This window comes from Chroicocephalus ridibundus, chromosome 10 (assembly GCF_963924245.1).
Source record: "Chroicocephalus ridibundus chromosome 10, bChrRid1.1, whole genome shotgun sequence".
Taxonomy (NCBI): Eukaryota; Metazoa; Chordata; class Aves; order Charadriiformes; family Laridae; genus Chroicocephalus; species Chroicocephalus ridibundus.
The window spans coordinates 16,002,537-16,578,078 of NC_086293.1; the positions used below are offsets into that span (position 1 = coordinate 16,002,537).

Here is a 575,542-nt window from a genome sequence, read left to right on the forward strand (position 1 = left end):
GCCCATGCAGCTGCCTGCGGGAAAGATGTGCCAGCTCCTGCTTAGAGATGCCAACAGAGCTCTCCATTCAGCTCCGACTGAAGCACCTCCAGGGCAGGTAATGCAGCTGCCAGACCTCCAGCATCCAAGTCTCTTATTTTTGCAGGGGAAAACCTGAATCTCCCATGCTAAGTCTCGAGCCCAAGCTCTTCTGAAGTCTGCAAAGCCAGAGAGTGCCCTTAAGTGGTGCCTGTTTATTCCTTATTGCCTTTTATTCTTTACAGGAAACAATATGGGGAGGCTGTGCCAGAAATACAGATATTGTAATTATTATTTTTATTATTACGGAATATGCACAGAAGCTTATTATTTGTAAGTCAGGTCAGCTCTGTACCCTGCAGTGCCTCAATTTGGAAGTTCACACTTGAAAGGAGAGAGAATTGCATCCATACTCATCGTCTGTCCTTGTCGGCAGGCGTGGGGTGCACTGATGAGCTCTAATCACACACACGAGTCCAAAAACGGGGAGAGGCGGCATTTCTCTGTGCACAGAATAATCAACTCTGAGTTAAATGCAGTGCTTTAAAGTGATTTGTATCCATTCGCACCCCCACCTTCTCAGTCTAATTAACTCCTCTAATAGAATTAATCAGCACACTAAATACAAGACTCGCTAACGACTAAAAAAAAACATACCACTATCTATTCCAAAATACAATTACACTGACAAACTCAATTACATGCCTCAGTCACTTCTGAAATTACTCGCTGATATTGGACTGCGCACAGTTTAAGTTTCATTGTTGAAAGAAATCATAAACACTTTCTAAATCGTACAATGTTTACAGAAATACACAGAAGCACAGCTTTTATTACCCATGTGGCAAAATTAATTTGACACATTGAAAGCAAATGAATAGAGCTGGAGGACTCTATTCAGGCAGTATTCTTCCCTCTGATGCAATTTACACTAGGGGAACATCTAACCCATTAACCTTATTAGACTCTGATGTAGGTAAATAGCATTTCAAAGGGAAGGAGGGATCCAAATCAAAATCCTTTCTGCATTTGAATGAGAGCAACAATTTCTGCATTTCTAACTGTTCATTTAGTACAAAACCCCCTTTCACTAAGTAGATTTTTGCTCTGAAATCAGGAGAACTTTTGCAGCAGGGCCGGTCCACAATACGCAATTATGATCTTGGCTTTAGTCTTTTAAGTCTGTGGTGAACTCTTCAGCCGAAAATAAATTCCGATCAGATTTGATAATACAAGTTTAGCTTAATTTGCAAGTCAGAAGAGGAAGAAAAATGTTGCTTGTTTTTTTAATAACAAAGTTTATCAAAGTTCATCTTGATCTGAAGACACAGAGAAAGGCTTCCTGAACTTTTTCTTTGTCTGGCTGTACACAACATCTGCTTCGCAGTTTAATTTCTTTTCAAACTGTGATACCAGTCAAACAGTAATATTTGTAACCCAAAGGATCGAGCCACTCTTGCTTGCAGTTGGCCACAGGTAGATAAAGATCTGAGCTCCAGGCTGGTGAAATATGTGTTGAACTTGAAACACCAGTATCCTACTGCAAGCAACAACCTCCCATACTTAGCAAGAGCTTACATCCTTGCAGAATCAGTACAACAAACTGTTTTACACATGTTGAGCCTAAAAATTGCAGTGGCACTTGCCTAGTAGTGGTTTCTCATCTCAGGAGGTTACTGAAGGAACTAAGGATTGTTGGTCTAAATTCCCATTAAAAAGAGGCCAGCATTCTCTGGGGACGCAAGGAACATCCTGATGGGTCTCACTTTCTGCTGAATGTGAGGGAGACCTGGAACCTGTCGCAGGGAGGAGGGACCGGGAGCCCCAGTTTTAACCAGAACATTAGAGGTGTTCAACACTCGGTAGATGAATTCGGATACCTAATACCTGCTCCATGGACTCTTTCCTTGTGGCACCAGGATGATAGTGTAAAGCTGTCTGAATGGACTGATTGCACATGCTGTGCTCTGCTGATGTCCACCCACCGGCCTCCCCCACCCATGCGCCGCAACTTCCCTGCTCTAAACCACAGGAGAAACCAAAACATAGTCAAGAAAGGCTGTTGAATGCAAAAATGGTGATTGGTCTCTGTTAGCAAGAAAGGCTTCTTCCTTCTGTTCCTTGATAACTATTGATACTTGTCTCATGCTGGGACAGTAACATTCTAGGGGCAGGACAACAAGGGGAAGGGATCTCCAGAGGAACAAAGCCAACACTCCTCTGGGGAAGGTTTGTTGTATTTTTAGCTTTTTGACATGCCCATTTATTTCACAGCATCCCAGTCACCCATATCCATGCTCTATTCCCCTTCCTGCTAGAGTGCCCTTCATGTGCAGCCTGCCACTTCACACCTATCTACTATCCATTACTTCCTTCCTCTGCTTCAGGTATTTAAAGGTAGCAAAGTATTAAACCAAATTTGATTCTAATCCACGTGTTTGCAACCCCGTACCCCTCCTATTAGATGTGCTACAGCATGACCACACAGTTTCACAGCTGAAGACTCACATTGAGATAAAGCTAAATTGATGATGTGAAACTGGGACCTCGAGCAAAGGGTTTCTTTTGCTGGAACTCAAGAATAAGACTCACTTTGTGAACTAATAGATTTTATACTTTCATCAGAGGAATATCATACATCAAACTGAAATCTTTCAGGAAGATTGGAGGTGGGTAGCTATTCCACATCCAGGCACCTTCTTTATTAATTCTGCACATTTCTGCAGTCACCAGTGATGCATTAGGTGACACTTGCAAGGGATTACAGACCTGATACAATATTAGATAAAAATTACAAGTGAGAAGCTATTTTACTGCTATTTATTTTCATCAGCTAAGCATCGCTCTCCTAAATGCCATTCTAGCTTGGTCGATATTGGCTTTTCAGGCTGCTGAGAAGTTTTGTAATTCTTTTTTGTTCATGGCTTATGTATAGAAATCAATACTAGTTTACTATTTGTTGAAACCAAAATGGTCATGTTAAGAGTAACATGTGCCTGATTTCTCCTTGCATTCTGTTCTCAGTCCCTCAGCACAGTGAGAATTGGATTAATTTCTCGGTCAATCTATGATATCTAATAATTAAAACCGGTTATTTCCACATCCCACATGCATTTTTTATTAATCTCACACTGAAACATAACTGAACAAAGCAAGGAGGAACACAGCTGTGAGTCTTCCTTAACATCAGTGGTGTCAAAGGGAATCCTTTCTTTGATTCAGGGAAAGCTGGAAGAAGCTCCATCCCCATCCAGCGCATCTAAAGTAGCCTGGATATTGGTCAGTGGGGAACGAAGCCAACTAATTCTCTTTTGGTTCAGTGCTGCTATTGAATTCTGTATTCTTCTGTTCTTGAAAGTTTAATGGCATATGTGAATTTTATTTTTTATAAATATACCTGCAGTAACTGTAAAATAAGCCTTAACAGTTCTGACTTTTCAGGGGAAGAGAAACAGGTGAAAGCGAATGTCTTACTGAGTGTTGGGCTTGGCTGTGAAAGATACAAATTAAAGTTTCTAGCCTGCCTTTTTCAAAGAATAGGCTTGAACTGAAAGCATATTGGAGCCCTAAAAGAATGCAAGTCACCGAGTACTTCATTATTTATGCAAAGTAGAAGATACCAACATAATCACATATGATAAAATTACCATGGCCTCATGGGTCACAGTTTGTCCATTCCAAACATGAAATAGGACAACTTCACATAATAGCCTACAAGCCAGGACATTTCCGTGGTCTTAGGTGGCACTTGCTCGTATATCTGTTCCAAACTGAGGGGAAAAAAAGAGACTACCGTGTTTTTCACATCTCATTGTCTCCAGTCTTTGAGATACCCAGGGACTGGGTTTCACTTTTGATCAGAATTTGTGCTCACACCATCAGAAATAGAGATTTTACTGTTTTTCAGGTAGATCTGTAATGGTTAACTGCAAAACTATCAGACTTGAGATCTCCTTTTCTGGAGTCAGATGAGACCTGGTTACCAGCTACTGAACCTAACTGCAAAGAGCTCAGCTTTGAATAACATTTCCATGTCACAACTGATTCACCTCAAATCTTGTGTTGCAAAGAGCAAACCCCTCTAAAACAGCCACGATTTACTGTCACTGCAATGTCAAACATGCATTGAAATGTTTCTGGAGTGAGACTACCATCTAGTGTCCTGATGACAGACTGCGGCTTCTTTAGGAGGAAAAAAAATACCCGTACAATGCACTTGTTTGTTCACTTCTATAATTACATTATCGTAAATAATTCATCTCTTGAGACATGTACAAATAGGAGAGAGACTGAAGGCCACACAATGCCATCCTACTTTCCCACTTGAAATAGAAAAGTCAACTATGCTTGGAAAGAAGCACTGAGCTGGTTTAATAATAGCTCTCACAGGAAGCCTAAGTGATACGTTTGGTTTCCGTATTTTTCTTCCAAAAGCCCACTAAAATGGATAACGTAAAGCTAATGCTCTTATTAGCACACCTGAGATATTCAACAGAACCGGCACAGATCAAATGTGGAATCTCAGGGCTTCACAGGGCATCTCTTGTTGCCTTGGGAGCATCTTCAGCTCTATTTGGAGAAGATCATGACACAACTCTGCTGGACCAGCCACAGTTCAAGATACTTCACACTTCCTGGTGTGGGGGTGATGAGCATGTTTAGAACCTCTCCAGGATGCCAGAAAAGTTTTCCTCTAAAAAGGGTCTCCCAAATTAAAAGCCTTCTTGGAGCCCCCGTGCCACAACTCAGTTGCCCTGGCTGCTTCAGCAAGGAGCAGGTGACTTCAGCAATATTAAACTAATAAAGTGACAGTCTTTGCCTGCTGTGTCCACCCAGCAAAATCAAGTCCAAAGAGATATCAAGTGATCCAACAAGCCCTACGAGGCTGCCTGAAGGAGAAGGGGACTCTATTCTGTCCAGGTTTCTGCAGGGGAAACTGGAAAACACAGTGGAAGCCACTGAAACACTGAATACTTTAAAAAAATTAAATGCCTTTTCCAGCTTTTGACTTCTATTGAATTCCCATTCACTTTCTATTATACTTTCCAAAATAATTTCAAAGCAAAGAAACACAATGAGAAGTTCCCCTTTGACCTACGAAAACTCTTGTGCATTTCCAAGAGAAGTTGCCTTAAAATTCTCCCATTCCCCCACTTACGGTCTCAATGTGCTGTAACAGCATTTTCAACTAGAAAAATATTGCATTAGGGACTATTGAGGCAGCTCTACTTTATTGCAAATATTGAATGCGCTGTGACAGACTGCACCATGCCAGGCTCGTTATATACGTCTTCCACTGAAAACCCTGTAGTTCAGAGAAAGCCTTTAACCTGCTGACAGCAAAGAAGAGCCATTACATTGCGTTTGATGCTGAAACCATAATGCTATCTTATTTCTTCAAACTATTGACACAATTTCACAATGTTTAAGTGGTCTGGACATCCTCAGCGGAAGGTGTCAATGCTCTTGAACCCTTTTTAGAGCACTTGCCTTTCATTTTCAGCGTATTTTAAAATATGCTCTCCAGTGGACTGTGAACAAAGCTTAAATTTCTCGTGCAGCTCAGACATCTGAGCTGTAATCCTCAGCACACCTAATCATCCTTCTCAGACTGATAAAACTATTTGAATATTAAAACTACTCAGTAATATGGGCCAAAGCAAATTTTGCTACCCCACAATGAGAGCTGAACTGGTCTTGCTGTGAAGATGTAGGGGGTAGAGTGAAGGGACAGGTCACTGGATTGCAGGACCCTCTGCTCCTTTGCAGTGAGGGAGAGGATGGAGATCATTGCCAATAGAAATCACAGAATGGTTTAGGTTGGAAGGGACCTTAAAGATCATGTAGTTCCAACCCCCCTGCCCTGGGCAGGGACACCTCCCACTAGACCAGGTTGCTCAAAGCCCCATCCAGCCTGGCCTTGAACACCTCCAGGGATGGAGCATCTCTAACTTCCCTGGGCAACCTGTTCCAGTGCCTCACGACCCTCATAGTGAAAAATTTCTTCCTAATATCTAATGTAAATCTACCTTCCTTCAGTTTAAAACCATTACCCCTCATCCTATAGCTACACTCCGTGATAAAGAGTCCCTCCCCATCTCTCCTGTAGCCCCCTTTAGGTACTGAAAGGCCACTATAAGATCTCCGCAGTGCCTTCTCTTCTCCAGGCTGAACAACCCCAGCTCTCTCAGCCTGTCATCATAGGAGAGGTGCTCCAGCTCTCTGGTCATCTTTGTGGCCTTTGCCTGCTCCCCGTGCTGGACCCTGGACAGGCATATAGGCAGGAATTGGGGCAGATCTCCAGATCTCACCACAGGTCTGAGGAAGCCAATTGCCAGCCAAGACCACAGTGTCAGAGAGCAAGCAAAACTCTCTGATCAGCCAATGTTGAAGAGACTTTTCAAAGCAAAGAGGGGCAGAAGAAATAGCCCCTCTCACTTCTGGATTGGCCAGAAGCATGACAACAGGGAGAAATAGCTCAGGACTGATACGTAGGCAAGTCCTTCCCTCTAACATTAAACTGACACTGTTGACATCTAAACCTGATGACTCTTTTCTTTCTCAATCCTAGTTGCATGGCAGCAGCCAAAAAATCCCTTTTAGAAGAAAGTAGTTTTATTGATTTAAGAGAAAACCATATTTGACAGATTTGTCACCAACATTTTCCCTTGCCACAGATATCCAGGAGTCAGAGGAACCTGGGAGGCCCTTCCCAAACTATTTCCACCAGCCTGGGTTTGATATTAGCAGACTTTTTCCTGTCCTTTCTCTCCCCTTCCTTCCACCCAGTAGTGCCCTTGTTACACAGCCCCAAACAAGACCCCACTCCAGCAGTTCCCAGGGCCCCCAGAAGGCACACAGCTGCTCGGGTTAGGCATACCAGGAGATTACTTCAGAGCTTAAAACCAACAGGAGATCTCAGGCTAATAATTTAAGAAAATTGATGCAAAGGGGAGAGAGTGCACACTAATCCACCTGTGACAGCAGGACTCCTCTGTGAAACAAAGAAGTCAAATGTGCATTTTCTATACTAAGTGGAAACTACTTCCCTGCATATAGAAATATGTGGTAAAGGGTTTTTTTCAGAGCCTTGAACACTCTGCAGGAAGTCTGGGGTGACCAACATTCATGTTTCAGAATAACTCCAAAGTCAGTAGTACCAGACCAGTACTTGTGTTCATCTTTGGGTTTAGGCAGCTATGAAAGTTTGGGAAACACGTTTTCTTATATCAACAACCAAGCACAACCCAGAACTTAAATTGCAGGCCTGGTTGTTAGCAGCCTATTAAAACACAGGCAGCCTTTCAACTAAAGAAATACTCAGAAAAGGTTTAAGATCAACTTACTGTGCAAGAAGAAAAATGAATGCTGTGAGCAGAGCAGCACCCAGCTCCTTCATCCTGAAGGCTAATCACTGCAACAAAGAGAGCTTTGCTATATCTTGGAGAGCACAAATAAAGTGAAAATTCACTTATTTCCAGCCTGTTCTATTTCTGTGCTCCAAAAGTAGTACACTACAGCACTAGCTTCCCAACTCAGAAAGCTTTTAGCCTGGAGCAGAAACAACCATAGTTCAGGCTAGTAAACCTTCCCTGGGTAACTGGGCTCAGCTTTATCTGTGATGGATCACTGGTCCCTCCTTTCCTCAGCTGATCCCAATCATCCAGGAATCAAAGTCGATCAATGGCTTGTCTGGGAGTGACAATCCCTTAAAAAGGCAGGTAGGAGGGACTTGGAGAGGAAGGGCTGTGCTTTTCTCCTTTCTGAGAGAGGAGTAGGGTAGGAGAGGAGGCTCAGGAGCCAGCTGGTTACTGGGGGGTGGATGCTGAGGTAGAAAAGCAGCAGGATCCAGGCTGAAGGGATGAGAAAATTGAGGAGAGCCCTATAAGAGAACAGAATGAAGGGACAGACTAGTAAGGTTGGAGGGTTTGTTTGTGGGTTTTTTGGTTGTTGGTGTTTTTTTTAACATTGTCATCAGATTTCTCATGTATCTCACTTAAAAAAATGTTGTAGGGTGTTGTCTGACTTGAATTGCTTTAAATGAAGATGAGCTGCCTGTAGGATGCCTTGACACACACTATCTCTACAAGCTGGTGCCTAGTCTAGGCAATATGAGTACTGCAGTCTGCAGAGCTCTTGATGTGTGGCCAGTTAGCCAGCTGTTAGGTGAGTGGAGAGGAGGAGCTGTAATAGGATGTGCAAGTTCTCAAAGGCACTGGTGGTATGGGGAGTTCAGAGATACCGGTCCCTAGCAGAGCCCCAGGAGCTATTTCAACCTGAGGTAACCCCAGAGGATGAAGGCCAGGGCAGGCAGCCCTGGACCAGGGTCAGGACAGCCCAGGGTCCCTGGCCTCAGTGCTCGTGTGCTACATGAGCAGATAAACCCAAGGTGCTGGGAAGAGCAGGCAGGATGATGTTGCCGTTTCTGCTCCATGTGCAGCTGCTCACCATGCTGCAAATGTGGCTCAGAAAAAGCCACCTGTGTTGATTGACTTGTGAGTTATTGTCTTTAAGCTGCCGAGTGGGATTCAGAAATGCCTTTCTGTGAATTTGCAGCTGGAGGGCTGGTGTTACGGTTGAACCTCTGTGTGCATCTCTGGGCTGCGTCTTCTCATTCACTCCTTTGGTGGTGAGTGCTCCCTGGCTCTGCTTTCTGTCTGCCTCGTGTAGGAGGAATAGATATGGAAAAGCAAAATAGGTAAGCTAAGCACAAAACCAGAGGAGGGGGAAAAAAAAAAACCCTGGACAAATAGCTATAGCAAGCCATATTAATTAGGACTGAGAGAGGATCTGCCATGCACCAATGCCAGGTTTTTAAAAACTGCTATAGCAGGACACTGAACTCTGCTTGAGTCCCTGTCCTCTGGCTCTTTTAAGCGGATCCCTGCTGGATAACAGGGCTTAGGCAGGCAGCTTGTGCCTCTGCTCAGAAAGTTCCTGCCGTGAGCGCACGAGGCTGGGAAAATCAAGTAGCAGCACGTGCTATCTTGATCATGGTGGGGAGGAACTGGGCACGTGCCAGGGGAGGAGGCACAGAGGCTTTAGTGGTGCTGGGCAGGATGGGATTGGAGTGGGAAGTAAGTTCAGGGATGGAGGAGGAGTGGCACAGGGAGGATACCTTTCTATGAGGGCTGAGAGCAAGCTGGGCGCTAGTGAAAGGTGTTAGGTGGCCCTGGAGAGAGGGGGACCCTAAAGCTAGCCCTGATATGGGGCATTGGGATAGAAGTTGTCCATGGACTGGGATTTTTCTGCATTTGCTCCAACTGCACTGTAACAGGGATATAGTTGTTATAGTGGATCTGTAGAGATATAGATGTTTCTTGATGGCTTTCTAATGCTGCTGTGAATTTCTCTTTTGCTCTTCAGTTTCCTCTCCCCTGATCTTCCTTCTCGTCACAATGATGCACAGCTTGTGGATAGACTAGTTTAATTGGATGGAGGTGCCAGAAGTGTAATCCTTATGACCATGGATATTGCTCTCACGCTCTGGCAACATGCTGTGGCACATCCCTCCAGTGTGTGCCCCCCAAACTAACCCTGCTCTCAGTCAAGGGCAATTTACTGAAAGTTTTGCAGCAGGTAGTGCCCAGGTCTTGATCTTTGAGCTCACTATTACTGACTACTGCTGAGAAAGCCTTTCAGTGACGTTATTCAGAGTTTCAAGTATTTTGCCATGCTCTAAGTGCTTAAATGGGAGCTGGATCATGTCTTCAATGTGCTTAAAATTGTATCCGAGCTGGAGAGATTGCTTTAACTTTTATAGCAAAGACTTGGGATAGATAAGAAGAGAAATTATATGTTCCAAGAGTCAGAACTAGGTATTTTGACATTATGTTTCTTCTGTCACTTTATTTAATAATCCATTGCCCCTCGGTTAATAGCTTTCTCCTTGATTAGCCTGAATAAATCAAAACTTCACGGTTTTATCCCTGACATGCTGTATATTCTGAGTTGAGGGTAATGAATCGTGCCATGGGTTGATATACTCTGCCTCCTATTTAGAAAAAAAAGTCCTGCATCTAGGAAACACCTTGGCTTTCAAATTGAGTTGTCAGTATACTGTCAAGATTTAGGGGAGGAAATGCTGAGGATTCTAATAACGTACAGCAAGGGATTACATAGCCCTGAGCAGAATACGAAGCTGCAGAGGCTCCCTTAGTCGGTGCTGTTGGCCTTCTGTGCATCTTGGCTTATGGATGCAACATCCTTGCTCTGCTCTGCATTTGCTCCCCTTCTGCCCCAAACCCTCTGCCCATGCCATCTTGTTGGCAAGTGGCGCAGGCAGCAGCTGCCTCTTTTTATTGTCACTGTCCCCAAAGAGGTGGATGCAGTAGCCCATGGGCTATGAGGGCTGCTGGAAACCTGGGTCAGGAGGGGACCCATGGCACCTCCCAAACAAGTGCTGTTTGAAATGCTGAGGCTTGGGATTTTTTTGTTGGAGATGCTGTTTTTTTCTAAGGCAGGATGATTGCAGTTTGGGTCCAACCTTGGGCAGCAAAGAGAAGTGCTAGTTCCACTCCTGGACTTGATCATTACTTTTCCTACCAAGCTGAACTGCTCCTCCAAAGATCACTACTTTCCTTGCCCACTAGATGCAGCTCATGCTGCACTGCAATCTGGTTTGGCATCATTCTGGTTTTTTTGCTTGGCCTTGCTGTTAAAATGATTTCCCTTGTGTTTCTGGGGGTGTGTGTGTTTAGGGGGGTTGAATCTTTATCTTACAACCTTCCTGTTTCACTGCCAAGTCTCTCTCCCCCAAATATCTTCCCTGATGCATAAACTGTATCCATTTTAAAGGCCAACACATCACTCCTCCCGTCTCCATACGGAAATATATTCAGCTACGATGCTTTGATGGCCCTCTCAGAGCTAATGGGGAGGGAAGAAATCAGGTGAGTGAATGGGGAACACACTGATTTTCCAGCCTCAAGCTGAGTACAAAATTTTACCCTGAGCTTTCCACCCTGTGCAATTTAATTTTCACAGATAATTTTTATGCTGCAGGTGTTGCATGTCAATGCTGCCTCTCAGTTGACAGACGTCCAGGGGAAGGAGCCTCCAGTGAGAGGGGGAACCCCAGCGTAGGGCCTGGGAGCACGCAATGGGGACAGGGAAGGACTAAGTCCCACCAGTTTTAAGTCCCACTCTGCCTAGCACAGCAGGATGAGAGCAAGTGTCCTCTGAGAAGGAGTCTGCAGCCAGAAGCTGCAGCAGTTGGAGCCGTGATTAAAGGCTGTTTTGAAGTTGTCTGAGCAGAAATCAGGCTGCCATTGCAAAAATCGGAATCGCTGAAAGCTGGGGCTAGATGTCAGAAAGGCAAAAGGGCTGAGGAACCAAAGAGGCGAAGCTGCGGTGGTCCCTTCCCTTCCAGTAGCATCTAAGCTCAGGATTCATGTGTGGTGCAGGGGTAGCAGTGCTGGTGAAAGGCTCACCAAGGCTGTGAAACACCAGCTTTGCCTTTGCTGATTTCCGTGGGAACATGGGGGCTGTGGTGAGGGAGGAGGGTCATTCCTCCCTCACCTACCCTAGCACTGCTTCTGAGCGGGCTTTAGAGAATTACATAAAATATTCCCTATTATCCTCTGCTTAAACGTGTTTTTCTTCTTGAGGATGTTCTTTGCTTCTCCTCTGTGCCTTCTTGGTCTGGATGCTCCTTCCTTCCATTTTGCCTTCTGCTTGGCACCCAAGGGTGCAGGAGGAGAAACAACAGCCCAAGCAACTCTGTGCCCTTTCCCCTTGCGCGTTTGAGCCCAGCTCATTTTGGTTGCTGGGTTTTTAGCTGAATGGTACCTGCCCAGAAGGAACCCCATCACCCCCAGGTGACAGACAGATGCCAGTCCTGGCCACTGTTGAGGCTGGATCAGCTCTGCCTGTCCTGGGATGCAGAACATGCTACAGTGGCTGTCATTGTAGGATCGATTCCAGCTTAGTAAATACTATTTCCTTACACAATGAGGTTGTTCACAAGATGATATTGTGGTAGCTGTGACATATTAGCAGCCAAGGTGCTAGAAATTACCAGCAGTGGCTGTGAGCACTTGCAGAGAACAGCTGGGGAGGGAGACCTACAGGCCTGGTGATTTTATTTTTCTTTGAAGGCACTGAGATGTTCCTATTAAGCAATTACCTCCTGGGAGAAGCAGCAAGGTAGCTGCGCTATTACTCCTGGGTTTTGTGAGGGTTTTTTTTAGGAAATCTAAAATAATTTCTTCGTAATGCACCAGATGAGATGTCTCAAACCTGCTGTGAAAGAAGCAGAAAGTAATGCTCACAGTTTGTAATATTTCTTTGAGCTTCTGCTTTTGCACTGAAAAATGGGCTTCCTCTCATTAAAATGCTTTTAAATGACAAACCCACAGATGTTCTCACCAGCTTGCTTGAACACAGTAAATTCAAATTTATAGCTGTGATGGCTGCTGACTGGCAAGCATCATCTTCCCTTGCTAAGGGGATGGGGATGGTGTGGGCAGCTCCTTGGGGCCTTTCTGAGGCCAGTGTTGGCATCAGCTCTTCTTTCCATCACAGGTGGGGCTGAATGAAGGGAAAAGCTTCCTGCAACTGAACTTTGGGAAGGAGAGGGGAAAAAGTGTTTTAGAGCATCTCCAGAGAGACTTCCCCGACCAGACCTGCGGGAAAGGAGGGTGTGCAGTGAAGGCCACCAGCTCTTGGGGAGTTGAGCTTTAGGGCTGGGGACAGCAAATAGCTGGAGAAGTGTCTGCAGCCACATTGGTCATCCTGAGCCTGCTGCATCGTACCCCATCCATCACAGCAGGGGAAGTGTAGCCTGGCTTTTGGAAATCCAGCAGTACTGGTTTGTGCAGGTGCCACCAGTCCCTCCTGGCAGAGCTGGGTCCCAGCCAGGCACCCAGGCTGTCGGCACAGGGCTGTCCTGCCTCTCCTCTCTAACAAGAGTTTGATTGGTTTCATTTCCCATCGAGGAAAATACAGCAGAAAAATAGAAGCAGATGTTTTTAGACAATGTCTAGGGCTCCTGGAGCTTCAAAGAGCTTTTTGATTGCATAGGCTTTAAAATACATAAAAAAAGAGAGCCTTTCGCTGTATTTTCACTAGGGTAAAACCCTCTTTGAAATTTGTATGAGGAGAGATTGTCAGACTGAGCCAACATGGGGAAAGCCTTATTGCTCACAAACCACATTTAAAATCCTTTTCACTATTTTTTTTTTTTTTCCCATGTGCTGCCTTGGAGGCATGTTCAGTTGCTGCCTGCTCTAGTCATTACAGGCAGGGCAAGGAGGGCTGGCAGAGGGCTCGCTCCCCTCCAAGGTCTGTGGGTCGGGCAGTGCCCAGCTCTGCCCAGTGCCCACTGGGAGCTGCGCTGCTCCCCCTTGGCTGAACGCAGCAGAGAAATTGCTGTACTACAAGGTACAGCGTCTTGGTGCTTCTGTCTGCACTTCTTTAATGATCTCCTTCAGACCCACGGGAAATTACGGTGACGGGGGGAAGTCCACATTACTCTGGATGTGAGTGCAATTTCACTCCTAAATGCAATGGCTGGTGCAGCTCTGTTTGGGGGCGGGGGTGGTTTTGTCTCGGCAAGAGCTGGAAGACTATTGTTACTGCAGGGAGGATATGAAGACATGTATTTCTCTGCATGCTGAAGTAGTCTGGGAAATCTTTCAGGTTTGTGTTTGAAAAATCCTTTTTTCTGACCATTTTTGCGAACTTTTCCCCTATCTGTATGGGGATCTGAAACAGCTCTGAATGACAGAGAGCAGGCACAGGGCTGCCAAGTAAAAGCCCCGTTGCTGTGCATGAGCAGAGATGCACAACGATCGGGAAATCCTTTCATCAACTCCAGATCACTCCTCTGTCCCTTCTGCACAAATCCCACCTGCAGCTCCACACGTCCTGCACGTTGCAGGGGCCTTCACAGAAGTTGCTTTTAAATGCCTGCTTTTCTCTTCCTGTGCCTGATAAGGAGGAACCATTTCTACTTCAATTGCCGTAAGCTTCCACTTCTTGCAAAGAATTCTCTAGGAAATGGTAGTTTTTGGCAAAGTTACCTTCTGAGTGAATTTTATTCTTTAATAACAGAAATTCTCTCAAAACTGTGCATCTTTTTCTTTTCTAGAGGTTTTGGACCATGCTCTCTGCCTCCTCGGAAGGCTTCTGGGAAGGATGCCGCTGAAATGGGTAGCGTGGATGAGCTGTGAACCTGGCCTAGCGCCTGGCATGGTAGGTGCCACCACCATGGCTCTGTTTGCCATCTGTAAAATGGGGATAATGTTAACCTGCCTGTTTCCTTACCCAGACTTGGGGCCCTGTAATGAGCCCTACCCCGACAGACACATCAGCGGAGGAAAACACAAGTGACTCTTTAAATGCCTGTCTCCTGGCCACCCTCCTTTCTCATCCTTTCACACCACACTTCATCTCCCAGCACCTGGAGGAAGGAGAAGCCTTTCCTGGGGAGCAGGTCATGTCCCTGGGCAGCCCCAGGGCAGCTGCTGACGAGGAAAGCAAAGCTGCTTGGCTCAGGCCATGCTCCTTTTGAAGCACACTCGGGATAACCCATCCCTGGAGTGACACTTCTGCTCTGGGGAGGCCAATAAGCACCATGGTGGTATCTGAAAGCAGGGCTTTTGTTCAAGCTCCTTATCAATGAGTAAATGAGCTAATGAGTAAAGCACTGTAAGCTGGGCTGAAATCCCTGTGTCCCTAATAAGCCAGCTGGAGTGTTGGGGTTGAAAAGTTCAGGTCCAGTATGACATGAAGTTCTCTCCATGGCCACTGCAGCAGCATGTGACACCAGTGATCCAGGTCCCAAAAGCTACTTTTCCACCTGCTCTGGCTCTCCCAGGTGCTTCCAGCTGCATTTGGCCCAGGAGCCCCCCAGATGGTTTGTGTGAAAGAGTGGTCAGGCACTGGAACAGCCTGCCCAGGGAGGTGCTTGCGTCACCATCCCTAGATGTATTTAAGAAATGCTAAATTTGGCACTTCAGGGCATGCTCTAGTGACAGAGATTGTAGGTTGGGGTTTGGGTTTGGTTTTTTTGTGTGTGTGCATATATGGTTGGACTCAATGATCTCAAAGGTCCTTACCAACTATGAAGATTCTATGATTCTATGGGGCTGGCATATGGCAGGGGTGTGCTTGGCCTTACAGCCTTTTCTCAGCATCTTTTTGGGTTTTATGCTCTGTATACACATCCCATGCACAGGATGTGGGAGCCAGCCAGGCAGGCAGGGTGGCTTTTACCCTCAGGTAAGGTCCCGAGTTTTCCCCAGCCCAAGGGAGTTTGTCCCTTAGGTCCTGGGGAGCTTCATATGCATGTTGGGTTCAGAGGGTTATTCTTGTGTCTCGCTGATGGCGTAGCCAGGAAAATGGACAGAGATCTGCCCTGAGAAAGGCTAGGTCCCCAAAACCACCCCTGTTTATAAAAGTCATGCAATTCTGCAGCAGTTAAAGGCAGATATTTTATAAATGCTCCCATATGTCTCATAGGGCTTTCCCAACCCTTTGCTGAGCCACCTGACACAGCTCTGCCACAGCACCGGGGGGGCCAGTGAGACCACAAACCTTCAACAGCAGATTGCAGCAAAAATGATAGTTGGGAGGTTTTTTCACTCTCAGCTCAATTTCTCACAAGCATAGCTTTTAATTTGATTTCTTTTTGGCTTGTTTCCTCCTGTGGTGTACACACATCTTGCAAGCAACAAGGAATTTGGATGTCACTTCTCATTTCCCCTCAGCCTTCCTGATCCAAGTCCTGGTTATCCTTTTTCCCCTCAATGTGGAGAAACAGAACAGCATGTTTGGGACCAGCTGTGAAGCTCTCAGCCAAAAAGCCAAGTAGGAAATATCTTGGGATGAACACTGGGTGCTATGTGCTGTCACTTACCCCACCATATGCACCAGAAGATGATTTTGGGTGCCTGGGGAAGAGAAGTCAGCTGTGTTAGCTGCCCTTTCCCTTTTTGTTGCACTCCTGGGGAAGAGCAACCAGATGGAAAACTCTTCCTGAAGAGGAGGGCTCGCTGGATCAGGCCTGGCCCCCATGTTCTGAATGTGTCCCTGTCTTCATCTGTGGGCTAGCCCTCTGTCCCTGCCAGTACAGCAGCATGGCTTTGTAGCTGGCTGGTCTGAAACCTCCACATGGTTATTTACTGCTTTGCTCCCTAAGTGCGTTCTCCCTCGCCCATCCTTCCACCCCACCTCCTTTCCCTCCTGGCAGCTGACAGCATGCTATGTATTTTGCAGCTGGAAGAAGCTGGTTGGAAGCCACTTGCACTTGTGCAAAACCAGCCCTGGCTGCAGGGGTTGTCTTGCTGAGGGCAGAGGAAGGAGGACCAGAGGCAAACCATCGCTGAAGACGGGAGATGAGCTCTACGGTGCCAGCTTGAATGAGCTTACATTGTTGAATGTGGGGATTACTCCTCTTCCTCCATGAAACGTTGCAAAGAAAGCTGAATCTGTGTCAGGGATGAAGTCAAAACTCCCAGAAACCTATTTGCAGCTCTTAGGACATGACCACAGCCTTCTCCTGGTCTCCCCCTTGCAGCCCTCCACAGCTGGGGGCAGCTCCAGACTGTGCTCTTGCTGCAGCACCTTCTGGGATGCCCTGGGTGAGCTGGGCCAGTATTTCCCAGGCACACGGCTTTATATTTTGGGGTTGTGGCAAGTTTCGTGCCCTTCCAGTCCCGTATTTATTCTGGCAGGCCCAGGGGTTCTCCACAGGTGGGAGAGGAAGGGCTGAGCACCATGGCCGGGTGCCCCTGCCGTGAACGTGCTGGGCTTTGCCTGACGCCAGGAGCAAGTAATGCCTGGAAAAACGTTCTCTGTAAGTTCTCTCCACGGCAATCTTAGAAACACGAGGGATGAACAAGGAGAGGTATTTATAGTGACTAAGCGCTGGTACAGGGAGTGCACAAGGTGATTAAAAAAATTCTCCTCTCTACCTTGCTTAATAATCTGGAAAAAAACTGGCATATTCTCAGGGACTGCAGAGAGTTTAATATCTGGCTGATGATGCTAATTTAATTACATGCCAGCAGGTGGTGCCCCAGTAGAAAAAGGAAACAATTTAATACCGTATTCTCACCCGATGTGCAGTTGCGAGTGCCTTTTCACTCCTGAGTGATGCTCCAGCCGTTCAGGCAACATTTAGCAACTCAATAGTGGTGTTCTCCTCTTTTCTGCCTCATCCTGTCTCCCCAGGCAGCCCCCAAATCCTCATGGCTTGTGGGAGGGCTGGGAAATACCAGGGGATACCAAGGAAAACAGTTTTACGTGCAACCCCAGTCCAAAGGGGCCGCTTGGTCCCACCTCAGTAGAAACTGCGGGAGGGGACAGGTCGGTCCAAATGAGTGTCACACGGTTGGTAGGCTGCAGTTTTTCCCAGCTGCGATCAGTGCTTCTAGAGATTTATACCAAAAATGTCGAAAATAATGAGCTTGGGCCCTGTTTAATGTTTTATGCAGGAAAGAGAAGTGGCTCCTCTTGGCCTCCTTTTAAAAATACAAGGAAAGGGATTTTTTGTCATCCGCTTTCTCCTGCAAAAAAGACATGAACCTACTCAGCTGGTTCCCACTAACAGCACATACTAAGCAGATGCAAAAATACCAGGTTTATGTATTCTGTAGCTCTGGCAAGTTGCTGATCTGAGTGCTTTTTGCAGGTGCTAAAGCCCAGAACACAGGCACTGCCTCTGCAGGGCTTGCAAGCTGCTTAAAGGAATGTACAAACCCCTGCAATTCCTTAACTTCAGTGAGCAACGAGAGCTGTTTTTCTCTGGATTAGGACAGGAAACCCGTAAAGGGCACTTTCACGACCCTGTTTCCCTGCATTGAAAATGGAAAGTGAAGCTCTAGCTGCTTTGCCGGGGTTGCGCTGGGCTGTGGGGTGTGAAGATGGTTGCATTCAGCCCTGCCTGGGCGATGGGAAAGGCAGGGGGAATCCAGGCAGCACCGAGCACCTCCCAGCTGAAAACCAGCCCTGTTAAAATGTAAACTGGACGTTCAGCGGGAGGCAGTTGTGGTCTTCTTACTCCTGAAAACGAAGGCCGAGGTAACTAGGTAATGCCTAGGAGCGATTTTTCCCTCTGATCAATAAGGGTAAAGGGCTCGAGCCCCCCGGGAGCAATCTCCGCTGCAGGAGATTTTCTGCCGGTTGGAAAGCGGGGTATCTCTTCTCCCTCCTCTTGTTGAAATTCCCGACACGAGCAGACAAGCCTGATTAGAGTCAGTATATACTGGTCCTTTAGGAGCAGAGCAGACAGGGAAGACTGTCAGGGAAGAGATTGCTTCCACTGGTAATTTATGCAGTTATTCTCCTTTTTTTTTCTCCCTATGGAGAACATAAAACGCTTCTGCTAGAGAGGAGATGAGCCACTTCAACCATCTGCAGAGATCACCAAACACAGATCGCTCGGAGGCCTTAGAGCGGGTTGGGCCCTTTGCTGGCAGTGGCACTACCTGTGTATTAGCCACGTTTATCTCGTTGGAGTGGGGAGCTCAGTCATTTCATCCTCTAGAGAGCTGAATGAAATAGAAGCCAGAACATCACAGGGTCCAGATTCATATCCCGGGGAGGAGGCAAAACGACAAAGGTATTAAACGATGAGCTTTTTTTGTTTTACTCCTTGCTAAAGCTGGTTTTCTGATCCTTGCTGAAAATACACGGTGCTCTCATGGATCGAGCCTGGTTCCCCTCAGTGCTGCAGATGGTTATGCTGCTTCTCCTGCTGTGCTAGTGCTGACAGTCCTGTATCACTGAGAGGCTTGAAGAAAAGATCCCACATGTTGTGCGTTTGCACTGGGGAACCAGCACAGGAACAGCAGAGAAAGCACATGGAGGGCTCGTGGGCAATGTTTTGTGCTGCTTTACTAACGCACAAATACGTACAGATCCCAGGAACATCGTTTCGAAGGTGGGTGGTGAGCTTCAGCTTACCCCATGGCATGCTCTGGACCAAAACCCCAGGTGCTCCCGCTGCTCAGATACTGGACAAGCCCAAATGTAGTCCTGGGCATCCTCCCAAATGCAAAGTGAGCAGTGACAAAGTGTTGCAGAAAGGCAGAGTGGTTAGGGGGTCCCAGAGAGCACCAAATTCCCCCAAGTCACAAGAATATAAAGTGTGTCTCTGGCGTGGGGAGATCCTTTGTTTCATGCCAGTCTCTGGCAACCCATTGCAGCGTGACCCTGCCCAGCTGGCCCTTGCCTTTCCCAGTCTTACACCTGGTTATTAAAGCAGGTCTCATGCTGTCCCTGCCGTTGCTCAGCTGTCACTCCAGGGCCGTGCGTGTGCTCCTGCTTCAGGTGGCCACGTAGCGATGGTGCCTGGCAGGGAAGGGGACACCTGCCAGGTGCTCTTCTTCAGATCCCCTCTCAGACACCTTTGCTTGTGGTGGTAATACGCAGGCAATGCCTCCAAGGAGATAATTTAATCGTGTCTCAGAAGGTACCCTTTCCACTCCGTTATTTCCCATAGAAACAGAGGCCAAGTGTTACTACACAAGTCAAGACAACCGCACAGTGTGTTCGGCTTATCTGGGAGATAACGTTTTATCAACATGCCAAGAGCTACAACTAATGAGGCACAGAACAGAGGAAGCCAAGTGTAGTAACTGGTACATACCATCTCTCCAAACACAGATAGCAGGGAAGAGCACACAAAGAGCTAATGAGTAAATACACAGGAACCAGGCAGAGCCAGCAGCATCCCTAGACATTTGGTCGATTCTTAACAGACCCTGAAAATTCCTGTTGTACAGTCAGTAAGATCTTACATGGCATCTCAGTCACCAGTTTTAATTTTTACATAACTTTTAAGGTTTTCTGAACAATCAAAGACTGGACCTTGAGGGTCCCCAGTCCCAAAGAGAGCTGCTGGTGGGGCCATGAGCAGGTTTTTGCTGTCAGCCTGGGTCCTTTTCTTCTCAACCTTTCCTTGGCCCTGCCAAGGGATGCCGGCAGGTCCCTTTGTTTGTGGAAATATTAAGGACAGTGCAAATGGCTGAAGCATTCACAGGGAGCCAAATCAGTCACTGATACAGGGGCATTAACACATCCCAGGCCACCCCACTTGCTTTTGAGAGCAGACAGGCAGCAAAAGCCTTGCCATACTCTGGAAAGTTCTGCTCACTTTAGCCTCTTCTCCCAGGGCTGCTCAGGAGGGGCAGGGGTTTCCAAGGGAAAGAAGGGAGCTCCGGCAGGGAGCAGGGGTTACCCATGGGCCTTGGAAGTACCGGCAAGCGGAAAGCCTCAGTCCAAGAGCGGTGTGTCCTTGATAGGCAAGAGGGAAACATCTGTTTCTGTAGGAGACTCCGCTCTTGCCAAGAGCAGGAGGCTCAAGCAAGAGGGAAGAAAGTGTTATGTGGGCAGAGAACTAAAATATCTTTTATAACACATGCCTGATAGAGAATAGGCTTAAAGTTTAAACATAAGATGGCAGAGCCAAGTCAGGGAAGAAGCACACCAATAAACTGTCACACCAGTAAACTTCTGGGTGGGCATCTGACTCCTTAAAGCTCCTGGGTTTTTTGTTGGTGATGTTATCTAAGAAGAAAAGAAGAAGAGCCTGATCACCCAGCTGTGGCTCCTTTTTTGCCGTTTTCCTGCTTAAGAAAGAAATCATTTTTATTTACTACATTGACTAAATGCTCTAGTTCATTACTGGCTGCCATTTCTCACAAAGAAATAAAGCTGAACATTAGCCGTAATTTAGCAAACTGCTGCGGATTGCAGTGCTGAGGGCAATTAAGCCATGCAAAGCAGTCGATCCCTTCGGCACCCCCTCCTGCAGCAGGGCCAGGCCCGGTGTTAGATGCCGTATCTCTTCCCAACCTCGTAGGGCCAGGAATCAGTGCAACCCACACTCCCCGTATCTCCTCCGCAGAGAGGTTTAGCTCCAACTTTAAAGTAAATGCGGCTGTGAAAGGAGAGCTGTGTATCTTTTCGAGGCACATTTTACCTTGTCAGTGACTACAGCATTAACATTGGCAGCTTCCCAAGCCCTCTTGCCTTTCCAATTTAAATAAAACCAGAACAACAGCGACGCTGGAACGAAAGGCTGCTGCTGTCAGTCTCCCTGGATCGCACTCTTCTGTCAAGGGTCAGGTAACCATGCCGGTCAAATCACAGCCCTCCTCCATCCTGAGGCCTCAGGTCACATTTTTGTAAAAATCCAAGCAAATCTTTGCACAATCCATCACACCTGGACTCAGACTTTTTCTAAGGAATATATTTTGCATTAATATAACACATTTTCAGGGACTTCTTGCCCCCAGGAATTCTTGTTGAGGCCAAGAATTTATTAAGGAGTTTAAAAAAAGAGACATTTATACCCATAGGAAGGATATCCAGGAGAATAGTCAGCATACACAAGACTGCAGACTTCCAGAAAGGATATAAACTCAGTCAAACATTAATAAACAATAAGCTGCTTTCAGTCTTTTCTGTTTCTTTCCTACCATGCCTGCTGATAGGAGGTAAAAGCTTTCATTCAGGGAATCGGGACAGATGGTTATTGCTTCTAAAAAGAAAGAAGGAACACCAGTTTCTGGTAGTAATTCAGATAGTGTCAGAAACATTTGCAGACAAAATTTACCCTGCTGAAAGTAATAGAAGTTTTGCCTTAGAGATAGCAAAAATCACAGAATCAGAGCGTGGCGGAGGCTGGGAGGCAGCTCGAGAGATCACTTAGCCCATGCTCAAAACAGGGTCAACTACAGCAGGTTGCCCAGGACCATGTCCCTTTGGGGTTTGAACATCTGTAAGGATAGAGACACCACAACCTCTCTGGGAAAACTGTTTCAATGTTCAGCCACCCTCAGAGTAAATCATTTCTTCCTAATATCTAATCTAAATCTTATCTTTAAGTGGAATTTCCTGTATTCCAGTTTGTGCCCATTGCCTCTTGTTCTTTCACTGGGCACCACTGCAAAGGCTCTGGTTATGTCATCTTTACTTCCTCCATCAGGTATTTATACGCACTGATAACCCCTGAGCCTTCTCCAGACTGAGTAGTCCCAGCCTCTCCCCATATATCAGATGCTCCAGTCCCTTCATCATCTTTGTGGCCCTTCACTGGACTCACTCCATCGTGTCCATGTCTCTCTTGTGCTGGGAAGCCCAGCACTGGACCCATCCCCCCAGATGTGTCTCACTGGTGTGAACAGAGAGGTAGGAGCACCTCCCTTGACCTGCTGGCAATACTCTGCCTAAAACAGTCCAGGAGACTGGTGGCCTTCGTTACTCAAAGGGGTGCACTGCTGGCTCACATTCAGCTTGGTGTCCACCAGGACTCCCAGGACCTTCTCTGCAGAGCTGCTTTCCAGCCAGTCAGCACCCAGCCTGTCCTGGGGTTATTCCTCCCCAGGCACAGGACTTTGCATTTGTTGACCCATTTCTCCAGCCTGCCAAGGTGTCTCTGAAGGGCAGCACAACCATCTGGCATACTACCACCTCCTCCCAGTTTTGTATTGTCTGTGAAACGTCTGTCCCCTCTCTTCCCTTAAGCTCCCAGCATCCCAAACACCCCCATTTTCCATCAAGGGGGTTCATCCTTAATGTGTCTGCGATCAGAAGAGGCTGTCAGCAAACGATTTGTCAGGTGCTGCAGCCCTCGTTCCTCCCACAGACTCATTGTTGTTCCCACATTTCATCAACCCGTTTCATCACCCCGAGTCCTCTGAGCTCTGACATGCCTGTCTGACGGAAAGAGAAAACAAAGAAAAGAAACAGCGCGAGGGCTGTGTAGGCAGAGAGGGAATTTGGAGAGTACCTCTAATTAAGTTATTGGTGAACAAAGCCAAACACCTTTACAAAATTAAAAGATCATCTGCGAAGCTGGCACTGAATCCAGCTTCTAAAATTAGTCCAGAGAGGAAAGGCTGATGGATAAAACACCAGCCAAGGAAAAGCTGTTAATTGCTAGGACAGGCAGCTGCTTTCCCTGCACTGCAAGCATTAACTGTGGTTAGAGACAGGAAGAGTTGGATTAAGGCTACCAGAGATGATGTGAACCACCATCCTTGAACCGAGATCCCAGGAGGACCAAAAGACCTGGAGGTGAATTAACAGCAACAAAAGGTCCTTCAGCCTGCTGGGCCACCTACTGCTTTGATGAAGTTTAGGAAAACCAAGGACACTTAAAATTAAGATTAAAGACACAGCCATGGAAGATAAATTGTTTTACACAGCCCTCAGGCAATTATCTTCTTGGGCCATCATTTCCAAAACCTGGCTGTGAGATAGGCTCACACTTCTCTTCTAGGATTTAGCAATGCAGCTGCTTCCAGTACAAGCAACATGGCTAAGGAAGCCAGATTAATGACTTTCGTGTCGAACCTAATGCTCACAAGGGAAATGGATGCACTGCTGTCATCTTCTACTAATTTATTATTATTTTACCCAGCCCAGAACCAGGGAGAAGAGCTGATTATTTGCTGCTCTGACCCTGTAGGGGCCCATTTACCACCAGGGTCAGCATTAATTCTAATTTCTGGAAGCAGCAGTAGCCTTATATCTAACTGCTAATTAGAGGTAGGACGTGTTTGTCCTCTGTTTTCCACAGATACCACTGAAGTTCTGGGCTATATGACTGAACCTGAGATAAATCTTGTTGCTGGCCTGCTCTTCACAAGTAGACCGTGATGAAGGGACCAACGTCAGCAGAACCAGGTGGGTGGAGTAGAGTCATGGCCTCTCCTTGTAGCTTCTGGCCAGAGCAACCAAGAATGAGCTGCTTCTTCCCTTGGGCAGGATATGTCAGCACTCAGTGAATGCTGAGCTACCGGCTGGTCCACACCTTAGTCACGGAAGGCTCAGCAATACCTGTTCTTCAGGATGAAGAGCGAGATTGCAAGCCAGCTCGGTGATTGCTTCCATTTACAGTAACCGAAGGATGAAACCTATATAATAACCTTCCTACAGGTCATTAACTCAAGATAAATGCCATGCAATTATGAATATATCTGATATTTATTATAATGACACTGATCATAATGAATTAAGTCAGTGTTTAGGTGAGTTATTTCCATAGGTAATTTAATATAAGTTAAATTTTCCTTTACCAAATCTATTTTAGAGCCCATAACTTCATCTTAAATGCATGATGTATCACTTAATGGCAGCTTTTGGCTGTGCATTAGTGAACTCCAGTTGATATAATATTTCTTCCAGATAATTTTCCTAGTAAGGGAAATACAGCATTTGTACGCAATTTCATGCCTGCTCTTGAAAGAAGGCCTGAGAGTGAAAGTGTAAGTATATATTTATCTATGAAGGAGGTGAAGGTGAATATTTGCAGAGCCTTTAGAGGCATTCCCCCGGCACTGCCTCTTCTTGCACATGGTCAAGGACCAGTGGATTACAGACTATGGCTGTGAAATTGGGCTGAAGATACTTCTCCATCAGCGGCAGTGGTAGTGGTGCTCATATGCTCTTTTCTGAAATGTAACCACCCCAGAGTGAAACCATGAGGATGATCTTCTGTCTAACAGAGTTCAGGAGAGGCTGAGAGGAGGACAGAGTCGTGTGTCCTTCAGAAAACAGAATTAGTTCAAGATTAGTAAGCTCATTCACAGCTATCTTCAGTGTAATTAAACTGCAATCAAAAGAGGCATCAAGAAGTGATATAGTACTTAAAGTATATTGTTGAAAAAATGACCTCTCTTGCTGATTACTGAACTTTGGTGAGACAGGCCAGAAACACCAGCTAGGAGCTAGCTATGGTGCGGAATTCAAAATTAAAACATAAAACTGAGAGTCTTCAAAGAATAATGAAGAGGATATTTGGGATGCGCAAGTGCACAGTAGGTGCAGAGCAAAGGCTTCAAAAGTCCTTGGAGGGCCTTTCTTCGACCACATAGAGCAGAAAAGGCCCTGCACACCAATATTGAAGAATACTGATTTGGTTGAACATTTTCTAATGCACTTCAATTTCTTTCTGCTCAAGAAAGAAATGTAGTTTAAAAGGACTGCTCAGCTGCAAAGGTCTTCTTACAAAGAGATTTAAAATTTAATCTTTTTGGAGGAAAAAAATTAAGCTTTTTAGCCTCTGAAGTTACTTTCTAAATCAGAGTGCTGGACCTCCAAATGAAGCTAGTGGAGCTAAGATTTGTACTTACTGCTGAGCAGCAAATGCCAGCAAGTTAATGCATTTTGTTAGGCCCTGATGACAAGAACAATCTATTAGGAAAGCCAGGAAGGTCAAATGTGACATAATGAAACCTCCCAGCATGTCGTCTTCTTGCAGCCATAACGCTCCTTTCTGCTTCTGTGCCGGGGATGAGGCAGGCGGTGGCGTGCCCGGTGCTCATGTCATGTATTCGGAGATGGTGTCGGCCAATCTCGACTCCGCAGGGAGCTGCGAGTCCCCTTCCCGTAGTGTCTCATGAATAATAGATATGATGAAAAATGTGTTTCAAAAATCTATCGTGACCGTGCTCTGCACTTGGGGGTGGCCAGCCCAGAGGTCGTGTTCAGCTCTTTTACCTAGTTGTTTGGTCAGGTGGGATGCTGAATTTTGTGGCTCTGAGCTGCTCCGCTTTCCCTAATATCCCTAATATCCCTTGAAGCATTTGCAAAAGGGAAATACAGCATCTTGCCATTAATTAGTATAAGTTCATGCAAAGCTCCTGATACCATAATGCCTTTATAGAATCCTACTAGTCTTGCACAGAAAGCTTATTTCATTAAAAAACCAATATGGGCAATGCCACAAAGACCTTCTACATGGCTTGAGTTCTCGCTTTGACTCTTTTGCAGGGCCACAGTCTCAGCAGATCCCTGACCATGCCGTGATGGAGCTACACTTTCAGTATGGAGTCAGACCTAGTTTATCACTGCACTGGTGAGCCTGCATTAGCCGTGCTGTTTATTGGAGATGCGTATCCAAACCAGATTATATTTCAATACAAAGACCACCGGTCACGGTGGCCGTGGTCTGCACTGCTTCTCTGCAAAATGGTTCACAAGCGATTTCTTTACAAAAAAATCTCCCTACCTTCTTACCTGAAATCTTCTCTCTGAAACAAGCAAGGAGGTTTCTGCACCGTGGCCCACCCTCGTGGTCAGGTTCTTGCTGGGACTCCTCATCAGCTTTGCCTGTAAAAATCCGGATGAATGGATGGGAAAACAAATGAACAGTTCTTAACAGTGTAAAACATTTTGAATTTGCTGCCAGCCAGAGTTCAACATGTTTCGTTAAGGTGTGTGAGCTTGAAGAAGGCTAATCTCTGCTGCTGAGGCTAATTTTTGCTGATTTATTAGATAATACGGTAAAAGACAGATTGAGACTCCTTTTTTCCTGTTTTCTTTTCCTTGACACCAGCACTGGGGGCGAGGGGGAGAGATAAAAGCCCTTCACATGAAATCATCTTAATGAAGGGCCAGAATCAGTACAATTAACCGGAGGCACAGCTGTACACCTCGCTGCGCACGCCCAGGTCCCACTCTCCATTTCCCTGGCAAGGATATTTCCAGAACGACTGCTTGGGCTAAAATTCATAATTAAAGCTGTAAATCTTGGCTCACTGCTAAATTTGCCTGCGTGCAAAGAGAGAGTAGGAGGGAAAAGGAGGAGAGTCTATCTCCCTCCCAGGAACCCTTGTTTGCTAGTATTTTGTAGGTTTTCTTATGGCAGTGGTGCTTATCAGGCTTGCAAAGAGACAGGTACCCAGAGCAACCCTGTACGGAGACTTTCTGGGGACCCGACAACCATAAGCAGTGCCGGCTGCTTTCCCTTTCCCAGCAGAGCCCCGCAATACAGAAATATCGGTGGAGCCAGATGTCTTCACACAGGGTTCCCACGCCGGCAGCAAGATTTGGGGGTTGATCAGAGACGTCCTGTTGCCACGAAGCACAGACGAAAGCTTCAAAGTGAAACGCTCCGCTGCGCAATGGCTCATCCCCACTGCCGCTCTTACAGCAGCGCCCTGGGAAGAGCCGGGTGGCAGCGGGTCTCCTGGAAAGACCCCATCCCTTAGGAGCTCAGGGGATACACGTAAATGATTGCCATTTAATTACAATGAGTAATCTGCTGCTTGTAATTAATAGCTGTGGTTGCATGTGTTTTCAGCACAAAACTGGTGAGCAAATCCCTGCTTTCTCAATTCTGCAGCCTGTACTGGGAGTAGATGGAGCACAGCTCCTGGCAGGGATGGCCCCGTGGTGTAACCCAGCGCATCCCCTGTTCTCAGCAGCCCTGCAAATCCTCCTCTGGAAGTACCTTGACATGCCCCAGTTAGTAACAAAATGAAGTACCATGGTGAATGCTAGCAGCTAGTGTTTACCGCATTTAAGGGTATAATACACTTTCTGATAGACCACCAGAATTTGACATTTTTCGTCCCAGAGGAGAAGGCATATCGAATTTACCAGAAACTATGATCCTCTCTCACATACTTCTGATGGAGATGCTTATATGCAAATCCCTCCTTATCATTTGTCCATAATCTGTCTAAATGTGGCAGAATAAGGTTTTATTAACAATGTTTGCGTGCCCGTGGCACGGGGCTGAGTCACCGCTTGCAGCAGACAAAGCAAGACAAAGCTGTAGAGCATGTCTATTAATAAACATGATAAATCCATACCTTTGTGAGTAAAAGTTGCACGTCTCTGCCGAAGAGAGAGCCCTTTGTTGAAATAGTGATTTATTGCTATTAAAATTGTGTGATTAGCCAAGCTTGGAAAGCAGACCCAGAAAATCTCACGGCTGCCTACTCACGCAATGAGTTTCACCAAGCACGGAAATGCAGGAATATTTTATCAAATCAGAACTTTGGAGGAAAACATTTAATTGCAAGGTCAGTTCCTGATGGTGAGGTTGTGGATTTTCAGTTGCAAAATTACTACATGATTTATAATGAAGTTTATATTTTAAATGCTAAAAGATTCACGCACACAGCCCCCCCAAAAAAAGAAAGTCAGAAGAAATGCTGTGATGAAGCCAAATTATATGGCGTCAATCAGCCATCTGTTGTGCACTGTGGTTTCTAATGATCAAGGTGAAAACTTTGGTAGACTGTAAAAATAGAGAATTACAACATCCACTCTCCTTGCAGTAAACACTTCAGGCATAGTCAACATGAGATAATATACGCTGGAATTACCACCGAGTTCAGCCATATCATGAACAAACCTGAACACCTGATAGCCAAGGTGGGACATTCAGCAAGGAGATATTATTATTTGTGGATGCACCAAGTAGGGCTCTGTAAGTGAAGATCTGATGAGTTTTGGAAAGCAAGGGAGAATCCCCCATATTCGTGTTGAAAACTGTCCTCTGAATAACCCCGCAGAGCCCTGGAGCATCCCATGTGCTTTTTCCTGATCTTTACGTACACAAGTAAATGGACTTTCATTTGGAGCGGGTCCTTCATGTGACCATCCAGCCTTTGCTTGCTCATTTTATTTATCTCAAATATCTCAATAATAGAATAATATGAGCCCATCAAACTCCTCATCTAGTTAAAATTCCATGAAACCTCTTTGGGTGGCTACCTTCACGCTCCCAATTTAAAAGTCTTCAAAGGCAATGTTTTCTTTACTTTTCCTCCTAAAGGATATTTTCCTTGTCATCTGTACCAACTCAGAAGATGTGGGTTTTTTTACAGAGAGCTCCATTTCAAAATGGTTGTTCTTGCTGTGTCTTCTTACTAAGGCTGAGCTCATCATTACGGTTCCTTCTTTTGAGGTGGTCACTGAGGCGATTTGGCCTTGGAGGAGGGAGGCCACCCAGGCTTCAGAGGAAGGAACCAGGGCTTGTTGGTTCCTAATGAGCAACCCAGGCTTTCATCTTCTCCATTACACCTCTGGAGGAGCAGGGAGATATAAACTATGCAGTAATTACCCGTACACATGGCCAGACAAGGAGAGGAGGAGAGCTTCTGTGCAAAGATGCAGCTATTTTTCATTTGCCTCTTCCATGGATGATCTTTTCTCTTTTTTTACACAGGACTCTCTTTCTCTACAAATATCTGAGGAACGCAAATGAGAATCTGTATGCTGATTATGCGAAGATCATCAAGATGCTCTGGATGGATGATATACCAGCTCTCAGAAAAAGATAGTGATGGATCTGTGAGTCTACGTTCAATTGATACATTGCAAGCCTTGGGGCCAAGGTCAGCAGGTGCAGGTTGGGTCTGATTTCCTGAACATAGCTGATTAAATGCTGCCAGGCAGCCGCCAGCCAGAATCCTGCAAGAGGATGCTCCTTGCGCCAACTTCTCTGCTTGAAAGCGGAATGCGAAGCATAAATCTGAACCCACAGCTCTGTGATAGATTCAGCCCATTTCATGGGGTTCGGCTCCAGCTGCTGGGAGAGGTTGCAGCCACGGGGTGCTGGGCTCACCATCTGTGCCATCACCTGAAAAATAACAGACCGTTACTAGTGCAGCCCATGGTATTGCAAAGGCTGGCAGCCCAGGTCTCCACAGCATCCATAACCTTATGGTGGGAGCCTCATCTGCAGGTTCTGAAGGTAGAAATCAAGACTGAGGTGACTGTACTGTCTGTCTGTCCCTCCCTAGTATCCGCTGACCCCACTGGCCAGCATCAGCCAAGCTGAAGAGCAGTGAGAGACCTCAGAAGTGTTACAGAATTTAGGTCTCGGGTAGAGCAGAGTGACCCAGATTACTGCGACAAGAGCGACCACAGCAGGAGGCCAGCAATTATCTGCTTAATTTGGCTTGGGCACAAGCAAACGAGCATGGGCTGCCGGCCAGGCGGGGAGCACATCACAGCTGGTGACAGTCGCAGCCCGACCCATGGGAGGTTAAAAGATGGGGGGAGCTGAGGGTTACCATGGTGCAGAGGTGCTGGGCAGAGGCTGCGTCGGTCCCACTGCTTGTGGGCTGGTGTACGCCAGGGCTTCGGTGGGGTCTGGACCAAGGTGCCACCTGACCTAGCATGCAGCAAGGTAATCCCGAAACTCTTTGCTCAGAGTAAGAGCTGAGGAAGGACAATGCGCCGGAAGAAAGAGAGAGGCAATTGCTTTTTGATCAGTGCAATGCCCCAGGCTCTTGTCCCAGCTGTGTGCTTTGGTTTCATCATTGTTTCTCCCGATACCCTCCTACACGGGTGGAATTGGACAGAGGCCATCAAGCAGGGCAGCCTCACTCTTTGGCTCTCTGCTGTGACCATTTGAATCATTTAGGGTGGGTGTCAGGAGGATGGGGCCAGGCTCTTTTCAGTGGTGCCCAGCGACAGGACAAGAGGTAACGGGCACAAACTTGAGCACAGGAAGTTCCACCTAAACATGAGGAGGAGCTTCTTTACTTTGAGGGTGGCAGAGCCCTGGCACAGGCTGCCCAGAGAGGTGGTGGAGTCTCCAACCCTGGAGACATTCCAAACCCACCTGGACGCGTTCCTGTGCCACCTGCTCTGGGTGACCCTGCTCTGGCAGGGGGTTGGACTAGATGATCTCCAGGGGTCCCTTCCAACCCCTGCCATTCTGTGATTCTGTGCTCCTTGGCAGGCCCTGCGCGTACCCCTTCACAGCTTTCTAAGAACTCGTGCCTTACCCTGGGATGTGGTGGGACAGACAGGGGCCTCTCTATTTCTGGCAGTGTGGAAGAGCATCCTCCAAGTGCAGCATCCTGGGAACTTAGCACCACAGAGCCAGGGACTGCTTGGAAAGCCTGCAAGATGTTAGATTAAAGGCAGATGCCCCAGGAACAGAGAGAGGCAAACGATTATATTACTACATCAAAAGGAGCTGATTCTGCAACTACTTACCTGTTTTTCAGGTGATAGCTGATTTTTTTAAAATTTTTTTTAATGAACTCATGAAAGCGTTACATTGCAAAGGCCCTGGAAATATCTCCAGGGTTCAAGGCTGCCCAAGGAGGGGTTTGCTGGTGAACGGGGTATCACAAACACCGCACAGAAATGCAGCAGGGCACTGCGCTGCTGCGGTCGGTGCCGGCCCTGCGCCACAGCACGAGAAGAGCTTTGGGCTCAGAGCGATGCTCAGACCCATCCTTGTGCCCTGAGTGGTAGACCCAGTCTGCGGTAGGGTCATATTTAGTGGCAGATCACCAGCTCCATGCCCAGCAAGCAACTTGTGGAGCAATTCTGGAGCACTTGCAGGAAACGGAGTTGATTTAGCCGTTTTCTAGTGAGTAAAATTGATTTGTAGACAGAAATTCCCCCTGAAATCCAGCCATTATCCTTTGCCTGGGCCAGGGAGCCAGTTTGCTGCACAGCGGTGAAGCCTGGAGCAAAGCAGTCTCTGAGCGGCTCCGTGCAGCCTTGCAAAGCCGTCCTCCCTGCAGAATAACAGTACAGGCAGGCTCCCAACCAAAAGCCTTAATGATGGAGCTGGTTTTTTAATGGTCCCCTGCACAGTCATTAGTCCTTAAAGAGGATTTGCATTACAGCCAGCTGCTATGAAGATATTTTATTGTTATAGTAAATACAGAAAGAGAAATGGTGGCTTTTATTCTTCAGGTTGCTTGTGCTTTCCTGCCCCGTGATTCAAAACCCTTTTATGTCAAAGGCTAAACTCACCCCGGTGTATGCTCTGAGGTGTCCCCTTGTTCCTCCCACTTGGCCAGACCAAACCCAACCTTAGGTCCTTCCCTCCCACCTGCTTCCCGGGTCTCCTGCTTCTGGGCAGGTGGCTGAGGGACAAGGGGGGCTTGTGAGAGCAGAAGGGCTGCGATGGAAACTGTGAAACACGTGCAAGCAGTGAAATCTCGCACAGTGATCTGTTAGACGGGAGCCAGAGGGAGCACGAGAAACGCTGCAGTTACAGGCAGAGGCGATCCTTTCCCGAATGCCTCTAGAGAGGCCACACGCGACAGCGGGGCTTAAACCCATTCGTTTTGCTTTGTGGGTGGGTGAGGGCTCTGTCTTTCCACTGCTTTTACCCACAGGAGACAAGAAGATGCCTCGTTGCATGGGAATGTATCCAGGCACAACGCACGACAGAAAATGTGCATCACATGCAGTCCCAGGAATGCCGCCTGCTAACACGAAATGACCGGGAGGGCACTGACAGCAACGCAGCAGCATATGGGCTTCTCTCCCTGCCCGGCCTCTGTGGCCGTCGTTTGGCACCTCAGCCAGAAAGCTCAGCCCAGGGTGTTTATCGGTGTGGGATGAGAATGACCCACGGATGCTGCGCAGGAGGGGCGAGGCTGAGAGCACAAGCAGAGCTGCAGAAAAATGCCTGCCGTGCCTGCCCACTGAGGTGTGAGCCATTAGAATTACACAGGATGTTATTTTCCCTCTTGCAAGTCATGCTTGAAATCTGGTCTCATAAATGAGCTTGTTTTTATTAGGGGGAACTCGCCTTTACTGGGTTGTAAATCTGAATGCGAATGCTAATTTTATTGCCCTGCATCTAGAGGATAGCAGAAACACAAACATTACAATCCAGATAGCACGGCCAACAACACAGACACCGCATCCGAGTGTGTTCCTGAGGAATTTCAAGCAGGACAGGAGCGCTGCCTCCTCCCTCCCGCCCCGGGCGGCTGCTCCGGAGCTGATGGAGGCGAGCAGTATCATCTCGGCAGAGCTCACAGCATGAGCCAGAGTTAAACGGGGATGAAAACTCAGTCGTCTTGGGCAGTGCGATCCCATAATTTAGGTATTTTTTGGAAATTCCTATGGCACTTGCTTAGGGCCCAGGTTATGGCAATAGGGCAGGCTGTGTCTCACATTCCTCTCTGCTGCAGCAGAATCAGCTGTAGCTACTGCAGCTCCTGGGGCTGGGTGCAGAGTGTCACGTATGAGCCTGCACCGAGCACTGTCCCTCTGTGGGGACGAGCCCGGCGAGGCTCCGGAGGAGGCTGGTGGCATCAGCTCTTCACAGCTGTCTGACAAGTTGTTCCCTCACGCACAAATTAAGTTGCTCATCTCCTAAAATATTTGTTTGGACCATTTTCTTCGGTGCAGAGCTCCAGTGGAGAGGCTCTAACTATATAAGCAAACAAGAAAATGACGTGATGTTGGGGCACTGTAAAGAGCACCGACTTGCACAGAATAAAAGCTCTTGGAGGTGCCTCATCTACCTTCCTGAGAGAAGTGATTTCAAATGTAGTAGATTACTCTGTCCCCAGTGCTCAAATTACAGCTAAATCTATACTAGAAACTCGTCCTGGGAAAGCAATAAGAGTTAAGAGTTTAAATTTTTTGGCCAATGCTTCTTTGCTGGCAAAAGACATCTTATGCTGGCATAGCTGCATTCACATGAATTTTGCTGGCGTAGAAATGTCGTGAAAAAATGGCATCCCTAAGGAGCGTTGCTGTGCTGGCAAAACTTTTAACTATAACTCAGTCCTGGAGATAATTTGTGACTGTAACTAGAGTCAGTGTACTTTTGCTGGTGTAGCTTATGTCATTTCTTTGAATAAACTAAGCCATCATTTCAGAGTTACCTTGGCAAAGCTTCTCAGTGCGGACAGGACCTACGTGTTGATTAAGAACAGATACACGGGCACACAACACAAGCGTTAGAAAGGTATTTTTGTGGTGAATGCTAAGGCCACTGATTAACCCTCTGCTGGCGAGTGTTAAAGCTGTGTAGTGCGCTGAGCCTGCAGGTACCTCGGCAGATGCCGCAGATCAAAGGAAGGAACGGAGTTCTTCAGTGGCTTTCGTTACTGACCACGGCACGCAGCAAAGTGCTGCATTGCCCCAGACGGAAAGTGGCTCAGCCATTAAAAGGGTACAGATTTGCAGTTCTTCTGTCCCTCGGTAATTATTTCCAAGGCTGGTTTAAAGAAATAGCTTATTGAGGTGACATTGGTTCTCTCAATATTAACTTGGGGAAAATAAAAAATGGATGTAATTCCAGCAAATGTGAGCTAAGACAGAAATGGCTTTGAGCAAAGGCACGGTGCTGTCAGACTCCAAAAGCAGCCTGAGGACTATGGATATAAGGTCGGAGCTGGCTGCAGGGCTGTGATGGGCTGATCCTACCCCCGCTGTTCAGGGGAAATATTCCTATGGTTTTCAATGAGGTGAAGGTGTCCAAAGTGTTACCACCAAGACAGCTTGTTGTGTCTGCATTGTGCGTGCCCGTGTTGCTCTCGTGCCAAGTGTCTCTTGCGCGCAGAGCTGTGGCAGCGCGTACAGGGGGTACCTGGCTGGCACGTGTACATTGCTACAGTCTGTCTTCCCAGTGGGCCCTGGAGACACAGCAAACCAGATGAAAAGCTGTTCATCTGATGATTCAAGTGAATTCAGCTGTGAATCGTCAAGATGCAGTACTGCAGTGAGGCTGTGGTTAGCTGCAGTATGTGTCACTCTGCTGTTCTAAAGGTTTGATTTTCTTTCTGGCATTTTAATACAACACACCTGATGCATGTTGATAGAACAAGAGGGAATGGGTTCCAGCTGCAACAGGGTAGGTTTAGGCTGGACATTAGGAAAAAATTCTTCACAGAAAGAGTGGTCAGACACTGGAATAGGCTGCCCAGGGAGGTGGTGGAGTCACCATCCCTGGATGTGTTTAAGACTCATTTAGATGTGGTGTTAAGGGATACAGTGTAAGGGAGAACTTTGTAGAGTGGAGATGATGGTTGGACTTGATGATCCCAAGGGTCTTTTCCAACCTAAATGATTTTATGATTCTATGTTTCAAAGCTGTTTTCACCACCTGAGGAAGGTCATATTTTTCCCACTAACATACCCCTTACAGTTCGGATACGTGTGTTGATCCAAGGGATGTTGGTCAGTCCAGCTGCAAGACCTCAGCTGGCCTTACAGGGCACTTCTTTTCTTGGTCCTACCTGTTGAACTGAACCAGGAGAGAATGATCTGAATGTCCTAGAGACCCATCTACCACTATGATTGTGTAACGCACCTGGGTAGTTGAAGTCACCCGTAAGAACCAGGTTGTGTTGACCCAAAGCTTGCTTAAGGACCTGCTTCATTGGCCTTATAGTCTTCGTTTGGAGGTTGGTAGCAGATGCTTACTGTAAGATCCCTCTTGGAGATGACCCTTCTGATCTTGACCCAAAGGTATTCGATAGGGCTTCCACAATCACCATAGTCGACTTCTATACATTCAAGGTTCTCCTTAACATAGAGCATGACACCTCCTCCCCTTCTTCCCTGCCTGTCTTTACGAAACAGCCTATAGCCATCCATTGTGATTCTTCAGTCATGTGAGTTGTCCCACCATGTTTCAGTTACTGCTATAATATCATAACTTACTGACTGGGCACGGAGCTCCAGTTCCTCCTGTTTGTTCCCCAGGCTGCATGCATTGGTACACATACACTTGAGGTGGTTGGTCTTCTGGTTCACATTTTGGGAGGCAGCTAAAGAATATTTGTCGCTGCTGTGGTTGGCCTGGCTTATTCCCCAGTTGGTTAAAATAATTTCCCTTTAAAAGGCTGTTTTCCCTCATCCCTACGCTTTAAATACGGTATGTTTGAGGGGAGAGATTTGGATCTCACTGGATCTGACAGACTGAGTTAGGGCAGGGGACAAGTCTAGTAACTCCTCCAGCCTTGCAGGCAGGGAGACTTGTGGTCCACAAGGCCCATCTCCTGCCAGCCTGCTCCATGTGCTAGCCACTGGGCCGCATCATCCCTGCATCCAATGCGTCTGCTTGGGGGTGGATGCTTCTCCAAGTTCAGCCGTCTGTTCTCAGCCCTTGTTGGCATAGAAACACCCTTTCCAATTAACCTTCTGCAAAATATATGCATAAAGAAATATTCTGCAAACAAATGATCTCCTTCCTTCCTTCCTTCCTTCCTTCCTTCCTTCCTTCCTTCCTTCCTTCCTTCCTTCCTTCCTTCCTTCCTTCCTTCCTCCCTTCCTCCCTTCCTCCCTTCCTCTTTTTTTCTTTTTTGGCCTGTGAGAATGAGGAGTCAGGAGAAGTGTGAATCTGGGTGGGTTTAATTTTGGAGCATTTCTCTGCAGACTGTTGTCAGGCTGTGTAGCTGCTCCCTACCGATGGTAACAGGGAAATACTAAGCAATCAAATTTCCCCTCTCATTCAACCCTGTCCTCCACATGTTTTAAAGAAGAGATTGAGAGCTGGGCCTAATAACTATGCAAATTGATCAAAGCAGGAAACAATCAAGTGAGGATTAGGAAACACAGGGCTTTTAAAAGGTTAGGACAGATCCCTTACAAAGGGACTTGAATTGCTGCCAAATGCCCCATCCTATTGGAAAGAGAGTCCTGCATACCTGTCATTTCCCATCAGTGCCAGATTCTTGATGGGCTCATACTGCCTTTGCCAAAGCTGGAGGAGAAGGTGTCCTGGGCCAGCCTCATTCCTCGGTGAAACTGCTCAATTCAGAAGTCAGGAGGGCAATTCCCAGACTACCCACCTCCTCTTCTCCTGCCTGTGTCCAACCCCTTAGCAAGGCCCATCCTTAAGGAGTAACCATGACGTTCCCCTGGAAAGAAAGGGAATATGGTATTCCTCCACATACTGGTGGAAAGGAAAAGTGCTCAGCTCCCAAAGTTTGGCCTGAAACCCATCAAGAGAAGGGCACCCACTGACAGGCAAAGCTGGTTTACTGGAGGGAAGGGAAACGATGAACACTTTATCCCTTACCCCAACATCAGGCAGCCTTGCTTGTTCCTGTATCGCGTTAGTCACGCAGCTCCTCTTTCAGGTGAAGGCTCTTCCTGCTCCCAGGATGGATCTGGACACAAGCAATGTCTTCAAGATTCACAAAAAAGTTGAACCAGCAGAACTGAAGTCTAAACCAAGTTTTTCCTAGGTCATTCTCAGGATAGCAAGATCTTAACCATGTAGTATCTACCTGTGTCTTTGGCTTGAAGAAAGCAAATAGTAAGACAAGATTTGCCATGGGATATGGAAAACACACTCTTCTTTTTGCTCCTGTGAAGGTTCAGGGAGGCTTGTGGTGTGCCTAAAAGGTAGAACAGAGGAAAAGGTCAGTGAAGAACATACCTGTGGCATGAAGGCTGAAGATGCGTGCAGTGAATTTCATTTCAATACATTGTTTTCTAGCTGGTGTTGGGTACAAAAAATATATGCATCAACTGTGGCTAGTTATTGACTCTGAGAAAATGTCATGAACACTGCACTTTGCGTCCCTGCCCAATTAACAATAGGATGTGTGGTAGCTTGTGTGGCACGAGGGGCTTGAAGTACCATCTAGGTCATGCCAAGATGCAATACATGGAGTGAGTGACAGGCATTTTTAACCCGAGTACCTGCAGACAGAGTGCATCCATGGAGGGCTATGAAATTAGAGCCCATCATGGAGGTAGGATGACATTCCAGCATGCTGCCATTTTCATTACAGTCTTTGTCAAAAAGATGGATACAGGTGCTGTGTACTGTTCTTGGCATTAAAATAGGAAAGGGATCTTTCTTTTTTTTTTCATCTCCTGTTCTCATCTTAGCATTAGCTATCAGAGCGAGCCATCAGTCAGGCGGCAGTGCTGATAGATCTTCATTTTCACTGTATGCTTTCACTCACTTTTGTGACAAAGATTACTAGACTAGAAAATAGCGTGCCATTAATTCATTCCACTGGCAATATTAGGACTAAAATGGAACAGGGGAAATGGCACAAGATGTGCCTCTCCAACGAACAAATATAGCAGCTTGAGGGAATGAAACGACTCAAAATGTAGGAAGTTTGGCTGGGAGGTAAAATCCAAGCAATCCATCCCATGCTGTGTTCACCTGCAGACCTGCCGTTTGGGTCCATTGTTTGGAGTCTCGGCTCTGTGGTTGTTGTACCATGTCCACCATGATGGGGTGCCGGTCCAGGCTGCACCCACGGTGCAACTGCGCTGTAAGTGCTGAGAATAGATCCCGGCTAATGCATCTAAGCAGGTACGCCTGTGACTCAACGGGGCTGGAGGATCTAGCACAGCTGTAAAATGCCTCATGGCAGGGTTGGAAGGATGTATGACTACAGATTGTATCCTTTCTTCCTCCTTTCCACCTGGGACCTTCTGTGCTGTTTTTAGCAAGGTTATCTGTGTTTCCTTGCTTCCATCTCTTCCAGCGTATCATAAGACAAGAAAGCACAGCGTGAAAGTGTTGGATCTTTGCAACACCAGAAGCATTGCAGCCAGCAGCTCTAGTTAGGTGCTACGCCAATCCGGTTATGTTTAAGGCATGTGGATGAAGTAGACAAAAGCTACGTTACAGCGTCCTCAGCAAACGTCACATCCATCTGCCTTCATGCCTCCTCCAGAAGGTCAGATGCGTGTTCAGCAGGCTGCCCAGGACTGGCCGTCAGCAGGGACTGGGATAAGGCTCAGGCAGAGCAGGACACGTCAACTATTGTCAGCACAGCCGCTCCCTGCGAAGTCTGCGGCAAAGAGTCTCGGAGCTATAAAATGTCATTCAGCAGTTACCAGCCTGTCACATTAGCTTCCTGATGGTACCCAGCTCTTCTCGTCTTTCTGATCTCACAGGTCACTTCTCCTAAATCGTTCCTCTAAATACGTAAGATGTTGATTCTAATAAATAGACAGACTGTAAACTTTTGAAGAAGTTTTTTTAAACCTTACAGCTCAAATCAAAAAATACGCGATCCAAGAGATCTTAGGTCCCCCTCCTGAGGTCCAGGAAGAGTTAAGGTATGGACTCTAACATCCTAAATGTAAAAGACTCACTTCCCCCTGAAGGTCTTTCTGCCCATTCAGTCAGTCACACTGCAGTATCTATGTCTCTCCCGCTGCTTTTATAAATGAGGGAATAATGTCGCTGACAAATAATAGATAATTACACTATATTTGTAGGGAAAAAACAACCTTTGTAACAGACAATGAGTAATGTCATTGCATTGCAACATACAATGTCTGACCTAGAGATAAGCGTGGTTGAGAAATTCACCTGTGGGCAGCCCTGAACTCTAGCATCAAATGCAAATTCAGCCCAGATGTTCTTCTGTGACTAGGTTGGGATCTTCAGCCCTGGAGATCAAAAGACCTCCAGCTCTGGTCAGTGGCTGTTGATCTTGCTCCCCTACTGCTTTCTGCCTTGTGCTGCCTCCTCAGCTGGTGCAAGTCCACTGAATTCAGTGAGAAAACACTAGGAATATTGAACAGGACTTTCCTTGGATTTGCTGGTCTGGCCATGTCCTTTACTATCTGTTGAATTGTAAATAGGGGGCAATTTATGGCTTGTATTGCCATCTGCCACTCCAGGAAGAGATACATCCCAGCTATCCTTAAACTGCAGGATTGCCCACCCTGCTTCTACCCAACACCAGTCCCAGCCTTGCCCAGTTGGCATTCGAAGTCCTGCTGGGTGGGGTCTGCTCCCACCATGCCTGTCTGGAGGAAAGGAGATGCACTGGTGTCCTTAACACATTCCCTTTCTGGGTCACTGGAAACTGCCTCAGGAGCTGGAGTGACATCCAGAGCTGCAAACTGGGCAACGGGCTCTCTAACCCAGATACTTTGTGCAAAAGCTGAGTTGACCGGCTCAAGTCTGGGCATCTGTCATGTCCATCTTCCTCTTGCCGCTCCATTTCCCTGCGCTGCAGGAGAACCAGGGGTGCTCAAATGTGGAAGGGATTTTTTGGCAAAGGCTGCAACAGCCAAAGTCTTGATGCTTTGTCCTACACAAGGTAGGCAGGCCAGCCTAGAAATAGGTGCGGGCAGTGCAAAATATGTGTATTTTCCTATTTCTAGACCCCTTTATATCAAAACCCAGCCCACCAAATGAGCGACCTTTCTCATTTGCAAATCCTTCCTCCAAAGGTGAATCTCTATATACTTACGGGCATGGCTGTTTCCTTCCCTCCCTACATCTGCCTTAATGCATTTTGGCTCTGCACCCACTGGAGTCCAATTCTGAAATCCATAAATTTCTCTCTATCAGTGACCTTCAAATCAACCCCTAGGATGGTACAGTCTTAGAGAAACAAGTTGGAGCTTCGTTCTTTATTTTAATGGACATAAACTCTCGGAAATTCCTAAACTTTGCTTTTTTAAAGCACAGGATGATAAGAGAGGTTCTTAATGGAGACATACCCGCATACCTTGCTTACACAAAATCACCCATTACGATCCATTAGTATGTTGCCAGAGTGAGGACTGAAGATCTTGATCTTGTGTCACTTCTCATTTCCAGGCTAACATATAAGCCTCTCTAGAGATAATTTTGTAAACATACATGACAGATCGCTGAGAATGTGTATTCATTGCTTAAATCAGTACATCCGGCAAGCAATCCCAAGCCCAGAGCAGGGAAAGGCTAGCAGGTTTTGCTGTTGAAAGCCTTGTGGGATTTCTCCAAGCTCGATGCGTTTTATGTCATGTAATTGGTATGCTGGTAGCCGATCTGTTATAAAGAAATGGGCTTAAACATTTTCAGGCACACTTTCTGCATGTAAATCCTTGCCAGTAATTATCACACGTAACCAAGGAGTTTTGCTAATAATCAAATAAAATAAATGATCCTGTTTATTTCTTTCACACTGTTCATTATAAAGTTTTGGTCTCAAAATCCAATTACAGACAGTTTGGCTCTCTGCTAAGTTTTGCTTCCAACCTCTTTTGTAGGTCCATTCTCAGAACTGTATTTCAGTAATCTGTTGACAACACTGCAGTTTCTTTTGGACCACTAATTTATAGGCAAGGAAACAAATGGCTATTGCAGGCAGTATGAGCAGAAGAGTAAGCAAATCAAAAAAGCAGATGGTAAGTAAAGCCACTTAGTGTGATTCAGGTCCTTAAAGAGAATAAGTTCACTGCATTGAGCAATTCTGGTCTGTTATGAGAAGCATCTATCCTGAGCCAAAGGCGGGCAACGCACGGTAATGACACCTGATTGAAATTCAGAAGGAAACAGCAATGCAGGCTTTTACAGCAAAAGCTGAGCATTGCTGGAGACTGAGCACAAATTATTTTGATGACTAACAACTCAGCTGAAACAAGCAGAGTGTGTTTGGGTTCTTTCTTTCATAAATCAAAAGTCCACGTTCAAGGCTATTTTTCCCCCCTTAAGTGAGGAGCTGCAGGGGGTTGGTGAGAAGTGAAGATCCCCCGTGGCATCTCGCATCCACGCTCTCCTGTGCAGGGACTCACAGCTTCTTCCGCCACAGGCTTTCAGTGAGGGCAAGTGCAGGGATGGAATAGCAAAGCACTGGGCTGGTAAAAACAAAGAGCAGAGGGCATGCCTGTTATTTCTCCAGGGCACCCAAGTCGTATGTTTATTCCAATCTCTTTGCTGTCCAAGTACTCCTGCAATTATCCCTACCCCTTGTGAACAGCCCTGCAGTTAAGTAGCCAGGGAGTGAGAGAGCAAAGGTGAGCTACCAAAATATTCCCTGCAAACAACCCTACGCTCTGTCTTCCCCACCTGTGCTAAAGAAAGGCTGGAGAGAGGCAACAGTGAAATACAGGTGTTAGTAGGAAAACAAAAGAGTTAGCTGTAGAGAAAGAAGGAGAGGAGTGGTGAAGAAATGGCAGGTATGGAAGATCCAAGAGGGAAGAAGAAGTAGAGGAGGGCACGAGAAGAGACTGCTTCTGGGGTTTAACTAGGAAAAAATATCTCCTTAATAAGGCAGAGGCACACAGCTTCCAGCCTCAGCAAGTCCCAGACATTGACCTTTGCGATTAGCACATTTCTGTGTGTTACAGTGCCTTCAAGTCACTGGAGATGTTCCAGCTTCCCACTCATTATCATTTTCCTTTCTGAACTGGATGTGGCTGAACTCTGAAATAAGGTAGCCTGGGCTTACAGGTAGAGGTGGGCAGAAATGTCTCGCTGGCTCTTGTTTAGGAAGTCCATAGTCAGGGACAGGGAGTTTCTCCTGGAGACTTCTCCTCTTTCTAGCTACATGCCAGCCTGTGGCACTGCCTCCACCGGCCACCTCCGGCCAGGCTTGGCCCCACTGATTTTGGGAGGTCCTGTGAAGGTGACCTGTGCATGCAATGTCTGCTACAGAAGAATTTTTATCCAGCCAGAAAAAAGGTGGGACAGCTACAGCTCTTTCAGTTTTCTAATGAAAAGGGATCTGACAGTGGTTTCCTCACCACTGCCCCATGCATCGCTGCTCTCAAGATCTCCCCCAAAGTAAAAGCTGTCAGTAAGGAAGGCACTTAATGTAATATATGGCCCAGATTCACTTTGCTTTAAACAAGGCCGATGCCGGTTTTTAATGCATTTCTTTAAGACAGGGAGGGGGCCAAGGGGGCAAATGAAGTTTTCCTATCCAGAGAGGCTTGATGAAGCAATACACCTGCAAACAGAGGGATGGAAGAGATTTACCTTCTTTCTAGTCCCCTCTCAGCTGTGGCAGCAGTGCACAAATGCACACACAAGCAAAGATTATTCCGTCCTAATAAGCTGATTAGGGATTCAGCTTATCCATACAAGCCATGTCAAGCATGTTTAGCGTTCCAGAGATGGCCACCAAGGTGTGCTTTGTAACCGTGATAGTAGTGTCTTCCAGCCCAAACTGTGTGCCATCCCTGGCCGTGGCTTTGCTCACGGCTAGCCACGGCTTCGCTCACGGCTAGCCACATGGCCCTGCAGAAGAGAAGGAGAGCACTGCTTTCACATATCTTGCAAGTATTGAATTATTGCAGGATTTAATGTTCAGTAGATGAAATTACCCTTTCAAGTGACCTCAAATGTAATAAAGAACCAAGACTAGGCAGTGCAATGGTTTTATTGCAGAAAATCACAAAATGATGTACTGTAGCAGCACAAACGTGTCATAAATTACCTTGAGTAATGAACCATGAAAAATACTAAAGGCCTGTAAACTGTGTATTTCTGGGGGAGGATGCCTGCGGTGGGTAAAATGCATGCAGACATCCCATCAGAAAATTGTAGGTGTGATTTAGTTGGATTTGTTATTTCCTGCTGAGACTCAATCATACTGGGTTGACCACAGTGATGTCTGTGGCAAAATCCCCGTACGTGTCAGTGAGTGTAGAGGGGTGTTGTTATAATATATGACCTGTCTGTGTCAAAAGCTATGAGCAGGTGTCAGAACCACCTGCATTTTTTCAGTTCATGCTTTCTACATCCCCTGCACTTTGGGGTTTAGTTCTGGTTCAGTCGTTTAGATCCCACTTCATTGTCTTAAGTCCTGCTATTTCTCTGGAAAATACATGTTGCTGGCTCCACAGCCGATATAAATATGCGCAGTTCCATCACTTCAGTGGAGCTACACTGATTTATATCATGACTAGGAGATTCTTTGTGAGATTCATCGGTGTAACCACTTCATATTAGCGTGTACGAGGGAGGATAAAATGAACAGTGACTTAAACTTCACTATGAATCACTGTTTCCAGGCAGAGGGGCTGCTCACTGAGAGAGGAATTCTGCATTAGGGGTACATTTAGCCATTTTTTTAGGACTCTTGTTGGCCAGGTCAGGCTATCCCAACATGAGGGGATTTAGTCCCTTTTCAATAGGGCAGGCAGTGGTTTGATACCATATGCTGCAGCTGCAGGGGAGTTTCTTGGGTTGATGTGCATAAGTACACTTGTAGCGTGACCCAACTGCACAAATGTTTGAATGACAGTACTGCAAAGCCAAATAGGCTATGATAGAGGGAAGACGGTAAAAAAGATAACATCCTATTTGTACCTCAAGTAGAGCTGCATGTGTGGAGAAAGTTCACTGCTGAGCAGGAAGGGCAGAAAGCCTAAAAAAACAGGTGCTCTCATCAGCCAGCATCTTGCAGTTGTGCATGAGGGTTCAGGCATGGGGGCATCTCTGCAGCCTGCGCTCCTGGGTCTCGCTCCTCATCTTCAGCCGTGTCATACGGGCACCGAACTCAAAGCAACACCCATATAATTAAGGGAAATTCTCTACATAGACGGGAGCAGCTGTACAATGGGAGTCTGGTTTGGAAAGGCCTGTGGGTCACCTGCTCTCCATGCCACCACTCACCACAGGTGCTTCCTGCCAGTGCTTTGAAACTGGAGTTGTGTGAGAGCCCATCTGCAATGTGCCACTGGGGCAGGTGAAGCCCTCGTCAGCGTCCTGGGTGCTGGCAAACATATATACATAAAATGCATTGAGAGGCTGCAGAAGAGATATTTACTTTCCCGTGATTGTGTAAATTTGGTGTAAGCCATGGGCAGCATGGAATTTTAGAAGTGCTGGGTGTGCACAGTTAAACTCCCCATGCGACCTCCACTCTTACCACTGCCTGCTGGGGAAGTGCCAGTGAATATCTTTGTAGATCTAATAGGGCAGACAGCCATCTCCCAGCCCTTTCAGATGTGTGTGTAATAAAACTCAGAGGGCTGACTCTTGAATTAGTTAACTGAAATGAGAATGATTTTGAATGCAAATATATTGTAATTGATATATTATTTTCATTTGTAAAAGATAAAGAAACGAGTCTGAACGAACATATCAGATTTGAATTATCTCACAGCTGGGTAGATCTGATCCAGTCTATTGAGGAGATTAAGTTCAGCATCAAGTCCAGCATTTTAATTTATATTAAATATTTGTATAGCAACTAGAAGCCCTAGTTCATGGCAAATTGCTATCAAATAGCCTGCTAGTTCTGCATATCTGCAGCAAAATCCCTGGCTGGAAGAGGGACATATCAAACTAGACAAGATGGACACAGCCGCATTACTGGGGCAGATGCGAATGGAGGTACGGAGCAAGGGAGTCACTTGCCCAGGGAGACACAGGAGGTCTGTGGCAGAGCTGGGGACTGACATCGGATCTTAAGGACAGCAAGGTTGTTCGACTGAGGGAAGCTTAGCCTAAAATGAGTGTGTCATTTTTTACTACAGAGTTAGTCAATTATTTGAACAATTTTCAATGGATGTGGTAAATTAACAGTTAATTAAGCTCTGGAACAGTTTATGAAGGGATGTGGTAACTTCCGTGCTCATTGTAGTCTCTGAGTTAAGGTTGGATTTCTTTCTCTGAGACATGCTCTGCATCAGCCACAAATTCCTGGATTAAAGCTGGGAAGTGGTGGGTACATTTCAGAGGTCTTTGTTACATGAGAGCGCAAGCTGGGTGGCAGTGATGGTACCTCACTGCCTCCAGATGTGTGAACCTGGGGGATCTTCTGAGTCCTGGACAAGACCCCGACCACAGACTGGCTGAACTTCCATTTTAAAGATCTTTGACTGCAGTTCAGGGCTGTTGCTAACAGTAGCTTGAACTAAATGGATATAAATTCCCATTTTTCCAATTGTAAATCACTGAAAAAGGAAAGAAAGCTGAAACTTTCTAAGAATTCATCTCTTTTGAGAACCAGGTGAAAGAATGTAGAATTTATTCCTGTTTTTACTTGCTGTGAAACAACTATTGCATGTGGTGACCATAAAGAGACAGCAAAGTTTCGGGCTTGCTTTATCTTTGAACTTCACCTCACAACTCTGAGGATGAAGTGAGAGAGCCGAGAGGTCGGGACACGGACCAGGCACATCACTGCTGCCTGCTTGCCAGAGCGCCATGGAAAGGATTCTTAGTCGTCTCTCTAATCCCCACGGCACATGAGGAATTACTGGCATTAATCTATCTGGCCATAACAGCCTCAGAGCTCTCAAGTCATACGTTCATGCCACTGCCTTTTGTAAACATATATTTTAAATATGCATTGATCGGGTATGCACCGTTATTTTTCATCAAAATGTTCTCATCTCCCAACACTTAATAACAATAATAAAGATTAATGCTAAGCTCCAACACAAAAAAAAAAGGCTGCACGACTATGTATTCATTTTGCAAGTTTAATTAAGGCTGTTTGTTACAATAAAAATTAATGTTATTGTCTTCCCAAGTGCAGCATAGCCAATAACTGGATTTCACACTGCAGCTATCTGAAATGGCACTGGGCTGGAATCAGTCAAAAGGAGATGATACCCTGGATGCATTTCTGTTTGTATCTTTTTTTGTTGATGAATGATAGGAAAACAGAGTTACTGCAGTTTTCTTTCGGTGGGGGTACACGGGTGGTCTGGACCGCTTTGTTTCATCTTTTACTCTGTGAGTGCCACTATAGGTGACCTTAGATAAATCATTTACCCTCTTAGGACTTTGTTTACCCTTCAGGAACATGTTGGATTGAACCCAAAATTAAGGACGGGCTTTTCAACTATAAATGAAAGGGGGAAAAAATTGTTTATGGATATATTGTAATTAGTCCTTGCCATTATTTGAAGCAGAAACCTGGTCTTATGATGGGTTGGAAACTGCCAGGTGGTGAGTCAATGCGTTTCTCTGTTGTCCAGCAGGACCGTGGTAGACAGTGAGGTTGGCCAACCTGAGCCTCTGTGTGAGGGCAGGACAGAGGGGTGCTTGCTATGACCAGGGGAACCAGCCCTCCTCTCTGAATCCAACCCAAAGCGCATGCTGGGCTTGATGGGTGTATTAGAGGAGAAGGAGAACACTTCTGCCTCTGGAGAGCTGCTCTCCTTTCCTGTTCAAAACTTCTCCTTAAACCCCCAACGCTAATCCCCGCCACTGGGTTGTCTAACAATTCCCCAAAACACCAGCACAACCGCGAGTGGCCCTTGCACGTGGTCTCCTGCCACTGTGCCAAACCGCCGGCTGGTTTTGGGCAGCCCAGGCTCCCTTTCCCCCAGGCCCACGCCCAGAAGGACTGACCCTCCCCGGTGCCCAGCCAGAGCCAGCCCATGAGGGCTGTCACACAGGAGCTCCCAGCATCATCCTCCACGGGATTTTGAAGGCAGTGGTCTCTGCTTCTGAAGCTTCACAACGGAGAGAAATGGGTAAAAACCCTCACGTTTTCCACATGTCTCTGGAACTGAAGTCTCTGGCCTTTACCCTTGCAAGAAACAGATGGCATATCCTGTTACTGCAAATAGGTTTCAAAGTAAGATGTATTTGATTTGCTTTATTTAAATCAATAACTCTCAAACGTACTTTGGATTTGCTGTCTCCGTATGCTCACTTGAAATTGGTGTGAGTATATTAGGTTGCAAAGAAGCAAGGACAGTCACAATAAAGGACACCAGACACAACCTGCCACTTTTCTCTTGCCCTTTTTTTTTTTTTCAGTTGTGCAAGGCAGTGTCTGTTTCTCCCAGTCCTTCAGCTTCCATCAGTGTTTCCAGCCCCCCTCCCTCCCAGCGGATTCAGATCCTGAATGCTAATTTGCAGCTACCTTACAGAGTAAGAGTAGGTTTGAAAATGTTTGTTTGGCTGGGACTGTTTTCTAAACACTATTTTCCTCAGGGCAAAATTATCCGCTGGCTCCTCAATATCCACCAGCAGAAAGATTTCAGCAGGTCTGGCTTTATCCAGCAGAGGGCAAAGCCACCCGCCGGCAGCCCGGGCTCTCCGGGAGCCCCTGCCAAGGCTTCACCCCCCTCAAAAACAAAACTAAATATCCCCAGACCCCAAGGATGGCACATGGAAAATACAGTTTGGAAAACAGTCCCCTTTCATAGTTGGGTCCCTGCAGATGGGGTGGGCCAGCACTCCTGGTAACTAGGCAGGGTGTTTTCATCATGTGTTGTTTATTAGCCTTTTCTCTAATTGCCTCTCTGTGTTGCATTGCATGAAGCAAGACATAAAGGACCTTTTCTGCCGTGAGAGCAGCACACAGAGGTGGCACTTGCTGGAAAGAGCAGGAGCTGTGAGCGGAGCAGGTAAAGGGGGGAAAGCATGGGGAAGAGCATGGCCAAGGGTCCACCCAAGGAGGAGCAGCGTGTTTCAGCCCCTCTGCCGTAATCTGCCACCTTACAGTACCCCTCATTTTACGGCTCTGCTGCTTACCCTCCCACCCCAGTCACCATCTATATATTCCTGTAACATGAATAGCTGATGATCACTGTGTCTGCCCACCAAAAGGGGAGTTTTTAGGGTGAAACTTCCCAGGGCCAGGCTGCCCCACTGCTGCCGGTGAGATCTACAGGAGCAAATGACGTCCCACTGGCCATAAAAATGTAGGAATTGGGCTACAATCCGTCTGCATGGGTATGCCAGCTCCACCTATGGCCAAGAGGATGCTCAAGCAAGTTGAGCTAGGAGCGTGCTGAGTAATTAGCTATAAAAGACCTTGTCCTAATCCTAAATTGTCAGGGATCACCTTGCTCTGCACAGCAGAAGATTTTGATCCTTTCCAAAGCTCTTTGTATAAACCGTTGTTGCTAAAAGTTATTCCTTCCTCGAATCTGCTGAGTTCTTGGCTCAAAAACAAGATCATTTCTATCTATGTTTTATAAAGTTATGATCAAATTCTAATCAAAACACTAACCCCAAGGTATTTCCAGACTCCTTGCCAATAACTAACAGAGACAGTAAATACGATTTGATACCTTAGAGCTCCTCCAAGTCTGATTCTCATCGAGATTAAAGCCTTCAGGCAACCGAGAATTTGGCTCCTACGCTGCTGACAAAAATCTAATCAGAAATAGGGGTGGGATTCCCGGCAGTTCCCAGGAGATCCTTGCCTGGCTATGAAATGAGCATTTAGGGTTTCATTTCTGGCAGTTGCTTTTTGGAAAAATAAAACCTGACATTTTAATGCGGGCCCTTCATACAAAAAGAGTTTTAGAAAGCAGAGAGATCTGCAAAGCCACACACAAAAAGAGGAGAAGGAGGGAAAATTAGACGGAGGAAACATCTGCTAAAGTTTTCCTGTTATTTCAGGAATGTTTGTATAACTCAAGCATTCCCTAACTCTTTTGGTATCACGGACAACATCTTTGCTAAAAGATTGTCTGGTGTCCCACTCCCCATCCCATAACCTCTCTCCCCGCTTGCCTTTGCTTACACAGAAAAGCAATATCAGGAATGTACTTAATGCATCCGGGTTGTGTTTTAATGGGGCTGAGCAGCTGGAGACGAGAAGGCCGTTGCAGCTCGCTCATCTCCAGCACGCTGCTGGCAGCGGCTTTGCCAGCCACAACTGGAGACCCTCTGGATCCCTCCATCTCCTCTTGCAGCTGTTAAAGCTGTTAAAGCACACTGAATTCTGCGGTGCTCCATAATCTAAGACTAAGGCCCTCTGCGTCCAGTAGAGAGAAATCAGCCCCAGAACCGAGGCAGCCTTGTGTTTCTTGTTAGAAAGTTAATGCAAAAGGCTGGTCTCGTTAAACTTTTAGTAGCAGTTGGTTTTAGATCCGCGCATAAAAAGTGCTGAATACTGGTCTGATTATTGAATTTGCTCAGACCTTGCTGAAATTGTAATAGATGGAGTGCATTACATTTAGGATAAAAGGTAAAAACTCACTTGGATTGTCCTGGTGCCATCATAAATGAATCATCACTTAGCTATTAAGACCCAAGCTTGATCATGCAATTTAGAGCATGGAGAAGAAGCACTGCCTGATTCATGTAACCATATCAGAGCACAGCACATTTGCCTGCTTGTTCGCAGTGAAATAGCAGGAGGTTGGACGGAGTTGGATGCATTTGGGTTGCAAAGCTGGAACAGTGTTCCTGCTGGATGTATCTGCCTCCCTCCAGACTGAAAACCCCTCTTCTGTCCAAACAGAGGGAAAAAAAGTGAGGAAAGCTTCAGTCATACACTTTGGTGGTCACCAAGGGATAGGCTTCCCTGTGGGTGATCTGCTGTTTGTTGTCATCTCAAGTCACCTCTCCACTGGTGCTGGCCATGCTGTCACCTGCGATGTGGACACCCGCCCTCTGGATTATGGACAGAAAAGACCAAATTGTCTCAGGTTCTCGAGCGGTTTTCTGAAACGACTCCCCTAGCTGGGTTTTACATAGTAACGTGGGCTCTTGGTCCTGTTACTAATCCTCTAAAGGCTTTCCCCTCCTCCATGCCTGGACAAGAGACATAACAAAATCCATCCTGTAAGGAAATGATTTTTTTTTCTTGCTCAATCAGAAACATATGATATTAACCTTTGGGGAAAAATACATCAAGTTTTACATTTGCTCCTACAGTAACATTAGGAATTGATTTTAGGACAGACTGCAGGAGTACTACTTAGTACTTTAGCAGTACTGTAAAAATAAGTATCAAGTTACTAGGATGGGAATCAATGCCTAGATACCATAACAGCAGGCAGTATGGGAAAACCTTAAATAGACAGTGATTATGTATGTAAGTGAGAGCATGTAATTTAGTGTGGGAATGGCTGGGCTTAACACCTGTATTTAGTCCTTAAGTATGTTCAGCAAACTAATTTCCAGAAGCCTAAATTAATAAATTGTGGAGTGTTTTTCTTCTCATTAGACAGACTTGACTCCTTGTTTCCATTACCATTACGTGCCAAGTAAGGCACTTCTTTCCCTCAGGTCCAAGGACTGAGTAACAATTTCAGGTACAAAGCCCTCCTCAAAAGCTGCCTTTCCTCTGCTCCCCCCCCAATTCCAAGTGGGAGCGATGAGATGGGGGGGGTGGGGGGGGGATGCTCGTGGCTGAAGGGTCCCATCCAGATCTGCTCTTGAGATCATGGGCAGTACAGAGCCTGCAGGCATCAGGCTGTCTGGCTGAGGAAGAAAGTGGGTAGGTCTTCCAGGAGATGCCAAAATATCCTGCTTATATAAAAAAAAAAAGAACTAATAAAAACTTACGCCTCCCTCAACTCCCACATTTCAAACACTAGAAAACACTGTCTGCTAGTATTTGTAAGCCTCCTTCTAGCACGGATACTGCCCAAACCCTTCTTCTTTTCATTTTTTCCCCACTGTGACATTACCCGTGTGCTCTCTCACATGCGGACAAGCAATACCCAGCAGATCTCCTCTGCTCACACAGCAGCCCATCGTTTGGGCACTGGTTCCTGTTCCAGCTCCCTAAGGAGCTAAATGCTCTCGCATTTACCCTGGAGCCGGGTAGTTTGCCATGCCTCCAATTTCAAGGAAGCTTCCCATAAACCTTAGTGTAACGTGTCACACAGACCCTTCCACTGCAAAAGCCATAAAAATCCCTGCACCGTGGGATCAGCCACTGATGATGTACAGCATAACGTGATGTAAAACAGCTATACAACTCTTTGTTTCCGTTCTGTGCACGTGTATGGGTGTATCAGTGCACGTCACTGTATTTCTCTTTAGAAAGCGAGTTCTGTGAGCATGAATGGAATAAAAGTAGTAATCCACGGGTGGAATTAGAGCCTTTGTGTAAACAACAGGGACCCACTGAAGCCAAAAAGAGTTTACAAAGTTTTCTCCCCATTGTATATCTCTGACAGCACTCCTCTGAAAATGAAAGTGTGCACTAGATGTGAAAACCAATTAGTGAGCATAGAATAATCCAAAGCTTTCATCTAAGAAACATTTTGCTATATTTATTTTTTCCACAATCAAGCAAACTTTAGGAAGTTGGGTTCTGCTTTCTGTCAGGAGCAAATTAGTAACCGCCGTTTCTTCTTCCCTGCCTTAGGAAGAAGGTTTGTGTTAGTAACAGATCAGAGAATGCGCAGAGGTTTCTGATCAATTCGCGGCTGATGTTTGTTTGCATTGTTTCAGAGTTTGGTCATTTTATTAGATATCCTTCAGATATTACATGAAATATCCACCAGAACCCACGGGAGAGCTTGCAGCTTGCCTCTGCAGGGGCTTTGTTCCTCTCCAAAAAGCAAAAACCCTTTAGCAAAGAGCTGGGTGACTCTGCATTGCCAGCCCACGCCTCCTCCTCCAGCTCTTGGCTACTGATGCCGGCGAGAGGTGTGCTTATTGATTTCTTTGAAAGATGCATCTGGAGTTTTAGCCAGAAAACAGGTTGGATCTTTACTTTAGCGCGCTTGGGGTTATTTACTGCATTGGCCTGAATCGGAGATGAAGGTTTTCAAAAGAAATGGGGATCTGAAAAATAATGGCTCTGTTCATATTCAGGGATTATGCCCCAGGAGGTGATTTACTGCACAGCAGTTGGGAGAGCTGCAGCAGCCGCTCCGGAGGCTGGAACCTTGGACAGGCCAGAAATATGGGAGCCAAAGGAGCTCCGGGATGTGATCCTGGCAGAGACCTGCTGTGGCACTGCTCTGTGGGATGAGCCCCCCGAGCCCCTCCGTCAGCACTGGGTGAATCTGGATCTGGGCCGCTCCTGTGGCGCCGAGGGGATGGCCATTTGCTGTTAGGAAAGCGGACGGATCGTTTAAGTCACGCTCAGTCCCCAAATGCTGCGAATCGCATTGCACCCTTCGCCACGAGAAAGCCATCCGGACGAGAAGGGGGGTTAGCAGATCAAGAGAGAATTTGTATTATATCAGTTGTGACAGTTGCAAATTCTGCTAATTGCTATCGATTGTCAGGAAGTTTGATTAGACCAGGATGTCAATTCAAGCTTAGCCATAAAAATGTGCATTTCAACTAAGATTATAATCAATGGTACCCTTTAAATGCTACAAACACTTTTCTGAATGGGCAGGTTGAACGCCGTGTTATTGAAGCTGCTAATCTCGCACACTACTTGGCAGTCGTAAATCATTGCTCACGCAAACACTAACTTCTCAGTTATTCGGCTAAAGGTAGTATTTTTTCTGGAGGCATATTTGGACACTTTATGTTGGTCATTAATAATGCAGAAACGAAGCAGCAATTAAAGCGAGAAAGAAATATATGCTCTGGTTTGTGGGACTGCTGAGTAACCGCAGTCCTAGTTAGAGATAACAGATGTTGTGGGTGTTCTGCACTTCAAAAATATCCTTCCCATGGTCCTCAGGAAAATGAATGGGCCTAATTCAAATGAAAAGAGTCTTCTGTTTTCTGAAATATCATACGGTTTCATTTTATTGACTCATTAGTGTATTAATCCATTGATCCTTAAACTCCTGGATCAATGAAATACATACCCAGGAGTGTCTTGGGGCTATCATGGCTATCACATTTAGTACAGGGGTTGGGCTGATTTTGTTTTTTAATGAATTGCTTTGCATTGGCTGTGAACAATGAACACTTTCCAGTGCGCACGGAACAAGCTCGGGGATGTGGTGGAGACAAACACATGCCGTCGGCCACTTGCCACCCTGAGAACAACCACCTTGCCTCTTAGCATATGCCGTTCTGTCACCGCTCAGCCCATGATGGGCTTGGCTGAGGGTGGCTCCTCTTTCTGGACCTTGGGATTTTCATGTTTCCCTCTCCCATAGCGTCTCCTTGCCGTGTGCCTGCCTGCCTTTGCCATTTCAAGAAGCTCTGTGTTTTCCCAGGCTGGTTTTCGCAGCCAGTGGGTGATAGGGAGTTACGTTTTGAAGGGGTTAAGCTGTGTCCTTTTTTCTCTCTCCTGCGGGTGCGAACGGAGCTCGCTGCTCTCTCATCCCGTGGAGGATTGTGTGGTTAAACATGACAGGTCAAGTTCTCCGGTCTAACCCAGCTGCTCCTAGCCCAGCTCTGAGAGCAGAGTGGTTGAACTGGTTTTAGGTCACCCTCTTGGTGCTTCTCGTTTTGGCTCAGCCTTTGAGCTCCGGGGAGAGAAAAGGGGGTCTTGGAGGCTGCTGGGGTGGCCATCCCTGCTCCCCGGGCAAGGTGCAGCCAGAGGGGCTGTGAGAGCCCTGGGCAGCGTGCAGCGGGGCTGGGGGCAGCTGAGAGCCCCCAGCCCAGCCAGAGGAGCCCACGGGGCATATTTCTCCCTTCAGGTGTTGCTCCCTGCCCTCCCATCCAGGTCAGAGACATTTTAGTCCTGCCCGTAAGCCTTTGGTCCAGTTCTGGAGGCCTTGCAGAGCTTCGACCCGTTTTGGTTGTGATGCAACTCCCAGGTTTGACACATTATGGTCTGGGTTCTGGCTTGCACTGGTCCGGAGCGAAACATTAGGCACTGGAAAGGCGTTACCCTTCCTCCAAAAACCCCCAGGCCTTCCTTGAGAGCTCCCTTCATTTTCTGAGTCTCAGCCAAACTTCTGACGTTGCAGGTGTTTGCTGTATGAGGATTTTCGCTTCTGAAGGCTGCTCGTGGTTAATAAACTGCTTTCTGCCGGTGTGGGCATCAGCTTTACTTTGAAAATGCCAGTTTTATTCTTCCTTATTAGACCACAAAAGACATGATAATCTGCTTTAACACTCCGAGTAAAGGAGCCATCGTACGGGCTGTGCAGTCGGTCCCCTTGCTGCCAAACCCAGTGCCCTGAAAACAGACTGGTTACACTTGGGTCTCCTCGCGAGCAGCATCCCCCAGAGCTGCAACCAACCCGGGCTCCTAAATTAGAGGTAATTTTACACGGTCTCACTTTTTTCCTTTTATCACAAACACTAAGGAAGTCGGGTGGTCTTCATGAAGATATGTTGATTATTTACATTATTTTTTCTGTTGTAGATGTTTAGCTCCCTTCTATGTCTTGGCTCGGATGACAAAGTGGGTTTTTTTGCTTGATGTTTTCAACGATTAGGATCAAACGCACTTAACGCAGAAGGATGGCTCTCCTTCTGTCTTCAAACGGGAGCAACAGTTTCAGGCTTTAATCCAGTTTATTTGGAGATCACGGCTGGAAACTGGATTGTGGATGTCTGTTGAATGCCAAAGTAAAAGCTGTAAATCCTTGTACTAAGCAAAAAGAACTGACTTAAAATTAGTCATTTCCACAGGGAAGGAGTCCTGTGGTCTCGCCTGTTGTCCCAGCGGTGTCTGGGAAAGTTTGATGCTCTTATTGTTGTGTTGTATTGGGTATAATAAAAGTGGCCTCTTTAGATACAGGCTCCATATGACAAATTATAGATCTAAAAATATCCATCGCATTTTGATGATGTAATGAAACCAGTTTTCACTTAGGAGCAGAAGAAAGAGAGGAACTTGATAAGTAACAATTGGATAAGACGTCTGCTGAGACTTCTGTGCTGTTTCTGCTACACGTTAAGCACAATTAATTGCCTGTGTAAAATGCCATTTTAACCAGCCCCATACCTTGGTGTGCACCAGGTTCTGTGCATGGTCACGGAGCTGCAGAAACCTGGGGGCAACAGGGGGAACTTCTGCTTTCAGCTCGATTTTGCAGCCTTGTCTTTATGGAACTGTGCAAAGCACATGCATCATATTCTGTGGAGCTAAAACAGCTTCTAGAGACTTTTCGATTTAATATGCCTCCACTGCCAGCGACCTTTAGAGATTTACAGATCTGCTGCCTTGTTGTCATCCTTTGCGTGTGATTTGCATGCGTTGGGGCGTGCTGCGAGCAGGGAGTCGGGAGCGGGCAGCTGGGTGGTGTTGGAGCTCCTGTGCCGAGGATGCAGTTAGAAGCTCGTGGAGGGAGGTGGGGTGGCCACGGGGAGGGCAGAGAGCCACAGTGTGCGTGGGTCACTGGGACATGCCCAAGGACAGCGATGCTAGCTAGCAGTCTGGGTAAAAACTAAGTAAATCCTGGATATGGAAAAGCTGCCGGGCCAAACTTCCCACCCAGCAGCTTGATACACATTTCCAAAGCAATCTCTTGCACTGAAAAGGACTAAGGGGCTGTAGACACTTAAAGAATGAAAGTTTATATTAGATGTGACAGGTACAGAAACTCGAAACTGAAGAAGCTGCTGCTGGAAGCCCTAAGGTCAAACACAGCTAGGGAGATCTCACGTCTCATTCAGGAGCCGCGTTCCAAACAAGTAGCTGTTACTTCGAGCCTCGCCGGATGCTTCAGCCGGTTCCTACCATCAGCAGAGGTTCATCATTGCAGCCCCAAGTATTAAGACAGGGTTGGCATTGGGTGGGATCGTCTGTGATGCTTTTCCAGTATTAATTCATATTAAGATATGCATCAGATGTCACACCAGATACCCAGTTTAACCCCTCTGGCCCCACAGTCATAAATCCTTAACTCTATTGGCCGTGTGGGGGGTTTTTTGTCTGTGTGCCTCCCGCAAGTAAATGTTTTTGGAATCACTATCAATGCGTATCATTTGCCTCAACCCTGTGCTCCCATGCTCGGTGTAAGGCATAAATCAGCAAAATTAATTGACGATTCTTTAAGTGCGCTAATTCTTCCAAGTCTTTTAAAGACTTTGTTTAAATAGGTAGTGCATGAGTAGCGTTGTAGCTAAGGATGTGAAATGCTTTTTCAAATCTGCTGAAGCGGTGGCCGTGGGGCGCATGGTTTCTGCGGGGGATGGCAGGCTGCTGCCGTGAAATTCTTTCTCAGTCTCCAGCCATTTACTGCGGGCCAGAAGCTGTAATGACTAGGGAAGAAATTTGCGCTGTTTCAGACAGAGCTATTAAAAGAAAATTATTCTCAAAGTAATTCTTATCTCGTGATGGGATTGCTGAATTACTGCGTATTATGGGAAAGGAAATTGCAAATGTGTTGGCTTTTCTTCCCATTAGAACTACTGTTTTATTACAATCGTCATACATGCATGTACATATTTTTTTGAAAATCTTTTTGAAAACGAAACCGTCCTGCCTTAGGTACCGAACACAAGCTAAAGTTAGCAAAATTAAAGAGCAGACTGCTCAGACGGATTTGCAAAGGTGAGCAGGAATGGCGATTCCTTCCTTTGGCTGTGTAAGTGTGCTTCCCAGGCACAAGCAAGAGGGAGGCACTAAAGAATAACTCCACCGTCCTTCTAGGACTACCTAGAGGGGTAATTCTGCCCAGGAGAGACAATTCAAACAGTCCTGTGCACTGACCCCTCTCCTCATCCCACCCCAGACCGTCACCAGGGTGCAGATCCATAATTAGCACATGGCTGTCTGGGGTGGGAGTCCGCAGGTCAGTCCCACAAGCAAATCACGGTGAGAGCTCACCGTCTGCCGTGAAGGATCCTGGCTGCAAAGGGATACTGGTGCTCGTGGTTTTATGCTGTCCCACAGCCTTTTGGTTGCCTTCTCATCCTCACATTAAGTTGGCGTTTCTGGCCCAGCCTGGTTCCTGCCTCCCACCACCCGATGTGCTGTTTGGTGGGGCCAGGAAACACCTCACTCGCCTTCCCGTGCCCACGGCAGCCCCGTCTGCAGAGGTGCAATGCAGCTGAGCTGCGTAGGAACAAACTGTTTTCACTTACCTCCAGTTTCAGACTAAAATACTAAATCTAAATGTGCTTCAATTTCTATCGCAAATGTCCAAGGCAATGGTGTGGAAATAATACGTAGCTTAAAAAAGAAATCAGAAGAAATACTTTTCTTGACCTCTTGGGTATTACAGAATATTATTCTGCTCACACCTTCCTGCAGAAGTTGCGCAGGCAGGGCTTTTTGGTGCCGTTCCCAAAGTGTATACCAGGTGCTTGGGATTTATCAGGGAAGCGGCCGTGGGTTCGGCTGAAGGCAGCCGTGCCGTCAGTCCAGGTGTGCCCGGCAGCACGGCGTACGCTCGCCCGGAGGACGCTGACCCGGCAGTCTGCAGCAGCCACGACACTGAAACCTTTTCCTGTTGATTAAGGGCTTCATCATCTCTTCTCTTACCTTTAGTTTCCTTCTCCGAAAGCTTCTGCGTGATAACAGGACACAAATGTGAAATCAGGAAACAGCCCGATACGCCCCAGTTGGCCAATTAATCACTGGTCCATGCGCCTGTGGTGATGGGCGCTGATAAACAGCGGTGCCGCTGCCCCTTCCCCTTCCGACTGCTTATCTCTTCCCAAATCCCCTCTCCGTCGCCTCGGCCCCTCTCCTCCCCAGCACAACACAGCTCTCCCCGCGGCATTGCAATGGCCAGCTCAAGGACACAGCCTTGAATCTCCCTCCAGAGGTTCCTCTGCTAAGACGACGGGCCGTTCTCATGCAATAATGCTCATTTTTAGGCCTAAGCAGACAAACCTATAGATCTATACGTGCAGCTGCTTGTTACTGGCTGGGGTGGGATACCCTCCAGGCCTGGGAAGCAGAAACCAGCTGAAGTGAGGTGTGCACCGACCGCTCCTTCATGTCTCAATCTGCCTCCCGGGATGAGGACAAGGACCCACGTCGGTATGAAACCTCTTTGCTAACCTGGCTCCTCCTGTAAACGGTGTAGGAACAGGAAACCATTTTCCTCCTCTTTAAAGTTTTGGTGTAATTTGAGAGTCAAGCTCTATGCAGATCGGAACACGTTAGTAATGTCTGGAAAGTAATTATGGCTTATATTATTATTTTAATATTTACAAAGTGCTGACGGTGTAATACTTTTATTAAAACTTTAGGGAGGGTGAAATGCACACCACAAGACATGGTGAGATGAAGATAGTCTTCTGAAATCACTCATTTATATTTCAATTTTACACTCACTTTCCTGTGACCTACTTTTAATCATATATTGGTTTCTTTGTGTCTTAAATTATGAAAGGTGGCTAATGATTTTAATTTAAAGTTCTTTATGGAAGAATGCAAATAATATTTCTGCCTAGTGAAGGCACGCTATGATCCTCTTATTGAAAAGCGATTTATCATTGTATTCAAGAGCAGTGGAAGAGGTTTAACTTTGATAGAAGCTGGAAATCTTTCTTTTCACTTACCTCCATCAAGTAAAAGCAATATGCCAAGGGTTATCAGGAGAAGATCTCTATGTTTAAAAAGTAACCGATGAGACTGAATTACTTTGGGCTTTTTTTTCTCTATAGTGAGGGGAATCCACTAACGTCATTTTGCAAAATCGAAGAGCAGAATTTTCAGTATTCTTCATGTCTGGCAGGTTGAATAATCTAATCCAATCCAGATTTTCTACTCATTTCCTTTGCTTAAAGCAAATTTACCATAGCCAGCCAAGTTAGGTTTGGACTTTTGGAGAATCTGCGGTCTTTTGTCACTTGTCACCTAAAGCAATGGTCCTCTTTATGGAAAAGCATTGGTGACGTGGTTTAACTCATTAATTGGCTGTCAAATTGATTATAAGTGATAGTGAACTTGATTTAGATGCCCCATGAAGATTGGAGTCACAATGTAGGTGAACCGCTGAGGCTAGGGCCCTGGAACAAATGTTTGTGCTGCGTCCAGACTAGTCTTCACCGTAACATTTGGTAACTCAAGCAATTGGCCCTTGACTATTTTAATTTAAAACAGGACCACAGACGTGAGAGAAAAATCTATAGCAATATAATTATATGAATGTATGAACTTCAAGACAGCTGAGGGACACAAAAAACACCAAGAAGTCCACAGTCTCCAAGAAATGAATAACTAATAGGTGGAGTTCCCCTGACATCTGGATTTCACTACGGCGAAGCGTTGTGGAAACCTGACTGGATTGAGATTGCACGCTCGTATCCCGTGGCTTTAGCTAAAACTCTTTGGTTTTATACTTTGTTTTAATTCCTCAGTTATTAATTGCCAATACAGATAAGATGTCTTAATGTGCATGAGCTCTCCTTCCATTGCATTCCATTAGGAAGATATCATTACATTTCAGCCACACATCATTAAACATTTCAAAATACATCCAGAAAGGCAGTTGTATATACGAGACACATTATTACAGGTAATATATTTTGCTGAGCCGCACAACCCGGCAGATAACGAGGCAGGTTGTGCCCTCGCTGCTGGTGCGGGCACGTTCAGGGGTGCACGCAGCATCCGTCGCCGCGCACCTACTAACGTGCATCGGAGCAGTTAAATGCAGTTAAACACTTTTCCAACTTCTTTTTCTTTGCCTTTCCACCCCCACCCTTCAGACAGGGAGGCTGCGTGCTTGCCTTTGCAGGGGAAGAAAATAGATTGCAGCCCGAAAGCCCAAATCCTCGGTCAATACGAGGGTAGATGCTTCACCACCAGACCCCTCGTGTAGTTATTTGTGTGAGAGTGGAGTTGAAAGGTACAAACTTCGAGGTACAAAACACCACCCACCCCCTCCATGTGAGGCGGTGGGGAATTGAGCCCTTAATCCACGCTGGGCTGTCTGGGCAGCACTCACATTGACGGATTTCTGCTTTCCACTAAATTGATTAGCTTTACAGTGCTGCTTCAGTGGTTGTCTGGGTTTGAGCAAGTCCTCTATCTATTACCAGCTATTCTTCTTATCCTCAGAGAACCTCTCTCAAAGTTCAGCGCAGTGAAGTTGTCCACAAGGTACTGTTATTATAGTCAATACAAATACGATAAAAGGCAGCAGGAGAGCGGACAGGCTTCTTACGCTGAATGAGAGCTCGGGAGAGATGTGATTTCTTAGAATAAGGTACAGCAAATACTCCAATGCCCTCAGATATAAAAATCACCAGGCAGTCAGTGCCATATAGAAGGTATTTTATTTGGTTTTTTCCCAGCACTTGTGCATATGAGCTTTCTCGGAGACCTTTTCCACAGCTCTATGTCAGATTATACTTATCATTGTCGTGCTAAAGGCAAGGAGTCCTAACTGGGCACCCATGCTGGCATATTAATTTTCCAGACAGGATAGTACCACTGCATTAAACCACTAAGCAGGCTGGAATATATAAGGTCCTCCATGGGTCAGAAGATGCTCTCAGGTGCTTCCACGCCGCATGGTGCACCCCCCCGCAGGGGGCGAAGGCTCGGCGGCGCAGAACTGGTCTGGGTAATTAGAGCAGCCCGGGAGGGCTGAGTGCGGAGAGCGTGCTCACACAGTCCCAGCACACGGACGGGAAAGAGCACTGGGTTATTGGTAATAACTGAGCAAATTGGCTTTTTAAAATTATTATTATTCTTTGAAGGAAGGTGAAGGGAAATTTAGATCCGACTCGTTTCTCCCAATCTCCTTTCCTGCAACGGTGAAGTAAGCGATCTCTGCTATTGTGGGCTTTATTAGGTGGCTTATCACACACTTAAAAGCAATCCTTCAAAGAGGAGAAGATGTCTACAAATCCCATTCTTTAAACATGCTTTAAATCCTGGTGAGTTACTCTTTCTCACCCATCCGTGCACCTATTTTTTATGTTTATCCACATATAAATTGCATTAGCACCATGCTGCGCCCGGTCGGGCTGCGTTAGTCTGTCTGTCCCGCTCGCCCGATCAGAGCTGTGCATCCCGCTGGCTGCCGGCAGCGGGGCAGTGGCATTTAAAGGAGGTTTTTCTTGAGTCAGTTACTGTAGCTGGATTAAAGAACTGACATAACTAACACTGCTTGTTTTGTCCTGATAGATTTACTGTGGAGCTTTTCTAAAAGTCATATTTAGAAGGCGCCTGGTGGCATGTCGTTGCATATCTCTAGAACTGCAGCCTGTACTAAAATGCAGGGTACTCAAACGTGGTGCTCTGGGTATAACCAGTGTTGGCAGAGTTCTGGGAGGAATTTTCTCCCCTTTCCAACACATGGACTATTACACAACTGTCCTCAACCCTGTGGGATATTCACCTGCATCTGATGGACTGGACATTGACTATGTCTGAGGCAGAAAACAGGATTTTGATGGGGAAATTATTTGAATAGGGCTATCAAATCCTGCTCCCTCCATTTTTAAAAGCTCTCTCAGTGGCTGTATTTCTTCCCTTCTATTTGCAAGTACAAAAGAGCAGCAACAAGAAACCACCTGGAAAAGGAATAGCATCAATGTGTGACAACACATTTGCAGCCCAGCCCCAATCTATGCAAAGGGGGGCGATCCCACAGAACGCAGCCTGGCTGGGATTAGAGAAAACCCCAGGATTTATTTGAATCCTAAAGCTGTTACTTGTATTTGATAAATAAACAGTTGCTTTTATATACCAGCGAATGGTGTTAATGACAGCAATAACACCCTGAGCTACTAGCAAACAAATCGCGTATTGCAAATGGCAGGTAATGAGGGATTTGGGGAGGGGAGATCACAGCTTAATTAACTTTGCCACGATGCAGCAGCTGAGTTTTGTGAGTCCAAGACAGAGCAGATATCAAAAAAACCACATGTCCCTGAGGTGGCCGCAGGATGCTAATGGTGGTGGTACATTTTGTGTGGCTGCTCATCCCCAGGCACCACCACCCATGAGAGACCAGAGCGGGGTGGGGGGAGCGAGGGGACCCGTGGCAGCGTGGAAGGGGAGCAGTGATCCACGGAGAGATCCTGGAGATAGCAAAGAGAAGAGGAGCATCCTGGAGAAGTCTGAATATGGCAGGGGTAAAGGCGGGTTGCATTTCACTCCTGGTTTGATCACACGGGAAGAATTACATTGGGATCAGCATCCTTATGGGCAAACACGGTGTCGTGTGTGCGGCTCCCAAGGAACAAACCCGTGGCCACCGGAAGCAAGGCGCAAAATGGGAGACATCGGTTTGGCAGGAGTTTGGGGTACACACTCTCTGAATGTAGCCTGCTGCTGACAGCACCCCTTAAACGCACTGCAAATATGCAGTTTTCAAAGGAGCTTTATAATGAAGACCCAATATAGAAAAAAAACCCAAACACAATTCCTCCATGAAGTCAGGTAACTCCAAACAGAAGGAAAATTCCCCTCCTGAATCCCTCTCTCCCAGAGCAGCTGCTTCATTTAGGTAATTCAGGCATCTCCGTTCCCTCTCCGCCGGGTGCTAATGGATGGAGGCGCTGTGCAGAGGGTCTGAGTCCCAGCGCACGCTGAGACACGTGCTGGCTGCCCTGCAGGCACCGCCATCGGGCGACTGCCTGGGGAGGGAGATTCGGAGAGCCCAGAAACCTCCCCGCTCTTCATTTGCTCTTCAGTTCTATGCGTGCTGCTGCAGCGGAAAAAGCCATCAAGCCTCTCGGAAGGAGCAGGGATCGATGCCGTGCGGATAAAACCAGCAGTTGGAAAACTTTGGGTGAAAGTGTAACACTGTGAGTGCTTCCAGCTCGGTTTCATTCAAGTCCTGATACTGAGAATTTAGTACGATGCCAATTTTAGCTTGAATTGTCTGACAGCTCCTCTTTGTGAACAGGAGCAGTATTGACAGAACGGTACTTTTTGAAAGAAAAGTAGGGGTTTTTTTCTCCCCAGAGGAAATAGACTCCATGTGTAATGGGATGATGCTGTTTCTTTTCCTTCTGAACTAAGGCTGCTTAAAAAGAAAGCCGGATAGCTGGCTTTCATTACCATTGTGGCTTTGCGTTTTCTGGAAAAATAGGTATTATAGGATCTGAGGGCATGCTATTTCAGGGGGATTCCCCTTGGAATTACTGCTCAGGTGCCTTCTCCAGGAGGCTGGATGAAATGTATGCCCTGGGCAGATCCTGGCTAAATCCCGAGGGTCCCAGGCCACAAAAGATGAAAGTCGCTGCATTTTTAATGTGTTTCTCATTAACTATCCTCTTGAGCTGGAGGGGGCCGTGGTATATTAAGTGGTGTCAGTGCAGATTTGACCTGCAAGGTGACGAAACAGCCCTTCACATGTGCAATGGCAACACCAAAGGGACCATTCCCCCTTCCTGGGCTCTCAGAATTTCCTAAATATCAGTTTGCTGATGCCTGGACAGAGGATGCTGTTTACACAGGGTGAAAACAAATTGGCAACCCTAAATTTCTCTGCCAGGCTCCTTTCTCTTCATCACACTTACTTTTTTCCACATCCTGCCATTCACGTCATGCCCCAATGAGACTACAGTGGGGAAAGAGCTGCTATCAATGAGTCCTGAAATCCCATCATGATGGTAAATCACGACGGCAGCGTGGCTGTGTCACCTCACCGCCGCTTGGGAAGGGTGAGTGGGTGGGTGGACACGGTGGCCACGGATTTCCATCTGCCTCCTCCGCCTGCGCCCTGCCTGCTGCAGGGAACTGCTTCCTGAACCAGAGACAAACCCATGGGAATATTCGACAACCCCTTAAGTAATGCTCTGAAATACTCTTCCTAAGCGCAAGGAGATCCAGAGATAGAAAAATCAGTTCAGCATCATAAAGAAAAATGCAATTAAAGTTTGGGTCAGATTGAATCCATTACATCTCTCACAAGTACCCGGTGTTGATTTCAACCTCAGCCCCAGGGATGTGTAGTCTGATACCTCTGAAATCCCATGAGCAGGGACCTAAGCCCGGTGTACATGCCGTTTGTATGGCCTAAACCCAAGAATATGCTTCCAACAAACTTTAACTCCGTAGGATTTGTATTTTATTGACTCTGAGCAAAGGCAAGTGAGCAGAAGCTGGATCTGCCACAAGGAAGATGGCTTTTGAGACACAATCTGTAAATAGAAGGGAAAGGGCTATTTTGGCTATATTTTTGAATTAGCAGAAAACTGCAGCAGATTGCATTATTCAGTGGGTAATGTAATGTTAATGCGGCCTTGTAGCCGGGGGGCAGAGAACTTAAGGTTTAATCATTTTGTAATGCACTTACATTGCCCATTTTAGATTTGTCAGCTGTCATAAATGAACTGCAGTTTTATCCCGGGACTATATATAGAATTACTATTTATATATTTTTCATCTGCAGCTTATGCAGTTTAAACGAAGGAGAGAAAGGCAAGAGCCAGGACGGAGCGAGGCGGGGATGTGCCCTCGGCTCTCCTCCATTCAGAGAATTCCTCAGTGCCTCCACGCGGGAAAACGCTGCCTTGGCCTAAGCCTCGGCTTAGGTGGTTGACATTTTCAATAAAAAACCACCCATTTTCAGCAAGCCGTTTAATGTAGGGGAGAGCAAGGCAAGGAAACACTGCATTTAAAAATACAGCCACATAGGAATGGCAGTTGGTGAACTTCTGCTTTGTGTCTTATGTATTTATCATTCATAAGCACCAAACTCCAGGAAATCCTCTCCCGTGGCATCACTGCTCACCAGTTTTATTGAAAAACCGTAATATCCTTTTGCATGCTAAATTCTGACTAAAAGCCACCCACATTAAGGCTTTTTGTGTACAGATTTTAGCAGTTCTCAAATAAAGGCCATTCCTCCTTCGACTGCTGAGTCCTGCTGCTTTCTCTGCTGCGTCTCCTCACAGCATCACTGGAAACGGCGCGGCGCGGTGCGGGCTGCCCAAGCGCTGATTAATGCCCTTGCCAAAAAAAAAAGGAAAAAGAAAAAGGGTTTGCAAATGGAATTTTTCTGCTCCTATCAGCTCGAAGAAGTTTTGCTTTTTTTGGGGGCAGCCATTTGAAAAAATCCAAGGGAAAGTTGAGCAAGCAGAACGTCCTGCTGGTCATAAATTCCAAGTATTCCCATTGCCTCATCTTTTAATCAAATTCTTACTCTGGAAGCGATTTCTGTAGGGAGTTTTGCCTTGACTGTTCTCTCCAGTGCTACACCCTACAGGCCAAAGGATTTCTTTTCTCCAACAATAATAATCCATGTTTTTTTAAGAAGCAAGAACACCCCTGTTTTCATCTATAGCATTTACCTACAAAAAGCACGGTAATTTATACAGAAAATGCAGTCTATCCTTCCTGCAGGACAGCCTGATTTATCGACTCTGCATCTGTTTCATATAAAGTGCCCTGAGTAGAACAAAACCCTCCATTCTAGCAAAACCAGGACAGTCTCTTTAGTTTTCAATAAATCATGTTCTACCTGTGGGATACCTTGTTAACGACTATACACTAAATCCAGAGGGGGGTTTTCCTTTCTCTTTTTTTTTTTCTTTTCCTTTTTTAACTATCCATCACAAATATTCTGAATTTCTGGGGCCTGTTGAACACCTTTGTTGCCCAGGCAAAACTCCTTTTTGTTTCAGAGGGATTTTGGCTTCAGTAAGCTGCCTCCATCAAATATCTCGTTAGTAATAGGTGTCTCTGTAACCATCCACCTTGGAGTGACCAGGCATCATAAACCGGCCTGGGAAAACAAGCCAAAATCTTCCTTCGTTCTGCTTGTATTTAACATTTTTGTATCTACCCAATTATTTTTTTTAGTAAGGATGCAATTCAACTTCCATTAAAGAGCCTGAATTCTATATCCAGGGAAAATACTGGGGTCCCCACTATGGGAAAAGCCTCCTTAGAGCAGGAGAGGACAGTGACCTAAGGAGGAGAGCGAAGGAAGCGAAGGGACCGACGGAGTTATGGAGGTGGGGAATGAGGTTTCAGCAGAAAAAGTGCTCTGTTCCCCCTTCGAACCCATCCCTTCCTTGCGGGGATCCCAGTCCCACACCTCCCATCCCCATCCCTCCTCCCCGAGGACATCCAGCGCCGGGATGCCGCAGGGCATCGCTCCTCGCTCCTGCTGCAAACCCCGCTCCTTACATCTTCAGCACCAACTTTTCCCCAAACCACCTGAGGTTTTAGGAGACTGAAGGGTGGGAGGAATCGGTGTTCCCAGTGCAGCTCCACTGAAAATGTGTGAGCCACAGCCAAACTGGACCCAAGGGGCCCGTGTCTGTCAAAGGCACTGATGCAAAGCCGAAATCATCACTTGAAGACTTATATTGATGTGACTGGGAGCGGAAATTGTTTTTTTACTGAGGGCATAATTCATGCAGGAGGATGCTTATAGCATCCAAAAGGCTTTAGGCTAGCTTTACGATACTGTCAGTGAAGTACAAAGGTGTCTAGGGAAAAGGGAGTAAACTCTGTAAAATACCAGCACAGTCAGCAGTAGCAGAGCTGGGTCTTGATGCCTACCCTGTGGGCTGGACCCCGGGTGCATCTACATCCCCCTTCTCCCCCAGCCCCTCCCCGATGAGCTCCAGCCATGCCAGCAATTCCTCAGCGGAGCCATGAAGTCTTTGCAGGCAGCTGCAGTACCAGGTCCATCTGAAGTCCATCATCTCCCCAACATCCCACCGATTGAGTGGTCTTCCCTGAAGAGGACTCTGGGGAGCTGGAGCTGGAGCACAAGGGCCTTGAGATACGCTCTGCCTCTCCTCTTGTATTTTTCCTGGACGATGGGGGTCTTGATTTCTGACGAGGCCTCTTGTTCCCACTGTAATATAAATTGCAGCGTAAAAATATCACAGATGGGATGAGCTAAGTCCTTGACCTTGTTTCTTTGCTGCAAAAAGCCAGGTGGTGCTTCTGCCAGTTTCTCTATTGCCAGTCAGGAATCAAACAGTTCCCTCTCATTAAATTGCCAGTCCTTTGTCCCTGGGCATAGAGAAAAATAAAGTCACCTTTCTAACAGTTTGCCAACTGTTGAGACATGTTGCTATTTCAGTGTTACCTGCAATGTCATTTCCTTTGCCCAGGTGATGCGTCGCCAGGCTACTGGGACCAGACCTCGGGGACGAACCGTGTACCTGGCACGTGAGACTGCTCTAAAAATCACCTCTCCTCTGCAGGGGACCTGGAGAAGGCCTTGAGCTTGAGGACACCTTGGTTTGCTTATTCCTCTCCTCCTAGAGCCAGGAACGCACCAGGCTCCACCTCATCCTGCCACAAGCGACCCAGGATGCCCGGCAGCAGCACGGGATGTCCAAGGTGCCATTTTGGGCATCTTCCTCCAAGGAACGCTTTCCAAAACACTGTGGTGGAAGTTGTGTTTGTCTGGTGTTTTATCAGGAGAGATTCTGCTTCGGCCTTTCTTCAGCTGCCTTTCTGATGCCTTTGCCAGCCCTGCCAGGACTGAATTTGGCCCCTGATAGACACTTCTCCATTAGTCAGAGATTTGCCCCAGTGGCTGGGTTGTTCTGAGATCTAATTAAGTTTACAGTTTCTAATTAAATTGATTTGAGATCCTGGGGTGGAAAACCTTTTAAGAGCAATCATTTATTAAAAAGTTGGGATTTTTTTTGCCCCAGCAACCTTTTGTGTTAGACTAATTTTAGCATCCATGAGTGAAGGATGTGTAATCCTTTCTCAGGCTTTGGAGATGTTGGCTGAAGCTTTTTCTCATTCACCTTAATCAAAGAAGCAATCAAAAATTGCTAATCACCTTTATGAAAGCACTTATGTCAGGGTGAAATATGTGGCAATCATATCCACAGTCAGGAAGCAAATAGTATTTGTTGAAAAAGGATAAAAGTGCTGGACCGAGGAGATTTGGGAGACCTGGACTGCAACCCTCATGTCCCTCTTCCTATGGTAATTTTTTCTCCCAACAGCCAGATAATTAAGAGGTGGTATTCGACAGGGTGTCTCACATCCTGCTCCTGAGCCAGCCACTTCGAACAGGCTGTCGCTGTGAACTGCTCTGCTGCACACCGTCCTCATTCAGATAAAGTTTATAACTTCATTTCTTCAGATTCAATCAACCAAATCAAACATTTCCCATGGAAGATTTGATTAAATGTCATTCAGATGTGGCAGAGAAACTTGCAAAATGATCAAAATTGACCAATTCACTCCTCTTGCCTTTGTATGCTAAAGTTATCTTAATAGACCCTAATCAATGGCTATTTTATACTTACGCATAGAAGCGACCCTTCAATGCCCTTCCTTGGGGGACTTTAAAGGGAACTTTGGGGTCAGGCCAGGTCCTTATGTGGTGTTTCCTCCATGGCCAGCTGCGCATTAGTTCACTTTTAGTCTTCAGGGAGTGGGGAACCTTATTGCCTTTGTGATCTGCTTGTGTTACACCCTTTTGTCCCGGGAAACTGAGCCACCCCCTCGTGATCTTGGGAGTCATTTGGAATCTTATCTCCCCAGTCTTGCCTTCGGAGGAATGCTTGGGTTTTGACTGATATCTCATTTGAGATAACTAAGATAATTAAAAGAAGAAAAGCAGTGGACTGAGAAGACATGGGACCCTCCCGTCCCGCTTCACTTGGTCCTATTTTGTTTCCAGTGCCTGGATAATTAATAAATGCTGTTTGATGGATTGTTTCATTTAAGGCAACTAAGAAAACTTGACCTCCTCCAAGGCTTTTGCCTTTAGAGCTCAGGAATATGCAATAGATAAAGGACTGAGAGGGTCATGGGTTTTTAAATGGAAGATTTTTTTCCCCCAAAAAATAATGCTGACTTGTTGAAAATGTCTTTTTCACCTTGAAAAGACACATTTCAATAAAGCTTTTTTAACACTTTGAAATGTTTTCAATGTTTAAAATGAAATCGCTTTCCAGATATCCAGTCTGAACCATGTTCTTCATATTCAAAGGTAAAATAGTTATAAAACAGAATTATTATAAGGCCAGAGAGGAAACGACACATTTCAAACTAATCTAAGCAGATTCAGGATGGACCTTGTCTGAATTTTCTTTCCCTTTTCAGTTTGCATTTCTTTTGTCCAAAGAAATATTTCAGAATCTTCCACGTGCAAAAACATTTCCTCTAATTGCTCAATTGAATTATTTGTAGACAGATCACAACTCCCTTCAATTTATCAGTTCCATGAATGCCTTTTTTTCCACAATCCCTGCCCCATAGCTCGTTCATAGAGCCAATGCTTGTGCTGATTTAATTAGCCATTTAACTCACGTGGCCTGTGAGTGTTTCCTGTTTGCATGGACCCTCACTTAAGCTCAGGATTTGCATATAGCTCCTAATTCTCACTTAGAATTCACCCCTTCCAAAGCCGGTTTTGCCGCTGACCTCCCATGCTGGGATCCGTGTGGGAAGCCGAAGCACTAGGAACATGAACCCAGCTGGAATGAATTTGTTTAAAAAGCTGAGAGGACTTTCACTGAGATTGTTTGGCATTGCTCACCCGGTTCTAATTGCTTTATAAATTTAATGCAGCTAATGGTGGCCACTGGGTGTGGGGCTGGTTGCAGATAAGGGATATAAAGGCAGCCCAGGACCCCAGAGCCTTATCTCTTGGCACAGGGATAATGCTAAGGAGGAAAATAAGGAGCAGGATGGAGACCTCATGGAAGTGGGATTTTAGACTCCTGTGCAGTAAGTTGGTAGCCCAGGTGATGTTCCCAGGAACTACTGTATCCCCAGAGGGTCTGTGGGGTTTGGTAGGTGCTGTGATGGTCCTGCAGAGCCTGTCCACTCCCATAAACCATAAAGGTGGTAAGAAACTTTTTTTTTTGTCTACTCCTCTGTTCACAAGAGCTGGTTATTTAGAGACTAATAGAAAATCAGGGCTGCTAAGAGATCTCAGTTGTGCATCAAAAACTGTTGGGGTTGTTTAGGTTTTTTGACTGAAACCTGTGTGTTTTGTTTCTGTATTAACAGTGGAAAGTTAAGGCTTTGATTCTGTATGACAGTAACTTTGTCATTCTGAAGAGTTAATAAATAAGTTCTGACTCGGTAACCTGTAGTTCTCCTGTTCCCTTGCCAGTAGAAAAAAAATCTGTAAGTATATTAAATCTTTCTCCTGCTGATTACTGCAGGGATTTTTTTTTTTCACTGCAAGGCATATCTGCATTTTACAAGCAGGAATACTATCTAGATAGATATTTCTGATACGCATCAAGGGCTGTAGCTGACAATGTTCCCCTCAATTGACAGTGGCAATGAATATAGGAAAGCACTTTGTCTGCTTCTATGCACATCCCAGAACACTAATTTCTTTGGTCAAATTGGGATCCTGAAGAACAAAATACTAAAGCTGCTTAAGATGAGGCTTAACACCCAATCAACCAAATTCCCTTGTGCCTCCTTACCTGCTCACCCGGCAACATGCTGCAATCTGCTGTTGTACACGGATGGGGCCGCAACGCGCAGAAGAGCCGGGGACTGGGGTAACTCACAAAAACGAAAAGTATATTTGCAAAACATCTTGTCTTGGAGAGTTGCCCGCAGAGTCAGACAATATGTTCAGAGTTGTACAAAGTTTAACTCCTAAAGAAAAGCTCCGGGTACTGGCTGGGTCCAGAGCCTTGGCCGGTGCAAAGGAGGGCTGCTCTGCTCTCGCCCACCTGGGGCCCTGCGTGGGCTCTGCCTTCGGTTCCTCCCGCGCTCCGCTCTCGCTTACTGTAACTAAAGCCCCAGCAGCCAATTTACAAAATTCACTTTGGAGAGCTCTGGCTTTATTTTTAGCTATTAACTGATAGGGCTGTCACCTGAGGAACTGTGTTATGGATCGGCTCAGGGCGGGTTGTGGCGGGCCGTGCGGCCGATGGCTGCACCACGGCAGTCGCAGAGAGCAAAAAGCCTGGCTGTGACTCTGTGTGTCACCGAGAGCAATAAAACCCTATCGAGAAGGAATCGCAAACACCTAATGAGAATCAGATGCAGCATAATATAGGCCATGGGCATGCTCTTATCCAGATGCGCAGGGAATTATGTACATAAACAGAGTATAATTTGGTTTTACTTCTTATTTTTCATCCTCAGCTTCAGAGGGAAATGAGTTAGTTACTGGCAGTGGCGTGTAGGAAAGCTGTTGTTATGTACTCTGCGATTGCTCACAGACAGCTTGGTGTGACGGAGCTTCCCTTGGAGACCGGGCACTTATCTCCACCCAAGGCGGGCTGGAGCAAACATCATGAAGTCCCTTGAGCGAAGTGCCCAGCTCTGGCTGGGAGGGAGAAGGGGGACCCTGCATCTGAGCAGCCTCTGGGGCAGCAGAGGAGAGCTGGGGTCCCTCTGCTGGGGCAGGCAGTGGCGGTGTGTGGCTGCAGGTGCCGCAGCCCACCCTGTCCCGTGGGGCTGTCCCTCGCACAGAAGGTCCCACTGTTGGAACTGTGTCATGGACCGTGTGGCGGAGGTGAAGGCTGGCTTTGCAAGGCAATGCTTGTCTCTTCCTTCGGTGTTGGAGAAAAGGGCTCAGCTCCTCTGAAGCTGTGATTTGGACTGTGTTAGGGCTGGAGGAAGAGGAGGATTCACCTGCCGTGCTTCCCGCTGGGCTGGTTGCCGTGTCTGAGGGTCAGAAGGCTGTAGGGCACCAGGGGGAAATCAGCTTCCCACATGAAGAGAAAGATACTTCTGGCCTCGCCTGCCTCACACTACTTACATTTGTGCATATGACTGCATTTGTTGTGATAAATGCAGAAAACCCTGGACTTAATGTATTCACACTTCAAACGCAGAGGGAAAGGAGGCTGTCAGTCAGCCAAGCAGGGCTGGAAGGCAGATGATCTGGACGTCAAGCCTTGCTTGGCCTTGGTGAGATGTATAAATCTGGGCAAATAACCCCATTCCTTCTTCTTTAAACTGGAAAGAAATCACAGGAAGTCTTTGCTGTTTAAATGAAATATGCCTTGAGCTGCACCTCTGAGTGCAAGGTGCTATAAATGGGACTTATGCTGATGTAATGGACCTGTGTCTCCTCTTCTGAGGCTGCTTGGGGGTTGGCTAACTTGTTTCCAGGGCTGAGATTCCCAGTGTTTGAGAGGGATCAGTCAGACCCTTCTTCATTGCAGAAGGAAAGACACTTCACTTGAGGCCCCGGTAGCAGCGGGACTTGTTTTCTCCATGGATCCAAACCTGTTCAACGACCTCTTTCCTCCCCACCGGGTAGCTGGCTTCACAAAACCCATCCCTGATGCACACCGCAGGGTGGAGGAGATTTGCTTCAAGCCAACTGAGAGCTATGTATCTTCTCATTACCACCAGCCCTAGCTTGCCAGGAAGGCTTTCTACAGCACTGGTACATTGTGATGACGCAGAGCACTCGGTATTGCTTGGCTGCTTGGAGAAAAGGTGATGCTTGGGGCAGATCTGCAGCATTTTCTCCCTGGGCAAGTGCCGTCCTCAAAGATTTGGCCCTCTCTTCCCCTGTATCACCCATGTGTTTTGGTTAGAAATCCTTTCCCTCAAACATAGCTGAGCAAGGATGCAGCCTGTGATCCAGAGACACTGCAGAGTATCCGGGACCCACCACCCTGTTACCCAAAGGGATCTGGGGAGCTCAGCATCCAACAGCATCCAGCTCCAGTACAGCCAGCCCTGCAACGCTGCAAGAGCTGTATAATCGAGAGAGACTTGTGGTAATTACCTACTTACCTGTGCAAACCTGGAGGTTCAGGATTAAGGGCAAGGAAATTATACTCTGGGGATATTTTAACGAGCAGAAAAACCTATACTGTCTCACAAGTCACTTTTTACATTAAAACTTCCTGGGCTTATAATTAGAATTGTAATGTTTTGTGAATGGTGTTTCAGAAACTATGGGGAAAAATGGTTTATTTCCCACCCCTTCACTTTGTTAATCAGTGCTTTCACATTTGTTTTCCAGTGGTTAATAACATAGCACTTATGCCCACACTGTCTCACGGGGGAAGCTTAAATCTACAGGGTGCTTCTGATTACTTATTTTAATATATACATATATAAACTCAGGCAGTTAGTGAACCAGAACTAATGGGAGCGTTTGGCTGTTGGGGAGCGAAGGAGAGGGGGAAGGAAAGGCAGGCGGTGCAGGAGCCGTGGGCTCCGGGGGACTGTCACCCTCCTGGGAGCCAGTCTGACGGGCAGGGTGGCGTGGGGGGAGCTGCCCAGGGCAGGGACTGTCTCCTGCAGAGGGCACGGCACCATGCAAAATACTTAATAAATGACATGATTTAGAGGCAATTAGGCAATTATACCTCTCTGCCCTACTCCTGAGTTCAGTTCACACTCCAAGCTCTCGGGCTGGGGCAGGGGGTGTCACACTGCTCTCTGCAAAGCTAGTTATTTTTGAAAGGGTCCCTCTCACTACACGTTTTTGCCTCTCTTTGCTCTGAGTCGAGGGACAGGAGAGCTGCTGGACGCCTTTTGCCCCTCCTGAGGGCACCCATTTACTCTGCCATTCCGAATAGCAGCAGCTGCAGCCCACGCCCATCAAGCATGGTGTTTTAATGCACAGCACTCCCCATTTTGGGGGTAAATGCATGTGTGATGGTGAGGCTTGGCGTGTGTGAAGAGGCATCCTGCCTTACACCGCTTTTGTGGCACAACACCATCGAAGGAGGCTGCACAGGGAGGAATGAGGTCAGAAATAGCAAGCAAGAGCCAGTATACAGCTTCAGACTGCCTCCTCATTAATCTCATAGTAAAGTAACTTAAAAATAACTATGACCTTCATTCCCCATCCATTTGCTTGAGGTTGTTTAATTGTTGCTGTTCCATGGAAAAGGACCACGGCGTGCATGTGCTGAGTGGTTCTCCAGAGAGCCAGGCTCAACGGGGGAAAGGCTGATGGGGTGTAGACTTTGGAGTTCAGATGACTACTTAGATGGGTGGAAGGTGCCTATCCCAGTTTGGTGGCTTTCAACAGGCAGGAGGGCACATCCTTGGGGCTGGCTGTGCATCCTCTCTTGCTTGATGAAAGCGGGTGTAAGGGAAAGGAGCCCAGCAAGGAGGCAACAGCGCAATGAGCCTGATGGATGCTTGGCTGCAGGAGGAAGCTTGCAACCGCAACAGTGGGTTTCTCAAATCTGGAAGCTGGGTTTTTAAGCCCAGAAGCAGACTTGTTGGTGGAAACATTTGGGGAACAGCTGGTATCAGCTATTGCTGCTCCTCCTTGTCCATGGGGATGGATTGCATTGCTGTAAATTACTGCGTTGGCAGCGGTCCCTGTTCACACCCCATGCCTTGGTAAAATCACAGGCTGGGAATGGAAGATGTGGAGCATCAGTCCTGGCTTTATGCCACCTGGGAGTTGCCTGTGTGAAGGCAATCCTCGGGTACTATTTGGGTGAACTTTCTAGGAGCTTCTTACTGCCTGAGAAGCTTCTTGTGAGGGACAAGCGAATTTTGATCTAGCCCATGCGAGCTGCATATAGCAGAAATCTGGATAGACCCAGAAGGAAAGAAGGGAAATGAGGAAAACAGAAGTTGATGGGCTGAAAACTTAATTAACATGTTGCAAAATTTGACCTGAACTCAGCTCATTCCCTTTCTCTTCTCCTTTGTCACTGTTGGTTTGGATTGGGTTTTGATTTTTAATATTACTGCTCAGAATAAATTTTGCTCCCAAATTAGGAATAAATTATATCAGCTAAATGTCAGGCTAATGTGTTAATTCTGTTGCAATGCAGTGGAAAAAAACATATAACAGAATTCTACCCCCCACACACCATGTACCTTCCTCTGATTCACTCCGTGGCTCAATAGTTTTGCAGCGCTGTGGACTGCAAGTAACCAAATAACAACCTAAAAGTTTTCTCTTTATTGCACCCATCTGCTGCACGAGGATAAGGAGCAGCTTCTTGTGATACATTTAGAATAACACATTTGCTGCTGTGCGTTGCAGTGCAGGGTCCTGGCCCCTTCTCCTCGCTTTCTATGACAAACAAGCAAGAGAATGACAAATAAAGCTGCGGTTGCCTTTGTCGGCTCCAGCTCCTTATGCTGCAGGCTAGATGAAATACCCACACAATCATGGCACCATCCCATATTTATTTAAAAATATTAAACTATTTATAATGGAGAGGTCATCAGCATGCTGCATTCATTAGCAAGGGCTCCAGGGAAGAGACAGCAGTGAGCAAAAAACACAAACAGGCTCTACACAAAAGAAGGAGCAAAGAAGCATCCTTTTGAAATGTCAGCGCTGAGCAGCAATTAAAACCAGGAAGACTTAAAATACAGGGAATTTCAATAGGCTGAGCGCAGCAGCCAGCCCTGGCTGCCAGGGAACCCTTGGTAGGATTCCCATGGATGTAAGAATAGAGGATCAGGTCTGTGCGGCACCGTGAAATGTAAACGGATTTTCTTTATGAAAGGAAGGATAAAATTGCTGCTCATGTAGACAACTGACAGCAGCAAAGGCAGGCGCCCGGCAGGTCGGGGAGGCAGGCAGGGCTGGGTTTATACAAGGGTCGCAGGATGCTGAGCGCCTCGAACCGTGGGGTGGCTGCCAAGCTGCACGCAGGTGAGGCCTCTGCCAGGCACAGGCTGGAAAAACCTCACTTGAGGGGAAGAGGCTGCTTCGATGGGGTTCAGGTTGCTCAGAAACGGCTATTCGACTTTGCAAAGTGCTGCTGGGCCTCGCAGGGCGAGTGGGTGTTAAGAGTTAAATGATAAAAGCAAAGAGTGGGGAAAGTTCTCTCTCTCGGAAAGTGTTTCTGAGCAAATAGGAATTTGTCCAGTAACTATGTTTGAAGTAACTTAATGCCACTGCAGTGGTTTTATAGCTCTTAGTCCCCTTCACTCCATCTCCCACTGCAATCTGTTCGGAAGAGCTCTTACACCTTGTGCAAGTGCCGTCCGGTCCCTGCTGACTTTGCAAGCAGGCAAAAGCTAACTGTGGCACTGAACTCGCATTAGATAATGAATTGGAAGAGGTCAGAAGAGATGAAGAGATGAAAGTTTCATCTTTGGCTTGCCATGCCCTTTCAGAAATTAATTTGCATTGGGCAGTTGCGTGGTACTATTCCTTTTATATTTCCTTTTCTCATCCTTTTTTAAAATAGACATGGATCACATCCAAAACCCAAACTGCTCAGATGGGCTTTGGATCTGTCCTTGGCTCTTTATACTTCCCATTTCCCAGGCTGCCTTCTGAAAATGTGTTTCTAGAGGTTTCTCACTCCAATTTTTCCCTTACCTGCATAGAGGATTTTTTATGTTTTCAGTGACGACAGAGTTGCAGCCCTTGCAAAGTGGCCAAAACAAAACCCAGAGCTGTATTTCCCTTCCTTCTCCACCCCAGTGTCTTCTCCCTCTCTGGTTTCTGCCTTCATTCTTTCTCCTCCTCCTGCCCTGAAACTCCACTGAAAATTTCCCACCTTTTAGGAGTCCCTGCAGACACAGAGGGAATGATCCTTAATTCCCAAATTCCATCCTACTGCTGGGCTCTGGGCATTTTATTTTAATGTGTAATTTTACAGGAATTCCTACGGGGACTTTTCACATCCATATTTCCTTGTAGCACTCCTGCTGAATCATCTAGGAACTGAAACTTGCTTGGCTGGAGAGCAAGCTGTTTTTATAAATTATCGACATGCTGAAATTGGCCCTTGTCCAAAGCAAGCCTTCGACTTTGCTAATATGCCCGGACCCTGATCCCTGTTGTATTGTGGAGGACAAAGACCACTCTTCTCCAGCGGTAAGGCTGGATGTGGGACCTAGTGACACACAGAGGAGGTGGAAACTGGGAACACGTATGCCAGGAACAGCGTTATAGCCAGCATATTAGAAATGCAGAGACAACTCTGTTGCTCCAGATGTTGTCTCCAAAGAGTCATCGGGGAGAAATAGCTCCCAAGAGCAGGCATGAGTAATTCACTGCGGGTCATCGTCTGATGGCTCCGTTCTCCCCGTTTTGGTCCTCTGCTGGGTAGTGGACTGTGTCTGTCACGGTACAACACAATTCTGTTTCCATGGATCCGGATCTTCAACTAAAAGCTCATTTGATGCAAGTCAGGAGTGTTAAGACTTAGTTCTACAGCAATAAAAACGAAATGAGCCTAGCAGCAAAATGGTGTGGAAGGATGTACGGGAGATACAATGTCCATCCATACATGGCGCTGTGTGGACGGACATCTTGCACAGGGTTTTGCTAAGTGGTCCTAGGATTGTGGAAAGCCTCCATGACCTCATGCTGAGGACTGGGAGTAGAGCTGTCCCTGCTGCGTGGTGGGAGCAATATCCTGATTTATCCCCACTGCGGTGGCTGCTGGTGACGGGTCTGGCAATCTGCTGTTGGCAGAACGCTTTGCAGTGGACACTTTGACCTCCGCTGGGCAGAGCAGGAAGGTGGAGCTGCTTCCTCTTCGAGCCTGCCTGCCAGAGACATGATTCAGATTTTACAGCTAATTGACTGCACTGATCTTGCTGCCAGAAAGGGATAATATTCAATGAGTCGCTTGTCTTTCAGTTGCTGCTGTCCAAGACCCTGCATGCACCTTATAAAACCAGTCCTGTGACTGGTCCTGGAGGTCCAGGTTCTCCCACGCCCTCCCCTTCTCATTTTACCTGCTGCTCTGCGTAACCCTCTGTGCCCTGCAGGCACTCCCCTACCTGGGGAGGAGGTGGTGGCTATTTACCAAGTGACCCAGAGTCAAGATGGGATTTTTTGCCATTTCCCCATATCTGCTTCTCATTAAAGCCCTGCTTCACAGAGCCGGGGGTTGCTCCACGCGAGGATAATGAATGTGATGGAAATTAATGCTATCGGCCCCTGGTAGCAGGAGGAGCTTGACTGGAAGCCAACCGAAACTCGCTGTGGGCACTGGCTCGGAACACCATCAGCCCACAGCCCCGTTGTGCTGGGTGCTGTATGTTTTTATGGACAGCCCTGAGCTCACAGCTGGAGGACATGATGAGATAAGAAGCCCACGTGGCAGATTAAAGCCGATCAGCCTGTTGCCGAACACGAAACAAGGAAGGAAGCTTGTAAATACCACACCAAGGAGGCTGACGTGTGCCGTGGGGACGGGCTGGCGGCCGTACAAGCCCGAGCGCTGCCACTCGCTGCTTGGTCTGCTCATCTGCCACCCAACTGGAGTTTGTGTGTTAACACTTCTTCCCAAAGCTGGCTCCCAGCTGAGCCGGCTTTCATCTCTGCGCCGCACTGGAGAGCGATACCGGGCTGGAGCACGAACAAGCAGAGAGCCGACAGCTCCCGGATCTGGCCCATCATACTTCTGTGATGATGCTAGGAAAATAGAGAGCGAACAATGCTGTAGGAATAACTTAGCCCACATACGCTGTTCCCATAATGTTTGCTCAGTCCCCGACTAATTTAGCACACACAGGACGGGCTGGCAGATTATGCAGCAAGACATGCTAATTCGGGCCTGCGGTTCATGTGAAAGAATGATGAGACGGGCTGGGAGACAATGCGAGCTAATATTAGGACGCCAGGCAGGGAGTCGGGAATCCTAATCCCGACTGCCACTGACCTGCTCCCAGGCCCCGAGTTCCTCTTTGGAGCTGCTTGGAGAAACGGAGCATCTCCCTTCGTGTTTGGCTGAGTTAGCCCTGGGAGCCATTTATCCCAGCCAAGGCTTCTGGCTGTTATTATATATAAATAGTAATGATGATCCTAATCTTTCCATAGGGGGTATGGCACTGCAGGGGTAGCGCCTCACATCCAAGATGCTGCTTTTGTTGGACCAAGCCCGTACGTGCAGTAGACGCTGCTTTAGCATAAAGATGCTCTTGTGGGACGAACAAGCGGTAAGCTGATCAGGGATGTTTCTGTGAAGATACAGCATCAGACACCGCCGAGAATGCTTCTGCTTCAGTGCTTCAAAAAGCAAGAAGGGGTTTGTATATCTTCTAAATCACCGAGTGATATCTTGTGGTGTGTTAATTGGCTCTGCTTCTGAGAACATTTATGTGTGTGCTGAGCCTTACACATGTGGCTTGTCTGATGCCTGTAAATTACTCTTATGAGCAAAGCGAAGCCAGTCCCCAGATGGCTGCAGGATCGGGGCCGTGCTGTGTGTTGCTGCCTTGTCTGTCGTGGCTTTTGCCAGAATTATAATTATGATCCAGAGAGGGACCTCCCAGCTACTTCTCACTGTTGAAGGAAGAGCGCATCGGTACCGCTCCAGAGGAACTCCTTTCCAAAACCTCAGCTTGTCCCATCATCATGCCTTATTGCTACTTATTAGTATATTTCTTTTAATCTGATTGAGGATACTTGGGCAATTTTTTTTTTTGCAAGGATGAAATCAATTCTCTATCATAGAAATCTTTTCCCCATTTAGGGTTTTTACTGGGTGGGAAGGGATTTCTGCTGTTTATTCTGTATGCAGAATTGCTGTCAATACTCTGTGCTTCAGTTCTTCACTTTTGAAGAAAAAAACCTGCATAGTGGAGCTGGTGGACAAGACACTGCACTGACTCAATCCCGTGTGCCAGTTAGTTTTGGGAAACTGAGTCTTTGTGGTTAGTTTTATTTTCGAACCAAATCATGAGATTGACACCTTTAATTAGCTCCACACAAGCCGTTTGAACCAGGCTGTGCTATGGGGAGAGGTGAGTTTTTCCAAGCTTTTTCTTCCTGCTTTTTTTTTTTCCTATATTTAAGCCAACAGACTCAAATACACATCCATCACAAGGGACTATCAACTTACTCAACACGCGGCATCTTTGAAAGGTTCAGACTTTGCCTCTTCTTTATGGCGCCATAAAGACTTATAGCAGAAGTCTTTCCCAATTTAGCTGTCTCCTGCTAGTTTTCAGGAGTTTTAGGAGGGAAGAATAGCAAGCTTTATGCATTGAAGATACATAGAGAAAATAGAGAGGAGATACAGAGTGTGAGACAAGAGAGGTGGTACTGTGTAGAAAGCGGGGGAAGGACGGGGAGTGGTATCTCCATTAGTCTCAGAAGAGCTGGTGGTGGAGTTTGAGGATGCGATGTGGCTCTCCATGTGTCTGCAGAGGGAAGGAGGAGGGTAACAAAGGAGGAGAAAAGGAGACTCTCGGGGTCTGAAGTGAGTTTAGGTGAGTGTTGGTGCCTTGGATAGTTGAGTCGAGCACAAATGTGAGCCCTTTTCCTTTTTGAGCAGCAGAAGCAGAAAGTGGGGAGGTTTATCAGCTGAAACAGATGCACTGGGATAGCTTATCTTAGCAGGGCAGAGCTATTGTCTACTGAAAAGTCTCTGGTAACTCGTGTGGAACCATTAAAATAGCAAAAGAAAAATTCCTAGGGAAGAATGTGACTTAGTATCTACCAGAATAAGGGCAGGAACTTGCTCCTTCTGTGACTAGATCAGAGTCAAGAAAGACTAGAAAAGTAAAGACTTTTTCAAATTTTTTTTCTCCTTTTTGGAAATAGTAGTTGGAAATGCTCCTGTGTGTACCACACCTCCACTCCTACAAAATCTGCCTAAAATTCATAAAAGTCAAAACGTGTGGCAGGCTCAGCTTCCCTTGCAAAGCCAATCTGATCCTTGCTGTAACCAACAGGCTGTACCCTCTCCCCTCCGCTCCTGACTTCTCGGGCGCTTTCCAAGGCTGGGAGCAGCCTGACTCCCTCCTTGCCAAAAAGCCGCACCCACAGCAATCCTATCCTGGAATAGCAACAGCTTCTGCAGGGAAGAAACGTCTGAAAAAAACCCTAATAAACTCAGGGAGCACAAATGCTAATGATTTTTAATTGTGTAGGATTTTTTGGTTTGTTTTTTTTTTTTTTTTTTTAAGAATCTCTCTTCTTATAATGGCTGTTGGTTTCACGCTATCTGTAAGACACCTCGAGGCCAGCATCCCTGGGAAGGGCGCACCTGCTGCCAGGCCATCGCTCTGCGCCCTTGTGCTTCTACCCAATGAGCTCAACAACATCCCAATATCCCCGGCCTGTTGTGTGTTATTTAAGCCATAGGATGTGACAGACCATGTTTTATGGAGCCATTACTTTATGTTGGGGGTGACTTTAACCGCCCAAGAATTATATTAATGGCCCTATAAAATACACCCCAGAGTGTCTTAATATGGTTATGAGATTGATCTTCAGCTTTATATTCCACCGTGTGTGATGATATTGGAATAACTTGTAGAGGAAGGTGACACAAGGGATGCAGTAAGGGGTGAGTTTCTTTTTCTTCTTAGCATCTTGTGGTCACAGATTCACTCTGGGGAGCGAGCCATGGGATGGGACCCAGCCACCCTGCTGCGGGAGGCTGGAGATGTCCCATGCAAGGTGCTGCCGTTGGGGATGGAGCTTGCTGGCCCAACTCTGCAAACAACCTCAGGCAGTACCTGTCCGCGCTGGCTGCTCTGTGGCTCCAGCCAGAACTGCTTGTGGCCTGACACTTGGGAGGTTTTCTACAAACGCAGGGTTCAAGCGGTATCTGGAGTTGAGTCAGTAGTTGAAGCGTTTGCCAGAGCCAGGACTCAAAGCAGCGTCATCCTGGCTCCTCCTTGCTACCAGAGGGCGGTACCAGCTTCTCCAGAAACGCTGGATGCCACACAAAAAATTCTTCCCTGATCAAAGTTAGGTGGGATTACTATGAATAACAATTCCTGTTTGGCAAATACAGCAATACGTGGTTTTCCCACTGGCAGATGCTGGAAGAGTGAGTGTACCAACAGGAAACCTCAATGTCTGAAAGGCTGGGCCATGTTTAAAGTCTCTTTTCCTCCCAAGATCCACATACTCAGGCTTGCAAAACCTTGAGGCCTGTGATCAAAGTATTGAGGGTTTGGGTTTTAGCTGGAAATTCAGAATAAATTCTGTATTAAATAATCTGTACTTCTGTTTGTAGCCTTAATCATTGTCATCTTTTTTTTTTTTTACACTCTCTGATGGGGGCACAGGGCTCTGTACTGCCAGAAACCCACACCGTTCTCAGACACTAGACAAGTTTGGGTTTTTTTTATCCCAAAACAAGTAAAACTGTGGTTTTCTCTAGTTTTAGTATGAAATTTGAGAGAATTATTTGATGCTTGGGGGAGCTTTGACCCATTTTAAAATCCAGGACACAGCATGAAATTTCAGAGGTGCTTATGAGACTGAGACCGCGGGTCGATATCCTATTTGAAAGAAGCATTTTAGCGGCTGTTGTGTGTTTGCAGTGAGGCCCAAAGCGTGCAGGGTTCCTTCTGAAGGAGGAAGAAAACACCAGCCCACCAATCCCAAGAGATTACAGGCGGCTGACGGATGGGTCACCAAACCACGGTGACTGCAGAGAACAGAGCAAGGGAATTGGGCCCTGCTGAAAGCTCTGAGCTGGCCTGAACCTGGCTCAACCAGGGCTGTCCTGGGCTGTGAGCTGTCGAGAGCGTGCCATCCCCGGTGAGATGGTGCTGGACCAGCCGCTGCAGGTGATACAGGATGGCTGCAGCCAGCTGTGCTCGGACAAGGGACGTGCCCGAGCTTCTCCCTGCCCAGAGTTAATGTTCAGCTGTTCCACAGGTGCCCTGAGAAGCTTCATTAATGAATGTTCATAAAGTGCTCAGAGACCCTTGCAAAAAGGAGGGTATTGTTATTAGAACTGCAGTTAGAGGTGAAGACGGTCTGTTAATCATTAAGTCACTTCCCTGCAAAGGCAGGACCACCCTCCCCTGGGAGAGAGGCCACGCTGCGCCGCTGAAATGCAAAGACAGGTTTTTGTATGGTATAACAACCTGATTATTTATCGGGCTGGCGTCAGGGACTCTTCTGGGCAGGAGCAGCCCTGCCATGGGTCACGGGTGCCGCACTGTTAATGGCTGAGCAAGGGCTTCCTTTAATAGAGGTGGCTGGAGCAGCGATGTCCCAAAATCGTCTTGTTGCCGCAGTAAGCTGCTGGGCAGCCGCAGGGTCAGGAATGAAGATGATGAAAAATCTGGGCTATACGTGAGCTGTCACAAGTGACGCCAATTTCCAGCATCCAGAGCTATCCTGGCTAACGGCTTGACCGACTGGTCCTTACTGGATGCAACCAGGAGATAAAATGGTAAGAAGCTGGTCATGGAGGAAAACTGAAGGGAAAGTCTTGAAGTCAAGAGAAAGTTCTGGCTGAGGTTTGCGGGTTTTGTTAATTACCAGCAACGACAATTTTTGGGAACACAAGTGGCCCAGACATGAGTACAGCGTTAGGATTACGACCGGAACAGCTCACACTTGCGTTAGTGTTGCAGTGTTTGTAAGCAAACAGAAAACGGCCCTTAGAAATCTGTCGTCTCATAAATCTTACTAGCAAAATTGTTTTTCTAAATGGTGTTTTTCAAAAATTTTTCCGTGAGGCATGAGTAGTTCTGTAAAATCTATTCACGGCAGCCACAGCTCATGTGATACTCACATGGATCCCAGATGAATTTTAGCCTAGCAGGGCTGTCACATAACACATCCTGCAAACCGATGGTGATGAAAATACGTCACACCCAGCTCTCAGCTGTGAACAAGAGTCTCCGCGCACTGTGAGCTCGCGCGGGTGACACAACTATCAGCTGGCGTGCAGATGAGATGGGAACCCTTCCCCGCTAGCCATGCTGCCGCTCCTCGGGGTTCACGGGCCTCCTGAGCACTTATTCCTCTCATCACTGGCACAGTTTTTACTGGTCAAGGCACAGTAAAAAGCATGCTGTGATCCTAAAAGTGACAAATTGGGTAGCTGGTCGCAGAGCCAGTGAAAGCAGACGTAAGGCAGTTACTGCTGCTCAAACATGAGGGATGAGCACAGCTTTAAGTGTGAAAATGAAGTATTAAAGTTCCAAATGGAAAGAAACCTCTTGGAGAGATGGAAGAAAACAAGGGCTAGACACAGCAGGTAATTTGAATTTCATGAGTCCGTTTGCCCTTCATACCCAGGAAGGCAGGCTCTGCCCCGCTCCTTGGAAGGGGCTCAGGTTCTTATTCCAACTCTCTGAGCACCGGCAATCCCATCTGCTTCCCTGGGCAGAGGTGCCCGAGGCACAGGGGAGGGAGCTGACTCACTGCTGTGCTGCCTGACATTGGACAAAGCGTTCCCGTTCCCTTGCCTGGAGGTGGCCATGCCACTCGGGCCAGGACGGTGGCTTCTGCGGCTGCTGGGCAGCGCCCGCAGCGATGGGGATTTTAGGAAATAGCCATATGAAAGGTCTCAGCTGGGGGGAAAGGAGTGATGGGGATGCAGGGTGTGGGGCAGGACAGGCTCCCCTATTTCACCTAGGACAGAGGTAAGGGCACCCTGTCACCCCTCTTAGGTCTGTGAGCTAAGCCCGGCTGAGCAGTTCAGCCAGCACCGGGGGACAATAGGCTGAGCTCCATCCCCAGCTACCGCATGCAGGCTCCCCGAGCCTGCCGGCTCTCCTGCATCGCCCATCATTTCGGTACACGCATGGCTTGAAAGATGTGAGACAAGAGCGCAATGTAGACGGCAGCAAAAGTCTGCGGGCTGTGCTGGCACAGCGCGCGTTGGGGCAGCGCAGGAAGGGAACCCAGGCGCTTTGTTTCCCTGTGTCACTTCTCAGTCCCGATTAGCAGCAAAATAGGGCGCACACACATCTGACAACTGAATTCCTTGCTGGAAGGGGTTCGGTCATGCATAAGACTGCTCAAAATGAGCCCTGGCTTTCAGGTTTGGAAGCACGGAGCATGACCTGGAAGGGACAGCTGGTATGTGAGCACTTACTTATTTTCCCCTTTTGAGTTTTGCACCAGTTCTGGGTAACTTTGAAGAGTTGCAGCCAAGGGCAAACAAATGGATGCGCTTCCCTTTCCCCGCCGGACAGACCTTGCTGTAGGTCTGTCCAGCTTCTAAACAATTACATGGGGAAAATAACATGTGAGAATGTAATTAACATTGCAAATTCAAGCACTAAAATATTGAGAAGTGGTGAACTAAGGACACGAGCGTAGCTTTCACTCAGGCTTATGTGCAAGCGCTTTGATACCATTTTAATGACGGGCTTGTGCAAGTTTTTCCTGAGGACTTGTAACTTCATCGCATCCTCTCCTGTAACAACCCCTTGGAAAGTGCAGGTGAGCAGTGATCCTGGAGGTTTGCAACTTGGAAAAATCCTCGAAATCCTCCAGGGAAAGCAAAGGATCGCCATCCCTCTTCCCCTGCAACACGAGCATCTCCAGGGGCTGAACTTCCCAGCGGAGCCGTGTGCGGGGAACCCTCCCCGAGCCCCTCCCCGGAGGTGAACGATTCCCGCTGCGGGGTTTCACGCGGGCACCGACTTTTCCCTTTGGAAAAGTTCTCCGTGGGCGCAGAGTCGGGGCGCGCACCGGCACCGCGGCCGCGGAGTAGAGGGGGCCGGGGAGGGCCGGGGGCCGGCCCAGGGTGGCCGCTCAGCTCCGCTCCGCTCCGTGCCGGGGGCGGGACGCGGGGAGCGGCGGGGGCCGGGGCGGGGCGGGGCGGGCTGGGCCAGGGCGCCTGCGCCGGGCGGCGCGGAGCGGAGCGGAGCGCGGCGGAGCGGGACGGACCCGAGGGGAACAAAACAAACGGGGCTTTGTAGCGCCTGAAAGGCGCCGCCTCCGCGCCCCGCGCAGCGAAACAAAACAGCAGCGCGGGAAGGCGAGGAAGAGCCGGATTTGCTTTTTCAGCGCTTTTTTTTTTATTTATTTTTTTTTTTTTTTAAATAAGACGGGAGAGGGACGGCGGGGGGCGGGCGCGCGCCCTCCGCGGGCGCGGAGCCATGTGGGCCCCGCGAGGCGCCGGCGGGGATGGCCTGAGGGGCCGGCGGCGGGTCGGTCTATGAGGCGGCGGGTCGGCGCCCCCTGCGCACCTGCTTACCGCGCTCCCGCGGGCGCGGAGGGCCGCGCAGCACCATGTCGCGGGTCGTCCAGAAGAAGAACCACTGGGCCAGCCGAGTGCGGCAGTGCTCGCTCACCCGCGGGCCCGGCGGGCAGCTGGGCTTCGCCCTGCTCGGCGGCGCGGAGCACGGCGAGTTTCCTTACGCGGGCGCGGTGGTGGGGGACGGCGAGGCGGCGCTGAGCGAGGGGGAGCTGCTGCTGGAGGTGCAGGGGGTCCGCGTCTCCGGGCTGCCGCTCTACGACGTGCTGGAGGTGATCCGGAGCTGCAAGGACCCCATCGTGGTGAAAGCCGTCCGACAAGGTGCGAGCGGGGCCGCGGAGGGACGGGACGGGACGCGGGGGACCCGCTCCGCGCTGCCCGCCGGGGTGGTAGAGAACCCCTCTCGTGGTGCTGGGTGGCCAAGGGCGAGTGCTGTATAGAAGGGAGAGGCGAGCGTTAGCCCTTCGGGGCGGCACAGGACCCCGCAGGAGTCACGCGCTGCGTGTGGCGGTGCACCCCCGTTTGCACGCGCTCGTGTGCGCGCCTTTACCGCGGGCACCGTCTCACCCTGACTCGGCCCGGGGCCTCCCCGCAGTTTCCTGGCCCGCGTTAAGCACAGCGAGCAATTGCGTGAGACTTTTCCCCTAAGGCACGGCAGAGCCTCCAGTGCTCCCTGCGTGGGCACCCACGGGTGTTGGGGGGGAGGGGGAGAAGCCCCGTGGCCGGGGCTGACCCCTGGAGCGGCCAAGGCAGACCCGCAGCTGGGGGAATGTGGGAGAAATTCCCTCCTCCAGCAGCTGAGCATCCTTTCCAGCGCTGCTGGGTGATGACTGGAGTCTTGTTCAAAAAGTGCGGCATGTGATTGTGGGCTGCCTGCCTGGGGATGGGAAAAGCTGTGACCCTCCTGCCAGGGCAGTTCCCCTCTCTGGCTGAAAGTCAGCTCGGATTTGCTTTTTTTTTTTTCCCCCCCCCTCTTTGTTTGCCCTCACCTAGAGCAAACCAGCCCTGCAGTGCACAGGTGAAGGCACACACAGGTAGTTCTCCCGTTTGGCCAGGGAAGAGGATCGGAAGAATCCTCCCATGCGAGATTTTTTTTTTTAAAAAAAAAAAAAGCTACTTCACATCCGTGTACACGCAACAGTTGCTCAACAGGTTAGTGTAACAGGCCTGGCTAATGGGCTTGTGATTTCCAGGGCAGCACTTGCGTTTAGTGCAAGGAGACTATTACTGTTGCGGCTGAGGATGGTCAGGTGGGCCGGATGAGCAGGACTGCGGCCGGGCACACACAGAGGTGTGCGGGGTGGAGAGGTGCCCCTGGGTCAGCTCCAAGTGGAGGAAGGAAGGGAAGCTTTCTTCGGATCGCCCAAGAGATTCCTTAGAGAAAAGTTTATTTGTTGTCCAGATGCGTGTGCATCCCGAAGTTGAGGGTTTTGCTGTGGCTGGTGGTTTTTTTCAGTACTTGGTTCAACCTAGCTGGTTGCTGAGGACAAAATTTATGGTCTGCTGGCAGGACCATCACCTGAAGTCTTGTCCCTAGCCTCGCTGATGAGCAGAGCCCAAAGGCTGCAGGCACTTGGTTCACAGCCATCCTTCAAACCTCCGGAGCAGATCACAGCGATGGGGTGTCGGAGCTGAGCTGTGCTGCGCAATCCTCCCCTGCCACCTGCTCCCCTTTCTGGGGCGATGCCAGCTCAAAACCGCCCTGGAGCTGATGAACCGAAGCATGGCTAGTTATTTCCTAGAGTCAGTACAAATACTCCAGCAAACAGTGTCAAACTCCCAACAAAACCAGTTTCCTTTAAACAAATGTGTATTTTCCCTGTTGTGTTTTCTCGGCTTTGCTGGGAAGTGGGGAGGGAAACTGAGCCTGCTGGTTTCCCTGCCCAGGCAGGAGGGGGAGAAAAGCAAAGAGAAAAGTATGAGGAAACTAGGCAGGGTTGGTTTTTTGTTTGGGTTTTTTTTTTTTTTTTTGCATAGTGATTGTTTTAGCAGAAGTGTTAAAGTACAGCTTCTGATGTTGCAACGTGATCAGTGTCAGTGGATGGAGGAAGGTACTTAAAAAAGCACCTTCCCAACCCAGCAGTTTGTGATTAAACTTTTTGTTATTTTGGAAACACTTTTTAGTATAAATAAAAACATGTCACAGGAACACACCAGAAATGACAGAATTTGGTGGTAAGTGTGTCTCGGCTCCAGGATCTGGTGAAAAGAAGGGGCAGAGAGCTGAGTTTTGGCACACTGATTGGGTTTTCTCCCAACTCCCTGGAAGCTGGGAGAAAAAGGTTCAAAAGCCTGCCTGGAATCAGGGCAGGCACTCGAACATTGGACCATCCTCATCCAGAGGTCAAAACCAAGCCCCGGGTTACTGTGGGATTGTAGTTTCCCTCCCCTCCCCTTGCCCCCACCCCGCCCCCCTTTTTTTTTTTTTAAGGCTTTATTAGACTGGAATGTCAAACTGAAAAACATATATTTTTTTAAAAATCATTAAATATTTTTGTGGTCTGGAAAGCAGCTCCCTGTGCCTGTCAATGAGAGCCTGGCATCTGCACGCTGTTCTGCGCAGAGCGGGGAACTCCCTCGTGGATCGGGATCATAAGCGTAGAAAAGGAGAGTGTTTTAATTAAAATGCAGTACTTCTATGTTGATTAAAAATCTCATTACGGGGATGGCAACTGTCATTTAACAGGAGGTGCGTAGCACTAGAGCAGACAGCGAAGGAGTGTGAAGATAAGATTGTAAACACATTTTTAACTATGATTCTCCTCCTCTTCCCAGTTCTTAGTGCCTAATCGACGGGCGCTGAAGTGCTAGGGCAATATTAGCCTGGAAATGTGTATGTTTTATTGCCTTGTGTATTTTGTATGACATTTACAAGGCTGGAAAAACAGGAAATTTACTATAAATAAGTCAGTCATCTGCAAGCACGAACAGAGAAAATAACTGTTCTGACCTTGCATGCGGTGGAAGAGAAGGGACTAGGATGTGAAACATAGGTGGAATAGGTTATGCATGGCCTTTATCATTAAATTAGGGTTTAAAGACTTACAGGCCCACATGCAGTAATTTTTCTTGCTTTTGTGAGTCATGAGTTTGACTAGGTTCCCACAAAGCACAAAGAGGGGGAATCTATATGAATTCTTTTAATTGGAATAACAGTAATTAATACTGCTCGTATGGGATTTCTTGGTCCTTCCCTTACCCCGTGAGAAAGAGTGAGGAAAGCTAAAAAACTTTTATGAAGCTTTTCCTTTCTTTTCTCCATATTGCTCCCTTTTTTGGTATTATACTTGAGGAAAAAAAATACACCACTATAGTTGCCTGGTTTTTGGGGAGAGAGAGGGAGAATCTGCTGCCATGTATCTTAGTAACTTTCAGAACTGTCAAATGTGTGAAAAAAAGCTCAGTTAACATGTAGTGCTTTTATGACTGACTGTTTCCATCTTACATCTGTGCCTAAATTCTGATGAAATTGGCAATTAACTCCCATGGAGTTAATAAATGCAGTTTTATTATTACTTGGTCTGTAAGTATAGAATTAATAGATTGGATTATAGGAGCAATGGTCACGTATGCTTGTGTAAAGCTTGCGTTGCCTTAACACAATGATTTCTCGGCTGTATTGTGAATATTGTGGCTTCCTTGAATACACTTTATGTTTTCCAAAATAGCTCACTTGGATAAATCAATAATAAAATCGGCACACTCTTCTTATGTATCCCGAACAAAAGTTTGTCATGCTGTTCTTCACAGGGGAAGAATTAAGGCTGTACCTATAACAAATTAAAGTATTTTAAGGCAAGGGGTGTGGGTTTTCTTTCCCCCTCAGTGAGAGATGGACACATTCAGAGAGATTTCAGATTGTGGCCATTTATTTATTTATTTATTTTTCTCCTTGGTTAGATGACCTGTGCCAAATTGTACCAAGCCAGATGCTTGGTATGGGAAAGTGTCGAAGCTATTATGTTTGTACGCTTATTTTTAAATTGTTTTTTAGTTTTCTGTCCAATGTTTTACTTCCCTAAAAAGTCTTGGGATCCCAAGCTCTGAATGACCAATCACTTTGAAACCAGAAGGTGTTGAGGTCAGTTTATGCAATTAATAATTAATTAATAATTTTCATAGTACTTTGCAGCTGGGATGGTCTCATGGCAGGGAGGAGTGGTGAGCTGTGAGGTGGGTTTTTGTTTGTTGTTTTTTTTTGTTTTTTTTTTTTTTTTATCCCTACACAGGGTTAATGGGAGCAGGCGTGATCCCAAACAGAAACAGTCACTGTTTACCCAGCGCTATCAGCTGCAGTTGTTTCTTTTCAAACATTAACTTGACCCGAAGATAAATTCTGAAACACGGTGCAGGGGCTCAATGCTTCAATGTCAGGCTGGCATTTGCTGTAGGAGGAGATCATGACATGTTGAAATCGGTTACGTGTACTAGTCTGAACCAAACCAGCTTCTTTCCAAAAGTTTGCCTGAGCTGGTATTTGGACCTTTTCCTTTTACTTTCTTGAGAGAGCGGGTGAGGGAATTGCTGTCTTGGATATTTTTTTTTTTGTAGACCACTTTAAAAAAAAAAAAAAAAGACATTGTTTCATCTGTAAATTTCTGTGTGTTCAGTAGTTTAGCAAACACCAGGAAGCAGAGTGTGGCTTTGTTAGTGGGTAACGCCGAACATCCCACGCTGAGGGATGCTGGTGCCTGGCATTGCAGAGGGGCAAAGGGAGCGCGGCTGCACGAATCCCTCCCTGAGATGTAGCAGAGCTTTAACCTGCGGGCAGCTGCCTCCATTGGGCCAGAGAAGGGAAAAGCTGCTTAGAGACCGAGCCCTTGCTTTTCCTAGGAGTTTACTTCCACAGCTTCACGCACGAGCTCCAAAAAGCGTTTTCCTTTGGTCTTCACGTAGTGCCGGTCACTTGCGCAGTGAATTCGCTTAAGTCGTTTTTCCATTTGGCCTAAATTCTTTTGGGACCCAAGTGGATTTGAAGTGGAGTGAAAGATTCACCATGCAAAACCCTGAGAGACGTTCATGCGTTCTAGATTTCTAAAGGCCCGTTTTCAATGCCGACCCTGAGCGTTGTGCAGGGCTGGTCACTACTGAAACGTAAAATAAAAAAAGGCAGGATCTCTCTTTCGCATCGCTTCTAATATATTTTGCTACAAATCAGTAGTCTTTCTTTAAAGCAGCATTTAGTAGTTGTGAAATGTGTGTGTCTGTGTATTAAAATACTGCTGTGAGGAAGACCTTAGCTTTACTATGCCTGAATTTACAGTGTGGTACTTGGCAGGATTTAGAGGTGAATCCCGCCTGTGGCAAACCAGTCATCCATCCTCTCCAGAGCCATGAGGCAGCACCCCAGAGATGGGCGTTACAGTCCGAGTGCCACATCCTTGCTGTTATAAAAATTTTGAGGAATTAATATGATCCTTTCAATGGCATGAAATGGGATTATGTTGTCCACAATAAGGTTAATCTTTCCACCCATTTTGATGGGACTCCAGGCTCCCTCTTTATGGCCAGTCTGATCACAGCGCAATTAAGTCACAATTACAGTCTAATTAGGAGCAGTCATTCAGCATCATTGCAAAATAAGATGTTAAAACCATCCTGTGTTTTGTTTTGGTTTGTTTTTTAAAACTGACTTAGAACTTTTGCATGAGTGAATTATTGACCTGTTATTGTGAGATGGAAGATTCATCTTGCGTGTATCTTGTTAGACATTTAACAACTCTTTTTGACAGGTTTGAAAGCCAAACCATCAATAGCTCATTGTGTTCCCATGTTTGGGATTGTCATTTTCCTCTGGTTCAGGCTGTAATCGGTCATGGATCTTTCTCTGCTGTTTCTGTATCTCTCTCTCTCTATCTGACGTCTGAGAAATACCCCTACTCCTTTGGCAGCATATACATGCACGGGGAAAACGCTTGCCCGAGGGCGGCTACATTAAGGTGTAAAGATCTTCTGAGTAGCAGTTTTGTGGGTGTGCAGAACTGATGAACTGATGATTTGGGCAACAACGTCCCTCACTTGTTAGACTTCAGCGTTGCTCAGTTTGAAGGTAGTGTGGAAACGGAGAAGATGCTGCTGCGTCAAGGGCTCTTTCTCTCGCATTAGCAAGGTCTGAGCTGTGGGCAAAGGTGGGATCCTTGGGACCTCTATTGAGGTTTTTAAAAATAATTGTCCAGGTTTGCTATTTGCATTGCTTTCCTTTCATCCAGACACAAGCTATGCTTGCTAGTTATTTCAGGTGTGTGGTTTGTTTTTTTTTTACGCTTCCCCTGACTTTGAGTGGAACGCATAAATCAAGGCGTACGGGTTTTGATCTTTGTGTGCTGCAAATGACTTAAATTTCTTGGTGAAAAGCCTGGAGTACTGGTTCTGTATGAGCAAGCGCCATGGATCTATAGGAGGACTATGAAGAATTTGAGAGAAAACATTAGCTGAAGGCAGGGATCCTTACCGTGAGCAGTCGGTGGTACTCGGAGGGCTGGCACTCAGACTCCTCCATCCCATCTGACCTCCTTCCAGCTCCGCATCCAACTCCCGGACCAGCAAAATTCATGATCCTCTCGCTCTGTGTCTCTGCAGAGTTTTTTCTCTATCTCAGCTGTGGAAAAAATGTTGGTTTTGCCTTTTAGAAACTGAGTATCAAGTGACCTTTTTTCACCAAGGGCACAGGGATGGGTCATCCCCCCTGTGATCTATGAGGATCTTGTCCGCTCCCCTTACCCTGTCACCGGCGGCACCACTTGCAGGACAGAGAAAACAGCAGCTTTTCGGCGCTGAGTGACAGCGCTGCTGAGCATGCAAGACCAGCTCCTGCAGAAACATAATTTTCACCGCTATCATCATTTTCTCTGTCTCTCTTGGCACTTGATATTTTGTTTTCTCACTTTGTATTTCAGTCTTGCACAACTTGCTCTGCCATAGCTGTTGTGGTAGTTTGACAGGTGAGGCTCCGAGTCCCGCCAGAGCCAGCGGTCCCATAGAGGTCCACGAATTCAGCGCACTTGATGGCTTAAGTTTGGGGATTCTCCACAAGGATCTGGTGTTGGGAAACAAACCCGAGCCTGGGCTATCAGCCAGAGTTTGTTTTCTACTGATCTGATAGAAAGCTGTGGCTGCCTGTTTCCAGAGCAGTTTGGCAGCTTTTACATTGGGCTGGTATGTTGGCAGATTTGGATTATTCTTTTTTTTTTTTTTCCCTTTATTTTTCTTTTTTGCTTTTCCTTCTAGAGCAAATAGGTGGGCCAGCAGGAGCAGCGTGGCTCGGGGTAGCTGGGATATTTTTGTTGAGATCTACTCTTCGGTTTCCAAAGGTCGGACACTCCATCCATCCTCCCTCCTGTGACACTTTAAATGGTTTCCAGAGCTATTCCGCTGCTACGGGCTGGAATGATGGCACCGCACTCTCTGCTAGTCCCCAGGCCTGACTTTGGCATCATCTGTACTGAACTGTTTTGTGTTAGTAATATTATTTAAACCTACATAAATTTCTTTTTTTTCTTTTTTCTTTTTTTTTTTTTTTAACAGCCCCTAGTAGACCTTGAAGAAACAAAGTATTTTTTTTTTTCTTCAGATCCTGACGTTTTGTGTTACATTTTTACAGACTTGGCTTTTGACTGAGAACAGTTCCTGTTTTTACATTTGAGAGGGCTTGTATCCTAAGTTAAAAGAAAAATAAGGTAAAAATATTTATTGGTTTTCATTGACTGTCCCCTATTAGACTAAACAATAGCACTTATTACACGGTGTGAAAATAATGCAAAGTGCCCTGTCTTCATAATGGAACAGGAAAAAAAAAACAAACAAAGCCTTTGGGATGGCTTGCAAAGTGGAACAGATGCCCTTACAATTGCAAGGCATTTGAATAAGGAATCAGTTTTGCATGGTTTGCTAATCCTTGACTAAAGACTTCATTGTCTTGGATTATACATCTGTAATTTTGGAGCCCTGAAGTCAGTGCCTCAGTACAATTAGGTTGGGAAGAGGCCGACTTTTCTTTCTTCATGTCCTTAATCACAGTGGCTTATTTTTTAAGGGGAAAACCTCAACTCTGGGGTTTTCATTTAGTTATTAACAAAAAGCCTTTGAAAAAGAAGCTGCCTAAAATCCAGCCACTCCCTCAACACAAACAAAGCTGTGCAGATATTGTGTACTTTCAAAAAAAAAAAAAAAGCCAACTTTGATGTTCAACTCCTCTTATTCCAGTGGCGCAGATCCTGTGCTAAGTGGGTGTTAGTCCAAACTGATGACAGACGCAGATGTCTCAGATTATTTTTTTTTTTTTTTTGGATGCACGAGAGCGGGGAAGTTGCCTCCCAAACTGGCTGAACTGGGCAGGTGAGGACCTGGGCTGCAGGATAACTGTGAAAAGACTTTTCTTAAAAATAGCAAGGAACAAGCTGTCCTCCTCCTTTCCCAAAGGTGCGTGAAGAACTCCCACTTAGCAATCTAAGCGGCAGGGATACAGGAGGTTGCTCCGGAGAACAATTCACTGGAGCCTTGCGGGAAGCCAAGGATGGCTGAAGGAGAGGTGGAGAGAGATGGGCAGCGGGAGATACGTAAAAGATACTGAAAGATACGAAAAGCACCAGGTTGAGGGAAGATTTTGCTGGATTTGTTACTGGTGCTGAGACCATCTCTAAAAGCAGAGGTAGTTGAGTGCTTTCTCCAGGACCAGCCAGGAGTGCGGCTGTCTTTCCAGCTGATGACAGAGCGGTCTATACCAACATCTTCTTGTTCTGGGAACCCTAAATGCCTACATCAATGTATAATATAGGGTGCAACTTTGCTGTTGAATATCCTGTTAGGATGTGGTGCCTAAAATAACTTGTGCTCCTCCAGGCTGTCGATGGAGAACAGGCACACGGCTCCCCGGCACAGCATGGGGATGTAGTAGCTGATCCTCAGTGATCCTGGGGAGAAGTCTGTGGTTTGGCTGGATTTGGACTGGATTTGGGGACGTTGTCATCTCCCAAGCTGAGTCTCCCCTTTGCAGGGCTGGGACTTGGGGAAAGCGCTGTGGGACAGGACCCTGATGGGGCTTTGGCAGCCCCCGGTACAGCCCAGGCTTTGTTCTCTCCCTGTCCTAAGGGCGAAAGAGGGATTAGTCTGATGCAAAACAAAGAATCGTGTCCTTCTGCTTTCCCTGGTATGCATTTTTTCCTTAAACAATGAAGTGACTAATATAGAATATCTTCTTAATGTGCGCGGGTTGTGGCGGGGAGGAGCAGCAGCAGCCTGTCTGCGTGAGCAGGGCCAGGGGCTCCGCCGGGTTCACAGCGGGGCGCTCCGAGGGTCACCCGTTCGGTTGGGTTTGAAGAAAATCAGTAAGGTGTTTGTTTATTGGGAGGGATGGCTTTTTTGGTTGTTTTTAGATTGCTTTTTGCCCGTACCCCAGCAAACTTTGTGTGTTTATTTTACGTGCAAATACCAAACTTGCTTAGCAATGGTATATAGTGTTTTGTCAACTTTTTTATAGTTTGTATGTGCTATGGAGTCCTCCCTGTCACCTACTATCTGCTGTTATTAATCAGACTGTTTCCAAATGGAGATCGGAGCTGACAAATACTTCTCTACATTTACCATAGGTGTATTGCCCCATTTTCTTTTTCTTTCTGGTGTGGTTTTTTTGGATTTGTTTTTTGTTTTTGTTTGTTTTAGATGAAGACGTATGGACAGGCTGAAATGGTTGACCTAATTTCACATGGAGGTATTTTTATCTGAATTTAACCATAGTCTATATAAATCCTTCATGTGGCAGGAAGCTTTGTTTGCCGCACGCGGAGCGAGGCAATTAAACCCCAATAACCGTCTGTCTCTGGCTTTCTAGGGAGGTGCACAACGGCTGCGGGCAAAATCCAGATGGGGCGTTGAGGACACCAGGGCTGTGCTGGTCCAAGGGTTGGCTCCTGGGGGAGGTTACGTACAGGGGAAAGTTTTATATCTATACACAGCCCGCATCCAGCCTTAGAGGAGGAGCTTGTGAAAATATTGTCTGTCACCTATCAAAATTGTTTGAAGGCTTGAGTGAGGCTGTTAGAACATGTGACTGGTGTGTATGTATGAATATATATATTTAATTTTTGCACTTAGTATTCATATTGTCAAATGCTGCTTCGGTGAAGAGTTCCAGAATCTTTTCTTCTTGTCTCTCTCTCTCTCTTTTTTTTTTTTTTTCCCCCCCCTTTTTTAATGGAAACTAGTCCCATGACTCAGCAGCTCAAGCTGTTAAACAGCCAGTGCCATAGATTCCGTCGCAAGTGGCAAAATTTGTTGTTGGCACAGCTCTTTGAAAGCTGAAAAGGAAGAGTATGAAACCACCACCGTTATGGCCAAGAAGCGTTCTCATGCCCATTACCTCATCACGAGATGCATGGGCAGCCTCTCATCCTGTAAAAACATTTAAATTCGTTTCTGTGGTGTTCCCGTGGTGAAAGCGTTTCGGCGATACTTGTCCTGTAAATCATCTGCAGGAACATGTTGGTTTTGAAAGATGGCTTGTTCATGAGACCTCCCTCGCTTTCTAAGTGGGTTATGTGATGTGGCTGCTGAAGATCCAGATTCTCTGTTCCTGACAAACGCTGCTGTCTCTAGACCTTTGGTCCCTGTGAGTCATTTCAAGAGTGCAGGAGGGAAAGCTAGACCACAACTATAAACATTATCTCGGAAAGGTGCCCAGTTTCGCCATGCGCACGGGTTTCTGGCATTTTAAAGGCAATAAAGTGGCATTTAGGTCCCTCACTACAGAGTTACCCTTTAACAGAAGGTCATTCCTTTATGAGGGTGGGAGAAGTAGTGAATACTTGGATGCACGATGGCAATCTTCCAAGCCTGATGAAGTTTGGGTCCCTCTCGTGCCAGGCAGTGCACAGAGAGCTGTCCCTGCCTGGATGCGTTGCAGGAGAAGGAGAGTGAAGGCTAAAAAGACCCCAAGTGATGTCTGGAGTGGGGAAGCCAAGCACAAAGGCTGTGACTCGGTCGGGATGCTTGTGGCGAGGTCATGGACCCACAACTCTCCGCTCCCCATTGCTGTGCTCTGGGGCTCTGCTGCTTCCCAGATCCACATTAAAACGGTGGAAATGGATAAATTGCTTCAGGTGGAGGAGCTCCCTTCAGCATTGCCAGGCTGTCCTGCTCCGGTGGAGGTTTGCCATGACAGTGTTTCCATTTAAAATACCCTATAGGTTTTTTACTGTGTGCTTGTAAAACGTGTCAAAGGCTGAAATTTTTATCTGTAGAAGAGATGGCCTAAACACTATCCAAGGTGGCTTTTCCATTTATTTTTGTTTTCTGTTGCCAATTTTCCAGTTGTATTAGTTGATGCTGGAAATACACACATATCAGTTTTTCCAGGAGCTAAATACAGCTTTTTCTTTTTTTTTTTTTTAAGTAGTTCTGATCCGGGATAGGATATCTTGGTCACATCACAAACTGGTAAGCGTTTAGTGTATAAATTTGGATCTGCTGAAGCTGTTAGACATGAGAAAAGCCCCAGTAAAAATGAGAGCGCTTAAATTTAAGCATGTGCTAACGTAACACGTTGCAGAGGGCTTTTTCTGTCTGTATGTAGAAGATGCTATAATCAGTGCTGAGGCTTGCCTAAACCAGTGTGGAAATTGCTGTTTGCCTAAAAGCTGGGCAAGTTGTCACAATCCCGAAGAGCTCATCGCCGTTAAAAGGTTGCAGCGGATTAACCAAAATCTATTTAAAATTGATTTAGCATCGCTGGCGCGTAACTCGGCCCGGTTATCTGTGCCCTGCTCTGGGGCTGCCGTGCTCTGTGCCGGTGTGAGTCCTGAGCCCGAGTGGGTGAGTTCTCGTTGCATCTTGCTGTAACGGTGCTGCCTGCTCTCCCCTGAGGATGCTGGGGAAAACAAGGAAACCCCTGGCTGCCAAACGGGCTCGTCGCAGTTAATTTTTATTTTCGGTATTCTCTCATTCTGTACAGCGTCTGCGGAAGCGGTAGCTGCCCGGATGGGATCTTGCCCCTGGCTGGGACTACATGTGTTTTTCCATGGTGCAATTGAGTTGGCAGGGAAGGTTACATCAGCTGCCCGGCTGGAGCCCGTTTCGGGAGGTGCTGGATACAATTTGTTGGTTGATTTCTGACAAAGAGCGTTTCTGCTGCCTGCAGCACCTCCCGCCTGGCAGGTTCAGGGCTCTGTGCTCACCAGGAAGATTGAAAATTTTTCTTTAAAAATTTAGGGACTTCTTTAGACTCATAGAATTGCCTAGGTTGGAAGGGACCTTTCAGATCATCTGGTCCAACCATCAGCCTGATGACAAAAACCATCACTAATTTAAACTGTACCTTTAAGCGCTATGTCTACCCATCCTTTAAATACCTCCAGGGATGGTGCCTCAACCACTTCCCTGGGCAGCCTGTTCCAATGCTTGATAACCCTTCCAGTGTAAAAAATTTTTTCCTAATATGATTTTATTTATTTTAGTACTTTTACAGACTTTAATTAAAACTGGTGTTCTTCTTTTCCGGTATTGATTGCAGATTTACAAACAATATTCACGCAGCTGATTTTTTTTTGCTGCTGTCCTGCTCCTGTTGCTCTGCTTTTATAAACCTCGAGCATCTTCCCAGCAACCTGTGGGCCGGGTCAGGCAGAGCCCGCGCCTCCCTGAGCTCCCAGATGGGCAAAGCCTTCCCGTTAGCATCACCAACTGATGAACAAAACTTCATCAAGGCCTCTGAAGGACAGAGCTTTCACGTACTCGGACACAGCAGCAGCACTGCTGAATGCTGATAGCTGTCTGAACCGGTGGCAGAAGCAGTGGGGAATATTTATTGCGTATTTATTTTTCCTCAAAGTCCCTGATGTAGAAAAGACCTCGGCATTATTATGCATTGCAGTGGATCATGTTCGGAGGACTTGAGCTAGAAAACATTGTTTCTAGCTCAAGTTTAGCAAATGATGCTCTCAGGCTCAGCTCTTTCAGATGATATTTCACATTGATGCCTTGTAATATCCAGGTGAGCTTTAAGTTGTAATGTTTGCAGAAAATATGTCTGAAGTTCCCCCCTTTTGGAGGTAGATAAGCAATGTGCACATTGCAGGCTGCCTGAAACCAAGTTAAAAAATACAGAGTGGTATTTGCATTGTTTTCCCCTTCTCTCAACTCCGCGTTTCCTCTTGACTGGTCAAATCAAATGTCAGTGACATTTCAAAGTCTTCCTGAATGGCAAAATTAGAAATATTCCTTTTCTAAGAAGACTGCAAGAGGTAGTTTAAACATTGCATGCAGCCACTCCGGTAGGAAGTTGTTTAGCTTGTCGAAATCTCTCTTTCACTGCAGAACCTCTATTGAAAATGACAAATTGCTTAAAGCAGTTTCCATGTTAGTCTTTAAAAAATTCAGTTTCTTTCCATCCAGAACACGTGGAAGGCATTTATGCACTTGCCTGACTGTTTCTCTGTCCTAAGGCTCACACTCGATGGCTTTGGACTTCATGCAATTTTCACACTCAGCTGCTCGGGTTGGTTTTCCTCAACTTTCTGTTGAATGGGGATTTCCCCACCACTGCCTTAGCTTAGACATGAAAAGTCAAATATCTCCCTAGTTCAGGCTTTGGGCACCACAGCGAGAGCAGAGGAGGAACGCTCCGAGGTGTTTGCTTTTTCAGAAGTCATGTTCAGAGCATTATGAAATCCATAATTTAAGCTGGAAAGTCTGCATCCACAGCCGAGTTGTTGTAACGTCCTTGAAAAACGTTGAGCAGTGTTAACGCTTCACAAAATGACAAAACATCTTTTGCTTAAACTTTTTCAACTACTCCTCTGTAGCTGTCACCTTAGCGGAAGGAGATACACGGGCAGGCACCAGATGCAGAGCCCTGCGGTTGGCTGTAACTGCTGTAAGAGTAAAAATTGCTCCATTGAAGAGGCTTTTTTCTCTTTAAAAAAAAAAAAAAAAAAAAGATTTCAAGTTATCATCGTGCTCAAATGACTGTACAGGGAGCAGCACGCTGTTTGGTATGTATCCTGTGAGGGAGTATTGCCAAGCCTTGCACTTGGGCTTGTGAAAGAAAAGGGTGCAGAAGAGAAGTGGGTCTCCTTAGCAATGCTCAGTAAGTGGCAGGCTCCAAAAATAAGGTGGAAATTATATTTCTGGAGCCTTAACAGGCTGAGATGAGGCTTTCTGTGCTCTTCCTTCCACCTGAAATGAGTCGCATCAGCGCATTAGTTTGCAGAGCTGCTTTAGGTGGCCCTGCTGAAGCTCCACTGGCCAAAGATGGGTCCTTCCCCATGGCCATGAGCGGAAGGTCGCGTGTGTGTCTGCCAGCACCCTCTGAACTTGGCTGAAAGGCAGGATTTGGGCTGCACCCAGGCCTGCGAAACTGAGGACACAAATTGTTCCCTCTCTGACTGGAAGGTGCTTTGCCCCAAATGGCATCAGCTGAAAAGAAGTCGGCGTTGCCCCATTGCTCGGCTTGAGACAACCCTGTTGCTCAAGAGGGATGATTACCGAGTTAGACAGCAGTCAGGAGGGGATTTGAGGACAATCCAGATGCTTTTCTATAACTTGAAGGCATGTCACATCCTGGCACTTCTATTTTTACCCACTTTTCTTGTAACACTGTTTTTCTTTTATCTGCTATGATCCCTTCATTTTTGGCAGGCTGGGGCTGATGTGGTATTTTAACTTCTTCTGTAGCTATTCCTTTGCTGCCTTTTAGCATTTTGTTGCAGTATTGTGTTTTTTTTCCCTCTAAAACGGTACTTAAAAAAAGTAACAGTTACAAATTTTCTGGGTTCTGGCTTTGTTTTTATTCTCATGAGTGGTTTCGGAAATTAACTTGGTGCCAGAATGATGCTGTTTTCATAGAAATCATTTTCTTTGGTGTAGGATGTGTCGCAGCAGATCCAGGTGAGCTTTTCCTCTCAGCTGCTTTCCTGTTGCAGATACTGGTTAATACAATTTGTTTTAGAAGGTAGCGCTAGAAACTGGCACCTGCTGGTAAGAATAACCCGTCCCTGGGAGAGTGTCCTCATCTCTTGTAGGCAGAAGGCAGTTTATGCCTGGAAGCATGGAGGCTTTATATACCTTGTTTGTGGTGTTTGTTGCCTTTTGTGGGATATCAGAAGCTGCCTTTGGCTATTCTCGTTATGTGAAGAAATGTCTGATCCATTTCTGAACCCTGAAGAGCTCCCTGATATCAGGCAGAAAATATTTTTTTAATGGATGTTAAACCTGCCTTGCTGGCTGTTGCATCTCCAGCAGAGAAAAATCAGCGCACCGCAAATAGCCCGCAGACACTTACTGCAAAACCAACTTCTTTCTTGTTGTAAGAAAGGGAGGGTTTTAGTCCCTTTCCTCTTGCAACATATTTAGATCATTTTCTGCTTGTCCAACAGCCAGCATCCTCACAAGCAGGACTGGGTTGCTGTTGTATTCCCACAGTTTCATGCCTCTGGTTGATAATTAACCCATTCCTTTAATAATGATGCCATGTTTGCTCTGAAGACCTTTTTTCTTTCCTGCTCTCCAATAGCAATCCAGGTTAAATGCAGTCTCTTCCCAGCAAAACATTGGCGTTAGTTAATATTCCACCGGAGGTGAGCTAATAAAACCCCTTGTTACGTGGATGGAGGGAAGTGACCTCAGTGCTTTTGGTTTATTTAATATCTCAGGTCAAGAGAATGCACCGAAATGTAGGAGTAAATGCCTTTAAAATGCAAATCGAGCACATGGGTGTGGGTACCTGATCAGCAGCATATTTAATAATTGACATACCAGCAAGATATTGTTTGTGTTTTTCTTTTTTTTTTTTTTGAGGGGGGGAAATGTCTTCTTTTTAAAGAATACAGACCCAAATTCTGTGTGAGGCTGTGCAAGCGGAGAGGGCAGACGCATGGTCTGTCTCTGCCTCGGTATTTGGAAGGGGCCCCGTCCCGCTTCGCTTGCTGTCCCTGCTGGGGCTGTGCAGCAGTGGCTTTGGCGGGGCGAGTGATGCCGGGGGCTGCTGGTGGGTGTTTGCAAGGTCAGGTCTAATGGCAGCGGAGGCAGCGTCCTGCTACGGCCCGTTTCTGGGCAGGAGATGGATGGAGGGTGCGGGGTTGTGCGAGCAGGGATGAGTCCCTCTGCTCGTAGGGTTCAGTGCGTTCCTAGGTATGGGTATGGCAAAGCACACAACATTAAAATTAATGAACACTCATGCAATTTTAACTGGAATAAAAACTGTTACAAAACTTAAGAACTGAAGAACACCAAAGCCTGTTTTCCTGGGGAGAAATGGGTGTTTGTGGGGCCGCTGGGGCTTAGCTCCTGCATTGCTTCCCTTTCAAAGATGCCACGTTTTGATTTATCTTCCTTCCCCAGAAACTCCTTTCAGCCTTAAAAAAGCAATGCTTATCATCACTATTGTCGGGAGCCTGCACGGCAGTCTGAGTTACGGCCTCTCCGTTCCTAGTGCCATGTAAGCAAGCGTAAATCTGTATATTATACCCATTTACATTTGGTGGGATTTGTCTTGACACGTCCAAACCTCCTGACTCTAGATTCGTTGTATGAGCAACTTCTTGAATACGGAGCCCTGAGGACAAGACGCAATTTAAAATAAAGTTATGCAGGTAAAAACAGAAAGGCATGGGCTGTGCGCCTGCGGTCTTCAACTAAACTAACTGAGGAGTTTAAATTCCGCTCTGCATTTCGTCTCGAGCGCCGCACTCCTCGTGGCAACATGAGTTTCTGGCCTGAGCTTTGCCGTGGCCAAGACAGAAGCCGCCTGGTGCGGGCTGAGCACGGCGGCCGGCGCTTCGCGGTGGGAAGAGGCCGAATAGCAGCAATTCCCCGGCTGCTTGCAGCACATTATTGCCTTGCTTTTTCTCATGTGTACTACCTTTATTTAGGTCAGCCTGGCTTTTTGAAATGAAGGATGCATACATATATCCCCTTAAGTTCTTGTTGGTGTGGTTTTGGGTTGTACTGTTATTTATGTATTATTACCCTGCCTGGTGTACATTTCTTCATTCAGGAACAAGGTGGTTTTAAGTAGCGTGTAAACTGTGAAGCTTTCATTAAGTCTATCCAGTGATAGCAACGCCCCCCTGCTAGCTCTGTGAAACACCTTGGCTTGAAAGTTTACTACATCGGCTTTATGAGACTCAAAGCTTTTTGCACCAGATGAAAGGAAGGCTTTGCTGTAAAATCCTGCTCCGTACTAATCTGGCTTTTCTTCAAATATTCTGAAGTTAGATGCAAACTATCACAGAATTTGCTGTGTGCTTCGTAAACCTGTAAAAGAGAAGTTGGGCGTGCGTGTGAATAACTGTTAAATAAAAGAAGCAAGAAGACGTGCTGTAGTTGCTCGGCAGAGACTTCTGTCATTTGGGACTGATTTTTCAAAGAACTTCATTTCTAATTCTAGATAATGAGATTTTTAAGTATGTACCGAGGCTGTTGAAATGGGTAGCTCTGAAGGGCCAGATTAAGTGATACCTGAAATATACAGGTTTCTTATGGAGGATATTTTTTATATATATGCGCATAGTAGAAATTCATCACTATAGGTTAAGGGATAGACCAGCTATAAACTTTTGGGGAAGAAACTTAGCGTATTGCCAGTTTTGGGCTAACACTTTATTTTTCTTAGATACTTTTGTAATTCTTTTTATGGGTGCTGTATTACTTCTGTGAGAGACCACATTGCAGACAAGGGCAAAAGTTTAGCAATGTGCAGCGCAGAAGGGCTGATTCCATTGCCAGCTGCTGATTCTGGCTGTGCAGCTCTTGTACCAGCCAATTAAACCCACACTCATTACAGCCTTTGCGGTTTGGAAGTGAAGTGTTCCTGCCTTTAACTCATAGTTTTACAGGATGTTGGTTTAGGCTGGAGGTTTGCAAAGCTTGAAATCTTATATTTTTCCCCTGGTGTGTGCTCAAGGGGTAGGGGAGGTGAGCAAGGAGAGCTACGTGGAGGGTTGCGTACCATGAAATGGGAAGGTGAGTGCTTCTCTTTGACAGCACCGTGAACCTGCAGTCACCTCCTAAAATTTTCATGAAATACTGCAGGATCAGATGTACCAAGTTGCTGCAAATGGAATGGTCTCTGCTGCAGTCTCCTTCTTGAAAAAAATGTCTCGTGCTGTAGGAAATGCTGAGCATCCCTTCCTGAGCATATTCCTTCAAATCCTCAGGCATGGATTTCTGCCTGCCTCCCTCGGGGGGAATTTCTGCCGCGTTTGCAGACCGTTTTGGGAAAGCTGCTGGGCAAAGAGGAGGTCCCAGAAGGGGAGGAGGCAGAGATGGAAGAAGAATGTGACCCTCTGAGACGTTACTGATGACTGCACTATTTTAATGTCAAACTTAATTTTTAGCTCTTCATAAACAAACCTTTGTGCCAGCTTTTTACATAGCTCTGAAGTCAGTTGTTGTGGCTGCTGCTCTGCAGCTGTATCCTCCATGGGTGCCACAGGGAGAAGAGCCAACCTCTCCTTCCCCCAAAATGCCTCTTGGCGCTTGGGAGGACCTTTGGAGAGGTGCTTTGAAGAGGGACAAACCTTCCAGCTCTTCTGAACATCGTGTGACAGCTTCTTTATCCGGGGCTAAATAGATTTACTGCATCAAGTAAGATGCTGGACTCATTGCAGGTTACTATGCGACCTCGTGTCCTTCATCCCGTGACTCGAGGGACCGTCTTTGCCCCCAGTACTTTCATGTTTGTCTTGGAAGTGCACTATTTGCCCTGGAAATGCAGTGTGCAGCACGGGCAGGGATGCAGCAAGGATCCCATCTCTAAAGAGAGGGTTAGTGATGTTTACTTTTGTTACAACATTACAGCCCTGTTGATTTTAACTTGGAAACTTCAGTGAAAACCACACACGCTGCTGTGAAAATTCATACTTAGTAACAAGTAAACAAGTGATCGAGCTGTCTGACTGACTCAGGAAATTCCCTCCAGACCTCGCAGGGAGGAGGAGCTTTGCATTTTTCTTGTCCCGTGTTTATTTTTAATCTCGCCTCTAACATTGCTGATAGTACCATTACAGCCCTGCAGACTAAAGTCCCAGCATGGGGTAGAGTTGAAAGGAAGATGCTGCAAAGCAGTCAAAACCTCTAGGATTTTGCAGCTATGTCATGCTACAGGCAATTAATTTAGTCCATTATTTGCCTGCCTGGGAGCAGCTCAGTGCCTCGGCTCTGCGGAAGCCTTTGATTTCCGTGCACATCTCTTCTTGTCAGAGTTGATGTCTTCAGTGATGGCTCTTGTCCTTGTGACTTGAAAGAGACATGTTTGTGATGCTAATATTTCGGGTGTAACAGCTGTCTTTTTAAGACCCTTCCTCCCCTGAATATATTTTGCACTTGTTTTGAGGGTATGTTGTGGTTTGGAGTGGAAAGAGAAGAGTTTGTCCCGTACAGCTCCCATCACTGGTAACCCTTGTCTGAAGCTATCAAGAACACTCACACAGTTTTGGGTGGTGTTGGTGAGGAGACCCTTGGCAGCAGCACCCATTTGCAAGACCGGATGATTTATCCAAGAACACTCAGCTTTTCAGGGAGGCCCATTTCTTTTTTTTTTTTTTTTTTTTTTTTTCCTGGGGCTAGCTCTGTTAGTCTGAGTCAACAGAAGGGTATTTGATCTTTAAGTCAAATAATTGTTGTTGGGTTTTCTGAGTTGTCTTCTGCTGACTGTTAGTCAAAGTCCCCAGGGATGGCAGAGGACGTTATTCAGGACTGCTTAGTGCGCGAAAACTCATAGAAATAGCAGTTTCTGTTAACAGCTGCTATGCAGTCTAGATTGTATTGCGGCTATTTCAGAGGAAATGGTTTTATCAGAAATAGCTGAATCTAAGGACATTTGTCTTATGCAGTAATAAAATCTGTAGCTGGTCGGCAGCGAGAGACACGTCGGAGGAGGTACAAATGCTCACTGGATGCGGAGGCGGGGAGGTGTCACCCTTTTTGTGCAGGACAAGGCTCAGAGAGCCTGTGCCAGGCAGAGCATCCCTGGCAGGGTCCGACCACCACGGGGTGGGGAAGCAGTAGACCCAGAAACAGGCCATCCGGAGCGGGGCCACCTCCTCTCGGAGAAGTGCTCATTGCCTGGCCAACCTGGTCATCGGCTGTCCTGGCCGAAGCCCTCCCCTCTGTGAGGGCTGTGAATTTGAAGGTAGCTGCTTAGCCCTTTCCTGCACCTTGTAGACATACCTAAAGGCATACCCTCAAATAGTAAGCGAAGAGACGAATTCTGCATTTTAACCTATCTACGAATTCTGCATTTTAACCTATCTACGAATTCTGCATTTTAACCTATCTACGAATTCTGCATTTTAACCTATCTACAACAAGTTTTCCTTGGACATGGGCAGGGGAGCTGTTGTGACCTTGGAGAAAGTCTCTCTGTCCCAGGGAGCATGTCCAGGAGACAGCCCACGCTTGCATGGTGGACATGGTCTGGTCAAAATAAGGTGACGCAGAGGGCAAAAAAAACTTGTGGGCGCTCAGCAGTATCATGCTAACCTACGTCTTGGTAATTGTTAATGATCCTTGTGAGTCTTCTCATCTTCTCAGTTGATTTAACTTCTGATAACGTGACTTTAGGGTGAGTGGGAAGGGTTTGCGGGAGGTTCCCAACCAGCATGTGCTATTTGGTGTTTTCATTCGTGGAAGGGACCGGTTAACAGAGTTGGGATACGATGGGAACGAGGGGCCTGGCTGTGCTCAGATGCGGTTCTACTACCCTGTGTTAGACCAAAATGTCACAGTGCCATTGGGCTGTGGAGGAGGTGGCTGGTATAGCACCGGGAACTTGAAGAACATTTTCGAAGACTAGACCAACTGCTTTGCTGTTGGTTTTTTGTTTGGTTGGGGTTTTTTTGGGTTTTTTGTTTGTTTATTTTTGGTGGGGTTTGGTTTTTTTTTGTAGACTTCTGCCAAATTTGGGTGCTTAGAGAGCAATTCTTCTTGGCAAGCATCTGCAGGTTCTGATCAGCCTCCTTATAATTGAACACTCTTCAACACAACCAGCTTTTTTCCAGATGAACTGGCTGTTGGGTTTGCTTTATTTTTAAACAAAGCAAGATCTCTGGGGGCCGGTGCCTGTTGGAGTCTCTCTGCGATAACGTAGAAAGGTTCTCAGTTAAAATGCAGCTGAAGAATAATTTAAAAATACAACAGTGTGAGCAGGGGTGGTTACAGAAACCGTGGAGATCTGTTTCTCTACTTGGGAATCTTGGATTAAAGTGTGTTGTTACAAGAAAATCCAAATGACAAGTTTTATTCGGTCTCTATTATTCATGCAGTGAATACCTCTTAAGGCTCTGCAGAAATATGTCCTTTTCTAGACTTACAATGAGTAGACAAACACTGTGTGTTTATACCAAATGCTGGAGGATTTACGGGTAACTACTATGTGGTTTGAAGTAACAATATACACAATGTATTGTAAATGATTCCCTTTTTATATTTGGCTTACGTTCAGTATAAGATTAAATGCAAGAATTTATGGGTTTACAAAAAAAATAAAAATCTTTCCAATGCTGAAAGCAAAAAGAATGATCTGTAATGAGGCTTTACAGTATATAGTATTTTTAAAGGCAATTTTTAAATTTCCTTAATATATTTTCCATGTAAAAGTATGTAGTTTGCACTTCAAATAGGATACTGTTGGTTGCACTTACCAGCAAACAGCTGGGGGATTCTAGTGCCTTAACCACACAGCAGCTGCTAATTAAAAATATATAATTCTACCCTGATTAGCCTATAATGATTATAATCCCCTTAAATTTGATTATTACCACAGCGTGGTAACCTCAGCCACCCCCTGTTTCATTGTGGGGCCTGTGAGTAACAAAACTAGTCATTAAGAGCTGATAGCCGGTTCCTGAAGGATTGCTTCCCAAACAGAAGAGCATGGGGGAATAAAGACACCCCGTTCCCGTATGTCTTTGGAGGTGCCCAGTTTGAGTTTTTCTCTTTTCTGCTTGGCTGGCATCATTTCAGCAGGGGCAGGTTCTGTGGCTGTGCAGGGAAGGGGGAAATCTGGGGAGATGCGGGCACAAATATTGTGATTCCTGGTCAGAAATCCAGACCCGCTGCGTGCGTCTGGGCAAGAGCAGGCAACCAGTGCGTTTTACTCTTGATGGTGATGATTCTTCTTCAATGCTACTTTGGTTGGGATAAGTTTATTCTTGTCTTCTGATTTGATTTTTATTTATTTTTAATTAAAAAAACCCAAACAAACAACAAGTGACAAAAAACCCCACCTGGTCAACTTTGCAAAACATAAAAGTCATGCTTTTCATCCCTAGGATTGCTTTGCTTTCATCTTGTGCCCATCTGCTTATCCTTCACTGGTGTTTCTCAAGATATCTTGTAGCTCTTGATAGGAGGGAATGGCCTTTTTCTTTCTTCAGCAGCACCTGGGTGCTTGGGAGATGACATTGTAGGACAGAGCAATAATAAATAACTGCTGCTGGGGAGCAGTTTGGAAACTCTGAGTTCAAGGACTGCAGCAAGAGGGGAAAAAATTGCCCAGAGACATGAAAAGAGGCCACGTCAAATGCCTTGTCAGAGAGATGCCCTGATCTCAAAGTAGGGCTTCTTAGTGTCACTCAGAGTTCATCTCTGACTTGGGGAATTAATGGAAGAGCTGAAAGGCCAATTTTAATATACACAGGAAATAATAGAACCTGTCATTAAAATAAAATAATATCTCCTACAGCATAAAGAAGTGGCTGCGTCAGTGTATTCATCAGTTAAGTGCTTGGATAGAGGAAGGCTGGTGCTGGTCCCAGAACACCATCCAGACCGTGGCTGCCGGGGCTGGAGAACAGCGATGGAGCAGCCGTGCCGGGGCAGGAGTCTGGCCGGTGGGTCGGTTGGGTCTAAAATCTGCTGGATTGCCGAGATGCTGGCTGCCCTTCAGCTCTTTGGTGAGCTCTCCGCAGCCTGGCTGCGTGACAGACCAGATCCCAAACTGGTTTGGACAGCAGAGGCGGGCTCGGCAGCGCGAACCGAGAATTTGTCCCAAGATCCGTGCGTTGGTGGGGCAGCCATCTGGGTCTTATTTTTTTTTTTAAGCTATTAATTATGAATTATTCTGTGTCTCAGATAACAGAGCCTAAATACTGTATAGCTGTTGTATTTCAGAGGTCAGGGTGAGGTTGGGGTGCCTCATATGAGTTATATGGGGAAAGAGTTTTGGTTTTCTTTTCCCTTAATACTATTCTTATTATTCCCCTTAGTTGGTTTTTGTTTGTTTGTTTAAAGTTTGTGGTTGTTTTTTTTTTTTTTTTTAATTTCTTGGGATTGACATCAGATCTTTAGTGCATTTTTTAAAAAGTATATAATTTATTTAAGATTTTGAGGCACAGATGTTCCCTTCCAGTTTCATTCCACCACATACGGACATTTGCATAGAAATAAAGGGAAACGTTTTCTCTGTGTGTAGACAGTTGATAGCTATTTATTAGGTAAAGTCAGCTAATATAATGCTTGTTAATTTTAAAGCTCTCTTGTGGTTGGCAAGGAACCAGAGCTATCGATTAGTGTCCAAGAGATGCAGTTTGTTGCCACTCTGAAGGATGCTCTCTGGTCTGAGAGTTATGAGTCCACAGGCAACTTGTTCTGGGGTAAAAGAGAAAATTTCAGAGACTTCCAACTGCTCTTTAGACTCCACCTGGGATGTAAGACGGCTGTGCAAGTAAAGACAGAGCGATAAAGATTTATGATTCTCTTCAGCAAAGAGGCGACTTGCATTGCCGTGACATCTTGTATCTCAGAAGAAGTTAATCACAGCTTTTTCTGTGTTGCTGGGTTACATTGCTTTGAGAAAAAACAGAAACTGCTATGAGCAGTATGAATAGCTGAAACCACAAGTCCCACTGAGATTACAGCCAACTCCTCCTAAAGGAAACGGATTCAACCACCAACATAGTTTTTCATTAGATGATTTTTTTTCTGAGTGAACAAAATACCCCTATTGTGGCATAATTGTTTAGCTTTTGGAGATGTAGGCAGAGTTGCAACTACATGACTGTTTAAAAAAAATAATTCATCTTGATGAGGAGAGGAGGGCAAAGAGACATTTGGCTTTTTATTACATTTTGTAGCATGTTGCAGAATAATGCAGCAGGTTTTAATTTTCTCGGTTTCTGTGCTTTTTGGCTCTGTAAGGAGGGGAAGGAGGAAAGTCTGTCTTGCATTTCAGGACAAATTTAAATCTGATGGACAAAAGTTTAGGCTATCTGATTGAAACCTTTTGTTGCTGAGACTGAATGACTCTACCAGGCTGGCAGGGCTGGGGTGATTTGTGTCTCAGATTCATTGTTTTGAACTGCTAAAATGTATTTACTTGTGGTTAATGGGAATGTTAATATTTTCATTATAGCAATAAGATAATGGCTAAAAATCAAACTGAGATGAAGTGGGGAAAATGCAGCATGGAAAAGCCATGGAAACAGAGTTTGTATCCACAGATTTCATTTCATTTAGGCATTTTTTTGATTTCTGGTACCTTGGCCCTTCAGTACCCCAGAAATGTACCCAGTTCTTCAAGATGTGCAAAATGATGAGGGTTTTCATAAACTTAATTAAACAGGAGATAGCCTAGTTTAGCATATTAATGCTTGTCAGCTGGAATTACTTCTGCAACTTAGCTGAAGGCCCAGAAATGGGTCTGGTCCATTCTTTCCCTGCCCTTATATTGACAAAGTACGTCGCTTGTCAACAAAAGATGTTACTGTTTCATGCAGATGGGCTCATCAAAAGGCAACGTTTGCTTAGGGGTTTAGGAAGTGCAGACAGTTAGGAATTTAAAAAATGATGGAAGAATTGGGGATCTTGGATCTGTGGTTGTTAATGCAAAGAAAAGACAAGGGTTTCCAAAAAGCATTTGACTGTCTACCCGCTGGAAGCACGATGATTTAAGATGCATCAAACTGGGGTAGTACAGTCGGTTTTAATCCTACAAATCCCAGTTGTGCTCATGTACCGTCTAGGCTAAACGTGGCAACTGTATAATAGGAAATTTTTAAATATAGGTTTAGCCAGTTGGTATTTCTTTGTAGACTTTTCTCGTGGGAATTGTCTGCCTGGTTACACCATGACCATGAAATGTCAGACAATGCAAGGATCTTCCCCCTCCCCACACTTTTATTTCCATCTCTTCTCACAAAGGCAGTTCCTTGGAGCGGTGGCTGTGGTTTGCTTCTTTCTTCCCAGGAAGTTTATGAGCAAACTCTTGGACGTGCTAGTAAAGTGCTTACTAATATTACATCTTTGCCGGAAAGTTGTTTGGATAAAGTTGTGCGTGTTTCAAAATGCCTTTGGAAATTAATAACAAATGAGGGACTGAAATGAGTGTCTTGATCTTCTTCAAAAACTGCCGAGCACCTCATGGGAGTTTCCGTGGACGTTGCTTGGTGGATGTTTCAATGACTGCAAACTGTTGGGCATGAAAACTGCACCATGAGGCTGCTGAGCACTGGGGCTCCTCACTGCTTATGGTTAAGGCTTCTTTTTAGGCAGGCTTTCATCAGATTTGGAAAGCACACAGTTTGTAGTAGGCACTCTTAAAAATAAAGAATGTCTTTGCATCACTCTGGATTTAAATATTTTCTTCCGTTTGGTCTTTAATGTTTTACTAACCATCTAAACCAGTTTAGATTGCAGCTAAAGATTCAGCAGCAAAACCAGATAGACCAGTATGTTGTGCTAAACTGAAAATTCGTTGATAGGAAGATACTCCAAGTGCTCCTGCGTGCTCTTGCAGAGAGCTGGGTTGGAGAGAAAGCAGCGCTGAGCCCTGGCAAGGCAAAGCAAAAGGTGAAACTCCAAAAGAGATGGAAAGCATCCAGAGAAGACATATACTTCAAAAGGAGCAGAATCTAATTAAAATAATCCATCATGAGGAAATGAGTATGTTTGAGCATTATTCAGCAAAGGGGAATATAGCTCGAGAAACTGATACAAGTAAACTTTGTCTAAATTGCAGAGGAAATGAATATGGACAGTTGATTAAAAATGTGAAAGAGCTTTAAATTTAAAACTTCATAAAAAGGACAAATAAAATGTCATTCTCATAAGCGAAGACAGACCTGTGAAAGCCAAATCAAAATGGAAAAAAGAATCATAGAATAGTTTGGGTTGGAAGGGACCTTTAAAGGTCACCTAGTCCAACCGCCTGCAATGAGCAGGCACATCTTCAACTAGATTGGGTTGCTCAGAGCCCCGTCCAGCCTGGCCTTGAGTGTTTCCAGGGATGGGGCATCTCCCACCCCTCTGGGCAACCTCTGCCAGTGTTTCACCACCCCCGGTGTAAAACATTTCTTCCTTATATCTAGTCTAAAACTTCCCTTTTTAGTTTAAAACCATTACCCCTTGTCCCGTTGCAACAGACCCTGCTAAAAAGTTCACCCCCATCTTTCCTGTAGGCCCCCTTTAGATCTGAGAAGGCTGCTCTAAGGTTTCTCCCGAGCCTTCTCTTCTGCAGGCTGAACGACCCCAACCCTTTCAGCTTCTCGGGACTTTGGGATGCATCTCGTCAAGTCCTGTAGATTTCTGTATGTTCAGGTTCCTCAGGTGGATAGTAAATAAACTTACTAAATAGATACAAAGTTACTTCCTTAAAACCAAATAAATAAACAAAACCCCTTAATCCTGTTAAAAATGAAAAAAAAAAATATGCAGGTTGCTTTTAGAAGATACAAGGTGGCTTGTGACTGCTGGTGCAGTGGCTCATGTTCACTTGAGATTTTGAACATTAGGCTGCTGCTGCAGCCTGAATCGACCCATCTCTAGTTTTGATCCATTCCCTCTAGTCCTACCATTACCCGAGATCCTAAAAAGTCCCTCCCCAGCTTTCTTGTAGGCCCCCTTAAGATACTGGTAGGCCACTATAAGGTCTCCTCCGACCCTTCTTTTCTCCAGACTGAACAACCCCAACTCTCTCAGTCTGTCCTTATAGGAGAGGTGCTCCAGCCCTCTGATCATCCTCATGGCCCTTCTCTGAACACGTTCCAGCACGTGCATATCTTTCTTGTAGTAGGGGCTTTGAGAGGATTTGAGAGCAGCCTTCATCCCTGGGTCCCTGACTCCCATGTAGCATAATTTGCTAGAGGATGGTTGGGATGGAGGTTCAAGACTACAAAAAAACAAATGTATTGTTTGACTGAAAAGTTACCAGTATGCCAATTTAGGCTGTTGTAGCATTGTTTCCTGTACTGGCCAGTCCCACCCACTGGCTCTGGTCCCTCCTTGGCTCTTTAGTGTGGTCCCAGTAGGTGCAGAGGTGCCCAAAGCGCAGATCAGCCTTCCTGGAGCACGTCCAGCTGTGCTGCAAGAAGGGACAGTTTGATTTCTGCCTTTTCCCTGTGGCGTCGGCAATTCAAAAGCACGCACCAAGGAAAAAACTGAGCGAGGCTGTAAAATGCCATTTCCAGGGGCTTCTGGTGAAGTTCAGCCATCCCTGGTGTTGCCTGGAGTAGGAGAGCTGTGTGATGGTGTGGAGTGGAGAGGGCAGGAAAGCCGTGTCTCAAGGATGGAGCCAGATAACAGAGATAACTCCAATCCGTGCACTTGCAGCAGGAACAATGAGGGTGTTTATATAAATAGAGCTCCCTGCAACTGTGCAAAAATGATAACGCTGCCTCTAAGGCTGCTTGGGGTCCGCAGACTTCTGGGCTTTGTTATGGCTTGGGGGAGCAACTCTGATTAACTACTATAATTGTGTGAGCGTGCATGGTGTTGAGGGGACGGGGCGGGCTATTAACCATTGCAAAACAAGCAAAGTTTTAATCATGTCGTGTAGCTTTTAAATTGAGGGATTTGCATAGCTTTTATTTTTGTTGTTTGTGAGGCAGAAGATTTAAACCTGCTGGGCTTTGAGGTGCAAACTGATCCCTCTGCATCTGGAACAAGATGGGTCTTCTCTGAAATGGGCCTGATGGGCACATCCGCAGCAGATTGTGGAGGAGCGTTTGTCAGTGGTCCCTGCATACCAGAGCTGGGTCAAGTCCAAAGGCAGACGCTCAAGAATTAACATGGCATTTGCCGTAGCGCAGTGTACGTACCTGTGTGACAAGAGGGTCTGGGTGTGAGACTCCTCACATCTACATCTCACGCTGTTCCTATCGTCGCATAGCCTCAGGAAGCGTCAGGGCAAGGCTATTTGCATTGATAAGGAAATGGCAGCATGTACCATATGCAAATATGTGTATATTACTTATTTTTATACGTAAAAAATACGAATATTTTATTCATACATATATATATGAAATCTCTCTTCTGTTCCTTGGGAGCCAGCTCTTGTTGTGCTGTGTGAGAAAATGTTTGTCAAACTGAAGGTAATGGCGATGCCAGTCCCCAAAGCAATAAAAGGAGGTTCAATGCGCAGGGCTGCCCTGGATGTAATAAACCATGTCTCAGGGCTGCAGGTGTTTCATGGGGAAAGTGGGGAGATGAGTATCTGGGGGTTGTTCTGGTTCTTTTTTCATCCAGTTTTTTCATTGCACTCTTTAAAACTAACGCGTGTGCTTGTCAATCTGCAATGTTTTTTTGTAAGTACGTGCTGTAGAAGGAGGATGAAAGTGTCTCCTTCAGAAGCTGGGTTTGTCCTTTCATGTTGCAGAGGCGATTTAAATAGTCTGGAGGGCTGCCCTGAGGAGGGCACCCCTCACCTGGGCAAAACTAGGTAAGCAAATGGGAGTGAGCATCTCACGAGAGCTGCGCTCCTGGTAAATCTGGGGGAGAAGCAGGGTTACATAGTCGTAAATGGCAGCATGCTCAGGTTTGGAGAAGGCTAATTACTGTTTGGGAAGTAGGATGGGACATGTGCAACCTCACCCACTGAAATCTCTAGTTCTGCGTGTGTGCAAGTACAGCTGAACCTTGTACAAACGGCTTGTTGAGCTGAGGGCAGTCTGCTATCCCAGCTCTTGGGTGATCAGAGAAGGTGCAAGATCCTGTCTGTACAGGGACATGTGGGAATTGTACCCCAGAAATACGCAGTGCAGGTTTTCTCAAGTCATAACATCATGACACCACCAATACTTTACCAAAGGTTTTGTAGTGCTTTTACCAAAACTCCTTAAAAGAAAAGCAGTCATGCAGCCTATTCCCAAATACCTAAGTGATGGTCTTCCAGCAGAGCTCGAGACATGCAGCGGTCTCCCAAGGTTAGTTGGACAGGTATCCATCTGCACACATCGTCCTGTCTCGGGGTGAGGGTTGAGATCGTTGGTCCCTTCCCAGCTCGGGCACGGGGACTTCCACAGCATCGTGTTTGTTATATTTACTTGACTGCAGGCAAATTAGAAAGTTTACCGTGGAACTTGTTCACTGGGGCTGTGTTGTTTTTGTTTTTTTTTTTTTTTTTTTTTCTTTGCCGTCTGTCTTCACCCACCCCGTTTTCCTTGTTGCCAGGCTGGATCGTTACAGGGTGATATTCATCCGTCTCACCGCTGAGGATTACATTGGGTTAGGTTTTGGGTACCTGCCAGCGTCTGAGATAGCTGGGTTAGTCCCGAGCAATCCATTGCAATTTGCATACTGATGGAGGTGGGGCACTGTCTCCCATATACTGTCGTGAAGTGAAATAATTGTTTTCCAACTGAGTGACCTGACATGACTTTATAATTAATTTTGTAATTGGTGGAACACACACTTTCTAACGACACCAGTCAGTTGTCGGCCAGGACACAATGTTGTATTTACTACCAGATTGCAGCCTTTGACTAAAATCAACAGTTCCACTCTTTGAGCACTGGATGATCCATGGCACTGTGTCGCCCGTGCCGCAGAGTGCTATTTAATTGACTTACAGGGCTTACTCTGAAGCTGTTGGCTAGCCTTGTAAACCCCGCTTCTCCGAAAAATCATTTGTAGTAGCTGGCAAGCTCGGCGTAGTTTTTGTGTGAAATATTTTAATTTTTTTAACGTTTGCACGTGTGGCTTTGCCTCCTTCCCAGGGGAAAGTCATGTTCTTGTAGTGTTGCGAAACAGTGTCGTTTGTGCTGCGGGGCACTGTTGTGTGCGGGAAGGACTGCTGATGTTGTAAAGTGTGTGTGTATGTATGATTATATCTGTATGTCGCGTCTCCAACTCTGCCAAGCTGAGAGGCATCTCATGCCAGGAGCTGCTGAGGGATCACCAGTAGCTCCTCGGGGCGATGCTTAGCTCAGCGCTGGGCGCGAAGTAGCCGAGCAGAGCGTGGCCATCCTTGTGATGGGTGAGAAGATAAAAGAGATGGGAACAAATAGCATTGATTCGTTGGATAATGATTGTTTATAGGGGGTAAAAGTTGATTTCCTCAGGCGATTTCCAGGTTTTCTGCTTCGTTGGGAGCTTGTACTCAAAACTGTTCTTATTTCTAGTATTCATTCTCTTTCCGAAGACAGAAACCACTTTGTGTTTAGCAAAAGGGTGAGGCAGAAGCACCTTTGATGAAAATGTTGGTTCCAAGCCATTTTGTTACAAATCGGTGCAAGTTCTGGCAGCACTTAGCGATTTTGCTTGCAACTGTCAGCAGTGACCTAGGTGATGTGCAGAAAGCACTGGGAACGGAGCTACAAACTGCTTAAATAAGAAATTGTTACCACATAGATGAGGACCTTGTGTGGTGGAAGGTAAATGAAGGTGATCAAGCTGTAGGGCCTCCTGGCACACATGGGATTATACAATGTGAAAGGCCATCTTCTGGGGTCTGGATCTACGTACGCTAGGGCACAGGTCTGTGGTGGCTGGGGGTGTCCTCTCCTGGGCCACCAGGTCCCCAGTAAGCCAGGTGGAGGGTGTCCTGGTGCAGTTTGCCCACATCAATGGGTCAGGCCAGTCTACAATGAAGGTATGAGGGCAGGTGAGTTTGGGGGACATTTTGTCCTACTGCTGTCCCAGAGAGCTGGTGGGGTTTATATAATTTTCAGTCCTGTGGGAAGCTGTTTTGGTCTGGTTTTGTGCCCAGCCTAGCTTTAACCTGCACCGCATCAAGCGTAAGCGGGTATTTGATCATGCATCTCTGCGGAGACGCGGTTCCTGACCTGGCTGTGATGGAGGAAAGCTTCAATCAAAGGGCTTAGTTTGTTTTTGGCATTTCCCAGATTATGTGGCTGAAAGCTCCTTCCTGCTCCATCCACATTAACATTTCTCTCACGTGGTTGTAACCGAGGGAAGCCTTGGAAGAGGCCCGTGTGGGCATGACCACACGTATGTGAGAGGTGTAATTAATGGCGCTCTCAGAGCGGTCCTGACTCATCCCATGTTACCTCACTGGAGCTGCTCGGAGCAGCGAAGGGGAGTCAGAGCCTGAGCTGCCGCCTGGTCCACCTCTGGCAGGCAGCCATGCTGCTATGGGGGTGTATGTCCACCCTCGCGGACCACTAGTCCCTCAGTATCGGCACCAGTCTGCAGCAGAGGACCTCTCCTCAGCTCCTCTGTCACTTGGAGAAGGAAGTTATCATCGACGTATTCCAGGAACCTCCTGGATTGCTTATGCCCTGTGCCCTGCTTGTCCACCGGTCCCTCGGTACCTGCCTCGCTCAGCCCTGCTGCACCCGAGCTCCGTGGCAGGGCATCGCCATCAGGCAATGAGTTTGTCAGGTCTCAGCTGATTTAGCTGATGCTCATCATGCAAAGGGGTGACACATCTGTCAAAACAGGTCCAAAGTGCTACTGTTTGAGAAGGAGGGGTTTGTGTGCTTTCCTTCAGCAGCATGGGCTTTTCACATGCCGTCCTTTGTGCTCTCCCAGTATCAGTGTTTGCTGCCCTGGACAGATCTGGTGTAAAATAACCCTTTTTGCTGAACTATTTTCCCTGCCAGCTCCGTACCCTTATTTTGTGTGTGGTTACACAAACACTTGACATATCACAAACAATGATAGCAATGGGTGAGACAAAACTGGGACTGATGCTTTTTTTTCCCCTATGACAACATTGGTTTTGATGGACATCAAACTACCACCTAAAGGAAGGGGAACAGAGCTGAGAGCTTAAATATTTGCCAAAGGCACGCTATCACCATGAAAAAATGTATCGACTGTTGAAAGGTAAGGGAGGGTGAAGTTAACACTGGGGGAAATCGCTGGTATTTCAGATTTCAAGGTGTGAGGAAATTCTTATTTTACCTAGTGCTAATTTGTAAATTATAACCAGATGAGTGTGACTGTTGCAGTTCAGGAATGGCATATACAGCACTCTTGATGGATGCTATGCATTTTGCTTCAACCACATAACCTGCCTTGGGCTTGTTTTTAACATATCCCTTTGAGTTGAACATTTTTCTGGAGGTCTCTTTAACTTTGGGTGGCCTGTGTGGATTGTAACAACCCAGCACAGTAGGGATGAGTAACACGAGAGGCAGTGTTATTTCTGAATTTCCTTGTCTTTGAAGACTGAGGTCAGATACTTTGTTCTTCTGGCTGCAATCAAAGCCTATGGTTTGATTTTTCTTGAATATATGTATGTATTTCAAGTCTGTGCTCTCCCTTAAGTGGTTTGCTGGCCTTTTAGTGTTTTGGTTTTTTTCTGTTTTCAAGAAAATGAGTTGGAAGCGTCTGTTCAACTTCAGTTGCTTTCGAAGTCCCAAAAGGGGAATGGATTGAGGGAGATCTGTGGTGTTAAGTGACATGGGGACTTCATCCCTGTTGCGTGTTCAGGGTAGCTTTTGCTCCAGCAAAGTGTTCTCTTCCAGTCGTCTGGCAGAAACTCAGCGATATTGGGTATTTTACTGTCAAATGAATGTAAACTACAAGCAGCTTTTGTGCAAGGGGGCCCCAGAATAATGCCAGTCACTCCAAACCTCGCTTTTTTGGAGGATGCATGACCCGGGCAAGAAACCCGTGATCAAACAGACCGAGTCCTTCTGCTGAGGCAGGGCTCTGCTGCAGATTGCCTTGGGAACAGCCTGCAAAGTATAGAGATTTTCTATAGGACTAATGCAAAAGTGTGGAGTGGGGGAGGAAAAAAAGTTAAACCCCAAACATATACATATAGATATGAAAATAAATAAAAATTGAATTGTGAGGTGTCTGCAGCAAGATGGTGCAGAGGAGGATGGGATGTCTCTGTGTGTCCGGTGGTCCAGGGCAGAAATGCTGGGGAGGTGGGAGTCTTGCTCTCGCACCTTTTTCCAAGACGTTGCAATTCCCTTTCACGTTTGTTGACCTTTATCCCATCCCTCTCTTAAAAAGACACAGAAATGCAAGTCTGTCACACCAGCATCTGCTTGAATACTGCCCATGCATCTGTGTCATGTTTGTGAAATCTTATTCTTGGTTTAAAGTGTGTGTGTAAACTCTCACAGCTATGGACCAACTGGTTGCTCCTGCCGGACAATCAGCCCTGCTGCACCCGTGCTGGGCTGGTGTCGCGAGAGCTCCTTTCGAATGAAGGGGAAAAATAAAGGGTATGTGTTGGTGGCGTTTCAGTTTCCGTGACAACTCTTAAACGGGAAATTTCCTTTTTTTTTTTTTTATGTTTCATGGTTACGGTCCTGCCAGTCTGGTGACTTCAGCTAAGGCTGTTTAGGGCTTTGCTAGATTTCAGAATGGGGAAGCTGATTCTTTTTCTGTGACAGTTCTGGGAGAGCTGTGCCTGTTGGTTTGCAGTCCCCAGCCTCCTGGAAATTTCTTAATTGCCCAGATTTAAGCGAAGGTCTGTGGGAAGAAGCTTCTCACAGAAGCTGGTTTTTCTCATCTTTTTGCTGCAGTTGCATGGCCTTTGATTTTTTTTATTTTAAAGAGTGAAACTGAATAAAAACTTAGTTATGATATTTCATTGGTGTTTCCTCTGCAGCAGTTCATTTATTATGTATAAATGCAGTGTTATGTATTCCAGGTAATTTATATAATTACTGTGCCATTAAGCTTGTCTAGTTAGAATCAACAAGATTAGAAGATGTGAAATTCGAGTGTCTGCAGTAGTGGTTGCCTGGTTATGTTATATCCTGTGTGGGATTCCTGTGCGAGATCCTTCCTTTCTCTTTTTTGTGCGTGAACCTTTAACACCAGCACGAGTTGCATTAAAGCTAAATGATTGAATGGGAAAAATATTTGATTGGAATGACGTATATGTAAAACATGACTTCTTTAGTGATGTTATTAGAATATTTAATGTTTTCATTTCCTGGCCTCTGGGAATTTAACTATGCAGCCTTAACGCTGCACTCCAAAGGAAACCGGGAATGGTTTCCCCCTTGTTAATTTGCAGAGCTCCTTGCCACGGGGTATTGCCAAGGGCCAAAATTCAACAACGTCTGAGACGATGCCAGTAATTAAATATACACGAACTGTTGGAGCAACCGAGATTGAGGCAAAAAGCCACCCAAAACAAAACCCAACCCTTTGAAATGAAGAATATTGGATGGGATAATGGCTTCATGCTTCAGGATATAAATCAATATTAAGTCTGGAGTTGGGAAGAAGGTTTCTCTGGAGCACATCAGGAGGCATTGCTGTCACTACTCCACCCAGTGTCCTGTGCTTCTTCTGGTCCAGCCGGGATGCTCTTGCCCACCAGCAGTGACGTTTAGCACCGAGCGTCACAGCATCGAGGGCGGATGAACGAGAAGGGATTCCTCCTGCCTTTCTCCACTTTTACTGGAGCTGTTTGCATCTCCTTCCTGGATGCTGGTTAAATCCCAAGGCTGAGGGTTGGTCGTTTGTTACCCATCTGTGTTCGCTTGTCCCGGATCCATGGTTTCCACCTAAAGAGCAAGACACAATTAGGGCCAGCAGGAGCGTTGTAGTGCTGGGGGGGATATCCATCCCAGTGACTGATGGATGGGAAACTCTGCTGAACTGTTTAAAGAATAATAATCGGAAATATTTAAAATATCTTTGTCTGTATGGGTTTTATGTGGCCATCAGTCATCACACGGCTGTGCTTCTGCATGAAATCACAGCAGTGGGAATATTTCTGAGTGTTTTCAGCCAAGGACTATCAGGCAGCCCAATGTCACGCATGGATGTCCTGCATTCTCCCACACTTCCCTCTCAGCAGTTATCCCAGACCTCATGGCTCTTACTTTGTTTTAAAATCTCTCAAATAAGGCGTGTGCCAATCTGCAAGCTTGAATTTAGCCTTTTGTCTGAGTTGACAGGAGTTGCTGCCTTTATGCTGGGCCAGCGATGCAGGGCTGGTGCCTGGGAGTGCGGGGCAGGACCTTTGCTCTCAGGGCAGACACACCGCGTCCGAATGGGAGGTGTGTTCACGCACTGCAAGTTTGCTCCAGCTTGTTTGGAAGCGTTGTCAAGTCAGGCTTTGCTGAGGTTTAAACATGCTTTTTTCGCTGTGTTTTTTCTGGAGTTTTTTGATTCATTAGGTTATAAAAACTTGGTGGAAGAAAGTGGGTTGGATTCCAGCTGGCACCAAAAAAAAAAAACCAACCCAGAACTGTGGATTTTTTTTTTCTTTTCCTTCATACAGTATCTTCCCCCAGTACTGTTTTTTTGGTCTTAGAAAAAATATTTTCCTGCAGGAGTTAATACTGGTTCATTCAGCCTTTAGGCTTTTCTTTGCTTCATAGTGGTTTTTATCAGTTCCAGTCTGAGAGCACAGTGCCCTTTTCCTTGCGAGAAAATGTGAAAAAGTGAAGCTGTAAAGGCGGGGGGGCGGGGAGAAGAGCAATGTTATTTCCTCTCTGAAGTCATCACCTACCGAGCTGATACTGATGGCATTTTAATAGATGAGGAACTCCCCATCCAATATTGTGATGGAAATTCGTTGTGTGCAGAATCGGTGAAGTTGGGGAAGAAAAAGAAAAAACAAAACAAAAAAAGAACAGAAAGAACAAAAATAAGAAAAAATTGATTTGTGTTGGGAAGAGGGGGAAGGGCAAAATGTAATAAATGGGACTGTTAAATAATTTTTGGTGATTTAATAGGGTCTTGTCAGCCTCCTCTAAGACCTCTTGGATCTTAATAAAATAACTGAGAAATCTTGGGGACAAACCAGCTGCTCCTCATAAAGCTCCTGTCCAGCCAAATTGTAGTCAAGGTTTTTCTAGACGTTTGCTTGATTGTACGTTTAGTTTTCTTATTTGTATTTAGATAAGGGCTTGACTGAAACAGGATTAATCTCAGGAAATTAGTCTGACACAACCATCAGTTTAGGTACAACAATTTGCCTTTCTAATGTGGGTACTTTGCTTCTGTGGAGAATAATTGATCAGGCTGCAGCATCTGAGCAATTGCCTCCGTTTATTATGTAGCTGTGCTGGTTTCTGTGTGCGAAATCTCCCTTTTCCCACAAATTCAGCCTGTGGAGGCAGCTTTGGGGAAAGAAATGACTTCAGAGCTTTGGAAAAAAAGCGCAAACTTTAACAAATTTCATCTTGGCCAAAGCATTTAATACCAAGAATATTGTAAATGCTTTCTGTTGGAATTGCTCCCTCCAGGCTGCTAATCTGGGAGCAATCCAGGCATTTGCTCCTGACCTTACCCCCTTCCTGGGGATCCGAGCGCATTGCTCATGAGAGAGCAAGACAGGGAAGGAGGGGCTGGTAAAGCTGTTGTTTTCCAGAGGAAATGAAGTAATGTCACTTTTGCTAGGAATTATTATAGGCTCTGCAATGTCTTCAGAAAAGGTGACGCTGCTCCGAAAGGAAAAGCAGCTGATGAGAGGTCTTGAAGGTGCCTTGAACGTTTGCGTGCTTTCTTCCATACCAGCAGTGCAGGCTGGCTATAGTTTTGAGCTGGTAGTAGATAATTTTATCACTTAATCCCTTTGTTTGTTTACCGGTAGATGGCAAAGACATCCCCTGGGATTAATTTATCAAGGTTACACCTGCAGGAGCAGGACACAGGGCTGTGAGATCCCCAGAGCCTGGGGAAGGTGGCCCTTTGGTGTCCATCCAAACTGTGGTGTGATGTGGTCCCACTTTACCTGGGAGCTTTCAGCCTGTGTCCACTAGATTTCTTGCACAATCTGCATTTTTATCTGATTCTTTAAGAGAATGCTGGTCGAGGCGGCGATGGACCCGGCGGGCTCCATCCCATGGCACCCACATGGACCTGTTGGACGGGTTTCCGCCTGCGGAGCCCTCTTGCTTCGGCACCGTTTAAATAGGAGGACGTTTAAAAAGCTTTCAGCCTTGGCAACGGTGCGCAAACAGCACCGATGCCAAAGACCGGCCTCCTGCAACGGCAGCTTTGGGAGCCGTCAGGCAGTTTTGATAACTGCAGCAGGTCCTTGCTTCTGCTGCAGCAACGTGCTCCTTGGGACTGTGCTGGAGGCTGGCGCTTGCTGGGGACACCTTTTCTTCTGCTGGAGGTAGCCATGCTGGCGCGTTCCCCCAGATGATTTAAGTCATCAGCTACCTTTTTTTTTTTTTTTTTTTTCCTTCCTTCTTCCCCCCCGTATGTAAAGTTTCAGTGTTTGTGGAACCAGGCGGTCTTATGTACTTGTTTTTTGGAACCAATAAAAACTTCATGTACTCCTCCCCTGAGCCCACGGCAGCCAGGCAGCGCGGTGCGTCTCGAAGGGGCTGAGCAATGCATTGTGCATCTGGGATGTTTGAGTGTTTGGGTCTGTCTGTCCTTAATTTGCTCCAGATCAACTGGGCATCATTAACATTTCCAACAAGCACTTGGCCTTTTGATGCAAAGCCTCTGCGCGCCCTGTGACCTGTGCAGGGGTGGACCTTCTGTAGCACATCACCCGGGAAGGCTCAGGAAAGGCTAACAGAGCTGTTCATCCATTTTTGCTCAATTTTTTACTTCTTCCTGCCTTTCCTGTTCTTACCCAGCCACTCAGCTGTAGGGGGAGGAAAAAAAAACACAACAGGTTTCCTTGCAATATTGGTTTGAATGTTCTGGAAAACAGGAATCGTGAGTCATCATTCCCAAATTAACGCTTGTGTGCTCCGACATGTAAGAGATGGGTCACCTCTGGAGACAGGAAGAGTGTGGTATTGCGCTCATAACTCTCAAGGCTACAGTTCAGCTTGTGTCGGCTCTTCCGTTTAGAAAATGCTCGTTGGAGAGGCTTGTAAACACTTCTGTGTACGTTAGTCGCACTCTTGGAATTGAGGTTTTCAGCCTGGGAACAGGTTTTCAAAACAAACAGCCCTCTTCTGTTCCTCTTATGCTTTAAAACTCAGGACGTAAAAGTTTCTGTACATGTCCTTGGAGCCTGCGGAGATCAGCAGTTTCTGGAGGAATTTGTCCTGCCGGGTTTCTTTTGCAATATGTAAATACAAGCCACAGGTTGGAGATGGATTTCTGTATTTTGAGTCTCGAGGGCCTGGTCCTGACGTACTTGCTGGCATTAGGAAACAGGTTTCTCTGCATCACCCAGGGATTTTTTGCTAGTTGAAGGACACTGGTTTTTCTTATTTGTTTTTTTCTCTATTTTTCCTTTCCCTGTGTGCCCACCTTTGCTAGACCCTGCCTTCCTCACAGCAAAGGAAGCTGATGCAGATTTGCCGTACTCTCCAGTCCGTGTCACCTGGGCTGATGTTCACGCTGGGCGCGGGAGCACCCACGGACACCTCGGGGGCTGGAGGAGCAGGCACTGCCCTCGGGGTGAGCGCTCGTTTGATCCTCAGATTCACTTAACACCAAACCGTCCCTGGTTGTGTGTAAATGTCCTCTTCTGGAGCCAGAAGAGGCTGTTCCATCCATCTTTAATGGCCTCCCATGATAAGGAGGTCCGTGAGGGTCCTGTACCGATTTCTGCCCAAATGAAGGGGTATTTTGGGCGAGCAGAGGTCCCTTTCACTAGTACAGTTCTCTCTCAGTGACTTTGCTCAGCCACTGTATATTGTTGTGAGGTGGTGCCGGCTTTGGCTTTCTCTTTTCTTTTTTGTCAGAACAAGAATAAGACAATATTTGTATACCTTTTCTGTCCCGCGTGAAATCATTATTTTTTCTGTAGTGCTTGACCTTTGTCACTTTGGTAACCAGGGTTGACCTGAAGGGTGTTGATTTAATCAGGCTTGGAGTCCTAATTGGCTGACGTTCTTTAAGGACCCAAAAAAAGCCCCAGAACCTTTGGGAATTGAATTGCAAAACAAGTATCCCAATTCAAGATGGAATTCTTCCTTCACTGAAATGTGGTTTGGAAAAATATTTCACTACTACAGCTCCTTTCAAGAGGTTGACCTTGGATCGTTAATCTTAAAAAATATGCAGTGCAGATGAGGGAAGAAATGCCACATTTCTCAAAGCACCTCCCTAGAATTAGGGGAAACAAAACTAAAATCCGGAGTGGTTGATAAATGGAGTACAGGCTAATCCAGGAGTGACAAGAATTTCATGCCATCAGAATTGGCTTTATTTTGTTAATTTGCCATTTTTTTTTCTTGCCCTTCCATTATTCTTGTTGCAATTTTCTATCCATCAACGTTAGTAAGCACTCTAATTCCATGTCAAATGATAAAGCTGCTGCCTTGGAAGTTGAAATGCTCCGCTTTTAGTCTCCACTAATGTACATTATACTCACGCTTCGTCCTGGCTGCTCAGCTGGGGTGGCCCAAAGCCTGCTGCTGAACATTTGGGACAACGCACTTTCTGGTATCTCAGAAACTGCTAATGAGGCTGCCAATTTAGTATCTGCTGAGGGATGGTCCCACAATGTGTCCCACTGGGTGGTTGTAGGTGATGGAGGCAGTGATGCTCCCAGGGAGGGAGGGAGCGGAGCTGTGATTTTTGTCAGGTTGGATCAGTGTCGGATGAGCAGCTCTCTGCCCAGCCCTGCCTCCCGGCAGCAATGATGCCAGCCTCCCGAGAGCAGAGATGGGCACTCGCTCGGGCCATAAAAGGGACTGGAAAATGCCACTTTGGATGCTGGAGATGGTCTTTGTGGGTTCAGCTGGATTACAGTGAGAACTGCCTCGACTGCTTTGAAGTCGTGGCGGAGCTGGGTGTGCCGCTGGCCGGCCGCGTGCAGGGGAGACCTACAGTTTACGAGGGATGATTTCAACCATCCAACATAAACCAGACAGCCCTTGGTCAGGCGAGGGTGCCCTCTGCAACTTGGCATGTGGACACTTGGCTGTCGCTGCACACTCTTTGCCAGCACAAACCTGCTTTCATCTCTCCCACTCTTCCCATTTGTTTCGGTAATCTACTCTTCCTAAATACATTTTCTTATAATTACATTTTTGTTCCCCAACCCTATGTAACAGCTGGTTCTGTTAAAGCAGGAGGGCAGTGCTGGAGGGGTAAAATTGGGGCTGCCTGCGCTCCTGGATGCAGATGCGGCAGCGAACAGGACACATGGGACACCTGAATATGTTAAACTCAGGAAGTTATGGAGAAATAGAGCCAAGTCCAGAAATAAGAACATTGGCAGGAGGAAGGTGATCAGTAGAGGAAACAAAAGCTTTTGAAGCCAGGGCATGAAATGGAGAGCTCGTTTGCCACAGCATGGCTGTGCATTTGGTAGAAGACACAGAGTTCCTGGTGTTCCTCCTGAGGAGCGACGTACGGGGCTGGAGGGCTCGGAGGGGACCGAGGAGAGGCGTGTGGGTCTCCTGGGGCAGGGGTCTGACTCTGCACTGGGCTGTAAACCCCAAAGAGCAGGCAGCCAGGCAGGTGTGGAAATGGTCTTCCTTGGTTTGAGGAGGAGAGAGGTTTGAGCAATAGCTGTTCTCCTCCTGCACTGGCCAATGAGCCCCCAGGGTGTGAGTTGTTCTGGTTTAAAGTATGTTTCTGTAAATGCATTTGGGAGGGTCAGTATCATTGAAAATATGCTCTTTGTTAAGGTTCATGCTGATAGTGGAAATTGGAGGTGACTAATTTCAGGAGTGTTTCGTCTTTTATTGGCCAGAGATAAGGAAGGAAGCAGAGCTCGCACGGCATTTACCGCTGGGGTGGCAGTTCCCAGATTTTACCCTGTGAAAGTGCACGTCATTTCCAGTTACGTTTTACAGAAGCATGAGGAAAATTCTGTGTATTTATGAAGGAGTTTTATTTTCCAGTCTTTCTCTGTTTTGAGAACCACTTTGCAAGACTAAGTTTGCGTGGAAGAATGTGTTGGGGTTTTGATAGATTAAAAAGCACAAAAAGATTTGTAAAAAGTACAAATAACATGGTGCCAAGATTGTGATGTGGGGTCGGGTTTGAATGAAAACTAGAGCTGTGCTTTGAATACCACAGCCCATGGACTTCCACTCATGGTGGTATGGCATGAACTGTTGTGTTGGTTGGTGTTATTCCCGCTTTATCTTCAGAGAAACTGGGAGATGGAGAGGACTGGATCGTTTCTCTAGGAAAGTGTTTCTTTGGAAATCATGTTCCAACAGGTGACAGCGCTATGACAGCATTTGCTGCTTCTCTTTCTTGACTTTATTTGGTAGTTGAGAAGTGCCTGTCTGGAGCATGTGTGGGCATCAGCTTTGCCCCACCATGGTGGTGCTGTGGCCAATGTGTCCTCAGACCTCTGCATGGTGAGACACCACGGCTTGCCAGGACGCCATGGTGGTGATATTTTGGTGTGTGGTCCTCATGGGCAGCCGTCCCCGAGGTGTGAGCACTCCATTTGGGATCCTCGCAGCAGGGATCCCTGGTAGGGAGAGCCCTCGCAGGGGGATCGGGAGCCTGTTGCGGGGTTGGGGAGGGAGTCCGGGAGAAGGACTGACGTGCGGAGCATCTTGCAGGGCTGGTGGTACTCGCCCCAGCGTGCCCCAGAGAAAGAGATAGGAAGAGATCGTCTCTGAGAAGGTCTGGGGCTCATCTTTGAGTCAGCGTGAGTGTTCACCTATGGCAGACACACATGTCTGCAATCATAGCTCCTGAGCTGGTGTACGATACATCAGTGCAGGCTCTAGCAGCCATTTCTGCCAAAGCTAGCCTACGAGGACTTTTTCTTTTGGTTTAACAGTGAAAAATACAGTTAAACTGGAGACCTGCCTAAATGCCCTTATGTGTGGGGTGTAAGTGTCTGCTCTGCTCGGAGCTGCAAGTTCCCAAGTGTGATTTAAGTGCTTGTGGATAAATCACACTAATTGGGACACCGGGCAGAGCACGTTTACATGAACACAATGGAGCTGCATAATTAGGATCCTTTAAAAAAAAAAAAATACCAAAAAAGTCATTAGACACTTTCTGACCCTAATGGAAAACAGTAAATACTATTTTTTGCTCGTAATTTTGCACCTTCAAGCTACTTTTCATATACCAAAATCGAGAAGGCGATGGGTAACGGGAGTCTCTATAAATTCCCTCTTGATTCTGTTCTGTAGCAGCCAAGTTATGTCAGAGATGTCCAAGTGTAGACAAGGGTGCGCTCGTGCAGCCCGTCTGGCGGGATGGGTTCCCCTTGGCCGGCCGAGCTGCCTGTTGGCAGCCCCGGCCCTGCCCGTGCCTGGCAGCGATGCTGCTGTCTGCTCCCAAACCTGGGTCTGGGATCCACAACTGCCGCTGAACATCCACAGTCCTGGCCAAGGAGGAGACAGGTTTATCATCTACGGGTACGCCAGCCGCTGAAGGTCAGCAGTAGGACGCTCATTAGAGCTGCTTGGTACTTCTGGCCGCTACTTTATTAGGCTTTGTAAAAATTAATAAAGTTTGAATTGTACTGCTGGAGATCTGCATACGTGTTCCTTTCCTCCTCCACTAGATCCTAATGAATTCATATATTTTAGTAGATAAAAATACTGAACTAGCACTTGAATGAGACTTAGAGTTTGAGCCAGCGGGTAGGGATTGTAGCCATGGGTTAAACTTCATTTTCTCCCCATCTCTTACTGAGGGATTATTTCAGATGCTGCAGAATCTTCTCTGGTGTGCTACAGCTGAGAAGCAGGATGACAGAGCTCTTAAAATCAGTGGTGAGACCAAAGTCAATGTGATAAAGAGTTCCTCAAGATTTACCCCGTGCTTATAAACAGTTGATTGTGAAATATGGCATACACGTATGTAAATAATTGCCTAAATGAAGTGGCCTGAACTTGCTGATGCCAAGGATGGCTTGCTCTTCTCGGCTTTGTGCACGGGTATCGTGGGAATAAGGGTACCCGACACCAAGCACTTGGCTTTGAGAAGGGTGATCTATAACATGGAAAAGTTAATTTCTAATGAAAGGGGAAACCTCGAGGCAGGAGAGAGAGAATTTGTAACACAGAAGTGGTAGAATTTCAGCCCTTGCAAAAACAGGCAACCAATAGATGTAATAAAGAGGAGAGGTTAAAACATTGCAGATGCAATTGGAAAAGCCGTGTGTACTGGGGAGACTTAGACCTCTTAGAAGATGCCCTGAAAAAAATAAATGAGGAAGAGGGGGAAAAAAGAGACTTTAAAAAAATCTTTTTCCTCCTCCCATCTATCTTGTGCCAGGTCCCGGTTTGATGTAGATTGATTCCTGTGCAGATCTGCAACCCTGTTATGGCTAATAAAGGTCTGAGCAGGCAAAGGTCTGCTGGAATGGAAACACTGGGAAGTTAGGATTTTTTTTTAATGCTGATGTTTTTGGGAAGAATGGTTTTAAGATTTTAATGTGCGAATGCAATTCTGCATATATATGGGGTGTTACGCATCTGTATTAACTGTTTCCACCGTACTATTTCCTATTTTTAATGCTTGAGGCCTCGTTAAAATGGATTTTATGGAAATGCTTATTCACACGTTTATATAAAATAGGCGTGCGTATAATTGTCCATTTCAAAATGAAGCTAGCAAACTGCAATTTCGTGTTGTAGTGTAACAGAAGTCTATGTTTGGGTGGGGGTTTTTGTGTGATTTTTTTTTTTTTTTTTTTTTCCCTCCTTCTTCACTTAGAGTCCTACACAGCCCCTGTCTTTGTGCTTCTGGCTCACTCGCTCATTACTGCCTGCGTCTCCAGGTTGCAAGAAAACAGTCAAATGCTGTGGTCATTCATCTCTGAAAGCTTATAATGAGCTTATCAGGAAAGAACTATAAATACATATCTTGTACCCCTCTTGCCTTGGGAGATGCTTCCTCAGGCCATGAATAATTAGGTTGGCCCACCTAAGCTAATTACAAGCTGTCTCACCATTCAAAATACCCTCTGGGTAATATTGTTAGGACTCTCTTACCAGTTTAATGGGTTCTCTGTACTCTGAATATTAGGTTGACCTTTACCATCCTGACCAAAAATGCACTGTACGGGACCTTTTGCCGTGCCAATTTGTGACTCGTTTGCTATTAAGAACATCATCTTTCCTCATCTTTGAATGGTGAGCGCAGAGGGAAAGGGCAAAGCTTGTCTTGATCAGGCACTTTGGATTCCATCCATCAGCCCAACAGCGCAACTGTAAAAACTTCTTTGAGAGTCTTTTGAATTGCAAGGTGGAAGCAAGCGAGTCCTTAATGTCCCCGTTTGTGTTTCGAGCCACTGCAAAATTTGATCACTTGCGCTTCTGATGTGATTACCTTTCAGATCTGCTCAGTGTTGTCTGGCAAACTTAACCCACCCGCTTATCTTCAAGAAAACAAACGTACCCGTTATTGCCTACTAGAAAATGCGAGTTGAGCTGTGTGGTTTTTTTCTTTTCAGTGGGCTTGCTGTGATTTTGTTTTGACAGATTGAGCTGTGTTTCACTTTGCTTTCATTTTTCACCCTGTCAAAAGAATTTTTAGTGCATTTTTTTCCCCTTCCCCTGCCTCTCGCTGTCTGTGTGGATCAGTGCACTGAAGCAGTGACTCCGTCTCCTCTGCCTCGCTTGCTTGCAGCTTCCCGTGCTGCAGAGGCCTGAGCCGAACCTTCCCAATGGGAAGCTCAAGTCAAGCCTTGGCCATCTCGGTGGGCAGCATCTTCTGCCATGGGCAGGAGGTGCAGGAGAGGTGGTAGGGCCGGGTGAGCCTCCAAGGGGGGAAATGTCTTAAGCAGTCTGAAAGTTTTCTTTATTTTTCACTTGACCTGTGCTGTGTTTCTTCTGACCTGCCCCGGAGAGCGTGTCTTTGGCTGGATCATCTCCGCTGCTCAGGGTCAGCTGTACGAAGCGTTGCTCTGCCCCGGTGTTGCAGAGGATGTGGGACAGTGGCTGTTCTCGGCTGCAGAAGCTGGATTGTTTAACTTGGTGTGTGTAAGGGTTTAGGGCTTTGACTTCCCTTCCTGCCCTTGGCTGAATTATGCCCCTTCACCGGCCCATATTGCAGTTACCGTATTCACCTAGGGAGTCTTCATGCTGCCGTTCTGATGCGTTGCCTGTGTTGGAAGAAAGCAGCTGTTTTAACTAAGTCAATTAGAAAATGATAGGGTTTACACCAAGCTCACTTTGATATTGGCACACATAAGCTGACCTGGCGCTGCAGGGTTTAGTGGTAAGTGAATGTCTAAGCTCCACTGATTCAAGCAAGGGGAAGCTGAGGTGAGGTTTAAGTGTACCACCTTCATAGTGGCAGTTTCTGAATAGCCTCGGTAATGGAGCCTCAGGAGAACCGAGTGCGGGAGATGGTGCAAATCCGTTAGCGAAGGTGAGGTCCCTGCCCCTGGGGAGCCTCTGCTCTAAGGAGAGCAGAAGTACAGCAACACGCGGAGCTGCCAGCACTGCGGCACGTGTGCTGATGGAAAACGAGATGTGCCGGATCCCTCCTGCACTGAGGGCAGTCCGCGCATCGTAAATACATCTTGGTTTGTTCTTTTAATCAGGCAAAAGCCCCGCGATCGTGCAGAGTGTGTGCACAGTGCATTCCCTTGCCATACAGGCTGCAGGTCCCCGCAGCGGCAGGTATGGCTGTCCCTGTTGGGTCGGTGCTGGGGCTGCAGTGCCGCCTTGCTCCTGTGTCTCTCGATGCCCTGGGATGTATTCTCTGGGGACCAGATACTGCTTTTCTGCCCAGGAGGAACTGAAGTGATCATGATCACCTATCAAATCCTTATGTACTTCTTTTCTTTTTTTCTCGTCTAAGCTTGATTGATTTTTTTTTTTTTTTTTTTTTTTGGCTGCAGTTTCACTTGTTTTATGGGCTGTATGTGCCATACTTGCCTGCTTAATGCTTTGTTTCTCGAAACCCATGAGTTCAGTGGCAACGCAGTGGCTGGCAGGGTCTGGCTATATTGTGAAGTCTTCCAAATTCTCCCTCAGTCTCTAGACGTGTGCTTGGGACAAGCAGAGATTTATTTGTGTAACCGGTCAAATGGAGGTTAGCATGAAGTGAAATAAAATACACACGTGTGCTCCTCTCAGCCTCCCCCGATGCCGGGTCAAGGCTGGCTTATTTTTTCTGGGTCCTCCCAATGTCAGAACCTCTCGGGGATCTGGGCTCTGGTCCACTTGCTGTCAGTAGTGGTTTACTTTGCTTCTCAGTAAATTCTCCAAGTTTGCAAACCTCCCCCAAGGCCATTGTATGACAGCATCCTTCACGTTATAGGTCTGGTAGTGGGGGTGGTGGTGGTGGTAGAAAGATATTAAAAAAATTCCACTTTGTTGTAGTCCAAACGGTCCCATTCAATTATGCATGAGTGAAGTGTTCAAAGCATGCAAATTCTTAGAAGTTGGCTCACGTGTCTCTTCTCCCCCCCTGCTCCCTGCCCTCCCTGCTGCTTTATTGTAGTGGTGCGGTGAATTTGCCATTCTCTGGATGAAACAGAGGGAGAATGACAGGGAGAAACCCTACCAGGGCTATTTCAAGACAATTCTTCTGGCTTAGGTAGTCCTTGAGCCACAGCCTCTGCCAGGTGGGGTACTCTTCTGGGGAAGCACCACTGCACGCTTGTCCTCTTCTAGCACTTCTCCCAGAGCAGTCGCTGCTGCTGCTCTTCGAGACAGGACTATGGAGTAGGTGGACCTCTAGTCTGACAAACTATGGCCTTTCTTCATAGACAAAACAAAGCCAGTGCCTTGAGGCAAGACAGTTCAGTGCCTGAGTGACACACAGCTCTGTCAGAGCTCTCTGGGCCCGGTTCAGGTTTCGCCTTGAGTTGCCTCGGCAATTCCCCTCTCAGATGTCCCTACAACTTGGGACCAAGCATGATAGTTATGCCTGGATCTGCACCTGGAGGTGTTTTGGGCAGGGTCTGAGGACAGGCTGAAGCGTGGCCCTGGAGGGGAGCGATTCATTTCCCAGAAGGTCTCTTGAATAGCTATCAAATGATAGATATTCAATTCAATGGCATGTGCCCCTCCTGGAGCTGAGCATCCTGGTCCTCTCCTGTCTCCCTAAGTTATGACCACAACACTGTCTTTGAGCAGCGAGGTGACACTGGAGAAAATGGCTTGCTGATGACATGCAAGGGCCAGTGCCAGCATCCTCATCGGCTGATGAGGGTTGATGCTAGGGTGCCTGTTATGCAGCTTTTGAAAACGTGACTATAGTCTGTCTCTTGGACTTTCCAGGCCCAATTCTCTGAGTTTTCGGTTAAGGGATTTGCTAGCAGAATTCCCTTCCTTGATACTGGAGAGAGATTGGAGATGAAAGGAAGGTGGTATTAACAGCGGAAAATAGCTCTTCCTTTCCACTCCTCCTCTGTGAATGTAAAATCCTTCATTCTGCCTAGAGTTTAGCTACAGGTTATGTTTAAAGTGTTTGTTGAAGCTGAAAGTGGTTACACTGGTTGCTTAAAAGAAATAAAAGCAGTGAGTCGAGACAGCAAGATAGCAGACGAAGAGGCAGCGGGGTTGTAACTGACTTATTTATTGCAGCCTTGAGAGCAAAAAGTATTACAGAGGACAAAATTCCTATAATGTTTATATAAGGCTGTAAGAAATTGATTACAGCTCAGATACGTTTTGTTGCATGCTGCTGGGAGGAATCATAAAAGTAATGCAACAAAGTTTTGAACATTGTGTTACTGCTGGTCCGTTTGAAAGCCTCCTTTGCCACAATGAAAACCTCTGATTTGTTCTTCTTGCCAACTCCAGTTGTGTTCAATTCCAGCTTCTGTGCATTGCTGCTTGCAGGACTCGGGTCTTTCAGGCTGCAGTCCTTCGGGAGTTCATCTATTCTCACTCATATAAAACAAAAAAAGAGCTCAGGATTTTGTAGAAGTGTGTTTCCCCACAGAGGTGTTTTCTTATAGTTGTTATTTGTAAAGCAGGACTTATCCTCTTCTGCCATACTAGGAGCTTTGGAAAAGTGTTTCCTAATGTTCTTCCCAATTTTTCCCACCCAATCCCATGGTCCCACTGAACTGTGCAGCACTTGGTGCACCGGCACATGGTGCCCAGCAGCAGCACAGGGAGGGGGCAGCTTTCCTGCAGCCCTCCTGCCCCAGTGGGACCAAGCCCTGGACTTGCATCACTGGTCCAGGGCACGTTGGATGTCCTCAGCGATGGCTTGGGCCCCTGGCCGCCCCCTTCTTGCATCCTCGGAGCGAGTACAAGTAACAGATCCTGTAAAGAGGCACTTGGTTTTTGGCATTTGAGACATTTTACAGCCAGAAATTCCTCTCTCCTCTGGCTGTCCTCCCACCTGCCCAAGAGAGTATGTAATAAATCTCAATGTCTCTGAGCATCCATAAGCCACCGCTGGGAAATGAAGTTACTTTTACCTGTTTACTCTCTAATGCTCTCTTTCAGTGAATGTGCATTAAATTGTTTTTCAGTTGGATCTTCTCTAAAGCGATAGCATCTTATGTCCCTTCAGGAGCTGCATGCAGCAGTACAATGAAAGCCATAAAAATAAAACACACAGGTTGCTTGTGTCCAGCAAGACTAAAGACTAAAACCTACAATAAAAGAGACACAGGAGTGCTGTCTTCCTGTCTGCCCCCTTGCAAGGTCCCTGGTCCCTCTCTGCAGGGCTGCTGGAAGGGACGGCGGAGCAATTCAGGATGGGGTGCTTGTGGTGATGCTGAGTGATTTGGAGCAGAGACTGCCTAGCAGTTACTCCACCCGGTGTGCACCTGAGAACACGATGCACGTGATGCCTTGTCTTCTTTTTTGTGGGTAACTTGAAGACTGTAGATGCTTGAACGGCATCTTTGTCTTTAAATTGGAGAGGCATGAACTTGATGGATGGGCCTCTTGGTGGATAAGGAATTGGCTGAGGGTGGTGAGACACTGGCCCAGGTTGCCCGGAGAAGCTCTGGATGTCCCATCCCTGGAGGTGTTCAAGGCCAGGCTGGATGGGGCTTTGAGCAACCTGGTGTAGTGGGAGGTGTTCCTCCCACGGCAGGGGGTGGCAACTAGATGATCTTCAAGGTGATCTACAATGATTCTATGCTCATATAGCCTTTGCATGCCAAAGATTTGTTTGCAGAAGAGACATGGTGGTTTAAGAGGTTATGAAGCCCATCTGCTGTTTGCTAGTGCTGTTTCAAATGAGGAGAGTGTGTGTGCGTGTGGGTGGGTGCTGACAGACTGCCTCAGCACAGGTAAAACAGGTTTGGTCCAAACTGTTAGTCAGCAGTTGAGTTCATGAGTTGCTGCAGCTGTTTTTAGCACACATTCTTACCTTACTTCAAGGAGAAGTCCAGTAAGCTGGACACAGGATTGCAATAAAAGCGACTCTAAAATTATTAACCTGCTAATTTTAAGCCATTGCGTTACTCTGTCCCTTGGATCAATGAAAGCAGCGCTTGCCACTTACTTCCTAGCACGTGTTTCTGACAAGAGCAATGGAGAGAAGGGATTTTAATTGCCATTTCTAGTTTCACTGATGATAGAGAATGGAGGGAGTCTGGATCTGACATTCTCAGAGCAATCATCCCACCAGATCTCACAGAAAGTGATAGCAGAGAGCAAAGTGCCGAATCCCATTCAGTCAGTTCCCACCAAGAAGGAAAATCAATGGAAGCACATCTAAAATAGCGGCGACCGGGGAGAGCAGGCAAAATAATACAGCACTTGGATCAAAGGACTCAATTCTATTTGTTTTGACGTTAAGTGAATGGGGTTGAATGGGAATGTGTGCGCTGTTGGGTTCAACACAGCTGGCATTTTGTGGTGTAGTTTTATGTGAAAGTGAGGTGCAGTCTTAGGTTGCAGGACCTTGAATATGAAGATAATTTATTTGAAACTTCTCGAACAGTAAAAGGGTGGTGCTGTGGAAGGACTGAGAATTAAACAAAATGGTGACTGTAAAGTTGGATTTCTGAGTTAGAGTCTTGACATTTGTTGTTATGATGTTGTTGTTGTTATTATTCTACCGCTAAGTGATGAGTATCTTTGAGACTTCACTGGCTGTATAGAGAACTGCAAGATGTTCAGTACATTTGATACTGCCTATGTACAAGATCCAACCATGTATTTGAGTGCCTGGCACCTCTAGTAAACATCTTGATTCACGTAATGTAAGCTTAGGACAACAAAATTAGAATCAGATGCTCTTTTTTTTTTTTTTTTGTGTTTTGTTTTCCTTCCCTGTTTCAGTCCTAACCCAAATGGTTTACTGTGGAATACAGCTGAATTGCTTGCTTTATCTCATGAAACAAATACGCCTTTGTTCCTCTTTTGGACTGAAGTTTTCCTTAACTCTGTGTTGTGACTTAGCTATACTCTACCTTCTCTCGTGATCTTTTTGATTTCTCTGAGAGCGCGTGCAGTTATAACGGTCTCGGGTTCCGCCTTCACGAGTAGCTGTGAGAGTTGTTCTTTCCATGCCACAAAGAGCTGCTGCATAGGCAGTGGAGATATACTGATAAATCGTTGCTTTTGTGTTGGGTTTTTTGTTTTGTTTTGATACAGTATGTATCATTTCCCATTTGAAACTGCTTTTATTGTATCGTTGGAAAAACCCTCTTACTTGGCATTGGCAAAGGAAGCAGAGTTTAAAAGGAAAGAAAAAAAACTCCAACGCTTCATCTGCAGCATTTCATTTAATAAGCAGTATTTTGGGGTTCCTTTTGTTACGTGCTACCTTTTGAACTCTGTAAACCAGCATGCAGATCTAATTCACAATAGCGTCACTGTGTTAAGCTGCACAAGTAAACACTTTAAATGGGAGGAAGCACCTGCGTATCGCTATTGTCTCTCCTCTTCCATTAGCAAAACTCTCTGGGCTGGCCCCGCTCAAGCCAAACCTTCCAGTAAGTGGAAATCCTCAGGCAGCAGTGGGCAGAGAGCAAAGCTCGCTGCTTTCGGGCTGGAGGAGTGGGTGCGCGTTGAAGGACAGCCGGTCATGGAGGGGAGCCTGGGTGTGCGTGTAGGCACCCGCACACGAGTGGGCTACCAAGGGCTTGCGCACCTCCTCGGCTTGGGCCACGGAAAAGCGGGTTGTCAGGATTACGGAAGTCGGCAAGGTAGGTTCACGCAAGGCTTGCTGTACCTGAAGCTGTTGGTGGGGCTGGGGAAGCTGATGAACCCTGAGGGCCGCGGTGCTCTCAAGGTACATAATGCTCTGAACTTAGTGCTCTTGTCCCGCTCGTTGCGTTTGCGTAAGCAGATGCTTGACTCAGTTGCTTTCCTGCTGACTTTGTACATGCTTTGTGGACCAGCAGCGTTCCCTGGTAAGGAACTGGTTAAGGCGTCATGCTTATAGATTCAACCTGTAAGAAGTTTACAAGACAAGCTTTAAATCTGGAAAAGCTGGCTTGTAGAGAAGAGCCTTAATGGCTAAAATCTCTTTAGTTTACCCAAGACGGGTCAGGAGGTGACTTATCGTGATCTAAAAGTATCCACAAACAGAAGATCTTTGCTGGTGGAGAACTTGTTTTGATCTAGCAAATAAACACGTAAAAAAGGTCAGCGACTTGAAGCTGAATTTGGATAAATTCAACTTAGGAAATACTAGGATGAATTTTCTGTCTCCAGTGCTGTGTTAATACTGTGGCCTGCCTAATGAGGAGTTGTGGGCAGTGTAGAAATCACTGGATAAAGTGCTTAGTGTTGTATAGGAGATCTTGTTAGAGTAGTGTCACTTTTGGATTTCTGGGTTTGCAATCTCTACATGTTAGAGGCATGTGGTGGTGGTGAGTTGGAGCTACATCTCAACTTATTCAGTGTTCATTTCTTGGAGTTTGAAATACCTTTGGTAAGATGCTAGTAATTATTTTATTAATCCTTCTAACATCAGTTTCCATTTAGGAGAAATTGTCTTTGTGCCCTCTAGTGGAAAAACTATTTATTTAAAGGCTTCCAAATTGGGGGAACTTCTTGCAAAGAAAGTGGAATGTGTGAGAAAGGCCACAGAGGAGCAGAGCAAGGCCGGGGAGATGAGGGGTTGCAAGAGGCGGACGTGCTCTGTGCTTCCTCTGCTTCGGTGCTCTCAAAAGTGTAGTGCTAATTACATACACAGACGTGTAGCTTTTTCAAAAGGGGAGGTAAGGGAACGTGAATAGAGAAAGAAGAGATTATCCACTGCTCGCATCAGCTGGGTTTGGTGAAATTATTCTAGATGACTTGGGGAAAACCTGGTCTCGGCAAGAACCATTGGTGATTGCTGTCGATGTTCCCCGGGGATGTGGTGGGGAGGGAAGGGGAGCAGAGCAAAGCCCACTCTGGACCTTCAATGGGAGGTGAAGGGAAGACACAGAAAATGAAGGATCAGGGAATCTGACCCTGATTGCTTAAAAAAGTCCCAGAGCAGAGAGGAGGAGGAGGATGGGGTCTAAAAGAAGAGCTAACTTAAAAAGAAAAAAAAATATAGGCAAATCTGTCCAACTTCCCTCTTTAATGGGATAACCCGTTAGTGCATGAGAGAGGCTACTGGTGTGACTAAGGCTTAGGAGCAGAATTTCAGATCATCTTGGTGAACAGCAAAAACAGCAGCACCAACATGACGAGGTACAGGGAAGAGGAGGGGGCGGTGGTGGCTCTGGAGGGAGCAGGAGGTGACTGAGGAGAAGGAGCAGCCGCGGTGCAGGTGGTCCGTGGTGGTGGTGACTGTTGCGGATGGCAACAAACAAGTCAACAGCATCCTGAGGTTTGGGGAAAGGAGTCAAATCTCTCATTACAGAAGCGATGTGCGTTGAAACAAGGCTGATAATTGCTTCCCGCTGCAGTGACGGGTGCGGGGCGGTGCGAGGCAGGAGGGAACCGGTCACGCTTGCAAGTCTGGAGATGAACCGCGCAGATGGGAGGCTTGGCAAATGGGGCCAGAGAGGGAAAGCTGAAGGAATTGTATTTGGAAATAGAAGCCTGAGTGCAGGCAATACATTTTCTGACGCGTAAAAGGTTTCTGTAAAAAGGATGATGATCGGCTTTTAGCACCCACCGGGGAGAAATGCCTTGATTTGCCTGAAAAAAATATTCAAGGTGCATATTAGGGGAGAGTTTCTCACTAGGAGGGTAATGAAGCAATAGCAAAAGAAATTGTGAATCTGCTTCACTGGAGGATTTGCAGAGCAGTTAAACTGGTGCCTCTTGCTGATGTGTGATTTCTCCCCCCACTCTGTTGCCTTCTGTCCACCCACCCACCACGCAGGCTCTATTTTACTCATTAACCCGCCGAGTTGGACTTCTTGTTTCTGTTGTTAGAGGTGCTTTCAGGGTCCGGGGGTCAAAACCAGTAGCGGTGTTGTAGGCTGTTACATGGCTTTGGGATATAAATTCTGCTCTCAGTGCAGTCATGAAAACTTCAAGCACTGATGTAGATCACAAGAAATTGCTGCTGTCCTAATTTTTCCTTCCTTCTCCGCTTATTTCTGGAGCTGCTCATTTGGGATGTTATGAGAGCAACAGATGTGAATGTGATGGAGTCCCCACACCCCTCTCCCGTCACTGCCATCCTCCCTTTCGTTGTGCTGGACTGTCATTCTTGTTTATTTTGGTTTGAATTATAATTGCAAAAACTGTTACAGCGCTGTTTATTTGCTGTGTGTCATGAGTCACTGTTTGTATTTGCTGCTGTTTGCATTGCCTCTCCTCTCCCTCTGTCTCCCTCGCAGCCACAGCTCTCCTCCGCGTGTCTCGGAGCCACTCCTGCTGTTCTGAGTCTGTGATGCCCTGCGCTCCTGTGAGTGCAGGGAAAAGCGAGCTGGCAGTGAACATCCAGAATTAGGCTTTTTTTCTTTTTTTTCTTTTTTTTTTTTCCTTTTTCTTTTTTCTCCTCCTTCTCCTGGTATTTTGTAAGGGTCCTTGTTTGAATGGAAAGATTCCTTGGAGACTCCTTCCCTGAGATCTTGGTGCTTAATTAGTCTCTATCTTATTCCTGACAGGCAGTGAGATCAATACTGCTTTTTCTGGCTTGCGAATTTCAGGGAAGGGAGGCAAAGCATGTTAAAAGGACCGTGTTTGAAGTTACTGAGATGCCCATGGACAATTCCATCATCTGCTGTCACACTGGCAGGTGTAAATCCCTTCGTGTGCATTGTCACTGGGGTGAAGAGTCGGGCATCCTGCATGAGACCATGATGCGGGAAGGATTTTGAGAGGCTTTGCTCTCACCATTTCAGCACAGCAGCAAGTTGCTTTTCTTTGCCATGCCTCAGTTTTTGCTGGTATGTAGAGTAGGGATAAAGTCGTACCATCCAGGCCCAGCTCCCCCCGCCACAGCTCCAGCCACTGCCCCTGGGTGTTGAAGCGCTTCCACCATCACTTGCTAGGTTTATTTTTGTTCCAGGATAATGTTTTGCGATGCATCAAAGCTTTGCATGGCGAGATTGGTCAAGCAACCAATGCCTTTTTGTATCAGTCATGTTGTTCAAATGCGACACATCTCTGCCAAATGGCACACGGCAAGGTGTAAGGACCATGACCTTGGTGGCCAGCAGCCCAGTGCAAAGGGTGGCCATCGCAACCAGCTTTCCCCAGGGCTGCCCAAGAGAGACTGACTTGTGCCTCAGCTTCCCTGCCGAAGGAAAGGGGTTGGTGATTCTTACAGAGGACTCAGAGCTCTGTGGGTTAGAAATGCTGGGTAAGAGCTTGTTCTCAGATGGAACAGGGATTTCTCCTGGTTCTCTAAATTAAGAGGCTAAATTAAGAACACAGTTCTTCCTCCCAAGCCATTTTAGGAGGCTAAATGGTCTCAGAAGGTTTGCTTTGAAGCTTACAAGCTTGGTCTCTACTGCTCACACGACCAGCGCAATTTTGATCCCAGGCAAAGGCAAATACCCAGATGCTCTGGGTTGGGGTGTCTGACCACAAGGCTGCAGCATGGCCCCAGTTGCAAGGAGCTGCTGGTCTATCGGGAATCGGGGCTGACCAAATTGGCCTTTGGCAGGGGCTGTGGGTGCTCTGGGTGGATGGGGAAGGGGCTCTCCCGGTTCTCGTGGCCTTGGGCGATCCTTTGTGCCTCCCTTCCTTGCTCCTGGCAAAGCGCCATCATTATTACCCAAGAAAATCATACAGCTCCTTGACTTCGAAATCTGAAAAGTAACATCTTGCAAGTCGCTCCGTGTATTTATCAAGGAGAAACAGGCAATTTATTTGTGTCAGCTTAATAGAGCTTCAGCTTACAGAGCTCCGTGTGGGAGAATTAACGATGGGTCCCGAGTCTGTCTCGGGTCCTCCACCATTTTGGCAAATGTTTGATTGTGAATCCACTGTAAAACAGCTCCGAGCTTCTCATGCCTGAATTAGCAGCCTTGATAGAGAGCAGGCAGGCTTTCAGGTATAAAATGTCCATTTTGACTCTTTAAGAGTTCTGGAGTGGCCCATGGAGTGTAAATTTTTTTATTCTATTTGTAATGGAAAACCTTTTAATTATCTCCAATTTATAAATCCCTAGTTTGGTACTTGAGTGCCTGTAAGAAAATGCTCATCTTTTAGTGGATAGTAATCAGTGTCAGAGGAAACGGGGAATAAATGGCGTGTTTTAAATGGTGTCAGTTCCAAGAACTGGAATGTATAATTTAAGTCACTTATATTTAATCATCCTTTAAACACTGAATTTCAGCCTCTGCTGCTTGACTCGCAGGAAGCTGGCAGCTTTTTAATGCCACTATGGTAACACTTGAAACTTCCTTGAGTTGCTGTACGCTCCGATGTGGCTCTTCACGGCGTGGGGTGATGCTGCATCTGCAGCCGAGTGTCTGAGCCCGGCGCAGGGGTTGTGCTCTGCTTCGCCTCCCTGCAGCCCCGGTTTTGGAAGTCTCAATTCTTTTACCTTATTACGGAGCCGTAACATCTGCTGTAAATATCGCAGAGACTGTAACAGCTGCTGAGGGTGGGATTATGGATCTGAGGCCCATGTATAACAGCTAAACATATTCTAGCAATACAGCAGGTTGAAAAATAAAGTGGATAAAGCTGTGTGCATCGTGCTCTGGATCCGTGAGGTGGGGATGTTCCTGCTGGAGTGAGCTCATGCCCAGTTCGGACTGGGGACCAGTGCCTGGAAGTGGAAAGCTTGGATTTCCTATGTTTGAGCAAGGAAAAGGTGTGATGCGGGGTGCAGCAGGTCCCGATCCTGCCTCAGGAGCAGAGCAGCCGTGCCCTGGGGTCTTTGCAGGAGCCCACTGGCTGGAACCAAGTGTGTGGGACTGTTGGAGCTCTGCTGGGTGTCTTGGTGACAGGTACACAAGTCACTGCAGTAACAGTGTGCGTGATTTAAATTGCATTTTATAGGAGTGTATGTATGTTTGTGCATATGTATATGCATATGTAAATTCATGGATATATGTATAAAGAATCACAGAATGGTTTGAGTTGGAAGGGACCTTAAAGATCATCCAGTCCCACCCTCTGCCCCGGGCAGGGACACCTCCCACCAGCCCACGTTGCTCAAAGCCCATCCAACCTGGCCTTGAACACCTCCAGGGACGGGGCAGCCACAGCTGCTCTGGGCAGCGTCTTCCAGTGTCTCACCACCCTCACAGTAAAGAGTAAAGAAGACTAAGCAGATGAGAAGTCCTGTGTGTGTTCAGGATCCTGTGGGATTCTGGTCCCTGGCTGCCGCCCCTCCACCCACTCCCTCTTCCCTGCCCCGGTGGGCACCCTGACTGTGGGTGAAATAATTTAATGCAATTCTTGCTCTTGGCCATTGGTTGATGGCGTTAGTGGAGGGAGTGGAATTTCATCCATAAAAAATACAACGGGGCTGCCGGGGAGTGAGCCCCAGCAGAAGGGGTTAGCAGCAAAGGGAACCCATGCACTCTCTGTATAATGCAGAAGTAGGTCTCCTTTATTTGAAATTGCACATTGAGACGGCATTATAAGAGACTGTTTGCCTACATGAGAAATAGGTAGTTTTTGTTGTGGCTGGCAGGCAAATTATATAGTCTTAAATTAGAAGCTGCCACTTCTATTTGGAATAAAACTTGCTTTTCTGTATATGCATGAGAATATTAGCGTTTCAAGCCTGCTGAGCTCTACTGAATGTGCACTGGATTTGCAAAGGAGCCCATTAGTGCTCGTGGAGGTTAAGAGCAAGGAGGGGGCAGCGTGGAGGAACGTCTTAATGAGACAGGGTGAAGAGTTGACGCGAGGACACGGAACGCTTGGAGCCACCTTCTGCTGTGGGAAGAATCCGACTGTCACTGGAGAAGCGGCAAACTCGGGCAGCTCAGCGGTCCTGTGTCCATGAGGAGGAGGCGGCGGTGGTTTCCAAACCCCATCTCCGAGACTCTCCTGCAGCGTTGGAGGTGGCTCGAATGTGGATCAGGAGATGATGGAGGAGCTTTGTTCCTTTCCTGCTCGCAGCCACAAAGTGAACGGGATGCAGAGGAGAAAAGAGCACCCGTTGGCCTCATTTCCCCGGGGCTGAGGGGGGGGTCCCAGGTCAAGCCGGGCAGGAGGGTGGCAAGTTCAGCCTGAGCTGTGTCCTCCTGCGGGACAGCCCTAGAAATGGGTGTGGGAGAACAGCAAACACAGAGGCTCAGCAGCAGCCGGTGGTGTGAGCTGGCCTGGGGCTGTCCTTCGCCACCTCCTCAGCATCAAGGCTGATGGGTCACGGCTGCGCTGCCCCGACGTGAGCTGAGCTGGAGGGGCCCGCTGGGGGTGTCATGGCTAAATGGCGCAGGGGTTCATTTTTTATTATTATTTCTTAATTTTTACAAGTATTTCAGTTCCTGAGGTGGCTCAGAGTTGGCAGGCACCAGCAGGCAACGCTGCGTTGGCTTTCAGTGGGAGTTTCACCTCGAAAATTGAGGGATCGGGCCTGGAAGCCCAATGGAAATATTGGGGCTTGAGGGAGAAGATCTTACAGCGGGTCCTGTAAAATGGGCCCTTCCGCCTGGGCATTTACAGCTCTCCAGATTGTGTTTAATGTTTTATTTTGTTATTTTCAAGACAGAGCACTGTGTAGCGACAGGAAGAACTGAAGGAATAATTGGGTATTTATTCTGTGCTTGTCACCTTGTTTCATATTGTTGCAGTAATGGCAGAGAGCTCATCATTTCCTTGAATTTATTCACTGCTCAGGATTACTCACAGCATAAATTTCTGGGGGAAAAAAAACCCACAAGCCCACCAGCAACTCTAGATGTTCGTGTAAGTTGTGAGATGAGCTCAAAAAACCCCCACCTTTAGCTTATTTAGTGCCCTTCCTTCCCCCCCCCCCCCCCCCCCCCCCCCCAAGATTTAAAGAAATGTTAGCTGTGGAAGGATCTTTTAGCTCTAGAATTTTTCCAGTTTTGTAATGTAAAGGTTCACTTTTTTTTGTTCCCTGGGCAAAAATGATGATCTAAAAGCCTTTCACTTAATAAAAGTGGATATTTCTACTTTATCGCATGACTCCAGGAGCTGAGTTTTTTTAGAAAACCATCAGATATGTGTGAAAACCATCAGTCTTGGCAGCACTGAAGTCGTTAAGGAGAAGTTCAGTGCTGTATTTGCTCAGAACTGAGCGTATCAGGACTGGGTAGGTTGCTGCAGTCTGGCGTGCTGAGCAGCACGACTTTTTTAAAGCTCCTAGTACAAGTGCATACGATTATATTTTGAAGTTTTTATTTTCTGCCACACTTGACAAAACTTTATTCACTGTAAGGATGGACTTTTTAAAGGCAAGATCCTGGAGAACTTATATTAGCTTCTTTGGGGAAACATGGCTGTTGGTCTTTGCCAGGCTGTTGATGTCAACGCTGTAAAGGCAGGTAGCTAGAGATGCACTGTGCACCTTTTGGGGTACCTGGAGGTTCCCCATTTCCCTGTCTCAGGTGACATGTGCCTAGCTCTGGGTGGCCTCATGTCATCGCAGCTTGGACTGCCCTGTTGGGTGGCGCTGAGCTGTGCTGCAGTCCCAACTTTGTGGGGCTGCCTTGGGGCAGCACCAGGTCAGGAGGTGAAGTAACAGATGGGGTGGTGACACATGATGCAGATGTGGCCAGATCCAGGATGGCGGGGGCATGTTGGTAACGATTTATGCCTTTGTTCAGTAAGAAACATAGGGGATGGGGTAGACTGGGGGTACTTAGGGGCAGGCATAATGGGACTGATAAGGTTTGATTTACTTTGAGAAGGTTGGTGGTCTCTTGGGATTATAAATTTTAGCAAAAGAACCAAACTGCTGATGACAAAAAAAACAAGCAAGCAGAAGAAAAACAAAAAGATCCCCAAAACCTTGACGTGGCCAAAGTTTTCTCTCAATGTAACCTGTCTCCATCCCATATGGGAATTGCTATACTCTGATAAAGCTTCTTTTACAGATTGCAGAGTCGGAAGGGCCCTTCCCCAACATTGGACACTTTATTTATTGTGTATGTTCTTCCTTTCACTGATTGGAATATATCGTATCTGTCTGGTTTGAAAATTTAGAACATGAACAATCCGTGTTATCCTTTCCATCCAGTATGGACTAGCAGGAGTCCAAAGCCATTCTGGTAGAGACTGGCATGTCCTCTCGCACTACTTTGTTGGACCTTTGTAAGGATGACTCGATTTCAATTTGAAATGTCTTTGAATTTCATGTTTTTTGAGAGCTGGCCATCGACGCCTCTCTGCTGCCTGGTCCCACCAGATCCTCCATCCCCAACATCTCTGCCCAGCAGTGCCCCATGGTGACAGTGACCCTGGCCCCTGGGAGAGGTGTGTGGCTCCTGCTCAGGGCTAACCCTCACCTCCACCGCTCAGCTCCATCAGCCTCCAGGCCAACCTGCTGTTGCTTCTTTAGGTAGTTTAACCTGTGCTATATTTCAAAGTAAAATGAACCAGCCCAATGTCACAGCCCTTGTGAGCACCAGGGGAAACCTGAAGAAAGGAGAGGGCAGGATCACACCTGTGTTACCTGTGTTTGTGCTGAGGGCTTCTGCCTGGGCTCCTGAGGTCGGGCTACTGGTAACACTGGTCTTCAGTTGTCTACCTTCAGTGTGACTGGGCTGTTTCTATACCCCCTGAGTCCCAACTCAATTAAAAGAGCGTATTAGCAGATCGGGCAGACCTGGGGAAATGGCATTATTTACAAGGCAGATATGCTAAAAGCGGATATTACTGTAGCGGGACTTGCAAGTCAGTGTGCCAGCTCTGCCCCAGCCGGCCGGTGGGGATGCCAGCCGCCACATGGGCACCCACCGGAGCCTTGGTCCCTGTTCCAGCCGTCTAGCCAGACTGGCACCGGTGTCTGGCATAAATAGTATGTTTGTAAGAAGTCATCTGATTTAGGATTTTCACCTGAGGTGTGACATGGACACGTCGTGAGGATCGTGCTGTGAAATGGGCAGAGCAAGCCCTCCAACTGGGAGAGCGGTGGCCACCCAGCCAAGCGTGGGTTTTCATGCTGGAGCACAGGCGACATAAGGAAGCTATATGGAAATTGGAGCAGATTCTCGTGCAAGATTTCTGGCAACCTTCGACTCTGGGGAAGCAGTAGTCCCTGGACCAAATGTGCGCTTACAGCTGCGGGAAAGCAGCCTGCCGTTTCCATCCTTCTGCCCATTTCCCTTTCCGATCTATAAGCTTTCATGTCTCAGCTCCAGCAGGTCTGATTATATTGCCGGCACTGTTTGGATACCGGAGGAGGCTTTTTTTGACAGTCATGTGGGAGCTGTTCCTTATTTGCTTGAATTCTGGGTTTACAGTGATGCAAACAACGTGATACTATTTAGCAGCTATAATAGAGGTCAAAGCCCTGTTGTCTTAGGTATTGTAAAAATGCCTTGTAAAAGGCTGTACATTACCCAAATGTGCTACAGGCAAGGCGAACAAAAGAAGGAATAAGCCAGGCCTTCACAGCTGCTCCTTTATAGATGGGAAACTGAGGCACATGTAAACATGCAGGTGTGTTTTGACAGCACCTGAAGTGGGACCCACGTCTCCTCTGTTTTCCTCCAAAGGACTTTTTGTTTGCGTGGGTTGACTTAGAGTCGGTTGCTAAAACAGGCTACGGCTAGGTGCAATTTGCTCGCTGCTTTATCCCCTTTTGAGTTGAAATGCTTTGAAACGGATCCAGATAAAGCTCATCCACTGCTGGGACATCTCTAATCTGCTTTCAGGAAAGCTTTTTTTTTTTTTTTTTTTTTCCTCTCCCCCTGAAACCTGGCCGGGGAGGGATGGGAGCATGCTCAGTGTCCCGCGCCCAGGTATGAAGCAGAGGAGCTCCTGCGATCACACCCTCTGCCAGCGGCTTCTCCCTGGCCGGGGATCCCAAACTGGAGTGAGTGAGAGAAGGAGGTAAGGAGGGCTGAGCACGGGCTTCCACAGCGTAAGTGAATCCTGGGGCAGGTTTTTTTTTCCCCCCCCTAAGACGCAAGGAAGAGGCTTGAGTAAGAGTTGAATGAGCCTGAGAGGAGTTTCTCAAGGAGCACCCCTCAGGCGGCTGCTTGCTGTGGCGGCTCTTTGTTTGCTCCCTCTCCCGAGCCCATCCTTCGGAGCCATCTTGAGAGCTCGGGTTCATTTGGTTTCTTTCTAATTAAGTTCCTGGTCCGCTGGCTGTCAGGGCAGGGTTGCCCATCAGTCAGCCCGGCTTGCGGTGCATGTCTGTGTGCTCGGTGCCAGTGTCAGCTTTGGCTCCAGCTTGTATTTTTGGAAATTAGGTTTAAAAGCTGCAAGTTTTACCAAGAAAAGTAATATTTTTCTTTTTTTTTTCTCTCTCTCTTTTCTTTTTTTTTTTTCTTTTTTTTTTTTTTTTTTAAATCCTCTTCAATTTCTTGCTTGTCTGCAAACAGTACAATTCTTACCTGGTTGTTGTTAGGTGGCTGCCAGGAAGGGCGGTGCTATCGCCCTCTCCCCATCTAGCTAAGAAGTTGTGTGTGTTCTTTGCTGCATTGAAATCCTGAATATTTATGTTACGGTCCTGTTTCCTTGCCATAATCTCTACTTAGAGATCATTGTGGTTATAGTTCCTAAACGATTTGAGCTCTAATAAATAGTTCATTCTATTTCACATCAACAAGCCAAAATAATAACTTGATCTTTAAGGATATAAATTCCTTTTATTTCTTAAGGTATTGTTTGCTTTTACTATTAAAGTTGTTTACAAGAAAATGTTTTTAAGCAATATATTGTTCACTTGTGTATTTTGAAAGAATAACAATAAAACATTATTGTGCTCCCGATTTCCCTTTGAAAAGGCAACGTAACCCTCCAAGCAGGGTTCCTTTCCGTGCTGTAATGGTTCCGTGCTCTTTACCATTGTGTTCCTTAAATAAAAAGCACGAGATGATCCTGTTTCACAGAAACCTAACAATTGTTTTTCATAAACAGTGTGTGCTCTGGTATCTGTTGCAAATAACTAGATTCATGTTTATAATTGTATCTTCTTAATGAGTATTCAAGTTGTTGGATACTTCCGTGTTTTTTGGAACTAATTGTACCATGATTTTAAAAAAGCACTTTATGTAATTGAGTCATTAACTTCTGATACAAATGTGATGTAAATGGCGGAAGTCCATATTTGAAGGGCTCTCATGGCACAAGGATCCCAGTAAAGATCGCTCTGGATGCGCATTCAGTGAATTCCCAAACTCCCAGTCTCCTTTTGCTTGTGGCTTGGTGCAGGAGCGGAGGTATGTACCAACCCAGCACTGGGCAGGGCTCGTGAAATTGGGAGGACCTGTGGTTCCTAGAGCTAAGCCTAGGCTTAAATATCTTATTGAACTCAGCCTTAACTTGTTCTCCCTTATTGCCTACACCTGCATGTGCTGGAGGTGGCCCAGAGGCTGTGTGGGGGTGGTTGGGTAGATTTTGTTCTTTGCTTTGAAGGGCAGGTGATAAATGTCAGAGTCCCCCCACCCCCAATCATCTTGTCAGGAAATGCAAACGATTCCCTGGTGACTGATGGGAAAGGAGAAGGTCAGCGCTTAGAGCTCTGACCAGAGCCATGGGAGAGTGCTCCTAAATGCATAGGAAATGTTTGCAAGACCAGCTTGTTGGGGCAATGTGAGTGAAAGCACCCTGCTTCAGGGAGAGGAGAGGAGAGGACATGCCTAGCGGGTGCCACGAGGTGAGCAAGACAGCCAGAGCTGTAAATCCTTCGGAAACAGTTGCAGATGCTGGAAAGTTTGCCATAGGCATTTGAGCTGCAGCGGCGTGGGGTGCTGGGGAGAGGGGTGAGCGATGGATGCTGAGATGGTGTTAGTGCTGCTGCCGCCCTGCCTGCCCCTCGCCTCAGGCAGGAACGCAGCAGGAGAGTTGGTTTTCTCCATCAGACAGAAGGGGCTGATGTATTCTCATGTCCAGGTGTGCTGCTGAGTTTCAGAGGCATTGCCCCATCCTAGAAATACTGACTGGTGTCATTTGCTGCCTGTGCCCTGCCTGCTCTCCCAGCACCATCTGTGTGATAGTCGCTGGGGGGCAAAAGCACCTGAGCTGGGCACAGACTGGTTTCCCTGAGAGGATCCCCAGGCTGGGGTCGGGGTGCTTGGCTGTTCCTCTACTGCTGCAGGGTCGATGTGGCTCTCCTGAATTTTTCTCTGTGCTTGACTGATGGTGGGAGAGAACAAGCACAGCTCAGGGGAAACTTTGGGTTGTCTTGTTCATCCATCCTGGTTATGTCCTTTGTAACACAGATCCTCTCCTTCCTTCCTTTCTTCCTCCCTTGAAGTTACTCTGTTCTACTCTGTTCTACTCTGTTCTACTCTGTTCTACTCTGTTCTACTCTGTTCTACTCTGTTCTACTCTGTTCTACTCTGTTCTACTCTGTTCTACTCTGTTCTACTCTGTTCTACTCTGTTCTACTCAACCCTGCCAGAGCCCAGAGGCTTTACCTTCTCTGTGTAGGATCTTCTGACAGCAAAGCTCCAGGGATGCATCCCAATTGTATAACTCTTGGTAATCTCTCGAGTTTCTGCAAGCAATCTGAAACCTCCCCGCTATGTTTGCGCAGCTCAGCAGAGGTTTTCAGGCTCGGGATGTGGGCTGCCTAGCTCCTTGTAAGAGTCAACCCTGTGCTGTCTACTAGGGAGAGCCTTTGAGAAGAGAAAGCTGCTTTCTCCTGCTGCTTGCTGTATCTCCTGTGGCATTATCCACCTCCAGAACTATTTCTCTGTGAATGAGGTTAATTGTAAAACAAAGCCCAGCTGTAAATGGCCTTCCAAAATTGTGCAGTTTTAGTTATCTGATCTCGCTGTGCCCTTTGTCTCTGGGCTGTTCTGACCTATTCATGTCAAGAGAGCAAAGAATCTGTAAGACTCTGATAAATTTGTACAGCCCCTGCATAGTCTAGGAGAAGGTCTTATTTGATCTGACGTTTACTAATCTGCCAAGACTTTCAGTGATTTGTTTTCATACCGAGTTGAGATTCATATGCCATAGAGAAATGGCTAAACATATTGCACTAGTAACAACAGCAAGTATGAAGCCAAGTATTTGCATTCACGCACTTGAAAATTCCTTCCTGCATGTTTTTTTTTTTAATGGGGATTTATTCCTTTTCCTAATTGTCAGGTTGCTAATTTCATTCACCTGGTGAAGTGCTGGCGGAGTGATTCCTGTGAATTACTGTTTGTTTGGTGTTTGGTTTGGTTTGTTTTGGTTTGAGGCTTTTTGTTTGGTTTAGTCTTGCATTGCATTCATATTTTCCTAAGCCTGCCGCTTTAGCGCGCCAGTTGTAAAAGTGATCCCGAGCATCAGATTGTTTGTCTACCCACCAAGTGACTGGTCAAACGGCAGCTTATATAGTGCATAGATGTTCTCGAGTTTGTGTCCTTAAATGGTTCTCACAATACAATGGGAACATCCTGGATTGCTTATGTATTTTTGGCACTTTGCGAGTAAATTAGTGAAATAGTGAAATTCTCCAATGTATGGGGTTTTGTTTGGGTTTTTTGTTTTGTTTGGTGCTTCCCCCCCCCCCCCCCCCTTCTATTTCTTTGTGTTATTTTAGGATACCCTGCATAGGTAACGCTAGAAATAGTTGGGTTTAGATCTGGAATCTGTATTCAATGAAATCAAGCTAGAAGTTTATGCAAACCCTTAGATTAGAGAAACTTATTATGCAGTTCTAATCGTTATATCTGAAACCCAGAGGGTGTCAATCCCTTTATTGTAAATACTGTTACTTTGCAGAAATCCATAGTGGTGGCATAAACGCAGCACAGGAAAGTTTGTGCACAAAAAAAAATTGGTTGTCCTTTTAAGAAAAGAAAAAACAACCAACCACACCATCTGCAAAACGTCACACTATTAATTTTGATTTCAAGCCTGAAGAGTGATTGTCTGCCATAAAATAAAGCATGGTAGTGGATCAGACAGTAAAGATGCCCATACGTGGGGTACCAAACGAAGGTGCTAACTTGGAGTATCCTATCAGTTAAAGTTTGTTTTGAAGTGAAAAACGTAAGTTTAAAAGTTAAAGTCTGTTTTGAAGCTGAGATCAAGGTTTCCAGGACTGAGTTTCAGGCTTGTGGGCAGGTGCAGCCCAGCTCGGGGGGACCATAGTGCTCGGGACTCCCCCTCTCTGAGACCTCTGCTCTCGCCACACCAGTGGCTTTGCTGCTTCTTCAAGGAACCCCCAAATCAGCACTCGCTGCATGTCCTCATGTCACGTAGATTTCGTTGCCCATTTTCTGTACCTATTTCCTTCCTTGCAAATGCTACAGCTCCTTCCCAGCTGGAGGACAGAAGGGAGCACAGTGGGGGTCTGGAACAGTGGGAATTAGGTGGTGGTGCCTGCGAGGGCACGCTAACCCCTACCATGGGAGGCAGAAACAGCTTTATGTCGCTGTGCTTTCCTAACTCCAGTAACATCTCTGCAGCCCTTTATCTGGGGAAAGGGCTCCAGCCAGCGTAGCCGGCCCTGGGGCCTTGTGGCACCGTCATCTGTGTCCTTGTTTTATTTCCTCAGCTTGTGTTTCATTAACCTTTTACCCCGCTTGCTTTCTGCAGACTAATTTCCAACAGGCACAGGAGCAAGCTCAGCATTTCTGGTCTCCTCTGCACCCTTGTGCGCACCATCAATAGTCTTGACCTTTCCCATGGATGCTCGGCAGCGCTGGTGGAAGTGTCTCTCCCCTGCGTCGTCCTCCTCGCTGGCTGCAGCATCCCTGCCTGGGGTCCAGGGAGGGACGCCCGCTTTAAAGCAGTGCGGAGAGTTTTACAATCTTGTAACCTAACAGCAATCAGGAAGGAGCTCGCTCTTTCTGGAATTAGTAAAACATTAATTGTCTGCCAGTAAACCTGGAGGCGAGCGCAGCTGGCCGTGCGTTTGGTTTCATTTAAAAACTATTTAGGATAAAATCTGTTGACAGCTTAAAGCTGTGTAGCAAACTTTTTTCCCTTTTTTTTTTTTTTTTCATATTCATACCGTGAGTAAGTTGGCAGAAGGTTTGGGATGCTCACCAGCTATATTACTCAGTTTTTGGTATCAGCATATTAACTGCACACTTGGCATTTTACAATTGCAATGACTTTGTATTAAGCAATTCCTTTGATAATAATCAGAGGGAGTCTGGGTTGAGAGAGCATTCGTTGTGCCTGGATCCTTTGTTAGGGTTTAAAAATAATACCAAGTTTTGGAGACAAAGGTTTTTAGAGAGGCCAGCTTGCTTCTCAGAAGGACTTTTAGTAACTAACAGGTTACTCATATCTTTAAAACTGTAGGGAAGCTCTGAGCCACCTCTGAACTGCAGCTCCTGTTGCTCCATTAGGATTTTTGCTATGTATAAATCATTCCTAAAAAAAATAGATAAATTTCTGTTTTCTGTCCTCCCCGGGAAAGATTATCGTCCTTTTTGTCAAATGCTGTGAAGCTGGGTAGGAAAGGTGGCCGTGAGTGGAACTCTCTGCTTTCACCAGTGCTTCTTCTGGCTGATGTCTCAAGTGACAGGGGAGAAGTCTGCATGTTCGTTTTGGGGCACACAGTCTGTCTTTGCCCAAATATTTTGTAATTAGGAGCGTGGCGTCAGCGGGGAGCAGTGCCAAAAGCCGGGGTGTTGGGCAGCCAGGCGGAGCAGACTCTGCAAGACAGGAACCGTCTCACAAAGCCAGTCTTTGGGCGTCAAAGGGGATTCTTTGCTTAATTTCAACTACTGCTGTGGTTTAGGCTCACCAGCCCTGAAACATTTATTCTCCCCTCCTTACCTTCTTTTATTTATTTGTTAATCCTGTCTGTCAGCTTGCACCAATGGGCTGCTTCAGTGTCTGCATGGTTTAAGTCTTTTCTCTCATTTGCAAAAAGTGTGGTTTTTGGTTTCGAATAACCCAAATTTCCAGGTCACCTCCAGCCAGCTGAGGGCTCTCAAATGTATGGTCCAAATCAATGCTGTTAGCTCCCAAACTGTGCCTCGGGAATCATGAAAGGCTCCGTTTCTGGTGTGGTCTCCAAGTCCTAGGTTGGTGCGTTGCTTGCTGTGAACCCCGTGGTGTGGGAGCACTGTGGTGCTGCTGCGTGTCTTGGACATTGGTGCTTCTTGGCCAGGACCTGTGTTGTCTTGTGGCCCACGGCAGGGAGTGGGTGAACTGCAGATGCAAACCAGCACTGTAGTGCTGCGAGGTGGTGCGTGGTCACCTCTGGAGGTCGGACATCTCACCTCCTGCCAGCTCGTCTCAACCTCCTGAGGAATTTGGCTGAGGCTGGTGACAGATGTGGTGTCTGAGACCTCACCCTTTTTAAAAATAAGCCTAGATTGAAGCGTGCGTTACCTTTATTGATCAGTAGAGAATTTTTTAAAATAGTAGGGGCATTTTTTTTTCTTCTTTTTTCTCTCCTCCTCCTCCTCTTTTTTTTTTATTGTTATAAATGACCTAGGCAGTGCACTAGAGGTTGATTCTGAAAGTCTTAAAAATGCTGGCTCAGGCCCAATGATTTTTATTTGCCAAGGTTAAGTATGATGTGTGTTTTATATGCATCAGAAGAAGCTTATACATGCATGGCTTGTTTTATGTCTTCAAATATTTGTCATATGCAGAAAAAATGTACTTGCAACTCTGCTCACTGATATGCTTTGTATGAGAAGACAAACCTGAGAGGTTCTTCCCTTGCTTTTGTCACAGTAAATATTGCCTCATTAGTTCAACTTGATTTGATATGAATCGTTAGACCATAAGCTTGGCAAAACTCATCCCCACTTCACCTGGGCAGCCTGACTGGGCTTTTATGATAAAGCAGAGCTTTTTCAGTGGTTTGAGTCATCTTTGAATCAGGCCTTCCACACAGGAGTTGGTTTGGTGTTTTTTTTTAAAATATATAACATCATATTCTTTAAGGACAACTTTCCCACCTGCACAGTTGCAATATATAGTTTTTGTGAATGTGTGTCTCCTGCTAAATGAGTTTTTCAGTGAAGGAACCTGGAGGCAATTATCCTGCCGTTATCAGAGAGTTTTAACCACTCTCTGGTGCCCCTCAGGTTGCACCATGGACCTGCTTATGTTGAGCAGCGCGGAGAAGTACACGGGGCAGAACGTGCAAATAACCCACTTCTCCAGGGGTTTGCTTAGACATGAAGATGGATGTGAAAGTTCTCCGAGCAGATGAAGATCTGCATCCAGGGCGGTCTTGTTGCCCTGGCAAGAAGGACCCGTTCCTTGTAAAGAGGAGCATGTTAATTGCTTGTGTGTTATTGTCCCAACTGGGAGGCTCTTTTTAAAGGCCAAGAGCATTGTAGGGGGTCTTAATTCTCATGTCCAGGGTAGTGTTGTCCATGGATTTAGCATCTTTGTTAACTGTTTGCTGAACTAATGTGACTTTAATACAGGTTAGTAAAATAGCCTTCTTTCTCAGCCAGCTGACCGGTACATCTGGGCGAGTGACCTGCACTGTGTCCCTATCTCTCTTTCTGGGAGGTCTTTTAAAACATATCTTCCCCATTTTTCTATACAGTAGTACCTTCTTTTATGTCCTTTTTGTTCAAGTGTATAAAAATGGGAGATTATGTTCTTATTAGTCCATTCTTCAATAGTTACAGATTAAAAAAGGTCTTTTTATTAGAGCTCTGTTGTAATTTTACAAGTAATACATTGTCAGGAAATAGAATACACTTCTTTAAAGAGGGTGGATAATTAACCACTGAAGCAATTTATCAAGTGTTACCCAGTGGATTCCCTGTCGTGGAAGGTGTTGAATCAAGGATTGATGTATAGGGAAATGCTCTAGTTAAAGCAGAAGCCAGGGAGGAATTGATTGATACGATGTGGCCTCTGTTACATGGGGAGATGGGAATAGATCATCTCTGGATCCCTCGAGGCTATAAATCCATATGAATCTGTTACCTATAAATACTGATAGAGGATTAGGCCTGGATGTGTAAAATGTCTTTAATTTCTCTGAGTGACCGCAGTGCTATATTGAGCCATTGTTCTGGTCCCAGCTTGGTGTCACCTTGTGGATTAACGGGGTGATTTAATGAACGCTTCTGGGTTGTTCACCAAAGCAAATGTGGCTGAGCTGGTGAGAGGGGAGAACATCCGATGCTCAGAGACCTCAATGTCTCTGCAGAAAAGATTTCACAGTAACTGCCCCTCCTCTACCTGTGGAAAAAAAATCCCCAAACTGAAAGAATGGAGGAGTGTATTTTATGCTTTTTTCCTAAGGAAAAGTGTCAGTGGTGAGGAATATTATGTATATTTATATTTATTTTTTTTTAAAAAAAGCTTAAATGGATTTTTTTATTAAATGCATTCAAAAAAAAGAAAGCACATACTTGCCCACTTTCCTTAAGTGGAGAAAATCTTAGAGGCTTTCAGGTTTTAATAACCCCTCACTTTGAACTCCATCCAGTTCTGATTGTAAAATGAATCCCGTATTTTACAGCTGAGCAACATCGGGAAGCGTTGCAAACCTGCGGCCTGATTCATCCTTCAATGGCTGGGATGCTACATACGTTTTGTAGGATTACTGAGAATGTTTAAGGAAATATTTTTCTAGTTGTGATTCTGTGTTAGTCATTGGATTCGTACTAAAGGTTATCTTTTCTTTGTATTAGCATTTATATATCACAGATTTATTTGTGCTGCAGCTTGTATTGAAAGTAATTGCCAGGTAAACGATGGTGTAGCTGTGGTTCACGCGGGAAGTGCCTGCCCATGAATACTAAAGGCTTGTGAAGTGATATTTGCTACGTTATGGCTTAATGGAAGCGCTGTGCTTGATCCAATCTATATCGCTGTGCTATTAAAAGTGTTGAGAGGGTGCATATAGTTGGAAGAGGGAGTAAGAATTTAGTCATGATTTTTAGAGGTGAGGTGCTTAGACATAGAAACAAATTAAAAAAAATAAAAAAAAAATTTTAAAAAAATGCCCGGAGTTGGTTGTTTACATGGTGATTTACTTAAGTGTTTTGTTTTTACAGACATAACTTGATTTTTTTTTGTGTGTGTGTGTTTTTTTTTTTTCTTTGGTTGGTTGTTTTTTTGCCTTTCTCCCTCCAGCTCGGTGTTGGTAGGACTTGGCGTGTCTCAATCTTCTCCACTGAACATGGAGGCTGTGATATGGGGTCTTCAGCAAGGTGTTTGCTTGTGCTGGGGCTGCTGGTGGGGCTGGTGCCTGCCTGTCCTTGCCTGTCCCCTTCGCACCCTGGGGCACTCTCGGTGGGTGCTCACCTGCACTCAGCACAGGGAGGGATGAAGCAAATGATGCCAAAGCCCCGGGGAGCCTGGCTCCCTTCTCATAAACCCAGGTCTGCAGAGTCCTCCGTAACTTGACTGTTGCCGGTCATTAAACGTTCCCCCAGTTTTTTGGCTTTTTTTAATGATGGTATCGCTGTGCACTGAATCAGAGCCCTCTTCCCGCGGTTTCTGCCTCCTCCCGCTCCCTGTTCCCAGATGGAGCGATGCTGCCTGTCGGAGGAAGCGGGATGGGGGGAGATGGGTTCCGCAGGGTGTCTCCAGCATTCGGCATCTGCTGCAGTTGCTTGATCAGGTCGAGTAAACGGATCTGCGCCCTGTCTTCGAGAAACCAATTTTCTTGACCAATGGATTCAAAGGTCTGTCGCTGCTTTACTATCGCTATTTATTGCCTGGGTGTTTGTTTGGCAGAAGGTTTTTGTGTTTTAATACCCACCCTGCAGTTCACTGCCAGGAAATTTAGAACCTGTGAGCGATTTCAAAGGCCATCTGACTCCAGTGCTTCCATCAGGATTTATGTTTTTGCTGGTGCAGAGTTACAGTGTCATAAGCTTTTTATTTGTTCTTATTATATCATGGGCATCTGCAGACTGTTGAGTCCAGTTCTCTTCAGCTGTTTATGTGCAAATACATCTCTGATCTTGTGAAAGGAGGTCATTCTTTATTTCTCCTGACGGCTGCTCCAAGAACACCCCCCTCCATAAATCATTAAAAGAAAATGGAATTAGTCGTGCCAAAACTGATGGCTGCAAAATGCACGTGACTGTAATGTTATTCGGTTATTTGGAGCTTTTAGGTTTTATTCTGGTAAATCTGGCTCGCTGTGGGCAGTTCAGCTGGCAGCGGAGCCTGGGGTGTGTTGCCAGGGCTGCAGTGGGATTCCAGAAAGACTTCATTTCACTTCTAATTGTTGCAAAGAATCATTTATTTAGCAGTTAAGCTCCTACTCTGTTTCCTGCCTGGCCGAAACGGTAGCAAGTTCCCTTACTTCTGAGATTACTTCTAGAATTGTAACTTTCAGTGGAATCTGAAGGTTGCGGTGTACAAGACTTAAGGTCTGGTCCTTTTGCTTGCAAATGACTTGTGAATTCTGAGTCAGGATTTACTACTTAAACCTATTTCTGGCTGGTTTCAAAGTAAATGTGTTTATTACCCTATGTGCTGTTGTGAATTCAAACAATTGCCAAATGTAACAGAATAACTAGGTTCAGTTTTTGAAGTGCTTCACTGGGGATCTGCCTTTTTTTTCTTTTTTTTTTTTTTCTTTCATCTTTAACCTGACAAATATCTTTTTCCAGCTTGGATGATATGTACTCCAGCAGGAAAATGAAAATACCTTTTGTAGGTACCGGTCAGGCCTCCTAAACAGGGGCACGAGGCATTAATGAAGGAGACTGATGCTGGGAAGGCAGAGAGAGAGAAGAAATCTCAGGATCTAAGTTTGCTATGTCCAAAGCGATGCGTGTCTGGGTGTGGGTACATGGTGGGTGCTGGGTTGCTGTGGCATGAAACAGCTTGGCTGCCGGATTGCCCGGTTATCATTGCTTTAGGAAGCAACGCAGTCCTGATATTGCCCGGTCGTTTTGTTTCTGCTTAAAGCTTTAATGTATTCTGTCTAAGAATATGAAGCATACAAATAAAATCCATTTCTGTGCCATTAATAAAAGGTCTGTAATAGAGTTGAGATCGCTAAGTGATAAAAATCCAATTTTACTCTTCCCCTAAGTTTTAGCTGTGTCTTTCAAACATCATCTGCAGATGTCTTCATTATCTGTGTTTTCTTGTTGCGTCCTGGACAAGCAACAGAGACTTTCGTGGGAAAGCAATATCCTTTACAGGGTAATATGGTTGAATGACTGTATGCTTGTCCTAATACTGCTGCAGAAATGATGCATATGAGTCCTGAGCCCTGGGCTGACGGCGTGCCATCAGAGCGTATGCCATGATGACAGTGTAACCTTCATATCTGTCTTCCTAGCATTTTATCTAGTATACATTTGCTTATCCAAATAATGCTTTTTTGTTTTGTTTTAGCTGTCACTTGCTATTCAGCTCATAATAGGAAATGTCAGAAAACAGTTACAAATAGCACCAGTGTATTTTTTTGTTTGTTTGTTTATTTATTTGATGGCTCCTCCATATTGCTATTTGGAAGGGGAAATGTAGAACAGTGGGATGATTTTGTGAGGGCAGCTGAGGATTTCTGGTTTTGTCATCCTAGGCAGTAACCAGCATGCAACAAAGATGACAAGCGTTGTCCTGGAGAGCTCCATCTTGGAGTTTTGATATGTATTTTTATCCTAGTACTAATCCCACTTTGTACTGGGATTTCTAGTGTGGCAGGGACAGAGGAGAACCTCTGCTGAGACCCCTCCAACTGGTTCAGAGCTGCTGACAGAAACTGCATCGGTCAAAGCAGTCCTCCAACTTCCTCTTAAGGAAGTGCTCCTGGAAACATTTCTTCTGGGTCCTTCCCCAAATGTTTCAAGCAGGGAGGTTTTTTTTTAAATGTAATATAGGTTATTTTTGTGAGCAAAGGTAGATGTTCTGAAATGCATATTTCTCACATGGTCACCTTGCTTCCTGAGCAGGTTCTCTTATAACATTTTAAAAACAATTTTACAGCTAGAATAGCATCAACTGGCAAATTATCCATGGATTCTGAAGATGTTGTTGGGAAGAGTATTGGTGTTGATTCAGATATACTGCTGGGTTTTCTAGAAGACTTATTTAAAAGGCGTACTGTAGCATCAATGGATGCTCCGCTTTCTGCTGTGAGTAGTTGTCTAATAGTGCTTTGTAGCATGGAACTCTCCTGCAAATCCCTCTGTGGATGCAGCTGCGTAATGCTAATTCTGAAACACAGTGAGGTCATTCTTTAAAAACAAGCATCACGTCAGTTTTCTTGGAGGCAGCAAGGTAGATAAAGTATCTTGCATATTTTTCTTGAAGTCTGTGGACTGCTGATATCACATTTGTAAGTGTTTGAGGCTGGGAAGCAGCTGTATAAAATCCTGAAGAATCTTTTAGTTGTGGGGAGGAGCTGGAGGAGCCCAGGTGGTCTGGTGGGAGGGGGGTGCTCCAGGCGTTGGCCTCCAGGATGGTTTCAGTGAGTTGTTCCACTTCTCCGTGCTCCAGCTCCCCTGTCTATGAAATGATGACAACGATAGTAGCTGCTGACTTTGAGCTTTGCTGAGGGAGATGGCTATGATGGCTAATCTAGACCTATGAAAAGCAAGTTTTGTTGTCATTATTGTTGTTACTATAAAATTCTTCTGATGCTAATGCTTTTTTTTACAAGCTGGTCCAAAAGGACCACATTAGCATAAGCAAAAGTCTCCCACTCAGACTATTTTCCTGCCCTGATGTGCCATCCCATGGTCCGGAGCCAGGGTGGCCGTGAGTCTGTCCTTGTCTCTGGGACTGTGAGGAAGGACCCTCTTAGGAACCTGAGACTAATTCCAGCTCTTTGGTTATTTTTTTTCTTTCCCCTCCCTTCCTCCCCCTCAGTACAATCTGGCTATTAATATCTGTGGAAGTTTAATAAAAATAAATATGGACTATTTCATTTACTTCACTTCCACTGTAATTGTCAGCCCATGTCTCCCTCCATTATCCTTTCATCTTCTTTTCAGACTGGCTAATAGTTGCTTAGTGATTACATTTAATGGCGTGAGAGCCTTTTAGTTTGGATACTCTGCTTTTCCTCCCCTATTGCTTATAGAGATGTTTACATTTTTAGCCAGAGCTATGATTTGTCTGCTATATAATTGCATGGAAAGCAACAGTTCACATTCCTAGACGGGCATCCTGAATTTATTTTGATACCATTTCCTTTTTGATGCATTTCGCACTCTTGGATAATCTCTTGATTAGTTTAACTGACTGTGGCCCTTTCTGGAGATTTATATCTTTGCAGTGAAATGCATGTCTTAGCAGTCCTTAGGGCTAGGTTTCAGAAATTCATGGGAAGCAGGTTGAGATGGAGGAAACTACAGTAAAGGAAATGATTCACCAGGTCCTGCTGGAGTGTCCAGTTTCACTGGGACACGCTCCTTGTGTAGGTGCAACTGGTGCTTGGAGAGCTTTGCTAGTTGGAGGTGCATCGCGGTGCTGGAGCAAAGTAAGTGTTCTAAAAGCTCTTTGGTGTTGGCTAACTGACCACACTTGGACAGGATGGAAAAGTCATTTAGAAATTATCCACTTCATCAGTGTTATTGGTGAAAATTTTCAGGATGGAGCTCATCCAGGAAGAGAGCCTGAGCTCACATCTCGCCTGCATGGCCACTGATGTAAAAACATAGCCCCGAGCAGCCCAGCTGTGCCAGCACATCTCTCTGGCTGTGGGCAGCGGAGAGGTTTCTGCACAGTTCTGTGAGCTTGGGCTTGTCCTTGTGCTGCTCCACGTGTGAGGGGCTGGGAAAGGGGGATGGTGTGAACGTGCGAGGCACAAAGCCACCACCTCTTGGATGGGAGCTGCAGTATTTTTTGCAAGAAAAACATGCTTGGCAATACAAGGCTGGTAAGTGAGAGTCTGGAGTATTGCAAGCCCTGTAAGGGTACAAACCACAGCTCTTTTAAGGCTTTTATCGGTCTGTGTATTTTCTGTCTGGCACCAAGAAAGTTGGAGACTTCAAGAAGAATGTCCAGTCTAAGTGTCTCTGGTGTAGCAGCATCGCTGACTCATCACCGCTTAAATACTGGATAAAGCCTTTGTTAGGGAGTGAGGGATTTTTTTTCTGTTGTTAAAAAGCCAGAAGTTGTCTATTTTCGTCACTGAGTTTGCAATCCCAGCAGTTGGAATGAAGCAAATTTCAAAGCTTTGGAGAAGTGGCTGGGGGTGTGTGGAATGAATAATGATCTAATATGAGGCCTCAGCAGGGTGAAAAATGTAAAACTAGCATCTCTTCTGTTGTTGGAGTTTTTCTAAGATAAATTCACTAGCAATGAGAAGTATTTTAAACGTTGCTGCTGTTGCTGATAGGAACAGGCCATTAAATTGCTACAGTCGACATTCCTTTGGGTCCTGGTCATAAGCCAAGCTGCCAACTGTTTGTAAATTTACTGACAGTCAGTAAGCAGAATACAATATTTAAACTGTCAGAAAACTAATATCCACTCATTTCAGGGAAACATAGCTCTGCTTCTCTTGGGCTCTGGCTTTTCATAGCGCTTGGTTAGTGCTGTTATTTTCTGCTTTCCTGAACTCCAAGACAGACCCAGGAAAAAGTAGAGAGGAGATGAAGTGGCTGCCTGCAACCCCCTTCCCTGTGTACCCATTTTTCCCGTCATCCATAACAGTATCCTGGTCCTTTTTGGCAGAAATGCTCAAGGCTGTGGCCAAATTCCCAGGCTCCCAGGGACTGGGATGTCTGTCTTGCCATGGCTTGCAATGGATGCTCTTCGGTCTGAGTTAGCTGTAAATATGAAGGCAGACATTCACAAGTGCTAACTATCTGTGTATGCTAGCTTCCTGGGGTGTGCACTCGGAGATAGTGGAAAGCAGCTTGAGAAAGCCTAGAAAAGACTTTGAACTTATTTATCATACTACTAAAGTGTTGTGGGAAAAAATGGCAGAATCATTTGTTTGCTGCTCGCTGTTGAAATGCGGACCTGTTACGAATTACCCATGCAAAGATAGCTCTCCGCTGTGAGCCAGCGTTGCGTGAGGAAATCTGTTTTTCTTTATTGTACAGCAATGTTATGGGTTTACCCAGTTGCGGACCTTCATCTGAAATAGCTTTTTGTCTAACTACCTATGTGGGCATCCGTAAAATGTGAATCTAGGTGGGTTTTCCCCCTGCCCTGCTGAGCAGTAACTCTCCTGTCCCGTCAGAAGAACAAGTAGCCAAGGTGGCCACAGGGATGGATCTCCCATGGCATGGCTCTCCTCCCCTTCCCAAGCCCAGCTCGGGGGGAGAGTGTGTATTTCCTTCTGAAAAGGGATAATTTCACCAAGCACACATAGGCTGTGGCCTTGATAAACCCAGGAGGATGAGTTTGAATGTAGCGCTGCAGTGATTAGATTACAGGCAACAGTAAAATAAGAAATTACTTATTTTGTTGTTGTTTAATCTAGAGGAGTCTTTTTCAGACCTCAGGAAAGCCCCTGTTATACGTCAAGATTATGCCGAGTCAGAAATATTTGGATGAAGAGGGGAAAGGGCACAACAGCAGCTCATTCTGGAGTGGCTGGTGACCCTTGCTGAGGGTGTTCGCCTGCACAGCTCTGACACCCAGGCTCCGGGTCCCAATTTCAGACGGAGCTGCAGAGCTGGATCCTTTCCCCTCGTGTCCTCTATCCTGCCATTTGCCAGAAGTTCTTCCCTTAAAATTAGGAACTCTCCTCCTCAAAGCAGCGTGGTCCCCTGAGCAGTTCTGGTTTGGGTGAATCATTGTGTTCATAGAAAAAAAATATGTTGCAACTTGCTTGAATTCCCCACTGTCTGCGCTCCTGGGGTTCGCCGCACATAGTGTGTGGGAAAGCAATGCTGGGAATTTCCACCCTCTCCTTTGAAGCTTGGTCCAGACAAAAGATGTAAGAAATTGGAAGGTGGTGTGTGATCTGGAGTATCCTCGAGCTACAGCTGACATTACCTGGGCACGCAGAGGCCACTTGCCTCCGCTATTACTGCTCAAGTGCAAATAAATATAATATTTATCACCGTGTGCTGTCAGCATGTTAGAAATTAAGCCTAAAGCCTGCTATACCAGTAAGTGTTTTACCAATCATTATAGCATTTGTCAACATTATGGGCTGCTGTCTGTGCCAGTAATAAATGCGTGGTGTTCCTGCTAGAGTAAATGGTTTTTCCAAGGAGAGGTGTATTTAATGAAGAATGAACAGCACAAGCTGTAAAAGTGGCAAGATCACTTCTTTTTACAAAATGGTTGTAAATGGGGTAGAGCAAGCTGGCATGGGCTGTGGAGGGTTGCCTTGTCGCCTGATCCCTGGTGTGTCCTGGAGCAAGCAAAAGGGAGGTGGGTTGGGCACCTCCAGTTTTTGGCCAATGTCTTATATTTAAGTAAATAATAATTAAAAAAAGGCAAGCAACCAGTCGCTAAATAAAACAAGTTGCCAACTTTCCGCGGAGGCACCTGGAGCGCAGAAGGTGGCAGGCAGCAGCTGGCCAGGCAGGGAAGGGCAGTGTGACCCCGAGTCAGCCTGGTTTATGTTAGGCACCTGGGAGAAGCATTGTCCTGGGGAGCTGCTGAGCCGGGAATTTTGCCTCCCAACTGCTCCAGGGCAGGGATGCATGGGCCGGTCTCCGGCAAGGGGGTGGGTGTTTAGTAATGGATTTGGAAGGGAGGATGGAGCTGCAAAGGCTGTTCTCTCCCTCAGGCTGGAAATGCACGGCTTGACTTTTGGTTTCTGCTTCCTTTATTTCAAAAGGGCAGTTTTGATATGTGCTCAGCTTGCCAGATGGTGGTATGCCAAAGAAAAAAAGGCCTGAAAGCATGGGGGAGGGAGGGAGGGAGCGAGAAGGATGTCCCTGTCTGGGACCTGGGGAAACCCAGCTTCCAAAATTGCTGTCAGCTGTTGGAGAACCAGAGGGTGTAGTCTGGATTATGAAAATTGAGATTGTGGTATTTGTTAAAAATACATATCTCCATCCCACTTCAGGCAGTGAGGATTTGATATATGGGTTTTGTACCAGCTTTTTTTTTTTTTATATTTTATTTTCCCTGTGCATGAACCCTCACGTGAGAACTGGCTGTCATTTACTTCCAGGGCTCTTGTGCAGTCTGAGTGTGTGTGAGAGGGTTTGTCTTTCCTTGCACAAATATCCCTCCTTCCCCCAGAGAGGGAAAGCAGGTTTTGCCATCTATGATCATTTTGTGTGGGCTTTTTTTGGTTTTGGGTGTTTTTTTTTCTTTTCCCTCTAATAGTATGTGATGGATAAAAATGACATAGAAGCAACGCTCATTTCAGTATTGCCTCAGTTTCTCCTTACGTTGAAAGCTTGGCAAGTCAGTCACTGTACTTGGTTTTTTAAAGTGTGGCAGGAATGGAACTGTTTGAGTTCAGAGGTGCCCCTCTTAGGCACCCCTGCGCAGGTTCAGAGCTTCCACATGTGCCCAACACCCGAGGGCCCACGGCCCACCTGCAGAAACACATGGTTTGTGGGAAAGCCTCAGGGCAAGAGAAGAAGAGCAACTTTTAGATACATGAACCTGTGTTTTTAGGAAAAAAGCCTGTGATGGTGGAAGCGAGGCGGGTTACATAGGAGGGTTCCATCCTGAGCAGCACTTGTTTGTTGCTACTTCGCTTCCCTGGGCTTGGGCCTGCAGTTTGGACTGTCTTTTGCTGTTTCCTCTCAGCAGCCCCATTCGAGGCAGCTGTGAGCACCCCGCGAGCAGCACGGACCCACTGCATGTGCTTGAAGATCATGTACCTTGCTTCATGCATAAGGGGCACAGGGCCTGCTAATTATACTAATGGGGGGAAAATGAGACCTATAGATGGGAAACTATAGTAATGGAAAACAGCAGAGACCTACAATGCTATAAGAAATCCGTGTCTGCTCCTGGGAGGTGGAAGCTCTCTACCTTTGCAGTGAACACCAAGCAAGTGCATGTGTGGTGTCTGTGGAGGGATGCTCTTACTGAACACCACCAAGGTGGGACATCCAGGGCTGCGGTACCATCCCACCAGTGCCGAGAACGTTTTTTTAAAAGTTGCATTATCAAAATACCATGAGAAAGGACAAATGAAGAGCCAAGACCATTTGTTTGAAAGACAGTGTGATTAAGGATTCAAGTGAAGTAACAAGGCTGTTGGATTTAAAATTAGCTTAATGTAGTTTTCTTTTTTTCTGAAGAACAGTTGATGCATTATCTCCCTAACGAATGGCTCATGCTGCAGAAGTGAAGCATGACACCTTCTCCAAACCAGACTGTTCAACTTTATAAATGACAGCATCACCTATCACTGTGTCAGCAAGATAAAGGGATGATTTTTCAAATGGTCCAAAAGCATTTATTTTTCATTGCGTTTTCCCTAGGGTGAGTATTCCACTTGTACTCAAAGCATTACTGAAATAGTATACTTTCTCTGTAGCCACTGCCTAGAAGTAAATACTATATAATTGTATTATGTATAAATTATGTATACTGTTGTATATATCTAGTATATCCATCTATGTATGGTGTATACATATTTAAGATATATTAGATACAGTAAATACTAGATAGTGAGATTATACCTACGCGGGTACTAGAAATCATGGTTACTTTATTTATATGCCACACCTGTAATCTGCCAGCCAAAACTCATCCTGAGTAACCTTGAGACCTTAATGCAAAGGTGGTCAGAGGTACAATTACACCTTCTGTGTCGGAAATGTCTCTTTTCCTTCTCTTCTTTACCCTCACCCCTCCTACAGTGAGGCACTTGAAGTCTTAAGGCTTAATAATACAATTCTGGGCAGCATCTGTCTTTTGCAAATGTAGTTCTAAAAATATTTACCGCTCCCTTTAGGAGAGAACTTTCAAGTCAAGGTTCAGAAGATCCTTTGTTACTGCTCTATGCATATGTTTAATTTATAAAATCTCGCTTAGTTAATGTGGTTTATTGACTTCAGGCCAGGGGGACTGTTAGATCATCAAACCTGACCTGTGTAACCCAAGCCCTTGGATCCCACCCAGGAGTTCCTGGTGTTCAGGCTTCAGCATTGACCCCCTGAGTCTGAGCAGTGCACTGGGAATGTGGCTTCTCCTCATCCTCACCCAGCTGAACTTCACAGCTTTTTTTTTTTTTTCCCCTCTCCTAAGAGCTTTTTTTCTGTTCTTTTTTTTCCTCTTTTCTTTGAGGTCTGGCTGCAAAGCTTTGAGTTTTCTGACTCTGCTCCAGAAAATCGTAGGAGTAGTTAGTTAGGCAAAGCCTTGCATCACTGCTCATGTAAAAGATCGGTGGGACGAGGAGGGGGGGGGACATGTTCTGGACTGCCGTGTTGTGCTGATCGACCTCTCTGGGTGATCTTGTAGGACTCGCACACAGGGAGTGGAAGAACAGGTTTTGCTATTAAAAAAAGCAATGTCAGACAGCAGAATTTCCACTTGAAATTAGATTTTACACATCGGAGTTCATCAGCTCAAGCGCACTGATGCAACCTTTACGTAAAGTGGAAATTGTGATACCATCTGTCATAAGTTTGAGCTTCAACTTTGCAGTGAATCTCATGAAGTGGCAGGCACAAGATTTCTTCATCATCAGCTTGGGGAAGGGAGGGAAAGGCAGTCCAAAGCAGTATTTATTTCTCAGCAGTGATGAGGTCAGGTTTCCAACGCATCAGCGCCAAGTGTGGTGATGCCTTTTAAATGTGAAGCTGAAAAGATGATGCAACTTCCAAGCGTTATGCCAAAAAAGGCAGAAGTGTGTCAAAAGAGATGACCGTTGGCAATGTCTAAAGAGAAGAAAGTTGATTTATTTTTTTTCATAGCTTCTGGCTGAGGAGCTGGTGTGGGAAGGGTTGTAGAGTGGTAGGACTGACCTCTGAGCAGCACCTGGCAAACCAAAAGTGAACTAGCTTCAGTTAAATTAAAGTGAGGCAAGAGACTATCCGTATCCTTTACATAGAAGTGTTCCAAATTTACGGAGGAAAGCACTGATTTTTTTTTTCCATTTTTTTTTTTCTGTGGCCAACTGTGCTGCCTTAAATACATTTTCAATCCCTTTTAATTAAAGGCGTCTGTCAGCGTTTCTCAAGTGTTGTGTTATCGTAGGCAATGCAGTAATAGGTAACCTGGAGAGAAGACAAAATGCATTTCAGTGCTAAATGCAATTTGCAAACTGCAGTAGGTTAGCTGAAGCATTTTAATACCCCCCAGACTCTTGCTGCAGTGACAGTACATTCCAGCTATTGTAGAGGCTTTGCACATCATGTTTTCCCTACGTCCTTTTCCCTGTCTACCCTCAGCCTATTTCTGATACTAGGTTTGGAGCTAGTATAAAGCTCAGCTTCCAAATCGCAGGCTTTTAATAATTTTTGACCATGGTTACCATGTGGAAAGATAAAAAAGATCTTCTTGCAGGAAACTGCTTGGCTGATCATCTTTTATTATGTGCAAATAAAAACAAATAAACTTTTTGTAGTTCAAAAGTCTGAACTTTTTTTTAAATGCACCACTTTGAACCAAATGCTGATTACTGTGGCATCGCTTAGGAGAAAGGAGTGTGTGTGTCTGGTTTTGTCCATGCCTGGCTGCCTGCCTGATGTTGTGAGCTGCTACAGTACAGCTCTATGGTGTAAAAAAAAAAAAAAAAAAAAAAAAAAAATCTTAGAGGTCTTGTCACTGAGCTCTTTCTTTGCATAAGGAAACATCTGAGATGTGATGTGCTGTTCGTAATACTGCTGTTAGAGAGCTGTAAATCCTTCCCATTTCTTCTTTCTGGGATGTGGTCATTATTTTTTTTCCCTCCTTCCTAATCAAGTGCTGCATTTAAGTGTTGTAGTGAGTGTGTATTAATTCATTGATTGTCACTGTTGTAATAATATGACAGGATTTTATTTGTTTTATAATAAAATGTTTAAATATTGTCACTTTGAATAACATTAAAATAGAGCTTTCATATGTTGTTTTTTATTATCAGTTCGGTATGATTGACAAATTGGACTTGTTTTCATCAACACCATTCTTTCCTGCAAACACAAGCTGTTTAAAGATTTAATTCTCATTTTAACTTCTTCGGTAGGAGGTTCCTAACCAGTTGGAGCAGGGGATGCAAAAGGATCTTAGGCAGAGTTTTATGCACTCTGGTGTGTGACATACTGAAAATAAATTGCGTTTTCTGCTACTTACTCCCTCAGTTTGGATAAAATTAAGCACGTATTTTCTCCTCCCAAGTTGATAGCATGTTTTTTAAAACACGAAGTTGTCATCTTGCTTTGTTTGTTTCCCCACCACCACCTCCAGGTTCATAATTTTTACGGATTGCAGTTCAATTTAAACTCCTGGGCAAAGTATTAGATAAAAAATAGTATTTTATATTAGTAACTAATACCTGGAACTACTCATGTGGGTGTTTGCTTTTAAAGGATGGATTGGTGTGTTGGGTGTTACCTCATTTAGAATTCTTGTCTGATCTTACCAACTCGCTTTTTTAAAGTGCTGTAAAATTTCCTTTACCACGGGGCTCCTGGAAGCCCCAGGAGGGAGTTTGTGTGAGAGGTGGGCTCAAAGGTACCAAAATGTTTATGTACAGTTAGAGTTTGTCTTTGGAAACTTAACAGGGAAAGGACTAACTGTCTGTCTCAGCAGCGAGGAGCACTTGGGTGTCTGCTGTTCGCATCTCTGCAGGCATTTGGCCCCTCTCATCTTGGCTCCCTGGGGCTTTCCCGGAAGAGTAAACGGGTCGCTTGTCTGTGGGCAACGCTGAGGATGTCAAAAGTCCTGTGCTATTTCTTGTGGCAGTTGCTTGGGGAATATTTGAGCGGTAGCCAAGATAGCAGAGCTCTTCACATGGGAGATGGAGTCCGAGGGCCACTGGCGCCGTGACGTGCAGAGATGTGGCACGAGGAGATGCCGGCAGAGCTCGGCCGCTGTGTGTGTTCCATGTGCCTGTCTGGGACTTACAAGTCCCAGGGGATTAGAAGAAGCCAAGCTTCTGCAAGGATTGTAGGGTAAAACACCTTGGCAGACCACAACCTGAGGCAAGGAGAAAGGCAGCGGGAGAAAAAGAAAGGCCAGGAAGCACCTTTAATTCCTATCCTGGTCTGGGGTGCAGCAGGGCCAACTCTCTCTTCAGGGAGCCAGGGCTGTTACCCCATGGAGGGTCGCACCTGTGGGGAGGCGGGGAGGGGTCAGGTGACCCAAACTGACCAATTGGGTGCTCCATCCCGTCCGCCATGTTCAGTATGAAAGCTGAGGGACCAAAGGGGTTGGGTTGGCTCTTCTTTGTTGGGTTATTCTCTAATGGCTCTTCTTCAGTGGCTCTCTTTCTTCAATGACTGATGTCTGAGGATGACCCTGTCAGCTCATCTGCCTTTTGATCCTGGTCAGTGTGTCCCAGTTCCCATTTGTCACTGAGTCCAGTCTGGAACTTCCCCAGTGCCTGCTAGGGACATCTTCCTGGGAACCTGATCCGGTTTTGTATATATTTTTATACATTGTATCTATTTCATTATTTCCTTTTTATTATAATTTCATTAAAGTAGTTTAGTTTTTTTGCTAAACTCATAACTCTATTTCTTTTCTGTTTCTCCTTGGAGCAAGAGGTGGGGTAGAGCATCTGTTGTCTTCTCATTGGCCAACCTGGCCCAAACTGTGACAGCTCCCTGCACACTGAACCCTACCTCTTGTTGGCCTCCTGCATGTCCCTAACTGTCCCCAGCATTTGCACCCAAAGGTGAGGTGAGCTTGCACGAGGAACAGCTCCTTCTGTGAAGGAAGGGTTGGTGTCCAGGTCTGGGAGCCTGTGGAGAAGAAAGGGAGAGGCTAAAAGAAGTGTTTTCTGCTGACCTGAATATTTGCCAAGTGTAAAATCTTCACAGTTTAAAACGAAGTGTTTTGGCTCGATCTGCAAGGTGTTCTCGAAACGTGCTAGTGTCTCTCCCTGGGAGCATCTGCGCCCAGATGTTGCTCTCTTGGAGAGTGCTACCAGTCTTTAAACAGAGCACTTGCTGTGGGCTGTTGTGCAATAAAGTGGACTGGGAGACACAAGTCGTGAATTTTCCTTCTGAATAAGCACATTCTCCCTGCCTCTTAAAGGAGCACACTTAAGGCTACTATAAAATGCATAAACCTATTAGATGTCACCTCTGTGGATGGATTTGGTGGGTTTTTTTTCCCAGATCGTGTGTTGGGCCCCTCTGAGCTCTCATTCCATAAATCAGCGTGTAATGAGTTGTGTTACTGTCAGGGGTATCATCTTGCAGTTTGTCAGCGGCCACGGTCTAACAAATGGTCCCAGTGTGGTAAAGACCATTTGAAGAGAACAGAAGGTAGGCTTGCACAGAAGTTTTACCAGCAACATCCATCAGCAATTTCATCTCTCTCTCATCCTCTTATTATTTGTTTTGGTGTTGTGTTCATTTTGTGTTTTCAGGAGACGGATTACTCTGATTTCTAGGGAAAAATAAAAACCACCAAAGTTTGGTCAGAAAGATGTTGCAAATCATTGGGAACTCTGAAGTGTGTTGGTCAACCATCTGGGCTGTCCCTAATTGCTCTGTCTCCTCACTACCCCAGGAAATTTTCAGTGATTACTCTGTTCTTTGAAATAATGAAACTTTTGCCAGACTTATTTGCCTGTATGGTTGGTAGCAAAATGCCTTCTATTTATTGCTGGGATAGTATGGCTGCTCTGTGGGGGAAGAACAATTTAACTTTAGAGGCAAGCAGCACGACTGACTTACAGGCATGTGGAGTTCTGCTGGGGAAGTGTTCAAGTCCAAAAATGTGCAGTGGGGTTGAGGGAATTCACGTTACGGAATCAGGGTTTCGTACATTTTTGTATATTTTGCTTCCATACAGACTCAGGTTTCTCTACAGCAGCAACAATAGCGATGACTATTTGGTAGAAGAAGGGAAGTGAAATGAGTTTTTAAGTTTGAGTGGTAATGAGGATAAGGAAGGGGACCTTAAATGAACTGTAACATCACACACTTTGAAATATGAAAAGGAGTACAGTTTGTCAGAGTCTTCCTTTCCCTGAAAGTAAGCAAAGCAATCCAACATAAAAGCAATTATTTCTGTACCCAGGAGTTTGACCATCTCGTTTTTCAGTTTCACAGGATCTTCCAAGTACTCACGGCTAATGACATATCTGCAAACCAAGGGCTGTACATTTCTGCAAAACTCAGATGAATCCAAACAGTAATTATAAGAGGAATACTTCCTTCCTTTGTAGAGACTTTTTTTTTCTTTCTTAAGGAAATGAAAAGGAAATGATTTCACTTTTCTGTACAGTATTTCAAATGGCAACTTTGTGATGTAATGGGAAAGCTTTCTGGTGGGATTTGGTGTTTCTGGCTCAAGGCTCTTGTGTGGAAAATAGTGCCTTTCCCTGTTAGACCCCTTTGGCCATGACTCTGAAGTTCTTCTGTGACTTTGTATGGGACCTGTCTTAATCATAGGGAAATAGTGTGGGCTGTAGGGGGTGGAATTAATCTTTCAGTTGTGCTGTGCCATGTCTTATCAACTGCAATGTGAAACACAAAGTTAAGTTAAAATGGATACAAGCTATATGCTGGGAATCAAAATGTGGGCTGAGTTCAGTGCCTGGGAGTTTTACGTTTGTCTTTACGAATGGGCAGATTCAGTACATGTATTCTAGATGTCACTATTGTCTTAACAAGTGCCACAAACATAGCAACATCTGGGTGACACCAGTATGTCTGTGTATTCAGGGTAAAGCTTGCCCATGAATTTAGCTTAGTCTTACTGACCTGTTAGTAGATGCAGTTTCACTACCAGATTTGTTTTCTGAGGATTAAGTGGCATTTGGAGCATGTCAATTTAGTCAACTGACACTTTTGTTAATGATGTGCTTTAGTGAAGCAGTGTGGTCTGAATGGGGGACAGAAGTAACAGTTAATTATGTGTAGAAAACACAGAGGTTTGGCTATTTGAAATATATGTAAACAAAAAAAAAAATTCCCATCTCCTTTTTCTGTGCAAGTGACATCTGTAAATTCAGGGTTGCTGCAATAAGCAAGAGATTAAAGCAAGTAGGAGGTTGGAAGGGATTTGGTTTGTGTTTGCATTTGGCTCGTGTCTTGACTCCCTACACTAGGGAGCAGAGCATGGAGCCAGCTGGACAAGAGGAAAAACCACGCTCTGGGCTGGGACGGTGTGCTTTGAAACTCTAGACCAAAGACTTATTCAAGAAGAGTGTGCAGGATGGGAAAGCCCCAAGACGCAGCTCGGGGCTGTGCCGCAGGAGGCATTGCACAATTGAGCTTTCCCATCCGGGAGAGGCACACTTAAAGCCCTGCGTTCCCGTGGTGGCCCATCGAAGGGAATCCCCCTTCTCAGGGACCTGTTGGGGTGCTGTGGCTGCTGAGTGTGTGGAGCTCCATCTAAGTTTCTGAAAGTCAGAAAGACTCCATTTGTATTCTGGTAGCTGACAATCAACCATATTGCCCGTATATAATTTAATTGATAGCATATGGGCCATTTATCTGACCACAAAAGCTTTTATTCACGTGCTTTAAATTTTTAAAGGCTTGTCATCAGCAGAAATATCACACAGCATGAAGCTTTTTCTTCTTTTGCAGCCACTTAGCTGTGTGGCACAGTGATAGAGTGGCAAAAGTGTGCTGCCGTGGATCTAGCTGTGAGCTTGAGTGTTTAGGGTGGGGGATCCATGCTGATGGCTACCCTGGGCGAGTAATCAGTGTCTATTAGACCTGTTTGGCTGCGGGGAGAGGAGCAGGGCATAAGGATGCTGTAATCCTCTGCACGTCTTTGTTAGAGACCTTGGTGTTCTGTGACTGCGGTTAGGGTCATGCAGTGCACTCAAGTATTCAGATCACTTACTGAGAATGATATGTGGCATTGTTACAGGTAGCAAATAATTATATATCTCTTACCAGCTTCATTTATGTATAGGAGAAGTGCCACCGTGGTGTAGTACGTTCAGATCTGATCTATTCTTAATATTCTCTTGTTGTTTGTGTGGATCTTCTGTAGGAGAGGCTTCTGAATATTTTGTAAGACTATGGAAATGTGACTGTGAAAACACTTGAAAGTACTTATGACTTCTCTCCAAATGATTAGATTTCAAATTAACAATGTCCTTAACAGCAAAAACATGTAGTGCCTTGAATTATAAAGAAGGCTAAATGTATCACACCATCAGCATTAGATAACTAAATGCAAACTGTCGTTCTTTTATACAAAGCATTTGAAGTTCATAATTTTGTCAATCAATAACATCATATTTTCAAATCTTTTATTCGTTTAAAAGCTCTCTGGACTGCAGAATAAATGTTATCTGCTTGGGCTGCTAAGCTGTTGCCCTTGGTGAAGGATAAAGATAGATCTTGTTGGTGCTTCATTAGCTGCTATGTGAAAGCTTCCTCCTTCACATGTCTGAGATGCAAAACTGGAAGAGACCTTATGGTCATTAGTTCAGATCCTTACAAGCCAGGAGGGGTCATGTCCTATATAATAGTGTCACAGCATTTAATTAAATCATTTCCTATTTCTTCCCTCAAACACTCCAAACCTCACTGCCTTGGTGGTTAAAAGCTTTCAGAAGAAACCTTAATCTGTGCAGGTCCCTGTGCCAGCACCAGCATGGAGGTACGGCTGTATCCAAAAACGATGCGAGCTGGTCTGTTTCCCTCTCACTTGAGCGGTCACCGAGAGTGGCGTTATAGTGAGTGCTCAGGGAAAATGACAGAAGTTATGTCATACTTTACATCTTCTCCTTTTATTAAGATGGCGTTCCAGCATACGTGTTTTTAACTAACCCCGGCCTAATCCTTTACCTCCCTGCATTGGGCAGGATTGGTGTGGGACCCGATGGGACTTTGCCTCGCCTGCTGGCAGTAGTCTCGGGGCACATGTGTACTCACGCGTTTCTTGTGGATATGTGCTGGTCAGGCCACAGTTCTGAGTTGTTTTGCCATGGCATTACCTATTTAGCAGTATACAAAAATAGCACGTATCCTCCTGTTCTGTAACAGGCTGTCACTTTTTAATTGCTAGAGAAGCAGCACTTTGAAAAATTTCTGTAACTTTTTTTTTCCCTTAAAAGACAAAACTGTTCTCCCTTGAAATATCATTAGTGGAGGCAGGAGAAGAGAGTCTAGTTTGTAAGATCAAAAAAGCTTTATCATTTCCTTGGGATAACAACTAAAAGCTGGTGGTTGAGTTGTTGCAGTGACCAGTTTCTCAGATTATTGCGTAATTAATCATGTTATTGAAGAGGGAGCGAAACAGAAATCAGAGTTAGTTATTTGACTTCTTTGCGTCATCCATCAAAATCCACAAGGCCTTCTAGGTGCTCATCAACTCTTTTCCAGGCTATGAGTCTAAGTCTCTTTCCAGATGAATTGCTCTCCTGCCTGAGACAGGGAATTAGTCCTTATGTTAAATGTCACAATAAAGTATTATAATGCATTTTTCTGAAGGGATCTTGGGAATTCTGCAAGTTTTTTGTTACCAGAGAGGATCAACTTTACTTCAACCTGTCTAAGCAGATACTTATTTCATGTGCCCATTAAAAAAACTTCTAAAATAGACATTCTCTCGGCTCTGTCAAGTCATTTATTTCTGTGCTTATTGGTGATGAGAGGCAACAGCCAGAATCAGGAACTGGGAAATTTGGCTTTGTTATACTTAAAATTTCTCTTCGCATGCTTCTCCCTTAATAATCTTGGGTTTGGCTTCGTTGTTGTTTTGGGGGCTAATTAACATGGTAAAGATTATTCCTATGAGTATGCTCAGTTTTTTGTAAATTTTATCTGCTGATATCTGTGCTCAGGCTGCCTGAAAGATTGTATCATTTAATTAAAGAAAGAACAAACAAGAGGATTAATGTAATCTATGGGATAGGGACAGGAGACTGGAAAGGGTCAGGCGAGAGCTGGTGCAGGGCTCGCTTGAATGCCTGGTGAAAAACACACATGGTTCCCTGCATGCTAAAATTGGTAAATAGAAATCCTTTAATACATCTGGCAAATAACGAATGGCAAAGTCTTGGTGTCAACTATGAACATTCTCATTTACATTTAAATAGTTTAGGTTTCCTTGCGTGTGTTAACGCATAGCATAAAATAATGCTCTATTATTGCAAATATTAGTTTTAATGAAAGTAAATACCATCGTCACGAGTGTTAATCTGCTGCACTCAGGAGTCTGTTTCCAAATATTGATTCCTGGTAAATGACCTTTATCAGCGTTGTAAGATTTTATTTGGAAAATGTTTTGTGTCAGAGCCTGGAAATGTTCACTGGTGGTCTGGTGACATTTGTTAATAGCCATCACCATCAATTTGCTTGGTGTCTCACAGCCCCATGAAGCATGGGGCATCCTTTCCCTCAAAAATTTAGGGTCTGGGATGACTTGGGGACCAGCTGGGACTTGGTGGCAAATGCTGAGGTGATGGCGGGGTCGGCAGAGCTCAAAGCTACAGGATGAGGACTTCCAGGAATGTCAATGTTCAGTGTGGTGCAGATAGTTAAGAAACCATTCTGACCTGCAGAGCTGGATGCTGGTCATCATTTCTCAGCTTGGATTCAAAGCTGGGGACTGATCTTTGCCTTCAAAGGGATTTTCTGTTTATAAAAACATTGCATTATCAGGTCTGACTTGGAACTAGCTTGCTCATCTACATAACTAAGCTATAAATAGCAGAGTAAATGAACCTGATTTTTTTTAACTATGAGGTTGTTATTTCGTATTGAAGTTCAGGGGACTCATTGCCCAGTATGTGGGTGATTTTCCTGAACCTTTGCCTTTGCCAAAATGATGGTTGTTTCCCCCTGGGGTTCTGCAGATTCAGGTGCTGTTTGGGAGCCGTGTAAATGATCACATTGAGTTATGGGAGCCTGCAAGTGACAATAGTAGTTGGGAAAACCTCACCCACTTTTGTATTCTTACATATTTATTGGGAGGCAGGAAGGTAGAGACAGTCAGGATAAATAGCGATGGCTTTCTGTTGGCATTTTCACTCCCTCTAAAACATACAAGGTTGCCAGTTGGCCATAGCTCAGCAAGTTTCTGTTGGAGATAATTGTGTCTGTAGAGGTGTCTAGTCATAATTCCTATGCCCCTAGGCCAATTTTATTGATAATCCAGATAATAGCTTCTGCCATTGAAGCCTGCACTTAATTTATTACAGAGGAAGTCCTGCTGACTGTTTGTCTAGATGGTTTTTCCTATTTTTGATACTCTCTGACTTTGAGCCAGGATCCTGGCATGGATATTGCAGTAATGTGCCTTGTACCGTCTGCCGGATACCACGTTCCTGTGAGCAGAGAGCAGCTGATATGGGGGTTTGGGTTACCAGTAAAAAAGTTTGTCTTCTGCTTGTCGGGAGTGCTTATCCAAAAAAGAGGTAAGAAACTCTTGTTTAGTTTTCAGATGAAAATCAGCCATGCACAACGAGAAACAGCTTAAAGTGCCTTGAAACTCAGAGTCTCTTGTGATGCCAGAGTAGCAGATGGCCTGTTGTCACCGCAGATGAAAATTATGTTAATTAATATATTACAAAACTGACTCCAGTTGAACATTTGTTTTTTATGAGCATGTGATTATCAGCTTTTCTGGAAGATGAATTTTGGGAATGTTTGGACTGATTTATTTCTCTGAAATAGCTTTCTGGAGATTTAATATGCTGTTTGTTTTTGGTGCTGTAACTATAAATGGATACAAGTCATTCTGTTGGTGGGGACACAGTTAAAGAACTTGGGTTTGTAAGTTAAAGTTAAGATTACAGTTAAAGAACAAAAGAGTTTGTAAATCTATTGCACAATTGCTGTAACTTTGTGCAGAGTGTGCACTTTCATCTGCTGCACACATGAGCACCTCAGGTATGGCTACAGTGTGGCCCTGACCCAGGGATGGGTTGAGTGAAGACCTGAATTCTTCCTTATTCATGAGCTGAGACCTCGTATGCACCGTTTTCTCCCTAAAGGCAACCTGTAGAAGTCCAGGATGTTTTCGGGGGCTCTTAACCATGTAGATCTCCTGGCTGATATTAAATAACAGACTCTGAGATGTGTGTTTCCTTGGGCAGGTTTCACAAGACAGGGCCAGACCACGTTTTTGCTGTTGAAAAATTAACTTCTGTGAGGCCCAGTACAAATCAATATTTCATTCCTATTCTTCCAAATTACTGAAAGTCTTTTGAAAAAGGGCTGCCACTCGGAGGCCTTTATGTGCAACCTAGAAAGGTTTTCTTTTCTTGCCCATAGGAGCGTGTTGGCTTAGGCTGAAGGCTGGTTTTGATAATAGCCGGCACAGATGCTTCACAAGGTGTAAATCCTCCTCAGTCGGCAGATGCAGATAATCTGTCCCCTACTGTTAGCCACATCCTGATCTCTAACAGATAAAGACTGGCTTAATCCCCAAAGCATGAGCTTTAATATCCTTTACAAAAGCCTCCTCCTAATTCACAAGACCCTTGCATGGTTTTTCCCCCGACAAAGTCGCTGCTGGGTGGCTGAGAGCTGCTTGGGGCTGTCTGAAAGCAAAGAGGTTTTAGCTGGAAGATGCCAAAGGGGCTGGTCAAAGAACAGCCCCTGCACTGCTAACAGCTTCCTCTCTACAGTTTGCAGAAGCTAATGATTTTTATTTATAAAATCATAGAATGGTTAGAGTTGGAAGGGACCTTAAAAATCATCTTGTTCCAACCTGCCTGCCCTGGGCAGGGACACCTCCCACTAGACCAGGTTGCTCAAAGCCCATCCGGCCTGGCCTTGAACACCTCCAGGGATTTACTACTTATTGATTTTTTTTTTTTTAATTTTTTAAATTATTTTTTATTCTTCCCCTCCCTTGACTTGCCACCTTTCATTTCCTCGTGGGAAGAGTTGGTTTCCAGTGACAAGGCCCTTGCTCAGGCGGATACAGCCCTGTCCCTTCACCTCCCTTCTGCAGGAAGTTTTTATTCTTGTGAAATGGAGCATGCCAGGGCACCAACGTGTTAGCCAGGAGAATGCGCCGAGTGTTGCTTTCTTTTGTGACCAAACCACTCCTGTCTGTCTGGGAGCCCTTTCCCATCTTGAAAGGCCCGGCTTTGCCTTGCTGCAAGCTGGTGCTGGCTGGCGCTGGCAGAAAGCCCCGCCGGCTCTCGGCCGGGCAGGGGGGCCTGGCTGCTTTCCCCGCCATGATGCATTTCACACCAAAACGCACAGGCTTCCTGGTGAAGGGGGCTTTGCTGCGGCATCTCTGCTGTGTGTTGGGGAAGGAGGTGGCTGCGGTGGGATTTGTCAGGCTCTGCTATGGTGCGGGGCTCGAGTGAAATGCAGCCAGCCACCGGTGCCGGCATGAAGGGTGGTTTTGCTGCCAATGTGCCGCATTGTTCAGAAAAGCATCTTGGATGAGTTCTGGGAAGAGGCAGTGTTGGTCTGTGCAGAGAGCTCTGTGCCCTTTCTAGCTCTTGTCAGCCTTTTCTAAAAGTCTGAGCAAATCTGGCTTTATTTTCCTGCCTGTGAAATCAGGCGTGATGCTTTTCCACCCTGCTGTTTGTTCCCTGGGAGGTAGTGATGACTTGGAGCATCTCCATGTGCCTACCTCTGCGTGAGCACAAGGTTGACCCTTCCCTGCCATCCTGAACACTTCCCAAGTGTTTGAGATCCTGTATGGAAATTACAGCAAAATATTTTGGTTTCATTTATCCTAGTCATTGTAAGGGAGAGATCTTCTCATGAATGTAAAAGCACAAGTTTTAGTGAGCTGCAAAATACACTGCAAGTGCTTGTTTTAGAATAACCTGGAGGGAGTAATGAGCTTGTGTTGAAGATTGAGGGGTTTCGATTTTTTTTTTCTTTTCTTTTTAGGGAAACGTGTTTGTTTTGAGTAAATTGCGAAGGACTCTGCACACTCATGGGAGTGGCTTTTAATTGCTTTGTAGCAAGTGTTATTTTTCTTCACAATCTCACAATTAACCTACTCCCTGTGGTTTCCCAGTGTAAGGTCTGTTGTTGGTACAAATTGATTGTGCCTCTGCCTTTTGTGTTGGGGGAGGAGAGGGGAAATTCATTCCCAGTGCCCTGGGCATGCTCGAAATCTCTTCCTGCCTGCGTCTGTGAATCCAAGTGGTGCTCTGGGATTATTTAAGGGCTGAGCATTTTTGTATTGTCTTGAATGCTGTTTTATTCCCCTCCACCCCTCCAGTCTTTATGTTTTCTAGAACTTAAATTACAGTTTATATTAGTGATGAACAGGATTATGCAGGTACAGGTGACTCAATAAACCGTGTGATTCAGTGGCTTGTTACATTCGGGGAGGGAGGGGGAAGAAAAAAATCCTCTGACGTTTTGAGCTGAAAATGTGAATGCCTGAACAAACCAGCAATTCATTATACTGGAAGGAAAGTTTGGACAGGGATTTATTTGCCTAATTTGAAATTGTCTTTGAATTAGTCTGTGACAGTCATTATATGAAAACTCTAGAGTTTTATTTTGCTGTCAGTGTCTAATCTGTGCATAATGGCAGTTTGAGTTAGTGGAGAGGTAGCAAATGTGTGTAGTTTGCACAGCTTCCAGTGCCATAAATAGATTTATTTCATTCTCAGGCATGCATTTGCTTTTAAGCCTTGACTCAGAGCAGCACATAAGCATGTGCGTAAGCAGTCTCACTGACTTCTGCAGGCTGTGCAGAACCTTTTACAGTGCCTGGGTCTCCTTACTTTTTTTTTTTAATGTTTAATTTATTTATTTATTTTTTTTTTCAGTGCAGAGGTGTGGGAAAATAGCAACGTTAGATCCTGGTGTCTGTTAGCTGTTGGCAAGTGCTGTCTGAACTGGCAAGCCCTGCGTGTGTCACTCTGCAGACATGTAGTGGGTTGTTGGAGGCTCTCAGTTGTGCTTCCCGGGCGGGATGAATCGCAGACAGACACACTGGTGGGGAAATCAGGAACGGACACGCACCAGCCTGCGAGCATGTGCTCACAAGCATCCACGGTTTGCACATGGAGGGTGTCTTCAGACACATTCGGAAAGAGCAGATAGCGCTGGAGAGGGGAAAACAAAATCTATGGTCTGAAGGCAGATGGAGAGTGCACAGGAGAAGAAGAAATGATAGCCAGAGGACTTTAGAAATCAGCCAGGGAAGATTTCAAAGAACATGCCCTCAAGAACTGAGAGCAGTTTCTAATGCCAAGAGGCTGCTCAAGACAAGTAGAAAGACAGACCATGGGTAAGGGTTTGGAGCAATATTCAAGTCAGTCAACCAAAGATTTGCAGCCACAACCAACTATTAATAACAGATGGTTTGTTACTGCACTGGAGGTCAAAACCAAAGGCCTGCTGTTATCGCACCATGTTTGTCTTGTCTTACTTAGCCAGCCTTGCATTGTAGTTTGGGGGGGTCAAATGAAACATCCAGCTTGCTCCTTGTTTTCACCCTGCAGGCAGTGACAACTCATGTTGCTCACTCAGAGGAGGGCAAAGGGGTTCCCAGTGGTTGTCCAGAGAGGTGGTAGATGCCCCATCCTTGGAAACATTCAAGGTCAGGTGGACAGGGCTCTGAGCAATCTGATCTAGTCAAAGATGTCCCTGCTCTTTGCAAGGGAGTTGGACAAGATGGCCTTTTAAAGTCCCTTCCAACCCAAACTCTCCTATGATTCTATGACCCTGATGAGGCTATACCCAACGGCACAATCATCTCAGCAGTGTTGCACAATGTTGCTCCTTTATGCGGGTCCTGGACATTTTCTTTTAGTAGTCTCTATAAATGTGCATGGTCACAGTTTGTCTCGCCTTAGGATAAAGTTTAATTTATCTTCCTCTGTTTCTTCGTTGCTGTTGGTGTTGTTTTCCCTATAATTTTTCACCTCTTCATTTGGCAAAGGGAATCTCAGGTCTGTGTTTTCATTGCTCTGCCCTCTTGTGTAAGTGGTGAAAAAGATGTGCTGAGGACATGTACAGATGCACTCCCTCCTCTCCTGTGCCTTTGTTGCTAGCAGGGTACTTAAAAGCAGAAAAATGAGTGATCTCATCCTGTTGCAGAGAAGATCTGTAGCCAGAATTGCCTTTATCTTATTTTCTCTATGGGTGTTGTTCTTCCCTTCGCTGCTTTTCTCAAATACGTCTTGACATAGAACATGTCGATACAGGGATCCTCGGGAAAGTTGAATTAAATTAACAAAAGGTGTGAATTTAAAAAGGATTATTTAAACATCATTAAACCTCTGTGTTTGCACACTTTTCAAAATTAAAGTTGCTTTAATTTGATTTCAGTTCACTTCACTTCCTAACTGGAGTAATCTCAATTTAATTAAGGTAAATTAATTGAGTAAATGTCCAGAGAGAGATTTAATGCCAGGTAGAAAAGAAGCATTCAAGGAAAATGAGTAAAAGTGAAGTTGAGCTTATTCAAAACAAATAAACAAAAACTCTTTCCAGTGTGAGATTTTGCAAGAATTAGACATGATCCGTGGCAAATGCTGTAATTGTTATCTTGTAAAGGATACTATTATCAAGTGAAAACCATTTCTTTTGGCTCACATGAGCAAACTCACATCACTCCTTCAATTCTGGGCACCAGCCCAATATTATGAAAGGAGAAAGTTAGGTATATTGAATGTCTTCTCATTTTACTTTACTCATCCCTTTAGGAACCAGAGTAGATTTATGCCAAATAATAACCTGTTTGGTTTTGTTTTATCTCCCTGCCTCCTCCGTCTCTGTTTCTTACACAATATTTTTCTGGTGATTTTTCTTGAGGAGAAAAGAGATTGGGAGGAAGAGGGATGAAAAGGCATTTCTTCTTTCACATGAAGGTACTTATCTCCACCTGTGTATGAGGTGCTCAGCCAAATCTCATTTCTATCTTGTGTCCAAAGGAATCCCTGTCAGGTCTTTATCTCTCAGCTCTGCAGAAGGTTTGACAGCAGTGACAGTGAGAAAAGTGAAGAGGTGTCACACATGACAGCAGGAGGGTGAAATGCAGAGGTAGGAGGTTGTGTGGTGGTGCTTGGTATGACCTTGAGCTGATTTTTATCATCAGAGAAAAATAACAATTAATAAAGAAGCTTCTCTGCTGCTAAGACAGGAATTGAGCAGCATTAAACTTCAAGATGTTTCATAAAACCTAGGCAAAAGACGTGATTTACAGCATGAAGACCTTTTACCTCTTTAGAGAGGGTGAAACAGGCATGTTAGCTTTGTTCATGCTTGTACTCTTAATTGTTATATTAGTAACCCCAAGTGTATGGGGGAGGAGTTCTGTAAGTGTTTCTGAGTCTCCTTGTTCTGCCTCTGTGTTGGAACAAATATTTAGCAAACTGGAGCTCATCCTGGGATAAGCCACGCTGGTCGTTTGTTTATTCTTTATCCTCTTATGTTATATTTTTAATGGTGGAAACAGGCTTGTGTGGGCTTCTGCTCAGGTCTTCTCCTTTGCTCCCTAGCAAGCATTTGGGAAGGGGGAATGGGTAAATTATTTGGTGTGAGGATTTTGGGTTCTTCCCCATCTCCTTTCTTATGGACCTCCATGCAAAGGGCTTTTCTACAGGGAGCAGAAGTCATGCTTTCTTCCAACGCTTCCTCCACCCCGCAATGTTTAGGAGCTGAGTGCCTCCCTCCACCAGCTTCAGGAATATCTTGTAGTCATTCATAAGTGGCACTGTCACAACAGGGCAGTTTAGAAGTACAAAACGAATGGCCAGAGGTTGGAGTATCTTGCTGTTTCTTTACTTACGTAGTGTTTATTCACTAGAAATGTATGATATCAAAGTATTTGTATCTGAAACAGGTTCTTTCTACTTTGTTGCCTGAACAGTTAAACCCAAAATCCAGGTTTCAGACATCTCTTGGGCATGCTGTTCAAGAAGTATAAATGTGGTTTTACGTATCTTTGGGCTTTCAGCTGTGCAAAGAAAGGGAAAAATGGGACACAGTTAACAAATATGTCTATGTAGGAGATGATGTATGCTAAGTTCAGAGGCTATTTAAACAGACATTTAACAAGAAAGCAAATATAATAAAGAGCTTTAGCTTATTCCCCCAAAATATTTTTGATGGGAAAGAGTAAGGTGTAGGTAAGCTATTGGTTTCTTTAGCAGCAATAAATTACATGATGTACTCAGCTTATAGATTGACCTGTGTTAATAAGGCAAACGTATATCTTACATAAGCAATTTATGTTTATATTTTATTCAGGCAACTTATTGCTGTGAAGGGATTGATGATACTGGTCCTTAGACACCATTTAAAACTAAAGTAATAGCTAATGAAGGTTATTAGAAATTAATAATAAATCCTGTTATGTTTGATTTGTGCATCAGTAATACAGGTCAAAGAACTCAAATGCCATTGGAGAGCTGTCAAGGCAACGGTTTGGATTTGATGTTGACTTCTAGTGGATGCAAACCCTGTTTCTAACTTCGAAGTGAAAACATATATATTTTATGATGAATAAGAGCCAGCAATCTTATATCTCCAAGTCATAGGACTTAGTTTTTACAGGCTAAGCAGGCAAACACAAATGTGAATTTCCTACCATGTATGTTCTTCAGCTGACTGATGGTGAGCAGTTTTTGAAAGGAGATGCTCTTTGGCTTCTTTAGTAGTCAAATGAAATGGTCAAAGCAATGAAGAAATACCTGATGTCCTCCTCAGCGATGTTGCTGCCTTTGCCTGCAGTGTGTTTTCCTTTCTGGAGGCTATTCTGCCTTGTGCTGGAGCCAGACCTGAGGCTCCTGGGAGAGGCAACGTGGTGTTGCATGAGAGTCGGATCGAGCATCAATGACAAATTTGTAGTATCAGTTGGGAATAGTTAAAAGGAAATACGCAAATGTATCTGTTGGTGCCCAGACTTGTTTTATTCTCATTTTAAACACTCTCCCAAGGTGCCCCCTACCTTATTAAACTTTCTTACAGAAAGCTCAGAGCTGGTGAGATCCTTGGCCCATTGTGTAGTCCTATATCCTGTCTGAAGGCACTGTGTACCACGAGTATCTGCTCTCTAGACTTTCACTGCAAAGCAAAACTGTCCTTGTCTCTTTCTTCTTGAGTTACTCCCAACTCTGTAGTTGGCTCAATTAAATCATTCATTGTGTGAAGGTAAAGGAGGTGATATTGGGTGGAGCAGCAGCCTGAATTCTGGTGTGCTGGGAGACAGAAAATTTGTTCTTCAAATGAAGAAAGCGCCTTCAGGGGGACAGACTTATTGTCTTGACAGTTGACTAATGGATTTATCTAATGAGGTTCAGCTTGTATGTAGTCCATTTTATGTGTGTTTGTCAGATGTCTAGGACATGGCTTTATTTGTTGAGATGACACTAGAGGTGCATCAAAAAATACCGATTTTAGCCCTCTGTGCCTTTTTTCTTTTTCCTGCTACTCTACTGTTACAGCTCCAATTAGAAGCTTATCCTGAGTGAGGCTGGTGTGGTACTAAACTGTTACTTCAGGGCCATTGTTGTAGGGTTTTAATGAACATTAAAACAAACAAACAAAAAAGCTTCAAACTCTTTCATTAGACCACTGGGCATCATAAAAGTCTTCTCAATGACTGAAAAAATCTTTAATAGGGCATTAAGATGGTATGTTTCCTATATAATAAAGTATCTTCCAGGACTAGCTGCAAACATCATTGTAGTAATCTTCCTGAACTTCATGGGAGTTGTGCCTACTGTTTCCTCAAAAACTGTCTCAGGAAGAGAGGACAGTTGTAAAGGGGCTTATCCCTGCCATAGGTATAGCTGGAAGGTCTGTTCAACTTGTTCTCAGCATCTTTTTTTCAAATGGGGCCTCAGCTTTACAGTTTTCATTACTGACTCTTAAAAAGAAAAGAGATGCAGCATTTGTGAGAATCTTCTGTGTTAATATTATTTTATCTTACAGAGCTTTCTGGTATTAAAGCAAAACCTACTCTGCGGTACTTGGCTTATGCCATTTCTGAGGCTTTTACCCTGTCTCAATTCATGGCAGACAGACTAAGCTGCTAGGCATAGACAACAGTCTCTTGCTATGCTTCAGCAGAAGCTCAATATCTTGAAAAAAACTAAGTACCTTTTTCTATTTCAGTTTGTAAGACAATTCAAGAATGAGAACTATGTTTAGTAGCTGCTTTTAAACTGTATGTAAATTGTTTTCCCTTGTTCTTTTAGGTACTTTTAGCAAGGAGAGGTTGAGGCACTCTGAGGAACACAGGACAACAGAAGCTTATGCTCTTGCAGAATTTAAATAAAAAGAGAAGAGATTCAGGGAAATTAGGAGGCGGCAATGACATGGTGATGGAGAGTGAGATGCCCATAGCTGCACAGCTGATCATTAGCAGACCTGTCCCAGCTCTCCTGACACGCTTTTCCATTGGGCTAGATTTCCATGTTTTTGTACTCAAGCTGCTACAAGATCACTGTTTGTTTCAGGGTGATGTATACCCTGGCACTGAGCTGGGAGCTGCCAGTGGTGGTACCTGCTGTCACCTTTTATGCTTACGACAGTACAAATGGAAAATAGCTTGTGAATACATTTGACCTTGTTTTCTACAACTGTGTTGGAGTTCATGGAAGTCTTGTATATGAGCAAGGGGGTATATGTACCTGTGAAAGATGTCAAGCTAATAAGTGGGGCTTTTTTTCTTTCTCCACCCCCCCCCCTCCTACTAGCTAGACCAGCCTGTAAAAAAAGGGAAAGGATGGGCTGGTTTATTATACGGCATTACCAAATGGATATGGTTTTCTTTCCTCTTTGCAGTATTTTACCTACTAATGGATAGAAGCAGTCAATAGGAAAACAGGTGCTGATTCGTGTAAGATTAGTTGCTATATCTGCCTATTTGGACTACAGGTCTTCACGTTGTTTCTTGAATTCCTCAGACTGTGCTGACATTTGCAGCTCTTTTTGGGGAGAAAGCTGTAATGAGAAGACAGTAAAATAGGATTTAGCTTATCCTTTCATTTGCTATTGTGAAGCCTTCTCATTAGGGTGAATTTCTTACCCCCTGCAAATCAGGTACTGAAATGCTGGTGGCTCTGCCTTCTGAGCCTCTTTGGTATACTTACAAATGCAGAGAACACCTTCACTGTGAAGAACACAGGTCATATTGTTTCAAATACAGTCAGTGCCCAAGAACAAACGCAGATTGGCCCATGAACCCTCTTAGAAACTACTCTCCCTGTTCCCAAAGGATGGAGCCAAGCATCTTTGTGTTCGAGAGGCTGGGTTGGAAGACCATGAGAGGATATTGGGATCCTGGGTACCTCCCAGCTCCTGGGAAGCTGAGCTGGCATAACAGAGTGGGAAATGCATTGCTGTTATATGGGATTGGTTGACCTTCAGCTGAGCTCTGGCTGAAGCTCAGTGATGTATTGCTGCTTTTCCATCCTATGCCAATGCTTTAATGAGAAACATTTAAGGAAATATTAAGGAAATAGTTGCAATAGTTGTGTCTGCTCTACATGGCATAATCTGCATTTTGCAAATTCCACAGTGAGCAAGACAAAGAGAAAAGTTTTTTTTATCCTCAGTTTTGAACTGTGGTACAGTCAATGAATGAGCTTCTATCAAAATTAACAGACAAATGTTAATATTTAGAGCAAATAACCTTTCATATTTTTTTCTCAACTCTCTTCTGCTTCTTAGTGTAAACTAATTAACAGTAAAGCCTTAAACAAGCACAGTACCGAAGTAACAGTTGTCTTTACGTATATTATTGTAATTAAAAAGCTTTTCCTTATGGTCTTTCAAATCTAAATCCTTATACAATAGGGTCTTCCTACCACAAGCATTTTCAGAGGTTTCATTAGTTCTCAGTGTACCAGCATTTATCACTTTCTGCACTCCCTCCTGAAAACTTAGAGGCTGTTAACACTGTGAATTGCATTGCAGTGCTGTCTACACTAATTAGTTTTTTTCCAGGCTTGGTTTATGCCTCAGAGATGTGCTACAGAAAAACCAGCTAGATAAAGAAAGTTATTACAGCACTAATGAATCTGTACAGCTCAACTGAAAAGTAGCGTAAGCTGATGGCAACAGGCTGTGGGGCACGGAAGAGGTTTGGGTCTGCCAGTCCATGAAGAGCCTGACCTCATGCAAGTGAGATGTGGCCTCTCTGCCTCATTTCTTTGACTGTAATACCAAATTAGGACAATGCCTGTTAGCAAATAAGAAGGGTACTGCAAAGAGTGCTTTGCACTCCCCTTCATGAAATGCTTTGTTGACTTTCTTCGAGAGGTGGGATAGAAGTATCGCTATGCAAATTGCAGGCATTTTCCCTTAAAATGTAGTGGTAGTTGGGGAAGAGGTAAGGACTGCTCATTCTACCACTTCTCTCAATGACTTTCATAAAGTTGCCTCATTTTGTGCTGCAAACACACAGTCCTGTCCTGCTTTCTTGTTCTTCAAAGTTTGATTGAAGTGTATGGAAACCACATGAGCAACAGCAATGCTGGTTAGGAGCCCCTGGCCCGCCTGAAGATCAGGACAAGGTGGAGATCAGTGGGTTGCGATTCAGGGCTTTTCCTTAGAGAGGGGTGATGCGAGTGTGCAGTGAGCAAACTGCGGGCAGCCCTCCTGCATGTGGTAGTTATGGGTAAAGGAGAGGATGGAAAGCCTTGGAGACCCCTCTGTCCTGGTGCAGTGTCGGACCCAGTGCCAAAGCTTGCAGTCCTTTTGGTTAAGAGCAGTCCAGTTGATTTGACCCTCCCTTTTATGCTTACTGGTTTCCCCTTTGTTTAAGGGAAAATGGTGGTATCAGGTTTGTTATTTATTAAAATGTTTAATCTCCAGGGCTGCTGTGACTCTTAGTGTCTCTAAGATGCACACAGATGAGGCAGCGATGAATGTAATTCCCTCTGGCATGAAGTACTGCTTGGATACCTGCTGCTGTAATGGGATCATTTACAAGAAACTGGATCAAATAGTACAAAAGGGAGAGGAGATTTTTTTTTCTCTGCCCCTCCCCCCCCTTTTTTTTTTTAAAGCCTAAGATTGTCAATCAACGAAAAATAGCATTCAACTGTAGCCAGCATTTCTCTCTCAGATTACTGATGGGGAGGTTCAACTGGAAGACACGTTCCCTGTAGCAGCCTGTCATTTTGCAGTGCCAGGAGCCAGACTTCAGATTTTATTCTGGCAGTGGAGGACTTTAACCTGTGTACCTCCAAGCTCAGCTCACCAGAGTACAAGCAAGTCTTAAGTCTGCCACAGTTCCTCGCACTACCAATGATATTGCGCAGTCAAAGAAATACTATCTTATCTCTTTTATGTAGTATTGGCAAAATGAACTGGGGCTCGTTCTATGTTTGAGTTTACACGTAGCAGCTCTGAGCAGATAGCTACCATAATAAGACTTCCAAGAGCATTAACCCTTGGAACGGGTGGCTAATTTGGCTCTAAATCAAGAAACAAAACGCACAGGACTGTCAGAGGGAGAGAGAAAGCTTAATCAGAAGCTGTTTTGATAAAAACATTGTGCTTTTGGCAGAAGTCCTGCTGAGCACGCTGCATCCAGGACACACAGCTTTGTTGTAGTCTTTTATTTCTTTTTCTCTCCAATTGACATTAAACGCAATAATTAAAGCAACAGAGATTAACATGTCAAGCCAAGCTTTTAATTTGTCCGCCTTATTTTTTTTTTTTTCTGTGAGCTACTCAATTTTCCCTTAATTCAGCAGATCATGTCTTTTAAGGAAGGTTGATTCAACAGCATGTTGGTGGCAAAGGGAGGAAAAAAGTCTTACTCTCTATCTGGTACTTCTTCATATAAATACGTCTCTGTACATTAATGAAAGAAAATTATCTTTGTAAGCAGCCTCTCTTCTGGCAATAAGCTTGACATAGCAGGCGTTTTGGGGCATTAAGAATAGAGATTTATTTCCAAATGACCATCCAGACTGCTCAAAAAGATTTTGATTTTTATAATTAGTTTTTCCTGTTCATATGCTTTACGGTCTTTATCTTCTTTGCTTGAGCAAAGGCAGCTTTTCATTTAAACACACGTACTTGCATTTCTTTGATTTTATTCTGCTTTATATAGTAAATGCATCCAGCCAGTAACATAATTCTTCTTCTATGGAATTTCTGCCCAAAATGCTCATTGTGGTGTAATGAGTGTTAGTAGATTCCCCGTGAAAGCAGTGTTACATCGCAACAGCATTCTGATGTGAGGAAAAATAAAGCTATTGATCTGTTGCAGAGCAAAAGAATATGTTTGGGACTGTAATCCCCCACCTCATTATCTTGCAGAGGGGATCTAGGAAGGCTGCAGTGAAAGGAGCCATAGCTCACAGGGGGCTTTTTGCTGCTCTCTCCTTTAAGAGTAGGTCTTTACCTGTGGGCAAGCAATTAGCAATACTGAAAGAGCTATTAGGTACCTAGCGTGGAAGCATTTTCATTGCATAACACAAAATGGGGCTGCTGCACTTGAGGGGTGCCAGAGGTCAGCCACGCTCCCTTTACAGAGCAGGTCTGCTGGTGAGATGTTTCTGCTCCCTCCTGGAGAAGGGCTATTGATGTGGTGGGAAGAGAGCTGGTGAAGAAGAGAAGGCAAAGCCTTTTTCAGGTGGTGGTTGGCTGCATGTCAGGACACAAGTGGTCCAGTTTTGCTCCACTTGCAATTTGCCTGCCTAAGCCAGTGGTGAGAGACAGACATCAAAGAAGAACTTGTGAAGCTGCCAGTGAGCTTTGTTTGCCCTACAAGAGTTTCCATGGGAAGGGGTGAGCCTCCTCATGCTAAGCATGTGCTCCTATTGCGTTCTGCTTCAGGGTATAAAGTAGCTGGTAGAGAGCAAAGCTCTGAACTCGCTCAGAGGGCAGAGCAGAGCTGGCAGCAACCATCCCCTGCCTTACAATGTCTGTGTGGTTTATTACATTCCTGCTTTGCTTGGCCAGTCCCGCCTGAATGGGCACAGGTGATAACCACCTCCTGATGGATGTCCTGCTACCAGGTGGTGGTTTAGGGGCTGATGTAAACAGAAGTGGAGGAGGATGAGTTTTGGCACGCACCATGTTTGCTGGAAGTGAGCACCTGGGTGCTTCTCTCCTGCTGCTCCGCCTAGCCTTGGTGTATTTTGTAGCACAAAACGGCAGCACTCCTTTGCCAGTCTTCTCTGAGGAAATCAGTGTGCTTGTCTGCTGAGTCCTGGTTAGCGATATGTAAACTTGTGTCCATTAGGCTTCCAATGAATGAGCTGTAGCAGGGATGCACATCTTATGGCTTTTTTTAATGGTAAGCAGCAGGTAGAGTTAAACCAGCCTCTCTAACTTGCGTCACGTTGCTTTATTATCTGCAAAACACGCTCTCTTGCTTTGCTGGAAGCCAGAGCATTTGCCAGCCTGGCTCTTGTGCGTCTCTGGGATTTAGTTTCCACTCAGAAAGGCTGACTGCTGCTATGCAGACAGAAAACCACAAAACTTTGATTTTAGTTGGCAGTCGTACTTGGACCACTGTAAAAGAGAAAATGTATTTGGACTCTGTCTGCCTATAACTCACCCACCCCTCCACACTTCGACTTCTGAGAAGAGATCAAGGCAAATGCTCTGCTCTGGATTAGAGTTGATATAGCTTTGAGACGGGCCATTCCCCTCTGCAAAGAAAGGGCAGGGAAACTTTGGGATGGGATGTGACTCTGAATGTGTCTCCAATGCAGCCAAGTTGTTACTGTCACTTATGGAGATGAAATTGGTGGTCTTTAAACTTTAGCTAGGTTGGGTGCTGATTAACACCTAGCTATACAGCTTAGTGCAGCAGGCATTAGCACCCCCCAGGGAGCTTGGTGGCCCCTTGAGAAAGCTGTTTTACAGCTACCTTAGATATATCTCTGAAGAATTTATCCCATTCCTCACTGCAGTAAGGACACACTTGCACCTCCAGGACTCGTTCCCCTGGGAAATAATGGACTTGTGTCTTTGCTCTTGGCTGTTCGTTCGGTCTGTGTCAAGGTGTGCAGACTCACCTTTCTGGCCCTCCCAATCTGCTCATTTCTCATCTGCTTTGTATGACCGGAATGATCAGAAGCTGTCCAGCTGAGCATGGTCCAAGTTCAGCACAGTTCAAGCAATTACAAAAGGAGGCCTGGTTCTATTGTTTAACAAGGAAAAAACTTTACAGGTGTTTGGGAGGAATCAAGTAGAAGCAGCTCGTACGTCTTTATTTGCAGCTCTTTCTAATGTACTGCTTTTCTTCTCAGTTATCTTTTTGTAGGGTGTGTTTGGTTTGTTCTTCTGCAGGCTCTTTCAACAAGCGGGCTTTCAAACCCATAGCATGTGTTTTGAACGTAAATTGCTCGTCTACTCGTGCTACACACACATGCGGGCACACACCCACACTTCCTCTTCTCTGGCAATGCTCAACTATTTGTGTTTATCAAGCAAGATATTTTGTTTTGATCACAATAGTACAACACACGATTGCTGTCACTTGTTGTTGTTGGGAAAGTAGCCGTCATTATACTATTCAACACTTAATGCAGAAGAGACTCCCCTTGTATGCTCTCTGCTTTTTCATTGGAAAGCATTTTTGGTGGTTAAGCTGTTGCTGTTTTCTGTGCGCTGGCCTCTTGCTGGCACTGCAAAAGCGAGACAGTGGCTCCCTCTGGAGCCAGGACCATTGTGACTCCAGGGCCTGTCTCTTGCTGAATCCGTCGCGGTTTTCAGGTAGATGTTTCCACTCAAGCAGTTTTTTGTTTTAGCATCAAGGATGCCTGTTGCCTGCCCCGTCTTACTGAGAAGATAGTAATTAGCTCAAAAGTTCAAACAAAAGTGGCACAAACAGGGATGTGGGCTTGATGCTTGATATTTATCGATCGCCTTCCATCCCAGAGGTTTCTATAGAGATTCATGTAACATCATGTCTTTTAAACAGTATCTAGTGCAATAATTCTATGGCTAAATTCCACTGAATTTGCCTGGCTGTGGAAGCACCCCTTGTCAGGTTAGACTAGTACAGCAGCCAGTACACAATGAGAGCAGTGCTGCTGTTACTGTGCACGTGGCCTGAGGTCTGTTGAAGTGAGATGTTGTTGCGATGGTCCCAAATGGTGAATACCATTTGCGCCGTTGGGTTTTTTATTCATTATTTAGATAAAGTAGCAACTGTTTGCAAAGAAATCCTTGCATCGCTTGCAGAAAAGAAGGGTGAGCAATTATATGGGGCTGTACAACTTGAATTCAGTGTTGCTGTACTGTAGGGACTTTAACTGGGCTCAGAACACCAAAGTCATTTTACAGACACGTGAGTAGGTGACAATCCTGCCTTGGGCAGCTTAAACATGCGTGGCCACATGAGCTCAACCTTTGAGCAAAAGCTGGCTTAGAGGATGGCCACCAAAGGAGATGACTGGCGTTTCTGCTGAGTATGGTGGGCCTGATGGAAGTCTAGTGGAGCTGGGCTTGCTGCACGGCTGCTCCTGCTGCAAATGATGCCAAATGTGTCAGGCTGAAGCTAGCTGACAGGCCTAGGGCTCCCTTGTATTGCTTGTCAGCTCTTTTCCTGACATCAGCCACTGCCATTCTAGGGCTGAAACAAGTCTGGTTTGAAAGCTCTGATTTTTATAGACGCAGTGAAGCGGTGCTTCTGCCAGGTCTGCTGCAGACCTGAAGTCTGTAGGCTTAATGGTGAACTAGTTTGCAGTCAGTTAAGCCCGAAAGGAAGGGGGAAAAGCTGGCAAGCGATTAGGGAGAACATTGGTGGCTGGGGGATGTTTGGAAACCTGTTTGGAGTGTGTATGTTAAGACTCATATCTAGGCTTGCTGGGTCTTAGCTAGGTCCTGAGCTCTGTGTAGACCTGTATAGTTTTATGTTGTAGACCATACTGGGAGGAGTTGTGGTTGTCCCAGTGGATGTTTGACTGCTCACGAGGTTCCTGGAACAGATAAGGCAAAGGTGCACTGGGTCTGCTATGGACAGTTCTGTATTCAACCATTGGTTTCTTTCTAATGAGCTGGTCTCTGAAGTGTCACCTCGGATGTCACCTGCGTGCTGTTGTCTGCTAGGAAGATGGTGAGCTCCAGAAGAAAGACACAGTAGGCAGTAACCTCTAAACTATGATACCATCTTGTGGAGATGGTGAATAAGCTCTGTAATCATGATGCTTAATTGTTTTGTTTTGAAATTATTTTGACATTTAGGAGACAAAACTCTTTAATGTTTCTATTCACATACTTTCTGACCTCATAAGACTAAGGAAAACACTCATCCTTCTTTTTGTGGTCATAGGATCCACTAATTTTGATGCATACCATTTCCTGAAGAGCTTTCTGTAGCTGCAAAGTGCTTTCTGTAGGTGTCTGTTGGGGTAGGAGTGACCCACAGGGAAGCGCAGGTTGTGGCACACAGCAATTGAGTTCCCTGGGCTCACTTGTGACAGATTTTTGTTGTGCCTCTGGGTCTGGTGTGAAAAACAGTATCCTCTGGCAGCCTCAATTTAAGGAAGGACGGAGCATCAGCCCCCTATCTTTGCTAGCTAGATGTTGCTTCTCATCCCCCTTTGCTGCTAGATAATTTTAGCGTTAATAGGACTGTTATATAGTTTGGCTTACATTCATTGTTCTGCCAATATGTGTTTGAATGACTGCTCTGGTGTGGGAAGTCCCGCTGAATTCATCAGGTTTCCTTATGAGCTGAATTATAGTGGCTGGTTTCTTTAGTGTTGTACACAGCAATATTTCAATATAAAGAAAGTCTGACACAAATGCTGAGGTTTTTATTATCAACAGGGTTTTTATTATCAACAGGCTTTGTGGTGGCAAGGAGTAGAGAAGAGTCATTGTTAATAGTTTCATTATACACAGTCCTGATGTCAGGCTTGTAGAAATCTGAGAGCGACTGAGGAAAGCAAGTTTCCTTTGAAATGTTTTCAAAAGGTTTATTAGCGGGCAAATTGATGTGGAAAACCCTGAATGGGATGACATGGAGTAAGGAGGAAGGTTACTGAAGACAGTATTGGCTGCTCACTTTTTGAACAAATGTGTTTGCCAGGGGAAAGAAAAAATAAATCACTGTTTTCCCTCTAATCAAAATGGGATAACAACTAGACCTGTGTTTGAATCATGTGTGCTTTTAAAATGGCTGAAATAAAATATTCTTTTAGGTTTAATATACTTGATGTATTCCCCAGCAAATTGTTAAAATAACATGTAATTTTATATTGGGTTGTAAAGGAATACCTTTTATTTGCAATGTTTTTCAGACAGTTTTGAGGAAATGCTAATATTTATATTCGTGACATTATTCTGAATAAAGGAAAAAATATATCCTTATAGCTTTCAATGACTGTGCATTATAATCCAGTATTTATTAAAGCAGGTTATGGACTGTCTTCTATGTTTAAAAGAATTGTAGCGAAAGAGGTCTGTATCTATGCAAGATATTTTTATAGACATTTAATATGAAATAACGACCTTTCTGCAGATCTGCTTTCTTGGCTAATGTGCAGCATTTGGAACAGAAATGCGCTTCGGCCCTGTCTGCAGCAGGTTTCCAGTGTGTTCTTGACAAATGCAGCTCAGAAGTAAAGCTGGCAGGGCGGCGTATGTTATTCTGGAGTTTAAAGGAAAGGTGAATGGTTCTTTTCCTAGGATATTTTAATATTGGTACTTTTCAGTGCAGTTTAACTGCATAAATCGTTTGCTTACTAAGAAGACCTGACTTCGTGAGCATTTTGAAATTGCAGCTGACATTTCTAGACGACAGCAGACATGTGAAGTGCCTTTAGTGTCCACACAGCACCGGTGCCAGTGAAGAAATGATCAGTCTGTCACATGAATGTTTGTCCTGTCTCAAGCTTGAGTGCGCTTATTGACATTTCAGGGTTTTTTTAATCTTTATGCTGGCTCTTTCCTGAGCACTTATCTCCTCCATCCCCAAACCCTTTCTTTCCTCCCTGGAATAGCATCTGCTCTTAAGTAGGCGTTTTCTGCTTTAGGTTTTTTAAAAGTGCCCTCTCGTGGTGAGCGGCGGTTTCTGCACACTGACCTTATTTATTAATTTATTTGTGAAAATCCTCTTAACAGAATACAGATGTCATGGATGTCTCTTAGTCCTGTACAGTAGCTAAATATCTTACGTTCATACAAATAAATATTCCTCTTTGCCTCTTGTCTCATTACAGTGATGGTTTTGCTTAGGCTGGAAGATGTGCCCCTTAGTCCCTAAGGGATGGTGGGAAACCCTCAGGGATTTGGGATGTTGAGGTGAAAGATGCCAGCAGCTTTGAAAGTTGTGGCCTTTGGTCATTCTCCTTGGTCTTGTGGGATATACTGTATTTAAATGTAAATACTGCAAAGACTGTATCTTTGGCTTGTTCTGATTGTTCACATCAGGTACAGTCAGGGGTGAAAACTGAATTTGCACATCTATTAATGGGATGGCAAAGAAGCACTAATTTACATTGAAAAGAAAAGAGAGCAACATGTAGTGTGAGATTTTATGTGCTGCAGGGTGTGGGACCCAACTGCCTCTGAACCTGTGACCAGTAGTGCTCCATAATGGCTTGGAGACCAGCTTTTAGGAAAAGTGGGCATTTTTCATTATGAAAGACAAGTTGCATCTTCATAAGTCTTTATTACTTCGCCTGAGTGACACTCATTCAGTTAGAATTATGAATACCAAATAGAATTCTTGGGGCAAAGGAGCAACAGTGTGACTTTAATTTGTGATTTTTGAGTAATACTCAAATTAAAGAAAAATAAAAATGTCCTGAATTATAAAGTAACTCTTGTTCTTAAGAGCTCTTGTTAAGCAAAATACATGAGGAGCCTATGCAGTGCAGACATGTTCTTAAGAGCTATGCTAAAGGAGGCTTGAACTACTCAAACGTCTGCTCCAGTGTCTTATTAACTTGTGCGCAAAACCTGTATCTATAACTTGATTGACTAATCAGAGAAGATATTAATCTGGAATATGACTATTTCTGATTGTCAGAACAGTGCTGAACGGTGAATAATCAGTATTTGAGCTATCAAACTTGAAACAAATGCTAGGCGGGGGAAATGTTGATTATTTCAGTCTAGGGCAGCTAAAAATGCTTCCTCTAAACCTTTCTAGAGGCTAATTGGGACTCTCTAATGTCAATTCAAGATGAGTTGAATCAATTTGTTCACACGTAGCTATAGAGCAAGGCTGTTTGCGTTAATACTGGCAACGTCACTGGTTGGTGATGGAAGAGGTCGTATCTGCAGTAATGTGTGCTGGAGCATAAATTGAGCAGTTGAGATGAAAGGGAGGCTCAGTAACTAGCTACTGTTGTGGAATTTAAGAAATTTACACTGCTTCCAGCAATCCATTTAAAAGTCAATGGCTGGAAACCAAATGACTGAGAGTGTGTTCCTTGGCCTTAAAGGCATCTTTGAGTAATTTTTCATGAAGTGATTAGATGGGGGGGCAGAAGCAAGAGGTGATTCCCCCCCCCCCCCCGCCCCCCGCTTTATCTAATTAATTGTACTTGCAAGGCTTAATACAACCAGAAGATCCCTTTTAAGAGAATGTAGTTTAAAAGCTAGTATTGCAAATAATACATTGCTATAATGTGAGGACTCTGCTCGGAAGTTAAAAATACGGTGAGAACTATGAGCCAGATCTATTTGGAGGCTCAAGTTAGAGATCACACACTGCTAGTTTTAATTCTGATGAGGCTGTAATCATAAAGGATGCTTTGCAAGTCAAAACCTGTATTGCAAACCCTGGGTTAATGCTAGCCTTAAGCACCAAAGAGAATATTGCATAGCGTACGTACAACTTGATGAACTCGGTTTTGCCTCTCTTAGCCTATATGTATTTTAAGCATGTACTTACATTCTGTGTGCCATGCTCTCTTGAGAAGCTGCCCATGTTTAAGGTCTTACTTTCAGGTAAATAGATGATAAATCAAAATAACTTCTTGGTCTTTGAAAAAAAGATGAGCTGCCTGACATTTACTGTGTAGTAAGGGCATGGAGGAAGTCACACGGAGTAGCAGATTTGTGGTGAATTTTTATCTTATAACAACACTTTCCAGCATTTGTATCCTGGAGCCACTCAGGTAATAGATTTGAGTGAGGTGGATTGTGTACCTCCCATGTACTGGAAGTTTTGTGTATACAGTAATAAGGACATTTTTGCAAAGCATGAATCTAAGATCATCCTTGTATGAAATTCCTGAAGAATAGAAGAAAATACCATTCAGAGTCAGTAAAGTACTTGCTAGTTTTACTGGCAAAAGTAAAGAGATCTGCATTCTTCCTAGGAATGCAGACTTGTGTGATCTGTGCAGAGCTGGGTCCACATTTGAACAAGGCATTCAAACATCGAGTGGTAACAGGAGAACCTGAAATTGAAAAGGAGGGTTTGTCAGGGGAGATTAAATGACCACTTGTTAACTAATCGCACAAGTGTCTTTCATCTGCTCCTGTCTGTAGGCAACATAGAAACATGGTTTCTATTAAATCTGTGGTTCCACTGAGGGGCACCAGCTTTCATTGTTATCATCTTTTTTTTTTCCTCTTTTTTTTTTTTTCTTTTTTAAGTCTGGTGGGTGAAGCTGGATTTCATTATTTTAGTGGTATGCATGCCCAAAGTTCTTATGTCCCTCCCCACAAAACTAAATCTCCTTGCAAACTGGTACAATTGCAGCAGATGTGGGGTTTATTTACTGGTTAATTTTTTTAAAACAGCTTCATTTTATACCTTCTTATTTTCCTTAAAAAAAAAAAAAAAAAAAAAGATAAATTTGAGTTCTGTAGAACTGCTGTATTTGCAGTTTCTTGTGTGGTATATTTATTAGTTCTAAATGAAGATGATGTTGGCCAATAAAATGGGTAATCTCAGTTATATTTAAAGCTATTCTGCAGATTTCTCAGCTTTATGGTCTTTATTACATTTATTATTATCATATGAGCAATGCAATAATGTGTATTTCTGTCATATGGTATTGGGATTTTTTTATCTTTTCATTTGGATCTCCCATGAATAAAATGACAAACCGAAATAATATTTTGATTTCCTTTCCTAGTCCTAGTGATCTAATTTCATCTGTAATAGCTTGTTCTGTATTTTTGTTCTCAGACTTCTTGCTTTGGCAGTACTGTTTAGAATCAAATGAAGGGAGCACCTGATTTTAATGGACAACAGAATCCTATGGAGTACTCAGCCAGATCAGATGCTAAAATCTTTGGTTGGTTCTTGCGTCCTGGGGGTGCAGCTGAAGGCCAGTGATGATCACAGTGTTGCAGGCACCGCTCAGTGCAATGTGCAGAGATTTCCTGGCTGTACAGTCAGTCTTATGCATATCTTCCCTCATCTCTTGTGGGACACCTGGAAACATGTTTTTCAGGTTTTTGCAATTTTCTACTCAAGTGCAACACAAAGTACAAAGTGGACAAATTTGCATGTTAAACTTGAAATAGGCAGATATCAGCTGAAGAAAAAAACCTTTACGTGTGATGGTAGAAATCTTTCCCTGAGGTGTGTTTCTTGATGTGGTGGAGTCCCAGTATTAGCTCACCAAAATAGGTCTTATTTGTCTTGTGTGCCAGTTCATCAAACCATGTATTTACACTTCTCCCAGCTGAGAAAAACATTCAAGCATGTAATTAAGTCCTATCTAAATCGGTGGGATTTAAGTACAAGCTTAAAGTTAACCACATGGCGAAATGCCCTGCTGAACAGGGAAGGGCCGCTGGACGGAGGCTGCGAGGCCCATCTGTGTTTTCCATTTTGGGCATCCATCATGATGTGAGAAGCCAGGTGTGTAAAAGCAGCCCCTTGCCAACAGGCCCGTGCTGTGTACTCTGCTCTTAAGCATTCCTGGTGCTGTCAAACCAGCTGTTTATCTGCACGGGTTTTCTCTGGCCTTTCATCCCTTGTGCCTTGGCCCTGGTGAAATACAAGCCCATAAGAGGAGTGGAGCCGGGCCAGCACCGCTGTGGCCGGGCAAAGGGCTTCGGCTGGCACCACCCTGCTGCCCTGGACCCCAGCCCGGAGCTGCGGTCACACCAGAGGTTTTCCTAATGTCGGGCTGGCAGTGGGTTTGCTGCCTTGATGAGGAGTAAAAAGCAAACTAGAGGGTTGCCTGGCTTCGGCTCCGTCTGAGTTAATGGTACAGTTGTTATAAATATAGCCGTGCAAGGCCCTAATACCAGGGTAGCTGTAGTGTGGTAATGCTGCCTTTACAGCGGTCCGGCTCTCATGTGAGAAGAGGAATAGGCTATTAGCAGTATAAGGCACCTTCCTACCACTTTCCCCCCTGTTTACCTTAGGGGGTTATAACTAGTGTAATTGTATTGATTTTTAAAAAGATAAAATTAAAAATTACGCCTCCCTCTGGTATAATTATGCACTGGTTTACAGAAGCCTTTAAATCAAAGTAATTCTTAAAACTAAGACAGTGTTGTGTTTGATCTTTTGTTCTGATTAAAAAATAGTGTAATAGACTCTTAAACAGGGGAGGAGACTAGAACTTGAAAGCAGCTGTGGGAAATCTGAATCTATGTTTTGGACTTTTTTTTCCTTGCCTGCTGTGATTTAACCCTTCAGTGGACAGCTGTGTTGTGGTTTTTTAGCTCTGTGCATGAACTTTATCCCGCTGTTCCTTTTTAAGCTGTGAAGGTTGAGAAACCCCACAGGACCAGCTGGGTGAAAACCATTGCTTTCACAGCGAAGAAGAAAAACTCAAGATGGCAACACTGCTGCTGTCAAAACAGGATGGCATGCTTGTAATCATTTTCTGTGTGATGCCTGTTTGTCATCCTTTGGGCTATGATTAAATCTGCTCACTACCCTGTTCCCTCTACACCCGTTGGAGTTAAAATAAGGGCAGGATCTTTTACCTGGGCAAGGAGCAAGGCTGCCTTTGCAGAGGAGTGTGCTTTCTTCCTCTTCACGATGGTGAGAGTAAGGACGTAGCCATTATCTATGCCTGCGGTGCCCCCTTTTAATCTTGCCTCTTCTGTTAAGATATTTCAGTAGCACACTCGGTTAAGTGGGCACGTGCCTCCCCACAGGAGTGAGAACCGGTGCTCGACTTTACCTTTGCGCATGTGTGGTTTTGCTTTGTGTAAGTTGTGTGTCATGTGGAGTGGGAAAACCTTGAGAAGATGAGGCTCAAAAGATCATATTTGGCATAGTTGTGTTTCTGTTTGCGACAACATGCTTGAAAGGAGCTGAGTTGGTGAGGAGGGAAAGAGTCAAAACAGGTTAATATGTTGCAAGCTGTAGTGGTCATAAAGAGAAGGAAAACTCAAGTGCCTGCACAAGAGCTTACAAGTGGTGTATAATGCACTATGCCTCTTTGGACACTTCACTCAGCAACAAAATGGTGCAAGCCATGAAGATGCCATTCATTTACATCTGCTCCCTCCAGGCTACAGAGAGCATTGCAGTATTTTAGCTTTCTCCCAGTGAGTGGAGTGGCCATAATGGCAGTGTCACAAGTCCCAGTGAAAAGCTTTAAAATAGTGGGAACTGATGTTTGTTTATTTATTTTGCTGGTAGTATTCGCTGATTCTGTAGCCCTGTATGCGTGAATGGGAGGTCTCATCTCTTTGCCAATGCTCAGTGGAAATAGAAAATCCATCAAACTCCCACAAATAGACAGGGCTAAGAATATACTAACATGTGTGAGCAGCTGTTTACTTTTTGGCCTATGATTTTTTTTTCTTTTCTTTGAGAGTTTGTGTTTTATAAATGCACTCAGCAAATCACACCATGGTTGCAGCGCCCAGAGAAGGAAGAGGAACGCTTTCCTTGAATTTCAGCAGTAGAACTGGAAAACCTGGAAAAAAACCCAAAAGAAGCACCAAAAAACGAGGATTTCTGTTTCATTCTCAGTTCTAAATCAGGAGCAGCCATGAACATGCTGCAGGTGATTGCCTTCTGCGGCATTGCTCACAAATGTAAAATTAGGCCTGTTCCTCACTGAATTGGGAGCCATACCTCTCAGTAATGTTTTATGGGGGGGAAAAATAAAGCCCTTTCTGGCTTTCATTGTTCAAAACTCCAGGTGTGAGTTGTTGTTTCCAGAGATTGTTCAGGCGGGTGCAGGTGATCAGTGGGGGTTGTTCTGTCTCCACACAAGGAAAATCTGTGGTGGGCATGGCAGCGGGAGGACGGTCCCAGCCATCTGGGACCACAGTTTGTTCTTTGTTTTAAAGGTTTCCCTTCACAAGGAGGAGGTCACCTCGGCTCTCACTTCTGCCTTGTGTGACAGGAAGTCACACGAGGGTAACGGAGTCTGTCCTTGCTGCAGCAGTGGCTGTAGCAGGAGTTTGACAGTTTACGGCCTGTTGGAATGCCACAGTCCTGTGAGGTAAATTCGGGGTTTGCAGAAAGATAGCGCTGTGGCTCCGGGGGGAGACAGGGATGTTGCTCTTATTCCTGATGGTATATTTATGTATTGGGTTTTAGAGGCAAGGTGTGGGCTGCAGAGACAGCCTCTGTGAGGAGAAGCCGGGGCCGTCCCTTGCCAGACATGGATGGGGGTTCACAGGGCCCAACTGGGCCCCTCAGCACTGCTGGCAGCACCTCTGCGGTAGTGTGTGTAGGAGAGGGCAAAATGCTGCATGTCAGTGAGGAGAAAAGGGTGAGAAACAGTCCTGTGAGCACCCAGGGCAGAGGAGGATGAGGAGGAGGTGTGAGGAGACCGTGTTGGAGCAGCTATCCACACTGCGGCCTCTGTGGTGGGTTGACCTTGTCCAGCTGCTCTCTCATTCCCCCTCCTCAATAGGACAAGCGGAGAAAATAAGATGGAAAAACTTGCGGGTTGAGATAAAGGCAGGGAGATGGCTTACCAATTACTATCACAGGCAAAACAGGTTCAAAACAGGCAAAAAATTGGTGAAAAATTAATTTTAATTTACAGCCAAATAAACCAGGCTTGGATCGTGAGAAACAAAGACAAATTTAAACACCTCTCACTCCATTGTTCCCAACTCCTCTAAGCCCTGATCCCACAGCGGCCACAGGCTGTGGTCAGTCCATCACAGCTCCTCTCTCTGCTCCCTCCTCCTCCACACGCTTTTCCCTTGCTCCGGCTGGGTCCATCCCACGGGCTGCAGTCCGTCAGGAACTGCTCCAGACTGGGTTCATTGCAATGAACTTCCTTTTGGTGTCAGACTTGCTGTGCAACCTGTACCTAACGGATGTCTCCATTTAGGTCAAGCGGCTTCTCATTTTGGAGGAGGCCATCTGCTATATTTGCTGTTGGACTTGTGACCACTGGGCCAATGCACCCTTTATTAACTATCACTCCATGGCATTAAAAGCAAACAAAATAAGCTGGAATGTTTCAGGCTTTGTTGTGTTTGAAATAGTTTAATTTTTACCCTATGTTTAGATATTAAAATGCTTTTGTATATATTTTTTTAATGACAGTTTCTTCCCTGGCTTTCAGCACTTTTATCTACCTTATTCTCATTTTCACCTGTCTTTTGTGCAGACCTTCCACTTATCGGAGCCCTAATGAGATTTATGAGTGAAGTTAGTTAGCAGGGAATGAAATAAGTGTTACAGGGGTCATTTGTAAGTGGATGAATAGTTTTGACTTTAGTAGCTATTTTGAATTTCAAATCTAAAGAGGAAGGATTTAATAAAAAAAAAAAAGAGAGAGAAAAAAGGAAAAAAAAAATAATTTAGAGAGGCTGCAGGAACAGAACAGCTATCTGATCCCTGAGATGGATCTGGCCATATGCTGTTAGTCTGGTTCAACCAAGGGGTTGGTGCTTGTGCCTGCTCTGTTCTGGACTGTTATCTTTCTGAGCATAATTAAGATCATCCCGTCCCCAAATAAGTGGAAAAGTAAAAAGAAATTGTAGGTTTTGTAGATTTAGCTGTTGCCAGTGCCTTGAGTAATTTTTGTTTATTCCCAGCTAGCTAGTGCGGAGGAACACTTTTACCTTTTTTTTTTTTTTTTTTTTTTTTTTTTTGAGAAGACTGCGTGGCACAAGACCTTTGCTATCTGGGAATGCTCAATAACCTCACCCAGCCTACAGTACTTCCTTTTAGCTAAACTTAACTTGCAGCATGAGGTTGAAAATTAGTTTGCTTAATTGTGAATATTACAGTCAGAAGAAAATGTAGCTCTGTAGTAATTTCAGTCCCTGGAGAATGACCTACCAAGGAGGACTCCTGCCTGATGAGGTGATTATTTTTTTTTTTGCCTTGTTGAAGGAACATTTCTTTTGCTTAATATGGTGGAACTGCAGTTTGCACCCGAGAGATCATGAGAAATTAGTGTCTCAGCAAAGACAGTTTCTCACAGTGAGTCAGGAGCCCTTTGTGGTTACATGAGGTAAGTTTTGGAGACATCAGAGTCGCATAAGTCCTCTTGAAGCAGCATCTTCTCTGCTGTGGATCTTGTGGGTCCTTCCAGTGCTGCAAAGAAGTATCTGCCTCTTGTTTTTCATCTCTTCCCTCAAACGCTACCAGTTGCTCTTGACAACAGAGATTCAGTTGCAGAGATAGGCGATGGGCACTGTCTTCCAGGAGGTGTGATGGCTGGCAGCTTAGCGATTGCAGGTTTTCCTCTGGTGCTTAAGATTAATTTTACTGACACTTTCAATGGGCTAGACCTTTTAAAAATGAAAAGATTTTCCGTCATATTAGTAAGAGGGAACAGGTAGCCCCATAAGGTGTTTCAGACACCTCTGCACTGACCTCTCCAAGCTGCTTTTCTTTAGATATATTAACAGGAGGGCTGGCTCTTCCATGTAATTAAGGATGCACACTGTATACCCTCCTTATTGTGCCTGTTTTATGTATTGTTCAGATTTTTGGTTTGAACTAACATTGCATTTACCCATGGGTCCTTTCTTTTGCATTTAATTACATGTTTTTGTGCTGGGTTTTTTGTGAATCATGCTTGCTGTTGCTTGAGGGGGGAGTAAGTCATACGGATTGTTAGGCTATGCTCAGATTCTTCTTAACTTTTAAAAAATAAGTTGAAGCAAGTGCAGGAAAACTTTGCTCTTTCATCTGTCACGTGTTCAGCTGTGTCTTGGGGAACTGATTTCTGCTAATGCGTCCACTGATGCCTCTCAGGGTGAATAATGATGTGTGATATATAGCTGAAGGCAACAGTGTAAACTCTTTAAATTTGGTTGCGCTCATCAAATTGTCTGTTATTCCCCCTCTATTTTTTTGCATTTTGCTGACAGCTCTTGGTAAAGATGATGTCAGTAGGAAGTGAAGATGCAAGCATTGCATATCTTTACAATTAATAGAATGAGTCACAATTTTTTTTTTTGCTGTTTATTTATGAACAAATGCCATAATGTTGTTCCTCCTTTATTTTGAAATTTTAACAAATCATCCAAATGATAGATGTTTTGTAGAAACTTATGTTGTTATTGACATGAAATAGTGGATTACAACTGTGAGCCATCAACAATTTTAGTTATTTTTGACAATATAAAAAGAAAAAATTCTGGTATTACATTACAAGACACAGTGATTAGGAGTAATAGCATTGGCATAATTTCATGCATGTTACCCGTGGTTACAAACACAAAAATATCCCTGGTGTTGAAATGCCCTGTGGGCACTGTGTATGTGTGGTAGTAAGCTGGGAAATCTGCCCCAGCACCCCTTTTCTGTACCCACTGCTATCTAAGATTGGGTAAAAAGAAGAGTATGTGGCTGATCTTCCTCTCTGTTGCTGCCACGGAATATCCTAATGGTCATGCATGTGTTAGAGAGATGTCTGGCAAGAAGACTCAGAACTTGTTCTTTGCTGCCTGCAGCTCTTTCCTTTCGCAGTCTCGGAGATGCCTTTTCAACCCTCCATGTTACCCAGGAGGAGCTACTGGCTCAGAGCAAATTTAATGCAGTCTGTCTCCATCTAAAAGGGTGGGGACCTCCACGCAGATACACAGTGCAGGGAGAAGCTCATGTCCAGAGGAGAAGCCCAGGGTCTGCCGGGGAGGTGGTCATAGCTGGAAGCGGAGATGTTGAGGAGCTGCTGGGGCAGGAGGACCCACAGCTTTCCTGGGGTGGCTGGAAGACCGATGTCATAGTCTTGGCACCAAAGTTTGGTGTCTGGGTGCCTGTGCTTGTGGAGTTCTTCTGTTTGCTCCATCTCACTGAAATTGTGGGCAGTTTAAAATCCATTAGCTTATTCCGTCATAAAGTCAGGCTCTTCTTGTTCCTTGCTGAATCTTACACTAGGGAAGGGAAAAAGCAGCCCGGACTTGGTAAATATCACTTTAATAACAGTGTAATAACAAATAACACTGTAATTTTATATATACAATTTATGTTCCTTGTATTTTTTAGACTCTGGACCAAGAAAGTATAGTAATAACTGGTGTCAATTTAAATAAGAGAAGGTGATAATCGTAACCTTTGAAATAACTGGAACTTTTTATATACTTTGCAAATATATTCTCTGAAAGGTTATGCTGGTGCTTTAGCTAGACACAGAAATTTTAGTGTCTTTCCCCCCCATAATTTCTTCAGTGCTATTTTCTCTTTATTAGTGTAATTATTACAGGTTAGCACTGCTATCATTTTCTCTTTTCATGGCTATGTAGCATGCTATTATTTTCAGGAAGCAAAAAGTAGGTGTCTTTAATAGTACCATTACTGTTCTTCAGCCTTTAAATTTCATATAAAAACTAGTTAAGGGGTATGATCCTAGTGTTAAAATCACTTTCCGTGGAATGCAATAAAATGATTTATAACATAAATATAAACCCTTAATAGGCACCCAAAATGGCAACCCTTAGAGATTTAGTGGCACCAATACTGAGCTTTTGATCACTTTAACAGCACGTTCCTAGGATTTTTTGCAGTGAAGGAAAATTTATTTCCTTAGCAATGCATCTCTGGGCATCGGCTTGTCTGTATTTCGTTTTATTGCCTTGAACTTTGGGTAATTTATTAACAGCATTGGAATGTAGGGATGGCAATTCTGGGGGTTTAGGATGATGGTAACATAAACGTTTGTAGTTGGTAGTGAAAATTCAGATCAGTTCAGAAGGGACTGAAGGTTTCATTAATAAAATGGCATGGTGTCTCTTGCCCATACCTGAGAATTTGTTGCTGCAAGTGGTGCCAGTTAGTAATTCAGCAGCTGGAGGTCTCGGAGCTGTGCTGGAGACCAGTCATCCTGAAGCCTTAGGGCTGCAATTGTTGGTGCCTGAGGTTTCTTACTGGTTGGTCATGTTTTCCCTGCCAAAACGTAGATTAGACTTTGGCAGGTGTGGGAGTCACCCCATCCTGCCACCTTAGTGTGGCTGCACTTTCCCCACAAAAGGGAGATGGCAGCCCCGCATGGCTTAACCAGACATATACCAGAGCAGTGTTTCCCATCTCCTTCCTCTCCTGTGTAGAAAGATATATGGCAAGTTAGTCACTTTCCCTACCGGGGACGTTTAGGTTTATTGTAAGTTATTCAGGTTAAATGACCTTTGTCTGAGGTCTCATTTGGTTGTAGTAAGGCCAGGAGCAGGGGGCCCTTCGCAGCAGAGCGATTGCTCTGTTAGCAGCAACCTATGAGTAATGGGAGAGTCTGCGCTGCCTGCACTGCAGTGAGCTGAGTAATAATTAATTCCCTAAGTACATTTCTCTGTGTCCTCTCTTGAGCTTCAGTGTAGCAACACAGAGCCGAATCTTTGGTCCAAATCTGATTCATCTCACTACCTTACCTTGAATGCTGAAGAACAGTATCTGTTGCTGTATTAGTGCTACCTGCTGTGCATAGCTGTGCTCTTTCACTGTCTGTCTGCCCAGTCCTCCCCAATGTGCAGGGTTGAAGACCCTTCCTCCAGGGCAGGAATTTTGCAACCAGCTGAGGTGGGGGAGGGGGGGAAGTCATGGTTTCACAAAATGTTTGGCACTGTTTAATATGAGAATGTTTCAATGCCAAACATTTCCAGATTACATAGGAAATTCAGGTTAACTGGCCTCATTTGCTGTCAATATTTACTTAAACAGCTGAGAAACTACTTGCTCTCCAGGCTGCTAGAATATTAATTTGACTGCAGTTATGTTAACTTTTGCCGTTTCCCTTTGGCATTTCTTTATTTGCTACCACTAAACCCCTAACTTGCCTAAGGTTTTGGCACCCTTAGCTATGACTTAGTATTTAGATGAGTGTTAGCCTGTACCTAAGGTTGCAGTCATGACTTTTTTTATCCATGACATTTTTTAGCCTTTGGAAGAAGTAAATGTTAGGAAAATAATTTCCTCCCTGCACAGCTGTGTTCAGAAAGCTGCTAGTGAAAGCTATTGCTGCTAAAATATCACTGAATTTTTAAACAAGTTCTTCATACTGTTATACACAATATGGTGTTCTTTTAAAGTTTTGAAATAATAAAAAGGTTCTTTTTCATCCTTTATTGCTTGCATACCATGAAATCAGAGAGACCTATGAACCTGTTTGGCTGTGGCCACAACCTTCTAGCTGGTTGTTATGATAACATAGCTGCAGCGTAGAACCTGCAGCAGCTGTAGTCCTCCAAACAGTTCCATGCAAGCAAGCCCTAATTGTTTGATATTTTAGTTTTCTATCCCATTTCAATTGCTGATGTTTGTTTCCCCAAGTCCCTGTGTAATAATCATAAAGGCATATCAGAATAATTTCATTTTTGTTTTAAGAACATTGTTTTTATTTCTAGATTTCTGGTATAAACGGTGCATTCATCACCAGGATGTTCTCATGCATTAACTCACAAAAGAAATTAAAAGTGTCTGGGAAAGATCAGCTATAAATATTCAGACCTGTCCCTTTCAATTACTTTACATTTTGCAGTATAACCAAGGCCAGAGTGCATGTGTTCAATGTCTAAACGTTTGTTTTACTCTCAAATGAGCAGGAGAGGGAAATCTTTTTAAAGACCCACCATTTAGCAGTCAAAGCCAGCTTTATTATCACTACTTTATATGCTGGAAGTGCCTCAGGTGGGATAGGGAGTCTGCTGCTGTGCACTGCAAGTCCCCCCCTCGCAGACAGATCTCTCTGGGCAGACTGAGGGTGGTACAGAGGGAGGGCAGAGGTGTGAAGCGAGTTGCCCAGGACTACCTGGCAGCTCGGTGGCAAAGTTGGGAGCTTTCACCAATTTCCCTTTCTGCAGATGTACTGAGGGTGAGAGTGTTGTACATCAGGTGCAGCGTGGTGTCTGGGAAAGTGCAGTTTGTGGGGCTGGTGTTACCAGGACTGACACGGACATGGTGATTTTAAAGGTCTCTTCCAACCAAAATGATTCTCTGATTCTGTGTCTGCATCAAGCTCCTGGGCACTTCTTGGGGATGGGCCCTGGAGGTCTCTTCATGCTTCTGTGCCCTTAGCAAGGCCAGGGAGAAATACAACCTTTAAAAATCTCTCTGATAGACTCTTTGCAGAATTAGTGGCAAATATGAAGGAAGTGCTGGTGCAAGGTTTATTTGTAGCTTTGTCTGGAAAACCGTTTAGATAATTACTCTATGGCTATAAGCAATTCTGCCAGCCTGACATCAAGAAGATAAGTCCCTCTGTTCCATGTCCCAAATGTATGCATTTTAAATGGGAATGTCACACTTTAGATAGAAGTTCCCAAACTATATCAGGTTTCCTGTGACATTGAAATGGTGCTGTGCAAACAGAGCCACGTGTCACTGTCATGTGTTAATGACACCTCTCACTATGTGTCGACCTCAGACGCAGCGGCTCAGCATGTCGGTTAGCAATGCTCTGCAGGAAGGAACGATGCCCTATATTTAAGAGGGGAGACCTGAGGCAGAATCTCCCCTCTGCAGGGGAACCAAGAGGTGATGCTGAGAATTAACAACTAGGCTCAGGACATTTCTTAACTCAGTATTGGAGCCTGTAAAGTCGAAATAAATTTTGCTTTTCTTTCCATGTAATGTTGAGCCGAGCCAGCAACGTCTCTGTCAAATTTCCATCAAATATTGTTAAAACCTGTCAGTTTTGAGCCCTCCTGCATAAAACATCTGTAACGGAAACCAGCATTTTAGCCTAACCAAGCCAGGCGAGTGGCAAGATCTGTCATTATATTTAAATGCACTGGAGAAATTCTGCTTCTCATGCTCTGTGGCAGTGCTGGACCTATATCTGATAATCTCTTTGCTCCTTGCTGTGGGGCTGCATGATGCCCTGCTAATTGGGAGAGAGTGGCTGGCGTGCAGGCATTTGGGGGCAGCCAGCAAACACTTGGGAGCCCGTCTGCGTTTTCCGTTTTGCAGCATTAAGAACATCAACAGCTCTTGATGCAATTACTCGCAAAGACTGCCTGGCATAGGCCCACTCTTCTACAGTGGCCTATGATAGTTCCTGGGGAGCACTCAGCATTTCTGTATATCAAATACAGTAATTGGGAATTATGAGATTAATGGGTGAGGGAAGAAGCCATGTACATTCAGGAAACCCTAATGCAGTTGGTCTCCGTCCTGAATGTGCTGCCATTATGGTACATAGCTCTGAGTGACAGCGAGCAGGTCCTTGTGGTCAGGCCCCTCTGGTTCATGCTTCAAATCTCTGCCTGCATGTAAAAATCCCCCCTGTCCCCATCCTTACCTATACCAATACTTGAGGTATACTTGGATATTGTCTTATGCTGCCAACCTATGGGTAAAATAAAATGCATCAACTCTGATCTAACAATACTCAAGAATGTCCCTTGAACTTGGAAAAACTTTGGAGAGCCCTGCAAATACAGCTTTGTCAGTAAATCTGTTGAAATATCGTGGCCTGGGTCTCTTCTTGCTACGTTCTTAAACACAGCAGGGAAATTTGTGTTTGAAGTACCTCATTTGCAGATACAGATTTAGGTACTTCCAGAAATTCACATTTAAAGTTATGGGGTGCGGGGAGCTCGTCCAAGTTTCCTGTGTAGTAAAGTTAAGCTTTTGTCAGTTTAATTAATAAATACGGGATGATTTCCTCACAGAAAGAGGAGCATAAATACTGCAGAAACGAGTGCTCTACAGATACTTTGGTTAGACTGATGGATACATACTCCTTTCAACTTAAGCCAATGCTTCACCCTGGAAGCCCATGGCACGTTTGCAGAATTAAAATGCAATTAAAAACTTTCTGGAGAAGAAACCGCATAGTGTTGATGTGGGTTGAGGGAGGGTTAGAAATATTTCCCACAGTTCCACCTGAGGAACCCTGGGAGCTGGGATAGCTCGTTTGCGACTACTACAAAATCGGATATCTTTTCCTGGTTTTTTTGAGGATTTCTTGTTATGTACACCAAAAGCCTGACTTCAGACTCACTGAAGTTTTCTTCCATTGCCTCCAATAGCATAATTGGAAGGTATTTTGAGGAGGAAGAGGGGAAAAAGGGGGATAGAGTTTTATGTACCCACATGAGATGAGGCACCACGCCTGCTCCTTGTTCTCGTAGTTTCCCAGGCTTTTGCACTGTGGCTGTTTGACTTTGGCCTTACATTGCATCTTGAAGATGTCAGTGAAAAGCTCTAGTGTTTTATTGATGCTTTCTTTTTAGGGTTGCAGGTTTTGTCCCTTGTGGAAGCTTTATACATTAATACTTTTTTAAAATTAGTATAATCAATCTATGACTGCAGCCAAGGGCTTCGTGGCAACCGTATGGATTCTGTCTAGACCCCTGTGGATTTCAGATCATTCTAGGCTTCTAAGTTTGTTCCTATTTACTGCTGAGACTTGCACCAAAAACATATACAACCTGAGCAGAGCTTCAGGGGTGCAGTTCATATTCAATACCAATTGATCCGGGTATATAGGGAGTTGTAGATTGGATATGAGCAGGACATGAGGGAAAATTAAAATGCTATCTGAAGTTTCCCCTGAATGCTGGTCTGTGATTCGGACCAATGCCAAGCTTCATGTGCTGCTTGAGACTTGCCTGTCCATGTCTCCTACCTGTCCCCTCCTGCCAGGGCTGCGTCTGGCAGCTGTGATCAGTGCATGAAACCCCAAAGCAGGGGAGGGTGCTCCCAGGAACGTGTGCCATGCTGTGGTTCATTTCCCAGAGGGCTCTCCTTGTGGGAAGGAGGATCCTTAGGAGGTGTGTGGCTGTTGTGGTTCGGATGGAAGCCCCTGGGCTGCTCAGAGCAGCCCTCCTTTCTCCTGATGCCAGGGGGGATCAAATGACTTCAGTCCGTAAGTGGGGGGTAATTATGGAAAGCGTTGTACTCCAGTGAGCTTGTATCTGGTAAGAATGTTAATCACGTCTCTGTATTTGGTATAAATATTTACATCTGAACTGTTTTAATTGGAAACTACTGTTGATTTTAAAAACATTCTACACAAGTGATGCAGCGTCTTTGCATGCTTAATAAGAAGAACTGGTTTCACATGTGATTTAGGGTACTAAATAAGATATTAAGTTATGCAGAATAAAATGTAAATGTATGTTTCTTATTTATGTTTTTCAGGTAAGAAATTGCATTCCGTTAAGCAAGGCTGCCTAAGGGAGTTGACAGATGCTGGCTCTGTGCATTCATTTGTAAGCTACCAAATCATGCAAAGTATTCTAGTCTGCGAAATTAGGAGCTCTGATTGTAAGTAAGGTATTTTATCCCTTCTTAACATGGTGAAGAATTTTTAAAAGACCGCAGAGGTGAGGAGGGAGATCTCAGTGAATGTGTCTTAGCGTGCTATGTGAATTGCATAGGCAATCAGGTGTCTTCTCAAGAGGAGCTGAGAGTTAAGATTAATTTGGCAACATATCTTGCCAAACTTTTTAAGACCTGCCGTATCTGAACAGCTAGAAGTCCCAGTGCGGTGGTGAGAGACCATATGCTATGCTGGCATTTCTCAAAACACTCAGAGAACCACTACTGCAGCTGGAGACGTGTGTTTCATGCCTGCTGTTCCAGACTGGGCATTTTAAATTTCCAGTTTGAACAAGCTGCAGAAGCAGAAAAAATGCTGAACTGATTTGTGAAGGCATTGCTGTTGGGCCAAGATGCCTGTCAAAGAATACACATCAAAACCCCCAGTCTTTATGTAAAATAAACCAGAGGCGGGTAAGACCATGGTCTGATTTGCTTGTTTTGGCTTAATATGTGATCAGTTACAGATTTGGAAAGTGATGATCCAGGTATAAATGACCAGTACTTGCATTTTAATTCCTAAGTTAATGAATGCCATTCTTGCATATATTTACCACAAAAAAACAATATCTTTTTTTCATAAGTGGAAGCCACTGCTTTTAAACAGTCAATGTGAAATTCCAGTCCCTAATGAACTGAATTCAGAGTGGATGGGGCGATGTTACATGAAACCGTTCTATTTTTTTCTAATTTTCTCTAAGTTTACTTGTGGAAATATAGCAGTGTGGTTCAAAGAAAGGAAAAGGGAGAGAGAGCCTGAACAGAAGCATTTTAGTGAAAATGTACATGAGCCAGGACAGCTTGACTAGGTTTGTTCCCTTTATTGCAAGTGCTATTACTCTGCTTAGGGATAAGAGCTTGGCTTCCCTGTTGGTACTACACTGGTATAATGTGAATGGGTTTTGGAAGCAAAAGGAACAGCGAGTCTTTAATTCTTCTAGTGCAAAGTAAGTATTTGGTTATAAATTTACCGTTAAAAGCCAACGCAATACATAGTTCTACGACTTCCAGCAAAAAACTTTGTGATCACAGAAGCATTTACAGTGCTTTGTGTCTTTATTAAATTCCTGTTCTGATAGACGACAAACAGCAAGAAGTGAATAAACAATGTATTTCTTCTTGTAGCATTTTTGAAAACAAAGAATCCTATACCAGCCTTGAAAATATTCTAAAATTTCCCTTGAAAAATAACCATGAAGATGTCAGTTGTTTCTCTCTGTCTGTGTGTCATTGTATCAGTGTTTCATTGGTGATTAATACCGGTTTCTCTGTCATGTTCATCCTATCACACTTTAAAAGCAGAGAAACAGGACTAACAAAGAAGGCTTCATTTAAAAACTTGAAACTTTTTAAAAAAAGACTAATACAAATCTTCTAATAGTTTTAAACTTACCTTTAGGAATCAGAGGCAAACTGTGAGTCTTTCTGGTTCTTTCCCTTTAGCATATTTATGTAACAGTTTGGATTCTGAAATTGTACAGCTATATAAGCATCCTTAGTTTCCTTTAGAAGGAGGCAGCTTCTGAAATCATCAGGCAGCTTAAATTTCCCTTTCCTGAATCCTGTACTTTAGATCTGTTTCCTTTATTTTTTTTTGGAGCTAGTTGCATGCATTTTGATTGCTTGGGGTTGTCATTAGGACTGCTGAAGAAAGGAAAAACTTCTGAATAACAGTCTTGAATTATCAGTTGTTTTCTTACACCATCACAAACATCAGTGAAATGGCAGGTTGGCTGGCATGTTTACAAGGATTGACTTCTCAATGCCAGAATGACTCCAGACCTCAAATTTATCAAATTCCAGAATTTGTCAGTTACTGAGGGGAAACACAGGGCACAGTGTTGAACTGATTACAGATTTCTTCATTTGGAATATGGCTGTCTGAAAATACTCTCAGATTAGTGCTATGATAATATTTTTTTCCCATTCAGTGGCCCAAGTGAAAAATAGTGAAGAAGATAAATAGTTCCTGGTCACTATTAATTGTGACCCCAGTTTTCTCAGCATAATGAAAATCAAAAAGAATAATTTTGCCATAATGAATCATTCTGTTTTTCCTTTTTAATCCTGATTGATATTTTGCCAGCTTTCTGCATTAAATTATTGCTTTTAAAATATCCAAACACAACATTTTCTCCAAATTCTTTTCTTTCCTTCCTTCCCTTTGCAAAACTCTTTCCTAAATACTATCCAAATTAAAGAATAGTTTCTGGTCCTTCCATAGACCTGCATGTTTTTCAGTGAATTTTGTATACAGATTTTGCCTGATTACTCTAGACCTTTCTGATATCTGTCGGATAAGCAGTTGCATGGATATTTCTTTGAATAAATGTCACAAAAGGCAGTCTACAGTTCTATTTGTTTGTATATTTAAATATTGCCACCCCGTATGTCATCTTCACAGTGGTATGTTCTCCCTCTGCCTCAAAGCTTCATTTTGCGTGCTACTCCCTTCCCCTTATTTTTTTTTTTTGTCCATCTCCGTGCTAAGCAATACAAAAGGCATAAAAATATTGCTTCCAGTCTCTTACACCTAGGAAGCCTATGAACTACAATCAATAACTCTGAATTTCTAGGGTAAATTAAATGAAAGCAATATACGTGATTCTCCCTCATCACACAGGAGAGGAACGGAAAGCTAGAAACGTGATCTGGTTCTTGTAGATACTTGATGAAAAATAATAAAGCTTTGCAGGAAGGTAGCCACCAGGAGTCTAAAATTGATTTTCTTCATTACAGCTGCTTGAGATTTGCATTTTTTATATCAAGAGACTTTTACAGTGGGAGAATTTTTGCTTCCTTAAGTAGTTTATTTGGTAAGACAAGGAGAGAAAAGATTTTGCTTAGACAAACCAAAGAACCCCTCAAGCATTATTTTATAAAGGCAAAGCCACTGTCTGTCTTTGCCATGGATATAGTGAGGCACAGGTGCACGGGAGCTAATTCAAGTCATTAATCCTAATACGACTACATTTCCTGGCCTTTTAGTGCCAAAAGGGTTGTTTGAAGGGGGTCACCATTTTAATTCTGGAAGTATATGCAGAAACTTGCCTTAAAATTGCAGTGCGGGCCCCTGGTGCTGCAGTGCGCTCCTATAAGGGAGTTTCTGCTTTCTTGCATAGCCTCCTCCCGCCCCTATTTTAATACAGCTTTTTAATCCTATGGTTATGATTATTTTCATCAGCAAAGCACTTTGAGCACATGCTTAAATAAAGCATGGCTGGTCTCATGGAAGTCAAATGGGATTTAGGGCTGGTGTGATAGAAGCTCCCACGGCTCAGTGGGGAGCCCCTTGGGCAGCATTCGGGTCTCCATCCCACTGTACTGAAAATAACCCCTTCCCTCTCCGTGGTAGTGTTTATAGGCTAACCAGGCATGGCTGTAGTAAAGAGAGCAGCTATTGGCCTTTTTTATACTGGAAAAGCTGTGAGAGTTAGACACAAGTAAAACTCTTGACTAATGTGCTGCCCATCTACTTGGTTGCAATCTGTTCCTCTGCAAACATGGACTTTTGTTGGGTGATAGATGATGGTGTGTTGAGAATGGCTACCAGTCTTCTGGATGATATGGGCAAGCATTAATTATTCTTAGCTGAACATAAGGCTGGAAAATATTTGGCAGGAAGATGCCTTTGCATTTTAATTAATCAGCATCTTTTTCCTGGAAACAAAATGAACCCTGTGCACTCCATTGGCTTTGACAATGCAAAACGATGTCCTCAGCAGAGCTCACATTTTACCATTTAGTTCCAAAATACAGCCCTGGACCTGACTGAAGAAGGTTATATGGGCGTTATGCTGGTTTGGAATTTGTGCTGCACCTTCATTTTGATACCCTGTGTGATGCTGTCAGCCCACAGAGATGTGCCTTTACTATGATAAAGGGGATGGATGTGGGTGTTTTTATTGCAGAAGTTAAACCTAGATTTATATATCTGGGAAATTGGCTGTCCTACCCAGTTGATGCAGTATGTGAATTTTCAAACTGTGTGCTGTGCGGAAGAGATTCCTCTTGCCTATCCGCTTTCAAACTATTTCCCCAGAAGGAGAAGTGCCAGCATAATTTTAATATGCATAAACTGTGGAGGCAATGATGATAATTAACAGCAGGGTGCCCAGTTTTGAAATGCTGTATTTATCATTCTTTATAATTCTTTTTTTATCATTTTCACTTTTTGTCAGGCTGGGAAAAATTTGGCCCAGACAGACCTCAGGTTTTCTTGCAGAAAAGGTGGAAGTTATGTCATCTGGAGAAGCCACAGCTTCATCCTGCTCTTCTTGAAGCCAGTTCCAAGGTCGCCATTGATTTTACCAGCACCCGCTTTGAACTCTTGGACTGTAGCTCATCCAAAAATACTCCAGGCTTCAGCATGACAAAATAAGTAGGATAGAAATAGGTTAGTCTGCTTTCTACTGTTCATACTGCTGCCTTTAGATTTCACACAAGTTAATTCCTGCATCAGTTTTCAGACATATGGAATATTAGCATCATTAATTCATTTTTACCATCTTGAAGAATTTAAATCAGCTGGGAACTTTATTCTTCCAATTCAAAACATAATTTAAATCCGTAAGGAATCACAGTTGTTGTTAATGACTCTCACATAATTAATTTCTTTATGAAGTAGAATGAATGTTTAGTGTCTCAGGTACTAAATGGTCTACATTCTTACAAAGCTATTTCAATTTTAATTTAATTAAACTGTAGGATGTCTAGTTGAGAAACATTGTAAAAAAACAAACAAAACAAAACAAACAAACAAAAAAACCAACCAAACAAAAAAAACCCCAACAAAACCCCACCTTAATGTGAAAGGCAGAGTGATAGTATTCTTGCAGTGATAAAACCTAAATCAGATGGAAGTGGAAATCTAAACCAAGTGGAAGACTACTGCAGAGTCTGTAATCTCTATTTGAAATGTAGGACACTTTGCAATCAATAACTTAATCTCACTTGTTTTCAGATCAGTCTTATTTTAAAGTGGCTTTTCTTTCATTGTTTTGTGTTCTGTGGAGCAAGTCATGGCATCTGAGGTGGCTTGCACAAGGTACCTGAATTTGTTCATTTGTTGCACTTTTGTCCAGCTGCAAATCTATTGGATGAGTACTCTGCTGGCCATAAAGTCTCGTAAACTCAATAGATGGCACTGGTTTACACAGTTCTTGCCTGTTGTCCTTGCCATGGTGACTACTGTTTTGCAAAGGTTTGTGAGAAAAAGATTTGAGCTTTTGTAGCTCTGGTCTGTACTGTTGTGGGTTACTGTGTTGGGTTGTTTTAGGTTTTGGTGTTTTGCTGTTGTTTTGGGGGGATTTTTGGGGTTTTTTTGGGGGGTTTTTTTGGTGTTTTTTTTTTTTTTAACAATTGCATTGTAATTCAGTGTTTTAGGAACATATTGCCTTTATAAACATATGCCCTGTGTACTACTTGTGCTTTTGATGACTATCATCAAATCGTTTGGGTTGGAAAGATTCCTGGGAGATTGTGTAGTCCAACCCTTTGCTCCAAGCTGGGACAGCACTGAATTCAGACCAGATTGCTCAGGGCTTTGTCTAGCCAGGCCTTGAAAACCTCTAAGGACAGAGATTCTTCAACTTCTCTGGGCTCCTGTTGCGGTCTTTAATTATGCTCAGGGTGACTATATCCGTATATCCAGTCCAGGCTGTTGTATCTCATTCTTCCACCGTGTACCTCAATGAAGAGCATGACTGTATTCTCTGTAAGCCCTGCCTAGGTACTTGTTGGCTTCTCTAGGTCCCTGTGAGCCTTCTCCTTTCTAGGTTAAACTAGCTCAGCCTCTCCCACAGCTTGTATGCTCCAGGCCCTGACCATCTTGGTGGTCTCGGCTGGACTTGCTGAAGCTGATCAACATCTTTCTTGTATTAGGGGGCCCCAAAATTGGAGGCAGCATTCCAGCTGTGGCCTACCAAGTGCTGAGTAAAGGGGATTAATTGCTTCCCATGATTCTACTGGCTTATGCCTTTGTCACTACAGCCCTGGCTCCTGGTAGCCGTTACTGCTGCTATGGTTCACGCGTTGCCAACTGTCCACGCAGATCCCAGGTTCCTGTGCAGCGTTTTTACAGATGTCGTTCTGGACAACGGTTTGCAGAATGCTGTGTTTGTAGTAAGAAAGGCAAATACTGCATTAATATCTTAAAACTTTGACTCACGTCTGCTCTCTTGTCAAAAAAGTGAACCACCACCTGCTATTAATTAAAAACAGCCTGCTCCAGCTAGTGGCTAAGACTGAACTTGGGTGTTTGCATCTTCTGTTTAAGCAGAGAAGTTGTTTTAGCCATTAATGTGACTCTCCTGGCATCCTCGTTCTTAAAAGGCCAAATTCAACCCTTTCTCTTGACTCCCACAGGCTTTGAGCTGTGCCTGAAACATTTCCTTTCAGTCAAAAGCTGTCCAACTACTGCTTTCTAGGCTGCTTGCACACGCACTGAAAGAGCCGTGTGGAAGCATTAGAGAATGAATTAGAGGAGCCAGGTTTTATAAAGGCTGGAGGAAATGCAATGTAAATGCCAGTGACAGAGAGGAACTGCCAGTTCCTTCAAGCTAAAATCTTGTTTACATGTTTGTGTGCGTGCTTTTTTCTTCTTTGCAGAACCCACTGCTTCTATGCCCTTCCTCACTGCTCCTTGCGATCTTTGGCTGGCAAGTTACTTTCTCAAGTCACCTTTCCCAGTTAATACCAAGTTTCCACTGCTCATGTTGGTGCGACCCTTCCCTCTGTCCTCTCCCGTTCCCACCTGCATAGCCTGTCTTGCCAAGCCAGACCTCGAAGCCCAGGCACGACCTCTCTGTCCTGTTTGGGCATGGTTTCATTCTCATCTCTGTGCTTCCCTCACCCTTTCCATCATGTGTGCTCCTCTCCGTTTTAGCTCAGTGTTCCGGTTGGTTTTTGTTGCATGTTAGAGCTGGTGCTTTAATCCTCAGGCTGACCTCTCTGCTGTCCTATCCCCAGCTGCGGACATGTGAGGAATTGCCCGGCTCTGTGCAACTGGAGCAGTGGTTGCAGGGAAGTCCCAAGTGGGTCCCACAGAGCAGCGTTTCCGTGTCTGACTGAGAAAGGTTCCTGCGTCTGGCTTGCAGGTGCTCAGGCTGGAGCACAGTTGCTGTAGGGAATGAGAGAAGAAAGGAAGAATCTTGCAGTTCCACACTGACCAGCTGCCGCCTGGTGCATGCAACTGTCAGAAAGTCCCAAACCTGACTGACCCACAGCGTAAGGACAATAAAAGCCATATTCATATAGTTCTGCTGAACTTCATTGTCCAAATGTACAATTTCCAAGTAATATATTTAAAATACAGGGGTTTGGGGGTCAAAATAATGCTTTTCTCTCATCCCCATTCTTTGCTTTCTTTTTTAAATTGGTGTTTTATTTTGCTGTGGTTGATATTTGGTTGTATGGCTCTGTGGCACTTTCTCTCTGGTCTGCATGGTGTTGAACACTTTTCTTGAGATTATTCAGTGCGTGGAAACATATTCTGTTGGCCATCCTGTCACGTGTGATATGGCAGCTACCCAATGTCTTTTTCCCTAGCTTTAGTTCTTTAAGCCTTTTCCTTTTTGCTGAGGCAACATAGAATTATTGCCATTGTTTTCAGTTCCTAAGTAAACATTTAACGGATCATTTGTATGGCATCTCAGCAGAAGGGCTGAAACTGGTGTAGTCTAATGCATCCTATTATCCCTCCCCTCCTAAAGCAGTATCCAAAGGAGGGGAAAAAAAAAAAGTGTCATTTAGACCCTTGGCTTTTTAAATAACTTTCTGCTAGTGCTATGAGGTCCAGCTGTTTTCTAGTACTTACCTTTTCTTAACATAACTAGAAGTTTAGACACAGGTTTACTTCACAAAACTGAACCCCAGATCTTCACACAAAGGCAGCCCAGGACTGGCAGACATACTGCTGCTTGCAGCAGCCAAGCTTTTAATTGATTAATCTTCTGACAGTGCTGCAATGAGAACTGAACCTTTTAAATAGTGCCTTACTGCTTTCAAAGTACTCTAAAGCCCTTTCTAAAAAAGCTGAGAGTCGATACTGCTTGGCATTGTGGCTGTAGGCAAAACTGGCAGCTCTTAGTCTGTCAGCAGCTGTTCAAATGCCACAACACATGGCAAAAGTTGGGGTTTTTTTGGAAGAAGGGTCCTCTGGCCAGGTCACCAGCACACTCTCCTTGGGTATTTATCACAGTGCCTCTCTGAACAGGGCAATTGCTTGGGATTGGCCCTGGTGCCTCCTTTGGGGTATTTTACAGGGGGGAATGTCACTAGTATCCTGCCCCTTTTAAGTATGGCCTTCATTAGGGTAAAGCTTAATTTCAGTCTGGCCAATGGCTTATGCAGCACTTCAGATAGGTGATGTTTGACTTCATTGCTGCGAGCATCACAGCCCATTTTGGTTCACAGTAGGCAACAGCATGGAGCTGTTACCATTCAGTCTTCCTGTGCATAGAGAGTATTTTGCTGCAGGATGCATGGGTTGATATCCTCCTGCACTTGGAGGCATGTTCTTTGTGTGCTGGGAATTGTTTGATTCATAGGATATTGAGTGTGCCAGTGCATCGTCTGCTGCGATCTGCCCAGGTGCCTGCAGCACTCCTGGAAGTCACTTTTTCTCCATTCATCTTAAATACTTCAGGGCTGTGAAGGCACCGGTAGATAGGACTTGACCAGGTGTAATTTGCACCATGTTCTGTATAATATTTGTAAAATGTGTCTCAGGTATTTGAAGCTTCCTGTAAGCTAATGATGGCTACTTGGCATGCAGCAAATCTGGATCTGGGAGGAAGAAGTCCTGGGGAGGTGCCAGCACAGAGGCGCATACTGCTACGGACACCGCCTCTCCCACTGACCCACAGTACCTGCTGGTTTGCAGAGCTGCAGTGGGGTGGGAAGATCCATGGGTGCACAGTTAACACCTCGTCCCTTGAGACATGTGTTTGTGGGTTGTTTTTGAGCATGGGGAGACCCTGCCTAAGCCTTTTGCTGTGTTTGGGCAGCTGTTGGAGACATTTGGGCCTGTCAGTCTCTGTCCAAAGGCTTTCTGGTGGTAGGGTGGCTGTTGGATATGGGAGCTGTAACTCTGTCTTTGCTGTCAAGTCAGCATGTAGCCTTGGGGCAGACCGTTTAATCTCAGCTTGATCTCCTCTGAATATCTGACCTTATTTCCCTACTGTATAATTTTTACAGCCACACGAGGATTGAAGATTAATTAGTTAATGTCTGTGAAGCGCTTTGAGGGTGTTATTTAAGGGTGAAGTATTATTGTAATTCTCTAGGGAAGTGTCACCGTGTTTAATGTGTATACTGGCATCTGTCCTTCCTCGAAACTTATAACGTAAAAATTCTGTTTCAGATCCTTTGATTTCCATACCTTCATTATTCATTTTGCCCTAGTTTGGAACTCATTTTTCATTTGATTTGAATTAGAAACACACCTTCTATATGGCAATAGTATGGAAAGTTCATTTCAGCTTTTGGATATCTTACTAGTTTCAGCAATATTTCTGGGAAATACTACCATAACCACTGCAGTCTATAGAATTGAGGGACTGCTCTAATTCCTGTGTGTAATTTTCACTGCATGTACTTTTGTAGAATGACTATATATTTTACATTTATTTTCATCCTGATACATCTGCACAATACTTAAAGGGAAACTGCAATGACTCTCAGCAGTGAAGAGGATGCTCAGAAGAGTACTTACCTTTGTTCCCCATATTGGCTAAGGAAATATTCAGAAAACCACGCACACATATGCAATGTTTCTTTGGAGAGCTAGCCATTACAATATGAGCTGGTATTCTTGCCTCTGCCTCTAAGATAAACAGCTTTATATAATTTGACTTCAAGTTTTCTGTCTTCTTCCATGCAGAGTTTATCCTGTGACTTTTGCTCTGCTTCTTATCCCTTAATTTCTTGCTTCTTCCTATCTCTAATGCTTGTCATCAACTGTTGTTTGGTGGAAAGCTGGCAAATATGTGAACTAATCATCTTTCCTTCTGCCTGAAGTTTTCTCTCCAGGGATCTTTAAAAGGCAATTTCTTTTCTCTAAATCAAGGTGGCAGAAATCACACAGCCTTCATTTTGCTGATTCCATGCAAGGCCATTTGGTATTTTTAAAGCTCTCCCACTTCTTATTAATAATCTGTCCTACTCTCCAAATATGTATTCTGTGCATGTCCACTCCAATAACTTATTATACCTCTTACTTTCAGAAGGGAACCCTGTAGTTACTGCAAATATGGGGCCCTTTAGACGGTTCAGGAATCCGGAGGCAATGGCTGGGCAAATTTCTCTGTAGTCCAAGGTGACCTTAGCTGGGGACCAGAGCAGAAGGACAACAGGGGACAAAGCCAGCCACGCTTCATCCCCCAGATGTGTTCGGGAAGGGTGGGATTAGCCTGGTAGTACAACCAGCAGCACCTGAGTGTTTGTTAGGGTTGCAGGAGGGCACATGAGCTGTGCCTGGACGCAGTGGTGTTTTCCCATCTGCTGTCTGCAGGCTGTTGTGAAAGGGCCCCAAGGGAAGAATTGCGAGTTCTCCATTTGCTCTTGCTCTTTTGGCCTTGGCACCAACACAGAGACTGTATTTGGCGTGAAAATTGCTTTTCCACACTGCAGCTTGTCACATAAATGGTGGTTTAGGTCTAGAATGGATTAAATATGACTCCACTCCAGCCCCTGAATATTGTGTTTATAGAGAACTATTTGTTGATCCATATGGGAATTGCTTTCCGTTTTTAGCATCTATATGAAAATCCATGCTATATATAAATATGTAGCCTTTATAAGGATCTGAAACTTCTTCCCACAAGGTTTTCTGACGCGTTTACAGACGGAGGGGGAGTACAACACCACAAAAAACTCAACATTCAGCATCCTGAAAACCTGCCTTCTGACACAAAGTGCACTCATTCTCTTACCGGCCAATTTTTTAATCTTCCAGTATACTTTTGAACACTTTGGGGAGGTTCAGAATGACCTAGCAATCTAGATAACTGCCTCATGATTAGAAGTAACGGGAAGGCAGATGCCAGCCATTATGGAAGTGTCAATAGAGAAGCATTTGTCTGTATTGCTCACTCTGAAGTTAATGTGCACAGACAAAATTATTGCGTAATTTAATCTGGTAGCATTTAGAGTAAAACTTGTGTCAGGGAGAGGCTTTCCAGTGCTGTTCCTGGGAGATCTGTGCCCGCCCTTCTCTCCTGTCCCCCCCTTCAGGAAGGAGCTCACAAGCTGGCCAGGGGTTTGCAGTTACGTGGGAGCTGAAGCACACTGGGCTCTCAGTGTTAATTTTTGCATTGTAAAAGTGCCTGGGAGCTCTCTTGAGTCCAGTACCCTGTGCAGTAGAAGCAGGCAATGAAAAGGCCATGCGTCCCCCACACAGTTTAGTCACAGAGTAAGAGGGCCAACAAATCCAAGACCATGCTCCGCCTGGTAGGGAAAAGTGAGCCATCACATCATCCAGCAATGCCTCAGCACCAGCCCAGCCTCTGTCGGTGCATCGTCTGTCACAGCACGGACTCTGTGCTGACCCTGGAGAAGGGGGTGACTTTCAATATTGTTATTTCTCCAGGGCTTTCTCAAGACTGATGAAGATGGTTCTTTCACAGCTATACCTCCCCAGTATAAGTATGACTGCAGTGGCTTGCGCTTGGTCAGCCTTCTGTAAAACATTGCCCGTGTTCTCATTTGTAAACTTCGTGAACTATAACTTTGTGTAACTCCTGAACTTGCTTTTTTGCATAGTTACATAAAAGACAAATAAGCTGAGATAAAAATGAGTGTTTTGGTGTAATCAGTTTCCATAAATATTTCATTGGTGTAATTACCTGCTGCTTTAAATTATTTTCTTGCTTGCCTCATGCCTGTTAAAAATACAAAATCTAATTCATTTCTGGAGTGTCAGTTTGAAATAAGTGTGTGGATGTATTTGTAAAACCTCGTAAAAGAAAGAGAGGGGAAAAAGTAAAGTCATGCAGGAAGGAAGTATCTAGTCGTTTTTAGGAACATGAGATGAAATTAAAAATTGCCCTTACAAATTTGTGAAAATCTCAGCAGTTTACTTGATTAAAAAGGTGTTTTGAACTGTAAGTTGTTGGAACATATAGCAAAGACAACAAATCAGTCTGAATACCTTTCCCTTTTTTCTCCTTTCTTATTTTAGAGATTTGTGCTGGAGACCTGATGCCTAATACTGCCGCAGGTCTGAAAAATCTCTCTTAAACCACTGTAAAAATTACTGTGATTCTTCTGGATTTAGGGATTTATGGATTTTTTTCTTTTCTCTTACATTTTGTTTTTGCTTTTTTTTTTTCTTCATCAGCTAACTTCCTTTAGTTTTTCAATAAATGACAGAGCATGCCATAAAGTCAAGGTTTTTCTTAATGATTTTAATGACATAAAATACATCAGAGAGGTTTCTTCAGAGTGTTTTGCTTGTATCTGGAGGATTGAACTGAACTGAACTACAGCATGTATACGAGTTCTTCATCCTTTGTCCAATTTTTTGAGGTCTTTTCCCCTTTAATTAGGCTATCTTTTTTGTTCTTACACCCACACCAAAAAACCAGCTGATGTCAGCAAGCTCAGATCACCATGGAGATCTTCCTAAAGTAAAACATGATATTAGTTACTATTGGCCAATAATGAAGAATTATGGATCAACAAAAGCCAGCTCCCTGCTCTTGGGTGTTTCATACCACATAGAAAGAGGGTGCAAGTTCGTGGCCTGATCCCTGATAAAACCCAACCCTGCAGCTCCCTCTGGAATTGCATGGGTCTATTTTCACAGGATGCCCATGTCTGCACTCTGGGAATAAGTAAGCCATTGCAGAGGATGAAGCAATGTATTCTGCATGAGTACATTCCTTATTAAACTTGTGCAAAACCAAGAGATTCTTATGTTGTACCAGTAGCAAGGAGAGGCTGGGTGTATTAAGCTTCAATTTCACCAGGGTGATCTTGGCACTAGAGCAAATACTGCCATGTGATGAGAGAATAATTGACACAAAAAAATGCATATATTTGGATCTGAATGCAGGCTGCTGCAATGAGTGGTTATTTGCTTACATTGAGCAGGGCTGCTTTGTACTTCAAGGCTCTCTAATGCAAGTACCCAGTGGGTGGCAGTGTACTAGCTTTGGATGAGGCATGTTCGGGCTTTTTTGTGTTGTTGGGGTTTTTTTTTTTTTTTTTAATTCTCCAGCTAGTTTCCATGGTGATGACTGCAGCTTTGATGCCTGTGCAAAAGTGGAGAGGGAAAGAGAAATAAGAGGGCGATATTGCATAAAACTAGGAGTTGAGTAACCCATGGAAGTCGCGGTGGTTGCAGCAAACAGCAAGTTCTGCCAGTAAGAAAGTAGCAGATAGAGAAATCATGGATGCCCAAAGAGCAGCTTCCATCAAGCTGTTATGATGTTATGATGAGTGGTCTAAAGGCAGCAATAAACCTGAAGAATTTAGTGGGGGGGGAAAACAAGGCAAACTTGTCATGTATGTACATTAGCTGAACTAGACTCGCTGCTGGAGTTTTTAGATTCTTGCATTGTATGGGTAAAGTTGTGATAAAAATAATAACTATAAACAGTAAAATTGAACATGGATTCTCCTGCCAGTAGTTTAAAGTGATACATTTAAATAACATTGTGGATTTAAATGCCAGGTCAGAGAAGAATTGTTTTTTAAGAACTCATTCAAGTTTTGTATTCAATCAATTTTATTTTCTGTTAAAAAAGACAGTGTTCAGACTTGAAACTTGGATTTGTTAAAACTATATCTAAAATTCTCTTTTGCAGACATTGCACCTCCTCTGCAGCAGTAACCTCCAAATCACACAGCAGAGGTCTTCATGCACTGCAGTAATTGTCAATACTGTTGATTTTGCACCGCAAACGTTTGTGACTGCTATGAGACGTGGCTGAATTTAATGCCCACAATCTACAGCTTATCAGCGTAGATTGATCCAGGTCTATTTTGTGTAAAAGCTGCTGATCAAGGAGCCCTACAGGTCTGTTTCTAAGACCTGCCTCTTCCTTGCTGCTTCAGTTTGATCGGCTTGTCCCACTTAGCTTAAGCAGAGTCTATCAGATGGAGAGGGGTCTGTCAGTTCTTGCAAGGGGGAAGAAGTTAAAGTCCTAACACACACTGCACCATCTGGAGCTCTGAAATCATGCTATTTGCTTGAAATTTAACTGTGTGTCAGAGTTTTGGTTTAATTTTTTTTTTAAGAAGAAAAAAAATGGGGAGGGATGCTTTACAGTGCTGCTTGTGGGAGTGTGCATATAGGATCATGGTGGTCCTTCTCCAAGCTTCCCTAGGCTTTTACTGAAACTGCATCCCTAATCCATCATTGGTGATGTCTTATGCTTTCCCAGTTTTTCTGTCTCTCTCCATCCTTTCTCATCACCCTTGCCCTCACACCTCCTCTGCTCCTTGACCAACTCCCAGACACTAGCAGAAGTCTACCTGCATCCAATTTGGTCCTGTCTCACCGAGATCTCACCAGCCCCTGAAGCGATTCTTTTCTGATATTGCCAAGCTCGGCTTCAGACTCCTGCCTTCCACAGCAGATCTGCAACATGTCTGCGTTTCCTCCAAATCACGCTCGATATGCAACCTCAGGTGGTACAGCGGGGAGGCTTGAGCATACCTCACTTCTGTGGTGGTTGGATTTAAAGCCTCATGTCTGGTGTTGATTATTGGGTTTTGAGGTTTAGATACATGTAGTAGGAGTTGCAAAACTGTTGTGGGAAAGAGAGACAGTTGCCTTTGAGTTGCTCTCTGAGAGACTGCTAGAGGGGCAACATGGATGACAAACCTTTTTCGCAGCAATTGCTCTGTGTGTTAGTGTTTCTCGGTGTTCAGTGTGGTTTTCTGAAGGATCAAACAGGAGGAAAATCAGCCTTTCTGCAGCTCAGGGTACATGCACAGGAGGTATGCTAGAATCTCAGTAAACGGCAGGTTTGAGCAAGAGATGAAAAAAAAACTAACCAAAGGGATTGCTGGATCTTCTTTTTCTTTTCTGTGGCTGCTCTGTCCCTGGATGTGCCTATCTCTCTAATTCTCAATGTGCATGCTTCTTTAATGAAAGACGATCAGCTGCGTTAGTTGTATGCCTCCCTGTCCTCAAAGCAGCTCTTCTGTATGGGGGATGTTTGGGCATTGCTGACTATGACTCTTAAACAAGTGATCTTTATATCAAAGGGTGGCCAGACAAGATTAAATATCATTTCCCTCTGTGTTTAATACAGCATATTTTAGGATGCTTTTCCTCTGTAGAGTTAAGTTACATTTCAGGGAGGTGACTTGATCAAATTGACTTCACGAGCATGAAGCCTTCATTGTCATTGTGGAAAATTAGCTCGCTCAGAGTTGGGGGTTTTTTGTTTGTTTTTTTTTTTTTTTTTTCTGGACTTATACAGGTTCTCGCAGGCTGTTTGGGGGATGCTAAATATATTGCAGCCAAGGAAAGCTGACAAGGATCATAGCTGCCAAACTTCTAATAGCAACTTTGTAATTTCATTGCTTTTTCAGCAACAAAGTGAAGAAAAATACTGTTAATTTGGCAAAACCTGTTTTTCTGTGTTTATCAGGATGTGGTAACAATCCTTACTGAAATAACTAGATATAAGTCAGCAAAAATATAACCTGCTTTCAACAAAAATTAAATCTATGTAACCCTACCGGTATCTAAAATTAGTACATGACTTTCCTTGTTGAAATACATCACCCTTCTCCAAAGGAATTAGACAGACTGAGACTCGAGACTTGAAGATTAGCAGAGGACTTAATTAAAACATCATCAATGTTGTCCCTGCAGAATCAAAATCCTGACACTCTGGTTACTGAACTATATTTGAGCCTTAATTTTAAACGACTGACTTTTCCTTTAAAGGGATCATCACTTAGAAACTTAAACATAGCTTTCTTTTTTGTTGCCTTGTGTGTGTTTGCAGATCAAAATAATTCTCACCATTTTATTAGTGCTATGATCCCATTTCCAGGTTACTACAATGCATTTAGAGTTCTGCCAAGTTAATGATGCTTACTCTCTTGGCTTTCAAAATGCAGTGTTAATAGTTGAATAAAGTCTTTCAGTTTTGCAGTGTTTGTCCCTTCCTGAGGTCCATGTTTCCCAGAAGGCTGAAGACTGTCAAATAAACCTAAGAAATGCATACCAATCTCAAATGCTCAGCTTCAACAAGAAGTCTTCTCTTTCAGTCTTGGCAAGGAACACTTAAGTCAATAAAAACTTAAAATTAAAAATACCAAGAGAGTCCAACAAGTTCAAGCAATTTGGTAATAAAGGAGAGCTCAGATGTCCAGGTTTATGATCAGGTTTCCAAACTGGGGACAAGAAATTCATATTATGGTTGTTTGGCCTATCTTGTTTGTTGTATATTTGTGCAATAAAATATAGCCCAGCAATTGGTGTTCGGTGCAGCTTTTGGCACTCTGTGGTAGAGTTTGGCTGCCTGTAGCTAAACCAGGGCTTTGCATAACACGTACATGCTGTGCAAGGGGAAGTGTTAAGAAAGATTTCTGTAAGATTTTTGGTAAGTCAAACACATGAAAAAGAATATGCATTAAATGATAGAAAATATTTGATTTTCAAAAGGCTGCAGTGAATTACGAATAAGCTTAAGTTTGCATATTTTAAGATTTAAGAACTTGTCTCATTTCTTGATTATTTTTTTTCCTGAATTGAGACTGCCCTATGCATGTTTTTATAGCAGGTGGTGAGAGCTTGCCTTTTCTAGGAACTTTAAAATAAATTTTGGTATTTAACTAACTTAGCTTTCCTGAAATTGTAGGAGCCCAATTCCGATGCTGCCTTTGGCCTTTCCACGTTCTTCATCTGGCACATTGAACAGTTTGTGGCTAGCACTGTGCCACTAAATGCGTGACATTTGTTAGAAGTTTTGCTGTGGTGAGTAATAGTGGAGGGGAGATATATTTTGTGGGCTTTTGCAGGCAAAATGCCTTATTTTATGGTTACCTGCAATTTCAGGAGACTGGATTTGATTTAGATGATGGCCTTAAGCATGATGTTCCTCAAGGGATGACATGGACATGCGACCATCTTGATTTGCGGTTGATGGTCTGGGATCACAAGTGTTATTTTCTATCAATTCTGTAATTGCCTGGGTATATTCTGTGTCTGCAGTCTGAAATCACATATTCAAAATAAATGAAATGCATTTGGAGTATCTTCTGTCTTTGTGACTTGTGGTTAGGGCTATTTTGTGACCTGTGCCAAGGTAGTGATTATAATAGAAAGACTTTAAGAAAATAATGACCATACCATATCCTAGGAGTGAGTGGCTGAAACTTGAAAGTCAAGTTAAGAATGGCTTATAAAACTGCTTATGGTTCACCTCTCACTCAAATGTGACTTAATTAGGTGTAGTGGCACTCAAGTCAGGGGTTCATAAGGAATGTAAATGATAGGAGATTGTGGTCCAGTATTGCAGGACATGCCAGTTTATGGGGTTCAGCTAATTTGCATAGTCTCAGATTCAGATCTCTGAATGTCACTTCAAGATTCTTCCATGTTTTGGATACAACCCTTTCCAGTCACTTGCAATTCAAGCAGAACTCCTAGGCACAGACTACTTAGCCAAAATGACCTATCCATGACTTTTAGAAAATTCAAAAGGGCAAATCTGTGTTAGCTCTAAATGTCAACATTGAATCTACTTGATTTTCTGCAATAAAAGCATGTGCAAATGTAAATGAAATGCACATCAGAGCAGGTTTCCCAGTTTTCTGACCAGTTTAAAGACTGCAAGAAAAAATTCAAATAACTCTTGGTTCGTAAGGATTTTCTCTTCTTGTAGTCTGAGTAAAAGTTTCCCTCCGGGGAGGTATGCTGCCACTTTGATGGCTGCATGTTTAAATTATTAACTAAGCATCAGTCGTATATTTTTTCTGTGTGGCATCAGCCTGAAGCCACCCAAACAATGGATCAGCAACAGTACTGAAGACCAGCTATGTAAAGCAACCTCTTAGCTGGTTATTTTAGCCCCAGAAGCCTGCTAACCGCAAGTGAAAAAGCACAAACCATGCCTATGTTCATGTCCTGGCTACACATGCGAGCGAAAGATTTCCTCATGGCTTTTACATTAATGTGCTCTAAACTGCTAAGTCAGAGCTCTTATTTTCCCCTTGAGCTGGCAGCACAGGCCAGCTCTCTTTAATCCACATATTAAACACACATTTTAAAGTGTGTTGTTTTTGGAAAGATGTTTAGCAACTTCCCTTTCAAATCCAGGCGTAGAGGTCTCTTTCCAGAATTGATGGCTTGTACTCGAGTGAACTGCTCTGTCTCTGGGCTTTGTGAAAGACTAAGCCTGTGAGTTCAGGGATCACCTTTCTAAATGGGGCCTCATAAAAGGCAAGGTGAAAGGAAGGGCAGCTTGAAGGGAGAAAAAAATAGATGAAGCTCAAGAGTTTGGTTTGGCAAGAAACAGTGCAAGTTTGTTGTGCTTTAAAAACTTTTACTGGGCTCTCCCCTGTTTTAATTATACCTTATTTTTATTACTTTAATCATGTATTAATATATAAGGCATATGGACATGGCGCTGTACAAGTGTGACTTAGTTCCTCGAGCCTTAATTTCTCTCACACATCCAACCAGAGGTACCAGAGGAGTGATGTCCTTGTGGCTTTCCTCACCTTGGCCTGCTGGGCTTATGGTGGGACCCAGCATGGATGGCTCTACGCTCACCATACAGGGTGCGGGATTTAACAGGGCAAAATCACAACTTTACTCTCCCGAATACTTAGTCAATGCAATTATCCAGCCAACACTGACACCTCTCCATAATGTCTTACGCTGTGTGCAGAAGGGCTGGACTGGGGATGGCAGCTGCGTAGAGCACGTACCAGCGGTTGTGGTGGCTTTCGTGGTCTGTTGTATGGGCCAACACAGTGGTTTTGTGTCTCATCTAGGTGAGAAAGTTGAGTTGAGCTGTAAGGACTTAACTTCGCCATTGCTTGTAGTCCTTCCAAGGCTACTGCACTTGCTGTGTGCTGACGGTCATCCTCTTTCTCTTGTGGCCCATATAATTATGATTGCAGCAGGATTTGCTGCTGTATCTCATTATTTCCTAAGCAAACATATCTCAGTGAGGCAGTTTATTTCATTTTACGTGTCTGGAAAAAATTACTTGCTTTCTTCAGTATTTCAGTGGACCATCTGAGTTGTTAGCATTCTTAGAAGGCCTTTCTATTGGGGTCAGCAATTGCTAGAAACAAGGTTTATACTGTCTTAGGAAATAAACATTTTGGATATTTCATATAAAGACTTCCTATATTTGCAGTTTAAAAAAAAAATCTTTACGTAGGCGAAGCAAATGCTAAGACATTTTGCTTTCAGTCTGCTGATGGCTTTTGCAAACATTAAAAGTATTGCTGTTTCTGCTTGATTGATCAAGTGAGTTGCAATGAAATTTAATTTTGCTATGTCATTTAAAATAGTTCAGTAGAGTCAGAATACCTATTATGATGCAACCCTGTTGCATGTATTTTTGTGCTTTTGGATATGTGCATAATCTCAGAGACTCATCTTTAGTGCTGGTGAGCTTAACTGTTGACAGTATTTGGAAGGATGTATCTACCATATTCATGGCATGCACCATTTATTTCCTTTCTAACTAGTAATTTTTCAAGGCATAAATACCATACTTCCATCCCCTGCAGGCACGTGAAATCAGAACACCCCTTCCAACCTTTAAAATTAATTAAAATAAAGAAAACTTTAATTTGTATTCAGATGTTTGAAGATACGCTCAGACATACAAAGTATGTGGGACAAGACTTGTACGTGTATAGTTAACTGTCTAATGAATAAGCCAGGGAAATATAGTTAGAATCACTTTGGATTCCAGCAGGGATACATTTGGGTTCAAATTAAATGTTTTTTCTCAAAGTCTCTCTCATTTCTTAGGACAATGCCAATGTCTGAATTTAAAATTCAGTGTTATACTTGCATTGCAGTTATGTGAGACTTACTTTTTTCAATATGTAGGTGAATGAGGAAAACGCCAAAATAAATATAGTGTTAATTTTTTCAATGTGAGTAGCTACACAAAATCAGGGTCTTGTAACTTATCACAGCCGTGAGAACAAATTCTGATGGCGTTGGATGTATTTTATTGTAGTGCAGCTTATTTTCAAATGTGTTCCAAGATCTACTTTCTAGATGTGCTTTTACCCCGTTAATCCCAGGAACTCCTTAAAATAATTTTGGAAAAATAAAGATAGGGGTCCTAGAAGAGAAATACTGGATTATCAAATCCCTGGCAATCAGGGATCTGATTAGTCTGTTAGTTTGTTCTACAAGTTCAAAACCATGGTGTCTTGATTTTGGAGGGAGGGAGGGAGGGCACTGCAGGAGTACTGTGTTCACGTCCGCCATAATAGTTAATCACTGCAAATTAATGAGAGCCACCCAAAGGAGTGAGAATTGGGGACTGTGTGTCCCACCAGGTATGTTGCAATTGCACTGCTCCTTCCACCCAGACCAGCTGTTGAGCCACACCATACGTTAGAGGACTTGCTCTGAGTCTAAACATGAATCACCAAAAAGTGAATACCCTTGCACTGAATTTTGAGGCTTAGCTACATGTTTTCCTTTATGTCAGGTACCAAAAAACAACCCTGGAGTCATCTTCATTTTGGAGCGAAAGCTTTATGTTGAGCCAAATGGATTGACCTAGCCATTCCAGCAAAATAAGTGTCTCACATCTGTATCATGAATAACAGGGACTCCCACTCCTTTTCCCCTGAACTGGCCAAATTTTCATTCCTAGCAAGAAGGCACTCTTCAGAGGAGCTCACGTAAAAGGGCTGGGAAGTGTCAGCTAACAGTGATGTTAGTAAGGGTATCGCTCCCCTCCTCCTTACTCTTTCCATCTCCAACTGGGGGTTCTGGCCAGACAGGTTTATAATCGGTGCGGTTCTCCACATTTCCAGCTTCTTACAGTGGTGTTTCAGCCTCTTATTACTGTACAGTGACCACCAAATTCTCATAACTTCTTCGGTCTGGGCTCTTCAATGGGAGAGATTACAGGGCTGGGGCAAAGGCCGTTGGAAACGGTGAAACTTGATGCAGTTATTGCTGGGATGCCTGGAGTGGGTCGTGCTGAAGCACTGGGGATCCCTTCATGCTCTTGTCTGTTTTGCTGCAGATCTGCTGTCAACAATTTAGCTTTCTTTAGGGAGCCACAACCCTGCCTATATTGATTTTTTCTAAACAGTTTCTCTGTTTTAGTGCCCTTGAAGGGACTATATGTCTTTTTAATTAAAAATAAAGTAAATATCAAACGAGTAGTGAGGGGTGCAGTGGGCAGAAAACCAGCTGCATATTGACTTTTTGTTCTGGAGGTGGATTCGTAGAAACAGCTTATGAGGAACTCCAGGACATGAAAGTGTTTTACCCTTACTGGTTATCTCATGTGGTGACCTCATGGGAAACATAACGGCATGCCTTGAAAATACAACTGATCGTTTACTTTAGACTCTGGAAAATTCAAGAAGTTAAATGGACATGACAGGGTTTTTTTAATAAAGGTCTCAAGACAGCCTTCATTGATGCTGTGGTTTTATCCCTGAAATTTCTCCACTTCTGCTGTGTGTTCAGCTGCGTGCTCATGGGCCATCTTCCATCTCACCAGTAGGATGCGTCTCCTCCCAGCGAGGGGATTATGTGTTTAAGGCACTGGGATGGAGGGCATGATACCAGCATGAGATATGTTCTTAGGAAAGCTTTGTGGAAGTCCTTAGTATACTAATACATTAAACTTATGTTAGTATGTTGTTGTTAGCTTTTAATCCTTTTTCAAAAGTATTTAAGAGTATCTTTATGTACCAGTAGATACTTAAAAATACTGCTAGAAAACTGGAGTTTAGATTTATGGCGTGTTAGGAAGCTGTTAGAAGTATACGCACAGGCAGATACCACAGGATGTCTAATATGCAATTAATTCATAACTGTCTTCTAGGTAATTCAGTTGCATAGCAGCAAGGTCAGTTGAAGCAACTGAAGAAAGCTTGTAACACCACTAAAATGCTAGTTCATGAGTTGATTTGAAAATTTTTGTGCAGGTGTGTCAAGATTCTGTTTGCACGACCCCCCACCAAAAAAAACCAACCACCAAACAAAAAAAAACCAAAACCCAGAAACTTTGGTGGCATTTGTTTTAGGGATTCAGAGGCATGAAGGAGGTGAGGAAGAAGAGAGGTTTCTCTGACTCATTCTGCATGCCTTGTGTTTGGTTCATCATGGACACCTCTAAAATAACTAAATGAAAAGGGAAATAAACACGGGGCATAATCAGTAAATCTCAGTGCGCTCAGGAGAGAGTATCATTATTTCAGACAAGGACATTGAAAGATGTAGAAACACAGTAACTTCCTGGGGGTGACCCAGGTGTCCAGGGCAGAGCTTGGAGCAAAGCCTGCTCTGCAGAGGTCCACTCTTACATGCTGCTCACTGGACCACCAAGCAAAAGAAAAGGGAAAAGTGGAATTGTTCTTTTAACATTTCCATAGTAAGCATTGGTTATAATTGCTCTTACAATTTTATGGCAATAAATCTTATTTGACAGCTTTGTTGTATTGTAGTGGGAGATGGATGGGAAGGAGGATGCAAACAATCGATTGCTTCATCTAGCTAGGGAAGAGCAGAAGACATGAATATACAGGAAGAATAGTGAAGCTGTTTGAACCAACCGAGTTTCTTATAAAATAATCCCAGAGTTTTCATGGGGAAGAACGTCTCTGGCCATTTGCTATTGAAGAAATGAGAAAACTTCCAGGGCAAGCTGCAAGATTTGCCACACCACAGCGTGCTGGTCTGGGCAGTCGGTGTGGTGGGCTGCAATAATGCAGCTGTTCTCTGGACTGGAGATAAATTGCAGAGACAAAGCAAATCTTAATTTCTGTGGTTTAAATAGTGATTTAAAGAACCAGTCCTAAAGTGGATCAATAAAGTAATCTGTTTCAGGTAAATACGTAGAGGTGAGCAAAAAGGTCTAGGGCAGTACACATCTTTTTCTCAATGTCCTTAACATTTTGGTGGGCCTGGGCAGACTGAGCAGGCTTTGTGCTTACTGAGACTGGGTAGTGTTTTCTCTTTGCTGCTCTTTGTTTGGAGACAGTTTCCTTTAAGGCTGATTTACCAAAGCAACAGTGCATTGATGCACACATAAGCAAGCTTATTCTACAAGGGTAGAAACCAGAAATCTCAGGTTACACAGAAAAGGGGAAATTCTTGAAATTCCTTCTGCTGCTGCCCCCCAAAATTTTGTAGGGTAGGAAGTTTTGTACTGGTCTGTTAATAAGGATTGCCTTTCTAATTTTGGTTCTGAATCTAATTACCAAATTGAGAGAGCATTGTTGTGTGTGCTGCATGCAGTCTCCTACTTCTCCACAAGCTTATGCTCCAGTGGATATCAACACAGAGCTGAATGAATATTATATATTTATTTTTCTTTGTATACTATGCTGCTAGGCTGTCCACAGCCACATGCAAGCATCTTCTAACAGGAATGCCAAATTATGGGTAAAAACCACCCCTTACTACTGGCAACACAAATTAAGTTTTCTTTCTCTGATTGTTACTGCTTTTGTTTTTGCCATGTCTTGTGGCATTTAATACTATCATGTACTTTTGCCTTATGAACACTGGCTTGTGAAGTAGCAGTATTTGTCACAAAACAATGAAGCACGGCCTTCGTTGACATGTTTTTTTGGCAAGACTCTTGGCAGCAGTCTGATCGGGAGCTGGCCTTGCTAAAACTCAGCTTATGACAGAATATTCTCTTTGAAGCACAGCTACTGTAGCATTTGGTATTCAGTGGCTCTGGGCACAGTAGATCTAAAGGAGTTCATCCAATATTGATGGTCTTCCAGTAAAATCAGGAGGAAAAAAAAAAATCCTATTTCTTAAAGCTCATATTTTTAACTTCTCTTCTTGTTCCCTGATCTTGGTCTGAAAGGTCACAAGTCTGAAGCTTTAGTAGCATAAAACACAGCGTTAAAGATCTATGCCCTGTCTTTTGTAAATGCAAGTTAATGTTTTCTGACTTGTAGCCTCATGGAGAAAAGAATGAGCCTGTTTCTGAGAACATTGCTGTATATTGTAAATCGATACAATAGTATAGTGTCTGAAAGTTTCTTCAAGGCTGTTTTAGATCAGTCTTGTATTGGAGAAGGTTGGCACCAGAAAGCATGACTGTGCTGCTATGTTTGAGTGTGGTTCTCAAAGGGGTAGTCCTGCCTCTCTTCTGGCCACAGAGAAAATGGGTTCAGTTTCCTGATCTGACTGAGAATTAATCTCTTTAGTTTATTGCTGTTGCCTCTCGCACCACTGCTCTGCCAACCCCGCACAGTTGCAAGTGCTGGGGCAAGGAAGGATCGCAGGAGGCTGTAAGGGGCAAGGAAAGGGACTGATGCTTTTGGCAGCCATGCTGTCCAGACCAGCTTAGGCTGACATTTCCACCCTTAGGCTGTGTTCACAGAGGATAAAATTGGTGCTTCTTAAAAGAGTTACTGATCTCCGGGTCAGACCCTGTAACTGGCTGTGTGGGACAGTACCAAACTGTTGGAAAGGTCACATTGTTTAAGCTAAGCTCATTTATTTTGCATTTTCCAAGAGCCTGTAACTTCTTGAGGTGCAGTACCTTGCTGAACATACTTTGACCTGTATGAGCAAAAGCAGTTCATAGAGGTGTTGGCAGCGTTATCAGCATTTGCTGATGCAGAACAGCTGCCTGGGTACCAGAGGCCTTAACCAGCGTTGCTGTGGGAAGGTCTTGGACATATGATCCTGGCCTGCTGAGGTCCCCTGACACAACTAACTTTAAAGGTGCATTAGCGACCTTCTTTGTAATCCTTTTCACATGAAATAGCACTAGCTATGCTGTATGTTTTGTGTGTATCTACATGTTTATCGTTAAACCTATTAGATGGGATTTTGCATGGTGTGTATGGGTAGGCTTTACACTTCTTTTCCTGTACAAACTCATCTTGGATATCTGAGATAAGAGAGATTTATAATGAGAAACCAGTGAAGCCGTTCTTTGGCATTAGAGATTCATTCAGTGTTGGTGGCTGAGGCAAACAACAACAAGGTTGTAATGTTGCAGTGCAAACAAATATGGAAATAAGGCTACAGTTTACTTAAAATTCTCATATACCATGGAGAGAATGAGTAAATGTGATTTCATTTCTGATATTCTTTATTAGTTTTTCATACGCAGCGTGGTGTAGAAGCATTTGTATTTCAATTTATTTTATAGAAAAAGCCTTCTTTCATAATCTCTCAGTCAGCTCATTATGAATAGCAACCTCTGATCGCAGAAGGCTATTAATTCTTAATTATCTGCTGGTAATTTACTTGTGCATGAATTTAGCAATCCATTAGGTGGTGATTTATTTTTGAGAGAAATATGTAATGAAAACTTTTAGGATTTTCTTTCCCTCCCCCCTGCCCCCCCCATTGGTTTGCAATGGAATTAGCTGATTGATTAGATTACAGGATTTATCCAAACCACACTCTGTGTGTGAGAGATTGTAGTTAAGTACATTAAGAAAATCTGAAGCAAGACACAGATAAATGAAATGGTGTTTTTGATGGCAGTCTCTGAATTAGGCTAGTGGCTGAGAAATGGGAAGTTAAATTAACAAACACTAGAAGATTGGTCTAATTCAGGCATTTTTTTTCTTCCAATCTGTCTTGATTTATGGGTGCCTAAAAGTTTTTGAGTGGAAATATAAATCCTGCACGGCAGACGAGCTCAGTAGCAGTGAGCTGGTTTTCTTCCATACCTTGGGGCTACATGGAGTATGGACTGAAAACTTGGATGTAATGCTGCGTTTCCACACAACAGGGAGGGAGGAAAAGCAAGACCTGAACCTCTCACTGCCAGTTCAACTTGACTGTTGTGTGAAGCCGTGCCCTGGCATCTTTGCTCATGCTGAAGGCAAGCAGGGAAAAACTTAAATTGTTTTGCAAATAGTTTTCCAGAAATAAAGTGTGGGATTTCTCTAAAGCACTCACCTCTGTCCCCGTGTGCCTTCTGTTGGGAATAATATTAGTCTCAATTTTCAAAACGTGCTATAGCTTGCTTTCTCCTATGCCAGGAGCTAAGCATTTAATGGTGGGTGTCATCTGGCTGACTTGATACTAGTCTTAAATTTGTGACCGTGGCTCAGCAACTGAGCTGCGGTAGCTCTCTGGATATGCAGCTTTTGGTAATTTCATTTACTGTTGCTTGCAGTGGACAAGGTGGGGTGTTAAATCCAGTTGCTTCTGTTAACAGTTGTCTTTTTACACCTTGTTCTGTGACTTGAAGGCATGACATCACAGTTTATAGTTGAGGGACTGGAATATATTGGGACTTACTGTTTTTTTTTCTGGTGGTTTCACACGCACCAAATCAGGACTCTTTGCTCATCAGTTCAGCTTAGAAGTTAATTAGTCATTAAAAGAGTTAGTTTCTCTATTAACTCGAGTTAGCTTTAGTGAGCTGCCTGGAAACCGACTGCTGTAACGTGATTTTTACTGAGTGAGCCTGCTCTGTTTGGCTGCTGCTCTTGACAGCACAGAGCCAAGAGCAGGGGCTGCTTTTTCCTGCTGAATGCCCTGTCCTCCCATGCTAGTTTGCTACTTTTAGCTCTACTTGAAGGATTGACAGAGTCTATGGCACATTTGTCACATCAAAGATTTTGTTAGTAATTGGCCTTAAGTCTGACAAGATAAATAACTCAGAGGAAGAAGAAGATGTCATTAAATAAGTATCGTTTGCAGTCTTCTGTTGTGCTGGACACAGTGGTCCCTAAGCAGAGCACGGGCTGTAGCGCATCCTCACTGATGGCGGAAAATGGCAAAAGATACTGTTTATGCCCCACATAGTGGATACCTAGGGGTGTGCTCCCTGCAGGCTGCACCTTTGCTTAATTAGTGTGGTTTAGACATGTCAGGGTATGGAAGACATCTTCCTGGTGACTGCTGTCCTTCATGCCAGGGTCATATCCTGACCTGGCTTGTGCAGATCATCCCTCTGCATTGCCGTGACCCTCTGTAATGCCTGTGGGCAGCAGGGCACAAATGGTTTCTCCAAAGATACCTGAGCCAGAAAGAGGCAGAAACTGAGACCTGAACAGCGTAAGAAAGGCAGATCCAATATCTCTTGAGCAATCTTCTTTTGAGTGGGGTCTCTTCTGTTTTAACAGCGTTTCTGATAGTGGAGCGATAGAGATGCCGTGAGCCTGAGGCAGTGGTGCTGGTCTGCACCCCTTTACGTGTGCTTGGTTGTGTCTTGCCCCAAGGTTGGCGAAAGAACCAGCACGAGACTGGTGAGGGAGGGTAGTGCTGGCAGAGGTTTCTTGGACCATTGCCTGTGTTTCGTTTTCTCTCCCACCAGCGCTGCCAGAAACATTAGCCAGCCCCACTGGTGGCAGCTGCATACCCCTTAGAGAAGAGTTTCCAGGTGTCTGGCCAGGAAAACAGCTCTGAGATGCAGAAATTACATTTTCACATAAGCTGTATGCATTCTTCGTCAATTTTGGACTTTGTCTTAATTGTGTTTAGCCGGTAAACAAGCTGATGTAGTTTGGGCAGTTTGTCCTCTTCTCACACCTAGCTATGGTGACAGGATGCACAGCAGTGGTCTGACATGATGGGCTGTGTCAACTCTTGGCTTTGTTGTCATCGGTTGTGGGTGAGGAGCAATATGAGATGGCAGCCAGGAGCGGGGTGCAGAGGTGCAGGCGCAGCGCTGAGCCCAGCCTGTGGGAGCTGTGCGCTGGAAGCACGGCTGGCTTGTTTCTCCCTCCTTGGAGAGGCTGTTTATCAAGATAAATAATGGCATGCTAGTTTGGGAGAGGGCACTTAATCAGCTATTTCTCCTTAGTTACAGATGTCTTTTCTTCAAAGCCATGTACTCAGCAAAGCACACAGCCAGCGGAGTTGAAATAGCCATAGAACAACCATCCCAATTGGTCACAAGGCTCCCAAACAAAGAGTCATTTATTTCTGGAGTCTGAGGAGGGTATTCAGTGAAAATCTGACAGCAGTACATTAAAAATTGCAGTTTATCTTTCAAGCATGCCTAGGGTTGCACAACATTAGCCCGCATGCGATCTGCAAGGGTAGAACAGTAGCAATTCTGTCTTGCCCATCATTGTCTGGAGGTTGGTAACAGCAAACAGCATATATTATTTTGATAAAGGAAAGAATTTGACTGTGTATTAGTCTGGAGAACTCAATAAAATAATTGAAGAGATCTGGCAATTTTTTCTTCTCTCGGGACTATGTGAAATGTAATTTGATGATCGCTATGCATCTTATGGTGAGCGTACAATGAAAGAGAGTTGGGGGGGATTTTAAAGGAGCTTAATTGTCATTTGATGGTTTATAAAGAATTTCTGCAAAGATCTTAGGAAGTTGGGAATGCTTTAAAAAATGTTTATAAATGGTCAGGTAAGAAACATAGTCCTTAAAGAAGAGAATTTCAGTGGGAATTCCTGGCATGGTAATCCTGATTTTAAGTCACATACTGCCCTCTGTATGTTCAGCACTCCTTGGCTGTGTATTTCCCAAGGTAACTAACTCAAAATAAAACACTAAGGATGATGCTGCGCTCTGCTGTTTACAAATGAATTGAGAGGTTTGTAAGGATGAGGAAGAAGCCTAAAACTTAGCCTGAACTAATTTGCATAGGTTGGCCTTTGAGTTAACAAATTGAAGTTGGGAAAAAATCAAATTTCGTAACAAAGACATAATCTCATCTGAGTTTGAAAAATACCAGTGCAACATCTTAAATTGCTGTTTAAGGTCTGAAATGTACAGAAGATACCCTGCTTTTATAGGCAAATTCATTTCTATTCCAGTTTCAAACTCAGTGTGATTTACAGTATGGTTTTAAAGGTGCTTAGCATAGGCCTAAGCAAAGTCTGTAAGCTTGCAATGAGCGCTTTTGAGCCCTACAGCTCTGCAAAGCAATAAAGGAGAGAGGAATAAAGTGTATTTTTTTCTGAGAAATAGAAATAAATGGTGGAATGAAATATTTCTGCTGATTAATATTTCACTTTGAAATGGATTAGAAAGAAACTGTGAATTATGTTTTTTGATTCAATCCACTGCTGCTTAAAATATAATCTTGGTAGAGTTTGCAGTTAGCACTGTGCATTTTAACTTTATTGTTTTAGTCTTCCAGTACCCAAATGTGATTGTATCCATGGACACATGGATTGTATGTCTCAGTGTTGTATGTTTTTGTATACAACCTTAAATGTTTAATCATCTTTGTAGCTTATTTGTGTATTTGATTTCACTTAAGTCTCTGCTGTTTTAAACTTTCAGTGAGGTGCCGCACGCCCCTCCAACCACACAAGCTAACGAATGCAGGCATATGCTTCAATGATGACCAGGCAAAGTCAGCAGCGTTCCTTACCCTGGAGTTGGTGGATGAGGTTTTTCGTTTGTTGAAAGCATCTGTAGGAGATGGTGGAGCAGAGCTCTCGGGCAAATATACCTTCATTTTAGGCAGGAGTGAGGCTGCGGGTAATTGGCTGTTAGTGGTGGAGGAGGCACCACAGACTGCCCGGGCTGAGCTTCTCTGCCCAGCAGGGCTGGAGCACAACTGTGCCCAACGCACGGTGCATCAGTAGCGAACGGATCTGCCTCCGAAAGCTCACCAGCTCAGATAGGCAGAATCTGGAGGAAATAGCATTATCTCCATTTTACTAAAGCTGAAGATTAATGGCATATGAGAAGTCTGAGGCAGAACTGACTATCAAATCTAGGTGTCCTGCTTAATTTATCCTGTTCTTCTAGCAAAAATTATCCTCTGATAAGGCAAAACAGTAGAGTTGTTCATCCCGCTGGCAGTAAGACAGCGTCTTTCCCTTGGAAAAACTGCGTGTTATCCTCAGTGATCAATAAAGACAGTATAAAACCTTTCTGGTTTAAAATATACTTAAATGAACCCCTAAAGTTCCTTGGCTTAGAAAGTTACTGCCACAGACCTTGTGTTCAGTCTCTGTCAGCAGAAAATGGATGGAAGTTGTAACTTGCAATTCAGTGGCAGGTGTAATCACCAGTGGCTAGATCTCCTTTCTTGGAAGCATTTAAATCTTGCACATCTTTTCATTTTATATTAGTATCACTTGCTTTCCCAAATTCCTAGGGTGTGCAGGTGCGAAATCAGACATTGTTTTGTCTATATTATTCAAAGGTTTAGTGGTACTTTATTTAATGTATAATTGATTTAATAATATATGCACTTTTAGTTGGCAAAATTGCTATTTTTCTCTTGCATGATTTTCATTAGACAAAATAGGAGTAGTTGGTAGCATAAGCAATCCACTGAAACACCTATTTTCCCCATCTGCAATGTTACAGGACTAAACATGGAAATGGATGCGTTTCTTGTTGATTACAACTCCTACAATTCACTGCTGAATGCACACACTCATTAAAAGAAAATTGTTGTTAGTCCACAAGCTACACAGCAGATGAGAAACTAAGCAAGACTGAGGTGAAAGGACTGAACAAACAGCACGTAAAATGAAGATGGGCAGTTTCTTTGCAATTAGAACCAGTTACTCAGAGTGGAGATCTGTTGATTCATAAATCCTGACAAATGTGCTTATGGTTCCAGTGTAATTAGAAGCTTCTAAACTGAAAAGAGCTGGTACTGAGCTGCTGAGGAACATCTTGAATGTTCAAGCTGAAGAAACTTCAGACAGTTGGAATTACTGCGGTTTAAGTTAAAAAAGAAATAGTAAATAATTTGTCTTAATAAAGATCATAAGAAAAAGGACAAACACTGAAATCTGCAAAGAATCCTTGAGGACTATAAAATTCATCTGATTTTACTTAGCTTCTAATTTTGCAGACCAGAATTTTCCAGAGCGTTTCCAGAGCCTCTTTTTTTAGTAATTCAATTTTCAAATGTGTTGAACATCCTGCAGCTCCTATTGGCTTTGCTGAGAGCCACAGTTTAGAAAACTGGAATATTTTGTTAGAGATAGGAAGAGATCTAAACAGGAGAGACCAGAGACTACAGTGATCTGGGCGAGAAAGGCTGTGGTATATAAGAAATATTGTACTTTCTTGGTGGGGGACAAGTAAGACATCAATTTGATTTGAATAAAGAACACTGATACTTTGCTGTGTAAAATGAAAAAGCCCCTTGAAGGACCTTGTAGCACATGTGACAACCTCAAAGTTTAGTCCTGCAAAGGGGCAGAAAGAAGGTTGGGGGTTTGAAATTGGTGAGCTGCAGAGATTAACTTGTAAAAGCAGAAGTACTTTTCACTTCATACTTTGGCACATAACATCCTCCTTGCTGGCACTAATGATGTGGAGACATTTTTCTATCAAATGGTTTCTGACAGTTCAATTGCCAAAAATACTCAAGTGGCAGAATGCAACTGCAATTACTAACAGTGTGCTTGCCCCAGAGTCTGTAAATTCTCTCATGAAAGCCTAAAAAGCCCATTCACGTTGTCTAGAAATAGCAGCAATAACCATGGTAATAAGTTCTTCTCTTTGTTGCTGTGGTTTGATTCTTTTCATGGGTAGGCTGCAAAAAAGCCATTTGATTTTTCTGTAGCTGCCTCTATTGTAAAGAGATGTTTCTGTTCTCCAGGAACAACAGTGCTACTGAAAGCCCTGCAGTAGCCCAGTTCCCGGATTCTGAAATTTAGCTGAGGGGAAATGCAGGTCCCATTTCAGACAAGGTTGAACTCAGTTTTACATCTGGGCTTTAGTCAAGAGGAGATGATGCGTCCCGAAGGAGGGTGCTAAGGAGGGAGACACAGTGCCCTGGGGAGCAGCATGGCCCAGGACAGGATACTCCCTAGGGATTCAGTTTCTGCCAAAGCCATCACGTCACTCCTCTGTGACTGCTTACCAGCCTAAAGCGAACCTCATAACTTTTACCATTCTTGTGGTGTTTGTCCACATACCTGTTGTCTGTTTGTGTTGCTCATGCATGCTCAGAGGTATTCCTTCATTATTCTCTTGAGCTGTAGTACAGTCCATCCAGAGAACTCAGGATTTGGAAATTTTTTCCGTCTAGAATCATTTTACTCAATTTAATGTGGCTGAATATGCTGTGATCCTGCAAATTGCTCCTGGGCAGGTTTGTGCAGGGAGCACTGCTGACAATAATAGGGTCTATTAAGATGTAAGATACATCCATAAAGAGTATCATGAAGGACTGGGATACAGGAAACTAGTAAGAAGTAGTTATGTGAGGCAGCTTGTCTGCACCAAGGTGCTCACATATGTAAGGGTTTGCAGCATTACGGCTCTAAATCTAGTACTTAGAGACTGTTATTGAGTCACATGGACAGTCAGCTTTGATGCTTGTTAGAAGCAAGAAGCATGAATATAGACTTACTCTCCCTCCTATTAAAGATTATTTTATCCTATAAGATTGTTGTCATGGTATGATGCTCGAACAATTTACAAATGTAGCTTCAGAATATAAACGCCTTTGCTTCTGTAAGCTCTCCGAATCAGAAGCATTGAAGTTTTCAGCAGCTATTTATCAGAGCACTTTGAATGATACAAGCTTTTGTTTATTTAGCTTGAATTTCTAGGACATTCCAAGAGATAAATACTGGAAACGGCTGTCATTGAACAAACTCAGAATTTATTTTTAAAAAATTATTAGTTTTCAGTGTTCTGAAGTGTCTCAAGAACTTATGGGGAAAAAAAAACCCAACCCACAACAAACAATGTTTAGTTTGCAATTAATATTGTATTAGAGGTAACCTCTGTGCTAGTAAACGTGCCTGTGAATGTTTTGGGTACTAAGGCCAGCTGGTACACGATGACCCACATCCATACCATTAAAAGTCTCTTAACCTACAAAACATTCCCATAGGACTGGAAACGGTGCCAGCTCTCAAACTGTGCCTGGGATTGCATGGGAAAATGATAGTTGGCACAAGCCAAAATTGTGCCAGGGACCCTTCTAACAGCTTAATATTATAGACAGTCATGGCCCAGGGCACAGGAGCATCCCTGGGCACTGCTGTGCTGTAAGTTTGGGCACAGCTGGAGTCACAGGTACAGCTGTTCAATTAACTTTCCAGTGCTTTTAAGGCAGTGTATAAATAGGGTTGCTTTGTTGCAGAGAGTGTCCCAGAATGACATTGCTGCTTTTGCTGAAAGGAAGATTTCGTGTCACACTCTGAAGAATACTAGTGTTATTTTAATTCTATGGAACTTTAAAACCTACGAGCAGCATAGTCAGATCCAAGTATCCTCTGACATTAAGCTCTAGTTCTTCACAACAGTGAAAATCATTAAATCAACAAAGAGATATTTTTTTAAGTCTTGAGTTTGTTTAGTAGACAGATATTACCCATAGGTCACTATGCAATGACGATGTTCTTTGTCAGTTAAACTACTGATGTTGTGTGATGTCTGGTCTTATTTTCTCCTTCACATTCTTCACTTTTTCTCTCTACGAGTACTTAGACTCCAGCCTTGATTCTTTTCACATGAGAGCATCTGGGTAGGGAGACCAAGGGCAGGTTTGGGGATTTTCAATGCAAGATGTTAGCATAGTTGTGAGAGATGTTTCTGCACTTGCTATGTAAATGACTTAACGTTTCATGAATGCAAAGTAAATCAGTTCTCTCGTATTGCTTGGGTTTAATCATTTTTGATTCTTGGTTAGCATATTTCATAACTAAAGCCTGAATTTTTTATTCTGCATTTGTCAATGATGCAACAATCACCTTGTTATGAAGGATGAAGAATTATGTGTGTGGAATTTGGGCTGAGCTATAAGCTTCTAGGAGAGCAAGAAGCTGTTAAGACATCCTGAGACCGTACATAATACAATGTCCTATATTGGGCTCTCTGACAGAGCCGTGTTAATTTATCTCTGTTCTAGCAGATGACAGCTCTGCTCTTCCCATCCTGGGTTTCTCCAAAGCAGCAGAATATTATTTATTTTTCAAGTACATCAAGTAATAGTTTTTTCTAAGTCTTCCTAGACATGGTCTCCCAGACTTTGTTGTTACGGTTTAGTCTAATTTGAATTGACAATCGGTACCAAATATCAAAAAGTGTTGTGTCTCATAGCAAAACCCAAGGGTAAAGCTAAGTGGAAGCAATTTAAAATGAGCCATATCATAGTCCAGTGACTTGGATGTGACTCTAATCTTGTTTTTCCAGGAACTTGGTTTCTTTGCCTTTTTCCTCGTTGCAGAAGAACAAATCTTTTAGAAGTAGATCTTCTGGATAATGCATCTGTCACATTAAAGCCTTTGCATTTTCTGGGGCATACTATGATTTGCTTCTTTTACAGAATTTCATCACATGATGGGTATGTGATGAAAATTCTGGATTTGAGATCCAGAAAAGTCACTGTTGAACAAAACACTGCCAATAAACTCATCTTGGAAGCTTATTCATTCACAGCCTGTGATACTTTTGTAAAATGAACATCTAAACAAACCTAATTATTAAATGCAGGCTGCAGATCCCTGTTGGCTTTTTTAAGGTGAAATCTTTACGAGGTAAAGGGAAAAGTAACTTTCCATTACTGACCAAGAATACCTACGTGCTCCTAGTCATCTTTATTTCACCCAATCTGCAATTCAAAAAGTTGTATTCAGAAGGTAGAATTTGTGGAGATTAGTACATTTGAGTTCCTTATTCCAAGTGGCTTTAGCAATATTTAAGTTGACTTCACAATCAGTTTATGTGTATTACAACAAAAATCAAAAGAGTTTTAGATAAGGACACTAATGAAAAAGTATTGCCAAGAAGCTATCAAAGAGATCAAATGTACTTAGAAATGCCATGAAAAGAATATTAAATAGAATACCAGTGCATGTGTAATGGTGGCCTAGATTCAAATCTGTGATACTTTTGTTAGTGTAAATGGATGCCATTGCAGTAAAACTTTTATAGTATAACTTCAACCTGCTTACCCAGAAACTATAAAGTATGTTTTTACCTTTTGTTTTGGAAAAACAGTGGTTCTCCTCTGGCAACTAGTAGTGAATTAGAATGACAACCAAAGCATTCCCAGCCGTGCTTCAGTAGGACAAAGCCCCTTGCCTACAATAAAGTGAATGAAATGTGGGAAACTGAGCGTTTGCAATCCAGCACTTGACAGTTTGCATTACAGAAAAAAAATTGGTGCAAGTTTTATTGAAGGTTGTTACAAGGAAAAAAGTCCTCGAGGCGGTAGGCTATGAATCAATACCTTCAGAGTTTGGATCTGTCTTGGCCTGTTGTTACTTTGAGAAGCAAACGAATTTGTTCTAGCGAAGGAGAGGGGACTGATGGCTTTGCTTGAAAAACGCCATACATTCCTGCTAGTTAATCTTCCAATAATGTTGAGTTACACAATCACTTCGGTTAACAGCAGTATAGCAATGCTAGCAATACGACTTCTTGATAACTTTTATAAGGTTTTTTAGGTGACCAAAACAGGCAGCCAGACCACCTAGAACTTCCTATCTGTGTGCTAAGAAAGATAAATGGGCAGAAATACTGACTTTACAATAGCGATGAATGTCTCTGGCTCTATTTTCTGAATGGTGTCGTCGTCCCCTCTTAATCGTAGAGGCAGATGTAGAGGGGGAAAAACGACAGTTTTGATGCCTGTTTTGGGAGTATTTTAGTATGCTCCACTTAGAAAGATTAATTTTCTAGTTTTCGACTTTGCCACTGGTTTCTTTTATTAGTTGGCTATCTAGCTGAGCAAAACCTGGGGTTGTGCGAAAGAGATGACATAATCTGTACCTTAATTCATTCCCTTCCCTTAGCAGACATAGCGTGCTGGTGCCTCTCTGAACATTTCCCAGTTACTCAACCTGGTAACAATGTGGTCGGGTTGGATTCTTGTCCCAGGCAGACAGTTCTGTTTGGCCTCGAGACCCCTGGGTTTGTGTGGCTTTCAATCATGAGAAATGCTAAATTGACAGTTACTTTCAAGTTCATGCCATAGCACCAATTCCCTGCTGCTCTACACCGTGTGGTTTCATAGCTGCCCTTTGTATTCAATTTCTTCTAAATGAGCTTCATTTGTTGACAGATTTTTAGATTTTCATGGTTGCCCTGTGCATTTCAATGCACAGTCCTAGTCTTTGGTCTTGAAATAATTTATAGCATAATGAATCGTTACAGTGATGTGTGATAAAAGGAAGAGGATGAAATCCGAATGGAAGAATGTGTTCACAAAATGTTTTAGAACTGATCCGTGTCTCCAACAGTTCCGAACTGAGTGCCCTCTATGACCACTGGTAGCCCTGCTGCTCTCTGCAATGTCTCTTCCAAGGCCGTAAGTGGTAAGAGCACTTGGGTCAGGCAATCGAGTGGCCTCAAGCGGGCTGTCTTCTCCTCGTCTTCTGTCTGCATGTGTTCCGCATGTCCTTCGGAATCAAAATTTTTCATATATAAAATGATGAGTGCTTCCCTGCCCTGCATATAAGAATATGTTGCGTTAATGTCTACAATTACAGATATGACTGCATAAAAAGTTAAAACCATGGTATATGTTAAGATATACAAGCATACATAGTAAAAAAAATGGGAGCTTAACATAGCGGTGTTATGGGGGGTTTTTGATCGATGAAATAACAGATGTGACTTGAATCCTAAAATGTGAAAAAAGTTTCAAACTCGTGTTAGTAATTTTCTGTGTCCTTATATTAGCAGCATTTTTACTGCAGCTAATAAGGAACTCAAGATGTTCTCACATCTCAAATAAGTTACAAAGAAGAGGATATGAGCTTTTCAGCCATTGTAACCACCTTATTTAACATTAAGGCTAGAACACATTCTCCTCAGCTGGTTTGTATGTTCTGCTGTTTTGTGTTGCTACAGCAGACTTTTTTGCTTTCTCTTCATTGTTTTACTAGATGGTTCTACTTTGAAGTGCTTTTAATTTCAGTGATGCTATTCAGCACAAAAACTATTGTTCATAGCAGAACTGATGGGAAGTAATTTTTTTCTGCACCTTATATATGGTAATAACAGTAATTCTTGATATTTGCTCCTCTTTGTGGTTATTTTAGGTTCTGTACAGCAAAGCAAACAGGCTATTTGGTTTGGTACTGGCCTGTAATGGAACAATTAAATGGTTTCTTCTCAGTCACATGAAGATGCATGGCAGTGGTTATTTGGGTTTCTCAATATCCTTGTTATTCCTGAAATGTCTGGTTATGTTTTGGAGAAGTTAGAACAAATACAAGTCTGGCCCCAAAATAAGTTTGTATTGTCAAGTAGAAGCAAAGGGTGCAACTGTGTGCATGTCACATGCATGTATCTGTATATTTGTATTGTGGATGTTGCTACTCATATCACATGAGTTTCAGGTCGTGTGATACTGTATGAATGATGGCTGGTAGTTCATTGAACTTCTCATCTGAGCAGGCAGGAGGGTTTGGTAAAGAAAAGAAAGGCACAATAAATTGAAAAGTGGGATAACTTAAGTTGAGGCATTTGAAAAATATCCAGTGTCTTTTAGACAAAAAAATGAAGAAAGGGGTGGGGTGGTAAAAAAAAGTGTTCTTTTCCATTTAAAGATTGTCTGTCCTCATCATCATGTACTTGTCTCTCTCTCACACCTTCTGTCATTTACTTCTCTGCTCACTGGGTACTTAAACAGCAAGAACTATTTTTTCTGAGTTGTGGACCATTTTATCATGCCTTAGCAAGAAGAACATAACATTTGAAGCATACCAGTAAAAGGAGACTTTGTGGTCCCAGAAAGGTCCATAAGAATAGCACTCACTCACTGTGTAGTCTGGAGCTTTCTAAAAAGCATCAGGCTAAAGAGCAAACTTGAACCACTGAAGGATCTAAAGTAGTTAAGGAGTTTATCCATTAGCATTTCTTGCCACTCTGCTCTGTCTAAACTGTAGATACTGAATAAAAAAACAACTCTTGTCTTCCTAAAACCCCATCCATTCAGTTTTCTATTTCAGAAATATTTTCTCAATGAAATTATGGAAGTGATGACAAGCCACGCTGTTTTCATCTTTTCTCTTTTCAATTCCCCACAACACTGTCACACATACCATATTTGAAGTACAACTGCAAAAATGTTTCCTGTGACATTTAATTGAGAATCCATTGTGAAATTAGGAATTTGCTTAATTTCAAGCCTGCTGCTTTCATTAGGTAAAGGACTTGGAAGAGGAAAGCATTAGGTACAATTTTTGTTTTCAGGGCACATAATACTCAGAATGGCATTTAATGGGAGCTGAAGGGATGGCGGGGAGTTCATTTGCACAGAACTATTTCAGTCATTTCTAATGATTTACCATGAAGGAAAAACCAAGGTGGAGTTGGCAAGCTTTATAGAATTTTAAGCTGTAAAACGCAAAAAAGGAGAAGATCCATTGTGAGGAATTACGAGGAAAAAAGTTGTAGAAGACACCATCCAGAGACGTATGATTTTCTTGTGCTGACAACCACAGCAGGCTGCTGTCTTTAATGCAGGCAGCTTACACTTCTGCTCTGAATCTCCTCTAGCTTATGCAGACATAACTCCTTTGACATTAATAAGTTCCTGGAATAGCTGATAGAAGAACTGAACTGAAACCTGCCAGGTATCTTTTTCTGGCTTCCCCTTGAACACCTGTAGTCCTCTCACCCATTTTATGTTCTTTAATGAGGGAACAAAACATGCTCCTCAGTAAATGAGTTAATAGTTCTGTGTATGTTTGCATGTGTGCATTTAGCAGTCCCAGGTTAGTTCTTTGTTATCGTCCAAGTCAAGTCAACCTTCTTCTGATATTAGCAGTTCTTTCCGTTGTATGAACTGTATTGCTTGCAGTATTGAACAGGTTTTTCTTGGGCAATCAGGCTGAAGTAAAATGTGAATTCTTATTGAAACACGTTGTTGAAGGGATGCAGAAGTGTTCAAAAGCTTCTATTGCATGTATGCTCTTGGGCACAGAGAGAATACCTAATCCAGTTGTCTTCTGCTCATAAGATGATCAAAACAATTTGTTGTGTTGCTTATGGAAACTGAAATGTTTCAGAAAAAAATTATGTGCGTGTATATACATATATAGCAAAAAAAAGCCAGTTAGGTGCATTGAGAAGTGTACAGTTTGTTTAGCTTGCATTAATTTGCACATGTAATTAAGCTAGTGAGAGTAATGGCCTGTGCTTTGCGGGTTGCAGTGGTGCTCTGCTTCATGTACTTCTATAAATTCAAGCATAGAATTGTTCATGGCTGCTGGACAGTAAAGCTGCTCAAATCCTTTCAAAATTAAACCTGGTTGTCGAAATACCACTGTCTTAACCAGATCAGTGACTTTCAAAAGGTAATACAAGTGCTTCCTTTTTCTTTGGCATGGATATATTTATGTTTAGTGTATCATAACTGTGGTAACTTAAAGTAACTGCTTTTTTATTGGGGAAGCAATATGACTTTCCTCAGAAACAGATTTAAACATGATATTTCCTAGATAAGCAATGACACTTGGCAACATTGTTTGATGTGCAATACTCATTTTTGTCCAGAGGACTTATTTTCTGCTCTGTATCTTCCACTGAGGTCTGCATATAAGCAGCCCTTTTGTGTGCCATATTTCTCAATTAAATTCTCCTGCAAAATTGCTTTGCTACTTTGCCTGGAAAGATAAAGGCATTCTCTAGCAGGAAATCTTAATTCACATTATAAGATGCATATTTCTTTCTTCCTTTTCAATAATGTCTGATTCGTTTTTCTTCGTGTTAATGAGTTCCTTAGATCTGCCTTTTGATGGAAAATCACAATGTAAAGAGAGAAATGTTCTTATAAGCACACTGCAGTAATTGTAGCCCTTGTGTCCTGAACTTGATTCTCCCCTTCACATTTTGACTGTGTGTCAATAGGTCACTGTTCTATTTGCATTTTGACAAATTTCTACTCTATTTTCACTTCGTGCAAATGAATTGTCATAGCCATGAATGCTTTGCATAAATATCTTATAATTTCATTAAACTCTGATTTATAGCTATCGTACTGGAGTGTTTGTGTTCTTCAGCCCTTCTGTTCAGTAGACAATAATCTGCTAGACGGTATGATTTGATCATTTATCAGATATGTTTTACTGTCTGTTTACCTCAGCTTAAATTGCATTCTCAATTGTATTTTTTTTGTTAATTCCATTATTTTCTTTTTTTTTTAATTTTAGATGGATGTTTTTGGGTGGCATTATTCTTTGATTATAGCAAGTGGCATTGCACGTACGCAGGTATTGATTGTTATTTGTAGGTGTTCAGGTATGAATGTCCTATATCATCCAATAAGCACCAGATATGCCATTGTGTGTTTAAACAACTTGGAAATATAGCAGGAGGACTTTTGTGTATGAGCTTTTGCGCAGGTGACAGTGACCTGGAGTTTTAAGCTTCTGTGAGATGGGCAGAAGGGCAGCGTAGAGTTTGCCAGAGGAGCTGTGGCCATGGAAGGAAAGGCTCCGGGCTCTGCTTCCCCCGAGTGGAGTGCTGGTGTCGTGGTAGGTGGCTGGTTCTGGGACAGACCGTTGCAAACCCTAAGCAACCTCCATCCCTTCACACCCAAAAATGGGAGCTCTGAGGAAACTCAGATCCCATCCACTTGCCTCCTGTTGAGTTTGAGTGAAATGGTGGTGATTATTAGCTCCTAATTCACACTCTTCTGCGGTTTATTGGGGTGGTTCCTCAAAATTTTAGTACCTCTAAAACCTCTAAATCTCTGCAATTCTGCATGGGGAACATGTTGGAGAGTAGTCAATCGGTCAGATGAGGTTGTGGCGCCTTGGCTTTAGGGGATGTGCTATCTTTCAGACAGTGAGTGTTCCTGCCCCAGGTGGATTATCCTAATGGTGACACAATGCCTGTGCAGTTCTGTCTTCATTTTATCTTGTCCTTCAGCAAATCTAGGCTTGCAGCAGAAACGCCTTGATGATGAATGTTTTCATATTCTGAGCACTGCTTAGGTGGGCATAAAGTTAATCCACTTGATCGAATTTGGAGCTGCTAAAGCAGAATTATGCATTTTGGGGATTTTGCAGAGTAGTAAAAACAAACAAGGAAAAAGAACCCCAAAGAGAAAAATGTATGATGCAGTTGTTTTTTAGATGCACAAATGCTTGGCCTTAAAATAGTCACGGCCTGGAACAGCATAAGAGGAAAAGGATCTTTTATATATTGTCATTGCTGTGTTTGTACTTACCCCTGGAGTCCACGAGAGCCAAGTCAAACCTGAGACTTTTGCTTCACTTTCTTAATGGGTGCAGGATGCCATAGAGACACAGGGGCCTTAATGCAGCTATTTTTCCTTTTACTTTAAAACTAAATGAAAAAGGAATTATCTTGATAAGTCATGCAAACTCTTTGTCTCTATGTTTTCAGGCAACTTAAATTTCTCTCCCTGAAATACAGATTATTTTGTGTGTGTGTGTCAGTATAGCTTGGCTGTTATATCAGTTCAAAATTAAAAATTGGCCTTCTGCTAGCTGATATTTCTCTCTTGACTTTTGTTAATTATTTTAAATTTCTAACACTGTATATAGAGCTGAAAAAGCCCCTGAAACAAAACCCAACCCAGTTTCTCTTCTTCACAAAAAGGGAGAATAAAGCTTTCAGTTCTTCCTTTTTTCGGACCCAGAAAGGTCAGCATTGATAGAACAGGATGAAACTGCAAAAGAATTAAACCGTGGAGCATTACACAGAAGCACTGTCTTGTTCAATCCCTATTGATACTTTCAAAATCACTCTGAACTGGTCAGACCATGCATTATGTTTGTTTTAATTAAAAATCGGCACACTAAGCTCCCTTTGATTTTTCCCTAGGAAGGTGGAAAACCCCCTAATGTCACTGTGCACTATTCACCATCTGAGGCTTTCTTTTTCCCCACCTCCTCTCAGGATACATGCACCTTTTTTCCTCGGGGGACTGAATTAGCTAACTATTAGGATGCAGAGAAGTTAAATGAGAGAAAAGGCAGAGAGAAAAGGCAGGCTCCCACTGCCTGCGCCTTCACACTGGCATGAGAACATGCTACAGGTGATAAAGGCGTCTTAGAAAGAGCTTTAAAAACAGTGGTGTAGCCTTGTGCACCATTCTAACCAGAAGATGTTTTAAAACTTTTTACCAAATGACGTAAGAGGAAATTAGAGAAAAAGGTTGCATATTTGAACCCTAGAAATGCAGGGAGTCTGCAAAAGGTTGATGTCTGTTGTCTTCACGCTACTTGGAGAAACAATAACAGCTAAATGGGATATAATTCACTAGTCTGATGCGGCATGTTAAGCACATGAGCAAAAGAAAGCTCCAAGCCCTTTCTCTTTAAATTGCAGATAGAACACATTAATATTCATTTCGTTCTGTGCCATCGTCTCATGTTTCAACCCTCCAGATGATAATTAAGACAATAGAAGATAAAATTTTGTACTGTATAAAATTGCATTCAAGCCTTAACAAATAAGAGATTATTCTGTCCAGTAAACAAAACGCAATCATCCTGGCACCATTACGAAGGAGAGCCTAAAATAGAAATTCTACTCTTTATAGGTCATGTAAAATGTCATCTTCTCTTTCATTATCTGTACTGTTTGGATGAAAAAGAACTGATTAATTTAGAAGAACCTTGGCTTATTTGCTAACAAGGTTAGTTTCTCATTGATTGCTAGGAAGTCTAGTTCCTTTGGAAGGGGTTGCAAATTACGAGTAAATCAATTGTCAGCCTGTGTAGACGCATCTGCCATTTGTGTGCTGGCAGTGTAAGGCTTGTGCGTACATGCTGCTTATACGGCGACTTCGGATGTACCTTGTTTGAATGAAACTTCTGGGTCTGGGCAGAGGTGGAAAGGCAGCAACAGGGGAATATCGAATCATAAAAGGGCCAGTCTCCTGAGCTTCTTTTAAGAGCTTAACAGGCTGTGTCTTAAAGGAAAGACCAAAACCAAAGAAATGTAAAATTAGACCGATGAATTTATATTTAGGCACATAATTTTAAAACTCTCAGGATAGAAGTGTGCAAAAACACAACATGTCAAGGACGGTAGGTTTACCTGGCCAGCCTGGCTGGACTTGCTCAGAAACAGCAGCAGAGTTTTTATTTCTAGGAAACTGAGGACCTCACCATGGGGCCTGTTGGCAGGCGAGTGTGACTGGCACAAAGCTGTGGGCAGAAGTGCAGCTCTTGTCTGGAGGAGACTGGGGATTCTGGGTTCCCTGTGTGAACTGTTCATCTGTGGTTCCTGGATGCCTCTTCTGCATTATACTTAAAATTGATTTTATTCCAAAAAAACCCTGTCTTCCGAAGTTCCTCCTTTGTTCATCTACCCTGATTCAGACTCTAAAAGTGGGACTGTGTTCAAGTAAGAACAGTGCATTATTCTGGATTGCTCCTTTGATAAATAGCTATTCCTTTTGCATGCTATTTGTCTGACACCTTTTCTTGCCAAGCTGGGAGGTCCTGACCCAAAGTCCTTTTAAGTCAGCAGAAAAATTCTCAATGACTTAATGAGTGGAGGTAGGGCTTTCCAAAGTCCCAAAGTAACATAAGAGCAGAAACCCCAGTGACATTCACTCAGCAGAAATTCAAGGCCAGTACTGTGCTTCCTTGCATCTCTTCCTAGATCATTTTAGATCTCTCCAAAATATTGTCCCCTCTAGTTAGTAGATGGAGTACAAGGTGCTCCACTGTACCGGTGTTGCTTAAAAAGTCTTTCAGCTTTGGAGGACTTCTAGAGCTTTGACTGTGCGCTCCCAAAAGTGAGAGAAGCGTAAAATGAATTTGAGGCTAAGCTGATTAGAGCTTTCCATTTCGGAATCAGTGTGAGAGACCTCCATCCAAATGCATTTGATTAAGTGGGGCTGAAAAAGGTTTCATAGCAAACCAACTGAGAAAGTACAAGGAGAGCTCTCCAAGATAATAAGAATGGTAAGAATAAAAAGTTAAGGAGGAAGAATTAATGTTTAGACACTTAATGCTGATTTTTATTGCTTTCCATTACATCTCTTGTTGTCTGCAGCTGGGTCATCAGAACGCTTATCAAAATAATTTAAAAAATAAAGTAGCTAGTGGTTTTAATGGCAATTATAGTAAAGCTAATGCTTGACCATGCAGATTTCCTTTCCTGGCAGAATTGCAAATTGGTTAGAACCATGTAAGTCTGGAGAGCCGACACCAGGGAAAAATGGGAATAAACCATGGTCAGGTCCTTGTATCCTGCAAAACGGGAAGAAGCCCCTGAAGCCAAAGCCAGCAGCAAAGCCTGATTAAACATTTCATCTCTGCTTCTCCTGTTAATCTTTCAAAAAAGCCATTCATTGCGGACATACAAGAAAGGTACCAAGACTGCTGCTGGAAGCAGTAATGTAAAGGGAATGAAACGAGTGTTTCTTTCCATTTTGAATTCTGGGAAACTGTTATTTTGACCACTTCTGGTCTTGTATTTTCCAGTTAATTGTTTTTAGTGTGAGATGCCTGCAGCTAAATAGATGTGCTCACACCAGGGAGGCCTCGCTTCCCAAAAAAGCCTATATTTCCTTCCCTACCAAACCAGAATCTCTGAAACTTTATTCTGGAGGTGCCAATTTTTGGTGTTTTCAGAACTGAACTGGTGCTTTGGCTCCCTTTTTGTTTGCAGATGTGAAGATCTAACCTGGGTATCGGTTGGCTTTTCATAAGCCACTGCTTTCAGATCAGTGTGCTAATTCTTATTCCGGCAGCATGAATTTTCTAAGGATTATAAGAGGGGAGAGATATGCGGCATGTGGGCAGAAGGGCTTAACTGGACTGAGCTTGGAAACTTGGGAACCTGTGGCCAGGGTGTGGGTAGCCTGGCAAGCTGCGGCGTGATCTGAAAAGGCCCCATCAGAGCTATGTCTGATTTCTGCAGAAATGTCACGTTCCTGCAGAATGTCTTCATTTTGACAAATGCCATTTTGTGATCAAAAGCATTCCATGGAAAATGTCTAACCCACCGTATCCTCGAGTCGAGCTTTTCTCTCTTTATTCCAATATTCAATTTTTCACCAAAAGAGACCATGTCCTTTTGATTTTGTTGCAGAACTGCTCTGCTTTAAATCTAAAGGAGCCATTTGTGTGCTGTTTCTTTGTAATTAAAATTCTTATCCCAAAAAATGTGTTTTCCATTAAAAATTCCTGCCCTGCACTAATAAATCTAACTCTTGCAGCTATTGTCTCTGGAAATATATATTTTGCTATATGCCACATATAAACATTTATTTCCTGTTTGAGAAAATGTGGGTTTTACCATCTGTAATATTCATATTTGTTTCTTAGGGGGGAAAAGTAAGGGTGACAGAAACATGATACAGGCGCTCCTAAACACATTAAGGAAACAAGACCTTGTGACCAAGGCAAAAAAGATGTTTGTTCCAGAGCCTAGTAAGCTTTTTCATGTACTTTTTTTTTTTTATTGCCAAACTTGCTTTATATGAGGTATTAGATTTATGTTAGAGACAAAAGCTATTCAAGGTCGTTTGGTTTTTGTTTTTGAATGTGAGTTTTTTGATATTTTATCTGCTGTCATTGACCAGCCTTTAACATGGCGGTTACAGAAGAGAAGGGTGCTCTACATGGAAGAGACCATCCTGAGAATCAAGGTCTTTTTTGTTTTGCATGACTGTGTGTGGAATCGCAAACAGCAACATTGCCCTTGTTCACTTTAGCTGACAATTTGAGTTTTGCCAATAAGATATGGTAGTACTTTATTAAAACTCATAACAAACTGGCCTGCTATACCTTTTGCTTGCTCCAGCCAACTCACTTATTCTGTCAATGCTTTAAAATCTTATTTTAGAATTTCATTTCCATTTCCTGCACAAAAGGAAGGCCCATAATGCTGCGTATTGAATTGCTTTTACTACAGAATTGGCACGTTAATGCCTTCCTTTTACCACTGGGATTTTTGAACTTGCGTAGATTCTTGGTCAACTGAGCAATTGAAAAGATTTAGCTTATTGCATCATTTTACCCTGAACTCTTTCTAAATTGCTGTTGGATCTCCCATTCTTCCACATCCTTTACCTACCCGTTCAGCACTGTCTTTCTAAATTAGATTTCCAAGTAATAGCTCAGGACATTATAAGGACTAGTTTGAATCAATTCCACTTTAAACTTGAACATATTTTTTCGAGAAAAACATTCAGTCTTGGTGTAACATTTTCCAGGGATGAAGGATATCCTCCAACAATCAGAAAACTCTTCCAATTGTAGACTAAAAATAAAACAAAAAAATATTTGTCAGAATAATTAACCAGAGCTAGTCCAGTTTCTTAGATCTTGTTTTTCTATTGTCTACAATACGAAGTTAAAAAAAGCTGCAGTCACTTTCCTTATAAGCCAGGTTGGTTTTTTAACCAGTGTGACCTTCTTACTCGATTTTTGTGGCTTCTTGTGCCTCTTGTAAAGTGTGCTTCAACAGCTCCCAACTGTTATACACGTTTTTCTGTTTGAATGTTTTTTTCCCCAACAGATTTAGCTCATAATTATTTTCAGCTTTGACGGCCTGACTTTCTAAATCACAAAGTGTTGTTGCCTGTGTGCTTCCTTTATGTACTGTAGGTTAGTGGTTTGGTGTCTCTTCTATATATCCACAAATGTGTAATTATATACTTAAAAAACCCAAACAAACAAAAACTAACAAAAAAAAAGCAGGTCTATCACACGGTAAGCTTAGTTGTACTCTTCTTGAAAATAACGTTGTAACAACAGGACCTTTACTTCCTACTGCGAGACCACAGTAATTCTTTTTTCTGGATTTGTTTCTCGGCAGATCTTGTTTCTGTGTAAATGAATATATTTGGAGAGAGAAAAAAATATTTATTTTTCTTTGGTGAAACACCTAGTGCACCTGAGTGTCTATCATCCAGCCATGCCGGAGAATGGGTTGTTGGTCAGCACGTGCTTTGAACAGAGCTTCAAACAGACACATTATGATTTGTAGCTGGTTTCTTCCAAAAAGGCCACCATTTTCTGTCTGATAGAGATACTTGTGAGGAAAAAAATAATAAAAAAAGCAGCATCAAAATTCTAGTGTTGTGGTAATGTCTGCATTTGGTGTGCATTTATGGCCTGACCATCACAGGTTCTCAGCATTAGATTTTATGCATTCGGGACCTCTGGAAATCAGGCCGTTAATATTGACATATGCCCGGGAGCCAGTGAGGGCTGAGTGAAAACTATAAAGCTGTGATTAGTATTCAGAGGTGACCTGGCTGGGCAACGGGAGTTTGTCCCTCTAGCAATCAAGGAAGAACAAGGATGAAAAGGGACTTAGCTTGACTGATGAAGGAGTCTGAGGTCACGTTTAAAAAAAATAAGCACCAAAACCTACTACCTATGCTTAAATTAGAGAAGAGCAAGGAAAAAAGCCCCAAAGAATATGAGTAGCTACTCAAAATTACCGAATACAGGCATATATGTCATTTTTTCCCATTTTTCTGGAAGAATCAAATGCTGTATTTAGGGAATGGGTTTCAGATTTTGCAAATATTTTGCTAGTGCCATTCTAGAAAATGAGTTTGTTGGCATATTGTTATGTGGGGCTTGTTCTGCTAAAGCATTGTAATGCCGTCTGTTTCTCAAGCTGATTTGGCTTTTACAGCTCAAATATTATATCCTACTTTTAGAACATATGGTAACTCCTTTCAGGAGACACAGAGAGATATGCATGTAATTTCCAGAAACGGGTCGTTGCCTTTGAGTGAAAAACTGCAAGTGCTTTTCATCTTGATTTTCCTGTTCTTACTAATCTATCTGCACTTCCTTCTTCACCCCCTACTCTGCTTCTGCTGCCTCCTGTAAGCCCTCCCTGCATCCCAGAAAAATACTCACTGGCAGCTTTGAGTCTGAGCAAAGGAAAAGAAACAACGCTCCCTTATCCAGGTTGCTTCATGCTACACAGTTATACAGAGTATGTGTCAGTGACAAATGCTGTTACGTGGCTCCCATGCAGGCTGTACTTTCCTGATGAAGTATTACCGGAAGATTGCAGTGATCACGTAGCCCAGTCTGTGTTCATTGATGGAAAGGCTTAGTGGCGACAGGGCACGAGCCACTCAGGCTGAATCTTTCAGAGCTGCTCATGGAAAGAGGCTGCATCCCATGCCACTCTCTTACAATGATTTCATTCTGCATTCACTTCGGATGTGTAGGAGGTTTTTTCTTTTCTTCCTTACTTTCTTTTTTTTTTTTAAAAAGCCTACGTGGCAACATCAACGATTCTTGCCACTGATGACCGCTTCGTACTCCTCATAGCTTTTCCTTGCTGGAACACACAGTGCAAAAAGCCCTAATACAGCAGTATCTTTGTGTGCAAGACAAAATGCCTTCCTTGGAGGAATGTCTCTGCTTCCCTAAGTTCACCTCTGGGTCTGGCTTTCTGTAAAGTTTTGCAGAGCTGAGGCTTTGCTCTGGGCGCTTGGTTTAAGGTCACCACCAAGAGGAAGCATTTATGGACATGACTTTAATGTCACAGCTTGATTGTCAGCCAGTTAACTTAAGCCTCTAGTTCAACACTGATCTGGCCACAGAACTGTCTGAAGTATTTAGTGTGATGCTTATCCAGATTTTACTGAAAACAAGTCTAGAGGATGTTGTATTACTTTTGTTCTTTGCACACCTACTTCCCCAAGCTTTCCTGTGAAAACCTTATAGCGTGTGTGGCTGTTAGTTAGTATTATGGTTTATCTTGGAGATTTTTTTATTTTAGTAGGAAAATATTCTGCATCTCTGATCCCAGCAGGTCCCTTCTCTCACCTTGCTCTCTGCTGTCATTCCCAGGGACCATCTGAGAGTCTGCGCTTGTCTTGTGTTTGTGGATTCTTCAAAGTGAAAAAGGAAAACAAAAAGCTAAGACAAAAGCTTGCAGCATTTCTTGAAAATAGTTTGAGGAAAGAAAAGAAGACTCATAGAATCCATAGAATACCAGGTTGGAAGGGACCTCTAGGATCATCTGGTCCAATTTTTCTTGGCAAAAGCATAGTCTAGACAAGATGGCCCAGCACCCTGTCCAGCCGAATATTATAAGTATCCAACACTGGGGAATCCAACACTTCCTGAGGCAGATTATTCCAATATACTTTTCTGTATAGTGGGGACCAAAACTGAACACAGTATTCTAGGTGTGGCCTGACAAGTGCGGAGTAGAGTGGGATAATGACATCTCTATCTCTTCTGGTGATGCACTTGTTGATGCAACCCAGCATCCTCTTAGCTTTCTTTGTCTCAGCAGCATACTGTTCACTCATAATGAGCATGTTGTCCACCAGATCCCTTTCCACAGAGCTGCTCCCTAGCCAGGTAGATCCCAGTCTCTGCTGCACTCCTGGGTTATGTTTTCTCAGGCGCAGGACCTTACACTTGTCCTTGTTGAACTTCATAAGGTTCTTGTTAGCCCACTCTTCCAGCCTATCCAGGTCTTCCTGCAGGGTAGCTCTTCTTTCCAAAATGTCCACTTCCCCACTCAGTTCGGTGTCATCAGCAAACTTCATCAGGGGACACTTGACCCCATCATCCAGATCACTTATAAAGATACTAAACAGTGTTGGGCCCAAGATCAATCCCTGTGGGATCCTACTTGTGACAGGTTGCCAGTTTGAAAAAGAGCTATTTATCTCCACCCTCTGTGTGTGGCCTGTCAGCCAGTTCGCCACCCACCACACAGACCAGTTGCCTAGACCGTAACGCATCAGTTTCTCTAGGAGGAGGCTGTGGGGATCCGTGTCAAAATTCTGGGAGCCATCCAGGTAGACAATGTCCACCGCTCGCCCCATGTCAACTGAGCAGGTTGTTTTGTTGTAGAAGATGATCAGGTTTGTCAAGCACAATTTGCCCTTGGTGAATCCTATGAGTCAACAGCACAGTAGTAGTGGTTAATCTCCAGCTTTTAGTTAGTTGGGTTCATGATTAACTATGCTGCAGGCAAGAAGCACCCTGGCTGGCTCTACATCTGCCAGCATCATATGGATGTAGTAAAGCCACGTGTCTGAAGCTCTGTGCCTGACCAGTTCAAATACGTTTAGCGGTATGCCTGGCCAACAGTCATTAATACTGCTGAACTTTCTTTCCCCTCTTCTATTTATCATACGTTCTTGTTGCTTGAGCTCCATGCTTTGTTACACATATTTTTGCCTAATGTGTATTAGATTTTCCCTCCTTCTGGGCTTTCCTGGGGCAGGTACAGTTGCCACTTTCTCTGGAGAAATGTCATCTTTTACTCAGTGTCATGGTGCTATAGGCTCCCTATGGACACAAAAGATAACAAAAGCTTTAAGAAGAGAGGAGCAGAAAATATCCTCATATTCTTCCTCATGCCTTTACTTTAAGGTAGGACCCCTCTGCATAGAAATCTGCTGCAGCCTGCAGCAAAGCTGTGACAAAGATCAACAGAATCAGGTTTTTCCATCATGTGGATGCAGCTTTAGCAACCCTCAGCAGTTTGTGTCACCCACCAACACTGTGGGCAACTTGACCTGCTCAGACACAGAAGGGATCCAGGACTGTAGATGTAGTTAAACAACACTCTTAAAAAAATAATAAAATAGTTTCTTCTTGAGGTAGAAAGATTGGATTTCTACCATAGTTCATGCAGTATCTCTCGGATGACTGAGCTATGCCTGTCCAGGCTCTCCTTTGAATTCTCACAAAAAAAGAACTTGAATTGGCAAGTGTTCTAATATTGTAGTGGCTTAAAGCTTCAGGATGTATTTGCCTGCAGTGATGCTGTGAGACTCATACTTTATCCATTTTTTTCTTGTTCTTTGAGAGCATTGTCAATGTTATCCAGAGCTGTAGAACATCCTGCTGTCGAACATGTTAGTAATCAATAGCTTTCCTGCAGGCACCATCCATTACAAACCACGCTTCCCTTCCTGGAGCCACAGTTGTGGCTGTGTGGCCTCCCTCTCTCCCAGGTCAGGGTTGTCCTGGGCTGCAAGGATGTCAGAGGGTGAAGGAAGGTTTCTTCTCCAGGAACTTCAAGAAATTCAAGGTTGAAACCTGAGGGCACCAGGAGCTTGAAAAGGCTAAAGGGGGAAAAAGGCTGGTCATTCTGCTGCATTTGCTGGCGTTGCTGATCTGAATTCAGCTAAGAGCAATGGAAGTGTATTTGTCACAAGTGTTCAAAATTTTCAGGCCTGGTGTATGAATGATAATGTTTTTGCTTCTCAACCTGCAAGCTTGAGCTCTATGGGTTTTTTTGGCACTTCTCAGCTGAAAGACTATTTGTTTAAATTTATACTAGAAATATGAATCACTATTAATGCACAGAAAATAAGGTGGAGCACCCTACGAATACAGTAGATTAGGTTAGGTGCTCGCAGAATAGTTTCACCGTGGATTTATGATCTGTTAAGTGCATTACTGTAGCAGCAAATGCTGAATTACCACCTCAGTGCTGGTTCATTCACCCATGCAGATTGAGAGCGATACCAAAAGGTACTGTGCCAAGAAAGCTCTTGCCTGCTCCTGATTCTGAACACGACCTGAAAGTTTTGAGTGAATACATCTCCTTCAGATTCACAGCTTACACCTAAAATAATATTTTAAGAAGTTCTGTTAGTAATAAAGTAACAAGTGTTATTCATTCTCCAGACAGGAATTACTAGCTGCACTGAAGTGCTTTCTGCTGATTCAGCAGCAAGGCTGCTGCAGAAGTCTTAACCATGCTCCATCAAAGTTGAGTTTTATTGCCGTGTAGGTAGTTCATCCTGTAACTTTGTGCAATTCTTTACAGCACAACCCTCCAGCTTATCATAATTTCCTTCCACTGGAAGAATTTTGCAGTGGATGTGGCTTTGTTGTTCTGAGAGGGTTTTAAAGCATAAAAATTGGAAAGTGTTTTATGTTTTACTTCAGGAAGGTAGGTAAAGGATGGGCAGTCATTTTGCTTTGGTGGTGGTATGGATCTGTTAGAATAACAGAAATGTCTAGGCTCGTACCTGAGCAGTTCATCTATCTGGAGTCTGGCTGTAGCAGGCTGATATGAATTCAAGTAATATACTGATTGGGACTGGATGTAGCATTTCCAACAAAGATGCAGTTTCTACCCTCAGACCAGTAGTTTTTGTCAATAGAGACTCTCATAATTGGTATGAAAGCAATCGTTGACAATGATAGACGAGGCTATTGAAGCTTTTATGTGGACATCCAAACATCTGGACTTTATGGGACTGGTTTGTACTCATCAATAAAAGTTCATTGGAGGATTTTGTTTGTTTGTTTTTAATACAGGAAAAAAGAGAAGAAAATAGAGCTGGAATCAAATCAGGTGTCTGCTGAGCCATGTTAATTGTTAAGCTGAACTCCCATGGCAATGTTTAAATATCTTTTTAGCACACTGAGCCATAAAGGGTTTTTAAGTTTACTTGTGTTAGGAAAATGTAGTAGCAATTAATTTACCGACATGTTGTGGGTTTACAAGGTGCCTTCATTTCATGGGTGACTGGAAGATAGAACATGCTTAGATTATATTGAATTTAAGAAGCCGCATGAATACTTAAGGCTTTTAAACTGTATGTCTTTGCTTTGTGATCTTATTTGAACTCTGGCCAACCATGATGAGTGCTTTGTGTCATACTCTCTATCCTTGTGTCTTTGACCTCGCAGGAGACGTGAAATAACAAGCGTAGGTACTGGACTTTATTTACTTATTTATTTTAGTAGTTAAAACAAGAAAGCAAACAAAACCATGACGTATTTCATCTCTTCTCCCCAGCACCCCCTTGACAAATGGCTGTTCGAACAGTGTTAAACTGTGACCTTAAAGCCACAGGCGTAATGAAACTGTGATTTGGCAGATGTAACAGACTCATCTTACATAAATCACTCTCTTTTGTCACTGCTGGCATATGGCCAATGAATCTTCTAATTATTGAATGGCTTTTATAGCCCCATTATTTATAATCACTTTTGGACAGCAGCTGGAAGACAAGGATGGGACAGAATGAAATGATATAGCACAAACTATTGTCATTTGTGTAACAACTGCTGGGATTAGGAATATTTGATGATGATGTGGTTACCATTGTGGTCTTGCTAAATGATAAAAATCCACTCAGCCTTCATTTTGTCTTTGAAGATGGGCTGCTGCCTACTGGACTTTGCCATGAATATTATTATATTAATTGATCCAGAAATAGAATATGAGTCTCTCCAGAGATTAATAAAATATATATGTGAGTATCAAGGCCACCTTTATGTGAGGACTTGAGGAAGATCCATTGTGAGCGTTAGTAAGACACAGTGGCAATGCCTTGGCACTACTGGTGTGCCAAGTGCTGTACAGAAAAGTGTCAAGAAGTGGCTTCTGCTTCCCAGGAGCCCTGTCTACACCCTTCTTTTTAGTAAGAATTCAACAACAGACGTAGAAGTTGTCTTTAGTTACTTTACTAATATTTTAACATTTCTCTAAAAAAACTATGTGATTTTGGTAAGGGAGATGATGGGTTTAAAATACTTTACCACTGAGGGCAGCTATTTTGCCTCTAATTATAGATGAGTTTGTGTTGAGTCCTGTCATCTGGGTAGAGCAGCAGCCTTGGAGAAAGGAGGACAACTGAAGTCACACAGCCTGTAAGGCCAGTCAACTGAGGTTGCAAGTCCTCTCACTGCTTTAGAAAATGTGAGCTGCAGGTTCTCTGCTCGTGCCTCTAAATGAGTGAGGGGTTTGGTTTTTGTTTTGTTTGTTTTGGATTTTTTTTCCACCCTTATCTGCAGTTCTGTGTCTTGTAGCACAGAAATAAAACCCTGCCAACCATGATAACTTATTAATGTTCGTTAAATACCTTCAGATAGAGATCTCCAGATGAAAGACAGTATGTTATAATCAGGGGTTTATATTGCAAATCCAACACGTGCAATCTTTGTGTCTTTAAAAAATTGAATCCTTCCCTCATGATGTAGACATCAGGGCAGCGAGAGAGAGTCTTAATCCAGATGACTCTATTGCACTTTTATCCCTTTAGCAAGGCCTTTAACCTCTCATTGCTTCATGGCCCTGTTGTTTTGAAATGGTCTTTGTCTGCCCACAGAGAATCCCTCTGCTAAAGACGCCTTTAAATGGAGATCCCGACAAGAGAAAGGGGATTCTGCTGCAATTCAAGGATAGAAAATGGATTTTTCCAGTTCAGATGCTATCAGTGACTGTGAATGCAGCAATTGGTAGTCTTCCCAAAGAAGAGTAAAGGAAAAATATATACTCGTTTAAACCTGCTTATAAAAGTGTAATATAGGTCAGAGACCACCGTGTCCTGGGTCTGACCCTGACCCATCTTTGCACAAGCATCTACAGGCTCTGTCAGAGTGTAGCTGTTTATCAGGATTATCTATGACCATCTCAAAATATAAATGGGATAAAACAGCTGCAGTAATTAATATAAACATAAACTATAAAATGATAGTTTCCAAATGCATAAAACATGAGTTCAAAATATATCTTCAGAATGTACATATTGCTCAGTTCTGGCATAGACTATCTGCCAGCTGGCAGGAAGGTGCTCTCAGCCAGCCCTGTGATGTTCATGCTTGGATTTTCTTGAAAAAAAATCAGTTTTTGCTTGGTCATTTATGCAGTCTGCTTTCCTTATTGGAAGCCTGTATGTCAATAAGGCAAGAGGCTTTCAGCCCCCCAGGTCTGCACTGCTGCTCGCTGGTGGTAGTGCGTTTTGAAGAGATGGATGTTCTTATGCAGCAACAACAGCGTTCCATGATCTGGTACACAGCTTTCTCCCCTGCAGAAACTGGAAATTGTAGCAATAACCATCAGAGCATAATGCAAAGCATAGTTTCTCTAGTGATTCTAATATTAGGTAACTGTTGGAGGAGAGATGTGTGACAGAGAACTGAGGGTTTGAAAGAAGTGTATTTAGAAACAGTCAATACTTTTCATTAATCACAAAACCATCAATGTTACATATTTATCTCCACAAAATTGACAAGCACAGTATATTTCTTCTCAGAAAACTGTACCTCAGTAATATTATTTTTTTTTTCTATGAGAGACGGTTTTATTTCCCCTTGGGGATTGTGCTTGCTATTAAGGTATTTTTATGATGTAATGGTTTGGGATGACGATTGACGTATTCTAAAATGCAGTATAATAATTAAGAATCATTGAGAAAACCAGCCATTCAGCGAGTTGCCCTTTGTTTTATTCAAAGGTAAAGAAGGATTCAGATAATAAGATGGAAACATCTCAGATTTGCAGTAGTACAATGGGGAGCAACGCAGTGGAAGGTTGGTTCTCTGCCTGTATCTTCACATAAAGACAGACGCTGGTTTCGTTCACCATGGGGGAACAAAGGAAGGAAACTGTTGCAACAACAAAAACCAATCTTTGAACATCTTTTACTTCTAAAGCTTAAAAATATGAATTTTGGTTAGTTTTGTAGGCAAGAATTTCTTTTTGCATTTTTTTATGTCTGATTTTCTAAAGCTAGCTGGATCAACCTAATTTTGATTACAGAAATAACAAGGTGAGTTTTCTGTGTGCAAATAAATGCATTTCCAACCTGTCCTGGCCAGCAGGAAGAGCTGACCGCTAACACGTAAGACTTGTATCCTCCTGCTTGGAAACCGATGTTTGTGGCTTGCATCTTTTGTTCCTCCCCCGTTATCACTGTAAGACCTCTTTCCATGCTTTTACCAGAGGAGAAAAGAAAGAATCACCAAAGAGTAAACATAAGATGCAATCTCCTTGAGAACATTTTGAAGGGCAATAGTATACTTCTGGTTAACACAGCTTATCACTAAGGAAACTGCAGCCAGGTATTTTCTTGAGCACAACTTATGCATGGAATTAGACTTTACAAAGGAAGGACTTTTGCATAAAAACAGGTGGTTTTCGGCACCGGCCCTTCAACCCAGCCTGGTGGTGGTTGGTGTATGGACAGAATACATCAGAGGGTGAGACTATTTTCAGAGGGACCGTGCACAAGCAAGGGCTGCCTCTGAGGATAAGGATGAATTTTACTGCTACAATTTGTACACATGAGGTTGCTGAAATGTCACTGGCATATCATTCAGATTCTCAAGAATTGTGGGTGCATAGAGTTCAGGCTCAAAAAGAATTTATCAGTGTTCGTAAACTTGTGTTTAGCACTAGAATATACTAAATAATGCCAGTATCAAGCATGTGCCCTCTCAAGTCTGAGGAGATTTTTGGAAAAGATAATCAGAGTGGATTGAAACATTTGAAATGGTAAAGAATCCAACGTGTTCCAGGGTGGATCCTTTTGGCAGCTTTCAACATGGTGTTAGTTCCTGTGTTAGCTCATTTTCTTCTTCCATGCTCTGAAGTGAGTTGCATGGGGTGAGCCTGCTTTTGTCCACAGCCGTGGTCTCAGCAGCTGCTGAGCTGAGATCATCAGGGCTGCATGAAGCCTTTATTTCCATCAAGAATTTTCTGGATTTTAGCAACAAAAATGTGGCTTAGCAATCATTTTGGGTTGTTTTTTTTTTTTTCTCTTTCTTTTCTTCTCCCCATTTAAAATACATGTAATAGAAATAAGCATCACTGTGAGCTCCCTGAGGGGACAATCATGTGAGTGTAAGCATTGCTATAGCCCCTATTTTTGCAACTGCCATCTTGGCTAGTGCATCAGTGACTCAGCTGGGAAATCCCAGCTACTGCATAAACCAAATAACCAAACTTTCCAGCGGGGGCCGTAATAGACTGAGATGCTAGATGGAATGGGCACAGAGGGAAGCTAAAAGCAGATATCATCAGTAAATTGCATATTTTCTGTGGTTAAACAACCCCTAGCTCAGCAGAGCTTTTTCACCTCTAGACATTATTGTGACATTAATCATTGAATCATGAATCACACAGTATTTCAGGAGAAAGCCTACGTTATATGATGCATGCAGTTCAGTGCATTAATTTCTTCACTGGAACAAGCCCTTGCATTATGTCCAAACTGTTTGTCATATTTGTTCCTTTTGCTATGAGAAACCACCTTGTCTTACTGCCTCGTGCAAAGAAAAATACTGACTGTTTAGTTAAAAATATAAAGAAATGCTTTACTATTTCAGCAGATGCTCTTTCTGTGCCCCGTCTCCCTCTGGAGTAAAACATTGTGGTATGAAATAAAACATCTGGAGTTTGGGAGGTCAGCTCTGATATTGGAAAACTGTAGCCCACGGATCTACCAAGCCCTCCAAGTGCCTCCTACGTGGGAAACCATTTTTATAGTGCAATAACTGGAGACCGTTTGTTAGAAAATGGGTTGATAATCTACTCTTGGTGTGAGGGGTGTCACTGCGGTAACTCAGGAAAGTCTGATGAGCCAGTTTTATCTGCCTTAATTTCAGTTTTGTTGTTTGAGCTGTTCTGTAATGAGCATCTTGGTCTTCAAAATTTTTTCCTTCTTTCAATAGCTGAGTCTGCTGCCTTAAGCCTTCCTTTCTTCAATACGATATTTAATCTGTAAAAAAAAAAACAAAAAAAAAACAAAACAAAACAAAACAAAAAAAAACCTGCCTGGAGAACCTGAATAGAAAACACCTGTTTATTTTTAAGAATTTGACTTAGTATTTCAGACTACGGTCTTTTGTGTTTAGTTTTGTTTTTAAACTAACATTTATGTTAAAATGTTGCAGGACTGTGTTAAGCAGACAGGCTGTTCCTGCCCATGGTTATTTAATAGTCCACACTTTTTCTCATTTGTCTGGTACCGCTGCTGCCTCCCAGACTCACCGTCCAACTGCACTCCGCTGCAGTATTATTATTCTTGATTTGTTCTGCAGGGATTCCGAAAGGCTCCAGCCAGGAATCTGCAACTGTGATGCTACGTTCAGTATTAACAAGTATTGAGATGACCTCTGCATTACATATTCACAATCGAAAAAAATCATAATGCAAATTATGAAAGACTGTAGAAACATCTGCAGTGGTTCAGCCCAAGGTCCATGTAGCCCAGCATTCTGGCTCCAGCTGTGGCCATAAACAAGATGCCTAGCAAAAAAAAGGAAAAGAGCAAGATATTAATATACCCTCACTTCTGTTCCCAGATCTACCAGCCACTAGCAATTCATTTTCAGCTCAAGGGATTTCCTGTACCCTCTTTTGCAACCCCCAATAGGTCCATCTTCAAGTGCTTTTCCAGTCTCCTCTCGAAGCTCCTCAAGAAGCTTCTTGTGCTCTCCAGCAAGGAGGTCTGCTGCAGCCCGTGTGAACTACTGCCACTCTTGTGTGGTTTTGAACCAAGCTCCCGTTAGCTTTGGTTGTTGTCTCCTAGTCCGTGTGTTGGGAGAGACAGGGAGCAGCCAGTCCCCACCCGCCCTCTGGGCATGTTGGAGACCGATGTCCACAACAGGCTGCACCATCCCAGCCTACTTTCTTGGTCCTTGTATGGCAGCTGCTCCAGATTTTGATCATCCTTGTTGTGTTTCTCTGAAGCTTCTCCAGTGTTTTGTTTTGGTTTGTTTGTTTTTTCTTTTTCTTTTTTTTTTAGAACAGAAGAGTTTCTATCCCTGTTCTCTCTATGTTCTCTTGGGGTTGTTTTTGCTCTTTAGTCAAATTAATGTCAATGTTATTCCAAACTTGGAAACTTTTAATTTCTCAGAAAAGACTTCATTAAGTTGCTCCAGTTCATATGTTCTGCTACAAGAAAGTCTTTGGTGTTCAGCAACTAGCAATGTTCATTAACAACTATGTTTCTTTTTCTTTGTTTTTGTGGTGGTTTTTTTTTTTACTTTGTTTTGTTTTAAACTAATTTATCTTTGTTCTCGCACGCTTCTGAAGGTGTTCAAAACTGAATGGGGAAATAAATAGATTTAAGTGAAAAGCGTCGGATATTATTGTGTTGTTTTTAAGGACTTTGGATGCTCTTAATTCCTTCAATCAATTCTTTTCTAACTCCTGCTGTGTGCTAGGGTAGATACCAGTGCAAAGTATAGCACTTGTTTGATTTTGTGCCATGTTCAGCTATATTAGTACCTCTAATGGGAGCAGCCTTTGCCTTCTGTCTGTCTGCCCAGCTCACCCTCCAGTGAGTTGCAAAAGCAATACTCTACCTTTATTATTTTTCTTCTTTTTCACATCATCTGTCTTTCTCCATTTGCTCTGACAAATAAGTGATAAAAGGGAATGATGATCTGTTTAACACCACAGGAAGAAAGATGCATTATGAGACAAGAGAGACCTCTTGTTTACAGCGAGTTATTTTTGGTAATTAGCCATTTGTAGAGGAAGATGAGCCTCCGCTCGTAAAGTCAGCATGCCATAATTTAGGGGACTCTGAATGGAAGTCTAACATTTGCCTGAATTGGAAATGTTAATTGTGTGCGTTTAGAAATAAATAAATGGCTGTTTTTTCTTTGCAGGAAGCAGACTGAACAAAGACTTGAGACATTATCTCAACCAGAGGTTTCAGAAAGGATCACCGGATCACGATCTGCAGCAGACTATTAGAGATAACCTTTATCGCCATGCTGTGCCTTGTAAGTAACAAAACATTGACCTGGTGGATTACATGTAGTAGAATTTCTTTTTTTTTTTTTTTTCTTTTTTTTTTTCTTTCTTATTGGAGAGAGCCTTCATATGGTGGTGTGCACGGCTCCAGGGGAGACTCAGTTTTCAGCTTGGGCAGACTTCCATGTGTGACAGTAGATAGGGTTCAGGTAGGGTTCAAAAGGAAACCAGTTCATCCTTGAACTCAGCTTTTTGGAACATTTGATGGTTTGATGCAGGCCTGTGATGCTTACTGTGAAGAAAAAAAACAAACTAAAAAGCAGCCATTAAATGAGTATTTGCCTTAGAAATAATCTTCATTAGTGTCATTATGGTGAACATTCCTTTATTGGTTTGAAACCTATGAATAAAAAAACTGCTTTTACTTTTATTTCCTTAGCAGAGCTTTATGTCTGATGCTTATTTAACTTGTGAAATTGAACAGCATTTTATGGCTGGGTGCCGTTGTAGCAGGCAACTGCCACTTTTGGAAGGTCATCCTCGATTCAAGTAGGAGATAAGCAGCGAGAGGTAGTTAAGCTGAGAAAGAAATGCTCTTTTTCAATCAGAAAACAACCAGGAGAAAAAAACCTGAGAATTTTAGAGTGTAATCTTTAGAAGTTCAGAATCTTTACTCAAAATCAGACTGTCCGTGGCATTTTGGGAAGATGTACAGAGTGGAGAATGATCCAGTTTCATTGCTCTGTTTGGCATTCTCCAGTTGCCAGGAGAGGCTATTATAAAGCAAAGGTTTTTCTGCTTGAACTCGGGCTGTGGGGATAGTGGTATGCCTTTCAGATCAGGCTGGGATAAGAGCTAGTAAACATGTTAGATACAGCACACTGAGATGAGCAGCAAAATATTGTGAAGTTTTCCACCTCAACATGAATCAGAGGATCTTTATCCTGGTAGACTTATATAAATAATGAATAATGATGTTGCCACTCAAGATCGGTATTTGCCCAAAATATCACATAATGGTATGTAGAGTAATAGTCATTTTCAATCTAAGTGTTGGATGCAGGAGGACTGTGTAGGACCACAGTTAAAATTGTGTGGTAACACTGACAAATGTTGATTCTTCAAATGGCAGATGCTGTATATCACCATTGAGTTTATTCTCATTTTATCAGTGGACAGCATGGACCAAACTACGTTTAAAGTGCTGTGCATGGACATAAAGAATAAATATGGATTATTATTTTCTGTCGAACACTTCCATTTTCCATTTTGTCAACATGAAATATGATTAGTTTTCAATCATCGAACTTGCCAGGCTGCAGGTTTTTAAAGCATACTGCGGAAAGTGCCTTCTAGGAGAGCACATGCAATGTTAGGCTCGGGAGATGCAATGTTGTGATGCTAATGTCCCTTCTGCCTGTGTGTTATATTCCAATTTCTAAAGCGGCAAATAAAGCAAATGGGTGTAATTTCTGTGGAAGTATTTTGCGCGTTACCAAGGTTACATTTTGAAACGCTTTCCATTGATTCTTTTCTCTGATTTATTGAACTTGATGGTGAGCTAAACTGCTTGGACTCGCTAAAGACTTTTGATTTAAAATTAAGAGCAGTGAAAGTGATTCCTGCCTTTTAGAAATAGCTGGGGGAGATATGGATTGTTGGTATATTAATAAGAACATCAGTTCTTATGTTCCATTTATGAAACAAATGGAAAATCTGAGAAGTGGAGTTAGTTATTGTGTGTCTCCATACTTCTGAGTTGTAAAGCAGGTAGCATTTAATTTTTTCTTCGTGTACTGTGGGGCTGGTATTAGCGGTAGCTTTTAAGAATGATGCTAATATTCATCTGTGAATTTGAATGAGACTGCTGCGTACACGGTGAGTTGGGATGCTTTACAGGTCTGGAGATTAATCCAGCTGTATACTCATATTTTTATTCCTTGGTACACGTGACCAGTAAATCCAGAGCCCTGGACCAATCTCTAGTGCTAATGGATTATGAAGTCTTGTATTTTGAAAATGGAATTCCCTGCTGATTATGTGGTAAACACAAACAAGAACACAAGGTCACTTGGACTGAGCATGCTTGGCCTGACAGCTGCTTTTTGTTGCACTAATATAAGGGCTGAATGAAGTGATAACTAGTAAATGCAAAATGGGGAAAGGTGAAGTTAACCAGTTCTTTCCCGGAAATTCTAGTAAGAATCCCTTGTGGTTCAGCTCTGTCTAGTTTGGTACAGGCGGTGAGAAAACCCAGAGGGCTTCTGTTGTGTGCTTGGGTGACTCGGGAACAGAGTGCAGTTACGGCTACAGTTTTGTAGAAGACAGAGGTCAAGCAGAGGGGAGGAAAGATGTATAAAGTTTGACTTGACCTCATTGTTACATGTGACAATGACACGCTGATTAAGCATCATTTAGATTTTTACTTTAGGAGAGTTGGTTAAGAATTTGCTTTATTTTCTGGTAAACAATCAAGGGTAAGAGAGTGGGATGATACCAGCTCCGGAAGGGGATGTGACATTGCCTAAATGGGTCACACAGGGACAGTTTTCTGAGAGACCAGAGGACTTCATCCCTAAACGTGGGAGCTGTCATAAAGAAAAGAGACCTTAAAACGGACCTAAAAGTGAAGGATTATTGAAATAAGTGGATGAACAACACGGTTTTGCAAGCTGAAGTCTTCCCCCGCTCCTCAGTGCCCTCTGCCCCTCCAGCAAGCCTCCTCTGAGTCGTTGTACCCTCAGCTCCCTGCTCCCCACTGAGTTGATTTTCTCTGCAAAGATCTGTAGTAAACAACAACTGTGACAAGCTTCCAGGTGGCCTCCAAGTTTGGTTTTCGTGCTGTCGTGAGTGCTCTGCTGTTACTATCACACCAAACCCACGGGTTTATTTACAGACCCAAAACATTCTCCTCTGGAATTTACAACTTCAGCATCCTAATCTAGACCGAGACAGAGTAAGGAAGAGAGGCAGGACACCTTATTTATGTATTTGGATGGTGCATAAGTGCTAATGAAGCCATGCATTTATAATGTACAAATCTTTGAAAGAGTTAGGGCAGTTCAGCCAGTGAACTGGCTTTTATTTCAGCTAAACCAACTGTGTGTTATTTCCTTTACTTTTTTCCTGATGTTCTCATTTCACTGTTAAATTCACAGGCTGGGTCAGTCTTTTTTTTTTTTTTTGAGTATTTTTGTCTCCTGCTTAAGAAAAATCAGCAACTTAAGGAGAATAACTTTGCTGAAGTTTATGTGTTCAGATAAAGAACTATTCTCATTCCTAGCATGTAGAATCTATTGTCAAAACTGGAAAGAAACCTCAAATACATCATCCAGATTAGCAAGATGTTGGTCCAGTCTCAAGCTATCCCCTTTGCCTCGTTTTGTTTTGAAGCACCGTATTTTTCCTGTTTTCTGATGTGCCTAATGAAGATCACCAGAAATAATGCTCTGTTTGTGGGCTAGTTAATGGCTCCATTGAGCTTGGAGTAGACTGCGAATTGGCAACAATTTCATCATTACTGATTGGCCATGACTCTACCAGAAGTGCTTTGATGCAGAGACTTTGCCCACAGTTTATTTCTAGTGTGGATTTCACTTATTCCGGCTCAATTCTGGCAGCCTAAACGCTTAAGAGCAAAAAGGGCGGGTTTACCAACTGTGTGAGGCATCTTGCTGGGGCACCTTGTGGCATCCCTGAGTCTACCTGTGCTAACAGAAGTTGGTGTGATGTGCATTACACCTGATTTGGGGGTGGGAGGCTGAGCGTCCGTGATGCAGAGTGTGTTGACATCCTGGCTGAGTGTTTCTAGGAGCAGAACTCCCCCAAACAGGATTGGTGTATGTGAAGATTTACTTAGTGGAAAATGTGATTAGTTGGAAGTATGTGTAAGAATATATCCATTAAATAGGTGTTTCCAAGTAGCCTTGCCTTGGGATATCTGTACAATGGTGTTAATTGAGAAAGATATGTGATAGCAACTTACTTCAACATTATAGTGCAGCAGCGTGTTTAAACCACTGTTCACGGTAGGCTGAACAGACAGGATTATCTTCCTCACTTTGAAATGATGGTAGAGGGCATCTGTTTAAAATAAACAAGCAGTACTGGCCATTTGTCCTAGGTGCTTATTCTCAACAACCTGACACCATTTTCTTTTCAAAGTGTATTGAGAAGAGTCAAGGAGATGATATTATTTCCATAAAAGCTTATCTCAGCATGTTTTTTTTTTCCTTCTGAGCACGTGTACTTGATTCTCCATTTGTTTCAGTCCCATGTGACGTGCAGAGGCAGTGATGGTGGGTCTGGCATCTATACCTTTACTTGACAAAACAATATAGCTGTTGCAGGCATGACTGAAATAACAGATCAGTGGTCCGCTCCCCCCCACCCCCCGCCCATTCATGTATTTTCTGCATTTATCTTATTTCAGTACTGTGCAGTTCCATTCTTTGCCAGGCTGTGGTCTTCAGAAGGAAAATTCCGGAAAGTGCAAGGTCATTTTGATGGTAGATGAAACAGGGACAATGTGATGGCTAGCCTAGAGTTAAGTCTTGGATGTCAGCCTAGACGCTATGTTGGCAATCTCACTTTTTTTTTTTTTTTTTTTAACCTCTTCTTCCTAAAATTGGCTTTTAAAACCTCAGGAGGTCATCATTCAACAGCTGATTCACTTTCTCAAAACAAGTACATGCCCTGGGATTAATTGGCTGGAGATTTTAACGTTAGAGATTTACCACTTTCATTTCTGCTGTCTGTTCTCTCACCTTCCCAGAGCTTGATCTGTTCCTCTGTCTTCAATTACAGAACAGTAGCTCCAACTGTTGTGGTTAGTCTTATAGGGGAGAGTGGAGCAAAATGGAAAGAAATGGATAAAAATCAATAACATAAGTGTCGAGTGATCTGTAAGGAGGCTTAGAAAAAGACAGTGACACCCAGGCACCTGGCTGGCCTGAGCGCTCTCACATTTCACTGGGAAATCTGAGAATAAGTTTCTTTATTCCAAACAATTTGCTGGTGTAAAGGAAAAGTCTCCTTTCTAAGGAAAACGAACAATATCAAATAAGGAAACTTCACACAGTATTTATAGGACAAACTTCAGCAAGTAGATGTAGAAGAGTACATTGAACCTTATTATCTGGATTAAATGTTTTCATGGATAATTGAACTATCAAAGGGTAGTTCAGTTGCTCCAGGAGTTGGATAAGCTGCTATATGTGTAACCACCATCATCTGCAGCTACTGGAGACTAGAGAGCCTAAATGGGCTGGGATGTGATGAAACTGCTGTCAAACACACAGACTTAGGTGATTTCCCAGGATAGCTTTTAAAGTCCTGTAGTAATGGGTTCCCCTTTAGCAATTCTGAACTTCAAAATGAATTGATAGAAGGGATATATCTTTTTTAGACTATTGACTATAATAGTGTATCAGAATACTAGCAAAAATTGTTGAAGTGAAGCAGAAAGACCTTTATGTTACAAATGCATGTGGTTTTACATGTGGGGATCTTTGGGTCACAATTTCGAAGTTATTTTTAGTTGCTAATTTTTATTAAGGATAAACAGAATCACTGACAGTGCACATTATTTTTCTTCACAGGCAATAAATCATCAGTTTATGTACACAAATGTTCTTTGAATTCTCAAAAGCTTTCCAGACCTGCAACCGTATTTATTATCCAAGTACCTTTTGTTGCAGTTCCCTTCCTAAAGGTGTAATTCTGCTTTTGTAATGAGAAAAAGTTGCAGCGTCCCTGAAATATTCATTTGAAGGCCCCCACTGATAAGGTGATGAACAGCAAACTGATCTTTTTTTCTAACACACGAAAAATAATTATTGTTTTACAAGATTTATGTTAGGAAAAAGTTTTAAATATTTCTAAAATAGTGTCCTTATCACTAGGGTGCAGCATGCAGGTACCAGCAGTATGTAAAGATAATTTTTCTCAAGAACGTTTTCTTGTTAGTTAATCTAACTGAAGAATATGAGGCATATTTTCCATGCCAGCTAATGTACACACGTTTACTTTTTCGGGTATTTTCAGCAGGGATTGTATCCTGAGTACCACCAGTAGCTTTAGAAAAGCCTTGTAGCTGTGTTCCAGGGAGTGCCGAATTGTAGCAGAGTCCCCTGCAGTTTTCAGGGATATAATTATTTCACATATTAGTGAACCAGATGTGTTTTCACTTTTGAGAGAGAAAAACACCCTGTTTTTAGCAACAGGACCAACATCGCTGTAGTTCAGTTCCTTTCTGTACACAGTCATTTCTGTTTAATCCAGGAGACTTCAGACCTTTTTTCCGTCTGGTCTGTCCTTTCAGATCAATAGTGCATTTTGTGCCAGTGGAACTATTGGTGTGGTTGGTTTTTTTGGTGTGGGTTTTTTTTACATTTGGAAATAAAAGCACTTATGATAGCAAATATTGCTCCATCTGCTTACCCATTTGTGAGGAATAGCTTTTTTGTATTTCACTGTACACCCAGTTGAAATTGCACGAGGCACCAGAGAACAGTACAAAGCAGAAGAGCTCAGCCTTATAGGCTCTCCCATGCCACTTGCCAAAGGAGATTTGGGTAAGAAGTGTGGGAAGAGATTACATGGCTAGTTTTCTTTGTTTTCTTTGTTAGTCCCCAGTGTACTTAATTTTGCGTTTTTTCATTGCGGTTGCTTTGTACTACCCCAAAGCATCTGCGAGTGGGTATTTAGGTAGTACAAACAAAGTCTGTGCACATGTTTTAAAACGTAAAGGTTTCTAAGGTTGTGGGTCTCTTGGAAAGCAGAGAGTAAAAGAGAGCTGAGCGCAGGTACTGCTGTTTGGAGGTTGAAGGGGTGGAGATGAATTACCCCACATGGTTTACTTCAGAACTGGCTCTATCCTGCCATAGTTTTATTCACCATCACAATTTAATCTATAGAAGAGGCAAACGACAGTATCCCCAAAGTAATAGAATGAAAATCTGCTGAAGAGTGTGTTGTTAAAGGTGATAGGTGTCCTTACATCCAAATTTTTCATACGGTGTCCTAGGGTCCTGATTAGATCTTTTGTGAAGGCTGCAGTGTCCCAGTTTTTGATTTCATCGAGGCAATTTGATTTCTTTTCAACCGCCGCCGTGTATCTGTTCAAGGTTTACAGCGTATTGATTATGCTACAAGCCAACAGAATGAGTGTTCCAGGCAAAAGGAACAGTTTAAAATGAGGAAAAATCAAATATGTAGCCATTTTTTAACCTGTTCTTCTACTCGCATCTGTGTTTGGGATTCACATTTGATATTTCATGATTAACTCTCTAGTAAGCACCGATCGCTCTGTATAGGTATGTTTGTGCTTGGATGTGTTGATTTGCGTGGTGATTTCACAGTTGCAGAAGTCCCATGCTTCTTTCATCAAAGATCTCAGTATTTAACAGAGAACACCTGAAAATCCTATTTATATGATGTTATTCTGGTCCAGTGCGGTACTCGCACTGTAGTGTGGGCGAAACCAGTGGCATTACAGAGGAGGAAATGCCTGCGTGATTCCCAGTTACAGATATTACTACCATGACAGTCTCTGAGCCCAGGAGGGCAATGGCAGATGCAAGCTCCTGATGGTTTGATGGGGTTGCAGACTTGCTACGTTTCATCTTCAAACAACTATCTTTTTTTTTAATGTTACCATGCTTCTTCACATAAAGCGTGCTGTATTTGTCCTCTAAATCCTTTCTCTCTTTATTTCAGCAGAGATTAGCCGTGTAATCATTTATAAAGCTGTTTAGATGCTGCTAGCTGGTTTTCTTTGGGGAGAGTCATTCCCAGTACCTTTACTAGGAATAACTCTGTAAATTAATCCTCATTGATTTCCTTCCCCCCCACCCGCAGTGAATAAGGTGGCAGAAAAAAATAGAACAAATATTCCTGGTTCTGCCTCTATTGAAGGAGCAATAAATCTTTCCTATTAGTCATAAAGGTCTCAATGTATCCTTTTTTTATAATGTCCTCTTGAATAATTAGAGCTTTGAGTTATGAAGTCAAGATTACCTGGGTCATTGCCAGAACAGATTTGTTTAAGGGGGATACTAGTTCCCTGAATTCCTTTTAAAGGGCTTTGTAATGTCCCAGGCCACTCTTAATTAGCGTTTTAAGAGGGAATACATCTGTTTCTCTGAGCATTGTGAAAATTATTATTTAAATGGAAATTTTTAATAAATGGCTCTTTGAAAGACTAATGTATCTTCAAAATGAGACGTGTATCACAGAGTAATCAGGTGGATAGCGATCTAGCAGTTTTACTTGCAGGGTCTTGTGGCTGCTGAAGATGGACAAAAGCACCAAAGGCCCTTGGAAGTATCATCTGCCATTGAATTATATTATAGACTTCATCATTCATTCACTGCCTGTGCTTCTTCTTTAAACTTCAGGTTTAACACTTCATTTACCTGGGGAAAGAACGGTTAACAATGTTGATAAAAGGAGGTCTGTAGGAAGAAGCAATATTGCTTATTAGATAAATTGATGATACTTCATTTTTATCTCAGACCATCATGGCAACTCAAGTACTGCCACTACAGTATGGATTTTTCTGCCAAATTTAAATCTACTTAATGGGAGACTGTCATATGCTAAAAATGTGCAGGCAATCTTTGCCGTATTAGGAATTTGAACTGGCGTACCTCGGAACTGAGGGGCTGGGGCAGGTGATGGAGGAAAGAGGAACTCCAAATTAAGAAGCTCCTGCGTTTAGCAAACTCTTCCTTGAATACATGAGGAGATGGATATTTATAAATGCAGCATTACCATCTCCTAGTGTTCACAGGTCTTGAATTAGTAATCAAAAACTTGAAACTGGATTTTTTGACTCTCATTTGCCTGATGGTTTCTAAGACGTTACTGCTGCCATCTTTTATGTTTTTCTGGGGTGAGGGGTTTTTTTGTGTTTTGTTTTGTTCAGAGGAGGCTAATACATGAGAGCTGAAAATGTACTTGAATAGTGAGGTTATTTTCAGCTCTTTCTAAATCCAGGTATGTAAGATCTTGGGAAAAGGAACAAGTGTTGCAAGATGTGCAAGAGAGTTGAGGAAAACCCAGCAGGACACTAAATGGCAGTGCCGAAGTAGGAAGGCTGGACTCGACAGTGGGGCAGAGCTGGACCCAGTTCTTTCAGGAATGTAAACATCCTATAATGTTCATAAATAGCTTTCCCATTTTTGCATTCCCATAATTTTAAACGTATATTTTGCTATCTCACTTAGCCTTCTGCAGTCCTCTGCAAAACACCCAGTGTTTTCTAGAAGGGAACAGCTGATGAGATGCGATAGTTCTGCTCCTGTGTAACTAACCTCACCGGAGAATCACATTGACAGACATTCTGTAAATTGCCTACATTACAGAACATTGATGATACCATTAAAATGGTAAATTTAATATTATAGTACTATTAGATTTCTCCCTCATTAACTCTGATCTGATAAACAACCTCTGGCATATTTTGAAGGTAATAGTCACCTTACAATCACTACTGCTCCTCTCTGTCTCGCATTTCAAGCTCCTATAGATTTATAGTTCTTCTGTCATCTGATCTGTACTTACTCCTTCATTTTTGCTTTGAACTTGTGCTTACAAGCAGACCCTTTCCTAGAAGGCCCTGGGCATGCAATTAACACTTCACAGTGAGAATCAAGTCATCCTAAATTCCATTCCTGAGATTTAGGACAAAATTGGTTTTAGAGAATAAAATGAACCGGACGTTCAGGCAAGCACAATGCAGCCCTCCAAAGGTGTTTTAGTACTGGGCGCTTTGTAAGGGTTGGTACAGGGTAATGCTGGTAACAGTGGTTGTGTTCTTGGCTTTTGCAAACAGGAATCAGAGCAGCCTCTGCAAAATCTTGCTGCAGGTGTAGATGGTGAAGAGGGGACCAAGCGGGTGCTGTGGCAGGGGCTATGATGGGTGTTGGGCACAGCCCTGCCAGGCAGAGCAGCCCTGCCACTGCGCGCCTGGGAGCTGGAAAAGCTGAAGAAACTTTTTTCAGCTGTGTCTGTCCAGCAGAGACAACTTCCACTCCCAAATGTTAATCCTCAAGCAGCAAAACTATGAGCCGCAGCTTAATAAAGTAACCTTAGCTCCTCTCGACTGGCAGGGAGGCTTCTGTGGAGGTATCACTTGGCTCCTTGTTTTCCTAAGTGAGTCATGGTTTAATTAGAGCACTGTCTCGAGGAGGAGGTGGTTGTTATACATCACCTATCACAATGTAAAAGTGGAAAGCGACGCTGAAACGCTGACCCTTAATCTGAAGTGCACCATCTGTGTTTTATTTCCACATCTTGCTGAGTTTACAGTTATTTGAATTCACAGTTTGTTCCCCATTTGCTGTTCCCACATGGTAAGTGAATTGGATCCAAAATGTACTGATGAAAGATTGAGAAGTCTGTTGGAGAAGTTTGTTCCTACCTACAAGAGTGCTCTATCTCACACTTCTTCCACCCTGTGAGTTAAATCCCAGCTGTAAAATCTTGTCTCAAGATGGTCTTCTTTCATGGTGGGAAGTTGGGGTTACCGTAAGGACAAAGACTCCTTTCGCATTGTGATTTATGGTTTGCCTTTGACTTTCTGCTCAAGAAAAGGTGGAGAGTTCTCTCACATCTGACAAAGTATTTGCTTTACTGTTCCTGTAAATTTGTGTGGATGCTTTTCAGGTGGTGCTTGGCATTGGAACACCGCTCTGATTTAGTATTTTTTTGTTAGAATGAGCCAAAGTGTTTGATGCTAAAATAAGACTGGGTATAATATAATGTAGGGTGCTGTAAGTACGATTGTAACAGTTTTCATGGTGCAACTTTGAATTTTAGAATGGGAAAGCAGCTCAAAACCAGGTTGAATTTCATTTATTCTCCTTTGTTTCTGTTTTTTTCTACTGACAGTAACCATTTTCTTAAGACATAACTAACTGTAAAAAAAGATATAAAATTTAAACATGTGTTTCAAAAGCAATCCATCAAAATGCTGAAGGCTGTATAAACTTAAATACCTTCTTTGGCTTTTGCTATAGACCACACAAGCTCTGAGAAATTGATTACTCTGGTGCTTGAAGGGGCTTTCATGATACAGAAACAGAGGTTTGCATTGAATTTCTTTCTTTGTGTGTGGGACTTTTTTTTGGAAAGAGAAAAAGCCTTTAAACCCCAGATTAAAAATAAGTCATTTCATTGTTTCCTTTTCCCCCCTTCTAAATCTTATGAAAGAAGTTTCATAAACGATTGGGGAGCTGCATCTCTGAATAAATGTAAAGTAAAATGCACCATTTCTTTTTTTAATAAAGAGGCTTTTTTTCTGGAATGTCCCATTTAGGTGCTGCCTCATTGAAGTATCATCTGGTGAGAGAGTTTCAGTCTGGCTGGTACAGATTTTTGTATTTTGTGGATGTGAAGAGGTGGGCTTAGGAATTAAAGTTATTTATTTTAATATTGCACTTTTGAAATTCATTGTATCCGGTATTCTGAACCCATCATTATCACAGGCTTTGGACTTCCCATGGGCACTGTGAGTTGACCAGACCCATAGCCAAAAACCAGCCTAAGATTCAATGAGGCTGTTGTTGAAAGATCAGGAAGGTGAATCTTGAGCAAAGAATTTTCATCATTTCTTTTTAAAGAAGAGGCACATAACGGGCTAGCACCTTGGGCCAGATGGTGTTTTCATGAAAATATTTGTCCTGTAAAATTAAGACTGTTTTATGTATTTATAATCAGGCCATTCTCCTGCTTGTGTGTGGCTATTTCTCTTGCAAAGGTAGTATAAGGCTTGCTATCTCTCGGTGGCATTTTTGGGGATCGGGTACTTCAGCAAGAGCAGTCGCTGTATTTGTGCAGTTGGGTTTGGTGGTGGAACAAAGAGATGATGTTTTTTCCTTACGTTGACTGGCCCTCATGCACACGTGCTGTAAACTTGTGAGTCGTCGCCCGTGTCCGCACCTGTACCGAGCTGCTTTGCAAGCGATGGCTGTGGTTCAAAACTTCTGCTTGTTAGAGCAGCAGTGGTGGGTGCTCTCACTGCTGTGCCTGAGCCCTGGTCCGTGAGAACAAGGGACACGGGGTGGCCCCGCAGTACCCTTGGGCCCACCCCATCAGCACCTTCCGCATGGTCCTTGGGATCCACGCATTCCTGCCTGCTTCGGTAGAGCCCTGCAAGCCCCGGAGGAGCGGCCGTTGAGCTGCGGGGGAGCAGGCTTCCTTCTGAGGCTGGAGTCCCCTGGGATTTCAGTACTGCGTCTAAGCAATCCTGTCCTGTGAGATATGTGGAAAGCATCCAAGACGGACACCTGCTGGCTCTGAAGCAGTCAAGTGCTTTTTCCAAAATATCTTTGGCCCCTGTTCTTGATGTTTACTTTTAAAAAGATACAGGCATGTGTTGGCTGTAAAAGAAAGGGGAGAAAATAAATAAATAAGTTATAGCTACTGTCACTGAAATTCCCTGCAGATTTAAAAGGAAGATGAAAGTTGGTACTTTAAGGGAAACTCGAAGCCCTTGGGACAAGCACAGCAGAAAACAGAAAGATGCTCTGTATTCTGTCTGATTGCTTGCAAAAATGAGTGTTGCATCTCCTACGGAGAGAGAGACAGAGCTAGAAACACATATTCACAGTTCCCCCATGCCCGTGCCTTGCAAACTAGGACAATACCATTTTGCGCTTCCCTGGGCATATTCTCAAACAGCAGCTCAGTGAAGGTGATAGAGAAATAAAAAGGGTGAGGGAGAAAGAAGAGAGGGAGCAAAAAATCTGCCTCGTGCTATTTCAGATTTCCAGCATACACAGGTGCTTTTTAATCCCTCTGGCCTACATATTCCACAGCCCCTAGGAATAGAGGAGTCGTGATGTAATGCTCTTTTCCTCACACTCCCAGCTTAAATACAGATGGAAATTGTTGTCATGTGTTAGAAATGTCACCAATAATATAAAAGGCAGGCTTCTGCATTCTCCCTTTTGCACTGTCAGCTGCTGCTGCCAGCTTATTCTTCCCTCTCAAACCTATTGTCATGTGGCAGAAACCCTGATGTAAGTAAGCCCTGTCCTCCCCCTGCTTATGATCCCTGCATTTTTTATTCCCCTCTGCTGCAGTGCTGAGGATCATTACATACCACGACTTAAAGACAAGACCTCACAAAGGAAGGATTAATCTTGTATTTGTGCTTGAATTTCGAAGGACTCAGGCAAGTGAGAATGTTCTGTTGTATTCTCTTTTTTTCCTTTCCTAGATGCTACCGTAAGAAATGAAAAGCAGTAAATGCGATAAGCTCGGTCTGTGTTTACGGAGCGAACCCAGTGGTTCCTCGGCTGCAGGTTGTGCGTGGAAGGAGGGAGCGGGTGATAACGGGAGGCTGTGGGGATGGGGAGGGAGCTGCGGAGCGGAGCTGCACAGCCTTAGCCCAGCCTGGGAGGACAGATGGCTAGTGCTGCTTTTTAATTCATCAAGCAGGCTTTACGTGAGGCCCGTTGGCGAGCGGGTGCGCTGCGAAAAGCGGGGTCAATGGGCACGAATAGGCTGAGATCAGGACCAGATGCCTGCTGAACAATGGGGCTTTTGAAAGAAATGCAGGAGGAAGCGTGGCGCTTGCTTTGTACTGCCTCCGCATTGCAGGTTGGAATGGGGCAGCTCCGATTTAATGAAGTGCATTCCTAAACGTGGTCGTCAGCCCGGGCTGAGAGACAAGGGGACATGTCAGAAGGGGGCTTGTGGGGCCGGCGTGTGAAGGGGGGGCGATCCACTGATGGATCGCTCCGAACAATGCAGTCTTAGTGTTGGATGGGAAAAACCATCAATACATCCCTGTGCATATTAATGTGATACAGCAGGTGTTGCTGAATGTCTGTCCCCGCATTGTTCTCCGCCGGCTCAGCCGAGGAGGGGGCAGGAAGGAGACCTCGCAAGGGATGCACTCATCTGGGGTAGAAATGTAGCTGCTCCCCAGACGGCCGTGCATGCCGAGAGTAAAGCAGGAGGCGAGAATTGGCGCACGGTTCTGCTCCTGGGGTCGTAGCTGGGGGCAAGGTGCTGGCCACTTCGAGCTGAGCTGGGCAGCGGTCCCCTGTGCTGGCTCTGGCAAGCAAGGGGGGACAGGCTCAGAGAGGCTGGTCACATCTTAAAGGTATAGCACGACCAGGAGCATCCTTTTTTTTTTTTTTTTGTGCAAAACATCCCCTAAACTAAGCAGGTGTGAGGGTGGGAAACGAATCTCCCGAGAGCAGGCTGGGTCACCAGGGCAGAGGGCAAGGAGGGAGGAGGCAGAGATAGTGTCTCAGTGAAATTCAGCAGTGAGAGAGTTAAAAAGGGCATATATATTATTTTTTTTAGCTTCTCCAAAAATAAATCAATTGTGAATGAGTTGCAGAAGCTGTGTGTGGATTGCAATAAAGAGGGTGTACAACATGTATAAAACCAAACAAGATACCTGTTTCTGCATTTGTGCGTATCCTGCTGCACTGGCTGGATGTATCCCTCCTTAAGATAGTTTTCTATCTAACAGAAGTAACATCCCTAAATACAGCCATGTTAGCCAGTGTAATTCTTGAAGGCTTGGGGGGGAGGAGTGTACATAGTCTGTCATTATTATATGTATTTCTTAATAAAAAGACACCCATTTAATTGCTGCCATTGTGTTGTCTGCTCCTCTTGTGGTTTGTGACATACTACGCTGTATTTGTCAGCAGAATGAAAAGGGTCTTTGTTCCTTATTTGTATTATAGCCCACTGCGTCTCTCAGTGAAAATGGAATATTTGCCTTTAGAGCTAACTTAGCTGGTCATCTGTGCCTGCTGTTACACTGCTAAGGGTTTCTTTTTTTTCCCAGGAGTTTCAGAGGAATTTACAGGCAAGGCTTGTATTATTTTATCACGTATCAGTGACTTAATAGTGATGAAGAGTGATCAGCTTCACTTGCCCACAGGACAGGTAAAAAGCGTGGCCAGTGGTTGCAGCAGCTTCACATATTGCGGCTGCCTTTCGGTGTATCCCTGGTCTGTGGATGAATGGCCAAGTCAACCACGAACTAGGATTTAGTCCTTGCGCACCTTCCATCACTTACTGCTGTATAAGCTGCCAACAAGAGTTTAGAAAAATAAACCGAGTCTAATATGGATAAGCTTGTGTGCCTATTCAAAGGTTGGCCAAGACCGCAGGTTAATAAAGGCAGTTACTGAATGGCCAGATATGAGAGTGACTATTTGGGGATGGCGGTAGCACTTGTAGAGCGCTTTCCAGCCACCACTGCCGAGTGTGTGCTGGGTTAGGTTACAGTGTCGCCTAACATCGCCGGCGTTATCACTGCTATTGACTTACTGTCCTTTTCATGCTCTAGCTACTTGGGCGTCAGTCTGTGTGCATGTAAATGGGAATGGTTTACAAGCGTAGCGGCTGGAATTGGTAGCCAAAAAGGATCCAAATTTAAGGCAATGCTTGTACAGATGATTAATAAGACTTCTTCTAACACACATCACATAAATGTATGGAGCTTGCTTTTAAATTGAACTACCAGGCTCAGCAGCTTGAGCTTTACATTGTTAATTATGCTTATTTTCTACTCTGCGGTGCACAAGGAAAAATGGGCAAAATGCAAAGTCTAGCTCAGTCCCAGGAGGCTGCGGTCTGCTGTGAGTGGCTTTTCTGTTAGGGGGTCTGGCTCAGTAAAGGGCCAGATTGTGAACCTGTTGCTTGTTGATGTGTAGCTCCTCCTGCAACGTGGGAAATTATATCGAGGAGCAACTTTGCTCTGGAGAGAGCGAGGATTCGCTCAGTGGTGCAGAAGAGCAGGGAGTGTTTTCCCCCTTGCCAGCTTGTTTCCACTCATCATTGCCTACTGCTAGCTCCTGTCAGATGGAGGCAATGATGTATCCGTGTAGATCCAAGAGTGATGCTTCACTTCCTTCTGAGAAACTGTTACAGAGCTGGTGAGAAAGAGCACCTGCAGCTGCTCCAGGAGCACTTCAGCTCCTTGCTGTTGAAGTGCTGCAGGGCCAGGTTTTGCCGTAACAGTAATAAGCCTTTTCCAGTTGAATTTCTTTCTTTTTCATGTACTCTTTCTAATGCAGGTAATCCAACCTGCAATTTGAAGCTTAGAGTGTCCTTTTTGCCGTTATTGACAACCCCTAGCACAAGTAAGGCTGTCATAGCCATTAAAGTGTTGCGGAAAGAAAAAAGCAGCAATGAAAGCCATTAATTCAGCGGCAGAAGCTGATTAAATGGTGCTGGGTTCTTGACTTTGCATCTGACAGTAATAATACTTACCCTGCGTTTCAGTCATTTAAAAGTTCCTGTGCTGCAGGTAAGGCTCTTGCCTGCACTTTGAAGCTTGTGTATAGACGCCTTTCTGACAGCTTTCCATCCCTTCCAGTACACTGTTTCTTTAAACCATTACGCAAGAAATATTTCTGAAATTAATGCACATTAAGTCATTTTGGTCAAGAGATGCTGGGTGCTGTTGGTACTCAATAAAGCTTATTCGAAATATGGTGCTGTTTTCAGTCGAATTCTGATAAATCCTGCCCTGAAATCCTCTGAATATTTTGCTCTTGAATATTCTGGTAAGCATGATGACTGGTTCACTGTGTTAATCCTATATGGTCTCTCTGTCTGCAGCTAATCCTGAGCTGTTGTTGCTGCTCTGCATACATGAGTAAGATTCTTTCCCCCCTCCCCTTGATACCCAGCAGAATTCCAGCGGACTACTAGAAGATAACAGATCAAATGTGCTGCTCTACCTTTTTCTCCTCCTTAAGTATGAGAGTTGAGTTTCTTCTACCCAAAAAACAAAGCCTGGAGAAGTAGGGAAAATATCCTTGGTCTGTTGTGCTCTATCTGAAGGCGTGCACTGGCTCTGACTCTGTGCAGGATGTCTTCAGGAATCTCAGCTGTAGGCAAATCTGGAAGGAAAGACATGTTTAAAGCAAATTTCCAAATTCACATAAATTTGTCAGAATTTCTATCGCAACTTAATTAAAGATGAAGCTGATAAGTGATGGCTATAGTTAATATTGTTCCCCTAAAATAAAGCTATTGGATTTTCTAGTTTTTCCTCACACAGTGAAATGCAGGGAGGAACAGTGATTTTATTTATTCATTTATTTTTAAACTGGACCTACCTGTGGGAGTTGTGCTTTGACAAAATCCACCCACTTCTGGTGGAAAAATCTTTTCCTTTGGGACAGTTCAAAATTCACCTCAAAATCACTACTTGACCATGTTTCAGATTTAGCAGAAAAGCATATGTAAGGAAGGGAGATAATTTAATCTTGGGTTGATTCTACCCCACCCCACGCCCCCCTGCCCCCCGCCACTGATTTCACCCATGGGACAGGCATTGTATCTCTTGATAGTAAGATTAGCGTACTTGCATAAAATATATTAATGTGCCCTGTATTGACATGTTTACATGGGATGTATATATTTGGCGTGTGTGTAATATAAATGCTCACACTTGTATTTAACTGCTAACATAAAAATGTCATGAACTGGGGAGTCCACAGTAACTTAAATAAACCCCTTTCTTAAAAATTCCATAATATTTATTTTAGTTGATGTAAAATGTCATAATTGCCCACATCTATCCTTGGAAGAGTTTGAAATAGTTTTTTTTCTTTTAAGTAGGCTTTCAAAGGATTCATTAAGAAAATGAAATCCAAGAAGAAAAATAGTGACCCAGCAGTTTGAGGGCAATGAGGCAAAATTCCCAACAAAATCATGTGTAAAGTCAGCCTTAAGTGAGCTCTACCTGAATGACTTCATTATATATTTTCTGAAAATTTTCAGTATTGAAATGGGGAAAAAAATCGCTAGATGAATAATGTAGTCCTGCCAGCTATTGGAATATGGCTGTGGGTGTTACTTACTGTATTGAAAGGCAGCTTGTTGATTTCCCTACCCAAATAGACGTAGGGTCCCACCTGGAATCAGCAGTGTTATCACTTTTTTCATTTGCCTGAGGAAACTCTTGATCCATTGTAGATTGGAAATTTTAATTTGTTTTGGGGTTTTGTGTGTGTGTGCTTTGTTTTCATTGGGATACAACACTGCCTTTTAGTGCATTTGAAGGTAAGATGAGAATCAGGCACACAAAATCAGGCACACACACAAAAAAATAAAAGCTCTGAAAAACTGCTGTTACTGAAATCATGATATATTGGAAATAAAGTAATATTGCTCCTCTCTTTTCCCATGTTGGCACCCTCTCTGGATACAGGTTTTAGCAGAAGCCTTGAGTAGGTTTATTACTAGCATTGAAAATGCTCTGGTGTCGATATTTTACATTAATTAAAATGAATGAGGAGCAGGCTGAATAATAGTTATGTAGAAGGTGCTATTGGAAACGCACGCTTTGTCAGCACTGTGGGGGTGATTAATAGTGTGTCATTTCTTTGATGGCGCGCTAGCAATTCAGCACCGGAATGCAAGCCCTTGATAAAGGTGGGCAAGTGGCTGGGGAACAGAAAGGCTCCTCTTCCTCTTCACTACATGGACCACAAAAAGAGCCTGAGGCTTGAGACATCCCCCAAGCCATGGGCTGTCTGAGGAACCCAAACCCTTTTCTTTAGCAGAGGCTGGGAGTGGGCTATAGCAGTGCAAGTTACTTGCGCAGTGCTACAGAGATGCCTGGTTAAAGGTGTGTTTCGAATGTAGTTCAGTTGAGAAGTGCTGGTGTCCTGGTGTTGACAAGGCAATATTTTAGCATGTGATAATCTGTCATCCTAAACTCTTAAGGGAAATCAAGCGTTTACCACATTCAAATGCATGAGCTAAAAGTGTCTTTTGCCTTTACTACACAAAGACTTTAATTTTTTTTAAATTTTTTTTCCTGGTGAAGATGAAGTCAACTCATTTTGAGTCCTAATCAGGAAGTGATTCAGAGTCTGTGCTCATTAAATCCTTCCCGTCGCTCCTGGGACTGCCAGCAAGGATGTCACACATTACCTGCTGATGAGATGATGTTTCTGTGAAAGAGATGAATGCTCCAGGAAGTATTCTCACAGTGCCAAACCACTGGGAAACTGGAAAGGGTCTAGAAAGCCACAGAGAGGCTGGAATTTGAGTACTTGAGCTAGTTTTATCATCACTCTGTTAAGCAGCTGCTTAACCCTTAGAGACAACTCAGCTTTAGTCATATGTGATTTGGGGGACATGAAGGTTGAGCCCTGCTGTTCTCATTATTTGAAGTTTCAGATTTTCTTTGAGTTATTAGGGTACAACACAAAGCATTTAATTCCCCTTATCAGCTCCTTTAGTCATCGCTTGATTGGATGGATCATTTTCAATTTTTTTCCATTTTCTTTCTCATATTTCATGTATTCTATTGTTTTATTAGTTCAGTGGCCTTTTTGGGTCATTGCAGTCTAAGTATTCTGACTTTTATAAAGGTCTTGGTGACTAGATATTAGTGACCTCTATTCATCTTCCTGGTGCTTCTCGAAGACATGCAGTCTGATTTTGAGCTGCACTGTGCTACGGTATCAGCGAGTTCATCGCATGGTGAATCAAACCCCATTTCTTCTCTGCAGATGAAGGTATCTGTTCAGTACATCACATTGCTGAGTTTCTGCTTCAGTGTTTGGGGTAAATAGGATCCCTGCAAAAGAGGTGGAGAGGAACTAGCCTGTGCAGCTTGGCCAGCCTTGCTAAAATAGAGAAATGTACCGTGACACAATTAAAAGTATATTGTTGGATTCAGGAGAGTCCTAAGAAAGACTAACAAGCTAAGCTCGATTGACTTGAATTTCCAAATTATATAAGAGGAAATGGAAGAGTTATCATCAGCTTCATTAGGGAGCTTGTTATACCAATAGAAGACTTTTTGGAAAATTCAGCCTCGTGTTGATAGACCTGCATTTTGGGGCATTCCTTCTTGGGCACTGTCATGATTTAACCCTAACCAGCAACCAGGACCACACAGCTTCTCGCTCAGTCCCCCGGTGCGATGGGGGAGAGAATCAGAAAAGTAAAAGTGAGAAAACTCGTGGGTTGAGATAAAGACAGTTTAAGTAAAGCAAAAGATGCGCATGAAAGCAAAGCAAAGCAAAACAAGGAATTCATTCACTGCTTCCCATCAGCAGGCAGGTGCTCAGCCATCTCCAGGAAAGCAGGGCTCCATCACACGTAACAGGTACTTGGGAAGACAAATGCCATAACTTTGAAGGTTTCTCTTCCTCCTTCTTCCCCTAGCTTTATACGCTGAACATGATTTTTTATGGTATGGAATATCCCTTTGGCCAGTTGGGGTCAACTGTCCTGGCTGTGTCCCCTCCCAGCTTCCTGGTGCTCCTGGTGCCTTCTTGTTGGCAGGTCAGTATGAGAAGATGTAAAGTCCTTGACTGTATACAAACAACTAAAATATTAGTGTGTTATCAACATCACTTTCATCCCAAATCCAAATCACAGCACCATACCAGCTGCTACTAAGAAAGTTAACTCTGTCCCAGCCAAAACCATGACAGACACCATCTATGAGTCCCTCACTCGGACTCTGCCTCTTGGTCAGAGCTGAATAGACATGAGTCTGAGGAGAATTTGGGGTTCCAAGGTTAGGAAATCTCAGAATTGAGGCTGCCATAATTTGAGCATTTTACACATTATGTTCTGCTGTTATCTGGGCAAGTCTTGTCAAACAGACGTGTAGCATAAGAGCTTTGCTCTTGCTTTCTCCTTCTAGTAACCCTCTGTGTCGTTTGTTATTCTCTGCTGCACGCTAAGTGGAGTGGGATGTGGGTTTATAAGTGAAATAAGAGTGTCCAACATCAGGATGGAAGAATTCTTGAGAAATACCTGCATGCACAAAGAGAAACAAAAGCTGTTCAAGCAACCTGGGCTTTGGTATCTCAGAAGTACTTCATTTGGGAGACTGTATTTTAGCAAGCATTTTTTTCTATGTAATGTTGTAGGCTTTTTAAAAAGGCAAAGGGGGAGCAAAGGAACACCCCAAAATTTCAAAGTCCTACCTTCAACTGAGAGCGAGCTGTAAAGGAGAGGCAGAGAACAACTATTTAATCACAGTTCAAAGTTTGGGAAGCTTTGAAATGGGAGTGACTGAAAGCAGAAGCTTATAACAGAGTGTGTGAAACGGGGATTTTGGGTGTTGCTGCTGGCTATATCTGACACACAAATCTTAAATTTTTAAGCAAGGGGAGATTTTAATGCCACCCCAAATGTTGCTTTTATGCGTAGGATTCTTTGCCTCTCTAGCTGCAAAATGGCACACTGTCACCGTGGGGAGATCTTTAAATTGAAGGACCTTTCTCTAATAAAAGGTCTGCTTCACTGTAAAGGAGATACTAGGGTTAAATCATCTTGAAGGGCAAGCTGGTAAATGAGGTGTTATTATCTCAGTGTGTTCTTTTAGTAAAATATTTAAAAGTGGCTCACTCCTGGTGAATTACCTGCTGACCTGCTCCTCTAGCAGCCTTATTAAATAGTTGCCTGTTGTAACATTCTTTGTGAAGTTAAAGCATGTCCCACTGCACTAAGCACTATTTCAGATATCCCCATTATAACAAAAAGTCTTTATATAGTAATAGTGCAAACCGATGGCTCTCATGGGTGCTTTCATAATGAGGTTTTATGGTAACTGTTCTCTGATCCCTTTTCTCCTTTTACCAGTGTATCAAATTTACTCAGTTTCTCTCCATATTCATTGAGCTTAACAAATTTGATCTTCTAACTTCCCCTCGGTTCCAAACAACAACACTTTTGATACAGAATGAATTTACCAGAACAAACGGTGGCATAAAATAAGGGTATCTTTGCACAACACAATTGCTTGGGCTGGCATGGCTTAATGAGCTTCTGCTCATCAGCTGAGCTGCTGTAGCTAGCCATCTATGCACTCCTTGCTCTGAGAAAACGCGAAATGAAATGAGTTAGTTTAAAATCTTAAACTTTGGCTATTTAAAAGCTTATACTCTGCTTGAGTACTAGGGTGCTCTGATGCTGTTGCATGGCCAGTGATAACTTGGTTTCTTTTCGTCATCATTCTATAACGTAAGAAGAGTGTTTGAAAAGCAAATAAATATTTCTATCTGCCATATGGTGGTAGGCAGCTGCTCTTGCTGGTGCTGCTTGAGGTTTGCAATACTGTTATAGCAACAGAAATAACGGGGATGTGACCACCACCTGAACAAACAATTGCACTTGTGCCTTGGGCTTTGAAACTACATTCCTTGGATATTCTTGGGTGGAGTGGAAGAAATCTTAAACTCCTTTGATGTCTTAACTGACCTCATATCTGATTACATTATTTTTTGATAGCTTTCCCTCAGCAGTTCCTTATTTCAAATGAATTTTACAAATACACATTCAAATGAGCCTGACACTAATAATTTTTGTAGTCTAGTTATTTTATATTGCTGACCATCCCCTTGGTACTCTTCCTACAGAGAGTCTTCAGTGTACCTCAAGATCCTGTGGTCTGTCCTTCTCACTGAAATAGAAAGTATGTGATTGCTTCAAAACCTTCTGGTTTTTCTCCCTTGACTCATATGTCTTCTCCCTGTTTGACTATGTTTAGTTTTATTCTGATGCATCTAGTCAATAAGAAACAGAGGTTCTCAGAGACTGCCAGTTCTGGTTCTGTGATTTGTACCGGTCAAGTTTGCCAGATCCCGTCTTTACCTGTTGAGACTTGTGGCAGTGAGAGCTGGCTGCATGCGGTGGGAGCTGGTGGTCTGGACCACAGCTTTGCAGTTGGCCAACAGGTTTTGGTGTAGGCTGATGGATATCTCCTAGCTGTGTATTTTCTGGGAGCTTCCTGTCTTTGCCACTGACCGCCTTCATGTCTGCATGCTGCAGGTTTATCTATCTCCAAAAATAAGGAGGATTGAGAAAATGACATGGCCTAAGATACCATAAGCTCTGTTAATAGGAGAGCGTTATGACTGGGTGCAGTGACTGATCTTTTACATATCCTTCCGCAGTTTATCTCAATCCTGAGAATTATTTTTGCCCCCTGAAGAGCTATTTTGTTAGGTGTCAGCTGTGTTTCAAGAAAAAGGGTGGTGGTGGTGGGGAAATAATTTCAAAATATTACATGAAGCAACAGCAAGGAATAATCCTGCTTTCTGGAAAAATGCTGTAGGAGCTGGTGTGGCTGCTCCTTTCGTCTCTGCTGCTGTTTGACACGGCCTGCAGCCTGCCCAGACTCTCTGCAGCAGTAGAACTAAAACAGCTCCTGTATTCAAAGCTTCTGTAGCTTAAAATTTTATTAAAAAAGGTTCGTTGGGATCTGCTTACAAGCCAATACATACCACCCTATGCTGACTGTGGGGTCTGATACCATCTCAGTAATTAAGTACCAGCATCCTACAGCGCAGTGGGCTTAATAGCTGTCAGCAGCTTAAATGTCACCTGATATTAAATTTATCATTCTAACTTTTTCAGCATTCTGCAGCTGACCCATGGTAACAATGCCATGGCAAGTTATGTATAGACGGTGCCTACTGCACAGGCTCTGCTTGGTTCCTTTAATTGCTGATCTGTTATCTTCCTCAAAAGACAGGAGGAGCGAAGGGGCAGAAAGGCAGCGCTACATTTAACTGGTTTTTGCCCAGCTCCCATCAGTCCATTTTCTAGTAGACTTTTTGAGTTACCAGTGCATCAGGCCGTCACGACCAGCAAGGCAGCTGTGTCCCCTGGGCAATGGGAAGGGCGCAGGGTGGCAGGCCAGCCCACAAAACCCGTGTCTGACTGTGGTGGAGATGCCCTGAGAGCACCTGCAGTGGGTGCGCTGGGTGCTGGGTGCTGTGCTCTTACCCCTGTCCCGTACAGGGCACTCGCAGCTGCTGCTAAACTGGCTGCAGCACCAGCTCCCTGCTTTTTTGTTAGCTTTTTTGCCAGAATGGCTCAGTGGCCGCAAGAAAAGAGAGCAAGAGTGAACAACGAGGAGGTGGGAGAGGGCCTGGGGCTTGGATTTGCTTGCGCTGCTGTGTAGCTGCACCCTTACTGACTGCTCGTTGGGGCAAACACCTCTGGTATTTGGCATTATGTAGAAGACATGGTACTGTAGGGTCCTAGTTGCATTAGAGTTCCGCATGCCTCCCCTCCAAAATACAAATAACGGTGACAATTCATCCCTCTCTGCCTTGTTTTCTCCCATTGTAAGTTGAGGCTAATGATATGCTCCTTTTTAAAAGCTCTTTGGGATCGGTGGATGAAAAGCACTATGTAATTATTAAAGTGCAGCTTTTATGGTGCTGCCTTTAGAAGGAAGGGAAAAAATATATTCACTTGGCAAAACATTGTGTTTTGATGGAGCTTTGGAAATCTGACTTTCATTGTTAAAGCTAAAATTAAAAAGGACAGTTCTGCTGTATATTCCCATACCAAAACCAGGCCTGTGCTGGGACTGCATAGAAGCTTTCTGTGCCAATGGGAATGTATTTTAAAAAAAAAAAAAAAAAAAAAAAAAAAGAGCAGCAAACTGAAACAAAAGAAGGGCTGACGGGCTGGTCAAAAATAAAATGAAGTAAAGCCAGTGATGACTGCAAGTGCCACTTGTCTGTCTTTGGGACTCAGAGATGCTTAGGCAATGTAACATTGTGTTCTTGGTGGTGTATACGCTTCTGGCCACATCATTTTCATGGCCATTAAGTTCAAATGCTTGTCTGTTTCCTGAGATGAAAGAAGTGAGAGCTCTCTCAAAAAAAGCCGCCTGCAAATCCTGAAGCAGCTGTGCCGCGTGCAATTTGCCTGGGAACTATACCTCAAAAATACCATTTTTACCTACTCTGAACAAGGCAGAGGCTGATATGAATGCCTCATTGTTTTGTCTCAAGATTGTTTTCCTAAAAAATATCTTTCAAAATATTTATTTTGTTGTAAATGCATGCATATAATTATAGATAAAGGCTAATTTGTGTCTCTGAATATTGTACTGTCAAATGGAAGCTGAGTGGTTTAATACCAAAATGGGACTTCACATTTAAATCATGCCTATGTGCTTTTTGTGTTTTTACAATAGTTTCAGTAGCAAATCATCACCTAAATTGGCTTTCCTAAATAACATGCCATGTTAGGTAGTCTAATGGTTTATTTGGAAAATGGGAAGCAAAAGCAATACTGCATTGGGTCAAGACTGGACTGACAATTCAGTGGATAGAGAACTGGCTTGACGGCCGCACCCAAAGAGGGGCTGTCAATGGGTCCATGTTCAAGTGGAGACCAGTGACAAGTGGAGTCCCTCAAGGGTCAAAACTGGGACCGGTCTTGTTTAACATCTTCGTCAGCGACATGGACAATGGCACAGAGTGCACCCTCAGCAAGTTTGCTGACGACCCCAAGCTGTGTGGGGCAGCTGACACGCCGGAGGGAAGGGATGTCATCCAGAGGGACCTTGACAGGCTGGAGAGGTGGGCCCATGCCAACCTCATGAAGTTCAACAAGACCAAGTGCAAGGTCCTCCATCTGGGTCAGGGCAATCCCAAGCACTGATACAGGCTGGGCAGTGACTGGCTTGAGAGCAGCCCTGAAGAAAAGGATTTGGGGGTGCTGGTGGACGAGAGGCTCAACGTGAGCCGTCAGTGTGCACTAGCAGCCCAGAAAGCCAATCGTAGCCTGGGCTGCGTCAGGAGAAGCGTGGCCAGCAGGTCGAGGGAGGTGATTCTCCCCCTCTACTCCACTCTCATGAGACCCCACCTGGAGTACCGCGTCCAATTCTGGAGCCCCTGCTGCAAGAGAGATATGGATGTGCTGGAATGTGTCCAGAGAAGGGCCACGAGGATGATCAGAGGGTTGGAGCACCTCTCCTATGAGGACAGACTGAGAGGGTTGGGGTTTTCAGTCTGGAGAAAAGAAGGGTTGGAGGAGACCTTATAGTGGCCTACCAGTATCTTAAGGGGGCCTACAAGAAAGCTGGGGAGGGACTTTTTAGGATCTCGGGTAATGGTAGGACTAGAGGGAATGGATCAAAACTAGAGATGGGTTGATTCAGACTGGACGTTAGGAAGAAGTTCTTCACCACGAGGGTGGTGAGACACTGGAACAGGTTGCCCAGAGAGGTGCTGGAAGCCCCATCGCTGGAAGTTTTTAAGGCCAGGCTGGACGGGACTCGGGACTCGGAGCAACCTGATCCTAGTGGGAGGTGTCCCTGCCCATGGCAGGGGGGTTGGAACTTAGATGATCTTTAAGGTCCCTTCCAACCCTAACAGTTCTATGATTCTAAGACTGTAAGATTGAAGTTAAAAAGAAGACCAAAAATAACGCCACATTTGTCTGCCCATGTGCACTCAGCCTTGCTGAGCACATGGATTTGTTGATCACCAGAATGCTGGAAGGTTTGAAGAATTTGACTAATTAATTGAAAAAATCTCAAAAACTGTAATGAAAACTAACATACGTAATTTTTTGTAGCAACATCCAATCTGCAAGGTGAAATTCTTGCTCAAAACACCACAGGGTGTTGTCAATACTCAGACCTTAATTTCCAGTGACAGCCTACCTGCGTGCAGATTTTTCGAAAATGAGGATAAACTCGTGACACTGTCACCACAATGGGATCATCCAAATCATGGAAAGAAAAAGCTGTGGAAGTCAATTCTTTCAGTCTCAAAATCAATAAAAGCAAAACATTTTGGGGGAAAAGTTTGCTTTCCCATGCACTGGGCCAAGTTGTTCATGCTTACCGTTTATTTTTTTTTCTTTGTGATATCAGATGTGGCTACATCAAACAGCAAACAACTCTGTCCATCACCCAGCTGGAAAAAAATAAAGCACTGCAACATACAGCTCAGCTAGTATTCATATGGTCAGCCCACATGATAATGATTTAAATGATCATAAAGCTGTTCTTTTTATAATACAGAATAAAAAAAAAAAAGTTACTTTGCAAGCTTACTAGTTGCCAAACTTTTCAGAATTCTTTTGCTACGGAGCTGTTTAGAAGTTCCTGTGAAATCTGTGTTATTTATTTGTAAGCCCAGATGAAAATGCTCAACTAAATATGACCCCAATCAGTTAAAACATTTGCAAGCTACAGAACTGTGGCCAAAAGAAAAGTCCTATGCTTCTGCCAAAAAAATACTTAATTTAAAAAAAATGTAATTTTACAGGTAGTTAATTTTTAATGCAGACAGGTGTCTTTTTTGTGTTTAAAAATCTGTCTTTTATTGGCCAAGAGATATTGGAAAATGGAATAGCTATGGAGAGCTTGTGGAAACTTGTTTTGGAATGAATAAAACTGCAATTTTAGTACTCAGTATTTTTTTGGTGTGCTTACAAATGACTTTGTGTGGAGAGCTGAGGGGAAAATGTTGCCTTTACAGCCATGATGCATTCCAGGCACGAGTTTTCCAACTATAAACTGTTTTAATTCCCTTCTCATACCTGCTTTTGGAGTTTCAGACAGAACAGTTGCATTCTGTGGGTGTGATAGAGTCGGGGCACTTGTGCTTGACCTGGTCCCACTGATGTCAGGTGAGCATCGGATCAGGGATTTGTTACGTTTGTGGGGCTATAGATGATGGGTTTGGAGGGAGGAGGAGGAGGGTCTTCAGCTCTAGCGCTGCTGTACGGTGGCCACTCACCAGAGTTACAGTTTGGTTCAAGCCACTTGCTCCCAATTTTGTGAGTTGTTACAGGAGATGAGCATCCTCTGACTTGGGGGATAATCAATCAGTTCATTTATAATGCATGCTCATCAGTTGGGCTTTAGTTTGTTTATTTGTTGTGTTACTAATTTGATGGGAAAGATTTCTTTAATGTATGCATGTGGTTATTCATATAAAGAACTGCTGCTGTGGTCCTGGTAGCTGACAGCGCTGGCCTCTCAGGACAGCACTTCTCACTCTGGAAGTACCTCAGCCTCATAAATAAGGAATCTGCATGACACTAGCTAAAGAATTAAAAGCACAAGAGTCCTCTTGCCTGTCTCTTGAACTGATTAGGTATCTTGGCTTCGTTTTGTTGCTTTACTATATAAGGAAAAGGTCCTGACTGACTTCTGAAGCGGTGAGTTGGATTCTTCCAGACTTGGAGACATCCAAATGCTTTAAATATCATCTTTAAAGGTACTGCGTTGTTGAAGTTATAGCTATGATGGAGGAATTACAAGGTGAAACATTCTTTGCTTGTCCTGGGAGACCAGACTAGATTATAACAGTGGTGTTTTCTTGTGGAAACGATTTTCTTTTGATTGTTCTAAACTTGACTCGTAACAGCAAAAAATCCTCATGCATCACAAGAGAGGCCCGTCTCCTAGTTTAACCTCCTCAGCTGGCATAAATCACTGTAGCTTTTTTTTATGTCAGGTCACAGGCTTGGATAAGCATATTTATTCATATCAAGCCACTGAATGTTTTGAGGTTCATCTATGACTAACTGAAAGTCTTTAAAAATAGACCAAACATCAGAAAGCTCTTGAAATGTTTTGTGATATAATGTCTACTTCAAATAAATGAGATAGTCTCAATTGCCTCTTATAGTTGGTTCATTTTAATGGTTTTTTATCCTCTTTTCTTTCCCTGATCGAAACAAATGCAGCTCACCTCTGGTATGAGGCCAGACGGGCGCTTGATGAGATTTGCTAATGCCTGTGGTTATAATAACAGGCACGGACCCACCTGACGTAAAAGGCCTCCTTTGCACTCATCCCTGCACATCCAGGTCACCTGCTCGTGTGGGGACAGTCTGGGACAGTCTCTGGACACTCTGACACATAGTGGGAGTCTTACTCTCAACTATATAAAAAGCACGGTTTGTTACGTGGGTAACCATTAGCTGTTGAAAAGCATCTAATAAAGACTAAGCAAGGGGCCATAAGGCCTAGTTTAGAACAGCTTTTTAGATGAGGCTCCCCTTATAATTAAGGATTTTTTCACAGCATTAGGCATGCCATTTGTCTGCTGAGATCATGTTGTTTTGAGGATCCTCATGTCTGGGCTTTAGGTCCTTGAGAATTTGGTGCCTGTATCGGGATGCTTCTTAAACAAGGCTTGTGCTAATGGCTTTTTGCTTAATAGAAATTGGCATCAAATCAAACTGTAGGTAGCTCACGTGGTGGGGATGCAAGATATGAAGGAGACACATTCTGAATGGTTTCAGATGAATATGAGGGACAGACTGTCCAGAGCCATTGGCACCTACAGAGGTCCTAAAGATGAGATGTTACTTTTTTTTTTTTTTTCCTTTTAATTGTTTAGGGATGAAAAGTGTTCTCTTAAGTTGAAATTCGGTTATGTTGTTCCTCATGAGTTCAAACTATTTGGTGGGGCAGACAATTTGAAGTGGAAGCTGAATGCAAGAATGTCATTGAGCCCTATACTGGGCAAGTAGATTACGGACCACACACTCAGGCTTGAAAACATTTAATTTTAAAAATCTCGTTACATAAGGGGACACAAAACAATGTAAAAGACTTGGGCCACGCTTGCAGCTGGCATAGATCAGCATAGCACCATGGATTTCAGGGTGGCAAGACCGATTTCTGCTAGTTGAGATCCTGGCCTTTAATCTGTCGTCAATCTAATAAAATTGAGCTGCCCTAATTACCACGGTGCCTGTCAGAAATATGTTTGCCTGAAATGATAAAGCTGAGTTGGATCCTGGAGCCCACACAAGTCAGCAGACACTGCGCAAATCTGAGTTAAACCATTTGTTTGCCCACTTAAGGAGAGGTTGTCCACGGTCATGGTACGTGTGGAAAGACAGCGGGGGAGTGAGAGGAACAACTGAAACATATGGCCAAAGTGAGCTGTCTCTTTATTCCAATGCATCAGGATAAGACAAGCTGTTGAACCGATGAGAAAGCTTCTTTATGTATATATATATATACCATATTTCAAGATTAAAACTGGAAGAAATTCAGTGCCACTGATCTCACATATATGTTTGAATGAAGGTAGAGCAAACTGTTAAACTGAAAATGGGGCAAAAAGCCCCCAAGCCCAACCTCCTTAAATCCATAATAGCTGCATCATTATGTAAAAGAAAACAGCAATTCCTCCACCAAAGCGTCCATAAACTGAAACCTTATCAATACTTCCAGATGCTCGCTGACTTTATGATACCGTTAAGTTTAATTGCGCTGATATAATGGATTGTATTTGCATGGAATAAGGTCTTTTCAGAATCAGGTTTGGGGACCATGCAAGCACAAGAGGGAGAGGTGGCATAAACTGAGCCATGCTCTTCAGTGTATCTCAACTGTCGATTTTGACCTTGTGCTTCTTGAAGAAAAATGTGGAAATGGCATTTTCCGTGTCCTCCTGAATGGTCAAATTTGAGAACTTTCTGTATTGCAGCTGCACTTGCTGCAATTTATGCCCTTGCAGGGGCAGTTAATTTAGTTTTTAGTAAGGAACATCAGTTTATTATTTAACTTTAAACCAAGACTTACAATTTTGAGCTCTATTCCTTGGGCTAATTCTCCTTCAGTCAATAGAAAGAGGAGTTTTACTATTAGTGTCAGGGTGAACAGAAAGGCCAACATCCACTGGGGCTGAAAAATCCCAATTTGCAGTGAATTCAGGGAGAAGCCTGATGCCTGTCCTTGAAGTCTTTTTTCAGCACAGGTTTTCCATTACCAAAACCTAATATTTGCAGGTTTTATCAGCCATCATACCGGGATAAATTCATCTTGTCCATTCCCATCATTTATTCAATGCATCTGCTTTGTTTTATCAAATGTGTCTGCCCACAAATGTTGAGGTACCAGTAACATTTGACAGTATCAGATCATTTTTAAGAAATCCAGAAAAAAAGCACCGCTATTCTCTTCCTCCCTCTCCCCCAGAAAACTCAGACACCGACAGGGATTTCTTATCTCCAAACTATAAGATACTGCCTCACAGCTAGGAATGAAAAGCCTGTTCTCAGCGCAAGGGAACAGTCGTAACGACCGGCCTCCTACAACAGTCAGGAATTTAAGAGCGTGTCTTCTGGTCCCGCAAAGCTGCAGGTGTTTTGCAAGATGTACAGATAGGGGTTTTTTTCCCCTGAGTTTTTGTTTGGTTTAAGATGGTGCTTTTGTGTCTGGAAGTGTTGCTTTCATGCATGTGACTTCATATGACAATATCAAAGGAATCACCCTGTACGTAATATAAAATATAACTGAATCTTTTGTGAAAAAGATCTATGATTATTTTCAAACTGAAAAAACGGGATTGTGACAATTTTTAAGTGGTAATAATGGAAAGTATGAATTCTACTTATTTGCGCATGCAAGTAATGACAACAAGACGAAAATCATAATGTATATTTTGGCTTCTGCTGTTGGTTTGATGTCTTGTGTGATTTCAATAAACATTCATGATCCTGCATTCTCATTAAATGGGCATATTTATGTTCTAGCACCCAGTTGGGAAGAAAAGATTGCAACTCTTATTTTATAATGGAGAAATTTGTTTGGCATCAGTGCATATGCAAAACAGAGTTCTGCTTTTGGAAAGTATTGCCTAAGTGATCAGCTCCTGCAATGCATTTGAACAGAACAATGCAAACAAATGAGCAATCTAATTAAAGGACAAAGAAAATTTTATATACTCTATATTGAGATTGCTATCCTGTCTCACCTAAAAGGACACGTTTTCTTTTTCTTTCATGTTCTCCTTGTGGTCCAGCTGCCTTTGGTCCAGCAGTCTACTTTCTGACTTATTTGGTATCAATATTCTGCACAGTACTTTGGGAGTTGTAGTTCACCGAGCGCGTTTTTACCTACCGCCAGATGTCAAGTGTAATCTTTTGGTTTGTGTGCTGGCTGACACAGCCATGCTATTTCATTTAGCTTTGTTGGAGTGTGTTCATTGCTTTTTGATTGGCTTTCAGTTGCAAATCATGCCTTGAAGTACATTTTATTCTGTGTTTGGTGTACCACATAGGACTGTGATGAGCAATTTTTCTAATGACAATAGTTTCACAAATTCAGCAGCCAGGGAAACCCGCAGATCACTGTGGTTATGCACCCACAAAAGCTTTTGTTTGGAGTTATGCTATTCGTGTTTGCAAAAGTGTGGAGCAGCTTTGTTCAATGCTTTCTCTTTATGGATATATAGGAGAGAATAAAATATGTAGGACAAATAGATTGTATAGAGCCAGGGGTGCTTCACAGAGGATTAGTGAAAACAATGGTGGGTTTTTTTCCATGTTACTTTTTGAAGGCTTTCAGCTGAGACAGCTTTTTTCTATGCAATAGAAATATGTGATCCTTATGCGATATTACTTAAGTGGTTTTGGAAGTTGATGGAGTGCTAGCATTGGCCACGAGCTCTCGACAATCCTTGGACCATCACCTGCCAGTTCCTTCCTGGAATTGTGTTCCTACATCAAGGACTGTACTGAATGCTTTAATTTTTTTTTTCCTCTTGCCTCTCTGAAGTGGTAGTTACTGCCAGAAATCTAGACCTACATCAGTCCTGGTTCAGCCTTAGTGTGTGTATGTATAAATATATGTATTTATTTTTCCAGTATTTTGAAAGGTTCTTGAAAGCGTTTCGAGGAAGTGCGTAGCTCTCTGCTTTTCTTTCTCCAGGTGAAGTATTCCCTTTTATTACCAGAAGAAAATCTTTAGCTCTTCTCCATTACTGTGTTATTTAGTCATTACAGGCAGATGAGTTTATCTTCTAAAAAGTGCCTTAAAGATGTTAAAGTGATAGCATTACAATTTAAAACCCTTTTGACACTGTCTATTCCACTGGAGTACTAAATCTTGTCTTCACATGTGAATGAAATTCAAATAAAGCTTTCACTTGCTTGACAATTGTTGCAAAATACAAGAAAATGCTCCCACTTTCACGTAGTAATGACTGTGTCACCTCAGTGAAGTTCAAAGAGCAAACCCTTTTATGCACATAGACAACATTTAGTTTTGATATCCATAGCTATTTCCTAAACTTTTATGGCAAAAAATTAACAAAGGATTTTGTAGTTACCGTGCCATTTACCACAGTGTCACTTAAATGATCTTGCTCATTCATATTCTGAAAAAGAAAAGAAAACTACATTGCTGAAACAGCTGAAAGTTCTGAACTGATGGACCAGAAACAAACTGAGAAGCACGGAAGGTGTTGGTTTTTTTCCTTCTGTGCAGGATGGTGTAGCTGACATCTGCATGGCACCATTGAGGAGGGAAGTAAGAAATGGTTTATCTGTAGTTTCATCTCCGAGTGCCAAAGCTGTAATGAAAGCTCTACAGCAGATGAAGTTTCACAAAAGCAAGATCCTCTTCTAGAGCATCACAGACTTAAAAGCAGAGCAAAATTTCATGGTTGAACTGCCATCACTGGGGTTGAAAGTGTCCTCTGTTCTTTTCTTCCAGGTAGACCAAAAGCTAGTAACTCTGTGTGCTGGTTAATTCTCTAATCTGTGGTGATGGGGAGGAGATAATAGTTCTTTTCTTTTTATTTTTTCTCCTGTAGTTTCTTAAATCTGAGTTTCCATAGGGTTTTGTGTATGTGCACGTGTAATTGATGCTGGAAGCAGCCTAGTCTAAGACCTACAGCTCTGTAATAATAGAAGAACAACTGCCGAGTACGACTTGCCTTTTTAATTATCGCTTCAATCATGGGTACTCAGCATTTGTAATGGTAATCGATACAATAATCAAGGCATAACTAGGAATCATTGAGTAGAGCAAAATCCATCACATTTACTTAGCCTTTGTGACCCTCGGGGGAAAAAAATCTGGTTTTTACTGAATTATTGTATCCATGATAATTAAGGCAAAAGTGGATAAGAAGGGATGACTTCTGATGCCAGTTGCAATCTTCTCTTGCAGCACAGAGGATGCCTAGCCAGCAATGTAATGGGTATTTCATGGGGAACATTTAAATTGAAGGGACTTGGTGGGGTTTCCCCTTCTCCATGTGCTATTCCATGGGAATGAGTAGGATCTTCCTGGCCAGGGGGATGTTGAGCCCGGTCAGACTCGGGGGCAAGCTGTCAGTTTTCAGACTCAAGGCCCCTTACCTTCTGTCTCTGCTTATCATCCTTGCAAGGCCAAGCTCCGGCTCTTGCTTTATCTGGCACATATTAATCACATACATCCCACTCCCCCGACTCTGGGACCTGCCTGTGCCTGGGACCTGCCTGCAGCTTTGAGCAAGACTTGTGCAAACTAGCTACTGACCTCTCAGGCAGTTCTTTTCACAGATTCTGGGCTACAGGCTCCAAAAAATGAAAAGATCTCTTTGGGAATTAATAGAAGAGTCCTAATGAACCTGTATCTGTATGTTCTTTCTCATTTTACCATTGCCTATGTCTATTAGCCATATGGTAGCATTTGATTTGCCATTTATTTTTACTGGTGTGGGGCAGCAGGGAAGTAGTTTGTTTTCTAGACTTTAAGAAGGACGTCGTCTTCCTTGAAAACCATTTCAGTATCTCTCTGTAGATACAAAAAATAAAATGAAGGGGTCAATTCCTACAGCAGTTATTTCATAGTAGGTCTGTTGGATAAAACGGGTAACTTACATGGCCAGTGAACTTGCATCGCTTGTTTGATTTGGGTTGCATTGTATGAACTGAAACAAAAACCACATCCAGACTGCTTTGGAGTGGAAGAACGCTGCTATCAGTTCAATCTGTTTTCCTTGTTGTTGTTTCCATGTAATGAAAAGATAAATATGCAAACATATTTACTTCATTAATTTTAAACAGTGCCAGGAAAAAGGCTCTGTCTAGGGATGGTGGAAAAATATTGTGAAAATTAGCTTTACATATTTTGCTTTCAGTCAACTCTCTTAATTAGGATCAAAGTACTGCAATTTTTAAAAGTTCTCACTGCCTCTTCCCACACATTTCCATATTTCAAAAAGATGCAGTTAACTAAGTCTGAGATTGTCATTAAAGTCTATGGGAATGAGGGTTCACGTACTAATAGCTGGGTACCAACACCCCCGAGGTCTTCCAAAATGGTAGGATTGGCTGTGGAGCGAGGGCAGGTTGGGCTGCCCGGCCCTTGGGGTGGCCACAGGGATGGGAAGGGGCCAACTGTTTTCCCAGCCACCCTCCTTGCAGGTTCTCCTCTGTGGGTTGGTTGTGTGTGGTTTCATCTTAGCTCTGGTAAGACAAGAGCTCTGAGATAGCTGCTTTTACAGGTATGAAAACAGCTTTCTCTGCCTTGTAATCAGCAATGAGATACCTGGAGGAAGAAGTAAAACAAATTAATAATAAACTGTATCGGTGCTTTCCACCAGTAGATTGTGGTTTTCCAACTATGCTCCATACCAAACGAAGTCCATAAGGTGGGTGTTGTCTCAAAAGGAAACTGAGTCACAGAAAAATGATGCAGTCCCCCAAATCCCCAGCAGGCCGGGGACGGAGCTGCCACACCACAGTCATCACACATGGACGTGCTCACGCTGTGTTTCATCTATTTTGCCTCTCAAGTATGAAGACATTTCAATTTTAAGCAGGCACACAGTTACAGAAGGATGTTGAGTCAGCTTAAAAATCATGCAGTGATAAATAATTTACCTCTATTTGCACTGATAACAGTTAAAATTCTAAATACTATTTTTTCTCTGTTTGGGCGGGATTTGTGAGTGTAATTTACGTTGCTGTGTTGCTTTTTCTCAGTCCAGATACAAGGCTTACTAGTTTAGCTCCCAGATAGCGTGCATTAAAAAGACCACAGCATTTGGATTTAGAACATTGTGTGGACTTCTCTGGGTTCATTGCTGGATCTCTGGTATTCAGACTGTTAGTTAAGGCTTGTTAGGGTTTTGTTTTTAAATGTAAATGCTAGGTAACTATTTATAAATATGACACAGAATTCTATATAATGGGCACAGATCTGGCCTAATTTAGTCACCTTGGAACAGTGGCAGGAGCTTTATTTTGCCCCCATTGCAGAAGTGTGAGCTCTTTTCTCTCTGCTGAGAAGCCCTTGGCACTCTGCTGCTCCACTCTCAGTGAGACAAACCTTGCCTGGTAATTCACGACAGCTGGGTGAGTTACCGCATGCATCAAACACGCGTTTCCCTGACTCGAATGACTGACAACAGTGTATCAGAACGGGTCATGGGCGAAGGATCGTTATTACTTACCTGTAGGTGCCTTGGAGCAGGAATCAGTCTCGTTATTCTTTGTTAGTACAGCATCTTCCAGAAAGGAGACCTGGTCTGTAGTTTGGCTATAAAACAAATCCTACTGCGGGCTCTTACTGCTCTGTACTCCCTTCCTCCGCTGTCATACACAACTGGCTGCAGAGCTGTAACTGCACCAGAGGAGACACAAAGGCACAGACAGGCTTTCGGTTTGAAAATGAGACGATGGGAAGAGTCTGGCTTTGGTGCCAGAAATCGTCCTCTTTTGCGTCTCTTGAAACTTCACATTTATTTGAACCGATCACGTGTTCCACTTTACAAATGGCTGACAGTATGGTCCCCTGCCTTTCTTGGGACACTTGCTGGTGATCTAATCTGGCTGGACACACGTAGCTGCCACCAGCTTTCTCTTCTCTTTTTCTCGCTTCTAATAACTGTCTTGGGCATAGCTGCTGATACAAAGTATTGGGGTTTGTTGTTTCTTTGGTGCGGGGTGGGGTTTAGTGTTTGATAGGGAGATGATTTTCTTGAAAAGTACACAGCTATTTGGTTAACTTTTAAATAAACTTCAAAATCAATCCATTTCTGTCTTTGGGTATGGTAACGGGAGGCTTGTAACGGGCTGGTCTGTGACATTAATCGTTGCCGTTTTCTGCAGTGAAGCTGGCATGCATTTGTATTCAGGCAGAGAACTTCTAGGTGCAGGGGGAGATTTCAGGCTGATTCAACTGGCATCACAAGCAGTGGGCCGTGCGTGCGTGCCTCCGTCCGCAGCTCGCTTCTGCATTCTCCTTGGCCCCTGGGGTCACCAGCCCGGAGAGCGCAGCCGAGGCTTCCCAGCGGAGACACGGTCCCGGCTGGCAGCACATTGAGCATTCAGGGGCCGTGGGTCCAAATCTCAGCACTGCCCTTGTTTGGCTGCTTGATTTTAGGAAAATAACCTCCCTTCCTCTGGGTCCCTTTGTGCTTGTCTTTTTTTAATAAGTAGGAATGCTGCTGTTTGGTTCTTGTATAAGGTGTATTGAATTCCAAAGAGTCAATGCTCTATTTAAAGGCTTGCTATTACTTGTTATTTCACCAAAGTGTAAACAAAAAGAATGTGCTTTTTAGTGTTTGATGTTTGGCAGCAGGATTGAGGAAAATTACCTTTAGGTTGAAACAATAAAAGAAAGGATAAATGTGCATTGCGTGTTCATAACTAATAAAAATTAGAGATGTGGTTTCTAATCCTCAGCCTGATCTCTCCCATGTTTCAATTAATAAGAATAGTTTCTATTACAGAATATTATTTTAAGACAGAATTAAAAGAACCGGTTGCAGGTGGGTCATCACTCAGTCTGGGTGACAGGGGTGGGTGGTCAGCCTGTGCTCTCTGAGCTGTTTGCAGCTCCTGAGCAGTTCAAGCATCCTGGATTGCAGTTGGGCTGGGTGGTCGTGGATGCTGGGAGTAATCCGAATCCCCAGCAAGGAGAGGGGAGTGAGCAGGGGGGGCTGCATGCTGAGCGTGGCAGCTCTGCCAGGGCCCACGGTCAGGTTCAGGCTGGCTCTGTGGCACAAAGGAGCAGTAGGACACATCAGGCCACTGAACTGCTGGTGGGATGGGTCCTGTGGCACATGTCGTGCGGTTCATACTTCCCAGGTTTGCAAAGCTTCTTCATTGGCAGCGGCATATAAAAGGTCTGGTTGCATTTTACCAAGGCAATGCATAAATCTGCATTAGAAACGATGGCTTTTATGTGGCCCTTGTGAGCCAGGTGAGAAGTTCAAGGTTGGAAACAAGGAGCTGAGGAGGGAGCTGGGAAAGCAAAGTAGCTCCCCGATTCATCTGGGCTCAGGGAAGCGTCCTCACTCATGTACGAAGGATCTCAAAATCCCACTGAGAAGGAGACGTTCTCCCTGGCTGGGGAAACTCATGTGGCTTTCAGCAGCACAGATTGTGAGGCCGCAGTGTTCGTGGAAAGAGCTGGCTGCCACCTTGCAGGAGTGAGCTAAGCTCCCAGGGTTTGCCATCACATAGGTCCAGAAGGGCAGAGTATGCTGCAGCTGGATCACCAGGGTTGCAAGCTTTTTTATTTTTTTTATTTTTTGTTGTTGATTGAGCCCTGTACAGATGAGTAGATTGCTGCCAGGTGTCCTTTTCTTATAAGAAGCATCGGTCTATCTAAAATTAATGAGATTTTAGAGCTGGTCTGAATGGACAGCTCGTCTTGGCAGACTGGAAGCTGTGATCTGAATTGCACTGGCTTAGGTTTAAGTCTAGCCTCCCACAGCACAACTTCGCAGTGGTCATTAAAATGAAATAGTTGGAAATGGAATGAATTGCACCAAGTGGATCCTTTGATGTCAATCGGCCGCGTGTCTGAGCCTGGCTCACGTTAACAGCTCGCGTCAGGAGGAGCAGACCTGAGGAAGGCGGCATTCCCATGGGTCTGTGGATGGAGGAGCTTGTAGTGTGTAATGAAGTGAGTTGTGGCTGCACCTTTCTAAAATGCTTGTTTTATTCTTCTGTTTGTTTATTTTTCAAGAAGACACGAGGATGGGGGAGGAGTGAGGACAGCTTTGTATTCCTCCTATGTTTGTCAGCTCATTTCTTTCTAAAAATGTCAGACTTAAATTTTAATGTTTCGGTATTGTGGGAAAAATTGTATCCTGATCATTTTGTCTGCAGGGTTTCCCCTAGAGTTTGCATCACCTAATTTTGTTTTTAAATTATCCTTTTCTTAGGCCAGTAAAGAGATAGCAAGGGCCAGAATTACAGCTGCGGTAAATGCGTACAGCTCCCTTGGCGGGGAGCAGCCAGGCGCTAGGTTGTTAGTGTGGATGGTGCGCACGTACCCATGTCCTGCCAGACTATAAAGCTAGACATAATTTTCCAATCCTAGAACACTGAATCAATGCTAGAAAAATGACATAAGGCACAGGAAGGTACAAACCTCCCTCCCAGCACAGGCATTTGTAGAGTCCCCCTGGGGTCACAAGGACTCCAGGGAATGGTCTCCTGGCTCAGTTCCCCTTGCTGTCATGCTCTCCTTAACATTCCCAGTGTTTCCATCTTCTGTCCAAGCCCATCATTGACCTGCTTAGGACTCAGCTCTTTTGAAGGGAAACCCGGCTACTTATCGTCCATCACCTGTGGCCACCTCAGCCCAGGTGTTTTCTTCCCTTGCACTTGTATAACTGCGTGGTTGCATTGACAGCAAGGCCGCTTCCACCCCCAAACTTAATGGCATCACTTTACGTCCAGGTATCAATTTCTATATCACTGGTGTCAGTTTTCCTTATGTTAAAGAAACGTTAAGCACCATTAACATAATCACACATGTCACTGGCAGCGAACATACCTTCAGAGGTGCCTCAACTGAAGGCAATGTGAGCTGCCCTCCAGCTACACAGAACAAAAGGTTTTGTGTTAACAATATTAATGGCTGCACGCAACCAGTGCAGATGAAATCAGGCTTACTTTTAATCAGTCTTTGGGGGTTTCATGTGCCGAGGCTATTTGTTTATAGCAGAGGCCAGGTTGTGCCAGAATCTATTAAGCACTGGAAAACTGATCAGTCCTTTTTTTCGCTCATTCCTAATGTGAGAAAGAGAGACACTCCGTGGCAGGGAAACAAGCCTGAAATGATACTTTGCAGAGCATCTCTGCAGTCTGAGCAGGGCTCGGATACAGCAATAAACGCCGTGATGAAACTGCAAAAGATCCTTTTGCATCCATCATTGATTCTACTTACATCTATAAACATCAAAACTAAATGCTGTCTGTGTGGTGCTCTGGGGGAACGCTCCTGCTCTTCAGGGGGCTGTGTGCCTTGGAAGGGTGAGACAGGGATTTTTCAGGTATAGGTAAATATGGCATATCTTAATGTGCTCGTGGGTTGTATAGTGGTAGAATGTTAGTCATAGACCACTTGAGTGAATTCAGTACAGCAAGCATTGTTTCCTTTAATAGAAAGTTTTAATTGGTAGGAAGGCTGTCTTCTTGCTGTTTTGTGATTTGCGAAGTGTCGCTTACTATCTATCAACTAGAATCTGCTTAACTGTGATACTTTATGGTACGGGGGATATCTTTTAAAGATTATTTTTATTATACAAATCGATGGAGAAGTTTAAAAATGAGAAGTTTCAATTTTGTAACACTTAAAGAATTATTATGCTTCTGCTCTTGCAAAACAAACAAAAAAATCACGTTGAAATGTACAAAGGTACCAGATGTTCAAGTAAAAGTGTTATATTGGACTTTTTCAAAACTAGACATTTTCAAGGTTCAGTATACTTCTATTTATCAGTAAAAATACTGCTGTGCAGAGAAAGTCTCTAGAATACATGCTTCCAGACATTCTATGTAAAAGCAAGAAGGAATACCAAAACATTGTGAGTGGGAGGTGTGTGTTGTTTTGTTTTGTGTTTTTTTAAGCTGATAATAGCTCTGTAATTTTATCTGCCTGGGCTCGATACCAGCAGAACTCATTGAAACTTTAGGCCTGGTTTATACAGTGCAGATTAAATAATCTGTCCCTAGAATCAATGAATATGAAGCAAAAAAGCAGTGCGGAACAGTGCACATAGTTGATTACAGTTTCCAGATGACAGTGAATATTGCTTTTCAGAACTGTGCCTCATTCATGTACCTTTGGTGTAGTATCCTGAAAAAAGCAAGATCTGCTCTCCGAGGACGCACACATGTATTCCTTGTTTAGCAAGAGTAGGGATGTGAAGGACCAGTTTACGGATGAAGCAATGAACTGAGGACTTCCCTTCTTCAAGATGTTTGTCTGTACTACATTGATCAGGCTTTTACCTACTTCCTTCCTCTCCTGTCCTGCCTGAAAGAACTAAATATAGTGAAGTAAGTGTCAGATTAGAATCTGAGAGAAGTTGGGAACCAACCAGTTGTGCGGCCAGCCAGCTTCAAAGGGTGGGGTTGTTTTTTTCCTCCTTCTGCAACACAGACTCTTGTGGATATGGGCTCCAACTGTTTTTCTCTGAAGTTAAATTTTCAGGCTGCTTTAAGGCTCCGTCTGTGTTCTCCTCCCTTCGTTCCTTTCTACAGAATCTTGGCCAACTCCAGGCCTACATGGTGAGCATTAGTGTTTCAGCAGGAGACTGTGAATGCAGAGGCACGTGTGTTATCTGTACCAGGGTGGCACTGCAGGCGCTGGTTTGAGGGGATGCTTCAGGGATGCTGAGCATCAGGGCTTCTGAGATCCCCGGAGAGAAAGATCTCAAGGGATTTTTTGAGAACTAGATTGCATTCCCTTAACAAATGATCAAATATGCAGGGGGGGAAATGACTTATAATTCACTTTATCTTGCTTCAAATTATTTTTAAGAAATATTAAGTTAAATCCTAGCAATGTACTAAGCTGTCTTTTAGGAATCAAATGGGACATTAAAGAATGGACCTTCATTTTCACCTATTTAAGGTGATGAATTGGACCCATTTTTTTCCTAATGTCCCACATCCTGCTGCCATCAAGGACAATGACAAACTCCTATTGACTAAAATGGGAGAATGGTTTGGCCTTTTATCAAGGTAAATTCTAATTAAGCTGAAAAAATAGGGGTTTGTACTTTACATTGGGGGTATCACACCTGGCCTGAATATCTTTGCATTCTGCATATTCCGTCTTTTGTTCCTGCTTGAATTTTCACCAGCTTTGCCCCTGTGCTCTGGGCACCTGGAGTCCCACTGAGATACTGGCCAGCAGGTCGAGGGAGGTGATTCTGCCCCTCTGCTCTGCTCTGGTGAAGCCCCACCTGGAGTCCTGCGTCCAGCTCTGGGGCTCCCAACGTAAGAAGGACATGGACCTGTTGGAGCAGGTCCAGAGGAGGCCACAAAGATGATCAGAGGGCTGGAGCACCTCTCTTATGAGGACAGGCTGAGAGAGTTGGGGTTGTTCATCCTGGAGAAGAGAAGGCTCTGGAGAGACCTTAGAGCAGCCTTCCAGTACCTAAAGGGGGCCTACAAGAAAGATGAGGATGAACTTTTTAGCAGGGCCTGTTGCGATAGGACAGGAGGTAATGGCTTTAAACTAAAAGAGGGTAGATTTAGATCAGATACAAGGAAGAATTTTTTTATGATGAGGGTTATGAAACACTTTCAGGTTTCCCAGAGAGGTTTCCCAGAGAGGGGGTAGATGCCCTGTCCTTGGAAACGTTCAAGGTCAGGTTGGAGGGAGCTCTGAGCAACCTGATCTAGTTGAAGACGTCCCTGCTCATTGCAGGGGAGTTTGCACTAGAAGATCTATTCTGTGATTCTATACTGAGCAGTGGGTCTTGCTGAAAAGGTGGGCGAAGATGAGGATGCTCATTCCTGCAAGATGCCAGCTGGCCACCAGGAGAGGGACTGGGGGTGCAGCATCCTTCACCTCTCCCACAGTCGTGTTGGTTGTGCTCGCATTTGCCAAGCAAAATAGAAGGGAAGTGCTTCACGTTCTCCTCAGGACTAAAGCCATCCCCCACGGCTCTCAGATGGCTGGCTTGACCCTACCCAGGCCGTGTACTGCCCACAGCTTGCTGCCCTGGCTGCTTGCTTATCTATGTGTGCAGCAGCTGCAGGTTTGATGGCAGTATAGGCTGCCCTTACGCTGGATTGTGGATCATACTTCCATATGGGATGAGGGACAGCGATGTGCCGAGCTTATTGAATACTCTGTAATGCAATCCCGAAGTGACCTCAATCCTGTCTCCTGCTGCTTCTCACCTTTCAGGCAAGAGAGGTAATGAGTGAGCAGAGATGAGCGAAGGGGTAGTACCAAACCTCCCCACTCAGACAGGAGCAAATTAAAGATAACGGCTTATTGCTGCCACTGGAAATTGCTGGCAGGCGCAGGAACAGCTTTACCCTTCAGGATTGTCGAAGGCCCTGCTCCCTCCCTGCCCCTCCAGTTCATATTTTGTGCTTAGCTTCTTTCCCCAAGTTTGAAATTAATTTCTAGCCAATTCCAAGAGCTTTTCACGCTTCAGTCTTACCTTTGTTGAGATGTTTTTACTGACTGCAGTCACATTTGGACAGTGGTACTGATTAAAGCTTCATTTGCTTTTGGGTATCGCCAGCCTTACAACATAATGAAGCTGGGACTGGCATGGGAAGCATGCGGTTTGTTTCTTTTCTTTATTATTCTCCCCCCCCCCCCTTTTAATTCTTTTTTCTCTTTTCTTAAGCCTTTGAGGAATTTCAGGAGTAAGTTCAAACTTTTCTTTCAGAGCCATAAAAACACTGAGTTCCTTTCCCTTTTTAGAAAAGGAAGAAGGTTTTATGGAGTTTTGTGTTTGTGTGTGATGGCTCTAGGAGCCAGGATTTTCAGCCAACTACACAACCGGATGTTATGCCACGATGTGCTTCTGTTAATCCATTTTTGGATTAACCTGTTATATTTTTGAGCATCAAATACCTTATCAGTGTTTACCTGTGGTTTATGTGGGTGGCTTACTCTAACTCCCAATTAAATGCAAATGCTGACGTGAAGTAGTCAGCCGTCACCGATCAGCCAGATTGTTTGGAGAACTCTTCCAATTAACTGTGCTACTTTGTGAAGGGAGAGTTTAGATAACCAAGAGGAACTGTGTTTGTAGGAGAGATATATATATGTGTGTGTGTGTGTGTGTATTTATAGCACCCCTCCATATACGTATTTGCTTCATATGTTGGAGTGGAGGAAAAAGGGCACTGTTAGCCCTAAAGAAACATTGGGGAGCTGGCTAGAAAGAGAAGGGCTTACTCCTTCTCTCCTTTGTGCAATGATAAAAAAATAGAATGGCTTTTATAAATGTTTCTTCTTCATGTTTGGCCCTGTGGATCCCACTCATGAGTGTATTTAAGAGGCGTTTGCGTGCTGTGCCCACCAGGCTTGCTCCCCACTCCCAAAGATGGCAGACAGTGCGTGCCGTCTGCCACCTCATTAGAGCTTTATTTCAGTGTGTGTTTATTTCTATGTGCATATTTTAAGATGGTTCATGGTGGGGAAAGGAGGGGGAAAAAAAAGGGCTTGGCTGATTTTCTTTTTTAAAACAACAAAATTGAGAATCCGTGGCTTTGTACAGACTAAGGAGGCGCTGGCTGTGGTCAGCATCTCTCCTTCAGGACTGTATCAGGCTTCATCCAGCGTCTCTGTCTGATGCTTTGTGCTTATTAGAAGTCTGAATGACACTTCATTTCAGAGTGACACTTCATTTTCAGAACTCAGTTGAATTGGAAGATATTACCCATCTTCAGATCTTTGCATTTGGTTTATTAATTTTTTTTCCTTCTTGGGGGGGGGGGGGATAAAAAAGGAAGGCGGGGTGGGGGGGAAGAAGGCTTTTCCTTTTAAAGTAAACCCATTCTTAGGCTTTGCCTTTTTACCCGGATCTCGGCGCCTGGCTTGGGAGAAGTGAGAGGTCCAGTCAGCGTTTGCCCGCGCTGTTGATTGTCAGGATCATGTGGTTTGCGCCGTGGGTGCTGTGAGAGCCGTGTTTATCCAGGGCCATGTGGAGGTGGGCGGGTGCCTACCCAGGGACAGGGGGACAGGAGAAGCCGGGCTCGCACAGCAGCCACGCTGTGAATAGCCCACATTGACTGAACTGTCTAACCGGACTAATTTGCTGTGCCTGTGGGCTTGATAAAAGAAGCAGCTGCTGGTAAGGGCTTGCTCAGATGCATGTAGATGAGACTGTGGACTGCCAGAAGGATCCAAGCAGATTTTTTTTCTTCCTTGCTGCATTTCTTCTGGAATCCCTACCTCCGGCTCCTGTGAAGTTACATTGATCAGGTAAACTATTTTAGTTCTTCCCTGCCTTTCGTGCTTGCCAGCCGGCGTGCCTGCCCGCTGGACGGATAGCGGAATGAACGGGGCTCTGCTGCAGGGGTGGCAGGAACAGCTCCCTTTACAGCAGACACACATTTTCACTGCTCCCTGCAAGCTGGCAGTCGTGAGGCTTTGAAAATTGTGCAGCCATGTTACACAGCCACAATTATTTCCCTTCCTCCCCCTCTCCTCCCCATTTAATTTTGCTGTGATCTAAATAAGGCTAAGTCTGGTATTTCTCGTTTGCATCTGTCGATGCACCAGCCAGCCATGTTTTTCATGTGATTATGTACACTGTGCGGGTCTTGCTGGGAATGCAAAGATGTTCGCTGTCCTTTCGATGTCAGGCTCTTTACATCTTCTCCTGGAAAAAAAAAAATAATCGGAAAATAGCTGTACCATGCTGCATGGATTTTTTGTGAGCACTGGGAGAGCAGACTAAAGGGCTCATTTGGAAACAAGAAGATGAGAGCTGAAGGCTCCCCACATCCCCTCACCCACCAAATTTGATTGTTTGTATTAAAATAGGTGTTGCCACGTATTATCCTCCCCGCCCCCCCCCCAGTCCCTACCCCCTCCCACCTTTTCATCTGTTTTTTAAGTGTTGATTGAATAAAGCTATAGCTCAGCTGGAGAAAATGAAGAAGAAAAAGGATGAAAAGGGTGGCCTTTTGTGTTGAGATCTTTTGTGCGGCTCACCCACCCCCCTACAGCTTCCCGGGGTAGTACCAGCAGCCTTTAGTTTAACTGGTTGCTGCCTGCAAAAACAGCCTTGCAGAATTTGGGGCGGGGGGAGAGTGGGAGCTCAGATGTGTCTGCTTGCAGTGTGAGAAAGATGTTAAATGGGATTGAGAATCTGCAGACTGGAAAATGCTGCACAATTTAACGGAAAGGGTATTACCTGCAGGGATTAACCCTATTTACTGACAATCTCTTCTCTTTCTGCTTCTTCACTTCACACTTGCTGTGTAATAGCTGTTGAGTTTCTGCAGCCAGAGCCTGGGTGCTTTGGAGCACAGTAGTGATTTTACCTGATGCGTTTAAGAAATGCCCTGTAAATGCCTTAAAACCTGAGTGTTTCACTTCTCAAAGGAAGTGTTGGAAGGCGTCATGTCATCCCTCCCTGCAAGACGTGTTAATCAGCAGGTTACATCTTGTGAACTCCTGCTTGTGAGTTTAGAATTCACTCCCTCTGAATATTTTGCCACTTTTCCATGCTTGAAGTGCTCCCATCCCAAATGTATCTTTGCGCAATGGTTCCTGTACGTATTGCCACTTTGGGGGTCAACAATGGTTTGCTGTTGTGGGTGTACTGGTTCCTGTGGTCTTTGTTACTGGAGGTGCTAAGTCTCTGAAAAGCCCTGGCATCCCCTTTTGCAAAGAAATGCCTCAATGAGAAAGTGTTAATTTATCCCCACATATACATATAGATAGATATCCTGGCTAAATGGGAGGGATTTAAAGCTGGTCTTTGCATTGTAGAGTGGAGCTTCTCTTTAATAGTAGACCTTCATTTTAGAGTTTGCTGTTTTACAGACCTGGGGGAGCACAGTACCGTGAGCACACTCACGCTGGAGACTGGAGCGCTTAGTACAATGGTGCTTGTATTACCCTGCTTTCCCTGGATCTCAAGCCCCTCATCTATGCAAACTCATACCTGAATATATACATTCGGCTTCACAGCATCTTACAGGCTAATTGCTGTTGTCCTGCACAGTCAGAATTGAGCATGTTGTAGATAGCAATGTGCCCATGGACTGTTTGAGTTTATAGATGTGTCTAAGACCTGATTTTCCCCGTCTCTCTGTAAAGACTGTAATAAGGCTTGCAACTGGGTATCTTTGGACACATATCATCCATTCCTGTGCAAAAATGGGGCTGTCATCAAGCAAACGCTTTCCAAAGTTTCACAGAGAGTGGAGTGGGTCCAGACATTTCCTGGAGGGGTCCCAACCCTAACCCAGCAGCCTGGGCTTTGTTGTTCTCCCAGGATGTCGCTGCCTGATTAATCCCTTTTCTTGTGGGATGTGGGCTGAGCAGAGATTGGCTATTGTTGATGTGAATTACGGAGTGAATGAGCATATCATCTGTTGCTTTTAGTGGTCTGCACTATGAAATACTCGTACAGGCAGTTCAAATAAGCTGCATGAAGATAAATATGAAGGAATGAAAAATAAATATTGTGAAACTTCAAGTTGCATATGGACTGTCTCACCAGAGGGGGATGCTTTGTGGGGATTCAGATGCCGCTAGTAGGATCAGCACATGAAGCATATGTCTGACTCAGCTGTCAGTAGGGTCAGGAAAATTTAACTAACAAATTAGTAAACAGCAGCAGCAACATATCTATGGGATAGGAAATCCCTTTTAAATTCTTTATTTCTGGGTAAATTTCCACCTTTGATTTTTATCTGCTTTTTTTTTTACCTTTGCTTTTCTCCGGGATGAAAGCAGGTGAGCCTAGAAAGGAAGCAATGAGGTGAACTGCACATAAAATATTGCCAACCAAAAGTGTAAAATAGAAAATTATTAAAAATGAAAAAAGAGCTCTTTTTCCCCCCTGTCATCTGCCTTGCAGGCATAATTAGAACTAGGGACCAGATTTCAGACAGAGGAGTGATTTTCAACTTGACAGTGTCCCTTTTAAGCCCTCGTTGGTTTGCTTGCCAGCGACTGGTGTCTGGATAGATACATGATTGGAAAAGCACGGTTTGCAATATGAGGTGCGGTTTTTCAGCCGTCCTTGCACAGTGTATTTAAAATAATGGTCTTCATGTGTCTTCTGAGGTTTTGTAGGACGATGAGATTATCCTACCATTTTCTTAGATTTCATTGTAAAAGGAAAGAAAAAGCTTTTCAAAATATTGGATAGTAATAAGTAAATAAAAAACAAATAAATCCATGTTACTGCCTAAAACGAGTTTCACCCATGATGATGATCTGCTGTATAGGTTGTCACTCTGCTTAAATTCCACAGCAGAGCTGTGACACCATCTGTTCCCTTTCACTGTGTGCAAAAAATGGTTTCCTTTCATTAGCATTAAGCTGCATAAAGAGACGGGAGATCTAGAAATATCCCAGTCTTTCAGTGACACATACCTTCTTAAGGCAGAGTTCATTACAAGCATCACTCGTATTTCTAGGAGAGAATGGGAGTTTTTGAGTAATATACTATTAAAGGTCTTTGAATAGCAGGGGAAAAAAAAAATCACCCCAGCCATACATTGCAAAGAAACCAGAAAGCTTTTGGAGATGTGTTAAGATGTTGTTGATTCAGAACAGCCGTCTTTACTATTGCATTCCCTGAAGGCAATAGGTCTGCTGTGTGCCACTGTCGGCATGGTATCTGCTCTGGTGCCTCTGGGATGCAGCGAATGCCTGGACATGGGACAGACCCCACCATGCCCATCCTCAGTGGCTGACAACTTTTAAGTTAACTGTCCTCTTTTCGCTTAAGTTAGATCAGGGACCTCTGCAAAGTCCCAGGAGGGACCTCGGTTGTAGAGTTGTACTTAAAGTTATGCATTTTGCTTTCATTGTCTCTTTTCATTGATCATGCTGTGTTTTAACGTCATTTTAATGCTAGCGCACTGAACCGTTGGTGATGACACAGAGATGTGTATTCAGCAGTGCCCTGTTGCAGGCTTGTCTTGGTGATGACACAGAGATGTGTATTCAGCAGTGCCCTGTTGCAGGCTTGTCTTCCCACCGCTCTATTAGGACGACTTGGTAAATAAATGCAAGGCAGGAGAAATCAGCATCATTCTTCGCTGAAATGCTATCTATATGTAAATCTGTAGTGCCATTTTTTTCCCTTTAAAAGTTGAAAAGCACTTTCAGTTCCTGTTTAACGGTTGCTCCCTCTGAATTACATGAAGCAATGAGAGAGGTCAGCCAATGCTGTCCTGCGGGAATGAAATCTCTTTTCGTTGTTGTTCCACGAAGCTGTTGCAAATAACATTGGAGATGCAGCGAACGTAGAGCAAAATAAGCCACCAGAATTACACCGCATACCCAGTGGATCGCAATGATAAAATATTAATCAGGCACTGCAGATCTGAGTTGTCGTCTCCTCATATGAAACAAGGCACATAGTCCCACTCTGCCCCTTCCTCCCGAAGGTCCCAGAATTAAAATATTTGTTACTAGTGATTAATAAAGACACCTGACTGAGCCCTTGTTGACAGGAGTAGTCTCTCAGTGTTTTGAATCAGGATTAACGATCAAACTTTGGAGCTTGATAAGGAGAAGTCTACCCCGAGTACTGGAGGGAGTGCAACATACTCGGTTTAAGCTTATGCCAGCTGGTGAAATTCAGTTCCCTTGGATGTGACTGTGTTGCACCGTGACTTGAAAAGTGGTTTTGCCCAGTTATCTTTTAGCAGTTCCTTTTTCCTTTAAACCCTGTTACTCCTTCTCATTTCTCTCTTTCAGCAGTGAAAAGAGCAATGTTGCTCAGGTGCCTTTTGAAACTTCAGTTCTGGTGACATCTCCCATTTCAAACCAATTTAATACCACCACAGCTCTTTCTCTGCAGGCTGACAGGCTGGGATGAATGAGTCGTCGAGATGTAAGAACTTTGCTTGCCATGCAGTCGCAGGGAAAGTCTTCTTTTAGAAGATATGCTTTTTCTCAGATTTGGTGTTGTCAGAGCAGCCGGTAATTTCTCACCGATCTAGCGGGGGCCTGCTAGTTCCTGGTGGAAAGAGCAGCATGTCCAGAACACGCAGTGTGATTCGACTGGTTAGTTTATTCCATATAAAGATACTTAGGTCTGCTGTGCGTGGCCTGCATGCTTACAGCTGGAGCTGGCCTGCGCTTTTCTCCACCAGAGACTTCTCTCCACCCAAGCAGCAATTTTCATAAAATGTTTTGGAGCTGAATAAGTTTGAAATTTTCTCCTGATGCACAATAAAAGGTCTGATTTTAGACTACAGCAATATCATGATAGTGGTGAAAGAGAAAGCAGGTATCTGTAACAGGCTACACCGCGAAAGCCCCGGGAGCAACAGGAATCCTTTGCAAAGCAGTCCTGATCTGGGGAGATGCTCCTCTGAATTCTTGCCCAAATCACATCGCATCAAGTCGCAGTTCTTAAGATGACCTACAAAAATATGAAATCTAATTTGTGATGGCAATTTGTGATCCAGTGTATAAGGAACTGATTTGAGATATAGAAAGAGGAGGCAGGACTTGTTGGGATTCGAGGTGCTGGGTTGCAGTGTTTGCTCATCGCTACGCGCAGTTACGCCTGTTCTCCACCACCCTGTCCTGGTGCAGAAATCCCCATGACGAGTCCAGAGGGCGGTGGAGCTTTGTGGCCGAGTGTGTGAGCGAGCTGCATCCCACCACATCGGTGTTGGGGGTGGGTACCCAGGATGCAGTGCTGTACCAGCCAATGGGAAAAAAAAGGTGCATAGTAGAAGGAGGCTTGAGAAGGAGTAAAGCCATGATGCTGAAATGTGCCAAATATCCCTAGATGCTACACTGGAAAGAATCAGATCTTCCCCTTCTCCCCAGCTAGCGTGTGGTGTCATGTCTTGCAGATGTATTGAAAATCTGCGTTAGAGCTGTGAGCAATTAACACATTTCCCAAGGACACATGGAGAGAAACTGAACTTGCATGTGATCTAGCGTAGTTCTGCCTTAATAGATCTTGGCTATGCCTATGATTTAAAATTGTTTTACTGACACACAACCGTATTTAAACTCTGGTGCTGTTCTGGTTATGTGGAGCGGGGTCATGATGCCAGTGCAGCCTGCTTACCATCCTGTATTCGAGTAAGTTGCTGGGATGCTGTGAAGCTTCCCACTGAAATGGATTCAGACTTTATTGAAGTTCAGACTGGCAGTTTTCACCTTGAAGAATGTGCTTTGCCTTCTCTTTAAGGAGATGCCTTCAGAAAATAAAAAAAAAAAAAAAGCAATAAGTAGAGTTGAATGGGAAGCAGTTTTCTTTTTTTCTTTCCTACAATCTGGAGCAAGAACATTTTTATAAGTTCAAGACCCATTGCATTTTTTGTTGAAGAAAGATGAGACACAAATGAAAAATAACCCTCATTGCAGCTAAAACACATGCTGGGGAGAGCAGGGGAGAACTGCCCTTTAATAAACCGGTTTGGTGCTCTCGCCGCACTCCTGGAGCGTGGAAAGCACATCCAGTTCCTGCACTGCTTAGTGGAGAACGGGTACATACGGAATGGAAAAGGACTGGGTTAACATCTGCGCAAGGAGGCAAACAGCAGGCAAGGGAGGCTCTTGGAGAAGAGGAGAGGGTGGAGATGAAAAGCAACAGAGCAATGGTTATCATCTGGGGAACATTTTCCAGATAGTATGGTGCGGCAGAGGGATAAAGACGCCGGGCTTTTTGGAGGAAGGCTCCCAGCCTTAAGCTTCAGAGATTTGAGATTGATTTGAGATTAAAATTGTGCAATCTGAACATATCAATGACTTTTCTCTGTAATTAGAGCTCCTGATACTCTCTTGGTTGGTGTGCATACACTAAGACCTCATTCAAAACACTTCAGCACAGATTTTAATACTGTGCTGGATCGGGGCCACCATGATAAATACAAATGTTAATGATTTTCCAGGCTCATACTTAAAATTCAGTGGTTGAAGTTTGCAAACTGATTGTGCAGATTGCCAAATTAGGTCCAATTACTCAAATTTAGATGAGCTTTGCATAAAACATACAAATGTGTTCAATGCAGTATTCTGCTTAGGTCTGTGATTTCATTTCACCAGGCTTATATTTGCATGAGTTCATTAAAATTGGTTTCATTTCTTTTTTTTTTTTTTTTTCCCCTAGCATCGCTTTGAAAAAGTGGTATTTAAGCTGGGGAAAAATAGTAAAGAACAGGCTCGTAATTATAAAACGAAGCTACATGAAGTCATGCAGCACGGCCGTGGTCCATTCTGCCAGAGAGGGAACTTGAGAGCTCATTACTGAGCCCAGAGTTCAAACTGACCACTCTCTGTCCAAGGTTTCTGCTTTATCAGTCAATTAAATGAGACCTTGTGCTGTACATTTATCCAGTCTCTGTGGTCCAGTTGTTGATTGGTGGGGGAGAAAAACTTTTCCACTTCATCAGGACTGCTCTTGGTTTGTATTCTAATTAGTATTTATTTTTCTTATTAAAAATAATAACTTGGACAAGGAAGCACTGCTCCTCTTCTGTTTGTTAATCCTTTGGGGAAAAAAAAAAAAGCACGAGCCGTCTCTCAGCCTGAACAAATAAGAAAATCTCCAGACAGACTAAAGGCTTTAATGAGGTTGTTACCTCTCTCTAAAGCCGCCTGACCCTTTCAAAAAGGTGACGGTCTTGTGTCTCCTGGAGCACGGAGACATGCCTTCTTGTCTTTATTAATGACTTTATTTATTGCTGTGTAAGGTATCCAAGTGTCAAAATAATATTTATGTTTATTTAAAAGTAACATTTAGTGCTCCAATAAGTTATGGTTTGTTATTTGGAAATGAATTATCTAGCTCACGGCCCAGATGTGAAAAAACACACTTAGCTTGCATGCAAAATCACTTCTTAAAAATGAACTGTGATGTAGCTATACACACGTACTCTGTGTGTCTCTGTATTGGTATAAGAATGAATTATCCATGCTGTGAGCCAATACACTTTTAAATAGCGGTTTAAGCAATAATCTCCAACAGTCTCAAAGAAGCCCTAATGTTTTAATAAATTGGTAATGAGCTGCTTAAAAACCCTATTATGTTATCTTAACAGCAACTTTGTAATCAAGATGGCAAACTGATTTTCATTGCAGGCAGGTTCTGACCTTCTGCTCTTTCCCAGCCTTCTCCAAAGCGTGGTTTTTCAACTTGGAATTCCTCGTGCTTGGTGGGGAGGGGTTGTTCCACCTCTCCCCATCCTCTGAGGGTGACTGCACAAGGTGTTTGCTTTCATTGTGTTTTGTCAAGATGTAGCGATTTTGCTTTTGAAAGAAGTTTTGTAGCTCTTAGGCAAAGTGGAGTATGTCAGAAATGATTTTGTATAGGAAACAATATTAGTGTTTGGTTGTCTGCCTTGACAGTTACTCAGGTATTTTAAAAATTGTAGAGTTGCTCACAGGTAAAAATTTGTGAGACAGTGCTCTCTGACCTCGGTAACTGCGTAAACCTTAGTTACTGCTCGGGTGTCGTAGCTTAAATACTTTTCTGTAGTCCCTTGGCTTGTAAAAAATAGCCATGAAAATAGCAACCGATCTCTGGAGAGTCCAGAGTGTCCTATTTCCCCACTACTTCCCAGCGCAGCTCTCTTAAAAATCTTTCTGTGCTGGACCGGCCTTTGCTAGCGCAGCCCCTTTGGGCGTAGGTGCTTGTGGGCCGTGCACTTCTCTTGATTGGGTATGGGAACAGTAGCTCCATTATTTCTGGAATTATTCCTGGTGAATGCTAACATTTCAGCCACTTCCTCTGAGTGCCGCGGCGGTGTCAGCTTGAGGTTTAGCATGCGAAGATGTGAGTTTGTGCGGAATGCAGTTATATTTTGTTTCTACGTTGTCACAACCAAAACAGGCACGGCAGCCTGGGCAGAAATGTCTAGCGCAATTGATTCTCAGTTACTTTCTCCACGAAAGCTGTTGCTTATTCATTTCGTTTGTTTCTCTGCCGTATTTCAGAAGAAAAGCCGTAGAAAATACAGACCTCCAAGTGATAATTGTGTTAAGTTTCGAGGCTAACCTCAGTGACGGAGCTGTGAAACAGAGGGTTGTAAATAAAGGCTGCAGTTATCCTTGGACTATAGTCTTCTATAAATGTTTCCGCATTTTCGCTCAGTCTGTCGCTTCTAGCAAGGCACTGATTATACCAGTCAGAATTGCCTCATCTAAAAACCCATATTGCTAGTTTTAACCTACCTCCCAGAAATGCAGTGAGACTTCCCAGGACAAGCAGCGTGTGTTGCCTGACAGCAGCCCCGTGCCATGGGACAGCCCGGCTCCCTTCCCACTTCGTGACTGTGCAGAGTCCCGCTTCCCCGGGAGGATGCATTTGCTCTCGGCAGGAGCCAAGGTATTTGACACCTCTGAAAAATGAGGCTTATATCAAATAGCCTGTTCAAGCACTTTATAAAAATGAGCTCTTTAGTCTTTGCTGTATAAAACAAGACAGCAAACTGAAGCAGAGGAGGGATAGCCAAGCAGACAGGCAGCTGCCAAACTCTGGACCCTTCATGTGCCCGGGCTGAGCTTGTTCTGCCAGGATGCTGCCCTGCTAAAGAAGCAGGGAAGGCAGCAAAGATAAGCGTGCCGCTGCCTGCCAGCAGAAACCAAACAGAACAGTCACTGAAAAGAACATTTCACCTGGACTTTTATAATCAGACATGCTCTGAGGTTTCCCTTTGCCTTTGGAGGTCAGAAGGGGCTGCCATCCGCAGCTGGTCTGGCCAAAATTAATGTGACGGTGGGCAACGTGACTGGCAAACCATATTTTGTGGCGCGTGGAGGTCTGGGGGGAGTTATGGTCCAGACAGGATGACATCTTCTGGGTGTCATCTCCGTCACAGGGAACAATAGGAAGTCTCAGCCGCGGGGCCTGGTTTGCTGTATGTGTCACCCTAACTTGTATCATGGTGTTTTGTGCTATTCCTCCAGAAGAGTGGATTTGAACTTGTGTTGAATGTATTAACTGAGGAATCTGTCTCTTGTGACTTCCACCTTGAGATTTACTAAGCATTACCTAAATTTGTATTGTCAAGACTCGAAATATTTCATGGTCTTCCTATTTAAGTGAGATCCATCAGGGCCATCCGTATTTCCTCCAGAATTTAAGCAAAAGTAATGCTACCACTCTTTGAATTTCCAGAGACAGAGACACGGGCCATTAGTGTTGTGTACTTGGCCACAGTAGAGGCTGGCCTCATTCAATCCAACTTAGAAGATAAAATACTGTGAGTGCACGTAGGTTTGTTGAGAAATGAGTTAAATGTTTACATAAAAACTCAATCTGTGAAGCTCTTAGAGTGTGGCTAACGGACAGAGGCGGGAATTGAGGTACGTAGGTGGTGGTTGCAGATACAGGTTTCTGACCTTCTTTTGTAACCTTGGGAAGCTTTTCCTTTTCTGTAAAATAGGGATAACAATACATCCATGCTTTCGTAAAGTGCCTTTAAGTGTCCTGCTGAAGTGCTATATACAACCAGCCAAGGATAAGAGCCTTTATCTGCCGTGTCAGTTATTCCTATGCTAAGGCTGGCTGCTGGAGGAATAAATAGAACCTGTTCCTCTGTGTTAGGTGACTGCTCGAGTTCATGGCTGTTCTATATTTAAGCATGCAGTTATATGTTTTAAGACATATTTCTTTACAAGTTCTGTTATTAAGCGCATGTGCCTTTCATAGTGTCATTGGGACCATAAGGTTTAAGTGCTGGATGCAGAAGGGGAGGACAAGAAAACCTTTTAACCTGTACTTTATTAGAAATCCATTTCAGATGATCCCTGTGGAAATGTTAATGATAGTTTTGTTTCTGAAGGCAGACAGTAACTAGTCATGATTTTCTCCAGAAAGGAAATAATATGAACTGTGCAAAGCCTAATGAAGGGGAAGTGGCTGATTTATTGTGAAAATTTATAGTTTTCTGATGTCGCATGGTTTTTATGTTAGTCTCATTGTGCAGACTGTGTGTTGGGGATAATTGAGAAACATGGAAGACAGAATAGTTTTTTGTAGTCCATAAATTATTATCTGGTGAGTGTAGATTGTAGATTATAACTTTGATCATCAGCAGCATCAGTTTCTTCTAAAACTTTTCCAGAGTTTTAGGCACTTTAATGTATCAAGTTATGCGGTATAATAGAGTTCAGAATAGAGTTGTGTCCTGTACAAGACCACTTCAAGGAGGGATTCCTTTAAACCTCGAGGAGAAAGGACAGGAGGAAGCGAAAAATCAAAGAAAACCCAGCCTATGTATAGGGGAAATTCTCTCATTTGAATTCTGACCACAGATTTCTTTAGTTATACCAAAGATACAGTGGCAGCACCACTGCTGTATTTGCTGCTATTGCAGAAACTGGAATGCCACGAAAGACCTTCCATGCTGGGAATGATCAAAAGTCCCCCCAGGTTTTTGGCTCGTCCTTTGGTCTTAAAATGCCTTTTGAAGAGAACATATGTGGAAGAAGTCAGAGCAGAGGACAAAGTGCCAAGGTTTCTGCCGTGGTGTCCGACTGTCACTGAATTTCAGGAGCAGCTGGGTACAGTGGGAAGTGAGCACCTTTGGGCATCCTTTGAGCATCCTTTGAGATGGCTTCCAAAGCCCTGCTCTACAGCTGGCTTTGCTGCAGGTTTGTCATAAAATCTTTTTATTTTCCTCCTGGTCTTCATGAACAGTGAATTATGCATGATCCATCTCTCCATATTGACTCCAGATTAGAAAGGAACAGCCATGCTGCTCCAAAATAGTTATTTTATTGGGGGTTCTGCTGCAGTCTTTTTAGGGGAGCACTGCAGCATGTACCAAGCTGATGCCTGCAACATCTCTTTTTTTATTAACGGGAATTAAAACATAAAAAAGGGACTTTAGGTGCATTATGTAAATTAGTCTTAGGCTTCGGAGGAAGATTGGCCTTTCTGCATTAAATATGCTTTTGTAGAGTAAAATATGTGTTTGTGTGTGAATTGTGTAGCAAGTATGTGGTCGTAATAACTAAGATGCATTTATCATATATATTTGAATTCACCATCTCAGCTGGACTTTGAACTTCTGACATCTGCTTAAAAAGAAGAAAAATCTGTCTCTGGCAAAAGCAAATTCTTCTTTCCAGCTCTCTACCAACAAATTAATCTTTTACATGACATATTTTTAATGTCACGCAGATAGCTGGGAAATCCACCTTCTTCCTTACATAATTCAATGTGCCAGAGCTGAGGGCAGGATGGAGTGGATTTACCCTGCACCATGCACAGCTTTTCTAGATGCAAAGATGCTGGGTGTTTAAAAAGGTTTCCTAGAGAGCTTGAGAAACAAGAGCTGTATGTTACTGGAGCATGGAAATTTTTACCTGCCCTGTGAGAGGCCCACCTCTATGACTTGAGAAAGAGCTATGCAATCAGACTTGAAAGCTGTCACACTTAAAAGCTCTCTCTTTTTTTTTTTTTTTTTAGTGTTTTATTATTTCCTGCTGAGTTTCTATATCAATGCAAAAATATGTTCCAGTACAGTGCATGTATTTTTATTAAACCAGAGACTTTTTCTGTGCACCACTGTAGAAGAAGGAAAATCTGCAGAGGGCTTCAGAGACCACTGCTGGGAATGACCACTGTGTCTCCAGATGGGCTTTAGTGAATAAGGATTATTTATGCTTGTAACAGCTAATGAGTCCCATTCGTGTTGGTTTTAGTATGGCTTAAACTTGCGCATACTGGACAGCAGATTCGTTCTTGGTATAGTCTGGAGTAGCCTGGGAAGGGAACCCTAGTCGTGGCCCAGAACTGTGCTGGATGCTGTAGACACTTGGCACAGAATCAAATATGCAAGCTTATCAACAACATATGATGAAGACTGGTGTAGAAAGGAAGGGACTCTGTGAAACAACTTGTTTGGACAGTAGTCGGTGGTTCTGGCACCCTGACAAGCCAGTCGCTGTCAGGAGGGTCTTTTGATTTTAGGGCGTTTTAGAGAAAGAAGACTGGGAAAGGAATGCGTAGTACTGATGGCTTCTCACCATGAATGCCCATTGGCGTTATTGTGAGCAGGAAAGAATAGTGTGTAGGAGGATGGAGAAAACACTGCTAAAGGCAAATGGATGGGGTAAATTGTCAGCGGATGAAATAGCAATATGTAAAAGAGAAAGGCTATATTGACTTAGTAAGGTCTCGTATTAACTAGTGTTTAATGGTCCCTCTGTTTTGGAAAGAGGAGTTAATGGATTCCGCTTTGGTTTTCTCACCATCACTTGAACTCCCAATAAACTGGCCACAACTGTCTATAATCTCTGAAGCAGCAGAAGCAAAGGTAGAAAGCGATTTTGTGCCATTGCTCTGCTTTTTCATTCTTTCTGCTTGAGGGAGATTAGGATTTTCTCCACCTTTCACCCTTGGCACTTTTCCATGTTGTTTTTAATTGCAAAGCAATGTGGTGCTTTTTCCTCAGCCGGAAGAGTTGGCACATAGTTCTTTTGTGCAACCGAGGCAATAAACTGCTGTATTAATCACTTCATACAAGGTAATAAACAATAGGAGAACTGTTGCTTTTACTTCTCAGGTTTCTACTAAATAGTCCAACTTCCTGAAGACCTTAGAAGTGGGATCCTGAAACTGGATTTCAGTCCTTGTCTTTCCTACCGTCTTCTGCTTAACCTTGCCCCATTTGAGATGCCAAAAATAAATCTCATTTGCAGTGTAATTCCTGAAATGTGGTCTTGTTTGGAAGAAGGCTTTTAGAGAAACTTTGTGTCTCGTGTACCTAGTAAAATCTCATTTGGGTTCAGGGAAAAGAACAGCCAATTTGCTATGCTTGCATCATGAGCCATATGGCTTTTTGTGAAATGTTGCTAGGCACAAGCTACCTTTCTTCTCCAGCAAGATTAAAAGGAAAACCAAGCTAGGATTACCTATGTGGGATGGTTAGAGATGGGATGTGAGAAGCCCTTCAAAATTCCTTTTCTCAATGTTGCTTATTTTGCCAGCAGTACAAAGCATTGCATGTACATGGCAACAGATAAAGGGAGTTTGGAAATCAGAGACCCAAACCAGTTTTTCAGAGTCATGTTGTTTTGTCTTTTGAGGTTGACACTACTAAACATCAGTCTGGGAAAGCACTGCAGGAACAAAGATTTTAGAGACACCGTGTAAAGGTTGTAGGCTGGTGAGTTCCCCAGCGTGTGCCAGAGGAAGAGGTTGCACTTTCTTCTTTTTCTGCTGAGGGATGGGAGACCCACGTAAAATCTTTGTCAAGAAGATGTTATAGTTAGAAGCAAACAGTCAGATGAACTGCAGAAAATGAGCGTTTGAATGCATTTAGCCCAGGGCAAAGGTAAGGTGAAATGAGTTTTCCTCACTAATTTCACCATACTTTGAGTAGTTGGTCTAAGGAGTGAGGTGCTGCAGCACAGCTGGGCTGTGGTCAGTGCTAAACGGTGGGAGCTGGATCTGAACACTTAAAAATCTCAGAAAAGCTCACCTTTTGTTGTGTCCTTTAATTTTTGAAAGCAACAAAGGTTGCTTGCGATGTAAACGCTTGCTGGAATTTAAATACACTTAAGACGGAACAAATGCTAGAACAGAGCAATTTTTCAGGTTCCCAGTCTTTGCGATGGTGGCAATATTTCTGTACAGGGTTCTCTTGCAAGCAAGGCACAAAGCGAGAGTGCTTGAAAAGCAGAAAACGCCAACATTTGCAGCGGAGAAGGCTCTAACTTTCCCTACTGGGACAAGGTGCCCATCAACTAAACAGCTGTGCTGCTCTGCAAAGGACACTGCCAAGGTTGTTAGTGTCTACAAATTGAGTACCTTGCTGATGGTCTTTTGTGAAGTGTTTAATTTCTAGGTGAAGGAAAGAGGAGTGAATAAATTACTCTTATCTTTCATCAGATCTCTCCTTTGTGAAGTGCAGCCATGGTACTCCCAGTTTGGGATTGGCTTCCATACTTTTTAATTACAAAATTAAAATATTATAATGATTAAACTTTACTCGGGAGCAATAGCAATCTCAATCGTTTAAGCAAAAAAAAAAAAGCCCAAACCCTGAAGTTATAATGTGGGTCATGTACACACTAAGTATATTACAGTATGTTAAAAAACAAGGTCACTTTAATATTTCAGTATTTCAAGGTGGTTCTACAGCATTTCTGCAGTCTGGTTGTGCTACTGCGATTTCCCAACTGCGCCCATACTGCTGCTGTGAGGGAGAGAAAATGCCAAAGCTGTATGGAAAACTCTTAAATTCCTCAAGGATTGCTGCTAGAGTAGAATGGGCTTTGGGAAGATTTACTTATACGAGGAGCCTACACAATACTTATCTCAATGAATTGGGCAGCCAGAATTGTAACAGGATCAAGAAGTGATCCTGAGCCGATTCTCAAATGCTTTGGGTGTTTTTTCACTGTCAAATTTGACTTCTTTTTTTTAAGTATGAAAGAGTAATTTCCATTTTTATGAATATCTCTCAAAATGTATGAACTGCAAGCATGGAGTTGGCTTGTTGAAATCAGGGAATGCAAATTGTATATGCTTATGTGATTTTCCTTTAAAAGGCAATGGTGGATAGATTCAAAATTCAGAATTCATAAGATGTTTCTTAATAAACGCGTATGCAATCCAGAGAACTTTCCCATTCCAAATTATATCGCTAGGATTTTTTAAAATAAAACTTGACCTACATTAGCAGTCCCATCTAAAATAGCACACCTTGCAGGTGATTTCCATGTGATTTTATTTTCCATCAGATTAACTGTGCTGATGGCAGAATTTCTTCTTTAATAATGCAACAAAAATGTGAGCAGGCAACGGTAACTCAACTGCCAAACTGCAGCCAAAGGTTCATGGTCGATTTAGTTGATGGAAGAAACCTTGAGATTAGAAGAGGCGGCAGAAGATGTTGCTTCTGTCTTAGGTGGAGAACTGACCCGTAGTATATCATGAAAATGCAACTGGGGAGAGTCTGCCCCATGGCAAGTAGCTGGCATGTCTGGAGCACTGAGGAGGGAGGTGCTGGGAATGTACCAGGAAACCTGAAAAAACCTGTCCAGTTTTGAAGGGGTGCTCAAAGACACTGGAGATGGAAGAAGGAGACGCGAGTGGATGGACAGTCCCAGGGACAGGATGAAGAAGCTGAGGCTGTGCCAGATGAAGTACAGAGGGGCTTATAAGAGTGATAAGAGCAGCAAGGAGGGGTTGACACCAGAATTCGGTGCCCCTGAGGAGGCCGCGTTGGTGACTCTGGGTTGATGGTGCTGGGTTGATTATGCTCCTGAGGTAGGATTCATCAAACCTGACTGCAGATGCATACATCTGAGCTAATGCTCTAGAAGCCCTTTAAGGCCAATGATGGTCGTGGAGTGCAGCTCAGCTCCTTGTAAGTGGTTGTTGGCCTGAGTGGTGCTCTGGATGAGTGTGTTTGTGTCTTGCCATTGAGAGCAAAGGGAGTCTGAAGCACTAGCTCAATTTGAGATGTCTCCCTTGTCAGCCTCAAAAGCTAGGTGAGATAGATGCCACCTCCAGGACATAAACCAAACCCTGCTGCAGATAATGACAAGGTTTTTTGGTGGATGTTAAGGGACAATAGAGTTCACCCTCAACAGCAGCAGCGCGTAAGAGATCTGAATGGCGGAGCAGCAGTAGGAGAGGTTTCCAGCAGATAAGACTGAGCTGCTCTTTGCACGACTGACTGCTCTGAAAATACAGTCCATTTGGTTAGGTGCACACTGAGTGCTAATAAGATGGCTTTTGTTGCATTATTTCATGAGGTGGTGTCAAAGGCTACAGAAGATCTTGTTAGTAGCTGCGGGAGGACTCTGATATATTCTGATTCTGTTTTCTCTTCTCCCAAAGGAAAAGGGTAATTTAGTACTTTTCTCATGGGAACCAAGTGCTGGAATAAACTCCAGGGTCACAAAATCCGGTGACCCTGTTCCCCCAGGCAAACACATAATATCATTCCTTTCATAAGCTGATCAAATATTTGATCTCACAGAAACCTAGCAAACTACAGGTTATGCTGACAAAAATAAAACAAGCTTTTGTAGGGAAGAAAGAAGCATTGCTCTATGCCTTTTCCTAGCTCTTTTGTTTGTTGTTTTATGCACTGTGGTGTCAGTGCTCAGGGCTTTACTGAAGCTGTAAATATGGGTTTTAAGAGAAGATTTGGATTTATTTAGTATTTGAACATCTTTGTGCTGTCCATGGCAATTCTCACCTATCTCCTCCTGGCTTTGAACCGGCAGTCATGTTTATAAATGGCTTTAAGATAATTGATGAAAGACATGATTTGCATGAAGAACAAAGTAGCGCAGAAACTTTGGATGAGACCTATCCACACCTTTCTGACGCTTGGGGAAATCTAACATGAAAAGGGGAAAAGGTTTTTTGTTGGTTTGTTGTTTGTTTCTTTTTCCCCCTCCACTTCCACATGCCTTTGTTCCCGCTTGTGGACGATGCCTATAAAGCTCAACCGCTGTATTCCCAAGCAGGCGTTCGAAACGTAACCAGTTGGTGAGAAGTACAAACAAACTGCATCAGATTAAATAAGTGAAATAAGATACCGGAATTGATATTCCCTGTTAATAGAAATCACCTTTCCTCATTACCCTGGAGAGATGGCTAGCTGGGTTCAGGGTATGTCCTTGCAAGAAGGCTCGAGTGCAAATCCCTGGCAGCTCCCCCAGAGCATCAGTGGCTTGTGGTAATACAAGCTGGAAGGTTAAAAATAGACCTAAAAATGAAGTGTTTGCTTGAGAAATAGGTGTAAAGATTTATTGAAGGTTTAGGGCTGATCACATAGCTTTCTGTGTGTTTTCTCTCTTTCTTTTTAACTGTAAAAGAACCAAGCAGTTGCTCTCAATGTTATGAAGAGAAGAACTCTGAAATTGGAAGGAAATTATTCAAGTCCTCTATTGATTTATTTCTTTCAGGTTAGTTACTGTAAATTAAGCTTTGTAGAGAATTGCATAACAATTCCAAAAACCAAACTGGAAAAAAGCTCTGGGACTGAGAAGCCACCAAACTTTCCTGACACTAGTGTTTGAAAGAGGGCTGGGGCCGGGAGCTGATGCTGATGTGTTGTGAAGCGCTGCTGCGTGTTTTGGAGAGGCGAGGATGCTTCTCGGGCGGTACGGAGCACCGCCGTGCTGCAGGCGCTGCGAGGGGCGGAGGCAGGGGTGCGGGCGGCAGCCACGCTTTGCCATCTCGCCTTCGCATCCCTCCGAAACCCTCGTCGCGCGGAGGCTGCCGCCGGCATGCCTTTTCCAGGCGGAAGCCCTTTCAGGTGCCAGGTCTGCGTTGCCCGCTCCTCACTTGGGAAGGTTTTTCTTGCCTTACGCTTTCTTCTTTGCTTGACATTTCTTTTGGCGTCTGTGCGTTCGGGGTGGACGCGGGGTTGCGGCGGGGCTGTGTTCCCCCTCCCGCTGCCGTTTGGCCACGATGCTGGCAGTCGCTGGTCGACAGAAGCTGATGATTGATGTCACGGCTGGGAGCAAACAGCTGCTGATTTGATTATTACTGTTTCATCTCCTAACCTTTTGGAGCATTATGGGAATATTTATTCACCTAGTCACACTTAATGGCATTTGGTGCAGTACTTCCCCAGGAACAATGAAGGAGTGGTATTGTACGGAGGTAGTTTAGAAATTCCCGTTCTTGTTCTGTGGATTTATTTACAGATATGGGGAGAGAAGCAAAGAAGATCTTGCTCTATGGGGGAATGGAAAATTTGGCTATTTGACTGGGAGCGGTTACAGACATAGACGTGCAATATGTTAATAAAGTAATTGTGCTATGTTGCTATAAAGAGGATGGCTTCATTATAAAATTCTTGTTTTAATACTGTCATTATAGCAGATGTATAGCATATGAACTAATTTGCATGCAGATAAGGAGGCTCTGACAGCTTGGTAGCATAATTACTGCATAGCATACAGCTCGCTAGTGCTGGGAGCTGAAGCTGTTACTGAAGGGGTTCTCATGGGACTAATTATGTTGGCTTTGTTAAATTTAAAATAGTGTATAGCCAGGAAAGAGACCCCTCTCCTGTGCTCCGTGGTGTTGTGTACAATAAGTTACAGAAGCCTTGAACCGCTGCAGCCATTTTAAGCCATGCAAATGCCTGGATCTCAGCACCTCCCAGCACAGAGGGGCGATGGGCTTTTATTTAGCCAGGGAGCCTCTATCAGCTTTCAAACAAAAGGTTCTAAAACTCTGATACTTCTGTATACTAAAACTCCAATTAGGTCTTTTTGATAAGTGAACAACACTGTAGCTGCAGTAACTTTGTTTTGTTTCGTATGTGATGAAAGCGGATGCTGAACATGCGAACTGGTGAATGGATTCTCTCCCCCCTCCCTGGTGCGCCTATTGCTTTGCTTCACCGTATCTGTGTCTTAGTGATTTGTCTCCACTTAATTTCAAGCATATTTCTGCTTCTTTTTTTTTTCCTTTGCTTTGACTGTGTCTGCAGTTTTTAAAGATCTTATTATTGAGGTTCCTTTATGGATTTCAAAATGTTTAATTCATTTCCAGGCCATTATAAACTGAAGGCATTTTATTTTCCGGGGGAAATCAAGCCAGTGCCACAGGAGATTATTTTTCCCCCGCTACATATCCCTCCCGCTACTGTCAGATTAACTTGCAGAGAAGGGGGGAATTTGTGAATGCACAGTTGACTTTGATTACGTAAGCTGGAAATTGGCAAACAGTATGGATTTATTTCAATTCCACTAACTTTAAAAAGAAATACATATGAAATTGGAAGTGCCCTAGGGCATCAGGCGAATGGGAAGCCAACCAGAAAGTGTGCATTCCCTCCCTGGCCTCTCCTGCGGTGCAGTAGGTGATGCCGGGTAGCTGAGCAGACGGAGCTGCCGGGGTTGCAGGTTACGCTGGGGGGAGTTGGGATGGTTTTGGCAAGGAGGGTGGGAAGGAACCGGGGCACCGCTCTGTACCCAGGGACCGGGGCTGCCGCGGGCTCTGTGCCGCCAGGGAGGGGAAGGGCTGCGCAGGGTGCTGCCATTTCTGGCATCTTACTGGGAAAAGTGCCAAGGGGAGCATCCCTCTCCCCGCCCTGTTAGTGACACGGCAGCAAGGGACCGGGTTGTCCGCTGAGCGAGGGGTGACGCTCCAGCAGGTCCTGTGACAATCGGCTTTGCCCAGCTCCCTGGAGATTTTATCCCTACCTAGGGCCCTATCCCCCTCCAGGAGGGCCCTCACTCTGTGGATCCTCACCTGTCTCTCCTCTAACCACGGCAATCCGGGATGGGGCTCGGCGTGGAGCCGCGCTCCTAGAAAGCAGGCTATCGGCATCGAGGGACCGCCGAGCCACTTACCTCCTCTGGTCTGTTTTGTGGGTAAGGGTGTTGTGCTTCACCGTCTTAATACATTCTCTCCTTCAGGGTAAATGTTGCAAAGCCCCTGTATCTGTTTCCATAATACCCAGTGCTAGACAAATATTAACTTGCATTTTTTCTTTTATGCTTACTATTTACCCAGGTGTTCTGTTTTGCAAAATTCGAGCTCATGCTTATACGATCTGCTTGCATTTTGTTAATCTGGGAATATAAATAGCCTGCTGGCATTACTGCTAATTTACAGTTTATGCTATAGAGTGAATATAGTAACAAATTTTTGGAATGGTTTGTTAATCTTATCAACATTCATTATGCATTTATTAGTAGTAATTAGAACCAGTCACTGTCGCATTTAGAACTTTTTGTATCAATCAAACAAGCATTTTTTGAGAAAACTATCATTTTATGGGAAATTTATTATGTATATATTTTAAAAAATGAGATCTGGAAAGAAAAGGGGTACAGGAAAACACTGAACCTAATGAACAGTCTTCGCCAAAAGTTTTGTCTCTTTCTTTCCCCTCCTTCCCCCAGAGCAAAGTAAAAAGAGGAGGAAGGAGGGAAAGAGTCTGTCCCTCTTTAAACAAAAAGTTACTTGTTGAAACAGTTTTATTAGGCTTTTTTCCATATAGTATCAGAGATTTCAAGGCAATTTTTGCAGGTTATTCAGGCAGTTTTAATATAGTATCACATGCATGTTGTGATTTTTTTTTTCTGTGTGCCTTCATTTTTGGTGCTGAATTTGAGATACTTTAAAGGAGTTTGATTTTCAAGAGGTCGGGAAGGAACACAGTTCTTTTGAAAATCAGTGCTGTGTGCTCTCTTGACTGGGTGCCCACTGCCTCAGTCGCATAATCAAACCTTTCCCTGCCATCCGTGCTGCATGCTCCTCCAGGTGACTTGCGATGTCCTTTTAGCCCAAGTCCTGAATGAGTCCTTTAGGTCTCTTGCAATCACATGAACGACAAAAGCAGTAAAAGTGTCTCTAAGGATTCATGATTGGACTTTGTTGTTGTTTCCTTACCAACTCTGCTGCTCCGTTTATGCTCTTTAGGCCTGCTGTTGCCACTTAGGAAGCAGATTATCCAACACTTCTCCATTTTCCAGCCCAATCAGAGATTCCTCCTGAATCAGCAGTGCTTATTATCTCCAACTGTACGTAATTACGGTAGAGAGGTTGCACCACTATAACTGGATAATGTCAGCATTTCTATTACAGCCCTGTACTTTGAGTATCCTGAAATGTGGATATAAAAACTCACTTTAGCTTTATAGTCTTTCCCGTGGTGAGAGATAAAGTGTGTGCAATCAGCCTTAAAGCAGTTAGAGAAACTCAGAACAAAAAATTCCTCTTTGGGATGTCAGTTGTATAAACGCGTTGTTTAACCTGAGCTTTGCTCACTGTCAGGCTGGGGAGTGTGCAACAGTCTGCAGATTTGGGGCATAAAGCAATAAACATTTCTCTCCTGTTTAGAAAGCTTGTTACTAACCGGAATCCATGACATTTTTGCAAAAGTATTAAGCATCTGAAGTTAGTGAATGGCTGTGAAAAGATCCATAGTGCACAAACGCAGGAGAATTTGCAGGTTGGTGCAACAAATGGAAAAAAAAAAAATAGATGTGAGTTCCGGCATTTAAAATCTAGTAAGTGCGCCAAAATGTCGTGAATATTTACTGAGAGTGAGGAATGGCTCCTGCAGAGCTATTTGAAACATTTGAGTATACACATTTAACAATCTAATAATACAGTTGTATAAAAACTTTTATATATATTTAATCAGTTATGAAAATGGTACTTGACATGTGAGTCTGTTTTACAAAGGTCAGCTTTTCACAGTTGTTTTTCTTTAAGTTTTTAGTGGCATTTTTAACTCTTTCTCACTGCAAAGCCTGCCCTCTTCCTCCTGTTACCCCCAGCCCCATTTGCAACATGAATTCAGGGCAGGAGGCATTAACCTGGGTCCCTGGGGTCTCTGCAATATGAACCAGCCTGATGGTCTTTAAAACATTCAATATGGTCTTTTTCAAACAGAAGAAGAGGGTGATACTTGGTCTCTGTTTAAGAACTCGGATAAGAGTTCTGTCTCCTGCTCTGCTGGTTATCATATTCATGCCAGCAAAGCGACCAGCGATGGTTGCAGTGCTCTGGCTTGAGTTTTGACACACTTCTAATTATAGCATATAGTGGTGTAAACTCCAGAGGTGATAATGAAGCCTGGACCCATCTGTCAGCAGAGCTTTGAAGGGGAAATGCATTCCTGTTCTGCACCGCTGTTCCTTATTTGTATGTTTGTGGGGACCTGGGCTCGAGCAATCATGTCTTGCTTATTTTCATTGAGCTCAGAGGTGAAACATGCAGAGCGGAGGAGATGTGCCATTTTATCAAGGTAATTGAGTATTAACCGTTTGTGTTTCCTTTGGAAATGCATGAGGAGAGAGGCAAGGGGAAGAGGCTGTGTTTGTATGAGACCTTCATAAAAACTTATTGCCTAGAAAGTGATGACAGGTCTTTAGTGTTCTGATGTCCCATGACAAACTCGCTGCTTCTGAGCTTGGGCTGTAGGAAGTGAGCGAGCCCTGTAAAATGGCCTTATTTATATTGCACAAATTCAGCATTCACAAAATCAGGGTGCGGAGCATGTGGAGAGGTGTGCAAAGTACGGGAGGGGTGGCATCGAAGATGAGGTAGAAACTTGCCCCAGGAAGCTCTTGGTGAGTGATGAGCATAACCCTGGTGTTCTCTTATGCTTTCCAAACTGGGGTGTGAACCCATTATGCAGACCGTGACACGTTCTGCTCTTTGATCTTAGCATGTGAACCAAGCTAGCTCTCAGAAAGGGACGTAACATCATTTTTGCTTTTCCTTTCGGTTCTCTAAGGAGAGAAAAAAAACAACCTTCCAGGATTTAGTCTCTAAGAACACCTTCGTGTCTGGATGACCTGAGAAGTTTAAGTAGACCTGCTTCTTAGTGTAGATAAGTCAGTACAGTCCATGTGACAGATTTGGTCTTCCATTTGCTTTGGTGGTGTCAAGAGGCATGTCTTAAGCAGACTATGAGGATGCAGGAACTGTCATCTTCTGTAGCCGCTACTACTTTAGCAGAAGTAGGTAGAAGTGGCATTACAGTCCAGTGCTCCTGCAACTTGTGTGGGACGGGTGTCCCCACCTGGAGTTCTCATCCCTCATTGGCTGGGACCTTATCCCAAGGTTCAAGTCATGCATTTGAAAGATAGACTAGCTTACGGATGTGTTAGATGTGGGAGAAGGATACTTTTCTCCCAGAAACACCTATAACAAGATGCAGTTTCAACCTCCTGAAAGGAGGTTGTCCGCTGCCCTTTGCACTGGGATAGAAGGGGATGAGGAGAGGAGAAATCTAGTTTAGCAGAGGTTTAACAACTAACATGCTGCAAAAATTTTAGTATGTGTTGGGAGCAAATCTAGCATAACTGGAGTTATACAAAAAGCAGGAATTTTTTCCTTCTGATCTCACCTGTCCTGTCCAAGAGTGGGACAGAAACCCTGTGTTTGTGAGGGAGGAGGGAATTCCTTGAACTGGTATGAAAAAACATAATTATAATAAACCTTTCTAGTATAGCCTCCTGATCTGCTTAGCCAGAAAACTGCAGCCCTGCACAAAGCTGAGAGCTGAAGAGTACAGGCATTTTAGTTCATCCATCTCTCTCTCTGTCTCTCTAAACATATTTTTTCAGTCATCTGTTACCAGCATTTATCTGCCTGGACCATGCGTACCATACACAGCTGTTTCCAAGGTTATACAGAATATCATTTAAAATTAGTTGGTATTGTTTAAATCCAAATACAACTACTGAGGGCTGCCACGCTGTGCTGCCTGAAGGGATGTTGTGAGGATGAGCCAGCAGTGGGAGGGGGTGAAGTGGAGCGGGAGGGCAAGGGGCGCTTGGAGGTGAGGAGGGGGTGGGAGCTGGCTGAGCATGTGGCATCATGCTTATCTGTATGGAAACTCAACATCTCACAAACTTTTAAACCTTTAATCTGCAACATGAATTTACATAAGCCTGCATGTGGAGGTGAGTGTGTTGCTCTGTCTACGCTGTTAAGTGTTGATCACAGGTGTGTAAAGGTCCTTGGCTGGATTTGAAGTTGAGTATTGTTCATAATCCAGTTGCACAATCTCTTGCCCTTGGCAAGCTGCAGCACCTGCCCTAACAAATCCATAAATACTTGGCTGCTGAGCTCTGTCCTCGAGTGACTGCAGTGTAGATGTAAAAACTCATTTAAAAGAGGCATTCTCTAAATAGATGAATGAGTTGGCTTTGATACCTTTTAAAAAAACCAAACAACCTATTCTACCAGCACACTTTACTACAACTCTGACATAATTTAGAATGACTCTGCCCTCCTGAAATTTCTACTACATGATTACGGTGTTGCCAGCTCTTGTGATTTGCAGGCTTAAGAGGAGACCTTGAAGGAGGTCACTTAGTCCATTCCTTTACCTCAAGGCCAGAGTGACTACGCCTAGGCATCATCGCTGAAAGATGTGATAGGGAGAGTTGTTTTTCTGTCCTTCGTAGTTGCAAAGAGACTGACCATTAGGACCAACTGTAGCTGCCAGTAGGGATTCTCCACTGACGGTACCTGAACACTGGTGGTAGGTGCCTTTGGTGGACCACCCGTTTAGTTCAAAACTTGCCTTTGCGATGGTGGACAGTGGGGAAGGTGTGGCTCTGAAAGTTGTAAGATCAGAGTAACTGTGTATCTTGAACATCACAGAATTCTTTTTAAGATGGTCTTTTTTTCTTTTCTTTTTTTTTTTTTTTTTTTTTTTTTTTAAGTCTGTCTTGACTTTTAGGAAGGGGAGGAATGAGGTAGTTAGGAAAGCTATGCTGGATGCTTGGACTGATGCTACCAATGGGCCTGTGACAGCCCTTTAAAGAGGCTACTTTCTCTCCTGAGTAATCTCACCTTCTGCTGTCCTCCAGCCCCAGAGACGAACCACTTTTACACTGTTTTGGCATCAGCAAAGCAAATAGGTAGGTTAGGGCTATCCCAAATGTCTGGTACTGCAGAGCCAGTCTTCCTCCAAGCTTGCATTTTTTGGTCTTGAACCCCCTTAAAAATCTACCTTTAAGTGTCCCGTGAGAGGGTAAAGCTTTGGAAAATCTAGTTTTTACCTAAATATTTACATATATCACCCAAGGAATCTGAAGTCTTTTGCATGGGAACGGTGTATGTGAAAATAGGATGTCATCAAGTAGGCGTCCCATCAGCCAGTCCATGAAGTGACTGACCTGTGTCTGTAATCCAGAGCATACGAAATAAACTTCATACTAGCAACTCATTTTTCTTTGCACTGCCATTAGGCCTGGGAAGAGGGACAGCAAGTGCTGGATGGCTGAGAATGAGCTGCTTTATAAATCCAGTTATATAGATACGGTGACCATTGCTACCCAACTAGCATGTATACCAGTCTGAATTAATTCATTATTATTTTTAAATTCACACGTTGTGGTAACTTGTCACCATGGTTTCCAAAAAGATTATGAGTGTAAGCTAAAGATCATGAAATAGTACTCGGATGTGCCTGTAGATATATCTTCAGCACTTGAGCTTTCGTTGGTGTCTTCTCGTGACCACATGAATAACTCCCACTGGTGCTAATGGGAATTGCTTGTACACACCAGGTGGGGAATAGAATAGGAAATCATGTACTTGTCCTTGAGAGAGGCTGTATCTAGATCTGTGACCAGCAAGTCACAACTGGCACCATTTGCTGTGAACCGTTTCTGATGAATGATGCCCATGTGTCCTCCATGGAAAATGTCTGCTTAGGTTTGCGGTAGCAAGAGACTCTTATTAATCAAAGAAGCTTTCTCAAACTTAGACTTTTTTAAAAAGTGTGTAAGTTCATCCATGTGCATTTATCTTGCAGAAAAATTCTGAACCCAAGCTCTTGCTGATCGATGGTTTCATTAATTATGCACAAAAGGTTCAATTCTGCCAGCCTTGTTCGCTTTGAATGCTGCTTTACCCTGGGAGGAATTGACTTGCATTGTGCAGGTTGGATAAATTCACCTACACTCTGAACTTCTGTAAAAGTCTCCAGGGAAGGTCAAGTTTCTGTTATTTTCAATAATAAATGAGATACCCATTGAGTAAAATGATCCAGGAAATCAGCTTCAACTCTCCGAATAACAGTTGTGTGGCCTCTAATGGAGAGCTGGGAAGAACCGATAGAGTTGGAGGAGAGATGAGTCTCTCTGAGCTGCAGGTCTTGCAATTCTAACCTGGTAGAGTTGGCTCCAAGGAAACAAGTGTTAATGACTTTTCCTGTATTTTGAAGAATGTCTCAGAGCCGTGACTTTCAAATATGCTTGCTTACAGTCTTGACATATCTCAAAAGTTCTTGTAGGTGGAAGAGAGCTACAACGAGAAGAGAGGATGATATTTATGTAATAGAAAAAATACTTTCTCACAGCTCATGGCAATGTTTTCCCTTCACCATGTTTTTTTGCCAAACGGATGTTTTGAAGGGCTAATAATTGCATTTTCCTCTTCAACTCTAGAAATAGCCTAATTTGGAAAAAATAATAAAATAATAATTAATGTGATTCATCTAGAAAGTGTAAAGCATAACTTAAACAAATGGCAGTAGCGGTAGGAAAAATGCTATAATGAATGTTTCAAACTTTAAAACTTTACATTTTCTGTTGAGGTATGAAGTGACCTGAAAGGAGTGAGTGGCAGTTCATCAAAAGCATTTCCTTGTAATACTGTTTTACTGGTGCTTTCCAGTTAGTAATCTCGGAATTGCTAAAAATAAATGGGATAATGGATGATTGCCACAAGGAGTTCTAATTTACTTCACTGCACAGTCACTGTGGGAAAGTGCTTTAGCTACTTTGGCTCCTTTGTATTGCCTTCAGAGAGAATTTTGCCCATGTGTTTTGCTCCAGAAGTCATCTGTTGTTTTTCAATGTATGCACGTAAACGGCTCTTGCCACTGTGCTTAAATATTGAGTCAGCGGTTCCCCCTGATGAAGCCATCACCGAGGACTGTCACGTTTATCTCAACAGATCAGCATCACAGAGCACCTAATGCTATTAGCCCCAAAACGTTGTCTGCCAACCACAGAATCATGAGATATGAGTGACCTTCTGCTCTTTCGCTTCCTAATCGGCTCTGGGCTTGGGCTGCCAGCTTGGCTGCTCTGTGCCTCCATAACCCATCTGAAAAATGGACACAGTTTCATCTTCTCACCTTGCTGAAGGCATTTTGAAGGCGAATATACTGACAAGTGGGAGTTGCTCAGATTTTTTGATGGGTGTTGGAGTATTGGGTGTTTGGTTTTTTGGTTGTTACCGGCTCTGGGTGAACCTACTCTGGCAGGGGGTTGGACTAGATGATTTTGAGAGGTCCTTTCCAACCCCTGTCGTTCTGTGATCCTGTTTTATTGTTATTTTAAATATTTTAAATGGCTGTGATTAAATTATGTCACATCTATTGGTCTCTGGTCACCCTCATCCTGCAGCTGCAGAGGTAGCAGGGATTCCTATTCCTCCGGGTTCTCTTTTGCCTTTCTGCAATGCTTCCTCAGCAGGGTGAGAGAAATGTTTCTTTAAAAAAAATGATTCCAGTGCCACAAAATAATACATCACCAATCATGCTCTGAATGTTTGAGCTTTATTGCTATATCTCATTTATGACTTCATCTAAGTATATGTCATCGTACTGGGAATTTAGGCTCCTAACAGATTAATGAATGGCTAGTCAGGTGATCGAGGCTCTGCTTCACCGTGTCTCCTGGGTAAGATGTCACTAGCTTTTCTGACCGCCATGTTGCTCTGCCACTGGTTGTCACCTTTGTGAGAGCAGATGTGAAGAAAACACGTTGTTCTTCACAGCCCAGTGTCAGCATGGGCGTCCGGTGAGGCCCTGCCAACATCTGCCAGCCGCAACTCCACCAGCGCGACGGGCAGTGGGAGCCATGCTTCATCTTAAATCAACCCCCTGTCCTGAGTCAAAAGCCCAGCTGAGAACAACAACAAAAAAATAATTTGTTTCTTTTTTTTTTGATCCACAAAACATTTATTGCCTCTAGGCTGCTGTCCTGCAGAAACTTGACCGTGTGTTTAACACGAAGCATGGAAATTGGTCTTGAAGCAATTGGGGTATTTGTGTGCTTTGAACTAAGCAGGTGATTGGCAACAAGTGCCGTGACCAGTTCTGTACCAGCATCTGTCTGGCAAGGTGGTTTCACCTGCGTCAGTCGTCTGAAGGACTCAATGCAGTTGTCAAAGGATAAACGCTTCCACACTTTGTAAATAAGTGCTGGAGTTCAGGTTTAAACTTCATATTTTTGGTAAGGTCTTAACCTGCTATGTGACATCCTTGTCCTCAAGAAAAGCATTCTGTCTTTCTGATAATCGCTTGACTGTCCTCTAAGTCAAATAACATTGAGGTACGTTTGAGAATCTCGTCTCGGTGTTTTTCTAAAGCCTGGATCTGATTGTGTGTTTTCAAGCGTTCGGTTTCCAGGCATGTACTGATCTGGTAGCATGAGAAGGCAGATTTCTGGGGAAACTGTCTTCTCACCACCCAGATCACAACGTCCTCCACCAACTGTGTCTAAGCTGAGGAGCTAATTGTGGTTTTGGGGATTACTGCCTTATCCTCGGTGTCATTCTGAGACAGGTACAAGCTAAAACCTGGTGGTGTTTTTGTTTGTTGGGAACTGGAGGCAAGACAAGAAACAGCTCATTTTGTTTGGGCTGCCAGGCAGTTGCACGAGGATAATTTTTGTGTGCTGATTGTTAATGTTGCATTCAAACCAGTGACGGTGGGGACCTGGAGATACTCTGGAATTTTACTCACCACAGTGAAAGCGGGAGCTGCTGGCGCTGTGGCTCCATGTGGCATCTCGTGCTGTCTGTTGCCCAGAAGGGCACTGGTAAACCAGCAGATGAGTTTAAAATGGCATTTAAAATTGGGACACTTGCAGAAAATGATTTGCAAGAAGCTACTAAAATGACGGAGTGTGTAATGTGATGGAATGATTGTTTTGTGTGAATGCAGAGCTATAAACGCCTGCGCAGGGACATTTAACAGAGAGAAGGTATAACTAGGAGTAATCAGATGAAATGAAGCAAAGACCATTTAAGCCAAACACTATGTCATTGTCCCCAGTTTAAGCACTGGAGTATTTTATAGGGCTGGTGCTTGGCTTCAGAAAGGCAGAGTAAAGTAACCTGTGGGTGTATATCCTGTGAAATTCATAGGTGATGACGGGATTGTGAGGCAAGGTTTTTATTATTTGTGTACAACTGAAAAAGCAATAAAATAAATGGAGAAGCCTGTTATACATTATCAATAGCATGACAGTTAGCTTCGACTGCAAAGATGCAGAGTTATGCGCTACCTAACCAGCAGGCTTACTGTACCTGGCAGTGTTTTAATTAAAAGTAAGGAAAATGTATTGTAACTTGTGTTTTCTTTAGTATTTTATTGCACTTACAGAGCTATAAGGATTAATAACCTTTTTCTGTGTTAGAGCTGGGGGTGTGGAATTTACCGTAAGGGAACGGTAAGTAATAAAATATTCAAATAGTTTTTATTTCAGTGAGGTAAGAAAAGAATTAAAATTAATGTATTTGTTTTCTTTTACATTTTAACGCTTCCAGTTATTAATAGGGATGAATCTGAGACTCAAACACCAATCAGCTTCTCAATGTTTGGCGTTTTTTCAGCATCCTGAGCAGTTACCTAATCTCAACATTACAGAAAGTGAACCATGAGAATGTTTTCAAGCAGCTAAAGCGTTAGCAATCATGAAGAACTAAAGCATGCTGTGCATACAGAGCTACTGAAAAAAAAGACAGAAATTGGTAGCAGTTAAGAACAGGTAAAATTAAAGCACAGGATCTGTAGGGAATAGTGCCTAAACACGCATATTGCTGGGTAGATTTGCTGTCTGTTCTAGTCCTTCCCTTGAGTTTTACAGCAAGTGCATCCATATGGCTACATAAGTGCGTGTTTCTGTAATCTGCATACTTCTTGCTATAGCTGATACATTTGCATTTATTGGTCAGTATTGAATATGAAGCTGGAAAACTACTAAGCAAAGGTCAAGGAGGATTTGTCAGGGAACAAGAGCCATCTGAACCAAGGGCTGGTGAGTGGGCAGAGCCAAAAATTGCAGAGCCACAGGAGGCTCATGGCTTTCTAAGAGTGTGATGAGGTTATCGCAGTTGGAAGTCCATTAGTTTTATAGCCTTTTGCGGCTCTGGGCTAGGGGAGAAAGTATACCATCTCCAGTGTACATTGTTCAGAGAAAAAGACTGGTTTAAATAACTTTATTGATGTCCTGTAGAAGTGTAGTGTTCTGTTTTATAAAAAAAAAAAAAAAAAAGGAGAAAACCTCTCTCTTTGAATGTCTCTTTTCAGTGCGCTGGATGTGGTCACTGAAACAAATTTCAGGAAATGCCTCAGAGAGAAATGTGTACGTTTTATATGACTCTTCCTTTCTATGGTGGAATTTTACAGAGATTAGACTAATGAACTGATCTAGTTTTAGGCACACGCCGTTAGGTGAGGTGTTTTATTAAGACTTTTAACTGCAAATTAAAGGTCTGCTAGAAGGGCAATTAAAGTCATCGGAAAGAGTTTTATATCACACCCAACCAGGGAGGACCCACATTGTTTTGTACTTATCTTGGCAGTACAAACAGCCCTGGAAGAAATACAGCAAGGGAGGTAAGCGATCTTGGTTGAAGCAGCTGAGCTGTTGGACATCAAATAATCTCCTATTTATTACTATGGCTTTAAAGTGCAGAGTATCTTTTCATGGATCTCTAAGCACATAGGTATGCAGGTGTCAAAAGCAAACATTGTTTTTGAATAGAAACTGAATTGAAATACTGCAGGTGTTCAGTCTGGGTTGGATACTCCATTTATTATGTGCTTAATTACAATATCTGTTCATAGGACACCTCTGAAGCCTTGAAGTGGAATAGAAAATAGGACACCTTGTTTCGGGGAGATTAAAATGTTTTTGTATCTGAGTTTTGAAGAAAAGAGATAAGTTTTTTCCTTCCAATAATTGTGGCAGCTTGTGTAGCAGTGCTGTTGTAGGGAACAAACAGGCAGCCTTGCCCCTGGAACGTCTACCGCTAATCTCACTGTGAGACAGGTTTACAAAGTTATGGCTAACAGTAGTTTTTGATGTGTTTTTCTTATTTTTCCTTTGGTTTCAATAGTCACATATATTGTCCAAACATATTTTGGGTTGTTTTTGTGTTTTGGGGGTTTTTTGTTGTGTTTTGGGTTTTTTTTTTCCATTTAAAACTCCAAAGTAAAACTGGCCATTGTGTTCTTGTTCACTGTTTCTCCTTCAAGAATCTACTGCGTATCTTCCACTAAATTGAGAGATTCCTCCAGCACTTCATGGCGGGTGAAAAGGATTGTGCAGTGTTTACAAAACCCGTAATTATCCCTGGAAAGACAGTGAACTCTGCTTATCTGAGTTGCATGGTTTTGTGTCTCTCTCTGCTTTGTGACTTGGTGATTCATCTTGCAAGAGTTTGCAGTACGCCCAGTCCCAGTGCGGTGTCCCCCAGCTTTCCCAAAGCTCTCTCCTCCCAGTCTTTTCTCTGTAACATTAAGCAAAAATTTGAAGGGTAGTTTTTTTCTTACCTGTTCGATAATTCTACTCAAATATGACCTACTCAAGACTTGTACCAAGCCTTGTCAAGATCCAATAGTTAATGGAAACCGGTTTTTCATACTGCACTGTCATAAGCTCAACCACTCAGCCAAACGTGAGAGGGAGCTGGTGGGGGTTGTGTTTCTCAGCAGCTCAGAGCCTCCGCTCACCAGCTCAGAGCTTGGCTTGATGCTAGCCCTTGACTTGGGAAACTCTCAGACTGGGGTACACCTTCCCTTAGGCAACTTGCAGAAATCGGATAGCTTTGGAAATAACCATGGAAAAAGCTGAAAAATGCAAGAGAGGTTGTACCTCCAGGTGAACTACTTCCTTGTGAAAGTATAAATAAGACAATGAGGTATTTGTTTAAAAGTGCTGTTTGCGTGGGAGCGACCTGACATCCTGGGTCTCCTGTGACTTATTTCAAAGTACATTTTAAGCACTTACTCCCCCACACCTTTGGCCTGTTGTATTTAATACAGATGCGTACATTCGTATGGAAGAGTCCTTTTAATCCACGTTGTGCATTTCCATAGCTGCTCTGAGCAAACGCGGCAAGGAATCAGGTTGGGCTTGAATTGAGAAAGTCTGGAGTGAATGATCTACGGGTTTAAAAATAACCAGCTAATAAGGGTGCTCGGTAATTATCCAGTGTATGTATTTAATTTACCATCTTCAGCTGTAGTCTTTTCCAAGACAGACAAAATTTCTACTTGACAATTTTTACATAGAAGAAACGTGATCCTTTTGAAGTAAAGGTGTGTGTCATGGTTGTAGCATTATCTAGACTTCTGAAAATGTACATACAAGAGAACCTGAATATAAACGCAAATATATAATCACCCGGTTAATTTACTTTCAGCTAATTTCACTTCCCATAAGTCACATACACATTTACACAAATGGCAATTTTCATTCATTTCTGTGCCAATATTTAAAAGCAGAACATTACAGTGCAATCTCATTACTACAGCTTTATTGATTTTTAAAATTACACTTTATTACACTAATCCATATATTAGAAAGAATAAAATTGTGCATAGTTACGGCTCAGGTCTTCTCGCCGAGGAGGGTACATAGTTTGCTTTTTCTTCAGTAGTTCACAGTTTAAATTAGTGGATGTCATGCTGTTGGACTCCATGAACACAGGATTAATGGCAAACTCATTAGTTCATGAAGTTTAATCTTCTTGGTGGGTGTCCCACCTCGTGGGAAATGAGAGGGATTTGGCTGCAGGTGTCTGGTGAGGTAACAGCAATCACTCAAAGAGAGAGATCCAGAAGGCAAGCTGCTGCTATTGCAAACCCAAGAAATGTATTATTTATGTTTTATTCAATGCCAGAATACTTGTTTTTCCTTAGGAGAAAGGAAGTGAATTCTCTGCAGGACACACAAAGAGGTTGTAACTGCACTGGCAGCTACCACACTGCAGTAGTACCATCTCTGACCTGCTTTCCCAGGTCAGAGAGGTGCTGCTGTATGCCAAATATTCAAAATTTGGCATAGATTCTTAAACAGGGCTTTTTTAAGTGGCTTTCTTGGGGAGTGTGGCAGGTTTTGTAGCCTTGCTTCTAGTCATCAGGTAATTATCGGTTTCTTTTAAATTGATATTAGAGTCGAGAGTGAACCCCCTCATGCTGAATTGGCTTTGTGTAGCCATGGTGTGGTGTTTCACAACGCATACAAACGGGCTTGCAAAGCCCCAGCACAGCAGCAAGTTATTTTTGTCCCTTTTAATCTGTTAGGCCCTGATCCTGATCTGTAGGGTTTCCTAAATCCCATTGATTTCTCTAGAATTAGGCTCCTAGAGTCCTTCGAGAGCCTGGATATTGCTGATCTTGTGCTATAAAACAGAAACAAACCCACTTTCTCTACCTCAAAACGCTATAAGGATAAATGTGTTGAAGATTATCAATGTTCTTATTTGGTGGCAGTGAAGGCCACAGAAATACCAAAAATAGATTTAAAAGGGACAAAAATAACTTGCTGCCTGGAGGGTCTGTACAAACTCTGAGCTGTTGCTGTGCGGCTTGGCTGAATCGTTCCTCCAGGGAGGCTCCGGGCAGTCAGTACAGCTTTGAGAGAGGGCACCCAAGGGATGCGACTGAACACAGTGCCCCAGAAGGAGGGAGAGCGGCTTTTACGTGCACCGAGGATCAACCTGCCATTGCTTGTGTGCGTGGCCAGCACAGTCCTTACAGCAAGAGGGGAACCTCACAAGCCGCTGCTGTGGGATCCAGCTTTGGACACTAAGTGTTGCTGGAAAGGCTGGTGGGAACAGAAGGAGATACCAAGCTCTTTATACAATCCCTTCCATCTCCCCCTGTAGAAGAAAAATTACTTTAGACCACAGCGACGAAATGCATTTCTCTCTGAAATGTGTCTGTAGAAAGACAGGTTTGTCTTGGTCAGCTGTTTTCTGGGTTTAATCAGTCATTCCTGCTGACCACAGTGACAGGAATTTTGCTTTGAGTACTGCAGTTGTCTGTGTGGCCAGGAAGAGTCAATCAGCATCTGTTCCTGCGCGTGCATCATTAACAGAGCTGTGAAGTAATTTCTAGCGACAGACCGCATTCTCCTTTGGACTGAATTTCTGCTCCGCCACCGAGACACTCTGAATGCTTGTCACGTTCTTGTGGGTTATACGTATCACGTCACTGGCTAGAGAAGGGACAGACAACACTTAAAATCCCGGAATGAGCTTCCTGAGATCCAAGTTTTAGGAAAAAATTGTATTTATAAGTCAAACATGTTTGGTTTGTAACAGACTAGGTCTCTGAAACTTCTGTATTTTCATGTAGTTAATACGATAAATTACCCTTACGCCTTACCATAGGTAAGTGGGGTCACACATGTGTATAATGGATAGCATAACAGTGTCCAAATACAATTCCTTCTACTGCTGTTGAAGAAAACCCATCAGTAGTCTTAGTTTGGATAATGCCAGAAGTCAATAAGCTGAAGTACTTCTGCGTACAATGTTTTCTTACAGATAGGTTACGTTTTATTTTTTGTTAATGTAGATAAGGCTATTTCTGATACTGTGCTGCAGATAAGTTCTGCCTTAAGCATGGCTGGTAATCAGGTGGCCTCTTCAGGAGACAGACCGGGTTGTCTCTGTGTTTTCCCTTCTCCGCTTGCCATTAGCTGTCTGTGGAGTTTGTCCCGCCTTCCAGTTATCTGGCACCATTGGTGACAGCTGCAGGAGCGCCGAGGCAGGCTCTCCACATTATCCTGTGACGTTGGGGAAGGTGACCTCTAAACACTGTGCAGAGGGAAGAGGGGCTGTTTTCCTTAATATGTTTCTTCCTTAGCACCTGAAGATTTTTTCAGTGTAGGTGATGAGAGCCGTCCCTTCTTGCTGAACGAAGAAAAATATCAGTCTTCAAGAGCAACGGCAAGAACAGCATCCTTCCTTCTAACCTGCCTGCAAACAGCCTCTTAGCAAACCCCCACAACAGCGCTTGGTGCTGCAGCTTCAGGAGTCAGTAGCATCCCTCTACACTTCACTTTAAAACCTTATTTACTACAGTTCCATTCACCTGTGGTAACCATCAGTGACTTGAGTTTGTATAAAATATGGTTGTAGCAACTACATTATCGCTCTGAGTGTACAACTCCCACATTATCTGTCATTTTAAGAGGAAGCTGGTCAGTGGATATGAGAAGCAAATGATTTATGGTTTGTTCAGCGATATTTTGGTGGCTCACTAAATTGTCATTGCCAGCCAGTGTAATCGGATAAGGAGTTTGCAGAAATCATTGCTTTGCAAATGGGCATTATAGGTGTTCTGCACTTCAGAAGTAAACTTCTAAATGACTTGCTAGGGGCTGTTTTGGTACATAGTTAACAGAATTACTGCTCAAGAACTGTTTTTGTTTTAACAAGAAAGTAATTGAAGTGACTACGGCCCCTTTGAAGTCTTATTTTTAGATTACAATAAGCAAAGATTCTGATTAATTTAGCAGCAGGGCATCAGTGGCTATTAACAGCTTAACATGAGGCCCTGGTAAGATTGATACGGAGCTAAACAGCCCTGGATCACATATTAACAATCTGGTCATACTATAATTGAGGCTCATGTTGGGTAGTTGTCAGCATGGATGATAGGCAACACAACAGTAGCTGCTATTTGTCTTCTAAATGGACACTTAAATTATTCAGAATAATATTTGATAGTCATCAGTATGTCTGAGCCACAGTCCAGTTATTCTAGGCATGGATGACGAGCTTTAATTTAGTTAGCTTAAGTACAGCATTGGGCTCTGCATGTGCAAACTCGCTTGTGTCTATAAACAATTTCTCAGGTGGGGTCTCCAGCCCATGATGAGATCCCTCTTCTGTGGCATTTAGTGGTGCATGAATAAACTAGGACGCAGCTAGCTTGGGTGTGATAAGTAAACCAACAGCTGGGCAAATATTTCACCTGGCATCTGAGCCACCCATGTTATCATAGAATTATAGGCTAGTTCGGGTTGGAAGGGACCTTTAAAGGTCATCTAGTCCAACCCCTCCTACAATGAGCAGCAACGCCTTCAACTAGATCAGGTTGCTCAGAGCCCCGTCCAGCCTGACTTTGAATGTTTCCGGAGATGGGGCATCGACCACCTCAATGTACACCTTTTATGCAGTTTTACCTCCCCAAACCAAGAGAGAAGGTAAAAGCTGCAATGCTAACCAGTAGCCTTATTTTTTATTTTTTAAGTCTGCCGTGCTTGCAGAAGATCTGAGCAATTCCCCTGTGAATTTAATGTCTCTAACTAGTTTTATATGTTGTGGGACATTCTAGCCAAATAAGAGTGAAAGTTTATGAACCATTAAATGTGCAGGAGTCAGTAACCATTCAGTTGCTCCTCCAGTTCCTTCTCATTGTAGCATTAGCAATTCTGAGCTCGTCACACAGTGGGACATAGCTCAAATTAATTAGCTAAATTGCTACCTAATGGCAATAAGATTTGATGCCACTTAATATTTCAGTGCAAACATGGCAGGCAGGTTAACGTATTTAAATATGATTGGCTCACCTTTTCTATGGAGTATCTTAACTCCTGTTTGGGCCGTCTACATCACTCACTGGGCGCAACTAATTCTATCAGTGGTCTGATCTGCTGTTAGCTCTGATAAAATGTACAGTCGTCTCCATAGCCCTCTCCTTCAGTGATGACCATCCTGCGGTAAAGATGCTGAAATGCAGTTTAAAGGGGGAGGGAAGAACTCGCACACTGTGCTTTGTACATAGTTAAGTCACATTAATGGTGGTAGACAAATTACAATTTGGAGTTTATCAGCAGAAGGCTCCAAAGGCAGCTTGTATCCTGCGACGGTGTTGGGCTGTGCACACACGTGCAGCACAGTAGTTGAGCAGTTGCTTCAGCCTGTGGAAGGGCTGGGGGGGGGAAGGTGCCCATTATTCTTAGCGTCCTGTTCCTGAGAAAAGCCATCGAGTTTGCTTACGTGCCTCTTGGTTTTCTTTTCTTTCACCCTTTCTTTCCGCCCGCCCTCTCCCCCCATCCCCCTTGTGAAGCAACCCTTCTGGCTTTGTTGTAAGTGTGGTTTGTAATCATTGTACACATCCCAGATGGTTCATGAAAACTCTTTGAAATGCCATCTGCCAGGCGTGTGTCCAGCCGGCAGCCTGTCATTCTGCTACAAGAAAAACGGAGGCGGGTTTTCCCTTCCCCCTGCCTTTCTGAATTGCAGTCAGTAACACTTGCTCAGATGTGAAGCGGGATAACAGCCCAAGCATCTGCAAGCAATCTTTGCTTGAGACAGCAACATGGAAAGTTGTTGGGTTTTTTGCCTTCGCCCAGATAAGATATCCTAACCAGTGTAGTTTTTATTTTCCCTCTGTTTGTTGCTGGAGACCAACGCGAGGTGACAAATGTTATCTCTGTGATGTAATGTGTTTCTTTTACGCGGCGACTTGGCGTTTCTAATGCATTCAGCGTGTGTTGCAGGCAATCGCGCTGATAGCAAGCACATCTGCGATTTTTCGACTTGAACATATTCAGGAAATTAAGAACACTGAGATGAAACAAATAGATCCATTAAAATGGCTCAGAGGAATTATGGCAGAGATATAATTGTCATGTCAAATAGGCAGCCAGCACCAGTAAACCGCTGACTGCAATTTCACCGCTATAAAAATTCAGAAGGAAAAAAAATGATTAATAAATACTCTCTGTGGGAAGATACAGATAAAGAAAAGAAGAAGGGGCTTTAAAAGATAAAGTAAAATGAATTCTGAAGTTCCCTGATCTTTGTGTCTCACAAATGTGTGTTGTCAGTTGCTGGGAAAAAGTATGTCCCGATCTTTGTCATGTGGCTTGCATGCCGCATGGCTCGGGGTGACATTTGACTGATGCATTGGATGAGGAGCACTACAGAGTCTAATTCTCACTTTCATTGTGCTCCAGGCATGGGACAGCTACAGCGCTGCCTTGGTCGTACTTATTGCTGAGGCTTTTAATTCTTCTTCCTTCCCTGTCACTGACCTGGTTTAGGGCAGCCTGGCAATGATCAACAGCTACGATGCTCCGGTGAAGGTCACAGAATCACAGAATCGTAGGGTTGGAAGGGACCTCTGGAGATCACCTAGTCCAACCCCCTGCCAGAGCAGGGTCACCCAGAGCAGGTGGCACAGGAACGCGTCCAGGCGGGTTTTGAATGTCTCCAGAGTTGGAGACTCCACCACCTCTCTGGGCAGCCTGTGCCAGTGCTCTGCCACCCTCAAAGTAAAGAAGCTCCTCCACATGTTTAGGTGGAACTTCCTGTGCTCAAATTTGTGCCCGTTACCTCTTGTCCTGTCGCTGGGCACCACTGAAAAGAGCCTGGCCCCATCCTCCTGACACCCACCCTTTCAGTATTTACAAGCATTGATAAGATCCCCCCTCAATCTTCTTTTTTCCAGACTGAAGAGACCCAAGTCCCTCAGCCTTTCTTCGTGAGAGAGGTGTTCCAGTCCCCTCATCATCTTCGTAGCCCTTTGCTGCACCCTCTCCAGGAGTTCCCTGTCCTTCTTGAACCAGGGAGCCCAGAACTGGACACAGTACTCCAGGTCCTCACAGCCTGAACATCTACAGCAGTGTCTGTGCTGAGGGAGGAGATGTTGCATCTGGGCTGTGACCCTTCATCCCAGCTGCTGGCTGTGTGCACGCTCCTTGCGTAGCAGGGAGGGACGTGTGTGGGCATTGCCCACTCAGCCTCCCTGCCTGCCTTTAGATGGAAATGCGGGGACTCGGACAGAAAGGGGCATATGGTCCGGTTCCAGGATTTCTCTGGTCTAAATCTGTGAAAGACATCTCTCCTGTTACAAACTACTCGGTAAAAATCATTGTAGTCTTACTGTAAGGATTTAAGAATACAAAGAATACAAATAGGAAAGAATAATTCTGCTAGTAGGGTGAAGATATCCATCACCATTTCCATCCCTATTTTTGCTTTTCCTCCTCCTGCCTTCACCCATTCACACAGCTCCAAGAGAAGGAACGATAGAAAAAGCACAGGAATTTATAGACTATCTGAAGGCTGATGGTAAATAATACAAAAAGAGAGAGAGTTTCTATTTTGAAACAAGAAACGGGGGATGTGAGAGGAAGTGGATGTCTATCAAGGATATTAATCCTGGTGATAGTCTTTCAAGGGTGTCACTCTGTCAAGACTGACCTCTTGAACAGTCTCTCAGATGAATAGGCATAAGCAGACTTTCCGCTTCCCTGGCACTTGAGGAAAACATTTGCCAGATGCAGGCATGGTGAATTTATGCTCTTTCAACTTCTGAGAGCTGGAATCTTCCCAACTAGTTTCCAGAAGCCTGCTTCTTTATACTTTCTTCAGTCCTTTTATAGAGGGTTGAAGAATTTGTATGCACTGGGAAGGCACTGCCCAGGGGCCGGAAGAGTCGCACAGAGGTGAGAAATCATGGTTCATTAAATGTCAGGTATGGTTTCCACGGCTCAAAGTTATTCCCAAGCCAGCAGATTGGTTGTGGCCACGGCACTCGGACACCTCCAACTCTCTAATGCTGCTCTTTCTTCTAAAGTTCAGTTTTCTGTACTATTTGCAAATCTGTCGTTTATATTTAATCTCAGATGTACAGAATCCAGCCACCTCGTAGCCTCCGGAGTCATGGAAAATAAAGGTTATTGAACAGAAATTAATCCTAATCAATTAGGCGGTGCTCAGTGACCTAAATGCAGTGGCCCAAGCCATCTTAGCAAAAAGTCATGAAATGACTCACCTTACACCATGCTTCAAAGGGCTGTAAATTGGTCGGAAGGCAGAAGAGTTTCAGAGCTGGCAGAGTAGCAGTCATCAGAGCCCCGTTCTCCATGGGTAGTGTTTAAATTGTCGAGTGCTAGAGCGAGATTCAGTGTGAATTATTACTCAAAAGAAAAAGTATTTCTTGAACTGGAATGAGCTTCTGGGTGAAACTCTTTTTTGCAGGTTGTCTCTTTAGCGAGCATGTGTGAACAGTGCATCAAAACTGTCTCATGGTCCTTTTTAATGTTGAATTAAGAAAATAGCATAAATAGAGATAAAATATGAAGAACAAATAAGGAAGAAAAGATCTTTATGATGTGAAAGAATTTTTTGCGAGATAAAGTGATACAGCAATAATGGAAGCTAGAAAGAAGTTGCCTTATCTGAGAATACCGATTGCAATTTTAGTGAAGCTGAAGTACGAGAGACTGTTCTAATGGCAGGAAGGTGATTGCTGGCATATTCCCAGATGCCAAACTCTTCCAGCTGTGTTTCTGCATGTGGTATGAGAGGTGTTTTTGCCAGAGAGTCTTTCTGGGAATATCAGAAACATTGTCGTTGGGTGGAACAACTGGTACTGCCAGCTGAACCCGTGATCTGTGTCTTGGCTTGTTTTTATGTGGGCTCTTAACTTCCGACTGAACTCTTGACACTGCTCTCTGTGTAGCTCACAGAATTGTATTTTACAGATACTGTTGGATCTTTGTGATGGTTTTTTATTGTCCCTTTTAATTCTTGCTAAGACAACAAACATATTAACGTGCTAATTTTTCCTTTCAGGCACAACCCGCCCTCCAAGAGAAGGAGAAGTGCCTGGTGTGGACTATAACTTTCTGACTGTGGAGGAGTTTCTGGAGTTGGAGAGAAGTGGGACTCTTCTGGAAGTAGGAACTTACGAAGGTATGGAGCCACGGGCAGTGAAAAAGCACTTCAAGTAACTGTGGTAGGACAGTAGACTTTCAACACCCTCACTCGTGTTAACCAGCCTGAGTTAGGACCTCACTTTCCATCCTAGTGCTCGACTTCCCTTTTCTCTGTGCACCCTGAGAGAGGGAATTACAATATTGTGTGCTTTTGTCTTTTTCCTCAAGTTAACCACCTCAAAAGATTAACATCAGTAGGCCAGGAAAATCCAATATGAAATCCAGTAAAGAAATACTGAGGGAAGACAACTTAGTAGTGGATGAAAATGCATCTTTTCTGTGGATCTGCTATAGCCCATTTCACTTTTTCTTCCCTCCTGCTGTCTCTCTTCCCCTTCATCTTCCCTAAGTACACATCCTTCATCACCCAATTGTGTCGCACTATGCAGCTACATGGTGCACTGCTTTTGCCCTTTTTTTTTTTCTTTATTCTTGGATAATTATTTCTAACTTGGGTCATTGTGTTGATCCTTTTTACAGCATGGCTTTACAAACAACAGCACTGAGACTGCCAAAGGGCACTGCAATGTCACTAGGGTGAGAGCAGGAAAAAGATAGCTTTGACTTCGAGAAAATGCAAGGCAAATTGGTCATATTTAGGTACACAGTAGGATTTGTGTAACTAAACCTGCAATCTCTATCTCTTTTAAATTGAAAACTCCTTTTGGGGTGGGGTCTTGGCCCCTGAGCACATTCAAACATACCTCTTGAGAAGGCAATGAAATGAAATACATTACAGGTTTGAAAGTCCTTCTGTTGCACTTCAGCTCATTCATATCATATTTCCATTTGCAAGAAGTTAAATGGGTCTTGTCATAATTATGAGAAGTTGAAAAAGCCTTATTCTTGCAGCTGTTAATAAGAAACATGAAATACGTTTAAAAATGTGAACTACACACAAATAGCTGATAGTCTTTGAAAAGTAGTCATCGAATATGAACAAAAGAGATTGTGACACGTGATTTTGGTTTTCAAGCTCTAAAAAAAAAGTCCTGAAACACTATTTGTTTAGTCTACTTCTTTAAAAACTCTCTGGTTAAGGTCACCTTTAAACCTTGCACTTATTCCCAACTGTAGACAATTGCAGTGTCAAATCCGGTTTGCATGAAGATGCTAAATTGTATAATTTGGTTTCACTCTTCCACCTCTCTGAGCTGATTAGCTCCATCAGCACCAATCCTAACGTTCCAGCAGCAGCACTTCTCCAAAATGAGCTTTTTCCTCTCCATGTTTCTAATTATAACACTAAATTAGTTTTCTTTGTCATGGTGCTCGAAATAGATCAGCTGAACTGCCTCACCATTACTTCCTGATCGTATTTGTTCTGGTGACCTTTCCACTTGGAAAGACAAAATGGGTAACTGTCTGTAAGCTGGCTCCTGGGACTTGCTGGGAATTAGTTTTCAGGAAATGCTGTACACATCTGGGACAGTTATAACCTGGTCGTTTCATTGCTGATGTGATTATATGCAGCAGCAGCAGCTAAACTGTTTAGATTTCGTGGGTTGCTCTTTTGAGTTGCTGAAGATGAGGTTGGTTTCTCATAAATCTAATGCGTATTTCATTTCTGTGAGCGATAGAAGGGTCTGAACTTTAAAGGAATAATTTGTCAGAAGTGCTGAGAAGCCTCTTTCCACGTTGACATCAGTGATGCTGGTGTATAGTGGTTCTGGAGAGCTGGCCCATGGAAGGAAAAATCAATAAGAATAAAGCAAATAATGATGATGCATGTGTGCACATATGCTTCAAGACACATTACTATTTGATTGTAATGTGAAATAAATAAAGTTCATTTCTCACTTACAGCGTCAAGAAATGATTTTGCTGCCTTCCGAGATTTCTTTAATGGCTTTATTGTACTTTTTTGGGAAATCTTATTTTACAACTGTATTGATCAAGACAGTGTTGATCTTGATTAGATCTTGAAAGATGGTATGATTCAGACCCAACGCTGCAATCACCAGCAATTTTGTAAAAAAAAAAAAAAACAAACCTGCCAAAAAAAAATAGATCACAGTTAGTTAGACTTCTAATGTCCAAGTCTTTGTTACTGCTCAGCTTTATAGTTTTAGATTACTTTAATTATCATTTTATGTGCTACATTTTGCTGCCTCTTTTTTTTCTTTTTTAAATGTACCACCATAATGAAGTTGATTGTATTTTTGACCCTGCCAGTGATGGCTTAATCCAAAACAGAGTGATGGAATTCCCAACAAAAGGGAATAATCTTCTATTTCTCTCTGGAGAACAATAAAACAATACCTTTAATGCATGGCTTTTATTACTAATAATGCTACCTATTTTACTGGGTCGGAATCAAACAATTGCAAAGATAGGGTTGCTTTTGGTTACAATGTAATTCGGTGATTTAGAGATGAAGGAAGGGGAATGCTATGAAATGGAGAGTAGTGATGATGAATGGGGAAGTTTTCATGGGCCTGGCAGCCACAAGCTCATGTGGCTCAAGCAAGATGGTGGTTTGGGGTCAGGGTGGTCCCAAGGTCCCTTCTGGCCCTAAATTTCTAAGAGTCTGCATGTGGTGATGGGGGGGATGGATGTATGCGCTTTGTTTCTGTGCTGTATTTCAGCAGCTAGAGAGAAAGTCTGACCCGATCAATCAAGATAAAGTTTTGGCATTACTGGGTGACATTTGTTTGCCTTTTGAAGGCATAAAGCCACGCAGATAGTGGCACAATCGGGAAAAAACCTTTGTTTGGTAACAGTTACTGAAGAGAACTTCTGGGGAGAAAGATTAGAAAACGGGGAGCCATCAGAAGAAGGATAATACAGAGGACTTTGCTGATAAGGATACTATTGATTTGGAAACAATAAAGAACAAGCAGAAGAGAACAGTTGGAAACCATAAAAGAGCAGGAGAGTGTATCAGGTTTTGAAAGTGCTCTAATTGCAAAGAGAGAAACCTCAAGCTGAATAGGACAAAAAAGGTGTTGCCTACCTACTGGGCTGCGTAATGTCATTGTTATTTCTTCTGGTGTGCTGCAAATAGGTTCCTCCGGGCAGTTTGTGATTCACATCCCAGTGACTGCAGAGCAGGCATGGCAGCTGTTTTTCTGGTCACCTGTCACCTCCCTGGTGTGTTCTGCACCCAAAATGCTCCAAAAATTGTGATCGGGTGGGAGGGGATGTTTGAAAGCCTTAATTCCTGGGGTTTTCAGTTCCCGTTTTAACATGCTACTTTTTAACCACAAAGCCTAGAAACTTCTTTTTCCCCCTAATGAAAGCTACATGTTGGCCACGTGAATTCAGGATCCGGAGCTGAAGTCCTTGAAGACCTGCCCAAAGCTGTGATGTTTTCACCAGTACTGGTGGGTTTTGCAACACGTGCATGCTGGTAAAGCTGCACGCGACACGCTCAAGCCAGTTAGTAATTCCCATTGACAATACTCATTAGGAAGGAAAAATCTTTTTAGTCTGTGCATTAGCTAGTCCTTCTGGTGGATAGGAAACCATCATAATTATAATCTCAGGCATTTATTGACTGATCCTTCAGGGCATAAAATACTGATGGATGCATGGAAGTAATTGTGTAGGTTACTAATTATTTAGCAATTACTTCTGCATTTGAATTGTGGGCTCTCACAGGGACCCCAAGGGAGGGCTGTTTTGAGCAGAACCACAACTTCTAGATTTTATTCTCATTTCTTCTCCAGCTGCTAAATGGCCCTGGGCAAATCATAGAAATCAAACCAGGTAACTGCTTTATACTTCAGGTTATTGGCCTGGAGAATATTAAAACAACACTTACTTCTCTATTCATTAATATTTCAGCAGATATCCTGTACCTGCAGTTATCTCCTATTGCAAGTAGGAAGGAGAGAGTGGAAGCAATGGTATTTCAGAGGGCTGTGCTGAATGCAGCAGTGGAGATGGGCACTGTGCAGAGGCGCACGGGGACATTAGAATCATGGAATCATAGAATAGTTTGGGTTGGAAGGGACCTTTAGAGGCTATCTAGTCCAACCTCCCCTGCCATGAGCAGAAACATCTTCAACTAGATCAGGTTGCTCAGAGCCCTGTCCAACCTGACCTTGAATGTTTCCAGGGGTGAGGCATCTCCCACCTCTCTGGGCAACCTGGACCAGTGTTTCACCACCCTCAGTTAAAAGCTTTCTTCTTTATAACTAGTCTAAATCTTCCCTCTTTTAATTTAAAGCCATTACTCCTTGTCCTATCACAGCAGGCCCTGCTAAACTGTTTGTCCCCGTCTTTCTTGTAGGTCCCCTTTAAGAATTGAAAGGCCCCAAGAAGCTCTCCCTGGAGCCTTCTCTTCTCCAGGCTGAACAACCCCAACTCTCTCAGCCTGTCCTCATAGGAGAGATGCTCCAGCCCTCTGATCATGTTCATGGCCCTCCTCTGGACCTGTTCCAACAGGTCTTTGCCCTTCTTATGTTGGGGACTCCAGAGCTGGACGCAGGACTCCAGGTGGGGTCTCACCAGAGCAGAGCAGAGGGGCAGAATTGCTTCCCTCAACCTGCTGGCCAGTATCTCAGTGGGACTCCAGGTGCCCAGAGCACAGGGGCAAAGCTGGTGAAAATTCAAGCAGGAACAAAAGATTGAGTATGCAGAATGCAAAGATATTCAGGCCAGGTGTGATACCCCCAATGCAAAGTACAGTTGGCTGAAGACTTCACCTGACTGCCGTAACTTTTCAAATATCATGGAGGGTGGCTTGGCAACTGCATCAGCCAGTTCCTCAGGACTCTGCGATGCATCTCATCAGGTCCCATAGATCTCTGTTTGTTCCTCTGTCATGAGGAACATGAGGTTCTGTCACAAACCTCATCTTCTCTTACAGTGGGACGGACTTTTCTCCCCCAGTCCCTGCCTTGTGCTTCTTCCACTCGAGAACTGTGGGAGGAGAGGTTGCCAGTGAAGACTGAGGCAAAGAAGTTGTTGAGTACCTCGGCTTTCTCCTCATCTGTTATTAGCAGTTTGTCAGTCTTGCTCATCAGGGAGGGTATGCTTTCTTTGACCTTCCTTTTCTGGCTGATGAACCTGTAGAAGCCCTTCTTACTATTCATTGTGTCCGTTGCCAAGTTCAGCTCCAGCTGTGCCTTGGCCTTCCTGACGCCATCTCTACACAACTGGGCAGTGTTCCTGTATCTTTCCAGGATACCTGTGCCTGCTTCCACTGCCTGTGCATCTCTTTCTTGCCCTTTAGTTTGACCAGCAGGTCTCAACTGAGCCATGCCAGTCTCTTTTCCTCCTTTCCTGATTTCTTACACGTAGGGATCGAGAGCTCTTGTGGTCCATGGAACGGGTCCTTAAAGATCTGCCAGCTCCGTTCTGCTCCTTTGCCCCTGAGGGCAGTTTCCCAGGGGGTCCTATTGACTAATTCCTTGAAGAGCTGGAAGTTTGCTTTCCTAAAATTCAATGTCCTGATTTTACTCTTTGCCTGACCCGTATCCCTCAGGATTGCAAACTCCACCAGTGCATGATCACTGCAGCCCAGGCTGCCTCCAACGTTGACATCATCAATTAGCTCACTTGCGTTGGTGACCAGTCCAATGATACTGGTGGTCCAGTGTTGCATCCCCTCTAGTGGGGCTGTCTATTACCTGGTTTAAGAAGTTATCCGCCATGCACTCCAGCACGCGTGTGCACATTAACATGGTGGCTGAATTTTGCATGGGGATGGCTGTGTCGCCGGGGCCCGGCGCGGCTGTATTAATGAATGCCTGCCCGGCACTTAGTGATCCTCAAAAGAAAAAGTGCTGCACTTTATAACATGTGAAGGGTTATTACATTATAGCGTATTATTGTCAAGGCATCATCTTTCATTCTCAGGACAAGTGTTATGTGATTGCCAAGAGAAGTAATAAGTAATCTGCATTAGTCTCATGACTAAGATGTAATGGGGTGACTTGCTAACATTTTTAAAGTGTATAAAACTAGCTACTGTAGACAGGGTCTCTGATTGTGGTACTTAATGAGTGTAATAAATTACCTTAATAGTGCAGTTAGAATTTCAGCTGAAGTAGAGAGGTGTATTCAGCAACATGCTTCAAATCAAGATGCCTTTAGCCTAATTTATCTGATGTGCTGGCTCTCCTTGGGTTTCTGTGCAGCAGCCCCACTCCCTCAGCTGCTTTAGCAAAATGGCTGGATTTTTCTTCTTTCTTTCTGGTGTCTTCGCAGCCTGTGGGTCTCGCCAACTTGGTATAACCTTGAAGTGAGAGCTGTGTCTGTGGCATGCAAAACATGTCAGGAAGGTTGGGCGAGTAAGGGTGGCAGATGCTGGGGGATGCCCATGCAGCGGAACAACATGTTCCGCTTAATAAGATAAGATCCGCTTATTAATGTCTCCATACTACAGATTGACTCAATAAATCATAATGGCTCCTTTACCACCGTTACAATGTATCCTTGTCGAATAGCCACTTATTAACATCTGTGCATTGCAGAAAGATTTCTCTTCTATCTTTTGCTGTTGTACTTTGCTTTTTTTATTATTATTATTTTTTAAACCACTAGTAACACAACAAAAAGAAGTTCTTGTGTAGGTGCATGACTATGAGTGTTAAGTGTGAGTGCTGCTATACTGAAGTGTCATCTGATGATAATGCTTCATTCTACAAACAGCTAAAGTGGTAGCGGAGTAAATCTTTCTCTAAAAGCCAATATTCAAACATCTGATAGGGTTTCAGAGTGGCTTTGAATTTCCTTTGGGATTCCTGATTGGCTTCTCTTGGTGCACTTCCAATAAGAAGTTTTCCAGTGTCAGCTCTGTCTGAAATTGTTCATTAGCAGTCCTGCTTTTCGCTGTTTCTTGATGCATCCTAAAACACAAACCTTGAGGGAAGAGGTTGTTCCCAAACACCTCGGACCAAAAAATGGCAAGTTGGCTGGGTTTTTCCTAAGTTAGATTTCAGGTTATTGTAAGGATTTATTTACTTTCTAACCGCAATCCGATGTGTTGAAGGCTGTTCGTAGTAGTCCGTTGATAGATGGCAGCCTGGCACATTTCAGCATCGTTTCTTGGTACTGGATGTTCTCGGGACTGTCTCTAGGATTGGCTACACATTGGTATCATCGCTGGTGATACCCAGCTCCTTCGCAGCTGGGCAGCCCTTCTGCCCCAGGAGGCATCCCAGCCTCCGCAAACCTTGGCATTTCCCTGCCGCTGCAGAGCTCACCCTGCGCTGCGAGCTGCGACACACACGCCAGCGCCTTCCGGAGGGGCAAGGTATTAATGGGGTGAATCCTCATGCTGGGAGTAGATATATAAATATTTCAGTATTTGCAAGAAGAATTGCATATTGCTATGGCTTAACGTCACATGTTCTTGATTCCTACAGCCTTATGCTAGGTAGGGTGTGTTCCAGCTGCTTCTCCTGTGCTCTCTGTAGATACCATGCACAAGCACGTGCTTGTTTATGTTGCCTATGATTTTATTCTTTTTTAAATCTATTTGCATGTGGATGTAACAGTTGCTCTAATATAACTGAGTTCAGGAAACACATTGGGCTTCCATAGCCAGCTCACACCCTATACTACCGAAATCTTACTGCTTATGTGTTACTTTAAGTATCTTTGGTTTGTTTTGGCTTGTTAGAAATTTTCCATGTATAAAATGTGCTTGGACACAGCTGTACAGGAGTGTTAACAATAGCATGTGGCAATACCTAGCGATATCTCAATGTGGGAAAAATCAGAATAAATTATCTGATCATAGGTGACTTTCTGCTATGCTGTCATTGCCTGTAAGGACACTAATTGGAGTATATGTTAAATTTCAGACATAAATTGAAATGTGCAAATTGTAACATTTTGACTAATTTAGCAAGAAACCCAGACTGATCTTTCAATTAACCTCACCATTAACATCTGCAAAAATTGACAGAGAATCTACTATTTAAAGTAAATTGGATTTGCATATATTGTAGGTTAATGTCTCTGAGATCTCTTTCCATGCCTATGTTTTGCTTCCGATCCAGATGCTGTGTCTGCGGCCGCCTGCCGGTTGCCTGGATACTCTGAATTTCCTCAAGGCAATTGCTAATCAATGTGCAGTTGCAGCTAGGTGAATCCCACAGACAGCAGCCAGACCTGTCATCTAAATGTAGAAATCTGTAGCAGAATGTGATCTGGGAAGAGAACAGACAAAACACCGTAGCAGGAGCTCGGCTCCCAGGAACCAATTCATCCTGTGCTAATCAGACACAAGCACTCTTGCTGGATTAGACGAGCAGAAGCTCTTCTGCTAAAATTAAGGGTCAATTGTTTTGGTTCTGGTACAGTGCAGAGAAGAAGGGCTGCATCTCAGAAAAGAAAACAATTACATTAATAATTACATTTAAAGTCTTCGTGTCAAGGCCCTGCTTAATTTTGCTGCTTATCTCCAAGTCTCTTTCCCAAAACACCCATTTGCATCAACACTATGAACTGCTTTTTTAAAACATGAGCTGTTAATGGAGTCCTTGTTAACACAGAGTGGTAGCTTTGAAGATCAGATGCACTTCTCATGGACGCGGGGTCCTCTGTGCTACACAGAGGCTTTTGAGTTCCTTGGGGTTTTTTTGTAATTGCAAAATTACGCCTCACAGTAGGCGCCAGTAAATTCAGAACTGCAAGAACTCTGCTCTGTCCTTTCCTGAGAGACAAATGCACTCCCAGTCCCAGGCCTAAATCTCTTGACACCAGAAAAGAAAGACAAATTCTCCTCCCCAGAACAAGAGAATAGCTACAGCAAAGCCAACACCTACAGATTAAGGTAACTGAAATATACAGTTTGGGACCACATTTTTCAATTGATGTTGTACCATTAGGATTAATGCCCAAGCTCGTGCTTTGACCTTGCACACAGCTCCCCCGCCTTCTGTCACTCTGCCACCCTGTCCCCACCCCAACAGCCTCTGTGGTCACATCTTCCCTCTCTGCAAGGTGAAACGCCTACTTTGATACCCGTTCCACTTTAGACTCTTTTAGAGTCTCTGTTCTTCTGCGTTTCTACCCATTCCAGAGACAGCGTTTTGGATGGATGGGGTCCTTTCAACTGTAGTTGAATTGAATGGTCATTGACAAAAGTTTTTATGGATTAGATTCATAGTTGTTTACACAAGGCTAGCTAATTGGTGTATTTTTGTGAACTACATTTCAAATTCCAGGTCACATAAACAACCTAAGGTTCTCTGTGAATTTACTGCCAATCAGGGCAATACTTAGTAAGAATGTTTTGTTATTTTGAAATATCAGACAAAGTTTCCATTACCACTAGGTTTCTAAAACTTAAGAAGAAAGTTCCCTTGGCTGACAGCGTTGCTTTAATTCATAAGCTGCAGGACAGGGTAGAAGCTGCTGTGGATTGCTTTCATCGATTAGGATCACTGCTTGAATTGGCAGAGGAAGAAGTGTTATGATGATGAGAACTTATCTTATTGTTGTGATTAGCTGTTACCAAAGTCTAATTACTGTGCATGATGCTAAAATGTGTAAGCTGCCGACACTTAGAGATAAGGAGATGAAAAGAAATCAATTCATTCCAAGTAGTTATTGTGGGTTTTTTCATTATTCTTGTTATTTTTGTGCACTCTCCTGAGTGGCGTTTCAGAATGCATGGATTAAGTCCTGGCTTTGGCTGCAAAAGCTGCCATCAAACTTTGGTTGTGGTTAAATAAGTTTTAAGCACCAAGGGACTGAATAAAATCAGGGTTAGTGAGAGGTGATGACAAGGAGTTCACTTAAGGGTATGTGCATCTGCTGAGTGAATGCATTGTTATTAGCTATTAATTCAGTTGCTGTAGGCAGGATCCAAGTGTGATTGAGAAGAGGGTGAAGTTTAGAAGCCCGGTTCCCATAGGAATCAGACATGGGAAAGTGCTGGTTCTGTCATTCTGGCTGCTTCAGAACTGGCATTTCCACAGAAAAGGAGATTTTTTTCCTGCTGTCTCGATCAAGAAATCTCCTTTGCCTGAGAGACAGGCTGCTCTTTTCTAGCTTTGAGATACCACGTTTAGGGACACAGTCCTCAGAAGTTTTGGAGAGCCTCACCTGAGCTGCTGGGGGAGCTCAGCACCCCGGGGAGTCCTGCCATAACTACTGTGCTGACTTTAGAAAATGTTTTGGGATCCTCTGGGATGACAGATGCTTGTGTATGCACATGTAACATGCTGTTAATAATTAGAGCTGATTGGATATTCAGTACAAATTACACTGGCTATGAAGTTAGCCCCTTCTTTAGGCTTACAAGTGGCTCACAAAACACTGTTAAAGCATATTTTTAAATGTATGTTTTTTCATAAACATTGACAGATTTAATTTGAACAAATAATGTCGAGTCTGAGTGTTTTAAAACTCTTGCTGGGCTGTTCACTGTCAGTTGTTTATGGTGCACGTTTGGATTTCTGAGTCACAGAGTAAATATTTTCTCTTTCTAATTTCTAGGACTAAACATGAGTTTCAATGATAATTTTAAGTGCCAGTCCCTCCTAATGGTGTGTCTGCCCCCACGCCCAGCCCCACGTGCCACTTCTTCAAAAAGAACTGCTTAGAGAAGAGAAATAGGTCTGACTGCATCCAGCAACATGAGGAAAAGAGAGTATTGCCATTTTCTCTCATTGTCCGTGTCACCTGGAACCTGGGTTGGAGCTCTCGTTTGCAGTTTTTCATCAGGAGCTGGGTTGTTTCCCAAACCTGTGTGTCCTTGTGTGAATCTGAAGGAAGAGCTGTGATTTTTCTGAATATTGACTCAGGCTGAATCTGCCTCCTGTGGAGGAAAAAGAAAAGTTCAGCCCCAGTGGCTGCATTTTCCATATTCTGCAAAACAAAACCCACACATGCAGAGCCCTGCTCAGTTTCAAATTCATATTTTCTCTTTGTGTGTGTTCATATATACTTGTAGGGATCCTCTAAAGACAGCACACCGTGTTGGCAGAAAATAATTATTCGCTAATAGTAGTGCCACCAACCATGGCTGGTTTGAAAAGTGACTAATGATTTCAGTGTAAGCAAATCTGAAATATTTTGGAGAAGCCTGTTTTCCTGCTGAGGTGCAGCTCTCCGTGAACCGTCAGGAGCTCCAGCTTTCCTTGTTTCTAGATGAACTTAAAAGGAACAAAACTTAAAGATATAATCATATATTTCTCTGTAATTGGAGGACGGCTGGTAACATCTGTGCTGTGTTCTTGTCCAGGAGAAATTAAAATCCCCACTAGCAACATCTATATATCCCCTTCATTCACTTTGTTGCATCCATCGCAAAAAGGTTTAACTGTTTTCAATAGACCTGAAATGAATTTAGCACAAAATAGTGATGTGCAGTGCTATAAATAAAAGCTGTTCTCACATATATGGCGCACACATGGATCTCTCTGCTTAGCAGTTAACATCTTTAGAAAACACATTTTGTCTGGAAAAACAAACAAAAAACCCCCAATCCCTCAATGTAGCAGCATTCTTTGGGAGAAATGCCAAAAAGGATAGGATGGCAGCAGGGTAGATTATCCTTTTTCTGCCCACCTACCTTTGTATTTTCCCTCTGCACTCTCTCTCCCCCATTCCTCCTCTTTTTGTATAAAATAGTGCTGCAGTATATAGAGCATAAGAATAATTTCTCTAGCAGAGACTGCAACCTGCTTGAGGAGCCTCCATCCCCATTAGTGGCTCTTTCCAGAAGAAGTAATTTCCTTCTCCCTATAAATTATGCATCAATGTACATTTAAGATTCTGAAATGATGAACAGAAGATGAAAGCGTTGCAGAGTGTTGCTGCTTCTATGGAGCTGAATCCACGACGTTGTATACAGGCTCCAACACACCTTGTTAAGACAAACCTGCACGTGTTGCTGTCCTCGTACTCCAGCTGTAAAAGCGTGGAGATGGGAGCTCATCCGACTTCTCCAGCCTCAGCTCTGTAAGAAAGACTTTTTCTCCTCTTGAAAGGCAGTGAGCGGCAAAGATCGCAATGTGTCTCCAAAGTGATCTTCCCGAATGGACTCTGCCAGCCTGAGCCAGGGCAATTCCTTGTTTCCCTTGCTCCTGTTGTGTCCGCAGACCTTCCAGAGTGGCAGGTTGAGATCTGTGAGTCTTACGATATGGACGATCCCTGTGGCCTTACCCTAAAGCTGACGACCCCCACAGCTTCAGGGTTGTAAGGGACTTAGATGACCCAGTGGGAAAGGCATTTTGGTCAGCTAAGCAGGAGTTGAGATAAACACCTAGTGCTTCCAAACTGAAATAAGGATATGTCGTTTGGAATGTGAAGTGTGTGATGACTGAGCAGTATGAAAAGCGTTGGGTGGGCTGGAACTACTGTGTGCAGCGGTGGGGCAGGTCAGTGCAGAGCTGCTTGGCTAACTTCAAACTCAGTGTCATATCTCAGTGTATGAATGATGTTGTTGACTTCTGCAACAAAAAAACACATGCGTATGTATAAAAATAAATGACAAAAAAATCTTCTTTAGGTTTTAAAGTGCCTTTGCATAATCTGCCTGTGGCGTGTGGTTCCCCTCTAGTGTAACAGGGGCAATAAAGGGGCATGTAAACTTTCTGGGCATGGATATTAAATATATAATATAATTATGTACTGAAAAATTGAAAAATAAGGCTTTCAGATTATGCATAGCCTATGGAGATAGACAAAGAATGTAATCAAATGTACATGTATATTTTAAAGAAGAATTTTGTGCTGCTGCCGCAGTTAAAGCTGTATGCATGCACCCTCACGTGTGTTTATACAAAGCTTTATGGGAGAGCATCCGTTACATTTTGTCATGCCAGAGAATATAGGGAGAATTTTTAAGTTCACCCTGGGAATATGAAGGTGGCAAATGAAAATGAATAATAATTCTTGAAAAGTAAAATTTGGGGAGTTTTATGTAAAAGTGTTGTATATCACAGATCATTGTATAAAAAGTAAAAGATACGCCTTGCAATAGGCCTGAGTCCGATAACGCCCAGTGCTGCGGGAACCGGTTCCAGACCTGAGGTTCCTGTGGAGCATTTCAGGGCAAGTCAAGCACTATTATGGTGTTTGAGGTGAAGTGAGACAGGAACAGTGAAATACCTCAAGAGGTTCTGGCATCAATGAACCCGCACTTATTCTGTATTTCTTCTGTGGTCACTTAAAATAACAGTGAAGCATCCCAAGCACTTTGCACTGTTTGCATCACATCTGGTGACAGCTGCCAAGAGCTGTGCGTTTGTGTAACTGTGGGTGCGTCTTTGTCCCTTCAAGTTTTGCTTCAAGGTCTGGTTGTTCACTTCTACCCAAGTTGACCCAACTGCTGAGTTTCCTCTCTGAAGAAAGCAGTGCCACGTGGTACCTTTCCTTTTCTCTCCTTTGGCAAAGTTTTCTTTTAGAGAGAGAATAGTTCTTGCTTTTTAAACGCAACATCCACCCTAAAAGAACCTGTGTATTAAAGCAGGCCATCGAGCCTTTCATCACTTCTCCGGGTGATAGCAGTCATGAATTTTTTATCTTCTGCAGGGTTCACTCCAGATCTGCCACAGCATTGTGTGGGTGCACACATGTAAAAAGACTACTAATTGAAATTCAGATGTAACGAGATGAAGTTTTGCTATTCACCATGACTGCCTTTTGTTTTAGCCCTTGTACGCTCAGTGCACCAAAACAATGCAACCATTGCTTCTCCTTTTAGATTCAACAGGAATAGCTTAAAAGGCAAGAAATATCTCCGTGTCTGCTCTAGAGATGTAATATGCACCCCCAAAAACGGGAATGGCATGTGTTAGTTTATGTATTTACTTACTTGTGGGGAGAGACAGAGCTTTTAATGGAACTGAAAAGAAAATAAAAAAGAAATCTTGCTGCTATAAACTGTTCCCTTTTAAAGATGCAAATGTGTTTCTATTGCCTAGGTAACTATTATGGAACGCCCAAGCCTCCCAGCCAGCCCCTCAGTGGGAAAGTGACTTCCACCGATGCTTTGCAAAACCTGCAGTCTGGCTCCAAGCAGTCGACTCCAAAGCGAACCAAGTCTTACAATGATATGCAAAATGCTGGCATAGTGCATACAGAGAATGAGGAAGAGGATGATGTACCTGAAATGAGCAGTAGCTTCACAGGTAAAACAAAAATATTGCGGTCTGTGAGTTAGGATACAAGGGGAAGATTTTGGGGGGTTTTTGTTTTTAATAGGTTTCCTCCAAAACTGTCAGTCCTGGACAGAAGTGGCCAACAACACCTCTGTGGCAGATGTCCAGGTGTAGGCACTCACATGCACAGCTGTGTCTTCTAAAAAGGCCTTGAGGGGTTGAGCTGGATGAGAAAAAAATGGGGAAAAGTTTAAATCTGTTAGTTGCACAGGGTTTAAGAAGACTTGAGCTATAGTTGACAGTTTTAAACAGTATGAAATGGCTCAGCCAGGATTCCATTTGAAATTAGTTATTGCTCCTTCCTAAATACTTTGCTATCCTTTCCCTTTCCTTGCAACTAGAGATATCCATCGCATACAATTACTAGGTCCTCTTCTCCAAGGTACTTTCCAACAAATTGAGGGCTGCTTGCCCCAGGAATGAGGTCTGAAGTATGGATGCAAGCTCTTTATTTTGTGAAGGCCTTGTCTTCTGCTGAACACAGATCTCAGTCCCGCCGTGGCTACCATCGAGCATTGGCTGAAAGATCAAGGGAAACTTTTGCAATCTGAAGTTAAGTGCTGTCAGGCAGATTCAGAGCAAAACACTATTGGAGATCAGTTGAGTTTCCACAGAAATCCACTGGAAGTTTGTGAAGCTCTGAGGAGCAAGAGCTCTTCCCGATGCCTGCAATCCTAGTGTTTGTTAGCGCTTAGAGGATTACTTCCTCAGCTTGGTTTCAAGCACTGAATTAATCTTCCTAGCTCCCTTTGAGGTAGGTGCTTAGCTAGCAACATTCTCCACATCTTCAAGCCTTTCACAGCTGCTTGCTGTTGGTGCTCAAAGCCATCACAGGCCCTAGGTCATTTGTCCTCTGGTCACTTCCTACCACCATAACTCTGATCAGAGTCATAGGAGCTGTCATGCCAGTTCCTACCTGCCAAAGTCCTGGCTCTAACATCTGTGTAGAGCTTGGAAAGGATTTAAGCTGAGATTTAGTTTTGGACCTCTCTGGGTCAAACTGTCTTTGACTTTGAGGGTTGTGCTCTGTTTGGCTGCCTCCTGTTACGTATTTCCAACCCAAATCACTCCTGGCTGGCCTAATCCCTCCCAGGCTGGAGTTTCTGTCTCTCCTTTACAAAGTTTTGCACTGCGGGTAGTTTCTCACATGTTGTGACATGGCAGCAACCTCAGGCCTTGTCGCAGGTTCTGATTCCAGGAGGAAGGTGGTGGGAGATGCTGTTTGACCTCCTTCCTGCTCGTCTCAGTTTGGTGCCCCTGAACTAACTCGAGCATCATTTCCCTTCCTTGTTTTCCTCCACAAGATGAAATACTGAAAGATGTAGCTCATTTGTCACAACGTTATCACACCCTGGCCCCTTGCCTCCATTAAATGGGCACAGAATCAAGAAAAGAGTTATTTCTCATATACCAAGTGATTCCTTATGCTTATTTCACATGTAAGTGTGTTAGCCATGTTAAAATGCTCCTGCTTCCTTAGGAGACCTCTCGGTGACCTGTGTCTTCCAGACTTTGGCATGTTTACACTCACAGTCTTAAGCTGGCAATGATTCATTCATGCTCCTTTTATCTTGTCATCTTCTACCTAAAAATACCGACTGCCAGGAAGGCTAGAAAGCAGACAGCTGAGGGTACTGGTATAGTCTAGATTTTTTTCTTCCCTCTTCTCCCAGCTTATTATTTTCAGTATCTTGTCTTTTTGTAATGGCAGAACACAGATTAGAAATGGCACAGGAGCTGCAGTTAACGGACCCCCCCAAAACCCAAGGCTGTGGCCTGTGACTTGATGAGGTCCACTGTCTCCAGTTTGGAGAGTGGAAGCGAGGTCTTGGCTGTGAAACCCTTTCAGTCCCGCTGCTTGGGGACTCGGCAGAGTGTGACACCAGTCTCTCTATGCTTTGCTCAGTGTGTTGCCTGCCACGTGTGCTGGAGATTGGTGGTCTCAGGTGATTTGGAAGTATTGCCATACATTTTCAACACCTTCAAGAACCAAACAGAGAAAATCCCTTTGGTAGACATGGAGGTAATTTTAGAATTTGGTAGTTGTTGCCAAAAGCTCTCTGTGAAGGAGTTGGGGGCACAGACCTGTTTTGTGGAGAGCGTTTTCTGTGATTAGAAGTGGAGGGAATGAGCAGCACTTTTTTATGGATACAGCTCACAACTTCATGGATATAAGCATCAGAAAGGTTTCCTTAGAGGGAGAAGGGACAGATACGTAATGAAGCATTCCTGAGTGACTTTGACTGGAAGGATACAGTGATGAGCCATGGAATAAACCACCTCAGACAGCGAGAACAGGCACTAGTGTGGACACATGGTATAGTGCTGACATTCAATTTAATTTTTAATTTAAAAAAATGCACTGCACTAAAGACGTGCACCATTAGCTTGAGTTTCTGGCTACCTTCTGCACTTGTAAAAATTGCCCCTTTTGATCATTCTTCAAATAGGAAATTTTATGCTCCTAATCCCTGTCCCACATTTGGCACTGCGGGAGTGAATCTGTAAGCCTGTTCAGAAGCCCATTGAACTGATCTCCATCAGTGAGCCCTGGCCTCAGCCTGGAAGACTTTGGTACCTCAGCAGGGCCTATTAGCGTGAAGACAGTAGTTGATCACAGCTTCTGATTTGCGCTGGCGAGGGGCTGGCTGCCAGAGTGTGTGTGGGCAAAGCAGTCTCATCCCTGCTGGCAAAAAGACTGCAGAGTCTCTGCCCTCGCTTCGTCTGTTGCTGTGTCTTGCGAATTAAAAGGCAAGGAGAGGAAAACCGTAAGGATAAACCTGGAGAAGCAAACGGGAGGAGAAGACGACTGATTTTCAATTTTATTTGTGCTTGTTTTTTCTACAGCAGAGTCTGGTGACCAAGACGAGCATAATACGCATATCGTAAGAGAGACAGCCCCACCGTCCGCGATTGATAGCCACACCAACGTTCCCACCACGGAACCATCTCAGAACCTCCCTCAATACCTACCTCCTTCTGCCGAGGATAACCTAGGTCCTCTGCCGGAAAACTGGGAGATGGCCTACACCGAGAATGGAGAAGTCTATTTTATAGAGTAAAGCACATTTTTGTTGTTCTAATTCCATCTCTCTCCCTCTCTCTCTGGGCATTAGTAAACCTCCATGGATGCATTTTGTGTGTGTGTGTGTATTAAATATTTAGTATATACAGTTACGTTGCAGAGCTGTAAGTTCCTTACTGTTTCTGAAGGGGTTCTGCATTTCCTGATTGGATTAACATCCAAATTACTCCTGAGTTCAAAGGCAGAGGGAATTGCTTGTTTTATGAGGGTGGTTACAAAAGCAACAGACACTTATAAAATATGGGCCAGTTGTTTTCACGGGTGGAATGAAAGCTCCTAATTGAAAGGGCTGAGACTTCATTTCTGGAGCCTGCCTCTGTGCATAACGCAGCAGAGAGAGTTCCTCCAGTCGTGTGCTGAGGTGGTAGCAGAGCCAGGGAATGGACTTTGTGTGTTGTCCTCTCGTCAGAGCAAATCGCCCAAACGTGTTGACATGCTCCAGAGGTTTGCAGAAGGCATAGCTCAGTGCAGAGAAGGCACAGTAAGTTTGGAAAAGAAGTACCATTCATGCTCTGCAGTCTTTGCCTAAGAGCTGAGTACTGTCAGCAGTTTTATGATGATATTGATTTTTTCATGCCATAAATAATAGTCTCTAATTATACTTGTCTAGATTTATTGAGATAGGAGTAACTTATAAAATGGGACCTGTTAGTGGAAGAGATTTCTTGCACAGAGGTTAGCTAGACATTAAAATTCAATTAGCTTTTGAAACTCGAGCCCTAAGTAGAGGAGGGGGGTGAGGAATTGATTTTGGATTTGATGGTCTGTTTAATGTGGTCTTGGAAACTGAAATCCTCTGTCTGTGTACCAGAAGCCGGTGGCCAGTTAGTACAGAAGAACCTCCTCTGCTAATGCCCCTTCTGGTGCTCCGGAGAATTATGGTGGATTAGGGAAGCAAGGGGAGCCGCCTGCTCCGTCATCAGGAGAAGGAACATTTGGTCACGGCCAAGGAAAGGTTCATCAGAGCAGGTTTTCCCTTGGCTGCAATGGCAGCGGGGAGCACATCACAGAAGAGTGCCAGAAGGTCTCAGGAGCTGGGAGGACGGGGAGCACCACAGCAGCTCTTCACCCGCTGGGAGACGGCTGCTGCAAAAAAGGCCATTTTCCAGGGCACTTTCAATTACCTGAAGAGGCTCCACCAACCCCCTGGTGTAAGCCACAGTCTAGAAGGCACAATGCAAATTCTCATTAGTTGAGTATCAGATGAAACTGAAATGTGTTCATTATCCTGAACACAGTATTCTGCCCCTCATTATGTCCTCAGGGTGCCTCATTCTTTGACGTGCTTTCTGGCTTTAACGTATATAAGACAGCCTGAATAATAGCCCATCCAGCCTGCCATTTTCCTCCCTGGAGGAGGACAGATGAGCACTAAATGCCGCCCAAGCAGCCACTTGCTCCCTTTCGTCCCCACATGGGCCCCTGCTGTCCTTCCTTACAGGTGCTTCAGCAAAAGGTTCTGCTGCTGCCACCAGTTTCCCCAAAAACCATCCCCGTTGTTGCAGCATTCTCTACGCGCGTGTGTTCTCTTAGCAGTGCAGGACCGTAGCACCTTAAGTAATTTGTTAGACCTTTTGCAGGAGAATCATGTATGCGGTGGGAAAATGTAGCCTGCATACACTGCTGTCTGTCTGACTCAAAAATCTGGTAGCACACCAACTGCTTCCTTCCCTGCAGTGCAGATTGACCATTTTGAGGATGCATACACATAGGGGGTGATTTTGTACCAGAGTGTGTTAGTGGGGATGCAGCACTGAATGACTGCAGTTCTATTAATTCTAAGGACACCCTGAGCCTAGAAACAATTTAGTCTGATTTGTATCAAATTAAGAGAGCAAGCTAATGAGCTGTGTGGACCCAAGCTGGCTCAGATGTCTGTACCGTCATCTACAGCACTTTGGGTTATCAAGGCAAGGTGCTGAAGGGAACAGTATGGGAACATCTGAGCCACTTGCAAAGAACCAGCACAGGTCCAGTGGGGCCAGAGCTGCATGTCGGGTAACCAATCCTGATGGCTTGTAGCTGAAGCAATTTGGCTCTTGAGATATGTTTCTCCGGTACTTTAATTGGGATTTTCATTACCCATGGTATCCCAGTCCCTCATTACCCAGCATGTAGATCTACGCATGTTACACATCTAACACAATTCTGTCCCTCTGAGTGTATGATCTGAAAGGTGTTTAGCTAAATTTTCTGTGCCTCAGCAAACAACGCTTTGTGAGCCTTTGGTGAGCGAGACAAAGTTGCAAGAAATATGCAAATATTTCATTGCACTCCTCCCATCACCCCCTTTCTCAGCTAGACTACAGACTTTCTTATTTATAGGTTGGCAGAACCCCTCTGCTTTATTGCTGTTCATTTGCCTTACTTGCTGAATTTCTGCCATTCAGTTTTCTAGTTGGCGATTAATTGCTCTGAAGCCTACAAAAGGATTAAATGCATTTGCTCATCCTGCCTTGGGAGGGCTGGGTAGTAGGATATGTAAAACAAGGACTTTTTATTTATACAGTCGGATCCTAGGGGCAGGGCAGTCCCCTCTTCTTGCAATAAAATATGTTTCCTGGTCTGTTGTTAGTTCCTCAGGGATCATAACCCTCATTACAGCATTTCCAGCATCATGAGACTGTTGGGAGGCAAAGGTTAAGTTTGTAAACCTCTCTGAGACCTTGAAGGAGAAGTAAATAGCATTACTCTGGTATTGAAACTTAAAACTGTTAAGCAGTGTTAAAGGCTAAGCTAGATAAATGATACCTCAGGGACTGGAGGGCTATCTTTGCATGTTATGTCTAAGATGACATCAGGTTGTAGAAGAGGCATTACATTACAAGATTGTCTCCGTATGCAAATGAAAAGATGGGAGAAAATAATTTCTAGAAAATGTATTTTAAGCCTGTTTACTATGCAGCCCCCACTGCTGGGACTGGCATCGCGATACTGTCAGGGGACTCGCAGAAAGGAAGAGTTGAAAGTAAAGCTGTTCAACCTCCATCAAAGGCTTTGACAGAACATATTTATTTGTGTAATTAAAAAGTTTTCACTGGAAATTTTGTTTTTGACTAATGGCTTGGGTCAAATCTAGACAAATGTCAAAGGTCTTTTGCACGACCAAAGGCTTCTGCATGGTTTAGGGAGGAAGGGAAACTTCTGTCTTTGTATTAGGAGGCAAATGGCTCCGGGACAGCTCCTGCAATTAAGAAATAAACCACCAAAGACAAAAGTTTGGAAATTAATATTATAATATTGCAGCTTTCACATGCATCCTTCCAGTCAGGAATCTTGATTTGTATATTTTCACTTTGCACTTTTGTGTTTTCAATGCCAAGTTTCTTGTGATTTGTCAGACTAGTTTGCAAGACATCAAATCGTAACACCATTTCTTCTGAAGCAAAAGTATGCCTTCGTGTCTGTTGAATAGTAAAGAGGGTATATACTTTTATGCCACTGATACTTCAGCTCTGCTTTATTAACAAAGGTCATATTTCCATTTTTGGTTTCCAGCCATAACACAAAAACAACATCTTGGCTAGATCCACGGTGCCTGAACAAACAGCAGAAGCCTCTAGAAGAATGTGAAGATGATGGTAAGAGACTGAAAGTAGTGAAATAATAACGTGTTTGGTCCTTTCTAGGTGGGTTTCTTCTTTTCCTTTTCCTCTTTCCAATAACCTGCGTTCAGAAATACTTAAAAAAACAAAAAAGAGGTTTATCAGTAAGTGCATAGAAACAATCTCCATAATGTTGTTGTGAGATCGCTGTCTGTGTATGTAAGATAGCTGTTGAGATGGCAGATCATTTAATAAAAATCAAAGAAGTGCTAGAAGTGAGAGGCCTCTGTTTTTGCAAAGGCGTTTGAATAGTCGCTGATGCTGAACAAGACTCAAAGTTTTCTAACGTGTTTGCTCCTTGGATCGCTGTGTAGGAGGAAAGCGACTGAGTCTCTGCGTGCTCCATTGTGTTCCACTTCAACCACCTGCTTTACATGAATTGAAAGTGTTATGTTATTATTTCTTTGTTTGAGCAGAAATAACTCAATTGCTTCACTTCTGCTGTTAAATTCTGACAGTCTGCTTAGTGTTATGATTGCTGAAAACAAATTCCATTTGGAAGTGTAGATTTTTGCCACTGAAAATTTACACCGATGTAATTTTGTATTCCTTGAGATGTTGGAAATGCAAGCCACTGTCCAATTTAGAGCAGCCAAATGCAGGACTGTTAAAGGAGGTTCTTTCCTTGCGTCCTTTAGGAGATGCTGGAAGAAAAAGGGAATCATGATGAAAATAACTTAAATGTTTGGGAAGATCTGTGTGGAAATTTTGGTCTACTGACCAGGAAAGGTCATGGTATTCTAACGCGTAGTTTTGGCTAGCACAATGCTATCATGGTAGACGTATCTTAAAATTGAAAGGGTTTACTTTGTCAGTGTTGGTGCTGTCCTTGTAAAATTAGTTTTCATAATATGATTAACCTCCTACTGGTGTGAGTCAGCTTAATAAGAATTACGATTTTATTTCGGAAAAGAATCAACTCAATCCCTTTTTACTGGTAGGTTCAAACCCGGCCTCCAGAACTACTGTTACTATTTTTGCACATGCAGTTTTTCAGCCTCTACTTCCTTTCACATGTGAGATTTTGCAGGATGTGAGAATTTTCCTGTGCAGCCTTCGCTGCTGTGATGGAGCAGGCCCCCAACTTCCTAGTCCACAATCCAGCATACCCCCAAACCACAAGATATGCGAAACCCAATGTTGCCTGATGTGCCTGCTTCAGATCCTTGGCAACTGGCATCGTCTGTAAGGAGCAAGCGGAGGGAGCTGGATTAATGAAGGCCTTGCTCTGCACCTAAAAAAGGATATGTCAGTGGGTACTCAGAACTGAAACAAAATTAAATGGTAGCGTATGCAGGCAAAGTTCCCTCCTCCTTGCAGTTAAGCATTGCTGACAATTTAAAGAGGAGGTTGCAAAGTCTCGGCATAAGCTTTACTCTTTCAGAGGGTAGTTTTCCCTGAAGCACAATTTCTGTCCTGGCTTTCTCTACCAGCAAGACGCCCACTACGTTGATAGCCCTGGTGATGGCAACCAGCAGCAATGCCGCTGTCGGTCACCATGTCCCGTGCCGTGCTCTGAGCTGGGGCAAGGAGCAGCCGGTAGCATAAGTCCACGGCGGGTGGCTGAGCTCCTCTGTTAAACTGTTTTAAGTCTCCTTGCAGAAGGGAAGGTCTTTCAAACCTCTTGTCTGCTTTGTAATTATAAAACAAGCATTGGGATAATTTATTTACTTGGGATTAAAAACATACAGCTGGGTAATTTTTTGTATTTAATTAAGTTCATGGTTTTGCAGAATAGTGGCATTTTTGTGTATCAGGTCCTTAAAATTAGCAAATTAGCAAATTTCATCTTCCCCGACACCCCTTCACTTCATTCACTAAGTTTCTCATTAACGAATACTTTTAACATTCAGTAGTTAAACCAGTTGCTCCATAAATATAGCAGTGTGCTGCGCTGTTTTGCTTGGCTGCTCTGATCTTAGTTTGCACATAAGAATAATTATATTTCAGAAAACAATGTGAGCACAAAGAAGGGAGAAGGTTATTTTTACTGCATTGTAGAAGCTGGACATTTTTGGCAAGGGTCACTGTTGGGAGTATTTCCACTGAAGTCAGTGGGATTCCTCCTCTGTTTTGTTTGTGTCATGTGTGTGAGTTTTCAGGCTCGATCCCATCCTGTTTTGTGGTTTTTATAAATGTTAGATGTCATTTCAGATTTGTTTGGTTGCAGTTGCCTTGTGTTTTTTCTTCGTCAGGATACATGTCCCTAACAGGTTTTTAGTTGTTTCCAGTTGTTTAGGTTATCAAAGGAAATTGCAATTCATATTTCATGCTAATGGTCCTAAACAACCGTTTTTGGTAGAATAAATAGCAAACAGGTCACGGAAGTGTATTTTCAGGTGTCCAAATTTTCAAAAGCAATGCTGTGACTGCATCTTCTGTTTGCTTCTGTCATTCATTGATGTGGCTTATACTTCACTGCACTAGGTCCAAGATTGTTTTTACCATCTTTTTGTCTGGTTTTGTCATCATCTTTCATTTTCAGACTGATTATTATTTATAGGCTAAGCAATACTTTAATCATCTGTGTCACTGTTAACTTATGAATATGGAGCAGATAATGATAAATGGAGCAACAGTGAATATTGATGGCTTTGTGTGTTTGAAAAATCAAGTGATCTTTGTCCCAGGTGCCCCGATAAAAGCGGTGCGTTCCTGTGTGTGCCTCACCAGGGCATCTGGAGTTCGGTGCGGGCCTGTGCCTCCAGTTAAACCAGGCGCGTCGCTCTGTGTTTGTCTTAAATCATCTGAGAAGTTACAGTGAAGTCAATTGGACCTTGTATGCACATAAATTTAGGTACTTTCTTGAAAACCTTGCTACATTAGTTCTCAGTTAGATGCAAGGTTTTCCTCTCAGATTTCTTCGTTAGTATTCAGGTCTGGCCTGCTGACAGATCCCTGTGTCCACAGGACGGGTTGCGAAGGTCAGACCGTTCAGATCTGGTGGAGAAGCTTCACTACAGTGAGAGCCACACAGATGTATTACTGTGCCATATCAAACTGCGGCATGGAAGTAGTCAATTGATACAGATATTTTGAGAACGCAAGAACCAGTTCTTTCATTATCTACATCAGATCCATCAATATTCTGAGCACTAAAGTGTGATAAATGGAAAGCTTGGGCTCGGTCTGTAGAAAATTAGTGCCGGCTCTGCTGTTTGCTGTAGGGAATTTCTTGCTTGGTGCTGGTATCTGAAATTTTCTTTTAATTTTTTCTGTCTCATTTACTGCTCTTCCCTTGGAGAAGAAGGGGTACACACGGAGGAACTGGACAGTGAACTAGGTAAATCATCCATCTCTCGTTTTGATGTTTGACTTCAACTGCACTGTTTTAAGCCTTTAATTACTTACTTTCTCCTTTGTATCATTTTGCATCTTTCTGTTTTTTTATTTCAACAAGCCTGATTTATCAGCAAAACTTCCCTAGCACATAAAGCATTAATCTTCCCTTAGCTTCAGATCTACGGTGTTTTTCTTACTGATTCAGAGTTTGATGAAAGCTGGAGGGCCTTGATCTTGAAAAGTCTGTTGAAGTTGCTTCCTCCTGGACCGTGCAGAAGTCAGGGGATTTCCACTGGCATCACTGGCTCCAGGAAAAAGCTTATAGGTGCCAAAGTTGAAATCAAGTAGCTGATGATGTTTTTTCATTGGGGCCGAATACATTTCACAGATAAGAGAAGCAAAGTGTGATTTAGAAAGTCTGAGTATTACATACAGTGCTTCTGCTGACCTTGTGAATGAAACAGCTGGAAATTTTGCTTCAGTAGGTGATTTTATAAACAGATGATTTTCGATGATGTGGTACACTTTTATTTGCTGCATCTTTTTGTCTTGATATCTAATCTCAGCGGTGCTCATTCTGTTTACACTGATGGCGGAGGTACTCGTTATTTCTGTTCAGCTATGCTCTAGTGCACTTGGAAAGCTTAAAGGCATAAGAGGTTGCGTAGGATTTTATTTCCACTAGGTCTATTATTGCTTTTAAAGAGGACTGTATTTACAGTTTATAGTTCTGTGTGCTGGAGGATTGTATTACCAGAGGATTAACCTCTGGTTTCTGTAATGACTTGCAAGTAAGTGTATTCTGCTTCTCGCTTCTGTGTGATTGATACAGCATCAGCAGCTATTCCGTGGACTTTTAGCACTACTCCAGGAACTGTTCTTCTGGATAACACGCTTGGAATAATGTTGGATGCCTAACTTCTTTTACTGCAAGAATTTGAAAGAAATGAAAGAAACTAAACAATTTAAAGAAGAATGCAGTCACTTTAGCGGCACATTAGCATTGTGCACAGCTCACACAATCAGCAGCAGACCAAGAAACATCAGAAGTAGGTGGATGCATACCAACAAGCTGCAGAGATTTCTCATGAAGGTCTTCACAAACAGTGACTTAAAATAAGAGAGAGATTAAAAAATTCAGAGCAAATTCAGAGGCAATAATGAAATGGAAATGTTCCCTTCTTTCCGTCTGATATCAGGATCTAGTGCAAGAGAAGAAAAGCTGAAAAAACAGATGTAGAGAAACTCATTAATTGATAAGCCTGACCCCAGATCTGCAGGCACCTACATACACAAGTGTTTTGCTGGAACATCATGAGATGTCACCTTTGTTTTAATGGATACAGCCCATTGATACAGTGTTGAGATTTGCAAATGTTGCAGTGCAAAGAAAGACATTTTCAAATGGCTCAGTTGGTTACAGCGACATTAGGGAGGGGGCATGAAAACATACGGCCTATTCACTAACCGTAGTCATGATTAGTATAAACGGGTTGTTGCCAGATATTTAGCTCCTTAGCTTGTCAACAGTTTCTTTTCTAAATATAAAAAAATGAAAACTTGAAGCATTCGCGCAGCTTCTTGTTTTCCAAAGAGGTGAATTGACTATGGAGTAATAGATCGGCTCTCTTTTAACAGAAGGTTATACGAAAGACACAAAAATTTAACCTTTGGAGTAGAATTTGACATAGTTGGGCAGATCCTCCTGGCCTCACAGGGAGCAGCAAGAGCTGAGCGTACTGAAGTCGTCTCCAGCTGCTTTATGGTGATGCACGGGCATGACTGAAATAACTGGTGGCTGGAGAAGTTCTCTTTTCCCCTCTGTAGGGTGGATACTAAGTAAGAGCATCTCAGTAGGAATCCATGTGTTTACCCCAGGCTTAAAAGTGTAAAATTGGATATTTGTCCATTGAATTAACCTGCTGACAAATGCTCGTGAGACCGCAGAGTGCTGGATGAATGTACCAAAATAAAAACCATATGGCTCACTCAGGCTCCTAATGATGTAAACTGTTTTTGGAAATCTTATATTTGTGATAAAATCTGATGCTCTGGGTCATCTTCAGTTTGGCAGGAGAGGTAGAGAAGGGAGATAATTTAAAGCCACTAAGAAGCTAGACTGTGCAACAAGGCCATGGAGAATATTGCCTTTTCCTTTAGGGAAATTTCAGAGGCTTTCAGAAGTCTGAAAGCGCATCTACGTAATCAACAAGTAACACGTTGAAAGCTTACAGTTTTGTGTATTGTTACTTCCCAAAACATAGAAATGTGTTCCTTAAATAGAAAGCTGCAGAGATAGAAAACTGGAAAGCTTTTGGCACAATACCATTTTTGGGGTTAGGGAAGTGCTGGGTTTCTGACCTGTGAAAAATTTTTAAAAGAAAAGAAAGAACAAAATTTAATACCAAAACCTTTTGTGAGCAGAAGAAAAGTAAAAAAAAAAAATATTTTAACTTTAAAAATGAAAAACACATAATAGTCTAAAATAGACAAAAGATATTTAGCAGGAAAAATTGTGGAAATGTCATTTTAAGGTATTTGTTCATTACTTCTCCCTTCCCTCATTCACTTTTTATTTTTCTTCCACCTCCAGCTTGGTCTCTTTACCATTCTGCTTTCACCGTAGTGCAAAGAATTAAATGGCTGCCGCAACCTGTAATTTTCCTGATTGCATCCTAGCTCTTAATTTAATTGCACTGAAACTCTTTAAGCCAGTCCCACAGTGTTTTCACCATATGGGACTCCTTTGTGAACCTCAGAGTTCCCTTTGCGACAGGACTTTCAAGATTGGCCTTTAGCTTTCTACCTTTTTCTCACATACACTTGCACAGTGTAAAGGAATATCTGTTTCTGAAGCGTTCATTTCAGGTCAATCTGCTGATAAAATTGTCAAGTATTTTCATGCCCAAAAGTTAGCACTGGCTTGCATTTAATCGCTTATGTCTCAAGGAATCCAAAGATATTAAACCCAATAAGGATAAAATAATGATAAGAATGGAAACCGTACCTTGCATCTGCAAATAAAGGACATGTGGAGCAAAAACCATGAAAATAGATCTCATCTGATCTCCAGCCAATTCTGAACACAAACATAAACTTTGAATAATTAGTCCATGTGTGTTTGTATAGATTCTGTACATCTCCAGTCTGGAGATATTGCTATCCTTATGGCAACATAGCTGAAGTCTATAAATGCAGATCTAGTTTGGTACATTTATTCTAATTAATGGGGCATTGTTGATTGTATTGGCTCAGCAATTGATGCCGTTAATGAAAATAAATCTTTGCATTTGATAATAAACAAACGTAGATTATTTGCTCTCGATCCTGCCAATTTAGTGATAAATTTTGAGGTATTATTTTGCATGGAGTATTTGACCTTGTGTTATCTGACAATGTTTTGTTTTTTTTAAATTATTATTATTATTTTTATTTAAATGAATGTGCAGACTCTGTGGGACCACACTTGCACAGTCTGTAGCGTGGTGCAACCTTCTTTTGAGTTGATTCACAGTATTACACAAACACACCACTCTGTTTTGTTAATGGGATGATTATTTCAGTACCCACAGCCGACGGGAATATTGCGTTTAAATGAGTGGGACAAGGATCAGGCCCTTAAGTAATACATACGGCTTTAATAACCCTCAGTTGGATGCTGAAGTGATTTTATTACATTCACTAATTATCGTTAAAGTACTATGTGCAGTCTAGAAAATCAACGGGAACAAAAGTGGATACATTTCCAAATGTTCATTTCATTTTCAGAACTGTTTTTTGTTAATTATGCTAATTAAAAAAGGAAATCTCTGTTACATGGGATTATGGCAGTATGTGTTTTTACATTAAGTGCTATGCAGTGAAATACATCTGTGCGTGCCGGCCCCACTTGGGTGGATTCCATATGCGGGGCAGTTACGTTAAACTCACTTTGTCCTCTTTCAACATGCGCTTTTGCGTTGGGCTCAGGGCTGAGCAACGCAGTGTAAATCCCAGAGAAAGGAGTCTCCATTAGTGTGCTACAATTGCTCGCCGTAATCTCACCCATCTTCACATGCTGGTGTTAAAATGCCTCTGGGCTGTTACCTGCATGGACTTCCACTGCAGTGCTCCATCCAGGGCCACTCCGCCCATGGTGGTGAAACCAGGAGGGTACTTGAAGCACTCCCAGAAAGGAAACATATTGATCATTTGTTCATTTAATGCAAAAAGCAAATGTAAAGTTGACTGACATGGGTGTCTTCCCACTGATTTGCTAACCCAGCGCAGGTAGGACAGGCCATGGTGTTGGTGCCATGCTGTGCCAGCCCTTAAAGGGGCTGCGGTTGTTCTGAAAAGCGTTCAAAGCAAAGTCTGAGCTGCCGATGAGTTTTGCACACTGAGCAAAACTGTCAGAAGGAACTGCACTGGAGGCTTCAGTAATGCTTTTTCTATTTCCAGAGTTGCCTGCTGGTTGGGAGAAAATTGAGGATCCCGTATATGGTGTCTACTATGTAGAGTAAGTGCTGCTCTCTGGTTCTGGTGTTGCTGTTGGGCGGAGGAAGGCTTCCCTCCACAGCAGTCTGTGTGCTTTGTTGGTAGCATCTCATACCAAGGAGGAGACCCTGTGGCCCCTGGGACATGCCGTAGGGGCTGGGAAGAGGGATCCCTGCCTTGTCATTCCCCATCCTCTGGTAGGCTCTGGCAGCAGCACCCTGGGGTGAGCTCAGGGGAGACAGGAGCACCCCTGGGTCAGGGCATGCAGGAGCCCCAGCACCTCACAAAATACTTTTATCCAGAGAACATCAATAAGCGTGCAATTAACTGAGCTCAGTCCCCTTCATAGAGTGCTGCGATTGAAATACGAGTGTGCGAAGCAAACCACCAATTCAGTTATAAGTCAGAAGACACTCAAAAGGAGGAAAGGACGAGCCTGTGTGACCAAACAGCCACGCAGAGGTTCTTGCATCGGGCTGTGTTGTTGTGAATAGAACTCTCTCCGGAATTAGAACAGCTTCCTCTTTATCTAGATGTCAGATCGCTCCCTTGGGAAACTGAAGATCTGAGTTTTGTTTCATCGCTGACCCCATAAAATGAATTTTTAATTATGTGTACGCTCCTGTCTAGTAGGATGGCTTATGATAGCCCTCAGAATAGACATGGAATACAGCTTCTGTCTGCTTTGGCTCATTTCTGACCCTACCATCTGTGCCTAGGGAAACGAGGTTAGCAAACTGTGTAATTAAGGCTTGACATTTATTTACCAAAGACATCAAGAATATTTTTCGGCTATTAAATGCCATGCCGAGAGGTTTTTCCAGCATTTTTTTCCTGTCACTTTATATATACATGCCTGTTAGTTTTGTGGCACTCCTTAGTGATGAAATTAAATAGAAAAGTAACAGCAACGAGGCATAAGTTTATTTTACTTACTATCTATAAGCTATATCTATAAGATTACAATTTGAGCATTCATCTCTGTCCCCTCCAATTCAGGCACTCTATTATCACATAATAGTTTTTATTGAGAAACAACTGTATCATGAAAAAGTTTACATCATATTAAAGTAGTTATAATTTTTTCTTAACTTTCTGAAGATATCTTGAAATTGGAAATCTTTTACAGAACTTATGAACTTGCTTTTATTTGATTAGTTAAATATTTTTCGAGTGATTTAATATTGATCTTTAGCAGAAAAATTCTGAACATAACTATCTGGAGTGCTTGTACTGTAATTACTTGAAGAATTGGTTGGTTGGTTGTTGTTTCAGGGTTTTGGGTTTTTTTGATAGAGACACATTGCACAAGCAAGTTCTTAATGGTAAACTTTGCTTTGGAGACAAAGATAGGCTTTAAGCCAATATAATTTTCTAAGATCTCCTGCTCCTCTGCTGTAGCCAAATCACTGTTGAAAAATTCCTATTGAACAGTTGATGAGCAGCTCATCTCAGCTGTAGCCATCAGCTGCAGGGTCCCCAGACCTGTCCCCACCATCCTGGCATCTGTGGCTGCTGTTTGTCATTTGGTTTCATAAAATGGTTAATCTTCTGTGGAGGGCATTGCTTGTCTGCAATGTCTGGGGCTGGCCTGCCTTTTTTTGTTCTTTTTCCTGAGATTGGTAAGAAATATTAGCTCTAAACATCTCCTATGGGTCAAAAGCTGCCTAATAGGCCTGCAAAGAGGACAGCCGAAGTTTCACCAAATGCTGGTTTCCACTGGGAGTGTTTGCCGGGGCTAATTCTGAATGTATTTTTGATCCATTTGGGGCCCGGCTTTTCAGCTCATAGCCTGCACCCCCGCAGGCATTTTAAAAACACACCCTGGTAATAGTGTGCATCGATCAGATAGCTGACAGATGTTACCAAGTGTTGGGTTTTGTTTTGTTTTGTTTTTTAACTTCAGTGAGCCAGGGAGCGACTGCACCTCTGGGAATCTTATTAAAGCAGGGATGACTTAGTCCTGTCTTTTAAAATGCAATTAGACAGAGCACCTTTTCTGCTTTAATCTCATTTTTCACAGATAGATCACTACTTTAATGTATTTGAAGGAATTAGCCACTCCTACTCAAGACTTCGTATCAATACTGGAATCAGTTTGTTTTCCTAAATATACTTTTTGGCACGACTAGGTGAGCCTTGCTCCACAGTACACTGCTGTTGGGTTTGTTTGGTATTTTACCCCTTTCCTCAGAGGAATTTCATGCCTGGCCATCATTCCTGCTTATCACATAAAGGGTTTTCTAATTTAGTGCTCTCTTTTTATCTCCAGCCACATCAACCGGAAGACACAATATGAAAACCCAGTTCTTGAAGCGAAGAGGAAGAAACAGCTTGAGCAACAGCAACAGCCACCAGAAGGTTGGCACCAGCAAGGGTGTGATGGTTGGGGTTTTCCTGAGGGAACTTACCCTCCCTCGCCATGGCAACACCATGCCAATGTGTTTGTCCTTCCTTCTGTGGCCTTAGCGTTTAAAGGCAAAATGACACACCTAGGAATGGTTGCATATGCCCTTCACATAAGAGGTAGCAAAGGAGAAAATCTAAACCATATAACCACTTAAACGTAGGAGCTTTCATCCCTGTTAAAGGGGAGGTTTATTTTTTGTAATGTCCTTTATTTCTGGAAAGTTTCTAGGCTTTCCAGAAACAATTAAAGCACACTTTTTCCTCTTTAATCTGCTCCATCAAGTTACTCATTGTAGCTGGTGTTGTTCCAGTCTGCACTGGGACTCATAGGTTATTGAGGGGGATGAGGAGTGGGCATTTACATGTGCGTTAGAGAAACCCCTCTTCATTGAGAGACTTCTTAACCCAAGACCTTTAGATGTTGTCAAGCTCTAACATCTGAATTAATTTCATTATTTTAAACCACTTTTTTTTCTTTTCTTTTTTCCCAGCCTTTTTTTCTATCTTTTTTTTTTTTCCTGTAAATGCAGCCCAGCTGCAGCGAGGGGCTTGTGGCATTTCAGTTTGCTTTGGTACCTTCGTAGCTTTCACACCAAGTTATTTCACAACGGTTATTATCCAAGAGGAAAATAATTTAGGCTTCAACATTTCTCTTGCAGCCCCATTTCCCTCAACATCAGCTCTTTTACTTAGATGCCATGGGGAATAGATTTCATATAAATGTTGAGACCATTTAGATGCAAATCAAGTCCCAAAGTTTGAGTGTGAGGTAGGGTGTCCCAGCAGACGGATCAGTTGACCTGGATGTAGGGAGTCCTCCAGGACTGGTTTTTGGACATCCCGTTCATTATATTCCCTTTCTCCGTGACTCTGTTCCCTCTCTTGGCATGCTTCTCACGCCTCCTCTGCTTGAACCCCACGCTCCCAGTGTGTGTACGTGCAGGAGCTCATAGTGCTGTTGTGAAACGAGTAACATTTCCCTCTCTGCCCTCTCTAGAATGGACAGAGGAGTGTCCATCTCTCCCACCACCCGCTGCTCCAAACCATGTTTCAAACAACCAAGAGGCAGTTCGGGAAGCACCAGTGCAAGGTAACAACCTTGTTAAACCAGTTGTAGAAGCGTAACAAGGTTTTTTTCCTGCGAATGAAATTCCCTCAGCCACCAGCACAGGGAGTGTCTCCATGACAGCACGTGCCTGCTTATCTGAATTCTTATAGATTTTGAGACTAGTTGTTTCGAGACTACATTTGTTGACAAATGCAAGAGGCAAATGAGATTGCCTGCATAAAAAAAGGATTGTGGCTATTCTCTGTCTAGCGTTCCAAGTCTTTAAAAAGGCATTGTGAAAACATGAGTTACAACATCGGTGGGATTTAGCAGCAACTGCAGTGGATGCAAGTGCAAGTAGGAGGAGACCCTTTTCTTTTATCCATACAGAGCTGTATGGATATGCAAGGATTAGGCTTTTACACCTTCTAAACTCTACTGAGTTTAGTATGTGGCTATTGTCATAAGATCTAGTGCAGAGATTTCTTTCTGTTCTCATAGTTCAATGTTCCCTCCCAAAAAGCAGCACGAGATCTCACCATGTTGCACTGTAATTAAAACATGTTTCGGGTCCAAAGCCAATGGCACCCCATGTCTGCATTCCTGGGCAGGTAGAGTTTCAAGTTAAAGTAGTGTAAGAGCCCTGGAAACTGGCAGCTTGTCGGGGAGCTGTAGGTTGTCAGCACTGTTTGGCAGGACCTTGGTTTTGGAGAGCTTGGGTGTTTTCATTGCATTTGTGACATCTGAGCAGCTGGGTTCTGGTATTGCCCACGGATAAGTCTAGTTTGCAACTTTGTGGATTTTCTTTTTTATGTGCTTTGAGTCCAAATGAAAATTTGAGGGGGAGGGGTAGGAGCTGGGAGGAACACCAGAAGAGGGAAATCATCTGCCATTTGGAGAGCTTTGCAGAGCTACCAGGCCTCTGAATCTGACTTTCTGTAGTAACTGAGGGCGAAGAGGCTCAAGCACCTTGGCCACATGTTAGGGGCAAATTTACATCACGTTTCTGAAAAATCTGAGTTGAAGCTTCTCTGGAAAGCTCTGCACAAGGAGGCAATGATAATAGGTCCAAATAATGCAGACCTACTTTGAAGTTGTACATGTGTACAAGTACTTTGAGCTATTACAGCCTTATTTATCAGTGTCAATGGTCTGTGTATAGCCAACTGCTCACAGACCAGTTGCTTCTCTTAAATAACTAACCAGACAGGACATGAATCGTTCCTGAATTTGCAGCATGAGCTGAAACATTGCCAGATCAGGTTGTCATCAAGGACAGAGAGTTCCACTTTTACCTGTTGCAGTACAAGTGCTCTTTGGTTACAAGTGGTTGTAAGCAGGCTTCATCTTCGGCAACATCTAAATTGCACAGCAAGAGCACGGCATTGCCCGGCCTGTAGGGACCAGAGGCTGGGGCAGGTGAGAGCGGGGGAATCTGCTGGAGCCACGTCATCCTGACAGAGCTGGGAGCAGCCATGGGGAGGCTGGCCCCAGAAGCTGGGAAGTACTCCAATGCTCCGCAGGTCAGCCATGGTCTCCAAAGGTGAGCCTGGCAAGGGTGCTGCTGTCCCGGGCTGCCTTTCCTGCCATGAAGAGCCCTTCCAAAACAGATACGTGAAATTTAACAGTATCCAAAGTACATTCCTGAGGGGTATTGGAGAGTACATTAGAGTAATCCAGACTTGCAGCAAGGAAAAACATGGGAGTTCTGGGGATGGTACCCTGACCACCAGGCAGCTGGGGTTAGGCATCTCATCAGTGTGCCCCAAAACAGTTGGTCTTCCTCGGGGAGACATCTGTGAATACCACCTCTGCCTTTTACACTGCCAGGCTGAAGCAAGGGCTGCCCAAGCATCCATGCATGGCAATGCGAAGGACCTGTCACGCAGGGGATGATGTTCACAGCCTCACTCAGCTCTCCACCCGCTCCCGACTGCCAGCCACGAAATTTTGCAGTAACATTACAGGAGAGCATTAGCCTGTCTCAGCACCACTCTGAGTGATTTGTCCTAGTACCCACTGATGGCTCCTTCTCTCTTTCATTCCTTTCTCTTCCTTTCTCAGTGCTGCTCCCTCTTCTCCCACTCCCCATTTGCAGCAGCTCTTTCCAGCTTTCCTTTCCCCCTGCCCCATGCCCAGGGGTTTCTGTCTCTCCCACTGATGGCACTGCTGGTGGGGACATGGGCACAAGGACCCTTCCTTGTGCCCCTGGCACTGCTCTCCCAGCTGGGATTTTGTAGATACACTCAGTTAAAATGCAATCCCCTCCCAAATGCTGTAGGTGGGACATAGCCTGTGGTGCCGCTACCCCATTACTACAGGGCAAGTTCACCCTGTATTTGTAGGCAGACGCCACCACGCTGTGCTTGTTCTGCTTGTCTTTTGAGCCAGAAATGAGCACAGGACCAAGCCCCACCGCACGCCGCCTCTCAGCCGTGTTTGTTACCTGAGATGTTGGGTTGCACTTTGATAGTCAGGGCATTTCTGCAGCTTGGGGTCTGAGCAGAGCATCTGCCCACAGGATTGCCGTGTTCCTGTCCTACCCTTCAAAGGCAGAAGACTGCAAGTCCTCACACTGCCCCCTCATGAATAATCTTCAAATATACTTCTTTTTTTTCGCAGTCAAAGGCGTACAAGTCTCAAATCCCCTCAGCCTCCCTCAAGGTCTCCTTTCTAAACAGGCCCACGGCAATGCTGCCGAAGTTTTTGAAAGCACGCCAGCTCTCCTGGCTGCGATACACACTGCTGATCCTGGAGCTGTCACCAGAGGGCTTAGTGGCACGGTCTTTTCCCCTCTAAGCATTAAAAACAATTAAAAGTGCAAAGGTGTTTAGTGTTGGCACTGTGAAGTACAGCAACCGTGACTCCTTTTCCGAGCCTGTGCAACATGCTTTGCAAGGATGCGCTTTTGTCTTTGGAGCACCTTGTTCCCTCATAATCGTGCTTCCAGAGAGCATTAACAGCCCTCCAGCACAGCCGCTGTGGTCCCAGGCCGCTCTTTGATCCATACTTCACAACGGCAGTGTTTCATCCACAACAGGCATGGAGCAGAAAGGAAAGAGAAAAGACTTCAAACAGGGTCTGAAGAACATCAGTGCCCTCCTTTTTCACCGGAGGAGGTTACAGGGTGGTGGTGATGGTGGGGCGGGGGGGTTATGCTAAAGGGTTATGCAGTGTTTTGCCAGAGCTCAGAAGTTGCTTTTTGCTTGGTGGGTTGGGAGAAGGCCAAGTGGTGAAAAACATAGTGATACTCCTTTCTGCAGAAACTCTCGCTGCAGACTCCTCCCGTAGGTGGCATTTGTGCTACCCCTGTCCCATCCTTCCTGGGATGGATATCACCACCTCAGGACGGCGATAAGACACGTACATCTAAGCCAGCACTGCCGGCTTTAATATATTCCATTCCTTAAACCAGCATGTTCTCCCCTTTGTAGCCTCGAGGCTTTGGTGTGCACAACCACAGCTAACAAAGCAGCAGGTACTAGGGGTTTTGCTCACTCTTTTTACTCTGTGATTGGATCCAAGGAGACGGGTGGAGTGCGATGAGGTGAGAGGATGCTGGAGTGAAGTTCAGTCCTGTCCCAGCACACCGCTGTGTTTGTCCGTGTACTTGTTAGAGCAGGGAGGGGCAGAGGAAAAACTGATCAAACGCTCTTGCCTGCCTGTTTATAGATTTTCCAAACTTCCTACACAGGAAAACCTTTTTTTACACGAAACCCTTCTGAGTTGAAAGGGAAGTTCATCCACACCAAGCTAAGGAAAAGCAGCAGGGGTTTTGGCTTCACTGTCGTCGGAGGGGATGAGCCGGATGAATTTCTTCAAATCAAAAGTTTGGTGCTTGATGGCCCCGCAGCGCTGGATGGCAAAATGGAAACAGGTACCGATGCTTTAAATCAAAATCACCACCAGCACTTTGGTTTATGTTTTTGCAGCTGTTTTTATGTGCAATTCATAAAGGACTGTAGTCCTCATACCCATTTTGGGGAAAAGCATCCCTATCAGCAAGCAGGGAAGTGAGATACATTGAGGAACGTGTTCAAAAATCTTATTTTTGAATAAAAAATGTGCTGGAATTTCACCTCAGGTGTCAAAATATCCAGCTGGGGCTCTGCCAGTTCTTCCCCACGCTGACCTGTGGAGAGGAGCCAGCAGTTTCGGAGTCCCCCATCAGGCTGCGCGTTACTGCTCCCTGCTGTGGCAATGGCTGTGGTGTTTTAGGGCTGCATCACTGTGTGTTTGTGTATCTGCTGTGCCACTCACCTCGTCTCCCGAGCTACTCCCAGGGAATGGGCAAAGGTGTTGTCTAGTTTGCCTTTCCCTGCTTGGAGGCACCAAGAGCCAATTTATTTTTCCAGGGAGCAGGCCCAACATGATGAAATCCTGTTAGGATTCACCTGAGGTCATAACACCCCACTTGCAGGTGGAGCATCAGAACATTCAACGTCCCTGTGTTGCAACCTCAGTTTCAAAAACTGAATCGTAATTTAATCAATACCTAGATTTCAGGCCGAAGTATGTCTGAGACATGACACGTGGCACCGTATTTGAGCAGTTGGTATTTGAGAGCCTTCTGTTATAGCTCTCACGTGCTCTCAGTTTTGTTTCTATCGTGTGCCAATGTAGCACAGTGTATAACAGTGAGAGCAGGGCTTCAAAATAACTGTTAAATGGGCTGTATACCATGATTTGAATTTATTAATTTTTTGCAGAAGCCAATTCCATTTTCACTTACAAAAACATATATGTACATAAGGGCTTTATGCAGAGAATCCATTGTGTACAATAGTTCTTGCTTGCCCAAGTGTCACCACTCCTTTTCCTTGCAAAGGTACTTAAATGCTACTATTTACCTGTAAGTGGTACCTGTGGATGCTGCGGATCAGCTCGCAGGCTCTAGTCCTCACCTTCCCGGGGTGCACAAAACGTATGTGTTTGGTATATCTGTCTGTGTCTCTGCAGGGGACGTCATAGTCAGCGTGAACGATACCTGTGTGCTGGGGCACACTCACGCTCAAGTTGTGAAGATCTTTCAGTCCATCCCCATCGGTGCCAGCGTGGACCTTGAGCTGTGCCGAGGCTACCCCCTGCCCTTCGATCCCGATGATCCCAACACAAGCCTGGTTACGTCCGTGGCAATTTTGGACAAAGAACCGATCATTGTGAACGGGCAGGAAAATTACGACTCCCCCACGAGCCACAGTAGTAAAACAGGGAAAGTAAATGGCACAAAGGAAGCGAGACCCAGCAGCCCGGCTGAGGTCTCCTCCAACGGACCCCATGGTTACCCCAATGACACAGTCTCTTTGGCATCTTCAATAGCAACACAACCCGAACTCATAACTGTGCATATAGTGAAAGGGCCTATGGGCTTTGGGTTTACTATAGCAGACAGTCCCGGTGGGGGCGGCCAAAGAGTGAAACAAATTGTGGACAGCCCGCGGTGCCGCGGCCTGAAGGAGGGCGATCTTATAGTCGAAGTCAACAAGAAGAATGTGCAGAGCCTCACTCACAACCAGGTGGTGGATATGCTGATTGAATGTCCCAAGGGAAGCGAAGTCACATTGCTGGTGCAGCGAGGAGGTAAGTCTTCAAAACTGATTTAAAATATTTCTTCTGGAAATTTTTAAAAAAATGTATGTCATGAAAGATCTGCTCTCTTAAGCTTCTTGTAGACATGGTTTATGTCTTGATGTGTAGGAACTACCCCAGGTTGGCAGTTGTCAGATCACACAGATGGTTAAAATGATTTATTGTTTGACGCTGCACTGAGGGCACACCTCTTCTGGTAGTGCACTAAAGCGTGGTACGGTTACAGCTTTACTTACATAACAAACCCTGATCTCATGCTCATAAAACTTAATTTTAAATAGAACACGGACATTTCTTGAGCTGTTTTGGGAGATGGGAGAGGCTGGTAATACATTCTGAAATGTGCAGTGTTCAAAATCAGATATCCTTCACTGTGGAAGGGTTATGCCTGGGATACCGTTGGGAGTGGAGGAGAGAATTTAAACTTCTCCAAGTTGTAAGCAATTGAAATGTTACTTCTGGACGTGTTTATTTCCTGCGCAATCAGGAAATCATTTTTGGTTGCGTTGCTGAGAGGCCACCAGCAGGTACAAAAAACACCCTCCAGGCAGTATGTCTGCAGCCCACGTGGGAGCATGGATGGCAGGGAGCCGGTCAGTGGGGTCAGTCCATCCACAGGAACTCTCTCCCTGCACAGAGTAAATGGAAAGTAATTGGAGGTAGTGCGTCCCACCTCACACTTTTAGTCTGTGCAGTAAGATTACTGGTTGAGTTCGTGTCAAGCTCACAGGGAAAGTCCCTGTGGGCTGTAGAGTGTGAAGTTGAGAGCAGAGGGGTCAGCTCTCCCTCTCTCTGCTCTGGCGTCGGCACTGCGGATCCGAGAGGTGTCTCCTTTCCCACGCAGTGGGTTTTACGGGCAGCACGTGCTGGTGCCCAGCACCTTGCAGGGACAAGCCTGCTGCAGGGACAGAGTTAAGCTGACAAACAGGTGCTGAACACGGGCCCAGCCAGCCCTGGGATGACTGGTTGGTATAAAAGTACTTTTCTGACGCCTTTTCTCAAGCGTTTTGATTGTAGTAAGGTAGCAACAAAAGCCAGTCCATTTTAATGGGGGACAAGCTGCTTTCTGAATCTGCAGCTCTGGTTTGTTGTTTTTAAAGACCTATTTCAAGGAATTGAGGACGTTGATTCTGCAGTTAATAGCAATTCTGAAGAAAGCACCGCCTTTCTTATACTCCTTCCTTTCCAAGCGCTTACTGTGTTTTTGTATTTTGATAGTAAATTAAAAAGTAGAGAACAGAATATATTAAGAATCCTCCACTTTTCAAAGTGTGAGTTCCTTAAAGACTTTCAATACTAGAGAGGTTTAAAAAATGCCCTGTATCCTCATGATTAATATATGTACTATAGAGAAAATATGGTTGGAAGAAAAATAGCAGCTATTATTAATCCTCCTGGAGAGCGCATATATATCTGGTAACACCATACATTAATTATTTGAATTGTGGCTGGCATTTAATAATCCTCCTTATGCCTTGAAGGCATAATGAAAAGATTTGATGAGGAAATAAAAGCATAGTTTTAATAAGATAGTAAATAGTTCCCTTGGAAATCTTGCTGAATCTCTCTCTTCTTTTATTTAATCAAGATACTAACCACACGTTGAGCATTTGCTATCACATTCCTCGATAGATACCGTATCAATCTCCTTGAACTGCCGCCCTCCCTCCTTCAAGGTGCTGACATTTCCATCTGAGCGTAGAGAACTTGCAGTTCCAAATTTCACGCTCTCATGGTATGGGAGTCAGGAACTGTGGTGGCCCTGGATCCACAGTTAATCATTGAAACATGGGGGTTTTTCACATCCGGAAGAAAACTGGCCCGAAAGGCACTCAGGTTGTGGCACAGGAGCCAAGCAGAATACGGGCAGCAATAGTAGCCCCAGAATCAACCCCAGTCAGGTTTGTTTAAAGCTTGTGAGATGGAGCTTGCTAAAATGCACCCAGCGCTCAGTGCTGCTGCACATGGGTCCTTTCTCCCGTAACTTTACCTCGTGTTACCCCTGCCAAAACTTTTATCAGAAGTATCATCCCCAGATAAGGTGCTGCTATTTATTTTGGTCCGATGACAGAAATCCATTTGGCTCTGGTGTCTGATAAACTCCTTGAGGGCTCTTGAAGCAGTTCTTCTGTAGCTTCACTGTCAGTTGTCCTTTCCTCCTCCTCCCTCTGGTGTCCAGTGAGGAAAACGCTCCGATGCTGTCAGACGTGCTTGCATTAGCCTAACATTTGCATTCAGTCAGGCTTTGCATCAAGCATCCCTGCAACACTAAGGCTGGTGTTCAGAACTGTCAAAAGGATTTGTCAGAAGTGATTACTAACCAGGCAGAAAAATATCAGAAAGAGATGTGTAATATATGGGAAAAGCTCTGCCTGCTCCAAGCTACCGGTGCACTCCCAACAATCAGGTTTAATTGTTAAAATGCAAACCCACAGCCGCTGAGAGCCGCCTTTAAAATATTTACTGTGAAGTGTATTGAGCTGAAGCACTGGCTTACGGGAGCGGGCGAGTCCTGCCCTTGCCTTTGAGTGGGGAGCAGAGGGGGGATTTCAGGAAGGATGAAGCTGAAGTGCCCCTTCCGTGTGCTTGGCTGCTCACGTGTCATCTGAAAATCATTTGCAGGACTCATACAAGATTGGGGCAGGGGGATAGATACGTAAGAGAGGGACAACGTCAGGTCACCGAAGTTAAGCTTTCCAGAGGCCCCATGGAAAACTTGCCTTATCTATGTTCTGATTTAATCTTTTATTTTCCCCTTCCTCCTCCCCTCTGTAGGCCTTAATTCTATTACTGCTGTTGTTTTCCTGTTTTGCCTATACATAGTGCTGGATAAAACTCACCAAGCATGTCTCATGGTTTGGGCTTCAGCACTTGAGAGGTTCAGGAAGGATGAACTCTGAGCAGAGGCAGGATGCGAAGGAGCTGATTGGGCTGTACGCGAGACCAGATTGGAAAAGCTACTTTTGCTTAGCAAAATGAACGGACAGAGAGGACATAATTATTGTCTCTAATTTTTAGGTAGGAGAGACAGGAGATGCTTAAGCCTAAGAGAGATCTTGGCTGAAGAACAACTGGGTGTTGTTTGGTTGTGGGTAATTTAAACTGTAAATGAGAAGAGTGCGCCAAGCCATTAGAGCCTGTAAGTCAAGCTGGAGGAGGTGTAAAGCCTTTGCTGCCTGAAGGTGAAGTCAGCATGTTTGAAGGGGATATGACACGGTCCCTGCAACAGCAGCGGAGAAGCTCGGTAACTCAGCAGGGACCATTCAAGGGCCGGCTACCTGAAAGCAAACCAGCACTACTGGTTACAAAATGCAGAATTAAGCATATGGTTTTGTCCCTGCACTGCACAATGTGATTACACATTTCAGTTATTTTAAAGAATTATTGTTAATGAGGCTGCAAAAGGCACACCTTTATCTTGAATATTCGTAGCTGAAAAGGTTCTTTTAACCTTGTACCTACAAAGTACATAAAGTACTTTTCTCCCCCCCAAAAAAATAAAAATAGCACAGAAAGAAGGTAATAATATTTGCCACTTGAAATCCATTTGTCACTGAAGTCTTGTCTACGCACAGTAATCGACTGAAATAAGCAATTCTCAAATACCTCTCCATTCTGCACAGATTCTATTCATAATAAAAGCAACATTTTGTCAGAATAATTTCCCTGCTTCCCAAGTGACTTTTGTTTGTGTCTATGCTGGGACAGGTGGAGGGCTGTTTCAGAACAAGTTATTCTGCAAAAGTACTGTGCTGTGTTTTTGGGGGAGTCACTAAGATCTAACATCTGTTTCAATGAGAATAATTGTGTTTCGTGGCGTCATATTGATGTATTTTGTGAATTACCTCAGATTAGAGGGAATTATTTTTCTCCCTTTTTCCCCACCCTTTTTTTTTTTTAAGGTCAGTCTTCAGTGCAGGTCATCCAAAAATACTATGATTGGTTTGCGTTCAGTTACAAGAATTAAGCTGGGCAGTTTTCAGGCAGGTTTGAATGGACAGTTTCCCTTCAAAGCCTTCACAGTTAGTGCTCGCCAGCATCTTTATTCGCTGGAAGGTCGAAAATAGCATAAACCTTGAGCTTGATCTACGTAATCCCCTCGAAGATGTGTTCCCACTCAGCTCCAGATCAAAGTAAAAGCACGCAGGTGAAGTGTCATTCACATGCCACGTGCAAATCAGTGGAGTTTCTAATAGCTTTCCCTAGTGCCGAATTCACATTAAACTGGGGAATGGAAACCAGTCTTTTGAGAAATACACGATAGATATGCTGGAGTTTCAAAACTAAATGTATTTTATAGGAAGAAGAACCTATGCAACCATCTACCTGTCTAAATGCCCATCGGTGGGCATTATCTCCATGCTTACCTCCATGTAAAAGCAAAGTCCGTAGCAAATCCCCTGTTCATGGTTCAGTTGAATGGAAGGTGTTTGTGGGGAGAGATGAGGTGGGTGGAAGTGGAGAGATGCCAGTGCAAATAGTCCTGCTCGTTTGGTCCTTGATTCAGTGGTCTTAAGAAGATCGTTGGGATACCTATAACTACAACAAAGATTTGCAGCAATGCAACAAAATTGCAGAGCTCTAAAGCAATAAACCTATTAAGTCTCCTTAGCTAGATGGACCCCCCCCTTGCTGTTCCAGTGATGCTCTTGGCATGTGAGGGTAATTAACCTCCACCTCTTCTCACAGAGAGGAGTTAACTCCTTGTGCTGTAAATGCGTGCTAGAGTCAACTGCTCTGGACTTGGAGGCTCTTTCTGTAGCCTAAAATGGAAGGACGTTTTTTTCTCTCTATTTATCTTGTGTCTGTGCCATTGAAATATTGCGTAGTAGTGTAAAAGATAGGTGTCTTTCTCTTTACGCCTCTTGCTGCAGCTTCAGGCTCCCCCCAGCCAGGGGAGAGAGAGTTACAAGATCCTTTAGACACAGTGGGAAAACTTTACAAACAATATATCATAACAACTTATAATTGCAAGCACATTATAACAGTATGGTTGGTATCAGATTGCTCGTTAAGGTCTGGAGTGTCAAAATACAATGCTCAGGCATAAATGAGCAGTGGCACTGAGTATTAAATATCTGAGCTGAGTGAAATCCGTTACTGCTGCTGGTTTCTCCTCACTACTCCATTCTTTCCGCCCCACCACAAACACCTGTCAGTCTGAATCTTAGAAGCTAAAATACTGTCTTTGTAGTTGTTTATTGTGATCCTCACCCTGCATGGAAATGAATTTTTTCTTTCCTGTCCTTAACAGAAGTGTTGGAAATGGATCATTTAGTGGTAAGAGCCCAACAAAAAGAAAAAAAAAAAAAGCAGTATCTCAGAGTGTTGGAATTAGAGCTCCTTTTCAGTTGCTATCCCTAATGATGTAAAGCCATGGTAATTAGAGCTGCAATCAGCTATTCAGTGCAGACTTGAGCTCTTTTGAACAAACCACTCACTTCTGTTTGCCCTTTAGGCTTGCAGTGAAGAGTGAGTTGAAAGTTATGCCACTTAAGCATCTCGTTGCCAGAAAAATTCAAACTGTCTCAGCCACTGCTAAATTAGAGAAAAAGTGAGTCCAAACTGCATTTAGGACAAAAATCACAACCTGGGAATCATCTGACCGTTACCACAGAGCCTGTTTGGCAGTGCCAAAGCTTCTGGAAAGGGAAGAAAAGTTCATCATTTCCAGCAGTGTTTTTGGTTCCTAGTACAGAGGGCAGAGCATTATACTGGGGTCTTTGTCCCGTGCTTGGATCCGTAGGAACTCCTGTGGAAATCCCTCTTGCTGAGCACAGAGCTGCTGGTATCGTCTTGCATGCCACCTTTATGGTTGGTTTTCTTACCTGCTCCCCAGCCCACCACATTGTGGCAGCTTCTTCCCTGACCCGAAGCAGGAGCAGATGTAATTCCTCTCTGCTGTGCGGTGTGCTCAACTGACCTCTACGGTTTTTGGAAATCAAATTTCAATTCACCTCTTACCTTCTGTCGGTGACCACCAGCTACCAAAGCTCCCAGTAGCTGCTGCTCAGGTATCTCCCATCAAACCTGCTCGTTGAATCTCAGCAATTTGTCACTCAGTGTAAGTTATTTTGAGGTGTACACTGAAAAATACTTGATATTGTAGTGCAAATAATACCATGCAGAAATAACGGGGGATATTTTTGATAGCTCATAGGCACCCCTCATTAGTTAATACATTTTTTGTAAAAAATTAGAATCATAATATGCTTAAAAAAATACATGTCCATGTGTAATGCCAAGATTTCTTTTTCAAATTCATTAGTTTGTATTCCAGGGTTATTACTTTGTAATTCCAGATTTACGGATTTCCTCATTAAATTGGGAATCTCATTGGGCATTTAAAAATCTGTCTTCAAGTGTTTCGCCTTGCCTGGGAATAAGGGAATCACACTAGTAAAGTTTTTAAGTTGGTCTACAAACTGCATTAAAAATGAAATCAAAGTTTTTTGAATGTTTTGCAAAGTTACCTTTCCATTTTCTGAAAATAGGCAATCCTAATAAAAATACATTGCTGAAACACTTTTTCCATACAATTTTAACACAAGCTGCCTCATTTCCATGAGTTATGTGCAGGGAAGGAGCAGGTTTGGGGGAACCTTTGGTTGGGAGTAGTTGCACCTTTTTTTCCAAACCGCCAAGTCACTCTTCGTTATTCTCTTCTCTCTGTTAAGTGGAATTATATTCTAACACTGCCAAAAAAAGTTGATGAGACTTTAAAGCAAGTTTAAAGCAAGTTTGATGTCACATTTACTATTCTCTTACAGCTTTATTCTGATTAGGGACTAGTATATCAAGGAGCAGACAGAAAAATCAGTTGAAGGCAGGAAAAGATGAAATAAAGGAAATGTTACTCATTTTGATATTTTTAATACGAAGTTTGAAGTTCATACCCCTGATTAGAATTGCTTATGTGCATGTATTTCAATCCCCTGTGCAAGTTAATTTTCCTCAAAACAGCTCCGGAGCCTTAGATATGCCTTTTTGGGGCAACGCCGTGTATTGTTATGCAGCACCTTACACTGATCACTGGTAATTGGTTTTGTAAAGCAAGCTAGCAGGAACTTGTTTTCTCTTTGTGATAAAAATAAGCCAAACTTAACATTTAAAATCAGGTCGTCTTATGAATAATGTAATATTTCGGGATTACACAGTGTTTTTCTCCTTCAAAGTGCTTTACAGGTGTTAATCTTGGTGACATTAGCTGTTTGGTTTTGATGGTCTGAATTTGCAAGGCTTGGGATAACTGTGCTTCCCAAAAACATGAAGGGGGAAATTTTGATGCTGCCGAAGTCCGTGGCGAGGCTCCCATTAGACTCCAGGAGGCAGCAGGGTTTCACCGAGGTTTGGGATGCCTACAAATGCCTGCAGCCACAAAGAGTAATTGTCGGTAGCTTGTTCAGACACCAAATAGTTTGATGTGCGTTACTAATGTTCATACAAATAGTGCATTTGCGGGAACTAATTAATTAGCATTACAGGTCGTGCTGTAGTTTCTCAATGCAAGGCATCCAGTTGCAATAGTAAGCAACAAATTTAAATATCAACCTCAAAAAGCCCAAGTGCTTAAAAATCCTGCGTTAAGCTCCCAAAATTTCAGATATAAAAACACCACATCGGAGTTCTTTTTATTTCAAGCCTCTAGTATTCATATTCAATTGCCTTTTCTAAACCCTGGGAGGCTAAGAAACTCCAAACAAAGCATATTGTCATACGAGCACCTGACTCCAAAACCAACAGCTTTGTAGTATTACAGTTCTGATATTAAAGGAGAGTCGGCGTCGCTGGTATGTGGACATTTTAATTGCCTGCAGAATTTCCAGCTCTTGCTGGTGCGATGCGTGCAAAGTGCTGACGCTAATCTGTTAGTCATTTGAGGCACAAGTGTTTTCCCCTCAGCTACCCTTCATTAACTGCATTTGCGCTGGTTCTCTTCTAAAAATGAGTAAGCAAATAAAGAGATGCCTGTGAAATCTGCTTTTTGGGTCAGCATTAGTTTTACATCAATTGCCCCGCATTTTTGTGGCAGCATGGCCTATCTATGCTATAGCTTGTGTCCCCCAGATACGTGTGTCATCTGAGCTCCAGAGTCACTTGGAAGGGTGAAATAGAATCGAAGGGTTGCTGATTCATTGCTTGGCATTTTATTACACATTTTGCATTAATTTTAAGGGCTGAGATACCGTCCTAAAGTTTTAAGCTATTTCACGAAGCGTGCTTTAACTCCAGGAGGAAACTTGTACTTTAATTATTATGGAGGTGAACAATTAACATATTTGGGATAACAAAATAATTTCACCTCTGCGTAATCTTGCACACTGGCAGCACAATAGTGGTGGTGTGCACGTTACGCACGTGGCTGCCTTTCTGTGGCAGGGAATCTAGATCTGCTTTAAAATCAGCAAGAAGACCGAAGCATTTGCTGAATGCTGGAAGAAAAAAATGTCTGAAATCTTCCCATCAGGATGTTTTATTGCACGAACCACCTTATCTTGCAGAAAGCAGTAGGCTCTTAGATGAGAACAAAACAGGAGGTTGCTTAGCAAATGAAAGATGAGAGTGCTGAAATTCTTCCTAAAGGCTTTTTTTCCTCCCTAGCTTGAGGTTTTGAAAGTCGGCTTTTTTTTCCGCCCTTATGTTTTGATTTAGTTTTGGTATTAAATGCTGGAGTGGTATAAGTGGAGCAACTCAAACCCACACGGTGTTGTTTTATATCAAATGTGATGTGTTGTAACACAAGGTGGCACAGCAGAACCTAATACTATGCATTAGATAAGGCAGATTTAGCTAGGGATGTGCCTCCCACACCTTCATCGGGATTTGCAGGGCAGGAAATGGAGCAGACTTGGAGCTGCGCGGCAAGGGGGACGTTATTCCACCCAGTTTTTCCTCCGACCCTTACATACTGCCTGTGGAGCATTTTGCTGTGCGTGTACTTGTAAATAACAAGTTTTTATCAGCCACGTTGCAGGTAGGTGCAGTGGCTGCTGCCCTGATTTGGCATTATAATAACCAGTCATAACAGATTTAATGAGGTATCAGAAATCCAATAAAGGTCTTTGTTTAGTGCTGTAATTAAATACATTTGGAGAGTCGTTAACAGCAATAGCAGGTGGGTAAAACTGAGGGAGAAGGATGGCTTTGTAATGGACTAGTCAATGGTTTTGTTCCAAGGCAGATTGGTTTTAAATATGTATCCTCATGTCTCTAAGTCTATACTGAATTTAATTTTTTTCCCCTTCTGCACTGGGATTTTATGTTAATTCATTTTTGTGTTTTGGTTGGGTTTTTTTTGCTTGGTCAGGTGGACTTATTTTTGTGATGGTGATAGTAATTAGGACTATACCAGCGTTAAGACTTTGCTGGAGCAGTGTCTTTTGTGCCAGACGACTTGCAATGTACCACGAGTTGGACTTGAGAAGTTGGCAGGACTTGTAGACCAGAGAGATTTGGTAGAGGAGGATGAGCTTCGGGGAGATGACACATCTGGATGAGGATGCTGGGGTAGGTCAGGGCCGTGTGGTTGGGGGCACATGAAGGTGTAATGTTAGTAGGGATGTGGCAGGTGAATATCAGTCTCCAGGAGGTTTGACTCCATCCTTATCATTAAGGGTTAATTTCTGAGATGTACAGTTACACACCTTGTAAGTATATTGAGTTACTGATTTATTTTTATATAAAACTGTATTTTAAATCAAATAAAGTCATGTTTTGTGAAAACATCTGCAAATCCATTGTCGTCTAGTAAAGATTTTCTGCCTTAGCCTGCCATGTGTGCATGTGCGTGCCCCAGGGCTGAATCTGGCTAAACATTCTATAAATATTAGCTTATTATTAAGGGATGTTACTTATTAATAGCAACATCAGACGAATGCCAAGAGGGCCCTATTTGTAGGCATCCCATTTGTGCAGGCTGCTCTCCACATATGAAATCCAAGAATCTGCCATAAGCCACACAGGTTTGAGCGTGTGGATTTACACCTTTTATCATCAGTGCTGTGATAAGTCTGAAGACAAACACCCTCTCCCTCAGCAGGATACATACAGATGTGACAATAGCAAAATACGGTTTCTCCTCTACCAGTGTCCTCCGTGCTGAGCTCGGAGCAGCACATGAGGTTGGCCTTGAGATGCTCCTGCCCTTCGGTACCCACACGGCCGTGCCACAGGACAGCCAGCCGAGGAGAGGGGGCTTTGGGATTGGACATCTTCAAAATTGCAGCATGCCCAAAAACTTGTGAGATGTGCTCTAGAAATAAAGTTTGCAAGTCATGGATTTTGTCGGCTTGTGGAAAAGGGTAGGTACCTTCATGCATATCCACACGTGTGTGCTTATGTATATGAAAAAAAAAGATAAGTAATACATGTGTACGCACACGCACATATTTCTATAAAAAGAACATGGGGGTTTCTAATGACTTTCCAGTTCTGGTGTTTACCTTTTCAAATTCATGAGGTTTCAGAAATTTAATGTCTATTTACATCTTAGGAAAAATTTCTTCACTGAAAGGGTTATCAAGCATTGGAACAGGCTGCCCAGGGAAGCGGTAGAATCACCATCCCTGGAGGTATTTAAAAGTAGACATGGTGCTGAGGGACATGGGTTAGTGGTGGTTTTGGCGGCGTTAGGTTGATGGTTGGACTCAATGATCTTAACGGTCCTTTCCAACCTACACTATTCTATGGTTCTATTTTGTTTAAATATTAACAGAGATTTTCATCTAAGCATAAGACTCCAACAACTCAAGCTTTAGGAAAAACTCTTCATTTAATGAGTTTCAAAATAAATAAAAGGACTGCTGACATACTTTCAATCATCAGTTAGGTGGGTAACTGTCACACTAATTCTCAATCTCTTTATTATCTTACTGTTTTGGCATTACCATATGTATCTTAGTACATAGTTAAATTTATATTTTTGTAGTAATTAAATAATATTTTATTAGCCTATATCTTCTTTATCATTTTTAAAAGCCATTCTGGTTTGAGATGCTGAAAACATGACTGAGACTTCAATTACGAGGAATTGTTTAGCATCCTAAGAATGACTAATTGAGACTAATACAATTTAACATCTTTAGAGCATCTAGAACTGAAATTCTTGTTAATGGCAATAATATAGTATGGCTCATTATGTTTTTTGCTAGTGCCAGTGGGTTAATAATGCCTGAGATGGTCTCTTGACAACACCGCTTTCTTAACATTAGCATTAGAAACGTGGCATTTTTCACTGTATTTGCTAGTTACCAAACTTGATTTATGGCAGGGCTATATTCCTGCAGTGTAAATTATTCTCTCGCTTAAAACTTGTATCGCATAGCTAATTTTTTTGCTAGTGCAGTGACACTCTTGTTATGCAAACCGCAATGATGGGCAGAAAGGTTGGTCCAGGGACAAGGTAGGGGTTTTCTTCTTGATGGTGCCCCTTCTGCCTGTGTGGAGGCTCGCCTCTCGTGCTGCAAATTATTCTGGTATGTTTTCTTGTTCTTTCTCCAGTCTGGAAAAGATCAAGTTCCATCTATTTTTTTTAGGTAGTATTTGTCGCTTATTAGAAATTCTTTCACGATGGATTATACAGAATCAAGGGGATTGCTTTGTCACCACCAACCTCCCCTCCCCTGTCTCCTGGCAGCACTAATGGCCATTAGCGTTAATTATTTAGAGTTCCTTGTTTTGCACACAGAAACAGTGATCAATGTGCAGTGCCAGGTATATGGTTGTGTACCCCCTGACTCCAGTACTTTACCCCTCATCTTACAAAGTGTCTGTTTTCTTTGGTTTTTATTTGGCGTGGTGTAAGCAGCACTATTTAGAAAGCTTGTTAATTTTTTTTTTTTCCAGGCAGGAAATATGTTCCCCTGTAAACGTTAACCTTGTGACACATTCTGAAATGGTTCTTTTCTTGCGTTTTTATTCATCTCCTGCTAATTTTCAGCGCTTGAGCATTCTGGGTTGCAGACCGTATAATGGCAAAACCAAATGGTGACCTTTTCACCCAGGTTCACCTGTGGCTTTTTTTGCTGTTGGATAGGGATGGTCCACAGGGTGTCCTGATTGGGAGTGTTAAGCAATCATGAGAAGTGAAGATCTAGGCACAGTTGTTCTTTCCTTTCATGTGCAAAAGCACCCCAAAACTGAAAAATGTCACAGTAGCCACAGACATTGTAAGTAATAAATAAGGTGATACATCTGGCTTTTAGTTTGGCTCTTAGAAATTTCAAACGCCTTTGTAGTAGGGGTGGATTGTGCAAACCGGTATTGAATTGTTCCCACTTCAGCTGAAATCCCATTGAAATATATACTTTTTTTCTTTTTTTTTTGTGGAGGGAGAAATGTTCACGCCAGCTGGCCTTCACATAACCCGGCTGTTCAGATGAGTTGACTGGATGATTTCTGTGGTGCCTAGAGATGGGTCTTCCTTAACACTCAACTTCTGATCATTTTGATCCACTGTCTCTAAAGCACAGGCCTGTGGAACAGGGCATGATGTGTCTGATGTCCGTCTAGGTAATTTTTGAGGATTTGTGGCCTTCAGAGCTCACGCCAGAGTCAGGTCCAGGCTGTGGTATGGATTTGTAGTCGCAGGTTGCATTCTGTATATGCTCAGCAAAGCAGACTTTTCCGTGCATCATGGTGTTCCCATGTTACTTTGGTTGCATAAAGACAAAAGATTTGAGGAAATGTTCCTGTAAAAATTGAGGACCACTGCATGTTAGAAACAGCAACGCTTGGGGCCATGGTTTTGTCCCATGGGTTATTCCATGAACTTGTCATAGGTAGAGTTAGGGAACTTACAGCTTCCCAGCTCCAAAAGTTTAACTACAACAAGATACAAAATTAACACATGCCAAATAGTTTGAAATAACCTGGGTTGTGGCCTTGGTTCCTGGACCTCATCCCTCACAACGTCATACGGTGTCACACAACAGAAACGCTGCTCCTGATGGGTAATGGCGTTAAGAGTGCTGAAGTCATGGTACAAAACTTGCTTAATGATTTGTATTTTTTCCCCAATGTTACAAAACGTAGTTGAGCAGATGGATGCAGCCAGCTGTACATAGAGCTTTAGGGAGTACTGGGGAGAAAAGAGAGAGGTTTTTGTTAAGATAAATGTAATAATCTCTGTGATAATTAGTTTAATTTAGATGCCTGCATCTGACTCATTTTTGACTAACCTTGTATGAAGCCTTTCTTGCCTTGCTGACGAGCCTGTGAATTTAGTTTGATTACAATCCCTTTTTTTGTGCTTGTGGATTGCTCACTGATCACTGATATTTTTCATTAAGCAGTTGCTTTATTACATTGTTATTTAGAGGGGAGTAATTTGTGTTTTCTAATTAATTTAATTCCAGGCACATTTAGTAAGTAGCTACAGTGAGCCCATTCAAGGGGTTTTAGGTCATATTGACATTGTTTACCAGATGTGCTCGTTTGTTTTAAAACACTGTTAACTCTGTGATGACAACAGCCCTGTTCAGTCGCATGACACCGTTCCCAATCTGCACCTCCAAAAAACCCCCAAAATTAGAAGATGCATTTCAAGTACTTGTGAGAGGTGTCCGTAGGCATTAAATCACAGAGGAATTATGTTGCAAACAGTGTTAATATAAACCATTACTATTGCATTATCGGATTTGAGGGCAGAGCAGCGTTCTGCCCTCAAGAAGCCTTTCGGCTTCTCTTAGCGAGGGATGTGAGTGGCGTTACTTCCACCACTGAAAAATGGGACAACACCAAAGAGATGCAGACTGGCTGTTAAGCCCGTGCTGGGCCCGTTTACCTCTGGAAAACTTGCAGCGAGGTTTCAGGAGAGAAGAGGGCAGCTGGGAGGATGAGCATACCAAGCAAGACACGGCATGAGCAGTGGCCTGGGCAGTGGTGGGACACAGTTAATGTAATCAAAATCCGAATGCGGTAATTTATAGTTGTCACCATCCCAAACTCATAGGCATGGGCAGTTGTTTATGCCAGAAACTTTTCGATAAAGCTCAGCATTTTCTTGCTAGTGATGCTCCCAGGATTTGAGGGTTATTCAAGCACTTCGTGTTCATCGCTGTTAGATACTCCATCCCTTCCATCACCTGAGCATGAAAACTACGTGTTATACCTGTCGTTTGCTCATTTGGCCTGCTGTGTCAAGAACTGGGGTTTTAAAATGAGACCCTAATCAGATGAATAAATAACTTCTTTACAGGAAAATGTACAGGCGGGTTATTCCCCTGACAATAAGCTCATCCCATGAAAAACTACCAACATTTGTTAACGTGTTCTGCATCACTTATTTTGGTAAAAAGTCAATTACTGCTTGTTCTCCAGCAAAGGCTGGCACAGAGCGGTGACACTGTAAGATTCATCAGCCTCTGAAGGACCCAACAAACAATGGCCTTGTATGTGTTTTCTCTCTCTTTTGTATTGGAACAGCCAAAATTAATGACAAACTCTGAAGGAAAGGTTTGTTCAGTAGTTCATACTTAGTGAATGTTAACGTTTAATGCTTGTAATGCAATGAACTGGATTCTGCTGCAGTTTGAACCAACAGCCCAGCTGCATCCTAGCTTTATTTTTTGCGGGGAACATTTAAATTGCTGTTGGTCTGTTAAGGGTGCATGCGTGCGTGGGGATCTGTTCTACCTATTGATTTAATAGGAAAGAGCATCTCTTGGAAAGGGAGAGTAAACGTGTGTGCATGCATGTGGAAGGGGAGAGAGAGAGGGGGGAGAATCTCTTATCTATGTGTTTATCTCTGTGATAAATGATGCCTGTTAAAAATGTGACTTGCCATGAACGTTATCAGTGCTTTCCTCTTTAAGGGTGTTTCACAAACACAGTCACCGTCAGCAGAAATGAAGCTGCGGTCTTGATTGTTTAGTTCAAACAGTTTTGATGTTTCATTGTCCCTGGATCAATCAGCGCCTGGAGGGGTATCAGCTATTGACTGGGAACGCATCAGACTGACATGCAGAGCACAGATATTCCTCAAAAGCTGAAAATATTCCATTTAAAATACTCATTACAGTTTGCATCCCAGTCTGTGAACAGGCGGCAAAGTGAGCTCTGTTTATCATTTTTAATTGTGGATCCTTCCCTATTCGGAGCTAACATCTCCCAAATTACCTTAAAATGAGCTTCTTCCTAGACAGATTTGTAATTTGCTTGCATCACTTATTTTATTCTCTCTGTAAAAGTTAGACAAGGGCATGGGTTTTCGCACAAACAAAATGCATAAAGTAGAAAACATAATGCGGCATAAATGCCACATAAATCACATCCTAAAGACAAAAGCAGATTTCAAACATCTGAATTACTGAGCATTTAATGTGGAGTGTAATCTGTGTTTTGGCTTATGTTTGTTTTCTGGAGTGTCACACAGAGCAAGATGTGGGGATTTCCCTCTCCTCCAACAGTGGAGGAAAATTAAGGTGATTTGCAAAATGCCCAGGAAAGGGCTTTTCCTGTGTTGTAGGTAGATTCCCCAGACGAGCGTCTCCTTTCCTGCTGGGAATTGGGCTATGTGCAGAAGTAGTCGATAGAAATCCCACCTGAGTCTCTTGCTCATCACAGAGCGAGTAAGAGGCTGCTCCAAAATGCAAAATTGTCCTTGAAAAAACCTTCTCCCGTGCCCTCCCAGTTGGTTCTTCCTTTGCATCGACTGCAACCTGTGTAAGCCCCCCTTCTCCAAGCTCCCTAGCATCCCCCGCAAGGGTCAGGACATTTGCAGTGCTGTTTTCAAGCTTCAGCTCTCTGAAATTATAACCAACAGATAAAATCTCTGGCTTCAAAGATTAGGATGGACAGGGAGGACAATGTGTGTTTTCTGAGTAACATTCACGTTTTTAGGGATAAAAGCTTACTCCTCTGCATTGTTTTGTTTTCCTTTGCCCAGCCCGTGCCTCCCGGCTCAAGCCGATGCAGAATTTCCTTTCAAAAATCAATTTCTAGAGAAATACTTTTTTAAAAAATCAACCTGTTTCCCCTGCGCCACCGCGATTGGTCCGATAAAATCGCCGAGCCGATCGCGTCAAAAGGAAATAGCCTGGGCTTAATTGTAAGCTAAGTCTCCCGTAATCCAGGGGGGCATTTGTGATTCTGCCCAAGCGCTGGGTTTCGGCGGCCGCTGAGGGCTGTGGGTTTTCTCTCCCAGCCTCCCGGCTGCTGCGGCACAAGTCAGCAGAGCTAATGCAGATAGAGCTCTCCCCCCAGCTCCCGCTTCCCCGCTCCCGTCTCTCGCTCCCTCTCCCCGTGCTTTGATTCGATATGAACAGACTGGTAACTCCGATGCGAGAGGGAAAGCTGACATAACTCTGCAGATGGCTACGTTCGGATGATACACCTAGGGATTTTTCTTTAAGGGAAGGTAACGTTGATGCTAATGTTTATTTTTCCCTTGTTGCCATTTTTCAGGACTGCCGGTCCCAAAGAAGAGCCCAAAGTCGGTAAGCACTTTTCAGCTACTATTTTTGTGTGTTTGTCTGGTTTGAAGGAGTAAGGCATGAGTTCGCTTTGTTTTCTTTGTGGGTTTCGATTGTTTTAAGTTGTCTTTCTTTTGCAACCATGATTACCTTGCACGGCTCCTGCTGCATGGGGAGATGAAAGAGGAATGCAGTACGGAAGGGGGACTTGTTTGCAAATAAAGCCTTAGGTTTACAGAGCCTCTTCCCTGACAGATGAGCTTCCCTGTTGTTTAACTTACCAAAAAAAAAAAAGCTATTGTTTCCTTTTGGAAAGATGGGAGGCTCCACCTTCTTGCCAGATAGCAATTCCTGTCGGGTGCTCATAGGCACCAACCTTTTCCATTAAGTCCCTGAGTTTTCTCGAGTACCCTCGGCTGAATTATTAACAGAACGGGAAAGCATGCAGCTTGTCGAGAGAGACAAAGCATGGACGGAGCATGATTTCAGTTCCCAGGGAATACAGTTAGCTGTCCGAGTGCTTGCTCCGGAGGCATTTTCATACTGAGCAGGATTGTGCTGCAGGTGTGAGATTCCTTATATTTAAAAAAACAAACAAAAAGCAAAAAAAACCCTAACAAACCAACCAACCAAAAAAACCACAAACAGAACAGTGTTTCTTGTGCCTTCTGATCTTATTTCCATGTAAAGCTGTTACCTGGATGACATGGCAGCTAATAGCATGGAAGCCGTGATCTAAAGTACCATTAAAGCTCTGTGCATGATATTGCGGAAGAAATTAACGTGCTATTTGTATGCAACAAAAAGAAATGTTTTATTTTTAAAGGAAAGGGAATACTTGAAGCCTGAAAGTTTCCAGTTATCTGTTCAAAGGGAGGGGAGGGAAAAAAGGGAATTCTCTCCCAGTGGCTTTGGGGAAGCAAAACGAGTGAGGTCCTTGCCGTGTTGTGAGCTGGTGCGAAACTTCACGGACAGTCCCCGATGGGTGCCAAAACCTGCAGCCGGGCACAGCCCACCTCGCTGCAAACCCTGGCAAAAGGTTTATGAAGGGACTGAGCAGAAGGCTCCTGCTTTTAATATGAGCTCTCTGTTCATCCGAAAAGAAAGCCCTGAAATAATTAATGTGATTCTGATGGCTTAGGGCAGCGCTGATTAAAGTCACGTGAGCCCGGGCCTCTACCATTGTCAGCTCGCATTAACGTTGAGAGGCAGAAGTGCGGGGTGTGCTCCCTCGCAGATCACAGGCATGTCAGACCCTGCACGCTCCCTCCTGTCATACGCGGAGGTTATTGCAGCCTTCGGTAAAACAGAAGCGAGTGTGTAAAATACATACGCGTCTGGCACGTTTCTTTTCTCTGCCTGCACTTTTTTCCCCGGTCGGAGCAGGAGCGGCTGCACTCGATCCGGACTCTGGCTCTTGTCATTAAACTAGTCCTGAATGAGTCTCGGTCTCTTCAAAGCCAGGAGGCTCCTGCTTTGCCGCGCGCACATTCGGCATCAGGTAAAGCAGGACCCTGCCGTGTCAGACACCGCTCTGGTCCGCAGCGATGCACCGTGAAAATCTGAGCAGCATCTCAGTCCGTGTCGGGATCATCCTGCCTCGGTGAACAAAGAGGCTGTTTGCAAACAGGTGTAGCCCTGCAATGGCAGATTTCTCCCTACTATTTTCTCTGACGAGGCAGTCAGCCCTGGGAAAGCAGTGCCATTCCCTCGTGTGCCTCTCCCAGACCCCTCGCCTTGCTTTAGGGGTCTCTCCAGTAAGTTTTACTATGGCCCTAGGCGGTGCTATTGCCTCTAAAGCGCAGGATTCACAAAAAGCAGAGCCTTCTGTTCCCCCTGCCTGCACACCGGATCATTTGCATCGGCAATTAGCAGTGATGTTTTACACTGCCGCATTGTGCAGCAGCTTTAATAACCGACTGCTACTCGGTGGGGCAAAGCAGAGCATGTCGGAGCCGGCACAGCCGCTTCTTTTTTCCTAGGCATTGGTGACATGCACGAGTGGAGCATGGAAACCTGGAGCAAAGCGCCCTGGGGCACCCCTGTGCAGAGGAGACAACTGTCCTTGGGGCTGTCTGGGATGGATTTACACCAGCATCAGAGCTCCTGCAGCCAAGGCGATGGTCAAACACATAAAAGCAGGGATATTGCTAAACACCTTCCTCGGTTTAGTTTCAGGGCTGCTGCCGGGCGAGGGGAGCCCGGCCCTCTTGGCCATGAAGATTCCTGCTTGCTCGTGTCCTGGCTGGGGGAAACCAGGCCTGCCCTGCTGGCATGTTCCCTGGCTGGGGTGCCGTCTCGCTGCCCCCTGCCCGGGCATTTCCCGGGGATGGTTTGCTGCACTTGCAGCTTTTGGGTGAAGGTGGGTGCTGCCGGCTAAGCTGTGTCCCTGCCGGCTGTCCCCATTGCCACACAGCTGGCTGTGGGGCTTGGGTTGAATGTGCTGCCTGTTTCCCCAGCTCCCTTTGCCCTACACTGGGGGAATGTTTTCCAGCATTCCCTTATTAATAAATTTGCTGCAGTTAGAGGACAGTGTACATCCAGGCCAGGAGCAGTTGGCCCATTCTTAACTTGCGCTCATTCTTTGTTTCTTCTGCCGCACCAGGGAAGACACGAGCTCAGGTCTCCATCCTCTTCTGCGTCGCTCAGTGCAGTGACGAGCCCTCCTCTCCTGTTACTTCCCATCCTTTCCCAAAGCCTGGACACACTCCTGACTTGCTGCCAACAGCTGTCTCTTTCTCAAATGTGCCCTATTTTTAGCTATCAGCCCCAATCCCCTATTCCCGAAAGGCTGTTGGATACCTCCCGGCTGGCAGGAGGTGTTTTAGCCCCGTGGGGAGGTTTGTTAGTGCTGGGGCTGCGGCACGGTCTGGGGATATTTTTCTGCATTGAACTCCATTTTCCTGGGCTGTATTTTTCAGCCAGTGTGTAACTTCTGATGGGGTTTGCTCTTTATCTCAGTTTTTAAGGAGAGTTTTTCAACCATAGTGAAAGAGCCAAATTAGTTTAAAGAACAGTTTGCAGCTGTACGTGGGACTGGGCACTTCCAAGTCCTTTCTTCCCCCTTCCCCCCACCAAGGACATGCTCGCGGCAGCTCTCTGTGCTGCTTGTTTGTTTTCCGTTTCCCATTGATTCTTCTTTAGATGAAAATGGGTAATATTTTTGTATTGAACATCTGGGGATATACATTTTCAGTGTGAAAGTTCTCTAGTATAGCAATTTCTCCTGCAGTTATCCTGGTATAACATGGAGGAAAACAAACTTTTTTTTTCTTTTTTTTTTTTTTCCTTGTTGCTTGCATCAACATACTCCACAAGGGGGCAAAGATTCCCATTTCCAGCTCGGTTTGCTGTCGCTGCCAGGACCAGCTTCTCCAAAATGCTCTAGAGCACAAAATCTGCAGCTAGATCGTCAGAAGACAGGATCACTGCCGGGGGAAGAAAGTGCTAAGCTCTTCCAAAAATCTGATTTTTCTTTTGGGTGTAAATACATACATTGTCAGCGTAGCTGAATTGTGGCCAAAAATGCAATTCCGATGCACAGCCTGTCCCTGACAAGAGACTTGCCCTGTGTTTCGGGTGGATAGGCAGCACTTGGGGCTCTGCTGATGTCCTGTATTTGTCAGGAGGAGAAATTGGTTCCACAGCACGAGGGTTTGTACAACAAATCCCTCTTCATTCAGACACCATTTTTTTCACCCCATCTAAAATGCAGTGGGAGGAAACCACAGCAACCCTTCCCTCTTGCAGTTTTATGCCTGGAGAATCCCGTGCCAAAAAGCTTTGGTGTCCGTTCATGCCGCAGGACACGCTCCCTGCCACCATCCCCTCTTCTGCTGCGGGTTTCTCTCTCCCTGACACAGACATACACAACTGCTGCTAATAATTAGTGTCCCATCTCTGCCTGCAGCCACCTCTCAGCTGTGTCACGGGCCTCGGTCGTTTTAGCAGTCACTGTACAAAGTAACATCTAATTACTCTTTCATTTAGCACGAGTGACAAACTGGTCTCTGCTAGGTGGGTATCTGTAGCATTTTCCAGGCACTTAGAGGCTTCTGCAAGCAGTTTTCCTTCTGTCTCCTTTTGAAACACAACAGCTTCAAGCTCCCCGGCTCCTGTCACCTTTGCTGTTTTCTTCCCTCCCTGTAATCAGAGGATGATGGAGCGCTCAGTGTGCGCTCACTCAACCTCTCTGCTCAGGGAGAAGCTGCCTTTCAGTTCGGCAAATGGAGTGCCCGTGGCTGAAATGGGATTGCACAGTGGGGGGAAGAAATCCTGGAAGGCTGATGTATGCCCAAACCCTGACCACTGCTGCCCACTGTCCTGCAGCAATGGCCCCCACAGATGCACTCAGAAACCCAGGCACATTGTCATTCCTGTTAACCTCAGCCAGTGGGGAAAGGGCAGCTAGGAAAGACTTTATTCCCAATGGTACGTTTTCTTTATCTTATGATTTGCAGGATGAGCACTACAAAGTTTCAGCAAAGGCGTAGGGAAGCTGGTGCAGACCATTCATCTCAGACCTGAGGCTTGGGTAGGGCATGAGAAGCTCCAAACTTCCACATGTTTATTTTGTCATGGCTGTAAGACAGTACCAAGGTGATTGTTTTTTCCCATCGCCTGTGTTTAAGTGTGCAGTCTGCCTAAATGGACTCAAGGTAGTCATCGTAGTCTTGATTTCTAGTCATTTTTGGTCAAGAGTCTTTCTGGCAAGCTATTTATGCTTATCAATCGACTCTGGGGGGGCAGGGGTGCTCTTGCTGACTTGGGTGGTTCAGTGCCCCACGCTTTTGTAGCTGCTGTCAGAAGTCAACGTGCTTCAGCTGATCTGCTCCGCTTTGCACTGAAAACTATGATCAGCATCTCTGGGTGAGGTCCGAACTGCCCGCTCTGCAGCACTCTCTCCCCAGCAGCCCTGTGCTCCTCTGGCCCTGATTTCCTGCCCGTGTGTGAGCTGAGCGAGCCGGACAGCCAGATCCAAACCCAGGAGGATCACCCCCAAAGCTAGGAACGAGGCAGGAGATGGAGAAGCCATCCTTTCATTGGCCTATGGTCAGCTCATCTCTCTTGAGAAAGCCCCAAGGCTTTTCCACCTTTGCCCCAAGGCACAAATGTCTTCATCTGGGCAGTCCCCGCGGCAGGAGAGCGGGGTCCTGGTGATGGTGACGTGCTGAAGCTGCTACAGCACATGAAAAGAAACTTGGCCCCAAACCTCATTTGGTGATGTGAAAGTTGATTAATGCTGTCTTGAATTAATGTAATTCACATATTCATTATTTCCACGGTTGTGTTCCCCTTTCTCTGTTCCCCTCTTCAACTCCTAAATAGAGATGATTCAGGCTTTTTGAAGGAGTTATTGTTTGGAAAAGCAACTGTCCCTCTGAAGAACTTTTCCCCTATTTCTCGCAAAATGTCTGTGTATTTGCAGTCGCAGCTCTAATTTAACTAGAGGGGGTTTTGCTTGAGAAACACACTTCCATTTGCAACCCAAATATGAAACAGAGTTCATCGTTTGTTCAGTGTTCAGACCTTTCATATCTTAAAGTGAGAGCACTATTTAAAGTTCAAACTTTGTTTCTTTTTAAATCAGAAAGTTTTCAGACAGTTCTTGACATTTCCCCGAGGGCTGAATAAAGCTCCACATTTTGGTCCCCGTACTCCAGCTTCTGTAAACCAGCTATTTCCAGTGAGATTGCCCTGAAGTTTCACAGGATGCTTGTAGTTATTTTAGTAGTTTAGCCAAACAAACAAAACAATCCAGATGGCTGGACTGAGAATTGCAAAGTGTTTTTTTCTTTTTTATATTTTTGAGTTACAAAGGAGTGATTATCCACAGCATAGATGTTTTAAAACGGCTTCATTTAAAAACTGAAGGGCTGCTTGTGAATTAGGTTCTTTTACCACTTAAAAAGCTAAAAATGTTTGAAATTGGCTCCGATATTTGTATTTGAAAGTCTGCAGATGAGTAATCACAGCAGGTATGCTTTGTTCAAAATTGCTTTAAAGGACAAAGGCGATTTCACATTCTAGTCGATCGAGATATCATTTAAAAAAACACTGGTAGTGGATCAACAACCTGAATGGAAGGCTGCGGGGTCAAAGTCGTTTGGGCTGTTGGAGCTGGTGGGGGTTTTTTCAGTGTAAACCTAAAAATACATGCAACAAAAAAAAACCCAGAAAATATTATTGTTAAGACTCAAAAAGAGAACGCCTTCTCCTCTGTAATTAATTCAGCCCTGCTATGATGGAGCATTGGCCGCCTGGGGCTTTGTGTTAGGGATAAGGGAGGGGGTCCCCAGACCTGTGTACGTTCCGGCCCCCGCCCCGTGCTGATCCGCTCTGTGTTTCCCGCTGGCTTTTCTTCCTCCCCCTGCTTGGTTTTCTATGGAGAAGTCCCTGAAAGCCAGAGACTCCTTTTGCGAAGTTTTTGGGTACTCCCTGCCAGCAGGAGGCTTTAAATTTTTGTCTGACGTTTCTTGGTGCGAGTGGCTGACCCCTTCTAGCCAGGAAATTGTGGATGTCGTAAAAGCAACCTGTAGGATGCTATTATTCCGGCTGCCCTCTGCGTCACAGCAGCCTCGGGAACATGCCAGTTCCCTGTGCCAGAGCAGGTGGGAGATTGGACTCAACCTCGATGGCAACCCAAGGTCATCTCAAAAGAGCATTAAAAAGCATTTGCTGTACAGTTTGGGGAGCTCTCGCTGAGGGAGGATTTTGCCGCATATTGAGTAGTACAAATCCTGGCAATGCAAATGTGACTTGTGCTTCGTTTGAGCACACCGTTGTGAATTTGAGTGAAGAATTATGTACCCTGCTTAGCTAAACATGGAGCAGACAGAGCTCTTGACACACTGCTTTTGAATAAGCCTTGAATTTAGGCGGACGTATTTTTTCCTGTTTTAATACGCTCAATTAAAACAAGGAAATCAAACTGCAAATAGACATTTTCGCATTTGTGAAGGTCTGCTGTGATCCTGTGGATGCTCTGGGAAGCAGAGGCATGAAAGTGGCACTCTGTTGTCCACCCAGCTGTGATGTGGGGGATGCAAGAGCTGCAGAGGAAAAGGGATCTTTCATAGTAAGGGCTGTGCTTGCATGTGTTTCAGAGGGACTGTTTAAGTTTTCACAGTGAAATTTGGTAGTTTTTCCCTTTTTCTTGCAGTTAGAACCTAATGTTATCTGAGTAGAAGGTTGTTGAGTTTTTCTGCCTTAATGTAGGAAAAAAAAAGTGCACTGAAACTAGTAACCTATAATGAGATTTGTTTTATGTGTAAGATGGAGAAGTGCATATTTTTTTATGATAAATTACTTTGTTTTGCATATCTCTTTCTGTCAGTCTGCCTATCAAAATCCGTCATCGGGGAGTTTAACGGTACCCAGCATTAACTGGTGGCAGCAAAACTGTGATTTATATATTTACTTATGTGCATGCAGAAGCCCTGATCAAAGAAGAGAGAAAAATTGATGGAAAACACCCACTCAAAGACCAATAACCGTCTGTTCTCTCTCTTTCCACTCGCTTTCTTCCTTACAGCAACCACTTGAAAGGAAAGACAGCCAAAACAGTTCTCAGCACAGCGTCTCCAGCCACCGCAGCGGGCACACCGCTTCTCCCGTTCACAGCACGCAGGTGCTGCCCGACTACACCGCCGCAGAGGCGCCGGCTGCGGATCAACCGGACACTTCTGGGCAGAAAAAGCCAGATCCATTCAAAATCTGGGCCCAGTCCAGGAGCATGTATGAAAGCCGACGTGAGTATGAAGCAGGTGTGGTTGCTAAGGCTACGGCTCTGGCAGCTGCTCTCTGTATATTTTCTTTGCGAAGAACTGAATTTTTTTAGATTTATGTTGAAAATATAAGGCTTCAGTTTGTTAATTTTGTGTCTGTCAATGATATCTACTTGATAGAGGTGCACTTTCCTCTCTGACGAGGAATTAATTTAGATCGTCTCTAGGAAAGGGCACTAAGACCAAAGCTTAATACAAAAAAAATCTCTTTAAAATTAAAGACTGTTTTTTCCCTTATTTTTTTATTTTGCCTTTAAATTAGGCTTTAAATTTCTAAGTTTCTTATCCAGATCCTAAACTCTTTTTTGAAGTTAAGACTCGTTGTTTGATATGCACAGGAATTTCAGTAAGGAGGGGGAGTATTTAGTTTGATGAAATTAATATCAGAGGCTTTTCCAGTGTCACTCTGGGGAGGAAAAAATCCAGCTGAGCCATTTTACTTTGACCAGAGTGGACACTTTAACGATACAGATATCAAATGCATATTGTAAGTGGCTTTTATGGCAATTAATAATCTGCACACTTGGCTAATAGTTCAGCAGGGCTTTGACGCTGCTTCAAGACTATAAATATGGTTTCAATCAGTTTCTTCTCGGCAAATAATATAAACACGCTGGCTTTGCTTTAATTGCACTGCTGAAGATGATCGAATCTGTAAAAGCTTCTTAAAGAAAGTAGACAACTATTAGGTTCTTTTTCAAAAGCAATAGTTACTTTAGTTATAGAAAAGGGAGCCTTCAAAGTCTTGGTGCTGTAAGAGTCTCACCTGGAGCTTGATTTTATTGTGCTAACTGGAAATTGATAAAACCAGTATGAAATTAACATTACCCCAGAATGAAAAATGGTAGGACTGTTTTTTCCTGACCAAATGAATCACTTCGAAATCTTATGTCCTGGAAAAATTAAATCATGAGTCACAGTTTCTTGGCTGAAGATGCACCTCTTCAGATTGAATGTTTCAGCAATGCAGTTTGTAGGTGTCTCAGCTTCTGCGCGCTGCTTCCCTTCCCTTCCCAGGGATTAGGCGTCCTCACCCCGCGGGCTCTTGGGCCAGGCCATGCCGACACACAGAGGAGTGCAGTGACGGAACTTGTGCATGCATCTCATTGAAATAGGAAAAAAGGGCAAAAGCTGAGGGACAGTAACTCTCCAGCCCTGCAGAGCTGCAGGCAGAGCTCCTCCTTCTCCTGCCCGGATGGACAGGGCTGAGGCTGTCCCATGGCACCAGCATTACCCCTGCTCAGCCCACGTGGTTCCCGTAGGCACTGTGCTGGCATTGCCTTAGACCTCCTGCAGCTACTTAGCTAATTTCTAATTAACTGTTTAACTCATACTAATTAGTCATTAGTATCAGCTTAGCAGCCTTAACTCCTGCCTGTCTTTCCTGATAAAACCCGAGGCTGAGCTGGAGAAATACTGAAGAGCACAGGCAGCAGTTGCGCTTCTGTGTCTAGCTCCAACACCATGTGCTAAATCCTCCCTCTTTCCTCGCTGGCTGCAGGTATCTTGTAGAGGTTTTATCCTTATCTGTGATTAGAGCCCATTCAGAGGCTTTTTCACTCTCTCTTGACCTGCTGGTTTCCCACATCCCATCTCTCCCTGTGCCACAATCCTCCCTGCTTGGGCCTTTTGCTAGACGGGGATCTGCTGCACACCTTCAGCTTCCCGGTCTCACCTTTCTGCGGTCCAGCATTTCTGTAGTGGGGGCGATCCTATTCTATTGCTTCAATTCTTATCTTCTGCCTCTTCTACCAGATGAAACCTAACTGTTTGAATGTCAGTGCTTTTCTACCACCTTTCTGTCCCATTTCCATTTCCTTCCCAGGAAGGTGTTTTCTGAGACTACTTGGTTTCATAGAGGGGTTTTGGAGAATGGCAGAAGGGCAATATGGTCATGTCTCCTTGTAAGCACGTGCCACTAGAAGTGTCCAACAGCCTATGAATTTCTCACCCTAAGCTGGACTGAAACACATTCCCTGGGGATTAACCTGCACTCGTACCTAGTGACATGGCTTTGCTGCACCTAATGAAAGGTGAAGAAAACCAGAAAAGATACAGTTTAAGTGAAAAAGGCGGTTGGACATGTGCTGTCTCCTGTGGCGATCTGATCCTGAAGTGTGACTAGTGGTTTTATTTAGAGGTCAATGGTCAGCTGCTTCTCCTTCCCTCACCAAGCTCTCCTCACCTTTCGTCCCTCTCACCAGTCTCATAAATGGAGACCATAGATCACAGCTGAAACCCGGTGCCTCTTCTGCCCTGGGAGCTAGTGATGAGCCACCATGTTTCTTTCTCTGTGTTTGGTCTGCTTGAAAAGTGGGCAATTGCTGGCTGCTCTGTTATGAACGTGAATCATCTCTTTGAGACTTGCTTCCCGGTGTTGCCCAAGCACCAGCTGCGTGGCTCTCGGACCACTCCTAGGCAGCTCTGCTGACACGGAGCTCCATAGACTGTAGGATGGGAAAAACCATTCCCTGGGCCTCCAGTTTTACTGTCTGGCTGTTCTTCGTGTCTTTACCCAGCTGCAGTTCAGTTAAACTCCAGTGCCTCCTTCGGTTTGCGGTGATACATTGCTTTTTTCTTTGCTTGAGCACCCATTCGCCTTGGCTTTGGGACAGAGGTTAGTGTCGCCTCTCCCGTGATGTCCGTAGCTTTGGGTGCGAGGTGTGATGACTCTCTCTGCATCCTTCTGATGAAGACGTGAGCAGAACTGAATGCATACCTGATGCACAGCAGGAGGATGCCACCATAGTGCCAGTGCTGAGATTGGCTGATGCATCCTGTAACTGGGACTTTTGGTGGGTCCTAGAAGCCCCCGCTGCCCGAGGAGCCCCAGCTCAGCTCTTCCTGCAGCCCACGCCAGGGCTTGCTCTCTATTCATTCATGGCCTGAAATTTTAACAAACCTGAAAAGGATTATAAAATGTTCTTTTGAGAGGCAGGGTTTTGAATCCCTGACAAGTGGACTGAAAAACAGCAACAACCCTTTGTGTTGAAGTATATGATGAAGTTAAAAAAGACAGAATTTTAGAGCATTAGATCATCTTCAGTGTTTTATTTCGTTGCATTTGTGAAATTGTTGAGTATAAGGGGAACACAGTGCAATTTTTCAAGTGCAGTTGACACAAAAAGATTAATTCATTAGCCCCAGCCCAGACAGGGGTTTTTTTTTCATCTAAAAATAATAATATAAAGAGATTTCATTCAATATATGAATACATCGTCTCCAGGATGTTTCTAAGAAGTACTGAATCTATAATGACCACCTACTGCCTTTTCACTGGGAGTGCATCCCACTGTTATTAATGTTAATAATAATAATAATGTAGACATGGAAAGCACACAGGCAACATTGTAATTTTTCAGAATTAGGAAAATGTGTTCTTCCTTTCTTTGAGTATTCTTTGGATCAGTATTTCATAAAAAAAAAGACTATATTTGACTTGTGACTTGTCTCACTGAAGCCATTGGTAGAGCAGAATTGGGTTCAAAAGCAGCAGATAACCCATAATTTTGTAAAAGCACGTACTTTTTGATTTACCCAGTGCATCTTAATATCAGGAAGTACTCAGGTTCTGCGGAGGAGAGCCACAGACGTTGCCTGTTTAGGGGAAGGAAAAAAAAAAAACCCAAGAAGAAAAATTAAGCTAGAATTAATAATGCAGAGCTAAGCAATGGCTCCATATCCGTGTCTGTTGAGTGGCAGCAGATGAGAACTGCAACTCTATTAAACAAATACAGGCTAAAGTTCCTTCACACGCAGCTCCCCTGGGTGAGGGGATCAGGCCTGCAAGGTGCCGAGTGCTTGGGCTCCGGTCCAAGGAAGCTTATTTTCAAGCTGTAAACCCAAAGGGACTCGGATGCTTTAAGGCTCAAGCTGAGCTCAAATGCTCTGCTGCAATCTGGCCCAGAGTTACAATGCTTTGCTGGATTAAGACTTTTGAGAATAGCCGGCTTTGTGTTAAATGAATCTGAAAACAGATCATTTGGTGGCGATAACAAATGCACTCTTTGCTGGTGCTAAGTTTTAGCTGCCTGAGCTCCTTTTTATGGGTAACTCATTGCTGCTCGTGGGAGTTGCGTACATGAATCAGAGAGAAGCTCAAACCCGTAAGGTTTAAGCACTGAAGTGGTTCCAAGATGCAGGAATGACATACGTGAAGAGCACTCAGTGAGAGAAACAGCAACTGAGTAGTTTATTGGAGAACTGCGATTCCGAATTCTCACGCTGTTTTATTGAAAATTTATTTTTATAATATGCTTTTTATTTTTCAATGTATTATTAAACTTCCTTAAAGATTAACGCAATCTGTTGTCAGATTTTTCTCATGTGGCCTGATTGCTTTGCAAAATACCGTATCCTACATATGGCCATCTGTCAAAACAGCAGTGACAAAATGAATTAATCTGAATTGCAGATGTGTTAATGAATCCCTTTGAAGGGCTTAAGCATTTAATTAAAAGTAAAGCAGAACATGATAGATAATTTTTAAAGGTTTTAAAATATTCTAAGTTATCGTTAATATTTGAATTTTATTTTCAGGCACATAATTTATTTGGTAGGATTTTCTCTCCCTGAATTTAATTAAAATAATACAAACAAGTCTTGACCCCAGTGTGTAGCGTTCACTCACCAGCAATTAAATAGAATTAAAAATATTTGCACAATGATACCAAACATTAGATACTTTCTCCCTAAAATAGAAAAGAAAAATGCTCTCAGGAAATTGCGGCCGCCTTGTGATCAGACTGACTTTAAAGGTGATAGTTAGTAAAAGCCCCTTGGTAGGGTTATGTCCTTTTATTATATCAAAGGGAGACAAACAGTTACAGTCATACGCTTGGGCACACAGATGTGTCCATGCCCTTAGAGAACGTCTTGCTAAAAGAGCCGGTAGGACTCGCAGCGCGGGGGGCGCAGCAGAGGCTGCAGAGCTGTGCGTGGAGCTGGCTCCTGGGCAGACTTTGCTGGTGTTCGTCTGGCACCAGCCTGGTCCATGGCTCGGGCAAGGCATCACGCCTTCCCCAAACCTCCGTGGCAGAACTTGGTCATCTCGTCAAGCCATCTTTTCGAAGCTTTCCATGCCACCAGAAGAGTTGAGTAAAAGGAAAAGACAGAAAAACTGGAATCCTCCTGCAGTGGGATAGTTTAGAAAACACGGCTTTCCTGCAAATACGGAATCTCATGAGATTTATGGATAAATCACAGGACTTTTCAACACCGAAACTCTCCATCAGCTTCAGTGAGACTATTCACTCTTCACTTCAGACTTGTCCTTATATACTTTGCTGAATCTGGGCCTTGAAACTTTTCTACTTTGCCAAGCTATGAGTCATTGAAAGTGCTGCTGCCTCAAATGAGCTAGTGACTAAAGCAAACTCTGAAATACTGATTGGTTTTGAATCCATCTTTTGTTGAAACTGATATCCCACTGGGCAGATTTATTTTTTTTTTTTTTTATATAACGTGTAAGATAATTGTTAAAGTTTGTATAGGAAAGTTTGATTAAAATGACCTCTAATTAAGCACTGTGTTCAGTGCTCATCAGCATGTATTTAGAGAAGTTTCTTAACATTAGAAAAAGATACTGCCATTTGGAAAACTAACTTGTGTCATGATAGTGGAAATTTTTTTGTAGAAAATTATTTTTAAGGTGTTATCAAAGAGATTCTTCCTCTGAGGAGAAAAAAGAGTTCTTCAAATATACCCGCATGCATGTGCACAGATGTATAAATTCATGTGTGCGTGTGTTATATATCCACATGTACCCAGGCATGTGCAAATAGATGTGAAAGTTAGTATGTCGTAATCCATAGTAGCTTTAACCTTAGCAACTTGTGCATGAAAGCCTAACGTGACCCATACAGTCAAAATTAATTAAGTGAACTAACAAGAAAGCAGATACATTAAGCTTTGCAAAATTGTAAAATTAATATTACAGCTATGTCACCTTCGCCTGCAACTGGACTGAGCAAGGGTGAGAGAGAGAGAGAAATCAATTCCACGAGTTTTGGAGAATGTAAGACTGTGCCGAGAATGTATCTGTGTCTTGTGATGTCTTGTTCTGGTGTCATTGCTGCTCTGTGGCGGGGGGCTCTTCATCTCCAAGGGAGTCTGGCAGGGCTGTATGCCAAGGTTAGCCACCAAGGTGCAAAGTACTTGCTTTACTGTGTACTGGCTAGCGGCGGATTTCGTAGGGGGCTCGGGGGGGGTATCATGTTCCCATTTCATTTGTGAGTTCGCCCACAGGGCTCCTCGACGGGGCTGTGGCACTCGCCTCTCCTTCCATTCTTCATGGTCCCAGCAGAACTCTTCTTACCACTTCTGTGATGCTCTCCAAATGGGCTGGTCTAATTCAAGATGAGCAGACTGGCAAGTTTTACCCAGTTGGACTACGTACACGTTTTTCTCAGAAAGAGTCAGATGTGCTTGAGATCAGGTCAAAGTGCAAAGACAAAATGAGTGACTCCTGGAGGCCATTTGTCATTCGTTTTCAACGAAGTTTTGGCACCACCATGAAATTTTCCCTTTAAGTAAGGGAAGTGGCTCCTCTAAAGCGCTACCAAATAATGGAGAACCTGAAGTAATTCTCAGTATGGAGATCCGCAGGGGGTCCCACCTCGGCTGTAGGGAAGCACAGAGGTGGATGGGGGTTTCTAGGCTGTGCCAGGGAATCACCCAACTGCAAAAAGTGGTAAAAGGAGTTTTGTTCCATTTGTACTCACTCTGTGTAAATGTATGTTGTCCGTATGTTTGTTGTATCTATGTTTCACCTCTCTGTAACCCTTCCAGCGGAAGGAGTGTTACATGAACTTGCTTCTTTGGGTATAGACTTGTCTTTTTTTGTTGCTCTGGTTTAACACCACCGTTACACCTCGGCTTGCCGTTAGCCCCAGCGGCCGTTAATTGGCTAGCTGGTACTCGAACCAGGAACATAAGGCATCGTTCAGCGAGACTGGAGAGTTGACAAATGGGAAGGTGTTGAGAGATGCTGAGGAAACGGGCCCACGCTGAAGCTCTCTGCAGAAGCCATTTTGCCTCTGACAGTTCCAACACGCACTATTAATTGGTTGGGGCCAGCCTTTGCCAAAAAAGCCTGCGAAGTGCTGGAGAGACGCTTCCGAATGCGTCTGCTCTTCACGCTCCCCCTCGCTGAAGGCAGCGACAAACACCAATTAATTCATTCTCTCCGTTCTGCTGTTGTGCCGCACGTCTGTATGGTGGCGAGCTGCCTTCAGCCAGCTCGCCTGAACCGATGAACCACGCAGGCTTCCAGCGTGTTCATCACCCGGTTGTTCTGTAATTGTATCCGGACAAAACTTACCCTCTAGTTCAGTGAAGGTAACGTGCACAGGTCTTAAGCTTAGTTTATAACTGCAAGTAATTAAAATGTGAAAATATTATATATAAAACCAGATTGAAAGAAAATGTCAACGCAGGCGTCAGTGGCTTAGCACTCACCTGTTTTAATTTTTAGTTTTCCCAGGTCTTAAATTCATATTATATTCTAAACCTGTTGAATCATTGAAGAGAGAGCATCAGAGCTAACCCAAAGTCCTAACACTGAAAAGCACCAGATGACTAGACCCAAGCCTTTGCGCAACAGGCACCAAGAGTGTGAAATGCAGTCAGGGCCCAGGCTGACACTCACTGATGTCAGTGGAAAACAACCAGCTTATCTGCTCATAGATACAGAAAACTAGATGATGTTTCATTAAATGGGTTGCATCCTGTGTTCGAGTATGCACTTATTTAAATTACATTCCTGAACAATATACTTTGATTTCGGGCAGCTGACTTGTAAAGGAACAGCTTTTTTTATCATTAATTATAAATTTTGAGAGGGGATCATTATAAAATTAGTCAATGTTACAGATAGTAACCAATAAATATTAAATGAACCTGAAGTTGTCTTCTGATATGATTTAATGTTAGCAATTAATTTTGCATTTTTAAAAAAGGGATGAAAGCAGGCACGAACACGTTAATATAAAACATTACTGTTCAACCGCACTTCAAGGTTAGTACTTCACTGTATGTAATATTCATTGTAAAAACCTTGCTGGTGTTCCATACTAATGAGTAGGTAAGGTTGAGCTTTTTTTATGTTTCCAGCTGGTTTTGTCTGTTCAGTGGTTTTACAGAGCCCGTACCCGAGTGAGAGTCAGGAGAGCTGCTTCGCTTTCAGTGGAGCCTTTCTGTTTTACACCAGCTGGGGATCTGTCCCATAGTTATTTAAAGCAGTGTCAATAGACAGATAGCAAACTGTGCTTGTGAAAGTTAATTAAACAGTAGAAGTTATAACAAGTGGCTCTTTTGTCTCCCATGAAAGGGGAGGCAGCTGTATTGTTTCTGGCAGAATGATTCTCTGTTGTACACATTTATTTATTGATGATTTGGAAGAGGCTCTTACGCTGGGTAATGATGCTAATATTGATGGAAGGAAATACTATAGTGATAAACAAATGGCAAGTCACAATTAGACACCCAGAAAGTAGAAACCACTGCATAATTTTTAGTAGTGATTTAGATAATAAACCTTCAGTATTTAAACCTATAAATGTTCTTAATTATGTCTAAAAATTCAAGACTGCTTCATTTAAAGGGTAAAATTGGGCAGCAGATCCCTCTACATGTACATCAGAGTAGTACTGATTTGGGTATAAAGGTATGGGGTTTTGATTAAAAATTATAGTTTTCCTTCTTTTCCTTCAGTTCCAGATTACCAAGAGCAGGATATCTTTCTATGGAGAAAGGAAACCGGTTTTGGATTTAGGATTCTAGGTGGAAATGAGCCTGGAGAACCTGTGAGTATATCTAGAAGTGGTCTTGTTTTAACTCATGACACCTTCTAGAATCACGGCAGTAGCATGTACAGATGTGCGGGACTGCACCATGGCATCTCTATTAAAATAACTAGTGGGCTATGAATTTACAGCCCGCAACTCCTCCCCACCCTCCATCCGAAAACCAACCCAAAACTCCCATAGTTGAAATGCATTTGGCTTCCCCTGCTATTCCCTGTTTTTGTGATATCCCAAATGAAAACACATGGATCTGAAATTGCCTGGACACTGTGGAAAGGATGTGCTGGTCACGTTTGCACGTATTTTGATCTTAAGAGTGTCAGGTTTTCTATTTGCTCAATTCCTTCCTTGAATTTACTTAATTCACTGTAAATCCAGTGCCTGTGGAAGGTGTCAGGCTAAAATCACGTGGTCTTTCATGTGCTCCACAGGTCAAAGCTACATAAAGGCAGCATAAATTTCCACATATTTCCCTGCCAAAATTATTTTGCTCATTTATGGAAAGAAAGGCCATGAATTCCTCTCATGTTAGAGTAACTCCACAGGACTCACTGAAGATAAACCAAAACTGAGTTGGTGGACAGGCAAGTGGTATGGAGCTTGTAAACCCTAGGGGTAACTGAAAAGATAACTCAATCTCAGCCTCCCTCGCAAGACCGTCGGTGCCTTTAACCGTCTTCCTCTCTGGTCACTGTCGGTTGAACTCATTCCCAAGGCTATCTGTCATTAGAGTGAATGGACTGCCTAAAGAAACAAGACGTCAGTTTATTACAATTTCATGATGTGGCTACATTCACATGGAGCTGCTTTCACAGGAGCAACTTTCCTGACCAGCAGACATTTGTCAACAATTTCTTGTCCCTACTAAATTGGGTCTAACTCCCGGTGCCCCTTGCTTGCAGCTGGCTGTTGAGTTAGTTCTCATTTATTACTATGTATTCTTTCTCCCTTCCTCCCTCCCCTCCTTTGCCTTCCTTCCTTGCCTGCCTTCCTTCCTTCCTTTCTTGCCTTCCTTGCCTTATTTGTCTTCCTTCCTCCCTTTCCTTCCTCCCTTTCTTTCCTTTCTCCCGTTTGTGCTAATTCATCAGATTTACATCGGTCACATTGTACCGCTGGGTGCTGCTGATGCTGACGGCCGCCTGAGATCGGGTGATGAACTGATCTGCGTGGATGGGACGCCTGTTGTCGGGAAATCGCACCAGCTTGTCGTCCAGCTTATGCAACAGGCAGCCAAACAAGGTCATGTCAATCTGACCGTCAGGCGCAAAGTGGTTTACACAGGTAGGCTGCCGTGTCACTCTGCAGGGGTAGATTTTCTTGCCAGACTCCATCTGTTCAGCAAACGGTTTAAAGAAAAAAAAGGCTCCTCCTTGTAGTACTGGGAAAACTCAGGGGATGTGGTGTTATTCTTCCTCTTTTGCCTATTTTTAGTCTTTTTTGTTCTTGATTAAATACGTTTCAAATATTTTGTTTCCCATCGAGACTGTCTCAATCTCAGTTGGGTTCCCCAGTCTTTGTGAAGATTTCTGATAAAATGGGGAACTGTTCAGTTGCAACATAGCATTTTTAATTTGACTCATGCAGCAACAGACACTGTGCCTGACTGCCTGTGTTTTCTGTTTTCTTCCCAAAATAACTGTCCTGCCTGATAGCCATTCTGAAACTGGGAATGAGGGAAAAGGTGCTGAAGAGTCCCCAGGAGGGGAGGCAGGGGCAGAGAGTGAGTGAGGGCATTGGTGAGTAGCGGCTGATGTCCCAGGCACAGGAGAAGCTTCAACTGAGGTTGCAGCATGTAGTCAACTAACCGCAGGATGCAAAACTGTAAGCATCGTTAGTTCTGGTAGTGCAGGGCATGCATGTTTGTTGTGATAGAGAAGTTTCTGGATTAGGAGTTATGCTAGGCATTGTGCACGCACTGCACAAGAGCATGGTCTAAATGGACAAAACGGCAGCTGGCAGAAAGGCAAAGATGCAGAGAGAAGTGACACTGCATGGTTTCCAGATCAGTGACAGAAAAATGATGGCAAAGAAAACGAAACCACGAACATGAGCTTTCTACATGACATGTGACCTTATGCTTAATATTGGAGAGTAACATTGGGGTGCTGCCTCTTCCTGTGAGTCCCTCTGGGGAGCTCAAGTGTGGGATTTGGCTTAGCTCACTTATTCAGAAGAAAGGATATTATATAGCGTTTCAAGTTTAGGCATCAGCAGAAAAATAGGCAGTGATGTACCTTCATCTTAAAGAGCATCAAAATAACATTCAGGTTGAAAATTAGGCCCGCAGTGGAAGTTAGGACTAGAAAAGTACCTCTAAAGTAGCTCTGTATTCTTATCCAGGGACGAGCTCCTTCCACATAATATTAAATAAATGTTCACTTCTCATTTCTTTCCTTCTTCCCATTGTGGATTAAATGCCAGGTTATGTCTCTCCTCTAACAGCCTCTCTCATTCCTGACAAAGGGCTGCCAATGTGAGAGAAGCTTTGGGAGATGAGCTTTGGGAGGAAGGTGAAGGGCAGCTGAATTTTGGTATTGTTTTTGTGCGTAGATTTTCTATCCAGTTTTACAGCCTCCAGGCTGGAAATTACCATAAAAGATTTAGATGCATGAGAGATCTCTTGGTATTTCGTTCAGGGGCTTGTTACTCCAGACCGAGCTATTTCTGAATCATTTCAAATGTGGACACTTACTCTAGGATAAATTATTCAGGATCCCTTCTTTCACCTTATGTTTGCAGGCTTTTAAATTCCGGCATAACTTTGTAGAGAAGCCTCTTCTTGAATTTTGGTCCCTTATTCGTCCTGTCATCTATAAACCAGTAGAAAAAGATTGTTCACCTAAATGGGTACTACATGTCTTGAGATTCACATAGAGGAAAGTGGATACTCCTGTTTTCATAATTTGTAGAGTTGACAGGTTTAGAATTTTCAGGTTTAGATTTTGTTTGGCATCCATTACCTAACAAGGAAAGATCTTTTAAGGTCTTCAGCCTAATTTTGATTCACCAAATTGGAGAAGTGGAGGCAGCCATTCAATAGAGACCAGTGCAATATGCTGCTCTCAGCTGCACAAACGGACTGTGGGGAACTGTCTGAGTAACAAGAAGTGGAAGCTGTTGTGGGCCACAAGCTTCAACCTAAGGTTGGCTCAGGTGAAGGAAGAACACGGTGCTGGGATGTAGGCAGGGGGGAACTCTCCTGATTTCCCAGCAGACGATGGCTTAGCTGCAATATGGTCCAGCACTTCAAGAAAGACATGTTTGAGTTGGAGAGAGCCCAACTGGAGGGAGTCCAGAGGACCAGCGGGAATAAGGAGAGCTCTAGAAAACATGGTCTGCAAGGAAATATTGAACAAATCAGGATTGTTTAGCCTAAAGCAGAGAAGGGGGAGGAGGTGTTAAACTCCCCAAGACTATAAGAGGCTGCTGCAAAGAGGAAGGGAATAATATGTTCTCCATATGCCTGCTGGATAGAACTAGAAATAATAGCCTTATGTTGCAGCAGGGAAGATTTAAGTTAGATATTGCAACCAATAGATTGCCTGGGGAGATATTTAACAGCTGATTAGACAAACATCTGTCAGGACTGACAGTAGGTATAGTTGGCCCCGACTCGAGCAGAGTGTGGACTAAGCCATTTTTTTGAGATTTCTTCAAACCTTGTGGTAGCTGATTAGATGTTAAACTAATACCGCTTCCAACTTCAGTTGCTGTTAAACACTTGTTTAGTATTAATGTTAAAGTTAATGATGTTTAATGGCTTCCCCCCGACTGTGCCAGACTGTACAGATGATAGTTGCTGGTTCTTCCATCCAGAAAAGCTTTGTTCACAATTGTTTTGTTTTATTATGGGTGGTTATTATTACTTAAGATCACATTAATCAAAGGCAATCAGCGCAACTGATAGCATTGAGTTAAAAAATACACAGGTGTTGCGTGATGGGTATTTGATGTTACTCTCTCTCCTCGCGGGTTGTGCATGTATTCACAGTTGCACATATATAACCGAAGTGGGGATGTGCCATTTAAAGGAGGCACCTCTGAACTAATGTAATCCAGGTTTAAAATGTGATGGAGCATCCGAGCACGCAGCACTGCACTCGTTTAACTGTACTGCTGCTGTAGTTCGGCAGTGAAGGGCTTTGGCTGCAGGACCATACGCTGGAGAGGACGAGCGTGTGTAGTCAGTGCCATCACCAAACAGAGCTGTTGGTGATGACATCGGAAAGGAGACAGAGCCCTTGGTCACTCTGGCCATGCTTTATAGGTTAAAGCAAGTCATTTGCTTTGTTTTTTCACCTGCAGTGGATGGCACTTTTCAAGCACTACAAGATGCAGCTTGCTCAGGCAATCTTTTTTTAACTCCCCAGTTCCCAAGGCAGAGAATGAAGTCCCATCCCCAGCCTCTTCCCACCACAGCAGCAACCAGCCGGCCTCGCTGACGGAGGAGAAGCGAACGCCGCAGGGCAGCCAGAACTCCCTCAACACCGTCAGCTCGGGCAGCGGCAGCACCAGTGGCATCGGCAGTGGTGGTGGCGGGGGCAGCGGTGTCGTCAGCGCGGTGGTCCAGCCCTACGACGTGGAAATCCGCCGCGGCGAAAACGAGGGGTTCGGCTTCGTCATCGTCTCGTCGGTGAGCAGGCCGGAGGCGGGGACGACATTCGGTAAGTCTCAGGGTGTTTTTCAACGCACCTCGAATGAGACGCAGATTTGAGCGCTGCGGCGCAAGGAGGCGAGTGGGGATCTGTTTAATTAAAAGTCGTGAGCATGCCCTAATTAATGTAATTAATAGCTTAATTGGAGGCCAAGATTTGGTAGGTGTTTGCCTCCTGGGTTTTGTTCAGCACTGAGTCGAGAAGAGCAAAATGAGAAAGCCCAACCTGAAGAGCAAAAATGCCACCAATGGCAATTCCTGATGCTCCCTGAAGCTCCTTCCGTCCCTCTCCCTGGGCGCCTTTCTGGGTTTCGCTCTCAGAAGAGCAGCCGGGGATCCCCCCAGTGATGGTGATTGCTCAAGCAGAAATGGAGCATGTGGAATGAAATATCTTTCCTGATGGTGGAATGGAGCCAGTTGATTTAAAAGCAGTAATACTTAAACTGATTAACTTCTCTTTGGCAATCAGGGTTATTCCGATGCTCATTATGGAGTGAGCATGCTGATAGCTGGAAAGTTTTAATTAATAGTGCTTGCTGGTGAGACATAAAATGGAGAATACTGTTAAAAAATAACAGAATATGCTTTTTGATCCATTCCACCTCTTCCCAAGTCCATTTCTTCAGAGTAGGGGGAAATGAAGTTCATGCAATATCACACTTAATATCCTACCCTAATGGAAGCAGTGATGGTTTCTTTCTTAAGACAGTCCTTTCTGCTAGGTAGACACCCACCTCCGGGTGTTGGTGCAAAAGAGGTGTACGTAAGCTGGTGTTGCAAGTATGCACGAACAGCTGCTCTAGAGCAGAAATGTCATTGCAAGGGGGAAACCAGTCAGAGATGCTATTTTCTTCCCTTTCCGTCTCATCCAAAATGGCCAGAGGCAGCATCCACTTATACTTTGTAGGGGAAAAAGAAAGCGTTCCCTCCCTGTTGGTCTGTGGCACGTGAATAGGGATGGAGGAGGAAAGGAAAGACAGAACAAGTGCCCTGGCCATCTTCACGCTGCCTCTCAGAGCAGGGTTGTGGTTGTGGTTGACAGACAAAATACATTGCAGTATCCCTCTACAGCTCGAACGTTCCTGGGGCATGCAGGTGCATGTGGCAAGAAGTGGCCTTTCCCCCTTTTTTTTCCTAGGCTTTTTTCTCTGAAATTTCCTACTGTTGCCCATTGGCAGTGCCATTACGAATAAATCAAGGGAGCATCATCTCCTTTGCTGGTATTGGTGTAGAATGGACCATTTCTAGCACTGTTCTGGGCAGCAGAGATTTCAAGGGGGAAATATCTAGCATAGACCTGGTGCATGGAGTTCAGTCAGTTCTCAGATGCTAGGCCACCTCGCACTGTCCTTGCTGCTGGAAACTGCTCTTCCAGAATAGGTATTTTGGTGGTGCCAGAACACAATGGCGTGATGCAATATAAATTAAACTGAACTGAAGCTAAACCTGTTATCTTCTGAAAGTGTTTGCAAATGTGTGTGAAAATAACTTTTACTGTATGAAGTCTGTGCTCTAACTCTTTTCTGCAGAGAAGCCTTGACCTGAGGTTGTAAAGAGTTGTGTTTGCTTTAGCCCAAGATACTCGCTAACTGGAAGTTTTCTGTGCAGGGGCTTCTCATGGAGATCTGTTGATCTGTGACTGTTTTTCCTTTAATTTTTTTCAAGTGTATTCAGCTTTTTCCTAATACTCTGCATGAGATCCGTTCCCTCTGCTGCGTGGTGCTTGCTTTGGACCTCCTTTGTAGATTTTTTTTCTTTCATGGGTAGTATTTAGAGATGGGCCAAACTGATTCTAAAACCCACCTTGGTCGCTTTGGTGTGGGCTCTGTCATCTGTGTCCAGTGGATTGGATAGAATAGGAACTCATTTCTCATACCCTCAAAACAGCCTTTAAACTGGATGGGTCCTTGTATTTCCAGAAAGAAAAACTTACTAACATCACAGTAAAATAAAACCAAGAAAAAAATCCGCCCCCCCCCCCATACCTTCCCCAATATTGCAACTAATATTAACACTTTCTGCCAGTTTTCATTGCATCTTTCCAACCTTGTTCTCTCACCTCACGTTCCTTTTCTTAGCCTTTTCTTCTTTATGGTCTCTCTAGAGTTGTCATGTGTGCAGGAATGTGTATCTCTAAAAGTACTAATCAAATAGAGACTACAGCACAGATGGGAGAGTGCATCTTGAGGGTGAATGTATTGTGGATGCAGAGTGTGAGATGACCACTGTGTGTACCTCATCGTTTTAACCATGTCCTGTGTGCACGAGGGCCTCTCGCCCATGTAAGGAAGCCGTACAAAAGCCTGATGGATTTCTATCTGAGAGAAGTTGTGTATCCCCTGTATCCCAATTCTGTAGTTTATGGATGTGTTTTTGGGACAAACAATTGCATGTAACAGGAGGAGAGTTTTGTCTCCAAAACACATTCATCCTAAAGTGCTCTTGCTCTGTGTGTCAGGCATCTCAATGGTTTTGTGTGTGGTTTTAGAGGTATCTGAGGTCCTTATTGCTTCCCTGCTCCCATCCTGATGCCATCTAAGATCGTAAAAGGGGAAGAGTTAACAGAGGTTGAGGTGGATGCCTGCACCAAAGGGTTACCCTTGTCAGTCTTGGCCCATCTGTAGTGGTCCTCTACCTTCCCTGGTAGTACCTTTATTCACGATGGAAGAAAACCGTTTCATGTTGCTTCCCCGTGCAGCGCTGATAGATTGGGTCTTCGTGGTAGAAAGGGAGTTGCGCTCCCTCCTAGGCCTAGAACAATTTTATCTTTCTGAACTGAGAAAGAACAAAACATTGGCAGAAGCTTGAACAGCAGTTGACTTGGAGAAAGACTAGAGAGGCTGACACTGTTGTAATCTTGGAGGAGGATGCTTGTGTTTTCTACAAACAGTTTCAATTTTTTTTGTTCAAAAATAAAATCGGGATTTGGGTTATGATGGGGCTGTTCAGTACAGTTGTAGTCCATAAAAATCTTACCATTTATTAACAGAAATCAAGGTGGGGGGAGTTTTGAGTGATTAACAAAACACCTTTTTGTAAAATAAGTAAAGTATTGTGCACTCATACTAGTTGATTGCCAATGTTTTGAACACTGGCAGCAAAGCTATCCTATAATAACTTTTGCTTGATGCATTAATTAATTAACCCTTAACCTTCTCTTTCCCTTTTCAACCCTTTTTCTCCTTTTCCCCTTCACCATATTCCCACGTGTGTAAACAATTAAAAACCAAAACCAAAACCAAACAAAAAAAAAACAACCCCCAAACCAATACAAAAGCGGGAAATGCATGTGTGGCCATGCCTCACAAAATAGGTCGGATAATTGAAGGGAGTCCCGCAGACCGCTGTGGCAAGCTGAAAGTAGGCGATCGGATCTTGGCTGTGAATGGGTGCTCCATCACCAACAAGTCGCATTCAGACATCGTCAACCTCATTAAGGAAGCGGGAAACACCGTTACTCTGCGCATCATTCCAGGAGATGGTAAAGTATATGTTTCCTGCTGTCTTATCTGACCCTCTTGTTGGTTTTGTTCCTGGGCTTTTTGCATCTGTCGGAGCTGCAAAGTCATGGAGGACTCAATTTCCACTCCCACTTCGGGAATTAGCAGTGAGGGAGGTTGTGAGTCTTCCATAGCTTTATTTTTTGCTTCATTCTATAGAAATGGGAGTTCCTTTTTAAAACAGGGAGGTGCTGATTCTTCATGAAAAAAATAATATTCCATTCTATCACATTCTTCCACTTATGTCCTTAAAATGATCTTCTGTAAATTTGATGCATATTTCGGTACGCTTTGATTTGGTTCTTAGGATAGTAATGCAGCTTTAGAGTATTTGGGAATCACTTGTTAATATGTGGGATTCCTGAAGCTTTGTATATACACAAGCAGAGTAAAGAGATCACAGAAAGGGATAAACACTTTGTCATGTTTTAAGCTGTTTGAAAAGAAGATTTGGTTTTATTCTGGGTAAGTTGCTTTGGGAGCGAGCTCAGTACATTTTGAAATGACTTTGTTAAATGGTGATGGCTCCGGAGCCGCTCTGTGCTTGCAGCCGAGCGTTGTAAGTGTTAGGCTAGACAGGATCTCACTGCTTCGGATCAGAGGGAACGTGCAGGATCCCTAATAAGACGCTGATGCTTGGTACTAGTTTCAGGTCATTAAAAATAAGGATCTGTGTTATATATCAGTTTCATTAAATTGATCCTTAGCTGTGATGCCAAATAGGAACAGAGCAGAAATATGTGCAGAGTATCTATAGCAGATTTAAAATTGGTGTCATTCTAAATTCTAAGTATTTTGTTTGTTCATTGTCCTGCTCTGCCATGGATGAGTTCGTAGGGGGAACTCATTAGGCAGAAATCCTTTTACATTGCTCTCTTTTTAAGCTGAATTCGTGGGTGTGAGATTTGATGGCTCAGACACAGTGCTAATGAGCATTTCTTAGAGTTGCACAGGACATTATTTGCATTCAGTTCAGTACAGAGAAAGTGTGATTAAGTTTGAAGGAAAGGTTGAGAAAGTATGGCTGAATTGAACCCGGTACTTGTAGAGCAGATTGAAGAAGTTACACGATGCGTTTTCCAGCGAGAAGCATTTAGTAGCTGCTAACTCTCATACTTTCTAATGAAACATGGATTTGGTTACCCTACAGAGCGTGATTATGCTGTTTAGTGATAGGGTAAAAACAGGCCAGGTTGAGAAATGATCTGGTTATAAATTATTTCTGTTTAGGATGATCTGCTTTGCTTAAAGGCTTTGTTTTCCTACTGTTTAGTAGCTACCAGGTCAAATGGTATATGATCCTTTGCTGCTTCCAGCAAATTGCCTATTCACGAATAATAAAATGGCTGTGAATCAGGCTAACATCTGAGCTGGCCTGTGCTTGCCGCTTTTGGAAGGTAAACTGGAAGAAGAATTGTTCATTACCTGTATTTTGGTATCTGATCAAAATCAAGGAAGGTGAATCTTTGAATAAATTAATTCGTTTTTTTAAAGGGAAAAAATACATAAGAAATAGGTATCTCTTGAATGGTTTAAGATTTTTTAAGAGCAATATAGCCTCCTGATGTGAATCCTCACCCAGTTTCTTCATGCAAATATGTGTACAAAAGACCGTGTTAAATGGCTTAGAATAGAAGGGAAATTTGCAGCTGTGACTGACATCGGGTATTCCTAGGGAAGGTGGAAAGCTGTAATTTAGGAAAAGAGTCACCCCCTTTCTCTCGTAGCAATGCAGACTTTGAATCTTTTTATTTACTGTCCCTTTGAAATTCCAAGTCAGATTGCCAGCTCTGCCTAGCATTACCTGCATTTAATTTCCAAAAGCCAGTAAGGCCAGACACTCAAAATCGCGGAGAGGTTTGCTCTAAACCCCAGGAGATTTAAGAAATTGGTGTCAATGTTGTTTTCTTTCTTTTGTCTTTGGGTGCTTTTGTTGATTTGTAGGGTTTTTTTTGTTGCTTTTGACCTGCCTTTTTGGTAAATATAAATGGTCTGACAGTGTACGTAAAGGGGGGGTGGAACAAGTCAGAAGCCTTGCTTCTCAGGTAAACGTGAAACTAAGGCTCATCACAAGACTTACAATAAACTCACATTGCTAATCTCTTCTAACATTATTAAAAACACAAAGGGTTTTCGCTCTGTAATAAGTCTTGCACCAACTCATTGGCATAGACCGTTGCAGGAGTGTATTCGCAACAAAACTACGATAGTTTAACGTGCTCCCAGCTGATGCAAGGATACAGAGAGCTGAAAGATGACACGTTTAGATTAAGCATTTGGTTGGTGTCTGAGTGTTCTAGGGCAGAACAGGGCAAGGAATCAATAAAATATGTAGGATTTAGAAAGTACAATTGTAATTCGACTAGAGAGAATTTTTCTTGTGTTTGTGTTCTGTTCCAGTTTTGCATGGCGGCTGGCATGCGTCCTGAACTGGTGGCTGAAAAAATAAAGCAAAATTATGCACAACCCTTGACTCTAGGGATGGGGTAGGCTAAAGATAGATGCAGTACAGTGGCGTGAAGATACAGCTGTACCAAAGATGTGTGGTTGCTCTACTTGGTATTCTTAGTGTGACCTACTAAAGGGTAGGAATCTTGCATTCTCTTTGAAGCCCATCTTCATCTGATCTCCAAATATTTGTGGAGGATTTCAGAGGCTTTTGTTCTGGATGAATACATAACACAACCACGTTTTGGGGCCTTGTTATGTTGGAGACCAATTTTAGCATCAAGGCATCTTTACAAAGTACACAGAATTATTTCTTAAAATCCAACAGTGTAACCACACATCGGGAAGTCTCCTCACACAAGCCAGCTGTCAGTGGCACGTTCTCGCGAGGGCATGTTCTGGTTGTGCCAACCCAGAGAGGTGCGGGCAGACCCAGGAGCCTCTCCTGCTCTCTGAGCCGCTGGACTCAAGCCAGCTCTGGTCTGGAAGATGTTGCAGCTCCATATGCTGGGGGTTTGTGGATGTTAACTTGGGCACAGTGCTGCAGGCAAAGGAGCTGTGCTCTCGTTGCACCCATCTGTTTGAACGGTTCTTCTTCTTCTCTGAGTTTCCCTTGACATGCACTAGCTACAGAAAAGAAAAGCCTTCACCTTATCTAGATTTCTCCACAATTAAAATAAATGCATGAAATAAAACAAGTTCCCAGGACCAGTTAAGCCCATGACCACCACCTCTCCTTAATTCAGGCAAAAAATCTCCCATTTCTGCAATACTGTATTACAGCTGGACTCTGTTTAAAAATGGCAGATTTCTCCATAGTCAATAAAATGAATTACCGGATGCCTGGAGCTTAAGAGGCAAACAAGGGCAGGGTAGGAGAGCTTGTAGTTTTATGTTGGAGAGCCAGATGTTTCCACCCGGTTTTCATTGCTGTTGTCTAATGGTGGCTTTTTTTTTTTAAAGGGGGATTGGAACTAGAGAATTCAGTCAAGAAAAAAGGTGCATGGCCTTAATTTTAGGCAGAATTTTAAATGAGTTCAGTGTTAAGTCCGGTCTTATTGAAGTCTATGATAAAGCTCCAAAATGGCAAGGAGCCTGTTTTGCCGTGCCATACTCTGAGGGATGCCTAGATAGTCCCTTTTCAGTCGTGCCTACAGTAACTCCCCAGTTTTGTGAAGCAGGAGAGAGGACCTCTCCTGGAAGTATCTCTTCCTGTGCGTAGAGAAATATGGCATTTGCACAGGCTGGTGTTGGGCAATTTATGCCTTTACCATGGCATTAATAGAGGTTTGAAGTTAATCCCACTCTTTGGTGAGCCCTTTAGTAAGTGGTACCCGGAGCTGTTGGTGCATTTGATACAGGTGGTTCCATGTCCCTGCGTGCAGCTTTGAGTGCTCTGGCAGCAGTGGGTTGTATTTCAGAGATGGATTTCAGTAAGTTTGGGTTTTAGCCGCATTCAATATCACCTTGTGAGGTATTAGGTAAAAGCCACATCTCAATCCTACTGAAGATTGCAGTTTCTGATGGAGGAAGCACTGCTAAGTTTATAATCCATGGAATAGTTATTGCTGCTATAAAATCAATCCAGCCGACCTACTGCATTTGGAGAGTTTAATGATTGGAATTCATGTCTTCAACCCTTCCTCTACAAGTCAGTCTTTGTTCTGAGTGTGCCTAACAGTCACCTAATAGGTGTTTCTAATGCAGATTTCCAATTTTATTTTTTTTCTTTTCTTTTTACAATTGTACACCTTCACATACACAATTACTATGATTTAGCTTAGATTTTATCCTGTTAATTTGTGGATTTAAGAAATTTGAGCTAATCTCAAGTTCTTTGAAACCAACATAACGATGCTTTCCAGTGAAATGCCTTTGCAAAACATGGGTTTTTTTCAGTGAATAGCCAATGGTCTTCCCTCGTAATGAAAAAAAAAAATTTATTTTGCAGAATCCTCCAATGCTACTTTATTGACCAATGCAGAAAAAATTGCTACAATTACAACCACACATACTCCTCAGCAAATACCACAGGAGACCAGGTCAGACTGTTTTCCTTGAGGAGAGCATGTTGACATGCTCTCTCTTCGGTTACCTCTTGATCGTCTTCACATCCCATGAGCTGTATTTTTCCTCTCTCCCTCTTTCTTTTATTCGTTACAGCAGGAACAACGCCAAACCAAAGCAGGAATCTCAGTTTGATTTCAAACCACCCCAAGCCGCGCAGGTAAGGAGTACCTTTCTAATTGTTTTGTTTACCACAGACTGTTGCTTCCAATCTGCTTGAAGCCTGCGTTCAAATATTGCCCTTGAAAATTCCTACTGGGAGGTTGTTCTCCCTCAGCCTGTTTGCTTGAGAAAGAGGAATTTGCTGATGAGTTTCTTAGTATGTGTTGCTGTTTTTTCAGCTGAGAAACATTTCCAACACATTCTCCTCAAGACTGTTAGGGAGAAAAAAAAAAAAGAAAGAAAGAAAGAATGAAAAAAAAGCTGACGTTTTTACAACAGTAATAATTTGTGTGTTTATTTATTGAGTTGGATATTTTGAGGGACCTCTCCAGAAAGTACTGTTGTGTGTAAATGATAAATTCAGAGGACAAAAAAGAGTAAAACCTGATAAAGGGCAATAGCTGGAGTGTTCCAGCTATTATTAAAGAGATTATCTATCTCGCTGTTACCCTTCCTTGCCACTGGCCATCCCAGAAGTAACCTCTTCCATTAGGGACTTCAGAACATCCCTACGCTAACAGCATTTGTGAAAAACGATGTATGTGCTTCTGAGCTTCTTGCAAAGGAATAGAGGAGGTGGTAACAAAAAGGAAAAGCCAGTACCATGGCATAGACTCATCCCAGGTACCATTAGACATTTAACTAAAGCCTGGCACTGGGGGTGAGGTTTCCCCAGCCTTCCTTTGCGGTTGGTAGAACACTAATCACCCTCCCAAAATGCACCTTTCTGCGTGGGCACAGGAGGTGGTGTATAACAGAGGTGCCTAAAAACGTGTGGGACGTGGCCAAACCCACTCGTTCAAACAGCCCTTTGCAAACCACTGCCGGGAGTCCAAATTGCAGCGTGAAGGCTGAGGAAGCAGGAAATCCTAGTCTGTGCGTGAAAACTCAACTAATTTTCTTTTCTTAATTATGACTAACAAAAATAATGGTCATTTCAAAAGGAGAGTAGAGCAGCATTTAACTGTCTGTTCAATTACATGTATGTTGTCTTCCCTCCAGCAGGACCAAGATTTTTACACTGTTGAGCTGGAAAGAGGAGCCAAAGGGTTTGGCTTTAGCCTGCGAGGTGGCCGGGAGTATAATATGGATCTGTACGTGTTGCGGCTAGCTGAGGACGGTCCAGCTGAGAGATGTGGGAAGATGAGGGTATGCACAAACAGATTTAACAAACACCTTTCTTTGCAATAAGCTGACTTCCCTGCCTCTCCCTTACAGGCACACCTTCTGCCGTGCCGGCTAAAAGGAAAATTAAATGTTAACTGAAAGGAGCAGAGGTTCCTATTTACTTGTGTCAGTGGTTTCTGTCGCCCTTTGTATACAGACTTAGCAGTGTGTGTGCACTGGAAGACTTCACCCCCTTGTTCCAGCCCAGGTTTCCAAATTCTAATACATAATCTGGCTTTTAAAGCCTAACAAAGGTACATGTAGCAATGAAAATGTACGAGCCACAATATTTGCCAGCTCTTTTAAAGCTGCAGCTGTGAGTAGAGAATCGGGGTGTCGCACCTGATCTCTCCTGTGCCGGCGGGCAGAGTGGGGAGAGAGCACGTATATTGACCCGTGGGTTACAAAATTATAATTTAGGTTTTGGTTAGTATTAACTGTTGACTTCAGATATCAGCTACCTTATCAGCTTTATAACAAGGGCATATGTTATAAAATGCCTACAGAAAAATTAAATTGCTACATTTTATGTACTCTTTGTTCCACTGATAGAAAAGGCATTATATCTTTCCTGCATATATCTTTTCCTTTTCCAGATATATCATGCAAAGGGCATTTTCAAAATTCTTTTGCTAGGGATAGATTTATAGGTCCAAAATTTTTGCTGATGAAAATAAATCGGTACTGCCCTGTGGAAGTCAGTGCTTTGACAAGCTCTTGCAAGCCCTGTTTTCCTGTCCTGATAAATGATTATATTTACAAAAGCAGCTTTGCTGGTTCATAGTAGGTATCTATGTCCAAGTGAGAAATGGACTTGAAAAAGCTATTTGAACATCCCCAGTTACAGCTGACTGCAAAATAACCAACCTCTTTGACCAAAGACTTTACAAAAAATCAAAACAGAATGAAATAACAGCAGTTGTAACACAGCTCTAGCTAGTGAGCAATACAGTAAGGCAATGTGGTTTTACAGAACAGTAATGAAATATTTTGATACCTCAAGCTTTCCCTCTCATCTTCATGTCACCCAGGCCCCTGCGGACTGGTTTTTGTGGTCTGTCACTGGAAGAAATTGGGTATATTTAGCTTCAGATGGTGTAAAGTTGTTCTTCCACCTTTGCTGTGGCCATTGTCTTGTGGTGTGCTGGTGGTGACCCTCGGGGGGGTTGTTTCTAATCTTAGATTCTTTTCTTTTACTACGTTGGCAGATCGGTGATGAAATCTTAGAGATCAACGGCGAAACTACCAAGAACATGAAGCACGCTCGGGCCATCGAACTGATTAAAAATGGTGGCCGCAGGGTCCGCCTGTTTCTGAAACGTGGAGATGGCTCTGTCCCAGAATATGGTGGGTCAAACTATGAAAACATTCCTTTCTTCCCTGGCATCACTCCATGAATGATATGTCTCAAGATCTGAAGCGGGAATTCTTTTTTATTTTCCTTTCTCACCAGTGTCTTACCAACCTTTGCAACATATGATTAATTGCCTCGCTTGTGCTGAATTTTCTACACATTTCATCCTTTGCTTGCTTCCATGGACTTGGGGCGCAGTGTAAGGCAAGATCATCATAGCAGTATTTTTGGTGATCAGAGAGGAAAACAAAACAAAACAAAAAAACCTTATTGTCTTGTCCAGCCAAACAAGGAATGTCATTGAACTGTGCCAAACTGTTTCTCAGCGGCTGAATTGTTGTTTCAAATAGGTCTCTACTATCAATGCAAAAACTGGGATCCTGAGTTATTATTCTGAAGCAGTGATTTTTTTTTTGTTAGGTTTTTCTTAGTTCCTGTCTGTATCCATAGACATGAATGCCGAGATGGCTTATGAGATTTTTGCCTTCCCTTAATATTTATGTAAATATTTATAAAGCTATTTAAGAAAAAGAAGGAAAAAAAAAGCTTTACTGCAAAAATATATTGATTTGGCCTCCTGAGCCCTTTTCTCCCCCCTTAAACTGTCTGCTGGTTTCAACTCGTTAATTAGTAAGGTCTGAAAAGGTGAGGAGGTTATGAAAAGGTGCTCTCATGTCTGTCTTGGGGGAAACATTCTGTCCTCGTTTCTTACTAAGAACTGCATTAGATTTCCTTTTCTTCCCCCGGAGGTTGGATTGCTGGGTGGCTTAACTTAGCACACTATTTAATATTATAATTATGTCTTATTTATTTGAGATAATTGTCAAATATTGTGCCCTCGATGGAGGGCTACTCCCAACCAAAGGTCTTTGAGGTTTCTATAGAAACTGATGATTGAAGGGATGTCCTTTATACTTTTCTCCCCGTATTTGGGTTATTTCTGTGTCAGTAAGTTCTGTGTTTATCATTCACTCCATGTCCCAAAACCGGAAACAAAACCCTTTTGCACAATTTATGAACTAGATTTTCTTTTCCTTTACTGTACCACGTTTGGGAGTTTCTGCTCACTCTGCTCATTATTTAACTTTAAATGACCAATTCAGAGTATAACCAACAAACAATTGAAGTGTTGAACGATACGGAAGGGAAGTTGTGGGTTTACACTTCTGTAATATAAATAGCACACCAGAAGGTTCAATGATGGCACTGAAATTCTGTAATGTTCTTTCTACTTTTGTCTTTTCCTATACTCCTGTGGATGTACAGTACTGTATCATACGCTAGACTGCATAAATACCCTGTAAATTAAGTGCTTCACTTCTCAAAGCATATGTCTGTTGCACTGAGGATGGAAATCCACCACCAATTTTCTTTTGGCTAACGCTAAACCACTAAACGTTCATTCTCCAAGCAAGGATTTAATATACAGGGGTTGCACTACTGTAAAGAATATCCTTGTAACATTTGGGACTCCTTCCTCTCTTCGTTCTGTTGGCTGCAGTCGCAAATGGTTCCTCTAATAATGTTAAGTTCCAATATTTTTCTGACTCGATTGGAACGTGCTTCTCTATGAGGCTGTATATTTTTGTAATGAGTTTTGTACTTATTTTTAATGTTGTGGTCTCTGGTGGACTTTATTTTTCGTTGTTGTTTGATTGTTAATGTTTTTTCTATGACATTCTGTGTCACTGTTCCAGCTGTCTTTTAGAATGGATGCTCTCGTTGTCTGGGTTATTGAATCACCTCTTAGATGTCTCTTTATGTCACGATAATAACAACTGCTGTCTTTGCAGCCTTATATTTGGGTGAAGCCTAGACAATCTGACTGGAAAAATAAACTTTCTTTATTCTAAGATAAAATATGAAGATTTTTCTTTCTTTCATCTTTGTTATAGGGAATCTAAATTTTCTACTTTTCTCTTTCTCTTTCTCTTACTTTTCTTGGTGCTGGGCTCTTCCTTCCTCAGCGATGATACCTCCTAATATCGCTGCATGTATGAGAAATGACAAGCTCGGGGAGTCTTGCTTCTACCTTATGGGCCATAATCAAACTACGGTTTGTAGCTAAAATCAATATTAGGTGTTTTTGTGCTGTGGCCTAATTCCCTCACATTGCTTTCCGCTTCGCTATATTTTATATGTACAGCAATTCATTCCGAGCACCCTGCGTCCCCCGAATTGTAAGTACACCACAGGACACGTTTAAACCTCGCTTGTACCTTGTGCGGTAGCCAGGTTGCTGCAAGCCACGTGCTTACAGCTACGGAAAAGCGGCGTGGTCCCCAGCTGCTGCCTGAAAACGCTAATAAGCAAAAATGCACACACGTGAGTTGCAACACGGGTTTCACCTGGAAATCACAAAAGTCATGGCCCATGCACACACCGACCCTCCCAAGCTCTAAGGAATGGCAATGCCATCAAACGGGAGATGCTTTGCGTGATGGCAGGAGGAATGAGCATGTAGAGTGTTTGGCTTGGGGGAGGGAAGACAAAAAGGAGAAAACAGGGAAAAAAATAATGTGTCCCCACAAGAGTTTGTGAGGGTTTTCAAGTCGTTGCCCTCAGGATAGCCCACCTCGGGGTGGGCGTCTCGGTGCGAGCGGCAGGTGGCCTGCAGGAAGCGTAGCGAAGGCCAGCCGAGCTGCTGTGCAGAAGTTGCTTTAAAAAAGAAAACAATAAGCAAATAAAAGCAACGCTCGCATTAAGTCAGCGCAGCTACTTTAATGTTTGCCACGTCTATAATGAATCATTCATAAACATCCGTTACCAATGATGTGCGTAATTGTAGCTTAGCTACAGTGCAGGGCTGGGTTTTTTTCCTTCTGCTTTGCAGTTGTCTCGCAGAGGTAGCTCAGCTGTATTTTACCTGAAATACTACATTAAAAATAATGAACTGGAGATTAGGTTTTAATCAAAGCCATCCTACATATTACAATATCTTTCCATTGCTTTGATATGAAAAAATCATAACTTTTGTCATCATTGTTTGAATCATTGTGGCAAAACCAAAATCTACCCTAGGCCTTTTCATAACGTGGTAGAACTAAATGAGATGAAGTAATGTCTTAAATGAAATGGAAATTACACGATTACAGTCTAATTCTCACACCTTCAAAATGTTATTTTACAAGGTGAAAACTTAATAATCAATTCTATTTTCTGTACATTGTCTGCTATTTGAAACAAGGCCTCCCACCCCTGGAAGGCAATTCTTTTCAAAAGACTTAAAAAAAAAAATCCTTTCCTAAAGGCCCTTTTTATTGGAAACTGTTCAAAAAACAGCCAACAACCCGAACTGCAATTTTTTTTTTTTTTTTTTCCCACTGGAAAGAAAGTAGTGTAACCGAAACATTCTGAATTGGGCTTGGGGAAAATGTAAAATGCCCCATGACCAGAAGAGCATAAAGATGATATCGGCTCGGACCAAAACACGGCTAACGAACAGAGCAGCACCAGTACTAACCTGTAACTCTCGTTGTTCGCAGTTAAATTAACAAAAGCTTCGGTTAGCCTTCGCTGACTGCTTTAACAGTTGTTTGTTTTTGTCACTAATGAAGTCTGAAGAGTGATAAGTGGTGTCACGGCGCGGCGGAAGGCATCGGTACCAAACGCTTTGCTGTTATTTTCTTTCAGACCCCAGCAGTGACAGGAACAGTCCCGCCACAGGTTCACAAAATGTATCGGAAATGAAACCCGTGCCATCCGACCGACGGCAGCACCCATCATCGGAGTCCAGTTATCCACCAGACCTTCACAAATCATCACAACATGGGGACAAGCGGACTTACGTTAGAGACCTAAAAGGCAGCAGAGAGTTTAGCAGACATCCCAATGAACACCACACTTGGAATGGGACTTCTAAAACCAACGACCACGTGCCAGGCAGGAGGACGGAGAGGTCGCCGGAGAGGAGGCGCGAGAGGCAGCCGGAGAGGGCGGTGGTGAACGGGCAGAAGAGGAGGTCTCCCGAAAAGCGGAGGGAAGGGACGAGGAGCGCCGACAACACGTTGGAGAGGCGGGAGCGACACGAGAGGAGGAGAGACCTCTCCCCCGAGAGGCGCAGAGAGCGGTCGCCCAGCCGCCGCCGGCGGTCGCTGGAGAGACTCACGGAGCCCAGGAGGTCGCCCGATCGGAGAAGAGAGAACTCCCTCGACCGGCGGGCCAAGTCGTCTGACCGGCGGAGGGAGAGGTCGCCCGACAGACGGCTCCGGGAAGAGCGAGCTGGCCACCGGGAGAGGGAAGAGCCCGGCTGGAAGCAGGAGCCGAGCCGCCGGCACCCGCCCGAGCAGCGCAGGCGGCTGTACAAGGAGTGCAGCACCGACCTCAGCATCTGAGGGGCTCCTCCGGGGTCCCCGTCGCCTTCCCCACGCTGCGGGAGCGGAGGAGAGAGTGTGGGAGCTGAATCCACCTGGCTTTCGCAGGCGAGGAGACATCCGGCACCTGCTGATCCTACAAACCTTTTATGCAGATGAAATCTTAAAAAAAAAAAAAAAAAAAGTGTTGTGCCTGATGTATAATATTAAAGAAAGTATTTTTCAGTGTATTCTTTTTTTTTTAATTACTTGCCAAATGTTGGTCCTAAAGGATTATAAAATTTTGTTTCTACATTCTTTGTAGATTTCTTAAAAATAATTCCTTTATTGGGCTACTTTCCTTCCTCCCCGATATAGTAAATGGGGGTAGCCAGTAATATAATATAGGCAAAGGATTTTATCACCAAGTTTGAATAATTTGATCCAGACTGTTCTCTAGTGACTCACTGCTACACTGTATGTAGAAAATTTTTTAAGGGTTGGGGGTGGGGAAGGAAGAAAATTGTTCATCTCAGTAGGAATGGAGCGCTCCTGCTGAAGGAATTAAAAAAGAAAGAGACAAATGTTCCTAAAATTGCAAGAACTGTTTGAAGAGACTACTGTTTCAATGAAGGATATTTATAATAATAATAAATAATAAAAATAAAAAAAAAATACAAACCCACACAGCACAAGATGATTTACGATAAGGAATTTCTAGTTTGTTCCGTGAACAGTTTATACTTTCAGGCCCCCTCTACAGGACGCGCAAAGGCAGAAAGACTGGTAACCACCATGCCTGTGTCACACACTAACGTAGACTGTTGATCTCTCATTAGCCTCAGCAACATTTAACGATATTTCATTAAGGCAGCCGCTGCAGCCCTGCTCATCTCCTAGATGTATATGGACAGCAACCCGAGCATGCATGGTATGGTTTGTCTGCTTTGAAGCAAGGGAAGGGATCGGGATCCCGGGACAAGGCACAATGCGGTGGGAGCAAAGTCCTCTCTCTCGGAGTAGGTGTATTCCTTCTGCTCAGGCAAAAACCAGTGGGCTTTTCTTATTTTGCCAAATTCCAAAAGCTCTCTCCTCACTCTTTATTTAAAGTTTTTTTTTATTTTACTGGTTCATCCTTGCTGAGACAAAAGGAGTGCACTTGCTGGGGAAAAAAAAAAAAGAAAAAAAAAAAGAAAAAAAAAGATGCATCAATGGAAAAACACAGGCAAAAAGAGGCAATCAGTGGGACAACCTGGTTGTAGAAGCCTATCCGTACTGGTTATATGCTGTAAATTTGAACCTGAGAACAGCAGCAAAAGGGAAAACCTGCAAGTTTCTAAGTTGTATTTTTAAATTTGCAAGTTGTGTGGTAAGTCTGCTGTAGTATTGGTATAAGATTTTAATGGATTACTGCCTAGCTGAGCCAAAATGTTTGCCGTTACTGTTGGACCACTAAAGTAAACTGCTGCTTTTTACAGTGCATTGGTGTGTACATGTATACTGTTCCACATTTTCCATCCGAACACGAAAACATTGCAAGTCTATCACTGTTGTTGCCATGGTACTGTAAAAACAAAACCAAGAAAGAAGATGGCCGATCATTGTGTGTACAGTTTAAATTGTAATTAATAGAGCCTGTTGGAAAAAAAACCACAAAACTGTTGCCTTTTTTCTTGTATAAAAGAGGATTTATGACAAAATTTAGCTGTGAGGAATGTGATTAAGTGTTTATATTTCTGAAAATGGAAGAAATTGATTCAGGGGATATATTTTAATGTAAACTGAATCAGGTATGTAAAGCTGTTTTAAAATGGGAGACTATATAAGAAATTCTAAAGCTTTTGTTGGTTTGGATATCATTTCTTTCTTCATGGTGGGCCTGCTTATGTATTATCAAGCACTTGTATGCGGTCTATGTTCCTCAATCATCATTTCTTGCAACGTGCTATAGACATAATGCCCTTTTCTGTGTTGATGAAAAGCAGTACATGGGCCAATCTTTTTTATAAAACACTATGCATATATAAATACTACATTGTTCAAAGCTTTATTTGACTGATTGGGTTTATACATAACACTAGTCTGAGTAGATGTGGACTTACCCAGTACGAGCTTCTGTCCTTGGAACAGAACAGACACTATGTATATGATGTAGCAACAAAGAAGGAGAAAGTCTGTGAATGCTATTTTTATTATCAAATAAAGTTTTCCATACAAAGCGTACATATGAGTGTAGTGATAAGATAAAGGAGGAGCCACACCTTAATGTTACTTAATCATCTCTGTCTAAATTAGTAAACGGTAGCTTACAGTCTCCAAGGGCCATCCATTGAATATATATTAATCATTGGACAAGCCTTAAAGCACAGGTTCCCGGTTTTCCAATATTAAGTTTTCTTCCCCAAAATAATCAGAAGCTCAGGGTGTAGGTGAAGCTGGGTTTGTTACTACATCTGGGGTTCGTATCACTGGTCCTTCGTAATACATGCAAAATCGAGACAAGGCAGCAGCTGCTCTGTTGCCGTTGTTGAGGTTGTTGTTGCCACATATATATGTATTTATATATGTATATACTTACATACATAGATGTGTGTATATATATCACCGAGACTATATGTCTTCCACATATTAGTTCTTAAAATGTGTAAAGGCTATTAACTTAAGATTGCAAAACTGTTTACATAAATTTTTAAAATAACTGCGAAATATTGTATAGTTTATCAGCCCCGCTCACATGTTGCCCTGATAATCCAGCTAAACCTGCTGGGAGCCCAGGCGGCTTGGGAGAGTCGCCGCTGACTGGTTTCTATTTCCAACCACAGCGTCTGCAGAGGGAACTGTCTGATGCAGCCTGAGTCTTTAGGGGTAGGGCTGGGTCGCTGAGAAAGCGTTTGGATATTTTAGGCTTGAATCTTTCATGATGTTCAATGTCTTTTTACTCTGAACTTACATTGTAATGGTGTACACTGGTTCTGAATTTGTATCTTCTGCTGTTGCTGCTGTTTGTCCTCTCCTTGTTCGTGTTACGGCATAGTTTAAATGATCTTAGAGAGCTGATGAGGTGAGTCTCAAGCTTTTGAAGTGTGTCTTTCAAGTATTGAGTCTTAAGCTAAGGTATTACATAGTTAATACCAAAATTATATCTTACAGAAACATTTAATTTAAAAAGCACTGCAAGTTGACCAAAAAAAAGTTATTCAAAGTGCCATGTTAGTGATGGCATCCTTTCTAGTGCTTCCAAACCCGCTGTGAGTTGGAGCCCTGCTCTGAAGCATGAGCATTGCAGCTCCGTGTTCCATGGCGCAGCCTCATTCACTTTAATTAATTCCAGCCGTACTTCTGACCATAAAATATTTTTCAAAACTTCTAAAAATGAAAAGAACCCCTTTTTTTTAGATTGCAACTTGGCTCATGCTTTGTCAAACAATGTCCTACAAGTATGAAGCTGCCAAAAAGATGAATTAGAGTGTGTTTCTGATGAAGAACTGAAAAGTTTATGAAGCGGTAAGTGAAAAAGCTCTGCAAATTGATATCGTTAGTTTTGGGGTTTGTTTGGGGTTTGAGTTTTACATCTTTTTTTTTTTATCAGTGTTACGTGGTCGGGATCCACTGTGCTCAGTCCCGTCATTTGTGTAAGCGCCGATTAATACCTTGAAAGTTTTTGACTGCAGAGGGACTGATCAGCCAGTGTGGGCAATCGGGTGGGTTTTGATCTTTTGGGTTAGAGTTGCGAGTAACTTCTAGGTTAGCTGAGCTACATTGGCTGCCTTTATACCCTTTCACTCAATTCACTCCCTCTTGAATATTCATTCCTTGGCATTCGAGCCAGTGTTTTATTTAATAGTGATCTCGTGTTAAATCCATCTGCTGTAGGATGCTTGTTTTATCGCTGGAGTAGTAATTATAGATACTGTTCTCCTCACTTTGATATCTTTTGTTACAACAGGCTTTCAGCTCTGTCTCTTGGCTGACTGTTCTACTGAAGAACATTATAAATGGCTCATAATATGTTCAGTTTATTTGGCTCTCATAAATAGTACCAGGAAAAGATGTCATTTATGACCCGCTGCTGCCATCTGTAAATGTATGCCTGTTAGGCCTTTGGGATTGTATTTTCTTAAGATTTATTTTTAAAAAGGGAAGAGTGGGAACTAAAAAAAGTATCCCAATTTACTTAGCAGTTGTTATAAATCGCGTGAGTCTGAGATGATGCCAGTTTCTGGTTTGGATGTGATGCTAATCCATCAGCATTGCTTCCTGGGTATATAATGAAGAGGCAGTAAAGTGTCATACAAATGGAAAATTGTGGGTGTTTGGGACAGAGAGGAGTATAAAATATGTGCTGCCACAAGGGCTGCTGCTTAATGCATGTAGAAATTCAGTGGTTGGGATTGACCGTGACTGCTTTTCAGAATTTAAGGCATTTGTATTTCTTTTTCCTTACTGCCTTTATTGCCATGAGCTCCTAGCAAGATGGTGTTGTACTTAGACAACACACTGGGAAAAACGTGGCTTCGCTTTTTCGGACATCTTCTTCTCTTCCAAATTCCTGTAAGAGGACTCCAAACCACATCTTCAAATGAACCCTTAGCAATTAACATACAGGTCACTGTGATCTGAAATTTACCTTTTAAAATGCTCTTGTAAATAATAAACAGCCATTGAAGTTTTAAGAGTCCATTGCTGTGGATACAAGAGTTTCTAAAATATTTAAAATCACTCTTTCTTGGTATTTCCAGGGCCTGGGAAAGAAAGACAGCACACGTGCCCTTTCCCAGGTGGAATTGTGACAACTGCAGGATTGTTCCTAAAACAAACCAACAAATTATACCAAAATGTAGGAAGTTGTCTACAGAATTGTGTCAGAATTCCCAATTAAATGCCCGTAAGTGGCTAAGGCCATCGGCACGTCCTATCAACTAGGGCATAAATGACGTTAAAATCGAATGAGGCTTATGCATGAGTTTGGGCTCAGGCAATATCTATCCCCATATTTCAGATGATTTTAGGGCCCAGCTGACTTTGCATGTCTGGGCCTAGAGGCACCAACAGATGAGCTCTGGCAAGTCAGCGGGAAGTAATGCGTGCCCCAGCCCTTCCGCTTCAGAGTCAAACATCTCTGCGTAAACCCATTTCCATGATAACGTGAGCTAAAATGGTGCGCCCTTCGTTGAAGCAGCAGAAGTGAACACCCACCATCCGTGTTGCTGACTGGGCAGGTGGGACGGGCTGTTATCCTCAGCAGATCTTTGGCAGCACGTGAATGGAAAATTCTGAGTTTCAAAGAGTTGTCTGAGCCTCAAGACGCTGAGGTTGAAATAGAAGGGGGTTAATCTCTTCAAGGAGTCTCATTAGCTTTAATTTTGCAGCAAATAGTTTCTTAAAAGAGAACTTTTGGGGAGGTTTGCTGCAGCAGGAGAGAAGACCAGAAAATGGTCTGTGGAGAAATACTTAAACTGAGTGTTTTCTTTGGACATACTCAAGCAAATCCAAATTGCTGGCACCGTGCCTCAGCCAAGGTTATTCGGTCCATTCCTAAGCTGAAGTGACTTTGGTGCTAACTGCAAAAAACAGTCAGGCTTGTACGGAACGGGAATTCTACCTTGCTTACATGGTTTTCGTAGACCGCGCTTCATCTCTATCCCCAGTCCGTGACCAGTCTTGAATTTTCTCTTTCCTTTGCACTTGTCAGAAATCTCAGTCTTCAGATTTTCTGTCTGTCGTTAGAGGACTGAGCTTATGTGACACTACCTTGCATCTGCTGTGAGCCGAGAGCTTATGTATGGACGTGTCTGTGGCTGAGCTTGTCTGCAGTAATTCGTTGAGTCCAGAAAACTGGATGGTGAGACTGTCCCTCCAAGCCTGGTGACTCCTGTAAGCATGAATGAGATTTGTTGAATTAGCTGTCTTGCTTCTTTCTAGTCAGAAACAGGAATGTCTGGGGGAGGAAGTTGGCTGAGGCTCATTCCATATGTGCTAGAGAAAATATTGATTGGATGTGGAAGCAACTTGGAGAGTTTCTTGAGGACTCAGGCTTTTGTTCCACATAAATGAGCAGTTTTTTTCTCATTGTTTCTCAGTAAGATTCTTCTGGATCCTGTTTTTGCTTCTGAGACTCCAGTTTTCTTTGGGGACCCACAGGCAACTTCTTTCCTCTCTGTTTGATCCAACAATTGTTGCCACCGCTTTGAAGTGTCGAGTCCGCTGGCAAAGCCTTTGCCTTTGTAACCTCTGAACCGCAGTTGTGTAACACAGGGCTCACTTCCAAGAACACGAGGCGGTTTCTCTGCTGTACAATACAGCACCAGACATGGTCAGCATGTCCCGCTCCTACTCCTCAGTGGAAACAGAGGTCCTAACCGCAGGCACGGAGAGCGGAGGAGAGGGCGTCCTCAGACAAAGCCAAGAGTCACTCTCCAAAGGTGCACCAAAGCACCACGTCCAGTGGGTTTCCAGATGTGACATAAAAACTAAAAGAAGTCGTAAAATTTGTGTGGCTGATTCTCAGTACTGAATTCATTATTCTACGAAATGATTTACTGACGGTTTGAAAATGTATAAAGATCCCAGGACACATTATTGGCATGGTAGTAATAACAGAAAAGACCATAAAAAAAATACATGGCATATGTTTTTTTGTCATGCGTTCTTAAATTCTTGTTGAGGATGTATTAGACATCCGTTTTCCTTCTCCAGTCCCTTCTCTGGTTAAAAGGATAATTTGATGGGACAGGTGGTTTTAGACAAAATGCTGGGGATGTCAAAAAGAAATCTTGCTGGAACCTCAGAAAAAGTCTACACCAGTTCTTCAGTGGTCCTTGGGAAGTATCATTTTGTACAAATGATACTTGATGTCACTTAATATACTTTTGCTACCCCCAAAAATGTTTAATTCTTAATAAAAGAAACTGCTGACTGTACCTTCCTGACATGCATGGCACACATTGGCCCAAACAGTTTCTTTTTTTTCCTCTGACCAATTGCCAGGATTGAAAATTACCCACCGCTGGATTTCCTCGTGCCTGCGGGACAGCTTGGTCTGGAAGTCTTCAGCTTAATTGTGCAATAACAATGCAAAAATATGCAAATTATAAACAGCTCTGAAGTGCTTAACGTGACACCACACACGGTTTTGGTTGTCTAGATCCTGTGTTGAGAGCCTGGAACAAACCTGCGCAAGGGACCCTGTATCTGCTGCTGTCGGCTGGTGCCTTCCAGGCGCTGCCCACGAAGCTGGAGCATCTGGGGCTCGGAGGCAGCTGGGCTGCATTTATCCCAGCATTCAGTGGCTTGAACGGGTGGGCACGCAGCTCCGCATTCCTGCGTGCCTCCCCGGGGCACCCCCGAGCCAGAAGAGGGGTTTTCCTCCATGAAGACCTCCAAGTAAGGGGGACTGCTTCCTTTTGCTGAGAGCAGGGTGATGAACAGTGCTGTCCCCTATAACGTTGCATCAACTCAAATATTTCAGCCTAAAATTCCACCCATTTTAGAGATTAGTTTGGGTATGTATGTAACTAATATTAATATTTACAATCATTGCTTTTGCTATTGCATCGCTTCAGCATATTGCAAAAATTCATATCCCTCTGCTTACTGAAGATTTCATTCATGAGCCTGACTCTTCTTATTCCAATTATGATCTGATAAATATAGATCCTTCTTCTAACACAACTCCATGGCATTTCCACATTATTTATCGTTTCTATGACTGACACGTGTTTTACAGCCACGAAGTCTCATGATTTTTGCATCAAAATTTCATCTATAAAAAGGATGCACTCCGATTCAGTGAGCCAAAAATAGACGCACGCTGCCTTCAGGTGTAGACGTGCTTTACTCCCTGCTTCACTGTGAAAAATGAGCCATAAGGATAGCTGTTCGGAGGGAAAAGTCAAGTGAATTTCACAGGAAAGCACTGAGAGCAATGAGACAAGTAGACTGTTGTGAGCTTTGTTAGAAAGCGTAGAAAGCTCGTTTGCACGTCTGGCCAAAATGAGGTATGGTTCTCGGTATATTTCATATGTATGTTTTTTCTGCTCTGTGTTATTCCCTTTGCCTTCCTACCTGAAATCTCCTAGAGCTGCTAAAGCCTCATGATTTATATCACTGTCTTGCTGTATCTCTTTTGATAAAGTGGCATACAGTTGATTCCTTTATTTTCAGCATGCTCTTTGTCTTTATCAACTTATACTGCAAACCATAGCAATTCATTCTTTCTCAGTCTCTGGTTCCTACAGGGTCTTGTACTCGAGGCAGGATGTTGTGAGACACGGGGTTTCATTTATCAGGACGGAATTGCATCAACAGTTTTGCGGCAAAATGGAAAAGTTGGGGAAACAGTGAAAAGCTGCACCAGCAGATTTCATACATCAGGCTATTAGCAAAAACTGATTTTCCAATTTTGCGCAAAAACAGAGCAACTTTTGTTTGCGTGGAGTCCTGCCAAACCCACGTTAGTTGTGTTTAATTTGATTGCTTGGAGCCCAGATGAAAATGCTTTTTGAATAATTAGTTGACTGTAATCATGGAGATCCTGATTCAGAAAAAAGCCTTGCTGAGGAAAGCACACAAGCGTATGCCTGAGTTCTGTTGAAGTCAAGGGATGTAATCATTTAATTTAGAGCCTTCCTGAGCAAGGTCAGGAATGTTCATAGGAGTCCTAACGACCAGCGTTCTCTCAACCGGTGCCAGAAACAACACCACTTGCGCTCTACTGATTCACGGTTTTCACGGTTTCCTGTCCTTGGCTTTTTTTTCTTAACTGCTCCGACAAGAATCTCCATGCCTGAGACTAGTTCCACGTGTGCTATCAAGTGGCAGTGCCCCTTGTGCAGTATGAGCACGTCCAAAACCTGGTTGTATCTTGGTGTCCCACTTCTGTCCTCTCCCTCCCCAGGCAGTTCCTCTCCGTCTTGTCTTCCCCACGTTTCTCCACTTGCTCTGCTCTGGGCTGCTCACGTTCTCCAGGAGGGAAACTGGCTCTACACTGGGCGTATCCATTCACGGGGGTGCGCTGGATGAGAAGAGCATCTCTTCTCTCTCTCGATCGCTGGTAGCAAATGTTTAGAGGGTTTCTATTTCTTTTTGCCACAGGTTCTTATGATCCCTGGGCTGGGTAATATTCCCCATCTTACCGTGGTGTTTCATAGCTCAACCTCAGGTGTGTGCTCGGACTCATAGGACACGTTGACATCTCGGGCATCACCGGATCCTGGCTGAGGGGGCTCAAGACTAACTGAAGGACACAGACCAGAACCCTGTGCTGCAGGTTCCCTTGATAAAGCCCGCTGCGCCGTCAGCGAGCGGAGCTTTGTATTGAAGTTAAGGTGCCAAAAAAACAGGTATACAGAACTGTGCGGGTGATTCAAATAAAAAATAGTGTTTCCATAGCAATGAAGTAGTTGTGTGCTACACAAATGGTCCAGAGTTATTAAAGAATCGGGAGGAGAAGCTGAAGTTTGGGTATTTTTCTGTGGTGGAAGTGAACCAGAAATGCTAAGGGAAAGGCAGATGTTGAAACAAAGATAAAGCCAAGTGCGCAAAAATCCATTTTCTTAAAAATAAAACAAACAAACAAAAAAGGCCTGTCAGAATGATAGTCAGGGTAGCATTTAGCTCTCAATGACTAAGTTAAGAACAAAAAGACTGCAAAAATCAAGCAAAATGGAAAGGTAAACAGCTGAAGAGAGATTTCTGCTCAAAAGATAGCAAAAAGTTTTTTCAAGTCTTCTTATATTTTGTCAAAATGTTAACCTTTGAAAAATTCCACCTTCCTATAAGCTTGTAAAAAAAAAAAAACAAAACACAAAAACCAAACCCAACCCAACCCAACAAACCCTGAAAAACAAACCCCACAAAAAACACCCCAAACAGCCCACCCTTCAAATGTCACCGTGTTTTTCCTCTCTTGTGGTACACCCATAAGAAGACCCGGCAGCGGAGATGTTTCGATGTCATATGAATACAAAAGATAAAGCAGCAGAGTAGCAAAGATAAAGCGTAGTACTGGGGGAACAGAGAAAGCCATGGACTGCTTTCCCCCGCACGCTCTCATTTTCTCCCTTTGCATATTTAGCAGGGTTAAAACTAGGTCAGGCTCTGCCCGCCACGTGCTGGAGCTGCGGCTGTGACATGAGCCTGGAGCTGCCTCTGGCTGCTGTCAGTTTTCAGGGCTGGTATGAGATTCCTGGTGGAGTCGGCGAGCCTGATCTTCCTCTTGCAGACCGCGGCGTAAATCAGAGTGACTCTGCCGAGGCAGCGGGGTGAGGCGTGGCGAGGGATGGAGGAAGCGCGGGCCAAGTACCTGCCAACGCTGCGAGAACCAGCGGGAGACGGATCTCGAAGGTATGGCCAGGAAGGACCAGAAGGGGCTGTTTCGTGAACAATCTTCATCATTAGGGCAGGAGGCTGGATCGCAGCAGTAGTCTCCATGACTTTGGAGAAGGGAAGGTTTCACACTCTGCTGCCAGAGAGGCAGCCAAAGGCTTCCTATTGACCTGGCCAGGGGTTTGGGGGACAAGATGTGTGGGCAGGGACACTCGCACTGGGTGAAATACGAGTCTGCCTGTCAGACGCCTCGTTTGCCCTTCCTGAAGAGAAAACAGAGCAGTGATTCTTCCCCGTAGGAAATAACGCGCTCGTCAGCACACAGCTGCTTGCCACCGTTTGGTGGCCTTTTTGCCTGAACAAGAGCGTTGCTGGCAGAGGACCGGACCCTGGTGGGGTGCTCGCTGCCAGCGCGTTGGCATTAGAGGAGATGAACCGCTTTGTGCTGCAGAGGCGGGAACTCTCATCGAGGTCTGTGGCTGTCCCAGCAGTCAGGCTGGGGGGCAGCGACGTTCCCCATGGCAGAGGGAAGGGTCGGCCCAATTTCAGCGGGACCTGTGGGAGGCTGTGAAGTGGGGAGAAGACAGGGCCAGCCTGGGAGGTGGGAGCAGTCCCTGTGCCATCTGGTGCTCCTTGGTTTCTTCGGATCACGCCATCTTACTGGTCTGTCTCGCTGCCAGCATTCCCTCGTGGCAAACTGCCCTGTGCCACCACGTTCTGTGGCATGTTCATCCCTGCATCCAGTTACAGGGTGTTTTGTATACTGCAAAGGAGTTTAAAGGACAGACCAAAGTCCAGTAGCTGAAGTTCCCTGGATTTCTGAAATGAACTCATCTTTACAGGGAAGTGGAAATCCTAATATGCTGATACTGCAGCAAGGCATTAGCCCTGACAAATGGGCCTTTAACAAATCAGGGTCAATATTGACGAGGTGAGAAATCTCTTTTTTTAGTATTCAAAACCACAGACTAAGTCAATGGGCAGGGAGGCCATTCCCCAGCATGCCTCAGAAACTCCCCAAACAAGTGCTTGTTGTAAGAGAAGCTTGGAGGGCACACAGACTTTGGGTCCCAGGCTAGGGAGAATGTACCTGCTTTTTTTTTTTTTTTGATGGGGTATTCTTTTTTATTTTGCCCTTTCTCTAATGATTAATATATTGAGGTTGTGTTTTCAGAAGGAAGATAATCACAGTACCTCACCCCAGACATGTTGGTCGGGAAGTCGATGGGGTGGAACAAGAGGCACCTAAATGAGGTTGCTGTATTTACTGTCTGGAGAATTTCCTTCTCCCCATTCGTTGTGTTAAGGTCTGGTCTCAAGGACCTAGAATTAAATGCTGGGAAGACTCTAGTTTGTTTTTGTTCCTATCACCCAGGACAGAATGGTAGACTTCTAGAATATCTTGACAATAGTAGGACGTAGGGAGCAGGAGGAGGCAGTAAACACGAGAAGAGAATGATCCAAGTGTCTCCCTTGGCTTTGGCCGAGTTGAGTGGTGAAATGAAGGCAGCGTATCAGCCAGTGCTGTTGTGTAAAGGATGCAGGTTGTATCTGTCATGCTTCACAGGCTGCAGAAGCTATTAGCCTTTGTGAAAGGCAGAATGTTTCACAGCAATATTTGAACCATCCCTGATCTGCTGGATGTTGTTGAAACGGGCTCTCAGGCTTAGTACCCGATCAGCCCAGCTGTGCTGAGCAGGGTTTCTTGCTAAGCCCCTGCGTACAGCGGGCACTTTGGCTCCATGGGGTTCCTCCGAGTAACGCGCACCGTGTTGGGGAGAATTCACCAGCTCCAGCCCTGCGGCACGTACGTTCTCTGGTGCGATCGGGGCAGGGCAAGGGTGATGGCGACAGTGGCAGTGACTCGGATAACTGATGGTGAAGCTGCCACAGCTCTCCAAATCTGGGCCCTGCGGAGCAGCCCGGGCTGAGCTGCACAGGAGGTTGTAGAGCCCTTGCAGCTGAGCGCCAAGCAATGGCCATCCAAAAGCTGAGGATGCAAACCCCAGTGCAGTCCCACCAGCTGCAACGCGTGGTTCAGCTCAGGACTGATGAGAGGGCTGGCACGGAGGCTGGAGGAGAGCTGCTCATCCGCTGCAGATGTATTTGGCAGCAATAGATGTGACAGTCCTGAGCTCATTCTCACTTCCGAACGCGCTGGTTGCTGTCTTAGAAACTAGACCCCTGTAGTTTATTTTGTCTGCAAGCACGCACGTATGCAGTCCCCAGTCCCACCCCCCCAGGATTTCCTGCATGCTAAACATGGCCAGAGACTGTCATTTATTTTCCAACCGTCCAGCAAGTGAATCGAATGGGTTCCTTCAATCAAGATTTGAATCCATCAGATCACCTGCCCTTACCTAAATGCCGTCTGCTCTCCTGTGTGCTCCCAGCAGCCTTTAGCTGTAGCTGCAGGCAGCAGCTCTGGACTGCGCCCTTCCCACCCCGACAGTCTCTTCTGGTAACGGCTGGTTGTCAGAGTAAGTCCCCTGTGGCTTAGGCGTGAAGGGGGAGACAGCTTTTCTAAACTGCTCGACTCCTTCGGGCGAGGGGGTTTTTTCCCATGTCACTTGTGTCAGTTCAGCCTTTGAAGAGGATTTCCCAGGCTGGGGTTTGGACATGGGAAGCAGGTGTCAAGCTGAGCAGGAGCTCTTCAGCCGCTAGGCGTAGAGAAGGGGAAGACGGATGGGCTGCCAAACGCGCCGGTGAGGCCAGCGTGCAGCAAGACCTTTGTCCCTGTCTCATGCGCTGGTGGCCAAGACAATACAACCCCACCGTGCACGGTCTTTTGCCCAGAGAAGTTGTGGCTGCCCCATCCCTGGAGGTGTTCAAGGCCAGGCTGGATGGGGCTTTGAGCAACCTGGTCTGGTGGGAGGTGTCCCTGCCCAGGGCAGGGGGGTGGAACTGGATGATCTTTAAGGTCCCTTCCAACCCAAACCATTCTGTGATTCTATGTGGTCCCTTTGGGCCTGGGGATGAGAGCACTGAAGGATGCTACAGGCAGTTGTGAATGACAGGGACGCATCCTCACAGAAGAAAGGAAGCTTCCAAAAGCGCAAGGAACCTCCGATCCTTTTGGACCTGACCTGAAGAACGTGTCCCTGGGGTGGGGGGCTGGATCTGCTGTTGCGTTGGGTGTGGGGGGCAGCATGTTGGACGCTCCCAGGAATGTTATAACTGAGATTCTCTATCAAGCACCCGCGTGTTTATCTTGGAGAGCTTGAAAGAGTTATGAATCTGCCAAGTGCGTATCAGGCTGAGGTGGAGAGCACAAGAACAATCACCATCGCCGTGGCAGGCGATATATTATGGCTGGCTTACCGGGTTGAAGAGTGAATGCGATTTGTCTTTGTGTTTGCTTTAGCGAGGGATAAGAGACTGTTTTGCTTGCTCAGGTGTTTTGAGTCTTTTAACTCTGCCTTTGTCTTGCTGGGTTTGGGAATTAGCTTTTAAGTGTTTGTGCATTCCTGCTTCTCAAACTGGAGGTTATTTGTGTGTTTGTTCAGAATGAAACAGGTCTGCTGTATGTGATATTACTTCACGCTCTCGTTGATTGCTTTGCTGCTGCTGCAGTTTTGGAGGGGAAGTGGCACAAAGAAGCTGAAGTAGCGTTTCTGTTTGAGAGGAATGAGGTGCAGAAGTGTGCTGTTTATTTAAGAAGCTGTTGCCATGTTTGTTATAGCAGCGTTGGTTTGTACAGGTCTCCTCTTCTGCTGTAAGAGAGGAGGATAAAAAGAAAGCATTCCAGTTTGGGTTAAAGGCAAGAAAGTCACCTGAAAGGTAGACAAATGGGCTCAAACAGTGGCATTCAGAAAACCGTATAGTGGCAAAAATTTTGGCCTTGCTTCTTGTGTAAGCTGTCTTCCTGCTAATGTGGCTATCTGCTTCTGGAACAGAATTAGTTTATATCGCAACAGGCCTTGCTAAAAAATATCTCCACCTTTCTTATAAGCCCTTTTTAAGTCCCAAAGGCCACAATAAGCTCTCCCCGGAGCCTTCTCTTCTCCAGGCTGAGCAACCCCAACTCTCTCAGCCTGTCCTCACAGCACAGGGGCTCCAGCCCTCTGACCGTTTTTGTGTCCCTCCTCTGGACCCGCTCCAACAGGTCCATGTCCTTCTTGTGCTGAGAGCCCCACAGCTGGACGCAGGACTCCAGGTGGGGTCTCACCAGAGCAGAGCAGAGGGGCAGAATCCCCTCTCTCGCCCCGCCAGCCACACTTCTTTTGATGCAGCCCAGGATGTGGTTGGCTTTCCGGGCTGCGAGAGCACATTGCCGGCTCATGTCCAGCTTTTCATTCACCAGCACCCCCAAGTCTTTCTCGGCAGGGTACTCTCAATCCATTCATCCCCTAGCCTGTATTCATACTGTGGGTTGCCCCGACCTGGGTGCAGGACCTTGGCCTTGGCCTTGTTGAACCTCATGAGGTTCACACGGGCCCACTTCTCAAGGCTGTCCAGGTCCCTCTGGAACCATTCCATAATAATTCACCATCACATTTACCTAGACATGTCACAAAATATTCACCCCAAATGGCCCGCATGAGTGCTGGGTGGGTACAGGACATTTTTTTTGGGGGAATAATTCATCGGCTGACAGCGGTGCTTGTGAAGTGACTAGGTGCATCCCTCAGAAACAAGCCCTGACAATCCACTCAGCACCCAATTTGGCTTCGCTGCATCTGTGCACTTGTAGTCGCTCTGTTACGCAACCCCTGTGCCTCTGCCCACAGTCTGTTGACATTCATTTATTCATTTGATTTCATCTTCGCATGCAGCAACCGCCGTCATTTCCATATTACGAAAGGAGACTGGGAACGTGTTGACACAAAGCTTGGGCTCTTGTCTATGCTCAGATAGCAGATGGGGAAAGCTCTGTACTCATCAAGGAAAAGAGAGTGTTCGAGGACATCTTCCCTTTGGATGGAGGCTAAGGTGGGAGAGATGATCAGAAATGGGACTTCTGTTCCATGAGAAAGGTTGGAATAAACATTTTGTCCTATTTTTGCAACACAAAATTCCAATTTACGTGGGTGGGAAGAGGCAAGAACATTGCAGTGTTCAGTAGAAACAACCCAAATGCTCTGATGTTTCTGAAACAAAAATGAGCCTGAAAGGCCAAGCAAGAAGTAAATCTTCTTGCTCTGGGTGCTCCCAAAGGCCTGGGATCCAGTCTCGCTCGGCGAGGACTAAAATAAACAGTGGAGCTTTTGAACATGGCACTACCAGCTCTGCAAGACAACTAGGAAGCCCCCCAAAAGTCCTCACAGAAGGCAGATCCCTCTCTCTCCTACAGCTTGGTGCCTAGAAAATGCCCGTTGTGGTATGAGAAACAGACGGCTTGTAGTAGGCACACAAAAGAGATTTAGGAATGATTTTTGGACTAAATGGTTTCACTTTTGCTTGGGGCTGTGGGGAAATGGACTGGATAGTTCTTACTTGATTTCTCACTGTATTCATCTGTCTGGCTAATGCTCCTCTTTTCAGTCTACATTGTCTACATTTGCCTCCTCTATTCCAGATTTGATCTATCAGCTTGACACAAGAAATGTGTTTTGGGTACATTTCTCATCTGTATTACAGGATAAAAGCTGCCCTTTTATTTCTACCATTTGGAGAGGTGAGAAAAGGTGGACAAGCCCTCCACAAAAAGGTGAGACCAGCAGGTGCCCTTTCATTTTCTGGGGTTGTCTGCTTGTCCTGGAGGAAGATGGATCTTGGCTGAGAGACAAAACCACAAAACACCTATTGAACAATCTTCAGCAGGTGACAAAGGCTGCAATGATAAGGGAAAAGAGAAGCTTCCTGGAAGCAAAATGCAGGTCACCTGGAGACACTGACTTTAGCCTTCGCACATCTTCATTTGACCTCCTGTCACAAACTGGCCAAAGCTCTGAAAGGACCTACTTTATCTCTCCACTGATAGGAAACCTGCCTGCCTGTAATTTTTATCTAAAGTAGTTATGCTGTAAAAATGTGATGACTGCCTCTGCAGCACTCGCCTGCTTCTATAATGGGATAATTGCAGATAAAGGTAATGTGGTTTTAATTTCATATCATTATTAGGTTTCTGGTAGGTAAAAATATAGGAGATGGCTTAATAAAGCAATTTGAATTTCGCATAGCGAGCCGTTGGAAGGACATATCAACCATGAGTGAACGGCACAGACTTAATCGATACTTGCGGAATTGCTAGAGAGGAGATCAGGAGGGGAGGTAAAACGTGATGGCCTGTCCCTGGCTTTGGTGCATTGACAGACGCTGGGGGCTGGGGCTCAGCCTGGGGGGCAGCGCTTCTGCTCGTGCTGTTGAAGCAAGACCCAGGAGCTGTGGCTTCCAGTCCTAGCTCTGCCAGACAGCTGTTTCTGAAGTCAGGTATAAAGTGAGACCAAAATCGCCCCCTTGCCTCCTGCTCTAGAAAGGCACGGACAAGAAATTTTCTTCTTTGAGGACCTGTGGGTGTTGGGTGTAGCTGAACTCCCTGTTGATATCTCCTGGGCTGGCTAAGGACCAAATCAAGCCCCCTGCAAGCTTGGGCTTTGGTATCTCTTTCCACTAGTGGAGGAAAATTCCTTTTGCTTATTCCGTCTTGCATCGTTTGACATAAAAGGTCAGCTGCTGTGTTCCTGCCCTCTTCCTGCAACCGTCGAGGCTGGTGAGGAGTTGGTCTGGTTGCAGCTGGTCCATCCTCTGTGGGGTGAGCGGCCAACACAGGAGAACAGCAGGAGCTGCTCCCACACAGGTAGGCACTGCGCTGAGAAACTGGCTCTCAGTCCTCCGTTCACTGTGTTTTGTCCACAGCACTTCCTTTACACAAAAGGGTTTTTCCCAGCACTGAAAGCACGAGCATTTCTCTGTTATTAAATTTCTGCTTCACTCCTTTCATTTGGAAAGGAGGGGATGCAGAATAATGCTGGATCTCCTGCTCCCTGACATCTCTTTGATTTGCCATATTGTCCAAAAACTCCATCGTCTCAGTCAATAACATGCTCAGCCCTTCAGCCATGCAGGGAGCATCAGCTCACTCGTTAGTCTTCAGATGTTCAATTCTTTATGCTGTTTTTTCTTTCCATTTTTATATCTGGCTTACAGCCATATTCTTCACCTTATGGAAATCCTACCCGGCGTGCTCAGGTCCTAGTGGAAATACATGCTGTTTGCCAAGCAGCCTCTTCAGCTTCTTTCTTCCCATTCATCGCTTTTTAGAATTCAGCCCCTGACTTTGGTACCGGGTAGGATTGCAGCAGCTGAATCCTGCCAGACTTGCATGTTAAAGTCCTGTATCCCGTGTACGTGGAAATAACTTTAATAGCCCTGAATACAAAGGGAGTACGGATTCTTCTGCCCAGAATGGGGTTTTGACTCTGATTAAAACTCTTAAAGATAATGTTGTTCTCATATTTCTTGTGAATGGTTGGATAAGAACAAATTATTTTTGACTAGTATTAGTAAAGAAAGAAGTTCCTTTATTTATGTTTATGCTTTGTGGCTGAAATATATGATAACAAATTCCATCTGTCTGTTTAATTAATGCTCACAGTGCAGCGAAGGGGGCTGCCCGGCAATAGAGAATATGACATTTGACTCGGCAAATTGAAAAGTCAGGATAAAAGGTGATTAATGTTATTTAAAAATGCAATTACCATTTGGCGCAAGGCAGGTTTGGGTCATCTCTGATTGCTGAGGAGATGCAGGCTGGATGTAAAAGGCACTTGATGCTGCTGGTGCTGGGTGAACTGTAAATGTTTTATGACTGCTCTCACCTTAGAAAAAGTGCCGTGCCAACCTGTCACAGGAGCACTCTTAATTGCTCTTTGACAACATTTTCATTGTTGCTTGAATATTCACCGCGGCCCTGCCTTCCACCCCCACCCCTGCCCTCAGAGCTCTTGACATTAAAAGCTATTGATGGATGAGCTTGTTTTGACTAATTTTGAATCCACTTGAACATTACGGGTTTGAAAGTTCAGTGCTGATGTAACTGAGTTCACGTCCTGCGGGAAAGCAGGATGCTGGCAGAAGGGGAAGGAATTCCAATGGGAAAAACTGGTGGAAGAGAGGGAAAGGTGGAGAGGAGAGACATCAAGACCCAGCTGGTGGTGGGAAAGGTTCAGAGGCAGAGCAGAAAATGGAAAATTAAATACAGTATGTGTATGGGCACCTATTTGGCTTGTTCCTGAAGCTGTGCTTAGACATGGGTTTTCTTCTTGCCTGAAAAGTGACTTGGTTAAGAAAATGAAATCTGTTTTGCAAAGACAAATACTATTTGTACATGTGATGGGCTGAAAAAGCTGATGAACTTGATCCTGTGTTCCAGACCATGGAAACTGAGGGTTGTGACTTTTTAAAGGAGTCATCCCCTTCCTCCCTCGCCACCTTTTCCCCTCTGCTCTCCCAGTATGCAGTAGAATGGGATTAGCACAGAAACAGAACTCGGATGGATGTGGGAAAGGCAGGTTTTCAACCTGAGGGAACTTAAAAATATCATCAGACACACGTTGGATCTTATAAGGTCAGGTGCTGTGTGAGACTGAGCCGATCGCTGCCACACACCGAGAGACCTTCCACTCCTGCAAAGGTCTCCCCTGCAGCGGGGCTTGTGCGATCGGGCAGCGGAGGCTCAGGAAAAGTTAAGATTGCATAAAGCAACCTCCCATTGCTTCCAGCACCTCTTCCAGAATGTGAGCTCCCTTTCATCACCATTCAGAAGTATTAATATCTGCTCCACTCATTGCATCACATCTGGATGGCTGACAGCATATAATAGAGGTCAGAAAAGATTGTATTTCTGGGTCTCCACTTCACTGGTCAGGGACTGGCTGGTGTAGATGAGGCATGCTTACAAGATTATAATGGTAATTTGTAAGCCTTTGCTCGAAGCACTGCAACGGAGTCTGTTGTACAAGTGAAGCCAGTGGCTGAAATCCAAGTCTTTGATAAATCACTTTATTGCTGACCTAATGAGTTCTTCATGACAAGAAGATTTCTGCAGCGGCTCATTCAACAAGCTGTTTTCTATACCGGTGGTCAGGACTGAAGAAATGGTCGCACACAGAACAACTAGGAGGTATGCCACTTTGCAGAGATTAATTGGAGACTCGATTGGTCTCACTGCCAGACACCAGATGTTCTCCCTTCTGTAAAAATAAAATAAAATAATAATAAAAAAATATGTCCAGACAGTGGCTTCATTTAGATTTACTTCATTAGCTGCTGCTGTCGCTGCATTCCACCCTATCCAAATAATTGATAAGATTAATGTCTTTTTTTCCTGAGAGATTCATTCTCTCTTTCCATTTATCCTAAGAGCTTTATTTGGGGGTAGGGGGGCAAAAATCTCTGAAGTTGCTGTCCTTCTTTCTTTCTTGCAGAGGAGGGTATATCAGGGAAGGTCTGCATCCACGTGGATCATGGGTGGGGGAATGATGCTACCACTGCCAGCCCCATGGAGCTCCTCAGACCATCACCACATGCAGAAAACCTCCCTCCCACAAGCAGACCTGAAGATGAAGGACCATCACAGCCCGTAGTGATGCTACTGGGGCTCCGTTGTTGCTGCTCAGCAGGGGGATGCGAGTCTGAAGCGGGACATCAGGAGTGAAAACAATATCCTCTGGTTGTGCTTTGAACTACCCAGGGCTTGAAGCACTTAGCAAAAGGGGTTGGTGTCTTTTCTCCCTAATTACAGAAGGGGGAACTGAGGTGGGAAGCCGAGATGGCCGTTTAGCTGCCAACTCTCTCCTGTTATTTCACCGTGCCTTTTCTCCCGGGTTCCCTGCAGCACGGGAGCCCATTCTTTTGCACTGAGGGTCCCTTTAAGACTTTAGTGTAACAACCAGATGGAGTTATTTGAGGTCTTTAAAAAACGGTATCTTAGATGACTAATTATCATGAAGTGAGTAATAGCTAACGCTTCTGGGCAGCGCTGTACCTATAATATCCAGTCATCACTACATTTGCTAAAAATGGGGGGGGAGGGGGAAGGTAAATTTTGTCTGAGCTGGAACTTTTTCCAGGTCAAGTCTCTTCTTATTTCGCTGTTAATCTTAAAGTATTACATAAAGTTTGGGATCGTGAAACTTCTGTGAGGTTGCATCTGAGATAATCAAAATGAAACCTTTTCTCTCTGGAGACTCCGTGTCGATTTGGGCAGCACAGGGACATCTCATGGGACCTTCCCGAGGAGACATCTCCCCACACTGGCTGCTGTGTGCGCGGCGCAGCAGGGACTTGCTGTCCCTCCTCGAGTGAGGATGCAGAGAGCTCCCCTGAAATCCCTGCGAAGCCCCAGCAGTCTCTGCTTAAATAAAGGTAAAAAGCAGTAGTTTAAACAAAGCGCATCATTTTTGCACCGACACCATTGCAGTGAAATTAAAAGTCATTGTTCAAGGTGAGCACCTGGAGTGGCACTTTGAGGCATTTTACTTTGAGGGTGGCAGAGCCCTGGCACAGGCTGCCCAGAGAGGTGGTGGAGTCTCCGTCTCTGGAGACATTCCAAACCCACCTGGACGCGTTCCTGTGCCACCTGCTCTGGGTGACCCTGCTCTGGCAGGGGGTTGGACTAGATGATCTCCAGAGGCCCCTTCCAACCCCTGCCATTCCATGATTCTGTGGGTGTCTGGAGCATCAAGGCTGAATTGCCCAGCAGCTGCAGGGCTGGACACATTATTTTGCCGAGATGCTTGACTTACCAGCAGTGGAGGCTTCTCTCATATCCTCCATGCTCCTGGCCTGGATTGCTGGCCCCAGAGTCTCCCCCAAAAGCAGACATTTCATTAGCTTTCTCTGCCTCTTTGGGCCATATTTTTGTATTTCATTTTCCTTTTCTTCCTCCAGGAAAGTTCCCGTGTTGGCCACAGTGGCCAGGATTTGGAGTCTCCCTAACATTTTGGTTTTTCCTTTCCACCAAGGAGTTTCCTTGTGCTTTAATTCTCCGTGCAAGCCTTCGGCAGCCTCCTTCAGGGCTTGGAGGAAGGGGGACGGGACCATGTCCACCTCCATTAGCCAGCGTCCTCCTGGGGCAGCAGTCACCTCTATTGCTGTAGCACCTATAGGAGCTATAGGCCATACACCACGTAAATGCTGCAGAGGACATGAAGTGAGGAGGTGGCAAACCCTCCCAACCGCTGTAATTCAGCATTGCTCTGTTGACTTGTGACATCGTGTGTGTCAGGGGCAACAAGCAATGTGAAAATAGAAGATCGCTGGGTGCCACTTAAAATCATAAAAGTTTTAAAATATTCGCCGGGCTTCAGTCAGCTCGCACAGGATGACTTTTTACTTTCATGTGCGGTAATGGATGTGCACTTGGATGTAAAAGCTTTGCAACAGCCCCAGTTTTAGTAAATTCATTCCACAAAGGAGTCTCAAAATCAGACGCATTTTGCCATACCTTTATTGGCACATGAACTCTGTGCCTTAAACAATTGTCTAAGGAAAATTTATTCATGTGTCAGGCAAGCTCAGGCTGCTGGGACTGGGTTGGTTTTTTTTAAATGGCAAAAATCAGGCTATCCAACTTCACACCAACAGACATGAATTTAATTTGGTTATTTGTTTTACTTTCTTCCTGGGTTGACTTCTTGTTTGGTTCATTTTCTTTCCATTTAACCCTTTGCTAACTTAAGCAGTGGTAATCAGTGCTTGACACCTGCATGTGCTTAATTGCACATTGGCATCTGATTGTAGGAGCAACATATTTGTTGTAATAGCTAGGAGAAGAAAGATGTGTGACATTTTGGGGCAGGGAGAGTGTGCGTGCGTGATGAAAATTAGGCAACCAACTCAATTCCCCGTTGCGAATCGCGACGTGCGTTATCGGCTATCTCATCGTGCCTGTGCAGAGCTATCAACAGCTGTGATATCACAGCTGTCAACTCATTCAACCTTGCAATTTACGATTAACAGGATTTCCTCTTCGGTTATTAAAGTAATAACAAGAGATACTCTACGGAAAGCAACAGAATCCGCAGCAATTGAATGTACTCTTTCCCTGAGATACATCTCAGCTTATTTTCTGGCAAAAGGCATTAAGAACCTCACTTTTAATACCTGTAGTCAGCCGGAGCTTTACGGGCTGCATCTAACCAAACGTGAACTGGGTTAAGCTCCTTCGATTTCAAGGCAGACTTACACCGAGACCTGGGCTCTGTTTAGTGTTTTGTCTCTGGTGGGACCCGGCGCCAGCCAGGGCCCTGGGGTGGTCGTGCTGGGACTGTCCTGTAAACTGAGTACACTAAGGACATCAAAGGGGCTTTGAGTTATTAAACTGGCCTAGAGCTGGGTGTCTAGAACATACACTAAATAAGACAACTTTTGAAAAGGATAAACTTAGAGCTGATGAATAAATAAAAGGGTTCAAAAAACAATTTCTCCACAACCTTACATATCCTCAGCAGGACAGACTGTGTTCTTGCGTTAGCCTTTGCCTACTGCCTTCCTGGGAGTTCCAGCAAGCTCCATGCAGTGTTGTCTGGGTCCCCGACCCACTGTCCTTCCCACCTTCCCACTGCTCCACAGAAAGGGCTGGCACCAGCTCCCCACAGCTTCCAGGGCTGCCCCGATCCTGCCTGACACATCCCACCCCTTGACCTGGTCCTGCCGTGCTGCCCTGGCTTGGCTGTGGCACCTCCCGGACCACCTCTGGCCACCCAGAACAGGCTGGGTGCCCGGCAGGCAGCGCGCACTTTCTCCTGAGGTGTCACAAATCTTTTTAAGAGGGCAATGGATCCCTTTGCAAGCAATGGGATTATTCCTGAAAGCCCTAAATTTGGCAGTTAGCATTTAACTAGTCAGTAAATCATATGTCCTTGCGCGCACTGAACTTACTTGTGGCAGTAGTCGTTACCAAGAGCACTTCTGCCTTTAACTTTATAAAGAATATTGAATAGTGTAGAATAACAACGAAGAAAGTCAACCAATTCTTTAGCAGCTGTGCTTTGGTGTAAGCTCCACAACAACCCCTTGCTGTTTGGCCAGGAACTTGATAACACGATGGAGGTCTGTGTCACTGCTGCATGTTTGGGAGTCCCCAAACACAGTAAGTTCTTCGTCTTGTCCCGGTGGGCTTGTACAGTCTTTAGCAATTACTTTTCTTCTGTTCCTACCTGGAAAATGAAATTACTGCTCCACCTTGTCTCGCAAGATGCTGAGTGAGCTGGGCCAGAATCTCTGCTGGAGCCGGCTGGACCTACTGTAAACGATAAAGCCAAACTGAAATTTGACATTTTGTGGTCCAGCTCCAGCATGGCTGGCTGGCTGCCTATCGCTGTGCCTGTGTATTTGCCTGTCTGTCTAGCTATCTTGTCCTATAGCCAACAACTGCACACGTATGTATGAAATTAAGTTTCAGTCCCGATTCACAGAAGTATTTAGTGCCTCGTAAATCCCTCTGCAATTCTGGACATTTCATCTTTTTTGCTGGTATTTTTGGTGTAAGGCTGACAAATAAACAGCAAAGTCTTTCATTCTCTGTCTGTGGTAATCAACTAGCTATAAGAAGAGCTGGAAAAGTTATTTATATTTTTCAGAGAGAATAATTCTTTTCTCTCCTTCCATATGGGAGAAAAAAATGGTCTGGTAATGTAGGAGCTTAGAATTTCCTTTGAAAGTGCCTCTAGTTGACTTACGAGACAAATGAATGCAGTTCACTTGTATTAAAAAAATGTTTTATAACCCTTCTATACAATGAAAATGACACATGAGGTGTAAATATTCCGGAGTAAGAATTGCATCCATTAAAATTTGTGAAAGAAATAACGAAGGAAAATGACGCTGCAAGCGATTTCTCACCTGACCTGGGGCTTTGCAGTTCATCAGCCAGCCAGCTTAGTGGTCTGCTCCTGTTTTCCAGTTCTGGCTTATTTCAGACCAACGTGCCTTAGTGCACGGCTGTGCACTGCGGCTTCTTAGATTAGCACTAAATGGGGTGTTGCCATTGAAGCTGTTCTTATTTAAGCACTAAGGTCAGACTTCTTCAATATCTGAGGTGGCGCTTCAGGGACCTTGATGTCCCCATGCTAATGTTCTGGGTCAGGCTGGTAGGTCCTCTTGGAAATCAAGGGACTCATATCCACATACTGTTCAGGGAATCTTCCGTCACCTTTATACAGGAGAATTGACTGCAAATTTGACTCCTTGCATGTTAGGTATTTTGGACCTGATATATAAATTATTTTTTTTTATTAAGAATTGCTTTTCCATTAAGAATGAAATGAACAACTCCCGCAAATGCTTTGTCTTTCATCTGTTTTCCCTTACCTTGAGAAATGCTCATCTTCATGTGCTTGTTTACTCATAAGATGAAAAAGTACCTTTTCTTCCTAGTCATCGTGTACGAAACTACAATAAAAATGAGGCGTATAAGCCATCAGAGACATAGCTACAGGCAAGAAGCAAAGTGGGCTTAGTGACCTTGATGTGCATGCCATAGTTGTTATGGCAACAGGCAAGTGAAATCACTGTTGCTAAGGCTCAGAGAAATAAAGCAATCTCAGTCACTTAATGGTCATTATTCTCTAGTAACTTAATTTTGAGTTTGCTGCAAGCCAAACTGCAAAATGAGTCAGCAAACGATCCGAAATGCTTAGTAGAAACATGAATGAGAGGGGGTTTCTTTTCAGTCCCCTTCCCCTGAGCCCCTCCAGTGATATTGTCAGGAGCAGCCACAGAGGTTTTCGAGCACCGGGTGAGTGGGGGAGACAATTCGCGCTGGTTATTAGGAGCCGCGTTGCGACACGGAGCGGAGCCTTGAGGCAGGAGCGGTGGATGGTGCGTGCTGGCCCCCTGGAAGAGCAGGAGGCAGCACGGCCTGCAGATATCTCCCTATCTTGTCTGAGAATGGTGATTTGCAGCTTGTATTTATGAACAACAAATTGTAATACTATTCCCAACAATACCGGAAAGTTCAGGTTTGTTCCTCCTCTCCTCATATTGACTTAATTGCTTGCTGGAAAAGTAGGGAGATGCCATACTTTTATTCTTGCTTGACCAAAGCTAAATTTGGCTAATCCTCTCAGATGTGTGAGGACTGGACAGAAGTGTAGCTAGACTGGGTGAAAAATAATTCATTTTACTGGTGATTTTAACAGGTAAAAATAAAGACCCCTTTAAGAAATTCTAGCAAGCCAAATGTTGTAAACCAATTTTTTGGGATGAATTTTGTAAACCTTAAACACGTCTAGGCGTTTTAGCAGAATAGAATAGTGTAAAACTTCAAGAACAGAACAAGTGTACAAGTATCAATGCCAGTTTTCATTCCAAACGGCAAAAAAAAAACCCTTGAAAAATCTTAATCCCAGTAACATTCACGGAAATTGAATGCACGCAGTGGGAAACTGTAGTCGAATTGCATTTTGCTGTGAAAATGAATATCACCATATGTTTGGAATATCGCTGTTCCTGAATTCTTTCATAGACCAAAGCCAAAAAGAAGAGAGTCTTTCCCTAAAATAAATACACAAACCCCGCTATTACAGACACACCGCCAAATCCCGCAGAAATGTCACTGCAGGCTCTGGTGTCCTGTTCCGTGCTTGTGAATTAGTGAAGATTTTTCCAAAGGCTAATTGCAAACCTCTTTCGATTCCCAGTTAATTTCCAACAAGGCCAGATGTGAATTTGCAGTTCAGGCCTTTATATTGTTCCAGAAAAAGCAGTGGCATTAGCAGCTGAAAGCAGTCATTATGTGTTTGTTCCCGCAGCAGACTGATTGCTCATCAAGCGGAGCAGAACCTCGTGCAGGCTGAGCTGGATCGCAGCACCATACATATGTATTCCTTCTTGAAAATGGACACAATCAGGCCATTCATGTATCCTGCCAAGATGCCTCTTGCTTTCAGATGCCCTGGGTGATTGCAGGGAAGATTTGCTTCTGTGTCTGTGTACGCTGGCATTTATCAGGATGGTCTCCATTGAAATCAGCAGTATTTTACTGAAACGTAGATGAAATTGGAATCGATCCCGAAGATGAAAGCTGGTCCTACGGAGGACATTAGGATTGGTGTCCTCAAATTCATGTGGCTTTGAAAATGCGCCTGGCAGATCTCTGTGGTGCTGGGCTGCGGGGATCAAGATGAGTGCTAGGACTCGCCATTGTCCTTAGGCATCGCTGCTGGCTCGGTGGTACGGCTCCGAGCAGAGGGCTTTGGCTGCTTAGCTGAATTTCGTTAAGATTGTTCTGCCATAGAAGAGATGTTGTTGCAGAGTTGCTTTTCTGGGGTAGCTCTGTCACATCTGCACGTTTGGCATGAACCCACTTCTGCCTCAGCCCTGAGCGAGCTGGGCAGGGTGGAGGAAGGTGCTGCTTTCCTCTCGCCTGCCAAGGAGGATGCTCCGGGGCCGATCCACCTACTGACCCTGTGACCCATGTGCCAGCATCCCCCCAGAGCTGGGGACCCAGTGGGATGGGGAAGCCTGTGGCCGTGCAGCTCAAATCAGAGGAGGGTGCATATGGAGTCAAGAGGAGGTTTGAGAGATGCCATAGGCACTGCTCGAGAAGCTACTGTAACATAGAAAAACAAGGGCACCAGTATTACCATTCTCTTTCCGAGTTTTACATCTTATTTGATGCCACAGTCTGCAGAGCCTTTCTCTGGCGTACTAAGGACTTTGCTAGAATCCAATGTAGGGACTTCAATCCCTCCCTGACTACTCTGTATCGTGCTGGTTTTTGGAGTAATCCACTTAGTGACATACATTACTAAGGCTCCTTTTATATCCAGTACTCTTTCATCTGCTTCTTTAAAACTCAGACCAGCTGATTGCTGGCAGGGCCTCCAGCAACTATGTGTAATTGAAGTATTCATTAAAAAAAAATTGATCATTAAATTAAATGGTTATTGAGAATGTTGTTGCTAAACAGCCGAGCAGATGATTAAGCAAAGCTTTGCATGGATATCCAGAATAGCAAAAACAATGGTGCAAAGCGCCATTCTCCTTGACATGAACTGCAGTATATTCCCATTCACACTGGAGTTTTCAGCTCTATCGTCAGAAGGGGAATAGCTGCAAGAGATCTGCCCCGTCAGTGTATTGCTAAGTGGTAAACGAGTTCATGCGGTGATGCTTCGGCAGGACATATGCACGGGTTTTCATTGTCTGTAGAATTATGTATGGGAATATGAGAGTCTGAAATGGCACATGAAGGTGTCAGCTGGGAAAGAAAAACAGTTTTTCTCTTTTTGAGGGAATGGAAATGTATTTCAGATGAACTCTTGACTTGCTGAATTTTCTGTTTTATTCTTTTCATCTTTGAAAAACCCTTTCCCTTTTACTTCCCTCTGCATCCTTCTGCGAGATATCCCCAGCCAACGTGTCTGTCTGTAGCAGGGATTTTGTTTTCCTGATCAATGGCATCAGAACTGCTGCGTTTGAAGTTTTATGGCATTCTCTGATTTAGTGGGGTTTTTTAATAATGTATTGTGCTTGAGACCTACCTCTGCGATTGAAATGTCACTTGGAGTCAATGTGGCCACTTCTTGGGAGGGCAGGAGCAAGAAAGGTCAAATTTAAAAAAAAAAGAAAGAAAGAAAGAAACAAAGAACTGGTGATGTCTGACTGCTTGGGAAAAGATGGAGGTGTCTGTGAGTACTTGATCGAGCATTCCCAGCATCCTGTCACCTTTCCCACTGCATTGCCTTCTGTGGCAGTTAAAAGACACGAGAAATTTTTACCTTACTGTTCCAAACATTGTAATGTATAGAGGGTACAATTATTTTTGTACATGCTTATAGTAGGAGGCAGTTATTGCTTGAAAAACTTTCCTCTAAATGTAAAAGGAAAAAAACCAAAAGATAGATAGCAAAAAAAAAAAAGACCTGTCTTCCTACTGCTAGATAATGTGGGTGTATGAACATCACAGATCCAAGCCGTGAAGGGAAGCCTATGGAAGTGGTGGGAGTTTATCCACCGTCTTCTGGATCTCTTTGGCTTTTGCAAGGTGTCTGGGTTTGTGTCTTGAAAAATGCAGTCAGATTGAAATAATGCGGTTTTGCTTTGAATATATTTGGGAAGCAGCTACTAAAGCTTCTGTGCTATAGCTGACATGAGAGCCTGGTTGGAAAAACAGTTTATGCTGTTAGTTGTGTTCTGCCTGTTTGTGCACGTTTAGTCAACATCCTCATTTAGTACCTCACTGCTTTTGTTGCTGGCGGCATTTTTGCTGTGTAAGGTGCTAAAAAGGACAGCAGAGACAAACAGAGATTTAATTTTAAAACTGGAATTGGTCTCAAAGTAGCGGAAGAATCCATATAAATCAAGCTGGTAGTGTTTTCTGATCATCAGTAACTGCCAACACTTTTCTCTGCTATCTCAATTAATAGTGTCCTGTAAAAGGCTCTTGGAGAAAGCTTGTGGCACTTGGGAGTAGTTCAACTGTCTTGTCTGTGCCATTTGCCAGAAAGACTCTGGGTTATTTTATTTGTTTGCCAGGGTTTCTGATTACGGGCAGCGTGAAATATGAAAATGGCATAGAAGAGTTCTCTTATTTATTTAGTGCCTTTGATTAGAGAAAAATGATGCTTTTGTTGATCCCCGCTTCCCAAAGCAGCATTTTGTGAAAAAAACATTCAATTTATTGATTTAATAATAAGCACGCTGTAGCCCCTGGGCTTCACCTCTGCCTGAAAGCATCTCTACTGGGGAGGGAGCTGTGGTCAGTCCCTCTGCAGCATTCAGTCTCAGGCTTGAAATAGTCACGAAGGACGTCAGTTCCTACCAACCACGATACGGCCTGGAGGTGAACTTGTCTCTCTCTGTTTGTAAATAAGCGTAGATCTTACAAGAGAGATTAATGAGAGAGATGTGTTCCTTCATATGCAAATAAAATAATAAAAGGAGGTAATAGACAACGGAGAATAAGGAGGTCCTGGGTTTCTGTAGGACCAGTAAAATTTGCACTATAAACAATATCCTGAGGAGTGCTTTTGATGGGAAGGTTTAAACAAAGAGGGAAAGGAGAACTGCCTCCTGCTCCCTCAGGTAGGATGAGGATAAAACAGCAAATCCTGTCTCCCTCCTCACAAAACTTATGGGCAGGACATCCCCAAAAATGTCATGTGGAAGGAAGGGACGATTCATTTCTCACCACTGAAGGTGAGGTGCATTGGCCACGAGACCTCGATTGTGCCTTACACCACGCAAAGGCTCTGGGGGCTTCAAGAGGCTCAAACCACTTGAACATCGCAGTTCCAATGTTAACCTAAACAACCTAAAAATTGCTGCCCTGCTTCTGCACCCTCCCCTCGGCAGAGTGCTTGTTAGCCTCAGACCCCAGCTGCTTTGGAGAACCGTCCACAGAAAAATGTTTGCAGCGTTGGCAATCGTGTTAGCAATGAGTAATCAATCAGCTCCGCTTGCGTAAACACGGAGAGAGCAATTGATTACTCGAAGCTCTGCTAACGACTGCAGAACCAACAGGCCCTGGGGCTTTCGGACTTTAAATGGACTAAAAATTCATGGTTGCTATTTGGATCTGATCACCTTTCATCCTATTCAGAAAGTTAAAAATAAATGAGATTTTGGTACTAGGATGCTTATAAAAACAACCTTCTTTAATGCAATCCATAAACTCTCTGGTGAATAGATTCCCGGGTGCAAAGGGGAGCTCCTGATGCTGTTCTCATGTACCTCTGCAGCTCTTCTGCTGCCGCCTTCTGCATCTCTGCTGAACCTGGCCCCAGAGTAAGTGCTACAAAGAGCGGTTTTATGTTTGCGTAACTAGTGTCGGGTTTGAGTGGGGAAGGAAATGCTAATGACGCTACAAAACCACGTGCTGTGCTCTCCGACAGTTGTGAGTAGGGATTATCCCAGCTGCGCCGGGTTTATGCATAGCGTGATTACACTGGAAGGACTTTGCAGAATTCAAGGGAAATTTTCAGGGGGAAGGAAAACCTCTGGAAGATTCCGCTTGAAGGTCTGAAAACTCAATCCACCCAGTTTCTTTCTTGCCTGGCCATCCTGTGGGATGATGATGTTGTACTAAACTGGAAGAAAAGGAGAAACGCAGAGCTCCTTTCAGTGAGAAGAAAGGCTGGACTCTTCAAGGGAAACAAATACATTAATGTTGTTGTAACCAAGACAGAGAGATGATTTGTTGGAAACTTTTTGAACAGTTTTAGTTAAGTCTGCTCTGTGTGGCAATAGCAATATGGAGATAAAGCAGCTTTATAGGGCTGCCCATATCTCCCCGAACAAGAAGATTACTCGCTTGTTAAATAGTTTTGAATACCTAAAATGACATGACTAAATTGGAGACAAACTTCAAGTAAATCTCCCACCTTCCATTAAGTTTCGTTCTGAATCGAGTGCCTGCTCAAAGCAGATATATCTTCACTGCACGGTAGGCTGGATAGCGTGTTTAATCTCTCCCTCCTCTAAATGCAAAACGTTTCCCTCTGGAGCTTGGGTACCGTCCTGCAGGATGGTTACTCATAAACAGAAATCCCACCTTCAGAGGGGCTCGTGCTGTGAATACCCCAGTGGGGCTGCGGCACGGTGGGACCGAGAGCATCGGGAGACCCCTGTGCACAACCGGGGCTCTGCAGGCGCCCTCTCCCTAGTGATTTCTCTCCCCTCCCCACAAACTCCTGGTTCATTTTCCCCCGTGGCTGTTTTGACTGGTTGTTAGCCTCTTGTTAGCTAGCCTTACTTTTTCAGAATAAGCCCTTAAATTAGCTTTCGCAGTGGGAACCCGTTGCTTGTTGGTTACAGCTAAGCTGATACATCTTTTGCTAAGTTAAAGTCAAAACACTTTTCAGTGTTGCTTCAATTAACATGGTGTGTTAGCACTGACACCCCAAAGACTAAGCGCAGTCAGAGTTTAACTGATTTAATTTAAATGTCTTACAGAAAAAGAATTATCCAGGGTAAGTCCGGACCCTGTGTCACTTTGTCCAATGCTTCATTGGCTTTGAATGCAAAATTAACTTATCAAAGAGCTTACCAGCATCCAGACATTTTAACATCTTTATATCCTTTAATATTTTTGAAATATTTCATTACTGAAACAAATGTACGAAGAGTATCACAGCTCCTGTATCAAACGGGACTTCAATTCTACATGCTCAGGGAGTGGTTCTGACCTTCTTATCAAGGCTGGGTAATGACTCATTCCTCCAAGATTACAATGCTACTCAGGCAGAGAAAAGGAGCAAAAACCAGATCCAGGGGGCAAAGTGAAAATAATAGCCTCTTCTGTATCTTGAAGTAAGCCAGAGATTTAGGAAACCATTTTTGTTATGCTGTAAATGTTTTATGGCTCTGGACCTTTCCATGCAAAGGGTTTCACTGTGTTAACACTGGAGTTTTAATGTATATCATCCTCAGAGCAGACTGTAAATATACACAGGGATGGAGTAAGAGGATGCACTGGAGAAAAGTACAGTTAAGCACCAAATATGTGAAAAATGCAATTGAAGTGATCAGCAAAATGCTGGAGTGAGGACTTGGTACATAGAGCTGGGGAGGATGGGGACCACTGGTGACCTCCTCTGGCACTGCTTAAGGAGGTATTCATCTTTGTGCTGTGTTACATGAGTTTGGTACCTCAATTTCTTGGGCTCTGAGGCAGTGGTTGTGGGCACGTGAGAGATGGCAGCAGACTGATTTTGGCTTCCAAGTTGGTTTGAAACACTTCTCAAACTGTGCTATTTTGGAGACGACCTTACTGCTGAGGCAGATCTCAGGGGCTTCTGCACCTGAGAGTCAATTTGCTTTTTCCTACTGCATCTCGTAGCTGTTCTGGTAGGAGTTGCTCCTCTCCCTGTGCAACTTGTGTCGCTTTTTAAGAAAAGCACATTTCTGCTGGGTGTTAACTTGCAAGAGTTTGCTGTCCTGTTGTGTAGCTGTGCCAAGGCACTGGGGTTTTCCTATGAGATAAACCAGTGAATATCGATAGCCAGCATGTGTGATGGAGGAGACATAGAAGCTGATCTTGCTAACTGCCCTTAAAATCTGCTAGCACCTTGTCTCAGCCAGCATTGCACAGGGAGGGAATAGTTGCATCACTGGGCTGGGAAAAAGAAAACCCGGTGCAGGGTTACTGAAGGTAACGGGGTATTGAAGTCTTTGTCATGTTTCACAGCACGCTCTTTACAGCACCCCCAGTGTTCATGCGCACATCTTCTAAATGAGCTTTTCTCCTTGTCTGCCCTTCCCCAGGGCTTGGGGGAGCGTAACACCCCATCAAGAAAGTATGTGTATGGTAAGAGTGAAGGTGGCTTCTTTTGGGACCAGCACTCCTCTGGTGCAGTCCTGGAAGAAGAAAAGGGCAGCTACGATCTCATACGGAAATCTCCCTGGATGTGGGGGAAGAAGAGACTCCCAACATTGCATGTGAGCTCTTACCACCTGAACCAGTTTGCCCTATGACAGCATTAAAAAGCAAGGTGGGCACTGCTCTCAACAGTCAATTTATCCCTTAATGATGGAGCGTATTGCTGGTGAAGTCCAAAAATCTGACAATTACAGTCATTCTTTAATTGTAACTTGAGTTGTATACTCAAAAGGTTAGTCTGGTGTTTTATGGCTGCCTACTTTATCTTTTAATTAAATGCCCATCAAACCTCTTTGATCTGAGGAGCAAGAGCTCATAAGATGCAGAGTCACTGCTCTGCCCAGGTAATTCTCAGTAATCCAGATTGTCTCATCCTGCTGCGTGGAGTTAATTTGAATTGAGGCTGTGGGTTGCTGTTGGGTTCCTGTCTCTGCTGAACTTGTTGATTTGCATTCCGAGAGGATCTTCCAGGAGATAATGGGATTTGTGAGGAAAGTTGATTTTACCTTGTTATCCGGTGAGGGAATAACGTCATCCTCTGAACAAGAGGCAATGCAGGATGGTAATTACTCAGCCAGGTGGAAGATAGCAGGGAACGGGGGAGGCACAGCTGCTCAGCCTGACCAGTCCTGGGTTGTTCCCTATTATAGAAAGGCCATTTCTATAAGTTTTTTAAGTAATTCCCTGAGGCTAGGAAGTGAGAGAAAATAAACCCCCAACCCTAGGTTGCAAAAATCATGAGCACAATCATAGGGAATCATGAAAAGCTCTGACTTCATGAGATAAAATTCAGATAGCATTAGCTTTCTTTTGAGTGTATTTTCTGAGGATTTTGGACTCCTAGATCGAAATTTAAATCTGCTTCTTGCACTCTAAGAAGCAGAAATTTTATTTTTCCTTGAAGTTAAGGGTTTTTCTTGTAATCACCTGAACAGAAAAGCTCAAGAACCCCAAATGACACAAGGTTCATAATAAAATGTTTACAAGAACCTATCGCCTCGAGGCATCCTGTATCTGTTGAATGGCATCTTCCTGCTCCAGGCGCCATGGCTCACTGCAGCGGTCCCTGGTTTGGAGGCCCTGGGCCCTGTGTTAATGCACCTTGTGAAGTCTTTGCTTTGAGCTTCCCTCCCCTCTGATTCAGTGCTGTTTAATTGGCAAATGTGCGCCTGTTGTATGCATCTGAGTGGGATGTTGTTGGGAAGCCCACGTACCCTAGAGGAGCACCTGAGGTTCAAGCAAAGAGACAGAATGGAGGAGTGGAGTAACAGGACTACATGGAGTAGGAAGAGTGGAGAATGAGAGAAGCCGCTCAGCAGGGTCCTGGCAGTGGGCAATAGGGCTGAGGAGCTCCCAGCAGCGATGGTCTCTGCCCAGTCTACCTCCTTCTTCCTCCCACTCTTGGCCAGATGTTTCCAACTCCAGCACTATGCTGCTTACCACCACCCCAGACCTCCTGGACTGTCTTCAGGCATATCCTCAACTGTGCTTTTAGCAGTTCCTAGGAAATGTCCTCCCTTTCTCCTCACCCTTCATATCTTCACAGCTTGAGAACCACTTCATAAAAATGTATATGACACAGCAGAGCCCAAAACAAGCTTAGGCAGTGACTATTTATATGCATAAATATGTGAGTCTGTGTGCCAAGCTGTTCTACAGAAACATGTTTATTTTTAAAAAGGAGCTGTCTTATTTACTCATTCCTCAGGATAACTTCTCTCTCTGTCGGAGCTCTGCACCCCCTGCCCAGTGGGGCCAGCTCTCTCCACGAGGAGTCCCTCCAAGGGCCCTTCAATGGGAGCTCTTGAGTACCTACCCAACTTTAGTGCACGTCATTCCATGCACATCACAGGCTGGTTTGTAGTGATGCTTCACGCCTCCTCTGAGTGCTGCTCCTGAAGGTGTATGTAAAGCTACAGAAGAAGGCTGCCTTGACAAACGGCTGATCTGTTTGTAAGGTTGCCCCATCGACTCTAACCATACAGCTTATGTTGGTGATAAATACCATGGTTGACTTCTACTGCAGCATGATACACTTTTTTTGTGTGTTGTTTGTAACATTCCCTTAGCTTATTTGGTTTTGAGAATCAGGTTGAGTGTCTTGACTACAAAGTAAATTAACCATCAACTTTGTTCATCCTGAAACCACTGAGGTTCAGACGACCCTGCAGATCTTCTAATTTCATTTGTGTGCAGTGGCCACTCGATCTTCTTCAGCCTTTTCTTGTCCTCGGGAGCTTCCTGGGTTTCTCCTCTCGGTCAATAGGGGAGGACAACAGTGGTCATTTACATGAAGAGCTGGTTGACATTATTCACCTAAGCATTTGCAAAGCATACCATACATCACAGTAAGTATACCTTAAATGAAAGTTAAAGCACTTCATTACCCTGGTTAATCTTACAGTTAAATCATTCATATGGGATACTATCACCAGAGGCTGTCAAAGGTCAGCTCTTTCCTTTGATCTTCAGAACCAGAATCTGAGATCACTAATGTCTTGTAAGGACACAAGGAAGGTGCTAAAACATAATTTTTGTATAGTTCAGAGGTATTTCAAACTCGACTCACTCCAAAGATAATTATTCTTATTTCTCCATTAACAGGAACTTTATGCCCTTTTGTGCATGAAAGCAAACCACAGAGTAACTCTCAGATGAGTTCTTAACTGGCTTTGACCATACCAAAAAGTTCTCATGTATATTTTGTAGAAACTAACAAACTTTTTGGATTAGGCATCAAAAAGCCTCCTTGGTTGCTGTTTGTAGACTTCAATTAGATACTAGTGGTAAAGACAAATATTCTGATTTAGTCACACTTCTAGCAAAAACATACTAATACCCCTCCCAATGGGAAGTGGGAATAAAAACAAAATTTCTCCTAAAGTCTTAAAACTTGTAGCTAGTCTAGGAAAAAAACTTAATAGATGCTCTCCCTGACCTTTCTCATCTTTTCATTTCAGAGCACGGAAACTGAGCCTTGAAGAGCTTTATGGCAGCAGGGTGTAAGTATTCTTTGTGCTGTAGCTTTTCATTGTGAACTCAAGTATTAAAAACTGATTCTCATTGCTTCTGGTACTACATGTGAGAGTGACATCTATAATCACTTAACTTTGTCCCTTAAATATAAACTTTTAAGGTATTCTCTACCAAACTCCATGTACAGATTTTGACTTGTCAATTAGCATCCTCGATGCAGCCACATGACATGTGTCCAGCATAAACAAAATCAATTCTATTGATTTCTAAGGGAAAGTTCACTTCAGGGATGGCTCACAAAGTCCTAAAAAGTATGATTTCAGTACTAAACATTTCTATAGTCAGGGCTCTCTTTTGAACTGTATGATGATGTGTTTTGAGCTGAACCCTATCAAGACTAACGGGTTTAACCACCGCCTTTCATACAACAGCTGTAAGAGACAGGGACCAACTGCTCCCCCCCCCCCCCCAAAAAAAAAAAAAAAAGCCAAATGAGTCTTGTTTAGGATTTTGAAGTCCCAGAGCTTGTGTGGCTGCTTTTTTTTGCAAAGTGGCATATGAGTGGATTTGCAGACAAGAGAAAGAGACGCTGAATCTGGAAATGGTGTGTGTTGAGGGGAGATGTGCACTTAGAAAGGACTTTGGAGCCATGAGGAGGGGGTAATTTTCAGTGGTTTGATCCTTGATTTTTTTCTAAGAAAGAAAGCTGGACTTCACGTGGTTATCACTGCAACGGAGCTACCTGACCCATCAACTTCCCTTTAAATGAAATAACTTCCAGTGGTCTGAATTTTTACTAATTATTGACGTCAGATGTACAAGCTGTATCAGTGCTTTCTGTTTCAAAATCTGCCCATCACGCTGCCTGCTCAATCACCAAGGCCTCTGATCCTGTGGAAAGATATTAAAAACCAAGGAAGACAGCAAATGTCATCACTTATTTTTCCATGCAGGTGGGGTAATGCCAGAGCCGACTGCTGATGCACACAAGGGGAGGCTCTGTATGGTAAATGCACCTGCAAACGGATGCACTGGAGCCAAGGAGCCCTCAGGACAGGCTCTGGGAGAAAAGACCCATCTCCTGCAGGGTCCTCTGTGGGTCACTCCCCTCTTCTCTTGGTTGAACTGATTTGAGTATTTGGGGCTGGTAACCACATTTGGCTTTACAGACTATGCTTTATAAAAGGACTGCTTTTTGGCTTGAGTGTAACAACTATAATTCACTGTATAGTTTTCCTCAAATTCTTTCATAAATGCTATGTCCACTAGAACAATTAAATGAGGTGTTCAGGGTAGAAGAAACAAAGCCCCTTTGAGGACACCTGCCTTTATCCACAGGTGGCAGAAGGAGCCTTTTGATAACTTATTTAGACCTTCCATGCCTGACTTTGAGATGACCAAAGGAAGGTGAGATGGGTCTCAGCCAACCAATAAAAACGTTGTACTGCTGCCAGTCTGCCCCCCCCATCCTCATTTCTGGCACAGTTACTGCTGCAAAGGAGTTTGTTATGTCAGTAACCTGTCCCCAGGAATAGGCATAGGAATTCTTTAGTGCATGATCAACAGTGCCCTATCTAAGGGACAACTTACCCAGGATGGAGGTTTCCTTGCAGACTTTACTAGTTAAGTGTGGCTGGTCGTCTCAAAAGGTTAGCTTGTCATTGCACACCACAAACATTTTATTTTATTATGGAAAATCTGTCAGTTGTAGATACTATTGATTTATAAATGAGCTGACCTCAGAGGAGGAGGGTCTTACATTTCTTTTTGGAAGCATCTTGACAAATGTCATGTAATTCAAAAGGTCGTAAATCCCCAAATTTATATGCTCCCCAAAAGGCTTGAGTGAAAAGAGAAGCTCCTATCCTCAGCTCCTCAGGAGCCTGCTGGATTCTCCATGAGCTTCGCTATGAAAAATAACATAATAACATAACACCACTTGTATTTAAAAGATGTGTTTTGGAATGAAGCCCAGGAAACTCCCAAGCTCCCCTAGTCAAATGCTTGTCCACTTTTTCACAGATTCTGTGCTCTGTGAAAACGTTTGCATTTTTGTTGTTGTTTATCTTAACGCCTCCTTTTCCTAATTAGGTCTGCACTGTACAGCTTTCAGTCTGTCACGTTGTGAGATACAACTGAGATGGTGCGTTACCCTGCAAAGGCGGAGGCTGCAGCAGTCTGAGGCGGGTGGTGGAATCGCTTTAGAGGCTCTGCTTTGATTAGCAGTGGGGTTTAATCGCAATTAGCTGACATAGTGCTGACTGCAATTTGCTTGGTCTAAGTAGAACAGCCAGCATCGTGTCAGCTAACTCAGCTCTTCACACATGACCACATCCCTAATGAAGACTAACCCTTTGGTGGACATCTGTCATGAAATTCTCCATCCTTCTTTCCAGCTCTCTCTTACATGCTGCGTTGGACAAAATCATTATAAATGGAGCATGAGTATAGAAATTCGCTTATTCGTCTGGCTTTTCTAAGGCTCAGGGCGCTCGGGCTGTGCTGTGCTTAGTGAAAAGTTGAACTCATTAGTGTAAGAGGAAATGGGAAGGATGGGTCCAGTTTTCATCAGAACTTCCCATCACTCAGCCCGCACAAGGTGAGGATGGGAATACTTCTCCTCCCCTGTTATTCCCAGGGGGAGCATTTTCTGTCAAATATGCAATTGCCTAAAAATGCGGGGATCCCCGTTGGCCTGGAGTGCAATATTTCCCTTACATTGCTCTAGCAGTCTGGGTAGTGAGCCCTACAAATTGTGTCTGTTTATTCGCCTTGTTCCTCATCATCACAGAAAGTGACTCTTCAGTAGTTGACGTTAGGTGAGGGTTTCATCATTGGTGATGTCTCTCTGATTTTTAGAAAACAAGTATGCTTGTTCCCCCCGCCTTGCTTTCTTTTGGTTCTGCATGTTATGTAAGCTTTCTAGTCCTAAACCCAATGGTCTACAGGTTCAGGTCTGTAAGGGTACTTAGACACTGAAAAGCTTCATTAAAATTAGGTGCCCTGTGAAAATATTGCTGCACTTCTGTCTTTTCCTTTAAGCTTTTAACTACTGTTAAACATTTGGCCCTTAAATCGTGTTTCTGAAACCAGATTGAGCTCAGATGTAGCCTTGCTATTATCTAAAGCCTGTGCCCCACATTTTGGCAAATCAATCATTGCTATTCCTGCTTCAGAGCTGTGGAATGGGCTGTCAACTGATATTAATCAATCTTTGTCATTGCCCGTTTCCAAAAGTCATTAGCAAGCTCAGCCTCACATTATATTCTCCAGCAGAAAAATAACACATTGTCAACTGTACTTTGTTATGAGTTACTACACAAGTGACCTTATTGATTGCACGTATTTAGTGGAGGTCTGTATTTACCGAGAACCTTCAAGTTTTTGTGTTTGCCTTTATTGTATTTCCACTTTCTCTTTTTTCTTTATTTTTTTTTTTCTTCTATTACTTTGTTTTCCTTAACAGTCAAACCAGCTGTTTCCAAGGAAATGAGGATAACTGAGGAGCTGGTATGAATGTTATAAGTAAATGAAGATATCAAGTACATCTGACTGTTGGAACACTAGGAAATGATTAATGACCCTTTAACACATTAAAAAAAGGTCTGCCAACATATAGCTATTTCTGTTGTCACATAGTAACACTTTAAATTCCTATAAATGTGGCCACAGTGGAGTTGGCATGTATAAAAATCTTTCTTCTTAGCCATCAAGGCTTTACAGATGGATTGCTCTTGCTAGTTATTCCTCACAACACTTGGCAAAGTCTGTCTGTAGGAAGATACCTCCTTTCTCTTTTTTTTTTCCCTTTTTTTTTTTTTCCAGAGAAGAACAATTCAGTTTAGAAAGGCTTTTGTACCACATTACTTGCCTGGCTTTGTTTTTGTTTTTCTCTACATGCCAAGGGAAAGAAGTGATGTATCCTCTGTGGGCCGATCCATGCTGTCAGATGCTGTGGTCCCCCAAGCGAGGTGGTGGACACCACTGCATGGTGCAGCAAGGGGCTGATCTCCCCCAAGAGCTGCAGCCCCATCTCAGCACTCCCAGCTACTGCAAAGCCACATGGGTCCCAAACCTTCACTCACTGCCAAGACATTTAATAAGGAAAACCTTCACAGGCTCCTGAGCACAAAACCAATCCAGTTCTGATGACAGGTCTGAGACCTCAGAATATGGGGCTGCAGGATCCTTTGCAAGGACTGGCAATTAATATGCATTTCTTTCCCATCAGGTGAACATGGGAACTTTAACAGTGCTGAAAGTTAGAGCATTGCACTAGTGAGGGCCCTTGGGGTCAGTGAATACCATCTCCTGCTGCCATAGGCAAGTGTATCGTAAAACCCCTTTATAGATGGAACAGTCTTTATATTAAAGCTACCTATTTGCAAAGCGTAATCAAAAGTGGGTCCAGCCTAGGATGCTTATAAATACGTTTCTCTTTTCCAGAGTAAATTAACTCTGGGCAATAGTAACAAATTTCTCCCTTTCATAGAATCATAGAATGGATTGGGTTAGAAGGGACCTTAAAGATCACCTTGTTCCAACCCCCCTGCCCTGGGCAGGGACACCTCCCACTAGACCAGGTTGCTCAAAGTCCCATCCAGCCCGGTCTTGAACATTTCCATGGAAGGGGCATCCACAACTTCTCTGGGCAGCCTTTGTACTGGCTTCTCAAATGTTTTCTCACAGTCCCCACTGTTGGCCAAGGTCTTATGTGCACTTGGAAGAACTATAAGCACTTGGTGTAGGCAATAGAGCACAGGTTAGATTTCTGGTGGATTTTATTTTATTTTTTAAAACTTCATTGAGTAAAAATCCCCTACCATACTTAATAAGTAGGTATCCTCACTGCCTTCCATTTCTAGATTGCCTTAAGGTGTAGCCTCAGGAAAAATACATTATTGACTCAAGTCCTGAGCTGATGAATGCTACTCTCATGGCAGTAAGTTCAAGACCTGAAACAAACTCTTAAGAGTTATCACTAACTGGAGACAGCAGCAGGTAGTGGGAAGCATTCTGGAATCTATGATTCCAGGGCATTGCTGCTGAAAACCCCTTTTTAGCTGCTGAGGATCCACAAACCCCCACAGTACAGGTTGTGACATCAAGACATCTCAACTGGAAAAGAAAATACGATATTAGTCAGGGCTTCAACAGCCCTTCAATATGTCATCAGTTTTATTGGGACTAAAGCTCAGTCAGGCAGGTCACTGTGCTGTATTCTCATCCAACGCTGTAGTTTGCTTTAACTGGTTTATCAGAAGAATCAATCTCGCTGGTACAGTAAGAGTTCTGGTAACTCTGGAAGGAATTTCTGCTTCTGGCTGGTAGAAAAAGAATGGAGAAGTTTTAAATAAGTTCACACAAGGACACCTTAAACTCTGCCCAGTAAAAGCTTCATAACACAATGTGTCTGTCTTTCCTGGGAAGTTTTATTATGAATAGTTAGTAGGAGATGTCAACACCGAAATGTCAAGTTTCCTGGTCAAAAAACTTGTGTCATCTTCTCTTATCTAGGTTTTATTTAGAAAAATGCATGCAGGAGTTTCTGACATACCAGATCCAGCCTGAGTCGGTGACAATAGCAGATAATTGCCAGCAAACCACTTAGTGCATTTTAATAATGTCTGAAGAGCTTCCCAAATCCTCAGCCATGTCTCTCCCTAACGTAAACATTTTCAATATTTAATGTGGGTGATGCCAAGGAAGACTGCTCTCCTCTTCTTGCCAGCTGAAAACTCCCAACCAGGTCTCACAAGCAGTGGGGCAAACAACAGCAATGACCTGCCTCGATGGTGAGGGAGGACGGCTGTTGTGATCATCCACTGTCAGCTCCTCTATCACAGCGAGAAGGGCACAAAGAGGTGGATTTTGAATCCGCTTTCAAGGGCTTTTTTATTCTCCTATAGCTTTGTACTGTAGCAAATGAGCTTCATCCTGTTTCAGCCAGCGTAAGCTGGTGTAGCTTCAGTGATTACGTATTTCATAGGCCATTGATTGAAGTGCTCTTACAGTCCTTTCCCCTTCTGAATGAATGTTTATCCCCTGGAGGCTTCTTCAAAGGACCCAGGGACAAAGATTTCAACTTAACAAAACACTTGTGGAGGTCCACATAGGCAGCCTTGCTCTGCACGGCAGGTGAGCACGTACTTAGAGGTTATGGCATGAAAAACACAGAGTTATGTACATGCCTGAGTGTGCAGCTGGATTGGGACAGACTATTCTAAAATCAATTAGAAAATGATGCAGGATGTCCGTGTCTGTATCTTGGCACCTATTTTGTTTTCTTTTCATTTTTTTTTCTCTTCTGTTTATGCAAGTAATCCATTAAATAGCAATACCGAAGAAAGAATCGGTATTGTGTCGGAAAAGCGCCTATTCCCTTGTGCCATTATCAGTTTTTCCTTCTCCTCTGTGAGCATCATTCCTTCCTCCTCCAGTGAGCTTCTAATGCCTTTCTGCTTGAATGCTATGGTTACTGAATTGCATCCACTGATTTTTAAAAATAAGTTTTTTAAACGCCTATTTCTGTCAGGTATTAAGTGCTGTCCAAGGCAGCTTTGATAAATAGTGAAATAAAATCAGACCTGATCTACGCCCCTTCTGCAGAAGAAAGAGGTGATATTTGCAGCCATTTGAATGGCGTTGTAAAGCGCAGGGAGAGATCCTGCAGTGCAGACTTCATGACCGTGCGCGCTCCTGCGCCTTTGCCTGTCTGTAGCCTCTTGCCATGGGCTGTCCCAACAATTCCAGCTCCATGGCAGGAGCCTGGGAGGGAGAGCAGTGAGTTGGATGCACAGGAGCCGTAACTGGGCCACCACGGGCCAAGATTGCTTCAGTCAGTGTCCTTCAAATGGGTGAAGCAGTGGATGACTTCAGGGATGGGTTGTCTTCTCAAAGGTATAGCAGTATTACCGTGATCTTTATCCCCAGCAGCAGTGCTGTGTTGCCCATCAGGTCTCAAGGGATAATGGAGCACTAAATGTGTACCTTGAAAATTTGCTCCCTATAGTCTCTTGTCTGTTGGCCTCCAGACCCAGACATGCTATTGCGTGCAATTACTGAGCTGGCTGTAGTTATTTCTAGGTAAAACATTAATCAGGATGGATTGATTTTTTTTATGCCTGGGATATGTGACTCTAAAGAACTAAATTTCAGCAGAGTATTAATTAAATGTGGATTCCTGCCATTAACCAGTGCTTTAAAAAGGTTTAACACAGCCTGTGTGAGGCAAAGTGCTTTCATAATAGTGCAGTTTTCTATTTGTTATCTTTTCCATTGTTCCGCCACCTTGAGTTGTGTTTACATGTTATTTTCCTTTTGATTTTATTACCGCTACCCATCTTTTTAATTTCCCTGCCTGGAGTGGATGGGTTAGCCTAGACTGTGCCAGACACCCATGCTTTGAGAATGATGAGAAATGGAAATGATTTGACCACTTGGGATAAAACACCATGGGCATTGCTTTACACGCAACTGGGGAAAACTGGTTTTGTAGATTGCCCCTCCGATTAAAAAATGAAAAAAACGCATGTAACAGCAAAGGCCCCGTATGTGTTGAAGCACAAGAGGGCAGTGTTACGTTGAATTGAGTCACACGAGGGTGCGATTAGCACGGGAATACTTTATGGCTGATTAATTTAGCCTATTTGCGAAGAGGCGACTTCCAGGGAAGCAGAAGGGTGAGGCCAGCTCCTACCCAGGACTGGGCAGTGGAAGAGGCAGCCAAGCTCGTAAACCAACTTCTTCACCTGGTTCAACATCAACTACCTTGGGACATTGCTGAGCAGGGCATTTTGGGGCACAGGTCTTGCTCCGGGGTCCCAACAGCCACCCTGACCCCCATGGGGGTCTGCTGTGACTCACAGTGCCTCTCTGTCTGTCTGTCTCTGCCTCTTGAGATTTCTGATCTTGGCCACAGGGGTGCCTTGGTGGCACTTGCCTGAAAGCGCAGCAGAGCAGCTGCTTCGTTACCTGCATCTGGGTTTAACAGGGCAGGAGTGCCAACCCGTTATTAAATCCCTCCCCTGACATGGCTGGGGGTGGCATGTCCCATCTTCCACCGTCTCTGATGGAGCTGCTGGAGCAGTTGTGCCATGTAACATCATCCAGCATCCACGGGAACAAACCGGGCTGGTCCAACATGGGGCTTGCCAGCCCCATACTGTGTCGGTAAAAGACAACCTCATTGTCAGTCAGTGCCTTTTATGGGGCAATAAAAGAGAAGTTGTTTAAAAAAAAAATATGCGTGGAAACAGCTGTGAGTGTATAAAACTAAAGGTGTCCTCCCAGGGAGAGGAAGGATGGGGAGAGGAACCTCTCCACAAAACAAGCACCACATCCCCGGCAGAATACCAGTAACCTGATTTTTCACAGCATGGTCCTGTTTTACCGGGAGCTCTCTGGCCTCTGAGGCTCCTTTGTCAGCCTCTGTTTTTTCATGAATGGTCTGAGAGTGTGGGTTATCTCTAACTTTTTCACTGTTTTCAAGGGAAGTATGGTGTTAAAAGCAAAGGTTTTATGTGTAACTGTGGTGGCTAATCTTGAAACATATATTACTGCACACGCTAAGTAAGGGTTGAGCATAGACATGCATAATTTATTTGTGCCTGGAGGCTGGTTGCTTTTGTGCTCTCTAGTTTTCTGGTGGTTGTATCATGCCTGGGAATGGACTTAAGCCACGGACATGAGCTTGGTGCTCCGACCCTGAAATGAAGGCCACTAAAGGACTCATCAGCGCATCCTACTGTCTCAGCCAAGCCTGCCAGACTCAGCTGGTGCAAAGTCCTAGGAGATCCCACTGCAGGCTCAAAGCCTCAGGCACCATTTTTTGATGTACACAAAAGACCTTGTTTTAATAGGAATTAATTAGCAGTTTAAATACTTGCAGGGTAGGAAATCCCCCGTGGGGTATACTCGTTAAGGTTTCTTTACACATTACCTCCCAGGAGGATGCAGACTTTCCCGTACTTTCCAGCATCCCTCGCTGCTTCAGCAATAACTCCAGTAATTGTATTACAGCCGCAAAATACTGCAACTGCAACCATAAAATCTTTCCAGTGCTCATCCGTTCCCCTGTGTTAGATAGGATTGTGATGGGCAATAATTTATCAAAGAGTCTGAGGTTATAGTGTCACATATTCATGCCCAGGGTGCCTTTAAGCAACGACGAGGTGATAATGTCAGTGTAACCACACATCCTGTTTGCATTATTTATTGCTCTCATGAATGACAAATTTGTATTTTAAAATGGCTGAGACATTTATCTGCTGTCCCAAAAAGCCGATTTATGAATGTGGCATAATCTTATCTCTAGGGCAGACATTCCCTTTTATTATTGGCATTTAATAAGAGAACATGTAATTAAAGGAAAGTAATTAACCTATTTCTAGGAACTTTGCGTCTTGAATAAACAGGCAGCTAATGCAGCCGTGAGTTGCCGGGAGTCCTGCCTGCTGAAGCCGTCTTCTCAGGCAGGTGGTCTGCGTTCTAACGAGGGAGAGGACTGCGTATGAACGGCTACAAAACGGTACCGCAGCGTTGCATTCTCCTTAGGGGTTTTAATTTTGGAGACATTTTGCAAAGGGGAAATTTCTCCTCCTACGGGGTGACCAGATAGTTGGGGCAGAGGCTGAGGCGAGGTGAATCCTGGCGGAACCCTGGCATGGCTTTACCATGGGTACAACAGTCCTGGCGATTTGGGAGACCCTCACAAGTGGGGTGACTGAATGGGACAGGAATCCCATTCAGTTTTCCCTGTCTAGTGACAACAACTAAAGACTCAAGGTGGCCAACTAGTAGAAGCAGTTAGAGAGTTAAGTAATGCTGAGTTATCCCATCAGCAAAAATCACTGCTTGCAATGTGGGCTGGCTCTGCACCGACACGTGTGCTCTGCGTGGTGCGTGGCTCTCCCGTGCCTCCCTTGCTGCAGTGTGGGATGCTTTGCTGGAAGCCGCTTGTCCTGCCCTGCCGTGTGGCAGGGCCATGTCTGTGGTCAGGCCTGGGCCCACACCCGTTGCCGTGGCAACCAGGGTCAGCTGACCCAGCTGTTACCCCATGGAGGGGTTGCACCTGTGGGGAGGCAGGGACAGGTCAGGTGACCCAAACTGACCAATCAGGTGCTCTGTACTGTCCGCCATGTTCAGTATAAAAGCTGAGGGCCCAAAGGGGTTGGGTTGGCTCTTCTTTATTGGCTTTTCCTTGATGGAGTGCTTCTTCAGTGGCTCTCTTTCTTCAATGACTGATGTCTGAGGACAACCTTGTCAGCTCATCTGCCTTTTGATCCCGGTCAGTGTGTCCCAGTTCCTATTTATCGCTGAGTCCAGTCTGGAACTTCCCCAGTGCCTGCTAGGGACATCTTCCTGGGAACCCGATCTAGTTTTGTATGTGTTTATATATATTGAATCTATTTCATTTTTTTAAATTATTATTAATATTTCATTAAAGTAGTTTAGTTTTTTTTCTAAACTCATAACTCTCTTCATCTCTCTTCTTTCTCTCCTTGAAACGAGAGATGGGGGAGAGCATCTGTCATCTTGTCATTGGCCAACCTGGTCAAGAGCATGAGACTGCTCTGCACTGCATAGAAGGAGAGGGTAATCACAAAAATATTCCAGAGTCCTCTCTTGCTGTTGCATGTTTCCCATTTTTGAAAAATGTCACTAGTTCCTATCATTTAAAAAAACTCTCCTGGTAATGCATTACATCTTTCAGTAGCAGAACATGCTGTGGAGGCTAAGAGTGTATCCAGAAAGACAATAGGTATGAGTAGCAGCAAAAGAAATTGCAAGTAGACATATGGGAAAAAGTCTTCACAACGGATGTGGTCAAACACTAGAAAGAGAGACTGTGGGATCCTGGAGGTATTTAGATGCTCTGCATGAGGCCCTGAGCAACCCGACCCACCTTTGAAGTGAGCCCTGCTTGGAGCAGGGGCTGGATCAGCCACCTCCAGCGATGCTGCCCAACCCAAACTATGCTGAATCTGGAAGCTGATCAGCTCCAGATTCAGCTGTGCTATACCTGCCCCAAATAGAGGTGCGTGCTGTGCTTTTGGTGCTGCCAGGCACTTTTCTGTGCAGTTTATCACAGGGATTTGAGGAAATTATATTCAAGAGTTCATGCAAATTATGGGGATGCTGAGAAGCTGCTCTGACACCTGATCAGCCACTGCTCTTCCGCTTTGAAAGTGCTCTGTATCTGCTTATCCTTTGCAAAGTGACACCAGTACGAATGTATCTGATTTTGTAAAGTGTGCTTTTTCTGTAGGCATTCAAGCTGCTCTGGGCTGCATGATTATGAGAGCTGAGTCTCAGCTCCTGCTTTGCTGTCATCGTCAGCATTCATAACCATTACCTGAGAGGTGCTGGGCGGTGGGAATGGAGCCCCGGTGCAGCTCCAGGTGATTGCCTTCCTCTCCCGGAGCCTTGGCGCATGCTGCATGAATGTCACCAATTGCCATCACTCCGCTGGACAGCCAGGCAGGTAAGGAAGGCTGTGCCTATAATTTAAATGAGATGCTGGCACATCTGAGATTCACAGTCCTGCCATGAGGTTAATTACTTTTCTTTAAATAAATATGGCAGTGAAATCTTCCATTCTTTTTTCTGGTGTACTGATAGAAGGTTCAAGGAAAGGAAAACTGATATGAATTTACACTTCACAATTGTGCTACTATGCCTGGAAAATATTAGTCATAGTGCAGATGCAGATAAACTGGAGCCGCTGATGAAGTGATCATACAGACAGCAGAAGGCTTATTTGCACGAGGGAACAGCTTGACCAGCAAACCATTTCTCATGTAACCAAAGCCTAACCAGTTCTGCAAGCTGGAGAGGTGGCCGTGCCAGGATGAAGGTGCCGTGAAGTTCAGACAAATGGCTGTAACCATCCAGAGGTTTCAGTATTTGCTATGACTAATCTAAGCTGGGCTTGTGCGGAAGGAGGTGGTGAGCCAGCACCTTCCTTGGACCCGCTGCGAGCTGAGCATGCTTGTGTGGGGTGTCAGTTGGATGGGGATTTGCAGTTGCACAAATGGGATGGTGCATAAATACAGGTGCTGATATTATCTCTGGAGATGGCGTCAGAACTATTTGACACCTTATCAATTCATAACACATCTGCTTTCAAAATGCTCCACTTGAACCAGGCGCTTTTGCATGGGAAACTGTGCTGTGTGATTTGCTTAGGGTGGCTATCACGGGCTTCAGCCATCAAATGCTGTGCCTGATACCCAGTTCAGTGTGAGACAGTCCCCTGTAGACCTGTGGTTTTGGCTATTTTTTCTGACTTTTCCTAAACAAGAAAAATCACTGCAACTTTCATACTATAGTGACTCCTCTAGCGCCAACTCTTGAGACCCTGCCCGCCCTCTTCCAAAGGTCCCCAGGCAGGAAAGCAGCCCCTGAGCCGGAGGCTGGTGCTCCAGCACAGCTGCAGGAACAGCCTCCTACCTTGCCAAGGAATAAAAAGGGGCGGGAGATTCATTTTCTGCAGTGAGCTCATATTCTGAGAATGGGCTGTGGCAGCTCATTGCTAACATATGCAGCGCTAGACTATACACAGGCAGGGCTGGGGGTGCCGCTGGGGATTGTCTGCAATCCCAAACAACAAAGCAGGAGAGGCTTACCGGGGGTGACAACAACAATTGCACCTCCTCATGCTGCCGAGAGATCAGACACCGACTGGCCAGATGTTAACACTGAGGGGTTTTCACCAGTCATGGTGCTTTGAAGTTTTTTTCTGAGCTCTGAGTGTATTTTCTTAACGGCTAAAATACAGCTTGAGTGCTGTGTTGTCATTGCCGCGTCCGGTCCTGCCGTAGGATGTGCCAGTGTCCCAGAATAGAAGGCATATATATTTTTGTTGAGATTTAGTTTCTGAATGAGTGAAACATCAAGCAATTGCCATAAAGCTTTTCCCTGAGTAATGCTCTTGTCTGTCTAGATTTGGGCGATTATCTGACAGCATCTATATTGGCTGAAGATTAAAGGGTAGAGGGAGACTGTGGGTCTGGCTGTGGTTTCCTTCCACCCTGTCCTAGCAAAACAAAGCAAAGACAAACGTGACATCCCACCCCGTGCGTTAGGTAGGGGAGCAGTTCAGGGACTTGGAGGCAGGCAGGCTGGGGAATGCTGGGCTGGGCTGTCCCCAGGGATGGGGCCAGGCTGAGGCCATCCTCCCTGGTGGACAAGGGAAGGAGAGTGCGGTGGGAACTTCAGCCGTGTCAAGCTGGGTGCCAGGGGGATTCTGGTGGAAAGGCTGGCAAAGTTCCCTGAGGATTTCCTGGGAAGGACCACATGGTCTTTGGAAAGCTTTTAGGACACGTCAGCTTAATGTGTGTTGAGAAAGTTGAGGTGTGGCTGATCCCTGGGACAAGTGTGTGCTAGAGTCCAAAAATGCTCAGCAGAGGCCCTTCCCAGACTTTTTGCCCCTGTGAATCTCCAACCATGACCTCCTCCCTCTTTTGTGATGTGGCTTGGTCTAAGCCCGTGAAGAAACCATGTTCTTCATGGCCTCAAACTCTGTTTTGCAGAGGTGTTACTAGGCTCACCCCATCCACACGTGTATCTCCCAGTGACAGCACTGCTATGCTGAGCGTTTGCTTCCAGCTTCTCCTTCCCAGGGGAGGTCACCCAGGGCAGAAGTGTGCTGGGGATGTCGGGAGCTGTGGGACCATCCCAGCAACCACCTCCCTCCACATTTTGGCAGGTAGGCAGTGGTGAAGCCCCGAAAGTAGGGAAGATGGACATGTAAAAAGCCAGACATGGTTTATGCCCGAAGGCCAGACAGAATCAATATGTTCCCACAGAGCATATTGCATCTAATCAGTGTTTTGTGGTGGAAAATTTCTGACGTGCTTGAAACCTAAGGCGGGACTTATTTGCAAATGCCTAGTAAGTGATAAGCAGGTGATTTAGTACAACATTTATTTTGCACTGGAAAAAGAAATATATTAAGGCTAGCGTGATTTTTCTTTTTTTTTTTTTTTCTCTGTGATGTTGGGAATGGTGACTGCCCAGCAGGTCGTGGCAGAAGCTGTGTCTGCTCTACGTCTGGGCCAATTGTTGTGCTTTTGCTAGTGGAGATGGCAAAAAATAGCCACTGTTAATTAGAGTTGGGGAGATGCCAGTTCTTGATTTGGAATAAAACCGAAAGTGCCGGCAATTTTTAGGGAAAGCGTTTTCTTGCAAAACAATTGAAATTCACAAGTCACTAGATCACAAACCTAGTGGTGCATACAGAAAACAGTAATAAACCCCCTTAGCTAGCTGGGAAAAAAAATGCTTCTTTTTTAGTATGCTGTATTCAGCTCATTCTAGATGAAGAAGTTGAACAGATTTATCAGCAGAGTGAAGAGCCTTGCCTTTATTCTGGACTGTGTATGCTATTGCAAACTGCTCTTTGTACAGTAAGCTAAGAAAACCTCCGTAGCATGAGGGGTTTAGAGATCCCAGACTTTCATCTTGTCCTGAATCTTCTCAAAATATCATACATGAAAAAATGAAACATTAAAAAAATCATTGCTACGCAAAATAAAACCACTACAGAATTTGTTATTTATACACAAATATGTGAAAATCAAACTAGAGCCAAGAGGACACGTTTCAGCGGTATGGAAGTAAAATGATTTGCTAACTCCCAGATGAAGGTGGTGAGCTGAAACTGAGCAATTTGCACAAAATGTGTTAATATGGTCAAAGTGGCAGTTTTTGCTGAATAGAAAGAAGCAGAAACTCTGCTGGGAAGTTTCTGCCCAGCTCTGAAGCAGGGGGCTCAAGGCAGTACTTGCAATGCCACCACCGCTGGTGCATGCTTCGCTCTGATCCATCACATCAGGGAGAGCCAGGAAACAAGTCATTAATCCATCTCTTTCCCCTTGCAAGGCTGTTGGTTTTAACTGGGAGGGACAGCCCAAAACTTCACCCCAGGGTCCTTCCTGGCTGGGAGTCCTTCTGCCGAGATGCCCTTCAGGGATGGTCTCCCTGCAGTGGCCTTGTGTATGAGACCGGGCCCATTGGAGTGCTGGCATGCATGGGCCAGGAGGGACGGGGAAGGGGACATCTCCTTTCCCTATTCCCTTTCCTTCCACTGATTGCCTGGCACCAATCTGCACTGAGTCCCACCTTTGCCTTTCCAGTGAATTAGAGAATCTGGGAGGAGAAGTGCTTTTTTTGTGTATCAAGGTGAGAATTGCTCTTGGAGCTAGCTCTAAGATTAAAAACAAAATAAACATCCACGTCGAGGATGGGCTTTTCCCAGCCTGTTCCACAAAGCTCCTGCACGCTGCTGCAGAGACTCCCTTCCCATCTATGATGCAGGGAAAACCATGCATCCTTCTGCAAGAGGGGGACGGTGACTGGAAGTCATTAGCAGCTGCCGTGCCCCAGCCCCATTTGCCAGCTTGGTGGGGCTCAAACCAGCAACTCGCTCTTTGGGGTTCGCAGAGCTTGCAGAGGGGCTTGTTGCTGATGGTCCAGCTGGGTTTTCTGGACACGGGATGGAGGGAGGCTTAGCCCACCTGTGAGCTCCTGCCTCCTGCTCTCCCACCACACAGCGAGGCCCAGGGAAAAGCAGCCAAACTGGGAGGGCTCCAGTGTTTGATTTCCACCCAAGTCCCAGCCACCTGCATGTGAGCCTCTGTCCTGACAGCCCCAGCAAGATGCCTTCGGGAGGTGTCCCTTAGTCTGGTGGGAGAAGCTCTCCTCTCCACAGGCTCTGAAGTGTGCCAGTGCTTGATAAATCTAATTTGGTCCAAATTTACTGCAAGACGCCATGTCTTCAGAAAAGCGTGTTTGCTTTCCTTCTGGCAGTGACCCAGCAGCACGACACTATGACTGCACAGAATTGCAAGTGCGGTGTATTAAATTATTGCTGCTCCTTCGACTGACATGCAGAATGGAAGTTATAACTAATGTGTTTTTCCATGGAAATCTGTTGCATTTAAGTATATCTAATTGAGTAAATCTTATCTGTAAACAGATAGGATTATTGTCTTGTCCTGTTCCCTCTCTGTCACTCTGGGATTGTATTAAGGTCCCTCATCGTGCCCAGAGTATGTAGCCTTATAGACCCATGTGTGTATCTCAATTGCAGCAGGTTTTCTGTGACCCTTTCATTCAACCTCCTCCTGGCTGTGCCTACCAAAAAATAAAAACTGGAAGCAGCTCCTCTTGCCTTCATCAGACTCTGAGCTCCCAGGTTTTTTTGTGGGCCCTAGAAAACTCAGCTTTATACCTCTTATTTCAGCCAGGCTCTAGTTGGCTGATTGCTTTCTGCGTAGAGCACAGTCTCTTCTACCAATTACCACGACTGTTGGAGCTTTAAAGTTGATGGTGTTATGTTGTTGGAATACAAATTGATCATTAGAAATATTAATAACGACCGCTTGACTTTATAATTAGCCATGTTATCTATATTGCATTCAGGAGCTGTTAGTCTTCAATGAACATGTTCCAAATAATCCATTTATATTTAAATAAATTGATATGCAATAGCTATCTTAATCAATCTAAATCTAATTTCTATTTAGGAGCCTCTGCTGTGCCACTTATAATTTTTCTTAGGATAGCAGCAGTTGGGTTTGCTTGGGATTTGGAGCCCCAGAAGGGCTGAGTGGGAGAACAGGCAATGGTCTGCTCTGTGCAAGTTCCCTGTCTGTCAGCTACAAGGAAATTCAGGACATGATAGTGGGACTGTAGCATTGGTGGGACAGAGGTTTGGGTCTTCTGTCACCTGCATGAATTATTGGATGTCTCCAGCAGTTAATCAGATTCCTTGAGTCTGAGATCGCTAAAAACTAACTTTCATTTTTCCATCCGTAAAATCTAAAATTATCTGCTAATATTTATAATAAATTGATTTAAGTTTGTTGGTCACTTTATTGATTTACTAAGGTAAAGGCTCTCCTGTCTTATCATCACACCTGATCAAATTTCAGGTAATAGGTGTATGAGGGAGCTTCACAGCAGTCAATGACAATGTGCAGATTAGATGCTTGCAGAAAGCTGGGAACTTCAAGCTGAGTTTGCACTGCAAAGTTTGGATCCTGTCAGTCCCAGGTAGGTGAGTTCTGTGATTCAATCCCCCGTCCATGAAGTGAAGATAATAATTTTTGGGACCCTGAAGCTTCTAGTAATTTACCTATTTGGGGCAAATATTTGAGTATGTGTGTGAGCAAGGAACTGCGCATTATGCCTGCTAAAAATCAGTTACCAGGTTTTATTGGGAGAAAGAATTGCAATTTTATGCCTCTTTGGACTGTCATGCTTAATTGTTCCTTGCTCGTTTGTGTGGATATTGAAGAGAAGACTGTACTATTTCTGGAGATGAGTCTTCAGCTGGTGGATACTCTGTGTGACATTGATAAAGCCACATTAGCACTCAGGGGGCATGTATCACAGTCATGAGTTTCTCTTTCGGGTTGTGTTTTTTTTTTTTTTTTTCTTCTCACTAGAAAAAGAGAGGTGCCCTTTTTATTGGCCACAGTCAAAACCTGAGGAAATTATTCCTCCCTAGAGGGCCAGAGTAGGTGTGAACACCTCAGCAGTGAGCAAGGACTTTGAAACCCCACCAGGGAGTTCCTGAAGGTGATGAAAATACTGTTTTCCACTGTTTTGCAGTATGTTTGTATCCCCGTGAAGCTCCTATCAGAACAATCGCACAAAAAAAGTCTGTTGCAGACTGATCTTATTTTTCTGTGTCATCTTCTTAGTGAAAATAAATAAACAAAATAATAGCAAAACCCCCTAGCTTATGAGCCAACGGAGATTGCTAAACCCCACAGTGCCTGGGGCGGTTACGGGTGTGTTGCACCTTGTCCTGGGTGTGTGGCACATTGTCCCCTGCCCCAGGCGGTCACTGAGAGACGAGGCAGATAAAATTAAGGAAGGAGAAATGAAGGTACCAACATGGATAAGGCTGGTAGGTCAGCCCTGCCTGAGACCTGGGTTATTTGGGGTGGCAGGAAACCTGAGGGACATCGCTTTGCTAATTACAGGTGTTTTGTTGCAGAGGACATTTGTCTGGCTGTCGTGTCCTGGCCGCTAGCTCTTGCTTGGGGACAACCCACCGGATAGAAGGAGCTTTGTCCTTCCTCAAAATAAGGGAGGTGCTGTGCTGGGCAATGCTCCCAGCTCCCAGGGACTCTGTAGCATGAGCAGCGCTGGAGTTGTCGGAGAGGAGCCAGAAACCTGCCAAACCTCAGCTGGGATGGGGAGAGAGCGCCCATGTGGGGCTTCGTTAATAGGGAGCCGTTAGGGGTTGCTGAACAAAAGGACTTGTCCTGCAATGGTACAGTAGGCAGGGAGAGATTGGGTTTATGTGACTGTGTCTCAGCCAGGTCTGATGGGTTTTTTTCCACTTTGAAAGTTCCTTTATTCTTGTTCGTGCTTCCACAAAGCAGCTGCAGTGTTTCAGGGCTCCCAGGGTGCTTTTGTGTGCACAGTGGAGAGGGGTCCAGATCGGGGCTGGGATGGGTTCACATCACATGCCAGAAACTTTCCCCCAGCCGCATCCAGTGAACTTTAAACCTCCCAGAGCCCAGATCGATACCTAAAATCACTGCAAGGTGCCACAGCAGGAGAGCAGAAATTGCAAAGGGCAGTGTCAGTTTTATACAACTTTACAGGTAGAGGGAATTTGTGAGGTGAAAATGGCCACATGATGCGGGAAGTGGGAAAAATCCCAGTGGCTCTGCCAAATTTAACCCTGGCATGGGAACCTGGAAATAATACATGTTTTATAAAATTTTTCACTGTTCGCTGTTCCCAATCAGATTCTTTATCTGGTGGGGTTTTGTTCGCTAAAGCTGTTTGATGTTGCCATTCATTTTCCCCAGTCATTCTTCCTTTCCAGTGGCTTGCTGTTGTCTGCCCTTATTACCTGGAGTCATTTGGGTGACATCCCTTTTTACTTCTTCAAAAAATTCCACTGCCTTTGCTAAAGGATAGATCACATCCTTTTTAAAGTCAATAGAAAGACTTCAATGAGCCCCACACCGGACCTGAAATTGTTGCTTCCTTTCAGGTTTCTTGATAAGATGTTTGCCTCCTAGCAACCACCATTTGCAGGCGGTGGTACAGCAATATTAAGCTCTTGCTTGTGTGCCACAACTGGCATCCCGGTGCATCCCACAGAGCTTTACAAAGCACACGGTGGTATCAACTCACTCCACTTGCTGTAGGTGTCATTTAGACAGCAGCATTACACAACAGTCTGAAAATGCTGTCCTACAGAGGCTGGAATAGGAGGATAGGGAATGTTGCAGGCTAGATTAATACCCCAGGTGTGACAGAAGTACCCAGAGGATGTTTGGGGATCACCTGTGGTTTTACTGCCTGGAGTATCCCAAACAGGCGGTGAAGCTCTATCTTGGAGCTGCACTGTCTGCATCAGCTCATCCCAGGCGCAGTCTTCCAGTCCTGCTCTTTGACAGCTAATTTGGTGCCTTTTTCTTCCTTTAATTACAGCAATTCATCACACTCTCTGCCAGCTCATCCTCTCTGATATACCGGGATGGTGAATGTCATTTGTTCAGGTAGGACAAGGTGAAGCTTGCCTGCTGGGAGCAGAGATTTTTCCTTAAGGACCTGGCAAATGCTCTCTGCTGAGTGAAGTCTTTGGGTTATTTTGGCTCCCTTCTTCCTTTTCTCCTATTTTTGCATGCCCGTTCCATAGATTCAATGCCTGATTAGCCAAATTGCATCAATTGTGTGTCTGTTTGGGGAAACTCAAGATCTTCTTTTACCTTCAGCTGTATCAGAGTTGTGTGTTGTTCCTGTGGGGCTGGAGAAACAGCGGTGTTCATGTGGCTTCATCAGCAGGACATTTCAAACGGATATTTGTGATTCAGAACAGCCTGGCCTCCTTGGCTCTTTCTTAAGGGCCTTACAATAACAGATGTCTCACAGGGTTTGGATGAATAACCTCCATTCTAGTGAATCCTATTTGAAAGTTGCCAGTGACTCTTCCTTGTTCTTTAGTCACTAATTTAAGATCTGAAGGACTTGTTGCTCCTGATATCGGTTGGGTGATTCAAGGCTATTTAGTTGTGATGTTTCATGAGAATCTCAGCTTTTATTAGAGGAGAGGAAAGAAGTAAATATTTAGTGCAGTAAATGATTCCAAAAAGAAAACTGAACATATAAAGCTGCAGGGCCAAAATTCAGAAGGCAAGTTAAGACTGTGCCGCCTTTAAAACTATGGTATAGTTACTATATTTAGACGGCCTGATGTTTTTAATGAACTCCTGAATTTTTAGAGCCTGGAGCAATTCAGTTGGGAAGAATTATAGTTTTAAGCTGCAGCAAACCTTTGGAATCTTCCGTGGTTTAGCTGAGAGGGAAGAGGATGCACTAGAGAGCTGCATAGGTATGCATTTTTTTTGTATGCTGCATATATATGTATACATATATATGTACATTCACATACGTGCACATACATTTTAATTTAATTGTACATGTCTTGCTAACTGTATGGTTTGCAAGGGTCACATCTATAATCCAAGAAGATAAAAAAATTAAGAGTAATGGCACAAATACACTGTGCATTTTATTGGTTCAACAGACATAATATCTGGATCGTATAAAAATAGCTATTTAACAACAACTGTTTCTCCCACAGCAATTAAGAACCTATGAAAGTTGAAAGATGATGAGCATCATATAATTGGTTTGTGCGGTCTAATGAGACTCTATTTTCTCAGTAAATAGAATATTCTCTTTCTTGAGAATAGAAAGAATAACTGATGATAAATATTTATAAGTGAATCTTACCTTTCTCCTGTCATGGGTCTTCATCAACAAACTACACTTCAAAAGAAAAATACTCGCACTAGAATGCAGGTTATTTACTACTGTTTAGTATTTGTACTGCAGTGGTGCCCAGAAGACCCAATCCAAGATCTTGTGCTTCCCATGCCAAATTGCTGGATGCTCGGATCAGGCTATAGTGAAAGTCCAGGTAACTCCAATAGCACTCTGGTGTCCAAATCGGTCACAGAAAGTTGTCTGAATGTCTCCCTGTGTAGTGCCCTAATGGCCATGGGAGCAGCGTGAAGAGCACTCAATCATCTGTTGAGGCTATTTCATCTGAGGGTGATGGTTGACCAAGACGTGAGAGTTGGACACTTCCTTATGCCTGTTCTGGGAGCAGATCCTGGAGTAATGCACCATGAAGCAACAGAAGCAATGTCAGGGTTACATGTGGCTTTTCTTGGCTACTTATGCAACTATTTACTGTGCTTTATCATCAAAGTGGGTTGGACACTACACAGCGTGAGTGGTTTGTATCAGGGCAGTGAGTAAGTGTGTGTATCTTGAGGAATGAGTCAGCTACAAGATGTCTTTCAGCAACTCAAGTTTTTCTTCAAAGCTTTGTTCTTCAGTCTGATTGTACACAAGTTTTAACAAAAGACACCAAACAGTTTCCTCTGTAGACAAAAAAACGCCCAACCCTGTTTGGGCTATGTTCCTAACCATCTACACTTTGATGTGAAGCACAACATCCTTGGAGCTGCTGCACCTGATGGGGCAGAGCTACCTGGGAGTCCCAGGCTGCCATCTCTCCAGTCTGTTGCCTGCAGGGTACTCCCATGGAAGCATCATGTTTTTGGGAAGAATTTTGGAATCTGGAACCATCCTAAATAATGTGTACTCTATTTGCTGCCTTATTTTATTTCTGCAACTCCACTTAAGGTTCCTTATGTGGGTTTTGGGGGATGCATTCTCTGTAGTTATTCCAGTCACTACTGAGGCGAGCACTTGAGAGCCATTTTGGCCATGGCATGAGTGTTGCACGTGCAGTCTGAACCTATTTTGTCAACGTGGATTGTACAGTGCACTCACGTAAGATCTCTTGGCCAGCTCAGTTGACAGGTGCTACGATAATGGTCTTGACTGCAAGTAAAATAATGTGAAGATATATATTGATATTTCAATTACCTTTTAAATTGTACTTGCTGAGATCCCTGTGCCTGACTTGGGCATTAAGGTATAGATTGTATCTGATTCAGAGAACACATCTTTTTGTCTGTTCAATGCATATAATAGCTTATACTTCCATCCTTGGGTAATCACCTCTGCTTTAAAGAGTGACCCTAAATTGTATTTACACAATAAATTAAAGTTCCATTCTTATGGAGAAAAAATTGCTCCAAGGAATCTGGGTAAGTGCAGTTTTCTCTGCTCTTCTTCCGTGGTCTCAATCTAAACAAGTAGCTATGGGTTCTCATGGGGCAGTGCAAGGGTTTCTCGCAAGCAGTTGCTTTTACAGCTTTTTTTTATGTCTAGGGTGTTGAGGAACTAACAGTTTGAAATGGAACCAGTGGTCATTGTAAATACATCTCTTATCATGGATATATCTTCATTTTTTTTTACCAGGAAATCAGATGACAGCAGAACAGAGATTCCTGAAGAACCTCCTTTTGAAAGAAAAGGTGACCTCTTTTCAGCAACGTATTAATGGGTATCATGTGGACAGCTGCTATGACTGCAAGGCAAGTTTCTTTATTTAAGGAGGAAGAATTCATAGTTGTCACCAGGGAAAATATTAAATGCACAAGAAGTGTCTCATGTAGTACGAGATACTACTGTGCTCTTTCCTGAGGCATATGCTTAGACGGGATTTTCTCTAAAGAAAATGAAGGGAGAACATTGCATGCCAGATGTCTTCTTAAACATACTTGCTAAACAAGGTCATGTTAATTCATCTGGGCTCAAAACAATTTCACTTACAGGATCAGAGATTATTATTTCACTGAGACTGAATAAAAGGTGGAGGTCTTAAATGCAACAGATATATTTTTCTTAGTGATATTCTGAATGGAAATCGTATTCTCTTCTTAAAGGAAATCAAATGAAATAAAGCATTATGAGTGTTGCCCACCTGTACCTCTGCTGAGACAAGGAACATTGGAGAACAGAGAGTGAATCGTTTAACCTCTGTCTACTCCATTGTTATGGTGAGCCTGGAATAGCAAACACGGTTCTGCCTTCCACATCCTGTAAAGGAAGATGCAAAAACTGGAAAGGGTGCTGCAAAGAGCCATAATAAAGATACAAGGGCAGGAAAATGTGCCTTACGGTGTGAGATTTACAGAGCTCAATCTGTTTGGCTTCTCAGAAAGATTTCAGCCTTGATCTGATCGCAGGGTTTACATATCTTCATGAGGAATAAATATCCTACAGGTACTGTTTCATCAAGTGCCTGTAGGCAAAGCAAGAGACAATGTGTGAGAGTTAAATTAAGATCCATTTATGTTTTAAATAGCACACATTTTCACTGTTGGCATAGTTAGCCACCAAGAAAAGCAAAGGAAACTCAAAAGAGGTAGTAGATAGTACATTTTGATGCCTAAAATCATGGCAATGTGGTTATTGAAAGTATGCAAGCAGACGTTGGCAGCCAGTGCCTCTCCAGTGCAGTGACCAGACGTGGGTCTCCCACCACAGTGACGATGCCCCGTGCAAGGTCTGAGCACTCAGCTGAGCCGTCCGTGTGTCGGTCCACGCACCGCAGACGTGTCCAGATGCGCACCCGGTCCGTCTTTGCACCGGCAGGGTTACAGCAGAGGGTGCTCTGAGCTCGCCCACGGCCCTCCGTGGTCCCGGGAGAGGCAGAGGAGTTTCCCCTGCAAACTCCCCCAGGAGGAGCGAGCTGGCTAATCCAGTCATGCAGGCGTTTTGTGGTCAGGCTTGTGAAGGCTCTTACGCCTGTGAATTAAATCACTGCGCAAATGCAAGGTCCTTGAGGGCTCTCGCTGCCCATTTTTTTTGGCTGGGAAGCTGGAGCAGCGCTGTGTCGGTGATTCCCACCGAGGGTGGTTAAGTAAATACCGCTCTCACGATAGTTAACTAACAGAATTAACTCGGCTGGGAGGCAGAGGCAATATTCTTCTAATTTGTCCTCCACGATCCTTTCCCCGCCACGCTGTTGGTAAAAGGGCATTCTTGTATCAAACCTCTGACGGGACTTTTAATCAAAAAAATCCATTTTAGAATAATTTCTCATTTATACTTCTGTTTCCCTTTCTCTCTCTCTTTTTTTTTTTCCCTTTTAACTTTTCTCATTGAAAAAAAAAAAAAAGGAAAAAGGACAGGGAGGAACATGGAAAAAAAAATACACTACTCATTTCCCGGTTTTGTTTTTAAAAAAAAAATAATTGGAAAACTTTCAAAAATCCTGAAGCGCTGCTTGTGAAAATTTCCCATTTCAAAATCAGGCCAGTATCTGGGCTTGGGGGAGAAGTCCTCCAGCTCACTCCAGCCAGTTCTTTTAGCCATTTTAAAAGAATGTTAATATTCAAGGTAAGGATGGAATATCACCTCCTTCCTGAAAGAGGAAGAGGAGCAAGCTTGGATGACAAGGCAAAGGAGTATGTGGGGAGCGAATAATTGCTTATTTTCTCTTCCAGTGGACCCACCCTGCAACATGGGGTTGGGGATGGAGGAAAGAGGGGATCCTTGCAATAGCCCTGGCTGCTGCAGGGCCTGCAGAAACAGGCGATGGGTTGGGCAAGGAGAGAAGACAGTCTGCCATAGCTGGGTTTTGGGGGTCCTCTCTAACCGCACAAGGCTGCTGCGTGGAGATGCTGGAGTTCTCTGAGGGAGCAGCACCATAAATGCAGTCCTTGGCATTTGGAGGTGCAGAACGCTGTCGGCTGTGGTTTGTTAGTCGTTCTGGGTTCTCTGCCTCTCCGAATCTTCAAGGAAAGACTTGGTATTTACTCTCTGACATTTTATTTGCTGGAGGACTGTCCTTAAAATACTGTGGTTTATGTACAAAATATTGTTTATGTATAAAATACCGTTGAAGCTCAGTCCTGAGTTGACCTCCGTGGAGCCCTCGGATCTTTCAGCTTCTTATTTGATCTGTCTCACAGTGCAAGACATGCTGCTCCCCCTTTCCCATAGACTATACAAAGCTTGCTTCCCAATACACATACCTAATTTGTAGCTAATACTCTCATTGTGGCTACTTTAATAACAGTATAGATTTTTTCCTAAATGAGATGCACATGTGGTTCCTAAGCCGGCATTTTTCTGTTTCAGATTAAGCATACTTTTTTTTGCCAAGTTGCCACATCATACATAATTTTCTATAATCTTTTCTATTGATTTCATTCTTAGCCTTCATCAAAACAGTGGTGGAGCAATTGAGGAGCAGATTGTGACCCACCCTGCAGAGAAGGAAAGGGCATGAGGGATCTACTTACACCATTATATTGACCTTCTGCTTTGTGGGTAACAGCCTCAGGTCAAAGGAATAGTATTAGCTAAAGAATACTGTTTCCAAGGGTGGGAGTCCTGGCTATTTTCTCCCCTTGTAAGGCTCCAGAAAGTGTATCTCTGCTGTGGGACACACAGCTGCTAGGTGGTACCATCTCCTTCCAGGACAGGCTGGAAATTCAGAATACGCCTGTGACATTCTTGCAAGGCCACAGGCAATGAGTACAATAAGGACAAGCCCGAATCTTGAAGGGGAACAAAGTTATAACTCAAACAGCTGGAGCTGAAAAAGGTCACTGGCTCAGCTCCAGAAAGACTGGCATGTTTTGATGTTTGTGGAATATCCTCATGTTTCTTACCAGGACACAGTGCCGGGACAAGATCATGCCAGAGCAAGTTTATGATGCTGAAGCATTTCCCGGGTTTGTCTGCAGCAGAAATACCTTGTGGTTTCTCTACATCTGGGTGAAATTAGTAAATCCTGGAACACATGAAAATTAATAACAAAAATAAAAAGCTTTCCTTCCATCCCCCATCACCTCCTCCCACTGACACAATTTAAAGATTTAAAATCGGTTTGTATCGTGGCCAGAGATTGGAGTTATGATTGTAATGTTTCCATTTAGAACAAGGAAATTGAAGTAGAGCAATTAATCAATAACAATACGGGAAAGTAAAGACTGAGACAGTCCCTTAAAGCTTGCATGCTTAGCTGGGTAAGGGGAATTTTAGAAAACTTCTGTCTTTTACTCCCCATATAAGTTTTATGTTACCAACTTTCAAGTATAGAGAGAAGCTGTGCTTTGTGTTGTATTACTTCACCCAGCGTTATAAACCCATTCATTTACAGGGAGCAGATACTTCATTATGAATAATCCCAAAGTGTTTCACTGAGTGTTGTACAAACTGTGCACTCAGGCCCATTTCATACAGCCCTGAAATGCCATCATCCCTCAGGTGAAACAAAGCAACTCTTCAGCAGCACAAAGCAAAGCTGCACAGCAATTTAAGAAAGGAAGTGAAGAATAATGGATTCATTTGAAACTGCGGGGGATTTTAAGTATGCAGAATGCAATTACCAGAACTGGAGTTTATCCAGGACACTGGGGTTAAGACCCCATCTATTACAAAAGATGCCACAGAATTGCCAGCATCCTTCCCCTCATTTCCTATGCGTTACTCACTGGGCTCCTGAGTACACACTGAAAGAGGCCAGTCCTGTTTAGATTGTGAAAAACGATGGGACCTTAGGGCAAGGGGCAGAGGAAAAACTAGGGTATCTCACTGACCAGAGCTTTCTATTTGCACATGATGCAAAGATCTTTGTATCGGAGAGGGAAATGAAGGGCTCGTAGGTGCGTGACTGTCCAGAGCTGAGGGACCAGGGCAGCTGCTGGTCTAAATGGGGTAAGTGATGAAATAGCAGCGTGGCTCCTCAGCTTGAGGTTGGTCATCAGTACCTTAAGCCAGCAATGAACCATTTCCTGACCAAGTTTATGCAAGTTAGACTGAATCCATTTAAATATCGAAATATTTCTTAAATTGGATTAGAAATCCCACATTTCAATGGAGGCAATAAACCAAGGACAGTGTCTCTAACTTCCTGGCTTGCACTGAGGAGCAGCACAGAAGGAAGACTTAAACCTCTGTTGGGAGCTCTCCCAAAGCTGTTTGAGTTTCGGAGAGTTCCTTGACCTCCCGAGCCCAGCTCCCATGGGCCCTCCGCTGCCTCTCAATCGCACACGCAGTCCTTCTCATTGCTTAATAACTTCGTCTGAAAAAGAACGGGAGCCTTTTCTCTTGGAGCGTTTATACCCCAGCAGAATCAGAGAGAAAAATCAGATGCCACAAGGTGTTCTTTAAAGGGGAGAGGAGAAGGGGGAAGCAGGGCAGTAAAGCCTGGTCCAGGCAGGGGTGCGAGGAGCGGAGCAGGGGCTGGTCCACAGCATCGTGTCCCAGGGCTGCCCCCGCCTCCCCTCTTGCCGCAGGCAAGCAGGCGGCGTCAGTTCTGCAGGGGAGGAGGAGAGGCCATATTTGTTCAAATATACGTATATTTTTAACTCCCACAAAAATACTGGTTGTGAAACTTTGGAAGCAGCATTTTTTTAACTTGACACGAAAGCTCGAGTGTATCTGGAAAGCTTTCAGCCCATTTGTGAGATACAAAAGTCAGTGTTCAACCCTTCTATTTCTGGGCATTTAGCTGATTAAATGAAAAGTCAATAAGCCCCGCATCTTTTTGCCTAGAGATCCAGGTATTAGGTGTGCTCAGTGCTGGAAACTCCTGACTGTCTTACATCCCCTCCATTTACTGTTGGGAGTGTTTAGGTCTTATTTAAATGTATGTGGTTAGATACCCAAAATTATTGTTATTCTCTCAAGGCTGGTGAGAACAGATAAGTAAATAAAAGAAGAAAGCATCACAGAAAATGCAAACCAGAACCTGCTTGCCCACTCAGAGGTGCTGGGGGAGAAGTTACAATTACTAGTGAAACCCCAATAAATAATGCTTCAGGCTTGTAACTGCAAATCTTTCTAATAGAATCTGGCTATTTCATGCCCTACACCATAAATCAGTGCCCCCGATGAGTAGGCTTTGAATGGCTGGACAAAAATAATTAATCAAGATTAAATCAAAAGCAGCATGCTGCATGCAAAGGCAGTGTTAGCCAGGATGCATTCCGAGGAAAGAAATCACTTAGAAGTGGCTTATAAATCTGGGACATGTCTGAGGTTGATGTGAGGAAATGTGACTGGTATGGATTTTCAGGTTCTATTGTGCATAGATATTGCATATGGTTAAGTCTTTCTGCTCCTGCAGACAGCATCAGATTTCAGACCACATGTATCTTGCAGCTTTGTCTACCAAAGGCAACAGGCGACGATGCTGGGTTGAAGGACCGCTCTCACACCCCTCCTGCCATGGCACTCAGCGAAGCAGCGTCTTGATTTCTGCCAGCAGAGATGCAGAGAGGACCACAAAGAGCAAAAAGAAACCTGGGGAGATCAGACACCATTTGTGGTTTTACTGAGTAGATGAAGGACATGCAAAATCTGGAAAAATAAACATTGATGGGATATAGTTTTACTCCATTTTAGCTGACGTTCTCCCTTGTGGTGTCTGACCGAACTGAGCGCTGTGTGTATTTTCAAGCAGATTGGAAGCGACAGTGTTCTGATAGCTACTGCACTGAGCACTGGCCCAATCATTGAGTGTTTATCCAGTTTTTCGCTGGTATTTATTGACCATTAATGAATCAGGACTTATTCTTCACAGACACTGATTGAGCTGAAGCTAAGCCTGTGACACAACCAGAATCAATGCTCAGAAATACAAGAACATACACTTGCAAGCAGCAACAGGTAAATTAAATATGCGCCAGAGTTGGTCTGTTTACCTCATGTGAAATAATGCCCTATTTCAAATTCATCCTTAATGTCCTCTCTTAAACCAACCTAATATATTTTTTACACGTAACATTCCTGTCTGGAATATTTTTCAGCTTATTTTCTCCAATTCTTCTCTCAGGGAGCAAAGATTTGCATAACGTTAGGTCAAAAGCCCACTGAGGATATACTACATGGAAATTTTGTAAAACAGATTCATCCTCAGGCTGTGAAGGGGAACTGGGCTCAGAGCGCGGCTTTACAAAGGCAGCGAAAGCCAGACAATACCCAGAGGATCTGCTTCCTGCTACCAACAGTGCCCAGCTGAAAATGTGAAGGCGCTGAATAGTTAATAGATCCATCACTACGGTACATAAAGCAGCCATCGCCAGGGCAATATAAAAACCTCCCCAGAAGAATGATAAGGTGGTTACTGAAAAGTGATTATGATTCATAAGCTCATAGAAGGGGCAGGGCTGGCGCTAAGTGTCTCAGCACGACAGAGTCACCTTTAATGGAGTGGCTGTACACCTACTACTCAGGAATGGAGCACGCCTTGTTATCCTCAATTCCCGTCTCTCAGCATGGGTAAAAAATTCTATTTGGGATAATTTTTAACTTTTAAATAGCGAATAATATACATTTTCTTGGAATTCTGCCTTTCAGCAAAAAGAACGATAATCTTAACTTTTTTAATAGCCTTCATCATTCAGCAATCATGCTGAGAGGATTGATAGTAATAGACATATTTTATTATTTTTACAGCAGGTTGTAAGGGAAATGAATGTTAGTTTCTGTGTCAAATGAAGGTCACCCTGACCACCACTTGTTCTAGAGAAACTTCAGAGCAACTGGTGCTATAGTTCAACTTACAGTTAACATCATTAATGAGGAACGGGAAAAAACAGCCTTAAAAATTCAGTGTACAAAAAAAATCTGCAATGCCCAAACAAAATCAATAACACAGTATGAAAAATGGCCTAGGAAGTAAAATAGTTGATCTGCTGGCTCGTTTGGAAATACTTCCTCCTGACCTGAAGTTTCAACTAAAGGAAATACGAGTTTTTTACCTAAACCTGTGCTCATTTTTTTAATGAACTCCAACCTGACCAAAAAGAGCCCAAGTTGCCTAATTCTGACTCCTGGTCACGTTTCTTTTCTCTCCGCCCGTTCGTTCAGGTCGTTCTGGAGGACTTGTGGCGCTGGGTCACAGTGGGCTTGGTGGGACAGGGGAGAGCGCCACGGGCAACAACACAGCATGGGGAACCGGATTTTAAGGTTTTGTGATCTTACTGTTTTTTCTTTTTTTAGGACTTGGGGTGTGTCTCTGCTCTGGGGCTCAGAATCAGTATGTTCCTCCATCTGTAGCTGAAGAAGGAAATACGGTGGGGAAGTATCCCCAGTGAAAATCATGGACGAGAGGAGATCCCAGGTATTTCTGCTGTGGTGTTGGGGGACTCTCACATCAGGTCACTGTGCCTCAGAAAGCATTTTGCTGCTATAAGCATGGCTCAAGTTCCTTCTAAACACTGTGGATGCTCACACTGACACCTGTGAAAGCTTTTGGGGCAGTTGCTCACACTAAACACCTGTGAAGTCTTGGGTTAGTTTTCCTTCCCCCTGTGCAGGCAACCTTATGGGTAGGCCCTTGTGTTCTCTGTCTTAGCGTGTTCTGAAAATGCCCGTATTTGCAGTCTGAGGCAGAACTGGGCTCCTCAGCTGCAGACAAGCTGCTTGAGTTGATTCCTCTTCCAAACCCATCAGGTGCACAAGGTGCTGATTTTAAAAAAGGGGCACACACAGGAGGTTTTCATGAGTGCCTGATGACCACATGTGTTCTCCAGCCTGATAAGTAGGTTATAAATGGAAGAGGAAAGAGAGGAGCTGTATGTAGTTCCCTTGGCCTGAAGAAGCTGGCCTGTGGAGGAGGATGGGATGTGTACAGCGCTGCTAGAGTTGCCTCCTTAGCAGGATGGTGAGTGAAGCCAGCTGGCTGTACAGACCCCACTTTGTACCCCAGTGCTAGACCAGTTTGAATTAAATCGGAGAAGTTTGTGGCTACCAGTTTTGGGTTATGTTCCAAAAACCATGCCTTCTTTTGTCTTATCAGGTTTTGCCTGTTTTGCTGCTAACTAGCATTTATTTTATATTTTTTATTATATTATTTATTATTTATATTATTATATTCATTATTAATACATTATTATATATTTCTATTGTGCCTGGTGAATCATAGGCAATGGAGGGTGGGGGAGAAACAACGTATCGGGTGTGCAAGAATAGAAACGATCCTTAAAATATGTTGGGGTGGAACAGCAAGGATTAGAAGAGGATAGCAATTGTCTTTTTATCTGTAAGAGATTTTCCCCACCCAGAATCAGTCTTGAGAATCTTCCTGCTTTTTCCAAAAATAAAGTCCCTCTTATATCCAAAACACTTCAGAGTCATTTCATCTCCTGCTTAACTCCTGGCTAATAATTTCATCTTTCATTTCCTCCTATTGTTCCCCCTGGCATGCATCCCATCTATTATAAGCCCCAGATATCATAAAGCAATTTTTTTAGATTTAGGGAGAGGGGAAATAAGCGTCAGGTGGTTTGAAGTAAGGTTTTTATAGCAGCACAAGCTCTGGAAGCGTTGCACAGAGACTAGTATTAAAGAAATAGCTCCATGGGAGGAAACTAGAGTGAGGAGACAAAGCAGCCCCAGCTTTCTGTAAGCTGTAATACTGCCAAAGCAAAGGTAATTGCTCCTATTTAGGACTCTAATGCAAAATGGTGCTTTGCAGACAATAAGGAGAGAGATGAAGTTTTTGCAGTCACAAAGTAGCCACTAGATAAATACTCATGAGAGCTGGGATCTTCTGAAAAATCTCCATCTAATTACCGTACCTAAAATGTTGGCTGCAAAACAGTGTATTTACAAAATCAAAATGTCTGTAAATATGGCTATTGCTGCGGAGTCCATCAGCTGGACTAGAGACTCAGTAAGGATTGGGCTCTGCTACATCGTATCTCGAGGAGCTGCGCTACTTCCACGGCTTCCTTCTTTCCACTGAAACAGCTCTGATACTTTAACTTTCCTTTGTCTCACAAAGGTGGATCGGAATCCCCAAAATATCCGCAAAACCTGGGTCAGAGGCTTGTCTGAGAGTGCGAAGTGTAGTGGTGTAGCTCTGTTAATGAACCCTTCAAGATCTGTTTCTTTTCCCTCCTATACCCATACCACAGTGTTCTGCCTAGCAGGATGCAGAAAGGTGTGTGGTGTTCTTTGGCCATTTAGACAGGGCAGGATGATGGGGCTTCCTGGAGGATGCTCGTGGTCCTGCTGGTAAAGCTACAGAAGTAGTGGTTGGAGGAAGAGGAGGTGCAGATACTGCAATTTGATTTGCACTGGTGCTTTTTATTCAGTTCAGAAACAAAGTGTGTAACTTGCAAGAGATGGGGTACTGCATCACAAAATTGCTCCAGGAGTCCCAAATCATTAGAAAACCTCTAGAGATCAGACTTAGCTGTGGAACAGGAAATCTGGGTGCTGCTCTGGACTGGAAGACCTGTCTCAGTCACTGAATTTTCTCTCCTTTGTCTGAAATGTAAGGGACGCTTATAACCTGTAATGCAAATAGCTGCCTATGCTTTGATGTGTAGAACTCAAGGCTAATTAGAGAGTATTCTTGCAAATCACAGCTTTTCACCAAACTCTTCATCTCCCCTACCTCAGGGCCCTGAACCAGAAGGCTGACCCTTTGCAGGCATCTCGTGCTGTTGTGGGTTTGAACATTAGAAGAGCAACCCTGCCAGGCCCAGGGAACCTAAAGTTGTTCTTGAGGATATCTTTCACAGGTCACCTCACCTCCTGTGCCAAACATAGCCTTGATGGGAAATGAAGGTCAGAAAAGTGCAGTTTGATATATTTTTTTTTCTGAAGAATTTTTCATGGAAAGGCTGTAGGAGGGCTGCTGGAGAGGAAAGTTTAGAAAGGGAATAAGAACGCTAAGGATACAGAAGTGGCTCTACCAGGTCAGTCCAAGGGCCAGCTTCATTTGAATGTGAGATAGCAATACCAGAGGAAATGGTGAAGGCATCAGAAAAAGATGGAAGGTGCCTCAGAGAGTATTAGGAAATAAATAACACACAATGTGAGTTTGTTGTTAGCTCATCCACAGCACGCATCTTTCTCTTGTCTCTGTCTGAAACATTGTCCACTGAATTCCTGTCTATTGTAATTTGGTCTAACTGTATGTTTTCATATAGAACTACCGAGGGGATAAATGTTCACCTCTCGTTGAACAGTTATTAATGTTGGTAACAAGGGAGGTGTGATAGCTCTGTTTTATGCCAGTTGTGTGAACCTCTTTGAGGGATACAGGAATAAGGTTTCCTGTGGTGTATGCTGTGATGACTTGCAGAGTGATGGTTCACTATGCCAAGGCGCTGCGTGTTGTTAATGACGTGTATTTCCAGCAGCTCCCTAGGACATGCGCTTGCTGCACTGCTCAGCTGTAAGCCTGAATCTCTTGAATATTCCAGCACTTCCAGTGACTGGTGTGTTTAAAATTAGTGTGCAAGGACCTAGGCCTAGCCTACAAATGTTAGGTTTCTTTAAAACCTCCCTGTTCTGGATTAATTGTTGTTCACCTGTAACTGTGTTTTGGATTTAATGAACAGTTATGATGATAACCAGGTTCTCACTCTTTATGGAAAGGCAGCACTTCATAAATACTGAAATGTGCTCTTTCTACAGCTGTGCTGGTTTCCTACAAACCTGGAAATGGAATTATGTGGCTGCTGTCTTAGGGCTGTAGCTATTGAATAGCTATTGCTAACAGATTCATCCGAAATGCATAAATAAGGAGAGGAATTCCATATGGTCTGGAAAAACAAACAAATACCACACAAATGTGGCACGGTGTTTCTGAAGAGGAGGAAAGAGTGTGTTTGCTCTTTTCGTCTTGCAGTATGAAGATACTGCAGTGTTACAACGAAAGCCTTACTGTCTTCAGCCTTGTGCCAGCTCCTTGCCCTCCCAGGGTTTGCTCCACCAGCCCTCCTACCTGTTGTGTGCGCTCATGGCTGAGGTTCCCTGAATATCTTTGATGTGAATATATGCAGTGATTTATTATGAATGACACCTTGTGTGAATTTTTTTTCCCCTTGATGTCTCTGGAAGGGTGGGTTGAACTGGGAAGACAGATAACAAATGGGAAGTTATTGGACCACAGGTGGAATATACAAATCTAAAAAGAAATTAATTGCTGATGTTCAGCTGCAACAGCTAGTGAGAGCTTCTTAGAAGATGATGTGAGACACAGGGAGAAAATAACTGCAGGACCTTGTAGAAACTTCTAGGATATTTTAGTCAGGTGAAACTGAGATTAGATTATTTTAAATCTTATGTAAACCCTAGAGTAAGTGGATATAGCTCATGAATTCAAAATGCGTGTTTGGGACCAGTCCCTTTCATGAAGCTACTGGTGTAACCTAGTAGCAATAACATGATTCTGAACTTTGCGGCAGGATACTCATCGACTTTACATGAAGAGTTTGATTCAGTTGTAAAAACTCCTGAAATGGCAAGAGCACAGGGTTTCCTGAAAGCATCGCAGCCACCCCCCACCTCATCCCCTCAAGCGACACAGGAAGATCAGAGAGAGCCAGGAGAAGGGAAGGCCTTTCAGAGAAGAAGGTAGTAAAAGATATTTTTGGAGGGTAACATTAAATGGAGCAAAAAGAAAGAGAACAAGATCTGCTGCAGTGAGTATTTTCAGCATGGGAAGATGCATGGGAAAGGGTTTTTCTTTTTTTGTTGTTGTTTGTTTTTGTTTTTAATTATCCAGTGGAAAGTCCTCAGGAGAGCTGTGAAAAACTAGCTAAATATTTTATAAAGAAAAATAGGTTGTTTCACTGCAGAACTTGAGGAAGGGAAGCCTCCTAGTGAGAAATTCCTGGAAATGTGGCAGAACAAAGGAAAAGGCCTCATAGTGAGAGAAGCAAGAGTTGGTGGGTTGCCCCCAACTGGGGGTCTCTGAGGATCTTTGAGGGTGGGAGAAGATATGGATATACTGGTCTGAAGCATCGTTGAAGCTGCTATGTGGCTTTAAATCATTGTGGGAGCAAGTCGGTGTTGAACATGTAGAGACCCAGAAAGATGACCAGATGTTACTGTTCTCTTCCCCTCCACCTCTTCTGTTAGTAGAGAGGCTGGCCTGAGGCAGCAAAGAGTTAAAACTACGACAAAAACTCTAGGCAGATTAAACATTAAATTATTCTGACACTCATTATATTAAACAGTCAGTTATTTACTAGTGGCACCAGAGAGAGCATACGAATTCTCTAGATCAGAACAAATGCAGTGATGCAGTCCAGGCTATTTTTAATAGTAAAGCTTTGGACACAGTGTGCTGAATCTGATGTGTCCCATCACTATGTGCATCATTCAAAGCTTTTATAAACAGCCATGCTTTTTCAGGAGTCAGACGTTAGGCAAGCACTTGGGCAGCACCACGGCAGAGTGACGTAGCAGCATGATAAACATTCGCAGAGATCCAAGTAGGGCCTTGAGATGGCTAAATGTTTGGGAAAACAGATTATGTGGGAAGGAGGGGTTGTTACAGGACTTGGAAGGCTGTATTAGCTGTTCCAGCAATGTTTAAGAAGCAAATTCTCTCGAGCCTCCAAATTCCCAGAGTCCTCTCAAGGTCTATGCCAATCAAAATAGGAGCAGGTTGCTGAAGAACTCTTTCAGCAAAGGGTAATGTATTTCTCCTGCTGCTTGCAGCAATGTAGCAATAGCAGAGGAAACTCCCGCAAATGTCAGGAGGCAGCTGTACAAGTCAGGATGCCACTTCTTCCTCCTGCCTGTGTTGGATGTGTGGAGACGAGTTGAACTGCCAAGTGCGCTGACTCTTCCTCTCTCCCCGCAAGATTGCTGCATTCAAATCGTGCATGCAGGAGTGACTGCGTGATAATCTTGTCAGAGCTGTAGAGGGAGTGATTTTTAATTTACAGTGTGTTCTAGTATAAGTTGACCTGGTTTTTAAGTACCTGTACCTCTTGTGTAACAGAAGTACAGCTCAGGGACCGCTTCCTTGGAGACATTGCATTGCAACCAGCAGCTTGTAGCATTACTGGTGCAGGAGGGGGTGTGGGTATTTGAGGATGTGTGGTGGTGGTTTAGGTTCCCTATTTCTCATCTTAAACATGGGTTCTGGAGCCGACCTGCAACGCAATACAAAGATGAACTGTCAGGAATTAGTGCCATAGATGTGGGACCCCCACACATGTACTACAGTGACATGTTTTTTGGGAAGCTACTGGTTGTGGATCCTTAGAGGAGAGGAGCTGGTAGGTCCTGTAGGAAGGCAGTGCATCAAAAGAGGGAAGAGTATTTTGTATATGCGTGGGACACAACCACCTTGTGTTCCCCATATTGCCTCTGTGCAGGCTGCAAACCCTTTACAGCTGGGATAGGCTTTTTGCTGACTTGCGTGGTGGACTTTTAGCTCTAACTGAAGTGGAGAGGCAAACTGAAATATGAGTGAGATCAGAAAACAGGCTATCTAGCTGACCTACAAAGTAGTATTATTTAACAGCAGCAACAAACACACTGACAAGCCATTGGAGAAATTACACAAAATATGAAGCAGCAACTGTATGATTTAAACGCAGAAGGGCAATGCAGAATTGATGTTCAGTGTCGGTTCCCAAGTGCTTTTGTCATCATCTGTTACAAGCACTTTGTACCCGCCCAACTGATGCAATTCCCATGAATGTCTTGGCAGTACTTGAGTTACATCCCACCCCAAGGGAGCTGACCCTTGCTTCACTGAGAGGGGGGGAAGAAAGTCCCTCTCGGGATTCAGCGACCCTGTTCCAGTCTGACCATGTACTTTCTGATGGCTTGCTGAGGTCATATGTGTTGACTTAGCCTATTCCTGCGTAATAAAAATTGGCAAATCTCTTTGGAGGGACTCTATGACTCTGCACTTACTGAGCAGCAGCAGACTGCCGAGTTGTACCTCGTTTCAACAGTTCACACGATACTGTGACGTGTTTCCATAAGCTGGAGGAAAGAGATGTGCAAGGCAAAGAGGTCAAAATGGATCAGGGAGAAGGTGCTACCTCACCATGAAAAGCCGTCCTAAACAATTCATCTGGGATCAGAAAGGTCATGTTGTAGAGTAAATAAATGGAGACAGCATTGACAGCAATGCTTTCCTACCAACACAAAGAAAGGAAGCGAGCACGTGTTCTTGAAGCATGTATCAGCAGCAGAAAGGAATTTATAACTGTTGCCTTACGAAAAGTAAAATTCAAAACTAGAAAGAATAAATAAAATCATGAAAATACAGAAAGAGAAATAATGCAAAAACAATGTGCGGAAAGGAGGAAGAAAATAGAGCTCAGGGAAGAAGATGAAAGAGAATAGTGAAGAGAATGATCAAACAGAAGGATTTAAAAATAGAAGTTGAAGGGTGATGCTCCTTTTCCCATTAGATGCTCAGATTAAAATTAAAAACAAGGTGTTTGGAAATGAAGGTAGTGAATGAAGCAGGGAACTGGGATGCTGTCATCAAAAGAAGGAATGCTTTCAAAGAACGCTAAGACAGAGAGAGATAGGAAAAATTCTTGCCTATGTTGTTGGCAGCCCCTCTCTCTTCACCTCCATCTCATTCCTGCAGCATTGTGTCGCTCACTCAATCTGTCGGGAGCACTGATGATAATGGAGTAAGGAGAAAAATAAAGAGTGAGCTGAACTTTGGCTCTGCATATTAGCACAGAAATCAGACGTTCTGAAATTTTCTTTATTTTTTTTCCCCCAGCTGAAAGTTACAGACAACTTTAAATGGAAACAATTGAAATGTGATATAGCTAAAACTTCTTTCATGCACTGCTCCCCAAATGGAGTGCTACACAATGTCACAGTGGCATGCTTCAATCTTTTTCTTTCAAATGACTTTTTTAAGCATACGTAGTGTGGAGAATCTCCACAAAAGTCAAACTGAGAATGCTGTGCACCCTGTCATGGCTTTGTTTTGGTGCAAGGAAATAAGAGTTTGCACTAAGAGAACTCTGCCGGTGCTGCTTCTGCCCTTAGTGCTTGAAGTAGGTTTCTCCTCAGCTGGCATCTGCTGCTGTTGATTGATGAATCACATCAGCTCCATTGGCATAGAAACAAAAACATTGCAAAAGTTCTTTCAAATATGGAGAATTAAATGGCTAATGGGGTAGGCTGAGATCACCTGAAGACGTTAGCTATCTCTCATCCAGTAGTCTGATTTAGTTTTAGGAGCCATCCAAATATTTGCACCTCTTAAGGCTTTAAAAAATAAAAGCCTTTGCTATGGTGCTATGGAAAATGTGACAATGTTTCATAGGGATCTGGCTGAGCCAGCAATCCTCAGGACTGAGATCACTGAGGGTATGGCAGCAGGGCCTGGCTGTGCTAATGTGCGCAGATGCTGCAGCCTGGGCTGACACAGCCAAGCTGGCGGTGCGGTCGGGCTGGTCCATCCTTTATAGGATACCGTCACCTCGGTGTAGAAGTGCCAAATGAGAAAGGGGTCTCAGCCTCCGGAAAAAGCAGCATGAGAAGAGTGACAGAGCAGTGAGGCAGAAAAAGAAGAACACAGAAGGCCACAGGAAAAGCAAGTGAGGTATTTTCTGTCTGGATATATGCTGTGGCAATTAGCAACAGCACTTTTGAGAATAAATGAATCCAGACACTGACTGTGATACAGGTTTTGAGATCCCTTTCCCCTTAAGTAAAACTGCTGATTTTAAAGTGAAACCCTCTGTTGTAAAGACAACAAAGATATTTGTTTGCCCTGCTTCTGGAATAACCACTGATGGGACTGGGATGTACCTGGGACACAGCACAGGACTTCCATTTGGGAAGGAAGTGCCAAGTGGGAGATGAACTTCAACAGGATCTAGGTCTGCTCAGGACCCAGACCACTCAAAAATTCAGCATGTCTTCTGCTTGCCTGTCCTCCCTGTTTTGATACTCAGCCACAGCTCTGCGTTCCCTGTTGGTTTCATTTTGCCAAATATAAAAACTGGGATTGCAATACTACCAGTGATGCGCTAGGACTCTTTAAAATGGATGGTTGTTTTTTTGGATGCTCTGAAAAGGCCATAAACTAAACTTGACTCTTTCTCCATATATTAAGCCCAGCTGCTGCTTCCCTTTCTGATCTAATCTACAATAGGTGGTTGTCATATCCTGAATACTTCTCCTCCTGGATCTCTCTGTGGTTTCTGTAAAAAGTCAGGCATTCTTGCTGGAGAAATACAATATGCACATAAATCTGGCATGTTGTTCATTTCAGAAGGCTAAATCCTATATCATCCATCCCATGACAAAGTCTGAGTGGTTGCAGCAATGTACTGTCACAGATTGCATCTCCAGAATATAAGCACCACAAACTTTGCACTTCATGGAATAAACACTACAGCTGAAATGTGAAAATACTTCTGCAGATGCTGCAGTGTCGCTGCAGTGAAAGAACAATGCTGTGTTATTGATTCGGCTGAAATGCTTCTTGCGGAGCAAGCATCAAAGCAAGGCTGTTTTATCAGTTTACATACTTTAAGCAGAGAGTTTATTTCTTGCATAATCCTCCTCAAGGCGCTCTGGTGGCTGAGCAGAACCGTTGCCAGAAGTGCCTGCTTCCTGCTCTGCAAATGTAATTTCTGCTGCCTTCCCTCTGGTTTTTGGGCTGCCTTCTGTGAGTTCTCTATATGTGCTGTTGCTGGGTCTGAGAGAGGGCCTTTTTTAGTTTTCATGAAGAAAACATGGATTTGGATTTTTAAGACAAAAATGGCTTGTTTGTTCCTTTGAGATCAGTCTCATCTCGCTATGAAAGTGTGCTAGAGCAAGGGACAGTTTTCTCCATGTGCAGAGGATCACACCAGGGCCAAAAACTACCGTGTCTTGCTTGACTGCAGGTCTGCTGCATTGCACTTCAGCCATCTGTTCATCAGTCCCTCTAGCTGTAAAACAGCCTTGGTAAAAATGATTAGCTGTGAGCATTTTGAGACCAGTTGGCCTCTACCAGACAGGTTTGGCTTTAGATAGTGTGCTTTAATGTGGGGCTTCTGCAGCCTAGTATCCTTAGAGATCTCTCTTCTGTTTCTGTGCTCTCCTGTCGATATTAAGACGGACATCTTCTAAAGATAACTTATACCTTGAACCAATAGTGAGGACCATAAAAAAGAAGTTAATAACCGTACCTTTGCACTGAGTCCAGCTCAGGGAATTTTCCTTCCATGAACTTCATGGGAGATGCATACCATGACAAAGATGAAGCTGTTTTAGGATGTAGGTGAGATGGGCTTATTGCTTTCAAGGGTGAAATATCTGCCTCAGATGGGAAGCCTTCTGCACTTTGCATATTCACAAGTCATTAAATAGCTGGATATTTCTGTTGTCTTGCTTATAGTAAAACCGGAGCGGTGTAGACTGAGTTGTATTTACAGAGATGTGCTTGAGCAGTGAGCAATGTCCATCTCCTGTGGTCCCCTACCCCCATGTCCTGCTCCCAAGACCAGGCTTAGCTTTCTCTTGGATATTTTGGTTTATACATGATTAATGCAGTGGCTCCCAGGAAATAATGCTACCCGAGCTTAGAAATGGTGTGAGTATCTGCTGTTACCTTTATTTCCTACTTTTGTTGAAGCTCCCCGAGTTTGGTTGTGGTGGGACTGATCTAACATGAGGCTTCTCTGGCTCTGCTGATGAGGCACTCAGCAGGTGAGAAGGGTGCTCCTTGTCCCCCCTCTTGGACTAGGGACTGTTTTGACCTCTGCTGTTGCTCTTCTCGCCCCTACTGCCACCTGAATTGTTTCTGTCCAAAATAAAGCTGTTAACATCTATTTTCGTTGTGCTGGATAAGCCTGTGTAGCAGTTTCAAGGAGAGAGAACAAGCGCAGCAATTCTTTTTTGGGACACTTTGTTCCTAAGCACAGGAAGTTATAAAATTGCTGATAATGAGCTAGTTCATTCATAGCTGATGCCAGAAATGACTGCCTTCTGTCAAGGCACCGTCTTCATGAAAGAGCTGAGGATTGAGAAAAGCATGGAGCTGTCAGTTCTGACTCTTTCAGTTACAGTGGATGCTTTTTTTGCCTTGAAGTCTGTTATCTTCAACTGTTTCCCTCAGAGGAGTAGATAGCCTTGGTCCAGGCTGGGCTCTGCTTGCTTTTTTAGTAATTAACAACACTTCCCCAGTGCCATTTCTCTGTTGTGGATTCTACCGATCAGATGCCAAAGGTTATTTTCTGAGCTGTTGTAAATGGTTGACGTTTCAGCTCCTGTATTGTTACTGGGGCATTATGAGAACTATTTTCTAAATGTATTTCCCAACATCAGAGTAATTCTATATTTACTTCTCAAGATGCAATAAGTTCATAGAAGAAAAGATCCCCGGACTGAAACGTGGTTCTTGGAACTAATCAGGCATACTGCTTTTATGAGTACAATTTAAATCAAACTAAGTTATGGGTGAGTGACAGTATCTCTCTTATTTCAGCAAAACCTTGTTTTGTGTTTTTTGCATTCAGCATAGAGAGACAAGGATTCATTTTCTTGAATAGCTTCCTATTTTGTGTACTTAACATACTTGTGGGAAAACAAATGATCTACAGGGGTGGATTTTGGTATTAATTCTGTTTTCCCATCTCTGGTCCCACCCGATATCTCTGGAACATCAGGAGATATGTCATGACTTCAGGGAGGATGGTTCATGGCTGTTTCTGGTTACAGGCACGTCTGGGAATCTAAACAATATTGCAGGACATGCTGGAGCACGGATTACTTGCAACAAGGGCACATTGACCCAAACTTCTTTCTTTTGTTACCGCTTCTGTTGTTTTTGTGGGCATTTTTTTAGGGGTGGCCTTGACTATAAAATTGCTGTCAGTTCATTCCCCCTCTGTTTCATTTGTGGCTTCGCTGCTGAGGCTTTCAGTAAGGCTCATCATTAAATTGACTGGAAGACTTGTAAAGGGCAGATAATGTGAGGAGGTGGCCCTGTAAGTCAGGGTCTCCTTTCCAGCGTCCTGTGTCCTCTGTCCTCGAGGTATCAGCTAAGGTTGCATGGAAGCGGGAAGCAAATTGCACAATGTATAGCCCTGATTCAGAGTGTTACGGATTTCCTATTCGCCTGTATCTATTGGGGGGACTGGGGGGACTTCAGGGTAAAATAATTCAGGGCATTTGTTCTGGTAGTCTCCTTGCTCTCTTAGAAGGGCCCTGGTTAGGCCGTGAGACAAGTGCACCTCATTGTGACTTTCCCATATAACTCCCTCCCCTCTATCTTTCTAACCTTGGTTTTAGATCTATTACGAGCTGTTCTTCAAGGCAGGGCAGGTATCCAGAATAATGCTTTTTTTTCAGCCAGAGCAAAAAAAAAAAAAAAAAAATATATTTTCCCAACCAGGCTGAGGTTCCCGCTGCCTCAGATTTGCTGATGCAACGGTTATATCTACCTAATCTGCTTTAGGATTGACAAGTGGCAGTGACATTGTAATGGCTACTTTGACTTTTGCCATGTTAATTTGGTAAAGAAAATTTACCTAAGTCTACCCAGGGTTGTGCTTAACAGGATATGATCTAGGAATTCAGTGTTTATATAGTATAATGTGTTGGTATCTTTGAACTGATGCTTTTGTATTTAAGCACGAGCTTTAGAATACCTCATTTCTTAAACTAAAAATATCTGTGCCTCTTCGTGTTATTGAGACTGAAGAGTTAGAGGAGTTCTTCAGTTTTAAATCTAAAACAAGTTGTAGAATTCATCTTGGCTGCACTGAAGGGTCTGAAGCTGGGGACTGGTCTAGTCCTCTCCTTGCCAGTGTTTTGCAACAGAAGTAGAGGCAGAACAGCCAGCCACTGGGGAAGAGGAAAATCTGCTGTCACTCTAGCAAGCTCTGAGAGACTCTGGGTCCTCCTACAAGCTATTACTTGGTCCCTGAAGTTGGTTTACACTGCTAGACAGATATCCAGCTATGTTGCAAGAAGGGAACCCTTGCCCTAAGGCTCTTTACTCCTAACAGTCCACACAGATAAGTGTTGCTTGCAGCCAGGGAACCTAATTTTCAGAGCAATGAAGTAAAGCCAACAGGATTGGTGACAAGGGCTTGCCTTTCCTAGACAGGATTCATCTCAGGAGAGCACAGTAGCCAACGGCTCTGACATTGCTGCAGCAGAATAACCATGAACCTGGGGTACATCCTGGCCTGTGAGTACTATGGAGATTTTCTTGTAGCCTCTAGCAATGACTTTTAGGTGGAGTCATTAGACACAGGGCAAGTAATTTAATGGTAAAATTTTAGTAGCTTGTGTGCATGCTGTAGTCTGGTTGAGAAAGTGATATGATTGTTATTAATGCGCGGGGAGTTGAAGCCCTCCTAAATGTGCCTTGCATATGTTTTTAAAAGAATTAAATTGCAGGACTGGATCATCCCATAGAGAATATACGTCTGCTCAGAAAACAAATCGGGATGTAATATTACATATACGGTAGATCTTATGTATGTTATTTTTGTGCCTCCACAGTGATAAGCCTGTTCAGTTATGGGTAGCTTTATGCATAAATCTCAGCATATATGCCACTAGAGTCACATACTTCTGCTGTTGCAGTTGCTGGGTTGTGCTGATACAAACTTAAGCAGGATTTGTCCACATAAAAAAAGAAAACGCGTGTGTATCTAATCAAATGCCACCTTATTGTATACTCCTGTTCGACTCTACTGATTTCAGCAAAGATACGAATGTTACTAACATCAGGCTTTGGCTTTGCTGTGTGGGTTTGCAGGTTTCAGCACAGCAAGGCTTGTTGCTACTCACTGCAGAATTTCTGTCACAGGGAAAAGTTGTTACATTCACACAGGGAAAGGCATTCAGTTAGAAGTTGGTTTTTTTGTTTAAAGCATTTTTCAAAGCAGCGCAGTTGACAGAATTAACTGTCCCCCATTAATGGAATGTGAGTGTGAAGCTGCTGAAAGCAGCTGAAGAACCAGGAGAGAGCTGGGAAATCTGCAATCCATTGGCTGCACTAACAACAGTGAGAAACATCTGCACTGCCAGTCTCTCGATTCTGCTGGTTACGCTTAATTATTTAGAGCAGAGCGAACATTTGAGCTCGGGATTTTTTTGTGTTTTTTTCCCCTCTGAGTAGATGCATTAACATTTTCGCAGTGATTTGTACAGATAAGGTAGTGATTCCAAGTGTGTTTCATGATGCAAGATATGCTTTTGGAGACTTTCAGATACTTAAGTGAAGAACACAAAATGATCTTGCTATTTCATCAATCAGTGTAAAATGCTGCCTGTGATTACTTTTAATGTAGCTGTTAATCTCTTGAACTGCTTGAAAAAATGTTTCAAGTGCAGTGTATTGGTGCATTAAAAGTAAAGCACTGATCAGCGCAATGTAGTGCCAAAGTCAGTTTGCATGTTTGATGGCTACAAGAGACATCAGGCTGGTGATAGTGCTGAACATTGGGACAACTGTTTGTTTTTTTTTTTTCTTCGGGAACGAAGCAAGTATGTAGCAAATGGTATCTTTTTCTGGTCATAAAAACTCATATATTTATAGACTTTGTGCAGTGGAAACTAAAACTATTTGTCATAGACTGAAACACCAGTGATGAGTAATGAAATGCATACATCTCAAAGTAACATGATGTTCTATAATCTTTATGAAATGTTTCCAACAAATCGCATACAGATGCATATCATCCATTAGGGGGCAGGAGCCTCAGGGTTTTTAATCCCAGGTTGGGCACTTCTTTTCTTTTTGCTTGGAAGAAATCTTTTGACTTTTCCATTGAGTTGTTGTCTCTGAGGGTCGCTTTCTTCCCTGACACTAACGTTGTAAAGCCCCACTTAGTGATAGTCTGTAAAGTTAATTAAGGAACAAAGGTTCCACAAAAGACAAGTGTCAGGTACAACTGCTTATATGTTGTATATTTGAAACACATGCGCCGGATAGGACTCTTCAGACAATAAGCTGCACTGAAGTGTCATCAATCACACAACTTTGCATGTCACCCAGAATGGCACTTGGAGGTCAGTCTGCATTGCTCCGGAAAATGACTAACCTGACCAGGTTACAAATGCAATCTGCTTAGTGAAACGTATGACAAGAAATATGGTTGTGGTTAGAAATGGCTAACTTTGTACTCAATTGCTCTGATCTCGTATTTGAGAAGAATACGCTGTTGTGCTCTCCTGCTCTTCTTCAAAGCAGCAGCCCGGTGTTGATGTGCTCTAGTTGGATGATGTGACCAGTAATTACAGTCTGGAGTTTGGGTTGGAGAAACCCTTAGGGCAGTTGCGTCCTCCCGCTAAACACAAAGTATGCACGCTCCTGACCTGCTCCTCTGAAATCACCCATGTCCTAGGTTGGTTCTCTGACAGCTGAGCAAAATCTTCATGCAGCCTATGTTTCAGCACATTTACTGAACAAAATGCTGGTAGCTTGGAAAAATTAGCACAGGATGACAATGAAATGTTGTGTCTAGTTGTTTTGAGCATCATGACAACAGTTTCTCTCATTCGATGGCCTAGTTCAGAGCTTTATGATACCAACAGTGCAATGCCATGAATGTATCTCCAACTTTGCTTATTGGTTTATAATAGAGTGCTGAATCTTGGATGAATGAGGAGATGCAGCATCCCTTGGATTTGTTGATCCAATCAAGCATGTGATTTGTTTTACAAAGAAAAAAAACAGGTGAGGCTTTGTGTAACTGACTTTGATAATTGAATGTTGGAGGGAGCATTACTGGCTGGAGTGTCGCCCTGAGGTGTCAATAAGAGAAAACACAATATTTATTTCGTACAGAAACTATGGTGAGAAATAACCATGGAAACAGTATAATTTGAGCCTGCCAGGTGGTGAAAACAGGCTTTCCCCCCCATTTTTCATTATCACAGCTCCTGTGTGGTGGGAGGAAAGTGTAGGACCAGGCAGCAGGACAACTGTGGAGTGTGAAGCGGTTCACTTCTGGGAAGCAAGGAAGTGCTCTGTTACATTGCTGTTTCTTCTGCATCCAGGCTATGGTCTGGGTGATGCCGGGCTGTTTTTCCAGCAGTGGGGAGAGGATGTGTGATTTGCATGGCTCAGGGATGCTCAGTACTATCCAACTTTGCAAGGATGGCTTATCCAAAACCTATGGGAGCAAGTGCTAAAGGGGAAAAGAGAAACTCATTTGAATGTCCTGGCAATTATTAGATGAGCAAGGGGGACTCCATTGCTCATTTGTACAGTCCTGCTAATAAAGTGTAATCTCAGGAAACCTGAGGATCTCCTAACCCATCCCCTGGCAAAAGAGCTCTCGCCCCCCTTATTAGTGCAATGGAGTGAGAGCAACACTCAATTATAGAAGTGCCAAGGGTGATGAAAATTAATTCCACTGGGGATTTGCCTTCAAATTTTCTTTTCCCCCCTGAGGGAGAGAAGAATGGAGCAGAGAAGAACAAGGTATTAATTTTATAGAAAAGAAACAAAAATGAAATAATGAAGGCTCAGCTCTCCTCAGACATAGGGTGGCTGACCAGTTCAATAGGATGTGGGAAGGACATGTATAGGACTGAAGACTTGCCAGTCATGAAGCCTGGAGAGATGAAGAATAGGAGGATACTTTAAGAGGGTGGGCACCAAAGTCTCATGGAAAGGTCTTCAGGAGGGCATATAATTCAGGAGAAGAGAGCCTCGATAAGATTCATTAGAGAACCATGCAGGTCTCAGTCAAGACTCCAAAAGCAGATGCTGGCTCAAGATGACACCACTGCAATATGAAACATCTAGCCAAGAGGAATAGTTCTGCTGCTCATCCAAGCTCTTCTCTAAGTAATGAGTTTAGTGAAATTTAATTGCAGTTGCTTGTTTTCCAGGTTACAGTAATCATTGTTGTGTTTGAGTATGGGAAATGGAATGGTATTAGCTACAGTCTCTATTTTCTCCCCTCCCAGTCTTCCACACACGCATAATTTTCTCCTGCACTCAGAGAGTGAAGGCTTTGGAAGGCTTTCTCCTAATGTCCATGGAGTCATTGGGCCTCTCTGTGTAATTTAAGAGCTTGTCTTGTGCAAGGCAGTTTAGCATATGCAGCATTAAGCTCAAGTAGAGATGTTCTACTACATTTGTTCCAAATATCTGTAAGATACTAACTTCTGAGTGCTTAAAAAGGGCAGGTTTCTAAATAGTTGAATCTGGGAAAGGGCTGTAGGGACAGAAGGGAGAAAGGCACTTAGGAAGAGATAAGAGCTGTTAAAGGAAGATCTTGATTTCTCTGTTTAGAAGAAGACAAAAATATCAAGAGGGGATTGATCTTGAGTTGTTTTGGATTAGAGTTTATTCCCAATTAATCTGTTCCTTGATATCTATGCCCAGAAAAAACAATTCTGTTTAAATCTTTTGAGGCGTGTTACAAAATAAACATTTCAATTCAATTTGAAGGAGTTAAACAATGTGGTCACACTTGAAGACAGTATATTAAAGTGCTGACAGATGTCCAGGTCCACTTTCCTCCGTAATTAAAGCACTACTTGAGGAAAACCTGAAAGGCTGTTGCCAGATCTCTTCTTTCAACCTTCTTTCATTACATTTGAGGTTCAGGTTTTTGTATACACCTTGGCAGAAACTTGAGAACTACATTTAAATCCAGACTTACATTTGACAAATAGAAATGAGCATGGCTGGGCACTTGTGCATGTTGGAGTTTTATGACTCTCTGCAATGGAGAGTTCAGTCATCGGTTGTGGTGTTCTTTGAAAATTAGCTTCTTCCCCCCCCTTTCATCCCCAGAACTGTATGTTTGTGATATAAAATTTAAATATTTTTATTTCTGTTGCAATATTGCACTCAAAGCTTTCAACACAAATATTTTATTTCTCGTTCATCTGGTTCTCACTCAAAAGTGTGAACTTCTTGCTATATTTGCTTCAAAACAGCAGTTTTGAAGTAAAATCTCAATTATTTTGTTGTGGATGCTCATTCTAACAACTTGGCCAAGCCAATGTCCTTTGTTCATGACCACGTTTTCACAAGATCCCACTGAAATAAATCTATCTCCTCTGCTGTGATTAGAATCTTTCACACTTTTTCTGCTGTATGACCTTGTATCAAGGTCTTATCAGCCAAAGCTGTGTTGGTTTATGCCTATTATCTTATATGAAATCCCTGACTGAGGTTTATTGACCCGTACCTCCTGTTCCAGCTCTGTCAGGAGCAGGACTTCCATTTATTTGTAGTGCTCCTAGCACTGGAAGAGGTGAGGCTGGGGAACTGTTTCTAAGCAGTTACTATGCTGTGTATTAAATTAGCTACTACCTGCTAAATTTTTGCAATGAGTGAAAGGTATTTGCAATGCTTCTTTCTGCAAGTGTGGATTAGGTACCAAATATGCCCTCTGCTCCCTGATGTACGCAGATGACGTGACGTGCCTGGAAGGCAAGGTAGTAATCATTGAAGTCAGATATAAAACTTGTTCTATCTGTTGAACAGAAGGGCATCTGAATGGCTTTGGCTAAATACACTGAGGGCATGAAACATGGGCAGAGCACTGTGGCAGAGTAGGAAAAGCAGCCGTGAACAAGTCTAGCCTTTTCCACTGATCTCAAAAAAAAAAAAAAAAAAAATCAGGACAGGGTATTCGTGAACCATCTGAGAGTACACAACTCTAAAATCTTCCCAGCTGGGACGGACTGGGGGTCCTTACTGTGATATTGCACTAAGTCAATGTGGGATATCTACAGGATGTGCTTATCTCTGTGTAGCCTGCTATTAAGACCAAAGAGAGTCTCTGTTCTTCTGAGATGAAATTTTCCCTTGTCTGTCTCAAAAGGCTTAAGCACAAAGTAGAGCTGGGTTGAACACTCTATCCTGAGGTGAACTGTGCTCTTAGGAAACACCCTGTCATTGTACCCAGCCCGGGCTGGTTATTGTTCTGTAACAGGCATGTGTGCTTATGTTTTAGCTTGACTGGGTGGGTGCTGTAAGATCAACAGAAGTTGGTAATTGCACGCTTAACTGCACTTCCCTTCCCCTTGTATTTAGCAGTTCTGAGAATATGATTTGCTTGCTGTCAGAATATGCATCCACTACCTTGGCGGGAGAAAGAAATATTTCTGCTAGAGATCGTTGTGTTATGGGTTTATTTTTAATGTCTGCCTATTCTTAGTGCCTTTGACAAGAAGAGACATGGTCTCTTCTTCCTTTTCATTTGTTAAAACCTTGCTTCTCGTTGTGGAAGGCTGGTTAGATCATGAGCAGGCTGGGGTTACTCCGATGTAATGCCACCCTAACAGCTGAGTACCTATAGGAATATGTATTTATTGCAGAACCATCCACAAGAATCCTAATAAACGAGACTGCATCTAAGAACTTTGATTCCTGACTGTAAAGGGAACCAAAACAACTGTGAGTCCATAGAAATACAAAAGAAATGTTGACTTACACATAGCATTAAGCAGAAGCTAATGTCCAGATTTGTCTCACAGAGTAGTGTGGATGCCCACTTGAGGGAGAGGGGTTTCCAGCCCGATGGGGCTGATGGCGGGTGGTTGGGATGCATGCCTTGGAAAGGGGGCGGTGCTGACATCTGGAGCCCATAGATGGGATCCAAACTAGGGGAAGAACTGAGTCTGAGTTTTGATACCTTAATATTTGAGGTTATGGATGGGTGCTGGTAAGGATCACCTGTGGGCAACTGTGACAGAAGTTGCCATGTTGAGCAATAAAACAAAAACTAAGCGTTTATTCCTAGTGTGTTTCAGTTAGACTTTGTCTCATATTGTTATTTTGGAAATACTTTAGTGTTAATCCATGCTTGATGTCATTTTAAACTTAAAAACACAAACCCTCAAAAAACCCAACACTTCCCCAAATACTTGATGGCAGTGCATTATCTAAATTTACTCATGTGTTAGGCATTTTAAATTTGCTTCACTGCAGTTTTATTTTGAGTTAGTTCCTAGGGAGAGTGAATAAACAGAAGGACATACCCAAGCTTTCTACGTAGGTTATCTTGGGCATATTTTTTTCTCTGCTACTTGTAATAACTCCTAAGTAATGCTGTAGGTACTGCAGAAAATAAATAGTGCATGCTTAATTTTAGAGGAATGACCGAAGTATGACAACATAAATAGCAATCAGTGGAAAAAAAGTTGCTGGTTCAGATGCTGAAGACAATGTAGCTGAGAGTCTGGAGCTAAGCAGGGAGACAAAGCCCAACAGCTTACCTAGAACCAGGGCTTGTAGGGCACAACTTCATGCCTTGTCTTTGGACCTAGGTTGGCCAGGCAGAAGCTAGGCTGAGCCGAACTCCCTGCTCCAGAGGAATGCCCTAACTGCTGTGGGGCACACCACCGGCTGCTCTAGTAACCCTGTGTTCTTAGAGAAGCAAACCTTTTGTAGACATGCCAAATTTCCGCTATGCAAATCCCCTCTTAGGAAAGGGAACACCCACAGTAACCATGTATTTAAACCTCCAATCTGAAACCTGGGGTACTACTCAAATTCTCTTTTTTTTTTTTTTTTTTCCCCGCTCATTCTTTTTTTAACTTAAGCAGTCATCATGTTGCAAATGGAAGCTATTAAATCTCTGGGCAACCAGAGCATCTAAGAGTAAAGTTTCCTCCCTTCCTGCCCCAGCTGCAGACAGAAAGCTAGCTCGTATTAGAATAGTATTTTCTAGGCTCTTGTGTGAACCACATAATGCAAAGCGTTGAGTAATGCTGTCTATGGAGTTGCTAGGGAGGAAGTACTGGGAAACTGGAGTGCCTTGCTTTGCAATGACCATCTTTCTCTGTACAGACCTTCTGACATGCGTGGAGCAGTCTCAGCTTGAAATGTATCAGAATTCTCCAGGCTTTCTCTTTTTGTATGCATTGCTTTTGTGTCACTCATATATCATATTTTTGCTTGGCAGCATGTGGTTTTTATACTGTTGCTAATGCTTTGGGGGTGCCTGTTCTCTGCGCTGCTTTGGTTGACTCTTTTTAATTAACTTACATCTGCATGGCAAAGCTCAATTTTTGAGGTCAAACTGATTCTACTGGTCACCTTATGGGAATTCACTAAAAAGGGTCTGGTTTGTAAGTCAAATGAGAAATTTGTTCCCCAATACTGTGATCACGTTCTCTTTATTCAAAAACTTTTGTAACTCTCTTGATGACAGTGATCTGAATTTGTTTTACAGATGACTCAGGGCTTTGCTGTAAAAGTTGTAAATTATCTAATTAGATTTGTACAAACTGTTCTTCTGGAATAAACTGGAGTCACTTGGCCTTTAGGGGGGTTGTGCTGGTGAAGTGATTTACACTTTTGTTTTTAGGGCTTTAGATTAACAAAGCAACTGAGTGTGCGCTGAACTTTGGCAGATGTGGAAATAGCTTTTGGGTGTTCTATGTGTTATAGTACTGCAAGGATAAGCTGCTAGCATCTTCTGTAAGCAATGGCAAGAAAGAGGTGTTTCCATATCAGGATTCATTGTCTTTTATAAAGCCATGTATGTAAGATTTCTCTCTCTCTGCCTGACTGGAGCAGGAGCACAGGCTGCCATTTTACACTAAATGCCTTGCATTTAGGTGGCTGAAGGTGGAGGGGATTCGTCTCTGGCTCTGCTACTTCTGTGTGGAAGAAAGATTTCAATTGCAAAGGAAGAATGCTGCTCAACAGGATTAAGAAGGGTAGCATTAGGGCCTAAAGGCCTGATTATTGAAAGCCACAGGGATAAACTTCTGGTGATTTTAATAAGATAACGTTCTCCTTTTAAGACCAGCTAACTCCAGCTGAGCCTACTGAGGTCACCTTACAGCTAGGAGATCTGTCTGTGAAAGGGGAATGGTGCCCTGAAGCGGAGGGAAAGGTTCGTTACGTTGAATAAATGTGCAATAAGTAGGACTCTGTGAGCCCTGTAAGTGACTCCAAACTTCTGTGCGTGCAGCTGACGGTAGAAGTTGAGCTTAGCTCTGCTCAGGGCAGGCACACATTTGAGAGGTAAACCAGTGTTTAACAATGACGAAGACTGAACACCAGTGCCCCTCGCTTTCTTCTGCCACAGCATGATGTAGTCTACGTGTAGTCTGCTGTTTCTGTGATTTAAAATCAGCCTCCTCCGCCTCCCCTGGCTCCACTCTGCTGTCAGCAGTGGCATTTTCCAGATCCCTTCCCAGGACTTAACTTGCATTCTGAGCCTGAGCAGTCCTGCCTCTTGGGCTTGCGTTAAAGCGTCTGCCTTGGGTGGGAGATGATATACAGTAGTTGCCTTTATTTACAGGAACGTCTCTTTAATGAGAAATGCCCTCTAGAATTTCCCCCAAAGAATAGTCCGGCTGCTGTACTCGCACATCCCGTTCCCCAGGACATGCACGGAAAGGGCATATGGATTTCTCACTGTCCTGAGTGAAAAATGTTCCTGGTGAACATAAATTTTCTTCTGAAGTTCATAGGTATATTGGGATCGACGGTCTTTTTGTGTGGTTTGGAGTACTGCTCTGCTCTTTGCCTCTCAAAGAGGGGTTTGATTTATAACGGTTCTCTGTGAAAAATGGTAATACGTGATTTATAATGGTATTCAGCCAACAACAATGATTTCCCAAGTGCTCGTTTATCAAAAAAAAAGTGCAGGTGAGGGGCTCAAGCTGCTTGATAGATTCAAGGCCATCTTCAACATGCCCAAAACCTTAAGCAGTGGGTACTTGTGGGAAGATCTAGAAGAGAGACGAGTTTGTTCTGCAAAATTTGCCAGAGGCACCCCATAAGCAGTACAAGACCCCTTGGGAAAAGCTGCAACCCTTTATGCACCCTCCTGAAGGGTCTGGGCGGGCTGTGGGGGCTTCTCTCCACCTTGCCCTCCCCTTCCCACCAAGCGCCTGTGAAATTCAGACCTGGGTCACAGCATCTGTGCTCTGAGCACTGGTCTTGGTCCAGACCTTGCCTGTGGAAGCTGCTTAGGTTGGACAAAGGCAGTGGAAGAGCTGGCCCATAGCACTTGAGCACTCTGAATGCATTAGGTACTGTAACTTCAGGATGCATCTCCTCTCACATTTGGATAAAACCAGATGTTTTCGTATTTCCATGAGCGCTCTGGGGATAGCTTTGCTTCTGACTGCCAGATCAAATGGTTTGGGGCTTCTGGACACTGCTTGAGGTTGGGAAGAGCTGTTGCACTTTGATATTTTGTTGTTGTTCAGTAGTTTCCTCCATCTTGCGTTTTTGATAAGATCTTTCTTCCTCTTTCCACTTAGTCTGCTTCCCTTGGCGTGTGAGTTGGTGTCAGAATGGAAATGTAGAGGGCCTGGTACTCGGTCTCTCTCCTGCCCGCTCTGTTGGTGATAACATCTTGTCTGAGAGAAACAGACCCCTTGGGGTGAATAAATACCTCTATAATAAAGGGAAAAAATATTTTACTCCCCCTGATGCCAAAAGGGTGCGCTTGCAACAGCAGCAGGCGGTCACTGCTTGATTCTCTGCCAGTGCCTCTTTGCTCCAGCCTGTCCTAGAGGGGGAGCTTTTGGCTTCAGTGATCTATTACTTGCAAAGATAAGGAATTGTGGCCTTTTCTCTACTGACTGGGCGTAGCAAGTTTCTCTTGTTAAAAATATTTCATTAAAACTTTATCCCTACGTGCTGCAAACTGCTCTTGTCATAACAGTGTCCAGATGTGTCTTTAAAATTGTCTTTATCCGTTGGTTTTGATAACCTTCCTTGGCAACTCGCCCTCTGTGCTGAACACTGTATGCATTGTCATGAGGAGTTCTGGTCAAGTGCCTGGGGCTCTCCTGGTGTTGTCATTTTTTAAAATTTTTTTTAGTGAGAGGCTCAATAAACTAGGAAACACCAACTTATTTCTTGTTGGCCAGGGCTTTAGATTTATAGTTCTCTGGTTGGAAACCAAGCAAGTTAAAATAAAACCCAATCATTTTGCCTTATCTCACTGGTGAAACACTGTCTGCAGGAGCTGAATTCATCCTCTTGTTTCTGATGGTTTAGCTGTTCGTTATTCCCCCTGCCTTTTCTATTCAACGTGTCCCAGCCTCTTGCACAGCAAAGCTCTTCTTTCCCATGCTTTGATTGAAACTTCCTCCCGTTTCAGCTGTGCTTTACCAAGAGTACTTTGTCCTGAGCAGTAAAGGAAAGACACAGCTCCTCGACACTGACTTGTGAAGCCCATGCTGAGAATTCTTCTTTTCATACAATAACAGCCTTCCGAAGGAAGGCAGTTGGAACGGCACGCAAACGTCATCTGCCCTGTGTAAGGCAATGGCATCACTTGGGCTGGTATGATGTCCTTTGTTAATGCACCCTCGGGACCTATTTGCATTCATATGTACAGTGGGTAATTGTAAGGACTTCATGAGAGCTATAACCAATAAAGCTTCTCAGGAGGGGATTCCTGGGGGCCTATTTTGTTTCTAATTTGGGGGTTCGGCATCTTTTTTTTTTTGGCTTGCAAATACTTTATATCAGCCTTGCATTTTTATTTTTTATTCTATTTAGAAGGCATATTTGGACTTATCAGCAGGATTTTCTTTATGGTACTCCAGTGTCACAGCCATAGATAAAGCAAATATTTAATCTTCAGTTTGTAAATTATCAGCAAACTTTGTTTAGTGTTTTATTTTCTTTTTCTTCTAATGATTTACAGATACCTACAAAAAGGCCTTTTCCTTATCTTTCTTCAATCAGAATCTTTTATCAATGATTGCTACTGCTTCTGACTACTTGCTGCATCCTATATGTGACTGTTGTGTTGGTTTGAATGACCTGGGTGCTGGCATCCCTTTGGTAGTGACAGAGCTGGATTTGTAACCATAATCTGCCTCAGTAATGACATGTATTAGTTCCAGGGGAGTACTTAAGTTGAGCAACTTCAGCATCTTCCTGACACCTCACACCTGTGGCTAGCAAGGTGTGCACCTTCCAAGGAGATGTGGGTTCAGGAAACCACATTCAGCCTTGCATATTTGGAGGTGTGTGTCTTCTGGATATGCTTGTTGTGTCCTACTCTGCTTCTCTGATTAAGCCTTCCTCTTGTAAATCTATTTCTGATGCAAGTGCTATCCTCTTGCATGTGTTCTTGAATGTTTTTCCATCATTAATTTCTAGTTTTATGCAATACCAGGCCTATTGTGGAAAATCCAATGCCTAGCGATGTAACATAAGTGAACATGAACATTTCAATAGTGACTTAAAGCATAAATCCCTGGATTCAGATCTGCTTTATCTTTTCTGACAAGAAAAGATGACAGTGAAGGAAAAGAGTAGGTAGGGGTAGAATTAAGGAGTTATGGGTCTTGATTGCTTAATGCATGGAAGATAAGAATTTCAGATCTTCCCAGATTTCGTTATTCTCCAGTCCATCATTTGCCACTTCAAATGAATCAGCATCCTGTCAATGATGCAGTCTTGCTCTGTTATTGCAAGAATTGCATCTGAGTCAATCTGAGTTAAAGTAAGGTACTGACTATGCAGATAGCAGCGCTTCAGTCGTGTCAGCAGAGAAAAATGGAAAGTGCCTCCTGAGTCATACCAAGGCTTGGCTGAATACCTCTTCGATGCTGCCTCTCCCTGCCTTTTGCTCTCCTGAGAACCAGACTGACCCTTAATGTGAGTCCTTCAAGCACCATTAATGCCAGTTCTGTTCCGTAATGCAGAAGAATGCTGACCACCTCGCTACAGACAGAGCTATAATGCTAGCCATGCTGCTGTGTGGAGGTTGCCCGTGCCACTGCTGTTCGCCTAGTCCCCGTGGCCTGTAGCACACCATTGAGGCTGGAGGACGTAGGCAGATGCGGAGCTGGCAGCTTGCAACGCTGGCGCTCTCAGCAAGGACTGCCCTGACTGCCCGGGTCCTGCACTTGGGCCACAACAACCCCGTGCATCGCTACAGGCTTGGGGCAGTGTGGCTGGAGAGCTGCCTGGCAGAAAAGGACCTGGCGGTTCCAATTGAGAAGTGGCTGAACATGAGCCAGCAGTGTGCCCAGGTGGCCAAGAAAGCCAATGCCATCCTGGCTTGTATTAGAAATAGTGTGACCAGCAGAAGGAGGGAGGTGATTGTCCCCCTGTACTCAGCACTGGTGAGGACACCCCTTGAGTCTTGTGTCCAGTTCTGGGCACCTCAATACCAGAGAGATATCGAGGTGCTGGAGCGAGTGCAGAGGAGGGCAACGAAGCTGGTGAAGGGCCTGGAGAATAAATCTTATGAGGAGTGATTGAAGGAGCTGGGACTGTTTAGTTTGAGGAAGAGGAGGCTGAGGGGAGACCTCATCACTCTCTACAGCTACTTGAAAGGACACTGTAGAGAGGTTGGTGCTGGTCTCTTCTCACAGGTAATTAGCGATAGAACAAGAGGGAATGGGTTCCAGCTGCAACAGGGTAGGCTTAGGCTGGACATTAGGAAAAAATTCTTCACAGAAAGAGTGGTCAGACACTGGAATAGGCTGCCCAGGGAGGTGGTGAAGTCACCATCCCTGGATGTGTTTAAGACTCGTTTAGATGTGGTGTTAAGGGATATGGTGTAAGGGAGAACTTTGTAGAGTGGAGATGATGGTTGGACTCGATGATCCCAAGGGTCTTTTCCAACCTAAATGATTCTATGACTGGTGTTAAAGGGGAACAGTAGTCCTGTAGGGGAACCTGTAGTCTTGTAGGCTTTTAGGAAGACACTTCTTTAATATGTCCAATCCTCAAAAAAAAAAATCAATCTAAAAGTAGCTCTAAAAATGGCCAAAGTACTGATTTCTTTTCTATCAAATTCTTTTTACCACCAGGAGAGAACTGTTGTGTTACCTATTAGAAAGAGCACAAGTTTGAGAATGGACTAACCTAAACTGTGGTCTTGCTTTTGTTACGTGAAGTAACTTTCCTGCTTGTTGTAGTTTTATTTCCTTTCATTCCAACTGCAGTGGCCCATGGGTTTAAAAAAAGAGCACTTTTGTTTTCTGGTGCTTAGAGTATAACCATGGCATAATACTCTAGTATTTACGCTGGACTAAATGCTGCAGTTGCTGTGAGGCAAACATGTCTCATAATCTGGTGTCAACCTCCAAGCATCTGGCGTGGGAGAGCCCCGATAGCCCCACACAACAGGGAGAGGGAAAATTGGGAAGAGAAATCCTTGGGTTGCCCAGGCTGGTGGACTCTATCTTCTGTGCGCCCTGCAAAATGGTAAACTCAGTGCATCCTTTTTCCTAAATGAAGAAAGAATCTGACCTTTTAATCCTCTTTCTCTAATTACCTTACATCTGTACCTTGCTTGATTTGGGCCTTAATGCAGCAAAGCTTTTTGAGCATGTTAAAGTGTTTTCCTTAATCGGGTCCTTGGGTTCTAATTCAAATACTCCCAGAGGCCTTTCTTCCCTGGTTTGGACAGTGTTTCCACATTTCCAGACAGAAGCAAAACAGTATTTTTTATTTTTTTTCTGCCTCCTTGGCATGCCTCACAGAAACCTCTCTTATCAGGGCTTGAAAGCATTTTGGCTCTTTTTCTTTAAGTATGCTGGCAATAAAGCTGGCCTGATACCTAGGTACAATCAAGACAGACCTTTCAATAGGGCTCAGGAGCTGCTGCTCACACTGCTGAGAGTGCTCCAGGGTGAGCATCTGACATGCAACTGTACCCCACTGCCCACCCGAACTGTTGGGGTGCTCCCTTGGGCTCTCTGTGTCCTCCTGCCTGCTGTGAAATGACAGCACCTTGTATATGGCCGTGGAACCATCCACCTTTCCTCCTCTGTCAAGGCAAAGGATTCATATTCTTCCTGAATATTTGCTTTAGTTTTCATGACACTTCAAAGCTTTGGAGAGTTGATTTGCTGTTTTGCCACCCAATGTTTGGTTCCCAGCATCCTCTTATAGCTGTACCAGCCAATAGCAACACTTCCCTTTTTTTTTTTTTTTATTTTGAGTGCCGGGGTAGTTTCTAGTGGACTTTGTATGGTGTGATTCTTTCTCACTGCAGGCAAGCAAGTGGCAAACATATTTAGCCTGTTTCTGCCTGTGGGTATGCCCATGCCTCTGTCCTGCCTCACCATCCCTCTGCCCATCCTTTTCCCTGGTCTCTTTCTCTAGCTAATCTGCTCCTAAGACTTGCACCCATTCACTCTCAAGAAAGGAATCTCAGAAAGGATGCACAGGACTCATGGCATTTGCAAGCAGTTGCCATATTGCCTCTGCCTCTAAGCAGTGGTTTCCCCCCACCCCCCCCCATCTTCATCTGTCTTCTCTACTGAGACTGCAGGGCAGGGATCGTCTCTCTCTTTTCAGAGAGGATCATGATTTCAGCTGAGTCCTACAGGCTTCTGCATAATATGGAGTAATATTTAATTTAATTAACTATTCGTATTCTCTTGGTGCGTTGCATTCTGCTCTGAAGATTTTGTGTTGCTAGGCAGGTTGCTATTGCCGAACAACCCAATGGTACTGAAGAGCAATCCCTAACCTTTTAAGAGGGGTAGTTCAGGCAACGTTGAAGAGCGTGTCATGATGTGCTGCATATCCCTTCTATGGTAAAGCTGGATAATTTATACCCCTATAGAACGTTCTCTATGAGGGTCTGTGTGCTTTTAAAGGGAGCTTTATGAATCCGCTCAGGTTTTATAGAATCGTATGGGTGTTGTCCATGTTTAAAATTTTATTGGTCATCTTCATTGTGACAGAAAATTGAGTTTCCCATTTATTAGTCTATAATGGTGGTTGGTATATGTCACACCACTCACAGTAAAAAAAAAAAAAAGTCTGTTTTAAAGTTGGAGAGTCTGCTGTATTTCATATTTCCACTGCCCCAAGGAAATATCTTAAAATTGCTTTACTGCTTTTGAAAGAAAAACGTTCTGGCTGGATTTGGAATGGAAGTGGACTGTTGGATCCCTATTTCACATTAAAGAAACTAAACTGTGAGGAAGACCTGCTGCTACGCTTATCACAAATCTGTGGCAGAGAGCCATTGGATATAAAGTGCAGATGAATGCAGAGGAAGTCTCTCTCTAATAAAGAGTGTGGAAACAATTTCACTGCCTCTTATTATCCATACAATGGCCTGTGGGCATGCAAGGTAACAAAGGGCATCCCAAGGTAACTGATACAGGCCAAAAGAGCATCCAGTGATAGCAGCATGTGAAGGTAGTCATGCCTAACATCTGAGAGATGTGGCACACCCCCCGATTTGCAGACTGAAGCCCCAGAGAGCAGCTTTTACTTCTCCCTCATGTTCAGATTCCCATCTTGAACCTTGCTCCAGCTTGTGCTGAAGTTGAGAGCAAAGCCCTGCCTGAAGGGCACAGAGCGGGTTTGGTCCTTTGCTTCCCCAACCGTTGGTCCCTGTGTGGAAAGAAAGAGGTGGCTTCTTCTAGTCTGTCCCCTCTTCCTTGAGAGCAGCAAGCACTTTGGCATCCAGTCAGTCTTGTTTATTGTGTATCTTTATGGTATTTAACATGTCAGCTTTGCTTCTCAGCTGGGACTTTGAGGTGTTACTGTGGTATTATCAGCATCATTGCATTCAAACAGGCAAAGGATTCACAGAATCACACAGAATCACAGAATCTTAGTGGTTGGAAGGGACCTCTGAGATCGAGTCCAACCACATAAAAAAAAAAAAAACCAACACCCACCTACTAAACTCCACACCCACAACCCACCACAAACAATCTTGGGCACTAGAGCATGCCCTGAAGAGCCATGTCTACATGTTTCTTAAATGCCTCCAGGGATGGTGACTCCACCACCTCCCTGGGCAGGCTGTTCCAGTGCCTGACCACTCTTTCAGTAAATTAATTCTTCCTAATATCTAATCTAAATCTCCCTTGCCGCAACTTCATACCATTTCCTCTGGTCCTGTCCTTATTCCCTTGGGAGAAGAGGCCAACCCCTGCCTCTCTACAGTTTCCTTTCAGGTAATTGTAGAGGGCAATGAGGTCTCCCCTCAGCCTCCTCTTCTCCAAGCTAAACAAGCCCAGCTCCCTCAGCCTCTCCTCATAGGACTTGTTCTCCAGACCCCTCACCAGCTTGGTGGCTCTCCTCTGGACACGCTCCAGCACTTCAATGTCTTCCCTGTAGTGAGGGGCCCAAAACTGAACACAGTACTCAAGGTGAGGCCTCACCAGTGCCGAGTACAGAGGCACGATGACTTCCCTACTCCTGCTGGCCACGCTATTCCTGATACAAGCCAGGATGCCATTGGCCCTCTTGGCCACCTGGGCACACTGCTGGCTCATGTTAAGCCGGCTGTCCACTAACACTCCCAGGCCCTTTTCTGCCGGGCAGCTTTTGAGCCACTCTTCCCCAAGCCTGTAGCGTTGCCCGGGGTTGTTGTGACCAAAATGCAGGACCCAGCACTTGGCCTTATTAAACCTCATCCCATTGGCCTTGGCCCATTGATCCAACCTGTCCAGGTCCCTCTGTAGAGCCTTCCTACCCTCAAGCAGATCAACACTCCCACCTAGTTTGGTGTCATCCACCAACTTACTGAGGGTGCATTCAATCCCCTTGTCTAGATCATCAATAAAGATATTGAACAAGACTGGCCCCAAAACTGAGCCCTGGGGGACACCACTGGTGACCGGCCGCCAACCAGATTTTGCTCCATTAATCACAACTCGCTGGGCACGGCCATCCAGCCAGTTTTTTATCCAGCGGAGGGTACACTTGTCTATGCCATGATTCTTCAGTTTCTCCAGGAGAATGCCGTGGGGGACGGTGTCGAAGGCCTTACCGAAGTCCAGGTAGACAACATCCACAGCCTTCCCCTCATCGAGAAAGCGGGTCACATGGTCATAGAAAGAGATCAAGTTGGTCAGGCAGGACCTCCCTTTCATAAACCCATGCTGGTTTATGATTTGGGGCTCTATAGATGTTTTCTCTTGGGTTTGGCCACCAGCATCTGCCTGCACGTGTTCTGTTGCCATAATCTTGTTTGAGCACGTTGCAAGTGCCCACTGTTTGCTCTTGGGATTCATCAAACACATCATTAAATTACTTCTGCAGGTTAATTGAAGAAGCTACATGAGTTCAGGCGTTAGGATGAGCTGAGTACTAATTCCCTCTGTGTGTTTTGAAAGCCTATCTCGAAATCAATAAGTATGCCACTATTCTCCCCTTTTAAATAAATATTGGCATAAGGGTCCTTGCTGGTATAGACAGCGCTGCTTGGGCAGTTCTGTGAAGGTATCTTTTGGAGGAGGACACAAAAGGGCAAACCATAAACCCAAAGAAAAACACTTATAGAGTGCATCAGGTTAAAATCAAGCAGGCTGTGGAGGAAATGATGCCTGGTTTAGTGTACTTTAATTAATCTATTCTAGGATTGCATCACGAATTAATCTCTTCCGTGGTTCATGTTACTGCATGCAAGTGCATATTTGTAACTGCTAGTTTGTCCTAACTACTAGCTTATCCTAGTAAAATAAATAAGTGGTCACTTCTTCCTGCTGTTTTTCTGTGAATTTCCAGTCTTTTAATGACTTATCTGAAATGCAGAGGAGCTGTGGTGGGAGACAGGAGGCTCTGTGTGATCAGCAATAGCTCTGTTAAGAGCAATAACTGGAGCTGCTGGTCACTCACAGGCTGTGATCCAGTGGCATCCTTGAGCAAAACACTTGCATTTGGGGAACTTTAGCTATTTAAAAACACCCCTATCTGATGACCAGGGTTTGGGAGAGAGTAAGTGTAAGCTTTGTACGTGTACCGAGATGAGCTTTGTACCTGTACTGAGGATGTGTGATGGTTTTCACTGTAGATGGAGACATGATGCGAGTCTCCAAGCTACAGGAGTGAGTGAGTGAGTCAGGGTAAACATGGAAATGTCAGAACTGACTGTCCTCCTGGATATTGCTATGATAAAATTCATCTCCTGGCAGTCAAGTATTTGCACGGCCCTAGAAGGATGCAGGGTTGGACAGAGTGCTTTAAACCTGATCAATTTGCTGTGAAAACAAAACCCTTTGGAGGTCTTGCTTCAGGCCCAAATCTATTGGGTGTCTCTTCTTCCACGTCCAGCTGTGGTATCTGGTGCGAGGTACAGGACAGGACTTGGTCTGTAGGCACTGGAATAATCCAGCTTCCAAAAGTAAAGGCATCGATGGATCAGACATCACTTTAAGCCTGCTCATGGGGGGCTGCCTCCATTTTAGCAGGTGAATGGGACTGTGGCTGGCAGATCTCTGGGTTAAAACATTCTGACAGCCAATATCTTATCAACAGGGAGGGAATAAAATTGATGCACAAATCAGTCTGGGTAATCTGAATGCAGTGGCTGTGTCTAACTGAGCGGTAGGAAAAAGGAGGCTTCCATATTTCTGACAGGATGTTAAAGAGGCTTTGCAGATCCTGAAGAATCGTTGATATCTAGCTGGAGAGAAGCTGCAAAAAAATGAATTGCTGCTGTGGAAAGGGAGGCTCTTTCACTGCCCGTGGTATGCAGCATGCTGCCTCTGAAGAAAGAATGAAAAGAGGGGAAACAAAGCGTGTGGGTGAGATGCGTGGCAAATCAAACCTCTGGATAACCTCATGTCAGTAAATCACTTGCCCCAAAGACTAATACTTCGTTCCTTAACATGCCATGAAATTGCATAAAAGCAAGACTTTACACCCTGCGTATTACTTAAGGGCATAAAATAGCAGATTTGGGAAAACTCTTCCGGGCCATTATGTACTGCAGGATGTACCTGAACATGGTGTTCCAGTGAAAACACCTCATGGTGGGGGTGAAAGGGGGGAACCACCTTTGATATGGCATTTGGGGCACACTGAAAGTTGGGTATATATTATGCTTAATTTGAATCTCAACTGGGAAATCAAACTGAGCTCCATCCTCGAGGGACCAGCCTCAGCTCCGCACGTTTGAGACAACTGGTACCGTACCTTCCTGTGCAATGCAAGGTCTCTTTTCAGACCCTTGTTTATGATAAAATGGTTTAATTGTAAAAAACCCAAACCTCTCATCAGTTACTAAATAGCTGAGATAACTATTGCTATACAGCGGTTACAGGTAATGCAACATTCCCAATTAAATTGCATAGATGCTGGAATTCAGTCAGAAAGAGCACTTTGGGCAACCTTTCCTCTGTGGCCCTGCGCTCGCCCCTGCTGCTCAGCACAGCAGAGAGCCAAAGCCCGGTGCAGCCCATGTCTTTGCGTGGATTTGCTCCTTTGCATTTCCTTTGGTAGGCAGGGCAGAAATGGAAAGGGTCTCCGTGTGCACGTGTGCGTTTTCAGGCACATGAAGGAGTTTGCTGCCTTTGTTAGTGCTGTTTTGTCAGAGGACTTAAAACAAGATAGCTGCTTAGAATCCAATTGATTAAAATTACTTTTTTGTTTCCTCTTTTTTATTTGGACTAAAGTGCCTCATAAAACTCTCTGAGATGGATTTTGTTCTCTTATGTATCTCTGATATTATTACTTTATTTACTATTTGTATTGCAATAATGTTGAGGACCAGGATCTTGTTATGTCTAGAACAAATGAAATTAAATAAAAAGAAAAGAAAAAAAACCTAACCCTCAGCAAACTAATTCTGTATTTTTCTCTTGGTGAGGCACCACAACGCAGATAGACTTTAAGAAAGGCTTAAAGGACAGTGTTTTGGTTATAAAACCCCTTGCATGCTGCCTGGGTAATTTAGTAAATGGGAAACCGTGGGGCAATATGACTGCAGGAGAAGTGGTTGGGGATGTTGCTCGGGCCCTGAAGAGCCCTGGATTGAGGGAGGGGGATGAAGAGGTGCAAATATGGATGTGGTGGCTCCGAGTGAAGCTCTAGGAAAAGACTGACAGCAGTGCTGCTGGGAGCTGGCTGTTTCATCTACCTGTCTGTGTCTGAGTCAGTCTAGCAACCATCTGAAACTTGAAAGAGAAGGGAAGTGTCTAAGATGAACATATTCATACAAAAGCAAGAATTCTGCTTTTTTTCAGGAAAGTGCCCCTTGCCTGCATCGTCTGTGCAGATTAAGTTACTAGTTTATGGTACAGCTTTACAAAGCCCGAATCCTGTTGGATGAGCTCTGAAACAGGCTCAAAAATTCAAACAAATTCTTCTGCCTCACGCATCTTTTTCTGATAGTGGCTGCTTGGAAGTCCCATGTTTGAGGCAGTAAGATGTGGCTTCCAGCTGAAGCTGAATTGCGGTGTGTTACTGCTTGTAGGGGCCTGAGTTTTGCTGCATGAAAACACAGTTCTAGGTAATCGCGTGCATTTCCCAAATGGTGTTAAATTTCAGATCCACGTGCAAATTCTAGTAACATCCTCTGTTCCCTGCTCGGGCAGGCCCAGCAGCTCCAGCCAATTGTAACCGCATGTAAGATGGTGCAAGTAGTTATCTTGTATTCACACCTCCTGACCAAATGTTGAAATGTCAATGTGTTCGTGACACAGGGATGCTGATAAACACTGATTTGAAGAGGCAAAGGGATGGGGCAGGTGGGCATGGTGTTGGGCTGCTGACACTGCACAACCAACTGTTCCCAAGTGTGACCCTTGCGGGGAAGGGTGGTCAGGCAGAGAGATGTCCCTGCTGTAAGTTCAAGCAAAATTGTGCTTTGGATTTTGCTTCATTTTAGGATTAAATTTTGACTGTAAACTGGATAAAGTGAACTTCCTCGTGTTTTACCAACAGGCATCCCTGAAACTGCAGGGATGAGGCAGATGGAGGGAAAATGAGAAAATACAGGGTGCTCTGTCTTAACAGAGTTTGTAGATCAGCAGCAAATGAGAGTGCAGCCTGCTTCTGGAGGGTTACCTTCATGCCTCGGAGGCAGGGTCCTGTCCTTGGACTTCCCTGCCTGGCTGTAAGATGAGAGCTCGCGGTGGCTTTGGGCAGTGGGTACCCGAGAAGCAGAGGAGGGGCTGTGCCTGGAGAGCTGTGAGACTCGTGACCTTCAGCTCAGCTCTGAGGTTTGAGCTCCTCTCGACTGTGGGAGAAGCTTTGTCTGGTTTATTTTGCTCAGTCAGCACAGAAATGTGCACGTCTATTTTTCCAGCCTGAGACCGTTCTCGTCTTTAAGTCTTACTGAACAAATGAGATATTGTTCACTAGTTCTAAGAGCTGTTTGTTAGTTAAAAAGAAATAATAAAATCTCCTTTCTCCCTTGTAGCAAAGAAAGTTAATTGAAGTAACAACTGGTTTAACAGTATCTGGTTTAAGAAGAAAAAATAATTCTAACAAATGTTTAACATTTTAACAAAGTTCAGTACACGCTCCAGCAGTACTGCATCTGTGTTTCCTCTGCTCTTTTTTTAAGCTTGGCATATAAAGTACCATTTAAATACCATGGTGAAAAGGGCAAGCATTCGATTTAATGCCTTTGAAATTATTCTGGAATTAAATCCTGGGCAATATATCTCAGTCGAGCAGCGTTGCATGTAGCCACATGCAGCTAATGAGCCATCAAAGGCAATGCTTTAAATCCCCATGCATACAGTACACAGATCCTTTATTTTTGCTGTCATAACACAAATCACCAACCTTGATTCCAAATTAAACACAGGTAAAAGGAAGAAAGGGGAAAAAAATAAAACAAAAGGAAAAAGGAGGGAGTAACTTTGTGGCTAATTGGAAAGAAATTTGAAACAACAGTTGGGGTTTCTTTCAACACCATTAATCACCTCTGCTGGAACATCCTTCACAACCCAAGCTTTTCTTGCCCTTGTTGCTATTTTCCCCTCTTTAACATGGTACGAAGTGTACATCCTCTTTGTTGTTCTTGAAAGCCGTTTCTCTCATGCTGTGGTGGAAGGGCTTAGAGTAGGGCCCATTGCAGCTCCCTTTGCTTTTGGCGGGGCTGCACATTTCCCACCTTCGTTTGGTGCCCTGAGTTACCAGTGAGGACGTGGCTGCTTCCACCCAGCGGGCTGTGTGGGGGAGATGCTGATTCATCTTCTACACTGTCCAGCACAGCAAGGCTGAGATCCTCAGGATATAATGCAACGAAAATAATAAGAAGGGAAGGTGCAAGGTGATATTTGTGTACAGACTCAAGACGTGTTCTGCCAGCATTTCCTTCCCTTACCTTGTTTTCCCCCAGGCAAAATGAACATATGCAACAGCTTCGGATCCATGCTGGTTGCCTGCAGGCTGCTTAATGGCCAGTGTAAAATGAGTGATGGCCGTTAGCCAGCTCCATAATCATGAGCATTCACCTTGCTGAAATCCTTGAGGTGCCTGGAAGGAGGAGGCTCTGCGGAGGGCCACGTGGGGCTCCTGCAGCCCTCGAGCAGAGGAGCAGCGCTGAGAATGTGTGGAAAGCAACACCTGTGGCCTTGGCCACCTTGACTTTCCCAGGGACCACAGGGAGGTCAAAGTAGGTTATCCCCAACTTGTTTTCCATTTGGTTGAGCTGTTTGCCAGCAAGACAGCTGAATGGGAGCTGGGTGTGTATGTATTATTTTAATTTTTAAAGGTGAGAAGTTGTCACTGCACAAAAGCAGGCTGGTAGCAATGAAGTGGGGGGCTGTATGTCCCACAGGTGCGGTTCCCGGTGCCTTTTCTTGACTGGTTTGTGTCTTGGACAGCTTAGTGGGGTGGGTTTTTAATGACTCATGTCAGATATTCTTTAATTGCCTGTTGATGTAAGCTAGAAAATGAGCAACTGCAAGAAAACACCTATTTGCGTAGGTGAAAGAAAGATTAACCTGTCCAGAGATGTTAGGGAGGGGATCGCTTAAACCCAGCCTTACCCGTCGAGGTGTGTTTGAATGCTGTGTCTCAGTGTCCACATCCTACTCCCAGGTACTGTGAAGCCACATGCGTATGTAGATCACGTACACGTGTGGAAGTACACCTGCTTGCTTCAGTATTCTCAAGTGGTGAGTGACAAAGCCTGAGTTGGAATTTCTAACTGCGATAATCCTTTAAAAATAATTAAATAATGAGAAATGCTTAGGAGACTGGAGGACAGATCTCTACGAGTCCTTCAGCCTGCTGTGTTAACCAGAGTATTCCCAAGCTCTTACAGTTTATCATCTGCAATGTAATTTTTGAGCAAAATAGTGTTTGTGCATTCTTATTTAAATGTTATCATCAGTTCTCACTAATGGAGTGGTTAAGAGGTTATAACGTTTACGGAGCTTTGAATTTTCTGGTTTTGATCCTCAGGCAATATGACTCAGATTTTATGAGATGTTTAACTTTCTGGCAAAAGAGGTATAGAAAATAAATCAAGCTTTACTATTGTAATTAAAATAACATTTTCTGCTTTAAAGTGTTTTTGTCTATATGTTTATGTATGTGTGTTTATATAGCATTCACAAGTCTTCAGATTTCTTTCCTATGGTGGAAATTCTATTCATGCCTTTAAAAAAAAAAAAGCCATCCATGGAGACTGGTCATCTTTGTATTCAGTATACGTTAATGTGATGAATAGGGATATCTTCCTTGTACTGTTGAGAATATTTATAAACTACACATCATTGCAATTTACTTTAAAATGTATTTTCTCTCGCAGGGGTTTCCTCTGTTTGTCGTGGTATTTATCCAACTGGGAAACACTGAAAAATGGGAATGTGTTAACAGAACAAGCTAGGATACAAATCATTCTCTTTCTGCCCCTCTGTGGGAATAACGTGAATATTTATAGATCTGGAAAGCTTTCAGGAGTCTTTAATAAGTGAGAGCCAAACCATTCTCTTTGTGCTGATGCCATTTCTGGTTTTGACCTGAACATCTATCAGCTAGGAGGTGTCGCACCGTGGAGACCGAATCGAACCAGTCATCTATACTTAGGCCAAATTTGTGGGTGTTTTTCCTACTAAAATTACAAGAAACTGGGAGCAAAGGTGCGGAGCCCTGCAAGGGTATCGTTGTTCACAGCACATGACAAGAAGGACACTTAAATGCAGTCGTCGTGGGGAGTGGGAAGCATGTGGCTTCTTGCTTTTAGATGCCTTTGTGAAGTCGCACGGGTTGAACGCGAGATCTATTCAACCGGCTTGTCTCACGCAGCTAGCAGCGTGCCCCGTGCGACATTTAGCAGTGGTTTCCAGGCCTCCGCAGTGATCGCCTTTTGCCAAACTGTTTTATGTGAAAGGTGGTTAGGATTTTATGAGAAGTGAAAGCGCGCCGATAAGACAAAAGAGGAGGTTCCAGTGAGCTCCTTTCGCTTATTGAAGCCAACTGATGGAGTGGGGAAAGGAGGAGGGTTAACACGATCCGGTGGGAAAGCAGAGAGCAGAAAAAGCACTTCAAAGCAAAGACTGATCAGGGGTCAGAAGCAGTGTCAGGTCCAAAGAGAAATGGAGAGAGGAAAACCTGAACTCCCTGCGCCTTCCCTGACAAAGACAGCAGCGTCGGGCACTAGAGGGAAGAGTGGAGGTTGGCTAAAACGGACACACGGCAGGGAAGAAGAGGTTAGAGAAATCTGAGGAAAAGAAAATTCATTGTGACTTAAAAAAAAAAAAAAAAAGGTAGAGTATCTCATGAAAAATCAGTGAAAGCTCTTCTGTTGTCTTTTCTTTTTTGAGTTTCCAGGGACAAGGTAGGAGCAGAGCTCGTGAAAGTGAGTGGGAGTGTTTTGTAAGAGGAGATGTAAGGTTGAGTTTTTAGCATAGCTCATTCTTCATACGCCTCTTTCATGTAAAGGTCATATTTGAGTCTTTTGTTGCTGTTGGCTTTAGGAATGAAGGCCTGATTCTGACGGGGGCAAAAGTTCCCCTTTCTGTAATACAGCACCAGCCTAAGTTAAAGCTGCAGGATAGATCCGCAATTCTTTGTTCACATAGAGCCAAAATAAATCAATAAAACATATTCAAAGACTCACTTGGGATCGTAGATCCTATAAAGCCTTCCAGAATGTTAAGTTTTACCAGAGTATTTTGCCTGAGGATGTTGTGTGTGCATGAAGCAGCTACATCCTACAGCAGTAAATGGTAATACAAGAACTGGAAAGTTATCTATTACAGAATGTCCCTAATAAAATTGTATGTGTTTTCTTGGGATGGAGGCAAAGCAATCACAAGTCAAGAACGTAGTGCAGGAAGAATGGATTACGGTTGCTCCAGTCTGCATTAAATCCAGCTTTGCGGGGTGGCGGGGGATAAGTGTCAAGCATGAGGAAGTTTGACACAAGTAGATGCGCTGGATGCACTGGGGTTGTCTCCAGACAACTGTCTGCTGCACCCAGCTGCGAGCGGTGGTAAAAAGTGGGGTATGGGACCACCTCCGTGGCCACACATGCAGCTTCACGGCGGGAATGGTAAGGAATCTCTTTAGGAGGAGACTGACTAGCTGATACCAAAGCAGAGAAGAGGTTAGTACTGAGTTGTGCTGAAGCACTGGCCCTTTGCCTGGCTGCTGCCAAACTGCTTGGCAAGCGCTCGGGGAGCTTGGGTTTCTAGGGTCTGCTGGCTCAGTGCCTCCCAGCCATTCAGGCTGCTCCTGGCTCCGGTGGCTGCAGGTTTAGCATAGACGTGCCCCAGCAGCTGCCCGGGTTGAGGGTACCCAGCTCCATGGTTTCCTTGCAGAGGAGCCAGCGGTCTGGCAACCTCTGCTGCGCCCTCCTGACAGCCTGGGAACGGGCTTGGGGACACCTGGTGCCCTCTCCACTTACTGGAAAGGAAAGATGAGTGCCTGGCAGCTCAAGGGACCAAGAAATGGGAATCTCGGCTGTTGCCTAATTTGGAAAAACTTCATATAGTTTTGACGGATTTTTTTTTCTTATTTCCTGTCTATAATGAGTGCTGTAAATTCTAATCCTTTCTCCAAAACAGAATGATGATAACTTTATTCTGAACTCCCCATGGACTGAATTTCAGCTGGCTCTACCCTCAGGATTAATCAGATTTTCTGTTGCATGTCCTTTCTCCAGACCACAGTCTCTGCTTTCCTGTGCTAGTCCTTTTGTCTTCAGGGTTCAGTTGCCCTGGCTGTGCCCACACTGTAAAGCGGTTGTTTTGCCTCTTCTTCTAGTGTTTAGAGAAACTTTATTGCCACCGTTTTTTCCCAAAGGCCAATTCAAATGCTGTTTTCTCTTTGGTAATCCTTTCTGTCCTTTTAATAATCCTGGGACATAGTGGAGCCGGTCTGTGCCCACTTTTTGGTCCCTACTTCTGAGCTGCATGCTCTTCTTTCTCTGTTGCCTACCCATACTATTCTGGGGCTCCTGCTCTTCCCAGGCCTGTCTCATTGCCATCACCAAGGCTGTCCAACTGCTCCCTCCACCCTGAAGCAACCCAAAATACAGTAACCTCTTATGGTTAAGAGAAAATGTCTGAGTCAGGGAGCGAACTGACATGGAGAACTTAACTATTTAGGAGCATCTGTTGCACTACAATTACTGAAGGCAGAAGGTTGAGTGTGTGAGACTGGCTTCCCCTGTCATTTTGATGATTTCTGAGCCAGAATCTCAATGATGATGACGTATTGTCCCCCAATGAATGGACTGTTATATTCAGCTGGTTAAATATATAAACATTTAAGAAAGTGGCTGTGCACCAGTGTTTTGCAGTGTAATGGTTGTTAAGTAACCTTCAGTTACAGGGAGGTCAGGAAGGACTTTTGGTTTGTTTTAATGTTGTGGAGTGCTAGATACCCACAGCAGGAAAACATGCTATGTGCTTAGAGCGAATGCACAGATGTTGGACACAACTGGATGTCTTGAGCCTGGGCAAACACCTGGAACGGTGGTTTCATCGTTCCCGTGCAGCCAATAGCCCTCACCAAAAGCTTCAGTTGTCCCCTGATGCTGGTGTGAGCATCCTGGCTCAGCTCAGCCCTCTCAGCGCTTCCTTGCTGGCAGGGGAAGCGGTAGCGTGCTCAAGAGATTCACCCGTGCCCTGGGTGATGTGCCTTGTCCTGGATTGCCAGTTTGGTGTCTGCCATAGCTCAGAGCAGTGTGAATCTGTGGCTTTTGGGAGATGATGAGCTTTGCACCTCAGCCATGCTGCAGCCTGGGGATAAGAGGATGCTCTGGAGAGTTTCAGCTATATCAACAAAAGGACGGACTTGGCCCAAAACGAATACTGCTCCACGTGTTCTTAGCAAATACAGTCTTTAAACGCCCTTCATGTCAGGGGCTCTGTGTTAGAGCATTTGGAAATTTAAATTAGTAGGTCAGGTTGGTGTGTCACAAATGCCCCTTCTCACACTTCAGTATTATTTTTAATCAAACTGTTAAATAATAATGCTTTTAAAAGAAACAAAAACCACTTCAGGAGAACATCGAGTCCTGAAGTATCCCAAACAATAACACTGCTCCAAATTACTGCTCTGTGTGTGGTGAGGAGACCAGGACAAGCATGGGACTTTCTATTATGAGACCTGAGCCACCACCACTGGTGAGAAATGGAGTAAGAAGGGTGGAAGGGAGTTTGTAACAACACAGAGGCAACGCTGCTGTCTAAAACCGGCCCTTTATATAATCTGGGATGTCAGCAGCACTTTTGCTGGGGTTTATTTTAATGGCTCTCAGTGGTTACGGCTGAATGGTGACGGCGGGGCTCGCACCCTGCCTTGGAGGGGTAGCCCGGAGCGGGCAGTGGCATTGCGAACCTCCACACCCTGCCACCAGCACGCCCCGACCCCACAGGGACTGCAGCTGAGCCCCAGCAGTGGCTCGCCCGTGCCCTTTCGCTCCTTGCTCTTCCTGCTGAGCCTGGCAAAAAGACCTCAAATTACTTCCAATTGCGGTGACGGTTTTGCGCGAGGTTAGGCACCCGTCTGCTGCGGTGGGGCATGAGCCGACCACCTCATTAGGCCACCAAGCAGCCTGTCAATGGTGGTTGCTCTCCATCACACCTAACCTGGCTCACTTGTGCAGAGCGATGGTCATGATGCTGTCTTCCCGAGAGGAGGTCAGATGCCTCCATAAGGCTTTGAATGGCCCCACTGGCACCCATATGCTTCTCAATCCTGGTATGTATCTTTGGCTTACAGAGAGCAGCGTTGCACAAAACCAAGTGGTCCAAGGACAGATCCAGTCCTTGGGCAGGTCCAAACTAGGTGGAATTGTAACCTCTGACATGAATGCAACACGGAGAAGCAATCCTTTTTTGATTTTTATGTTGTACCTGCACAAAAGCCTCGTGGATGCTACAGTACCGCTTGTGTTAGAAGAAATTTGAAGGTTGTTGGATTGGCTGAGGGATGGATACATACACAAGCAAACAAGGGATGCGGGAAGGTGGGAAGTTGGAAGGGGACGAGTAAAATCCTATCGCGTCAAGGAAAGCTGGGGTGATGTTGGTGATGTTCTGTCTCCATGAGAAAGAACAGCTCTCCAGCACCTACCATAACTCTAACAAAAATCATGGGTAGATAGGTTTCGGAGGAGCTGGGAGCAGGAGACAGAAAACTCTAAATTGCCACAGCTTCAGAAATCTCCAGTTCTAGAAAGATTAACATGTCCTACAGAGAATGACAGTACTCAAACCAGATCTCCCTCCCTCCATGCAGCATATTTACAGCTATTATTTTGGTGCTGTAGGATTATGTGTCACTCACTGAAATCGGAGACTTCCAAAAGTCAATGGGATTTATGCAGCTGACTTCAGAAAGGGAGAGGATTTTGCCCTCCCTAAGAGCGGACTGTTCATTTTTGTAAATGGTTACTCAGGGAGAGTAGGATCACACACCCCGTGCTTGCAGGAGAAGCTTTTACTTGCACGTCTTTGTCAATTTAAAGTTGCAGAATGCAAATGCAGCTTTGGGGTACCTGGCTGTGAGCTCTGTGTGTCATGGAGATGTTAATCCCATTTCTGATGGCCTCTAAGAAACTGTGTGCCTGCTTGCAGCAACTTCCTACAGTGTAGTCACAGAGGTATTTCAGGAGGAGTCTTCCCTGTTCTTCTAAGGCATCGGATAGCAGGAATGCCTCTTACAGTGATCTTGCTCTAAATATCCTTGAGCTCACTGGTTTGCAATTCAAAACCAGTAGGTAATAAAACACCCCTAGAATGTAGTAGCTTTTTCTCCTCCCCACCAATAAATTCCTGAATTATTTTACACATGACATTTAATTAGATTTTCTTTTATTGTAACAAAAAAAAACGTTCAGCTGATGTGTTCATTTAAGCAAGATGTTGGCATAACTTTTTTTCCTACTCTGTTGTGCTGTATCTATCCATATTCCTCAGGAATTAGCTTCTCGATGCAGTTTGATTCGTGTGGTTGGCTGGTTGGATTTTATGACCTTCATTCTATTCCAGCAGTTTGGTGCCTGGGGGCACCAGAAGGTTTCCTGCTGAGATGGGTCCATGTGACATTCTGTCTGTTCCCTTCTTCCTTCTGTTATTGCCTTCTGCTCCCGTTTCTGTTTCTTCTTCCTTTGTAATGGCTGTTCAAGGAGGATGGGGAAATTGTTGGTCAGGACACGCTGGACCCTCAGTCCAGATTGCTGCAGTTCATTTTGTAGATTTGCTGTGTCCTGCTGAAAGAATGTGAGCAATATTTATGTTATTGTGTATTACAATAGCAGCCGGAGGCCCAAAGCAAGCACAAGGACCTTTGTGCTTGTCATCGTGCAGGCAGAAGTCCTACGCCATGAAACATCAAAATGCACAAGAGAAGCATTAAAATAGGGACTGTCCAGTCCCTGGGTGTTTCCCGCTTCTTAGGCAGTTGTATTTTGGGACTGGCTTTCTCTCTGCAAAGCTGGAAGAATAATTTCCTCTGTCCATGTTGGCTTTAAATCTTTGTCATATGTGAAGTTTTACTATTTCAGTGTTGAGCAATGATAATGAACCTTTCATCATAGTTTTCCTTTTATATTCCCTTCTTTCTCAGGCTGTGTGTTTCCATGCATTCACTTTCTTCTCACCTACCTCTTTTTTGTTGAAGCACAGGCTCACAACAAGTCCACCAATCCCAAACCAGCCATTATACCTTTTTTTTTTTTTTTTCCTCTTGAGGGGTCATCTCCACGTGTAGCAATGTCACCAAGCTCGTTAAAGACTGCTTGTTTAAAATCTGCTTTTAGATATCAAGATGGAAAACTAGCTGAAACATCTTTTGAAGCATGGTCAGAAACCTGTGCTTTACCTCCTTATGTTGTTTAGAGGAACTAAACTTAGAGCAGTGTGTCCTCTTTGCTTGGAAAGTCTTTGCCTTTTACGTTGATCCAGGCTGTGGGGCACTTTTCTTGAGCGTGGGTTAATGCACAGTAGGACTCGGGGCAGCCTGAAGTTCCAGAAGCCTGGAAAAGCTGACCAAAGAATGGTTTCGGCTCATGAGTTTTACCTCTACGAAAAGCTGCTTAGTGCTCAGCAGTGACTCAAGTAAGAAGTATTTTACACTGCGGAACTTCATGCCACGTGAGGAGAGAGCAAAAGTAACTTAAGAGTAGACTTCAGTCTTCGAGAGACTGTTCTAAGCAGGGTGAGACAGGAGATCATAGAAATTGGGCGCTAATTGGGTGCCACTCTAATTGGGTGCTAGTCAGCCTCTGCTGCACACTCTGCATCTTCAGTTGTCAAAAAGGCTCAGGAAGCGGAGCGTGTTCCCATCCCGAGGAACTGGATTGTAATGTAAAAAAAAAAAAAATCATCACTATCCTTAACACAGAAATTTCACAACTCTTATGTTAGTCCTTTTCTGTGTCATTATTTAAGGCCTTTACATCTCAAAGCTGTGTTGGGGTGACTATAATGAAATAGTAGCGGTGACTGAACACTTTATAGTTCATTTGGTAATTTGGAGATGTGTTGTCAGCTTAGCAAATACTGCTGACACATGGAGGGTAAAGCATTGTGTTCCGTTCCTGAAGATACCAGATTTGTGTTTTTAAAAAAAAAAAAGTGAGTTTGGGGATTAAACTGCTTTATCCACATTTTTTAACGTTGAAATGTATATATTGAATACTATGCTATAGAAACATCAATGAATGTCGTACTTAATCGTGTCTGATTTTTGGTTACAAGGACAAGGAAACAGAGCAGAAAGCTTTCCCCCGTTTTCATTGTCACCGGCTGTGAAACATCAGTAGTGGTGAGAGATGGCTAAAGGCACTGTAGCGCTTCCAGATATCAGGAGAGGGGCCCTGTACTGTCCTTTGTGACAAGGGACCCTCTTGCCCTGAGAGCCGGGCAAAGCCTACAAATAGCGTATAGTTGACCTGTATCTTTCTGGAGACCAGTGATGACAAGGAGTAATCAGAGTTCCTATTCCAAGCACATCCTCCTTCAAGACTCCACGGGTGAACATGAGCCATAATCGGTGGTTTCACCTGTAAAACAGCTCTGCTGAAGAGCAGATTCTTGGCTCTGTTTTTTTCTTAGTCCATGGGGTACAGTTCACTTGAGGTAAAGAACATCAGTCGTTGTTCTCTGCCAGCGGAGCCCTGCTCCTGGGAAAATCGGGTACACCTGCTTACCAGAAGAGCTTTGATGGATCTCTTCCATCAGTTAGAAACTACATGAAGAGCTGTGTTTTCCAAATCTAGTGCAGAAAGTGTATCGAAAACATTTGAAAAAGGCTACCTGGCAGTTAATGCTGGTAAATTTTATTTTAAAGCCCTTGATAAGGCCTCTGATTTTGCATTAGTTACAGATGTCATGAGGACAAAGCCAAATGTCAGCAGGCTCTTAGAATGTTGCAGTAAAGCCTTGGGTGCGTTCTGTTACAATAAGATGGATTTTTGTCTTTGTGGCAGTCTTGCACAAACCGGAAAGTCATTTGAATATGGTGTGATACTCCCATTAAAAAAAAAAAAGGGAAAAAAAAAGCATCTACATCAAACCTAATCAAATCAATCAATTTTCTATGTTGTCAGAGACATTTCAATGAAAAGTGTATAATTTCAAGTGTGGTATGTGCTCCTTTTCCATGCTTTGAGTAATTTTTTGTTACCTCACAAACATCTCACTTTTCCTGTGAGAACTGGGTGTTATGCAGACCTCATACGCACAAGCAGCTTCGACGCAAGAGGTGTCAGCACTTGGAAGTGGTTCCTTGCTCTCTGACTGAATCCAGTCACTTGGATTTTCAGGGGTCAAGTTCAGCCTTTCGTGTGCCCACATCCTCTACTGATGTCAATAACAATTGCACGGGAATATTGAAGAGTGCAACTGGTCCTGCTAAGTAGAGTAATTTGCCCTTTATGGATGTTGTTTTGCTCTTCTCTGTATTATTGTTGCTGAAACTGTGTGTTTATTTTTTTTTTGGACAAAAACATATCAAGAGACTGTTTGGCACAAAGCTAAGATGTAGTCTTGTACCCAGAACATACATGGTGGGCTCCAAGAAGTTGTAGAAGTACTAACCTGGGAGTAGAGTTGCAGGGTATGCCCCGTGTTAAGCAGGTAACCTACTTTGCACAAAGATAGGATTTAGAAATTGAGCTTCTCAAGGTCTTCCTGAGCTTATAAATCTCGTTTTGTCTCTGACAGATATGGTGATACAGAATGTGCTTCTGGAGATTTTGCAAGTTGTGATAATATTTACTTTTTTGTTAAGGTTTTGTAGAAAAATATCGTATTAGTGCCTGACAATTAGTATGGGTATACTTATTCCTTATATAGTAACGCTATAAAAAATGTCACTTTCAGGAGGTTATGAAAATTACTTCCTACCATATTGTTCCATGGTTGCTGTTTCATTTCAGATTGGACATAGGAAGAACACACGGCCACGGTTACCTAATGGTGCCGGAAGAGCACCATCCTCTTTCACCTTTCGCTGCATTGTTAATGGTAAAGAATGAATCATAGTTATCGCTTGGTACATTTTTTTTAATGCTGTATGGTGATTCGGATGTGCGTATCTGTAATTAATGAGAGGGAGTTGCATGGCTAATTCCCTGCGCAGTGCTGACATCCTGTCTGCAGCTTTGTCCCCGATCCTTTACTTACGTGTCTCAAACAGCCGGTTATTGCATTACATCCTTGTATTATATAAATAAAGCCTTGACCTTTGTCCTTTGCAATATTGGTTCAGAGCAGTTTTAATTCAATTTAGAAAAGAAGCCTGAGTGTTAAAACCATTTGAATCTCCTTAAACGTCGATGGGACTGTTCCTGCTCAAGAGAAAGCACTAAGGCTAAGAAATTGCCTTCTAGTTCTTTGTCATTGACAAATGAGTGCGTGTTTCTTCAGATTGAAACTATGCAGGAAGCTCTTTCTGGGCAGGGAGTGTGCGTACTCCTCTGCATTGCAAGGCATCGTGGGTCTACAGAAATCATTAGCAGTGCAGTATTTCGTTTATTATTTCATCAAACGATTCTGAAACAATAACCATCCTCAGGCAAGTTCCTTCCCCTGCTGCGGGCAAATGTCCAGTAGTTTTTTTATTTTTTTTCCCCCATCACCCTATTTTATGGCTTACTTAAGGCTTGTGTCTGTGAATCCTCCCTGCTAAAGCCAGGCTGGCCCTAGAAAAGTCGCAGCCCATTAAAACAAACCAGCTTATGGGTACATTGGTGTCAGCGGCTCAGGCCCTCTCCAGCACGAGTCTGAGCGCTTTTCTCTGTCACCATCCATGTGGTTGTGTTGGTTTTTTCCCAACGTGAGTGTGTTAGAAGTGGAGGTAAGCAGGGTGCTTATGTCTTTGAGCATCTAAACCAGGTTACTGCTGAGCTTCAGTTCCCCACTGATTGAAAGTGGGGATAAAGGCACTTAATTATCTTCTGTGGATATTGTGGAATAAATTCATTACAGATTTGGAGTATTGGAGCTAGACACAATCTGGCCTTTATTAAAATCACTGTGATTGTAATGCCATTAGTACCTCTGTGCAAATCCTAGAAAAAGTAATTATTTTTTTTTTATAATGATGGAGATACAGATCCTCTAATTATCCAGGACAACTCAAATTAGCACCACAAATAACTGCTAAAAGTTGAGACTGCATGATGTGAAACATAATTGATTTTGAATATGTTAGGGCACAACTGCTGTTAAGTGATGTAGAATGTTATTTTCTCCTGTTGGATGTTTAACAGTGCTTTGAAGAAACAGAGATGTGATTTATACCATTGCTAGAGATTTTTGGGAGCAGAAGCCCGAGATAAACAAGGAAAGGAAAACAAACTCACAGCTTGCTTGAATTTTTCACTCATTGCCACTTCCACCTTGTCGTGTTTAATTAGAAGTGGCTTTATATCAATCTTATATTATTTGCAGACTTTAAACTATGTGCAGTTACAAAATCAGAATTAAGAAATAATATTTTTTTTTATTCCTCATTTCAGATTTGTCCCATTAGTAGAGGAAAAAAAGGATTCCTAGCAAACCTCCATGGGTTTCCTTTGGGAGAAGTAAAATAAACCTTGATCACTGATAAGCTGATTTATTCCCTTTAGATCCTCCCCCCCATTACTTTTGGTACAATTACGTGTAAGCAGCGATTGCATGAAGCTGCCTGGATTCCATGTAAATGATACGTCTTTGGCATACAGGAGTTTTTGTAAATCGTTTAAAGCACGGCATTCTTCCATGCTTGGCAGAAGAAGGATACAGAGAGCTTTTGTACCTCAGTTGCATCAAATTGAATATTTCCTTAATCGCCCTGGAGAAGAATGCACTTGATTGCATTCTGTGAGTTCTGCTGTTATTGTTCTTGGGTAGAGCCGGTGGGTAACGGATGGCCTGGCTCCGCACCACCCCTACCCCGGCCACCCCCTCCATCCACCAGCTCTTCTCCCTTGGGCAGGACCTGCTCCACCGCGTAGTAATTGCGCAATAGTCAAAAGAAAAGAATGTGAGGGAATAGCCATTAATAACAGAGCTGGCAACCCCCTGAGAGGAGAGCTATTTTCACATGAAAATCCTCTGCAGAGAAGTAATGAAGCCTTACTTCATTTGGTGTCTTATCAGGTAATTGCACAGAAGGTGATTTCCAGGTAAGGATTTTTTTTTATTCCTGAACGTAGGGTGAATACCCACTACTTATAAACAGACAAGAAGCCCTGCACGCTGCCCAATCTATCAAAGAATTAACACCCAGTGCAGAAGTTTAATGTATTTTTCCCTAATAAGATGGTTCTAAAAAGACAAAACTCCTATACGAGAGATTATTAAACCTCCGGAAGAGAATAGAGAAGCTGATGAAAGCTTGGGTCTGTTTTTGCACATGGCTGCACAGTGGTGTATTTAATTTTGAAGAAAATGAAACAAATCTGAACCTTTCCCTCCCCTTTTTCATTTGCAGAAAATAGTAAACGTAAGGCCATAACTAAAAAAGGAAGTAGATTGGGCTGTCATCAGTTTAGACATTTTCCTGGGAAATACTGTGAAAAATATTAATGGGGAAAAACCGCTTTATGTTCGGTTTTCACTCATAAACTCCAAGTTTAAAGTAGTCGCTTGAATTAATCTAGGCTCAATCCTCTGCCAGGAGCGGTGGAAAGGAGTCCTGTTCTGCCGGTGTCTTAAATTCGCACAGTCAGACTGAGCACCAGAGAGCTCAGAGGAACTGCACTCCTTGGCCTCGGTTTATGAACTAATTACCGATTTGACAAACGTAACTTTTTTGGTGGAGGACTCATTCTGAAAGTGTGTTTGCTGGCAGTCTTAAAAAAAAAAAGAGTTAAATTGCTGCTGATGCCTCCACTCTGAAGAAGGAGCAGTGGTGCCTCTGTGGTGAGCTGTGCATGGTGCTCTGGTGCACGGTGCTCGGCGCGGGAGGGATGAGCCTCTCCCAGCCGGCAGAGGAGGTGATGCTATCAGGAATGAGCAAGAACTGCTCGTCCTTGTGCTTGGACCGGCTACTAGAAAGCGACGCGTGACATCCTGAGCCAACAGGATGAACACATCTAATTCCTACTGAGCTCTACAAGCATGTGGGGGGACAGCGTTTTGCCCTTCCTATTTTTCGTTGAATCGGTGTGTTAGAGGCTTGATTTTTGACATGGTCAGCAAAATCTCTGAACATATATGTCTGCACCAACAGGTGCAAACATTTGCGTTACTGTCTCCCTCTGGACGCGAGGCAGTCCAGGCTGGGAGCTGTACAGCCGCGTTTTATACGCTGAGGCAGCTTAATTCAGGATCAGTGACGTGAAAAAAGGGGACTTCTCAGCTGCAAGCAGCTCACATCTGGTGGGACCCGAGTGAGCCCATGGCTGCCTGTGCCCATATGGGTAGACATATCAAATGTAAACATGAATCCAGCTAATTTTCACACGTTTGTTACAGCTTCCCCTGCCTGCACCGAGGCCTCCCACAGCCCTCCTTCTTCTTGATCGTGCTGGGAAAGCCTGGATTTATGACGACGCAGGCTGTTCCTTGGCCTCGCACTGTGGTGCCAGAAGTGGGGCAGTAGCTTCGTTGCAGCATCAAGCAGAGAGGCAAGCCAGGCTGGGAGGAGATTCGGTCTAATCAGCTCATGTCGTTGTCTTAATTTATCAGCCACTGCCGCAGAGAACAGGGAGCAAGACTGATGGAAGGGGAAGGCTCTCTTAAAGAAACACCCAGGAGGTCATAAAACGTCTTTTAAATTGGGAGGAGGGGTTTACTTGTAAATCAGAGCTTTCCTGCTCACAGAGTGTCCCCTGGCATGGCTTTCCAGATGAGCACATCCCTAAATAGAGTAGCCGGGATGGGGAAATGATTTGTCGCCCGGGTTTGATGCTTGCACTTTTAACCAGAACCGAGGAAGAGGGAAATATCAATGATTTCTCACATGTGTACTAAGTGCACATGTTCTGAGTATTTATATTTTGTTTCCTGAGTGTATATGGGGTCCATTTAAAGCGGCAGCACAGTGCTCCGCTAGTGTAGCGTGCAGGTGGTCAAACTTCAGCAGGGGAAAGCAAGGTGGGGAAAAGATACTTCGCTTTCTGCTTGCATCCATAAGTCCTGCCGAGGTTTCGGGTGCCCGTGCCAGGGTGCAGCGGTGGGCCAGGGCGGTGGCCACCATGGTGGCTGGGACCAGGCTCTCCTTCCTGTGCGCAGGCGGGCCGGGACAATGGCCTCGACCCGGCCGGTGAATCACTGCTCGGACTCGCCCTGCAATCAGCCGCACGGCGCTCGGGAAACGAGCCACCTGCCCCGCTTCCTCTCATTTAATCGGTTTATTTTTAAGTGGAAAAGGCTCTGAGCTTTGTTCCTTTTTCTCAGGGACTTTGTGTCCTTTAGAGATCCCTGAAGGCTGCGGCGCAGCACGAGCAGCCCCAGGGACCCTCCTTTGGGGACCACGTCCTGGTATCTTCACTCAGTGCCGGTTGCTAAAGCCGAGGCCATTCATGAGTCACACATGGACCACTGGGCAGCGTGGTAGAAACTCCTGACATTGTCTGAGCCTTCTTCTAACACATTGCCAAGGAGAGCAGTGGAAACTGCTACTGAACAAAAAAACCAGGTCCTGGCTCTCCGCTGAGCCCGTGTGGTCCACACCTGCATCTAGTGATTGATAACAGCAAGGCTCTTGGGCTGGGAGGCAGCGCAGTTGCAGTTAGTTTGATCTGGGCCTTTGCTGACGTTTACAGCGATACATAATGTCTCACTGTCCATTTGTGACCATGCACTCTGACGTTTCTTACACAAAAGGTACAGCAAAAGGAAAATGTGAATCTAAGGTCCATCTCTGGACCAGTGTCACTCCCTCCATGGGGTCACTCCTCTCTTGAGTAGGATTTGAGATGCTCCCAGCCTGTGAACCAGCACAAAACAGACCATCCCAAATAAGGCAAATCCAAGATTTCCAAGAGTCTTCCTCTGTAAATCAGCTCTGGAAATATCAAGGTGGTCTAATGTAATAGATGTTTCTTTTCTACATTTTGAAGAAATGTGTTTGCACTTTTCTATTCAGGCATTACCATTTCTCCATCCCATACCTTGTTGCTCTGTGTGAAAATAACTGATCTAAGTCCTGGCTGGGTGCGGTGGGTCCAGTGCTGTAGCCAAGTGAGATGTTCCTGTGAGGTGATGCTGTTTCTGGGACCTGAACTGGTTTGCCTCTGTGGCGCAGCGTCACACTGGGTGATGTGTTAGTTTCCTCATGTGTCTGGCTTGGGGATCTCCAGCTCACCTCTGCATTACATGCTGTAGGCATGCCTGTATTTGCAAAACATCAGCAGTAATTAATGATTAAGTAGAAAACAAAGGAATGCGTGTAAGATCCTTTCTTAGAGCAATTCAAGGTCTATCCATGCTTACAAACCCTTCCTTTTATTCTACTCTGACATATATATATATATATATATATATATATACACTAATTCACTCTAGCACCAGTTAATCCAGATGTTTCAACCTGCTCACCCATCCTCTTTTTTCAGGTTAGAATAGTTTCTGGGAGTTGGTTCTTTATCTCTCACTGAACTTCTTCCAAACCAGTGGTTCTCTCACAGCGAGGAATGTCAAGTGCTCTGCAGAAGTTAGTTTTAGTCAACAAGAGAGAACAAATAGCACACCGCCACGTGTCAGAACAAAACCCGTTTTTGCAGCATTAGGCTGGATTTTAACTATAGCTCCAGTTAAAGGATGTGTATATTATACCTCTTCCTGTGGGTAGGGCTGGGGGGAGTGGCACGTGGACTCTCCCAAAGCCGTATTTCCCATTGGGTTCTGCTGGAAAAGGTGCACACCACCTCTGCAAGGCTGTGTGTGTATACAATTGGAGAGAACGATGTTGTCTGTATGTCCCTTGGTTTTGCCCGGTTACAACTGTTTGCAAAGCAGAAGTAAAGACAGAGTGGACTGAATCTAAAATGTCAAGTCTTATTGCTTCTGTGGTATTTCATCCAGATTTACCCAGCTGCTGTGACTAAAATCTTGGTGGGTTTTTTTGGCATTTAATTCCTTTCGCAAGGTCTGAAGTTTTAGCTGATGAACAAGCCAGAGGTCTGTAGACGCCCGTCTAAACTCAACAGAACTTAGTCTGTACTTCTGATCTTTCCTCACTCTATTTTTAAATATCCTCGTTAAATCCTTACTTCAACCTTTGTTCAGGAAGTATCTAACAATATTAATGCAAACCATGTAAACAAGGCATCATTACACAAGGCCAATCTATGACACCATTTGTTGATATTTCCAGCTATGATAGTTTTGTTCTCCTTTTTTGAATACCTTTTTTTGGACTGTCCCCTTTCTTTCTTTTCCAATGTTTGTTTTTTCCCAGTTGACAAACGTTGGGTTTTATTCTGTTTCTTACAAAACAGGAACCAGCCTGGCTTTTCTCATTAACTTCCTTATTATCATAAGCACCGCTACCTGTTGCATTCATCATGTCAGCAGCAGGGTGCTGGGAGCTGTGTGTGTTGGCTAACCATCATTCCCTCCTAGGGCCAGATGGCAGGACGGAAAAACATTGCAAGTTCATGCTTTCAGGGCACGGGGTTTTTTCCTTAACCGTTTCGTAGGAGCGCAATAAAAAAATAACGGAAAAACCATCTCTTAAGTGGAACTCTTAAGTAGCTGGAGTCTGGAGAAGACTGACCTCTTGCTCATCTTACATGTGGAAGCCAAGCAGCTGTGCAACCATGCAGGACTGGAAGTGTTTTTCTTCTTGCTGGTAAGACTGGCTAGAGTCAAATCAAAAGGAGAGTTTTTCTCTCTAAGTCATGCATTTTGGTGCTCCATTGCAGGTTCTCCAGAAGAACACGGCACACTGCAGTATACAGTAACCAGAAAAGTACCTTGAGGTTTTAAAACTGGATGAGCGGTTTGTGATGGTTACTGAGTGATGAATGATACAAACTGCACTGAAAAACTATACAAATGCGTTATTTCAGCTAGCACAGCAAAACAGTTTAGACATAAATTAAAATAACTGCAGTCTTGAGGTCCTTGTCGGTTATTTACAAGCCTCTTGAAATATTTCCTTATCTGCCTTTCTCGTAAGAAATTAGGCAATTACAATATATAAGCCAGAAGCTGAAGAACATCAAATAGTGAATCATTACGGCATCGTTACACGGGAAGTAGTAATATGTGGAAGGCCAACAGAAAACTCGCAGGTTTTCCAGCTTCAGGAAATCTATTTTAAATGGAATTGAAGTAAACTCCTGAAGTTTAATGTAATTATGTGGAAAAGGCAGTTGCACAATGAAGAGGTATTTGCAGCCCGAAATTCAACTATTCAGGATATTTCCAAACAGGAAAAAAATAATTACCGTGTCATTGAACTAGTCACAAAACTTTGTATAGGGGAAACTTTCATTGGAAAGAGAAATGTTATCTGGAAGTCTGCTGACTCAGAAGCTTCCGAAAGATGGGGGAAATGAGGCAATGTTTCATTTAGATATTTTTTGGTAGCATCAATATATATGAATTCCTTATTAATTTTAACTTTAATTGCATAGTACATGCATGCTCAATATTTTATTTATTTATATTATAGCACAAAAATATATTGCTGCGTGTAACGACTGCATCACAAGACAGTATTTTGGGACCAGCATAGCTGGGGCTTGGGGGTTTTTTCCCCTTATGATATGGACTTTTTTTTTTTATTTTATTATGAATCAACACAAGAACACATTTCAAGATACTTAACGTGGGTTTTGGTTTTTTTTTTCAGTGTGAAAAATTCAAGCTTTGTTAAAAAAGCGTTACATTCCTTGCGAACCCAATCAGACATTTGAAATGCGTTCAGCTCCCCTGAACATCAAAAGGGGTGATCAGCAAGTCTCAGGCTTGGACCTGATTTGACAATTTTAAGGTAATGGGGTTTTTTTGATATTGCCTACACAAACCTGGTAAGGTCTGCAGAGCGTTGCTGGAAAGGCATAGACATCCAACAAACGCAGGTGAAATGAGCCACTGGTCTTCAGGAAAACTGTTGATGCGCTGTTCTGCTTGTGCTCTGTAAAAGATGGAATTGGGGAAACTGATACCCACGCTTGCCAAAAATTGCAGTCTGATCACAACAGGCAGGACTGATGGCTTTGATTGCTGAATGCTTCACACAGTCCTCTCCTCTGGCTGCACTGCTATTAATCAGAGCAATGGGCCGTCGTACCTGGGAAATTTTCTGTCGTTTAAAAAAAAAATAAAAAAGAATTGTCCAGTCTGCTTTTTAGTTCAAGTATTTCTTCTTTTTAATAAATTGTGTCAAAGCGGGGCAAATTGAGTGGAAAAGACACTATTTGAACTGCCTCAGGTTTACTCAAACCTAGTGACTCTTTTAAGGACACCTCTGTATCACATGCTGAGTATTGGTAAGTCCTAAGAACGGGATTATCTTCGAGCACGTATCTGAGTACCATCCTGAAAAATGAGACTTGAGAACCTAATACCTTTTCCAGACCTTAAATGTGCTGTAAGGCAATGAATGACTAAATTTTCATTTTTGAAGGATGAGAATACTCTAAGGCAGTCATCATAGTTCAACAGATGTCATTCTTGATTCGGGTAATGACAGGGATGAGAACTCAAAATTTGGGGTAAATGGAGTACCGGGTCACCAGGTCTACATGAAATACAACTGAAAACTGTTCAGGTAATAATAACAGCTGGCAATGGGAGGCATCGTGCCATTGCTGACAAAAGGAGAAGCTGTAGCAAATTGAGTCATCATGAAAAGGCGAGCCTTGGTCTTACTCTGAAAGAAATTACTATAATCCATTTCAGAATATTCAGCTTGGATTCAGAGCAAAACATATCACTTTAAATATTGATGTTAAAATGTTCACATCCATATTTAGAAGCGCCTTTTTTAGGGACTCACACCACTTAAAAAAAAAAGAAAAAAGTCAAGGGGACCTCTCACCATCCTATCGAGAGGTGAAGGCAATAGAGATGCTGAGTGAGAGGACCAGTAGCTCTTTTTCCAGTTTAGAAATCTCACACAGCTGCTCAGAGTAGTAGTAGTTATCTCCTTTGTTGCGTTGTGCCTCGCTTGGAATCCTTTTCTCTCGATAGATCCATTGGCTTCACAGTGTCTGTTGTACGGAAAGGGCTAAGTCATGAATTTCAGTGGACAATACTAATTTGCACACTTCTAAGGGCCCAGGAGGGATGGAGGATCCATTATGCAAGGTGCTGTATAAACACGTAGCCAGTACTTACACTCTGAGTAAATAAAACAGTAACGGAAAAGTTCAGTGACACACAATGACCCTGTAAGAAGCAGCAGCGGTCTGGACTCGGCCCAGCTGCTCTGACTTCTAGTCCGTTGCCTTTTCCACTGGATATTGCCATACTGACATCTTGGATCGTGCAAAAAGTATCGGGTGATATATGCCAAATGGGGGAAGTTTATCACGGTTATCTCTATGAATTCTGGCATCAGAAGGAATTGAAAAACAGACATCAAATTATGGATGCGTAGCTGTATCCTGAACGTATCTTTTTAATGCAGTAATGTATAACTGCTTGATTACTGACAATGAAATCCTCGTGCTGCTACTTATCTCCACCTGTCTCAAAATACATTGAGATCAGGCTCTAGATTTATTTCTTGCTCTCGGTCTCAGGTGTAGCAATTAAAGAAATGCTCTGTATTGCTGAGAGCACCAGATGTGTGCAGTGGAGCATCCTATACTGACAAACATTTTGTGTTTAATAGTTCCTTTGGGTACACATTGGCGTCTGGTTTTATTTTTCTGTTTATACTTTATTTTTCTGTTTTATGGACCTGTTTCCTTGATGGGGTTTTTCAGTTTCTTGCCTCAGAGGATGGTTTGGGGCAGCATGGATTGTGGCACAGCAGCATTAAGAGCTATCTCCTGTTTCTGTTTTCAGGTTTTAAGGTCGTTCTAAGTTCTTCGTTTGAATCCTCCCATATGAAATGAGAGCAATGCAAAATGCCAACTGATTCTGCAGCCTGTGTTGTGGATCATACTGCTGTCGTCCTGGACCTTCCTGAGATGGTCTTGATGTCTCTCTTCTCTTCTGGACCTGGAACCAGACTTAATAAATATGTGTCAAGATCCCTTCGGCAGCAAGATCAAGGAGGTTTTTCAGTCACAGCAGTCGCAAACCTTCCTTCACCCACACCCTGGAGGTGGTGGGCAGCTAGAAGGTGGCAGGTGATTTTTCTCTCAGGGTTATGTTTGCAGATTTTCTCCTCCAATCTAACTTTCAGATGGTCCTTCACTGCCAAGCTGAACAAGGTGCTGGGTTGCAAATCTCAATGTGAGTCAAATGACGAAAGGCTGGAGTGCAGCAGCAGCATATTCTAATGATTTAGAGAAATCTGATCTATTTTTCTCTGGGATATTTTGTACCACGTTGGGAGTGTCATGCTGGATACCACTAGCTGAGAAGAGAGAATAGCCACAAACTATGTTTATTCTTGTAAGTAGAGTATAAAATCTTTCCTGACCTCTGCAAGTGATTATCTTGCTTCCTAAAGGGTGGAATTTGACTGCTTTGGCTCTGGCACGAGCATTTTTAAATGTTGTTCAGTGTGGTGGATGCTATTTCTTCTAAATAATACAGGCAGTGAAAAAACAGATCTTCATCTGCTTATCGTTTATACGGAGTGTCAGGTGTATCATGATAACATGACTATAGAATTTTAATACAGGAGCTCCCGATCTTGCAAAACCCCCATTTATTTATTTTTTCAAACAACTGTTCAGGTAAAACCATGATGAGCAAAAGATTAAAGCTCTGTCAGATAAAAAGCAATGCTGTACTATTTCAACTATCCGAGTTTTCAAAAAGAGAATGAAATATGCAGTAATTCATGCAGACAACATAAATATTGAATAACCATTGCAATGGATTGTATTAATAGATATACAAGATGAATAAGAATACATTTGATTTAGTTCTCTGCTGATGGTGCCAGTGGATTACAAGGCCTAACCTGTCTACTGCAATGTTACCCATCAAATAGCTATAATTCAAACCTTTCCTTTTTTTTTTCTCCCCTCCCAGAAAAACAAAGTAGCCGTGATAAATAACTGCCCTTACATCATTTTGGTTGTCTGGAGACTGATCCTGGTGCTACCCATCTAGTTTCATGCACATGAATATTCTCTTTGATTAAGGTAAGGAAGTTTTTCACATATTAAAAAAATCATTTTGGGGTTTGAAGCCATGATGTGTCAAATTAATCCCTGACCTCACTCAACTACCCATGCATCTACTTGGCCTGATACCATATGGCACAGCCTGGGCATAAATTTGGTATGAGAACTCTTGAAGAATAAATAGGAGGCAGGCTCCCACTGACTGTCAGTCGAGGTCCCATGCTGCCCTCTCTCCTTCTGTCTTGTAGGGATGAGAGTTTTGAGGTTAACAGGAGTTCCTGTCTATGATGGTCCATTTCCTAGGAGATAGCTCAAAATAAAATAAATTATTTGAGAGAGATTCATGTTAAAAAAAATCGTGGCGTTCATCTTTACGGAAGACTCCTATTACCACTTGGCCAGCTATGGATCAGGGCCTCCAAGATGTTGTAGTCATGATCGGTTTCCCTCTTCACTGTGTGGCTTCGTGTGGTCAGACAATCAAAACCCTTTTTCCTGTGTTATGCTGCCGGTTAGCTGAGGACTCCTGCAGAGACCCCCTGGGTCCCTGGCTCTTGGTGGCCCATGGGTCCTCCTTGGTGCCAACACTTTACAGTAATATCTCCTCAACATCTTGTTGAGGACAAGTGGGAGTGATGTTAATGGGAGCTTTTCTCCTTCTGTCACCATGGATGTAGGGCAATTCAGTGTGCTTCAGGGCCCAAAAGCTTGAGGCTACAATTTGATATTCCCCTGCACACTTGAGAAGTGATAAATCATACCCTCTGTTTTGATTAGCTTTCCTCCACCTCCAGTGGCTTTTCAGATCACATCTACTGAAAGAACTGCCCATGAGTTGGCATTAGAGGTTGTGCCTCTAGGAAATATATTACCTGAATGAATGTGCGAATTCAGAAATACCTTTCCCGCCTTTTTGTTGCCCTTGTTAGGGAAAAATGCTCTACTTCAAACCGCAGCTAACTGATTACCTGCCAGTTCTGGAGCTGTGCTCTGAATTAATCTGCTCCAAAAGCCAACAGAGATGACTTATGTTTGGGCACCTCACAGGAAAGGAGGGAGATGAAAAGCCTTGGGAAAACTTTGACAAACCACTTGGAGTGTTTGACCAACTGTGCGCAGCTGCTGCTGAATGAGGCATGCAAGTAATGTGCCAACAGAGACAAGAGGTGATCAACAAGAAGGCAGCTTTTGTACCCGCACCGAGCATTTTATTTTCAGGAAAGGAGAGGAAATATGCTGAATTACCTGTAGGAGGTGTGCCTGCTTTTGCTAATAGATGTACCCGGTTTATGCATTAATTCCCAACTGGTCAGATCCTGTACCAAAGTACAGCGGAATCCCTCTGAGGTCAGCGGAGATACACCCGTGCACAGCACCTTAATTTGATTGATTTCATCCCACCCATCTAAACACGCCTTACAGACTTGTTTGCAGAGCTTAACCGAAATATCTCTGCCCCCTCCGATTCCCGATTTCAGGTGATGATGTCTCCTCGTAAATCCTGGATACGATAGCACCAGTGTGACCCATCACTTCATTACATCAATGTGCAAAGCTGTGTATTGTACTGAGGAGGAGTTTATCTGGTCAGAATGGATCCAGTCCAGGAACAAATAAAGGAGTTAGGAACCTGATTATTTCTGGGCCAATTCTGTATGAATTACAGCTTCTCGATTTTCCTGATGTCAGCTAGTTTTCCTTCTCTTTGTTTTCCCTTCCCGCACAGGAGGTGAAGTATCCATCCAGCATAGGCATCTTGATTAGCTCCACCACCTAGCTGATTTCTTAGCAATGCGGTTGTCAGGAGAGCTGGCCTGAATTTCGGATCAGGTTGGGATGAAACCTGCCGTATTTAGTGTCACTTGAGCATTGGCTGTTTCGGTGTGTGCCAAGCTTGTTCCAAAATCAGGGATGCGCCTCACTGCCAGGATCCGGGGGAGCGCGGGGGTTCCTGGGGCAGCCCTGGCTCCCCGCACGCTGTCTGGGAGGGGCAGCCTGATTTCCTTAGCTTTGTGCAAATGAGCAATCCCGTACCGAGAGGCAATTTCCTGATGGCCAGATATAGTGGGCTTTTGTATGGCATTTTTCACTGTCAGCATGAAGAGATTAAAGGAAGGTGATATGTTAGGCTCTAGGCTGTTCTGCACTGGTTCAGACGTGACTGGTAGGGAGAAAGAACTATTTTTTTCCATTTTATTTAATTTTTCAAACTTTTTCTATTATTATTTTGCAATGACTTCAAAGATAGTGCAAGGCCAAGAAAGAAACAGCTAGCTTGTTTAGTCTGATGTGGTATATATCTGTTGTTTATTTCTTCTAGGCATTATGTTTTCCATGTATTTACTTAATGGTTTATATTTGACCAATGTACATCTTTCAGAAAGACATTCAAACTTGATTCAATGATTGCTGGAATTTCCTATGTTTTCCAAAACATTAAAAATTACATCAGTGTGTCAAGAGCCTCCCCTTGCAAAACTCTTCTATGATTCTCCTATGCAAGATTTGCAGACCTGACGACTTTAGCAGACATAGGTCTTGCAGGTACTCGCTAAAGTTTTAAAGTACTTAATTGGCCTTGAATGTATAGGGCATCTCTCCAAATACAGGACTGAGATGTTTATTGATCCCTTTTGTCTGTTCTGTACGTTTGACATTCCCAGGTAGGCTGACGCTTGTACAGAGGAATTGTAAACTCTCGTGGTTTTCAGCAGAAAAGGAGTTGTTGCTAAGGGGAACTCATGGGTCTAGGAGCTGCAGCGCAGCGGCAGCTCTTCAGTTACTGCTTCTGGCACCTCTCTTCAAGCCTGTTCTGAAACTTAGAATAAGCAAAAATTTTATTCCACAGAAACATTTTTACCCTTTTGTAAAATTTTGGTTCTGCTTATCAAGTTTTCATGTGAATTTTTTTTTTCCTTCAAGTTTTCCTTTGATTGGGAAGCGCTTCTGCAGGGCCTTGTAGAAATGTTAGCTGGATGTTTTGTCCTGCTCCCTCCCAGCTGTGTGTCTGACTGGTCCCAGAGCTCCTGGGCCTTTTTGATGCACATATTCCTGTGCTGCAAACTCAGAACGGGTGAAAAGCTAACTTGCTTATTTGTTTGTTTAATTTAGTTTTAAATTCTTACCCTACTGGGGAATTAATCCTTTTCCATGAGCTAAGAACCAACAGACAATTTTTACTGGTATCAGGTGGCACCGGTTACTTAAACACCGGGTAGCACCTTCAGCACCGTTTTCAGAACTTCAGTGCAGAAATTAAAACAAATGTCTCTCATTGCAGAAAACTGTATGAAAATGAGTGTAGTGCTACAAGCTCTGGCGGCTGACTAAAACGTGAAGGACATCTAGTGTGAACCCTCAGTGAAGACTGGAGCCTGGAGCTCCCTTGCCTGACCTCTGTTACACCACGGGTTTTTGGCCCATGGAACAGGACTTCCTAGTGCCAAATGCTGAGAGTACCATGGGGAAAAAATACTACCCAGGTCTAAAACCCACGTTGAGATGTTGTGGTGCCATTGTCCAGAGATGGAGGTGGGTACCCCCCAGTCCTACCAGCCTCCCTGAGCAGTCAGCGTTGATGCCCTGCTCCTGCTGCTGCTGTCAGGGATGGGAACAACTGAAACAAGTCCTTGTGGCATGAAACCGTGCTCTGGAGTCGTGCTGGGTGATTGAGGGGGAAAGCTCTCTTACTTATCCAGCAGTCATATTAACCTAGCTAACTGATTTCTCATCAGGTGAAGGTTTAGATAGGATTCAGAATAAGTATGTGGGTTAACAAAGAACACTGTGATTTTTAGAGCTGTGCCTTTTCTGTCACATTGTCTGAGAATGATGGTGCGTTGAGAACAGAGTTCGTTGCCAGGCTGGTATAAATAGAGACAAGGGAAAGCTCTCTATCAGATGCAACTGGTATGAATCACACTTTATCATGCAACAAATACCCTAGTTTCTCCAATCTTCCTTTCTGTTGTCAAAACAAGTGGTGTGCTGTGCACAGCCTCTCCTGCAAAATTCAGGCTGTGGTAGAAGGAATCACGGGCACTAGCGAGCGTTTCTGGGATGGAGTTGATGCCTCAGACCAGACCAGGCTCGGTTCTCAGCTAAGGGCGGGAGGAGAATCCTCTGGACAAAAACAATTCGTTTGTGTTTCCTTCTAAAATAGGTGTGAATTAATCCATTGAGGTTCTTGTCCTTTTGTCGTTTTTTCCCCAGTGATGAGAAATCTGTGTGTATTTTTACAACTCGCATCCATTCATCTCTTAATTTTTTATATTAATATTTTTCTCTTCTTAAAATTAAACTTGAAGAGGTATTCTGGAATGATGACAGACTAAATTTATTATGAATGCCTAAAATAAAATTATATTTCCTTATTAATAAACCCTTACATAAAAATAGCAGTTGAGTATATATTCACTGCCAAAATTCTGAAGAATGTCACATCACTAAATGGGAGAAATTACCAACTAGGCACCTGGAATTGGAGCTTCTTGAGTAATAAACTAGCTTTTGACAGCTGTAGCCTTTTCTGCAGGTGCAAAAAGAACTTTTTTTTTTTTTTTTAATCTGCTTTACATTACTTAGTGACTAGAATATTCCAAGTTGGGAAAACAACTGGGAATTGAAAGAACGGGCAAAATTTGTTTATCCTCTCCCATCTTATGAGAAAAAGGTGTGTGGGGGAGTCTGAGATCGGCTAATTCTGATCTTGGAGAACGTGGGAGCAAGGAAAAAATAGCTCAGCTTGCAAATATTATCAGCAATTAACGCTGTCAGGAACATCGACAACATTGAAATGCAATGCATATTTTGATAATATTTCCTAAAATATGCAGGACACGAGGTAGTTCTGTTTAAACAATTGTGGTGTTCTGGATATTTTTATTCAGAAGCAGCATGACACAAAACACACATTTAATAGTTAATCAGGTGACTGAAAATTGCCTTCCCTGTTTTCTCGCAAGTCAGATGTGAAAATCAAACACCGAAGTAAATGCTGAGGTATATAGTGATATAAGTATGGTTATAATGTGTTCTCTTAGTGTTGTGGTTTAACCCCAGCCAGCAATTAGGGCCACACAGCCTCTTGCTCCACTACCCTTTCCCCACCCCAGAAGGGTAGGGAGAAGAGGGAGAAAAGGGGGAGAAAGAGATACCCCACCCACCTCGTGGGCTGAGATAAAAACAGTTTAGTAGAACAATAATGGAAAAGGAAAATAATAAAAATGATAATGATGATGATGTTAGAAAAATAGACAAGACGCAAGTCAATCTCAGTGCATGGTGGATGGTTGCCCAGCCCGACCCAAGCAGAGATCAGCCAACCCCCATTTATATAACGAGCGTGACGTGCGTGGTACAGAATATTCCATTGGCCATCCCAGTGTTCTCTCTGTGCTCCTTCTCAGCTTTTATCTGAAGCTGAAAAAAGTCCTTTACTAGTATAAACATCACATAGCAGCAACTAAAACAATAGGCATTATTGACATGCCTTTCATACCAAATCTGAAAACACAGCAACCACTAGAAAGAAGATTATGTCAGCTAAAACCAGGACACTTAGCTGACGAAACCAAGTATTAAATACAACCTCAAAGCTACCTTTTCTTGCAATGAAACATTTCTATTAGGTGTCAGTTTCTGAGAATAACTCTTTTTTTATGAATATCTGTTAGAATACAACTGCAAGGCAAATCGAGTTACTTAAATTGTGATTTCCTGGTCCTGATTTAAACAGCAATTAACAAAACTGATTTAAATCAAAGTGATATAAATTGGCCTGTCCTCCTTTAAAACTAATTAAGGATGTGCCTTGAAAGGATGCCTGCATCAATGCTCTGACTCAGTGAGTTCTCAGTATCACTCAAGTCTTAATAAATCACAGCCAGGGATAGAATTTTTATTTAGTGCAACAGTCTCAATCTCTGAATTTAAGGCCACCGAAGAACAGATTAACATTTATAATTGCTGGGTTGATCGGTAATGCAAATTAAAAATGGGGATTTCAAAACAAATTAACCTTTGCAGCACATCATGCAGAGACAGACAGACAAAGAAATCATTGAAAAGGTTCCCCTTGTCCTTGAAGTGATTTGCCGCAAATCAGCATGTCCTCCGTGGTGCTTTACTGCTCTGCAGCAAGCAGCCTCTGGAGTTTAAATGTCCACAAAATAAACTGTGATAACTGAAAGAACAACATGGACAATTTTAGGCTGGCAAGTCACTGCATGGGCTATCGTTGCTTTGTGTCTCTCCAGGCAGACTTGTATATTTTGGGACTA

General features: G+C 43.9%; 1 protein-coding gene and 1 long non-coding RNA gene across 23 annotated transcripts; both read left to right on the forward strand.

Annotated features, from left to right (window-relative positions):
• Window positions 1-85,004: 85,004 nt before the first annotated feature.
• On the forward strand, window positions 85,005-448,815 carry MAGI1 (membrane associated guanylate kinase, WW and PDZ domain containing 1). Of its 22 annotated transcripts, none has more exons than XM_063348501.1 (25): window positions 85,005-85,660; window positions 270,322-270,438; window positions 355,921-356,040; window positions 369,902-370,108; window positions 372,986-373,196; window positions 376,722-376,804; window positions 380,073-380,111; window positions 384,551-384,608; window positions 386,859-386,947; window positions 387,993-388,085; window positions 391,738-391,920; window positions 393,003-393,623; window positions 410,037-410,068; window positions 417,579-417,795; window positions 423,770-423,847; window positions 426,544-426,635; window positions 427,724-427,916; window positions 431,006-431,299; window positions 434,567-434,770; window positions 439,189-439,279; window positions 439,401-439,464; window positions 440,469-440,615; window positions 441,842-441,980; window positions 443,955-444,043; window positions 445,621-445,823. In XM_063348501.1, exons 1-25 carry the CDS (start codon window positions 85,375-85,377, stop codon window positions 445,675-445,677), a joined length of 3,804 nt encoding a protein of 1,267 aa, XP_063204571.1. In that variant the 5' UTR covers window positions 85,005-85,374; the 3' UTR covers window positions 445,678-445,823. The 22 variants fall into 22 exon arrangements, with proteins under 22 accessions (XP_063204571.1, XP_063204573.1, XP_063204578.1 ...); XM_063348503.1 differs by having other exon boundaries at window positions 440,472-440,615; XM_063348508.1 differs by having other exon boundaries at window positions 380,076-380,111; window positions 440,472-440,615.
• Window positions 448,816-524,449: 75,634 nt separating this feature from the next.
• LOC134521476 (uncharacterized) lies at window positions 524,450-568,519 on the forward strand. The gene is made up of 3 exons (XR_010072773.1): window positions 524,450-524,707; window positions 565,859-565,999; window positions 568,024-568,519. It is a non-coding gene; the product is annotated as an uncharacterized LOC134521476 (long non-coding RNA).
• The last annotated feature ends 7,023 nt before the right edge of the window (window positions 568,520-575,542 follow it).

Bases quoted from the DNA above. Each gene is read 5' to 3' on its own strand.
- MAGI1 (XM_063348485.1), top strand. From the start codon at position 135,821: ATGTATCATTTCCCATTTGAAACTGCTTTTATTGTATCGTTGGAAAAA. The intron at 356,041-369,901 runs GTATGGAGCCAC...TCTATTGCCTAG, and splicing joins GGAAGTAGGAACTTACGAAG to GTAACTATTATGGAACGCCC. The intron at 391,921-393,002 runs GTACCGATGCTT...GTGTCTCTGCAG, and splicing joins GGATGGCAAAATGGAAACAG to GGGACGTCATAGTCAGCGTG.